Source organism: Trichosurus vulpecula, chromosome 7 (genome assembly GCF_011100635.1).
Source record: "Trichosurus vulpecula isolate mTriVul1 chromosome 7, mTriVul1.pri, whole genome shotgun sequence".
Taxonomy (NCBI): domain Eukaryota; kingdom Metazoa; phylum Chordata; class Mammalia; order Diprotodontia; family Phalangeridae; genus Trichosurus; species Trichosurus vulpecula.
In genome coordinates this window covers 258,052,881-258,629,596 of record NC_050579.1, presented here as the reverse complement: position 1 = coordinate 258,629,596, position 576,716 = coordinate 258,052,881, and the positions used below count along the sequence as shown (strand labels likewise).

General features: G+C 39.2%; 2 protein-coding genes across 2 annotated transcripts in view; one reads left to right on the top strand and one right to left on the bottom strand.

The window, feature by feature from the left end:
- STX8 (syntaxin 8) overlaps positions 1-123,809 on the top strand; it is a 279,229-nt gene extending 155,420 nt beyond the window's left edge. The window contains 2 exon segments of the mRNA XM_036768392.1: positions 25,214-25,315; positions 123,630-123,809. Coding sequence (XP_036624287.1) covers positions 25,214-25,315; positions 123,630-123,697 — 170 coding nt within the window. The 3' untranslated portion in view covers positions 123,698-123,809.
- A 20,998-nt stretch (positions 123,810-144,807) lies between these two features.
- Positions 144,808-524,803, bottom strand: NTN1 (netrin 1). Its single transcript, XM_036767632.1, has 7 exons — positions 524,535-524,803; positions 523,036-524,112; positions 300,662-300,850; positions 274,949-275,098; positions 270,754-270,807; positions 192,463-192,537; positions 144,808-145,265 (listed from the first exon to the last, which is right to left on the bottom strand). The coding sequence occupies exons 2-7, from the start codon at positions 524,051-524,053 to the stop codon at positions 144,937-144,939; spliced, it is 1,815 nt and encodes a 604-aa protein (XP_036623527.1). The 5' UTR covers positions 524,054-524,112; positions 524,535-524,803; the 3' UTR covers positions 144,808-144,936.
- Positions 524,804-576,716: the final 51,913 nt, after the last annotated feature.

Sequence of the window (576,716 nt, the reverse complement as noted above, 5' to 3'; positions counted from 1 at the left end):
CAAAAGAGCTCCAAAAAGCCAATGAGGAGAAGAATGCCTTGAAAGGCAGAATTAGCCAAATGGAAAAGGAGGTCCAAAAGACCACTGAAGAAAATACTACTTTAAAAATTAGATTGGAGCAAGTGAAGCTAGTGACTTTATGAGAAATCAGGATATTATAAAACAGAACCAAAGGAATGAAAAAATGGAAGACAATGTGAAATATCTCCTTGGAAAAACCACTGACCTGGAAAATAGATCCAGGAGAGATAATTTAAAAATTGTTGGACTGCCTGAAAACCATGATCAAAAAAAGAGCCTAGATACCATCTTTCAAGAAATTATCAAGGAGAACTGCCCTGATATTTTAGCGCCACAGGGCAAAATAGAAATTGAAAGAATCCATCGCTCACCTCCTCAAATAGATCCCAAAAAGAAATCTCCTAGGAATATTGTTGCCAAATTCCAGAGCTCCCAGATCAAGGAGAAAATACTGCAAGCAGCCAGAAAGAAACAATTTGAGTATTGTGGAAACCCAATCAGAATCACCCAAGATCTGGCAGCTTCTACATTAAGAGATCGAAGGGCTTGGAATGCGACATTCCAGAGGTCAATGGAGCTAGGATTAAAACCTAGAATCACCTACCCAGCAAAACTGAGTATCATGTTCCAAGGCAAAATATGGAGTTTCAATAAAATAGAGGACTTTCAAGCTTTCTCAGTGAAAAGACCAGAACTGAATAGAAAATTTGACTTTCAAACACAAGAATCAAGAGAAGCGTGAAAAGGTAATCAAGAAACGGAAATTGCAAGGGACTTACTAAAGTTGAACTGTTTTGTTTACATTCCTACATGGAAAGATGATGAGTAGGATTCATGAGACCTCAGTATTAGGGTAGTTGAAGGGAATATCCATATATATATGTTTATGTACATATATAAGTGAATGTGTATGTATGTATATATCTATGTGTATATGTATGTATGTGTATGTATGTGTGTATATATATATATATATATATGTAAAAGAGAGAGAGCAGACACAGGGTGAGTTGAAGATGAAGGGAAGATATCTAAAAGAAATAAAATGAAATTAAGGGATGAGAGAGCAACATACTGAGAGAGGGAGATAGGGAGAGATAGAATGGGATGGATTATCTCACATAAAGGTGGCAAGAGGAAGCAGTTCTATGGGAGGAGGGGAGAGGGCAGGTGAGGGGGGAATGAGTGAACCTTGCTCTCATCAGATTTGGCCTGAGGGGGAATACCATACATACTTAGTTGGGTATCTTACCCCACAGGAAAGAAGAGGGAGGAAGATAAAAAAAAAATAAAAGGGGGGGGGATGATGGAGGGGAGGGCAGATGGGGGTGGAGGTAATCAAAACAAACACTTTGGAAAGGGGACAGGGTCAAGGGAGAAAATTCAATGAGGCGGGATGGGTTGGGAAGGAGCAAAATGTAGTTAGCCTTTCACAACATGAGTATTGTGGAAGGGTTATACATAATAATACATGTGTGGCCTAGGTTGAATTGCTCAGCTTCTTAGGGAGGGTGGGTGGGAAGGGAAGAGGGAAGAGAATTTGGAACTCAAAGTTTTAAAATCAGATGTTCAAAAACAAAAAAAGTTTTTGTATGCAACTAACAAATAAGATACACAGGCAATGGGGCGTAGAAATTTATCTTGCCCTACAAGAAAGGAAGGGAAAAGGGGATGAGAGGGGAGGGGGGTGATAGAGGGGAGGGCTGACTGGGGAACAGGGCAACCAGAATATAAGCCATCTTGGAGTGGGGGGGAGGGTAGAAATGGGGAGAAAATTTGTAATTCAAACTGTTGTGAAAATCAATGCTGAAAACCAAATATGTTAAATAAATAAATTTAAATAAAAAAAATTTAAAAAAAAAGATATTTAAGATGACAAAAAAAAATCCAAGAATAATGGGGAGAAAAAGTTTGCTGAGCCCCTTCATTTATTTATTTATTTTTTTCCTTATTTATTTATCACTGAAATACACAATAAGAAAAGAAAAAGAAACATTATAAACGTAAATATTGAAACTTCAATACAAAATAAGAAAAGAGAAAAAAGCATGTCATGTACCCATCAGAATGTAAGAGAGGATTCAAAATATATAGCAATAAGTTTCCATTTCAAGAAAGCCTATATAATAAATGCTATGCCTTGTGTTGAGAGTTGTTGATCTTTCTGTCCTTGTTAGTTTTCTTTTATTCTCTGCTGTACACTTTTTACTTTGTTCTCCTCCACCCCTTCTTCCACCCCACCAGGCTACTTTACTTCTGTCCTCTACCTTGCCCTCTTATTACTTAACCTACATCCACCCCCTACAAGGATCCCTCCCTTATCCACCTGTTCCCATAATTCTGAACACCCTTCTGTACCCCTTTTTGACCTTTTCCCTCACCCTCCCCTCTAAAGATCCCTCTCTTATCCTTCCAAGGATCCTTCCCTTGTCCTCCCATTCCTATTATTCCAAACATCTTTCTATACCCCCCCCTTTAATCAGTTCCCTCACTCCCCCCTCTAGAGATCCAACCTTTATCCTCTCCCCACTCCCTATCCTCCTAGCATTTTATCACTTTCTGAATTTAGAAGACTTTTATACTCTTACACACACACACACACACACACACACACACACACACACACACACACACAGATGTATATATATGTTATTCCCTCTTGAACCCATTCCCAATGAAAGTAAGTTTCCAGAACTACTGGCCCTCCTCCCCCATCTGAGTTCTTTGTGTTGGTTCTTCCTCTTGCACCTCATCTGTATAAAATAATTACTCTTTTTAGCTGTTCCTAAACAGTTTTACTTTTTAAGGTCATATCATACTCAGGTCTACCCCAGTCTTTCTTATGAACTACTCAATTATTTTTTTAAATTTAATTTATTTAATATATTTAGTTTTCAGCATTGATTTTCACAAGAGTTTGAATTACGAATTTTCTCCCCATTTCTACCCTCTCACCCACTTCAAAATGGCGTATGTTCTGGTTGCCCCATTCCCCAGTCAGCCCTCCCTTCTGTCACCCCACTCCCCTCCCATCCCCCTTTCCCTTCTTCTCTTGTAGGGCAAGATACATTTCTATGCCCCATTGCCTTTGTATCTTATTTCCCAGTTGCATGCAAAAACTTTTTTTTTGTTTGTTTTTGTACGTCTGTTTTTAAAACTTTGAGTTCCAAATTCTCTCCCCTCTCCTCTCCCCTCCTACCCTCCCTAAGAAGGCAAGCAATTCAACATAGGCCACATGCATATCATTATGTAAAACCCTTCCACAATACTCATGTTGTAAAAGACTAACTATGTTTTGCTCCTTCCTAACCTATCCCCCTTTATTGAATGAACTACCCAATTATTAATAATAATCTTAGACATACATTTTGCATTTTCCATACATACATAGAAGGTGAACAGTCTGTTCTTATTGAGTCCCTTGTAATTAGTCTTTGGTATGTACCTTATATTTGTCTTGACTCTTGTGTGTCAGATCTCTTAAGTTCAGGGTTGTTTTTTTTTTTGTTTGTTTTTTTTTAAGGAGGTCCTAAAAGTCTGACAGTTCATTAAATGTTCATTTTTTTTCATTCAGTATTATGCTTAGTTTTGCTGCGTATGATATTTTCAGTTGGAACCCCAGTTTTTTGCTCTTCAGTATAGTGTTCCAAGACCTGCAGTCTTTTATTGTCACCGCTGCTAGGTCTTGTGTAATTCTAATTGTGGCACCACTATATTTAAATTGTTTTTTTCATGTTGCTCGTGTTATTTAATCTTTGAGCTGGGAGTTTTGGAATTTAACAGTAATATTCCTGTGGGTTTTCCTCATAGGATCTCTTTCAGGTGGTGATCAATGGATTTTTTCTATTTCTACTTTCTTCTCTTGTTCCAGTGCTTCAGGATAATTTTCTTTAATTATTTCTTTCATTATTGTATCAAGATTCTTTTCAATTATAGCTTTCAAGTAGTCCAATTATTCTTATATTTTCTCTCATCAGTTGTTTTTCTTATGAGATGTTTCACATTCTCTTCTATTTTTTCATTCTTTATATTTTGTTTTATTATTGCTTGGTCTCTTATAACTTCATTGCCTTGTCCAATTCTGATTTTCAAGGAGTCATTTTCTTCCTTAAGATTCTGGATCTCTTTCTCTAAATTGGTTGACTTTCTTTTCATAATCTTCTTGTTTTTCTTGGTTTTTTTTTAAAGCTTTTCCTCAATCTCATTTGATTTTTAAAGTCTTTTTAAAGTTCTTCTATGAATTCTTTTTGAGCAGGTAACTATTTGACATTACTCTTTGGGGTAGAAGAGAGTTTCTTTGCTTCAGTATCCTCCTCTAAAGATGAACCCCGGTCTTCTCTATTCCCATAGTAACTCTCTCTGGTTGGATTCTTTCTCTACCTCTGCATTTTTTTTTTTACTTGTCATAACTTAGTTTTTAAAATGATCTCTAGTCCTAGGGTATGAGGGCTGGTGCCTCTGGCCTCAGTTCCTCCTTTAATTCAGCCTTTCTGGCCTGGAACTGGAACCAAGACAGCCAGCACTGGCCTTGCCCCACTGCTTCTGCACCCACTGGGTGTGTACTGGTTCCTTCTCACCCCCTATGCAGCTGGGTCTGGTGTTATTCATTCATTCATTCATTCATTCATTCATTCATTCATTCTGCATACTTGCCGTAGTGGCCTAATTGCTCTTCCCTATTGATGACGTCCTGTCTTCTGTGTCTCTACTGGGCTTTCTCCCATGGCATATGCTACCTCTTCTCCTTTTCCTCTTTGAATTTGTGGCTTACTTCAAAGCTAAGGTCAAGTGCCACTTCCTTCAGGAAACTTATCCTGAGCCCCTTATTGTTAGTGCCTTTTCCTTGGAAATTATGTCCTGTCTGCCACACATGAATGTCACCTTTAATTTTCTGTGTCCATCTTTTTTCTTCCCAATAGAATCCAAGCTCTTGTAGGGCAGGGACTGTTTGTTTCATTTTTATCTTTACGCTCCCAAGCCCAGCACTGTCCTAGGGACATAGTAGGCACTTAATAAGTTATTTTTCAACTAATTGAAGAGTGTAACTGTGTGAAGACTGAAATATTCCTGTCCACTTGTAAGGTAATGTTTTAATCATACCTAAGAAAGCTCATCAATAAGCAGAAAGCTGCTTAGTGAAGTTAAAACAGATTTTTACTACCTGTCCATTTTTGTGCAGAACACTATAAATATGGCAAAGAATTAGATTATTTACCTAAATATTTTTAGTAACCTGTCTTAGCCCATGTGAATAACCTTTTCCACCCTCCCACATTTTTCATGCCTGAAGATCAGACTGTATTTTTTCTTTTAGACTGTTGAGCATATATTGACAAACTTTTTCTTGCAGTATTCTGTTGTCCTCATCCCTAATCTGTTTGTATTTAAAAGAAATCCCATTCTTAACAGACTTTCTTAATACGTTACAAATCTTACATATACATTTTATTGTATATGATCACATTTTGGATTGGTAGTTTCCTGTTGTTATGTAGGACAATTACCTTAACCTCATCAGTAGCATCTCCATTTCTGTATCATATTGTGAAATGAATTATTATGGTAAGACTTCATACAGACTACTAATACCACCTGTGAACTTTGTTAGCATCATTCAGAAAAGTTATTCTTTCTCTACTTTGGGTTTACCTTCCTTGGATCATCTCCTGTTTAAAGACTTGGATTGGGCCTTACTTTGGGGTTTGTGGAGTTCACATAGCCTATTGGTTGATCAATAGATGATAAAAGAAAACAAATCAAAGTGCAGCAAATTTTTGCTGAATTGAATGTGAGAAAATAAATAATAAACCATTCAATAGCTACCAGCTTTTAGAATAGTTTTCAAATTAGCAAGTGTTATTAATCTTCTGATATATTCAAAACAAAATTATTTATAAGATGAGAATCAGTTTTGATTATTTCACCATCCGAATTACAAACAACATTACTGAAGTTGCATCTTCTACGTATGGGCATGAAAAAGTCATTCAATGAGATATGTAGTCATTGATAATCCGATTGGATCTGAGGGTATTGCTGGGCCTTCAAGAGTATCCTATTGAAATCTAGAGTTCTGATTATCCAACCAGGAGTCTGATAACATGTAGCGAGTTTAGTTGGACTACTGTCTGTACAGTAAATGCCCTAGTCCAGTGTTAACTTTGCAGGAAGTACACATTATGTTTGCAGATATTTAAATAATTTATAACAATGATTGTATGTAACAATTGCTAAAAAGTTCTTAAATTCCATTAACTTCAATGCAGGTTGGAACTTTTGCAAAATTTTATCTTAAGAGACTTGTGTAGGGCACTGAGAAGTAAGTGAGTCTTTCAGGACTACACAGACAGGACCTGAACCCAGGTCTCCCTGGTTCAGAGGAACCCACTATACCACACTGGCTCTCATTGGGAAAGGGAGTTTGTTTATCTGGAACCTCAGTGAAATCACAGTTCTAGTCTCCATCAGAGTCCAACTGTACTGAGTTGCTTTTGTTAGAATAAAATCAGTTATATATAAATAATTGTTTATCACAAGACATTGAGAGAGCATGTTTTCCAACTACCAGTAGGTGACTATTGAATATGATGATTCATGGCAGATCTTTGCTGATTCACCCAAAGGTCCTTTTTAAAAATCTGTACACTTAAAAACCTGATTTTTTTTTTCTTTCATCCTGTTCCCTTCCCCCACCCTCCAACCTACCTTTCTCCTTTCTCACTTGTTTCCAGACCACAGAATTACCAGGAGATGCAGAGGCTGAGGAAAACAAAGTTCTCCTTTATTGAGAATTTAGATCTTTTACTTATTAGTAGCGTAATTTATGTTAGGAAATAATGGTATAATGGAAATAACACTAGATTTTGGGAATTCCTTTTTGGTGTTTGAGGGAGGATTAGGGGACACTAACATGAGAGAGTGTATAAAATACAACAGTGATGTTAATGCGGTTCACAAAGCATTGTTACTTTCAAAAGTAAACCTATTTAATTTTAATTTATTATTTATTATTATTAAAAAAAATACCTTTGGGAAATTCTTAATTTTTACTGAAGACTTCACATAGCTCTCCCTCACTTAAATCCAGTTCACCTGTAAGTCAAGACATCACCCTTCAAGAACAAAGGACAAACAACAACAATCATTTTTACTGTATTAGATTTCATTACTCTATCAAATTTGTTTTTTGTGTGCTAAGAAAAATACAAAAGACAAACCAAAATGAAATTTTATATATGTGGTCTGGAAGGAGGGCAGATTGGGGGAGAAGGCAGTCAGAAGCAAAACACTTTTGAGGAGGGACAGGATGAAAGGAGAAAGAGAAAATATAATAAACAGGGGAGGAAGGAACAGTATGGAGGGAAATACAGTTAGCAATAGTAACTGAAAAAAATTCCTGCTCACATTGCTCTGATAAAGGCCTCATTTCTCAAAGATATAGAGAACTGAGTCAAATTTATAAAAATAAGAGCCATTCCCCAATTGATAAATAATCAAAAGTTACAGTCAGTGTTCAGATGAAGTAATCAAAGCTATCTATAACTATATTAAAAACACTCTAACTCGCTATTGATTGGACAAAAGCAAATTAAAACAATTCTGAGGTACTACCTCATACCTATTAGATTGACTAATAGGACAGAAAAGGTAAATGACAAGTGTTGGAGGGGATGTGGGAAAAATGGGACATTAATGTATTGTTGGTGGAGTCGTGAACTGATTCAGCCATTCTGTAGAGCAATTTGGAACTATGCCCAAAGGACTATAAAACCATGCATACCCTTTGATCTAGTAATACCACAACTAGGTCAGTATCCCAAAAAGATGGAAAACAAAAAGGAAAAGGACCCATATGTATAAAAATATTTATAGCAGCTCTTTTCTGAGGGTACAGAACTAGAAATTGAGGGGATGCCAATTAACTGGAGAGTGGCTGAACAAGTTGTGATATGTGATTATGATAGAATACTGTTGTACTATAAGAAATGATGAGTAGAATGCAGTCAGAAAAACCTGGAAAAACTTGCATGAGCCGATGCAAAGTGAAAGGTACTGTGTACAAAATAACAGTAATATTAAAAAATGATCAGGTGTGAATTGATTCAGCTGTTCTCAGCAATGCAGTGATCCAAGACAACTCTGAAGGACTTATGATGAAAAATGCTATCCATCCCCATAGAAAGAACTGATGATGTCTGAATACGGATTGAAGCATACTTTAAAAAAAAAAAGGGAAACGAAAAAAGAGAGTGTTGTTTAGAGTATTTAGAAGTTGTGACTTTCCCAGGATCACAAAATCTGTGTCAGATGAAGAACTTGAAGCTGGACTTTCTTGGCTCTATCCATTTCAATACACTGCCTTTCCTTTGCTATTTAACATACTAAATAATTGCACATAATGAAGAAGTCTTTTTGGCATGAAATACAGTGTAAATGTTAGATATTTGCATGCAAATTGTCAGCCTAAGGAAACTGTTGACAGTTTTCTTTACCTTCAAAACTCCTTTTTAAAATGGAGAAATATATCTGATATGACCACTTGAGGGTGAGGATTTTTTCATTTTTGTCTTTGTGTTTGCAATAAAACAGTGCCTGGCACATAGTTGGCACTTAATAAATGCTTGCTGATTGACACAAGTGAAGTCTGTGGATCAGTTGACACACACACACACACAGAAGAAGTCAACAATGAATACTCTTAAGTCATGTGTGCTCTTCTAGGTATACTTTGAATATTTTATAAATACTGAATAGTTTTTAAAAAAAGAAAACTATGATGAATTATTTTGATAAATGTTTTGTTGCTTAATTTCTTAGGAATTAAGTATAAACTAATTAACTGAGCTTTATACTCCTCGAGATTTCTACTAAAGAAAAGAAATATGGCAGAGCCAGATTAAAAAAGAAACTAGGCACATGATACATAGCTTAATACTACATGCATGATAAAATTGCTTCATTTATGTAAAATTAAATAACAAACATTTTAGTAAATCATTAAACACATAGCATTGCCAAAATGATCATGTGGATCACTGTGAACCTCTTGGAAACTTTTACTTTAAAAGAAATTTAAAGAGGATTTGATCAGGGAAATATTCCCCTTCATCAATTTTCATGTGATTATCTTTTTCCTTATAGTATGAATATGTCTACTGGCACCTTATTAAAAGGACAGTTAAGAGACAATTACTGATTAGTTCTTTGAGGCTGATAAATTGTTTCATTTAGAACCACTCCTTCACATGGTGAAGTGACTAGGCTCTGACTTAAGAAAGACAACTATCATTCCTTCTTTTGTATTTTTCCTTGTGTTTTTCTTTAAAGGAATTCAAGGAGGAAACACATGGGAGTTACCTGTGCTCCCCCAGTGTCTTTGGCCGCTTGATCTGAGATGAGAGTCCTCAATAGTGGACCCAAGACAGTGAATCGTTTAAGCTGTAAATAGCTGATAACAGCTAAGCGGTGTTAAAATGCATAATAGTAGCTAACATTGGTATAGGGCTTACTGTGTGCCAGGCACTGTGCTAGACACTTTCCAGATATTATCTCATTTGATCTTCACAACAGCCTTTCAAGGTAGGTCCTGTTTTACAGATGAGGAAACTGAGGCAGACAAAGGTGAAGGGACTTACTCAGGATCACACAGCTATTAAATGTGTGAAGCTGAATTTGAACTCAGGTCTTCCTGACTTGAGGCCTGGCCTTGTGTGATCTGAGAGTCTCCAAAATGAAATCTCTGGCCTAGGACCCCTTAGGTCTGGCCTGTCACGGACCAAGCCTGATGTGGAGTCTGACCAGAAAAGGTCATATTCTTTTTCCTATTCAAAATTCAGTTAGGAAAACTTCCAGTTATAACTTAAATCTGTTGTTGTTCAATTGTGCCTGACTCTTTGTGACCTCATTTGGGGTTTTCTTTGCAAAGATACTGGAGAAGGCTTGCCATTTCCTCCTCCAGTTTATTTTATAGATGAGGAACAAATAGAGTTAAGTGATTTGCCTAAGGTCACACAACTATTAAGTGTCTGAGGCCGGATATGAACTCATGAAGATTAGTCTTCCTGACTCCAGGTCCAGTGCTCTATCCATTGTGCCACCTACCTGCCCCAGCTTATGTTTAGGTTTCTACAAATGTGGATAACAGGATACCCAGCTTCTGTACAAAATTTTGGGATGATGAATTACATATTGGGTAGTAGCTAGACTTTAATGTAACCCACAGAAAATGTAGAAGACAGAAAGGATTGATGGAAGCCCATAAACAGATACAGAAAATTTAGAGGTCATTCATAGTAACTCTTCAGGTCCTGCAGAATCTCACTGTCCTGAGTGGCCTCTTTAATTCATTAGCCAGTATCATTAATTGACTGTTGTCACTGCCTTTCCTATCAGACCTGAACTATTCAAATAATTCATTATAACAACTAGTAATGATGAGGTCCAAATTTAATGTTGTGGCTTTTGTTTCATTTCCTGATGCTCAGGGACTTCCCTTCTTCCTCCAGAAGCAAAGTTTCTTCTTTCTTAAAATTGGTATTACTTCTGAGACAGCCTCCACGTTTGGTTGTCCCCAGAAATTTCCCTTCTCTTTCTGGAAAGGGAGACTCTGAGATCACACGACCTAGGAGGTGGTGACTCAGGAATAACATCTGTAACTTCCCATCTGGTGCCATGCAGCTCTACCGTGCTTCTCCAGCATATTTATTTACCCATTGCTCAGATGCTGTTGCTATGTCTTAGACTGGTAATGTCTGTTCTCCGTTCTTCAGTTTCTGACCTGTGTCCAAAAAAGTAGAAGACATCTAGGAACCTGAGATTTCAGAATTCCCTTTCTCACGCTACCTGGGCAAGCACATATAGATTGTGCTACTGCCTCAAGGCAACCTTCAATAACTCCTTGAGGAGTTGGGTGTGGAGTGAGAGGGAAAGAGCCTTTTCTCACTCTGCTTTATCCTGGTAGAAAGTAGAAAGGAAAAGGTGAAAAAGCTATCACAAAGGGGAAGCTTCTCCCACAGATGCCATTCCTCTCAAGTGTCTTAGCCAAGCAGATCATCTAGTGGACAATTCCAGTTACTAATAACAGTTCCTTCCCCTAGGATGGAGACAAGGGGCAACTCCAAACCAGCTGATACATTTTCAAGGATTTGCAAAAATACTACCATTAATATAATTGTAGCATATATGCCAACACCCATTACAGAGGATGGAGAAAGTAGAGAAATTCCATTAAGAACTCAAAAAGACTTTCCAAATTAGGTCAATATATACTTTGATACTTGGTGACTGTGGTCATGGGAAGGATGGCTAAAAATATGTTGGAAAATATAGTTCAAGATTAAGAAATGACCAGAGGATTCTGCTTATATGTTATAGTGCCTGACTCATAGTAGGTACTTAATGGTTATTGGTCCCAAAATACGTTTTTCACAAAGGGTGTTGAGAGGTGTTGAAAACAGAGTACACCAAATAACATTACAAATTATGAAACTGACTCAATCTTAAATTGGTTACTGATGTGAGAATCATTTCTGGATTAATTGTCAGCTGGTTTCAGGACTGGGGACCCTGGGGCCTTGGGGCCACATATGGCCCTCTAGGTCCTCAAGTGCAGCCTTTGATTGAATCCAAACCTCACAGAGCAAATCCTTTGTGTTCAATCATAGTTCCACACTTGAGGACCTAGAGGGCCATATGTGGCCCCAAGGCCCCAGGGTCCCCACTCCTAGTATCAACTTGTTTGAGTAAAGATAAAAATCAATGCCAAATTAGAAAAAATAAAAATGATAAGATATTTTAACAACAATTCTACCTGTGGTCTTAATCTGATGCCTCATTGTGTTCTTGAAGAATGATCCAGCAGCTCTAGAACACTAGAAAGGCTTCAAGTACACTCCCCAAAACACAATATGTCTGTTTTCTAAACATTAGACTGGTAAAGATAGTGAGACTTATAAATTCTTTTGGCCACAGCAACCCTGAAAAGGAAGAAAAATACAAAGTGGCCATCAGCCTTCCTGCATTGATGCCAGAGAAAGGGCCAGAGGGTATGAAGAATCACACTTGGTTTTTTTTTTTTGTTTTTGTTTTTGACTGTCCATAGACATTAGCTTAGTTGTTGGTACTCTAAATGTGAGATACTTGGTTTAATGATATGTGACTGGAGAAACAAAATCATATGAATCTTGACATTTTTGCTGCAAAAGTTCCCACTAAATGGAAGAACAAATCAAAGGCTTACTTTGGAGTAGAAAATAAAGGAGTTGGCAGTTAGTTTTACCATGTATCAAAAGGCAACAAAAATAGTTTCATGAGAATTAGTCATCTTTTATTGCAGCACTTATAAGTATTTGCAAAAAGACCAGCAAGAAAATGATTGCAACTTGCATACCAATATCTGTTGCAGAGGATGAAGTAGAAAAATTCTAATAATAATTTGACAAGAACCACCAGATTTAATCTACATATGTTTTAATGTTGATCAACTTTATTGGAAAGGCAGTGATAAGGAAGCACTGTGGGAAAATATGTTGAAAAATGTAATTTAGGAAAAGAAAGAGTCCAGATGTCTTATGCACATATTATGATGAAAAGAATCAGGAAGTACTGGATGTGGTGAGCACTGCGTAATATAACAAAAAATAAAATGGATTATATTTTACCAGTCAGAAAATGACATGAGCATATTGGCATTATTCATGAATTAGCTAAGTGTGTAGTCAAACCACTGAGTCACTGGAGCAAAGATCAAAATTAATACAAAACTAGAAGAAAATACAAATGAAAAAAAATCATTATACTATCAAAATAGCTCCAACCTGACCTCTTTGAATAAGCCTTTGTTGCCAGAAAATGAACAGTAGATGAAGGAGTGGATGTTGATACTGATCACAACTGTTAAAGAATGTAAATCAATTTCCAATGTAAATCAATTGCCATAATGTGGAAACTGAAAAAGCTGAGAAATCATCTCAGCTAGCAAATAATCTGGTCAATTGGAGACAGATGTCAGGCAAGGGCAACACAGGTATAGAATGTAATTTTATATGCTGGGGACAAAAATCTTTCATTGCTCCCTATGATCCCCAGTGTTGTTTGATGTTTGTCCCTCATTCTTGAAGAGGACCAGTATCATTCCCAAGGTGAAATATGAACTCCTCAGTCTGATATTTACCTATATGACCTTTGATAGGTTACAAGGCTTCTTTTGTCCTTAGTTTCCTCATCTGTAAAACGAAGGAGCTAAGATAGATGACTTTTGAAGTCCTTTCCAGCTCTAAATTTGGTATTCTATGAATTTAAAACCCTGTACCATTTGGTTTCATCTTCCTTTTTCAGACTTAGTTCACATTATTCATCTTCACTGATTCTGTATTCCAGTGGCTGGGCTGTATTCCCTTTTTACTTGCATCTGTTAGAATCCTTAGCTTACGTCAAGACCCACTTCTTACTTCCTACATGAAACCTTTCCCTGTTCACCTGATTATTATTCTCTCCTACCTCAAATTATTATACTTATTTATTGGTGTGTATTATATTCTCCGTTGTATTCCCAGTGCCTAATAGAGTGCCACATACACAGGAGGTGACTAAGAAGTATTTGTTGTTTTTAAATTTTAATTGTCTAAATATTAGGATTTTGCAGTATGATATGTTTTGCATGTCATAAACAATATAAGTAATGTATTTCTGTAAAATATATTAGTTCTGGGAAGCCTGTGAACCTTCAGTTATCTATATGCATCCTGTCTTTGTAATCAATGTGTTTTGCTTATATAGAGATATGATTTTTTGGTTCTCTTCCAGATTGTGCTTCATTTCAATATATTTATACTCCTAATTTGTTGTTCTTCCCTTCACTTCTTTGGAAGGACTCACCATAATGGATTCAAATTTTGCTATTATGCTAATTATTTTTGCTCTACAGGTAATAAAATCTGCTATTAGTTCTCACAAATTCTTCTCTCAAGGTTCCAATTTGTTTCTTGAACCTTGGGAATCCACAATATTTTGTGTTTCATCAGGTATTGATTCAGTTTCCTTTATCTTACAATATTTATTTAGAAATTTTTATAAATCCTTTAGGAGGCTTGTTACTCATATTTACTTCTGATTTTAGTGTCTTATTGACTTTTAAAAATTATACATATATATTTATTTTCATTCAGCAAAAATTTGTCTTTTTTCCTTCCCTGATAACCTTCTCACCACAGTTGAGAACAAAAGGAAAACAAAATATGCTATAACAAATTTCCACAGTGGCCATGTGAAAAAAGGTCTCATTGTATACTGTGAGTTTTTTACTTCACAAGAGATGGGTACCATGTTTCATCATTAGTCCTCTGGAATCATGGTTAGTCATTATAATGATCAGAGTTCCTAATTTTTTCAAACTCGTCTTTACCACATTATTGTCTATAAATTGTTCTCCTGTATAAATTGTTCACTACATCCTGCAACTGTTCATACAAGTCTTCTCAGTTTGCAATGAAACCATCCCATTCATTATTCCTTATAGCACAATTATATACAATAATTTATTTACCCGTACCCAAATTTATGGGCACTTCTTCAGATTCCCATTCTTTGCTACCTCAAAAAGAGCTAAAATATTTTTTACCTCAAGATTCATTTTTCTTAAGACTAATCTCTCCTTTCATCTACACTCCCTCTAGTTTCTCTTTCTCTTTACTCCCTTTCCTCCCTAATTCTCTGTTGAGTGAAATGTATTTTTGTCCCCCAACTATCTGTGCATATATATATTATTTCCTCCTTTGATCAGTTCACAGGAGAGTGAGGTTCGAGTGTTGACTGCCCCCCCTCCACATCCTCTCCTTATTTGTATAGATGTCTACTTGCACACCCTGATTATGTGAGATTAATTTCCCTAACCTTCCTTTTTTTCTCTTTACACATCCCCTCCATCCCTACCCCCGACCTCCCGTGTATTCCTTTTCTCTTTGTTTGTGGATCTAGCCAGAAGAACACAACACAGAGAAAGAAGACAGTACAACACAGACCAGGGGCTAGCCAGATAAATCTGGAGCCTGCAGTTGGATATCCAGAGGCAGGTAGATGGGAGCAAAGACCAGGGCAGTGTTAGGTATAAGTGTAGTGTACATCTCTGTTGCTTTGGGGCTTCAGTAAGTAGGACAATGATTATTCCTTTTCCTAGATCAGCTCACTAGCCCGAGCTACCACTGGGGTCTTTGTAGCTCTAAGTACCCAAGGAAAGCCTCCACAAGACCCAAGATAATATGGATTTGGGCCCACCATTCCTTCTAGAAGTGTTCAAATCCTGTCTGTGACACAGAGTCTGAATTCAGGAAGTAAGGTTGGAAAAATGAATAAAGAAAAGAACATACTAATGATAATATTATGGATGCAGGGGTGTTCAAGAAACAAAAGTGAAATGAAACAAGAACCCTACAACATTTATAAGCAAAGCCTCAAAGAAAAATGCAGCTTTGCCACATGTGCATCTGTGATTTTTAGAAGAAATAAAGCAATAATTTAAAAATTGTGATATAAATGAAATGAGAACTTTAGAGCAGAGGTCGACAAACTGTGGCCCAAGGGCTTATTCTAGCCCACTGATTGTTCTTGTACAACTTGTAAACTAAGACTAGTTTTTTAATATTTTTAAATATAATATAGGAAACTACTTAGCAAGTAGGTCTACCCAAGGATGGAATGGGTTGCCTCAGGAGGTTTTCCCTTTTCCCTTACTAGAGGTCTTTAAACAAAGCTTAGGTGACTTTTCTGCTGTACTCTTTCATTTTTGAGGTCAGTCCATCCTATTTATGTTCACAGTTACGATCTTTAATTGCGTATTTCCTATATCCCATTCTTTTATACTTTTTCCTCTGTTTCCTCCCTGTCCTTTACAGAGAAGAAGAATGCTCAGCACTAGTGATTCAAGTTGTGTTAACAAACATTTATTGAATGTATATTTTGTCAGGTATTGTACTAAGCATTGTGAATGTAGTACAGACTAAAAGAAAGATAATCCTTGTAAGGAGCTTACATTCTAATGGAAATGAACAGCTGGTGTGTATGGGGGTGGGGTGGGGATGAAAAGGTGCTAAGGCATTAGCAGGAGCTTGGTGGAGAAATCTGGAATTGGGAATGGAGCTGGGAGAGGAGTGAAGGGGCAAGCATGGCTGATCTGAGCACATCCTCAAAATGGTGGTTTTGGAAAGAACTCACCAGTTGAAGGAGGGAGCCACAGAAGTAGAGGGACCTATGGTATGAAAAGGCTTCAGGGATGTAGGCATTTTCTAGTGTGAGGATGCTGCTTGAGCATGGTAGAGAAAGCAAGAGTAGAGTTGGGAGAGACGTGAAGGAGTAAATTTTGCTTCATATGGTCTGCTTCTTCTCCCCCACCTCTGTCCTCTTCCCATTGTCCAGACCACCATCTTTTACTCTTTTTTCACTATCTACCCTCCAAGGTTGAAGTTATGATTGATTTTGAGTCTACCTTCTCTTTTATTTCTTCCTCCCTCTCTCTTAGTTCCTTCTATTTTCCCTGTTGAGGTGAATTTATTTCTACTTCAAGCCCTGTCTGTGGACTTTTGATCAGTTAAGATGAAAATGAGGTTCAAATGATGCCCATCTTTGCACGATTTTCTCCTTGCATACCCAGATTGTGTGAGATAGTAATTTCTCTCCCCAGCTCTTTGCTTCACCTTTCTTCTTGATTATTTTGCAATTACCACTCGGCCTAGTGCTCTTCATTGTTTTTTATTAGAGTAAGTGTAGGAGAGAGCTAGGCTGCCATCTTTGCTGATTACCAGAAGGATGGATTGGAGCCAGATTGTTAGAAGAACTTTAAATGTCAGAGTAGTTTGTATTTTGTCTTGGAGGCAAAAGGGAGCCATTGCAATTTACTGAGCAAGAGAACAGACCTGCACTTTAGTAAAATCACTTTACAAGCTGTGTGGATGATTGATTGGAGAGGGTGGAGACTTAAGGCAGGAAGACCAATTAGGATGCTATTGCAGTGGTCCAGGTGGGAGATAATAAGGGCCTGTTCTGTAATGGTAGCTACTGTTCTTATGATATCATCTCAATAATGCTTTTGCTTTCAGCTAATTGTAAAGACACAGGATGGGGTGGGGAGAAAGTGTGTAGGCTATAGTCTTAGGAGTGTGGACTCATAGGGCATTTTGGATTTGGGACAGTTGTACCCACGGGACCAAGCTAGGAGTGTGACCATATATGGAGGAGGCAAGCCTGGAGGTGGTGCTATAAGAAACAACCACTGCATATTAAATATCTTAACAGAGTCTAGCATTGCTGGCAAAGTGACATGAGTAAATATGCTATTAAGTTAAATGGAAGACTCTAAATTTAAGGTGAGAAAAGAGTCATTTCACCCTTATATCCTGTATCCAATACATATATTAATATTTATCTGATTTGTTAAAAATTAATGCATTCCCTTTGTTACTGCTTTTTAGTTTTTAAACTAAACATCTCTTCTTCATCATTTTTATTTTTTTCTTTACTTTTTTTTTGCCCTCATTTTTCTCAATTTCTTCCCCAGGCTGAAGAAAATATTTTGAGTTCCTAATGTGGAATTTGATGTATGATAATTCTTAAATTCTTTAGCTACAGTTTGCTCATTTATACCATTTATCTTGTTTTAATCTAGTTCAGATACCTTCATCTGCCACTAGATGGCACTTAGGGGTGAATTTATGCAAACCGCATTTTAAAATCAAATTATTTGGAAAAATCTTGGTCTTCTAGGTAAATGCAAGATAGTTTGTCTTATTCTAGTGCTGGGGAGAAAAAATGTGTAGATAATGAGAGTTATATTGAAAAGGATATTTGTAAACTTAATCACATTTTTTCTAATGATTTTCATTATAATTTCAATATAATATGTTTGTAGGGGAAAACACTCAGTACTAAACAAAATATATTTTTTCTTATGATAATATCCCTACATAGAACGAGAGTAGTGCCTAAGGTCCGAGTACCCTGCTACATTAATTTTCTTGCAAAAAGTGTTAATTGTTCTTGCCATTTAAGGAAGTTTCCACAATTTATAGCAAGAACAAAAAACCTGGTGCTCACATAAGGATCGAGACATTGTAGAGGACTATTTTCTCTTTGCTTAACAGGCATTGGGGGAAGTTATAGCTTGTAGGACTTGTAGTAATATTTATAGAGCTTATATATAATTTATATACAGTATATAGCTTGTAATATTTGTTATATCTAAAGCTGCTTCCAGTTTGAGGGATTTGTAAAGTGGGAAATCATAAAATCATGGATTTTTCACATTAGAAGTGCCTTAATGCCTTCCGATTCAACCTTTACCTGATCACACTAATTTTGGAATAGAATCACTACCTACTTTGGATATTATTGAGCGGAACTTTGTATTGAATAGCTTAATTATATCAAATCTATAAAAACATATCAAATAAGTAGGAATTAAATATACAAATTTCTATGTTCAAATGACATGTAAATATTTCATATGTATTCCAAAGATTTGTGATTTTTTTCATTATGGGGAATCAAGTAGAATTTCTAGCAATACCTTTATTCAATTTACTCCAACATCCTACAAACATTAAGCACCTACTGTATGTACAACATTGTGCTTGTCAGGAGGATAGATCCAAAAAGTGAACAGTTTTTGCTCTCCAGGAGCTTGCGTTTACTAGGGGATGGATAGAATATGATGCTGGTAGCAAGCAAATACAACATGATGTGAGGAGAAAGAATGCATTTAACAAATGGGATCAGGAAAAACTTGAGCTGAGCCTTCAGCAGTCTAGTTCAGTTCAATTCACCAAATACTTCTCTGCTGATGCTTGAAAGAAGCCATTGATTTTAAGGCAAGGTGAGGGCATAGTCTTAAAAAGATTGTTAAATTCAAAGAACAGCTAGTAGGTCCATTTGACTGAAATGTACAGTGTATTAAGGGGCAAGTAAGAGAAAGGAACCAGATTGTGGAGAGCTTTAAATGCCAGGGGTTGAAGTTTCTATTTTATTCTATTGCCAATAGAATTTTGAGTGGCAGATTGACGGGGTCAGATCTGGGTTTTAGGAATGTTGTTTTTTATAGGAACGTTAGTTAAACCAACAATATTTATTAATACCTACTATATTCCAGGCACTGTGCTGTCACTATAAAACAGAAAGATAATCTCTGCCCTCAAGTAGCTTGGATTCTAAAGAGGGAAGACAAAATATAAGAGGGAGCTGGAAGGGTTAAGGGAACAGGGTCATGGTGGAAAGAGTTCTGAGGGTCAGGAATAAAACTGAAAAGGAATGAAGACATGGCTGGTATGCACATTTCCTTCATTTTTTTATTTTTAGCTTTAAATAATATTTTATGTTCCCCCTATTATATGTAAAAACAATTTTTCACATTTTCTTTTTTAAGTTTTGAGTTCCAAATTCTATCCCTTCCTCCCTCACCTCCACCTCCTGACACAGTAAGTAATCTGATATAGGTTATACATGTGCAATCATGTAAAATGTTTCCATATTCATCATTTTGTGCAAGAAAACTCAAAAAAGAAAGAAAGTGAAAAATACTATGCTTCAGTCTGTATTCAGATGACATCAGTTCTTTCTCTGGAGGTAGATAGCATTTTTTATCACGAGCCCTTTGCAATTGTTTTGAATCATTATATTGCTGAGAAAAGTGAAGTCATTCACAGTTCTTCATTGTACAATATTGCTGTAACTGTGTACAATGTTCTCCTAGTTCTGTTCACTTCACTTAGTATCAGTTCATTTAAGTCTTTCCAGTTTTTTTCTGAAAACATCCTGCTTGTCATTTCTTACAGCACAGTGATATTCCATTACAATTATATGCCACAACTTGTCCAGTCACTTCCCAACTTATGGGCATGCCTTCAACTTTCAATTCTTAGCCACCAACACACTTAGTTTAAAATGAAGGTTTTGGAACCATTCAGGGATGGAGTCAGTTTCCAGGCTGAGAGAAAAAGTTGCTGTGGCATGGTGGAGAAGAGCCTGGAGAAGAATGTGTAGAAGATAGATTAGAGAGAACAGACTTGAGGCAGGAAGGCTAGTTAGAGCATTATTATAATTATGAATCCTATTTCTGGCAGTTATATGGGAGAAGGAAAAAAATTTCATTTGAAGGAGAAAGAAATATGAAGATGACTTGGGGCCTTTGGAATTGGGAAGTGAAAGGATGGAATATGGGTCTCAGAAAATTGGAAGAATTTGAAAAGTTGAAGGGAGAGGAAAGATAGACTTAAAAGGGGATGGACTCAATTGAAAAAAAAACATTTGAATTGAAGGAAGATTTCAAGAGGAAAGGGACTCAAACAGAAGAACCCGATGAAGTACAGAATGTGAAAGTAGAAGGAAAGTTCCCAAAGAAAGAAGCAGAAGGACTTTAATTGGGGAAGAGGAGAATTCAAGGAGAATGTGTTTGTTAAGATAAATAAACAGTTGGTAAGAAGAGGTAAGAGTTTAGTGAGAGAAGGGAAAGGAGATGAGGAGTGACCGTCAGAGTGTTGAGGTATTAGTGAGTATCAAGGTATTGAATGCTGAAGAGAAGAGTGAGAGCAATGACTGTGGAGTTAAAAAGCAATTGCTGCACCATTTCTTCAGGAAACCTGTTAACAAGCACTTTATATTCACAAGCATTTATCAAGCATCTACTGTACTATATGCCAGGCACTGAGAATATCTTTAATATCTTTTTTAAAAAAACCGAATAGTCCCTGCCCTCTAGAAGTTTACCTTCTACTGGAGATAAGAGTAGGAGTGAAAATTAATCTTTAGGGAATGAACACAAATCTTTAACATGGAATAATTGTCTGATGGACAGTAGGTAAAGACTGTTTTAAGAAGAAAGGCAAATTTTCAATGCACATTTTAAAAAGCTTTGAGTTAATAGTTTCATGTGTAATTGGAAGTCTGCTTTTCTTTTCAGTCAATACAAATTGTTAGCTTCTTTATAGCCCCAGCTACATGGGATCAGTTGGAAGTTCTCCCAAGGTGCAAAGTATCCCTTTTAAAGGCTATACCTAAAAAAGAATATTGTTTCAGAAAGAATTGTTACATAGAATGAGATGAGTATTAGCCACTTTCTTTTAATGGAAAACATTTTAAAAATTTTGTTTTGATATCCCAATGTTTTATTAACTTTTTGAGGTATGTTAAAAGTTGCTACTCTGAGATAAAAAAAAAAATCACAAACTTAGACTGCTTTAAGATCTCAGTTAATTACTTTTTGAAGTGTGGTAATGCTGTGCCCCCTTCATTCTAACTTTGGAGTCTGCACTACTTGGGGACTACTCACTACTCCACCATGCTCCTGGAAGTTCATTATTGGGAAAACTTCACTATCCTGCAAGATTCTGTAAGTCTTGAATGCTAAATTCAAAGAACCTCCTTCCCTTCTCATTTAAAGGATTGGGCCATGAACTCTCCATTTAATGAGAGTTTTCAGTTCAAAACATCATTTCTTCCCTGGCTGCACTTTGGAACTTCCCTACCATGCCTCCAGTCTGGTACCTTCACTCTGCCCCTTGCCCTTTTCAGCTTCCTTTTGATTATTGTCTTCCTCCTCATTAAATTGTAAGCTCCTGAAGGTAGAGCCAAGATGGCAAAGTAGAGGCAGCAACTCAGCTGAACTCCCCCAATATTTCTTTCTAAATAATGCCTCAAAATCAAGTTCTGGAGAGGCAGAACCAACAAAAGGTCAAGGTGAGACATTTTTTCCAGCCCAAGAAAACTTAGGAGGTTGACAGGAGTGGTCTGTGACAGCAGGGTGGGAGCCGGCCTGGAAGCATCCCAGAGTACACGGCCATCAGCAAGCCTTGGAGGCGGCTGTAACAATGGCAGCAGCAGCTTTCGGAACTCTCAGCCCAGAGACAGTAAGGAGGTCAGAAGGAGATTACAGGGGACTGTAATCTGGCACTAGGTGCAGTATCATATTGCATGGTCCATATGCAGTTGTGGATTAGTTCCAGGATGATGACGAGCACTAGTGCTGCAGGGAAGCAGTGTTCCTAGTACTAATTCCAGAGCGGAGAGGAGCACTATCACCTGTGGCTGCAGGATAGCCGGGATCTGGTCATAGTTCCAGGGTGGAGAAGAGTGCTTGTGGTCACTCAGAAGGAAGCAGAGGCCCGGGTCTTGTTCCAAAGCAGAAAAGAACACCAGTGCTTGAGTCTACAGGAAAACACGGTCCCTTCCTCAGTAAGGAACAGAGCACAGGCCAGGAGAGGAGTGACCATACCTCTCCTTGGATCTTACCACCTTGGAAGCACTGAAAACTTATAGACCTATGTAATCTAGCTCTGAAAACTGCAGCACGAAAAGCTTGGGACAACCCCCCAACCTCCTCCCATACCCCCAGGAATAGAGCCTAATTTTGTTCAACTGTTTGCTTTACTACATGGGAAATTGATACTTAAAGCTCCTAAGAATTTTATCATTTTGATTAAAGAAATGCAAATCAAAACAACTCTCAGGTACCACCTCACACCTATCAGATTGGCTAACATGACAAAAGAGGAATATGATAAATTCTGGAGAAGGTGTGGGAAAATTGAAACATTAATGCATTGTTGGTGGAGTTGTGGACTGATCCAACCATTCTGGAGAGCAATTTGAAACTATGCCCAAAGGGCATAAAAATGTGCATACCCTTTGACCCAGCAATAGCACTTCTAGGGCTATATCCCAAAGAGATCATAAAAATGGGAAAAGGACCCACATATACAAAAATATTTATAGCAGCTATTTTTGTGGTGGCCAAGAACTGGAAATTGAGGGGATGCCCATCAATTGGGGAATGGTTGAACAAGTTGTGGCATATGAATGTAATGGAATACTATAAGAAATGATGAGCAGGAGGACATCAGAGAAACCTGGAAAGACTTATATGAACTGATGCTGAATGATGTGAGCAGAACCAGGAGAACATTATATACAGTAACAGCTGCAGTGTGTGATGACTGACTTTGATAGACTTAGCTCTTCTCAGCAATGCAAGGACCTAAAACAATTCCGAAAGACTAATGATGGAAAATGTCATCCACATCCAGAAAAAGAAATGTGGAATCTGAATGCCGATTGAAGCATATTATTTGCTCTCTGTATTTTTTGTTTTATTTTGTTTTGTTTCTTCTCTCTTGTGGTTCATTCCATTGGTTATAATTCTTCTTTGCGACATGACTAATGTGAAAATACATTTAATATAAATGTTTATGTAGAGCCTATATCAGATTACATGCCATCTTGGCGAAGGGGGGGAAGGAAGGGAGGAGGAGAAAATTTGGAACACAAAAGCTTGTGGAACTGAATGTTCTAAACTAAAAATAAATTAATTAATTTTTTTTGGTTTATGGAATAAAACAAACAATTCTATAACATACTATAATAAAAAAGATGATTGCACATGAAAATGCAAATCTATTATGTCAATTTGCTATTCCTTTTAAATATATAATAAAGTTATGTAAATTTCTTTTTTTCTTTCTCCCTCCCCCCACTCCACTGCCCTAGAGATGGCAGTGTATGTGTGTGTGTAATATACATATATAGGTATATATAATGTAAAATTATTCTATACATACCTCTACTTCTCATTTATTTCTCTAGATACATATAGTGCCCTTCATAGGTCCTTTATAGTTAATTTGTGTATTTATAATAGTCAATACAGTCACTAAAAGTCATTCTTAAAACAATATGTTCTTATTGTATGCAATGTTCTCTTGATTCTGTTCATTTGGCTCTTATTTCACTAAAGCTTTTCCATGTTTTTCTAAGATAATTGAGTTCATCATTTCTTATAGTGCAGTAGCATTCTGTCACAATTACATACCACAACTTGTTCAGCCATTCCCCAGTTGATGGGCATCCTTGCAATTTCCAGTTCTTTGACACACCACAAAGAGAGCTGCTATAAACATTTTAGAACAGAGGTTCTTTTTCTTTTTCCCTAATCATCTTTGGAAATAGATGTACTAGTGGCAATTTAATAATTCTTTGGGCATAATTGCACATTGCTCTCCAAAATGATTGGATCAGTTCACAATTCCACCAACAATGAATTGCTGTCCCAATTTTTCCACATCCCCTCCAATATTTGTCACTTTCCCCTTTAATCATTTTAGCTGATCTGTAAAATGTAGTTAAGTGTAAAATGATATTTCAAGGGTGTTTTAATTTGCATTTCTCTAATCAATAATGATTTAGAGTATTTTTTCATATGACTACAAATTGTCTTGATTTGACAAAGTTCTCAATATGTTTGAGATATGAGATATTTTACTGAGTAACTCTCTATAAAATGTTTTCCCCAATTTTCTGCTTTCTTTCTGATTTTGGCTACATTTGTTTTATTTGCACAAAACCTTTTTAATTTAATTCAATTGAAATTTTCCAGTTTATACTTTGCTCTCTTTCTTGCTTATTCATAAATTATTCATCTGTCTGTAAGTCTGATAAACAATGTTCCATGTTCTTCTAATTTTCTTGTAATATCTCTCTTTACATCTAGGTCACATATCTATTTTGATCTTATCTTGGTAAATAAATAGGATTTTTAAAAAGTATTGACACTTTTTTCAGTTATTTTTTTCTTGGCAAATTTTTGTTGTGTGGTTGTTTGTCTTGTCTTTGACTGTTTAATTTGAAGACAATGGAAGAAACTTGGCTACCTTGCAATCTCTTACTCTCTTATTTGAATGGAGTCCCTCAGCAAGCATATACTTTATTTTGTGTTCTGTTTAATTAAACTGAAGTTTCTGTGCATGTCTTCTCTACATTCCATTTGTAGAGATTTCACTTAAGCCAGCCATCGACATGGGACTTCACTGTGTTGAAATTTAACCTTCACTCCCTAGTTGCACAGAGAAAATCTTAGAACAAGTATGTACATTTGCGATTCTCATATGTTTAAGGTATTTTCCTTTGTCTTTTTGGCTACTATAAATTTCCTTTTCTTGTCTTTCAGTGGAAAAATTCCATGAATGGGTATCCTATATGGCCTTGAATACTCCAGAAATCTATTTTGTGTCATGTGAAAGATGTAGTATTAGAAAACAGAAATTTTAGTTATTTTTTGTTTGAGAAGGTTTTTGTTTTTAGGAAGAACTTCCAAAGAAGTATTATGATACAAAACAGACCATGACCAGTTACTAATACTGCATTTTATGTTTTTCCCCTCTAGAGATAATTGATGACCTTGCTAACCTGGTGGAGAACACAGATGAAAGACTTTCTAATCAAACCAGACACGTGAAAATGGTAGACAAAAAGTCATCATCTTGTGGTAAGAGAGATCTGAGTTACATTTGTATGCTTTTTAAATGACCTTTTGGGGTTTTGAAGAAAGCTCTTACATTTGGTCTGGGACACGGTGAATTTGAGGGGCACATGCAGGTTGTTTTATCCATTAGGTGGTCGGAAATGTGGAACTGCAGCTCAGAGTAACAGAGATTCAGTTGTTTCCCAGCATTGTGAAGAAGTGATAACTTAAGCCAGGAGAATACATGATATTTCCAATGAATAAAGCTAAGAATAGTGTCATGGACAGAAACTAGGGAGATGACAACACTTAGGGACTGGGATGAGGCAAGTGAAGAGGACTAAGATGTACGTTAAAAGCAGATGGAGAACCAGGAGAGAGAAAAGTCGTGAAAGCCAAGGGAGAAAAATATCAATAGTTTGAAAGGGGGTGGGTTAAGAACATCAGGTGTTACAGAAAAGTGAAAGATGCAGATTCCTGAGAAGAGTTTATTATATTTTATTAGGAAGTGACCATGAAGAAAACAGTTTCAGTAGAGTAGTGGGAACTGAAGGCAGGAAGTATACACTAATACTAATAGAAGCTTGTTTTTATTTTAAAATATTTATTTTTATCTATTAAAATTTATTTCAACACATCATACAAATACCATCAATTGACAACATACAATCTCTAACAAGAGTTTAACAAAAGAACAGAAGTGTGATAGTTTATATTCAACTTTCATAGTTTTCTGTGTATTAAGAGAAAGGCCAAGCATTTGCTTTATCAGCAAGTGCTTTTATTGTCCAAAGATTTCAGTCTAAGTTGTTTATGCTCTTTAAACTTGTTTTCATTTATATAATCATAGCGATTATCTTGTGTTGTTCCTTTTGTTCTGCATTCTTCACTCTTCACTATGTCACATAAGACTTCAAGTCCCATATATCTTTGAATTTGTCATTTGTTATGGCATAGTAATATTCCTTCATATTCCTTCATCACTATTTGTTCAGTCACTGGACATGGAGTTTTAAATTTTTTGCTATTACTAATGGTAATTTGATGAGTACTGTTCTTTTCTTATATGCAATTTTCGTGGGTTATGAAACCAGTATGATCATTAGTTCAAAGGGTATGAACTATTTAGGGATTTTCCCCCATAATACCAAATTGTGAAGTACTAATTTAGGATTCCTTACATAATATTTTCCTTATTATCACTGATTTTGAACATATTTCAGGTGGTTATTAATACTTTTGTATTTCTTCTTTTAAAAACCACTCATATTTTTTTTACTACCTACTTGTCTATTAAGGAATGCCTTTTAATCTCCTGTCAATTCCTTATAGAGTAAACAGAGCTGGTTGACTGCCAAATGGTTAAAGAAATTGTGGTGCATGAACGTTAAGGCATACTATAAAAGATGATGAATATGATGATTAGAGAGAAGCAAAGGAAAACTTACTGAACTTACTCAGATACTCTATCAGTGTGGATGATTTCACCCTTTCATACCTGTCCTTCCTGTGTGACTTTCATTCGTAAGCTTCCGTAAGTTCACCAGAAAGAGATCCACCCAATATCTTACATATGAAACTTCTGTCAAAAAAAACTTGTAGGAACAAAGTGATTTATTTTTTATATCACATTAATTTCTGAATGCTTTCCCTCTCTCCTTGACCCAGTGAGATACTCTAAGGTTCTGCCTTATGTTCTCCTCTTTCTTCTCTATATCCTCTTGATGATCTTACTGACTCCCATGGGGTCAGTTATCACCTTCATATCCTTTCCCCTTACTTTTGCAAACAGACTGGCATTTCATGCAGAACAACCCTCCTTTCTCATCTCCTCTTAGAATTCCTACTTTCCAAGGATTTTCCTGATTTCCCAATCTCTTAGAGTGTTTCCCCTAAATTAACACAGTGTGTGTGCGTGTGTACTTATCTTTGGATATGTTGTTTCCCCCATGAAAGATATGTTTCCTGTCTTTATCTGTAAGTGCTTACTGTAAACTCTTTGGGCTGAGTGAGTTTCATTTTTTAACATGTACATGCTCACTACATAGCACCTGGCACTTTGGTGAATAAATGGCTATTGATTGAAACAATGTGAGTGCTTTGAGAGTTGTGAGGTACCTGAAGGTAGGGAAGATACCAAAGTGGAAACAAACAAACAAACCGACCTTGGATCTTATTAATTAAAAAGCACAGGAGAAGATCAGCAGTCATCCACCTATATGCATGGCACATGGTTGGTGCTTAATAAAATCTTCTTTCCTATCTCTTGCATCTATTTCTGTCTTTCTACTCACATTGCCACTATCCTATTTTAAAGCCCTCATTATTTCTCACCTGGTTTGACTAGTTCATTTCCCTAATCTTTAGTAGCTCTTTATTACTTCTAGAATATAATATATATGTGTGTATGTATACACGCACACACACACACGTGTATATATATATATATATATGTATATATACACATACACACACAATAACATAACATAATATAAATATAATCTTTGGCATTTAAAACCTTTTATAATTTGGCCCAAACATACATTGCCAGCCTTATTTCAAATTACTGTTCTTTATTCATGCTGTAGTCTTCATGAAATGACTTGGTATGTTCCCATATCTGTGTCTTTGCCCTGGCTGTTTCCTTTGCTTATAATATTTTCTTCTCCACTTTTTATCTTAGAATCTCTATTTCCTTTAAGCTTCAGCTTATCTCTACTTTGTATACTCAGCCTTTCCTGATTTCCCTAGTTAATAGTGTATTCCTCCTCAAAAGTACTTTGTATGCCTATATATGTGCATAACACTTCTCTTGACAGAATGTAAATTGTGAGGGTAGGACTAATTAACTTTGTGCTAATATTCTTTTTTTCATATTTCAGTAGTATTTTCCTCAATTGCATGTAAAAACAATTTTTATCATTCATTTTTTAAAATTTTGAGTTCCAAATTCTCTACCTCCTTCCCTTTCCTAGGCCTTCCTGGGGAAGGTAAGCAGTTTGATACAGATTTTGCATGTGTAGTCATGCAAAACATATTTCCATACTAGTAACATTGTGAAAGAAAACAAAACAAAGAAAAACCGTGAAAAAATAAATTAAAAACCAGTATGCTTTGATTTGCATTCAGATTCCATCAGTTCTTTCTCTGGAGGTGGATAGCATTTTTCATCTTGAATCCTTTGGAATTGTCTTGTATTATTGCATTGCTGAGAATAGCTGTCATTCGGGTTGATCATCATACATTACTACTGTTACTGTGTACAATAATCTCCTGGTTCTGCTCGCTTTACTTTGCATCAGTTCATATAAGTCTTCCCAGGTTTTTCTGGGAGTGTTGTGCTCATCATTTCTTATAGCACAATAATATTCCATTAAAGTCGTATACCACAACTTATTCAGCCATTCCCTAATTGATGGGCATCCCTTCAGTTTCTATTTTTTTGCTACCACCAAAAGAACTTCTGTAAATATTTTTGCACATATAAATCTTTTTCCTTTTTCTTTGATCTCTTTGGGATACACACCTAGCAGTATTTGACCCAGTATTGCTGGGTCAAAGGGTTTGCACAATTAAAGCTGTTTGGGAATAGTTGCAAATTGTTTTCCAAAATGGATCATCTTTTCCTCGGTTTTAAAATAGACCAGCTTTAAACAAGATAAGTAGGATTTTTAAAAAAATAAGATTGAAAATATCAAGATGTCTTTCTTTTGCCACCCAGGTCACTTCTGGCTACCTCCTTCTAAGCAATAGTTGGTATGTTCTCAGAGAATACATATGGATTTTGATTTTAATACTTCTAAATAAAAAATAAATAGGAAGGTAAATCTACTGTAGATTTCAGAGCTCAGTATAAATGAGCAATATAAAAGTATTGCTTTGAGTTATCCATATAATTTCTATTATTAATAATAGTTAAGATTTACAATTTATTTTATAAATTATTAATGGCATTTTTCTGCCTTGCCAGTCAGATGTACATTGTATGTAGATGAGTAAGTATTCAGTGATTCAGTGGCTGCTTTGACATTTTACCTACAGATCAAAGATGTTCTTATAGTTAGTTCAGTCTCAACTTGACCTTTTTATGCATTCCATTTCTTAGAAAGGTTAAACTGCCTGTTGTCCTGAAAGAAGGGATTCAAATTCTTTTTTGCATTTCAAGAATTTGCTTTGGGAGAGAAAGTATCTAAAATTTTATGTATTCTTAACTTATGTTCTCAGATCTAATTTTTAAAAATATTTTCTTTTGGATAAACAATTTCCCAAACAACGTGTTACAATACTCTGATATGCTGAGAAGCTCTTAAAAGTATAAAGAAATTATAATTTTAAGGGGTAGTATTTTATATTTTGTAAATATAATTTTATTTAAATGTTTTCAGTTATGTTAGCATGTAATTTAGTGTAGTAGTTTCTGATATGTTATTTCCTTTACCACATGTTATAAATTCCTTCATTTCATTTTTTATCTAGGTAATTTGGTTTATCCCTATTTATTAAAAAAAATTATATTAGGTTTATCAGTTTTATTAGGCGTTTTAAAAGAAAGCTGTGTTTTTGCTAATTATCCTGATATTCTGTTTACAATGTGCATATTTCTGTTGATTTTCAAAATGTATACTTTTGTGCTTTGGGGTGGTGGTAATAATGTATTATTGCTTTTTGGTTTTTACAATTGCCCAGTTCATTAGTTGGATCTTTTTCTCTTTTGTTCACATTGATGTTCTAGTTATAAATTTTCCTCTAAAGACTACTTTATCTTTATCTTACAAGCTTTATGTTATCTCATTGTTTAGCATTCTGTTTAATGCAATCATTGTTTTTCTGACTTATTCTTTGACCTACTCATTTACGTAGACTTAGTGTTTCATTGCCTAAGTCTAAATGCTAGCTATGTTTTGTGCGTATGTGCATGTGTGTATACTGGTATACTTAACATTGTTTGAGAATCAGGAAGACTTGTGTACAAATTCTGCCTCTTACAAATGCCAGCTGTTTGTACCTGAGCAAGTCATTTTACTACTTAGTGCCCCAACAACTTTCTAAGACTGTTTTACATAGTAGCTGCTTATCTCCACTGGTAGGAGTTTCCTCACAAGAAATTTCATATGCCATTGAAACAACAGTCATCATCTGTGATCCTTAAACATATTTTCTGGGTTTATTTCTCATAACATTATTTTTTACTATTAACCTTGTTCAAAATCTTGATCCCTACTCTTGCTGTTTTGGATTTAGCCAAAGCACAATAGATTTTACACTGGTCCATCATTTTAACTTTGTATGAATCTTCATGTTTCTTATATACAGAGAATTGCTGGGAGAAGTTTCCCAATTCATTGCTTAACTTGCTTCCATTTTATGAGCAAAGTTAGCATGTTAACATAAAGTTTGATTTTCTCTTTATCAAATTATATTTTCCTTTTCTAGATTGTAGTCCACTAAATTTAAACTTATTATCCTTCCCCTCAAATGCTTCCTCTTTCAGATAGCACCACCATCCTTCCAGTTTCTCAGGCTTATAACTTTGGTATTATCCTGGACTCCTCATTCATCCTCCCTCCATATATCCAATCAGATGCCTTTCTACCTCACCACATGTTTCACTTCAGGCTCCAGGGCTTCTTGCCTACAGTTTCTATTTCTGGGAAAATGAAGCTTGACCGGGCAACAATACACACCACCAACACCACCATCTCAGTTCACCTCCAAAGTCCAGAGGCTCTGTATTAACAGCTCAGCTCACTTTAACACCACTCAAAAGGGGCTTAAGCTAAGCCTCCTTTCCACGGGCAGGTCTCTGCCCTACAGCTCCACTCATTTTCAAAGTTCGGAGGCTCCTTCAGCAAGTCTCTGCCATCAAAGGTCTCCTCTGTGCTCTCAGAGCTCTTTTAGATCTCTTGCCAGCTCTTTTAGGATTCCTCTCAGGTCAATGCTCATAGCTCATTCTTCTTCCTCTCTTCATTCTTCTATTCTCATCGCCGGCAGCTCTCTCTGTCTCTCTCAATGTCTTCTCTTCAACACCCTCTCGATGTCTGCCTCTCTCACACTCTGGGCTCTCCTTATATACAGTTCTAGCCAGCATCTGATTGGCTAGAACTCAAATCTCTGATTGGCTAGAACTCAATACACTTACAAGTCTCTGGCTAAAACTCATGCACATCTGATTGGCTAGAACTCAACTCACATGGAATCCAGCAAAAATCCCACTTTGCTTGCCATTACACCACATTAGTTTAGGCCCTTGTCACATCTCATCTAAATTATTGCAACAGGCTTCTAATTGATATCCCTCCCTCATCTTTTCAACACCCTGTTCCTTTGTTCGAACAGACTAGAGCACATGACTTGTCAACTCCAGTGGCTTCCTGTTGCCTCTAGGATAAATGTAAATTCCTCTGTTTAGCTTTTAGAACCCTATACAGCCTGGCCCCAACCTGTCTTTTCAGCCTCACTGGACATAATTTTCCTTTCCACACTCTGCAGTCCAGCCAAACTGGCCTTTTTCTCTCTGTTCTTCATACACAATATTCCATTTCCTTCTTTGATGCTTTATGTGTGCCATCCTCCTTGCCTGGAATGCACTCCCTCCACATAATAGAGTCTTCTCTATTCCTTTAAAATGGTGGTCAAACACTATCACACTATCTTTTGTTTGAAGTCATTTCTAATAGACCCAACTACCATTGCCCTCCCTCCCAAACTATTTTGCATTTAACTACTTAATATATTTATTCACTTCTATATTTTTGCTGCATATATTTATGTATGCACCTGTGTTCTCCCTCTCTGCCCTCCATTAGAATGTAAGTTCATAGTGAGGGTTTTTTTTTAATTCTTTATGCTATATCCCCAGTGCCTAGCATAGTAAGTGTTAGTACTTGTTGATTGATCATCTGGTCCAGTCACAAATTTTGGCGATACTAGGTCCTAAGACTAAAACTTGAAGTCTGTTAAGTTCCAGTCTAGTGCTATTTCTCCTACATCATCTTCTCATGTTTTTGGTTATATGGCGAAAAGTTATGTGTGAATGAAAATGTTAATTAACTATATAAAATTAAAATCTTTGGTCTTGATCTTTAAAGTGAGCCTTTTGAAGCAGTTATGAACACAAGCAATAATCCACTTTGGACATTTAGAAAGCTCTTGTTTCACTCTGTCCTAGTACTTCCTTACTAAGTAATGATGCATCAAATGTTAATAAAAAGTGTAACAAAGACTCAGCTTTCTCCTGTAGGCCTGGTGGCATCAGTATTTAATTAGCATTTGCTGTCTGTGTGCATGCTAATCAGGGAGTATTGAAAGCTTCCCAGTTCAATTCTCTACTTTCCTTCCTCTTGCTTGTATTATCACATTCTTCTTGGTAACTGATCTTTAAGAAGGGACCAATGCCACTTAAGTCCCTTGTTTCTAAAATCACCTAAGTCATCAAACTAGAGCAAATCTTTTCGTTACAGTTCTTCCACCCCACCCCCTACCCCTAATACTGCAAAGCATTCTCCTTGATCTCTGTTCTCCAGGAGGGATATCAGTATCACTTCATATCAGGATGTGATTGAGAGCAGCCAGTATTACAAATATTTGAATCTTGTGGGTGCTTGTTTGATCACTGACCCCTTCATCTATCTACCTTTCCAAGCCCTGGCCTGTTTTTCCTTCCTATCTATTCCTTCCCCATCCTATCTCTATAGTGTCTATGGCTTCTGATCCCTAATCATTTTCAGCCTCACCTTAGCATTTGTAAATCCCAGTTCCTGCCCTATCTGTGATCACCTGTTTTTACACTAATGTAGCTTAGCTTCTGGTAGCATTGCTCAATTTGGGAATGAAAGGGGAAGCAGGAGCTAGGGTGTGAGCTTGCTTTTCTATTTAAGAATACCTAAGGAGTCTTCAAGGCACACCTAAGTTTTGTGTTGTGTTTCTTTAGCCAGTAGGGCTTTAGTAACCATTACCTGAAATTTTTAATGTTTATGGGGATAACTTAAGTAAGACCCCTGTTTTTAAAACACCTTAAGTTTTTATTAAAAGATGAAAAAGATGAAAAAATAACCCATATTTATGGAAGAATAACTGTCTTGAAATAAGAACCACAATGACTATTTCAGAGTAAGTGGGATGAAACTTTTTCTAAGGCTTAACCCAAGTGAAATATGTGGCAGAGCTGGTCTTAAACATAGTTTGAATAAATGGTGGCTCTCAGGGCAGTATAGTAAAAGAGATGCAGTTCTAATGTTGGCTCTGCCAATAACTGCTGTTATTGGCCAAATTACTTAACTCTTGAACCTCAGTTTCCTCTTCTTTAAAATGGACAAAATAGTCAATGTATGTCTCTGACCATGGCACAGTATTGTAAGAATGAATGGATTAGAAAGTATTGGAGAAAAGCAAGGTAGTCCAGGGGTCATAGACCTGGAAAGGTTCTAGACAGTCTTCTAGTTTAGTGTTATTTTAGTGATTTTAAGGATATTGAGCAGGGCCCCATGTCTACCAAATATTTTCTACCACTTATCCTCATAAGTGAATGAAATTCCACTACTAAAAATTAATCTCTTCCATTCTTAAAGGAATTTAATTTCCTTGTTTTAAATGGATCTTCTTAATCTCAATGAAAGCCCCTCTTGGGGAGCCTTATTAACTAATTACAGTCACAGATTTAGAGATGATAAGGATTTTAAATGCCCTCTAGTCCAACTTTCTCATCTTGTAAGTGAGGAAACTGAGGCACAGAGAGGTTAAGTGACATGTCTAGGGTTACCAGGGCAGATGGAATTTGAATTCAGGTATTCTGACTACAAAAATCAACATTCTTTCTATTAAAATGGGCAAGGGTCAGTAAGCTCTGACCCTTGTTTTTCATGACCTTCAAGCTAAGAATGGTTTTTACATTTTTAAATACAATAAACATTTATTTAAAAATGTTAAAAACCTATTCTTAGCTTTGAGGCCATGTAAAAACAGCCAGCTTGACGACTGGGACAATAAGATTATAGTTTTAAATCTGGAAAAGCATTGATGAAACTGAGGCCCAGAGAGTTTGCAATTTGTCCAAGATCACACAAGAGCCAGAATTCAAATCCAGGCAGTTGCCTATTAGCATCATCTGAGCCATGGAGCCTGCCCTTCCCAAATATAGATCCTTCTATCTGGATTCCTGTCATACTTTAGCTCAGGTCTGGCCTCCCTTTTTCTAATCCCTTTTAATTCTCTTCTCCTTCAGCTTTAGGATCCCAGATGCTATCTATTCAGAACCTAATTCTCCTTCTAGCTTCCATTTTGCTGCCCTTGCCCTGAGACTTAAGCCTTGCTGCCCAAGCCTCTTCTTTTCCCTCCTTACTATTCTACTAATCTATAGTTATTATGCTGTTACCCAAGGAATGGACATTCATTGCTCCTTTCAGTTTTTATTGTATTTTTTCATAATTGGGAGCACATCAACATGCTTCATGAGCACATAACTATGCTATATAAAGAGACTGTGAAGCACATATGAATCTAAGGATATTACTGTATTGGACTGAATATAGATTTCTCCTAAATACAGACCACAGTCATAAAATGAAATCTTTCTGAAAAGGAAAAAAATGCCTATACAGTGAAAATTAATCTTGACTTTAAGCTATTTATAACATCCATCCATCCGTCCATTTATCTGTCTGTCTATCTATCTATTTTATACTATTGTCTCTCAGAATGATGTCCTGTATTCATACTAGTGGGGTCATATAATCATACTAAAGATTTCATGCTTTAATAGCTCTTAGAGGTCCTCTAGTCCAGTCTAGTACATCTAGGCCAATCCCCTTATTTTGCAAATAGGAAAACAGGCCTAGAGAAGCAAATTGACTTTCCCATGGTGACAACTAGCCAAGAGAAGCACGAAGTGCCTGCTATATTTCAGCCATCTTCCTAAGTCCTGGTAAATGTCCAAGGCAGGATGTATACTCTGATCTTTCTGATCCTTCCTTCTATCGAATGCCTTACTGCCTCTTCAAGGCAGGTATTAATTTGGGAAAAGACCACTTATGCTGATAGTTCAACATTTGTGATCTCATTTCCTAGGAGACAAATCTCTTGTTTAAGTAGGGCCTTATATGAATGGGATTGAAGCTAGATATGGCTTTCCCAAGGTTGGATCTTGAGGAGAGTCCATACTTCAACCTGGACAAGTAGTTTTATGAAACAGAACTGTGAGTTCAAGGAATGAGGATCATAAGCCAGTCCTTAGGAGATGAAAGAAACTAGAGTGTTTTCAGGGGAAAGAGGAATCAGAAGAGCTACAGAAGAGAATTTGGAGGAAGCCAGTAATGAGGTAAGAAGTAATTAGGTATGCAGCTGCTCTGATAGCAACTGAACAGATCCTTGTATTCTCAGAGTACCAGATGGTCAGAACACTTCACAAAATCACATAATTCCAGAGCTGGAGGGAACCTTATATACCATCTAATTCAGTTAACATGAGGAAACTGAGGTCTAGAGCATGACTTGCCCAGGGTCATCCAGGTAGTAAATGCCAGAACTGGAACTCAAGCTCAAATCTATCAATTCAAACCCAGTGTTCTTTTCACTACACTATCCTTGGTCCCATTCAGGATCTAGGAGGTCACTGTTATCATTTGGATCTCAGGGATCACTCAGGTCTCAGTGATTACCTTTAAGCCTAGAAATAATTTCAGTAGAACCCTAGGCAGATGTCTGATCACAGAAGGGCAGTGACGCTGTGGGCAGTAGGATGTGTATTAAAGTAAAGTTCTGGCAAGAGAAGGGCAGGGGGAAAGCTGTTTAGGCACCTGCCTCTCTTGTCCATATCCATAGCCATTACTAGCAAGAGCCACTTGCCCTCTGTGAAAGATGGTAGGAAGAGGGGGACTTCTCCAGGATCTTTGGAGCAAAGATAATCTATATGTGTTAATTCTATGACTACACCAACATGAAAGACACAAGTCTGTAGCTGAGAACTCCAGACACACTTCTCCAGTTAGTTCCCAGGAATGTTGTTCATGCGTTCAGTAGACTCTGACTCTTCTTGACCCCATGGACCACAGTATGCCAGTCTCTTGTATCTTCCACTATCTCTCGAAGGCTGTTCAAGTTCATGTTCATTGTTTACATGACACTGATGACATTATCTGGTTTGATAGTTTTCAGCAAAGAACCATAATCAGGATAATAGTACTGGAGGCATAGTTAACATGTTTTAAGACTCTTCAGGGCCAGTGATGGATATAGGAGGTCAAGAAGAAAAGGAGGACTCAACATGGCAATAGGTAGGACAGTAGTAGGTGGGTAGATGTGGAGAGGGAAAGAGAGGTGCAAAGATAAGTGAGAGGCAGCCGGACAAGATTAAGAATATCGTGTGAGCAAAACTTGGAAGGGAACATTGTAACAAGTGTGCATGCATGTATATTTTCCCAACTCCCTACTTCTGTCCTATGCCTGACCAGACACACATATATTATCATCTTCCCTGCCTCCTAATTTGATAGGGGCCTGAGAATTTATAGTTATGCTATTAAAGAGGACGAGTGAGGCCACATGAGGACCATTTGTGAACTTATAAATCAAAACCTTCTTCAAATCTAAAAACAAGTTCAGAATTTTAAATGTTGGAGCTGTTATTTGAGAGGAGTTGAGAATGAGAGAATATGTCTAAAAGAATGGTTCATTGAGAAAGAAAACACCCAATTACTGCCACATGATGAACTGTTTAAGTAGATAAAGCTTTATTACCTAGACACCTAGCAGTGCCTGGAACAGCTGTCACTAATCCTACCTCCTTTTTAAAATATGCCAACTTTGGCTAAACTAAGCCTTCTTTATTATTTCAAAGGCCAGGTGAATTATACTTAATATCCAGGGCAGCAGTATAGTTTGGTTTCTAAGGATACATTTCAAAAAATTAAGTTACCAATATTTCTTAATATAGTACTAAATATTTTTTGTTTTATAGAGTAAAACATGTTGTCCTGGGCCCTCTATTTCTCACTGGTCTCATTCATTTCTGTGGCTTCATTTATCACCTCTAGTAAGACAGCTGCCGTATACAGCCTCAACCTCTTAGTCTCCAGTTCTCCATTTCCACATGCTCATAGGACAGCTTCATTTGGCAGTCCTACAATTATTTCAAATCAAATAGCCCTAAAATCAAATTCATTATCTTTACACAGAAACTAGCTCCTTTTCTTGCCTTTTACCATTCTTTTGGTCACTTATTGACTCACGTGAGTCATGGGATCTTAAGCTATATTGAGAGGTATAGTGTACAACATTAGAGATGTGATTGTCCATGCTTTATTCCTTGTCATGGCAGAATGTTGTGTTCAGTTCTGGACAGCACCACGTCCAGAGTATTATGGTGAAGGACCTTGAGTTTATGTCCTTTGATGGTCAATGGAAAGAACTGTTAGAATACAGAAATAGCAGAAAACTGAGGAAGGAGACATGATACCTATCTTCAAGTGTTTAAAGGATTGTCAAGTGTAAGGGAAATTATACTGTTCCTTTTAGCCCCAGAGGGTGGAGCCAGGGGCAATGGCAAGAAAGTTGTAGGGGAAAAGTTTCGACTTGAGGAAAGAGAAAACTTGCTAAGAATTAGAATAATAAAGTTGAACAGTTTGCTGTCATAGGAAGTAATGGAGTTCTTTCTTACTAAACATCTTCAAGCAGAGACTGGATGACCCCTTATGGGTGTGTTTTAGATGGGATTTTTGTGCAAGGAAAGATTGATTAGATTGCCTCTGAAGTCCCGTACAACTTTTGGGATTCTGTGCTTTTCCTGATAGCCTGAATCTGTATTCTACCTGTTTTAAAAATTATGTTTATTAAAACAAAAACCTGTGGATCATCTGTACATCCATCCATCTCATTCCCCAAATCTGATCAGTTACCATGCTCTTTTGGTGCTTCTATCTCTTCCATGTGCTTTTTCTTTTTTTTTAATTTTTTCGTTGTCACCAGTAGTTGAGAGTCTTTTATCTTATGCTTGGATTTCCACAGTAATCATCTAACTGGTTTCTCTGCCTTTTGTATCTTCTTCCTCCCTGATCTGTTCACAATGGTAACCAAATTAATCTTAAAAACTACTTCAATCTTGTCGTATTCCTATTGTTTCCTAGTAACTTCAGGATAAAGTTCAAAGTCCTAACTATACCGATTATGACAGATTTATTATTACCACATAAAAATAATATCACTTTTCCCACTTTTTCCCAACTGTCTTTTTATTGACAAGACACTTTTGTATAATGTCTTGTTTGATCCTCACAATAATCTTTAAGTGTGACAGATATTATTTATGTTTAACATGAAGAAACTAAGACTCAGAGATAAGGAAAAGAGCCCATGTTTTCTGACTCCTAGTTCAGCATTCTTTCTCTTAATTAAAAATATAAAGCAGTGCCAATAAAATAGAATTTTATGGAGGTTATTGGAACCATGGACACTATCTAAAAGTGGATTTTCTGGGGGGAAAGGACTAAAGTGAAAAGTTTAGCCTATCAATTATGAGAAATAAATATAAAAATATTCTATTTTTATGGTATAACAACCTCATTTTATAGTCACAGCTATGACAAAAACAACATTAATAAATCAAATTTCAACCACGACATTTCAATAAGTGTATCTTAAGTGCCTACTGTGTGCCATGTTCTGTGCTAAGCTTTGGGATTACAAAGAAAGGCAAAAAGCAGTCCTTGCTGTCAAGGAGCTTACAGTCTAATGGGGGAGATAACATGGAAACCACTGTGTAAAAACAAGATATGTACAGGATAAATTGAGGGTAATCCTAGAGGAAAAGCCCAAGTATTAAGAGAGATTGGGAAAGGCTTCTTGTAAAAGAAGGGATTATAATCAAATTAAAAGCCAACAATTGGATACAGCCTGCCAAACAGAGGTATATAGCCTTGTCAAAAGGGATCTGAAATGTGAGTTGGCTTTAGAATCATTTAATCCTGAGATCTCCACTCCTGATTTACCAGTTTTTAGTGATATTGTTTAGTGAATTTGCAAGGAACATTTTGAATGGAAAGGAAGCATTTTTTAAAAATGATTGATAGGAAATGAATAATGTGGAAAATGCTAACTTGTAGCATTATGAAATACTAACATGCTTTGATTTGCTGAATTGTCTAGATAAAAAAGTTTCTCCTATGAGATTCTTTTGTGAATTTTTTTTGTCCTCTCCTTAATTGGTGATATTGATTAAGTTGACCAAAGTAGAACATTGATTCCTAAACTCTGCAATGTTTTGGTACTTTGAATGAGGGGAAAATGATGCTTTCCATCTGGCTTTCCCCAACCTTTTCCCCTGAACCCCACCTCTGCCCTTATTTCAAATCTTCCAGTTCTTATAAAAAAAAAAAGAAAGAAAGAACTGCTTAAGGCCTGGTTATTTACCTAATAAACTGGCTCTTGTATTGCCTGGGAAATGCTTACATTTTTCAGCCAAGAAATCCTAGTAACAGGCAAACAGAGGTCTAGCAGTCAGGTCTGAAGAAACAACAAAATGAAGGTCAGCTAATATCACCATTATTCTCTTTCCTGGTGGCCATGACAGCAGTGGGGTTTATTTGAAGATCCCAGACTCAGAATCATTGCTTGCATTGTTAGCCTCCCAAGTATTTTAGTCTGTGCCAACAGTTTCGGATATTAATGTATTCTAGAGATCAGTGAATGAAGAATTCCTCTGCACTTTTTTCTTTTTTTAATTTTTTTTCCTTCCATACACTTTGTTTGCAGTGTCTTTGTCTGCCAGACGTTGCTGGGCATTTCTAATGAGAAAGCAAAGAATTGCAGAAGGAAAAAGCAAAGGGGGAGGGAGGGAGAGAATAGGAGAGGAAAATAGGGCGTGTTTAGCACTTTAACAGTAAGGTGAAATTTTTACAAGCTAGTCAGGTGCACAAGGCTTATTCAGGGAGGGCATTGGTGATGCAAATACAGAGTGAAAAGCTCATTTTTTTGGACACGTCTAACTCATTGATTAGCTTCCTGCAACAAAAAGTACTTTTATTTTTGAACACCATTTTCCCTGCAGGACACCCTGCCTCAGCACTGCTTTAGTATTCATCCAACTTCATTACTGCAGCCACCTCTCAGCCCACCCTGGGCAGCTGCTAAAAGGGGGAAAAATTAAAGCAATTCATACTCCTGGTGACTTACTGCTGCAGAATAATTGGTTTCTGTTTGCAAAGAACATTATCACAGCAAAGCCCAGAAAACAGAAAGGCTTGTCTGAAGAAGGGTTGTTGAGAAAGGAACTTGCTAGCGAACATATTTATTAGATTGTAACAGAATGTGTAGAAATACAATTTACTAATGGAAAAATCAAGCACGTGAAAAACAATTTACCTATTATTATTTTGATAAATCTGAGAAGGTACTTTTTGTAGATTAAAAATATAAATTTTCTATTTCAATACTGGATTTGTACTTAGATTTTGTATGTGTACTTACATACACATGTATTAACATATTCGTTGATCCCTCATGGAAATGTTAATGAGACTAAACCAGTTAAAGAGCTCCCTACACAGTGCTGTGCTTTGGGTAAGGGTGGAATGAAATGCAGACCCTCTGAAGGCTTCTCTGACACACAAGAAGTCCCTTTGTTTCCTGTTTTATAAACCAGAGGCATGTCTAAAATTGCAGAGAAAGTGAGAGGGGCCTGGAGAGTTAGTCCTAGAGGCATGGCTTTCTATATTAAATAGAGAAAAATTATTAGATGGTTGTTTGTGCCTGCATTTGATGGGCCGTGCTATGTTTGAAGTTCTAAAGGAAGGTGCTCTGAAGATGTAAGCAGGATCTGTCTTTCATTTGGACTTAATTAAGAAACTTGCTGGCTTTGTCTGTAGGGGGCCCATTACGTGCAAGCTTCAACCCCCTCTGAATAGGGGCTCAGCCTGGAAAGTGTATACATGCCATACTGCCTTTGTGTTATGTTGCCAAACTGGAGACAGTAGCAAGTGCAAGCTAGGCTTGCCAGAGGTCATCCCTTGTTGTTCATAAATGTGAACTCACATCCCAAATAGAAAGCTAAAGCAAGTGTACGGGCATTTCTTACAGACCTAGAACTAATGAACTTTTCTATTTAGTGAATATAGTAAACAAAAAAATCGCAGAGGGTTAGAAAAGAGTTTGTCATATTTTCCAGAGCTTACCTTCTCTGATGATAATCCAGGACCAGCAGTATCATAGTATGGCAGATATTGGACCTGGAGCTGGAGGAGTCTCTATCACTTTATATACTGGGTGTGGCATAGCATGGAAATGTCTTGGAAGCCCATAGAATTTATCAGTACACCTTAAAGAATGTAGGCCTGTGCCCTAGAGAAAGATGAGGGTACTTTTGGGGGTGGGTAGGACTACAATTCATCACTGCTAGTTCCTTTTTCATATTTCGTGTCTGATAAGTCAAGCAGCTTAGAGTACAACACTGTCTGTGAGACTTTCTTTAGAGACACTCAAAACATAGGGGCACAAAAAATTCAAACACAGAGGGAAAGCACTCCGGCAACTTTCTCAGGGTTTTACTGCAGTTCCATGAAGAGATCTCACCTGGCCCTCTGGCTTTCTTTCCTGTCAACACACTCAGCTCTATTGTCACAGTATTCAGAAAAAATTAGGGCTGGGCTATTTCTGATTCTGCAACGTGCCTCAAAATGGGAGAGTCTGGTGCCCTTGTTAGGGCTATAGACAGTGTCTACCACCTTGCTGCTCTCTGTCCAGCCTCCCTGATTGTGCTAACTCTGGTGGATCAGGGGCCATTTAATCCCTACTAATTCACATAAAATAGGGCAGAAAACAAACAGTCTTTGCTTGAGAGATTATTTTTTAACACTTCTTGTTCACTAGGGTCTTTCTTGCAAGCTCCCATTGATCCAGATTCTGGATCTTTCCCTCCTAGGTTTTGGTGCTTGTCTGAACCTATGGGACCTGTCATTCCTTCCTTGCATTAGCAGTTCTGGAGTCAGCCCTATCTACTCCTGATACTAAACCCACTTTGTTATTTGGACCCATGATACTTGTCAAACTGTTCCTGCTTGCTTGAATCCCCAAGTGCTACCTAGTTTCATTCCCATTTCCCCTGGGGCCTAGGCTCAAAGGGACAGAAGCCATCAACCTTCTTTCACTCTCTTTCCTTTTCTCTTTGGTGTGTTTCTCTCTTTCCCCCATTCCCATTCCCCATCACCTTTTCTCTCTACTTATTTCCTTCTCTGTGTTTCTGTTTTATAACTTTCTGAATATTCCATAGCACCTAAAAGGCATTCAACACCTACTGACAAATTTATTTTGCTTTTTTATTTCATTTTTCTTTTCCTGTAAATCTCTTTCCTTCCTGCTCTGCTACTCACTGACCATAACCTAAATAGATGTTTGTTTAAAAATATTTTTGGATTTATTGAATAGCATTTTACATCCCTTAAAAATCAAGTGGCTTTTAATATTTTTGTAACTCATTTTACAAAAACCAAATTATAATATTCTAAGGTGCTTTTTTGTGATTTTTGTTCCTGCTCCCCTCTCCCCCACTTGAATCAGTGGCTTTCAATAGAATAAATGTTAATCTTTCCTCATAATAGCCCAGAGAAATTGAAGTTTCTAGAATTATTAGATGATTAGATGATATAAAAGGAAATAAATGTCTTTACCAAATTTATTTGGCTTTACATCTATCAAATATACACACACATACACACACACACGTATATGTATATATGTGTGTGTGTATGTGTGTGTATGGGTGTGTGTATGTATTTATATGTATATATTAGCTCTGGGCCTCCAAAGCTGAAAGGGCAGACTTTAACCTTTTAATTATGGCAAGGTCTGTAGTAAGGAGGCTTTTTTACCCCCTTAAGATTCTTCTTGACATACAGGAACTATGTGGACAATATTTGCATCTATGCTTTAAATGGTTTTGAGGTGACTTTAACTGAAACAGTTATATTATAAATCTTTAGTTCCTTCTAATGGGTTCTTCTTATAAAAAAGGAATGAAACAGAACTGAAATCTGTTCTACTGTAGATTAGTTTCCTCAGGAAAGTTAGCAAATTGAGTTGGTATACAATGGAAAAAGTAGCTAAGAAGCTAACAGACCCATCATTAGCCATCCTTTCCCTCTTCAGATGTCCTGTCCATTCCCCTGCACACAATGTAGGACTAAGGCCTTAAACAAGGGATCCAAAAGAACTGTGGACAAGAAACATACAATGGTGTGGGATAAATTTCTTTAGCATAAAAAGCTGTCTCCAAGGGTGACTGGTGTGAATGGATTCCTGCTGTGTGGGTCTCTGTGCCTACACAGGAGATCTATGGCTTTAAGGGCCCTGGTCCCACCCCCTGGGCTGTGTAAGTTCGGAGGCTCCCCTGCCAGGCTTGGTGAGCAATCCCCCTGTGGGCCTCCTCTTTCCTTTCAAGCTGTGAGTGGTAAGGAGCTCAGTGACAGCTCCTCTTTCATTTCCCTTTGCAAATCCCAGTGCTGCTCCTGGAGCTTTCAAAGGGAAAGCATAAGACATTCCACTTGTTCTGTCCAGCAGGACAGAACCTAAGGTCACTCAAGCAGTAAGCCTGGGGAAGGCCTTCTCTTTTGCATTGACATGTAATGGAAATTCCCTGGAATGACAAGAGAGCCCCAAATTGCCACTTCTCCCATCCTCAGTATCAACCACCAACTCAGGAACCTTGATCTGGGGCTTTATTATCTTTGGAACTTGTGGCCTGTCAGCATATTTCTTTCTTCCTCATTCTAATTACAGTCCCTAAGTGATCTGTTCCTGTCAAGATCGTTGACATTTTGCTGCCGTTGCTGCCATTTTGGGAAATGTAGAAAATAAACTTACTCCAGAGTTTTCTGAATCTCCCTACCTTCTCCACCATCCCCCTCCTCAATAAAATAAAGACATCAGAAGTAAGCACTTATGTATAGTATATAGTATACATATATATATGTATACCAGTTCTTGACAGATATGAACTTCAGGGTGAAAGCAGTAGCTTATATTCCCATTAATCATCTGTTTGGTATAGAAATATAATGGTTGGCACATCCTTAGCATTATAAAATCTAGAACCCATCCCATATGCCTGTACCAGTGTGGGTTGATATCTGTACCTGGGCAGGGCTCTGAGTTCAGAATGTCCATTATCCCCTCACTCATAGTATTTACCGTGGCATTATTGAGTACCTTTGAAATATGGAGTACCTTATTTTGTAAATCTTAGAGTTCTCATTAGATAAATATGAAGTACATGTTGCATTTGAAAATAGTTGTTTTCATAGTCATTTGTAAATCCTTGTATTCCACAATGAATGGCTCATCATATCAAATAGCCTTATAATATAACATCTTTGAGGAATATAAAATAGGACTTGAAAGGAAAATTTGAAAGAATTAGATTATTTTATCTTGAAAAATAAAAGTCAGAAGTCTTCTCAGGGTAAAAAATATCTAAGGAAAGATGTTATCAGTAGTTCAAGCTTTAAGAGCTGCTGGGATTGAAATATAAAAGGTGCATGATGGGCGTCAGAAAGGACTTCTTGTCCACAAGAATTTTTATCATAGAATCATAGCCCTAGAGCTGGAAAGGACCTCAGATGTTATCTAGTCTAACCCCCTCCTTGTAGAGACACAGAAACAGAAACCCAGGGTGTTTAAGTGATTTGGTCAAGGTTACACAGGTAGTAAGTTGCAGAGGTGGGCCATGAATCTAGCTCCTTTTACTAGAGAGCCAATGCTTATCCTCTGGGTTAGATGTTAGAAAGGGCCCATTTTTAGGAGAGGGGAAAGAGACACTTCTAGTGAAAGGGAGCAAGTTGCAAGAGCTTCTGAAGCAACTGAAAATCAACTTTGGAGGAAAGAAATATTGCAGAAAACATGTATGTGGTCAGAGGTGAAGAGCATAAAGGAAGAGGAGAAGTAGGAGTAACATAGAAACTGCAGCCATTCAAGGAATTGGAGAGAAAGACCCTGAACTATATACTATCATTCAGGGTAGGGTCAAAAGTCTTAATGCCTAGTATTAAAAGGGAGCCTTATAAGATAAAGGAGTTGGACTAGATAGACTCTAAGGTCTTTTCCAAGTCTTTGATCGTATGAAGAGAGGAAATGCAGTGCTAATAGTAATAACAATAATTGACATTTACATATACTTTAATACTCTATAGATCCCTACAGTATCAGTATACAATATACAAGGTTGGCAAAGTTGAGTGACTTGGACCAGAGCCATTGTCAGAGATGGTATTTGAGCATAGGTCTCTCTTAACTCCCAGTCAAGCATTTTTTCTGTTATGCTATTTTGAGGCATTGGTTAAAGATTCAGTTCATCAAGCATTTATTAGATATGTAGGGGTAACTGCTAATAAAGAAAAGAGGGAAGAGAATAAAAGAAATTATGCTATATACTATTAGCATTTCACTTTAAGTTTTTAAGCAAAACAAACAAAAAAGCAGTACTATATGATATAAATAACTGAAGGCAGGCAGAAAAAAGTGTAACTTTTAAAAATTAATTCTTCACAAGGATTAGCTATATAGGGGAGATAAATAGCTACCTGACTATTTAGTGAATATGCTCTTTACAAATTAGATACAGTATTATAAATTCTAATTAAGAGGAAGAGTAGGCACTATGTGTTTTTGAGACTGTACATCTTCCACAACCTAATAGAGTACTTTATTAATGTTTGTTGAGTGAATTAATGAAGGCTATATACATCTTCACTGTGATGCAAGACTTGGTAAGTGGCAGAAGATTCAATGTAAGCATTTAGAAAAATGAATATAAATGACCTTTTTTTAAAAAATTCAGAATAAATGTTCCAGAACTTTAAAAAATTGTTATTTTCTAATTAAGTAGGCCTGTGTTAAAGGTTCAGGCTATGTAAATCACTTAATTTCTTTCTATTAGGGCAGCTGGGGTATAGGGCGTGTTCAGGAAAGACTAGTACTCTGGTGTGAAGGCTGCTGAGCTCTTTTCAGGGCTACTTTCCACCGTTGGTATCCACCTGTGGCTTCAAGAAGCTCTAGCATGAGCAGTGTCCACACCCTGATAAACCATTTCAGCAGGTGGGCTAAACCAGGTTGAGGGTTTCACACCTTTTGGTGAGTTGGGAGGGGTGTCTACCCCAAGCATGTGAAGACTTTCCCAGGTGGAATGGGCAGATGACAACAATTTGTTCCAGTGGCCATGAGGGCAGCTGAAGCACTGTGGAGCACTTAGAACTTGGTTAGACATCAAAGATGCCACGATCATCCACTGCATCTCGAGCCATCACCAGTCGTCTTGATTCTGGACTGGATGTGTCCATTGCTGGACTGTGATGACCCTGGAGGAGAGAGTGAGGCTCACAACTTTGTGCAACTCTGCATCACTTAAATCCAACTTATGCATGAATCAAAAGATATCACCCATACCATTTTACCATTTCTACCTATCTCAAAGTCTTGTGGTGAGGGGCAGGTAACAGAGCAGCAGGTGCAGATACACTGGGAGCTGTAGTCAGAATCCTGCACACAGTCCATAGGGTCATCTCACTGGAAGCAGCAGTGGGATTTGGCAGCCTCCTGGGTGTCTGAGCAGCCTTTTAAGGATCGTACTGCTCACCTCCTGGTGTAAGGAAGGGGCTAGAAAAGATGCTCTAAAAAATCATGTACTTACGCAACCCTGGCCTGATTACTGTGACAGTCAGGGATCTCACCCTGTGGTCAAAATACAAAAAACTGTACAAAAACATCTGCAGAGATGATTCCACTCACCATCAGCACATGGAATGTGCACACACTTATAGACAACAGTAAATTCAGTAGACCTGAAAATTGAACAGCTCTTGTTGCAAGAGAACTCAGCAGGTATCGCATCCAAGTAGCACCCTAAGTGAAACAAGGCTGGCAAATGAAGGTCAGCTTACAGAAGTTGGAGCTGGATACACGTTTTTCTGGAGTGGCTGCAGTGAAGGGCAGCACTGTGAAGCTAGTGTAGGTTTTGTAATCAAAACTAATCTAGTCAACAAACTTGTTATACCTACCAAAAGGAGTGAATGACAGGCTCATTACAGTGCAATTGCTACTTGTAGGAAAGCATCATGCCACCATCATCAGTTCCTATACTCCCACCATGACAAACCCTGATGAGGTCAAAGAAAATTTTATGAAGATCTGGAGACCCTTATCATCAATGTGCCAAAAAGAGGACAAGCTTATAATTCGGGGTGACTTTGATGCTAGAGTAGGCTCAGACTACCAGACTTGGCAGGGAATCTTAAGGAGAAATGGAGTTTGAAATAACAACAGCAATGGTCACTAACTGAAGACTCGTGTGTCTCATGACCTCCTCATCACCAACACTATCTTCTATTTACCTATATGCAATAAAACTTCATGGATGTACCCTTGCAGCAGACTTTGGCATTTAATAGACTCTGTGATTGTAAGGAGAAGAGACAGGCAGGATATGACAGTGACAAAGGCAATGTGTAGTGCAGAGTGCTGGACTGATCATAGACTTATCCTCTCTAAGCTAAATATTTGCATTCAACAAAAGTGGCATCCCTAAGGCAAAACAATTGCCAGAATAATTGATGTCAACAGAGTAGACCTCTTCTCTGAGAGGGAACAATTTGTTGCTAACTTGGAGGGAAAGTTGAGCCAACATGCAGTTGGCAACAGTGGAGCAGAAAAGGAGTGGGCAGCTTTCAGAGATTACAGTACAGCACTGCATTTGTTCATCTGGGTCAGAACACTTGCAAACACCAAGAATGGTTTGATGAAAATGATGAGGAAATTCAGAAGCTGCTAAATGAAAAAACGAGAACTCCACAGGGTTTAGTAGTAGGGTGTGTTCATCCATCTCTAAGAAAGCAGCATTTAATTCCATCAAAAGTACAAACAAAGCTTAGATGCAGGATTCTTGGCTCAGTTAGAAGTCAGATAAAATTGAGTTTTATGCTGATAGTAACAATCCAAAGTGCTTTTTAGCATGATGTTTTCAAGTGCTTTCAATGAGGATGAACATGGCATCAACATCAGCTATCACACTGATGGTAAATTCTTCAACTTGAAAAGGCTACAAGCCAAGACCAAAATGGAAGAAGGGTTGGTGCATGCTTTTCTGTTTGCAGATGATCGTGTGCTCAATGCAGCCTCTGAAGCTGAGATGCAACAAAGCAATTCTCTGCTGCTTGTGCTAATTTTGGCCTAACAATTAACACTAAGAAAACACAGGTGCTCCATCAGCCACCACCACACCATCCACATGTGGAACCATTGGTTATGCAAATGGAGAAGTTTTAAATGCTGTGGGTAAGTTCACTTACCTTGGTAGTATACTTTCCTGGGATGGGTTGATGCATGCATTGCCAGAAGTAGCCCAGTGTTTTGGGAAGCTCCGAAGGAAAGTGTGGGAGAGAAGAGGTATTAGACTGACTACCAGACTGAAGGTCTGCAGAGCCGTGGTGCTGACCTCATCGTTGTCTGTCTGTGAAACCTGGACAGTCTACCAGTGCCATGCCAGGAAACTGAATCACTACCACTTGAATTGTCTTAGGAAGATTCTGAAGGTCGCCTGGCAGGACAAGGTACCAGACACTGAGGTGCTTTCTCGAACTACACTGCCAAGCATTCAAACTCTGCTTCAGAGAGCACAACTCCCATGGGCCGGCCACGTTGTTCAAATGCAAAACTTATGCTTGTCAAAAAGACTGTTTCAGGGAGAACTACAAGGCAAGTGTTCACATGGTGGTTAGAAGAAGCGATAGAAGGACGCTTTCAAGGTCTCTTTTTTGGAATTGATGGTGTGACATGGGAGACATTTGCATAGGACCACTCATCATGGTGTGCACACATCAGAGAAGGTGCCATGCTGTGTGAGCAGTGCAGAATTGAAGTAACTCAAAAGAAACACAAGATGATGTGCAGATTTAGAGAATCTGCTTCAAATGTTCGCATGGACTATTTGTGCCTGACCTGTGATAGAACATTCTAAGCTTGTATTAGTCTGATCAGCCACAGTAGGACACACTGTAACTTGACTGTAGTATAGCAATGTCATTTTGGTCCTCTTCGAGAATGAAGGACAACACCCATTAGGGCAGTTAGGTGGCACAGTGGATAGAGTGCAAGGCCTGGAGTCAGGAAGTCATCTTCCTGAGTTTGAATATGGTCTCAAACACTTACTAGCTGTGTGACCCTGGGTAAGTCACTTCACCGTGTTTGCCTCAGTTTCCTCATCTTTAAAATGAGCTGGAGAAGGAAATGGCAGACCACTTCAGTATCTCTGCCAAGAAAACCTCAAATAGACTGAAAACAACTGAACAGCAGCAATAAAAAATAACTTTTGTCTGTACCAATTTCCTCAACTATAATATGGGAATAATAGCACCTACATACTGGCATCGTGAGGATCAGATTAGATAATATTTATAAAGTACTTAGCATAGTGCCTAGAAATGGTAGATGCTTAATAAATGCTTGATTCCTTCATCTCTTACATGGACACAGCTGTATACGTGTGAAATTGATACAGTGGGGCTCAGATTCCATCTAGCTCAGTAGGTTGAATCTGACCCGCTGTTTCAACAATCTGGCTAGCAGCTGTTATGGGGGTGAAAGACAAACACAAGCCCAACAACAAGCACGCTACCAGCACGCTGCAAAAGCCCAGGTTCTTTTGATCTGCTTTACTAAGGAAAGCAACGTTAAGGGGTTGACAAGTTTACTTTAATCCAGCATACAAATACCACCCACTTAGTTCAGGGGGAAAAGCCAGCACCCTGAACTTCAGAGCAAATACAAACAAATTACAAACATCGACAGACAGACCAAATACAGATCCATAGTTACCAACATCTAGGTTCAGCCCAGGAGCTCCTAACAAGGGCTGGCCCAGAGTCACTCGCGCCACCACTGCTGTGGGTAAGAGCTCCGAAAAAGAGAACGCCAACCCCTGGTTTTATATCTTCTGAAGGGTCAAGGGTGAATCACACATGCGACTTACCCATGTGACCTAGAATTGTCACAAAGAGGCGACTTAAACCCACGTGGTCTAAAAGCCTCTGGTGTCCCAAACATGTCACTCAAACTCATGTGTAAACTAGGTCCTCCGCTGAGGCAAGGAGGTCACCAAGGACTGCCAAATCTAATCAAGGAAACAAAGGCCAAACTCTTCAAGGGCACCTGGTTGAACTGAGTGCTACGAGCCCATTTTGTTTACCAACACACCTGCTTGTGAAAACAAGCGTCACAAAGGGTGGGATTTCTAAAGACAACCCATTATGGCAAACCCTTAATAAACTTTGTCTTTTTCCTTGACTGAGAAGTCTTGAGTCAAATTCTTTCAGCAGGACCCAGAGTAGATATTTTGGGATCTCCCCTAGGACTCCTAGAAATCTATGGCTCCCTGCCATCATCATTTTTCTTTAACCTCTTCATTTTTGGTTCCCTGACCACTGTACACACTCTCCTGCTTGTCATGTGACCCTTGGCAATGAACCATCATCAGTCTGTCTCTTGTCGGAGAGGAGCGAGAGTCATATCTTTTCGCTGTGTTTTTAGTTGTCGCTAGCACTGAACAGGGACATGCCAACATGCCAACGCATCTAATGCCTGCTATGTAATGAGTGGCAACAATGTGAGGACTTCTTCCCCTCCCTTGCTGCGCCACCACCCTGTGCTCTCTCTAAGGTCAATCACTCAGTTCATTATTTCTTTCTATGTGAGCAGTTGCTATGTAGGTTTTTTGGTTCTAACATAAAAGTTTTTGGGGTGACTGTAAAATGTTTGACAAAAAGAAACAAAAGATCAAATTAGGATGTAGAGTGTTTAATCTAGAGTAGATAGATACATACTTGTTTACTTACACAAGAGACAAAATATTGTGCCTTATTTGCTGAGAAATAATAGCTGTTCTGAAGGAATACAGTCTTCGTCACCATTTCAAATCAGAACATTCTGACTTAAGCAAATTGGACACCAAATGAAAAACAAAGTGTCTAAATTGTTGAAAAATCTCAGTGGGGAACAACAACAAAAAAAGATACAGTGCAGAAGAAGGAAGGGGTTCCATATTAGATACCTTTTAATAGAAGGCCTTCTTTCTATCCTCAAATCTATATTCCATATTGCTACCCCCAAAATATTTTTTATGCATAGTTAGTCTTGTTTACTCCTCTTTAAAAATTTTTAATGCCTTCCAGTTATCTATACCAACAACAGTTCACATTCCTTTGCTTGGCATTCAAGGTGCCACAGTTTGACATTGCTTTACCTTTGCAACCTTATTTTGTATTATTCTTGTTCATATGCTCTGAGTATTTGCCATGTTACAATAAGCATTATACATCATCATCATTATACATCTTCTCATGTGGAGAAGAAGGATATATGAGATAAATCAGGTTTCTGCTGCCTGGAGTGGCCCCTAAGTTAGACAACACAAGAGCTTTGCTCTGGTCATCTGCTTTGCTTTCTGTTGATCACACAAAAATGCAATAGATACTAATTCATACCAGTCAGAACTAAAGAACAGAGGGAACTGGGGCAGGGGGATAGTATGCATGGCTGCCCCAAGCCTTAGAAAAGGGGATTGGAATCCATTTGAGGAGAGCTCTTTCTCCCTCTATCCCCCATCCTTGAAGCTCTAGTATATTGTATTAAAAAAAAGTAAATTTTCTAACATGGGAAGAAATCTTATGGTCCAGCCCTGGGGATAAATGCTATCAAAAGCAAAGAAATCAGATATTTTCATTTAAAAATACTAAAGAGAGGTCACTAAATTCAGAAAGGAAAATGAGTACCAAAATATTCAAAAGATTACAAAGCTCTCTAAATGCATATTGTAAGATAGAAAAAAAAATGAACCAGATGCCTGAGGAAAGACCGAAACTCTGGATTCCCAAAAAAAAAAAAGTATAGAGCAGGAGGTTTTCAGAGAAATCAGAATCTTGAGATAAAATGTAGAAGGGAACACATGGAAAAATTTATGGCCTGATTAGTAGAATAGAATACTTGAATTCATAGTGATAAGCCTTTCCAGATAATCAAAAGAAATAACAGACAGGGAATACAAATACGCTGAAGTGAAAAAAAATGGTGGAGATAGAGAAACAAAAGGCAGTATTGTTAAAAGATCACATGATCTCTCTACCAGAAAAATACATTGATCTTTAAAATGGGATGTGTAGAGGCTGCTTAAAGATCACAGATCTTCCAGAAGAACATGACAAATTGAAAAACCTGAGCAACCGTGCTACAGGAAATATTACAAGAAAACTTCTCAGAAATTCTGAATACAGGAAGCAAAAACCTATCAAAAGAATCCACATATTGCCTTCAAGGGGAAAAAAAAACTCTATGCTTCAAATTGTAAGACGCAATTCCAATTGCAGATCCCAAATTCTGCAAGTGGCCAGGAAAAAGACTTTCAAATGTAAAGGAAAGCCTATCCTGCACCCAACAGAAACCACAGAAAGGAATGGAATAGTATAGTATATTTTTTAAAAAAAAAAAACAAGGGAGAAAAACCTAAGGTGGGGCGGAGCCAAGATGGCGACTGGAAAGCAGGGGCTAGAGTGAGCTCCCCGCCAAGTCCCTCCAAGAACCTATAAAAAATGGCTCTGAACCAATTCTAGAACTGCAGAACCCACAAAATAGCAGAGGGAAGCATGGCTCCAGCCCAGGACAGCCTGGATGGTTGCTGGGTGAGGTTTTTCGCCCACAGAGCTGGGAGCGGAGCAGAGCCCAGTGTGGGCTGCACGGACCAACCAGACCAGGAGCAGGGCAGAGTGTGCTCTAGCGCCCTGAATCAGTGAGCTGCAGCAATTATACCAGACCTCTCAACCCACAAACACCAAAGAAAACAGAGAAAGTTAGTGGGAAAAGCTGCTGGGGACAGGGGGATAGAGTTCGAGGTTCAGCCACTGCCCTGGGGGCAGCGGAGGTGGGGCAGCTACAGAACTACAGCTGCAGTTGCTTCCGGCCCCAGGCCCACCTGGTGGAAGGAATTAAGTGCAGATCAGAGTGGGAGTGCAGAGCCTGCTGAAGATCTAAGCCCAGTCAGGGTTGGGGGCTCTTGGGGAAGGAGGAGTGCTGGTGTGGCAGAGCTGGCGCATCCCCCCAAGCTTGGAACATAGTTCTCTTTACTCTACAAGCAGTCATACCCCAACGAAAAACTCAAGGGTCAAGTAAGTTGGCTGGGAACATGGCCAGGCCGTGAAAACACACCCAGATTCAGTCTCAAACTTTGGAATCTTTCTTTGGTGACAAAGAAGACCAAAATATACAGCCAGAAGAAGTCAACAAAGTCAAAGAGCCTACAACAAAAGCGTCCAAGAAAAACATGAACTGATCTCAGGCCATGGAAGAGCTCAAAAAGGATTTGGAAAAGCAAGTTAGAGAAGTAGAGGAAAAATTGGGAAGAGAAATGAGAAGAATGTGAGAAAACCATGAAAAACAAGTCAATGACTTGCTAAAGGAGACCCCAAAAAAAATACTGAAAAATATACTGAAGAAAACAACACCTTAAAAAAATAGACTAACGCAAATGGCAAAAGAGCTTCAAAAAGCCAATGAGGAGAAGAATGTCTTGAAAGGCAGAATTAGCCAAATGGAAAAGGAGGTCCAAAAGACCACTGAAGAAAATACTACCTTAAAAATTAGATTGGAGCAAGTGGAAGCTAGTGACTTGATGAGAAATCAAGATATTATAAAACAGAACCGAAGGAATGAAAAAGTGGAAGACAATGTGAAATATCTCATTGGCAAAACCACTGACCTGGAAAATAGATCCAGGAGAGATAACTTAAAAATTATTGGACTACCTGAAAGCCATGATCAAAAAAAGAGCCTAGATATCATCTTTCAAGAAATTATCAAGGAGAACTACCCTGATATTCTAGAACCAGAGGGTAAAATAGAAATTGAAAGAATCCACAGATCACTTCCTCAAATAGATCCCAAAAAGAAATCTCCTAGGAATATTGTCACCAAATTCCAGAACTCTCAGATCAAGGAGAAAATACTGCAAGCAGCCAGAAAGAAACAATTTCAGTATTGTGGAAACATAATCAGAATAACCAAAGATCTGGCAACTTCTACATTAAGAGATTGAAGGGCTTGGAATACAATATTCTGGAGGTCAATGGAGCTAGGATTAAAACCAAGAATCACCTAGCCAGCAAAACTGAGTATCATGTTCCAAGGCAAAATATGGATTTTCAATAAAATAGAGGACTTTCAAGCTTTCTCAGTGAAAAGACCAGAGCTGAATAGAAAATTTGGCTTTCAAACACAAGAATCAAGAAAAGCATGAAAAGGTAATCAAGAAAAAGAACAAGTAAAAGAAATTGCAAGGGACTTACTAAAGTTGAACTGTTTTGTTTACATTCCTACATGGAAAGATGACGTGTATGATTCATGAGACCTCAGTATTAGGGTAGCTGAGGGGAATATGCATATACATATATATATATACACACACACACAGACACACACACACATATGTTTATGTATATGCATGTGTGTATGTATGTATGTGTATACATATATATATAGAGAGAGAGAGAGAGAAAAAGAGGGCACAGGGTGAGTTGAAGATGAAGGGAAGATATCTAAAAGAAATTAAGGGATGAGAGAGGAATATATTGAGAGAGGAAGAACGGGAGAGATAGAATGGGGTAAATTATCTCACATAAAAGTGGCAAGAAAAAGCAGTTCTGTAGGAAGAGAAGAGAAGGCAGGTGAGGGGGAATGAGTGAATCTTACTCTCATCAGATTTGGCCTGAGGAGGGAATACCATACACACTCAATTGGGTATCTTTACCCCACAGGAAAGAAGGAGGAAGAAGATAAAAAATGGGGGATGATAGAAGGGATGGCATATGGGGGTGGAGGTAATCAAAAACAAACACTTTCTAAAAGGGACAGGGTCAAGGGAGAAAATTCAATAAAAGTTAGGAAGGAGCACAATATAGTTAGTCTTTCACAACATGAGTATTGTGGAAGGGTTATACATAATGATACACATGTGGCCTATGTTGAATTGCTTGACTTCTTGGGGAGGGTGGGTGGGAAGGGAAGAAGGGAGAGAATTTGGAACTCTAAGTTTTCAAAACAGATGTTCAAAAACAACAAAAAAAAGTTTTTGCATGCAACTAGAAAACAAGATACACAGGCAATGGGGCGTAGAAATTTATCTTGCCTTACAAGAAAGGAAGGGAAAAGGGGATGGGAGAGGAGTGGGGTAACAGAAGGGAGGGCTGACTGGGGAACAGGGCAACCAGAATATACGCCATCTTGGAGTGGGTGGGAGAGTAGAAATGGGGAGAAAATTTGTAATTCAAACTCTTGTGAAAATCAATGCTGAAAACTAAATATATTAAATTAAAAAATTAAAAAAAAAAAAAAGAAAAACCTAAAAAAAAATGCAAGGAGTGCAACTACAACTCAAAATAATGTAGCCTATAAACTTGAACTTAGTTATCACCAAAAAATATATATATGGTTAGTAAAGTAGAGACATTCAAAGCATTCCTGTCCCCCACCAAAATTGTGAGCAGATTATTTGACTTTCAAATACTACAACCAATGGAAATATAAGAAAGGTAAATACAACTTTGAAGAAAAAGAATAATTATGAAATAAGATACCCCATCTCTAGGAGGAAAAAAAATAGAAAGAGAAAGCCATTATCTTAAAAGAAGATGAATGGCATTTGTCTAAGTAAATATGACAAGGGAGGTTATTCTAGGCATAGGAGAACAGCATTAGCAAATTAGTACATGCTGCTGAATGCCTGATTTAGTTCCTGAAAATCCCAAGTTGTTTACTTTCACATTTTACAGTGAACATTGATTAGCTAGAAAGAGTGCAGAGGAGGGCAACCATTTTGGTAAAAGTCCTTGAGTTCATGCTATGGGAGTCTAAGTTGAAAGAACTGGGCATGTGTAGCCTGATAAAGAGACGGCATGGTGAGAAATTATAATTGTCCTCAGGTATTTCAGGGACCGTGTATCAAAGAAGGATTAGAGTAATTCTGATGGGTTCCTGAGGGCATATAGGTAGAGATTGTTTAGAATTACATTCAGGCCACTTCCAAAGAATTAGAGGTAACCAAAAGTTAAATGGGTTGTTTCAGGAGATTGTGGGGTGCTTGAGGACCTTAAACAAAAGTTGAATGGCCACTTGTCAGTTTTGTGGTGTAGATGGAATTCTTCTCTAGGCCCTCTTCTAACTCTTAGATTATGTGAACGTCTAAGTCATGGATGATTTTATCTTTGTCTGGTGCTAAATTTTTTACCTAGTCTTAGAGGTTATTCACAAATTTGTCAGTTCTTCCTTTTAAAGCATATAAAAGACCTACTTGAGATTATTTGAAGAATTGAAATTGTTCTCTGCTTCACCCTCATTATATTTTAAAAATTGTTATTTAATATTTTTTCTAAACCACTCTTCCAACAAAATGCTGTTTATCATCCCCTTTGGTGAAGCAGAAACAATTTCCTCATGCTAGGGAGAGATGACTTTGAAATATATTTTTTCCTTTCAGCAACTATGAATCAATCCCACCCTTGATATTACCTTCCCTGTATCTCACATGCAGTAATCTAGCCATTTTTGAGAAGTGATTGAAGCTTCTTGACAAATAATATTACACAGTTTTTCTAGTGGAAATGGCTTTGTCCTATCAAAATTTATCTACTTCCAATTCTTAAACTTATGTTACCACCACCATCCCACCTCTTTGTTCATAAACCTGAGCTGCTAAACCCAAATGGAGGAAGTCATAACATCATACCCACTGGGCCCATGACAGTCCATCATTCAGCATTTACTAAGTGCCTGCTATGTGCCAGGTACAATGTTAGATGGTAGGGACACACAGACAGAAAAATCCTTCCCCTCAAGGAGCTTACATTCTATTAGAGAAGATATATATATGTGTGTGTGTGTGTGTGTGTGTGTGTGTGTGTGTGTGTGTGTGTAATAAATGCATTGAAAATAAGTACAAAGGTGGTTTTTTTTGGTTTGTTTTTGGGTGGGGGAAAAATACTAGTTTGTAGGGAGGAAATTCAATATGTAGTATGAGAGAAGTACAGAATCCAAGATAATAGTAAAGTTGTGAAGTTGAATAATAGGAAAGATGGTGGTGTCCAATGAATTTTAAAAGAGAAGGGGGTTTGAAGGAAAAATAATGAATTCTGCTTTGGAAATGTTTAATTTGAGATTTCTATGGTATATCCAGTTTAAAATGTCTAGTAGACAGTAATTTCCATCCTCTGATACTCATTTAATAACTCAGGCAGACCTAATGTTCTTGCTTGTGACCTTGACTTATCCAAAAATTAAGCCTAAGTTTTAATTTTTAGATCAGAGGATGGAAATGTTAAGGGTTGGGAAATGAGGTCCAGGAACCCCAAAACTGGAGTTCCCAGACAGGGTAGTACAGGGGGAATACCCCTCAAGGACCTGAGTACTGGAGAGGGTCAGGGCTGTTTGGAGTGAATTCATGGATTCAAGTATTCTTTAAGTCAAGGTGGCAAAGATTTATTATGCTTTTCAGCGGGCAAGAGTTCTTAGGGAACCTGCAACCTTACAGGGGTGCAGTTAATGTTTATAAAGGATATTTGATGGTCAAACCTGTCAAATATGTTAATTAGGTGTTTTGGGGTGGGATTAGGGAGTGGTTAAGGGGTGGTCAGTTCTTAAAGGAACATGCACTTTTTGTATCTACTGCGTAGGTATCTTGCCCAGAGTTCACTGGGAAATAGCCCAAGGTGGAGCTACATGGAGGTGTGTTTTTAGGCCTGAAACATCACTAAGTCAATGGTCAGGGCCAACTGGAAATATCCATGCTGCTTCCGTCAATGTCTTGTTAGACAAGATAAATGTAAGGGATTATACATATGACTATGTCTAGGACACATATCAGTAAGGTCAGTAAGTAGTGAATATTGTTATGTTCTAGTACACAGCCAGTTCAGCACATATACAGGGAATCCAAACTAATAAATTCTATAGGTACAGCTGGCTGCAATATCAGGAGGAGAGATGAGTGTTTTGCAAGGGCATGCTGTCCTGCTTTGCTAGAGAGAAACTGCTAGGGCCAATGTTTTGAAGCTAGGGAGAGATGTGATTTTGGCACTGAGGTCCAAGCACAGGCACCCAAGCACCCCATCAGAATCTCCTTTGAGATGGTACCAAAATATGTTCACAACATGAAACTAGTATTCAAAAATATTCAATATGAAAAATATTTTTGGCATAGCTGTGGGAATTTGAAAGTGATTACTCTTTTAATAGCGGTATAGCTTGTATAAGCCAAATACTATTCCTTTATTTGTCAATGGGACAGAAACTATAGGGAGGGATAAAAGCCAATATTTAAAATTATTGGTCTCAAAGAAAATAATTTTGCCAGGAAAGAAAAGTATGGAAAGCTGACCACTGTATAATCCTGAAAAGTTTTTCTTACCACTATTGCAAAATAAAATTAGCATTTTGTAAGAGTGATAAATTGAAATAGTGTAGGTTTCCTGTAGTGAAAATCTCCAAGAATCAAGAAGGTTAAATCAAAGATGGAATATTCATGAGTCCTCAAATATAGATTAAGAGAAATATAAAAGGTAAATGCATTTGAGCAACTGGTGGGACTATATACAATGATGAGGTGTTTCTATTATAAGAGGAGGAAAAGAAATATGTCGTCTCAGAAGAAACCTCATATCTTCAGAAGTAATTGAAGTAATAAGTAAACCAAAAGGTCTAGGAGCAGTTTTGGTAATTCCAGGAGGAAAAAAAAAAGGTGGGTGGGGGGAGTGGAAGCAGCACACTAGGGAATAGATACAAGATAGAGAATGAGAAATACATTTTTGCACAAAGACAATGTGGAGATTTGTTTAGAAGGACTATACTTATTTGCTACTATGATTAGTTTTTCTTTTTCTTTTGGGGAGGAGACAGTATGAGAGGAGAGAGCTAGAGATATCATTGCCCTTCATTTCTAACAACAACTAAAAACAAACCTTAGGTGGTCCTTAGCATGATCAGCCACATTATTTGCCAGAATTGACTCAGAATGACCTGGCTTTTTTTCTGAAAATCCAAACTATCCTCAAATGATGAGAATTTACTGCCGTTGAAGAAATAAAAAAGAATTTGCCACAGATTCTGAAGGTAGTACTCAGAGAGGAGTTCTAGAAATGCTTTGAGCAATATCAACAAACATAGCCTTGCAAGTAGGGTGTGTTTAAGGAACAATTATTTGGATTTATGTCTTGTTACAAATTAAGCAAATGCCAGATTAAATGCAGAATTTTGCCTGAAGTTTGTGCAGCAAAATAGCCTATCTTTCTGCCCTTCCACTGCCAACTTTTTACCTCTGCTTTAGTATCACCTTCAGATAGTTCTTGCTTTTATGTAAGTGGACCAATCTACACAAAGCAATCTTCACATAATGAGAATTAGCTCACTGGCACAGGATTCAAGGACAAGTGGAGTCCAGGGACAGAGAAGTGAGAATGGGAGGCACACGGTGCAGGGGGCGGGGGGGGGGTGGTGGTGGTGGCACGGTGGACAGCCACATGGGGCCCTGGCCTAACCGAGGGGAAGAACACAGGAGTAGACATTTGGGGGTCAGACACCCTCCACCCTACTCTACCCCACCCTGTGATAAGCAGTACCTGAGCATAGCCAAAAAAGAAGCAGGATACAAGGGCAGATGGGCAGAGTGGGCAAAGGTCTTCTCTCTTGAATGGACATCTCAAGCCAAGCCTCACATCTGGCCGCAGTGACAGTCTTTCCCCCAATTTATTTATTAGGGTTTTTTGGCGGGGGAGAGGAAAGGAAACCAGACTTTCAAGTGGAGGGGCCAGGTGAGAGAGAGGGGTGGGGGAGGGAGAGGGAGAGAGAGAGAGGAGTAAAGTTAATGTAGGTGTTTGGTTTTTTTTTTTGAATGCAGATTTCTTTAAGAATTCTTTACATAGTCAGATTAATGTAATGCAAATCTACATAAAATGAGAACTGTCTGTATTCACTTCTCAATTCTTTGCCAATCTAGTGTATGACTCTGCCATGTTGCTGAATAGCTTTCCATGGTTGCTAGAAATCTCTTAAGTGCTAATTCCAATGGCTTTTTCTGTCAGTCCTTCTCTTCCTTAAATGCTCTGTAGCCTCACATGCTGTTGATTGCTCCTTCCTCCTAGATATTTCCTCCTCCTTTGGCTACCATGGTACTGCTCTCTTTCTTGGTTCCCTTAGCATCACCTCTTTCCTCTTTGCTGGATTATCATCTATTTTATAGCTGTCCTTTGAATGGATCCCTCTGAAGGTTCTTCTCTTTCTTCACTTCACCTCCCTTAATCTACCCTCTCTTATCATCTCCTTTCTGCCTTTCTCTTAACCCCTTTCCTTCTTACTTCCCTATTGGATAAGATGAATTTCTATACCCAATTGTATGTGATTTTCAAGTGTTACCTGCCTCCCCCCATCCCCTCTTCTATTGTATAAATTCTTCCCCTTGTGTCTTATTTATGTGACATGATTTTCTTCATTCTTTTCCTTTCCCCTCCTCCCACTGAATCCCTCTTTCTCACTGTTCTGTTTGTCTTTTGAATCATTCCAAAATAGTAGAATAACCACTGATTCCCTCTAAGTAGACTCCCTTAGTGCTTCTGATGTTAAAATTCTGCTGGTTTACATGTATCATCTTCCCATATAGGAATGTAAACAGTTTAACCTTGTTTAGTGCCTTTTGATTTCTCTTTTATGTTTACCCATTTATGCTTCTTTTGATTCTTGTGTTAGAGTGTTAAATTATCAATCCATTTCTGGTCTTTTCATTAGGAATGCTTGACAATCCTCTTTTTCATTAAAAGGCCATTTTTTTTCCCTGTAGAATTATACTCATTTTTTTTGGGGGGGGATAGGTTATTCTTGATTGTGATCCTAGCTCCTTTTCCTTCTGAAATATCATATTCCAAACCCTCCATTTCTTTGCAGTATCAGCTGCTAAATATTTTATGATCCTGATTGTGGTTTTGTGGTATTGGAATTATTTCTTTTGGGCTTCTGGTAGTATTTTCTCCTGAGAGTTTTGGATTTTGATATATCATTCCTGTGAGTTTTCATTTTGGAATTTCTTTCAGGAGGTAACTGGTAGATTATTTCAATGTCTGCTTTGCCTTCTAGTTCATATATATATATATATGTATATATATACACACCCGCACATACATACATACATACATACATACATGCACACACATAGGCAATTTCTCTTTTTAATTTCTTGAAATTTAATGTCTAGATTTTTTTTTGTTCATTACTTTCAGGTAGTCTGATGATTCTTAAATCTCTTTGACCTGTTTTCCCTGTCACTTGTTTTTCCTATGATGCGTTTCACATTTTCTTCTATTTTTTCAGTCTTTTGAATTTGTTTTATTGTTTCCTGATGTCTCACAGTCATTAGCTTCCACTTAGCCAATTTTCATTTTTAAGGAGTTATTTTTTTTAGTAGTGTGTGTGTGTGTGTGTGTGTGTGTGTGTGTGTGTGTGTGTGTATGTGTGTGGGTGCGCGCCTGCCTTTTTGGCCCTTTGGCCAATTCTGATTTTTAAGGAGTTACTATCTTCAATATTTCTTTGTACCTTTTTTACTAAGGTGTTCATTATCTTTTCATAATTTCCTCACTTAACTCATTTTTTTCTTGTCAATTTTCCCTCTAGCATGCCTATTTGATTTTTAAAATCTTTTTTAAAAGTCTCTTCAATTCTTCAAGTAATTCTTTTTGGTCTTATGTCCAATCTTAATTTTTCTTTGAGGTCTTGCTTGTAGATGTTTTCAAGTCATTGTTGTCTGTGTTTGTGATTTAAGCTTCTCTGTCAGTTTTATTGGGTAGGTTTTTATGGTCAGGTTATATTTTTGTTTGCTATTTTTTCCAGCCTACTTGTAACACCAGACTTTATGTTAGTGTTAAATTCTTCTCACTTCTTAGAAGATGTCTTTCTACCCAGGCATTCAGTCCCCTTACTATCCTACATACTGGGTTGCTCCCTGCCACTACTGCTGCCACAGCCCACTGGGGCTTCTGCTGTTGCAGTGCTGCTGCTGCCCTACATTCCTGGCCAGCCCCTACCCCACAGTCTACAGATTTCTCTGTCTAGCTTCCTTCCTAAACTGTCCTGAACAGGAAAAATGACTCACTCTCATTTTTTTCTTTGATTTCCCAATCAGTCTGGCATGCTTTATAAATTGTTAAGGACAGGTCGTGGAAGAACTAAGGAAAAAAATGTTACCTTTACTTGCCATCTTGACTCTGCCCCTTAACAGATCTTTATTAAGCGCCTATTATGTGGCTGGTACTCTGCTTTGCTAAGCCCTGGGGACTGAAAGAAAACCCAATCCCTGCTCTCAAGGATCTCACAGTCTAATGGGGGAACCAATATGTAAACAGCTGTGTTCAAAAAAAAGATATCTGCAGGATGAATTGGGGATAATTACAGAATGAAGGCACTAAGATTAAAGGGGACTGGGAAAGCTGTCTTATAAAAGTTGGAACTTTAGCTGGGAATAGAAGGAAGAGACTAAAGGGCACTATCGAAAAGGTCTGTTGGTTAACTAGATTTGGGTTATTAAAACTTTTGCTTTCTTTTGCTTTTGCTAATTATAGAGCTTCTTTTGTTGTTCTCAGCTCAGTGTATATTAATGGCCATCACTTTTCCTCAACCTGATTGCTTATTTGCTAGATAACTATGGCTCTTTCTCATCGAGACACTTTTGAAAAATTAAAGGAAAATACATTGGGAAGGATGTATTTATTGGTTCTAATGAAAGTTCTTTATTTCAGATTACCCAGAAACTGGTAAAAAATGAATGTGTACTATCAGGGGCAAAGGATTTTGAAGGATAAAATTCCCAGGGTTCAATCATTTTGTAGGGCTTTCTGAGTGTAACTCTTTCTCCAATAATCTACTTATCTCAAGAATTTACCCCTCCTGTGATTTTGCAAGGAAAATGAGTCTCCCAGGTTGCTTGTATAATAAGTAGCAGAGAACTGTGTAAGCTTTTGTAGGAGATGCCCTGAGTTAATTGTACAGCTTTAGCTAATGGTTTCCCATGTTGGTTGGGAGGTTAAGTGAAGGAAGAGTGTTTGAAAATATCCATTTTTACAGCTACTATTATAGACCGTGACATGCTTTGGAAGACTTGAAATCATAAAAATGTTTGTTTTCCCAATCACAACGTATGATACTTTTTGCAACAAAATAGCAGCAAGAAAAATTCCCAGTCGGTAGCATTATTAATTATACATTGTACTGTACATATTCCTGACATTGACCAGATGAAAGAACATTGAAAGATGGTTTTTTTGCCCATGAATCATATTCAAATGCCCTTTTAAAGTCTCTGGAAAATTTAAGTAATCTTCACTTATTGGACACAAACCTTTTGCCATTGAGCAAAGCTTAGCTTTGGAAAAAGGGAAATGCATTCCATGCCATTTGCTATGTTAATTTAATAATGCCTTTTAATATGCTTCCTCCCATAGCATTTCATTCTACCCTTTGGTTTTAACTTACTGTGCTTCAAGAGTAAGCACTAAATGGAATTTACATTTTTAAAAAAATGTGTCAGATGCTGTATACTCCTAAAAGAAAAAAACTGCAATATGCCATGCTGCCTAGTTAGAGGAAAAAGAATGGGCGCATGCAGCCATAAACTGGGAATGGAGGTGCTAACATTTTCAACACATAGGGACTTCTGAGACTTCTACTGAAGACTATACCATCAGTGTGTATAAATTTTATTGTGTAGCACCAACTCTGACAAACATCTATGAAATGTGTAATACAGTCGGGGTCCCCCCACCCAAAAAAAGTTTGACCCTTAGAAACACAAGCTTTTTTTTTCCAGAGGATTCCCAGCAATTAAGGAAATAGCAAAATTTGGAGCTATGCAATGGAGTACTGTACCAGACCATAAGTGATCCAGTAAGGAATACAAGAAGACAGTTCATGTTATCCCAGGCCTTTTATTCCATGGCTATAAAAGTGCTACATATACTTGCACTAAGATAGAACCCTGGAGCTGGTACAGAAAAAGTTCTTTTGGCCTAGAATAGCAGCAGATGCCAGTTATTGATTGGTTGGATATGTCTTAAGGAAACTATGACCAACTCATGTTGTATACCTAGAGAGTATAAGCACCAGTAAGCCTTTGGAATTCGTGGTCATAGACTTTTTTAAATAACAAATTTTTATATTCATTAAAAAATTTTTGAGTTCCAGATTTTCTCTCTTCCTCTCTTTCTTCTTCCCTCCCTGAGATGGTAAGCAATGTTATATAGGTTATGCGTATGCAATCATGCAAAACATATTTCCATATTAGTCATGTTGTGAAAGAAGACACAGATCCAAAGAGAAAAAAAAAATTAAAAATAGAGAAAATGAAAAATAATATGCTTTGATCTGCATTCAGATTCCATCAGTTCTTTCTTTGGAGGTGGATAGCATTTTTCATTATGAGTCCTTTTGGAATTATCTTAGATCATTGTATTGCTGAGAATAGCTAAGTCATTCACACTGAAAATCATCCATTACTACTATTATTATGTACCATGATCTTCTGATTCTGCTCACTTCACTTTGCATCACCTCATGTAAATCTTTCCAGGTTTTTCTGAAATCATTCTCCTCGTCATTTCTTATAGCACAATAGAATTCTGTTATAATCACATACCACAACTTGTTTAGCTATTCCCCAATTGATGGGCATCCCCTCAATTTCATTTCTTTGCCACCACAAAAGGACTTGCTATAAATATTTTTGTACAAATAATTCCTTTTCCCTTTTTAAAAAATCTCTTTGTTTCGTAATTGTGTTTGTATAGTTCCTGGGTTTGTCTTGGCAGGTAGCTTCCCAAATATTTGATATTGTCTGCACTTATTTTAAATGGAATTTCTTTCTATTTTTTCCTATTGAACTTTGTTGGTAATATATAGAAACGCTAATGATTTATGTAGCTTTATTTTATATCCTGCAACTTTGCTAAAGCTATTAGTTGTTTCATCTAGTTTTTAGTTAATTCTCTAGAATTCTGTAAGTATTCTATTATATTGTCTGTAAAGAGTGTTAGTTTTGTTTCCTCGTTGCCTAGCCTCATTCCTTAGATTTCTTTTTCTTGTCTTATTGCTATAGCTAGCATTTCTTGTACAATATTGAATGACAGTAGAGATAATGACACCTTTGCTTCCCCCACCCCATCTTATTGAGAAGGCTTCTAACTTATCCCCATTAAAGATATTGTTTGCTCTTGGTATTAGATAGATACTACTTACCATTTTAACATTTTTCACACAAATAAAGACAGGTTTAAACAACTAGAGAAATATTAATTACTCTTTGAACTATGCTCAAAGGGCTATTGAACTGTGCATACCCTTTGATTGAGTAATACCACTACTAGATCTACATCCCAAAGAGGGGAAAGGACTGACATCTTCTCCAACATTTATCATTTTCCTGTTTTGTCATGTTCGCCAATATGATAGGTGTGATGTGGTACCTCAGAGTTGTTTTGATTTGCATTTCTCTAATTAATAATGATTTAGAGCATTTTTTCATATGACTATAGATATCTTTAATTTCTTCCTCTGAAAACTGCCTGTTCATATCCTTTGAGCATTTATCAATTGGGGAATGACTTGTATTCTTATAAATTTGACTCAGTTCTCTATATATTTTAGAAATGAAGCCTTTATCAGAGACACTGGTTGTAAATTCTTTCCCAGTTTTCTGGGTCCCTCCTAATCTTGGTTGCATTTGCTTTGTGCAAAAACTTTCTAATTTAACGTAATCAAAATTGTTCATTTTGCATTTCATAATGTTCCCCAGCTCTTGTTTGGTCATAAATTCCTCCATTCTCCATAAATCTGACAGATAAACTATTCCTTGCTCCCCTAATTTACTTATTCTATCCACCCTTTATCTAAATTGTGTACCCATTTGGCCTTTATTTTGGTATATGGTGTCAGATGTTGGTCTCTGCCCAGCTTCTGCTGGAATAATTTGTATTCTTACATAAATACTTGGGTATAGAAATCTATGTTACCCTATAGGAGGGTAAGGGTATAAAAGAAAGGGGGTGGTTGATTGAAGGGAGGGTAGATTGGGGGAGTCAGTTGTCAGAAGCAAAACACTTTTGAGGATGGACAGTGTGAAAGGAGACAAAATGGAGTGGAAGGAAATACATAGTAATCTTAACTATGAAAAAAATTTTAAAGCAAGTTTTTCAGATAAAGGTTTCATTTTCCAAATATATAGTGAATTGAGTCAAATTTATAAAACTATTAGCCATTCTCCAATTGATAAATGGTGAAAAGATGAACAGGCAGTTATACTTTCAAAGTAATCAAAGTATATATACATATATATAAACATATTTAGTCATGTAAAATATAATCATATGAAAAATACTCTAAATCATTATTGATTAGAGCAATGCAAATTAAAACAACTCTGAGATACCACCCCATGCTTATCAGATTAGCTAATATAATAGAAAATACAAATGAGAAATTTTGGAGGTATATATGAGAATTGGCACATAAATGCACTGTTGGTGAAATTGTGAAGTGATCCAACCATTTTGGAGAGCAATTTGGAACTATACTAAAAGACCTATAAAATCAAGCATATCCTTTGACCCAGCAATACCACTACTAGGTCTGTGTCCCAAAGAGATAAAGAACAAAAAGGAAATCATCCTATGTGTACACAAATATTTATAGCAGCTTTTTTGTGGCAGCAAAGAATTGGCAATTGAAAGGATGCCCATCTATTGGGCTAAACAAGTTGTAATATATGACTGTAATGGAATAATATTGTGGTATAAGAAATGATGAGCAGGATGGTTTCAGAAAAACCTAGGAAGATGTATATGAACTAATGCAAAGTGAAGTGAGTAGAAGCAGAGCAATGTACACAGTAACACCAAAACTGTATGATGATCAGTGGTGAATGATTTAGCTGTTCTCAGCAATACAATGATCCAAGACAATTCTGAAGGACTTATGATGAAAAATGCCACCCATCTCCAGGGAAAGAATTGTTGAGGTCTGAAGGAAAATCAAATCATACTTCTAAAAAAATTTATTTTTCTTGGATTTATTTTTCTCTTTGGATCTGTGTCTTCTTTCACAACATGACTAATATGGAAATATGTTTTGCATGACTACATATATAATCTCTATCAAATTGCTTGCTTTTTCAATGAGGGGGAGAGGAAGGAGAGAGAGAATTTAGAATTCAGAATTTTTAAAAAAGATTGTTAAAAATTGTTTTTACATTTAATTGGAAAAAATAATGTATTAAATATATATTTCACACCCCCCCCAAAAAAAATATTAAGAAAGGATATAGTGTTGCCAGATCTCTGTGAATGCCAGAAAATAGAAGAGTTCTTAGGTGGGGTTTTTGTTGTTGTTGTTGTTTATTTTAGATTTTGTAAGCATGTGAGAAATGGTGGGAGGAGTTTTGTTTCCGCAGAATAGCGATAGCAGATTGTAAGTCAGGTGACTGGTTCCAGTCTGTGATCTAGCAGAAACCAGACTTTTGATAGGGTAAAAACATCAGAGGCTTGTACCCATGCTTAAGGAGCTGTTTGAGGAGAGCATTATGTAGGCAGTCAGGGGTTGCATCTAGCCCATGAAGAGCCAGGCAGGAGATTCTAATTGGGAGTCAATAAAAGGACTGGTGTTTGTCTGAGTCCTTGTACTCTCCTGTACTCAGTTCAGGGGACATACCCATTTATTCAGAATGAATAAATATAAAATATAATTAAAACCTTCCTGACTTTCCAGCTGAGTATTATTTATTCCTAGACTAAGTATATTTATAACACGCACAATATGGAACAAAAGCAGGTAATAGGGCATGAATACAAAAGCATTGTTAGTTTAATGTGAATGCTGGTGAGGAAAGCTAAGGACCACAAAAAGAGGTGAGGTTTTCTGCCCTATATTGGATATAAACATGATTTTTTAAAAAAGAGATAGGAGTGCTCTTTAGGATAGATAAGACAATAATAATTGATAATGTAGAAATGGGTGAAGTGCTCAGCTCTCACTTTCCATTTTACAGATACAGAGAGAACAAATGGTCCTAAGAAGGAGTTGAAACCCAAGTTAAGTAGTAGAAGAGTACTTAGCTGCTCTTTTTTTTTTTCAAAGAGGAAAACAAGGTTTACTACAGATTGGCCATAATGACCTCACCATTTGTGAGTCTTGTTTTCACAAGCGGGCCAGATTCGGTCTACTGAGCTAGATTGAATCTGAGCCCCTCCACGGAGGCAAGATGAAACTTATATACAGAAAGATTGTGGGAGGGATCTAGGGTGGTGCTGGGGGGTTGGGAGGAGGGTCTTGAGGAGGAATCTAAGGAGGAGCCAGATGGGACTGGGGTGAGGCCAGACTCAGGAGGAACCAAGAGAATGGGATGAAGGGTGGGAGGTAGCTGAAGGCTACCTGGAGATAATAGACAATGTAGGGCTAGGCTAGTTTAAGGGTAACAGATTTGGGCATAGACACTTCGATAGGATCAAGGGTAGGAAGTAGCTAGACAATGGAGGGCTAGGCTAGGTCAAGGGTAATGTAGAGATTTGGGCCTAGGGATAATGAAAGGCTTATGGCCTCAGGCAAATGCCTCATCTAGTGGGAAGATTCAAGGAAAAGTCAAGGGGGCTCACAGATCTTGTACCCCATCATCCCCCCTCAAACAAATGGGACCCAAATTCTTTGGGGCAAAGGATGAAGGTCTCAGCTTCTGAAATTTCTTCCTGCTGGCAAGGGGTGTAGAGCTGTCCCTGCTTCAATGGGTCCAGTTCAAGGAGTACGTAGTCTGAGCAGTCATCTGGAAGTTGATGGCTCCGAGCCTGGAAGAGACCAGCCTGAAGTTTTCCCAATTCCCTAATGCCGAGAGAATTGAAAGAATTGGGCATACACTTCTAGATGGGTATCTGTCCTTGTCCTCCATGCTTCAGAACATGTGCCCAGGTCCATGGCCTCCAAAATAACCACTGGACTGACATCCTTCCAGTCCTGACTGGAGAAGAACTTGAGATTAGCCATTTTTCCCAGTCGGAGAACTATATGTTTTTAGGGGTGCTTGAGACCCCAAAATTCCAACACGCCAGGTCCTGCTCAAATGAATTCAACTCCAGCCTTCTCAGCCAAAGAGAAAAAAAGTTTCTTCCAGATTTGCCATAATGGGTACTCTTAAGAAATCTCCCCATTTTTGATGCTTGTTTTCACAAGCGGCCAGAGTCAATCTGAGGTGGATTGGATCTGCGTCTACTTAGCTGCTCTTGATGAATTTAAATCACCATATTCAGGCAAAGCACATCTCAGTGCACAGAAGGAAATGTGATTCTGAAGCACTGTCAGTGAGCTTCGATAGATTTTAGAGCATGGAAGAAGTGAGACAAAAACTAAGTTTGCTCATTATTGCTGACAAATTTCTGGATTGTATTGACAAAAGGCTCATTAGTGAACACTAAAAAACTCATTTCCTGAGTTCGGATCTGGCCTCCTACACTTACAGGCTGTGTGATCCCAGGCAAATCACTTAGCCCTGTTTGCCTCAGTTCCTTATCTGTAAAATGATCTGGAGAAGGAAATGGCAAAACATTCCAGTAACTTTGTTAAGAAAACCCCAAATGGGGCAGCTAGGTGGCGCAGTGAGTAGAGCACCAGCCTTGAAGTCAGGAGGACCTGAGTTCAAATGCGGCCTCAGACATTTGTCATACTGGCTGTGTGACCTTGGGCAAGTCACTTAGCCCCAACTGCCCTGCCTTCTCTCCTACCCCCCCAAAAGAAAAAGAAAACCCCAAATGGGCTCACAATCAAAAATGACTGAACAACAAAAAGTTGTTTATGCTATTATTTTGGATAAGATGGCACTTTCCAGACTTAAAACTATTTAAATTGAAATAATGGGCCCAAAGAATTGTCATTAATGACTTCGTTTCTTTGTGAAAAGAGTATATTAGTAGAGTGCTCCCCAGATCTCCACTGGACTGTGTGTTGTTTAGCATCTTCATCAATAACTCCAATGAAGACACACGAATCTACAGATGACACAAACAGAGGTGGACAGTTCACACACTGGATGATGGTCAAGGTCCCACAGCATCTTGACAGGCTGGAACATGGAGTCTAATCAAATAAGATGAAATGTAATAAGGAGAGATAAACATAAAGTGGTGTACTTATGCTGAGTCAGCAACGCAATGTGCTTCTGAGAAAGCTAACACAGCATCAAATCCCACTGAGAGGAGCAGTGCCCCACCAGCAGGGAGGCAGTAGTCAGAAGCCAGACAATTCTGAGGATGGACAGTGTGAAAGGAAAGCGACAGAATGCGGGGAAATGGGCTGGAGGGAGACACTAGAACTGAGGAGAGAATAATCAAGGATACTTTTGAAGTGGAGAACCTGGGTGACTGGGAGCATAGTGATTTTCTCTGTAATCAATTAGCCAACACAGATTTATTTGGTGCCTACTGTGTGCTGGTCCTGGCATGTGTGCTATAAATAGAGATAGAAACAAAACAGTCCTTGCCCTCAGAGAGTTTTCATTTTATCAGGGGGAAATGATATTGAAACATAAATAGATACAAAATACATAGAAAGTAAATGCAAAATAATTTTTTAGTAGCCCCTAGAGAGATCAGGAAAGGCTTTGTGGAGGAAGTGGCACTTGAGCAGATTGTTGAAGGAAGCCAAGGATTCTAACAAATTCAAGTGAGAAGGGAATGGTTTTCAGGCATGGGGACCAAGCTGTACAGAGGATTAGAGACAGGAAATGGGATGGTGGATGCCAGAAACAGCAAGTAAGTCATAGAAATAGGAAGTCATCAAAATAACAAAATTTGGTAAAGTAGATTTAGGGGGAAAGATGATGAGGTCAGTTTTTCAAAAGGCATCATGCAAATAGAACTGTTTGACAGAGGCATTTTGTTAAAGGAGCATGTGGCCCTTTCATTGCAATATGTACCACAGGAGTGGTGGCAGTAGTATTGGCAGTCAGGGGCCCCTATTTTGGGCCCTTGATGGTGATGGAGAGCTGATCATAAAGTTCTAGAGAGCCATGAAAGAGATGACTCTTGGAGAGAAACGTAGTTATATCTCCAAAGGAAGTAGCCAAGAAGAATACTTGTAGAAGATAGTCTATAGACCTTATCCCTGAGGCTAGGACTATCAACTTCCTGGATACACAGAATCACAGCCTATGCTGCTGCTTTAGACTTGGTCAGCTTTACCATTTCCATGTAAAAAAAATTACAGTGTCATAAATATGACTATGCTTTCCCATTTCCTCTTGGTCTCAAAAGAAACCAGATTTCTCCTTCCTTTTTCTAGTTTTGTTTGTTCCCTCCACCTACTTATATATTTTATGAACAGTTGTATCAGTAAGGCAAGATTCGTGACCTCAAAGACGACCATGAACATGCCTGTATAGTTTGGAATCACAAAGTATAAAAGATTCTCTAGGTAGAAGGCAGGGAAAGTATAACATTTATTTAGACACCAGAGGATTAAATCCCAAAACCAATAACCCCAATTTGACATAGCAGTAATTGTATTCCAAAACCAGTAAGTCACCTTAATGTAACAACAGGGAAATTATAACACAGTATTATAGCAAAGAGCCAACTCATCCTGTAACCTTCCTCCCTATTGGGGCCTTCCCATAGACACTCACAAATCCCAACTGTCTGCTTGCCTGCATTTTCTCCCCTCTCAGTTCTTTGGTCTCCACTCTCTGCTCTGCACTCTTTCTACAGCTCTCTCTTGTCTCTCCGCAGCTCTCTGAGTACTATAGCTTGCTAGTCTGCAGATTCTCAACTCTGACATCTAGGAGTTCTTACCTGTAACTTCTCCTTGGGCTGAATTCTGACTCTAACGGCTACCTTCTAGGTATATATACTCTTCTTAGGGCCCGAGGGCTTCACGTCCAATCAGTGAAAGGGTGTAGGCCTGGAACTTACCCGTAGTAAGTAAAGAGTGTAGGCCTGGGGTTTAACACCTAGTAAGTCAAGGGTGTAGGCCTGCCTACAAACAAACCTCTAATCAAGCTTCCCTTAACTAACCCCACCTGAGGCCTATTGAATGGGCAGGAAAGATCTTTAATTACTGATTGGCATCACAACAGGGGATCCTATTAATTAATAATGTTATTTTATCTTTTATCTTAGACCTTCATTTTCAGTTAAGAAGCATTTATTTTTTCTCCTTACCCTCAATTGAAAATAAAAACAAAAACTTTGTAAGAAATATGCATAGTCAAGTAAAACGATTTCCCACATTTGTTGTTTAGTTGTTTCAGTTGTGTCTGATCTTTTGTGATCTCGTTTGGAGTTTTCTCAGCAAAGATACAGGAGTATATGAGGAGACTAAGGCAAATAGGGTTCAGTGACCTGCTGTTTCCACAATCTGGCTGGCAGCTGCTGTGGGGGTGAAAGACCAACCCAAGCCCAGCAACAAGCACGCTGCCAGCACGCTGCAAAAGCATGGGTTCTTTTGATCTGCTTCAGTAAGGGAAGCAATGTTTAAGGGGTTGACAAGCTTACTTTAATTCAGCGTACAAATATCACTCACTTAGTTCAGGGGAAAAGACCAGCACCCTGAACTTCACAGCAAAATACAAGCAAAGTACAAACATCGACAGACAGACCTTGTCTGATTCAAATCCCAGTACAGAGTTACCAGAGTTTAACAAAGTCCCAGCATCCGGGTTACAAGCTGGGGAGCCCTTAGCTACAGCTGCCCAGAGTCTCCACATCAGCGCACCGGCACGAGTGAGAGCCCTAAACAAATTACAAACATCGACAGACAGACCAATACAGATTCATAGTTACCAACATCTAGGTTCAGCCTGGGAGCTCATAACGTGGGCTGGCCCAGAGTCACTGGCGCCACCACTGCTGTGGGTGAGAGCTCCAAAAAATAGAAAGCCAACCCCTGGTTTTATATCTTTTTCAGGGTCAAGGGTGAGTCACACATGTGACTCAACCACGTGACCTAGAATCGTCACAGCAACTCACCCACATGACCTAGAATTGTCACAAAGAGGCGACTTAAACCCATGTGGTCTAAGAGCCTCTGATATCCCAAACCTGTCACTCAAACTCATGTGTAAACTAGACCCTCCCCTGAGTTAGCCCTACCTTGGGCCCCACCTTAGCTACCAATCCACACCTACACAGGTTTTACACCTAATAGGGGTTTGGACCTGGGGCTTAGCACCTGGTAAGGCCCAATGAAATACACTGAATTACTCAAAGGAAACAAAAGCCAACTAAGTGCTAAGAGCCCATTTTGCTTACCAACACACTTGCCCAGGGTCATACGGCTAGTAAATGTCCAAGACCAGATTTGAATTCAGTAAGATTGGCTCTATACACTGTGCTACCTAGCTGCCCTTGTAATGAATATGCATAGTCAAGCAAAACAATTTCCCATGTTGCCCGTGTCCAAAAATATGTGCTTCATTCTGCATCTTCAGTTTAACACCTCTCTGTTAGGAGGTGAATAATTAGCATAGATCATAGTCCTGTGAATTCATGATTGGTTATTTTGTTAGTCAGAGTTCTTAAGACTTTATTAGCTGTTTTTCTTTTTAGGGCTGTGGTATGAATTGTTCTCCTGGTTTGGTTCAATTCATTTTGTATCAATTTATGTATCTTCTCAGGATTCTTTGGATGTATCCCTTCCATCATTTATTATGGCACAATAGAATTCCATCACATGCATATACCATAATTTGTTCAGCCATTCCCTAATTGAAGAGTACTGCTTTAGTTTCTAGTTCTCTACCACTTCAAAAAGCTGCTATAAATATTTTTGTACACTCCAAGTCAACACTCATTTATTAAGCGCTTCCTATGTACCAGGCAGCCACTGTTAAGCACTGGGAAGATGAATACAGTTAGGAAAAAAGAGAGACTTTGCCCTCAGGGATTTTATGTTTTAATAAGGAAGACACATAAAAAGAAGCTGAAAGGCAGGGGAGAGGGAAAGGTGCCCATGCCAAGTTACGGTAGAGAAAGTCTAGAGATTCAGAAGTGAAGCCTAGAGTGGAATGAATACATGGCTGGCCTAGGAAGAACCAGCCAATTGGAGGAAGTAGTCCTGAATGTTCTGAATGAGAAGTCCAAGAGTGGAGGGAACTTCCAGGGTAAGAGACTTCTGTGGCATCATAAAGTCCAGGGAATCAGAAGTACAGCCTAGAAAAGAATGGAGATATGACTAGCCTGAGAGTTTTCCTTAAAACGTCAGTTCTGGGAGAATTGTTCAGTCAGAGGATGGGGCTCCAAGGACAGAGTGTATTTCTAGTGTAAAAAGCCTAAGAGTGGAATGAACTTCCAGGGTGAGAGGGCTTCTGTGGCATGGTAGAGAAAGTCCAGGGAGTCAGGAATGGAGCTTGGAAAGGAACATGGTTTTTTCCTCTTTCTTTGCTTTTTGGGGACATAAGCCTAGTACTACCGTATCATTGAGTATGCAAAATTTAGTCACTTGTTCAGCATAGTTCCAAATTGCATTAATGTGCCTGTTTTCCTGCAACCTCTCTAATATTTTCATTTTCCTTTTCTGCCATTTTTGCCATTTGATGAATGGGAGGTAGAACCTACATGTTATTTTAATATGCCTTTCTTTTATTTCTATTATTTTTTAACCTTTACAGATGATACACTCCTAGAATGTTAGTTCCTCCTAGGCAAAGATGCCCCCTGCCATTTATCTTTGTATCCCCATCACTAGTACCAGGCATTTAGCAAGTACTTGAATATTATTAAATTGAATTTGTGGTCTATAATATTGGTTTAAACAATTTGTTCTTTCTCTTTACCTCTTTGGGCTTACTTTCTCATTTCTTTTTGTATTAATTAAATTTTATTTTTTCAATCAGCAAAAATCTGCTTTCTGTCTCTCCCATTTTACCCCATCCCCAGTAGAGAACAAAACAAAAACGAAACCCCTTTTACCAACATGTATAGTCAAGCAAAATAAATGTCTGCATTGGCCAGGTCACACACACACACACACACACACACACACACACACAATACATATATAAATATGCCCACACACATCTCATTCTGCACTCTAGTTAAGAAATGGATAGCATATTTCATCATTAGTCCTCTGGAATCATGATTATGTTAAGAAATGTTCCTGGGGGAAAAAATTTATGGACAGTTCCTCAGATAAAGGTCTCATATCTCAAATATATAAAGAACTTTGTCAAATCTATAGGAATTTGATTGATAAATGGTCAAAGGATATGAACAGGCAGTTTTCTGATGAAAAAATCCAAACAATTTATAGTCATATGAAAAAATGCTATAAATCATTATTGGCTAGAGAAATGCAAATTGAAACAACCTTGAGATATCATTTTACACCTATCAGACTGGCTAAAATGATAGAAGGGGAAAATGACAAATGTTGGAGGGGATGTGGAAAGACTGGGACCTTAATTCATCGTTGGTGGATCTGCTGATCCCACCATTTTGGAGATTCGGCATTATGCCCAGGTTGTTATTAAACTACCTAGACCCTTTGACCCAGCAATACCACTATTAGCTCTGTTTCCACACTCCAGCTAGCGGCTGCTGTGGAGGTATAAAGCCAACAACAACCAGCTCACAGAGCGCTGCAAGCCTGGGTCCTTTACATCTGCTTTACTAAGGAAAGCAGCGTTAAGGGGTTAACAATCTTACTTTAATCCAGCATACGAATATCATTTACTGAGTTCAGGGGTAAAAACCAGCACCCTGAATTACAGACCAAATACAATTTATAGTTATCAACATCTGAGCGTACAGCCGGGGAGCTCACAACGGCTGGCCCAGAGTCACGTGCCACTCCTGCTGTGGCTCGAAGATCCGAGAGAAAACTCTAATCTCTGCGCTTATATATCCTGTTCAGGGCCCTGAGGGCCCTGACCTCACCCAGGCTGGGCATGGTAAATTTTCCCACCTCCAATATCACATCAGATACAAATCAATGACTCCCAATTGTCTCAGTGCTGAGAAATACAAAAACATCCCACTTTATCTGCCCCATTCAAACAAAAGCCAGAATCATTAAAGGTCAACAGCAAAAAGCCCCACCTTAATTACTATTACAGATGATCAGGGAAAAATGGAAACCTACATGTTCAAAAATATTTACAGCAGCTCTCTTTGCAGTGGCAAAGGACTAGAAATTGCAGGGATGTCTGTCAGTTGGGAAATGGACAAACAAATGGTGGTATATGTTCATAATGGAACATTACTCTGCTATAAGAAATGGTGAGCTCAGTGATTTTAGAAAAGCATAGAGAGACCTCCACAAAATAATGAAAAATGAAATGAGCAGAACCAAGAGAACATTGTATGTAGGAACAGCATTATTGCTTTAAGCACAACTAGTATAAATACCCAAATTAACTGCAAAGATCCTATGAAAGAAGATGCTGTTTGAATCCAGAAAAAAAAGCTGATATATGTGTGTATGTGTATTTGTATGTACCATATATATGTATATGAATATACACACATACATATTTGAGTCTGATATTAGCCATCTCAAAGTTTGGAGTGGTGGGGAAGGGGAAAAAGTCACATGATAACTTTGTTGTATATTTCAAAGGAATAGCAAGTTGTATGATGGAACTGCAGTTTCAGGTGCAATCCTCTTTTTCTATCCCATTTTGTTGTGGAAATGCTTGTTTTATTTCTTAAGTTCAGAATGAAATTTTTAAAAAGAAGCATTCCTAAGCCTTTCATATTTGTTTGCCTTTACAGTATTGTTGTCATCATATAAATTATTCTCCTGACTCTCTTCAATCTATTTTAGTTTATATTAGTCTTCCCAGGTTTTTCTACAACTACCCCCTTCATCATTTCTTATGGCACCATAGTAATTCTATCATGTATATGTACCATAATTTGTTCAACCATTTTCTAATTGTTGGACACCTTCTCATATTCCAATTCTTTGCTGCCTCTGAAAGAAAAATATATGTTTAAACACACACACACTACACATTTGTACAATATGTCCTTAGAGCAGGTCTGCACAACATGTAGCTCATGAAAAATGTAGAGGTTGTAAAAGAAAGTAAAGATGTAGTGAGTGCCCACGCCGAGCTTAACCTGCCTTCCACTAGTCACTATTATGACCATCCTGTAACTTGGTGAGTGGGTTGCCACTGGACACCATCTCTTGTTTGTCATGTGACTCACAGCAACCAACTATCATCAGTCTGTCTCTAGTCTAAAATGGATGATAAAAAGAGGCGGAAGATCAAATCAGAAGACAGAGTGTTTAATCCAGAGTGGATAAATAGAGATTTGTTTACTTACATAATAGAGACAAAACATTGTGCCTTGTTGCTGATAAGTGACAGCCGTTCCAAAGGAATACAATCTTCAGTGCCATTTTGAATCAAAACATCTTGTCTTAAGCAAATTGGACACCAACGAAAAACAAATTAAAGTGTCCAAATTGTTGAAAAATCTCAGTGGGGAACAATGGTTTTTCAAGAAAGTAAACTCAGAAAATGAGGCAACTACTAAAGTTAGTTTTCAGATTTCTAAAGAAATCAATTTCAAACATGATTCTGGAGTACAATAAACTGATTGCTGTCAAGAAGTGTAATATGTCCCATTAACTAAATGTAAATAGTAAGAAAGCCTGAAAAATGTATTAAAACTTGTACCACTTAGCAAAGTAATTTTTTACATTAATGTCATTTCATGATAAATAAAAATCTTAAGTAGTAGGTGTAATTAATTGATATTAATTGAAACTTCCCCCTTTTATAATATGGTTTATTTGCAAAATAGAACAATCATTAATTATATCTTTACTTGGAAAATGAGCTGCTAAAAACCTATCTGAGGCCTGAAGGTTAGCCTATTTTAATTTTGGTCCCTAACTACTGCCAAATTGTGCAGGTGTACCTTAGAGTTTGTTTTTCTTATATAACTTTATATAACTTTTCTTATATAACTAATCTCTCCCTTTATCAACCTTCCTTCTAATTCTTTCTTTCTTCCCTTTCCCTCCTATTTCTCTGTTGAGTGAAACAGATTTCTCTTCCCATCTATGTGTGTATATTCATTCCTCCTTTAACACATGAGAGGAGATTCAAGTGTTAGCTACTCTCTTCATCCTTTCCTCGTTGCTTGAATAGATTCCTATTTGCCAAGCATTATTACGTGAGATAATTTTCTCTGTCTTACATTTACTTTTTCTCCTAGTGTATTCCTCTTCTTCTCCCTTTCCATTCTTATTTTAAGATCATTAAGCCCTAAGAGAACAATTTCTAAACCTTATGAGATTTCCTGTATGATCCCTAAAGAGGACAGGGTTCAGAAGGAACACATTTATTATCTCCCCATATTTGAATATGAGCAGTTTATTTGTTCATTCGCATTTCCCTTTTGATGTTTTTCTTTACTAAGTTTCTCTGCAGCTCTGGTCTTTTTATCAATCCTCTATTTCATTAAAGATCCATTCCCACCTTCCCCCCCCCCCCCCCCCCCCCCCGCCATACCCTCCATAGGATTATGCTCAGTATTGCTGGCTGTAATGCCAATCATGGCAGCACACTTGAAAAATGCTGCTATGAATAGTTTCAAGGCTCTAATCACACCGTATAATGAACTCTCTATTTATTCAGCAATAAACTAAAGCATTGTTCAATAAAGTAGTGCATAACATTCATAACATCATCCTTAAACAAAACATATCATCTAGATAGATAGATAGATAGATAGATAGATGACAACAGTCCTATATCATATGGTGCATAGCGTATATCATTGCATTTAATAGCATTCCCCAAAATACTTGTTTATACAATCATGGGGCCCCAGGCTAGGGTCTTTCCTAGCATGATGCATCCTTAAGGGGTAGCAAAAAATATCACACCATCTATGCCTAGGTTACAATAAGAACATTACACTACGCAGTATATATCATTGTATCCCCAAAATCAGGGAGTCCCAGGCTAGGGTCTTCCCTAGCACAACACATCCTTAAGGGGTAGCAGAAAGTACTATACTATCCACCCTAGGTCACAATAGGAACAGTCTTCTTAATCAATACCAAGCGTCCAAGGAAAGTCCTCTTTCTTCTTGATTCAAGGTTGACTTCCAACTCCCATGACTCTTCCTCTGTGGGCGGACCACTCTTGACTCATGCCTGGATTCACATGCAGGCAGCTCTCTGCTCCTGCTCCAGGTCTTAGCTTGTGAGGACTGCTCTACTCCAAGCTCTTTCTGCTCCAGCCTGACAGCAGGCTCCAGGGGTTCCTGCCTGCAGCTTCTGCCTCTGAGAACACAAAGCTTAACAGGGCAACACCACACACTACCAGCAACACCATCTCAATTCACCTCCAAAGTCCAGAGGCTGTCTGTTAACAGTTTAGTTCACTTTAACAGTTCTTAAAGTAAGCCTCCTTCCCATGGGCAGGTTTCTGCCCTACAGCTCTATTTGCTTTTATAGCTCAGAAGCTCCTTCATCAAGTCTGTGCAATCAAAGGTTTTCTCTCTACTCTTTGCTCTCAGAGGTTTCGTCTCAGCTCAATGCTCAAAACTCATTTTTCTTCTCTGTCTCATCTCTTCACTCTCTTCTTCTCAATGCTGGCTCACCCTCTTGATGATGGCTCTCTCAATATCTGCTTTCTTTCAACACCAGCTCTCTTTATATATAGTGCTAGTAGACATCTGATTGGCTGAAACTCAGTCCACATGTCTGATTGGTTAGCGCTCACATACAAGTCTCTGATTGGCTAGGACTCAGTCCAGCAAAAAATCATACTTTGCTTGCCATTATACTGGCTAAGTTATTCTATGTTGTATGCATTTGTTTTCTGGAATATCATATTCTAGACTCTCTGTTCCTTTCTAGTGGTGTATGCTAAATCATATGTGATCTTGACCATGGCTCTTTGATACTGTAATTCTCTTACTTGCTGTTTGCAGTATTTTTTCTTTGACCTGAAAACTGGCTGGTAGCTATAATATTCCTGGGAGTTTTCATTTTGGGGTTTCTTTTAGGAGGTAACTAGTAAATTTTTTGTATTTTCACTGTGCCCTTTGTCCCCTATTAGATTGTAAGCTCCTTAAGGGCAGAAACTGTCCTTTTCCTCTTTTTGTGTCCCCAGAACTTAGCACAGTGCCTGGTATGTAGTAGGCACTTAATAAATGTTTGCTGATTGGTTGATTGATTGTTTCTAAGAGATGTGCAGTTTTCTCTTAAGATTTCTTGAAACTGGATGTCTAGGTTCTTGTTTTAGTCATGGAATTCAGGAAGTCCAAGCAGTCTTGATTTTTTTTCTCCTTGATCTGTTTTCCAGGTCAGTTATTTTTGCTATAAGATAATTTACATTTTCTTCTATTTTTCCAGTCTTTTGACTTTGTTTTAATATTTCTTACTGTCTAATGAAATCATTAACTTCTATTTAGTCCATTCATGAGGTCCCATGTGCCTGAACATGGCAGCCAGTAGCAGGCCACACCCATCTCAAGCTATCAACAGGCCTTGGGAGCAACTGAATCCACAGAGCTACTTCTGGAACTCTCAGTAAGGGAGTCTGATAACAGCTCAGAAGGAGATTACAAGGGACCCTCTCCTAGAACTGGGTGCAGGGCTGCATTGCATTGCCTATATGTGGTTCTGGGTCACAGTCCCAGGGCAAGGAGGAACACTAGCATACTAGAGCTCCTGGCCACAGGGGAGCAGAGGCTCTGGTCATAGTTCTAGGGCAGAAAAAGAGTGCTTCCGGTTGCTCATACACCAGAGTACAGGCCAGGAGAACAGTGATTATACCTCTCCTCAGATCATACCACCTTGGGAGAATGGAAAACTTACAAAATTCCAGAATTAGTTTGGAAAACAACAGAACAAAAATCCTGAACCTTGGGACAGTGCCCTCTTCACTCTGGGAGCAGAGCCCAACTTTAACATAAAGTTAAAAGTCAAGGAATAGAGTGGAAAAATGAGCAAGCATCAAAAAAAGAACCTGACTGTAGAAAGTCACTATTGTGACAGGGAATATTAAAAAAAAAAAACTCAGAAGAGGACAAAAATATCAAAATGACTACAATCAAAGCATCCAAGAAAAAGGCACATTGGTCTCAGGCCCAAGAATAATTCATGGAAGAGCTCAAAAAGGATTTTAAAAATCAAATAAGAGAGGTAGAGGTTAAATTGGGATGATGAAAGAAGAAAATAACACCTTAAAAAAAAACAGAATAAGTCAAATGGTAAAAGAGGCACAAAAATCCAGTGATGCGAAGAGCTCTTTAAAAAGTAGAATTGGCCAAATGGAAAATGAAGTATAAAAGTTCACTGAAGAAAGTAATTCCTTAAAAATTAGAGTCCAGACATTATATTTCAAGGAATTATCAAGGAAAATGCCTTGTGTTTCAACAATCCGGCTAGCAGCTGCTGTGGGGGTGAAAAACCAACACAAGCCCAACAACAAGAACGCTGCAAGCCCAGGTTCTTTTGATCTACTTTACTAAGGAAAGCAATGTTAAGGGGTTAACAGTCTTACTTTAATCCAGCATGCAAATATCATTCACTTAGTTCAGGGGAAAAAGCCAGCACCTTGAACTTCAGAGCAAATACAAATAAATTACAAACATACATTTATGAACAGACCAAATACAATTCATAGTTACCAAGGAACCATCAACATCTGAGTTGAGCCGGGAGCTTGACAAGGCTGGCTCAGAGTCACGCACTACTCCTGCTGTGGCTCAGAGCTCCGAAAGAGAAAGCCAAGCATTTATATATCTTGTTCAGGGTCGAAGGTGAGTCACTCATATGACTCACCCACGTGATCTAAAATCATCACAAAAATGCAACTTAAACCCATATGGTCTAAAAGCCTCTGATGTCACAAACATGTCACTCAAACCCATGTAAACTAGGCTTTATCTTGAAGCAAGGAGGTCATCAAGGACTCCTAATTTAATCAAGGAAACAAAGGCCAAACTCTTTAAGGGCACTTGGTTGAATAAGTGCTAAGAGCCCATCTTGATTCCCAGTACACCTTGACATTCTAGAAGCAGAGGGTAAAATAGAAATGGAAAGAACTCCTGAAAGAGATCCCAAAAGAAAAACTCACAGAAATATTATAGCCTGATTCCAGAGCTCCCAGACCAAGAAGGAAATACTGCAAACAGCCAGAAAGAAACCATTCAAATATTGTGGAGCCACAGTCAGAGTGATGCAAGATTTAACAGCTTCTACATTAAAGGACTAGAGGGCTTGGAATGTGATATTCTGGAGGGCAAATGAGCTAGGATTACAACCAAGAATCACCTACCCATCAAAATTGAATATAATCCTTCAGGGGAAAAATGAATATTTAATGAAATAGACTTTCAAGCATTCTTGATGAAAATACCAGAACTGGGTAGAAAATTGACTTTCAAATGGAAGATTCAAAAGAAGCATAAAAAGTTAAGCAGGAAAGAGAGCTTACAAGGGATTCAATAAGATTAAACTATTTACATTCCTACATGAAAAGATGATACTTGTAACTCCTAAGAACTTTCTCATCATTGGGGCAGTTAGAAGGAGTATACATAGACAGAGGGCATGAGTGTGAGTAGACTATGATGGGATGATTTCTTTAAAAGTGGTTTATTTAATTAAGGTGAAGCAACTTGAAAAGTTAGGGTTTTCATCATGTTCATTGTGGACACAGGGCCTAGCATTTAGTACGTAATTAATGCTTGGGGTAGCTAGATGGCAAAGTGGATAAAGCGCCAGGTCTGGAGTCAGGCAGACTCATCTTTGTGAATTCAAATCCGGCCTCAGACACTCACTGTGTAACCTTGGACAAGTCACTTCACCCTGTTTGCCTTAGTTTCTCATCTATAAAATGAGCTTGAGAAGGAAATGGCAAACCCCTCCAGTGTCCTTGCCAAGAAAACCCCAAAATTGGGTCACAAAGAGTTGGGCACAACTGCAACACTAAATGCTTCTTGACTGATAGGCTGATGATAACTCTCAAAATCTATCTAATCTAGAGATGAGTTAAGTGTGTTACCATGTTACCTTGTTCTTTAGTTGGTAAAGGTCAAATGAAAAGACTTAGAGTTGGAATGGTATGATTAAACATTTAATGTTATGAAACTACATACAGAGATAAGTAGGTTTTCTTTTTTATAAATGGAGTTTAATATATTAAATTCAACACTTCAAATTGCCCTGTAAATGATATGTTGATAGTGTAATATACAGAGCTCCGAACAGCATATGTTCTGAATTAAGCATGTAGTGACATTTGCACCAGCTGAAATTTTGTAGTGGCTCAGTCTGGAGCTCACAAAAGCAGGGAAAGCTGTAGTGAGATATGAATCCAAGAGAAAAGGTCATGGAAAAGAGCTCACAAAGAAAAGGACAAGGGAAAAAAAAACATTATGGGCATAGGGAACTTGTCTGTCATAAATGTTGCATGCCAGCAGCTATCTTCTTTCTGTATTTTTATTTGAGTAACTAGCATAGTGCCTGACCCATAGTAGGTTCTTTATTTACGCATCATAATTGTTTATTTGTATTTCAGTGAAAACAATGACTAACAAGATAAAATTTTGTAGTGAGCTGCAGAGTAATAACCTATACACATTTCATTAGTAGGAGACTCATGATATACTTTATAATCATCCTTATACTTACATTTCACATATAAACTATTTAACAACAATTATATTTCACATATAAACTATTTAACAACAATTGCTCTGGCTATGTAAAAGGGATGCCTGTGTGTAGGAATTAAAGGGCCTAGGTTCTTGTTCTGTCTCCTCACCCAAATCTGTCTACTAATTAGCTGTGTGGCTAGGCAAGTTACTTTACTTCTCTGGGCTTAAGCTTAGACTAAGGTTTCTTCCTAAATAGGACCTCTAAGATTCTTACAAGGGGCAGCTAGGTGGTGCAGTGGATAGAGTGCCAGACCTGGAGTCAGGAAGACTCATCTTCCTGAGTTCAGATCTGGCTTCAGACACTTACTAGCTGTGTGACCTTGGATAAGTCACTTCACCTTGTTTGCCTGTTTCCTCATCTTTAAAATGAGCAGAAGAATGGCAGACCACTCTAGTATCTTGCCAAGAAAACTCCAAATGGGATCACAAAGAATTGGACATGACTGAAATGACTGAACAACAAAAGGTCTTACTAGCTAAAAAAAAATTAAATATTTTCATGATTACATCCAAGTTCTTAAGAATCATAGAGTCAGATTTGGAATGGACCTCAGGGTACATTCTAATTTGGGAATTTTCAACCTAGATCCATTAACTCATTTAAAATAATGTTCATAACTGACATACATGTCAGTGTAATTGGTTTTATTTATAATCCTGTGCATTTTATTTTTTGCATTTTAAACCATTCTGAGAAGGGCTTCTTCAAAATAAACTTTACTGTTTACTATAATAGGCTTCCAAAGGGATCATGATATGAAAAAAAAAAAGAAAGGTAAAGAAGCTAATCTAATCTAGCCTAACCTACAGTGGGATGAGAATTCTTCCTGCAGCATACCTGACTAAGCCATCTAGGTTTTACTTCATTGAAGACCTCCTGTGAAAGGAGAATCTCCTACCTCCCAGAGTAATAAAACCTATCAAGTATGATCTTACCAAACACATCCTTTCTTCTATAAATAATTGATGAACTATTTTTAAGGAGTATTCTTTGTTAGTGGTAGCTTATTTGGTAATTTTATGGTGTTTGTTTTCACAAAAATGGATTGCTTTGTTTAGGAAAAGGGGAGTGGCTGAGACCTGTGATTTCATTTAGACTCAGAACTCCCTGAGTGTAGCCGGTTATGAAGAGCTTTAAATGCCAAATAGAGGAATTTATATATAATCCTACAGGTAATAGGGAATGGAGTTTGTTAAGTAGAGGCATGGAAGAATCAGTCCTGTGCTTTAGGAAAATCCCTTTGGCAGCATGTAAAGCGTGAATTGGTTGGAGTAAGGAGAGACTTGAGATAGGGAATCCAAATGGGAGACTATTGAAGAAGTTGCATAAAGAAGTCATGCGGGCTTGAATTAGGGTATTGGTGCATATAGGGTTGATATAAACCAGGTGGAATTTCTGAGTGCCTCAGTGATTGTGGTGAATCAGACAGTGACCCTCTATAAAAAACACAGATGATATTCTAGATTACTTGGATTCCTGTGCACTTAAATACTGATTAAACTCACTTAGGCCTTAAGTGATCTATGAATAAAACAATTTTCTATGCTTAAGCAACAGTTTGTCCATCTTAATGTTAAAATCTGCTGACCATTGAATAAAAGCTTTTGCTCTGATATAAATCAATACATAAACCAAAAAAGGCCTTTTCTTTCTTAAGCCTTTTTTTTTTCATTTGTAAATGTGATGGTTTTAAGATTGAATTGCCCAAATCTTGATTTTTTTCAAGGGTAAAGAGTAAACTTAAGAAATATATTGCTTGTATCAGCTTAGCGTACAAAGTTAGTGCATTGGCCAGAATGATACTGAGTGTTAACTGCATTAAACTTTTTAAATTGAAAGAAAATCCCATGCTTTTTGTCATATGTTTAATTCAATTCCCAGTCCTACTTTGTTCCAATTATAGATGAGTATTCCCTTTATTTTTAATAAAGTCTTAGAATTATATTATTAATCAGATGTGAAATTATGTTGTATTCCATTCAGGGAAATTTGATGTACATTGTCTTCTCAATCAAATTCAAGGGTTTCCTTTTGAAGCTGAGAGCCAGCAATTACCACATTGGAAAAAAAAAAGTATTTTGCTAAAGTGCATCTAAAGTATTGCCTCAGGAGAGAAAATTATGCTTAGGAATATTGAAACCTTCTATATTCTAAGGTACTCTACACCTGTACATATCCAGACCAAAAATTAGGCTTTTCTATTAGATTTTATGCGTGATATGCTTAGAAGGGGCTCCAAGGAAATATTTGATCAAATTGAGGAGTTGCTTTAAAAAAAAAAACCCTGATAAAATTATAATATGTGGCCCATTGTTAATCTCTGAAAAAAAAATTAAAAAGTTTCCTAGTCAGCAAATCTTTGCAACACATTTTTCTGGAAAAGGCGAGATCCAATATTTACAAAATATGAATACAAATAAAAACACCCATATAAATCATTGACATTTCTATATATTACTAATAAATCCAAGCAGCAAAAGATAGAGAAATTTCATTTAAAATAACTGTAGACAGTACAAAATATTTGGGAGTCTACCTGTCAAGACAAACCCAGGAACTATATGAACACAATTACAAAACACTTTTCACACAAATAAAGTCAGATCTAAATAATTGGAAAGTCAGATCTAAATAATTGGAAAAACAATGCAACCATGATTAGAAGGAAAGCAGAAAGCTGCAAAATAATTTTTACTGCCAGTGTTTCTGATAAAGGCTTCATTTCTAAAATATGTAGAGAACTAAGTCAAATTTATTAAGAATACAGTCATTCCACAATTGAAAAATGATCAAAAGATTTGAACAAGAAGTTTTCAGAGGAAGAAATTAAATATATCTATAGTCATATGAAAAAATGATCTAAATCACCATTGATTAGAGAAATCCAAATTAAAAGAATTCTGAGGTACAACCACACACCTATCTGATTGGCTAATGTGACAAAAAAGGAAAATGATAAATACTGGGGAAGACGTGGGAAAAATGGAAAACTAATGTATTGTTGGTGGAGTTGTGAACTGATCCAACTATTCTGGAGAGCAATTTGAAACTCTGCCCAAAGGGCTATAAAACTGTGCATACCCTTTGATCCAGCAATACCACTACTAGGTCTATATCCCAAAGATGTCACAAGAAAAGGGAAAAGGACGCACATGTACAAAAATATTTATAGCATCTCTTTTTGTGGCAGCAAAGAAGTGGAAATTGAGGGGATTCCCATCATTTGGGGAATGGCTGAACAAGTTGTGGCATATGAATGTAATGGAATACTATTGTGCTATAAAAAATGATGAGCAGGCGGTTTCAGAAAAACCTGGGAAGACTTACATGAACTGATGCTAAGTGTAGTGAATAGAACCAGAACATTGTACACAGTAACAGTAACATTGTGTGATGACCGACTTTGATAGACTTAGCTCTTCTCAGCAATGCAAGAATCTAAAACAAGTCCAAAAGACAGAAGATGGAAAATGCCATCCACATCCAAAGAAAGAATTATGGAGTCTGAATGCAGATCAAAACATATTATTTTCTTTTTTTTTGTTTGTTTGTTTTTTTTATTTCTCTTGGTTTTTCCTTTTTGTTCTGATTCTTCTTTCACAACATGACTAATGTGGAAATGTGTTTAATATGATTGTATATGTATAACCTATATCAGATTGCTTGCTGTCTTGGGAAGAGGGGAGGGGAGGAAGGGAGGTAGAAAAAAACTGGGAACTCAAAACTCATAAAAGTGAATGTTGAAAAGAAGTATGTGTGTGCGTGTGTGTGTGTGTGTATTATATTTTATATATATACATCCATACGTACATATATATATACATATATATATACACACACACACACACATATATATATATATATATATATATATGAAGAAGAACCATTCCAACAATAAGTAAATGGTCAAAAGATATGAATAAGGACTTCCCAAGGGAAGAAATCCAACCTTTCAACAACCATACGAAAAAATACTTCAAGTCACTAATAATAAGGAAATCCAAAATAAAATATCTATGAGGATCTCATCTCACACCTGTTAGGCAAAGATAACAAAAATGGAAAACCACAATTGTTGAAGGGACTATGAGTAGATAGAAGACTCATCTTCTTGCATTCAAATCTGGCCTCAGACACTTACCAGCTCTGTGACCCTGGGCAAGTCATTTTACCCCGTTTGCCTCAGTTCCTTATCTATACAATGATGTGGAGAAGGAAATGGCAAACTACTCCAGTATCTTTGCCAAAAATAACCCAAAATGAGGTCACAAAGAGTTGAACACAGCTGAAACAACTGAACAACAACAAAGGCACATACCCCAAAATATCAAAGACTGAGGGGGAAAAACCTATTTCTACTAGAATATAGCAGCACTCTTTTTGCAGTAGTGAAAAATAGAAAATAAAGTGGGTGTCCATCAGTTGGGGAATGGCTGAATACATTGTATTAATGTAATTACACCTGCTTGTAATATGAAAAATGATGAAAGGGTTGGATCCAGAGAAACATGAGACTTGTATAAACTGATGCAGAGTGAAAGAGCAGAACTAAGAGAATTGTGTATGCACCACTGGCAAAGAAAACTGCTTTAAAAGATTTAAGAATTCTGGTTAAAGTAATAACCAGTCATCACTCCAAAAGAATGATGTCGAAACTTCTCTTGGCAGAGAAATGATAGATTTACTGGTGAAGAATGAGACTTGCTTTAAAAAATTAATATGTTTGTCTTTCCTCTGTCATTTTTAAACTATCACTATCTCCCCCTCAACCCCTGCCATGATCTCTCTATTGAATAAAAGAAAAATAAAACCCATGTAACAGATATGAATACTCAAGCAAAATAAATTCCCACATTAGCCATGGTCAAAATGTATGTCTTATTCTGCACATTGATGCTATCACCTATTAATCAGGATATGAGTAGCATACTTCATCCTTGCTCATCTGGAATTGAAGTTGATTGTTGCATTGATCAGAGTTCTTAGGCATTTTAAAGTTGTTTTCCATTACAGTGTTGCTTTTTACTGTAAAAATTGTTCTCTGGGTTCTGTTCATTATTCTGCATCTTTTGTATACCAGTCTTTCCCGATTTCCCTGAAATCATCCCTCTTGTTATTTCCGACTCAATAGCATTCCATTACATTCATATGCCATATATTTTTTTCAACTATTCCCCAATTGATGGACATCTCCTTAGCTTCTAATTCTTAACTAAAACAAAAAGAGCTGCTATTAATATTTTTGTACATATACGAGACTTACACTTTAAAATACATTTTTTCCTTGATTATAAATGGTGCCCCAAAAGTCTTAGTGCACTTTAAAAGTCTTACATTCAGGTGAAGTGAGGAATAAGGGACAGTGGAGTGAAAAAAAAGTGATATTAAAGAAAAGGAAAAAATGTCAACAAAACATTTTTTTAAATATTCAGAAAATCGCTAAAAGATGTTCATGAAAGATTAGAGTCAGAACATTGTTGGTACTCCCACATTAAACTTAATACATATTAAAAAAAACCTCAAGCTGTATGTAAGAGATTATGGTTTTATATAAAATCTTCTTTTTATGGCCTTTTTAAAAAATTAAAATTTTCATTTTTTATGATTTTCTAGTTTATAATAAAATTAAAATAAAAGCAAGAAGTTTCCCAGACAGACTGAAGGGACTAAAGGCAGACACTTTTAATTTTTTTTAGTTTTCAGCATTCACTTTTATAAGATTTTGAGTTTTAAAATTTTCCCCTTCTTCCTCTGTCCCTCCCCAAGATGGCATGTAATCTGATATAGGCTATACATATACAATCATATTAAACATATTTCCACATTAGTCATGTTGTGAAAGAAGAATCAGAAGCAAAGAGAAAAACCACAAGAAAGGAAAAAACAACCAAAAAAGAGAGAAAATAGTATGCTTTTATCTGCATTCAGACTCCATAATTCTTTCTCTGGATGTGGATAGCATTTTCCATCTTTAGTCCTTTGAAATTTTCTTAGATCTTTGCATTGCTGAGAAGAGCTAAGTCTATCAAAGCTGGGCATTGCACAATATTGCTATTACTGGTTCTGTTCACTTCACTTAGCATCAGTTCATGTAAGCCTTTCCAGGTTTTTCTGAAATATACCAGGCATATATATATATATATCTATATATCTATATCTATACACACACACATACATACACAAATACACATATATACACACACATATATATGTTTACTTATACATTTTTCTAATCAGAATAGTTAAGAAATTAGGGGGTCTCAAGAACAATTTACCAGTAAACCATAGAATAAAAAAGATGGATAAAGATAGCCTTAATAGGGTGAAAATAGCCTGGACATCTCTTCTTAGATATGTACAATGTTGCTGGTTGATCTCCCAATTATGTACTTTTAGAAATACAACATTTTATTACACCAAAGACCATCAGACAAATCATGAGATCATCAGCCACAGTGAGAAAACATATTAGAGCACAGAATGCCAGAGAAATAAAAGATTTGAGAATTCAAATAGTACAACCACCCCAGGTTACAGGTGAAGGAACTGAAACTTATAAGGGGAAGTGACTTGAATTTTTAATGGCAGTCAGGGCTTATATTCAGGTATCTTGACTCATAGTCCAGAGTCCTTTTTATTTCAATCCAATTTTTTAAAAGGGTTAAATTTATTTCAGATGGCTTGAGCAAAGTGAAAAAGGGACCTAGAAAAAAACACACTATTTTATTCAAACTTCAAAGTAGGTACAAAGCACAAAGCTTTAGGGTCTCATAAGACATGACAGATAGTTTAAAAAAAATAAAGTTTTGTTAAAAATAAAAAAAAAAACCTAGAGATAGCTCTGAAAAATGGGACAATTGTAAAGTACTTGTTAAAGTAATCAGTGATAATAATATACATCTCAAGTTGCCTTTGAACCTCTTAAATAGAAGAATAAAAGAATAATGAATTTAGATGAAAATTGCAATTTGATAGGAGTAGAAAGCTTCAGAAACTCTTGAAAAATGACAAGTAAGTGGGATAAGAATAGTTCTTAATTAACTGAATCCACCAAATAAAAGGAACTGATTTTACTTTCACTATACAGTGCTCAAATGTAATCCTGATAATTTGTTATACTTTCAGTATTTCAAAAACTGGTCTAAAATTCAAAATGATTTTTCTAAATCAGCAAAGTCCAAGTTAGAGCCAAATCTAGGAATTTTTTGATCATAGGGCAAGAGACAAGAAAGGTACTTTTTGTTTAGGTGGTGGGGAATTGGAAAGACAGAGATCCTAGGATATTGACACATGAGAGGGGAGAGGACTAATCCCTGGTGGTAACTTCTAATCTACCCCAACAAATGATTATTATGTGCCTATTTTATATAAGGAACTCTGTTAGGTGCTAGGCATAAAAAAGACCAAAAAAAAAAATGTTCCCTGTCCTCAAGGAATCTACATACATTTAGTGGTATTCGGTATGAAAATAGATAAATATACCTGTTCTAATAAGAGGAGAAAAGCATTAACAATTAAGGGGATCTGGAAAGGTTTACTGAAGGAGGTGATGAGCTGCGCTTTGATGGAATTTAAGGCATCTAAGAGATTAAAGTGAGGAGGGAGTGCTTTCTAGGTATGAAGAACAATTTGTGAAAAGGCATTGATGTGGAAAGTGAAACCCTGAATTTAGGGAACAGCAAGTAGGTGAGTTGGGTCGGAATGTAGTGTATATGTAAAGGAGAGTTATGTTAAAAACAGAAAAGAGGCTAGAGCCGAATTGTGAATGGTTTTAAATGCTAAGTTGAGGATTTTGTTTTTTATTCTTCTAGAAGCAATAGAAAGCTTCTGAAAGTGGAATAGTCAGACTCAGTGATTTAGGAAGATTATTTTGGTAGCAGTGTGATGTATTAGAGGCAGGAAAGACTGGAAAGTAGGAGTCAAATTAGGAGGCTATTTTAATATCTCAGGTGAAAAGTGTTATAAGGACCTGAACTTGAGTGATAGCCTTGTAAATAGAGAGAAAGTAAAGGATATAAGTTATTTTATGGAAGTAGAATGATAAAACATAGCAACAGGTTGAATATGGGAGGATGAGGGAGAGGGAAGAATACAGAATAATGCCAATGTGGTGAGTTTAGGGCTCTGAAAAGATAGTGACATATAAAGCGTTTGAATAATATTTTTTTCTTTAGTGGGGTGATTTGGGGGTGGAGAGGTAGATAATATGTTCTATTTTAGATATGTTGAGTTTGAGATGCTTAAGAAAAGGAGGTATATACAAGAGGTGTTGCAAAGGTAATGTTGCCAATTAAATTTAACAAGAGTAAAGTGAGGCAATTTTCCAAGCAAGTTATCATTTATTAACAGGAACATGTGACCCATAATAAAGGATGGGTCTAATGGCCCTCCCTCTGGCAAAAGACCCTGAATTGAGGATGTAATACATTTTTATAAGCATATAACAAAGAACAGAACAAAAATCATGTAATTGGCCAGCATCACAGAGGTGAGAGCTCATGATTGGTTATGTCAAAGAAAGCTGACATAGTACCCAGGTGGGATGATGGCCACCTCTCTCTATCTCTTAGAAATGTTTTTGTGAATTCATGGGTCCTAGCTGTATTCTGAGCTTACTGATAAGGGCAGACTTACTGGTGCCTGGGGAATTAGACAAGATCACCTTAATTGTTGAAGATGGGACAAGGTGAGGTAGTCCTAGCTTCCTAAGGATGTCCCACAAGCCTTGCAGGAAATTCAGAGATAATGTTTTATGAGCATATTGAGAATAGTTTTTCTTTAACTGGCAGTTATTGTGGGAAAGCTTAACCCTGGTATCTAACTTCAGGGATGGGGAGGTTAAATTTTAGTATACATAAGCGCCTCTTCTCTTAGGGACAGAGAAGAAGCTCAGGCTCGTTATATAGAACACAGAATATGGTTAAAGAATAAACTCACAGAATAAAATCAAATAAAAAAAATAGAGGATCAAGAATTAATTCCTTCAGTAACATTGACAAACTTTGGCAGCAGATTGACTATAGAACAGTTGAGAGTCCAGAATTGAAGATTACTCCTAAGTGGGTGACTAAGAGGATGTTGAAGCCCTTGATAGTAATAAGGAAATTTGGAAAGGGGGCAGGGCTTGGGGAAAGGTAATGAGTTCTGTTCTGGATATGTTAAATTTAAGATGTCTATGGGACATCCAGTTCAAGATGACCAATAGGCAGTTGTATATGCAAGAATGTAGTTCAGCATAGAGATTATCATTGAATCCTTAGGAGCTGATGAGATTACCAGGTGAACTAACATGAAGAGAAGGCAGCCCAGGACAGGGCATTAGAGGACACTGACTGTTAGCAGGCATGACCTGAATGAAGATCTGGCAAAAGAGACTGAGAAGGAGTAGTCAGATAGAAGAGAGGACAGCCAGTAAAAAAGTGGTATCCTGAAAACCTAGAAAGAAGAGAATATCAAAGACAAGTGGGTGATCTTCAATGTCAAAGGCTGCATAAAAATCAAGAAGGATTGAGAAAAAGTCATTAGATTTGACAATTAAAAGATTGTTAGGAATGTTGTAATTTTATTTGAATGATGAGGTCAGAAGTTAGACTATACAGAGTTAAGAAAGGAAGTGGAGGCACCTATTATAGAGTGACTTCTCAGGGTGTTTAGCTGTAAAAGGGAAGAGAAATATAGGATGAAAACTACCAAGGATTGACAAATAAGATTTTGGGTTTTTTGAGGATGGGGGAGACACAGGTATATTTGTAACATGATACAAAATTAATCTGCAAAAATTAAGAACATTTCTGTGTAGCAATAAGAAAAACTGACAAGGAAATGATAGAAAGGGAACTCCCTTTCAAAGTAACTACAAAATGTATAAAATGTCCAGAAGTTAATTTCCAAAATATATTTGACTTGTATGTGTTCAGTTTCAAAACTCTTCAAATAAAGCGTGATGTAAAAAGTTGAATGTATATCAGTCGCTCAAGACTAAGCTGTGATATTATGTTGTATTATGTATATTAATGTAATATATAACTATGTAGTTTTGTATTACTATGATGAAAATTATGATACATAAATTTCAGATTAGTGCTACACCAATGAAGCTACAAAAGGGTACTTTAGAGAGCTGACAGAGCAATTGGAAAAATCATTTGGAAGAACAAGAGTGCTAGAAAACTAAGAAAAAGCTAAGAATTTCGGAGGAGTGTACTTCCAGATCTCAAAGAAGGGAGAACAGGGAGCAGCCACTTCAAAGGCATGGAGTGTCATGTGTGAATAAGTCAGTGTGTGGAAGGGACTAATGTGTAAAAAGCCTGGAAAGGTAGGAAGAGGCAAAAAGAGCTGCTATAAACATGTTTGTACATAGGGATCCTTCTTCTCTTTTGGGAGTATAGGCATAATAGTGGTAAGCTGCGTCAGAAGGTACGTGCACTTTAGTGACTTTGGGAACATAATTCCAGATTTCTTTCCAGAATACTGGGATCAATTCACAGCTCCAGCTACAGTGCACAAGTGTGCCTGTTTTCCTTCATTTCTCTCTCACATTTGTCATTTTCCTTATTTGTCATCTTTGCCAGTTGTTTGAAATGGAACCTTGTAGTTGCTTTAGTTTGTGTTTCAGTAAGTATTAGTCATTTGGAACATTTTGTCATACAGTGTTTATAGCTTGAATTTCTTTTTTTGTTGTTGTTGAGTTGCTTTTTAGTTGTGTCTGACTCTTCATGACCCCATTTGGAGTTTTCTTGGCAACGATACTGGAGTGGTTTGCCATTTTCTTCTCTAGCTCATTTTATAGATGAAGAAATTGAGGCAGAGTTGAGTGACTTGCCTAGGGTCTCACAGCTAGTAAGTCTCTGAGGCCAGATTTGAACTTGTGTTCTTGGCTTCAGGCCTAGCACCCCACCTACCTGCCCCATATTTCTTAGCTTGAAAACTGCCTATTCATATCTCTTAGCCATTTATCTATCGGTGAATGACTCTTAGTTTTATTAATTTGAATCATTTCCTTATATATCTTAGAAATGAAACATCTATTAGAGACATGATGTAAATACATGTTCCCAATTATTTGCTTCCTTTTTCATTGTAACTACATTAGACAAAGAGTATGGAAATGTTTGTCACTTTTTTCACATAATCCCAAATTATTTTCCAAAATGATTGAACTAGTTCACTACCCCCGCTAATAGTATATTTACATATCTCTCTTCCCATAGTTCCTCTAAAAGTGACTATTTCCAACTTTTGTCATCTTTAACAATGTGCTTCATATGAGATGAAACTTCAGAGCGAAGCCTGACTGTTAGAGATTTGGGCAGTTTTTCATGATTGTTAATGTTTTACAGTTCTTTTGAAAGGTGTATGTTCATATCCTTTGGCCTCTTATTTATTAGCATCTTGGGCACCAGACCTTTATCACAGAAACCTGGTGCAATTTACCCTCCTCCTCCATTCACTAGTTTCCTTTCTTATTCTTATCCAAATACATTGATTTTGTTCGTGCAGAAGGTTTTCAATTGTATTGTAATCAAAATTATCTTTTTTTTTTTTTTTTTTTTTTGAGAAAAGGCAGTGTGATATTGTAGGTTAGAATACTGACTTTGGAATCACTAAGACCTAGGTTTGAATCCTGCCTCTTATTCTTTCCCACTGTTCAACCACAGGCAAATCCTTTATCCTTTCTGATTTTATCTGTGAAATAAAGGGGTTGGACTAGCTGGCCTCTAAGTACGTGATCCTTTTACCTCCCCTATTATACTATCTCCCCTCTCACATTCATTGTTTCAGCCAAACTGATCTTCTTGCTGTTTACTGTATATCTTTGAACAAGATGTCCGTTGTGACTTTCCTTTCCTTTTATTTTTCTTGCTTTTCTTCTTTCATCTTCACCTCTTGGAATCCCTACCTTCCTTCAAGGCTCAGCTCAAGTGCCGCTTCTTAGGAGATATTTCTGATCTTCCCAGATGTTAGGGTGCCCCTAGTCAGTCTGCCAAATGACTTTGTGTTTATCTATCTACACAGCTATTTCTTTTCTCCTCCTCCTGGTTATAAGCTCAAGATGAGAGGCTATTTCATTTTTTTGTCTTTGCATCCACAGTCTTTAACACAGTGCCTGCCACATAGTTGATGCATAAATAGTGCTTGGCAAACAACTGAAGTCTCTTTTTTTGTTTAAGAATTTTTTCCTTAAGTGAAAGTCTGCTCTCTTACTCAAGGATCATGACAGTCCAAAAAAGCTCTTAAGGCTGAGAGGGGAATGCTTGTCCTTCATCCTTTTTGACCTCTCTGCAACCTTTGACATTGTCAATTGCCCTCTTTTCCATGATGCTCACTTTTCTCTAGACACTTCTCTCTCTTCCTACTTATCTAAACACTCCTTCTCCATTCCTGGATATTCATTCATTTTACACTCCCTAACCATTGTGGGGGGAGGGGTCCCCCTAAGCTCTGTCTTGGGCTTTCTCTTCTTCTCCTTCTATACTCTTTCACTTGATCATTTAGTCAGCTCCTATGGTCTGTTAATCATCTCTATGCAGATGACTCTCAGATCTACTTGTCCAGCCTCAATTTTTCTCCTTACCTCCAATATGTACATCTCTGTGTTTTAGACATCTCAGACTGAATGTCCAATAGACATCCTAAAATCAACATGTCCAAAAGTGAACCCATTATCTTTTTGCCAAAATCCATCCTTCTTTCTAACTCCACTGTTATTGTTGAGAATACCACAATTGTCCCCTGCTCTTCACTCTCTCCCCCCGCCATATCCAATTAGTATACAAGTCATGTTATTTCTATATCTCCTTCTTTTAAACTGTAACTGCCCTGGTATAGGTTCTTAGCATCTCATGCATAAACTATTCCTTTAACTAACGCTTGTAAGACATGGGTTGAGTTGGTAGATTCCCCCCACCCATTTCTTTCTCTCTTCTCTGTCCCTTGAGCAATTTCTAGGCCTTAGACTTGCTAACTACAACATTTATATGATATTCTCTTTCTGAGGAATATCTTCTTTTTAGGCTATAGCTAACAGAAGTGACTTCATCTTTGACTACTGATTGACCAGCCCTTTTACTGGAAAGTTACTGTGTACCCAGTACCTGGTTCAATCAGATTTTTTTAGGCAAGGAATGCCAGGCTCTCCTCATCATAATCAATTTAGCAAACTTTTATAATCACAGTGCTTTTGTGGTTGGGGGTGGGGTGGGGGCTGGGGTCAGAGTTCTGGTCACTTGCTGATGGACTCTCCTAAGGTCCTTCTGTCACTGTTCCCTGTGCATCTTTGTAGCAACTGTAGTCACATATAAGGGCAGCAACCCAGATTTCTGGGCTTTGGATTGTTTTGTTCATTTCATAGTATGTCTGTACTACATAGCCTGAGCTTGTCATTGGGACTGAAGGGGTAGGAAACTTTAAGCTTCCATGCCTGTGAGTAATGAACTATCTGACTTATCCTTGATTACTTGTGTTCCTTCTTGACACCTCACCCGTAATCTCCTCACACCCTTCTAATAATTAAGTGATTTAACTTTTGCATATTATTTAGCATTAATTTGCATGTCAGATGTCTGGAATTGGCCTGATCTCTTTAGTAATTACCTAGAGGTTCGTTCCTAGGCAGGTTAAAAGCTCCAGTTAGTTTTTTTTTTCTTGTTGAAATGGCAGAGATGTTGTAAATGAGGAACCCCATGCTGGTTATTCCCAGCTTCCTCAAATATGCCCAATTTTCTCTAACAAAGAAATTTTTTTTTTCTTCAGTAGACATTACCCATACTCCCCAACTAATTTTTTCCTCCTTTTCTCAGCCAAACTCCTTGAAAACACTATCTCTATTAATTTCCTTCACTTCCTTTTTTCTTTAAGCCTCTTCTAAACCCTCAGCCATATGGCTTCAGAATCCAAAACTCACTTGAAACTTCTTTCCACATTTGCCAAATGATTTCTGAATTGCGAAGTCTAATGGCTGCTTCTCCGGCTTGATCCTTCTTTGACCTCTCTGTAGCGTTTCACACTCTTGACCATGCCTTTCTGTGAACTTGCTCCTCTGTAGATTCTCTAGGTTCTCTTGATTTTCCTTCTACCTGTCTGACCATTCCTTTGTTGTGTTATGATCTATGTCACACCCTCTGACAGTGGATTAAACTACTGTCCTAAGCTCTTTTTTCTTTCTATACTTCCTTACTTGGTGATCTTATCTACTCCTATGGCATTAATTATCTCTTTGCAGATGAGAGGGACAGCTAGATGGTGCAGTGGATAGAGCATCAGCCTTGAAGTCACAGGAGGACCTCAGACACTTACTAGCTATGTGACCTTGGGCAAGTCACTTAACCCTGTTTGCCTCAGTTTCTCATCTGCAAAATTAGCTGAAGAAGGAAATGGCAAAACACTCCATTATCTTTGCCAAGAAAACCCCAAATGGGGTCAGACACAACTGAAAATGATTAAACACTACCACACCACTTGCGGATGAATCGCAGATCTGTACTTCAGCTTTAGTCTCTTTCCTGAGCTCCAGTCTCATGTTACCAACTGCCTGTTGGACATTTCAAACTAGATTACAATAGGAATCTTAAGCTGAATGACTCTAAAATAAAACTCATTATCTTTCCCTTTAAACCCTCCCATATTCCTCTCTTCTCTCTGTCAAGGGTACCACCATCCTTCGTCATCCAGGTTTACAATATCATTACCATCCTCACCTCCTTACTCTTACCCTAATCAGTTACCGTATCTTAACATTTCTACCTTTACAAAATTGCTTCCTCTGTTTCTTCTTTATTCACGTAGCTACAACCTTATTTTAGTTTCTTATCACCTCTCCTCCAAACTGCTGCCTCCTAACTGGTCTTTTAACCTCATCCCTCTCTTCTGTTCCATCCTCTACACAACTGCTGAAGTGGAGGTTTGCCTGTGTCATTCATCTCCCCTACAGTAAACTCGAATGGTTTCCTATTAAGATCAAATATAAACTCTTCTCTTCAGCATTTAAAACCTTTCCAGCCTTATGATATGCTGCTCCCCTTCACCTACTTTACATTCCAGCCAAACTATGCTTCTTGCCATACCATTTTCTTTCTGTTGCCCTTGTACTAGGTATCCCTAATTCCTGGGTTCTTCCTCGTCACTTGACTCTTAGACTCTCTGGTTTCCTTCAATACTTAGTTCTAGTGTCACTTTCTATATGAGGCTTTCCTGGTAGCCCAGCTTCTAATATTTCCCTCCCCGAAGTTACTTTGTATCTGTTTTATATGTGCTTTACATATACCTGTGTCTCACCTATGTTTTACATATGCCTTATTGTTTTCCTCATTAGAATGCTATCTTCATAAGGGCATGAAGTTGGTCCTTAATAAATACTTTTTAATTGATTGATGGGGAGTAAAATTTTAAAATCTTGCTGTATTATTCCACGCATAGCTGGGTAGAAGATTCTATGGTAAAGTTTCATTTCCCTTAAGGTCCTCAAAAACATCTTCTGTCTTTTATCTGTTTTCTCATGACAGGTTAATAATATTGTGTGATTAAAGTTGGAGAACTTTGATAAGTGATTTTTTCATAGCTACTTGTAAGATTCTCTCTTTATAAATAAAACTCTCAACTTTGAGGACAATGTGGGTAAATTAAATCTGATGTTTCTCCCTTGGGGGCATCCATTGCATTCTGTTGACTCTATTGCTATCTGGTGGTAGTCCCTTCCTTGGATCATAGGAATTCTGGCAAATTTTCTTAACCAACTTCTAGTCTGTGAGGCAGATGCTACAGGTAAAGGTTATGATACCTAGCTAGATTATATCATTGTAGATTTAAGAAAGGTTTTGCTGTTTTTGAAAACTGATTTTTGAACATCTGTCTGTATATTGCCCAAAGAACTGTTTGGCTAAGAATGATCTACTAACCAAAGACAACATACTACCAGCTAGATTTGTTATCAAGGCTTTTTATCACCCAGATCATTAGTAATCAGGCAATAACAGGTGACAGTTTATCTGTCTCGTAAATAAGTTGTATTTTGGTTACTCTCATTCTACATTCAGTTCTTTAGGAATGACAAGGAGTACCACAAGGCCTGAGTATTGTAAAAGGAGTTAAAAAACATAGAGAGGTTACAAACCATGAGGGTTTTATAAGTCTACAAACATGTGTGTATACCTGAAAAATAAACAAATAAATAAACAGAAATTTTAGAAGAATCTTCTGTATAGCAAACTTGAGCTGATTTGATAAAGGCTGGATAAAGAAAAAAATTATCAATGGAGAAAGGCTATATGGTAGTTTTGCAATTAGAGTGTGGTGAAGTAGATCTCTATTCCACATATGTTCAGGTAAATTTTTAAGTGATTAAGAAAATAATGACCCCGATTCCCTTCCAAATAGAAAAACTGCAGGTAAGGATATGATACATCAACCTGGGCTTAGTGACTCCTATATCGAAGCCAGAAGGCTCTGTTGGCAGAGACTCTCAACATATACCTTTAACCCGGAACTGAGTTATGCAGAGTAGGTACTATGAATGGAGGAGACTAGGCCTACTTTCCTAATCTCTTAAACTATGATTCTTTCATAATCCCCTTGCTACCTCAGCTGCACTCCCCTGACTTCAGCATCCCTCTCACGGGCGCAGCAGAAGTAAGGCCCTGCTTGCATTAGTAAAACAGAAAGAATAGCGAGTATAGAAGGAGAATTGCTATTTTTGTCTCTTCTGCACTACATGGGAGGGACCTTTTGTACCAGAAGGAGAGAGAATCATGATGATTACCTATAACTACTTATTCAACTGCTTTCTTGCCAAGGCATTGAGAGTTCTTCCCACGTATCTCATAACTAAGAAGCATATTTGCTAGAAGTGTATAGGAAGTCATAATAATACTTATATAATTGAGGTTCCTGATTTTATGCCATTCTAAGCCATGAGTTTCATCCCTGGCTTACTTTTTTTTAACAAAAGTAAATGTCTTAGAGACTGAAATCTCTCAGGAGTTGGTCCCAGCCAAAGGGTGATTTCTTTCCCCTTTTTGTTTTTACGTTTGATTTATTATTTAACATTCTAGCCAGGCTCAATGGATGTTCAGAATATTATAAATAATGTGGATTGAAAAGACTGCTGAAATGTTTATTGCATTCTTAGAAAGAGAACCAGTAATGGCATGGAGAAAGAGAAAGGGGCAGTGGTGAGGAGGGGTGTGAGGAGAAAGGGAAGGCAAGTCTAGCCCTTAGGATATTTTAGTATGTCAATAAAAGACAGTGCTCTTAAAGGAAATAACTTATATTGCATTCCTGCTATCAAGAATGTAGAAGGGCTCCAGGGAGTATAAAGAATATACTTTAAGAATGCAAAGGCCATAAGGAACTAATCATTAGAAATTCTCTCTCCATTTCTTTGCCCACAAGTTCTGACAGCCATTAGAGGATTGGCTGGCTGCGCTTTAAAACTAGCTATTCAGCATGCTATCTTTTGGTTTTTTGTGTTGGGATCTTTCCATGAAGATTGACAGCTGAGGAGAACTGAATGCAAGTAGCAGGGCCCATTCTAGTGACTCAATTGTGTGGTTGCTTTGATAACCTGAATTTTTAATTATTTCTTGAGCTCTGGGAGTAAAATTTCGCTATCTCCTTTGCAGAAATAGGCTCAAGTTCAACTTGACAAACATTTGGAAATTCTGGATAAAAATGTTGGCTCAGCTGTTATGATCACTTGTTGTGTCTCATATTCCCATGGCAATGCCTCTAGAAATGAATTGAAGGTTATATTTCATATTGCTGTACCTATTTGACATTTTACCACCTTGTAGGCTTGTCTAATAATCAGATACAAAGCTAAAATCGTACCTAGTCCGTGTAACCTTAGCAGTCTTCATTTCCCAGTAATAACAAATGAAAATAATTATTAGAAACTGGTGTGTTTGATTTTACACAGTTAAAAAGGATTTGCACAACAAAAGGTAATACCTTTTAAAAAAGAAATAGATTCAGAAAATATTGGCAATGAATTTGTTGGATAAAAGTCCGACAACTTGGATCTTATAGATCTATAGAGAATTAATCTATTAGACCGTAATGCTGTCCAGTAGAGTAAAATGGTCAAAGACATGTGAACAGATAACTTTTGAAAGAGAAAATGAAAATTCTTAAATAACTTTTAAAAGATGCATAAATACCTAATAATCAGAGAGTTACAATTAATTCCATACCTATCGGAATAGCAAAAATAAGAGAAAAATTATAAATTTCAGTTGTTGCTGGGATAACAAATATTTTAGAGTATATCCTGTCAACATACAGTAAGAGTCACAAATCTAATTATGCCTTTTAAAGTAGAGGCTCCTTTAATGAAATTTTATCCTAATTTTTTTTACTTAAAATGCTGTTGTAAAGATATTGTTCTTATTAGTAGAAAAATCACTAATTATATGAAAACATTTATTGGTATTGGCAAAAATTTCAGACAATTTGTAATTGAATTGGAATCATAAAATTGATTAAAGAGTTGCTGTATACAACATGATGTTATTAACCTAATGGAATGCTATAGTAACAAAAAAATAAGAAATATTATTGCAAGTGTATATATATATATATATATATATATATACACACACACATATATATGTATATGGAACACATGAAGATACAAAGTGAGATCATCAGATCCAGAAATATACATTGACATAAAAAATAAATAAAACAGAGCCTGTATATTAGAACTTCAGACAGATTTGTAGGAACACAAAGAATATATTTTTTGCTTTCTGTTTGTACTAATGCTGAAATAATGTTTTATGTAAGATGCCATTCCTTATTTTTTATTTATTTGATTATGTGTCATCCTTTATGGTTACCAAGGTTATAATAAAATATTATTATATGAGTATCATAGTAAAAAAATCTACAAAAGTCTGATCACCCCACATTTTACTCCTCACAGGCATTCAATTTTAGATTACCTTACGTTACAACTACCTGGTCATTTTGCACATCAAAGACAATTCAGTTCAGCCAGTCAGTGAGCATTAAGCTGTAACTCTATACTAAGCACTGTGTGTGTATATGTGTGTGTGTGCGCGCGCGTGTGTGTATGTGTGTATACGTATGTACGTACATATATACACACACACACACACACACACACACACACACACACACACACACCATCCAGTAGTGAAGGAGTAGAGTCCTCAACTCTGACACATGAGGCTAGTAATATGAACAAACCAAAGAAAATGTCAAAAACAATGAAGAAATATCTTACACTAAAGAAATATTTCTACCCTAAAAAGTAAACCTAGAAGAGGGTGACTGTACAAGTCCGGGTAGAGCCTCAGGGAAAAATAAGTCCTGGTCACAAGGACTGCAAGCGTACCTAGAAGAAGTGAAACCAAGTCAAAAATGGAATTGCTGCAAGAAAAGATTTGCAGGGAGAATTGATAACTCAGAATAGATGATGAGAATTCTTTACCAAAGAAGTTAGTGCCCTAAAAATTAGAATGGGCCAAACAGAAAACAACTCAGCAAGACAATGAAAACTATTAAATCGAAATCAAACAACTGAAAAAAATAGAAGAAAATGTAAAAAATATAATATAGAAAAAATAAGAAAACTGCCACTACAATATTCCATTATTCCAAAAGGCAAAAAATAAAGACTCACAACCAAGCATAATATAGCCAGCAAAGCTAAGTACAATACTACAAAGAAAAAAAGGTATTTTTAATCAAATAGAAGATTTCAATCATTACTAATTAAAGGAAGGGTAAATACAATTATATAATTCTCTCCCTGTATTGCCCCCCCACCCCAGTGTAACAACATGGTATAGAAATAAATTAAACTCAAAAGGGAAATAGGAGGGAACAGGGCAAGGAGATGGCAGGAGGGAATATAAGAATCAGGGCAGGATAGGAAAGCAAAACAACTCCCAACATTAGAAGGTGGAGCATGAAATGGGGATCAAAAAGAAAAAGGGAAAGATGAGTAAAAACCTGGAATTGGGTGGACCAAGGGAAAGAAAAGACTGGCATGAGAACAGAAACAAAATGTTTTGATTTATAGATCACAGGTGTTAGGCAATGCCCCTCTCTTACCACCTTCTTATTTAAAGAGAGAGGACTGGGGCAAAGAAATTACAATAACAAATTACAATTACAAAAATTACAAGAGAACAGGATAGAAGGAAAGTCGCTATAAAATGGAAGAGGAGAGCAGAATGAATTAGAAAGCAGAATTCAACAATATGTTATTTACAAGAATCATACTTGGAAATAAAGATTCACATAGAACTAGCTAAATTCATTAAAGCAGGAGTAGAAATTTTGATTTCAGATAATGCTACTGTAAATACTGACCTAATAAAAGAGATAATCAGGGAAACTATATTATGCTTAAAGATACAATAGATGATACACACACACACAGACACACACACACACACACTGGATAGCATAATATCTAAATCCTTAAAGGGAAAGTTAATTGAATTGCAGGGAGAAAGACAATAAAACTATAGCAGTGAGGGCCTTCAATATACCCCTTTCAGAACTACACAAATCTAACTAAAAGATAAATGCTTAGGTACAAATTTAGAAAAATTAGAAATGTTCTTTAGCTATTGCTAAATGGGAACAGAAAGGAATTTATTTACTCATCTGTAAATGGTATCTTTGCAAAAATTGACCATATATTGGCATAAAAGAAATTCTAAAAGTCAAAGAAGAGATGGACAAAATTGAAAGCAAACAGCCAGGGGATTGCTAAGTAAAAGTAGGCACTGTTTTTTTTTTTAGGCACTGTTTTCTTAAAGCTCGTAAAGTAGCTAATCTGATTCTTAAAAAGCGAAGAAAACCAATTTTTTTGTATCAAAAATGTAAAAGAATTCACAACAATTGAAGAGGAAATGAAAGAAATCAGGAACTTTTTTGTCTTTTATAAGATAATAAAACTGAAAAATTTGAGGACTTGCTGAATACCGTATTTCCCCATGTATAAGATGCCCCCATGTGTGAGACACATCTTAATTTGGGGGCCCAAAATTTGAAAAAAAATGTATTACATAAAGTTATTGAACTCAAGTTTTATTCATCTGCTCATAGCTTTCAGGCATCTTTTGGGAAAGTCTGGTGTGCGTACGCATGCTTAGTCCATTCTGTTTCATGAACCTGAAGCACCAATTGTATCCTCCTTCGAAATCAGTAACTTCTTTTTCATCAGCAGTTCTTCTTGCTTCATGCTGAATCATCTTTGTGGACACAGGAATTCCAATTGCCCTTTGCTCTTCTATCCATATCTTCAATTCCTTCTCTAAATCAGGCCATTTTGCTGACTTGCCTTTCATGGCCTTCTTCTGCCATGGTGTTTTCAGTAGGGTTTCTTCTTCCCGTACCCAGTCTCGGATTGTTTTCTCAGTTGGAGGAGGACCAAAATTGCATTCAGCAGCATGATTTCCATTCACTTTTGCAAACTGTATCATTTTTAACTTGAATTCAGCACCGTACGAAAATCTGTTCTGAGCCATTTCTGGGCAGAATGTAGCAAAGCATAACCTAATATACCAGTAACAAATGTGAAACAATGAGCGCAAAGACAAGTGCAAAAAAGCAGGGAATGCAAGTAAAAAAATCTACAACCACCGTATAAGACACATCCAGTTTTCAGAACCCCAATTTTTTCGAAAAGGGATGTGTCTTGTACATGAGGAAATACAGTACTTTCAAAAATATAAAATAGATTGACAAAAGAGGGCATAGATTATTTAAATAACTCAGTATCAAAAATTGAATATGTGAAAATATGAATGTGTGAAAAATGAATTTCCAAAGAAAAATCTTCAGGACCAAATAGATTTACAAATGGATTCCATCAAAAATTTAAGGAATAATTCCAATATTACATGGACTTTTTATAAATATAGGATAAGAAAGGTGACTTGTAATCTCTTTTTATGAATCAAATATGTTCTTTATACCTAAACCAGGGAGAGGCAAACCATATAAAGAAAACCAGGGATTGGTATCCTTAGTGAACATTAATGTAAAAATGCTTAATAAAATAAATAGGCTTTACAATATGTTATAAAGGTTATATACTATGACCAAGTTGAATTTATATTAAGAATTCAGAGTTGCAGTGTAAGACTATGTATATATAAATCATATTAATAATATACATAATAAAAACCATTTTATTATATCAATAGATGCTAAAAAGGTTTTTGAGAAAATCTAACTATTGCCATACATATATTAATGGCAATACAAAACCAAGAGCAAGCATTGTATGTAATGGAGAAAAATTTAAAGTCTTTCCTATAATAAAGGAGTGAAGCAAGGAGTCCTATTATCACCACTGCTATTTAATATATATCATATTATATTATATTATGTTATATTATATTATATTACACATTATGTACATATGCTATATGCATATATCTTTATATAATGAGATATAAAGAAATGCCAGCTATAGCAATAAGACAGGAACATTAGACCAGCTGAATAAGCAATAAATTTAGTAAAGTTGAAGACTATAAAAATATAGAAAAATTCAATTTAAAATAACTATTGATTATACAAAGTATTTGACCAGCACACGCAGAGGAACTATGTGAATTAAACAGTGTAAAAAAGAAACTGTGGGGCAGTGAGTAGAGCACCTGTCCTGGAGTCAGGAGGACCTGAGTTCAAATCCAGCCTCAGACACTTGACACACTTACTAGCTGAGTGACCTTGGGAAAGTCACTTAACCCCAATTGCCCTGCCTTCCCCCCTGCAAAAAAAAAAAATGTAAATAATAAAAAAAAAAGAAACTGGGAAGCCTCTCCAGTAAAAGAAACCAACCTTTGTTAAGAAAAACAAAGGTGTAGTCCACAGACTGCCTAGTTCAGTCTGAGACCCCGAGATACAAAATTCATTTATTTATAGGTCTCTTGATTCATGTATGGTGCAACAAAGTCTCCTAGAAGCTGACTCATGCAAGACTGCATTTTGCAGGTCACTGTGTCCTAACTTTGTGATGTCCTAACTCTGTACTTTCCATGATGTCTCAATTAACCCTTTACAGATCTTTCTTTATCATTTTAATATAAAGATTAATATGTAGGTATTATGATGGTCACATACCTAAGATACATACTTTATAATGATTTAGTTACACTTCTAAAGTTAGCTAACACAGGAATTTCCCTGGGACTACATCAGAGTTTGGTTACACACAGGTTTTTGGTTTTTTTTTTAACTTAGGATTATGTTCTTAATATAAATCACACATTTATTTCTTATCCAAATGATTACAGCTGATAAAAGATTAGCAAGGCAATACAGAGCAAAGCACTTAAGGCATTGATTGTTGATCTTTTTCCTTTCAAAAAGACAGACCTAAATAATTGGAGAAATATTAATTATTCATCAGTAGGTTGTGCCAATATAATAAAAATAGCAATACTGCCCCAAATTAATTTACTTATTCAGTGTAATGCCAATCAGCCACATTTTCAAAGGATTGTTTTTAGAAAAAAGTAGTGATAAAATTCATCTAGAGAAACAAAAGATCAAAAATCTCGAGGGAAAAAATACAAAAAGTGGGACAGGAGATTACTATAAAATAGTAATCATCAAAACAGTTTGATAATTGTTGAAAACTAAAGAGGTCGATCAGTGGAACAGGCAAGGTACACAGTATACAGAAGCAAATGAATGCCACACCCTAGTTTTCAATAAACTCTCAATTCTAATTACTTGCAGAAGCTCTCACTATATGACAATAACTGCTAGGAACGCTGGAAAGTAGTCTGGCAGAAATGAAGTATAGACTAAAATATCACAGTCTCTGCCAGAATAAACTACAAATAGATAGATGAATTTGATATAAAGAGCAGACGTCATAAATAAATTAGAGGGTCAAGGAAAAGTTACATTTCAGATCTACATATAGGGGAAGAAGAGTTCATAACCAACATGGAAACACAGAAGATAAAATGGACAGTTTTTGTTATAAAAATTTGTAGAGATTTTCTTCAAACAAAATCAGTGCAGTTAAAATTAGAAAGGAAACAAGAACATGGGAAAAAATATTTGCAGCTCTCTGACAAAGGTATCATTTTTAAGGTTTATAAAGAACTAATTTACTTATTCAGTGCCATGCTCATTTAATTTTCCTGAGCCTCAGGTTCTTCATCTGTAAAATGAGGATAATTATACATAAATATATATAAATAATGTTGCATTATATATTTTATTATGCATTTTATATTTCACAGAGAGGCAGCATGGTATAGTTGATTGGGAGTTGGCCTCAGAACCAAGAAGACCTATGTTCCAGTACTTCCTATGAAACACTGGCTATATGATCCTGAGCAGCCTCAATACATTTTGAATACAAACTCCTTGGTCCTTTTTCATTTTATCCAGAAAATCTTGGGGTTAATTCCCACTTATACATTATCAAAAATATACTTAAGTCAGGAATAAAAACTTTAAAGTCCACCTGCTCATCATTTCTTATAGCACACTAGTAATCCATTACATTCCCCTTGATTTCCAATTCTTTGCTACCACAAAAAGAGGCGCTATAAATATTTTTGTACATATGGATCCCTTTCCCATTTGTGTGATCTCTTTGGGATACAGCCCTAGAAGTGGTATTGCTGGGTCAAAGGCTGTGCCCTTTGGGCATAGTTCCAAATTGCTGTCCAGAATGGCTGGATCAGTTCACAACTCCACCAACAATGTGCCAGTGTTCCAATTTTCCCACATCCTCTCCAGTATTTATGATTTTCCTGTTTTGTCATGTTAGCCAATATGACAGGACAGATGTGGTACCTAAGAGTTGTTTTGATTTGCATTTCTCTAATCAATAGTGATTTAGAGCATTTTTTCATATGTCTGTAGATATCTTAAATTTCTTCCTCTGAAAACGGCCTGTTCATATCCTTTGACCATTTCTCAATAGGGGAATGACTTGTATTCCTGTAAATTTGGCTCAGTTCCCTGTATATTTTAGAGTTGAGGCCTTTATCAGAGACACTGGTTGTAAAGATTTTCTCCCAATTTTCTGCTTTCCTCCTAATCTTTGTTGTATTGGCTTTTTTTATACAAAAACTTTTCAATTTAACATAATCAGAATTATCCATTTTGTATTTTGTAATGCTCTCTGTCTCTTGTCGTGTCATGAATTCTTTGCTTTTCCATAAATCTGATAGGTAAACTATTCCTTGCTCTCCCAAATTGCTTATAATATCAGCCTTTATTCCTAAATCATGAACGCATTTTGACTTTATTTTGGTAGATGGTGTAAGACATTGGTCTATGCCTAGGTTCTGTCCTACCAGTTTCCAATTTTCCCAGCAGTTTTTGTGAAATAGTGAATTCTCAGCCCAGAAGCTGGATTCTTTGAGTTTATCAAAGAGTAGATTGCTACAGTCGTTGACTTCTGTGTCTTGTGTACCTAACCTATTCCACTGATCCACCACTCTGTTTCTTAGCCAGTACCAAGTAGCTTTGATGACTGCTGCTTTATAGTACAGTTTAATATCTGGTATGGCTAGGCCACCTTCCCTAGCATTTCTTTTCATTAATTCCCTAGATATTCAGGACCTCTTGTTCTTCCAGATGAATTTTGTTTTTATTTTATCCAGCTCTGTAAAATAATTTTTTGGTGGTTCAATTGATATGGCAATGAATAGATAAATTAATTTAGGTAAAATTGTCATTTTTAGTATGCTACTTGGCCTAACCACAAGCAACTGATATTTTTCCATTTATTTAGATCTGACTTTATTTGTGTGAAAAGTGTTTCGTGTGGGGTGACAGAAGGGAGGGCTGACTGGGGAATGGGGCACCCAGAGCATACGCCATCTTGGAATGGGCGGGAGGGTAGAAATGGGGGGGAAAATTCGTAATTCAAACTCTTGTGAAAATCAGTGCTGAAAACTAAATATAGTAAATAAATTAAATAAATTTAAAAAAAAAGAAAAGAAAAGCATTTCGTAATTGTGTTCATATAGGCCCTGGGTTTGTCTTGGCAAGTAGACTCCCAAATATTTTATAATGTCTACGGTAACTTATTATATTTTTTGTTGTTGTTGTTGAGTTGTATCCAACTCTTCACAACCCCATTTGGGATTTTCTTGGCAAAGATACTAGAATGGTTTGCCATTTCCTTCTCCAGCTCATTTTTACAGATGAGGAAACTAAGGCAAACAGAGTGAATAACTTGTCTAGGGTCACACAGCTAGTAAGTTTCCGAGGCCAGATTTGAACTCAGGTCCGACACTCTGAGGTGTATGGGTTGTTCAGGGAGGACTAGCACCTCTGGTATGAGGCATAGGAAGACTTCCGAAGGTGCAATGAGTAGATAAGAATGATTTGTTCCAGTGGCCATGAAACAGGCTGAAGCAGGCACTGAGGAGCACTTAGAGATTGTTCAGACGTTGAAGGTCATCCACTGCATCCAGGCCATCACCAGTTGTTTTGACTTTTGTTTTACTGCTGGACTTCAGTGACTTTTGAAGAGAGAATGAGGCTGATCCATTTGTGCACCTCTGCCTTATTTAAATCCAATTTTACTCATGAGTCAAGACATCACCCATGATGTCTTTGGTCCTCTTCAAAAACAGATGCTGAATAATGACAGCTTATTATATAACTTTGAAACTGGATATTTAATTAGTTGTCAACCAATGCCAAATATTTATTAAACAAGCTTATTATATCATTAAGCTTATTATATGTTAAACAGCTTATATAACTTTGAAACTAGATATTCAGTTAGTTGTCAAACAGTCAATTCCAAATATTTATTAAACAAGCTTCATGTACTCATGCCCAGTGGTAGGCACTGTGGAGGATGGAAAGAGGCAAACACAAACCTGGGGAAAAAAAAAAACATTAGAAAGAAATAACAACATGAGACAACAACATGAGAGCTGTTACAGAATGGTGAGCAACACTCTAAGCTATGTGAGAGAGCTAAACAAGGTGGATCTTGGGCTAGGCCTCAGAGGCCAAGCAAAATTTGCTGGCATTCCAACTAGGGAGAAAAACTAAACAAAGGAGTAAGGTATATTCAGGAGATTAATGGTTAGATCGCTTTGATTGGAATGGAAAATTTGTGTAGGGGTCTAGTAGGAAATAAATTTGGAAACATAGTTTGTGGTGAAATGAGGGAGGGCCTAAAGTGCCCAACTGAGCATTTTTTTCTGAACTGAGACCAATGGAAGGCCATTGACTGAGTTTGTTTTTGTTTTTAATCAAAGGAGTGACCTGATAAAATCAAGACTGGAAAAATTAATCTGTCAGTGATACACAAGAATGGATTGGAAGCAAGGAAGACTAGAAGCAGGGTGACGTAAGAAGCATCATGAAGGAAGAATGAAATCAGAGATAACCCCTAATATTTTGAGCTTAAAGGACAGACTACATCCCTCAGTTCCTGCTGTTGTAAAATGAAGCACTTAGATCCTAAAGTAAATACATGTGTATGTTACACACACACACACACACACACACACACACACGCACACATTCTAACCCAATCCATGGACATATACTTGCTACTAGCTGAGGAGGACTCATGAACCATTTTGAGAAACTGAAATTTCAAGAAATAAGGGGATCCCTAGCAAAGCAAAAGGCTCCCCATAGTGTGATAGCCTTGTGAGAGCTCATCTCCAAGGTAACCTCAGTTTTCAAAATATTAAATCTTAAGATCACTATGTAAATATTTTTATCTTCTCTGCTTGAATGTCCCACTTTTCCCATTTTATTTGCCCATTAAATGGAACGTTTACATGAACTTTTAAGAACAAATATTCCTATTTTGTCTTTTCTCCTGCTTATTCCACCTGAACTCAGAGGTCTACAGTAAAAGTCCTATTTAATGAGCAAGAACAAGCTAGTTAACTCATAAGTAAATGTCACTTGTTGTCAAGCATAACTGAAGTGAATGTGCTAGCAAAATCTCTTATGTGTTCTCCTTGTAGATTACTTGGGAATTTCAAGAGTGTGGGCATTGTTGTTCTTGACTTTTCCAGTATAATGTAGAAGCCTGGGGATAAGAGAACTATGAACCCCTAACAAATTTTAGCATTAGGAGTAACCTGATGTACCTAATCCACGCCCCCTCCTTATTTCACAGATGAAGAAGAAAAGTGATTTGCCCATCTAGTAAACCAGGACTCAGTTTTCATTCCAGTGTCACAGAGCTTAGTGAGAAGAGTGTTGAATTTAGAGTTTGGCAATACTTGGTTTTGAATCTCACCTCTAATAACAGTTATTTGATATGGGTCAATCATTTCCCTTCTCTGAGCTTTAGTTTCCTCATCTTTAAAATAGAGATGATCATAGTATTTAACTCAGACCAATGAAGTAATGTATGGGAAACACTTTGCGAACTTAAAAGCACTAAATAAATGCCAGCTATTATTATTATCTGTTCAAAATAAGAACAAGAAAACAACAGTTTTATTTTCAGGAGAAAGTCTTCCAGATAATTTTTCCAACAGACTTTCCTACCATGTCCAATATTTATGAAACATTTTCTTTGTGCAGGGTACTAGCATCATACACTGTACCTGCCCTCAAGGGTCATAATTTAACAAGGGAAAGATGAGATTCATATATAGCTACTGGTACACATACATAGAGGACATCAAACATTGGGATGAAAGATTCTTTTCTGCCTTCGTTCCTTTTATAGACACAGGAAAGAGGGGCTAACACAGAAGCCAGTATTACCTGTCAACTAATCAATTATTCATTTTCTCTGAATTCCCATCTGGTCTGAATAGAGGGAGCCATTCTCAGTGCCATATTGCTGGTAAGCAATTTGCACTTAAAACACACACACACACACACACACACACACACACACACACACGACTCCCTCATTCAGACAGGCAAAAAACATTGCATTTAACATCCATTCTCCTGTTAAAAAAGCGTTGTGCTTTTTAAAAAAAAATTCTCTTTTTAGATTCTAGGACTTGGACTTGCAAATATTATAGATAGAGTAATATTCATCTGATAAACGTATAAAGTGCATTGACTATTTTTCCCACTCTTTTAAGCTACAGTATGAAGCTTAAAAAAGAAAAGTGTATTAGGAGGGCAGAGTTTATAATTTCAAAGAGGATCATATATATGTCTGAAAGGTTCGGGACTGCTGGATATAAGAAACCCTCAAAGTAGGAGGCAGAAGAATCAAAGCATATATTTAGGCTCCACAGTAGCCAACCCATGAACCAGCATCCCCATTTTGACATATTGATCAAAAGCTTCCAGGCCCAATAAGTCCGCCTCACAAGAGTAACCAGGAGGCCACAGAGAAACATGATGGTGTAGAGCAAAATCATATACATGCTTCCCCTCTAGGGTAAAAAGATTACCCACTGGCCTCAAGTCCTTGTTCAGCTTCCTCCCGTAGGTCAGCTCTGCTACCGGCAGCTCCTGCTTCAGCTTCGGCTGTGGCTTTAGCTGTAGCAGCCTCTGGCTCCAACGGAAGCTGTTTTTAACCATCCGGCTTCTGCGGGGGTGTAAGGTATGCCGGGGAAAGCACAGGTTCTTTTGATCAGCTTAAGCAAGGGAAGCAAGGTGAAGGGGCCGACAAGCTTACTGCATTCCAACATACAAACAGCATTCAGTTAGTTCAGGGGAAAAAGCCAAACTATTCAAGGGCACTTGTTGACTAAGTGCTAAGGAGCCCATTTTTGGTTACCAACACAGAAAGTCCCTGTCATTCAGAGGGAAAATCTGCAACCTCAGTGCAGTTATGCTAGTAGGTGTTAGTATGTTGAATGGACTGCTTAAGATACTATAGTTACAAGAAAAGGCTTTGGTGTCAGTATAGGGATGCTCAGGGTAAGTGCAATGAGTGGTTTGAATTGAAATCAATATTAATGAGAAGTAATGTTTTCCTATATTTGTGTTGCCTCCCCAAATAGATTTAAGCTCTTGAAGGGCAGAACCACATGTTTATGTCTTTGCCAATTTGTATTCTCCATACTACCTGGCACTGTGCAGTGCATGAAACAGATGTTCAATAAATAGCAATTTTGATTGATAACTGATCATTCAATTTCAAAGTTATATAATAAGTCACATAATTAGTTTTCTATAACATTCTAAGGATTACAAAGCACTTAAGTTATGAAATGTAAAATCTCGCTTTTGCTAAAGGATAGGTGACACTGCTTGTGTTTAAGGCTTTTTTTGAAGGGGGAAAAAGTTCTCTCTTCACCATTAACTGAATGTTATTCAAAGGCTTTCACATTTTTTCTCAGCAAGATAATTTCTTGAGAAGGAATTTCTTTAACCTTGATATTTTGAAGGATTTTCTTCCCTCCTTTAGGAAAAACCATATGTATATGAGCAATTATCTCAACTTTGTGACTGGGAGATTTTTGAGGCTGTATGAACTTACCAGTTTTCTCATTTAGAACACTAGTGGATAGAAACCATTGGCAATGCTTTTCATGTTTAAAAAAAGAATTGGATTGTGCTCATTGAAAGAGCCTTTGCCCATCAAAAAACAATTACGAGATTTGATATCCCTATGATCACATACCAAGAAAAACTAGTTTCTGGGAACTAGATTATTTCAGATTGGCTCATATGAAACTCAGTACACCCCCTAATCACTTTGAGCTTTGCCTCATCTTTGTAAAATGCTGATGTAGCTATTTTCTCAGTTATAGTTCAGACAATGTCAATTTATTGAAACCTGCTGAAATGTCCTTTATCAGAGGATTTGCATTTGCTGTTAATATTCCTCTTAAAGTAAAAATGATGTTTGTCTTTACTCTAAAGGTCCAACTTTTCATTTCTGGCCAGTAATATAATTTATAGCAGTATAGCAACTAGTTTAGCAGTACAAAATATATTGCTAAATATCTTCAATGTGAATATGTATCTGTACATATATGTACACATATACGTGTGTGTGCATACACATACATACACAATAATTCAGTAGTAAAGATGAATTTTTAGTTTTTGTGTACATGTTCCTATCACAGATTCATAATGACTTTCTTCCATTCTGTCATTTTTTCCATTATTCTGTGATCTTGTTGTAGTATGTCTAAGTTTGTAGCTCTGTATAGTTCAAAGAGCTCTATACTTTAGAGTCAGAAGAACTGTGTTCAGATCCTGGACCTTTGTATAACTTAGCAACCATAGGACCTTGGCCAAGATACTTAAGATCCAAGTTTCTTCATCTGTAAAATGGAAATAATTAATACTTGTAAGTTTACTGTTATCTTTAGTGGATTATATTATCTTCTGGAGGATCAGTATGAACCAGGGCAAGATGTATTGGAGAAAAGGGACATGTTCTTATGAGACTAGATTCAACATCAAGAGACACCAATGGGGATAAGGCAGTGTGAATGAAAATTCTGGAGTATATCAATCACTTAAGTAATTTTCCAAAACAGAGAGGCTGTCCTAGTCCAGAACAATATCTTGTGGAAAGTTTAAATAAATGATTATTTGCAGTCCTATTTTCTTAAGTAGGGGAGATGCTGGTATTCTTCAGTATAGATGGCTAGCAGAGAACCAGGCCATTTCAAAACCCTGATCTAAGTAGTCAGTGACTTGCTCATTTAAATAAAGTAGAAATCTAATAACATATAAGCCCCGTAATCAACACTTTATATCAGTTTTAAGGATGTTAAGCCTGACCTCAGAGTGCTCTTTTTGAAACAGTTTTTCAATAAATTATTTGAGATTGGCTAGCACCAAAAAATTTTCTATTAGAAACATTTCAATTTACACTTGTTCTTTTATGTGAGCTTATCACTTTAAGAAAAAAAAAAGTTTGATATAAGAAAAAACCTCCCTCACATCATTATATAAAACATAAATTTAATAAGGCTGTTTATTTAATATGTATAGAGCATCTACTAAAGGAAGGCCTCTACTAAAGGCCTATTCTCAAAGGCTGTGCCAGCAGAGGACCAGTTCTGGCAGGTCCTATCAAGCTAGAAAGGGGTTTGAGTCTAGGCCCCAGGATGAACTTGAAAGACTTTTGTTCAGAGATAGCTCTACATTTGGAGAGACTCATAACCAGACTGGCTTTAAGAAAATTAGCTTTTTGGCTATGGCAGTCCTTAAAAGTCCATCCAGTAAGTTACAGTGGGGTTGTATCCTGCAAACCAATTTAATTACAGATCCCTGAACTATTAAAACGTGTGTGAGGTACTCTGGACACAGAACTATTTTAAAAAATAGTCCTTCCATCAAGAAATTTTTAATATATGTTGGGGAGATTGTATAGAGAAGAGATAAGGCATACATTCAAATATGATATAAGGCAAAATGTGCTAGAACTGAAGGAGGAGTCTAGACAAGGTACTTTAAGTAATATAAAGAAGAGATCGGTTGGGAGACCAAGGAAGGCTTGAGCTAAAACTTGAAGGAAGAGAAGGAGTTTATCAGGCAGAGGCTTGGAAGAAGTATGGTCCTGACGTGAGGAACAGCCTGCAACAAACATAGAGGCAGGGGAGATCAGGATGAGATCAGAGGGCTGAGTAAAAGACAGATTCAAGTATAGAGTACATGAAAGGGAAAAGCTGGAAAAGAAGGTATGAGTCAGGTAGTGGGGAGCCTAAAATTATAGGCTAAGAGTAGCTATTTTAACCTATGGGTATTAGAAAGATTTTTGAGTAGGGGTTTATCATCTGACCCATGCATTTTCAGTTTGTGTGCACAGTGAATGAAGGCAGGAAACTGAACGGTGAACTGGATCCAGAAAAGCCCGTTAGTGGGTTGCACTGTTACTTTAGGTAAGAAACAATAAAGGTCAGGAAGGATGGTGGTAGTGAAAAGGAGGGGATAAATGCGATGAATATTTTGGAGGTAGGATTGACAGGATTCAGAATCATAGATTCAAACCTAGGAGGAACCTTAGATGTCATCTAGTCCAATTCCCTCATTTTACAGGTGAGAAACTGAGGCCCAGAGGTTAAATGATTTGGCCATGATAGTAAGTGGCGAAACTGCAAGTTCAACCCAGGCCCTATTACTCCAAGACCAGCAAGCACACTTTCCATTGTACCATATTGTCTCTTTAATGGCAACTGATTTGATATGGGAGAATGAGAGAAAGGGCAGAATCAAAGATGACTCCAAGATTTCAAGCCTGAGTATTGCCATCAAAAGAAAAATAGTAGATGAAGAGTTCAGTTTGGACACATTGAAGTTGAGGTGCTGGTCAGACTTCCAGATGGAGCTGTTCAGCAGTTAAAGATGTGAAACTGGAGATTAAATGAGAGGTTGTATTTGTGTATACATAGCTTTAGGACTCATCTAGATATGATATTTAAGTTCAGAGAGAAACGAAAGTTCAGAGAGAAAAGAGGCTCATGGATAAAGATTTGGGAGACACCTATTGTTAGGGCGTAGGATGAGGAAGTTGAATAGATACAGTTTACCTGCATTGAAGTTACAGTTTTATTGAATAGAATCCACTTTCGTTTCAAATTGTACTTTGGTTGGTCAGTAATAATCTCCTCTCAACCTTACTAAAACCTAGCAGCTCCTAGTGTTAACCCTCTTTCTCTTTGATCTTTCTACAAAACTTGTTGCTCTTGGTTACTCACACACCACTCCCCCACACTCCTTTCTCATTTCTGAGCCTTTTAAAAACTATGTAATCATGGTTTCTTTCCCTCCCTCTCACCAATCCTTTTCTTTTTCCTTTGCTAACTCTTTTTCATCTTCCTTCAAGCTGCTTTAGGAACAATTTGGATATCCCAATATTATCTCAGATTCCCTATGTCTTAATATACAAACTGTTCATATTCTCTGCCAAGAACAGTTCCCCTTCCAGATTCCCCTATTTCTGTTAGTGGTATCGTAATTCTCCCAATCCAAGGCTTAACATCATGAAAGCATCTCTGAGTGATCTTTTTTCCCTCATCCCACAACCAATCAGCCACCAAGTCCTTCTTTCATATAACCTAGTATAATGCTTTAAATATATTAAGTAGGTACTCAATCAATGTCTGATGGATTCCCTCTTTCATGTATAATCTCACTGCTGGCACTAATTCTGCCCTTTCTTACTTCACACCTGGACTATTGAAGTAACAATTGGAGTCTTTTGAGTTTTAAATTTTTTTATTATAAGCTTGAGTCATTAACAAAAGCAAGCAAAATACAAAATAAATAAAAACATACATGCATGAATTCCAAACTATTTTAAAAGAAATATATGTATATTTTAACAAAATAATTTTTTGCTTCTGCAATCCATATTATGTTTTTCATCCGTAAACTTAAAGTATATTGTTGCCATTTTAAAAATACAGTCCCAGTTAGTGTTATATGTTCTTTCTTTGCTCTGTACTACTTTACATGTCTTTATTATTATTATTATCATGGTAGCCCTTTGATGGGTCTCCCTGCCTTGTCCTCACTACAGTTCATCCTGTATGTTACCACAAGACTAATTTTCCTAAAACATTGCTTTCCATTTGTACCTATGTATGTAAAAGGTTTTGCAAACCTAAAATACTATATAATGATGATGATGATGATGATGATGATGATGATGATTATGGCACTCTCTTGTTCAGAAATCTTCAGTGGTTCTCCATTGCCTATAAGAGAAGTTACCAACTCCTCCACCTTGTATTCAAGGTATTTCACACTCAGGCTGTGTCCTTGACAGTCTCATAGCCTGAACATCACTAAGTGTGATACAAAGTAGAATGTGCTAAGACTTGAGAAAGTATCTAGACTAAGTGCTTAAAGTAATAAAAGAGGTCAGGAAAGGCTTAATTCAGAATATAGTACCTTATCTGGGTGCAGTTGTTCTTTCCATTTACATTGTTGTAGTCATAGTGTATGTTATTTTCCTTTTTCTGTTCACTTCACTTTTCATCAGTTCATGAAAGTCTTTCCATGCTCTTGTCTATTCATCTTTTATTGTCATTTCTTTTAGCAGAGTAATATTCTATTGTATTCATGTTTAACCATTTTCTGAGCAATGAGTACCACTTTGTTTTTACTCCTTTGTTATGACAAAAAGTGCTGATATAAAATTTTGTTTATGGAGCTTCTCTTTGTGTCAGTGATTTACTTGAGTCATATGCCTGGAAGTGAAATCTCTAGGCCAAAAGGTATGGCCATTTTAGACACCTTATTCATATAATTCCAAATTGCTTTTTAGAATGGTATTTATTAGTTCATAATTCTACCAACAGGCTAATGCCTGTCCCTTCCAACATCAGCTGTTTCCTATCATTTCCAGTTTTCTGGATGTGAAGCAAAACCTCAGGGTTGTTTTAATTTGTATTTCTATTATTTGTGATTTAGTATTCTTTTCATGAAATGATTGTCAATAGTTTGAACTTTGTTTTAGAGTTGTTTATGTTTTTGACTACTTGTCAATTAGGTATTATGTATTTCCCTTAGTTATTGTGTTAGATAGTCTATATATCAAGTCCTTATCAGAGATGTTTGATACAAAGATTTTTCCCTCATCTAAACAAGTCTAGTCTTATCCTAGATGCATTAACTTTGTACAAAAGCCTTTCAGTTTTATGCAGATTTTCTATATTATCTTTTGTAGTGGCCTAGTCATTGGGTTACATTATTTCTGAATCTCTCTCATCTATTCTGTTCTATTGATTTACTATTCCTTTTTAACCAATTGACTTTTTTATAGTTTTTATTTATTCATTTTTAAAGCAGAGACTTTTAAATTATTTTTAGTTCTAAATTCCATACCTCCCTGTTTTCTTCCAGATAAGAAGGCAAGAAAAACATGTTACAAATATGTATAGTAATGTAAAACATGCCCACATTTGATATGTTCACCAACAAAAAGGAAGAAAGAGAAAGAGAAAAAAAGGGTGCTTCAGTTTTCACTTTGAGTCCATTAATTCTGATCTGGAAGTAGCTAGCATCATGAATCCTTTGGAAATATGTGTTGATCAGATTTACTAAGTCTTTCAAAGTTAATTATCTTTATTACTTTTGCTGTATAGATTATTCACCTAGTTCTACTCAGTTTGCATCAGTTAATATAATTCTTCCCAGGTTTTTCTGAAATTGTCTTCTTTATCATTTTAAGAAATATTTTATTTTTTCCAGTTACATATAAAAACAATTTTTAACATTCATTTTTTAAAATTTTGAGTTCCAAATTCAAAAAACATTTGTAATTTTCCTTTTGTATCATATTAGCCAGTCTGATAGGTAGGTATGAGGTTGCACCTGAGAGTTGTCTTAATTTGAATTTCTCTAATCAATAGTGATTTAGAACATTTTTTCATATGACTATAGATAGCTTTGATTTCTTAATCTGAAAACTAATGATTCTTATTCTTATAAATGTGAATCCATTCTCTGTGTATTTGAAAAATGAGGGCTTTATCAGAGAAACTTGCAGTAAATTTTTTTTTACATTTATGATTACTGTGTATTTTCTTCCACCCTATTTACCTATTTATCTTTATCTCTGTGTCTATCTTTCACCCTCTTCATCCTCAAAAGTGTTTTGCTTCTAACCACTGCCTCCCCTAATCTGTACTCCCTTTTATCAGCCCCATTGCTTTTTCTTCTTCTCCTCCCCTCCTACTTCCTTTTGGGTAAGATAGATTTCTTTACTCAGTATGTATGTTATTCTGAGTATGTATGTTATTCCTTCTTTGAGCCAATTCTAATGAGAGTAAGATTCAAGCATTTTCCATCATCCATACCCCCCATCTCCACTGTAAAAGTTCTTTCATGACTTTTTTATGTGAGATAATTTACCCCATTGTACTTCTTCCTTCCCTTTTCTCCCAGTATATCCCTCTTTCTCACCCCTTAATTTTTTTTTAGATATCATCCCATCACAGTCAACTCACACTCATGCTTTCTGTCTCTGTGTTCTTCAAGCTGCCCTAATAATGAGAAAGTTCTTAGAAGTTACAAGTATCATATTCCCATGTAGGAGTGTAAACAGTTTAACCTTATTGAATCCTTTATGATTTCACTTTCCTGTTTACCTTTTCATGCTTCTCTTGAATCTTCTATTCAAAAGTCACATTTTCTATTCACCTCTGGTCTTTTCATCAGGAATGCTTGAAAGGCCTCTGTTTCATTAATTGTCCATTTGTTCCCCTGAAGGATTATTTTTAGTATAGCTGGTAAGTGATTCATGGTTGTAATCTTATCTCCTTTGCCCTCTAGAATATCACATTCCAAGCCTTCTGATCCTTTAATGTAGAAGCTGCTAATCTTGTGTTTGCTCTGTGGCTCCATGATATTTGAATTGTTTCTTTCTGGCTGCTTGCAGTATTTTCTTTATGATCTTGGAGCTGTGGAATTAGGCTATACTATTTCTGTGAGTTCTCATTTGGGGATCAGTTACAGGAGGTGATTGATGGATTCTTTCGATTTCTATTATACCCTCTGGTTCTAGAATATCAGGGCAGTTTTCCTTGCTAATTTCTTGAAAGATATGTCTAGGCTCTCTAGGTCATAGCTTTTAGGTAGTCCAACAATTCTTAAATTCTCTCTCCTGGATCTGTTTTCCAGGTTAGTTATTTTCCCAGTGAGATGCTGCACATTTTCTTCTATTTTTTCATTCTCTAGATTTTGTCTGTTATTATCTCATGGATTAAGGATTTATTTTAATGTTGTTTGGAGCAGAATTTGGGAGAGCTCAGTCAAGTCTCTGCCTTGCTTCTACCCGCCCCGCCCCCATCATTTGTTATAAATAACATTTCATCACATTCATATGGCACAATTTGTTCAGCCATTTCCCAATTGATGGGTATCTTCTTAGTTTTCAGTTCTTTCCTACCACAAAATGAACCACTATAAATATTTTAGTACATATGGGCCATTTTCCTCTTTCTTTGACCTTGGGATATAATCCTAGTAGTGGTAGTGCAGGGTCAAAGAGTATGTAGTTTAATAGCCTCTTGGGCATAGTTCCAACTTGCTTTCCAGAATAGTTGGGTTAGTTCACAGTTCCACCAACAGTACTTAGTATGCCTTTTCCCCCACAAGTCCCCCAGCATTTTTTTTTATTTTGTTATCTTAGCCAAGCTGATGGGTATGAAGTGTTGATCTGTTTTGTAAACCAGTACCAAGTGGTTTTGATGATTAATGCCTTATAGTAATATATTAGTTCTAATGTTTAAATTCTTGAAGTGCTATTTCCCCTTCATCCCAACATTGTTTTCATTAATTCTTCCAATATTCTAGATTTTTGATTACTCTAAATGAATTTTATCATTATTTTATCTAGCTCTATAAAATATAATTTTGGTAGTTTCATTAATCTAGCATTAAAACCACATATTAACTTTGGTTTATTGTTATTTTTATCACATTGGCATAGTTCAGCCATGAGAACTCCAAGCTATTTAAGTTGCCATTTATTTCTTTAAGAAACATTTTATAACTGAATTTATACAAGTATTGAATGTGTTTGGGTAGGTTGATCCTCAAACGTTTTGTGCACTTTTTAGTAATTTTGGATTGGATTTGCTTTATGGATTTTGTAGGCATTATATAGAAATGCTTTTGATTTGGTGGGTTCATTTTGTAGCTCACAACTTGGATCATACTATTGATTGCCTTGATTTGTCTCTTTACTAAATTAGATTTTCTAAGTAAACCTTCATGTTGTCAGCAAGTGAGGATAGCTGTGGCTTTTCTTTATCTGTCTTTTCACTTTGAATTTTTTCCCTTGTTTCATTGCTGACATTTCTAGAACTATATCAAGTAATAATGGGAAGAGTAGTCATCTTTCCATTATTGCTGTATTTATTGGGAAAGCTTCCAACATATCACATTGCACATGTTGCTTATTTTTTGTTTTAATTAGATACTTTTTATTATGTTAAAATTATTTTTAAAAATTTTGAACTGATATTCATTGATCTATAGTTCCCCTTTGTTTTTATCCTTCCCTAGTTTAGGGATAGGGCTATGTTTGTGTTATAAAAGGAGAAAAGCCATTTGGGGGAGACACTTTATAGTACAATGCTTAATTTTCCCCAGGAGCAGAGACATTTATGAAATTGAGAATATGGACAAATGTGCCAATTGTGTCCCACTTAATTTTCTAAAAGGCAGGAGTGTTGCATTAGTGGAGAAGATGAACATTGACAGGAGGAGGAACTCAGGCTCTAGAATGATTGGCCAGAATCCTCTGGCATTTCCTAAACTATCCTATGTAACAGATTCTGACCTTATTAACTATGATGGACCAGAAGCAGTGATCCCCTGGCCTGCGACACTGGACACTGGCAGAGGACAGCAGATTCAGGCTCCAGTGGTAGTAGCACCCACAGCGTTTTTCTTATGCTTCTTGCTTTCTTGTCCTATAGAAACAGTTGTAATTGTTCTACATCTAGCACATAAGTCTTCATTTTTTTTTGAAAGAGAGTCAGTGAGGGCTGTAGAAAATTCTGTGCTTCCATCTTGCTGGTCACATGACCCAAAAGTTCCATATTGACATTTTCAAGAATGCTTAGGTATTGCTACCTTTCTCTTCAGAAAAGGCTTGTCAGAATGTGTTTTCTTTTGGAAACATCATTTCACTAAAATTAAAGAAGTCATTTATGCCTTTTTTTTCCAGGAATGATGATGGTGATTGTATTGCTGCTCATTGCAATTGTGGTAGTTGCAGTCTGGCCTACCAGCTAACATGGTTTAAGAAACCATTGCAGATGGACCTTGTCAATGATGGAACCAAATCCCAGAAATTCCTTTGGTATATGAAGCGATGCTGTAAATAAATGGAACAATATTACACTGATACTATGGTCTTCTAATCATCATTGATCCTAACCAAACTTATAATGTGGGCTACCCACATTGAAGAGGTGACAATTCCCAATAGCTTCATTATGAATGATGTACATATAGTCTTACTTTCACATAGAAGTCAACATAAAAGGAGCAGATTTCTCAGTATGGACATTTGTGAAACTACTAGTGAAGCAACATGGGGCAACAGGTAAGTATGAAAGAGTGTATATAGGCTAAATACATAAGTGTTGCAAGACTTTGCAACTGGGTGGAAATGTTACCTAGGGCTAGAGTTATTCTGGAAAGGTTTCATGAAAGAGGTAGATACTGGTTTGAATCTTGAAGGAATGGTAGTATTTGAATTGTCAGAAGGTAAGGGGGATAATTCTAAGTAGGAGAAACAAAATGACACAGTGGATTTGGAGAACTTGAATTCAAATCCTGGCTCAGATCAGTTTTCTCATCTCAAAAATGAGAGTTCAACTAGATGATCTCTAAGGATCCCTGTTGGCTCCGAATTTATGATCAGTATGAACAAACACCTATAGGAGTGAATGAGCATATGAAGACAAGGAGAGACATATTAAGAAGACCAGCCTAATTGACAAGAAGGGTTCTTGTCGCATGGAATAAATAATGATTCAACAAGTGAATGAAAAGTATTTACCAAGTAATTACTTGCTGTGTGCCAAATGCCATACTGATCATTGGGAATAGGAATAGGAAAAATTATACAATCTTGGCTTTTGGTGTGATCACATTTTAATTGGGGGAAACAACACATGTATGAAGGCATAACTCTAGGGCAGATGGAATGGGCCATTCTTCCTTAGGGAACAATGCACCTGGGGCTGGAGTAGGGGCAGGACAGGTAGTAAAATGTGGTGGTGACTCCCAGCCCATCATAGCAGTGTGAAATGGCCATGTCTGACCTTTATCTCAGGGTCCCTGATGGTTCCCCACAAAGAGGGAAGAGATGCTCTTTTTGTGGAGGAGTTTTTCCTTGTGAGAGGCCCAAGTCTGCTTTGTGGAGTGATAATAATGTCATCATTGACACGATCCTCATCAGGCATAGTTTTGAGGCCTTCATCATCGTCATTGTCACCTTTCATGCTGTTTGTTGGTTAATAGTTTGTTAATATTCTTTTATCTTATCCAAGTAGGTACTTCTAGGAAGCAACCTTACAGGTCCTCAAGACCAGCCCAGAGAGGTTAAGGCTTAGGATCATTTAGCTAGTAAGTGTCTGAGGCAGGATTTGAACCTAGGTATTCCTGACTCTGAGTCCGGTGCTCTGTCCACTCTGCCATGCCACCTCTCCCTCTGATGATGCTTCTTTCACTACCAGTATTTTGTAAAATGTGGTATCCACATTGGAACATAACACTATACATGTAATCTGCCAGGGAAGAGCCCAGTAGAACTACAACCCTTCTTGTTTTAGACCCTGGCCCATATGCATTATGTCTTTGGCTACCACAAGACCTGGAGAATATATTTGCAGAGCCATTATAAGTGACCTCTGAATGGCTGTGGGGGACAGGAGAGGTACCACAGGACTGAAAAGAAAAAGGCAAATGTTCCCATTTTTAGAAAAAAGAAGAGAAAAAAATCCATAAATTATAGGGAAATGAGTTTGCTTTTATTCCTAGCAAAATTTTAGAATATATCATTAAAAGAACATCTAGGAAAGGAAGGGGGCAATCACAAAGACCCAGCATAGTTTCCTTCAGAGCTTGTCATGCCAGACATGGTGTTATATCACCTTGGAAGAGGATCTGTGGTTGTGGACCTTGGGGATCTTTGTTTAGTCTTATACTGGTTTACAGTGACTTGAATAAAGGCATAGATGGTATGTTTATCATAATTGACAGAAGACACAAAGCAGAGTGACAGGACCCAAAAAGATTCCGACAGGCAAGAGCTCTGGGCCGAGTCTATTAAGATGAAATGTAATAGGGCTAAATGTGAAGCTTACACCACCCTATTTTTCTCTTCTTGATGTCTTTTTACTTTTTAGACCTTAGTGAAAAGATCAGCTTCACACATAAGATACAGGTGGGTCTAGACGGCAGTACATCTTTTAAAAACCTGGCATTTTTCATGGACTTAACACTCAAGATGCGTTAACATTGCGATTGGGTAGCCAAGAAAGTTAGTGCAGTCTTAAGCTGCATTAAAAGGGGATAGGGTCCAACACTGAGTTGGCATTCCTACTGTGCTCTGCTTCTGGTGTACTGTCTTTATTTCTAGGCACTACATTTTAAGGATTGTGATAAGCTGGAGAGTATACAGAGGAGGATGATCAGAAAAATAAAGGGTCTTGAGGTAACTGATAATAATGTCATCATCAATAATAAGAATACTTAGCATTTATTTGGGAGTGCCTCTCCTTTGGAGATCTACAAGCTAAGGCTTCAGGCACAAGTTGATCTATATGGCTTTCAGAGTTCCTTCCATGAAGGAGATTTTGTGACTGATGCTATTAATTTGGTTAAAAGAAATTTGCTCATATGTGATCTTTGAGCAATTTCAGCAGAATGGGGAAAATAAAGGGGAAATCCTAGGGAATTAAGGAAAGAATAATTGGTGTAGAAATGGAGCCTGGGAGAAGCTCCCCTTCCATAAAATTGTTAAAACTGGAAGAGACCTTAGAAGTCATTCTAATCCAACCCACTCATTACCAGATGAGGAAATTGACTTGTCCAAGATCTCACAGAGCCAGATCCAAGCCCCATGGGGGATACATGGGAGAACATTGACACACACTGCACAGAATAGAAAGGTGTGGCTGAGTAGTGCTGAGTTTCATTAGAGGATAGATCCACATTGGTGAGATAGATCACAGCTCTTTTAAAATACTAAATCACAGAAATAGTAATAGCTAACATCTTTAGAGAATTTTAAGGTTCACAAAGCACAGTCTGCATACCTTATTTGAGTCTTTCAATAACCCTGAGAAATAAACACAATTATCTTATCTCAATTTAGCATGTAATCTTTACTTTTTTTTTAGCAGATTTAAAAACAGAGACTCAGAGGAGTTAAGTGATTTGCCCCATAGTCCCACAACTAGTAAGTACAAGAATTCATATTTGAACTTAGCTCTCAACTCACTCCAAGTCCATCACTCATCCAGTGTTAGATACACCAGGCTATCTCTATTACTATCATCTGAAGGCAAAGGGAAATGAGCCAAAAGGAGGCTGTAAATTAAAATGTATGTATAAGAATTTTCTATATGATTGATTGATTATACATTGTAGTTTATCCTATGACATTTTTTCTTAGCAGAGCATACAGTATCATTTACAGTAATTACTTACTAAATGAATAAAAATCTGTATATCTATGAATGCCTTTTAATTTTTTCCAAGTGACTGTGATGTGAAATGAATTTGTTTAAATTACAGTCAACTCTCAGCTATCTACTTTGGATTTACTGGGAATCCATTAAGGATCTGTTTGACTTTCTAATCTCCCCTTGACTTTCTCAGTGTGTCCCAGCAGCATCATGGAGTGTTCTTGTATTCCAGCCAGCCTTCACTCCCATAGTGCTGGCTTAGTCATAACAGAAAAAAAATGACAGGGTGGGGGTGGTTAGTCCAAACACAGAGACAATCTACACATGACAGGATCTATTATTTTGAATGAACTATTAGAAAGAATACTTGACTGGGAGTCACTGCCCCTAATAGCTATGTAACCTAGGGGAAAATAACTTCCCCTGTCTTATCTTTAGTTTGTTCCTCCATAAAATGAGAATTTGGATTAGAAGACCTTTAAGATCTCTTCCAGTTCTGACATTTCATGGTTCTGTGATTCCCTTTTCCCCCGAAGAAAGGTTTGAAAAGACACAAACACTAAGGGAAAGATGAAAGCAAATGCCAAGGTTTCTGTGCCTTGTGCTTAGAGGTGATACTGGAAGCAAGGAAAGGGGGAGAGATAAATGGGAAGGAGATATTATACAACTTCTTAGCTCCTCTTCAAGTCTTTTTTTTTTAATGTTATTTTCCCCAATTACATGTAAAAACAATTTTTAACATTTTTTTAAGTTTTGAGTTCTAAATTCTGTCCCACCCTCCCTCCCCTAACCCCTCCCTAAAATAGTAAGCATAGGTTATATATGACCAAATCATGTAAAACATATGTTTCAATTAGTCATTTTGTGGGATCAAATGAGAGAGAGAAAGAGAGAGAGTGGGGAAGAGAGAAAGAGAGAGACAGAAGAAAGAAACAAAGAAAACAGTATGCTTCGATATGCATTCAGATTGCATCAGTTCTTTGTTTCTCTGGATGTAGATAGCATTTTTCATCATGAGTCTTTTGGAATTGTCTTAGATCATTGTATTGAGAGTAGCTAAATCATTTATAATTCTTCATCATGAAATATTGCTGTTACTGTGTACAGTGTTCTGTTTCAGCTCACTTCACTGTGCATCAGTTTATGTAAGTCTTTCCAGATTTTTCTGAAAGCATCTTACTCATCATTTCTTATAGCACAATAATATGCCATTAAAATCATATATCACAACTTGTTCAGCCATATCCCTCTGGTCATAGATCCAAATTCCTCTCCAGTATGGTTGGATCAGTTCACAACTCTACCAATACTGCATTAGTGTCCCAATTTTCCCACATCCCTTCTTGATTTTAGTTACGTATTACTTATCATTTTAAGGAAAACACCATTTATTCCTATGCTTTCTGATGTTTTTAATAGGAGTGTTATATTTTATCAAAGGCTTTTTCTGCATCTATTGAGATAATCATGATTTTTGTGGGTATTTTTTCACATGACTATAGATAACTTTAATTTCTTCCTCTGAAAACTGCCTGTTCATATTCTTTGACCATTTATCAATTGGTAAATGACTTGTATTCTTATAAATTTGACTCAGTTCTCTCTATATTTTAGAAATGAGGCCTTTATCAGAGACACTGATTGTAAAAATTCTTTCCCAGTTTTCTGCTTCCTTCCTAATCTTTGTTGCATTGGCTTTGTTTGTACAAAAACTTTTCAATTTAACACAATCAAAATTATCCATTTTGCATTTCGTAACTCTCTCTATGCCTTGTTTGGTCATAAATTCTTCCCTTCTCCATAAATCTGACAGGTTAAACTATTCTTTGCTCTCCCAGATTACTTACAGTATCAGCCTTTATATCGAAATAGTGAACCCATCTTGAATTTATTTTGGCATATGGTGTAAGATATCGGTTTATGCCCAGTTTCTGCCATACTATTTCCCAGTTTTCCCAGCAGTTTTTGTCAAATAGTGAGTTCTTATCCCAGAAACTGGAGTCGTTGGGTTTTATCAAATAGTAGATTACTATAGTCATTGACTACTATGTTTTGTGACTGCTGCTTTATAATACAGTTTAAGATCTGGTATGGCTAGGACACTTTTCCCTAGCATTTATTTTCATTAATTTCCATGATATTCTGGACCTTTTGTTCTTCCAGGTGAATTTTGTTATTATTTTTTCTAGCTCTATAAAACAATTTTTCAGTAATTTAATTGGTATGGCACTAAATAAGCAAACTAATTTAGGGTAAAATTGTCATTTTTATTATATTAGCTCGGCCTAACCATGAGCAACTGATGTTTTTCCAATTATTTAGATCTGACTTTATTTACGTGAAAAGTGTTTTGTAATTGCATTCATATAGTTCCTGGGTTTGTTTTGGCAGGTAGACTCCCAAATATTTTATAATGTTTACAGTAACTTTAAATGGAATTTCTCTTTCTATTTCTTGCTGTTGGGCCTCATTAGTAATATATAGGAATGCCGAGGATTTATGTGGGTTTATTTTATGTCCTGCAACTTTGCTAAAGTTATTTATTATTTCAAGTAGCTTTTTCCTTGATTCTCGAGGATTCTGTAAGTATATCTTCATATCATCTGCAAAGAGTGACAACTTAGTTTCTTCTTTGCCTATTCTAATTCCTTCAATTTCTTTTTCTTCTCTTGTTAAAGCTAACATGTCTAGTACCATATTGAATAACAGTGGTTTTAATGGACATCCTTGTTTCACCCCCAATCTTATTGGAAATGCATCTAGCTTATCTCCATTACATATAATGCTTGCTGATGGTTTTAGATATATGCATCCCTCTTTCCCACCCCTCAATTTTTTTTTATATCATCCCATCAAAATCAACTGATACTTGGTTCCTCTGTCTATATATACTCCTTCTAATTGCACTAATAATGATAAAGTTCTTAGGAGTTACAAGTATCACCTTCCCATATAGTAATGTAAATAGTTTAACCTTATTGAATCCCTTATGATTTCTCTTTACTGTTTACCTTTTCATGCTTCTCTTGCGTCTTCTATTTGAAAGTCAAATTTTCTACTCACCTCTGGTCTTTTCATCAGGAATGCTTGAAAGTTCTATTTCATTAAATATCCTTTTTCCCCCCTGAAGGATTATACTCAGATTTGCTGGGTAGGTGATTCTTGGTTATATTCCTAGCTCCTTTGCTTTCCAGAATATCATATTCTCATATTCCAAGCCCTCTGATTTTTTTAATGTAGAAGCTTCTAAATCTTGTATTATCTTGACTGTGGCTCTACAGTATTTGAATTGTTTCTTTCTGGCTGCTTGCAATATTTTCTCCATGGTCTGGGAGCTCAAGAATTAGGCTATAATATCCCTTGGAGTTTTCACTATGGGATCTCTTTTAGATCTGCCCTCATATCCCAGAACCAGTGGGTAAAGTAGAAATTGAAAGAATCCATGGCTCACCTCCTGAAAGAGATCCCAAAATGAAAACTCCAAGGAATATTATAGCCAAATTCCAGAACTCCCAGACCATGGAGAAAATTCTGCAAAGGTGAGAAAGAGAATTGCCCTGGGAGAAGAGGAAGGGAAAGATATAATGGGGTAAATTATCTCACATGAAGAGGTACAAGAGAGCTATTACAGTGGAGGGAAAGATTGGGGGAAGGGGTGGGCAATGCTTGAACCTTACACTTATCAGAATTGGCTCAAAAAAGGAATAACATATACACTTGGTTGGGTATAGAAATCTGTCTTCCCTATAGGGAAGTAAGAGAGGAAGGGTACTATAAAAGGGAGGGTGGATTGGTGGAGGAAGTGGTATGAAGCAAAACACTTGTGAAGAGGGACAGAGTGAAAGAAGGGAGAGAGAGAGAAGGATAAATGGGGAAAATTAGATGGAAGGAAATACACAGGTAGTAATCATAGCTCCGCATGGAAATGGGATGAACTTGTACATAAAATGGAAGCAGATAGCCAGAATAGATTTTATACAATATGTTGTTTATGAGCTTTTGTACCTCCTTTTCTCTTTGGTCAATTCTGCTTTTTAAAGAATTCTTCTCTTCAGTGAATCTTTGGGAGAAAAAAAGGATGTCTTTTCCCATTTGGCCAATTCTGCCTTTTGAAGAGTTCTTTTCAGTGGATTTTTATGCCTCTTTTACCATGTGGCTTACTCTGGTTTTTAAGGTGTTATTTTCTTCTCGAACCACTCTTTTTTCCCAATTTTATTTCCATCTCTCTTATTTGATTTTTAAAATCCTTTCTGAGGTCTTCTGTGAGGTTTTTTTTTTGGGGGGGGGGAGACTGAGACCAATTTTTCTTTAAGGATTTGCATTTAGCTGTTTTGACATTGTTGCCCTCTTCTGAGTTTGTTTTGTTCTTCCCTGTCACCATAGTAACTTTTTATGGTCAAGGTCCATTTTTGTTGCTTGCTCATTTTTCTGGCCTATTTCTTGACTTTTGGTTTTATGTTAAAGTTGGGCTCTGCTCTTGGGGTAGTGGGGGCACTGTCTGAAGCTTCAGGTTTTTTGTTTTGTTGTTTTCAGGTCTATTCTGTAAGTTTTCCATTCTTCCAAAGTGATCTAAGGAGAAGTATGGTCACTGCTTTCCTTGTACTCTGGTCTGTAAAGCACCATCTTCTGCCCTGGAACTGTGACCTGGGTCCCTGCTCCCCAGTGGCCAGGAGCTTTAGTGTGCTGCTCCTCTTTACCCTAGGTCTGTGACCTGGAACCGTATGTGGGCAATACAACACAGTCCGGCACCCAGTGCCAGCAAAGGGTCCCTTATAATCTCCTTCTGACTAGTTCTCTGACTGTCTGGGCTGATGGCTCCCAAAGTAGCACTGTAGATTCCGTTGCCCCCAAGGCCTGCTGCTGGTTTGTGCCAGGTGTCACCTGCTACTGACTGCCTTGTGCAGGAGCCCACTGTCTTGCTGTTGGCTTGCACTGGGTTGGGGACCTTGCTTCTTGCTTTTATTGGGGCACAGGGCCTCCAGTGCTGGCTCACACAGGGGTCTAGACCTTACTGCTGGCTTGCTAGGTGTTACGTGTACTGCATTGCTGTCCTCTCTTACCCCAGTGAGACAGACTTGTCTTGCTGACCTATGTAATCTTTGACTGGAATGTTGTTTCACCTAGTCCTTTTATTGGTTTGCCACTTCAGAATTCATTTTGAGGCATTATTTTAAAGTTGTTTGGAGGGGAATTTGGAAGAGGTCAGTTGAGCCCCTGCCTTTACTTTCTCAATTTAGCTCCACCTCTCCAAATGACTTCTCTAGTGATCTGAAATGTTCTTTCATGTTGTTGTCGATAGCTTGGATCTTTTCTTAGGCAGGTAGATTTTTTTTTTTACTTGAAATCAGGAAGCCCTGAGTTTGAATCCTGTCTCAGACACATATAAGCTATGTTGCCCAAGGCAAGTCACTTAACCTCTTAGTCTCACTTTCTTTTTCTCTAAAATAGGGATAATAATAGCACCTAACTTACAGGGTTATTGGGAAGATCAAATTGTAAAGCCATTTGCAAACCTTAAAGCATTCTGTATAAATGCTAGCTATTATTATTATTCACTAGAAAACTTCTTATTCATATCCTTTGACCATTTATCTTTTGGGGAATGTCTTTTTTCCTTATAAATTTGAATCCATTGGTTATATAATCTTGGAAATGAGACTTTTGCCAGAGAAATTTGCTGCAAAAGTTTTTCCCAGTTAGCTGATTCTCTTCTAATTTTTTTCACAAAAACTATTCAATTTGACATAATCAAAACTGCCCATTTTATCTTTTGTTATCTTCTCTCCCATCAACAAATTTGATTCTCAGTCACTGATTTGATCCAAGTCACTAATAAAAATGTTAAATAGCACTGGGCCTGGTACAGATTCCCAGGACCTGCCATGGTTCTGTTAGTGAACCATTAACAAGTTCTGTTTGAGTCTAGTAGTGCTTCCAGTTCTGAATCCATCTGAATATACTATTATCTCATCCACATGTTATCATCTTCACAAGAATATTAAGAGATACTTTATCAGTTTAGATACCTAAACATTTTGATGGTTTATAATCTACATAAATTAAGTCCACAGATTTCTCCTTTAGTAATTTAGTAATCCTGAGAAATAGGATATGAAGTTAGCCTGTCACATCATCCTGCTCACTCATATTTAGTCCACTAGAACCCCCAGATCTTCTTGATGAAAGGCATGCTGCCTCTGTGTATAACTACTCTTCCTAGATGTTGACCACCACCTCTCAGATAAAATGAAAACTGTCCACAACCATGTAAAAATGCTCCAGATAACAAATAATAAGAGAAATACAAATTGAAGTAACACCAAGGTATCACCCCACACCCATCATGTTTGCAAAGACTTAAGAGAATAGTCAGAGTTGAATGGGCTGTGAAGCTAGGTACATTCTTGGTGTATCTATGACTGACCAACTGTTCTGGAAAACACCTGAGTTATTAAACTGCTTATAACCTTTAAGCTGGAACTGGGCATGTATTCCAAGGGGCTCAAAGATAGAAAAGTCTCACATATGCCAAAATACTCAGGAAGGTTCTATGGAAATATTTGTGGTAGCAAAAACCAAAAAAAAAAAAAAAAGACAAAACAAAACAAAGAGCAAACAAAGTAAATGTCTATCAGTTAACTATGGTCCATCAATGTAATGGCATGTTATTGTGCTTAAAAAAAAAAAAGACAAAAAAACCATGGGAATTGATAAGAGCTAAGAACACAAAACTTGGAAAATAACATGAGCATCGACTGTAGTAATGTCAGCGACAGCAATGCCGATGGGCAGCTGAGAACTCGATGCAAAGACAAGTGTTGATCTGAGATGATGAAGCACATCTCCCACCTCTCATTTGGGGGAGACAGGCGACTAGTGACTACAGATGCCCCACAACTCACCTCACTTGAGTGCCACATATTGACAGACTGGTTTCGGTATTGGTTGATTTATTTTATTAATAGTTTTCTTTGTTACAAGGAAGGGTGGGCCGAGGGTAAGGTGTTTATTGGCAAACTGTTCTGGTGTAAAAACAAAAGGCATCAATATGACTTTAAAAAATGATAAAAAGAAGAAAAGAATAAAGTGGCATTATCAAGCAAATTCTTTTTTATAACTGGGTTTCCTGAAGTTTCAAGCATATTCACTCTTTAAAAAGGAATGGGCCCTTTTTTTCCCTTTCAGTGTTTTAAGCACATTTCAACAGCATTTAAAAGCTAGTGATTTAACTATATACAAACAAGAAAAGCTACTGAAATCTTCTTGGGCCAAATTTCATTCTCAGAATTGTAATGCAATAAGATTCTCAAAAGCAGTCTAGGTTATTTCTGACTGGCTTTATTATTAGGAACTATTTCTTGCCTTGTTTCCGTATTTGGTCTCATAGGAGCATGATTATGGGAAGGGCGATCTTTTCGAAGACCCAGGTATGTCTCTGCCATGAGTGAATATTAGGGATTCCAGAGAGATCCACCTAGGGAGGTCTGAGAACTCCTCCTTAAAGACTTTTGACCAAATGGCCAAGACTTTGTCATGGTGATGTTCAGTCACCTAGTTAGATTTTGGTAAGCTGAGAATTTAATGGGCTAAGCAGGGGCCTGTCATTTTCAGAGCATCTGTATTCTAATTCTGCTGCTAATATGCTATGTGAGCCATGACTATAGAACCTGTGAATATGGAGTAACAACTGATAAAAATCTAGTGATTAAATACAGTTAATTGTTGCATTAAACTCATGTATTTTTATATGTGTGTGCGCGCATACATATGTATGTATGTCTAATCAACACTCCATCTCCCTTCTCCCTGCCTTTTCCCAGGTTGCTCCCATATATAGAATGTTCTCTTCTCTCTTCCTTTTAAAATGCCTGGTTTCCTTCAAAGCTAAGCTCAAGCTCCACTTTCTTCTACATGAGGCCTTTCCTGATTCCTCCAGCAGCTGCTGCCTTCCCCTTTCTATTGTCTTTTACCTATAAAACATATATATACACACACACACACACACACACACATATATATATATATATATATATATACACATATATATAGACACACACACACACCTATTTACAATATGTTGTCTCTCTGCAATAGAATGTAAGCTCCTTGCGGGCCAGGACTGTTTTGCTACTATCTTTGTATCTCCGGCACCAGTATAGTGCCTGACATGTAAAATAGGCCTTGATAAATGCTTATTGACTGACTACTGATCATCTTTCCAACCAGATTATAAGATCATTGAGGAGCGTACAAAGATGGGTCAGAAAGACAAATTCATCGTATACAACTTTGTATCTTTCAGTATTTGAATTGATTTGTGGTAGTATGTTTATTAACAAAACCAATTAATTCATCATTAAGAACCTACTGTGTCTATTTTCAGAGGGTTAACCTAGCTGAGTGCAGAAAGTTTAATTATAAGAAAATTGGCTACAAGGTGGTATATTTTTTCAGTCACAGGAACTCAGGAAAATTATGCATTGAGATGTGAAGCAGAGTGAGCAAGTTGCTATCTGAACTAGTGGAGGACTACACTAATGAAATCACGTATCTGGCAAGGGCCTTTGCTGGTTACTGGACATATAAACATAGATCCTCCTTTCAAGCTAACAACCCTATAAGGGATGAGAAAAGGTATAAACAAATAGAAAATAAGGGAGAATGTGACAAATGTAAAGACAACCAGATGTAAGAATTTTGAGTAGAGAGAGCCCCCTTTTATTTGAGGAAATAAGTGAAAACTTCATAGAAAAGGTGGTACCTTGGTCTGGAAGGAAGGATTTATAGTCACATACTTTCATAATTGGAAGGGACCTTAGGGGCTTTAGTCTAACCTATATCTTGAAGGAATTCCCCACTGTAACATAACCAATGGGTCCAGCCTCAGTTTGAAGACCTCTAATGAGAGGAACCACACAAGTCCATTTCACTTTTGGATAGCCCTAATTGTCAGAGATTATAAATTGCTCCTTACACCAAGATTAAATTTGACTCTACAACCCATTGGTGCAAATTTTGCCTTCCAGATGTAGACAGAGTAAGTCCCATCCCCTTTCCATATGAAAATCTTTCACGTGCTTGAAGACAGCTGCTGTGTCCTTGCTGAGTCTTCCCTTGGCTGAGCAATCCTAATTTTGAAAAGCTGATCCTCACATGACATGGACAGATGGAAGTGCATGGCTGGGAGGAAGCAAGTTTTTTCTAGGCATGGGGAAAGCCTGACAAGGGTGTAGAGACAGGAAAAGAAATGACTGAAACAAAATAGTCGAGGAAAAGGAGTAGGCTAGAGCCTAATTATGGAGAGCCTTGTATGTCAAGACCAGGCAACTATACTTTATTCAGCTGGCAAGGGGGAGCCACTGAAATTACGTTTTTAGTAAAGAAATGCCATGGTCAGAATAGGAAGATTAAAATGTGGATGTTGGATTGGAAAGCCAACCATTACAGGTCCTTGGCCAGGGTGATTGCAGTAGAGGAGGGGTCAGAGATCAGTATTTTTCTAAGGTCTATTAAGTTGACAGGACTTGTCAGCCCTGTGAGTAAATGTCAAAGATGCCTCCAAGCCTCTGTTACAGGGAGAATGATGGAGACAAGTGCAAGATAAATACTTTGTCTTTCTAAGAAGGCATTTCTCCTTGCTCATATGATTGATTTTCCATGAGGTAGTCCCATCAACAACAGTAGGCCCCTTAGAGAGCTTAGATTTCCAAGCCAGATTCAGATGAGTGCTGTTTCCCCTATCCACCATTAGCCCCTGAGGACCACAGCTGATCTTAGGTGGACCCTTCTAGCATTCAGGCAGTGCTATCATTTTTTTTTTTTTCATTAAGAGCTTGTATGTTTTCCTAAGGTGGCTGGCACTGGGGCTGACTGTTGTGTTTCTCATGGAGAAATCTGCTTTCACAGAAAAAAAGATGAGTACAAGCAATCCGCTCCTTAACTCATGATCTCAAACAATTTAGATTAGAGGTTAGAGTCAAGCTATCAAGTTTTGACAGATATCAACCAATTGCAAACCTCTTAAAATGTTTTAAAACTACAGATAGCCAAAATAAGAAATATAACCTCAGAAACTTGAGACTTTGGGGAACTGACTTTACCTTTAGCTTGCTGAACAGACAACAACAGGTTTGGCTTTCAGATGGCCTGGTTGCTTGATGGAAGATGTGTAGTTTGTAATGACTTTAACAGAAAGAGGTTTAGGACAGCGATATCGAGCTCAAGTAGAAGTGAGGACCACTACATTGTGTGTAAAATGATCCCTGTAAGCCACAAATTGACTTAGTTTTAAAATATAATTTTATCCATGTTTTATTGTATTTTTATTTAGTTTAAATTTCTTAATTACATTTTAATCTGGTCTGGACACACTTGGGAGTTGCTGCGCATGGGCCTCATGTTTGACACCTCTGGTTTAGGATACTGTGAACCCAGTTGTATATCTTTCCAAGGAATATGGCCTGATGCTTTCATATTCACAGCTGAAAGTGATGAATGAGTTCCCTGACTTGTTTCACTATGCCTGTTCATAGCCAGGCTGACCTGTGCTGTGGACACATGGCTCTCTAGGCCTTTGGAAGGGTCAATTGAATCGGAATTGCAGGAGGCTCCAGGGTCATGCCCATTTGCTGAGACTTGTGTTAGAACAGCTGGATACAGAAATTATAGCTTCCTAGTGAGGATTAGCCCTGCTTTGCATGGCAGCACAATGTGTTCTTAATGATTGAGTTGTTTATTTAATCAATAAATCACAACCATGTGGGGGTTTAAATATAGCCTCTTGTGCAGAAATACAGTGAGCTCAGCTCCTGGTGCATTTGTTTCCTTACCAGGACTTGCTCCTCTGAGCAAGCCTCTTAAAATGCATATCTTTAAAGGTTTTTTTTTTAAGGTTTTTGGTAGCTTTTTGTGAATTTTCAATTGACTTTGAAAAAATTAGTTTCTTAGTTCAAAGGTAAACAAATATCCAGTGTCACAGGTAAGTTAAAGGTTCATTCTCCCATCTTCTACTGCATACAGAGTGTACCCTCCAAACACCACCTTCCCTTTCAGCCCCCTTATTACAACACAGGGAACTTCAAGAGCCAGTTTGAGGTGGTGGTGTTTTTTAAAGAGGGATTAGGTTGTATTCAACACTGCTTGAAAGGAGAACTGAAATGTGAACTGTTCCAACCCTTACCACCTAACCCAATCTCCTCCAGCCTGCAGCAGTATGGCCAAGTGTCAGGCTGAAACCAAACTGCCCCAGATCAGAGGGGAGATGAGCAGAGAAGTTATTATCTTGATCCCATGTGTGGAAAAAGCAAGCCTCTGCTTTGTGGGTCTTATGGAAAAAACAGTGTCTGTATACCACTTTGAAGTAAGAAGCCAGTGTCCCATAAGTGCCCAATAGCTTGTAACATCTCCCATTCCCAGAACTCTCCCTTCCCCATGCCCACACCCAGACAAATGGGCTTGAACCAGGCCACCAATAAAGATCCAAGGACAGAACAGTGTACAAGAGTTTATTCAACTGCTCTCTGAATTTAGTTCTACCAAGTGGGGGCCCACATTACAAGCTCCATCAGGTTCCACTGCAGTTCTAACAACAACAAAAAAAAAAACTTAAAAAAAATAAGAAAATCCACAACTTTTCCCATGTCATTAAATATATTCATATATAATAACCATAATATATTAGTATGCATTGGAAAGGGACATTGACCCAAACAGTATGCCATGGTCACAGCTATACATTTACAATTCCAAACAGAAATCCGACACAGAAAGGGATCCACGTGGAAGGAAGGTAAGGGTAAGTAGCACATCCAGGATCATGGGGCAGGGAAGAATTCCAATCACAAAACGAGCTGGGTTTTTGGGGGGGAAGGAGGGGAACAGAGGAACCCCACTAACATTGAAATTCTCCTGTGGTTTGTGCACATCTGATGCTTGCAGGAGTATGTAGGTACCTTAGCCTTCTGAATATATTCCTGTGTGTTTGGCCTCCTCATGGAGGAAGTAAAGGCCTTTGTTTCACTTACACAACTTGCATGCCTCACCGTGTTCTGCAGCGTTCTAGAGAGACAATTTTCTAACGCTTGTTTCAGCCATGAAGTCAGAGTCTCTTCTGGGCAATCATTAGCCATTCTAACAGATGTGCCATATCTGAGGAAAAATCTTGAGCCTGTTTTACAGGTTGAAATTGAACTCAATGACAACATAGGATGTCATCGGCTGACTCCCAGTCTCTTCTTTATTCCAATGGTGACAGGCCCCCCTTCCTCTCATTCCAACCAGTTCTGAAGGCTTTCTTAGCCTAATACCAGGGAAACTGAAGTGCCTCTCAGTGTCCCCTGCTCAGGAGGGAAAGATGCTGAGCCTTTTTCCCAGGTAGTGTCTTCATCTTCCACCAAACATCTGGTAGTTAAGTGGATGGTCATTTTAGAAGGGCTTTTTCTTTAGCCCAGATGGGGGGGGGGCAAGGCTGAGAAAAGTCCCTAGTGTCCACCTTGCCAGATACCCCCTTTCCAAAGTGACCCCCGCCTAATTCCTAGTGTTACTACTTGTAACTAATGTAGGGGCTCATTAGTTGGCCAAAGGGGTAGACCACCCACTGAGCTCCCACTGGATAAGAAAACGTATAACTGGGGATTTTTCTTTTAAGACTAGTCTCATGAGTTTTTCTTTAAATACCTACCATAACATTTCTGGTTAATAAACTCTCCAAAATCTAGTTCAATTTTACATATCATCCTAACTATACAAACAGGAGCTCCTCAATTTTTGTTTCCTTCTCTTTTCCAAAAGCCTAATGACGGGCTGTCCCAAGGGCAGGTGGGATCATCACTATCACTGCCTGGTTTTCCTCTGTTCTAGTGGCTGGAACCAGAGGGATCTCGTGGTTTGATTCATTTACATTCAGGAAAGGTGGGGTTAAGAGAACACATTCACTCTGAAATTCAAATTAAAGGACTGCAGCAGTGGCCGACAAAACTTAGCTGAGCCTGTCAAATCTCAGCATGTCCACAGCCACAGAAATGGGTAGCAACAGGCCTGAACCAAACTAACCACAGGGAGGATGACCTGTAAGCTCCGGGCCTCTGGAATACTCAGACCATACTCCCTGGATATTAAGTGGGGAAAAAGGGAAGGTAAATTATCAGGAAGAGAACAAGAAAACCGGGCCCTGGAGACACCAGGGGAAGGTCATAAGGATGCTCAGCAGGACTGGTCAGGACTTCTGAGTGGAGTTATAGGACCCATCCCCCTCATTTTACACATGAAGAAACTGAGGTCCACAGAAGATAAGTGACTTACCCACAGCTAGTTGGTGAAAGCCACCATAAGCATGCTGGTTACTGGTTCTGGGCAGAAATAGCTAGGCATAGGGGGCCTGAGAGTTTCATGCCTTCCTGGGTATTCAGGAGGCTGTGACCCAAAGAAGGGGCAGCTTAGATGGGACAGTTGGTTCTAGCCTCACAAAGCCCCATATAAGTTTCAGAAAACAAAGGACCAGAGGAGCAGGAGCTTGGAGGATCTGGGCTGGTGCCCTGAAGGGAACGAACAAGATTGTATTTTTGATTCCTGCAATAAGCATCTAGGAGAAACTTATCTGAGCCCTGTCTACAGCTTAGTGTCCCCTGTACAGTTCCAGTGGATCCCAGAGCTTAATCAATAGCTACTGAGTTCCCGAGTATCCAGGGGGAATGGCTTAGTCTCAAAGACAAGCTCTAGGAACTGACTCCTCAGGCCTGTGATCTTTGCTCTCCTTGTCTGCCTGTAAGCCCTGAGGAGTGCACCTGGCTCCTCCAATCAGAAGTCTGATGAGAGGTCATCCCAGTTCTACCTCCCAGCCTGTTTCAGAATCTCCTCCACAACATAGCTGACACATGGTCATCCAACCTCTGTTTGGAAGCCTGGCCTTATAGCCTCAGATCACCTGCTATCATAGTCTTCAATGGGGGGAGTTCAACAGACTCACAGGTTCTGCTGTCATCCAGACAGAAGAAAGTTGAGACCCACTGGGCAAGAACTGGAGGGGACAGAACAGGTAAGTTTCTCATGTTGAAGAGGAAAACTAAAATGTTTGTAAGGAGCTTAGAGTCTGTCCAATGAGGATAAGAACGTGTGTGTGTGTGTGTGTGTACACATTCTCCTTTTCACCGAGTCAAAGGCATTCTTGGATAAAGGGATTTCAGTCCCCCACCCCATTTGTTCAATTCTTCACTAGGGGGCTCCTTCATTTATTTCTGAGCCCTGACCAGCCAGGACTGTCTCCTGTATGCCTTCACATCCCTTCTTCTGCCAAATCTCAGCCCTTCCAACTCTGCTGGGAACAAATATACCCCAGGGCTCATCAGGTCAGAGGCAAGGATCTGCCTCAGTCAGTTTGGGCAGAGATAGTAGGAAGAACTGTCCCTCCCTGGATGACTATGGCCTGGAGCTCCAGACCCTAGGATGCTTCTCACAGGGATATGGGACTGTATACACTTGATCCACAAGCCCTGTGGTGATGATTATTAGGAAATATCTGTCCCATTATCCTTTCCAATTCAGACCCTCCTGGAAGACTCCCAGGATGGGGACCTGTTAAATTGAATGTCACTCACTTCATTACCAGGGGAGCTCGCTGTAGGAGGGTCAGATTTGGGAGTTGGGTGGTCATAGAAACACAGTCCCCTCCTGTGAGAAATAGGGAAAGAGGGCAAGTCAATCACCCCAAGTCCCAACATCTCCCTTGGGCAAGGGACAGGGTTGAGGCATGACACTGCCAAGCAGCTCAAATACTGGACGAGTAAGGATCTAAGAAAAATCTCAATGGGACAGAACACTGGGCTAAATTTAATGAGATGAAAAAGGGAAAAATGTAACATCCTACATTTGGACTCAAAAAATCAATTTCATAAGTATAAGATCATAGCCAATAGTAGTTCATCTGAAAAAAAATGACTTAGGGAGTTTTAATGAATTACAAAATCAACAAGAACCCACAATGTGAAAAGGCAGCCAAACCTTGTACACCAAGAGGCACAGTATCCGGGACTTGGGAGTGGAGAGTTCCCTTCTAGTCTACCTGGTCAGGCCACATCTGGACTACTAGATTCATCTGTGACACATTTTAATTAGACCATTCACGAATTGGAGAGTGTCCGATGAAGGGGCAGCTGGGATGGTGAAGAAACTTGAGATCATGTCACAGGAAGGTCAGTTGACAAAACTGGGGATGTTTAGTGTAGAGAAAAGTTTTGGAAGGAATATAAGCAAGTCTGTCCTGTGGAAGAGGGGTCAGACAATTGTCCTGCCTGACCTCAGAGAGCAGAACTAGGAATAATGGGTGGAAGGTGCAAAAAAGTTTGACAGAAGGAAAAACTTGCTGACAGCACTATCCAGAAATGGGATGCCTCAGAAGTAGTGAGTTTCCCCTCACCGCAAAGGCTGGATGACCTCTAGTCAGATATGCCATAGAGAGGACTGATAACCCTTACAACTCTGAGATTCTCCAAACTAGCCCTGAAATACAAGAAAGTGAATAATATTGTATCAGGTCCCTATGTAGTATTTCTAATCCAGGAGTGGCTGAGCACACATTTTGGAAGGAGGGAATTCATGGTCAAATTTGGGGGTGCCTGAGAGAACAGGGAGGGGGAAAGGCCCTATATAAGACTCTTCAAAATAGAAAGAATTCAGGTTTTGCCTGGACAATGTGACTCAGTGACAGTCCTCCTTGCTGAACAGATTTCTCAGAGGAAAATGGGACCACCCTAAAGGCAGATGAATGATTCAAGGGGAAGGTGGCATCCAGTCCCATGAGGCAGGGGGTACCTCTGTGCTTAGCCCCACGGGGCTAGACTGGGTTGGAAGGGGACCATGGGCAGCTGTAGGGCTATAATCTCAGGGGCTTTGAAATATGTTAGATAGGACATGCACCAGCAGGCTTCCTTGGCCCTGATCTCTTGATTCTTGGCCAGGCTAGTAGCCCCCATGAGGCTCTGGCACCTGCCAAAAGGAAATATAACCTGAGGGCAGAGCTAGAGGAGGCAGGCATTATTTCAATTAAGCCTTCCCAGCAGCTTCACTGGTGAGGGATGGAGGAGGGAGGTGAATGACTTGTAAAATCTAGCCTTTACCTCTAGGCTCAGCTCTATAGGCCTCCCTAGCCATTCTGGCTTATAACAAATCATCTTCCCCAGGGCCAGAGGCCCACTAACTCCCCACCCTTCATTCCACTTGCTCTCCAGGCACTTTCCAGTTGCACTGCATTCTGGGAACTGATGTCATTACATAAATAATGTCACTGCTATAAAACTAGGCAGCAATGTTCCCTTCCCCCTCCCCTCCTGGAAAATGTTATAAAAGGGGCTGGTTCCAAGTTTCCAAAGAGGAAACGATCTGGGAGGTTTTGACTTTGACTCCTCCTGGTTCAGGCCTCCTCTCTCTGAGATGGAACCAGCATAGGCTGCCCACCCAACTCGGGGCCTTTCTGAAGAGATCATCTAAGACTCCTGGGGCCTGGGCACCTTGGATAGCCCAGACCCTTCCTGAACACTGGCACAGTGAGCTGTGAGCTGAGCTACTTTGATAGGGACACCTGCTTGCTCCAAGCCCCACACAACTTTACCTGACTATCTAGTAGGTGCTTAACAAATGCATGTCAATTGATTTAACCTCCCATTCCCATTGGGGACAAGTGGGACAAAGTGGGTGGGTCACCAGGAACAGAGATAAGGGCCACCTCACTTCCTCAGTGGAAGGGCTCTATTCTGGAGCAGCCCATGGTGGTTTGGATAAAAGGGAGAGGATGAGACCAAATGCAAATCTGCCAAGGAGAGGCAGAGGGATGTGGAAAAAATGTCAGAGGAATGGAGTAGGTAGGGGAGGACTCTGGTGTGCTGATACCCTGCACTGTTGCTCTTCAGGAACCCAGCCCACCCTTGGTTAAATCACCTAGGTCGTTAGTCTGAGAATTCACAGCTATCCTAAGTCGATTCATACCACAGTTCGCTTCATTGCCAACACCAAGATTTTAATAATACATTTGAATTCGAGTAACATGAAAGTGATTTTCCCAAATCTTGTAAAGATTCAGGCAGAACCCTTTACATGCTACTTCCCTAGGCCAGGTCTGCAAAATGACCACCACACACTCAATGACTTCTCACCGATAATAATACTTAGTACTTGGAAAGGAAGCACTTTTGATCTCTAAATAGCCCCGTGAGGTAGGTAAATAGCATCCTCATTTTACCAAGTGAGAACCGAGGCCCATTAAGGAAAGGTCACCTGCCCATACCTCCCCTGCGTGGTCTGTCCTCTCTGACTGAATTCTGATCCGATATCAGGCCCTCTGGGACTGAGGGAGGGGGTGTGGACAGGCTGTAGCAGCAGCAGCAGCTGCAGAAGCAGTGGGCTTGACTGCAGGCATATACATCCTGTTCCTGTGTGTGTGGGCTTTGGAACCAGCAGCTTCTGCAGGTTTCCACAATTCTGGATATATGTGGCTTTCTTCCCCCTCACCTACGGGGGTGCTAGCTAGGAGGGGATGCTGTCATTTGAGGTCTTCGGCTAGGCCCCAGCTTCCCATGGCCGCTTGCTTGGCGTTCAGTGGCGTCTGTCCCAGTAGTAGGAGGGCACTCCCAGCCCCGTCTTTCCCACCCCCTTACCTTCTCCCCAGCCCCAGCCCTAGCCCCAGCCCCAGCCCCATGGCAAAGTGAAATCCACCACCATCCCCGTTCCAATTCTGTCTGCTCCAGGGTCTACACAAAGCAGCCGCACACTCCATCGCTCAATCATTCTCTTGCACGCATTCTCTCTTTCACGCCCTCTTGGCACTGGAGCTCAGGCTGCTCCTCACTAGGCCTTCTTACACTTCCCCTTCTTCTCCCGCTGTTGGAACTTTCGGAGCCGCCGTGCCCATGTGTCCCTCCACTGGATCACCAGGCTGGTTTTGTCAGCCACGATGCCATTCTGATCAGGAGAGTCCTCGTCGTTTCCAAGCAGCAGGTATTTCTTCAAGGCTTTGATTTTAGGGCACTTACAAGCCACGTCCCTTGAACGGATCCACAAGCTCTGGTCTCCCCGCCGGATACGGCTGGTGCCCTGTTTGTATACGGAGATGATGTTGACTGTGAATTTCCACCAGTCCCCAGCCTTATCAGCCTTCAAAATGTGGATCTGGACAGCTGGAAGAAACCAACATACAGACAGCATTAAGGCGGTTGGGAATCCCTGCAGCAAAAATGCCACCTTCAAAGACGAGCAAACGTGGGCAGCCACCAGCCACGAGTTGGGGACGGGGTACAACAAGGGGCATTTTTAGTATTATTTGTTCTAAATGTACTCTACAGGGGGCCAAAAAATCCCACTGCCTGCGGAACTTTGGTATTTATTTTGGGATAAATCAAGTCCCACGTGTTATAGGGGAGACCCAATATTTCTGGTGGATAACATCAAAGGGTAAAATTATTCAACACAATAGGGAGTTAGGCAAGATCGCTTAGGGTGAATATATACCGCATCTCAAATTCGGTCCTTCACCCTCCCCATCAAACCCACACGTTCATAGACATGTCCTGGGGCGGGGTAGGGGGAGGCTACCATTGCCCCATCCCTGAGACAGATGATTTGAGGGGTGGGAGAGCAGGGTACCGGGCGGGGGGTGGGGTGGGGAGCGGAGAGACACATCAGTTCTTTCACTTAAGCTTCCTGGGCTGGGAGAGAGGAAAGGATCTGTATCACGGACTTGATGGAGGTTTACCCCTCAAGCCAGGGTTTAGGCGGGTCCCAAAGCAGCCTCTAGTTTCTCCCTACACGAGTGACACAGCAACGCTCCTCGAACACTGCTTTTCACACGTCAGCGAGTGTATACGGGCCTGCAGTCTGGGAGATCCAGATTCAAATTCCACCTCAGACGCTTACTGCTTATGCGGCCTTGGGCAAGTCACGTGACCTCTTAACATCCGTTTTCCCATCTCTAAAATAATGACACCTGCCTCACAGGGTGGTTGGGAGGATCAAACAGATAACAATTATAATGTGCGTGCACGTTACTGCGTAAAGGTATTCTTGTTACGTCACTGCTCTGCCCCAAATCCTTCGAAAGCTCTAGCAAACCCATTGGACATATTTTGGGGGGGAGGGGTCAATTCTTGTGACTTTATGGGATTCCTGTGGTGGAAATTCCCTCCACTAATGTAGATGACACAACCGATCCTAGTGGGATCCTCCAAGGTCAAAGAGAACAATTATAATCTCTTTTTCAATCAATTTTTCCTTGGGGCTCTTCATGACCACTAGCAGAGCGGCAGAGAAGGCATATAAACTGCTTTCCCTGGCATTGAAGGGAGCTCCGGTTTGGGCCAGCAGAGCATATAGACAGTCTGGCTCATACCCAGAGTTTCCCAGGAACACCAGAATTTGGCTTGCATCTAAGTCTGCAAAACAAGAATAAAAGAGCTTTCTGCTTCTATGCAAGCCTTCCAGCCACCAAAACCCTGATCATAGCACCTGAGTGGTATAGCGGACAGGGGGTGTGCTGGGAGTCAGGAAAACCCGAGTTCAAATCCAGCCTCAGCCACCAGCTATGCGACCGTGACTCACTTTCCTCATCTGTAAAAATGTAGACAGTACTACTACTAATGCCTCACCATTTGTCAGCATCAAATGAGATAACATATGCAAAGCACTTTGTAAACCTTAAATTCCACTATGGAACTTTGCCTCTCAAGCATGGGTTCAGTCGGGTTCCAGAGCTGGTTATATGGTATATATTAGCTGTTGCGCAATGTGAGAATTATCGCTTCTATTTTGCAAGGAAACTGAAGCTCAGAAAGATGTGACAAACATAGCACACAGCTAATGTGTCAGAGCTGGGATTCAAACCCAGGTCTCCCGACTCAAAGCTTCCTACTCTTCTTAGCACCTACTAACCTTATTAGCCCTAAGAACCACATATTCCAGTGGGGCCTCAGCAAGGCTGGAGGTAGCTTAGAGATAATCTTGTCTAACCTCATTTTATAGTGAAGAGAATCTAAGAGAGGCCCTGGCAGACCAAGATGACCCAAGAAAAGTTAAGTGGATTGTAACAGCACATCTTGCTGTCTTTGATGAATTTAAACCACTTGGTTGAGATGAACTACACCTATCCTCAGATACTGAATAAACTGGTGAATGAGACTGCCCAAATACTATCAGGGTTAGTAAAAAGACTGTGGACAACAGGAGTGACCCTATGGGAGCTGAGGAGGGCAAATGTTTCACTTCTCAGAAATGAGAAAAGGATGGAATTTCAGAGAGCTTTACTTTGATTCCTGGAAAATTTTTAGAAAATATTATTAAAGAACTTTTTTTCACTTTTTTCCGATTTTATTTCTAATTTATGGAATAAAACAAGTATTTCCATAACATAGTACAATAAAAAAGATGACTGCGTGTGAAACTGCAAATCTACTCTGCACAACTTGCTACACAAAATTATCTTATAAATTTTTTTTTCTTCTCTCCTCCCCCACCCTAAACATCTATTAGACCCAAATAGGTATACATACACACACACACACACATACATACATATATATGTATGCATGCATAGATATATATATGTATGTGTATGTATGTGTATATATATGTAAAATTATTCTATACATCTATTTATCAGTTCTTTCTGTGGATACAGATAGCATCTTTCTTCATATGTCATTTGGGTGTTTACAGTATTCAAAATAATTTATTCACTCCAAGTCCTTCTTAAGACAACTTTGCTGTTACTGTATACAGTGTTCTCTTGGTTCTGCTCATTTTGCTCTTTGTTATTTTGTGCTAGTCCTTCCATGTTTTTCTAAAATCACTGAGCTCGTCATCTCTTCTAGCACAGCAGCATTCCATCACAACCACACACCACAGCTTGTTCAGCCATTTTCTAATTGATGGGCATCCTTGCAATTTCCAATTCTTTGCCACCACAAAGAGAGCTGCTATGAACATTTTAACTGTTTAGTGAATGTCTAGAAAAAGAAGCACTTAAAACAAAAAACTCAATATGACTTTTTCATAAAGACCAGGCCATGCCAGGCTAACCTTTCCTATTTTGTCAGAGTTATTAAACTACCAGGGATCAGGGATTTTAGTGAAGCATTTGATAAAACTCTCACGTTAATCTTATGGGAAAGATGAGGCCCGATGGTAGTACAGATTCAAAACTGACTGAATGGCTGAACTTACGTCAAGTAAGCAGGAAGTCTCCAGTGAAATGCCCTAGGTATCTGTGCTGGACTCTGTGTTCTTTAATATTTTTATCAATGACCATATACAGATGGTATAGATGGCATCCTTGTTGAATCTGCAAATGGCACAAAGCAGGGAGAGACAGATCCCCAGACATCTTGATAGGCTACAAAATGGAGCCAAATCTAACAGGATGAAATTCCATAAGGATAAATGGCTAGGTCTTACACTTCAGTTAAAAATGCCTTCACCAGTACAAGGTAGGGGAGACGGAGTTAGCAGCATTTGTCTGAAAAAGATCTGGTGACATGAACCAACAGTTTGGTATGGCAGCCAAAAAGGCAAACATGATCTAAGACTACATTAAAAGAGGGCTAGCTTTCAGGAAGAAGGAGGTGAGAGTCTTGGTCAGAGCATATACGGAGGGCTGCGTTCAGTTTTAGAGAGGATGTTGAAAATCTAGGGAGCATCCAGGAAGGCATCCAGAGGTGAAGGACCTTGGCGATGTTGTTTCTCAGTTCTTTTCCAGTCGTATCTGACTCTCCATGACTCCACTGGGGTTTTCTTGGTAAAGATGCTGGAGTGGTTTGCCATTTCCTTCTCCAGGTCATTTTACAGACGAAGAAACCAAAGCAAAGAGGGTAGGGTGACTTGCCCAGGGTCACGTAGCTATCAAGTGTCTGCGGCCAGATTTGAACTCAGGAAGATGAGTCTTCCTGACTCCAGGTCCAGTACCCTATCCACTGGCTGAAGGAACTGGGTCTAAGCCTGGGGCATGATCACTATCTTTGAGTATTTGAAAGACTGTCACGTTGAAGACCAATTCGACTTACTCTGTTTTGCTCCAGAAAGCTTCACCAGGAGTATTAAGTTACAAAGAAGCAAGGGCTGGATGGCCTTCAGTTGGGTATTTTGCCCTGCTCTTTCTCTTTTGGGCCTGGGCTGGTCTAGTCAGCCACTAAGGTGGCCAAACCTGAACCTAAAACACTGATTCTTTAGGGGACTTGTTTAAAGTCCCACAGGTGAATAAGCAGCAGAACAACTGGGATTTCAACCGCTGACTCCAAATGCAGCATTCTTTCCGTGATGCCGCCTCAGGAATGGAGAGGGAAACAAAGGAGCAGAGGGACAAAATGAGGCAAGAGAACAGGAAGAGGGCAGAAAGGAAGAAGAGCAGGTAGCCGGGCCCTGTCTGTCTCTAGCCTGCTCTCTCTTCGCAGCACAGATCCCACGGCCACCCTAGGCCTTCCTGGCTGCACCCAGTACCAAGCCAGTGTTTTTCCCTTTGACTTTCAAAGGAGCCTCTCAGCTCTCTACAGCATACATATTCTTGACTCAGCTCTAGCCTGTGGGTGGTGCTTCCTGCTGCCTGGAGCTGGCAGCAGATGCCTCAGGGTAGATTGGCTCTATGCCTAGTCCTTCATTTCCCTGCGCCCATAAAGCACAAGGGTTTGATCGGTCACCCACAGTCTGGAAGTGAACCCCATTGCTACTTCCTGGTTCTGCCCTACCTCACCTAGTTGTTGCATGGTTTAATGAGATGATGTATCTAAAATTTACAAAACTATGAGCTATAATTATTAGTTGGGGTTTTGGAATCTCCTTGTGAGGTGGAGAATGGGTGAGGATGCGGCCTTTGTGTCTTCAGATTGCAGATAGAGAAAATGAGGTTGAACCAAAACTCAAGAAGATTCAAAATCAAAATCAAATTTCGAAATGAGGATTCCAATATTTCCAAGGTGCCTTCTTCCCCATCCCCATTTTTTTCAGCTAAGAACACTAAAGTGAGGAGTGGTAAGTGACCATACCATATACCAAACTGGTCATATACCAACTGGTTGTATGCCAAATCTGTAACAAATGTGTAGATCTAGAGCTAGACTTGAGATCTACAGAGAGGAAGGGCTACCTTTTTCCTTGGACTCCTACTGTCTCCCAGGTCACTGGGCCCAGTATCCCATTTGACCCTGACATTAGGGGGTCTGGCCCCTGAACCTGTTTGGTCCTGGTTCTAGTCAAAGATGGGCAGGGTATAGCTAAGTCCAAGGGAGAAATGAGGGCTGACTCATCATCCTGGTGGTAAGAGGGATGTCTGCTTTTTTCCAGATTTTCCTTTCAGATGTTCCTGGGCATCCCGAACTTTGCACTCCATCCTGAGGGCTCCAAAGAATGGCTGCCATGGCAACCGTTTCCATGTTTTCGTCACTAAGAGACTCAACACTCAGCATGAACTCTGAGGAGTGAATGAGCTCTGTTTTTGACTGTGGAGACCCAGGTCACCATGGCAACCGAATGCCCCAAACCTCAGCAATGGGGAGACATAGGATGATGTCTCCCCACTGGCACCCTCAGTTTTCCTGAGCCACAGTTTCCTTGGGCCTAACTGAACCAGAATGTGGAATGAGTCACCTTCAGGAAGTTGTGTTTCCCTCAAGACCTCCTGTGCTTGCTGGCATTCCCTGGGGGGACTGAGGGTGGGGTGTTGTGGGGAGAAAACATGCAACTAGCTCCTTCAGCATAGTCCTAACTGAAGGATGCAGCTGCAGGCTGGTTTAGCCTTAACTGTCGCTGCTCTGGGCCATGCTTGACATTCATACCATCTAGAGTTAGAAGAGACTTACAGCCTCATTTGAGAGAAGAGGAAACTAAGGCCCCAGAGAGGGGACGATCTGCCTGAGATCACACAGCTAGTAGGTACAGGAGCTGGGACTCAAACATGGATCTGCTCACTCCTTCCATTGGACCTTGATGGACATCTTGGGCCTCAGCTTGGTGCTAGTTTGGAAGCTGAATGTCAAGCAGAAATCCTGTTAGTGAGCACTCAAGAACCTAAGGGATGTGGTTCAGATGGCCATGGCCCAATAGATTTGCATCTCCTTCTCAGGCTATAAAGAGCTAGAAGATTAAAAGTGGTGGGGAGGGGAGAAGCGGCTGGCTGCTATACAATCGGTGCAGCTGTGACAGAAAAAAATATGGAGCTGGAAGTTAGGAAACTTGGGCCCTGTGTTCAGAAATATAAAAATAAAACCAATTCTTAAGGAACCCAGTGTTGCCAGAGCTCATGGCAGAAGCAACTGAATTTCTAAGAGTAACCTTTGCCCACGCCATGCCCTCTTGTTTTTCCAGTTATTATTTATCTCTAGGCCTGAAGGTGACAATGATTCAGGGAGAAAAACAATGGTGAATTCAGATACCCCCATGTTCCAACAAGTCTTGAGTAATACGCTTTCCCAGGAGGCAGAAAGCTATGTGAAGGAGGAGACAAAGGAGGAACCAGCTCTGTCTAGGCCTAGGAGCCTCTTTTGAGATTCTGATTTCCATTTGCTGTTTGGAGAACTGGAGCCTTCCTTGGCTACTACTGGATTAGGACTGCTGCCCCTGGCCTGGGAATCTATTGGTTGGCAACTGTGGCTGTTGGAAACCTGCCTGAAGAAGCAACTCAGCTCCTGGAGCAAGAGCAAGGACTAGAGTTTAGAGAAGTCAGATGGTGGTTGTTGTCCTTCATGCTCAAAGAGGACCAAAGTGACATCACCATGTCAGGGTCAAGGTACAGTGTGTCTGACTATGGCTGATCGGACTAACACAAGCTTGGAGTGCTCTACCACAGGTCAGGCACAAATAGTCCATAGGACTATTTGGAATGGAAACGTCTCTAAATTTGCTCATTTCATGTTTCTTTTGAGCTACTGCAATTCTGCTTCACCAACAGAGCACAGCACCTTCTTTGATGTGGGCACGCCCTCCTGGGTGGTCCTGTGCCAGAGTCTTCCACGTCTCACAATCCATTTCAAAGTTCTTCAGAGAGATCTTGAGAGCATCCTTGCATAGCTTCTTCTGATCTCCGTGTGTGCACTTGCTTCATGTGAGTTCTCTGCAAAGCAGTCTTTAGGCATTCCAACAACGTGGCTAGTCCATCAGAGCTGCACTATCCGCAGTAGAGTTTGGAATGTTTGGCAGTTTAACTCAAGAAAGGACCTCAGAGTCTGGTACCTCATCTGCCCGGGTGAGCTTCAGAGTCTTCCTAACACAATTCAAACGCGAGGAATTCAGTTTCCTGGCATGGCGCTGGTAGACTGTCCAGGTTTCACAGGCAGACAACAATGTGGTCAGCACCACAGCTCTGCAGACCTTCAGTTTGGTAGGAAGCCCAATACTTCTTTTCTCCCATACTTTCCTTCAAAGCTTCCCAAACACTGCACTAGCTCTGGTGATGCATGCATCAACTTCGTCATCTGTGTGTACAACCTGGAAAGCATACTGACAAGGGACGTGAACTCATCCGTAGCATTCAAAACTTCTCCATCTGCTGGAATTGATTGTTCCACTTATGCATGGTATGGTACTAGCTGGTGGAGAACCTCTGTTTTCTTAGTGTTAATTATCAGGCCAAAACTGAGAACTGATCCATACTCAGAGGTTGCACTGAGCGCACAGTCATCTGCAAACAAAAAGTCACACACCAACTTTCCCTCCACTTTAGTCTTGGCTTGTAGCCTTTTCAAGTTAAATAATTTACCATCAGTGTGCTAGCTGACCTTGACACCATTTCTGTCCTCATCGAAGGCATACGACAACATTGCTGAAAACATCATGTTATAAAGTGTGGGAACAAGCATGGAGCTGTGCTTCACTTCACTGGTGACTGGGAAAGTGTGAGAGCATCATTCATTATCCAGCACCCATGCAAGCGTGCCAGTGGAGAACTGGCATACAATACTGAAGAACTTCTTTGGGCAACCCAAGTTTGCCATGATCTTCTGGTCCTGTCAGATGGTAGGGAAGGGAGGGGAGGAAGACTGTTTTCTCCCTCACAACACTCCCTCTGATTTCCCTTTAGTATAGCCCTCTCTTGGAGGAGACAGAGTCTGGATCACATACCTCACTCCAGTGCCTTTGGACAGGCTGAGATTCCATGGTTTTGGAATTCATACCCAAAGAACTGAGAGGGCACCTAGGAGCAGGTTCAGGGACATGACTAGAGGCAGATGGTTAAATATTAAGAGTACTTAATCTTTTTTCTTTCATTTTCACTATATTCAAAAAAACATGCGGCCACAATATGTTGAATAGCTATATTTGGGTGTGTGGGGGGTCATTACCACAGGGTATACTGTCTAGATGAGGTAAGAGGGCTCTAAAGCTGCATCTTTTATCCATTTGATACTGAATAGTATTTTATATTATCCCCTAGGTAAATTCCAAACCTGGAATGTGTGGGTTTAAACTTCTCAGTCTGGTCTCCCCCTTCTGAAAACACCTTCTATAGAAATGGGATGGGCACAGGGAGCAGGCTTAGTATCCCCCTTTGGTGGCCAAAAGTGATATTTCAGACTTTGGGGGGACTATTCTACATATATGCCCCGAAAGAACTGAGAAAATTACTGGCCTAGAGGCTCAAGACGAGTGTTACCTGTTCATCCAAGAAAAGTGCCACCTGGTGGTCACCTCAGATATTAGACTCCCTCCTGCATACAGACATGCCATCATCCTATAGGCTTAAGGAAGATGTAACTGAACCAATTAGAACTTCTGCCGTTACTGAAGAGCACCCAGGTGTTACAGAGGGAAGAAGATGCGGCATTCAGGAAGACAGATTCTCTACAAGCTCCTTTGTAACCCCCAAGGGGTGGCAATGGGGGTGAGGGAATGACATGTAGCTTAACAAACTCATCTGGTTCAAGAAGGCTCGTGTTTTGTCCACCCTGCCCTGTCCTACTTAAGAGTTCTCCTCCTTCCCACCCCCCCCAATAATATTCCATAATCCAGAGAATGCCCGGCAGTAGCCAAAGCTAATAACTCGAATTGTAAATGTGTTAAAGTTTACAAAGCACTTTCTTCATAGAAATCATGTGAGGAAGATAATCTATTATCAAACTCATTTTACAAATGAAGAAACTGAGTCACAGAAAACAGTGGATCTGTTAACAGTAAATGGCTAACAAGTGTCTGGTCTGATATTCAAAGCCAGCTTTTCTGACTCCAAGTGAAAAAGTCAATAAGAAATTGTTAAACACCTATGTGGCAGGCAGGCACTGTGCTAAGGACTAGATACAAAGACAGTTCAAAAAAACAGTCCCTGCTTTCAAGGAGCCACCAGCCGAATGAAGAAGACAACATGCACACAAGTGTATCTACAGGGTTCTTTCTGGATACTACAAAGTGAAACTACGAGTATCTCTTTTCTTCTCAAATCCTCTCCCTTTGACCTCAGAAGAACCATTTCAGAAACTGCCAAGGGTAGTGTTAGGGACAGCCCTGGGGTGGAGCTTTGGGTGGGGGGAAAAGAAAGGGGGGAAATGTGATTATGTTGGAAAAAACCGTATTTCCTCTAAACTTGGCAAATCCTTCATACATTACACATAGCATGAAGTATTAGCCCTATACTTTCTTGGGCCAAATCCCTACAGTGTACACAAAGCTGAAAATAGTCAAAATATATCCTAAAACAGTAACCTAAAAGAGATCAGTAAGATGGGCCTTTACTTCTACCTGACACTGGCTGTTTCTATGAAACCTATTCAGAGGCCAACTAGGAGATGTTAGGGGTTGGCTGTACTTGGGAGCTTGGGATGAGAAGCTTCAGGTAACAGAAGTGGGCAAAGTTTGAAATAAAGAAACAATACCCTTTCACTGGGGGATCAGTCAAAGGCTGAGGCTGCCGGAACAATTTCCCCTAAGTGGCCACAACTTCCCTGCCAGGTAGGTGGCTGCCACAAAGGCAGGGGTGGCAAGTGATAAGCAACCCCATTATTTCCTGGAGCTGTAGTTGTTGGAAATTCTTTTTCTTGACAAACCTAAATTTATCTCTTAGTAAATTCCATCCATTGCTCTTGGTGCTACCCTTTGAATCAGCCAAATAGAAATAAATACCTAACCCTTCTTCTACATCATCGACATCATGTTAAGTCTTCTTTTCTCCAGATTAAATAACATCGGTTACTTCAGCTAATTCCCACACTGCATGTATTTGAGGCCCCGACACTTTCCAGCTTTTCTGCATTTAGCCCTTGTCCTCATCAGTGGAGAGGTCCTACTCAAACTGAGACAAACTTGGAGTTTCCCTCAAAGGGTTCCCAAACTGAGCTTCCTTTTCATCTGGATTTTGATCCAATTTTCCCCATGTGGGCCACTGCCTAGAATCGATTGTTTAGATACAAGTTTTAGACTAGCCTCACTCCTTTGTGATGCACCATTTCCATATGGAGCTGTATTTTGGATGACAATACTACTTAGTATGAGATGGCTCTTCACTATATTATCTTATGTTTTCCCAGGACATCAAAATTTCATAATCAAGGCTCTAATCCACTGGCTGAAGCTAGTAAAATCATATTATTCCCTTTTCCTTTCCATTCTCTCCTCATCTGAAGCCATACGAGCCCACTATACTGATCTAATAATATGAAATATAATAGGGTCACTTTCAAGGGGGTGCTGGAGCCAGCTCGAACAGGCTCTTGAGAGCTGATCATTAAACTTTCAGGGTAAGCATTTACACTTCAGAAATTGAAAAATGCAACAAATCAAGGCTTGATTTACTATTTTGTCAAGTGTCTAGTCTTATAGACTAGAGGAGAACATGTTAATCATGCAGTTTGTCACATGTACACTTTTTCTTGGAGAGCCTATTGTTAAACTTTTACCAGCATACTCCTGAACACATGTAAAGTCTTATAACTAAGCTAAAAGAATCTGTTGATTCATGACATAACAGGAAAATGATAAATGCTGGAAAGGATGTAGGAAAATTGGAACACTGTTACATTGTTGATGGAGTTGTAAACTGATCCAGCTATTCTGGAGAGCAATTTCGAACTATGCCCAAAGGGCTATAAAATGTGCATAGCCTTTGATCTAGCAATACCACTTCTAGGGCTGTATCCCAAAGAGATCATAGAAGTGGGAAAGGAACCTGTACGTACCACTTCATTTGAGTGGTGAATGCTAAATCCATGTGACCCTGACTGTGACTCCTTAGTACTAGAATTCTTTCTTTCTACCTGCTAACAGCATATTTATTTTTGATTTGACCTAGAAGTCCTGGATTTTGGTTTTTGGAAGTTTTCATTTTGGGGTTTCTTTCATGAGGTTAGAATTCTTCTATTTCCACCTTATCCTCTTACTCTAAGACATCTAGACAGTTTTCTTTTATATGATGTCTAGGCTCTTCTTGTTTAATAATGCCTAAATTTTCTTTCATTGATTTCTTGATCAGTTGTCTTTATTGTAATTTATATTTTCTTCTAATTTTTAAGTCTTTTGACTTTGTTTTACTATTTATTGCTTTCTCATGGAGTCATTGGCTTCTATTTCATCCATTCTAATTTTCAAGGAGTGTGTTGCTTGGGTAAGGTTTTGTACACCTCTTATCCCAAATCGTTAATTCTCCTTCCAATTCTTTCTTACATAGCTCTCATTTATTTTCCAATTTTTCTGCTAGTGCTTTCATTTCACTTATAATAACATTTTAAACTTTTTTTAATTGCTTGCTTTCTCTCTTCAAGGAATTCTAGCTTAATTTGGGCCCACGCTGTATTTTTCTTTGTGGTTTTGCTTATAAATGTTTTAGAGTAATTCTCTTCTTCTTCATCTGTGTCTTAAGGGTTTCTATCACCAGCCTTTTATGGTGGGAATCTTCGTCTAATCATTCTTCTAGACCACTTCCTGATATCAAATTTTAGCATCTATGTATCTAGAGGGAATGCCTGGGCTGCTTCTGCTTCTGTCTTTTTGGGGGTGCTGAACGTTGTATTATTTCAGGCTCTCAGGGACAACTTACTGTAGGGACTTGCAAGCTTTTGGTATTCTTAAAGTGGTCTGACCCAGAGTCTGACCACTGCCCCCTGAAGCCCTACAAGTTCTTGACCTGGGTTTGGTTCTGAGTTCATGGACTTGCTTTATTTGAAGTCTCAGTAGAGTGTTGTTGTACTCAGCCACTATTCACCAGCTGGAAAGCTCTGTTGGTTCAGAGTGACAAAATTGTAGGCTTCCCTTTAGTCTGGGATTCCTACCCTGGTTTTTCCATTGCAGCTTTCAGACTGGGCTAGAAGCTGGCACTGAGACTCCACATCCCTCCTGGGATCACATAGCTGCTGCTGGCTTCTGAACTTCCTCCTTGCTAGGTACACAGCATAGAGTCTAAGCTCACTTCTCACCTTAGAGTGCCACCTCTAGGTACAGGGCCCCTCTTCCGTCTGCCCTGGATCTCTGACCCAGAACTGAGCTGTTACATACAGAGCTGCCAGTTTGTGATTGTTACCATACCCTGTACAAGTTTAGGCCTCTCTGTACTGGAACTGAGACCCCTTCTCTCTGCGGTAGAACAGCCTGACCCTATTCTCATTATCTACAGACCTCTCTTTCTGTCTCCCTATGTGGGCCTGGATTGGAAAAAATGACTCATTGTGGTTTTTTAAAATAGGATTTCCTGATCAGGATTTGGTCTGGTCCATTTTCTACACCTGTTTGGAGGGTCTGGAGGTGGGGGTGAGGGAAACTTTCTGTATTTTACTGCTATTTTACCATATTGGCCATGATCCCATCTTTTTGGTACCCAACCCATTCCAGCTCTATCCATTACTCCATGGCTTCCACCTACCAATCCTAATTCTGTCCCTAGGTGTTACAAAGAACCAAGTCTAATTCTCCTTCCATGCAACAGCCCTTCAAGTATTTGAAGACAGCTCTGTCAGGTCTCTGGGAAGTTAACAGCAGGAGGTAAGAATGAGCCAGGTCTGGGATGACTCAGAGTACATTTTTTAGGACCTCCAGCAAGGATAAAAGTTTCCTGTCTGAGACAGGCAATTTTAGGAAAGTGAGACATATGTCTCACATTCATCTGATGGGTGCCAACTGATACACGTCATGAAGAGGGTCAAGAAAAACAAAAATTTGTTCCCATTCACTTCCTCCTGGAAAAGGAGAAGCTTGGGTTTTTAAAGGTCCCAATCTGTGCTTTTGCTTGTGTGTGTGTGTGTGTACGTGAAAGCTAAGTAGCACCTTTGTTTTTCCCACTGTGGCTGGTTCCCTACAGAAAAATCCTCTCTAATGATTGACACTGTCTTCCATCTACCGGATTTACCAGTTAGCTGTGCAGGGTTGGGCCCCCAAGGTCCTCCCAACCAGGTGACTCAATGTATAGAAGAAATAACTGGTAGCTGGTGGTTCACAAAGAACAAGGTGAAAAACACCCCAAGTCTCTCACACCTTGTGGAACCCATCCCTTCTACTGAACTGTCTGGGTTAACAAGCACCTGCTTCCTTTTGCATTAGAGATGTCACTTCAGACATTACTGAACACGGGAAGGAGGAGAAATACAGAAAATAGCCAGAAACCATTAGAACCCTGGGGACCCATAAATCTCTCTCTATATAGAAAGTGTGTCATGAGTTCCAGCTGCTTTCATAAAAATCAGCTCTGACCACATGTTTCCCAACCTCCTGTGAAGGTAAGAAACTCCAATAAAGAGCTTACTTTGATTCTTTTGGAAGCTAATCTTTCCAGAAAACCTTCAAGCCTCTGACCTTCTGTGATCTCCACTGACCAAATGGAGAAAATTTAAGGTCAAAGAACTGAGCTGAAGGAGCTGTAGGCAACTAGCCAGGCAGACGTACACTGGGCTATTTGATGTTAATGTTGTCCTTTTCCCCGTTTTTATTAATGAAGTGAAGGGCTGAAGTCTACAGGAGAGCTCTTGACGGGCACTGCCACACCAACCTGCAGGTTTATGGCCTCTGACCTCTGCAGTTAACCACATATGGTTCCTCTAAAGCTCAAAGCTTTTGCTTTCCCTGTGGCTGGGCACTTTCAGCCTCAGCTGAGCCCTTCCCTCTTCCGCCAAGGCACTAAGGGAAGGGTAAGTTTGGGTTGCAGTGAGGTGTTGTGTTTTGTTTTGACTTTCTCAGCCTGAAGGGGGAAAAATAGAGCCAAATACCATGTGTTGCCATAGCCTCTTACTCCAGGGCTCAGCTTCAAAAACTAGGTTTTAGGTTTGTTTTTAAAAATTTTCCCCAATAGGGACTGCCACTTCCATAGGCCCTAAAGATTCTAAATCAAGACTGGGAACCAAACACCAGCTGGAAGGAGCCCACAAAGGCCATTAAGTCTATGCCTCTGTGCAAGACAGAGGGAAAGGGGCTCTTAGGAGAGGGCAGACAGCAGAGGAGGGGAAGCTATGGTACTGAGGAGAAAGCATTTGACTGGGAACCAGGATGCTTGGGTTAAGGCTCTGCTAGTAACCAGCTATATGATCTTGGGAATATAACAGCTTTAGTGGTCCCAGAAACAGATAATGAAGCATGTTTCTTTCCTTTCAGCAGAAAAATAGGGGCTACAAGGGCAGGATGCTTTAAAGGACTGCGCCTTATTGGCCAGACCTCTCACTGCATACGGATGAGGAAACCAAGAGCTGGGGAGGTTAAATGATTTGCCCAACACTATACAAGTGACAGAAGTCAGATTTGAATGAGGATCCTCGATTCTAAATCCACATACAATATTACATGTATATGTAAGGACTGTGATGCAAAAATAAAAGGCATCGACAAAACTTATTTATTTATTTTTCCATCTCTTGGTCATTTCATGAATTTCCACGGGCTCAACTATCATCTCCATGCAGATGACTCCCACATCTATATGTCCAGCCCTAACTGCACTTCTGAGTGTCAGTCCTGCACCAACCAACTATCTTTTGGACATTTTCAGCTGGATGTCCTGTAGATATCTCCAACACATCCAAAACAAAATTCTTCTCAAAGTCTCCTCTCTTCTAAACATCCCCGTTTCTTTCAAGAGTACCATCATCGTAGAACGGTGAAAAGAAAAATGGATTTAGAATCAGAGGATCCTCATTCAAATCTGACCTCTGCCACTTGTATGGTGTTGAGCAAATCATTTAACTTCCTGGGTCTCCATTTCCTCCTCTGTATGCAAGGAGAGGTCTGGCCAATAAGGCCCAATCCTTTAGCGCATACTCAGACTTGCCCTTCCCTTACAATGTATGTGCAATCATATTCCCTGGAAGGGTCTAAAATAACACATGGAACTTTGAGGAGCCTGCTTCTGGCCATTACTAGCTCAGAAGTCTATACTATATAAGAATAAAGAGCCTGGAGGACTGATGATAGTGTCAGAACTCAGTTTACATTAAAAAAGGGTCAATATACTTCCCCCTTGTCCTTTTTGTGCTTCTTCTTCCCTGGCAGGGAGGAACACTGCTATAAACTGCTGGGTGGGGAAGGGGAAGCAGGCCCTATCTCCCACCCAACTGCCATGTGTCCATGAATACATGATGCCACTTTCTTTTTTGCTCCTTTGTGTTCATTTATTTCTGCTCATAGGTGAATAACTATCTGGAGAAGGAACTGGCCAGGTTAAACACAATTTTGTAAGCTACATAAGGAGATCCTCTTCGCAACCAGAGTTGGAAGCACAGGCCACTGCAGCTGGTAGCAACAGTACTGAGTTCTGTGAAGAGTCAGCCCAGAGAACAGCCTACTTGACCCAGTCCACCAGCAGATTGTCATCTGAGATACCATGCCCTAGAGGGAGCAAGCCAAGAGATTGACTACACCCAGAAGCAAACTTTGGGCTTGCTGTGAGTGCAGAAAGGGCCTCCCAGGTCCTACATTCATGAGATATCCCTCAGCTCCACATGTCCTCTACATTCTCTCTAGGGGCTGACTGTATGCACGGAAAAGAGTATGCCCTTTGGTTCAAAGGGTGGTTTGTATCTTTGGCTCTTGCCGTACTTTCTCAGTAAATATCTCTATGTAAAAACTAATTGAGACTAAGTGGCTAATTAATATTGGGGAGAAAATATTGGATGGAGGCTTTTAAGTGATAGTATTAAAAACACAACCCTTCAGGAACACCCCTAAAATGATTAGAGGAGAAACAGTTAACTGTTCTCTGGGCACACTGCCTGCCAATTCCAGTGAGGATTGGGAGAGGGAGCCCAGAGGCGAAACGAGAGGGTCAGGTCTCTAAATTCCCCTCCAGTTCTCAATGGGCATTCCTATAATCTTAGGATCATTTCAGTAGCTGAGGGTAACCTCCCAAGATCCATCCATGACTCTTCCCTTTCCTTCAGTTCCCTTCTCCCTCCACATCCAGCCAGCTGCCGTGTCTCATCTACTCGACTTCCATAACATCTCTCACATGTCTCATGCCACCACTCCAGTCCAAGCTGACCTTCATCACCCCTTGTTGGGACTGTTTGTTCCCCCCTCTTTACTTTACCTTTCACCTAGCCACCAAACTAAGATCCCTAAAGCACAGCTCTGACAGCGTCACTCCCTCCCTGCTCAGGAAGCTTTGGTGGCTCCCCACATGCTGCTAGGATAAAATTCCTATTTGTCTATTATTCATTTCCAGGCTGATTGTACATTCTACTCTTTCATACATGCATGCGCACACGCGCGCACACACACACACACACACACGCACACTACATTTCAGCCAAGCTGATCTATTTTCAGGTCTTCATCCATGACATTCAGGTCCTCATCCATGGCCTGCTCCCTGCCTTGTCACAGGCACTCTCTCTACACCAGGAGTACTCCATATCTTGGCTTCTCCAACACGGAACCTTACCCTTACTTCCCCCTCCCTCCCACAGCTGCTACTGCCTCTCCCTCCCCCAATTACTTCTTATTTACTTGGCATATACTTTATATTTATTTATCCAAAGCAACATGGCACAGTAGATGGAGAGTTGACCTCAAAGCCAGTTGGGTTCATAAGCATATCCAGGTTCAAATTCTACCTCATAACCTGGGGCAAGTCACTTAATCCTTCAGTGCCTGAGGCAACTCTCTAAGACCTTAAATTGAAGAGGACACACCAAGCTCCAGCACTCCCTGAAGAGTTAGTTGACTAGATTGACAGAGCATTTATTAAACACTTACTGTGTGCCGGATACCATGCTGAGCGCTGAGGGTACAGGAAAATTAGGTGGTTTCTATAAGAAGTTTACATTCTAATTGTTGCTACTCAGTCATGCCTGACTCTGTGACCCCATCCGGGGTTTTCTTAGCAAACGTACCAGAGTGGTTTGCCATCTCCTTCTCAAGCTCATTTTGTACATGAGGAAACTGAAGCAAACAGGGCCAAGATCACAAAGCTAGTGCCTGAGGCTGAAACTGAACCCAGGTCTTCTTGACTCCCGGCCCAGTTCTGTGCCACTTAGCTGCCCTTTCATTCTAATAGGGGAAGATCAAACATAGAGAGGAGCTGGAAAGCATAGGGGGCAGGGAGGGAAGAGGGCACCTGTACAGGGTCAAAAGTGTTGGTCAGGAGGTGATGAAATCCAGAAAGTAGCTAAGTGGGGAGTGAGGTGAGCACAGCTGGGGTCCCTCATGAAATGCTGATTTTCCACCAAGTCATAAGTAAAATAAGATATGTTTCTCGATAGTTGTGATTTTTTATTTTTTATGTTGTATCATTGGCACCTAACATAGGCCTGGGACTTAGTGCCTCCTCAATGAACTCATGATTATTTTTAAAAGCTCTCTTAACCTCTCTTGTTCTACTTCCCCATCTGTAAAATGGAACCAATCCTTACTCCAGGTGCCTATTCTAACTCAGGTAGAGTGAGTACTGTGAGGAAAGCCCTTATCAAACCATAAAGCCCCATAGAAAATGATTGCTATTACCCATTCCTTACAGTTCTCAGCCCACTTCTGCTACTTTTTAGTCCAAACATGTGTTGAGCACCTACCAAATGCCAGGGCGTGGGCTAGGTCCTAGAGATACAAAGAAAAGATGAAAAATCCCCCCCTGGGATGGGGGTGAGATACAACAAGTAAAAAGTTAAGTATGTGCATGACAATCTGAAGGGACCCACAGCTAGGTAAATCATGAAAAGTTTCCCATAAGAGGCACTACATGAGCCGAAACTTTGGAGGACAGATTCTAAGAGAAAGTGATGAGAAGAAAATGCGTTCCAGGCATGGAGAAGTGGTGGGAGAGGGGGGAGAGACACAGCTTGTGCAAAGACACAGGGATGGGAGCTGGAATGTCAAATTCAGGAAACGGCAAGCAGGCCTGTTCATCTGGGATGGAGAGTGCATGAAGGGAGTCACATAAAATAAATTGGGAAAGGTAGATTGAAGCCAGACTGTGGCTGGGCCTTTAAGGGTTATGCAGCAATAGCTGCCTAATATCCTCCATGATGCACCCTCCAATATGTGTATTGATTTTTTAATATTTATTTTATCTATATGAAACTTTTATGACAAACAGAAATTTAAAAGGACGAGATACAGACGAACTAGCTTAGAATGGCGGCGCTAGGGTTTTTGGGACACCCTGCATTTGCTTGTAGAGTCAATAAGGGGTTACTGGACCTTTCTGAGTGGGGGAGTGATGCGGTTAGACTTGAGTTTTGTTTCCAAAAGCTTCATTCACTCACTTCGGCAACTATATGAAGAACAGGTTGGACTGAGCGGGAGAGGCTTGAGTGTGGAAGATTACGTTGCAATAATCTAGTGATGATCAGAAAAGATCATCCGGTCCATCTCCCGCATTTTACAGAGACGGAAACTGAAGCGGATGGAGAGGAAGTGACTTGTCCAAGGTCATACAGCTATCTATGTGGCAGAAGCAAGATCAGGTGCCCGGTTCTACCATTCAGTCTTCTTCAACATGCAAGCCCTCACCACCTTCCCCAACTCCTCCTCAGCTGCTCTCCCACCCAGCAGCAGCTTTTCTTCAGCAAGCGCAGCCCTTCCTTCCTGTACTACGTGAACTTAGATTACTGAGGTCCTGGCCAAGCTGGTGCTGATGCAAAGGTGGCACTGAGCAACCAGCTGGTCGAGCCGCCGATAATCTCTCCCAGTGGGGCCTGGGGCATCATCCTGCTCAAGAGTGTCTTTCCCTGGCTCCTCCCCAGCTGAGCTCCCACTGCAAACCACAAAGCCTACCCAGGGACTAGAGGCAATGGCAATTAATGAGCCCTGGCTCCTAGAAAACAGGATGGGTAAAATTGGTGTAATTTGTAATTGAGGCAAGCTGTGAAGGCTAGAACCATGTGATGCTGCTAAGTTCCAGCAACGAACCCCCTGAGGGGGAAGGAAATAAAATGAGTCACAGCTCTCAGAGCAATCTGGCTGTAGTCACATGATTGCCTCAGCCTTCCTCATGCATGGACAGCTGCCCAGGGCACTGCTTGGCTCCCTGCCAAAGAACTCTCCCCAATATACTTTAGGGGCAGGGCAGGGCAGGCGCAGGCACAGGCCCATGAGAACCACAGAACAATACTAGTTCGTAAGCCCTTTTCTTCGTAAAAACCCTGTGAAGGAGGTAATGGTAAAGATCATTCACATTTATGCGTATCCATATCTGGGCAGCGAGACACAGCGTATAGAGCACCAGGCCTGGACTCAGGAAGACTCATCTGCCTGAGGTCAAATCCAGCCTCAGACACGTACTAGCTATGTAACCCCGGCCAGTCACTTCACCCTGTCTGCCTCGGTTTCCTCATCTGTAAAATGAGCTGGAGGAGGAAATGACAAACTACTTCAGTATCTTTGCCAAGAAAACCCCAAATGGGGTCACAAAATTTTAGACACTACTGAAACAACTGAGCAAGAACATATCCATACTTTTATCTGTATCTATCCTTATACAGGTATGTATATATTACACACGTCATTTAAGGACTTGGAAAACCTTTTTCTTACAGAAGTTCGGTGATGTATAGAATGTAAGAATCTACTTTGCAGATGAAGAAATAAGTCCAGAAGTCTGGGCCTCCAATTAGATTTCAACACCACACTGAAAGTAAACTAGGTAGTACAAATAATGTTATTCCCATTCTTCAGACGGGGAAACCGAGGCTCAGAAAAGTTACTCGCTCAGAGTCATAAAACTAGCCAATGTAAGTGATGAGAGCCAATCCTCTGAGGCTAGTTCTCTTTATTCTGTACGCCCTAGAGCTGAAGATGATAAGAGGGCGGGGAAGAGTTGGCACATAGCCAGAAAAATGCTCTAATGCAAAGCCTTTTTGGGGACCTGGAATTCTACTCAACTGAGAGCTGAATGCTTTTTTTTTCTTGGCTGGGCCCTTTACCTTCTCAAGGTCTCCCACTGCAAGGGACAGCTGCCACCATTTCGTTCTCCATTTGTGTATATGTAGGTGGCCATAAAGTGCTGCTGTCACCATTACCACCGAAGAGCTGTCTCGCACCTCATAGCTCGAAAAATCCCTTTCAGCCTCACAGCACAGAATATGAGTGTCATGTGAGGAGCCAGATATTTTAACAAACAGGTCAGAGTTTACACATCCAAAGGAGTGCAACCGCCCTCCACCTATCCCTAGTGCACCTTTTCATCTCATGATACTGCCATTGTTCCTAGAATGTGATTTCTCTCCAGGAGGTGCCTTTAGAGGCAAGTTATAGGAAGGTATCAGTCTCCTTTACTGACAAATTTTAATTTCGATCACTGATTGGGCTGTCATAGCAGACAGGGTGCCCACTCAGAGTCAGGACAATCTGGGTTTAAGCCCCATGAATGCCACCTTTTAATCTCTTAGAGTGTATGTGTAACTTCTCTATGCCCCTAGACAACTCTTTAAGACTAGAAATTGTAGAAATGTTGATAAATTACATTGTGGAGAGGGTTTCTTCATCAGAGAGACCTCTCCACACTGCTTAAATCAGAGTTACAGACCAAAAAACCACAACTAAACCAAAACAGTTTGGTTACTCTCCTGCACCTTGCCCCAATTCAACATATCTGACTTCCAGCAACTCTTTTTGGCCATTTCTGAAAATCAAATAAACCTTTAAAAGATAAAAGTTTGCCCCCGCTGAGGATTTTCAGAAAAATCCATCACAGGCGATTTCCCAAAGAGAGCTCCTGGGGGAAGTTTTGAAGAGGGTCAGGGTCATTATTTGGATGTGTAGATTCTGATTTACTTCTTGCAATCTAAGTCTCATTATGTTCTAATCATACCCACAAAGGCTGGTTGGGAAGGGGCCCCCAGATTGAAGAGGCCACATACATCAGCTTTAGTTTCCTGCTCCCTTCCCCAAATAACTGTTGGGAGGTCTGCTCCTCTCATAGACATGACCCTTTCTGGAGCTTCCCTTTGTTTCCACACACCTCAAAAATATGAATACCTGTTGAGAAATTCTTCCTATGTCATTGCTGTTGCCAGGGTCCCATATGAAAACCTGAAAGGGTTGCTATGATTTCCCAGGTCTCTCATAATAGCCTAGTTAAATGGTTCTCCTCTGTCCACAGCTCATCATAGCAAGAGGAGGCCTAGTGGACCGCGTAACCTCTCTTAGATGCTTCTTACCTCTGAGAAAATTATGACCCCTTAATTGTAATCAACAGGAAGAACAGATTGCCTTTGATGTCGCACCAATGAAGAAGAAAGAACGAGGAAAGAGAATGACAGGAGGGAGGAAGGAAAGAAATAAAGAAGATTTTAAAAATAAGGACATATGAGAGGAAGGTAAGGTAAAGGCACAGAAAGAAAATAGAAAGAAATAAAAGAAAAAAGAAAGCATGAGGGAGGGATAAAGAAAAGATGAAAGGATGAGATGCAGAAGAAAGAAAAAAGAGACAAAGAATAAAGGATTAAAGGAGTAGAAAGTTATCTCTGGGCATGTGCCATATGGCACAGTCTAGTGTAACTCAAAACGGCTTTAAATGAGGCTGGGGAGATTTTCAGTGTCATTTCCTCACAAGCTGTTTCAGAGATCCTTGAGGGTTCTTCTAACCTGATAGACACTGCACTATGTGACCTCATACTGAGTCACAATTACCTGGGTCACCAGCTGGGTCTGAATCCACATCTGGCCTCCATGTGAGGCCCATTTAGTCAGGGGGGAGGGTCACATCTGGCTCAGGAACTCAGAGGGTCACCAGAAGACCAGTGACCTCTGGGAGAATGATCCCTGAGGCCCCCAGAAAGCGAGCCTGAAAAGCTAAGCAGCAGCAGTTATAATATAGATGCTGTTAGGTGTGGCTGCCTAGACTGATTCAAGTATTACAGAGATTCTTCTGGAATCCTGAAATTCCAGGTTTTCAGCCTAGTACTTTTTGGGCTAGTGATAAAACTTGGAGGAGTTGTCAATTCCGATCCCTAAAAGGGGCAACCTCCTTTTCTGAGGATATAGTTATCCCCAAGAATGTGTACTTCCATGCATACTCAGAGTCCTTCGTGTTGGGGAAGATAACTGAGTCACTTATGCTGGCTCCCCCAACTCCCACAGTCTGGAAAAACTGGGACACCTGTCAGGTCTCTTTGGCTCTCACTGACGTATTTTAGTCTCTTTCATAAGGGTTCAGTGTTTCATGTCTGAAGCATGAAACATCCCCCCCACAACAGCACACAAGTCCCCATTATATATTGTTCTGGACCCCAGTTTCCTCAACTGGATGGATGGATGGACTTCGTGGTCCAGTTAAACTGGCTTTCTTGCTATTCCTCATACACAAAACTCCATCTCGCATCTCCACACTTCAGTGGACTCCTTCCTTTCTATCTCATAAATCCCTAGTTTGCAACAAAGTTCATTCCAAACATCACCTCCTATGCGAAGCCTCTGCTGATCCTCCCAGCGCCTAGTCCTTTCTCCTGGCAATTGCCTGCTTTTTATTTCGTATGGAATCTGTATTCATTTATATGGCATATGTTGCTTCCTCTGGTAGAATTTAAGCTTCCTGTGAGCAGAATGTTTGTTTTCTCTTTTCCTCCTCAATACTTAGCACAGGACCTGGTACACAGTAAGCACTTAATAAATGTTATTGATTGATTGATCATGGTGATTTAGAGCTACTGAACCCAAGCCCAAAGGAAGGAGGAGGAATGAGAGGTGACATCTCTGAGCTTGGTCTTGAAAAGGGTTCCATGAAATAAGTTGTGGGAATTGTGAGGTACCCTTTGCTTCTGACTGCGTAAGAGCTAAGTTGTTCAAGAGAAGCAGCTGCACAGAGAGTTGAGGGAATTTCCCATGATCACCACTACCACTATCACAATCATAAAATCTTAAAGAGATCTCTGAGGTCACCTAGATCAACTTTGGCTCAAAAGCATTCATCCTTATCTGTGACATGATTACGAAGTGGTCATTTAACCTCCACCTGATAGACCTTCAGGAACAGAGAACTCAAGGCAGCTCATTCCAGTTTTGGGCATCTCTGATTGTCATTAGGAAGTTTTCTCTTATATTCAGACAAAATCTGTCTTCTTAGAACTTCTACACATCAGTTCCCATTCTACTCTCTAGCACCAGGCAGGAAAAAAAATCTTTCCACATGGCAACCCTTCGAATACTTGAAGACCATCTTCATGTTCTCCTTAGGTTCTCTTCTCCAGTTTAACAGATTTTCATATAGTATAGTTGTGAGCCAGCTTATCAGCCTGGTTGCCCTTTGGAATCTCCACTTCTATTGTAACAAGTGAGGGATAGAGGTGCCTGAGTTTAAGGCAAATAGGCCCTGAAGGTAAGAATGTAGGTACTGAGAGACAGATGTAGTTTAAACTGAGATCAACATGGGTAAATGGGAAAGCCAGACTGGGGTTAAAACCAGGAATTCACAAAGGCAACCAAAGTCCAGGGAGCTAGGCTAGTGACAAACTGAAACACAGAGCTACACATTTCAAAAATGGGGAGGGACACGCAGAGCAGAACCAGTAAAACAACATGGCGGAGAAGAGAAAGGGAAGCATGAAGTATCAGAGATTTTGTCTCTTGCAAAAAACTGAGCCTTAAAATGTAATCCTCTTCTCTCCTTGGTTGTGGTCCCAGACATTATCCTTCCCCAGAAGGTCTTTCTGGAGCTCAGACCATAGCTTAGTGAGAAAGTGGTGGTTGAAGGCCTCCACCAGTTCAGGGGCTTGCAACTGTGTACTGATTCAAATATGCTCTTTTGGGCCCACAGCCTTCTCAGGCTTCCATGTGCCAGAGGTGGCCCATAGCCTTTTCCGGTTCAGGATCTCTCAGATTACATGTTTCTTGGCAATTCATGATTAGTGGGGAAGGACCTGGCAGATACCATTTAGGTTCTTCCATGAGAATCCTGTTTTGATACCTCATCATCCAGAGGTTTGAAAGGCTGCAGATAAGAAGCAAGTGCTCCCAAGCCGGAAAAGCTCAGAGATGGACTCCATGTCTGTTTTCTGAGGACCCACATAGCTAAGTGCAGTGAGGCTCCTCACTAGGTTGACTGCAGAAGGAAGTATTTTCAGCCACAGCAACCCTTGAAGACAATCTACTATGATATGGAGGGGTTCTAATCTGCATTAGTTCAGGGAGTACTTACACCAACAAAATCTCACATCCTTTAAGTATCTAAATTTTGAGACAGTCAGTAGCAATTAAGACCTTGTGGAAAGTGGGAGGGATGAGAAGTAAGAAGAGTAATCTCAATTACAAAGGAAACCAGGAAGGAATGAGACCTCAGTGCCATCATGCTCTTGCAATATGGACAGACCTATCCAGCAACACTGCCACCCAGGGCAGAGAAGAGTTGCAACCTACTACTGACTTCCCCATAGGGTCCTCGAACTGGTCACATACTTTGCAGGCCAAACATATTGGCAGATTTTGTTATCTCCCTGTGGCCACTTGAGGCAGTGTGAATTAGTGGATAAAAAGTAGAGGAAGACCTGGGTTCAAATTTGGCCTCTGAGACCTACTGGCTGGGTGACTCCGGGCAAGTCATTTGACTTCTCAGGCAATTCTCTAAGAAAAATCAGGTGTCACTCTGCACTGACAGAGGAAATTTCCTTATTTCATGGTGCCAATGAGATATCATGATGTCCAGTCAAAAAAAAAAAAAACCAAAAAACAAACCACTACTGCAATTTCCAGCAATCATATGTGAAATTTCAGCCAGACTCCCTGCCAGGCTACTATACCAGAGGTGAAGAATCGCCTGTCGTAGCTTCTCCTGGGGAACTCAGTTAAGCTGCAGGAGCACGTTAGTGACCGACCTTCCTTCAGATATCAGAAGTATGCCAGCACGGAGTACAGACAGTTGGGTCTGTATATAAACACGCTCATCCTGTTGCTGGCAGGTCTAGTCTAGTAAAGTCAACTGAGGCTGAGTGGCTTAAAAGTTTATAATCTACAGAAAGGCTAATGAAAATAGATGACCTTTTGTTGTTGTTTGGTTGTTTCCAACTCTTCATGACCCTATTTGGGGTTTTCTTGGAAAAGATACTGAAGTGGTTTGCCATTTCCTTTTCCAGCTCATTTTACAGATGAGGAAACTGAGGCAAACAGGGTTAAGTGACTTGCCCAAAGGCACACAACTAGTAAATGTATGAGGCCAGATCTGAACTCAGGAAGATGAGTCTTCCTGACTCCAGCCTGGGTGCTCTATTGACCACCTGGTTGTCCCAATCAAATCCTGATTTCCATTATGGTACATGAACCCACTAGTTGGAATATTCTAGAATTTAGAAGATGATAAACTTATGTTTTCTAAAAAAAAAAAACACCAGAAGAGGTTGATCTGTTATTAATTGAGGAGAAAGCCTGTCTGAATGTGCTCTGGGTTCTTACACTTGCTATGTGAAATGACAGAACTCTGTCCCAGGTATTCCTTTATTGACCTGTGCCATATACGACTGCTATGAGCTCCCTTGTGATTTGAGTCACTACTGATGCATGAATTTCCACCTGTAGCAGTAAGGCTAAATGACTGAAAAAGCCAGTGCTTTGTACTGGAACCGTTTATCACTTATTAGATACTGAAATCACAAGTGCTGCTCCTATTTTGGGAGAATCCCTAAATAGGAAAAAAAATGCCTGGGTATGGTTTATTATAATCAATTTTGCTTCTATGTTAGCAGTTTTCTTTGAGGTATTGTTGTTTATGACTTTAGTTCACATGATACAAGGTCACTATTTTCCTGCTTTGGTAATTTCTTGAAAGATGCTATGGTGGATGGGGGGAAACTAGCTGCTCTAGATGTGTCTAGGGCCATACAATAAATGTCTAAGATGAGCCCTTCCTGATTTCCAAGTCCAGTTCTCTATCCACCATGCTGCTTCTCTGCATTTGCATTTGGCCAGTTGTGCCACCTCCTTCAGTAAACTCTAAATGAACTGGGTATGGGATTTTGCTTTCATATTTTACTAGCCCAGCAGTAACAGTTACTGTTATGGACATAACTGTCCATTTAGAGAGCGTTTGCTACTAAATATCAGGGAAGGGTTGTGAAAGACTAATGATCTCTTAAACCTGGGTCAAATTCCAAATTCTTCCTGTTGTCTCTATGCTTTTCTAATAAGTAGTTTCCCCCCATCCACCACAATGTAATTCTCTTTCAAGGTTAACTAGCAAATGTACAAGCTGAGCCAGGCTATGGGAATCATTTTTGTGGCCTTTAAGAGATACCGTCTGCCCAAGTTCTCTTCTGTGTTGCTCACTGTGCTGCACAGGGCCGGAGTCAGGAAGGCACGAGTTTCAAATCTAGCCTCAGACACATACTACTGTATGACCCTGGGCAAGTCACTTAACTGGTTTGCCTCAGTTTCCTTAACTGTAAAATGGACCTAACAGCATGTACCCCGCTCAGTTGTCATGAGGATGAAATGACATATTGGTAAAGTTAACGCTGCACAGTTCTTGGCACACAGTAGGTGCTATATAAATGCTTATTCCCTTCTCCTTCCCTCCCAACCCCCCATCTTGTGCTACTTATAGGAGGCCAGGAAAAACATTAGAGGGGGTACTATAGATTCAGAAATGGTCTTATGTAAGACAATCAGGATGAATGTAGATGAACTCTCCATTTGACTGCCTCCAGGATAATTTACAAACAGGCCTAGCCAAGTTTTCAAAGTCTCTTCAAAGAGGGCATATATTCCCTATAAGATCCTAGCCTGGGCTCCTAAAGGGGCCACTACGGCCTCTTGTCCTTCCCTGAGTCAAGCAAATCTGGTAGCTAACAATTCTGGACCCTAGAAAGTATCAAAGTTCACTTTGGGCTCATGGATGAACCACTCTATAGCATCCATTTCATGTCAGATAGAAGGGTGACTAGCGCGCAGCCTGTCCCAATGTATGGGACACGACGAAGGTCATCATCGCCCAGATGGTGGAGATTACTTAGGGTCACTGTCTATAAATATTTTGCTTTGTACCAGAAATCCTGGGAGACATTCCACATCTTCCTAATAGACCAGTCTGGGAAAATCACTAGATTCCTATTCATCACAGCAGCTGGCTTCATTATTTTCTAAGGCCTGCTTCCTACAAAGCCTTGAAGGCACCCTGGAACAGCGCATAGCCAATGATTCTGTGGTGTGGCCCAACCATTATTGGAGCGTTCTGGGCCTGTAGCTCTAGAACCTCTAAGTCGGCAAAGAACTCTATCATCTTCCAAATCAAGGGTGGCAATTTGTTTTTCTTAAAATGACAAAATTGTCAAGTCTACGCCCCCTACTATGGAAGAAGAGGGAAAGAACAGTGATGATGTTTGGGGGTAAGGGGAAGGATAGTTAACAATGAACATAGAATCAGATGCCTTGCTCCTTCCTATCTCTGTAACCCTGAAACAATCACTTTCCTTCCAAGGACTTCATTTCCTCATATGTAAAATGAGCAGGCAGGACTAGGTGACCTTAGGGTCCATCCCACTCTTGACATTCTATGATTTTATGATCACAAGCAATATGACCACCACTGTGACCTTGGACTCTCACTGCCGTCTAATCTATCTTACTTATCCCCCACCCCACCCCACAAAATGATTGCCTTCGGTCACTTTGGAGGACATTCAGGGCTGCCCATGGACTGAAGGGGTTACATGTAGAGTGGCCGGCAGTTCTGCGACCTCCTGAGGATCCGCATAGGCTAGTTCTATATCAGAAAATTTAGGTCTTGATAGGACAAAGAGTGTCCTCTATTCATCTGTTTAGTTGTTTTGTTGTCTTTACACTGCATTGTTTTCACTCCATAATTTATGACTCTCTCTCAGGGGAAGACTTCCACCGTGGGTTTCCTTTGTTCTAGTGTACTCTGGGGAAGAAAAAGTCAACTGGCAGTTCTTGGATGCCACCCTTCCCCCCAAGGGAGAGTGAGTTTTCTTCTTTGTCTATACTTCTTTCTCCTACGCACTTTCCACATGGTATTTATACAAATATGTGTATCTCCTTCCCCCTCTTATATAATAAGCTCCATGAGGTTGCAGATCATGTTTTATTCGTCTACCCACCAATGTTTTTAATGGTTTAGTATGACCTTGGGTTCTTGCCATGCAAACTTTCTCATATCCTCTCTAGCTAGAAAAGCTTCATGGTTTATGGTCCAAGGATCAGTCTAGCTAAATTTGGAAATGCTTATCACCAGAAAACTGGCCACTTGGGTGATATTTTTTTTTTAGCATAGCCACTCATGAAGTCATGAAGACTTGGGTTCAAATGCTGCTTCTGATACTTATTAGCTGTGCCAAATCACTTTAATTTTCTGAGCCTCATCCTCATCTATAAAATAAGGGGGTGTGATTCAATGGCCTCCAGGGTCACTTTCAGGTCTAAATCTATAATCCAAAAAGATTTAGTATGAGAGAAGGCTACAATCTGCATGGATAGATGGAGTATTCCTATAAACAACATTACAGATTTTTTTTTGAGGAATACGCCGCCTGTATCTTCTAGTCCAATTCCTTGCATACTTAAGCTTAAGAAATGTTTGCTGAACAAATGATGTTGGTATATGCCAGGGCTTACAAGGTTGCGTGATAATATAAACAGAAACAGATTCCATTTGGAATCTCAGATACAAATTTATCTTTTCCACAACAACAGCACCCACAGCCACACACAGCACATATAATGTATCACACATCTAATTTCTTGTTACCAAGAGCTGTTGAACATTCCTCCATTGCTGCATCCCCAGAAGTAATCATTCTGGGATCCTAGGAGGAATACTTGAAGGAAATCATCTTCTGAAAACATTTTTATTTTCCATCTGGTAATGCCAAACTGTCTTTCAACAAAAGGAGTGACTAATAAAATATCTGGGAAGTAACAGTTTTTCCAAGAATGGGCAAAAGTGAGATGATCTCACCTTTCAGAATGTGATCCATCTGTTTTTTCCCCTACGTTGCTAGTCTAACAGAGCTGAGCAAGGTAAGTTAAGGGGATTCAGTCACAGGAGAGGACCAAGATAAACTCCCCTGTGACTCCCCTTACTCGATGTAGGAAGAGAAAACAGTCAACTTTGTTCAGTCTCCTTCCCCATGGCAGGGAAGGGAGGGAACATGTGAGTATGTAAATGCCTCTCTGACTCTGGATATCAATTTCCTCAGCTATAAAATTCATCCACATGGATTCCATTTGTATATATAAATGATGCATATGTAAATGAGGCTGATACATATGTTTGTTTCTCTCCAATAGAACATATGTCTTGCCCACAGCAGGCACTTAAAAAATAAATGTTGAATGAGGGAGAGTATATGTGAACAACTGTGAGTGCCAGGTATGCCCATACACTTTTGTCAGTAAGTATGTGCTAATAACCTGCATGAGAGACTGAGACTGTGTGTAGGTGAACAGGTGTTCCTTAAGGGTAAAAATTGTAGAATTTATTTTTTTATCTTCAGTGCCTAGAAGACCACTTTGTATATTTTAGACATTCAAAAAATGTTTGCTGAATTGACTGTAGTTGGCATAATCAAAACATCAATGAATTGGATTTTTGAGAATCTGAGTTCAAATTCTGACTTTGATTATGTGACCATGAGCAATCTGTTTTCCCTCTCTGGGCCTCAGTTTCCTCATTCTTGAAATGAGGTGGGTGGACTAGATGACTTCTAGGTCATAGACCGTCCAGCTCTATATCTTATGAATCCACTGAATAGGTGACAATGTGCTGTGTGAGCAGGTGTGTGTGTGAATGCAGGGATGGAAGCAGGGGGAGATAAGTTTACGTATCTTTGTGAGGTGAGGTAAGAATTTATATGGGAGAGGATGAGATATGAAGTTTACACATTGCTTTGCATACATTTACCTCATTTCGATCTCCCAGCAGCTCTTTGAGGGTAGGGGCTATGGGTATTCTTATGCCTATTTCACAGATGAGAAAACCAGAGTCAGCGTACACGGCACACAGCCATGAAGTGTCCAAAGTAATCTTTGGGTCTTCCTGACTTCAAGTTCTGCAGTGTACATAATGCCATGGCATCACGAAGCTTCTGTTGGGAAAAGAAGCTGAGGGGAAGGTGGAGGGTCTCTCTGGCAGGGATGGAGGGAGAGGAAATAAAACAGATGGATCTGTATCTGCATCTATCAGGATGTCGCAGTAGAAATGGAAAGGTATACTTCTGGGGGTGGGAAATACTGTGCCTCTTCCTGCTTGGGTTGAGAGGCACGTGAGGCTGATGATGACCCTTCTACGTGTGACAGGGAGCTGGACAGTATGCTGTGCCAGCCCACATGGGAGGCTTGGTAAGCTTACTTCCAGTGACGAAGAGCACATGCATGTGTTCTGGGACTGTTTGCTGTCATGGTGGGTGGAGGAAAATAATTTTAATTGGCTGCTGAGCCAAAACGAATGTGATACAAGTGACTCCAGAAGAAGAATTCAACTTCCCTCTCTCTCCCTGAAAGCTTTCAAGTGGGGGGGGGGGAAGAGAAGAAATGCTATAAGCCTCCAGGTGGGGCAACCCCTCCCCCACCTAGCTGCCATATGGCCTTGAACCCAGGGTGCTCATTTTTTTCTGTCTGGTGCGTTTATTCTTAGGTGAAGGAGTACTGGAGATAGAACAACCTCACGAGCTTCAAAGAGTCAGAAGGAACACTAGAGGGTCAGCAGTAGGAGCCATAGCAGAGTCTGCTACTTGTTGCAGCAAGCGAGCCTGGCCAGTACGCCAAACAGCCTGAGGAGGAGCTGATTGACCCAGGCCGGCCATGGCTGCTACGTGCTACATGAGAAGTGAACTTGGTGGAAGGAATGTTTTCTAACTACTGCAGCCCACAGGTGTGCCTTGTTTGGGAGGGATATTTCTGTACATCTGCTCTTGCTCCATATCATCAGTAATTATCAGTATTATCAGCCTTCCTAAAAGCTAAGTGCTGGTGATCAGTGACATTGGGGAGATATCAATGGGTAAACCCATACCAAGGTGCCAGCTCCTGGTGAGATGAAGTTGAAGAAACATTAATTGGTGTTTGATAATGGAGGAAATAAGTCACAAGACGGCTAATGAGATTAAGATTTCCTGCCAGTAAAGGCTGGATTGGCCTCTTTCAGCTTTCACTCATTGTTCTTGATTCTGCCCAATGGAGATAAACAGAACCAATCCCTCCTCCAAATAGCCTATCAAATACTTGAAAATAAAAGCTATAGGCCCCCTAACTCAACTCTTCTCTTAGCCAGGCTAAACATGACCAGTTGTTTAACTGATCCTCATAGAGACAGGCAGAAAGAAAAACAGAGGAATGGGCGAGAGAAATTCTGGAGGACAAGCCCCTGACAGTATTTTCAGGTCAACACCCTGGAGTCCACATTCAGGGTAAAAAGGGGGGAAGGAAGTGCAGGCCTTCCAGCGAAGGGGGCAGCTGGAAGCTGTTTTAGAATGTCTCTGTCTTTTGTGGGTAGTGTTTGTTTCTCAGAAGCAAGCTTTGTGTTTGACAGCAAAATGTACAGGTCAGTAAGAATGGAGAGATTAGCCGCTTTCCCAGGGAGCCCTCCCTTTGTTTCCAGACCAGGTGTGGGTTGAACAGAGCATTCATCTTGCCCTCAAAGGCCTGACATGACTGCTCTTGTACCTGGGTGAGAGTTATTTTCTGTGGCAAGTGATAGAGAGCTTCCAGATTTTCAATGAACAAATGACATTTCAGTTGGATCTCATATCACCGCTGTGAGGATCTCATCTTGGAGTTCAACTAAGATGAATCCTTTTCACAGCAATCCATTTCACAACACTCCAACCGCATCACAGTACAATGGAAATGTTTGGAGTCAGAGATATGACCTGGAGTGAGTCTCTTAACATCTATGGGCCTCAGTTTACTTATATGTTAAATCACTGAATGGGACTAGATTACTTCTAAGCTTCCAGCTCTAAAACTATAATTCTACAAAAAGAATTGTGACTTCCTAAAGCAGCTATCCCCTCTGTATCTGGGGAAAACAATTCCCCTGAATGGAAAATTTTTCATTCATTGGTAGAGCTGGAAGAAATTTTATTGATTATCTGTTTCAATCCCCTCTTTTTGAAGATGGGAAAGAAAAAAAGAGTAATTTTGACTAATGTCACATGGCAAGTTAGTGATAAAGCTAGGATTAAAACCCACATCTCTTGACTTCTAGACTAATGTTTTTTTTTTCCCTTAATATATTAGATATCACTATATTAGCAGAATTTCATCCGTTATCTGGAAATTACTAAAGGAAAAATCAGGAAAATCTAATCTGGGCTGGGTTCTTAGGCAAATTGATATTCTTAACAAATAGACAGGGTGATGATTAACCTGCCTAAGAAACCTTCTTAGGCATGTCTGGTGGTATTAATTTGAACACAAATAATGTGTCAATTCCAAATCATTATATTTGAAAATTTATGTTAACACAAACACAAAAGGCTATCTACTTGGCAACACTTTTTTAGCCGTGAGTTGGGGATTAAATGAAGAAACAGATTATGGCATTTAGCACTAGAAGGAATTTTAGAGATTACCCTAGTTCAACTACTTCATTCAAAAAAATGAGGGAATTGAAGACTCAGAATTAGGGTAAGAAATGGAATTAGAAAGAGGAATTAAAATTTAACTGACCTGTACAAGGTCACATAAGTAATTATAATATAGGATTACCTTCAATATAATTCACACAATAATAGTGGTAGATTACCCCCACCATCATCCCTTCCTGTCATCTTCAATTTTCTCTTAACTATTGGCTCCTCCCTGCTGCTTATGAACATACCCAATAACTCATATTTATATAGTGGTTTAAGGTTTGCAAAGAGCTTTCCATATATTATGTTGCTTGATAATGAATTTAAGTGATTCAGCCAAGATTGGAACCCAAATTTTCTAACTCCAAGTGCAGTATACTTTACAGTACACTACACCAAGGAAAATAACCTGTCTTTCAATTTTTTAAAGGAACAAAAAGCTACATTTTCATTAACTCAGACTGGCTTACCTCCTCCCCAAACAAATAATCAAAATTGGTGAGATGTAACTATATTTACAAGCTGGGCTGGACTCCCCTAGAGGGCAACAGAGCTCTTTCTGGTAGAGCACAGGTCCTGATTTTAGAGGTAAGGAAGAGAGGCAGCAATGGCCTGAGCCCCTACAATCTTCCTAGTGGGTCTGGCATCATGGGGAAAGATTCAGACTGTTAGAGCTGGAAGGGATCTTAGGTATTGTCTAAGTTTCCAAGCTCACTCATTCATAGAACTCTTTGAGGTTTAAACTACACTGCCAAAACCCATATGGCCAGAGTTTGTGAGAAGATGAAGGAAGGAGATACAGAATGTCCCTGGCTAAAACAAAGAGAGGTCAAGGGTTCAAGGAAATTGTGTGACAAAAGAGAAAAATTTAAGCCTATTTTCATACTGCTATAATATAGTATCTTGATAATGCTGTATTTCACGTTTTAAAGGGAAAATAGAACTAACGTTAAAACATCCCCATATAATCCCCATTCTTATCACGCACCATTGTATGTTTGTCTTTTCACCCCAAACCCTCCCCTCTTCTGAATTTCCCTACTGCTATTAAGGATATCTTCATCTTTCCAAGGTTTCTAACCTTAATGCCAACTTGACTCCTCTCATTTATTCCTCCCCACCCCAATATATCCAATCGGTTGCCAAATCTTGTGATTCCTTTCCCTAGGACATTTCTTTACGCATCCTCAACTCTCCACTCACTTAACCACTACTCCAGTTCAGACAACTTACAATAACCTTCTAACTGGTCACTTGTTTCAGGTCTCCTTCTTTTCTAATCTATCCTCCACACAGCTGCCAAAGTAGAGGCCTACCAACAGCATTCTCCTACTCAGGAAACTTCAGTGGCTTCCTATTATCTGCACCATTAAAGTCCTTTGTTTGGCATTTACAGCGCTTCACAAGCTGGTCCCTTTCTGGTCTTCATACATTCTACTCACCTTCACATTCTCCACGACCCCTCCATACTCTCAAAGATCCACAGACTGGCCTATTCATTTTTGGTTGCTTTTTCCCTCCACACATGACGATCTCCTCTTCTGTGTCCATGAATATAATGATCTCCCTGACTACCTCTGACTTGTAGAATCTCTGGCTCTAAGATTCAGCTCAAGTGCCACCTCATCTAGGAGGCCTTTCCTGGTTGTCCCCTCCAGCTGCTAGTACCATTCCTTTAAGACTACCCTCCATCTACTCTGTGTACACACACATACATACACACATACACACATACATACACACACACACACACACTGTGTGTGTATATATATATGTGTATCTATATATACCTACATACACATATTACACATATGTATGTCGGTGTGTGTGTGAATATATGTGTATGTATTTGGATTTATGTATGTGATCTCCTCCATTAGAATAGAAGCTCCATGAGAACAGAGACTGTTGGCTTTTTCTTTGTATTCACAGGGCTCAGCCTAGTCCCTGGCACATAGTAAATGCTTTAAAAAGTTCACTGGTTTATTGATTGATTGATGTAGGACTGGAACTCAGGAGAGAGATAAGGGTTAAATGTGTAGATTTGGAAGTCATTTACTTGGAATGATTGGTGAACCCATGGGCACTGATAAGGTTCCCCAGGAAAGAGGGTAGAGAGAGAAGAGCAGAGAAATCTAGCCTAGGCTAGAACCCTTGGGTATAACCATAGGTAGCAGGGCAGAACACGTGCGACCAAAAATGATGGTCAGATATCTAGGAGGGAATGTTTTTTAAAAGAACAGTCAGATAATGTTGTTGTAAGCCAGGCTGCAAAGGGTGATTGGAATGTGGGGCAATGGAGGCAAAGAGCACAGATAACTTTTTTCGAGAAAAGTTTACATTTAAGAGATTGTGCAATATGTTGGGGTTTGATGTCAATTAGTGAACAGGCACTTTTAAAGTGCATCACCATCAACAGGTACTCTGGAGTCTGTGCTGGACAGCCTGTACGGCAGTGGTAAATCTTAGCATCTTGGTTTCCTTATCGAAAACTGGGAGAAGGAAGATTGAACCTTATCTCAGAAAATGACAATCTCAGGGTGAAAAGGGTCCTCAGAGGCCCCCTGATCCACTCCACCGTAGAAGGCCTACAGTGAAGGAAATCAACTCCTTCCCCACAAGCACCAAATTCCACTTCTTAGATAGCTCTAATGATTACTAAGTTTTTCCTTATATTAAACCTGCATTTCTGCCTTTGAAATGGATTCCACTCATTACTAAAGTAATCCTACATTCTGGCGCCAAGTCTAATCTTTCTTTCCATGTGACAACCCTTCAAATACTTGAGGAAGGTGATCATGTCTACCCCTTGTCTTCTCCTGTTCAGGATAAACATCCTTTGATTGCTTCTCATAGAGCATGATCTCAAAGTCCCTTCTCTAGAAGCTTTCCAGTTCATCAATGTCCTCCCTAAACTGTGGTGCCTGGAAGTGGGCATAGTATTCAATATGTGATCCAACCAAAACAGTCCATAACTTCCTCGTTAGTCTCCCTGCCATCCATCTCCAATTCATCCTCTATATGTTGATATTTCTAAAGCGCAGGTCTTAACACTTCATTTGTGCTTAAGAAGTTTCAGTAGTTCCTCATTTGAAAAAATGCAAACGATTCCATTTGGCATTAAAAACTCTTCAATATCTAGCTGGAACCTATCTTTCTAAACTGATTTTATATCACTTTCCCTCCTGAACTTTCCATTCCAGACTAAAAGGTCTACTTGTTGTTTCTCACGCTTTCCACCTCCGGAGCCTTTGCACAAGCTGTCTCACATGCTTCAAATGCTTCCCCTCCTCCCCTCCACCTCTTACTGTCCCTTGTTTCCTTCAAGATTCAGCTCAAGTACCATTTTTATGGTCCCCCCAATTGGTAGTGGTATCTGACTGAATTACTTCATGTGTGTTTTGGATTTATCCAGATACAGCCTCAGCATCGACGGTTTCCTTTTTGTCTTTATATTCCCAGTGCCTCTTAGTAAATGCTTCCTGAATTGCCTAGCACAGTATAGACAACAGGGGTGTCAGCTGTTCAGTCCTGAACACTAAGCTGCTCTTAATGAAGGTTAAGACTGAATCAACTTTTTTGACTGCCATATTATATGGTTGATACATAGCAAATTGTGATCAGTTACAATCTCCACAACTATATTTGTAAAGCTGATTTTTTTAACTCAGGCAGAAGACTTCACACATAACTCTGCTGAATTTCCTTTTAGATTAGGCCATTCTGAACTTTTTTGATCTTCTTAGACTCTAACTATCCAATGTGCTAGAACTATCAGTCCTAGTTTTGGGTCACCCGTAAGCATGCTTTCTAAGGCCTTATAGAAGCCACTGGTAAAAACATTCCCAAGTGCAGACTCTTGGGGAGCTGTGCTATAAACTTTCTTCCAAGTTGATATGAAACTACTATTCGAGCAGAGTCATTCAGCCAGCTCCACATCTACCTGTGTTATTGCCACACACACCAGCTCTAAATCCTGTATGATCCCAATCTCTTAGCATTGTACTTTAGCAACAAACTCAGCTGACTGGGGAAGTGAAATCTCCCCTTGCACAGAATATCCTCCCCATCCCTACAAATTTAAGATCACAATAGTGACTCCCTCTTTCTTCTCCTCCCCAACTCTTTCTTTGGCTCAAAAGGGCTGAACTCAGTTCTGACAAAGCCTGTACTATCCCATCCACAAGGCCCAACACACCAAGGTATATCAGAAATAGAGAGCAAATTAATTCTGGGGTTCAAACCCCTCTCAAACTCTAGCTCTCTGGAAATTAGAGAAGGAAAGGAGCCTAAACTGGCTTACTGATGCATATCTGATTCAATTTAACTTAGCAAACATTAAGAAGTGTCTACCAGGTACAATATATTATGCCAGGCCTATACACTACTTGCAGGTGCCAGGACAGTGAAACATGGAACTCTGAACTACCATATCTATCAGAGTCACCAAAGTTCTGAAAAGCAATGACGCATATGGCCTTGCTCAGTTCCACAATGGAAAGAAGGTTCTATTCAGCTGGGCAGTCTGGACCATAGCCCCTGATTTAGGTCAGGGAAGTAATGCTGGTAATTCTAATTAGGAGCTTCTGGAACATTCAAGTTTCTCTGGCCCCATAAAATTGAGGAAATGTGTTTTCTAATTGGCTCCCCACTGGGATGTCAGTCAGAGAACTGTGATTATCCACTCTAGGGCCTCTACAAGCTTTTCTTCTGTCCTAGTCCTCATTCTAAAATGCCCCCTGCCCTCAACTAATGCCTGTTTACAAGGGGTCTCTGAAAAGAAGGCCCTTCCCCAGTGTCATCCTCCTGATGCCGAGGGCAGCTGAGTTCTATGGGGAGAAAAATCACGAGGAAAGTTTTACAATCCTACCTCATTCTTGAAAACCCCATACCGACACTTAGGAAATGAACTAAAAACAGGTCAACTATAATTATGATGATGCTGATTTAAGAGTTGGAAAGGGCCTTGGAGAACATCTAGTCCAGCTTCATCATTTTACAGATGAGGAAAATATCCTGGGTTAAGTCAATGTTTGCCAAATTAAAAACACTAAAGTTCAAGTAGGCCCCAGATGACTTGCCCATGGCCACAATCCATGGAGTGGTGGCTAGGACTACATACAACCACCTAGTCCTCTAACTCCAGTCACAGGCTCCTTCCACCCACTGAACTACAGTGTCAGTAAGGGATCTTCTTTCTACCTTTACAATTTATTTTTGGAGATGAACTTGAGATTTCTGCTTTCTAAGATTGCTTCTAATACTAAAGTTTTATGGTTTTTTCACATGTAAGGTTTCCTCCTATACTTGGGTTTAAATATAATAATAATAGCTAGCATTTATCTTTATAAATCACCAAGGTTTGTTTGCTTTGTGTATGTTGTTTCATTTGATCACAACAACTATGTGAGATAGGTGTTTTTATTACCTCCATGATACAACTAGGGAAACTGAGGCAGAGATTAGTGAAGTGTGTCGGTTAGTCCGAGGCACTTTTAAGATCTCAGGAGTTAGGCAGCATCTGAGAGCATCGTCCACTCCAGCCCTTAGTTCTAGCGATAGGAATCTTTTCTACAGTCTTGCTCACAAGAGACCATCTAACTTAAGTCTACAGATCTGATGAGTAGCTGTCATTCTGCTCCAGCTGATACCAACTTACTGAACTTGTAATTTCCACTCCTTCTTTCTATTTCTGCCCTGCCCCCATCCCAGGGCCAAGCAAAACAATTGTTTGTGATATACTTTCAAATAATTAAGATCATAGGATTTGGAGCTGGAGGAATTCTTGGAAACCATCTAATCCAATCCCTTCAGTGGGCAGATAAGGAGGCTGAGTCCCAAGTCCCAAAGAAAATGTTTCAGGGCCAGGATTTGAATTCAGGCAGACTGGATCTAAGTTCAGCACTTTTTCCAGTATACCATTTAATCCTCAAATATAGTTTCCAAGTCTCCTCCTTACCCCTTCCCTGAAATCTTTTGTACTCTATCTTAAATATGCTTAGTTTCTTCAACTGATCCTCCTACGACATGAGATCTTCGGTCCTCTCATTATCTTGGTTACATTTCTCTGGACATGCTCCAGTTTATCAATGTCCTTCTAAAATGTGGTATCCAGAACAGAAGATGTTACTCCAGATGTTTTCAAAAGGGGGAAATGCAATGGAAATGGGAGACAAGATTTTTTTTTTTGGAGGGGTGTGGTAAACCTTCAAATTCAACAAGTCCAAAACAAAACTATCTTCCCTCCCATGCTCTGTGCCCAGCACAGGGCACATTAAGGTCATCACCTTTCTTGTTCTGAATACTGTGATCCTGTTAATCTAGATTAATATTGCATCAGCTTTTTTGGCTGTCACGGCACACTAGTGACTCATATTGAATTTGCAGTTCATTAAAACCCTTAGTTCTGTTTCACATAAACAATTTTCCTATCATATCTTCTCCATCCAATACTTAAATAGTTTATTTCTGAAACCCAGGGATAGAACTTTATACTTTTCCTTTTAAAATCTCATCTTATTATTAGATATGACATATATTGCCAAAGCAAAAGCACAGATTTGGGAGATGAAGATCGATTTGGCTGGACCATATTGTGAAGGGGAGTCATGAGTTGGAAAAGGAGGTTGGGGCCAGGTGGTGAAGGTCTTTAAAGACCAAACTGGTACGTGTTTCCAGAAGGTAACATGGAGTTACCGGAGTTTTTTGAGGGGGTTGAGGGTCAGATCTCCAATTTAGGAAAATCACTTTGGCAGCTGTGTGGATGGATAATGGCCTGGATTAGGGAGAGGTTTCAGATAGGCATGTCTATTAGGAGGCTAATATAATCAAGGAAAGAAGTGATGAGTCAGGCAATGTGGGCTATGTGAGTAGAGAAGAGACAGATATAAGAAATGTTGTGGCAACAGAAATGCAACCATTTGGCAGCTGGTTGGACATGTGGGACAGGTGAAGCAAGCAGTCAAGGGTATCACTGAGTCAAGGAAATCCAATCACTTCCAAGTGACTGGAAGGATGGTGAAGCCCTCAACAGATAGAGGGAAGTTTAGATAAGGCATGGAGGGAAGTTCTGCTTTGGACTTGCTGAACTTGAGTATCTCATCTCCCTCTCACCAAAAGACTCTTGTCTCTCAGCTTCCATCGCAATTCCCCTTTTTGAAAATAAGGATATTTGCTCTGTCATTCCCTGTGATTTTTCAAAGAGAGCAGCTTATGAATCACATCTATAAATCTGGGATTTATTTCATTTGGGTCTGGTAGCTTAAATTCATTAAGGACAGCTAAGAAGTTCCTTACTACTCCCTCCTTATCTGGAGTTTCAGTTCCCATTTCTGTTCTTTGCTTTCCAGTACAAAGATAATTTTCCTTGATTGAGAAAATCCAAGTATAACAGGAGTTGAGTAATTCTGCCTTCTCCCCTTTCTCAATTCTCGCACTGGCCTCATTAGTGGCTCTATCCCTTTCTCTAATAATCCTATGGCCCTCAGCCTAAAAAACAAAACTCTTTTTGTCCCTTTGATTAATCACAAGTTTCAGCTAGTCTGTGCTTTGATATTCCTGATAGCTACAGGATTATGGCATTCTCTTGTTTTACCTTCTACTACCTATATTTCCTTCCTACTTTATTCTTGGATGTGAGTGTACATATGTCTCATTAAATGCTACATGGAAGTAGTAGAAAGAGAGGTGAATTTAGAGTCTGGGGACTCAAGTTCAAATTCTGGCTTTGCTGCTGTGTGACCCTGGGCAAGTCACCTTTCTGGGCTTCAAATTTTTCAGACATCAAAGAGAGGGTTGGGCTCTAAATCTATGATCCTATAAATATTACCTATTCTTCTTATTAGAATTATTTCTGTTTGTATGGATGGAATCTTGTTCTTGAGAATATACCATTCATCTTGGGCCAAATTATCCTGCAGAATCTTAAGCCATGGAGTATCACATGTTCTTTCACTGAGAAATGTTAAATCCACTTTTCCAAAATCTAGTAGGCACTTCGGAAAATGTCTAACTTGCTTATCTATCATGAACTTTGAGATGATAATTTGTCCCCAAGGACTCCACTTCCTTGAACTCCAATATCTGTCTTAATTGTCTTAATTTACAACATGATATATGATAGCTGGGGCAGCAAGGTGGCAAAAAGGAGTGCCAGGCCCAAGGTCAGGAAGACTCATAGTCCTGAGTTCAAATTTGGCCTCAGACACTTACCAGTTGTGTGACCCTGGGCAAATCACTTTACCCTGTTTGCCCCAGCTCCTCATCTGTGAAATGAGCTGGAGAAGGAAATGGCAAACCACTTCAGTATCTTTGCCAAGAAAACCTCAAATGGGGTCACAATGAGTCAGACACAACTAAAATGACTGAACGCTAACATGATAGCTGCAACTCTGATTTACTTTCTCTAATGCTTATGCCTAGTGTCCTCAAATGAGTGGGAAATTCTATGAAGGGAGAGGGGACATTTTTCAAATTTGCTCTTTCTTACACAGTTCCTCACTGATTCTTGGACTCTGCTTCAGTGGATCCTTATTAGCTCCAGGATCAAAGGTAAAATCCTCTTTTTGGTGTTTAAGGCCCTTCACAGACACATTCCTACCATTCCTGGGCTCTTATACTTTGCTCACCTCCTCTCTGATATCCAGCTGGCCTACACCGGCCTGCTAACCATTCCTCACCCAGGACACTGCGTCTTTCACGCTATCCCCCATACCTGGAATGCTCTCCTTCCTCACCTCTGCCTCCTTTGAGTTTATCAGCTTAATAATCACCTGCTGAAAGAGATCTTTCCTGGTCTCCCACCCACTCCCAACCACCTGCTAGTGCCTTCCTTTGGAGATTACCTCCCATTTATACTGTTTATTTCTCTTATACACAGAGTTGTTTGCATGTTCTCTCCCTTATTGGAATGTAAGTGCATGAAAGTGCACACGGACACTACACACACACACACACACACACAAACACACACACACACACACAGACTGTGAGCCTCCTGAGGGCAGGGGGCCAGGTTTTTGCCTTTCTTTTTTATCCTCAGTGCTTAAATACAGTGACTGAGACTTAGTAAATGCTTGTGACTGACTGACAAGTATTAAAATAAATTTTTGGTTGATTACTTGTCAAGTCTTAGGAAACAGGAACCTGATACAATCAAGCAAGCATTTATTAAGCACCTGCGGGGGGTGGGGGTGGGAATACAAACCAAAAAATTAAATAATTCCTACGTTCAAGGAAGGACAGCTAGGTAGTGCAGCGGAAAGAGTTACGGACCTGGAGTAGGAAAACTCATCTTCCTGAGTTCAAATCTGGCCTCGAACACTTCCTAGCTGTGTGACCCTGGGCAAATCACTTCACCTTGTTTGCCTCAGTTTCCTCATCTGTAAAATGAGCTGGAGAAGAAAATGACAAGCCAGTCCAGTATCTTTGCCAAGAAACCCCATAGACAGCATGGTCCATGGGGATTACAAAGACTTGGGCACGACTAGACAGCAACAATGTTCAAAGAACATGGGAACCGGAGAAAACAACATATGATTATTACATACACACGTGTGTTTTGTGTACGTACGTGCCCCACCTCCTACCGGCTCTGCCTATGAGGTCAGAGGGAGGGGAACTACCTGCCCCAGGCTGGATATGTCTAGAGGAATCCCACAAGACACTTGGAAAGCAGCAAGAACTTCAGGGACAGGAGGTGGGTCACACAGGTAACTTCATTCTGCACATGGCCATGACCAGAAACAGCTCGGGCAGAGGAAGAGGCAGCACTGAAATGGAGCATCCCCAGGTGAAAAGTGGATGCAGAGTTTTGGCCATACAGGGACTTATAAAAAGATTAGAATAGGGTCAAAAAGGTTTCCTCTTTCCCCAACCTTTAGTCAAGTGGGTCAGACACGGTCAGAGACTGATATCAAATCAATCCCATGGAACCAAGTTGGGAGAATATAAGTTTGTTGATAATAAGAAGGGTTGGATCCTGATACGGAGGAAAGGAGACAGTACCTAGTGAAGAAGGTCGCTCCTTATGTTTGCCATGCAGGGTGCCCCAAAGTATGTGGGCCAAAGTCACTCCACTAGTACATATGTGTATATCACACACATGCACACACACACATGCGTGTACACAGAGTAGATACAAGGTGACCTTGGTGGGGATGGCATTGCCAGTCGGCAGGCCCTTCCTGTAGAATGAGGTACTTAAGATGAGTCTTGAAGAAACACAAAACCAAGGATTCTAAGAGGCAGAAGTGAGCAGAGAAAAACATTCTAGACATTCAAGATAGTCAGTACAAAAGTTCAGAGATGAGAGAGTGAGAGATTCCCAGCATTATGTAATCAGTGGACCAGAGATCAAAGGGCAAAGGTTGTTACAAATGGGATTAGGTAGGGAATCAGGCTAAGCTTATTGAAAATTGGCATTTGAATTGAGCTCCAAAGTACAGATGGGAGTTCAAAAGGACATCTGAAGCACAGCAATGATGCTGACCTGTGTAAATTGCTTCTGTAGGGGCAGCTAGGTGGTACAGTGGTTAGAGCACTGGCCCTTTCAAATACAGCCTCAGACACCTACTAGCTATGTGACCCTGGGCAAATCACTTCACTCTGACCACCTCCAAAACCAGACAACAACAAAAATTTACTTCTGCATAAAGTGACCTTTTAAGGTCTACAACCAACACCACCACCTTTCCCATCCCCCCACCCCCAGTGGTATAATGCCAAGTACCCATTATGGTTCTTGCCCTCAAGTTGATGTCCATTTTACAGAACTGTAAACTGTTACCCAGAAGTATACCTATGCAGGAGTCACTGAGGTATTCACAGCAACTACAGGTTTGAAGCCCTTCCCTTAAGTTCCAAAAGACCAGACCAGGCCAGTAACAGAGAAGAATTAGCTAGGGCAGCCTCAGACTCGATTACTCATTTATTTTTTCCTAAGGCAGTGGATGGCAGGGGTTGGTGAGGAGGAGGGAAGGGAAGGAGGGAGAAGGTCTTCTCACAATCTCTGCAGACGCCAAGAAGCTCTCGAGAAGAGCATTTCAGAATAACCTTGCAGCCTTTTCCCACTGTTTCAGCATGGGCTCAGCAAATAGCTCTTCTTTTTTCTTTAAACAACTTCAAAGTTTGTTTTGAAATAAAGGTTTATTTTTCCCATGGAAGTCTGAAGGTTTTGCACTGTCTGTGTGAAGAAATGAGCCTGAGCTTTTCGGAATTTATTTGAACTTGGAGATAACTTGAACTTACATGCCTATGGCTACAACTTTGGAACTGACATTCAAAAGCTGTCAATTGGCTTTATCTCTGTTGTTTAGGAGACTAGTCTGGGCTGCTGGATGAGAAGATCTGGTCTGTTTGCTTTAGTTGTATCCCACTCTGCTTAAATATAAAAAACAAAACAAAACAAAAACAAACCCACAAAAGAATAAAACCTGGGTAAGATTTTTCAAGTTGTTTTAGTTTCCTGAATTCCTGTGGGTTCCTTTGGGCACCGTCATTTATTTCATGGTTCTGAGTCCTTTTTTCAAATAAAAATCCTGTGCTTTAAGCAGCTGACTCAGTCAGGATCTGGGGTCTGGGTCAACAGCAAAACAGAGGCCCTGGGTTACATGGTGGGGCTGCCAGACATCTGGGTCCCAGCTGGGGTGGGGTGAGGGGCTGCTGAAAATCTTGGTGGGGGTGTGTGTGGACTAGGGATGCTGAACAATTAGGCCACCTGGCCTGGGTGCTGACAGGTCTCCTCTTCTCCTTCTCTCTCTCTCCCCGCCCCCCCCCCCCCCGCCCCGCTTCCTCCCTCCACTTTCTCTCTAGCTCTTCTTTCTCCCTCTCCTTTAGCCTCCTTTTTCCTTTCTTTCCTTTCTCTCTTCTTTTCCCAACTGACATACTCCTTCCTTTTGCCTTCTTGGCCTTGGACTTAGTTTTTGGCTCTACCATGCACTGGTTGATTGGGACTATGGTCACTACTTTTAGCAGGGATAAAATGGGATTCTTTATACCAGAGGGCGAAAGATGGAACGAAGATGACCAGGGTAGCAAGCACTGAGGTACTTACTTTGGAAAGCTTGAGGCTTAGAAGGGGAGGATGCTATCTCCCCCAGGAATCCAGAACCCAGGGTTCTAAGTTAGTCTGAAGCCAGGGGACACAGCTGGCTTGATTTGTCAGCCAGAGAAGCCACCATTTTTTCCTTGTGTCTCAGTCTTGGCAGGAGACAAATCTAAAAGGTTCTATCAGGAATTGGGTCCTGGCTTTCATGATGCAAGAGGCCAGTCCAATCACAAGACAGGGTTAATCTTGACTTTTTGGACCGCATTTAAATTCTCCTTACTGTACTTTCTAGCACAGGGCCCTTATCTGACAGTCATCACACACATATGGTACAATAAGGGGCAGCACCAGTCTAGGAATCAGGAGACCTAGGTGCCACCCTTGACTCTGGGATACTGGGAAAGTCCCTCCCTTCTCTGTGTATAAAGTGTGTAGACTAAATGACCTCACAGATCTATCCAGAGGCTAATATTCTACGGCTTTTCCCGGCATAATTCTAAATGCTTTCCCTTCTCAGTTCACTCCAGTCACTCTCTTGGGACATCTGCCCTTAGTACTAAGTAAATGCACATAATTACACCGTGCTGAGTGCTCTCTCATATGATCCTCAGAACAACTCTGGGAGGTAGGTGTTATCGCCCCCATTTTACAGATAAGAACACAGAGGCAAAGAGACATTAGAGGACTCGCCCAGTGCTAGTAAGTTTCTGAGGCCATATCTGAATTCAGGTCTTCCTGATTCTAGGCCCAGGCTCTATCCACTGGGGTGTGTATGCATATGCCTGTGTGTGTATGTGTATATATATATACATACATACACACACACACACATATATATATACACACACACACACACACACACACACACATATACATATATATATATACACATATATATATATCTTATTCTTTCAGCTAAAATCGTGGGCTCCTGAAAGCCAAGCGGTCTTGCTTTTCTGTTCTGTACCTCTTCTACCTTGTTTCCACAGTGACTGGTACAGTGCTGGGCAGCATTGGGCTTCCAATAAATAATTAAAGGAGGGGAAGAGAAGCAAAGGAAGGCAGGGGAGGGATCTGGCTGTGGTCGTGCTTATCTTCAGCATTTCAGAAGAAACCTCAGTCTACGTCAGTCCAACTTGCCCTTGAAGAGTTTTAGGATTCTTCTAAATGATAAGGTATGGAATTGTTGGCCTGAGTAAGAAGCATCATGATTGAGTGGCTACAATGCCAGGAAGATCAGGCTTGGAATCCTGCCTCTGACACTTAGTGTGGCCACATACACTGGCCTTAGGCTCTGTTTCCTCCTTTTTAAAATGAAAGGGCTGGACTAGATGGCCTCCAAATTTCCTTCTGACCTTAAATCTATGATCCTATGAACCTATCCTTATCTTCTGTATCCCCCTCTGGAAAATAGGAGATTCATGGAATCTTAGGATGTAGGGAGGAACCTCAGAGATCATCTCAGGCCTTTAGATCACTGGATCCTAGATTTACAGCTGGAAGAGGGCTCAAAGGCTATCCAGTCAGATGAAGTTACAAATGAAGAAACTGAGGCCTAGAGAGGCTTGGTGACTTGCCCTCGGTGAGCTGGGACTCAAACTGGGTCTTTGGGCTCCCGATCCAGTATTCTTTCTCCCACAGCATCAGGTCTTTTCTCTACAGGGATTGTGTCAGGATCATAGAATTCTATAGTGTTAATGATAATTATATAGTAATTACATAGTGTCAAACTAGAAGAGACCTACCTCAGGGACTCACCTAGTCGAACTTTCTCATTTTACAGATGTGAAAATGGAGGCCCACAGAAATTAGGTGATTTTTCTGAGATCAAACAGCAAGTTGTGATAGAAACAGAACTGGAATAGAGGACTCCTGGTTCAGGTCCAGAGCTCTTTCTACTTACTCTGCACTGGTCAATGGTTTGGACCAATAGCAGCAGAAAGTTCTGGGGAAACCTCTAAACACACGAGAACCATACAGCCTAAATTTAAGGGGAAGTGGCAAAAAAAAAAGGGTACAGCCTAAATTCCGGAGGAAGTATTCAAGGGCAGAGTGTGTGGCCAGAAAACTCAGTCCAATGGTCCAGATCCCTCTGCATACCTGTGAGCCACCTGAGGGAAAGGGGACCTTGTAGGATCAGGGCCCTTCACGACCTTCCCTAGTCTCCAGAGAAAGAAATTCTGCGATCTCAAAAGAGCTGCATAGAAATCCTGCAGCGCCCCATCAGCACCTAATGCCCTACCACGGGCACACTGACCTTCACACGTACAGACACAGGATCGCATGCACACATTCTCTCACTCACATGTTCTCTCCCTCTCTTTCCCTCTCCCCCGCTTCTTCCTACCTCCCCCCCTCCCTCCTTCCTTCTCCCTTCCTTCCTTGCCCCCTCCCCCCATAGGCTTGCACTTTTTTCTTCCCTAGGAGAGAAACGCTGTGACTCACCATAGGCCTTCTTACAATACTTTTTCATGTTAATCTTCAGCTTCCCTTTGGAGGCCTTGCAGTAGGAATCACAGTCTGCAGGGGAGGAGAGAGAGCACAGACAAAAACTAATTAGCCTGGTGATGAATAGGCAGGCGGGGGCAGGGGCAGGGAGGCTCCAGCTCCCTGAATAAGCAGTGTGCCTGTGATATCCATCTGTCAGGCCCGATCGGGCCGCCCAATAGAGCTTGGGAGGCATTCAGAGCAGGCCTGGTTTTCTAAAGAGACCCTTTTGACAAAGGAGCCCCCGCCTGCTTGCCCGCCTGACACCTCCCACCTCCCTCCTGCTTCAAGAATCCTTTAGCTGCTGTCTGTGGGCTGCCTTGGCCTCCATGGGAGACCCAGGGGCCTCCATTATTGCGCCACCCAGGGCTTTTGAGAGCCACACAAATTCCCCCTGTTCTTAAGATGCAACTGGAGCCTGATTAAAGCCAATAGAGGCCTCATTGTCACCCCTCGCCCAGGTTCTGTGTCAGGCGCTGGCATTCATCGCACAGAGCCTCTGGCTGGGGTCAGGTCCCAACAAAAAGGGTCACTGAGGAAATTAGCAGCCCATGAAGCGTTAGAAAACCCTTTTAGTGTCCACTCTACTGGAGTGTGCAAATAAAATGCCCCACTAAGAACATTTCACTTCTAATGGGCCCTACTGCTGAGACACAGTGTTCCAAGCTAAGGTTCTGTTAGTGCTCCCCAGCCTTCCGTCAGGGTCATCCCAGAGTAGAGATCTCAAGCAGGGCAGAGGATATACACAGTATCCCACTAGGGAACTTGACCACAGGGTCTCAACTCAGCAGTGTTCTGAGGTAGTGACTTGTGCCTTCTGATGGCCGGCAGGTGGATCAAAAATCAGGGTCTAAGCCAAGGGGTGGTTCTGTGTCAGCAAATGCAAAAAAATACCAGAGGGTCAATGTAAATGGCCCACAAATTCTGCATCGTGTCATCAAACAAGGCTGTGAATAATAAGAATGCTGACATTCATCTCACGCTTTAAGCACTTTCATGCACAATATCTCATTGGTCCTCACAACGTCTCTGTGAGGCAAATATTGTAGGCAGTAACATCCCCACTTTATAGATGAGAAAATTGAGGCTCACAGAGATCAGGCCTCTTGTTTATTGTCACACAATCATTCTTAAGGCAGTATTTGAACACACGTAGCCATGCTTCACATTTCTCCCCTGCCTTCAAGGGTCTGTACGCTAATGTAAGCTATGTAAAGTAAGCAGGCTTCGAAGCAAGCCAGGTGTGATGGAATAGATCAAGACCCTTGAAAGGCTGCTTCTTGACCTTGCTTCACCCTAACAAGAAAGACTGCTAGATTCCCGAAGGGTCCTCTGCTGGTCCTGGAAAGTCCTCTCAGCAGCAGGCACTTGTGACCCTTAAATCCATACCATTCAAAAGTACAGTGCTTCATTACCTCCCTAACCACTTTCACCCACAGAGGGTTTGAAGGTTCACAAGGTGCATGAAGTGTGCTGTTTCCTTGGAGACTCACAACAACCTTGTGAGGTAGGTGCCACCATTGTGCCCATTCTGAACATGAGAAAACTTTGGCTGGGAAAGACTTGCCCAGGGTCACATGGCAAGTAAGTGTGCAAGGTGGGATTCTAAATCAGGCTTTCCTGACTCCAAGTCCAGCACTCTATTAACCAGACCACCTAGTTACCTATCATATCATTTGTTCCTCCTTAGAAACTGAGAGACAGAGGGCACAGACCAAGCTCATAGGAAAAGGTGTTTATGCGTATTATTGGTGCCATTTTCTCATAGCCCTCTCAGTTCCCAACACTTGCAGTCTGGCTTCCAATTCCTTTACTCAAGGGTCCTCTACAAAGTTAATAGAGATCTCCTAGCTACTAACTAAACCCAGAGGTCTTTGCTCATTTTTCACCCTTCTGGATCTCTCTTCAGTGACACTATTGACTCCCTCCTGGATACTCTCTCCTCCCTAGGCTTCAATCATACCATTCTCTCTTTGCTTTTCTCCTATCTGTATGACTGTTCTTTCTCTGGCTCCTTTGGTGGATCATTTAGGTCAACACCTCCTAACCCACTGAGCTCCCCAAAGCTCTGTCCTGGGTCCACTTCTTTTCTTTCTCTAGACACTCTCTCATCAACCTCAACTCCCAATGGTTCAATTATCCTCTTTATGCAGAGTACTCCCAAATCTATATAGTCAACCTTCATCCCAAATACCAGTCCCACATGACCAACGATCTGATGAATACCTCCACTGGAGGTCCCGCAGGTATCTCAAACTCAACACGTCCCAAACAAACTCATCTTTCCATAAATAACAATCTTTCCTCATAATGTTCCCTGTCAAGGACTATGAGCCATGGTCACCCAATTTAGGAGTCATCTTTTGACTCTTGGCTCTCATTCATTCCTCATATCCAACCAATCCAAGTCTTACTGGTTCCACCGCTGGGGTGCATCTGTTCCCTTCTCCAGTGGCAGATTTTTACCACCTTTCCTGTCAATTACTGTAACAGTTTTCTCAATATTCTGCCTGCCTCATTTCTCCTCTCTCTAATCCATCCTCCACAGACATACCAAATTGACATTCCTAAAGCAGAGGTTTGATCAAATCTTTTCCTTAGTCAAGAAGATTCCTAACCCTAAATGCGTTCTCTCTTTCTTTTTTTTTTGGAGGGGGGATGGCAGGGCAGTTGGGGTTAAATGATTTGCCCAAAGTCACACAGCTAGTAAGTGTGTCAAGTGTCTGAAGATGGATTTGAACTCAGGTCCTCCTGACCCCTGGGCCGGTGTTCCACTCACTGCGCCACCTAGCTGCCCTGGTCCATTGGTTCTCTATTGCCACTAGAATAAACTATAAAGCACTCTATTTGATACATAAAGCCTTCAGAATCTTGCTTCAACTACATTTTTTTCTAGACTGATTTGACTCCCCAGGGCATTCTTTGCTCTAGTCAAACTGACCAATTTGGTGTTTTCCACACACGATTCTGTCTCTTAGTTCCGTGCCTTTGCTTAGGCTGTTCTTCCCACTTGGAATATTCTTCATCTTTGCATCCATCTCTTGGACTTTCTAGTTCTTTTCTAGGCTCAGCCCAAAGTGCTATCTCCTATACAAGCCCTTCTTTTTAGGGCCCTCCCCTAAGTCAATACTTGTATTTAGTTTGTATATTTTGTATTTACTTATCTGCGTGCATTTATTTTTGTATCCCCAGTGCCTAGTATAGGACGGGCATATGGTAGGCACTAAATTAATGATTGTTGAATGACTGACATAACTTCAAAAAACTTTACCAAGATATGTACATTTTGTGATGATTTTTTTTCATTTCTCTGACAAATTTACAATATAACCATCCTTTTAGAAAGCATTTGCTAATAAATGCTGGGGAAAGAACAGACTGTTTGATCACTTCTATGTCCTCTAAAAGTAAGCCCCTGAAATCTGGTACAACAGCTTACACCCTGTGACCTCTTATTTTTCCCACGCTATTCAGGACTGTTTTTCCTGACTGTTGGGCTCTAGAACACTGAGGTTACCAGATAAATGATCTCCAGATTAATGAAGCACTGCCATGTATACCTTCCTCTTTCGTAACACCTGAAATGATTCCAGCTTCATATAAACAAATTGTCTTTTTCAAAAGAACAATGCAGAACCCAACATTTTGTAGGCTTTGTGGTTCTTATGATACCTCAGTAGCTAAATTCTGACCTCATCTTTTCTGAAACCTAAGGCTCTAAGACTGCTCTGCCATTGATGATGCAAACTCCATTTCAGAATGAAAGACAGTAACTTCGAGCCCTCCACAGATCAGAGCCGGGGCTCAAGTCCAGCCTATTTATGTCATTTGGCCTGTTTCATCTGAAAGTCAAAAAACAGGCCTTGAGGTAGGATGACTGTGAAGAGCAGAAAGATAGTTCTTTAACCTGAGAGGGAAAATGGCACACTAGAGAGAACACTGGACCTAGAATCAACAAGATCTGCCTTGGACACTTACTAGTTGTGTGACCCTGAGCAAGTCAGTTAACTTTTCTCAGCCTGTTTTCTTCTCTGTAAAATGGGGATAATAGCACTTACATCATAAGACTGCTACGACGACTACTACTACAATTTCAATATGCCATGGAATAACTGGTGAGCTTTCCTAATCGATAGCTCATTACTAGCCCTCACATACTTTCTGTGCCAGGTAAATCAACCAATTTGCTTTTCCCAGTACACACCTTTCTATCTCTTTTTTTGCCTTACCCAGTGATCCTCAATATCTGGAATGCTGTCCCTCCTGGGCTCTGCTTCCTGGAACCCCTAGTTTCACCTTGTCGTTTAAGCGATAACTTCCTACATGAAGACTGATGTCCTCAGTTATTGTCTTCCCTAGAAATAACTTTGTATGAATTCTGTATGTAGGGAGGGGATGAATGAAAGCACCTCTTCATGGAGCCAAAGCACGCGCATTCAGCTCCATGGGAAGCGTTCCAATCCAATACCCTGCTACATGTATATATTTTGATTCAGTTTTCTGTGTACATTCTGTTCCTCCAGCCTACTTCCGATGGGATATATGCTCTTTGAGGGCAGGCGCTGTTTTATTTTTGTCTTTGTAGACCCAGCACCTAATAGAATAGAATGCCTGGCACATAGTAGATGCTCAATAAATACTTGTTGATTCTTGGTTTCATCTTCCAAGGATTTACTCCTAACTTGGCTACCATCCCCTTTGCTCTCTTCTGCCCTCCACACTCATCTTCCGGGCCAGATTCCTGAGTTGTATTTCAGACAAATGCTATGATGTTGTAAGAGTAGCTAAGAAACGAGCCTCGATAGGAACAGGAGATGGTGCTGACACAGGGGTCACATGTGACCAGTGACTCACTGGCCCCTGTTTCCTTTCTTAACCCTCAAGTGATAGGAAAAGATGTTGGGAAAAGATAATTGCTACCTGGCTCTCAACTCTGTGTTTGGCTCTGCATGTAAGAGGGCTGCAGTGAACAGCAAAGCCACCATCTGTCAAGCCCACAGCAGGAACATCCTGGCAGGTTCATGATCTTGGCTCCCTAATATTCTGTATCTTGCCACAGCAGCCCATCCTCCACCTTAATCTTTCCACCTGCTCTATTGGCCTGGCAACTTAACTAGAGCCATCCCAGAGCCAAGAGGCTCCTTCTCGACAGCTGATCTCCTTCCACCCACTCTCTTCTTTCCTTACTGAGCAACTCACTTTCCTGCCCTCCTATAATGTTCTATGTGCCTCTTCTTCTAGGTTCCAAAAGCCAGCTGGGCAGGCCTGCTCACAGGATATAAGCCAATCTCTAAGCATATGGCAGATGGAGCCAAGCATGTCCTCATTCCAGCTATGGGCTTTACATCTGGCACCTCTCTACTCTGGATGCCAGGCAGCACATTGGCAAGATTTGTACAGGCAGAAGCCAGTCCTGCCCTATGAATTCAGTGTCATTAAGCTCAGATAAGCTGGGGCAGTAAGCTCATGTGCTAATTAGATACAAAACCACAACTGGTCCTCCAAGTGGCAGAGAAACATGGAGTACCACATTAAAGATGCCAGAGCTGACTTGAGCAAACTAAATACAATGTGAACAGCCACTACAATCCAAGATAGGCAATTTCTGAATCTCTTAGCCATGGCACCAGACAGCAGAGCAGAGAAGAAAAAGGGGATGGAAATGGGGAGGGTGTGGGTAAAAGAGACCAAGAAACCCACAACTGGCATGTTCTACCCCAATAACAATATCCAAGCCTGAGAGCAGCTCGTGGGCACCCATGCCACCTGAGGACACATCCCTACCCATCTGATTTTACCAAAGATCTTCAAGCTCCTTCTGAAACTGGGGCACAGAATCTACAGTGCCATCGTTAGGCCAGGTCCATTCTTCTGTGCCCTGTGTGAGAGCAACCCAGGGAAACTACGCACCAGGGGGGCACCACTCCCCTGCTGAGGCCAGTCCTTCACAATCCCTTCTGGCCTCTTCCTCCCCTTCGATCTTCATTAAAATGGTTGATAATCACATAAGGCTTTAGGGTTTACAAAGAAACTTACATGGATCATCTCATCTGATTTCTCACAAAAATCCAGAGAGGGAAACAGAATAAGCACAGCTGAGGAAAAGGAGGCTCTGAGAGAATATGTGACTTGCCTAAGGTCACACAGTTTCAATGGGAGAGCTAGGATTCAAACCCAGTCCTCACTTCAAGTCCAATTCTCCTTCTTCCACAGTAAAAGCACTCTGCCTTTTCTGGCTTTAGTTTATGAAACTCAGCCAGGCCCCCTCTCCTAGAAGGAACTGTCAGCACCTCAGGAATAGAATCATCCCAAGCTTTTCATGCGCAGGCTGAGAACTGGATCGATGCCAGGAGAAAGAGAGCTGGGTAAGTCATGCTGCAAAACCTCCTCACTGCTGCTCACTGTACTGAAAGGTTCTCTCTGACTTCCCCCCCTAATCCCCCCCCATAATAGCCTGGGAGTCACTGTAGTCCATTTTAGTTGCCTTTGCATGCACGGGGCAATAAATGCCTTTGCGAGCACTTCAGTCTTTCCTGAGCGGCAGGTGTACGGTTGGAGCAATATCCAAAGGCTGAGTGAGGACCTATTCTTTCATTCAATGGATGATGATCTAGCAGGGCACCTTCCATTACCACATCCAATGAGCCTTAATCTACATGCATGGTATGATATTTATTGGGCTTTAGGTCCCCACAGCAGAAAGTCTTTAAGAGCCCAGAAGAGGCATATGTCATCAGCGGTCTGGTGGCCAAGAGGCTGTGCTAAGTCCACTGGAAAGAGCACTGGCTCTGGAGTTAGAAGATCTAGGTCTAAATCTTGCCTCTTGAGACTCACTACTTGGGTGACCTTAAGTGAATCACAACATCTTTGAATCTCAGTTTATCCTTCTGTAAAATGAAGGAGTTGGACCAGAGTATTTCTGAGGTCCCTTCTATATCTAAGACCTGTGTTCCTATGATTCTATCTCCAGATTGGTGGTTTAGAATTAACAGTTCAGATTATGATTTTAGCTCATTATAAGATGGAACTTCCTAAAGGTAAGAGCCAGACAATAAATAACGACAAACAACAAAAATACTGGAATGGGATGTTTTGCGAGCTAGTCAGTTTTGTGTCACTAAAGGAGTTTAAGGGGAGAGGGGAAGATCACTTGTTAAGGATGTTTTAAAGGGGATTCTTGCTTCAGGTTGTACAACAACACTCCTGAGCTTCCTTTCAGCTCTGAGATTCTATGCTTCAAATAAATCTTTTCTTTGCAGGAAGGATAAACACTGGTTAATGTTTCTTGATTTGCATGCATATGTGGTTTTGTATGTGTGTGGGGTGGGTGTGGGTGTGGGTGTGGGTGTGGATGTGGGTGTGGGTGTGGATGTGGATGTGGGTGTGGGTGTGGGTGTGGCGGTGGTGATCATTCCTCGAAACTATACAAGAGATGTCACAGCAATAATCACCTCGATCGCGATCGCTGAGCCCTGAAGCCGAACAATTCCTCACAAAGACCCCGAGGCGGGCAATGATAAATCTTATCCTCCCTCAATGTGGAAAACGGAGAAGGCACAAAGGACCAGCGAATCACCGGGGTCCTCAGGTGAGCGCGGAGGAGATGAAGGTGGGGCCAGCAGCCTGAACGCCCACTGAGCTTCCAAAAGTCTTTTCCATCTCTGACATTCTATGATGCTAAACAGGCAAATCCAAGATTTAGGCAATGATTTAAGAGATATGCCCTGAAAGGTTCACCATAAGCTCTCTGCCAGTGTCTCACCCACAAAACTGAGGACAGGATCTGAACCCTTACTAAATGCTTATGAAGAAGCAATTTTCACAAATGGGTAAGAACCTACATGCGCTAAAAGTCTTGAGCTGATCACATATGATATACTGATTGAAAAATATAAATAAGCATGCTTAAAGCTTATAGATCAGACATTTTTACCACCTCTGTACAGCTTTCAATTCCATTCAATAAACATTTATTTATTAAACGTGTATTTTGTTCAGAGCACTGTGATGAGTGCTAGGGATACACCAACGAAACAAGACCTATCTTGAAGGAGCTGATAAACTAACTGAGAGGATAAAACACAAAAGATAAAATACAAGCTGTAATATGACAAATACATAGGAGCAAGCAGTCTAAACAACGTGCTGCGATAGAAGGGAGAGAGGCTGGGAAGATCAGTAGGAGAGGTGTTAAGACAACAGATAATTATCAGATAAAGGAATGTCAGAGTTCATGAACATGGATGTGGAACATTTGTGGCTGATGACAAGATCAAGAGAATGACCATGTCTTTGCATCCTGTGGCAGGGTGGAAGTGTAAGTCAAGGAACTAGGATGTTAGGGCATATGAGTGAGAGGATGAATGCCTATGTTGAAGGAAGATAGTCTTTTGAGCTCCATCTTGAAGGAGGAAAGGAACTCTATGAAGCAGAAGAGCCTGACAGTACCAAGATACCAAAGATAGGAGATAGAGTGTGGCACGCAAAGAAGAGAGAACGATAACTAGGCTGTATCAAAGAGGGCAGGATGGGGAGTGATGTGCAATGAGGCTGAAAAGACAGGCTGTGGCCAGGTTGTGAAAGACTTTAAAAGCTAAATGTTCTTCTTCTTCTTCTTCAGTCCTGACTGACTCTTTGTGACCCTATTTCAGGTTTTCTTGGCAAAGATACTGGAATGGTTTGCCATTTCCTTCTCCAGCCCATTTTACAGATAAGGAAACTGAGGCAAACAGGGTAAAGTGACTTTCCCAGAGTCACACAGCTAGGAAGTGTCCAAGGCCAGATTTGAACCCAGGAAGATGAGTCTTCCTGACTCCAGGCCCAGCGCTCTAACCACTGGACCACCAAGGCACCCTAAAAGCTAACTAGTGGAGTTTGTTGTTGTTTTTTACCCTAAAGGTAACAGTGGGCTACTAGAATAGGAACCTGAGATGTTAAATTTGGCAGCAGTGTAGATGATGGATGGACGGAATGGGGAAAGGCTTGAATCAGGGACACCAATTAGGAAGTTGTTGCCACAATCTAGGTAAGAAGCCAAAGTTCCCAAACGAGGGTGGTGGTGAGAGACGTCATGGAGCTATCAACAAGAAGATTTGGTGACTTATTTGATATGTGTGGGTAAGGAGAGCTGGGAGTCCTGATCCTGGGAGACTGGCAGAATGGTGGTGCCTTCAAAACAAAGGGCGATTTGGAAGAGGGGTGCGTTTGGAGTGAAAGATCACAAGTTCTGTTTGGACGCGGTGAGTCTGAAATATCTTGAGGCATCCAGTCTGAAACGTCCAAAAGGCAGCTGGTAATATAGGTCTAAAGCTCAGGGAAGAGAGGGGGCTGGATATACAGATCTGTGAAACATCAGCACCGAAGTGATAATTAAACTCATGGGAACTTAGGGGGTTGGGGAAAGGCGGGGAGGGGAAGGTAACATTAGCATGCATGCTGAAGTCCCCTGGTATAAGGGCAGGAGTTGAGAACAGGAGAAAGATGTGTTCCAGGGTCAGAAATCTTTGAGAAAGGAGGGAGAATGGTCTTGGGGCAGTTATATGAACAGCCACTGTGATCTGAACTAGGTAGAATTTTTATTAAGTGAATTTCGGAGTGACTAGCAATATTCCAACTTCCCCTCTAGGACCACTGTGTCAAGGGTATGAATAAAGGCATAGCTGGTGCTAGAGATGATAGACACAGAAGTGTTATTAGAGCGGAAGGATCTGGGAGAAAGGGAATTCAGGTCTCACTGAGGGTAAGTAGATGGAAGAAGCACGAGAGAAAAAGGTCCAGAATGGAAACCGAGTTTGTTCGTTATAGAACTGGAATTCCAGAGGGCACAGTGGAAGACATGGGCAAGGTTGGAGTGGGAGATGGATGAGGTAGGACGGAGGAAAATGGAGATGAGAAAAAAGCAGGTGAGAGTTGGGAAAAGTTGGCTGTTATGTGGCTAGTTAATACAGCAATCAAAGTGGCACGGATTCAGAGTCGTAAGAGACCTTAGAGGTTATTGAATATAAGCCGTTCATTTATGGATGAGAGAACTGAGGCCCAGAAGGATCAAGCAATTTGTTCTAAGTTATACAACTACTAAGTGTCTGAGGAGGCCTTCTTGCCTCCAAATCTACTGCTCCATCTACTACCCCAGTGGCACAAGTTTGTTAGCCATTAAGAAGGCCCGGGGATATAGCGCTTTAGTCACTTCTGCCTACTCTTCTTAGGAAGGAAAGGTGTATATGTATGTGGAGGTGGGGGTGGGTGGAGAGGGTGAGAGGTGGGGAAGAGAAGGGCATGCTGCACCAGGTCCCAGAACTGAACTGAGGTCTGTGCTGAACAATATGAGGGATACAAAAACCAAAATCACACGTAGCCCCTATACACTAAAGCTTCATAGTTGAGTGGGGAAGATGAGACCTATATATAAAAAGGTAAATGATAAAAAAGGGCAATATAAGACATCTTATCAAATGTCACGCACGCTGTGATAGAGCTGAAGCAAAAGACCTGGGTACGAATCCTAGCTAGGCCATTCAGTTACTAGCTGAATGACTTCAGGCAGGCAAGGATGGCTCTGGCCTAGCGCCCCAGGGGGTCTGTGCTATTTAAGACTTTCATCAGTGCCTTTTAGAGTTATAGATGACCCACTTATTAAATCTGCATATGGCACAATGCTATAAGGGATAGCTAATACATTAGATGATAAAATTAGGTTCTAAAAGGATCTGGACAGACTTAGAATATTGGGTCAAACTGAATAAGGTAAAATTTAATAGGGATAAATAGGAAATCTTACACTTGAGGAAAACATGGCTGGAGAGCAATCTGATAGATACCCGGGGGTTTTAGTGGACTGCAGGCTCAATAGGAGTTAATAACACAGTACAGTAGCCATGAAAGCTAATACAAGTCTTGGAATTTCTTGGAACCTCAAAACACAAACTTTCAGAACATGTTTCCTCATGTGTAAAATGGGTGTGATAATACTTGCAGTCCTCATCTACCCAGTCGTTGCAAGGATCAGATTTGATAATACAGGTTAAATTCTTGGTATACAAAGAATCAGATACGGATTCTTGATGAATTGATCAACTTCTTCTCCGAATATAAAGATCACAAGTTTTCAGGCTCAGACCTTCTCCTGAATGTGGCTCCACAATGCACGGTCCGCTCTTGAACACTGCTGGTTGGCCACTCCGATGCTAGTTCCTTGTACCACAACCTTCCTGGCTGGGGCAACGGCGCCTCAATTTCAAGTTCTTATTGCTAGTGCCTCTGCTTGCTTTTCTAAGTGCACGATGAGTCCCTTGCTCAATGTTTGTGAGGATCTCTGGCATCTTTGTGTCCTCCCTATGTGCCACTGCTGGGCAATGATTTATAAATTCCTGGTCCTCACCTCAGGGGACTTCTAGATGGGTCTTTGGCCCCCAAGCCTTTGCACTGACTGACCTCCCTGCTTAGAACATCCTCTCTCTATATACCTTCACCTCTCTGATTCCCAGGCTCCCTTCAGACTTAGCTCCAATCCCATCTGTCCTGATCCACCTAACTATCTTCTCTCAGACTACTTTCCATTTATTCTCTATATCATCTGTCTATACCTAGTCATGTACTTATCATTGCTCCCATTAGAATGTACACTCCTTGAAGATGGCAGAGTAGAGGCATGAACTCTCCAAGCAATTTTAAAATAATGCCTCAAATCTAATCCTGGAGTGGCAGAGCCAACAGAAGGTAAGTGCCAAACAACTTTCTAGCTCAAGACAACTTAGGAGTTTGGCAGGAAAGATCTGTGTCACCAGGGGGCATTTGGACCAGCAATGAAGGAGAGGCAGCAATATGAGGCAGGCCTCAAAGGCAGTGGCGGTGGCAGCAGCAGCAGCAGCAGCTTTGGGAGCTCTCAGCCCCCAGACATTAAGGGGTCAGACAAATGATCAGAAGGAGATTACAGGCAACATTTTGCTGGTGCTGGGTTCAGGACACTGTTGTATTGCCTAGATGCAGTTCTGGGTCAGTTCAAGGTGGGAGAGGGTTGGCCACAGAGGAATAAAGGTCTTGGTCACAGTTCCAAGGTAGAAAGGAAAACCAGAGTGCTTGTGGTCACTAACAAGGGAGGAGGAGCCCTGGTCACAGTTCCAGGGTAGAAAGGAAAACAAGTGTTTGTGGCTGCAGAAGAGCAGGAGACCTACTCAATTCCCAGGCCAAAAGGAATGCTAGCACCTGTGGCTATAGGGGAACAAAGTCCCTTTCTGGGTAGAGATCAGAGTGCAGGCCAGGAGAGCAGTGTCCATTTAGATCATACCACCATGGAAGCAATGAAAACTCATAGATCCTCTGAAGTAATTCTGAAAACAGCAGCATGAAAAACCTGAAGTTTAGGATATTGTCCAAACCATTCCAGAAGCAGAGCCCAACTCTAACATAGAATTAAGAGTCAAGAAATAGACTAGAAAAATGAGCAAACAACAACAAAAGAGAACCTGACCATAAAAAGTTACTATGGTACAGGGAAGATCAAAATACAAACTCAGAAGAAGACACTGAAGTCAAACCAATTAACTACAAGAAAAGCCTCAAAGAAAAGTGTGAATTTGAAACAAGCCCAACAAGAATTGCTGGAAAGGCTCAAAAAGGATTTTCAAAGTCAAATAAGAGGGATACAAGAAAAATTGGGAAAAGAAATGACAGTGATGTAAGACGATCATCAAAAGAGAATCAACAACTTGGTAAAAAGAAGCCAAAAAATACTGAAGAAAATAACACCTTAAGAAACAAAATTGGCCAAATGGTAAAAGAGGCACAAAAATCCACTAAAAAGAGGAGCTCCTTAAAAAGTAGAATTGGCCAAATGGAAAAGGAGGTACAAAAGCTCATTGAAGAAATTCCTTAAAAATTAGAATTCAGCAAGCAGAAGCTAATACTCCATGAGATATCAAAAAAAGAATAAAACAAAATAAAAAGAATGAAAAAAGGGAAGAAAATATGAACTATCTCATTGGAAAAATAACTGACATGAACAAAAGATGAAGGAAAGAAAATTTAAGAATTACTGGAGTACCAGAAAGCCATGATCAAAAAAAGAGCTTAGACATCATCTTTTAAAAAGTTATCAAGAAAAACTGCCTTAATATTCAAAAATCAGAGGCTAAACTAGAAGTCAAAAGAAACCACCATTTGGGAGTCTCCTAAAAGAGACTCCCAAATGAAAACTCACAGGAGTATTATAGCCAAATTCCAGAGTTCTGAGGTGAAGGGAAAAAATATTGCAAGCAGTCAGAAAGAAACAACTGAAATATTGTAGAGCCACAGTCAGAATCACACAAGATGTAGCAGCTTCCACAATAAAGGATCAGAGGGCATGGAATATGATATTCCAGAAGGCAAAGGAGCTAGGATTATAACCAAGAATAACTTACCCACAAAAACTGAGTACAATCCTTCAAAAGGAAAACATGGAAATTTAATAAAATATAGGACTTTCAAGCATTTCTGATGAAAAGACCAGAGCTGAATAGAAAAACTGATTTTCAAAAAGAAGTTTCAAGATATGAAAAGGTAAACAGGAAAGAGAAACCATAAGGTATTCGACAAGGTTAAATTGTTTACATTCCTATATGGGAAGATGATACTTGTAACTCCTAAGAACTTTCTCATTATTAGGGCAGTTAGAATAAATACACATATGCAGAGGGAACAGATATGGGTTGATGATAATGGGATGATTTCAAAAAAATAAAATGAAGGGGTAAGAAAGAAAGATGCACTGGGGGTAAGGGAGAGGGAGGATGGGGAAAATTATCTCATATACAAGAATGACATTAGGAAGGGCTTTTACAGTGGAAGGGTAAATGCAAGGAGGAGGACAGGCAGCACTTATGCTCATCAGAATTGGCTCAAAGAGGGAATAACATACACATTCAGTAGAATATAGAAGTCTATCTTACTCTAGAGGGAAGTAAAAGGGGGCTAACAGGAGAGAAGGTGGATTAAGGGAGGCAGTGGTCATAAGCAAAGCAGATTTTTGAGGAAGGGAGAGACACCCACACCCACACCCGAGAGAGAGAGAGAGAGAGAGAGAGAGAGAGAGAGAGAAGGACTAGGGAGGAGGGGGGAGAGGAAGGGAGAGAGAGAGGGAGGGAGGGAAGGGGGGGGGGAGAGAGATAGAAAAAATAAGATGGAGGGAAATACAGTAATAAAAACCATGAATTGTAAATGAGGTGAACTCACCCATAAAATGGAAGTAGATAGCTAAATGGATTAAAAACCAGAATCCAACAATATTTTATTTACAAGAAATACACTGGAAACAGAAAAACACATTCAGAGTAAAAATAAGGAGCTGGAGCAGAAACTATTATTCAGCCGAGGTTAAAAAAAAAGTGGGGGGTGGGGCAATCATGATCTCAGACAAAGCAAAAATAGACCTAATGAAAAGAGACAAACAGGGAAACTACATTTTGCTAAAAAGTAACAATGAACAATGAATCAACGAATAATGAATCAATACTAAACATAGCATATGGTATAGCATCCAAATTCTGAAAGGAAAACTTAAATGAGTTACATGAGGGGGGTTACTAGTGGGGGACCTCAACCTTCCTGTCTAAGAACTAGATAAATCTAACCATAAAATAAACAAGGAAGAAGTTAAGGAGTTGAATAGAATGTTAGGAAAGTTAGGCATGAGAGACCTCTGGAGAAAATTGTATAGGAATAGAAAGGAGAATACCTTTTTCTCAGCTGTACATGGTACCTTCATAAAAACTGACCATGTATTAGGGCATAAAAACCTCACAACCAAATGCAGAAAAGCAGAAATATTAAATACATCCTTTTCAGATCACAATGCAAAAAAAATTACGTTCAATAAAGGGTTATAGAAACACAGATTAAAAATTAATAAGAAACTAAATAATCTAATCCTAAAGAACAGATCACAGAAATAATCAATGACTTAATTAAAAAGAATGATAATAATGAGACAACATATCAAAGTATATGAGGTATAACCAAAGCAGCACTTAGGAGAAAATTTCTATCTCTAAATGCTTACATCAATAAAACAGAAAAAGAGCAGAGCGATGAATTGGGCATGCAATTAAAAAAATCTAGAAAATGAACAAATTAAAAATCCCCAATAAAATACCAAATTGGAAATCCTTAATTTAAAGAAAGAAAACCATTGAACTAATAGATAAAACTAGGAGATGGTTTTATGGAAAAACAGCCACAAAATAAATCACTGGTTATTTTGATTTAAAAAAATAAAGTACAAAATTAAATTACTAGTATAAAAAATGAAAAAGGGTGAATTCACTATTAATGAAGAGGAAATTAAAACAATTCTTAGAAGCTATTTTGCCCAATTATATGCCAATAAATCTAACAATCTAAGTGAAATGGGTGAATGTTTACAAAAATATATATTGTCCAGATTAAGAGACTAAGAAATAGAATACTTAAACTCTACCTTAGAAAAAGAAACTGAAAAAGCCATTAGTGAGCTGCCTAAGAAAAAATTCCCAGGACCAGATGGATTCACAAATGAATTCTACCAAACATTTAAAGAACGATTAATTCCAATACTATATAAATTATCAGGGAAAACAGGCAAAGAAGGAGTCCTACTAAATTCTTTTTACGACACTTGGTGCTTACGCTTAAACCAGGAAAACAAAAACAGAGAAAGAAAATTATAGGTCAATTTCCCTAATGAATACTGATGCAAAAATCTTTAATAAAATACTAGCAAGGAGATTACAGCAGTATATCACAAAGATCATATACTATGACCAGGTGGAGTGCAGGGCTACTTCTATATTAGGAAAACTATCAGCATAATTGACCATATCAATAATAAAACCAACAAAAATCATATGATTATCTCAATAGATGCAGAAAAAGCTTCTGACAAAATACAACACTCATTTCTGTTAAAAACACTAGCAAGCATAGGAATAAATGGAACTTCCCATAAAATGATAAATAGTATCTATCTAAAACCAAGAGCAAGTATTATTTGTGATGAAGATAAGCTAGAAGCTTTCCCAATACAGAAATGAAGCAAGGATGTCCACTATCACCACTATTATTCAATATTGTATTAGGAACACTAGGTATAGCAATAAGAGAAGAGAAATTAAAGTAATTAGAATAGGCAATGAGGTAACAAAATTATCACTGTGCAGATGTTATAACGGTATACTTGGAGAATTCTGGACAATCAACTAAAAATCTAGTTGAAATAATTAACAACTTCAGCAAAATTGCAGGATATAAAATAAACCCATGTAAGTCATCAGCATTTCTATGTATTACCAACAAAGTCCAGCAGCAAGAGATAGAAAGAGAAATTCCATTTAAAATAACTGCAAACAATATAAAAAAAACTTTTGATTCCACCTGGAAGACAAACCCAGGAACTAACTATATGAAGACAAAAGACACTGCACATAAAGTCAGATCTAAACCATTAGAGAAATATTAATTGTTCATGAGTAGGCTGAACCAATATAATAAAAATGACAATTCTATCCAAATAAACTTATGTATTCAGTGGCATACCAATCAAATTACCAAAAAATATTTTATAGAGCTAGAAAAATCATAACAAAATTCATCTGGAAGAACAAAAGGTCAAAAATATCAAAGGAATCAATGAAAAAACTGTGAAGGAAGGTGGCCTAGCAGCATCAGATTTCAAATTGTATTATGAAGTGGCAATCATCAAAATCTGGTATTGGCTAAGAAACAGAGTGGTGCATCAATGGAACAGATTAGGTATGTAATACTCACTATCTGACAACAACTGCTGAGGAAACTGGAAAGCAGTTTGGCAGAAACCAGGTATAGACCAATATCTCACACTGTATACCAAGATAACAACTGAGAGCTGGTTAAGACTTGAGAAAAAAGATGGTTCAATTTACCATCACAAAGGTATCAATCTGGGAGTTGTGAACTGATTCGATTAGTATGGAGAGCAATTTGGAACTAAAGAAACTGTGCATACTCTTTGACCTAGCAATACCACTACTAGGTCTGTATCCCAAAGACATAAAAAAAGAAAAAGGAAAAAAACCTACAAAAATATTTATAGCTGCTCTTTTTGGGAATGGCAAACAATTGGAAATTGAGGGGATGCCCATCAATTGGGGAATGGTTGAACAAGCTGTGGCATATGATTGTGATGGAATACTACTGTGCTACAAGAAATGACAAGCAAGACAGTTTCAAAAAAAAATGTTAAAAGACTTGCATGAACTGATGTAAAGTGAAGTGAGTAGAACCAGGAGAACACTGTACACAGTAAGCAAAATTGTACAATGAACAACTGTAAATGACTTAGCTATTCTCAACAATACAATACTCTAAGACAATTCTGAAGGTCTTATGATGAAAAATGCTATCCAGCTTCATGGAAAGAACTGATGGAGTCTAATTGCATATCCAAGCATACTTTTTTAAACTTTATTTTTCTTGTTTTTTCTCTTTTGGTCTGTTTTCTTTCACAACATGACTAATATGGAACTATGTTTTGCATGACTGCACATGTATAACTTATATCAAGTTGCTTGCCTTCTCAATGAGGGAGGAGAGAATGTGGGGCTCAAATTTTTTAAAAATGAATGTTAAAACTGTTTTTACCTGTAATTGGAAAAATTTTTTGTTTGAAAAACGCAAAACTGAGACACTAATGAACTCTTGGTAGAGTTGTGAACTGATCTAACCATTCTAGAGAGCAATCTGAAATTATGCCCAAAAGGCTAAAAAAAACTGTGCTTACCCTTTGACTCAGCAATACCACTACTAGGTCTGTATCTAAAAGGGATCAAAGAAAAAAAGAAAGAGCTACATGTACAAAAATATTTATAGCATCCTTTTTGTGGTGGCAAAGAATTGGAAATTGAGGGGATGCAAGTCACTTCTGAAGGACTTCAGTGAAAAATACTATACACATAAAAAGAACTGATGGAGTCCAAATGCAGATTGAAACATGCTTTTTAAACTTTTGTTATTTTTCTTGTTGGTTTTTTTTGGTTCAGTGTTTTCTTTTAAATCATGGCTAACATGGAAATGTATTTTGCATGACTTCATGTGTATAATATATATCAAACTGCTTGCCTTCACAAGGAGGTGGGAGAGCATGGAGAGAGGGAGAGAATTTGGAAATCAAAATTTTTAAAAACATGTTAAATTTACTTTCTCATGTAATTGGGCAAAAAATAAAATAAAATGAGATATAAAACAACAACAAAAACACCTACTACTACGTCAAAACAAGAAAAGATAAAAAAAGTTACAAAATTTTGAGCTCAAAGTCCAGATTGAAATTTTTCTGAATGAGAACAATTCTCAACCACTATTATTGAGCATTGAATGGCTATGGAAATTATCTTTTGCTGCAACTTGTTTCTTAATGAATTCAGTCTAAATTTACAAGACAAAACAGTGCTTATATGAAAAATTTATACGGCAAGAAAATCAGACAACTAATTTTTTTGCATCACAAGCAAGGTCATGCTGTTTTATACACTTCCTGTGCTTCCAAAAATCAAAACAAGATCTCCATTCCCAAACAAATTTGTAAATTAGAGTTCCAGATTTTTGTGGACTTTGATGCAAGAGAGAAATTTCCATATTTCAAAATCAATCTAGCTGTGAATTGAGGAGCTTTCACCTAACCTTCATTTGGAAATTGTTCATCTGCAATGCGCATGCTAAAAGGCAAATATCAAGAGACATTTACTAAAGACCTAACAGTAAAATGCCTTCCAAATGATTAATATGCTCAAATAAAATCATATGCTCATGTAATGATATCGGTATTTTGCAGTGTGAAAAGAAATTTTTACATATGAAATAGGTAAAAATTTAATAACAGACCAATATTAAGTTATGAACATTTACAATCAGTTTTGATGAAAGGAATACTATCTTTGATTAACCAAAATGTTATCCCCCACAAAACTTTTATTCTTCTCATTAAGATCTATATTAGAAGAATATACTTTATCAATATTATTATTTGATTGTCAAAACAACAGTGGTGTTAAAAAGGATGGACACAGGTAGTGTTTTTGCCCTTTTCTTTAATCCCTAGCACACAGCAAGCCCTTAGTAAATGCTTGTTGACTGATGTGAATCAGACTGATGACTTGTTGAAAGATAGTACATATTGAAGAAAGACAAAAATACAACACAGAATATGCTAAATGGAACTGATAGCTACTAGAAGGCAGAATTTATGCTTACTATCTCTATGTCCTCAGCAATGACTAGGGCCCAAGTCCTAAGCTCTACCCTCAACCACCTGCTATGTGGTATATATTTCCCTCATTCTGCTGAAATGCTTCTCTCCAAAGTTATTGCTGGCCTCCTAATCATCAAATCCTACAGCTTCATCCTCCTTGACCTTTCCCTAGCATTTTTACTGCTGACTGTTCAATCTTTAATAATTTTTCTTCTTTGGGATTCCATAATACCATAATACCTCCCCTGGTTCTCTTCTTACCTATTGTGCTGCTTCTACCCAGGACTCATGCCTGGAGCATTTGCACAACTCCATGGTGCATGCCTGTGTGAGGGAGACAGCTGGAACAAAAACTTCTGAGAGGAGAAACATTCTCTTTCTCAAATATATTTATCCAGCCCCAATCTTCCTGTTAACCTCCACTCTCACATCTTCAACTGCCTATCAGACATCTTGAAATGAATGCCCTGTAGACATCTTAAACTCACATGTCCAAACCTAAATGTATCTTTCCCTCCTAAACTGTCCCTTCTTCCTAATTTTCCTATTATTGGTGACTGTTCTCCCAGTCACCTAAATTCACGACCTTGACTCCCCACTCTCTTTCATTTCCATCCCCCAGATCCAATCTCCTGCAAAAGCCTGCTGATTTTACCTTTGTAACATCTCTGGCACACATTCTCCTCTTCTTCTCTGACACTGGTGCAGGCCATCATGACCTTATGCCTGGACTATTGCAATAGACTGATAATTGCTCTAGTTGCCACAAGTCTCTCCCCTCTTCATTCCATCCTCCACTCAGCTGTCAAATTAATCTCTCAATTAGTCAGTCCCACCATGTCACCCCCTCCACACTCAGTAAACTCCAGTTGCTCCTGATCACTTCTACAATCAAATACAAAATCCTCTATTTGGATTTTGTGCCTCTTTTACCAAGCTATTAATTCTCTTTTCATATCTCTTATTTGGTTTTTAAAAATAATGTTTTTTGTTCTTTCAGAAGTTCTTTAACTCTTCTAGGAATTCTTGTTGGGCTTGTGTCAGATCTGCCTTTTCATTTGAGGTTTTCCTTTTAGATGTTTTCAAGTCATTGTTTTCTGAATTTGTGTCCTGAGGTTCCCTGTCATCATGGTAGTTCTTTGTGGTTAAATTCTTTTGTTCGCTCATTCCAGCCTATTTCTTGACTTTGGAATTCACGTTAGTGTTGGGGGTCAGCATACTTTGGAGGTGATAGGGATGTCTACCCTGAGCTTCTGTCCTTTTAAGTTCTTCTGCTGCTTTATAGCTCAATCTGGGGGCCTGTAAGTTTTCCGGGCTCTCAAAGTCGTGTGATCTGGGAAAAGGTCTGTTCCCTGTCCTCCTGTTCTGAGATAAGCAAGTTCCTGACCCAGGTTTGGATCTGCTACTTTGTGCACGGTTGACTGCTGCTGGACTAAGTCACTATTAGCCTTCTGAGAGGTTCTACAAGTTCAGAGCAACTGAATTGCTAGTTTCCCTTTGGTCTGGGACTTCTGCTCTCATTCCACTTCTAGAACTGAGTCACTGCTCTGCCCCAGGGATCAGTCACATAACTACATTTCCAGAATTAGTTCATTGCTCAGCACACAGCTAGGGCCCATATTAGTCCCCAACCATTCTTCTCCCTGGCTCTGTGACTCAAAACTGGGTAATGGGCAACAGAGCTGCCAGATGGCATTGATTCCTTCACCCAATATTAGTTCAGGGATCCCCTGAGATCTCTTTCTGCCTTACTACTTCCTGCCTTTCTTTGTATCTCGAATGCCTGACACATAGTAGTATCATATTGTAAACAAATCATTACATGCACATATTCTTGCTGTCAAATTGATTTGCTGGAAGCGCAGGTCTGACTATGTCATCCCCTTATTTAATAAACTCCAGTGTCTCCCTATTATCTACAGGATCAAATATAAAATTCTTTGTTTGGCTTTTAAAGCCCTTTGTAACTTGGTGTAGCCAGAGTGGCCTTTGTTTTCTTTGAGTGACTCAGTTTATCTCATTGAGCATTGCTGGGCCATGCCTGGGAGCAGAGAACTTCCTGTGTGACCTCTTCCAGGGCAGGAAGCCCAGAAACCCATGCCTGGGAACAGAGAACTTCCTGTGTGATGAGTCATGGGGCTGGCTGAGGGGAGGTGTTGACTCCAGAGCCACGCCCTATTGGGCGTTAACCTAGTCTACACTAGGGGGAGGGGCCAACTCAAGAACCAATCGGCCTGGTCATTCAGGCGGCGCTTGATGATGTCAAAAACTCTACAAGAGGGGAGAGGACAGCTTGAAGAGCCCTCTTTCCTTTTCCGGTTGGCGTGGGAGCAGTGGCAAGCGTGACTCTGGGCCAGCCCTTGCTCTCGGACTGAGCCCAGATGTTGGTAACTATGAATTGTATTGGGTCTGTCTGTTGATATTTGTAATTTGTTTGTATTTTGGTTTTGAGGTTCAGGGTGCTGGTTTGTTTTCCCCCGAACTAAATGAATGTTTTGAACCTCAGGGTGCTGGCTTTTGCCCCTGAAGTACGTGAATGAATCTGTATTTGGTATATCTCTTGATGCTTGTCTCTTTGCTCCCCTGAACTAACTGAATGCTAACTGAATGCTGGTGTTTTTCCCCTGAACTAAATGAATGTTGTCTGTATGCTAACTGAATGCTGGATTAAAGTAAGCTGGTCAACCCCTTCACCGTGCTTTCCTTGTTTAAGCAGATAAAAAGAACCTGTGCTTTTCCGGTGTGCCCAGCAGCCTCCTGGGTGCCAGCTGTGGGGGGATCTTACGCCCCCACAGAAGCTGCTAGCTGGGTTGTTAAAACACTTGGTCTCTTCCTTCCTTTCCAGTCTTCTTATACCTTACACCCCCCTCTGCAATCCAGTGACCACGGTTTCCTTGCTGTTCTTCGCACAAGATGCTCTATCTCTAGACTCTAAATATTTCCAATGTCTGTCTCCCGTATCTGGAATGCTCTCCCTCCTCATCTCTCCATTACTTTTCTCCCTTGAAATCTCAGCTCAAGTTTTCCTCAAGAAGCCTTTGCCAATCCTCCTCAATCTTAGTGCCTTCCCTTTGAAACTACCCTCAATTTATTCTATACATATCTTGTCTGTCCATAATACAAGCAAATGTCTCCCCTAGTACACTGTGTGCTACTTGAGCAAAGGCTGTTTTTTGCCTGTCTTATATATCCCCAGCATTCAACATAGTGGCTGGTACACAGCAGGTACCTAAAAAAATGCTAGGTGACTGATACAACTCCAGCCTATTTCTCTACCCAATAAGAAAAACACCAGGGACAGTATAATAGATTCATGGAAACTTATGGGTCTAACTCTTCAATTCTTCCAAAAGAAGCTTTAGATGGCTTTAGTCAGTAAAGAGTTCATTATAAGCTTAAAGATTGAGCTCATTTGATAAATCCAAAGACTTCAGCTTCTGGAATAAGAACTCACTACTTAATAAAAACTGCTGGGAAAACTGGAAAGCAGTATGGTAGAAACTAGGCACAGACTAACATCTTACACCCTATACCAAGATAAAGTCAAAATGGGTTTAGAGATTAAGATTGAGAAATAAAGACTGATACTATAAGCAAAGTAGGAGAGCAAGGAATAGTTTACCTATCATATCCATGGAGAAGGGAAGAATTTATGACCAAACAAGAGATAAAGAACATTATGAAATTCAAAATGGATAATTTTGGTTACATTAAATTGAAAAGCTTTTATACCAACAAAACCAACGTAACCAAGATTAGGAAGGAAGCAGAAATCTGGGAAACAATTTTTACAGCTAGTGTCTCTGATAAAGGCCTCATTTCTAAAATATATAGAGAACTGAGTCAAATTTATAAGAATACAAGTCATTCCCCAATTGATAAATGTTCAAAGGATATGAACAGGATATGAAATTAAAGCTACCTATAGTCACAAAAAAATGCTCTAAATCACTATTGATTAGAGAAACGAAAATCAGAACAACTCTGAGGTGCCACATCACAACTATCAGATTGGCTAACATGACAAAATGGGAAAATGATAAATGTTGGAGAAGATGCGGTAAAATTGGAACATTCATGCATTGTTGGTGGAGTTGTGAACTGATCCAACCATTCTGGAGAGCAATTTGGAACTATGTCCAAAGAGCTATAAAACTGTGCATACCCTTTCAGCCGGAAGTACCACTTCTAGGTCTGTATACCAAAGAGATCATAAAAATGGGAAAAGGACCCACATGTACAAAAATTTACAGCAGCTCTTTTTGTGGTGGCAAAGAATTGGAAAATGAGGGGATGTCCATTAATTGGGGGATGGCTGAACAAGTTGTGGTATATGAATGTAATGGAATACTAATGTGAAAATATATTTAACATGACTATATATGTAGAGATGTAACAGCAATGCTACTTGCAGCTGCTGTGGGGGTGTAAGGCCAATAACACCAGCACACACACAGGAGATCTGCTAGCACATGTTCTTTGATCTGCTTTTCTAAAGGAAAGCAACTTTAAAGGGGTCAACAATATTACTTTACTCAAACATATCTATATATACATATACACACACATATGTATGTATGTGTGTGTATATGTATATATGTGTGTATATATATATGTATATATATGTATGTGTGTATATATATATATATATATATATATATATATATATATATAAATTCACTTGGTTCAGGGGAAAAGTCGGCACCCTGAACTTCAAAGAAAATACAAGCAGAAACTACATAAACAGAGCAAATATAAACAGCAAAGACCAACAGACAGGGCTTCCAAATGTCTGGCCAAAAGCAATACATACATAGTTACCAGAGAAAGAAGCACCAACATTTGGGATTTTCAAAGCCAGGGGTGCTCCTTAACAGCTACCCAGAGTCTCATCTGGCTACATCACACAAACACTCTTCCAATGAGTGAGCCCCAAAGCAAAATGCTAACCTCAGAGTATATATACCCTTCTTCAGGCCCAGAGGGCCCCAACCCTTGGGATCCAGACTCATGTGACTCAGGCTTCCTTCCATGTGGTTCAGGTTCAAAGCAGGTCACATAAGCCTATTAAGGGGCAGGGAAGATCTTCAAATTGTAATAACATTACAAGAGTCTATATCAAATTGCATGCCATCTTGGGAAGGGGAGAGGAGAGGAAGGAGGAGCAAATTTAAAACTCAAAATCTTATGGAAGTCAATGTTGAAAACTAAAAGTAAATAAATTAATTATAAAAAAAGAAAAAAGAACCATCAACAAACAGAAAAAAAAGACTGATCACTAATCAAACACTAAGCAAACCTTAGGGCAGCTAGGTGACATAGTAGATAGAGTGCTGGAGCTAGAGTCAGAGGGACTCGAGTTCAAATATGACCTCAGACACTTACTAGCTGCAAGACCCCAAGCAAATCACTTAACCTCTGTTTGCTTCAGTTTCCTCCCCTGTAAAATGTGGACCCTGAAGAAGGAAATTGCAAACTACTCCAGTATCTTTGCCAAGAAAACACTGGGGCCAGCTAAGTGGCACAGTAAGTACAGCACTGGCCCTGAAGTCAGGAGGACCTGAGTTCAAATCTTGCCTCAGACACTTGACACACTTACTAGCTGTGTGCCCTTGGGTAAGTCACTTAACCCCAACTGCCCTGCCTTCCCCCATCCAAAAAAAAAACCCAACAAACACTGATTAGGGTCATGAAGAGTCAGACACAACTAAAACCGACTTCACAACAAAAAAGCAAACTTCTGTAGTTTAGATGCTTCCTTTCTTTATGTCTTGGTTTTTTCCATCTGCTTAAATGGCAAAAAGCTCATGTACTGTCACTTTTCTGTGATCTTAAATGATTCTTGCCATTCATGAGATCAGTATTTAAACACATGCACCAGAACATAGATATCTAAATGAAGGATAGTCTTTCAAAGCAGACCCAACGATGCTCTGGGTGGTTATGGAGCTTCTCTTTGGGAATGCCTTCACACTAGCCACAGAAGAAAACTGTTCTAACAGACATACCTTGTTTTAGGCTCCCAAACTCCATGTCATGCTTTAACCCTTCCTTATTCAACAAATTTGGCTCTTAATATCTTTTGGCTATTTCCAATCCACCCCCAAGAATGACAATTTGTCAACACTGAACATGTCATATAAAAGAAGTATCACAGGGTTTGTAGGAAAACCACAATGAATGTTCTGAGTGATGTAACAACAGAGCTAGAAAGCAAGGGAGGTGGAGGGTACTCTGAAGGGAACGGCCCTCATTTGGACAGTTAGGTTTTGCTCTGCTTGTTCCCATTCAGTTATATCATTTTACAGTTACACCTTGTACTTTGACATTCCTAAAGGAGAGGGATCAAAGAAACAAGTTGTTTCTGTCCAAATGATAGAACTGCAGGAGGGAGACATAAGTGTTATTCTCTTGTGGTTCCAAAGAGAGGTGACATGAAAGTGATTTGCCACTAAGGCACAGTGGTCAGTCCTGAAATGGGAGTGGCCTGAGTGAGGGAGTTCGGTTCTGAATGCACAAGTCTTCACAGGCAGGAAAGTCACTTCTATCCCCAGGCTTGGAACAAGAGGGTGTAAATGAGTCCACATCTTGTTCTTTCTTCTTGTTGAACAAGATGGATTGGAAAACAAATTGGCTCAAATAAAGCATATAATTAGATTAAAACCTCTTGCTCAGAGCCTTTTGGACTGAAAACAACCCTATCCTGACTCTGGGACTTAAGTACCAACTGGCTCACCAGTTCCTGTCCTTCCATGATGTTTTCCTACCTACATGGTTCATGTCTGGTGTTCTGGAAAAATCTGTTGTGCTCCCTAGGTCTCCGTTCCATCTCCATTTCTTGGTCCATGACTCCAGTGCCAACAAGAACAATTAAATATCCAGCATCCCTTTCTCTTCAGGCTATGATCTCCTTACACTCTTTCCCCCTACGCAACTCAAGACTTCCAGGAGATACGGGGCAGACGTTAAAGCTAGAAGAGACCTTAATCCCCCTAATTTATAAATGAGAAAACTGAGGTTCAGAGAAATAAACTGAATAGCCAAAATTGCACTGGTAAGTTAGTGATAGAGCTAAGACTGGAACCTGGGTTTCCTGATTTCCAATCCAGTATCTTTTGTACAGTACCATGTATCAGTTCTATCTAAATCCTGAGAACTAGTGGTTCAAGTACAATTGATTTCTAAGATTAATAATTCTGACTTGACTCCAGATCCAAGTCTCACCTAGGAGGATTCATGATCTTATTAAGGGCATCTGAGGGCTGAGCAAGACACTTGACTCCCTTCCCCCACTCCTTATACTAACTCCCTACTTCATACTATTCAGGATACACGTATGGGGACGCTCCCATACTCTGCTGTTGCTGTTGCCAGAAGTTTGACAGGTAAAACTCGGATTCCTTGGTCTTGAACCCTTTTCCCAGATGATGCCAGTCCCACCCAACATACAGCTACTACCAAGCCTATCACAAGTTTTCTTTTAGAAACCCAAGTATGTTTGCCGTTTTCCAGGAAAAGGGAAATACTGAATGAAAGCAGAGAGAAATGACCCAAGCTAGATCCAGGCAGTAACATTTCACTTCTAAGATGTCACAGCTGCTCTCAGGAAGCACTACTTCTATAGAACAGTGGTCACCTCTATTGGCCCCTGATCTGACAGGAAGTGTGAGGTAGTTGAAACAGGAAAAGAAATATGTTAAGAATGAAATTCAACCTGGAGGTACTCATCCAAACATGTCTTAAATGAGCCACTCGACGCTGAAACATTGATCTCCATTTGCCCCCAAATGACTTCCAAGGTGCCTTTGAATAAAGATAGAAAGACATCTTGTCTCTGACAAAGCCACTCTCAGAACAGGGAACTCACTATTTCATGGGCAAGTCCACTGCACTATTGGACAATTCCAGTTGTTAAGAAGTTCTTCCTTAAACCGAGTAGATATCTGCCCCCTGTAATTTCTACTCATTGAGTGTAGATTTGTCATAGGGAGCTACACAGAGTAAGTCAAATCCTTCTTCCACGTGAAAGGCCATATAATAGCTATCACATACTTCCAAAGTCTTCAGTTCTCCAAGCTAAATCCCATTAGGACCTCTCCATACCTCACTTTTTTCCCTTCACCTGAAAAATGGAGAGGGTAATACTGCTCCTATCAATCTCATGCAGACATGAGGAGTATTCCAAACTCTTTCCAGTGCTAAACCAGTAATGTTTCGCTTATACAGAGGTCAACTGTCAAGCAATTTCAACTACCTAGAACAGAGATAAAAACTAGAAAGAAAACAAAAAGGCACAAACCTTACTCCAAGCAGCTAAAATAGATGTCACCAAATCCATATGCTAAAGTTCATACACTTTAATTTTCTAGAGTATCTTATATTTTGGTTGTTCTAAATTGACTAATACCAACAAACTGGAGCATTTCCATATGCAAAGAACAGGAAAAGAATATTGTACATGAAGCCGCGAATCTTCAATATATACAATTTGTTTTTCATGCACTTTACTTATGTCTGAGTTTTTCAGGCCCTCAGGGCCTACTTACTCAAGCTATAAAGAATTCTGACATCCTTCATTATCTGATTTCCCAGCTCATAGCAGACTAATGATAATATTATTCCCTCCACACACCACATACAGTTTTAAAAAACAGAAATAAAACAAAAATTTTCTTTGTGTTTTCCCCCAAACATCAGCTTGTTTCCATTGTAAGCACTACTGATACTATTTTAAAGTAGGTTTTTATTCTGATAAAATAAAAGGCAGCTAGGTGGTACAGTGAGGCTGGGGCCTGAAGACAGGAAGACCTAAGTTCAAATCCAGTCTCAGACACTTAATAGCTGTGTGACCACGTGCAAGTGGCTAAACCTCTGTTTACCTCAGTTTCCTCAATTGTAAAATAGGGATAATAATAGCACCTATCTCACAGGGTTTTTATGAAATTCAAATGAGATACTATTTGTAAAGTTCTGGCACATAGTAGGTGCTGTATAAATGTTTATTCCTTTCCTTCCCCCCTTATATATTTTATTTTACCCATGTATCTTCCTTCTTTCCCACTCAGAGAGCAAACTTTTATAACCAAGAATAAAAAAAAAAGGAAAAAAACAGTTCAGCAAAACTAACCAACATATCAAAAAAGTCTGACATTTTACACTGATGATCTCTTACTTTCTGCAAAAGAGCTGGGGGTGCTCATCAGAGGGAGATACTTTCTCATATCTTTTCTTTGGGTCCAAGCTTGGTTACTATACTTTCAGAGCACTCAGTTTTGACTGGGTTGTTCTTTCAATTTACAATATAGTAATTATTCTGTACGAGCAGCTAGGTGACATGGTGGATAGAGCGCTGGACCTGGAGACAGGAAGATCTGAGTTCAAATCCAGCCTCAGATGCTTACTGGGGCAAGTCCACTTAACCCTGTTTGCCTCAGTTTCCTAATCTGTAAAATAAGCTGGAGAAGGTATTGGCAAACTTCCAGTATCTTTGCCAAGAAAACCCCAAAGAGGATCATGAAAAGTTGGACATGACTAAAACAGATGAACAAGAAATTATTCTGTATATTATTTTTACTTAATTGTTAAGTTCATACAAATCATCCCATGGTTCTCTTATCACATCCCTTACATTCATGTACCACAACTTTTCTGACATTTGTACTAGACCATGCTACCCTTTCAGTCATCCTCAACTGCCTGTCTTTTCTTCGACTTTTGATATACGTTTTCTTAAAATCTAACCTGGCTGATAAGTTCCCTGCATGTTCACGTTAATTTTTCCACCCCAACTTTTCCTCTATATAGGAATGGTTTTTCTTTGTATCTTCAGAGTTTTAAAAACAGCTTCTCATCCCTCTTAGGCCAATTTACCCTGAAGAGTTTCAGTCCTTGGGATCCTATCTGTACTTTTCCTGAACCCTCTGAAATCTGCCTTTCCCAAATCTAGGGCACATGTCAAAATTTATCTGTTTTTCTTGTCCTCTCATATGAATTCTAAGATGAAATGGTGATTCCCACCCCCTCCCCCAGTTACTATAATTTCCATCCCAGAAATCAGTTCCTTCTTATTAGTTAAAATAACACCTAACATGGTAACTCTATTTGTTTCTCCACTTTTGGAAGCTGACCTATTTTGGGGAAAGAGAGGATGAATTCCAGAAGAACTTCTGAAAACTGAAATCTTCGCACGATACTACTTAGACTTCTGCACCAGGCTTGGGGGTTATTTTACTGAATTTCTCATCTACAGTATTCCCTGTTTCTGCTGATATAATCCACAGTACACTTACATGACAATACCTTTTTCTATTTGCGTCTCTATTGATTTTTACCTAAATCCTCTCCTTCATGCTTTCCCTACTCTGGATCCTGACTTTTCTTACATAAATGTAACTTTTTAGTAGTGTGGATAAAGTGCTGAAAGTGCTGGGCCTGAGCCAGGAAGACCCGAGTTTAAATGCGACCTCAAATACTTACTATCTGTGTGACCCTGGGCAAGTCACTTCACCCTGTTTGCCTCACTTTCCTTATCTTGAAAATGAGCTGGAGGAAAAAAACCAAGGAAGATAACTGCAAATAGTGTCATGAAGAGTCAAACACAACTGAAATGACTAAGCAACAACTCTACCACGAGGTAGCCCACATCCTATTAACCTATACTGTTCTTTTTGGATAGCCTTCAGAACCACATTTTTGTGATGGATCTCATTCCACTAAGTATCAGGAACACTGACGGAGTCAATTTGCTTCTTTCTCTATCTTTTCTTCTTTTCTCTTTCTTTTTTCCTCTTCTCCCTCTGTCTCTCTCTCCCTCCCTCCCCCATCTCTCTCTCTCTCTCTCTCTCCCCCTCTCCTTCTCCCTCTCCCTCCCTCCCCGCCCCCCCCCCCTCTCTCTCTCTCTCCCTCCCTCCCCGCCCCCCCCCCCCCTCTCTCTCCCTCTGTCTCTCTCTCTCCCTCCCTCCCTCTCTCTCTCTCTCTCTCTCTCTCTCTCTCTCTCTCCCTCTCCCTCCCTCCCTCCTCCCCCCCTCTCTCTCTCCCTCTGTCCTCTCTCTCTCTCCCTCCCCCTCTCTCCTCACCTCTCCTCTCCTCCTCCCCTCCCCTCCCCTCCCTCCCCCTCCCCCCCCCCCCCCCCCCCCTCTCTCTCTCCCCCTTTCATCTTACTTACTACCATACCACACACACACCCCTATATAGACATCCGAAGCCTTGAGTTTTGGTCCTGGAGTCTTTCTGCACTTTTGTTCCCTGAGAATTTCTGGATAACTCCGCTGCTATTGTTTTCCCACATTGTAGCCAGTCTGAATAGTATCTAATTTGTTGGCTGTAGGTAGGTTGCTCCTCCTTCCCCCTTTCTCTTCAGTGTAAAGCTCTTCTGATTAGATTTGCAAGACTCCAGGCTCATAAATTGTTACCAGTCCTTGTTAAAGTACATTCCATCCCTGGCTCAGAGCCAGAGCATTGTTAAAGCCGGGGATGTAGGATGTTCCTTAAAGGCAGAGGCACCGACAAGAGTGATGAGTGACAGCAGGCAGCCTGATAGTGGGGGAGGAGACAAATCACAGAATTTCAGAGTTGGCAAGAATCTAAGAAGACATCTAGTCTAGCCTATCCCTGATTCCTTCTGCAACATACTTGACAAGCAGTCATCTTATTTCTTTGTTGGTTTTTGTTTTTGTTTTTTGGAGGGAGGAAGGCAGGGCAATGAAGTGTGTCAAGTGTCTGAGGCTGCATTTGAACTCAGTTCCTCCAGACTCCAGTGCCAGTGCTCTTATTCACTGTATCACCTAGCTGCCCTCATCCTATTTTTGTTTAATAAGAAAGAAACCATTACCTCCTGACAGCCCATTCCGCTGTTGGATAGTTCTAATTATTAGGAAGTTGTCTCTTTGCATCAGGCCTAAATCTGCCTGTTTAAAAATCTTATCCATATGATGGGTCTTCAAACACCATAGTGTCCTCCCAAAATTTCTTCTTCTTCATACTAAATACACCTGACTCCTTCAGCTGATCTGCATATAGCATTAACTGGAGACCTATCACCACCTTGATCATCTTTCTCTGAGTATTCTCTAGCTTAGGAGCAGCTAGGAGGCACAGTGGATACAATTCAAGACCTGAAGTCAGGAAGACCCGAGGTTCAAATCTTGCCTCAAATCCTGGGCAAATTACTTTCTCAGTCAAAGATTTCCTCATCTGTAGAGATAATAATAACACTTACTTATGTAAGGATAAAATGCAATCGCATTTATAAAGTGCTTTGGAAACCTCAAAACACTACATAAAGTTAATTATTATTGTTAATTATATTTCCTTCCTAAAATGTGGGACCCAGAACTAAACACAATACTGTAGGTCTGTTCTGACCCAAGCAGAGACAGAAGTATGACAACAGAGCCTCCCTAATCCTGGAAGCTGTATCTCTCTTAATGAAGCCAGATATTACACATCAGCTTTTTTGACTGCTATATCATACTATTGATACATATTATGCTTATAGCCCCCTAAGACTCTCAAATACCATTTTTTCAGATTAACTGCTACCTAATAATGCCTCCTCTATCTTATGCTTGTAAACACCATTTTTTGAACTTGAGTGTAAGATTTTACATACTTACTACATTTCATCTTATTCACTTTGGTCCAATGTTCTAGTCAGTTCAGATATTTTCAGGTTCTGACTTTTTCCATCTACTATGTTAGCAGTATGTCCCAGCTTTGCGTCATCTGAAAATGTGGCAAGCATTCCATCTATGCTTTTATACAAGTCATTGACAAAAATGTTAAATAGCACAGAGCCCAGCAGAGATCTCCTCAGGGTGCTTCATGAAAAACCTTATAAATAAATTGACAATAAACCACAAAGACAAATGACTCTTTGGGTCTGGACAATCAACAGGTTCTATGATTCTGATTATTTCTATGGCTTTGGGCAAGTCATTTAGCTTCTCTGGGCTTCAACTGCCTCACCTCATCTGTAAAAAGAGGGGGTTGGATAACATGGCCTTTGAATCGATGGGATGATGATAGCATGACAGAAAGAGAAAGCAACCCTAAATCTGTGATGCTATGATTCTTTAGATCCATATAATTGTACTATCCTCATATGGCCCAAATCTCTCCATATTTTCTACAAGATTACCAAGAGAAACTGTATTGTATGTTTTGCTAAAATCTAGGCAAACTAAATCTATAGCGTTCCTCTGATCTATCAGTTTAATAATTCAATCCTGTACAATCCAGCACCAAATCACCATCCCTTTCCCATACCCTATAGTCCAGCCAAACTTACTATTTTGCACATATGATACTATCTCCTGCTTCTGTGTCTTGCCTCCCCACCCCACCCCTGGCAGCAAGTACATTGTGTTTATTTTTGTATATCCTCCTACATGGGCATAGTATTTCCTTCCACAGAATGTAAGCTTGTTGAGGGCAAGAACTTTTCAATTTGGTCTTTATATCTCCAGCACAGTGCCTGGCACTTAATAAATGGATGATTGATTGGTAGTGAACTTATCAAAAAAGGAGTAAATTCATGTGAGCATGGCCTGTTCTCAGTTGTTCATTACCTATTGCCTTAATATTGCATTCCACTGTAGAATTTTCCTAGGACTCAGAGTCAAGTTCCCTGGCCTACAGTTTGTAGATTATATACCTTTTTATAAATCAGGTCATTTATCCTTTTTCTAGCCACAGTTCTCCTTTTCTCCATGATCTTTCAAGATCATTGATAGTATCTTCATAATCACATCTGCCCCTTTTTTTCAGGACCCAAGGATGTGAGGGATTAACTTGGATCAGAGGACCTGAACATCAAGAGCACCTAGGTATTCTCCTACTTAAAGTATCAACTCCTCGTTAGCCATTTCTGTTGCATCCTTTCCGATGGAGAAGTTGTTTTCCTTGGAAGGGCAAACAGAAGAAAAAAAAGTGGGACTACTTGAATTTTTTTTAATAGCAAAGAATGGGACTTTAAGTGGATGCCCGTCAATTAAGGAATGCACGAGTCAAACTGTGATAGGTGAATGTAATGGAGTGTTACCTGGCCTTAAGAAATGATGAACAGGACAGAGCCAGAAAAACCTGGGAAAACACCTGTATGATACATAGCTGATGTACAATTGATTGAGTAGAACCAGGAGAACAATGTATATAATGACTCCTATACGAGTATACATGAGAGGAAAACAAATTTTAAAGACTTTAGAACAACTCTGATTAATGCAATGACTAAATAGGAAACCAGAAGATAAGTGTGAAACACGTTTCCCATTTCTTGACAGGCGATAGACTGTAAGTCCAAAATGAGACCTACACTTTTAGCCATGACAAATGTGGATTTTTGTTTTGCTTTACTGTTATTTATTATGAGGGGATATTTGTTTGATCCCTCTCTGCCTTTCTGCTCCATGATGACTGTCATTCCAGCCAAGGTCCCTTTAGGATCACATGGATTTCACATGGATAATCAGCCGGATATTCAGTTATTGGGCAAATCCAGAGTCGCTGAAAGGTCATCAGTCCTCTTAGTAGCTGGGATGGCAGGAGGGCTAACAGCCTGTGAGGAGAGCTGCCCCATTCTGAGGAGTAATAAATCAACAACTATTGATTGATCTCCTACTATGAGTCAGACACTGTAGTAATGATGTCCATGAAATTCGGTCAACAGAAGGCCTAGTAGATGGAGTTAACAAATACCCAGCCAACAAAGAACACTTAGGATACAGATTTGTGATTTCATTGTTACAGGGAACTTCTAGATGAGGCCAGTGCAGATCAGTACCTTCTTTGCAACCTACACTCTTAGAGATTCACCTGGCACGTTGAATTTAAGTAACTTTCCCAGGGTCATGGAGCCAATATATGTCAGAGGTAGGACTTACTGCAATTGGCAATAGTAGCAACAGGGTCATAGATTTAGAGCTGGAGGAGACGTGAGAGTTGTCTAATCCAATCTCATTTTACAGACGAGGAAACTGAAGCCACACAGTTTAAATGACTTGTCCAAGGTCACACAGGTGGCAGAGCTGGGGCAGATTTGAGCAGAGGTTCGAGGACTCTAAATCCAGTGTAGTGTATCTAATACTCCAATAACAGCTCCCATGTTTTATAGCACAAGTACTATTATCCTTATGTTACAGATGAGGAAGTTGAAGTTAAATGACTGACTCATTATTTTAAAGCAGTGGGATCTGAACTGAGATCTCTTGATTCCAAGTCCAGTACTCTATCCACCACACCATGTTGCTTCTCCCCAGGTAATATAAATGCCTACTGAAATGCAGCCATTCCTTAGGAGATTTCCTCAGCTAAACATCCAAAAATGGGTTGCCTCTTAAAGTACAGAGTTCCTTCATACTAGAGATATTCAAGCAGAGACTAGAAAGTCACTTATCAACATACTGCAGAATGGAATGACCTCTTAAACCCCTTCCACTTCCAACATTATAGTTCAAATATCACCTGCAGAAAGCCTTCACTATTTCTTATTCACTCTCCAATCCCAGGTGGTAGTGAGCTTTCCCTCATCTCTACTCACAGCACAGTGTTCCTAACTCTACTATGCACTTTTAGCTTTCCTTTGTAGCACTGTGTGCACGTCTAGACTGTAAGCTAGAGAATAGGAGCTGTGTTGTTCTCATCTTGTAAAATTCCTAGTGCCTACCCACCTGAAAGCAATGAACATGGTGGGTAGTCAAAAAAAAAAAACCAAGTGTCAAATTTGTGTCAAACAGGTAGAGGTGATTTCCATGAATAGCACATTAAAATGACCAAAGTAACAAGACCAGGGAGAGGTTCTCCAGATATTGGAGCTGTGAAGGGCTGCAGGTCATAGAATCCTAGAATTTCAAGAGTTTGAAGGAATCTTTTTATTTTTTTTTAATTTATTTATTAAACATATTTAGTTTTCAGTATTGATTTTCACAAGAGTTTGAATTACAAATTTTCTCCCCATTTCTACCCTCCCCCCCTTCAAGAAGGTATATATTCTGGTTGCCCTGTTCCCCAGTCAGCCCTCCCATCCCCTTTTCCCTTCCTTTCTTGTAGGGCAAGATAAATTTCTATGCCCCATTGCCTGTGTATCTTATTTCCTAGTTACATGCAAAAACTTTTTTTTTTGTTTTTGAACATCTGTTTCTAAAATTTTGAGTTCCAAATTCTCTCCCCTCTTCCCTTCCCACCCACCCTCCCTAAGAAGTCAAGCAATTCAACATAGGCCACATGTGCATCATTACGTATAACCCTTCCACAATATTCATGTTGTGAAAGACTAACTATATTTTGCTCCTTCCCAACCCATTCCCCTTTATTGAATTTTCTCCCTTGACCCTGTTCCCTTTCGAAAGTGTTTGTTTTTGATTACCTCCATCCCCATCTGCCCTCCCCTCCATCATCCCCCCCCTTTTTTATCTTCTTCCCTCTTATTTCCTGTAGGGTAAGATACCCAATTGAGTATGTATGGTATTCCCTCCTCAGGCCCAATCTGATGAGAGCAAGATTCACTCCTTCCCCCCTCACCTGCTGTGGCCAGAATAGCCTTTGTTTTCTTTGGGTGGCTCAGTCTACCTCATTAGGCCTTGCTGGGTCTGCTGCTCCTCTTCCGGGACAGGAAGCCCAGAGACCATGCCAGGAAACAGAGAACTTCCTGTGTGATGAGTCACGGGGCTGGCTGAGGGGAGGTGTTAATTCCAGAGCCAGGCCCTATTAGGTGTTAACCTAGTCTACGCTAGGGGGAGGGGCCAACTCAAGAACCAATTGGCCCTGGTCATTCAGGCGGCGCTTGATGATGTCAAAAACTCTATAAGAGAGGAAAGGACAGCTTGAAGAGCCCTCTTTCCTTTTCCGGTTGGCGTGGGAGCAGTGGCGAGCGTGACTCTGGGCCAGCCCTTGCTCTCAGGCTGAGCCCAGATGTTGGTACCTATGAATTGTATTGGGTCTGTCTGTTGATATTTGTAATTTGTTTGTATTTAGTTCTGAAGTTCAGGGTGCTGGCTTTTTCCCCTGAACTAAATGAATGTTGCCTATATGCTCCCCTGAACTAACTGAATGCTGGATTAAAGTAAGCTGGTCAAACCCTTCACTGCGCTTTCCTTGTTTAAGCAGATAAAAAGAACCTGTGCTTTCCCGGCATGCCGGCAGCCTCCTGGGTGCATCTTATGCCCCCACAGAAGCTGCTAGCTGGATTGTTAAAACACCTGCCCTCTCCCCTCCTCCCACAGAACTGCTTCCTCTTGCCACCTTTATGCGAGATAATCCACCCCATTCTATCTCTCCCTATCTCCCTCTCTCAATATATTCCTCTCTCATCCCTTAATTTGATTTTATTTCTTTTAGATATCTTCCCTTCATCTTCAACTCACCCTGTGCCCCCCCCATATATATACACATACATATATACATACATACACATGCACATATATATATACATATATATACATAAACATATATATATTTGCATATTCCCTTCAGCTACCCTAATACTGAGGTCTCATGAATCATACACATCATCTTTCCATGTAGGAATGTAAACAAAACAGTTCACCTTTAGTAAGTCCCTTGCAATTGCTTTTTCTTGTTCTTTTTCTTGATTACCTTTTCACGCTTCTCTTGATTCTTGTGTTTGAAAGTCAAATTTTCTATTCAGTTCTGGTCTTTTCACTGAGAAAGCTTGAAAGTCCTCTATTTTATTGAAAGTCCATATTTTGCCTTGTAGCATGATACTCAGTTTTGCTGGGTGGGTGATTCTAGGTTTTAATCCTAGCTCCACTGACCTCTGGAATATCGTATTCCAAGCCCTTCGATCTCTTAATGTAGAAGCTAGCTGCTAGATCTTGGGTTATTCTGATTGGGTTTCCACAATACTCAAATTGTTTCTTTCTGGCTGCTTGCAGTATTTTCTCCTTGATCTGGGAGCTCTGGAATTTGGCGACAATATTCCTAGGAGATTTCTTTTTGGGATCTATTAGGGGAGGCGATCGATGGATTCTTTCAATTTCTATTTTGTCCTGTGGCTCTAGAATATCAGGGCAGTTCTCCTTGATAATTTCTTGAAAGATGACATCTAGGGTCTTTTTTTGATCATGGCTTTCAGGTAGTCCAATAATTTTTAAATTATCTCTCCTGGATCTATTTTCCAGGTCAGTGGTTTTTCCAATGAGATATTTCACATTGTCTTCCATTTTTTCATTCCTTTGGTTCTGTTTTATAATATCTTGATTTCTCCTAAAGTCACTAGCTTCCACTTGCTCCAATCTAATTTTTAAGGTAGTATTTTCTTCAGTGGTCCGTTGGAACTCCTTTTCTATTTGGCTAATTCTGCCTTTCAAGGCATTCTTCTCCTCGTTGGCTTTTTGGAGCTCTTTTGCCATTTGAGTTAGTCTATTTTTTAAGGTGTTGTTTTCTTCAGTGTATTTTTCAGTATTTTTTGGGTCTCCTTTAGCAAGTCATTGACTTGTTTTTCATGGTTTTCTCACATCCTTCTCATTTCTCTTCCCAATTTTTCCTCTACTTCTCTAACTTGCTTTTCCAAATCCTTTTTGAGCTCTTCCATGGCCTGGGACCAGTTCATGTTTTTCTTGGAGGCTTTTGTTGTAGGCTCTTTGACTTTGTTAACTTCTTCTGTCTGTATGTTTTGGTCTTCTTTGTCACCAAAGAAAGAATCCAAAGTTTGAGACTGAATCTGGGTGTGTTTTCACTGCCTGGCCATATTCCCAACCAACTAACTTGACCCTTTAGTTTTTCAGTGGGGTATGACTGCTTGTAGACTAAAGAGTTCTATGTTCCACGTTTGAGGGAGATGTGCCAGCTCTGCCACACCAGCACTCCTCCTTCCCCAAGAACCTCCAACCCGGACTGGGCTTAGATCTTCAGCAGGCTGTGCACTCCTGCTCTGATCCGCCACTTAATTCCTCCCAACAGTGGGCCTGGGGCCAGAAGCAACTGCAGCTGTAGCTGCCCCACCTCCGCTGCCCCGGGGGCGGTGTCCAAACCAGGAACTCCTTCCACTCCCGCAGCTTTTCCCACTAACCTTCTCTGCTGTCTTTGGTGTTTGTGGGTCAAGAAGTCTGGTAACTGCTACAGCTCACTGATTCAGGGTGCTAGGGCACACTCCGCCCAGCTCCTGGTCTGGTTGGTCCGTGTCGCCCCTGCTAGGCTCTGCTCCACTCCGCTCTCAGTTCTGTGCGGGATAGACCTCACCCAGAGACCATCCAGGCTGTCCTGGGCTGGAGCCCTGCTTCCCTCTGCTGTTTTGTGGGTTCTGAAGTTCTAGAATTGGTTCAGAGCCAATTTTTTTTATAGGTTTTTGGAGGAACTTGGCGGGGAGCTCACGCTAGTCCCTGCTTTCCAGCTGCCATCTTGGCTCCACCCCTCGAGTTTGAAGGAATCTTAAAGGCCACTTGGCCCAGTCCTAAGAGTGGTATATAATGGGGACATTGTGAAACTGACTACAAAGCTCAAGGCAAGAATATGAGAAAACAAAAGCTAGGGATCTCAGCTCGAAAGGGAAAAGAAAAATTAGGTTCAACACTCTCCAAAGTAACAGACAAAAGGGAATGAACCTAGGAAAGTAAAATGCAGATACTCCAAAAACCTTATTAAAATCATAAATTTCAGCTTCTTCTACCATCCAGTGCCTACACAGTGGATAGAGAGCTAGTCACTAAGCCAGGAAGACCTGGGTTCACATCTTATCTCTGACACATTGATGGCATGATCCTGGGCAAGTCGTGACCTTTCAGTGCTCTAAATCTTTACTGGTTGGAATTTCTTCATCTCTGAGTTCTACGTATGAATACAACCACGGATCTGGTTCCTAACTCTCTCCCTCTCACCTACCACACCTTTTATCAGTGTTTCTGAGAGTAGTTAAGTTCGCCCTCTTTTCGCATTTCAGCACAGGGGGTGACAATAGTGGGAGTTGGGCTATGAACTCAAAAGCCAGGAAAATGGATGCTTGGATTAGCAGTCACATCAGATTACAGGGCAGACCTTACCAATAATGCTTGGTTCTACTTTCTAGTTGGCATCCCCCTTAGCTGAGCACACTTAAAATAAATACTCAGAGCCAAGTGACAAATTCCAAGGAGACAAGTTGCTGCTTTTCCTGGCACTGATGGAAGACATTCATGCCTCTGTGAAGGAATGTCTGGTGAGGAAATAGGACATCTCCCACTGGCAGTTGGGGATGGAGGTGGGAAGAAGCCTAGCCACAGTTTGGGTCTGGGGAACATCTTGAATTGTTTACACTACAATTCTAAACACATCTTGCTGTCTCAAGTATCTGGTGAATTCCTAATCACTTGCATGTATGTTTTCCTTCGTGTTACTCCATAAAATGAAGTCTTCTTGATATAACCCATTATAATAGAGAATAATGAACTGGGAATCAGGATACCATGGTTCATATACTAATTTATTATCTGACCTTGAACTAGTCATTTAACCCCTCTGAGCCACAGTTTTCTCATCTTTAAAGTAAGGGAGCTAGACCAGATAATTCCTTCTAGACCCAAAATTCTATGATGCCTTTTCAAGTCTTTGCGGCCAGAAACAAAAGCCCTGTTTTGTTCAACCAACCAAAGCAATCAACAATTCAGATAAATATATTTCCTTGCTAATCTTGACAAAATTCCTTTTCTTTCTGTAAGCCTCATAGCATTTTTTTAATTCCTGAAGGATAATCTCAGAATGTTTGCAAATGACACCTGCAAACTATTCTCCAAAAAGAGAAGAGGAGCTTTACCCCCCTTGAGGTCACTGGCTGTCTGCCCTGCGCTAGAAACTTAGCTATCAACTCTTGTTAAAGGATAGGTACTTCTAGTTTTTCCTTTGAAATATCACCAAAAGATTAGAATAGAGGTGGGCACATTTTATCAACTTTCTGTGTTATCCATTTGCCTTTTGCTTCCCCGCCCCCCATCCATTTCTCTTTAAGGATAGCTGGAATAAACAAAATAATAGAAAGCTGGGCTTGGAAAAGTCCTTTGACATCACTTAGTCCAGACTCCTGATTTCATATAAAGGAAGAACTGAGTCCCAGAGAGAGGGAAGTGAAGGTCAACATCAGAGATGCTTAGTGACAAATCCAATCAGACTAGAACACAGGCTCCTTTCACAATTAAAATTTCCTATCATTTCAGTCAATAAACATAATGCTTGTCAAGTTTCATGCACTCTGTTAGGTATTAGTACACAAAGATAAAAAATGCCAGTGCCTTTCCTAGGGAGCTTATAGTCTAGTAGGGGAAGGAAATGTATACAAATACCTGTGGTACAATTTAGAAAATAATTAGGTCAGAATGAATTAAGAAATTTAAGAAGAGGAGGATAATTTCTAGCTAGAGGGAATCAAGAAAGGCTACATGGAGGAGACAGCACTTGAGCTGGGCTCCAAAGTAGAGGAAGATGGTCTATAGAAAAGGTGTGAGCAGGAATTCCAAGTGTGATTACAAGCAGAGTATTGAATAGTGCCTGCACAGAGGTGGAAGAGGAGGGTACGAATAAAAAACTCTTATCCTGCCAGAAAAAAATGGCTAGAATTCGCCAAATCTGAATACTAGAGAAGTAGCCAATCCCTCCAAAGTTGACCTCTGTGATTGAAAAATGCTGAGAAGAATTATGTTCCCATGTTTTCTTACTGGCAATGCAACAAACATTAACACAGTTCTAATACAAAAGTTTTACATAAGATATTGTCTTCTGACCTCTTGGAACTTAGGGAAGAAAAGAATGTCTCAAGTTTCTTCTCTATTCCCTTGCCTGCACCTTAAAGCAAGAAAAAAGAAACAAGGAAGGAAAGAAAATAGATACTCTTCCAAACAGATTATCAGCCTCTAACTCAGCAATTCCAAACCCCTACTTTGGGACATCCCAGAATGGCCCCAGTTATCATGAGTGGTATCATCAAATTCTTTACGTGAAATGTACTATTTTAATTCTTTGATTTTACTTTTCAGAAACACATGTTACACAAACACTTTAAGAATAAATGATGGAGATATGTTGTGAAATAAAAGGGCTTACTGTATTCCTCTAATCCACAAATCCTGACCCCAGATGATGGACAGCAAGAGAGGCAGCGTGCTCTAATGGAAAAGGCAGAGAGCTTAATGGAAGGATGCCTGGGTTTAGATTCCTGTATCTTACTAGCTGTAGGACTGAGTCCAAGTGACCCTGTTTCCCTAAGTCTCAGTTTCCTCATCTAGGATAATAATAATTATACCACCTACTTCACAGGCTTATTATAAAAAAAACTTTTTTAAACTTCAAAGCACTACAGAAATGTGAGCTATTTCCATAAGTAATGACAGTATTCTTCTAGCATCATGTGAATATCTAATAGTAAAAGGCCTGAAGAAACTAGATAGTCTTCTTCTCTGAACAGAATAGAAAAGATAGGTATAAGGTAAAGTCTTTTATAAGTGGTTCCCAACCTCTTTTTCAGGCTTTACCTCCCATTGTTTCCTCCTCATACACTCTGTACCATCCCAGGCTAGGCTGTGTGCTATTTCCTACATAAATCCCTTGGTTTCACATCATGACTTTTCTCTCCCCTTCCCTGGAGTACTCTTTTGCTCCCTGTCTTCCAGCTTCATCTATCTAACCTTTAAGTCCCAGATGAACTGCCATGTGTTTCACAAAGTCTTCTGTGATTTATCTTTCCTCTGGGCCCCAAGAGCTTGCATTACCTGTCTTTATCATCCTATCACACTGTCTGGTATAATAGCAATTCCTGCTTCTGTTTTCTCTCCCTAGAAGTGCTAGATTTTATGCTCTTTGTGGGCAGAGGCCATGTCGTCCCTTCCCTTCCACAACATTTGGCACATGGTTGATAATAAATGTTTAATGAATGAATAAATGGGTAAATACTTGGAGATAACAGGGTAACTAATATAACCAACTACTTAAGGTACTTTATTCATCTGTGACTATGTAATTCCCATCATAAGTTATAAGGATTCTAGGACTTTACTTTCTATTTTTATCATTGCCTAATGGGGGGGGATGGGAGAGGGCTAGTCTATGAATTTATGACAGATGTGCAGCCTTGAGTCCACCCATCTGCTCTTCAGCAGGGGATTCATCAATGAATGGTCTTGTGCAACTGTTTGACAGTTGCATGACGTAGGGGGTAAGAAGGAAGAGGGCAAGGTTTGGCCCTGGAAAAGAGGAAAATACGCCTCCTTCATCTCATTAGAGAAGTGGGAAACTATGGGCATAGAATACTGCATATGCTGTCAAATACAGTTAATGTCAGCTGCTTTTGCTATACTTTTAAAAATGAGTCTTTGATAAAATGAAAAGTTTGCTGGATAAGGGAAAGGAGAGGCATATATTCAGATATCTATTCAATATAAAAACAAAAGGCATCAATCGAATTAAATATACATTGTGTCTGTGTGTATACAGATATATGATATATATACAAATATATTATATAAAAATAAATGTGCATTATTTTAAGAATGAAGTGGGGCTGTCAAATGCCTCAGCTCTAGGGATGTCTGCCCTCTCAGTGACACTTGTCACTTTTCCTTTCTCTCCAGTAGCTTCGTCCAGTCACTAGTGAGAAGAGCTCACAAAGCATTCTAAATATTCCGCCTCCACTGGCTCCTCTGGTCCCAGGCTTATCCCATTTGTGGGGCAGGAGTACTGGTGGCCACCTGCAAAGCTCAAGTGGAGAGACACAATGAGGTCCCTGAGAACCCAAATGCCCTTTGTGCTCCTTGGGGCATCTGAAATGCCCGGTGGTCTCCTCTGGCCTCCCAGCTTACCTCCCAGCCTGACCTTCTCTGCTTGTCAGTGGCTGAACAGACCCATTGTGAGGGGGCATTGTGTTAGAGGAGATGGAAAGGGAGCAGAAGGAGGATATAAAGGAGGGGAAAGAGGAAGGAAAGAGAGAAGGCAGGATGGAAATGAAGAAGAAAGGAGAAAGGAGGAGAAGAAGGAAGAAGATGATGAAATAATGGAAATCATTAAGCGCTTGAGCAGAACTCAAGTTTTCCCATCTAGAAGTTAACTATATGTGGGACCTGTTTACTTTAAAGACACTGCTAAGAAATAGAACAGAACTCTGCTATGAGAAGAGAGTGTCTCTGGTTTCTTATATTCCTTCCATGGCGGAAATGCTGTGTGGGCTAAAGAGATGGACTGCTACGAGCAATCTGAATTTATCTCTAATGATACGGTAACAATAATTTCTGTCGTTGCCTTTGAATCATTTCAATTGCGTCTGACTCCTCGTGACTCCATTTGGGGTTTTCTTGTCAGACACTGAAGCGGTTTGCAGTTTCCTTCTCCGGCTCATTTTATAAATAAGGAAACAGAGGCAAAAAGGTACCCAAAGTCACACAGCTAGTAAATGCCTGAGTACGCATCTGAACTCAGGTTTTCCTGACTCCAGGCCCAGCGCACCACCTAGCTTCCTGGTAACGATAACAGGATCTTATTTTATTTATTTATTTTTTTGGAGGAGGGAGGCGAGGCAGTTGGGGTTAAGTGACTTGTCCAAGGTCACACAGGTAGTAAGCGTCAAGGGTCTGAGGTCACATTTGAACTCAGGTCTTCCTGACTCCAGGGCTGGTGCTCTATTCACTGCACCACCTGGCTGCCCCAGTATCTTATATAATATTAAAGCTAGAAGGGACCTTAAGTCAACAAGCCTGTTAATAGTTTACATTCATAAATTATTTTACAGATTATCTTATTTGACTTCTACTCTACCATCGATACCCTGAATATTTTAGGTAATCTGTTTAATTTCTCAAAATTTTCCCATCTTCTTCCCTCCTTTCACAGACAGGCACTTAATTTTCCCTTCTTCTCCTGGACAAGTAAGTTCCCTGAGCACCAAGCATAGGAAAAGTGGGATTCTCCTCAATTTTCCTCTCACATCCTCCCCCGAGGTAGGCTTAGGATCTGTGTTTCAAGACAATGTGATCCCAGGAGGGTCAATAGCCCCCATGTGCCCTACAGCACCCAGGTATGGCATAGGACGGAGGGAATAGTTCACCACTTTTTGAACTTTTTGGACTTTTTCAAATGATAGGAAGACAAACAGAAAAGCCAGACAATCCCTGCTTTCAAGTAGCTCTCATTCTCACAAGAAACACAACAAAGAATAGAGCTTAGTTACAAGTCAGATGGAAAAGTCCAGTGGTCCTTAAAGTGTAGCGTCAGGGCAGATGGCAATTTCTAGTGCTCGAGGTGACAAATAATTTGATTCACATAGGGGAGATGAAGCTGATGGACACACACATCTTCTTTGGTGTTATTCACACTGATAAAAACCACATCTGTTTCTGATGTTTAACTATTCAACAGTGTCAAGGACTTTAGTGGGAGAAACTTTCTTTTCTCGTTCATTATTCCCTGTGGTTGCTAAGAAGGTGGGGGCAGCAGCATTAACAGAGGCAGTAAGACCTGGGTTCAAATTCTGCCTCTGATACACAATGGCTGTGTGAACCTGAGCGAGTCACTTATTAGTGTCCTAATCAACTCTTTAAGACAATAAGTAGCAGGGCAGGTGCTGATCTTTACTGGTAGAGGGAGTACCATAAAAATATAATTCTCTTTTTCTCCATTAAAGTAAAAAAAAACACATGGAAAAGGCTATTTAAAAAAAAGATTTTATCCATCAATGACAACGAAATCATCACATTTGGACTTACCTAACAATATGCATTACTTTGCATGTGCAAGTAGAAATGATACTAAAGAAAACAAAAATCGAGTGAGAAACTGAAGGACCAGACTAATAAAACACAGAAATATTTCATGTTAGAGACCATACAGTTTTGAGAATTGGAGGGCTGATCTGAAAGGGGGAGGACACCAAAAGCTTGGGAAAAACCACAGATATCATTACTACTCCCCCAAAAGTGCTCAAAATAGTATCAATAACTACTATTGAATGGAATGCCAACTGATAAAACTACTTTCTCAACTCCACAAACAATGGGAATAGCCTATACAAGAATTAAGGTAGTTCTTGATGAAGGTGTGAAAAGGAAACAACCAGGCTTTTTGCAAATGATGTTCTACAGCCAATCACATCTTTATAGTCAGACAACTGTTTGAAAAGTAAAGCGATACACAGTCCCATTGTGCTTACTGTCTGTCAAACTGTGAAAAAAGGCATTAGATCTAGTAGAGCAAATTACTACTTTAAATGCTTCTCCTTTGCCCTTCTGTTGACCTGCATATTATGATCTGGACAACAGACATTCAAAAAAGTACCTTCAAAAATGAATTAAAATCAGAAGAGATTTCTCAAAACATACAATAGAGATAATACTGGTTTATGATTCTCCGATAATTACTATCAAGTCAGGTGTACAATAGGGAGACAGATTCTCACCAAAGGTAACCTCATGGAAGATGTTCAACATGGAGTCCAAATAGAATTCCTTTTAAATGGTGAGGACCTCCAGACCTCCCTGTCTATAGATGACCTTGCATTGAGCCTTCTAAACATTACAGAGCCTCCCAAAAGAGATCTGTGGTCATTCAAAGTTTGGCCTGAATATCTACATGATAATTAAAGTGGAAAAGGGTACCTGTGGTCCAGACTATGATATGAAGTTGTATGAACAGCCCATAGATCTAGGTCATCAGGACATATATATACATATATATATACATATATATATATGTGTGTGTGTGTGTGTGTGTGTGTGTGTGTGTATGGATAATAAACATCACAGATGGACAATTAACTGTACTCAGAACTGAATCAGAGGAAGAGTGAAGGCTAGATTTCATCTAAGAAACTGTTTAAGGTTCTCCCTGAAACAAAGGTCCCTCTTTTTAACTCCAAAATTCTTCTGGTGATTCTGTATGGCTATAAACCATAAAAACACCAGTCTTTAAGAATTAAAATTGCACATGACTAATATGAAAATATGTTTTGCATGACCTCACATGTATAATTGAAATCAAACTGCTTGCCTTCTAAAAGAGGGGAGAAATGCAGGAGGGAAAGAAAAGAATTTTGAACTCAAAAATTTTTAAAATGATTGTTAAAATTTTTTACACGTAATTGGGAGATATTTAATAAAATAAATGAAAAGAATTAAAGTTGCAGAATAATGAAAGGAAAAAGTAATTAGGCTGTAGTATATCAGCAATGAAGAATTACATACCAAAGGACAGATTAAAGACAGCATTAAAAGGATATGTCACCAAAAAGGAAGTGGGTTGGTCATGTGATCAACGACCAAAAGAAGAATAAAAGAAAATTAGTTTGTGTGGTCCAGTAGTATCTAGGAAATGCCAACAGATCTGCAGGAAGTCTTCCAGTAAGCTGTGTAGATGATTCATGGGAGAACGTGGATAGAAATCATATAGGATGAGAAGACATGGATATTATGGCACTCTGCCCTGCTGGAGGATTCACCACATCAGTGAGATCATACATCAACCCAAGTATCAAAAAGAGCACTGTTTTCAAATACTTCTTTATCACCTGGAGGGGCTCAGGAGCACAGGCTCTCAAAGACTTTGTCTAAGCTCTTGCAGGTCCTTCCAAGCTGTAAAGTCTTGGAGCACAGGCTGAGTAATATAGACACAGTACCTCTTGGTTTGAGGAACAGTCCTGCCAAATTAACAAAAGTTCAGCACCACATGGGCTGCTGGGCAACATATTTTTAGGCCACAGCAGAATGATCTAGAAGATCATTTTTACCAAGTCATAGAAGTGCTGCAACAAATTACTCATCCTCAAAAAATGGTGAACTCTTAAGATAAAATAAGGGCAAATTTTACTAATTCAAACCCTAGACTGCTTCCTACACAATCAAAGCAACTGTTTTAGGTTCCTGAAATTGTGCTTCCCAACAAAAACCACATGTAAACAACCATGTACAAATAAGAAATAAAAGGATAAATTGGAGATAACCTTAGAGGGAGGGCACTAGCATTAAGAAGGATTGGGAAAGGCTTCCTTTTAAAGCTAAACTTAATTTTACTTAACAATAACAATAATAATACCTAGCATTTGTATAGCGCTTTCAAAGGCTTTCAAAAACCTTTATTTCATACTCATGACAACCCTGTAAAATAGGTGCTATTATTACCCCATTTTACAGATGAGGAAACTATGGCTGAGTGACTTACCCAGAGTCACACAGCTAATAATGAAAGCAGAATTTGAATTTAGGTCTTCCTTATTCTAAATCCAACAATCTATCCACAGTGTCACCTAGCTGTCTCATTATAGGGGGAAATGGTCAGCTAAATAGAATAATATAAACAAGATTGCAAGGGAAATATTTAGCCTACTTATAAAAACTACTTTCAAACAACTTAGCAGCAAAAATTTGAACATTTGAATAAAACAACACGTTTCTGAAAAATAGATTTGCACGACATTAGAGTTAAAAGTGATCCTAGATAAAGGGCCTTCATTTATTTATTATGATAGGACTTTTATTTAGTAATACTCTGATAGCCAACACATTTGTTTGTGTTAATGAATCCATTTGAAAGAAGAAAAAACCTTGCTTCAATTCAACAAGTGAAAAAGTATTAAGAGCCTCCTATGTGCAAAGCACTGCGCTCAATCCAAGGATAAAAAGATAAAGATGAATTAGTCCATGCCTTGAAGGACTCCATACTCCTGGAAAGTTCTCTAAAGTTTTCCAACAGTCTTTTCAATAATTTTCTTACTGTTCCTCAATTCATCACATTTTACAGTATTTCTCAAATGAATTTGGTTTTCAATAACTTCCATGTATCTGTGATCTCAACAATATAGGTACTCCCTCTGATGATGTTGACTTTCAATATCGGTATCATTTTATCCTGTGCCACTCTTGTCCAGATTGTCCCGTAAATGCTCCATAGGTCATTGGTAGCAGGGGCCTTCCTCTAGATCTCTTGACATTGTGTAAACACCAATGGAGTAAGTGAGCTGTCCAGTCCTTCTCCTTTTCTAGTCTTATAGTCCTCTGATAATATTCTCTAGTGTTCAATCATACGGGCATTGGACTAGCTGTCTTGCAAGGGGAGTGAAGTTACTAAAGACAATGAGAGCCATATTTCTTCCAGTTCACTCTCTACAAATCTTTTTTCTTTGAACCCTTTTCAAGAGAGATTTAAAAATTGCCACTGCAATAGAAACTCTATCTTTAGCTCTGATTCCAAAATAGTTTTTCTTTCTCAGTTGGGAGCTCCCAGGGTCTTTAGCAACTTAACCCCTCACACAAGAAAGGCAGCCAGTGGGGGCGGAGTAAAGATGGCAGCGGGAAAACAGGGACTTGCTTAAGCTCTCCCCCAAATCCCTCCAAATACCTGCAAAAAATGGTTCTGAATAAATTCTAGAGATACAGAACCCATCAAATAACAGAGAGAAGCAGGTCTCCAGCCCAAGACAGCCTGGATGGTTGCTGGGAAGTGTCTATCACACTGTGCAGGGAGTGGAGGCAGGCCAGTGGGGGCCACACCAGGATAGACCAGGCACTGAGGACATTGGGCAGAGCAAGCCATAGGGCCCTGAATCACTGAGCCATGGCAGCTGCCAGACTTTTCAACCCATAAACGCCAAAGACAACTTAGCAGGTCAGTGGGAAAACTGCTGGATCTGAGTGAGAGGAGTGTGCGTAGGACCCAGCCCCAGGGGTGGCAGAGGTGGTACAGCATGGTGGCTGCAGCAGCAGGAAGCTCCTGTGGCTGCTTCCAGAGCTCCAGCTGTGGTTGCTTCAGGCCCCAGGCCCACCCATGGGAGGAATCAAGCTGCGGTTCAGAGCAGGAATGCAGGGAGCACTTCGCTGGTGCAGAGACAGGGTTCTCTTGCTTTGCCTTGCTTGGATCTGGGTCGTGGTCCTGGTTGGCAGTTCTTGGGGGAGGAGCAACAGTGGCATGACAGACCTTGCTGTGTAAAAGTAGCTCTGAAAACAGCAATGCAATGCCCTTGAAGCTTGGGACAAAGCAGTCATCATTCTGAAGGCAGTCACACCCTGACAAAAACCTCAAGGGTCAAGTAGTTGGCTGAGAACATGGGCAAGCAGTGAAAGACTCAGACTACTGAATCTTTTTTTGGTGACAAAGAAGACAAAAACACACAGCCAGAAGAAGTCAACAAAGTCAAAGAGCCCACAACAAAAGCCTCCAAGAAAAATATGAATTGGTCTCAGGCCATGGAAGAATTCCAAAAGGATTTGGAAAAGCAAGCAAGAGAAGTAAAGGAAATATTGAGAAGAGAAATGAGAGTGATGCAAGAAAGTCATGAAAAACAAGTCAATGACTTGCTAAAGGAGACCCAAAAAAATACTGAAGAAAATAACACCTTAAAAAAATAGACTAACTCAAATGGCAAAAGAGCTCCAAAAAGCCAATGAGGAGAAGAATGCCTTGAAAGGCAGAATTAGCCAAATGGAAAAGGAGGTCCAAAAGATCACTGAAGAAAATACTACCTTAAAAATTAGAATGGAGCAAGTGGAAGCTAGTGACTTTATGAGAGATCAAGATACTATAAAACAGAACCAAAGGAATGAAAAAGTGGAAGACAATGTGAAATATCTCATTGGAAAAACCGCTAACCTAGAAAATAGATCCAGGAGAGATAATTTAAAAATTATTGGACTACCTGAAAGCCATGATAAAAAAACAGCCTAGATATCATCTTTCAAGAAATTATCAAGGAGAACTGCCCTGATATTCTAGAGCCATAGGGCAAAATAGAAATTGAAAGAATTCACAGATCGCCTCCTCAAATAGATCCCAAAAAGAAATCTTCCCAGGAATATTGTCACCAAATTCCAGAGCTCCCAGATCAAGGAGAAAATACTGCAAGCAGTCAGAAAGAAACAATTTGAGTATTGTGGAAACCCAATCAGAATAACCCAAGATCTAGCAGCTTCTACATAAAGCCCTGACGAAGGGCTTGGAATACGATATTCCAGAGGTCAGTGAAGCTAGGATTAAAACCAAGAATCACCTACCCAGCAAAACTGAGCATCATGCTACAAGGCAAAATATGGATTTTCAATAAAATAGAGGACTTTCAAGCTTTCTCAGTGAAAAGACCAGAGCTGAATAGAAAATTTGACTTTCAAACACAAGAATCAAGAGAAGCGTGAAAAGGTAATCAAGAAAAAGAACAAGAAAAAGAAATTGCAAGGGACTTACTTACTAAAGTTGAACTGTTTTGTTTACATTCCTACATGGAAAGATGATGTATGTGATTCATGAGACCTCAGTACTAGGGTAGCTGAAGGGAATATACACATATATACGTGTGTGTGTGTGTGTGTATTGCATATATAGAGAGGGGGCGGGGCACGGGGTGAGTTGAAGATGAAGGGATGATATCTAAAAGAAATAAAATCAAATTAAAGGATGAGAGAGGAATATATTGAGAGAGGGAGATAGGGAGAGATAGAATGGGGTAAATTATCTCACATAAAAGTGGCAAGAAAAAGCAGTTCTGTAGGAAGAGAAGAGAAGGAAGGTAAGGGGGAATGAGTGAATCTTGCTCTCATCAGATTTGACCTGAGGAGGGAATACCATGCACACTCAATTGGGTATCTTACCCCACAGGAAAGAAGGAGGAAGAAGATAAAAAAGGTGGGGGGGATGATAGAAGGGAGGGCAGATGTGGTTGGAGGTAATCAAAAACAAACACTTGCGAAAAGGGACAGGGTCAAGGGAGAAAATTGGATAAAGGGGGATAGGTTAGGAAGGAGCAAATTATAGTTAGTCTTTCACAACATGAGTATTGTGGACAAGCATGTGGCCTATGCTGAATTGCTTGACTTCTTAGGGAGGGTGGGTGGGAAAGGAAGAGGGGAGAGAATTTGGAACTCAAAGTTTTAAAAACAGATGTCAAAAACAAAAAAAAATGTTTTTGCATGCAACTAGAAAATAAGATACACAGGCAATGGGGCATAGAAATTTATCTTGCCCTACAAGAAAGGAAGGGAAAATGGAATGGGAGCGGAGTGGGGTGACAGAAGGGAGGTCTGACTGGGGAACAGGGCAACCAGAATATACGCCATCTTGGAGTGGGGGGAGGGTAGAAATGGGGAGAAAATTTCTAATTCAAACTCTTGTGAAAATCAATGCTGAAAACTAATTATGTTAAATAAATTAAATAAACAAAAAAATGAGTAAAAATCTAGCTTCTTTCCCTCTCACCCTAACCCCTAATTGGGAATGAAATAAAAAAAAAAACTCCTGTTACAAACATATAAAGTCAAGCAAAACAAATTTCCATACTGGCCATGGTCCAAAAAGAAAAAATAATAAAAGCCATATCTCATTCCACACCCTGAGCCTTTCACCTCTCCAACAGAATTATTATAATTAGTCCTGTGAAAATCATAGATGTTCATCACATTGTTCAGATTACCTAGTTCTTTCAAAGTTGTTAGTTTTTACCATATCGTTGTACTATTTAAACTGTTCCCTTTTTTATTCACTCTGCATCAGTTCATATATGTCTTCCCAGGTTTCTCTGAAATCTCCATTATTTCTTAAAGCACAATAATATTGCATCACACTTATGTATCATAATTTGTTCAGTTACTTTAATTGATGGGTACCCCTCAGGTTCACATTCTTTGACACCCCAAAGAAAGCAATAAATATTTTTGTATATCCTTAGAGTTTGTTTTACTTAGGACTAATCACTCCCTTACTTTGCTCTCCTACTACTTCACCCTTTTCCTCTTTGCCTCCTATTTTCCTGTTGAGTGAGATATATTTTTGTACCCAACTGTATATGTATATATATGTACTTGTCCTTCCTTTGATTAGTTCAGATGAGAGTGAGGTTCAAGTGTCAGCCTTCTCCCCTACCTCCTCCTTCCTGTTTGTATAGATTTTTACTTGCAGACCCTGATTATGTGAGATAATTTTCCTTAACCTTCCTTTCCCTTCCCTCCTAATGTATTCCTCTTTCCCTCTCTATCAAGTCTCTTAAGATCATCATGACATAACAGAACCATGCCTAGGCCTACTGTCTAATTAAATTCCCTGTATGATCCTGGCTGACAAAGGTTTGTATAGTCAAAGCTCTGGTTTTTCCAGTAGCAATGTATGGCTGTGAGAGTTGGACTATAAGGAAAGCTGAGCCCCACAGAATCAACGCTTTCTAATTGTAGTGCTAGAGAAGACTTTTGAGAGTTCCCTGGACAGCAAGGAGATCACAATACTTAAAGAAATTAATTCAGACTAGTCTTTGGAAGACAAATACAGAAAGCGAAGCCTAAATACTTTGGCCACATAATAAGAAGACAGGACTCATTGGAAAAGGCCCTGACTGGAACAGATTGAAGGCAAAAGGAGAGGAGGATGGCAGAAGATGAGATGGATAGAAAGTGTCATAGAAGCAGTGAATATGAGGTTGGACAGACTTTGGTAGATAGTGGAGTACAGAAGAGCCTGGTGTGCTATGGTTCATGGGGTCATGACTGAGTGACTGAACGACAACATGTCCCTTGATAACAATGGGGACACATATTAGAAGGTAAACAGTTTATCCTTGTTTAGTCCTTTATTATTGTTCATTCTTGTTTACCTTTTTATGTTTCTCTTAAATCCTTAAATCAAAATGTCTACACAGTTCTAGTCTTCCCAACATGAATGCTTAGAAGTCCTCTTTCATTAAAGATTCATTTTTGCTGCTTTAGGATGATATTCATTTTGCTGAGTAAATTATTCTTGGCTGTAAGCCTATATCCCTTGCTTTCTGGAATATGGTATTCCAAGTTCTCTGCTCCTTTATTGTGGAGGTGGATAAATCACACGTAATCTTGACTGTGGCTCCTGAGTACTTGAATTCTTTCTTTCTGGATTTTGGCTATAATATTCCAGGCAGTTTTTATTTGGGTTTCTTTTTTTCAGAAGGTAACTGGTAGATGATTTCTATTTCCACTTTGCCCTCTGGCTCCAAGAAGTCTGGGTAGTTTTCTTTTAAGGTTTTTCCTAACATGATGTTTTGCTCTTGTTTTGATCATGGTGTTCAAGTAGTCTGATTCTTAAATTTTTTCTTTTCGATGTGTTTCTCAGGGTCAATTGTTTTGTTGTATTTTAGATTAGCTTCTAATTTTCCAATCTTTTAAGTTTATTTATTTAATCATTTAGTCTTTATTTTATTTCAATATTTCTTGCCATCTCACAGAGTCATTGGCTTCTATTTGGTCTATCCTAAGTTTCTGGGAGCTATTTTCTTGCGTAAGATTTTGAACCTCATGTGCCAAACTATTAATTCTGATTCTTTCTTCCATAGGGTTAATTTCTTTTCCATTTTTTCCTTTAGTACTCTCATTTAATTGACAAAGACATTTTAAAACTTTTTTTTTTAAAAAACTTATGCTTCATCTCTTTCAGAAAGTCTAGATGAATTTATGGCCATGCTGTGTTTGCCTTTGAGACTCTGCTTGTAGATGTTTGGGAGTCATCTTCTTTTGGGTTTGTGTCTCAAGAATTCCTGTTATTTTATAACTTTTTAATGATGGGATTCTTTTTTTGTTTATTTGCTCATTCTTCTACCTTACTTTCTGAATTTGGACTGTTGTTAGGGCTAGCCACTGTGTAGTTCTAGAAGGAAGGTCTTGGCTGGTCCTTTTCCTTCTTATAAAGTGTTATGTCATTTCAGTATCACAGAAACAGTTCAGACTGGAGCACTATAAACTTGTAGCGTTCCCAAATTGTTCTGATCCAGGGTAAAATCTGATTACTGCCCACTGGTCTGACTATAAGTTTCTGGCCTGAATTTAGATCTGAGCAACTGGACTGTTGCTGGAATCATCCACTATCAACCAGCCAGAAACTCTACTGGTTCAGAGTGACGGAACTCCCTTCTGGTCTGGAATTCTTGTCCTGGTTATTCCTCTGCAGGATTCAGAGCCACACTGCATCCACTTGCTTCTGAACCTGTGACTTTCTTGGTATGCATCTTAGAGCCTGTACTGGGGTATGGGGAGGTGGGCAGTCCTCAGTCCTCCTCAGTCCCCTCTGGATCTCTTTACCCCAAAGTGGGTGGTGGGCAACAAAACTGCCAGTTGTCCCTGTTGAGGTGTCCCAGTATGGGTCTGGGACCTCCTCTTGTGCTAATACATAGCCTCTTCCTGTGCACTGGTGTTCTGCCCTCCACATGTTCTTCTCTAGAGCCAGAGCCTAGTGTCCTGTCTCTTATGCCAACCTGGGCTGGAAAAATGACTTGCATTGGATTTGTTTTGGATCTTCCCATTAAGATTTGGTCTCGTGTGTTTTCTAGTTCTGTTTGGAGGAGTTTGTGGGGGTGCAGTGGGAGTTGTGGTGGGGAATGAAGCTCACTGTACTACTTCTACTCAGTCTCTTGGCTCTGCCTTGATTAATAAATGTTTGTTGAATCTAACACTCTCTGGGGTCATACACAGCTCCCCAAGATAGCATGAAACATTTATTTTTGCCCCCAAATGGTGCAATTCCTCTAGGACACCTCGCAACTAGTCTTTAGCTATATAACTTTAAGAATTCTCAGTTTCAAGGCCATTTGGCTCAGCAAGTTCCTTCTTCAAAGCTATGTGGCTGTTCTGCAAAACAATGGTGTGAAAGAAGACTAGGCTTGGAGCCAAAAGATTGGTGTTCTAGCTCTGACATTAGCTATGTGACTGTGGGCAAGTCACTTCCCTTCTCTGAGACTCTGTTTTCTCAACTGTGTAGCTTCTAAATGGAATCTAAGGTCTTTTCGAGTCTTAAATCCTATGAACTTACAAGAGCTTGTACTCTGTACTCATATTATTATCTGGGATAATGATAATAGTACTAATGATGAGGAAAACATTTTGTAAATCAAAAAAAAACTATATAAATGCGAGGTCCTATCAATCTGGAAGCAGAGGAAGAAAAGAGTTCTTGCCTCAGGAATAAATCTGGCATTTAATGCATTAAAAAATATGGGCATGAATCAAGAATGAATTGTTACTTAGACCTTGCCAGCTTCTAGTGGAGAATGAAAGCCTGCTGGTGATGTGCCAGGTACTGAAGCCCGACCTCCTGACTGGAGGCCAAAAGTATGATGAACCCTTCTGCTTTCTAAAATGATTAACTAATAATGTGTGGCCCCTCATGTGTGAAGATGATACTGACAGCCTACCTCCAGCAGAGCTGGCACTTCGGGCTTGTTTTTCTAGTGCTGGCAACTGGGTTTGTTCTTATCTCACCCAGTTCCCTTGTGACCAATGGCACACATCTGGGAGACAGCTGGTTGAGGTTATGAGTGCAGTACATGGCTACAGTAAACAACAAATTTTAAAAGTTCACACGGGCACTGAAACTTATCTGAGCTAATCAGTTAGATACGATGCCTAAGATGACATATAATTCCCTGTCTCACCATCTCCACTTTAGTTTTAAGTTCTGCTACCACACACACATGGATTTATCTTCTTTATAAATGCTCTTGGAATAGTGATTTAATGGATCACAAGTAACAACAAACAACCATTCTATTGAACTTACCAAATAGCACGACACTTGGTTTACTGGTCAGAATTTTTATTCGCCTTGACCATGTCTCTGGCCCAACGATCCTATGATAATATTTATATCATGGCATTAGTCCATTAACTAATTCGTATATGAGGTTGGATGACGAAGCTGACTGCTGACGCACAACATCCCAACTGCCAAATCTAATGGCCTTTCTTTAGTTTTCATTCTCTTTGACCTCTGTAGCATTTTTACATTATTAATCCCTTAAAATTCTCTCTTCCTTTGGCTTCTATGACACTCAATTTTCCAGTCTCCCTAATAATCCTCCCGTCTAATTTATTTCCCTTCTCCCTCTTCTTCCTCCCAGACACTAAAAGTAATCATTCCCCAAAAGCCTCTGATCATGGCTTTACTTTTTCTTCTCTAGAGATCTATTTCACCATTCTGGCCTAAACCTGTATCAGGAGTATCCACATCTATACCTACAACCTTAATAGCTCTCTCTCCTTTTCCATTGTCATATCTCTAACTGCCTGCTATGATATTTCTGCTTGAATATTCTGATGTCACCTCAAACTCAGTATTTCTCAAAACAAAGTCATTTTCTTCTTCCCCAAACTGGCACTTATTACTGGCCTATTTTTGTTAAAAATTTTTTTGTTATTCTGAACTTGGCACTTAAATTATCAAGAACATAAAAAGGGGATCAAACATAAAACTATAAATCTCCATTACATGTAACATGTTATAAAATAAATATAATATTTTACATATATGTTTTATATGCATAATTCAACACAGTTCCAAAACTATCTTGTTTGTCTGTACTTCATTGTTTTTCTTTCTTTTTTCTTTGTTTTCATTTTTTAAAAACTGCTTCCATGACTTTTTTTTTTCTATTTTTTTCCTTGGCATCACTGTATCTACATCAGTCTCCCTCCCAAATCCCCTCATAAAAAAAAACAACCTGGTAACAAATAGGCATAGTTAAACAAAACCAATCTTCACATTGGTCATGTCCAAAAATGTAAGTTTAATTGAGCATCAAATATCTATCACATCTCTATTATGAGGACAGCAGCATGTTTCATGGTCAATCCTCGGGAGTCATGACTGATCATTACATTATCACAGTTCTTAAGTCTTTCACACTGTTCTCTAGATTCTTCTCACTTCACTATGAATTAGCCTTCCCAGATTTCTCGTCCCTTTCTTCGTTTCTTATGGTACGGTAATACTGCATTACATTTATATACCATAATTTATTCAGCCATTCCCCCATTTTATTTCCAGGGTTTTTTTTTTCTGCCACTGAAATGTAAATATGAATACTTTTCCTCTTTCTGTGATCTTTTTTATGTGAGGAAAATCCCTTACCAATACAAATGGGCATATGCCTTACAAGCTATAGCACTGAGAGGTCAAGTGACTTGTCTAGGGTTACACCATCACTTTGTGTCAAAGATAGGACTTGAATTTGGGTATCCTCTACCCACCACACCATGCTGCATCACAGTAAATATAATCAAGCAGTACTGATTGCTTGACATCCTGCTTTGAAATGTTGGCTGTCTTTTCATGTTTATTCTGCTTCCCAAATAATGGCTGACATTTCAATATCACTTAAGGTTTACAAAGCAATTTCCTGCCAACAGGCCTGTGAGATGGACAGTAAAATTATAATCCCCATTCCACAGATGAGAAGACTCAGGTTCTAAGAGTTTATTGTCCCCTCCATCGCATGGTTGGTAAGTATTTAAATTGGGATTCTTTCCTTCACTGAGGAAAAGACTTTCAACAGTACCATTTGTGCCATTTTATGTCAATTGACTTTAAATACTGGGAGTACTTAAAGTTTCAATTCTATTATATTTTTATCATACAGGCAAGGATTTTTCCAAATGCTAATTTCACATATGCAACTCAGTATCTCTCAGTGTATCTCAGTAAGCTCAGTCAAACTGAAGGCTGTTTGTGTTTTCCCTTGTTAAACTACATCTGGAGTATAGTGTTCACACCTGGGCACCATATTTTTGGAAAAACACTGGACATCCAGGATGCTGAAGGCATCATGCCACATAAGTATCAGTTGAAGGAACTGGGCATGTTTATCCTGGAAAAGAAAAGACTTAGCGGGTAGAAATGACAGCTATTTTTAAATGTGTGAAGCTATATAGATTGAATGGACTTGTTCCATTTGGCCCCACAGGACAGAACTAGGACCAAGTGGGTGATGCAGGCTTCAAGTAAAGAAAAAAATTTCCTAACAATTAGAGGCATCCTAAAGTAGAACTGGCTGCCTCAAGAGACAGTGAATGCATTTTACCTTCTCACCAGGTCTTCAAAGAAAGGCTGGGTGAGTACTTGTAAGGCATGTTGTAGAGAAGACTCTTACCTGTCACTCTACCCTACACCACCACTCTAAAACAAGGCATCTAAATAGGCCTTTTGGAAAATACCAGCTGTTGTTGTTGGTCCTTTGTTCTGGAAGAGGACCAATGACATCAGGATGGTGATGTCTTGACTTGCAAATGAATTGGATTTAAGTGAGACAAGGCTGTGCTAAGTCAGATTCAAAATTCTAAGTGATTAAAAGGAGAATGGATGTGTATGTGTGAAATATTTTCAACAATGATGTGCAAAAAGTGACAAAAGTTATCATGAAGTAAATGTATGATCAGAAAAGGAGATTGGTTGCCCTTATGTTGAGAGTGACAAAAAACAGTGGAACCCATGAAAAGTTAGGAAACCTAGGCAAAGGCTGTTAAATGTATGGAGTCAATGAAACGTTTGCCATCCTTCTCTGGAACGATGTTGACATGGACAAGAGTTGCCTGTGATCTGCACCATTTTAAAGTTGGTGAGGGTACTATTAAGAGTTGATGCACTGTTAAGAGTTTTTATCCTTACAAGAGGATTAAACCATTTTTTTAAAAGTAAAGCTGAGTGCTTATTCACACAATGTTATTTGCTTAAAGTGGCTATTCCATCCCAGACACTTAAGTAAGTGCTAGAGACCACTCAGATGAAATGAAGTAGCTTGGATTTTTGATATTATAATGAAAATCAAAGCTAACATCAATGTTAACTTTTTTAAAAAATATATTCATGTGCAACATCTCAGGGTTATTCCCATTGTCTTAAGGCAAGGTATACCAATCAAGGGCAATTTAACCACAAGGGGAGGCAAATTAGTAGATATATTGCTATCCTTGAGCCCTGACTTCTGCTAAACTCCTTTAATAAGGTATCTATACCACATTACTCAACTTCCTCACATACTACCCATTCTCCCCCAACTCTTGATAATCAGACATCCCCTTCCACTACTCTATTGAAAATGCTCTCTCAAAGGTCACAATGACCTCTTAATCACCAAACTCAATGAACGTTTTAGAATCCTTATCCTTTTTGACCTAGCTGTAGAATTTGCTTAGCCTTCCTAAAGGCACCTGCTACATGCCATTCACTGTGCTAAGTGTTGAGGATACAAAGAAAAGAATTTTAAAAAACCACTAGTCCCTTCTCTGCAGGAAGGGAAGGGTGTAACAAGCATTTATTAAGTATTTGTTATGTCCCAGGCACTGTGATAAACACTTTACAAATATGATCCCATTTGAGTTCATGGTCTGATGAGTGAAACAATATATAAATAACCACGTACAAACAAGTTATGCACAGGATAAATTGGAGGGAAGGTGGTAGCATTAAGGAGGATCAGAAAAGGCTTCTTGTAGAAGGAAGAATTTTGGCTGGGACCGAAAAGAAGCCAGAAGACAGAGATGATGAGAGAGAGAGATTCAGGGATCAAGGACAACCAGTGAAAATGCTCAGAGTTGGGACACTGAGTGTTTTGCATATGGAACAGGAAGAAAAGTAGTGTCATTGGAGTACAGATACATACAGGAGGGCAAGTATGATGTAAAGTGTAAGAAGACTGAAAAGAGGGAACACAGGAGAGATGTTATGAAAGTAGAATTGATAGGACTTGGCAACTAATTGGATAGAGGAGGGGGGAGGAGATGAGAGAATGAGGAGTTAAGGATGACAGGGAGGCGGTGTCCTAGACAGTGTTAGAAAGTTAGGAAGAGAGGAGGATTTGGGGTAAAAGATGAGTTTAGTTTTCAATGTGCTCAGTTTAGTATGGTTTAACAGTTTTTGATAGTGTCTATTTTCTTGGCTTCTGGAATGCCACTCTCATCTATTCCTTTGTTTCTTTTGCTGGTATCACAAGTTCCTCATGATTCTTTAAATTGCAGAGAGTAGATTTAGAGTCAGAAGTGTAATCAAAGGTAATCTAGGCCAATACCATCATTGTATAACTAAGGAAACTATTGCTGAGAGAAGTTAAGGGAGCTGACTGAGCTGACGCTGTAGTAATAAGTGGCAGACCCATGTTTTTTATTCCAAAGCCCATACTCTTTCCCTCTTTAAAGTTGATGACCTTCTCCAAGCCAAAGCTAACAATTCTACTTAAGCATCCGAAACCACCATCTCTCTCCTCTGCCCAGGCCATACAGACTAGGAGATCATATGCCACAGCTTGTTCAGCCATTCCCCCAATGTATCAGCACCCACTTTGTTTCCAATTTTTTGCTTGCTCAAAGAGTACTCTCATGAATCTTTCATGGGACCTTCCTTTGTCACTGATCTCCTTGGCATATGTGCCCAATAATGGCTAGGATGGCTAGGTTAAAAGATATAAACAGTTTGGTGACTTTTCTCACATTAGTTCCAAACTATTTTCCAAAACAGTTGGACCAACTCACAGTTCTACCTGTGTATTATGTACCTGTATTCTCAAAACACTTCCAATGCTGACTCTTCCTTTCATTTTCATCTTTGACAATTTGATAGGTATGAGATGAAACCTTAGAGTTGTTTTAATTTGTATTTCTCTTATTATTAGTAATTAGAAGCATTTTTCATAAGGTCATTTGTACTTCTTCTGAAAACTCATTTTGCATATCATTTGCAGACTTGTCTATTAGAAAATAGTTCTTGATCTTATGTGCGCATTCCCTAAATACCTCACATATTAAACTTCTTTTGGCTAGACCTATGATCTCACTGGTATTAGGAATTACAGGTGAAAAGAAATCCCTCTACCAATGCAGTGCAGCAACTGTTTGAGCCTGTAGTCCTAAAGAGCTGCAGGCACTGGAAGGACCAGTGACTCACCTAAGGTCACATTGCCAGTATATATGCATATGAGGCAGGACCTGACTCTAATATCAGCTCTCTAGTCATTACTCCATATTGCCTCATATCAAAGATAGTTAATTTAAGTATTTTTCCCCCAAAGGACAGTTTCTTTTCTCATCCTAGTTGCACTGGGTCTGTTCATTGTAAAATTTAATTAATATTTTCTATGATCTGAGTGTCCTCTTCGCTGATAAATTTGACAGTATTTTCTCAGATTTCATCCTTCCTCACTTCTGAAGCTTTTGTCATATTTAGCCATCAGTTAGGCTGTTTCTAATCCTTGGAATGCACTGTCTCATCTTTACCTTTCATAATCTTTATGTTCCTTCAAGGAGCAGTTTCATAAAGCAGGGCGGAACACCAGAGAAGCCATTTCTTTGGAGTTAGAGGATATGGGTTCTCATTTCGCCTCTGATGCTTATTATCTACCTGTGTGACCTTGGGCAAGCCCATGGGTCCGTTTCCTCGTGAGGGAAGGTTTGGACTAGAACAGCCTTCAAAGACCCTTTCAGTTTTACATCTATGATCTCTGGAAAGTCTTTCCTGAGCCCTTCTGACTATTAGTGTTCTTTCCTTCCTTAAGTGACCTATTTACTTATCTGGATATGTGTTTCTTCAGTAGAATGTAATGTATTCAATGACAGAGACAGTCATTTTTGTCATTGTACTTGGCTTGGTACCTAGCTCAGCCTCATGGCAGGTACATAATAAATGTCTATTAAATTGAATTCAGTTGAATTGTTTGAATTGAATAGATTCTTTCTTCTCTATTTCCACTATCCTATCTGATTTATTAGTGCCACCATCTTAATACCTGCTCTTACTGCCTGTGCAGACCACTGCAAACGCATCCTGTCTTCCTGCCTTCACTCTGCCAGCAGCAAGGAACTGCACAGGTGAATATTCTTCACCTTTATTCCATCCCTAGAAATTAGACTATGAGAAGAAGGAATTAAAAAAAAGATGACCCCACCCCACCCCAAACCTGTAAAAACAAAAGGCCTGCTTCTGGTTTTCCACCTACAATAAAAGAAAACCCTGAGGCACCCCATTCCACTTTGGGAGAACTCCAATTGTTAGGAATTAATTGTCTGACTGTCACAGACTTTCAGGGTTAGGTGGAACCTCACAAGCTTTCTAACTCACACCCAAGAAAGACTCCACCTCTTCAACGGACCTGACAAGTGGGCATCTAGTCTCTGCTTAAAGACATTAAATACTGCGGGGTGGTGGAGGGGTGGGAGAACCTTTACCTTTAGAGGCAGCATTCCACTGTGGAATTGTTAGAAAGTATTTCAAGCCTAAATCTGTCTCTTAGCTTCCTTCCCATTGCTTCAACTTCTGCCCTCTGGGACCAGGGAAAACAAGCCTAATTGCTCTTCTGCAGGCAGCCCTTCAGACATTTGAAATAGTAGGATGACACTATAGCTTCTTTATTTCTGGACATAATTCCTCTACTCCTATTCACATTAGCTTTCTTAGCTGTTACACCACACTGTTAAATTGTACTCAGCCTACAATCCACTAAACCCCCTTCCGCCCAGGTCACGTTCAGGTGAACTGCTGTCTAGCCAATGCCTCTCCCACATACCACGCACATCTTATAGTTGTAAAGTTAAGTTTCTGAACTGAATTGTAAGACTTTACATTAACACTACGAAATTCCATTCCATCAGATTTAATCCAATGTTCTAGGTCTGTCAAGATACCTTTGACTCCTGATTCTACCATTCAGTGATAGCTATGCCTACCCAGCACTATGGAAGTATAGCTAGGAAGCATACCACATATATCTTTATCCAAGTCCTTGATCAAATGTTGAAAAGCTCAGGGCCAAGCTGACATCGAATCCTCATTGATTACTTTTGGGGGTTTGGCCATTGAACCAGTTTCAACAGCATTATTGTTGATCTCAGATCTTTCTAACTTTTCTAGAATACTATGAGAGACTTTTTCAAATATTTTTCTAAAATCTAGGTTAACTATAGCTATAGCATCTCCCTTACCAACTCTCTGGGTAACCCTGTCTAAATAGGAAATATGGTTATTCTAGCATAATATAATCATAATGAAACTGGGCTGGCTCTTTACGATCATTATTGATTTTTAGGTCTATCTGCTTAAGAATCAAAAGGACAGAGGCAGAACCAAGATGGCAGCTGAAAAGCAGGGACTTGCGTGAGTTCCCCACCACATCCCTCCAAAAACCTATAAAAATGGCTCTGAACAAATTCTAGAACTGCGGAACCCACAAAATAGCAGAGGGAAGCAGGGATCCAGCGCAGGAGAGCCTGGATGGTGGCTGGGTGAGGTCTATTGCGCACGGAGCAGAGGGGAGCGGAGCTCAGTGTGGGCAGTGGCAGGACCAACCAGACAGAGAGCCGGGCGGAACAGGCCCTAGCACCCTGAATCAGTGAGCTGTGGCAGTTACCAGACTTCTCAACCCACAAACACCAAAGACAACAGAGAAGGTTAATGGGAAAAGCTGCAGGGGACAGAGTTCGGGGTTCGGCCACCAACGCAGGGGCAGCGCAGGAGGTGCAGCTACAGAACTACAGCTGTAGTTACTTCTGACCCCAGGCCCACCTGGTGGGAGGAATTAAGTGGCAGATCAGAGCAGGTGTGCACAGCCTGCTTAAGATTTGCGTCAGGTCTGGGTTGGTGGTTCCTGAGGAAGCAGGAGTGCTGGTGTGGCAGAGCTAACTGTATAAAAATAGCTCTGAAATCAACAGCGCATCCCCTCAAGCTTGGAACAAAGTACTCTTTGCTCTACAAGCAGTCATATCCCAACAAAAAACTCAAGGGTCAAGGAAGTTGGCTGGGAACATGGCCAGGCAGTGAAAATGGTCACAGATTCAGTCTCAGACTTTGGAATCTTTCTTTGGTGACAAGGAAGACCAAAACATACAGCCTGAAGAAGTCAACAAAGTCAAAGAGCCTACACCAAAAGCTTCCAAGAAAAACATGAACTGGTCTCAGGCCATGGAAGAGCTCAAAAAGGATTTGGAAAAGCAAGTTAGAGAAGTAGAGGAAAAATTGGGAAGAGAAATGAGAGTGATGTGAGAAAACCATGAAAAACAAGTCAATGACTTGCTACCAAAAAAATACTGAAGAAAATAACAACTTAAAAAATAGACTAAGTCAAATGGCAAAACAGCTCCAAAAAGCCAATGAGTAGAAGAATGCCTTGAAAGGCAGAATTAGCCAAATGGAAAAGAAGGTCCAAAAGACCACTGAAGAAAATACTACCTTAAAAATTAGATTGGAGCAAGTGGAAGCTAGTGACTTTAGGAGAAATCAAGATATTATATAACAGAACCAAAGGAATGAAAAAATGGAAGAAAATGTGAAATATCTCATTGGAAAAACCACCAACCTGGAGAATAGATCCAGAAGAGATAATTTTAATATTATTGAACTACCTGAAAGCCATGATCAAAAAAAGAGTCTAAATATCATCTTTCAAGAAATTATCAAGGAAAACTGCCCTGATATTCTAGAACCAGAGGCTAAAATAGAAATTGAAAGAATCTACTGATCACCTCCTGAAAAAGATCCCAAAAAGAAATTTGTCGCCAAATTCCAGAGCTCCCAGGTCAAGGAGAAAATACTGCAAGCAGCCAGAAAGAAACAATTTGAGTATTGTGGAAAAAAAATCAGGATAACACATGATCTGGCAGCTTCCACATTAAGGGACCGAAGGGCTTAGAATACAATATTCTGGAGGTCAATGGAACTAGGATCAAAACCAAGAATCACCTACCTAGCAAAACTGAGTATCATGCTCCAAGGCAAAATATGGAATTTCAATAAAATAGGGGACTTTCAAGCTTTCTCAGTGAAAAGACCAGAGCTGAATAGAAAATTTGACTTTCAAACACAAGAATCAAGAGAAGCATGAAAAGGTAAACAAGAAAGAGAAATCATAAGGGACTTACTAAAGTTGAACTGTTTTTGTTTACATTCCTACATGGAAAGATGATCTGTATGATTTATGAGACCTCAATATCATAGTACCTGAAAGGAATATGCATATATATATATATATATATATGTGTGTGTGTGTGTGTGTGAATACATACATATACATATGTGTGTGTCTATGTATGTATATATGTAGGTGTGTATATATATATATATACGTATGTGTGTGTATATATATATGTATATATATATACACACACACACACACACACACAGAGGGCACAGGGTGAGTTGAATATGAAGGGATGATATCTAAAAAAATAAAATCAAATAAGGGATAAGAGAGGAATATATTGAGAGAGGGAAAAAGGGAGAGATAGAATGGGGTAAATTATCTCGCGTAAAAGTGGCAAGAAAAAGCAGTTCTGTAGGAAGGGAAGAGGGGGCAGGTGAGGAGGAATGAGTAAATCTTGCTCTCATAGGATTTGATCTGAGTAGGGAATACCATACACACTCAATTGCATATCTTACCCCACAGGAAAGAAGGAGGAAGAAGATAAAAAAGGGGGGGATGATAGAAGGGAGGGCAGATGGGGGAGGAGGTAATCAAAAACAAACACTTTCCAAAAGGGACAGGGTCAAGGGAGAAAATTCAATAAAGGGGGTTAGGTTAGGAAGGAGCAAAACCTAGTTAATCTTTCACAACATGAGTATTGTGGAAGGGTTTTACATAATGATACGCATATGGCCTATGTTGAATTGCTTGAGTTCTTAGGGAGGGTGGGTGGGAAGGGAAGAGGGGAGAGAATTTGGAACTCAAAGTTTTAAAAACAGACGTTCAAAAACAACAACAAAGAAAAAAGTTTTTGCATGTAACTAGGAAATAAGATACACAGACAATGGGGCATAGAAATTTATCTTGCCCTACAAGAGAAGAAGGGAAAGGGGGATGGGAGGGGAGTGGGGTGACAGATGGGAGGGTTGACTGGGGAATGGGGCAACCAGAATATACGCCATCTTGGAGTTGGCGGGAGGGTAGAAATGGGGAGAAAATTTGTAATTCAAACTCCTTGCAAAAATCAATGCTGAAAACTAAATATATTAAATAAATTAAATTTTTAAAAAGAATTTAAAAAAAAAAGAATCAAAAGGACAGAGAAAGCTGTGGGGGCTCGGAGTATAATGGTCATCTTTCAATAGGTTAACTCTGAACTATCCTCCTGTATTCCCTTTACTCTCCTGTTCTCTCTCCTCTTATGTACACAGTCACCTACTCACCCCGTCTGCCTGCAACTTCCCCTGTTACACACCTCTCACAGGCATGGCATTCTTGGTCTTTTCTGCCCCATGAAGGGTTATAAGCTAAACAAGAAAGGCATCATGCTACAGAGGAAACACCAGGGACTCTGGGGTCAGAGTACATGGGTTCAAACCTTGCCTCTGACATTTACTACATCCATAACAGTGGGCAAGTCACTTAACCTCCCTGAAATAGTCTTCCTTGCTATAAAATGAAGTAGAATGTACTAGATTGATGGTGTCTTAGGACCCTTCGAGCTCTAAATCTATGATCCTAAGTAGAAGAGAAATTTCCAACAAGAAAGCCCATCAAATGAGCGAGTTCAATGTGAGGTTATATTTGTCACCTCAAAGAGCAGATTCTCATTTATTAATTCTCCATTACTGGTACAAGAGCAAATAAGTTTCTCTCTAAGCACCCAACACAAGCATCTCCTATTCAAACAGTGCAAGAATTGACAAGCTCTGGGGGCGGCTGAGTTCCCATGCCCATCTTTCTCTCCTGGCATCTTGCCCACACTGCCCTGGCCTGCTGAAACATGTGAGCATGGACTCTTTGTAGACGAATGAGTGCTGCAGCTTACTTCCCAGCACTCAGGACCTAGGAAAGGAACCAGGCCTGCTGCTATGAGTACCATAGTCCAAACCTCAGCCTCAGGACAGAGAATTTCAGAGACCTTCAAGAGATCCAGAAACTCTACTTAGATGTTCCAGGGGCTCTGAACAAATGTCTTGGGGCTACAACCACCACCATTTTTATGTCACCAAAGTTCTTTGCAAACTTTAAAATGCTATGTAAATGCTAGCTTTTATTATTATTTTCTAATTATTATATTCAAATCGAATTTATGATATTCAGAAGAATTTTGAAAAGCTAGTTCTTTTGAGAAAACAGGCAATTTGTTTTCAAAAAGGAAAAAGTGATGAAATGAGCAAAGAAATTAATTCCTTGTTAAGGAAGCAGGTAAAGCTGGAGCTTTCAAAGAGGGTGAATGTGTATAAGTATTTAAAAGGAAATCTTTTTTTCCAAATTGGGAGGAGAATCCAGCAGGTTTTATTCGGTTCTTAGAGTATGACCACAGAGAAGTACTGAGTTGATTCTCTTCCCCCTTTTCTCCACCACACCCCCCACGCCTATTTTTAATTTGCAATTTAAAAAAAGAGCAGAGGATCTTGCCGGAGGAGATTTAAAGGAAGCATGGGGGTGAAGAGAAGCATGTTAGAGGACATCTGAGTAAAGCTCAATAGGAAGTTGTGTCAGAAACAGAAGCAATATATATTATCACTGTATAGACTAATATACTCTGTATCACCTGAAGTGAAGAAGGAAATAGATGAGGAATTAAGTAAATAGATCTTGAGTCTGGTCCAGAGGCATGATACAGGAGTGATGAAGTAACTATCTGCTGGCACTCTCTTTGCATCTAAAGCAGAGCAGCTAATGATTTCTTGACTTGCCTTAACAATAACTTAATCCCTTACAAAACGGGGAAAAGTCCCATGAGAGGAATCGCTATTAGATCTGAATCTCAACAACAAGGAGAGCTAGTGTATGAGATCCTGGAAATAATGGAACCACAGGAAATGTCTGTCATCTCAACCCCCCCCCCCCCCCCCCCCCCGCTCCAGATTTTAGAACAGGTCATTTCAAAGGGTTCAGAGAATGAAGAGGTAGGATTCTATGGCCTAAAATTCTACAGAGTAAGTCAGCTCAAGAGGGATGAGATACTCCCAAGAATGAAATTCTAACAATATGAAGAAAAACCATTTGAATTAGGAAGAACAGAAGGAATTGTTTAAAAAGATCAATGTGGTTGGTACCAGGTTAGGTCTTAAAAAGAAATGTACAAGAGATGGAATTAATGATAGGCAATGGTGGCATAGTCCTGGAAGAAAAGTATCAAAAATGCTAAATATAAGACTGAATTAAGGTTGGCAAAGAAGGCCAACATGGTAACAACATGGAAAAAAAGGGGGAGGAGGTTCCAAGATGAGCAATGAATATTGCTTGGGATGACAGAATGATGATAATAGACAAGGCAGAACTACTGAACTTCTATATTCCTTTTATTTTCTTTGCCACAAAGAATGATCTTCAGGATAGAAAGGAACAAAATGGCAAACATGGAATAGAAACCCCATTTAAGGCAGCAAGGTGGCACAGTGGAATCAGGAAGATCTGAGTTCAAATTTGGCCCCCACATTTATTAGCTGTGTGACCCTGGGTAAGTCACTTAATATCTATTTACCCTGGTTTCCTCATCTATGCAACTGGGATAAAAACAGCACCTGCCTCCCAGGGTTGCAGTCAGGATCAAATAAGACAATGATTATCAAGCACTTAGCGTCAAGTCTGGCGCATAGTAAGCACTACATAAATGTTAGTTATTAGACCTTGACAAATTCCAATCCCAATGGGTAAACAGCATTCTAGGGCAGTGAAAGAATTAGTGGAGTGATTAGTGATCTTTGAAAAATTATGGAGAATGAGAGCGTTACCCTAGGATTGGCAAATGGCAATTATTGGTTCCACATACATGTTTTGCAAAACTTAAAGTGCTAGATAAATATCAATTATTCTTAATGTTTGAAAGGGAAGAAATGAATATAAGCCAGTAAGCTTAACTTTGATTCTTGGGAAAATCACATAATGCATTATTAAAGAGATAGTTAATGATCATCCAGATAAGAAAACAGGAATTACAAAGAGCCAGTGTAGATTTGTCAAGAACAGTCTATGCCAGACTGACATGACTTCTCTTTCTGATAGTGTTACTAGACAAAAGTAATATAGACAGAATGTACCTAGATTTTAGAAAAAGCATTTGACCAAGCATCTCTTATTATTATTGTGGTTATACCAGAGAGCTGTGTGCTAGTACAGATAGGTTAATTCAGAACTGATTGGCTAGACCCCAAAAGTAGTGTCTCGTGGAGTACCATAAGGATATGTGCTTAGTCCTAGGTCCATTTTTATCAACGACTTGGACAAGTATAAAGATAGCACACTTATCAAGTTGTGGCCTGAAGTCAATGGGCCTGGACCTAAATCATATTTTTGCCACTTACTCCATCAGTAACCTGGAGCAGTTCACTTCATTTTCATGGGATTGTTTCTCTAACTACAAAAATTATGGTTCTGACTTCAATGACTGTTGAGGTTTTTTCCTGCTCTGCCTCTATGATCCCACTTCACAATTTTAGGAGAGATTAGGATGCAAAAAGATACAATCTAGGTGGAACACTGGGGTGAATTCAATGTGATAAAACTCAATAGGAAAAAATACTTACTTATACTTGAGATCAAAATGTGAAGAGGGAGTATGGTAAAAGGGAAAGAGAATGAGATGTGAAGTCAGAAGATATGGGTTCAAATCTCAATTGTGTCACTTATTAACTGTCTGACCTTGGGCAAATTACTAAGCTGCTTTTCATCTGTGAAATGGCAGGGGCACTTGATAACTTCACAAGTCTTTTAGCTCTAAATCTATGAGCCTATGAACTTCATGAGAAAAAAATATAGGGGAGTGGAGATGATGGTTTATCTGAAAAAAAAAAAAAAGACCAGGGCTTTCAGTGGGCTGTGAGCTCAATGTGAATCAACAGTTGTGGCAGGGAAAAAAAATAGTTTTAAGAGAGTTACAGTGTTTTTGATGAGGGAGATAATGCTGTCTGCCTATAATCTGCAGCATTCTGTCTGGTAAAGATCTAGAATTTTTAGTGGCCTACAATTTTAATGAATCAACTACCAAATGTGGCAGCCAGAAAAAAACTAATGAGAGATTAGGAAAATTTTTTTAACTTAACCAACACCAAATAAGACGAGCATTTCTATATATGAATTAGACATATATTACATATATTATATATGTATACTATATGTATATACTATATATGTACATGAAGATGTGACTATTTTGTGATCAACTTCCTTTCCTTTTAAAATATATAATAAATGCAACTTGTTATCTTCAAAACTATCCTGCTTATCTATGTTTCCTACTGACCTGCACTTCATTCTCTCCTATGCATTTCAAACTGCATCAATGACCCTCTTCTCTTTTCTATTTCTTTCACTTTGGAAACTCCATCAATACCCACCTCAATTCCTTACCTGAATTGAAAAAAATAAAATCTTTGCATCAGATACATATAATCAAGCAAAACCAATCCCCATATTAGCCATATCCAAAAACATATGTCTCACTCTGTGTTTGGAGTTCATCATCTCTCTGTCAGGAAGTGGATAATTTGTTTCATTGTTGGTCTTTTGGAATCATGATTGATGAGAGTTCTTAAATCTTTCCAAGCAGTTTTTTTTTTTTACAATATTGCTGTTATCATATAAATTGTTCTCCAGTTTCTGCTAATTTCATTCTGCATCAGTTCATATAACTCTTTTCAGGTTTCTTGGAAAATATCCCTTTTTGTATTTCTTATGGTACAATAATATTGCATTACATTCAGGTACCGCAATTTGTTCAACTATTCCCGTTTGATGGGTGCCTCCTTAGTTTCCAATTCTTTGATATTATAAAACAAAAATCTGTATATTCATGTATTTTTTCTCTTTCTCTGATATCTTGGGGGCACAAGCCTAGTAATGCTTTTGCCGAGTCAAAGGATATGCATCATTTAGTGGCCTTGTGAGTATAGTTCCAAATTGCTCCACTAACAGTGAATACTGATGTGTTTGTTTCCCTGCTGTGCTTCTACAGTAATCATTTAACTTTTCTGGTAATTTCTACCAATCTGATAGGTGTGAGGTAAAATCTTAGAGTTGTTTCAATTTGCTTTTCTCTAATTATTAGTGATTTAGAGTATTTATTTCATATGATTTTGAACAGCTTGGATTTCTTACTTTCAGAACTGCCTATTCATACCCTTTGATTACCAGCTATTGAGAAATGGCTCTTGCTCTTATAAATGTTAATCAGTTTCTTAAATATCTAGAATATATAGACCTTTATCAGAGAAACTTTCTACAATGAACTATTTCCCTTCTAATTTTTAACTATATTGATTTTGTTTGTGCAAAACTTATCAAATTTATATCCAAAAATTATCCATCTAATCTCTTGGATATTAGGCTGTAATATGAAATACATAAGATCCAAGACTAGAGTGGTTGAAAATCCTACTTTACTATATCCTAATTAGACCACTTTATGGTCCATTATACTCAGGTCCAAATGTCACATTTCAGTAAGGATATCAATAAACTGAAAAGCTTCCAGGAAGGCAACTGACGTCCTTAAGGATGATACAATCTAGGTGGAACATTGGGGTGAATTCAATGTGATAAAACTCAATAGGAAAAAGAACTTACTTATACTTGAGACCAAAATGTGAAGAGGGAGTATGGTAAAAGATAAAGGGAATGAGATTTAAAGTCAGAAGACATATGAGGAACTGGAGGATATTTGAAGGAACTGGAGATATTTTATCTAAAAAAGAGAAGACTTAGAGGTTCATGAAGATGTTTTAAAGTATTTCAAAGCTGTCCCATGTAAGCACACGTAAGAGGGATTATTAGTTTGTTTTTTTTTTTTTTTACTGTTTGGCCACAGGAGGAAGAGACAAGTACCATCCAAAAGTTATAAAGAAGCAAATTTAGACTTGATGCAAGGAAAAACTTCCCCACAATTAGAGCTCTTCAAGCAATGCGACTTAATGCCTTGGTATGCAGTCCCTTCTAGGAGACCTTGACGCAAAAACTGGATTATCATTTGTTAGGTCTGTTAGAAAAAAGATTCTCATTTGGATATGGTTGGTCCAGGCAACCTCTGGGATCCCTTACAATTTTGAGATTCTGTGATTTTGGAGCAAGGTCTAATTAATACAAAACTAAAGGCATTCCTTAATTGAGCAGAGCTTGGATTGTTTCTAACCCTAAATCTGGTGTTCATTCTACTTACACCTGAAAAGAAAACCCAGAGTTAAGTAGTCCTTAATAACGTCTAACTTCGTATTTCTTTCAAAATTTTTCTACTACATCTTGTCTTAAAAGGTTTATGTAAAGGATGAAAATTAGTTTTTAACATATTTTATGCTGTTATGTTATAAGATACTTTTATAGACAAAGTCAGCTTTACAAAATTAACTTCACAAGTATAAGAAGGGGAGGAATGGCTTAGCAGCAGTCCATCTGAAAAATACACCTGGAAGTTTTAGTGAATTGCATGCAAACTCGATGTGAATCAGGAGTGAGACTTGGAATCCAAAAAAAGCAAATACAATCACAGGTTGCATTTAGAGAAGTACAGTAGCAATAATGAGGGAGGTGAAAATATCTATATTCATATCTAATAGACTATACTCAGTTCTAGACATTATATTTTAGGAAGGATATTGACAGACTAGAACATATCCAGAGGGAAGAAGCCAAGATGGTTGAAGGGACTTCAAATGATGCCATATAGAGTTGGCTTAAGGAAACGATAAAGAGGGATTAGGTTTGCTCTAGTCAGTCCCTTATGGCAGGACTAAGAACCAATGAATAGGAGTGGAGGGTAGAGTGACAGATCCATATCAGTCAAACTTCTTAACAACTAGAACTATCGAAAATGGAACAGGTTCCCTTAAGAGAGAGTATTTCCCCTCTCACTTGAGGACTTCAAGTGAAGTATGAGTGACCATTTATTGAGGGTGTGGTAGAGAAGATTCACAGTTAGGTAGTAGTTGGACTAGACTGTCATTAAAGTTCCTTCCCACTCTGAGATTCTGTGGTTCATCTAGTGTTCATATCTCTTGGTAATCAACACCTGGTCAAGAACTTGTCCACTGGACCTAACAAACCAATTAATAAGAACAACTACTCATTTGGCAGCAACCACTAGAATTTCAGGCATAATGCCTAGGTAGAAAAACTTAGCATTTTAACACTACTAAAAACTTCGCAATCAAGAAGCATTTATTAAGCATCTACTGTGTACCAAGCACTGTGCTAAGTGCTTGGTATACAAAAAAGGGCAAAAGAGCCCAACTCTCACATAAAACTATCAAAGTCACAAAAGAGGTAGAAAAAAGAGCAAAAACCGAAACAAAGAACCTAATTAGAGAAAGTTAATATGGTGACAGAGAGGATCAAGGCACAAACTTAGAAGAGGACAACAGTGTCAAAACATCTACATGCAAAGCATCAAAGAAAAATGTAAATTGGTCTCAGGCCCCAAAAGAACTCCTGAAAAGAGCATAAAAAAGATTTTTAAAAGTACACAAGAGAAGTAGAAGAAAAATTGGGAAAAGAAATGATAGTAATACAAGAGGATCATGAAAAAAAGTCAATAGCTTGGTAAAAGAAACAAAAAATGGAAAAGATATACAAAAATTCACCAAGAAAATAACTCCTTAAAAAACAGAATTGGCCAAATAGGAAAGGAAATACAAAAGCTCACAAAAAATACAAAATAAAATAACTGCTTAAAAATTAGAAGTGAAAGCTAATGACTCCATGAGACATTGAGATATGATAAAATCAAAAGAAGAAAAAAAAAGAAGAAAATGTGAAATTTCTCATTGGAAAAACAACTGACCTGGAAAATAGATTGAAGAGAGAAAATTTAAGAATTATCAGACTACCTAAAATCCATGATCAAAAAAAGAGCCTGGATATCACATTTCAAGAAATTATCAAGGAAAACTGCCCTGATAGCCTAGATTCAGAGGGCAAAATAGAAATTGAAAGAATCTACCAATCACCACCTGAAAGAGATCCCAAAATGAAAACTCCTAGGAATATCATAGTCAAATTCCAGAGCTTCCAGGTCAAGGAGAAAATACTACAAGCAGCCAAAAAAAGTAAACAATTCAAATATCATGGAGCCACAGTCAGGATTACTCAGGATTTAGCATATTCTACATTAAAGAACCAGTGGCCTTGGAATATGATATTTTGGAAGTTAGGATTAACAACCAAGAATCACCCATGCAGCAAAACTGAGTATAATCCTTTAGGGGGAAAAATTGATATCTTAATGAAATAGAGGATATTGAGGCATTCCTAATTAAAAGACCAGAGCTGAATAAACAATTTGATCTTCAAATACAAGACCAATGAAAACATAAAAATGTAAAAAATAAGAAAGAGAAAATATAAGAGATTCATTAAGATTAAACATATTCCTACATGGCAAGATGATATTTATAACTCTTAAGAACACTATCAGGTTTGGTCTAGTCAGGACAATTAGAAGGAATATACATGGACAGAGAGTGTGGATGTGAGATGACTGTGATCAGACGATATTAAAAAAAAAAAAACCCTAACCCTTTTCAAAGGGTGAGAAAAAGGATTGCACTGAGAGGAGAAGGAAGGAAGATTGGGGTAAATTATCTTCCATAAAAGAGCTATGGAAGTGGAGGGGAAGATGGGGGGAGGGAGTGGCAAGCAAAGCTTGAATCTTACTCTTATCAGAATTGGCTCAAAGAGGGAATAACAAACAAACTCAGGATGATACAGAAATCTATCTTACCCTATATGGAAGTTAAAAAGGATCGGGACAAGAGAAGGTGGGGGGACTGATAGAAGGGAGGGAAGATTGGGAGTGGCAGTGATCAGAAGTAAAACACTTGTGCAGAGGAACAGGGTGAAAGGTAGGAGAAGGATAAATGTGGGAAAATTAGGATGGAGACAAATACACAGTTAGTTATCATAACTATAAATGTGAATGGGATGAATTCACTCATAAAACAGAAGCAGACAACAGAATGGATTAAAAACCAGAATCTTACAATACATTGTTTATAAGAAACACATTTGAAACTCATAATGGAAAATGCTATCCACATCCAGAGAAAGAACTATGGAGTTCAAATGCAGATCGAAGCATACTATTTTCTCTTTCTCTCTCTTTTTTTTTGTTTCTTCTTTCTCGTGGTTTTTCCCCTTCGGTTCTAATTCTTCTTTACAAATATGACTATTGTGGAAATATGTTTATTATGATTGTACATGTATAGTCTATATCAGATTGCACACTGTCTGGGTGGGGGAGTGCAGGGAGAAAATTTAGAACTCAAAATCTTATAGATGGGAATGTTGAAAACTAAAAATAAATAAATAGATAATTTAATGGCGGGGGGAAGAAACACACTTGAAGCAGAGAGACACACAGAGTAAAAGTAAAGGATGGAGGAGAATCCATTATGCTTCAGCTAAAGTTAAAAAAAAGCAGGGGTAGCAATCATCTCAGACAAAGCAAAAGCAAAAAGAGATCTAATTAAAAGAGATAAGGAAACTAAAACTTAAAAGAGGAAATAGAAGGAAATAGTCAATAAAACTATACTATTGAGGGAATTCAATTTTGCCCTCTCAGAACTCAATAAATCTAACCAAAAAATAAAGAATAAAGAAGTTAAGGAGATAAATAGAATTTTAGAAAAGTTAGATATGATAGATCTCTGGAAAAAATTGAACAGAATATACCTTTTTCTCAGCTGTACATGGCATCTACACAAAAACTGACCATGAATTAGGGCATAAAAACCTCACAATCAACTTCAAAAAAGCAGAAATATTAAATGCATCCTTTTCAGATAATAATGAAATATACACATTCAGTAAAGAGCTGTGGAAATAGAATAAAAATTAATTGGAAACTAAGAAATCTAATCCTAAAGAATAAACAGGTCAAAGAACAAATCATAGAAACAATCAATCATTTCATTAATGAGAATGACAATAATGAGACAACAAAGCAAAATTTATGGGATGCAGTAAAATAGCACTTAGGGGAAAAATTATATCTCTAAATGCTTATATCAATAAAACAGAGAAAGAACAGATCAATAAACTGGGCATGCAACTAAAGAATGAGAAAAAAGAACAAATTTAAAACCCCACCAAGTGGATATCATATTGGAACTCCTGAAAATCAAAGGAGAGAAAATAAAATTGAAAGAAAACCACTGAACTAATAAGTAAAACTAGAAGTTGTTTTGATGAAAAAAAAAAGGAAACAGATAAACCATTGGTTAATTTGTTTTTAAAAAAGGAAAGAAGGAAACCAAATTACCAGTATCAAAAATAAAAGGTGTGCATTCAGCACAAATGAAGAGGAAATTTTAAAAATTATTAGAAGCTATTTTGCCCAATTATATGACAATAAATCTAACAATCTAAATGAAATGGATGAATATTTACAAAAATATAAATTATCCAAATTAATAGAAGAGGAAATAGAATACTTAAATAACCCAATCTTAGAAAAAGAAATTGAACAGCTACAAATGAACTTTCTAAGAAAAATTCCCTAGAGCTAGATGGATTCACAAGCAAATTCTACCAAATATTTAAAGAACAATTAATCTCAATACCATGTAATCTATTTGGAAAAACAGGCAAAGAAGGAATCCTACCAAATTACTTTTACAACACAAATATGGTGCTGATACCTAAACCAGAAAGAACAAAAATAGAAAAAGACAACTATAAACCAATTGTCCTAATGAATATTGACACAAAATTTTTTTTATAAAGGCTAGCAAGGAGGTTACAGCAATATATCACAAGGATCGTATACTATGATCAGGTAAAATATGTGTACAAGAATATTCATAGCAGCTCTTTCTGTGGTGGCTAAGAATTGGAAATTGAGGGATGTTCATCAATTGGGGAATGATTGAACAAGTTGTGGTATGTGATTGTGACATAATACTATTGTGCTAACAGAAATAGCAAGCAGGATGATTTCAGAAAAACCTGGAAAGACTTACACAAACAGATACAAAGTAAAGTGAGTAGAACCAGGAGACTATTGTACACAGTAATAGCAATATTGTATGATGAAGTGTGAATAATTTAGCTATTCTCAATACGTATACAATGATCCAAGATAATCCCAAAGGATTCATGAGGGAAAATGCTATTGGCCTCCAGAGAAAGAACTAATGTTGTCTGAATACAGACTGAAGCATGCTATTTTCTTTCTCTTCCTTCCATCCTTCCTTCCTTTCTTTTTCTTTCTTTCTTCCTTTCTTTGAGTAATTTCAGGGCAAGGGGGAAATGCTAATAACTGGCAATCAGGAAAAGCTTCTTATAGGAAGTGATATAAGTTAAGACTTGATGAGAATAAGGTTTCCAACAGGCACAGATGAGGAAAGAGATCATTCTAGGCATTTGGGGGTAGCATATGCAAAGGCAGAGAGGTGTAAGACCAAAGGTCATAGATAACCTAGGTCAGTTTGGTTTAAATCATAAGGATGGGAAGTGATAGAAACCAGTCTAGAAAGATAGCCTCAACCAGATTGGGTGAGCCTTTAAAACCCAAACAGAAGAATTTGCATTTTATTCTAGAAGTAAATATCATTTTAGAGACTAAAGTTCTTGAGCAAGGAAATGAGATGCTCAGACTTGTACTTTAGGGGAAAAGTTTGGTAGCTGTGTGTTAAGCATTGACTTAGGTGAGAAAGATACTTGTACAGAGACAAATCACGAGGCTATTAAAACATTTCACACCACTGGTGATAAGGGTCTGAACAAGGTTGGTTGGCCATGTGAGTGAAGAAAGGAGGGCTAAAGCAAAAGCTGTTTTTGAAGGTATCAACAACATATGCAATTGATTGGGTATGGGGGGTGACTAAGGATGACTCTGGTTATGAACCTGAGTAATAAGAAAAATGATGATTTCCCCCAAGAAAATGCATGAAGTTAAAGGAGAGATGGATGAGTTTGGGGGGAATGATACAGAATTCTGTTTTTGACATAGAGAACTTGTTGTCTTTATGAAACAACCAGAAGGGTGTCAGCTTGGCTTTCAGAGGCCACTTTGAAGCCCAGAGAGCCTAGAACTAAAGACCTACTAAACTTCTACTCCACTGGCTGTAAGCTGGCATGTAAATGGCTTCTCATTTGGGTGACCATGAAGAGTTTTTGATAATTGGATTCCCAACAGGGAAACAGGGAAAGGAGAGAAGGGGGAAGGAAGGGGGGGCCCTCATCAAAAGCCTTCCTCCTTATCATGTATCAGCAAACCTACATCAAATTGGATATCTTCACAATAGTGAAGTGAATATTTAAATCTGGGATGGAGTTAGCAAGAGAGCCTCTCTCTGTCCTCATGTTCTTCCTTTCTACCTATTTTCCTTCATTTCTGTCCATGGAGCATCCTCCTGTACCCACAGCAATTCAGAACAAAAACTTAAAAAGTAAAGGCCAAGAAACAACCTACCTTCTGGCTCCTCTATGCTGCTGGCTGCAGTGGTAGGTGGAGCCACAGGAATCTCTTTGAGAAGTTCAGGTCCAGGTAAGAAGAACAAAAGGAATGAAAATAGAGAAAAAGAGCATTAACATTTTTTTTTACCTTAGGTGAAAAAAAGCAGTTATTTTCACCAAGTTGGTTTGTAGAAAACTTCTTAAATATTTTGAATCACAAAAGGAGGACAACCTTCTCTTGAGAAGATCTGGGCCAGACCAGGGGGCAGGGGAAATAGGTCACTTTGATTTATTATGGTGTGGTTAGGTCTTGCCAGAGATGCTAATAATCTGTGGTCACTATCAAGGGACCTTGCAAGGTCTGAATGAATGGATGGACAAGGGGGCAGTTCAGGTCAACTGTATTCCCATTTGTCTAGAGTCAGAGAGAGAAAACTGAATATAGTGCTTTTGTGCCAACTGTGTGCTTTGGTCACTGCCCAGCCCCCCAGCTTCATCAGGAAAATTAGCTGTGCTGTGATCATTGACTGTCATCAACCCATGTACATAAATCAGATCCTGCACATCCACTGAAACACCTAAATACTCAGGGCCAAAACTTGTTGGGCAGGAGGTTTTTCCTGAAGAGCATCTCAAAAGGCTAAGGAAATGAGGGATTTAGGATATAAAATCTGTATTATTCATGTTTCCCTTAAAACATTGTTTGGTTTATGATGACTAGGACGTGGGCACTGCTGAAGGCAGAGGTGCCCTTGCAGAGGGGAGGCTCAGCTGCTCTCCAGGAATCACTATCTGTGATTAGAGAAGTTAGAGCATTAGGTGAGCAGAAAGATATTTCCTATTTTCCAGGATTTATATCTCTGCTTCTAAAAATTCAATTTTTCAATCATTGTAATTTCTTTTTTCTCATTCAAGACGACTATCAATTCATAATGAAAATGGAGATTATTCACCATCAAATGAAGCAAAAGGCCCAGAGTTTGTTTTCTATGAAAAGGGGGCAGACAGGATGCTCTCAGCTCAGAGTCTGGCTCAATCTTATTCATCAAGATAAATCCATCTTGCTCATGGACTGAATAAGACAAAACAACGAGCCTGGATCTTGTACGGACCTGAGTATAAACCAGTCATCCTGGAGCCAGACAGACTGTGACATCAACAATGATCCTGGCAGAAAAAAAAAAAAAACTACCCTCATACTGTAGATAAATCATGGTCTTCCATAATGATACTCACTGTAATGAGATGCTGGATCTTAACTACAGGACAGTGTTTACTGAGGGTTTGGTATAAGAAACACATATTTCACACCTCATTTGTCTAAGAGCAACTGAAGAGCCGAAGCAGTAACACAAAACAACGCCCAGAGCACAGACTTCTGGGATATAGGTAATAGTTATCGCTCTCGATTTTGATACCATCACCACTAATAGTCTAATAATAACTAAAGAATAATAATGAACTTCCCATTTGTTTCTCAGAAAAAGAAGGGACTCGAGGTTGTCCCTGTATCTCAGAGTATGACACAAAAATGTGATGGCATCCTTGAGGGTTATGCTCTATTCCCAAGATCACTCACCATTGAAAGGTGGTTAGCGATGATCCATACACCGCACAATCACATCTATTTTATAGAGGCACACTGGTGCCTGGTGGTTGTGGGATGCAGGCCATGTAAAGAAAAGTCCTCAAAAAGTAACATGGCCTCATTCTTATCTCCCTCGTAAGCTACCTGTGGCCAAGAAAACATTCACAGGGAAATATGGATCCACATGGCCCCACTCATGAAACTCTTTAAAGAGATGACAAATACAAACTTAGCAATATGATTCCTGAATGGGGCTTTGGGAGGAAAACATTGTCCATACTATTCATATTGATTTCTCTCTTCTTAGTACTATGGTCCTTATACACAGAGCCCATACTACTTTTTTCCAGTTGCTTGGGCATATCATAATATTGTGGTTTTTGCAGGAAAAAGGCTAAGTCCTCTCCTTCCTGTGTCATATAAAGGAAGGAGCCCATTTTGTATAACTGATCCTGGGTTTCTCTTTGCCACTTCTCAGTGGAATCTCGCTGACTGTGTTTGGCAATTCAAATCTTTCAACAAGGTTTCCACCAGTCATACATCTGCCCCTTGTAAGAAGGAGAAGTTAGGGAGTGGGGTAAATAGAAAGAGATTTCATATTTTCCAGTGATTATATCTCTGCTTCTAAAAATTCAGCTGTTTTTCAAGCTTGGACTTTCCACAGGGGATGTAAAAGACAGGGGATAAGTTTAAAATGTTAGACAGGGGATAAGTTTAAAATGTTATGTTTCAGACTTTTCTGAGGAATCTGAGAGCTCCTGGTCCCTTTTAGAAATGAAACCATTAAAATGTTTTCATAACCCAAGATGGCTACACGGATTTTCTTCCAACTTTACAAAAATGTTCCCTTTAGGGTTTTTTAGACTTCGACTGAAAAGAAGAATTTTTGCATGTTATAAGCATCTGACAATTGGTGGGTTAAAAAAGAAACCATTTAACAAGCTTAAACATACATGAAGAAATAGTGAGCTGAAGGAACTTTCTTGAGCTATTATTTATTATTACTTTATCCCTGGAAAAAAAAAACTCTCATTGAAAAGTATCATAATTTAGAAATAAATATCGTTAGAATAACAACACAACTCATAAACATACAGAGCCAGATAGATGTCTAGGTGGCAAGGTGCGGGGGGGAAATCTAATTTAGATACCTCTTCCTTTCACTCTCAAGACTTCTTTTATTTGGTGAAGTCCACTGTAATGTGTTTGAGAATTTCTCTATGACTAGATGAAAACCTGTGCCCAGGTTGTGGGCTTGTGCGACAATAGAAAGCAACTTCTCTCCACTATGAGACAGCCTGTCATGGTGCTGCACTGGTAAGAGACCAGAACAGGCGGGCTGAATTGGGCTTCTAATTCCTACAAAGGATATAGAAGGAATCTAGGCATCTAGGTCATGGCACCTGGATTCTACTTTTTTGGTCAGGATTAGCTGACTAGCTGTCCTTCACTCAGCCTTTAAGGTCACTGGGCCTAGGCAGAGGGCCATAAAAAGAATCAAGTTGAGTCTTCCAACTTTCGGCTTCCCATTTGCCTTAACATGTTTCTTCACATCTGAGTGTCTTTATATCTGCCACTTGCTCAAAATCATATAGGCTGGGAAATAAATATGTGTCACATGGTAGAACTTTATTCAAAGATAGGAACACAAAGTAAGTAGTTAGGAGGCAGTGAGGTGCAGTGGAAAGAATGCTGGACCTCAAATGGAAGACTTGGTTTTCAGCCCTGGCTCTAACGCTTAATAACCTAATGACCATGGGCAAATGGATCAGCCTCTCTAAGCTTCAATATCCTCACCTGCAAAATGAAGCCAGAAACATGTGCACTATTTGCATCACAGGGGTCTTGTGAGGAAAATGGTTTGTAAACCCTAAAGTGCTACAGAAATGAGAATTACCGTGAGCCTAAAGGTGGTGTGGGACAAGATCTTGGCTATTTCTCTTATTTTCTAAGAGAGAATATAAAATTCAAAATCTAACACAGCATAATACATCTACACAAAGATAAAAACACCATCACCCATTCCATTATAGTAACGGATAGCGTTAGTTTAAGTCTCACACTTGCTAGAGCTCAAATGCTGCTGGTCTCCTCACAGCTACAGGTATATGCAAGATCCAAGAGTTACCCAGCCACTTGTCCATCCACCACAAAGCCTGGGCTGCTTGGGAAGGAACCCTAAAATCTGGTTAGGGGTTGGGAGCTGGTAGGAAACAACCACCATTTGCCATACATCTGTTCTGTGTATTCAGAACAAATAAATATAGACCATGCCAACGTCTGCTAAAGAGGTCTGCTCAGGGATAATTGAACAAATTATAGTTACTTCATCATTTGATTCATTGGGTCTTAGGTTGCACTCACATAACCTTGCCCTTGTGGCAAATAAATATGCCTAATATGCTGGTTCCTACATTAGAGTATACGGAATTACATGCGTTCTAGTCTAATTAGACATGCAGCAGTATAACTGAGGTTAAAAAAAAAATAACTTGTGATTGGGCATGCACACATCAGTGTTAATAGCTGCTAAATCCATTAGGAAGTCAGACAAGCCTTACAAGGATATTTACAAGTAAATTCTACTACTGCTACAGACTTCAAAAAAGACAGTTCCACATACTTATGCAGGGGGCAATGGGAGATCGGCTTTGCTGGTAACCTTTGGCACATCGATTGCACGTGATGCCAGTCACGCCATCTTTGCAGGGACATTGACCTGTGGTTTGATTACAGGTCTTGCCAGCCGCACCCACGGGGTGGCAATCACACGCTGTGGGGGGAAAAACACATGACAGTGTCAGAGAAAAAGGAAAAGTGAGAGACAACATCAAATGAGGACAATCCTAGCAAATATATCTTTCCCGTAGAAAAGAAAGAACCAAGCAATCCCTCTTCCCACCCATCTAAGGGGCAAGTAGGGAAGGGCCATGCTTATTATCCTGTAAGGATCCTGGTGTGTTATGCAACAAAATACCTGGATCTGGGGAATTAAAACCAAAGTACAAAAATGGGATGACATTTCCACACAGGTTGGGGGATCTTGCTGTAATCTGTAAGGGAAACCCCATAATTCAAACATTTTTATGAACAGAACCAAAATTTCCTGATAATAAGTGGAGAAGAAAGATTGTGGGAAAAAGCATTTTCTGTTACATATGAACTCCTATCTAGTGACTCTGGGATTTTCATAGTCTCTGCGTATTTCTTACCCTTTAGCCCATCCTTAATTCCCTAGAGGGTTGACATGGGTTTAGCAGATGCAATGTGACTTAAGTGGGCAGGAGGTAGGGCATCAGTTATCCATACTATCTGAAGGAGCTGGTAAGGGGAAAGACTGTGTGAGTTCCACCTAACCCTCTGGCCAGTCTGTCTGAGGTGCAGACACAGGAACAAATCATCACATCATAGGATCACAAATTTAAAGTGGAAAGAAACCTGAGAGGTCATTGAGCCCACTATCTTCATTTTATATACAGATGAGGAAACTGAGGCCCAGAGAGGTTCAGTGACTTGCCCAGAAACACACAGCCAGTAAATATCTTAGGCAGTATTCAAACCCAAGTCTTCCTTACTCCAAGTCCAAAGCTCTGTCCAGGTCTGCTCACCAACCAGGGGATATCCTCCAAGAATCTGTCATGAGCCTTCTTCTCTACTCCCTCTATATTGTCTTGCTCATTGATCTCATCAGCTTTCATAGGTTCAATTATCATTTCTAAGCAAATGATTGCCAAGATATGTATGTATATATATATACATATATATACACACACGTGTGAGAGTGTGTGTGTGTGTGTGTGTGTGTGTGTGTGTGTAATCTCCAACCCTAATATCTCTCCTGAATTTTTAGTCTCACATCTGTCATTTGGACCTCTCAAACTAGAGGTCCTGCAGGCAACTCGAACTCAACATTTCCAAAACTGAACTTATAAACTTGCCTCCCAAATCCCCTTCTCTTCTCAACTTTCCTATACCTGCCAAGAATACCATCATCTTTCCAGTCACCCCAGCTCACAACCCCAGTGTCACTCAAATTCACCACATCTATCTAATCTTGTGTCAAGTCATGTTGATTTTACCTTCACAACATCCCCTTCTTTCCACTCACTCAACCACCACTCTGGTTCAGGGCCCTTATTACCTCATTCCTGAACTATTATAATAGCCTTCTGGTTGTTCTCCTTGCCCCAAGTCTCTCCCTACTCCAATATATCCTCCAATCAGCTGCCAAAGTGATTTTTCCTAAAGTGCAGGTCTGACCATGTCACATCCCCATCCCCCACATAAATTCCAGGGGCTCCCAATTATAAAACTGGCCCAAATATACAATCTTTTGTTTGACATTTAAAGTTTTTCATAATATCCCTGGCATCTCCCAACTTCTAGATTTCTTATGCTTCACTCCCTTCCATTTACTCTATGATCTAGGTACACCAGCTTACTTACTGTTCCTCTAATATGACACTCCTCCAGACCACCACTTTTCACTTAATAACTTCTCCTACCTGGAATGCTCTCCTTCCTCATTTCTTTGCTTCTCTGGCTTCAAGACTCAACTTGTACCCCATCTTGCACAAGAGGACTTTCCTAGTCCTCCCACTGCTAAGGCTTCCCTCTATACTGTATTTTCTATTTCTATTATACATATACTATATATATATAGTTACATTATATATTCTTTTCCTATTTATATGGCGTATATCTTGTATGTACACAGTTAAATGGATATTGTCTTCCCCATTAGAATGGGATCTCCTTGTTCTATCTCCAGTGTTTAGCATAGTGCCTGGTGCATATTAAGTGCTTAATTTGTTGACTGACTATCCACTATATATACCCTCCTGTCTCCCGGGGATCGTATAAGAGCCATAATTGAAGTAGGGGTCAGGAATCATAGGATTTAGAGTCGAAAGGGGCCTTATTGGATGATCTAGTTCCACCATGTCATTTTACACATAAGGAAACTGAGACCCAGAGAGTTTATGTGATTTGCTCAAGGTGAAATAGGCACTAAGTATCGGAGATGAATTCAAGCCCAGATCCTGTGTGGCCAAGTATAGGATTCTTATTTAGGAAGACCATGGTTCGAATCCTAATACTTGGTAAGTATCTAGTCAGAAAGTCACCTAACTTTTTTCTGCCTCACCTTCCTTATCTATAAAATTGTGAAACAGAGAGGAACTAAGGAAATGGCATAGGAAAAGTCTCTGCAAACCTCAATGAATTTAAGTCCTGGTTATCAATATTGCACCATACTCAATTTCTGAAAGAACAGTCACAAAACTAGAAAATTATCATGTCAAAGCTGTTGGAAACGTTAGAGATCACCTAGCCCAACCCCTTCATTTTAAAGGTGGAGGAAACTGATGTGTAAAGAGGAAAGGCAACCTGCTGAAGGTCACCTGGAGAATTCTAGCAGAGCTAATGTGACATCATCCAGTTTTGTTCAGTGCATAATCTGGGAAATGGGATGGAGACGAGGGGCTATGATATATCAAAATAGGTTCTATTCCTAAAGTTAGAGGATGTGGGTTTAAATGCCACCTATGCCACTACATGTGTTACCTTGGACAAGTCACTTAACCCCTTAAGGCCTCAGTTTTCCCAATGGCAAAATTAGAAGACTACTACAATTGGACTACTGAAGTCTCTTCCAGCTCTAAACCATGCTTCTAATACTCCTTCTTGCACCTGGATAAATCCAACTATTTACAGCTCCAACACTTAGCTTTCTGACAGTCCTAACCCCAAAATCTAGAACCACAAACAGATCCTATAAAGGGCAATTTCTCCCAGAAACATCACTGCCTGATGCTTGCCGGTTTCCAAATAGATGTCTAAAAAACACTGGACAAAGACATGTCTACCTGAAGGCACTGGCCTTTAAAATTCCTGACTGTTTCTCTTCCTTAGTTCCGGATTAAAAGTAAGGAAATGCTTTACCCAGCAACACTGGGAGTTCTTAAGGCTTGCTAACTTTCTGAAGGAATGATATTGGAACATGGCATTCTACCAGTCCTGTTAATTTCTGAGCCTTCCTGGGCACCTGGTGTCTGGAATGAATGGGAATAGAAAAACTGAGACGGTGGGGACAGACTGGGATGAGAATCTGACCTGAAATACCACCCAAGTCCCTATAGTGTGGTGAAGAATAGAGAGGTGTAGGCACCAAAAGATAAGGGACTCACGTGGAAATATTTCTTTTTCTCTCTGTTTAAAATTTTGTTATATTCTATCTCAATATATTTTTTAAAATTATGTTCTAGCAAGGATTATGATTTTAATAACTAAAGATTTAGAAGAACCTATGTCGGAACAGGCTGTAAAAACTACAGCTCTTAATAAAGAACCAACTCTGTAGATAAACCAACCAATGATCAACCAATACACATTTATTAAGTACCTATTATATGCCGGGCACTGGGCTAAGTGCTCATCAAATTACTGTTCACATGGGAGGAATAGTGATAGTAAGGAAGCTTTGAACCTTCCTTCTCACTGGAAAAGGGCTATCATAAGGTTTTCATGCAAACCATAATATTTGACTTCTGTGATTTTCTTTCTTTGCTTTGCTTTGCTATAAGAGATAGGAAGCAGGGCAATTGGCAATTAAAGCCCTCCTCTCCCCACCCGCCCCACACCTACACATAAATCAGAAGCAAAAGAAGAGTCACCATCAAGGGCTTTGGAGATCAAGTTGCCTTGAAGCTCCAAAACCAGAGGGCTTTTGACTTCAAGAAAGAGTTTTGATTTAAAACTGTGTCTTCCATTCAAGCTTGAGATCTAAAGCAGATTAGATTTAACTGTGTTAAAGAATAATTATGGGTTAGTTGGTAAACCACCAAGGTGCTTATATTTCTTTAAATCTTATTCTTATGGTATTAACGTTTTCAAATGTGGTTAGCTATTCATTTTCATGTGCAACTATTAATAAGGTGCTCCATTTTTGAAAAAGGCTTAACTGAACTAAAAAGTGAAGTTACCATCTTATCAGTTAAACACACTTACAGAAAGCCTAACAACGTAATTCATAAAACACCAGGCACCTCCATATACCTGATGGCAGCCACCTGAATTTAAGGAATGAAGTTTAAGGAGAAAGTGACTTGAGTACCAGTCTTTCAAATTCAGATCTATAAAATATTAGCAAATATCATTTTAAAAATTTTCCAATTAATAAGGTAAATGTGGAGGGCAATCTTTCTGAATTTTTTGTTTGACAGATAAGAAACTACACTTGGTCTCTGTCAGGTAATTCTTATAAACTGTCATTTATTTCTATTCCAAATTGCGGGAGATAAAGAAGGAATATTAAAAATATAACTAGGGACTGAGACATTAACTAGATCAACACTTTCCTTCCAAATCTGTGGAGGGCAGGTGGCTGGGAAGATTGAAAGACAAGACAAGGAGTAAGAAATGATGGGAAAGAAAAAAGAAATGGGAGGAAAGGAGGCTCAAGCAAAACTGAACTCCAAATAGTAAGGATATCTCCAACAATGATAGGACTTTCTCAGTTTTTTCTAAATAAGGGGATCTTAACCTGGGATCCATGTATTTACTTTTTAAACATATTTTTATCATTTATTTCAAAATAAATGGTTCCCTTTGTAATCCTATTTGTGTTATTTTAGGCACTTAAAAACTCTATCATGAAAAAGAGTTTCACCAGACTGCCAAAAGGACCCATGACACAAAAAAAGTTAAGAATCCTTTTTCCAGAGATATGTGGATGTGACTGCTAGGGAATGCAAATATTTCCCATTCTCTTGTCTCTTGCCTACTGGCCTACTCAGGTGCTGGCTGACAGAGAGGGAGCCCTAGACATGGAGGTTTGTGTCTAAGTAAGGAGTTTCTGAGAGTGCCTTCCCTGAAGAGTAGTTGTCCAGTGAATATTTGCTGAATTGAACTGGGAGGTGACAGTACCTGTTTCATATTTTACTGGCTCTAAACTATGAGTAGAAATCTCCCCCAGCTATACCCAAGTGAAGGTTTCTCCTTCACTTAGATATGGGTGTTGCCTGTTAAAGAGCTGTCTCAGTTCTGCTGGGGATTATATCCAAAACATACAAAACAGGCAACACAGAAAAGGCAGAACTATCCTTTGATCCCCTACTAAGGAGAATGAGTTCTGAGAACAGAAAAGATAGAACAAAAATAGATCACAGTAAGTTGACACCCAAGGTAAACAGGAAGATTGGATAGTAATGGAGTGGCCCTTGATGCATTTAAGGCACTAGGTCCAAATGTTCTGAAAGAACTGGCAAATGTGATTGTTGAGCCACTGTCAATAATCTTTAAAAGATCACGGAGAATGGAAAAAAGACCTCATGATTGGAGAAGGGCAAATGGCATCCCCAATATAAAAAAAAGGAACAGAATGGAGCCTGAAAACTGTAGACCAATGAGTTTAATTTCTGTCAAGATCTAAGAATGTGTTGTTAAAGAGTAATCCCTTTAATGAATGAATCTCTGAAAAGGAATCAGGCATCACCAAGAATCAGAGTTCATGACAAACTTGTCCAATTTCCTTTTCTGACAGGGTTTCTAGGCAGGTAGGCAGAGGGAACACTGCAGTTATGGTTTACCTAAATATTAGTAACACATCTGGCAAAGTCTTTCATACTATTAACCTGGATAAGATCTTGTGGGCTGGAAGATAGTATGTTACCTAATATGGAACTGTCTAACTGGCCAGATGCAAGGAGGAATCACTGATAGTTTTATATTAACTGAGATTTGGTCCTACTGGGCAAAACTAAGAAAATTCTTTGCCACCACAAACAGAACTGCTAAAAAAATTTTTGTACAAGTCTCTTTTTCCTATTTCTTTGATATCTTTGGGATACAGATCAAAGGGTATATATGCACAATGTTACAGCCCTTTGGGCAGAGTTCCAAATTGCTCTCCAGAACGACTGCACCAGTTCACAATCAATCAATAGACACAAGTGTCCCTGCTTTTTCACATCCCCTTCAACGTTTGTTATTTTCCTTTTCTGTCATGTTAGCCAATATGATAGGTGTGAAGTGGTACCTCAGAGTTGTTTTAATTGGCATTTCTTTAATCAATAGTGATTTAGAACATTTTTTCATATAATAGCTTTAATTTCTTTGAAAGAAAACTGCCCATTCATATTCCTTAACCATTTATCAGTTGGAGGAGGACTCCTATTTTAATAAATTTGACTCAGTTTGCTATATATTTGAGAAAAGAGGCCATTATCAAAGTAATTTGCTGTACAAATTCCTTCCCAATTTCCTCCTTTCCTTTTAATTTTGATTGCATTGGTCTGTTTGTGGAAAACCCTTCTTACTTTCACATAATCAAAATTATCCATTATTTGCTTCCTATGATCATCTGCCTCTACATTTTCAAGTTATTTTTCTACATGCCAGGATATTGGCAAAAGAAAAGGAATGAGTGGTCTGTTGACAACTACCTTCTTTTTTACCACCTTCTGCCAAAATATTCCTATAATTTATTTCTCTAGGAAGAGCATCAACCTCAGTCAAGCAGCATTTGAATACATAGGTGTATATTTGAGGAATGTTTAAGCCATTCCCTATTCTGGAAGACTGTGACATACTTTCACTTATCGATTTCAAAGAATGTTAGAGTTAGAAGGGGCCCTATCAACTATCTGGTGGTGCTACCAGATACATTTTACAAAAGAGGTAAGCGAAGGGAGCTGGCTTGTCCACTAAGAATGACTTTGTGAGGCTTTGAACCTCTAGGAAAACTGGTCTGATTACTACCCCTCACCATTTCAGTCTTTAAATAAAGTCCTTTCTCTTGCCTCAAAAATCACAGATTATTCTGTTTTTAACACTCTGATAAACTTATCACGTATGATTTTGCATTAGTCATTTATGTGTATTCATGTGTATCTATAAATCTATATCTACATATCATATCCTTCTGTTAGGCCAGGGGTTCTTACCCTGAGGTATGTAAACTTGTTTTAAAAAATACTTTGATGATTATATTTCTGTATAATTTTTTCCTTTTTAATCCCAGGTATTTTATTTTATACATTTAAAAGCATTATTCTACCAAATATTATACTGTCAAAGGGATTAATCTGCTCCCCATTTCTTATAGCACAATAAATTCCTAGAATTATTGTTAGTCAATTAACATGGTATAAAACCTTCTTCTTCCTGGAAGTGTAAGAAGTATGCCCATTCCACTGCTGGACATATATCTTTCTGGTGTGTCTATATGACTGGACCGGTGCCATCCATGACAATAAATCTGTGCTCTCTGAATAGATTTTAACTGCAGAAATTATAGTAAAAATGTTTGTTTGAACATTTGAATCAGATTGCTTGTAAAGTAATAACATCCTGAATTTGGATAAACTTTTTCACCGTTCAAAGGTCTTTCACTTATACTCTTCCATGATTTAGGCTGAGTCAAATATTATCACATCCATTTTATAGGTGGTAAAACCAAGAGATGTGGAATAACTTGTCCAAGGTTGCACATCTAGTTAATGGAAAAGTCAGGATTCGAAAGCAGGTCTCTTAACTCCTATACCCATGGGCTTCCTCTTCACCAGTCTGACAATTTTAAAAATTCTCTCTGTGTGGGCTAAATGTACTGTTAGTAAATCTGGTAAATTTAGGAGCACAGTAGGTCTGAACAGTGCACCGAACCTAAAGACGGGCACACTGTCTTATGCAGTGCTCACACTCAGCTATTAAATTCCATTGGTTAGTGGGAACTCAATAAGGTCAGCCTTCACATCCTGACACCGCCTGCCTTCTTTGCCAATGTATGCTTTTGGTCAGAGGGGGATGAGGGTGTCAGGCCAGCTCAGCCCCAAACCATCCTGGTCCCTGTGGTGCTGCTGCCTCTGCTGCTTAAATCAACAACCACAAAAGCTGCTCTTAATGAGAGTAAAGACCAGACCCTCAAAGGACTTCCCATTTCAAGTGAGCAGTTGACAGGGCCCGGATCTCAAAAAAAGGCCAAAAAGATGAACAGGCTACTTACCGTGGGGAACCCTATGCCTCAGAAAAGGGAACAAGGGGGAAAGGACGAGAACCATACATACTAAATGCCTCTGGGAAGGAAAAAGATGATTCACTCAGAAGCTGTGAGAGCTTTAGTACTCTCTGTAAAATCCTTCCCCTCCCACCCATTAACCCAAGCACAGTGTAGCCTGGGCTGAGTTGCACGGAATGTGGATGAGGGTAAGAGAAATCCTCTCTTGGGCCCACAGAAAGTGGTCATATGAAGATGGTAGTCCTTCTCCTAACCCAAACTTTTTGAAGAGACTGGTCCCAATCAGAACTATTTCTAGCAGAGCAAACATGCTCAGTGCCTTTTTCTCCCCTTTGGAAGTTGACTTTTTTTTTCAAGAGAAATTGAATCCTTTCCATAACACACTGAATCCTTTCCACAGCACGTCACTACCATTTGCAACAACCAGGTAACATCTGGCCATGGAAAACAATCTGAGGCTTTTAAAAAAAAAACCACAACATCATAAAAAGAACAGGAAAAAAGAGAAAGAGAGATAGAAAGGAAGAAGGATAGGAAGGAAAGAAAGAAAAAAGATGAGAACAGAAGTCCAAAGGTCCCTGAGAACCAAGTATGAGTGGGTTTCTCATCAGTTCAGCTGACTGGAACAGTTCCAAACAGTGGCTAAGCTTCCTTACTCCAGAATATTCCTGCTTAGGGTTGGCAGGGACGGCACGGCTCTAGAAGCCTTGGGGGACCAAGACAAATATATGAGAGATGAGAGAAATTCCCATCTGGAGTCTGCTCCTTCAAAAGAGGCCAAGGCATTCATAGAGTTTGATCTCACTCACTGAACTGTTTAGGAAGGCAGTGGAAGGAAGCAGTGACTGGCACAAGAAGATGTATATCTAATGCTGGCTTTACCACTACCTCACTGTGGTGCTTGGGCAAGGCAATTACCCCACTCTGAGCCTGCTTTCTCTACCTGTAAAATAATGGTGTTGAATAAGAAAGCTCTCTCAGATTGGTTTCACCTATAATAATTTATTATCCCATTTCTATACATGCTGTTTTGGACATATAGTAATTATTAAGGTGGCTGCCTGCCTCGTGTCTATCTTCACTACTGTGGATTATTTTAGTGTCCAGGCTAAGAGGGGAAGAAATATCAGCACTACCTAGTAGTTATAGCACCATGCCCATGTGGGTGTTTCACAAATAAATTTTACTGGAAATTATGACTTTGGATTTTACTGTATGGGACCCAAAATGAAGAGTTAAATAACTACTTTTCGATGGACTGTTTTACTGTTCCAGCGCCGCTCCCCACCCTCACCTCAGTGTATGTCAGGATTTATCTTTCAGCAATTTTTCTCATCAGTTATGAAACCCTTCCCATTGAAGGCCTATGGACAAGGACAACTCCAAGCTTCTTGAGGGCAGAAGATGCTATAGGGATCACCTTCCTCTCTCTTTTTGTCTTTTATGAGTCAAGACCCTGGACAATGAGGACATCAGGTTCCTCCCAAATAACCTGACATGCAATCATGGCCAGTTACTGTGCATCCCTGGACAAGTCACTTGATCTCTCTTGGCCTCCGTGTCTTTATCTATAAAGTGAACGTGTTGGACTGTTTAACTTTGTATGACTTCTTGCATTATGGTGTTAAGGTTTTTCGTTTTGTCATGTTTTTTTCTGGGGAGCCGATGTAGCAGGTGTGTCCACTCATGACTTAGGAGAACTCCCTCCTCCTTTTATCTCCTGGGGAAAGACTGAAAATTCCCAGCAACAAGGCAGCTTTTTGACAAACTTGGAACTTACTTTGTTCTAATATCAATTCAAGTCCACAACTAAATCACATACCTGTGCTATGCCCTTGGGCTTGACTTAAAAGTGAGACAGAGACTCAAGGGCACAGAAATGGAACATGAAGAGGTAAAAGAAAGGGGATGCACAAAGACACATACAAGGTTCTCTGAAGATTAACCTGCACAACCAGGTTTCAGGGATGGCAACACTGAAGTGACAGAGGAGTTTCTAGACCAAGTAGAAGAGTTTCTGTACCAAACCAAGGACTCAGCTCACCCCAGGAATTGCAAGAGCTGGGACTCAGGGACAGTGAAGCATAAAACCATGATGAAGAAGAAGAAATCTGGTATTTGGCCTCCATTAGTACTATGAGGGATGTGCAGCATAGGGGGAGAGGAATCACTTTTCTAGCAACCCTAAGTTCTTTCCCTGATGTAGGGACTCTCAGTCCTATAGTGGCACCATACAACTGGAGCAAATACAAAGGCCCCAAGCAAACGGCGGGGAGAGGGGACTTACCGCATGGATGGTACCTGACTTCTAGCAATGCTCGAAGCCTTCATGCACAGCACTGCTAAAGACAGCACTGTCAGTCTTACGGACCACATAGGTTCCCTGGGGGAGACAAACATCCACTGAAGAGAAAGGGGAATTGACCTGCCTGTTTACAGGCTCAGGTAGGAATCCCTTTGAATTCCTATTCAGATGAAATGAAATAACTACCATTATATAGCATCTGACCCTCATGATGACCCTATGAGGTAGGGGCTATCATTACCCTTACTGTACAGATGAGGAAACTGAGGCTAAGAGAGTTTAAGTGACTTACCTAGGGTCACACAGCTAATAACTGAGACACAGTCTGAACTCAGGTCTTCCTGACTCTAAGTCCAGGCTTCTTGTCACTGTACCACAAATATCACTATACCACCAATCTACCACTATGCCAAATTAATAGTGCATTTATATGGTGCTTTAAGGTTTGCAAAGTGTTTAACAAATATCGTATTTTATCTTCACAATGACTCTGAGCAATAGGTGTTATAATCTTCAGATGAGGAAACTGAGGCAGACAAACATGAAGTTTATCGTCCAAGGTCATAAAGCTAATAAGTGACTGGAGCAGGATTTGAATTCATGTGTTCCTGACTCCAGATCCAGGGCTCTGCGCACTTTGCCAAACAGCTGCCCCTTCTTAAATGTTTTGTTAGCTTTAGGGTTTATACGGAAGATAAGGGTCTTAGCCAAATTCTGATGTAGCCAAGGGAAACTCAGGGTACGAGTCAGAGCAATGCTTGGAGATGAGCTCTCAATCTGCAACCTCCAATCCCAAACTAGAGAGCTTTACTGATACCGACTTGACTCAATGTTGGAGGTTTCTCACTAAGTAACTCTGGCTCTCCGGATCTCAGTTTCCTCGTCTGTAAGATGAAAGAAGCTGAACTAAAATAAGGCAGTGAGGTGAAGTGGAAAGAATGTGGGCTTTAGAGTAAGACAGCCTTGGTTCAGATCCCCGCTGCGCCACTTACTACCTGCGTGATCTTTGGCCAAGTCGCTGCCCATTGCCCTTGCGGAGCCTTAAATTCACAATTTTTGGTCTCTGAGCACTAACCTCCTTTGGGAAGCAGTGTGGTGGGTGAAAACATTAGAACCGAAGGCAAACGACAGAAATTTAAACCTTGGCTCTGACACTTGCTGTCTGTGACTCAGCAGGTCGCCTCACTTCTATGGTCAGCCGAGATGTTTCTTCCAGCTCAAAATCTATGGTTTTCCCAACTTCAAATCCTCTGAAACCTATGAAGCCCAATTTCCTGAGATTCCCAGGCTCAGTCAAGGTCTTCATTATTTCCGGCTCTCTGCGAACAAGAGCTTACGTTTCTATGGCATTTTAAGGTTTGAAAAGTGAGTTCCTTTTCATTTCATGAGGTAGAGAATAAAAAATACTGTTATCCCACTTTGCAGATGAAGAAACTGGCTCAGAGAAAGGAGGTAAGTAGGCCATGGTGAAAGTAATTAAATGTCAGTGCCAGGACTTGACTTCATGTCTTCTGAGTCTAAGACCATTCCTCTTTTCATGATGCCTTCTGTTTGAAGGTAGGTTGGTGAGGAAAAAGGATGGTCAAGAGAATTTTCAAACTTTGGGGGCAGTAGAGTTGGGTGAGGAAGTTCTAAGTTAGAGAAGAAACCCAGGAGACAGACAACTCAGTTGTTTCATAATGTCTTCTTTAGAATATGGAGGTCAAGGAGCTGCCCTGACTTCTGAAGCTTGCTCTCTCATTTGAGGAGAGGAGTGGTCACATCCACACTCACGTGCAGGCAATCAAATCTTTCCATTGCCTCCTACTTCAGATGTACTTCATACTCTGCTGTGTCTTCCTACCACGCACTGAATAGGAAGAGCTCTGGGGTTTCTCAGGTGAGAATGAGGAGAATCTTCTGTAAGGCTGAGTCCATAACCTGCTTTGATTTTACTACCTCTTGGATTCTATGAGAATGGTACATTAGGTTTCTTCTTTAGGGGCACTCTGATATCCTCTCATTGGTCAGGGACGATGTAGGGGAAATTCTTGCATCAGGCAGAAGTCTGGACAAGATAATTTCTGGAATCCCTTTCAATTTTAATAGCCTCTAATTCTAAGAGAGTTCCTTTGGGAATTTTTTGAGGTCCATAGTTAAAATAAAGGGATAAATCTAAAGAACTGAATATAAAGCATAGAGGACTCTATGCCAAAACAATCTCTTTCCTAATGATTGGCCTTGAAGTATAAAGTTCAACTAGGGAGCTTGGAAAGAATCCCAAAATCTCAGAGTTAAAAGGAACTTTTTTGAAGAATAGAATAGAACTTCAAAGTTGGAAGGGATCTCAGTGGTCATCCAAGAATCTCATGCCCAAGTCCAATCTATACCTGACCAACAAGTGGTCATGCAGCCTTTCCTTGAAAATCTTTCGTGACGGGAAACCTGAGGAGGCAGCCCATTCTACGTCTGGACAGTTCTAATTGTTGGGAAGTCTCTCCATATATTAAGCTGCAAGTTGCCTTTCTGTGACTTCCATCTGTGAGTCCTAATTCTGTCTTCTTGGGCCAAGCAGAACAAAGCTAATCCTTCTTCCATATGATAGACTTTCAAAAACTTGAAGACTACTAGCATATTACCTCTTTCCCTTGCCCCTATCTTTTCTCCAGGACAAACCACTGCTCTTAGTTCAACCAATCCTCACATGGCTTGAACTCAAGTTCCTTCTCTGTCTAGATCTCTCTCCTATTCAGCTTATCAATGTTCCTCTTAAATGTGGTACCTAGAATTGAAGACAATACTCTAAATGGGTTCTGACCATGATCAGGTTCAGAGGGACTTTTGTATTCCTAGTCCTGGGCACCATGCCTCTCCAAATGCAGCCTAAGACCTCACACAGCTTTTGGGCTGCCGTCTCACATACAATTCTTAGATCTTTTTCACTGCAGACAAAAGATCAGTCTTACAAGTACAGAACTTTGCAATTAGCCCTATTAAATGTCATTCTATCTTTCTGAATTTTGATTCTGTCTTCCAGTGTGTTAAATATCCCTCCAAACTCTGTGTCATCTGAAAATTTGTCAAGCATGTCATCTATAGCTCGACTCAGAGTTAATCTAAATAGCAAATGTTTCTGTTCTGGCCAGGAATTCTGAGGGTCTTCTCCTCCCAGAGTGATTCTTTTGTGAAGTCAAACTAGGCTATCTCTTGCCTCAATCCCTATCTACCCTTTAATTACTGAATGGGTACTGCCTCAAACTGAGACCTGGGAAAGACCTTGTTTTAAAAAGGCCAAAGTCTCCCACTGCATCTGGAGCCATTGCTAGTCATCCTGACCTCTGTCTTGCCACTGGACTCTGATGATTCTGGAGGAAAGAGTGAGGGTGATGACTTTACACAGCTCTGCCTCACTTCAATCCATTCAATCACTTGCAAGTCAAGATGTTGCCTTCCTGGTGTCATTTGTCCGTTTTGAGAATGAAGGACAAATGACATGTATGCCTTCATCTGAAACTCTGACAAAAATGTCTACCAGAGTAGGGTTATAGAAAGATTCCTGGAGCCTTCTATATTAACAATGACCCATTTTTGAATCTTGCATCCAAATATCTCCAAATCGACCAAACCATATTCTTGTCCAGCCCACATCTCTCCATTTTTGTCAAGAAGGATAAGAGTTTAAAGCAGGGGAGGTAGAAAACGGCTCTGTCATAGGCCTTGCCTTGGGGGATCAAGTACAATACGCTGGATTTGGATTCTGAGGACCCAAGTTTGTACCTCACAAACCTCGTGACCTCAGGCAGGTGACTTTATCTCTCTAGTACTCATTTTCCTTACTTGGAATATGAGGGGGTTGGACTAGATGACTTCTGAGGCCTCTTCCAGTTCTAAATATATAATCCTATGATCCTTTCCCATCCTATCAAGGAAAAGTCATTTAATTTTGGTCCTTTGGGAGAAAATACCTAAGTGCCATCTCTGATGGATCCTGATCAAAGGTAACCTTAACACAAAGTTTCCAAGGTATAGAGAAGTAGAATAATCAAGACAGAATAATGCACTGGGGCCCAGGGACCTGACTTCAAATGCTTCCTCTGCCATTTACGACTTTGGTGACTTTGAACAAGTCATTTAACTTCTCGGGATCTGCTTCCTCAACTGTAAAAAGAAGATGATTTCTATGGCTCTTTTCCGTTCTAAATTCTGTGAGAAATAAGCCTTCCTTGAAAATTCCAGGAGTCTGAATTTTGGGGCTCTGATTAGGGGGATACCACAACACTACTGTTCTTAAGGGCAGATGGGAAGGTAAACACAACAAGTAGGGGCTTCAGGGAAATTCTGGGGATTTAAGTGGCTGGGGAAAGTAAAGTATAAATTAGTCTGTGGCTTCCTGAAAAGTGTTTTATCCAGGAATTGTACTTGTTTAGAGTGAAATATCCTTTCCTGCTTTGAACCAGACAGGTCCATGGATGGGGACCTCCTCCAGAGAGAGTTCAGTATTGGAAGCCAGCAGAGAAAGCCAGGCAGCTGGGGCTAGACCCTGCCATATGGCTCTGAGAGCAATATCTGCCTGATGGTTGCTCTGTGAGGGTACCAGTAATGAGTCCTGATGGACATTTCCCAAGGAAGATAGAGAACAAATGCAGCGAATGCAGACAGAAAACACCAAAAGCCTTAAAAAAAGCCTGATTAAAACACAAAGATTAGTATGCAATCTGCAGTTCAGGGCTAGTGGGGTCAGTGGACACATCTGGATTTCAGCCCATGTGGAAGGGATGCAATACCTTTTATTGGGGAGAGAGAAAGGTGCTTAGGGAATGAAGTGTCAGGACTTTTGCTTCTTTTCAGGTCACAAAAGAAGGGTGTTTGATGATGAGCAGTATAGGAAGAAGCACACAAACACTAGAAAATGTTGCTAATGAGCACCTAATCTCAGGTGGGATACAGTCATTGGGAGGTGTTGCCCATTCAAAGCAGGAGGATGGATGACATGTCAGAGTCTTGTTAGAAATGGGCCAGGGCACCAGGTGGGAAGGAGTCAATTAATTTACATAGCTGACGATATTGATTAATCTCCAAAGCCTATATGAATAAAGGGCAATGATGACATGTAAACCTACATCCAGAGTGAAATTTTTTTTAAAAAAAAAAACACCAGTGGATTTGGACTGAGAACTTCAGACCTCAGGTTTTCCAGCAGATCTTAAGATAACATCTCAACAATCTTTTTATTCATTTAGAATTAATCCTAAGTCTATTTTGCTGTGCCTTGTACCAGGAACAAAGGACAAGAGGACATGTAGCTCATAATCTACATTAGAAGATAACTTATGGAAGAAAGGAAAAGGAACAAAGCGATGCAGTGAAGAAGATTTGCTATTTTTAAAATCCCATGTCATGGATCACATGTACCCTGGTCTTTATAGCATAATCAGCTCACCTTGCCATGCTAAAAGGAAAGAGGGAAAGAATGGACAACTGAAGCCCACAAGATAAGCCAACAACTTACTAGCAACCAGCATACCAACATCCTCCCTTCCTCCACTTTGACAACAGTTGCTAACGAATAACAAAAACAAATGAATCCAGCTCTTCTTACCCTGGTTACTCTGCTCTAAATTCAGAAAGGAAGACAACAGGAAGAGTGAAGGAGCAATGCAATGAGGTAAATAACCTAAAACAAGGTCAGAACACCAGGATTCTAGTCCTGGTTCTAGCTGTGTGACCCTGGGCATCTGTCCTCCCCCTCCCTGGTCTCAGTTTTCTTCTACGCAAAATGAGGGGATTGGTCTGCATGAACTCTAAGCTCCCTTCCAGCTCTAACATCCTAGGCTTTCATGACCTACTTAACCACATTCTTACTGCCTCTTTTCCGTAGCTGACAAGGAAAGCCCAGGTCAAGACAGATGGTTTCCATAACCTGTATGTGTAATATGTGTGTATATATGAACAGAGAGTGGGGAGAGGGGAGGTCTGAAAATGGACTGGGGGAGGAGAAGAAACCAGGAAAACATAGCCTTTGTAACAGCAGAGTGAATTCTGACTAGACTAAATCTGGCTCTTAGCCCTTCTACTGTTTTCTTGAAGGAGCATACATTTGATAGTACAATTCCCACCTCCCTCCTCTAGCTTTGTACTTATAGCTGTGCAACAAGTTTGGGTGTGGTTTTCATCATTTGTCAACTTTGCATTTAAAACATGAATCTTTTATCTAATATCACAGCAAGTCTTTTGTGCAACTGTGTCATGGCAAGTTCTCAAAGGTCCACCTAGCTAGTCTCAGGGAATCTATCGCAGAACAAATACCAATCTCTATATCAGAATTAGAAATATTGGTAGATAACATTTACATACCTGGGGAGAAGAAAATCCATCTATCAAGCTCTGCCTGATATTTGAAATGGGGAAGGGAAGGAATTGACTGGTTTATTTTCTACCCTATTTGTTCCTGTGACTGTGTATAACTGTTAGTATGTGTCTGTATATACACACACATTTTTAACCAGATCTGTAAATTAATTGGTGTAAGGAGTTCCCAGGGGAAATTTCCTCTACTGATGAAGATTAGCCTCTTTGCTGAGAAGTTAACTGACCTGCCAAGGGTCCCACAGCCAGGTGTGTGTCAGAAGCAATACTTGAACCCACATCTTACTGACTCTTGGGCCATCTCTCTATCCACTATGCCAAAATGCCTCTGATTTCAATATTATTTTTTTTCCAAATTTGTTGTATTTTGTAAAATAGCCTTTTCCCAGACCTCAGCCCACAAGAGGATACTTGGACCCAAAGGGACAAAAGATCTCAGTGGTTCCCTTGGCATAATAAGTATAACCCCTGGACCAAATTCCCTTTGGTGCACTCCACAAGTTACTTTAGTAACTGTGAGCCACTCAGGGGATAGGATTGCCACTCTTTTCATAGAATTAATCAATTAATATTTATTGACTATCTACTATGTGCCAAGTAGGATGCTGTAGAATATCTACTTAGCACTTAGGATACTGAAAGAAGGAGCTTCTGTTACTTAACCTGGAATCATGGAATTGCAGAGGCCAAAGGTCATCATCATCATCACCATCACTGGCAGGTGGCCCAGTGAAAAAATAGGGACACTGGATTTGGAGTAAGAGAACTTGAGATCACACTTGTACTCTGCTACTTAGTACCTATCACAAGCCCCTTAATCTCTCTGGGCCTCAGAGGTATACCCTGGAAAGTGATTAAACAACATCGTCTGGAAGATCTCCTTCAGCTCTAAATCCTATAATGCATATGACAAATATTTATATAGCACTTTAAAAGTTTACACAGTGCTTTCCTCACAATAAAACTGTGAGGTAAGATATTATAAGTTATTACCTCCATTTTTATGTATAAGGAAATTGAGATTCATGGAAGTTGTGACTTCCCCAGGCTCACAAAGGTTATACGTGTAAGAGCTGGAGTTCAAACTTAGGTCATGTGACTTCAAATCCAGTATTCTTTCCACAGCAACACATTGCTTCCCTCTCATTTTATAGAGGAGAAACATCACACAACTAGTAAATGTCAGAGGCAAGATTTGAACCCAGAGCCTGCCTTCTTTTCACGAGTACTTAACTACCTTTAAAGTCCCTCAAATTCATCAATTATAGAATAAGGAGTTTGGGATAGATGGCCCCTGAAGTCTCTTCCAGGTCCATATCTGCGATCCTATGAGAAGTGAGATGACTTGTCCATGGTACTAATTCCTCTGCTGGTTTAGAATAGCCATATTCTGTCCCAGAGAAGATAGCCTTTCCTACAGAATAGGATAAAGGGGTGGCCAAGTACTATTCATCGCAGTGCCTAACACACAGTTGTCTCACAAGAAGACATTTTTTTCAACTAAGTTGGATCCACATTCATAAAGTGAGATTGGCTTTAGATGATCTATTTTCTACTTCTGATGTTCTTTTGGTCAACGAATTCAAATATTTTCAAGGTAGATGTGAAAAGATGGGTGTTTTCTGATTTCAGTATCTCCAGCGATCCATATTTCATCCATACTCCTGACATGTGCCCTGATGCTACACTCTATGGACCTCCAAAAACCATACCCTAGGGGCTCTTACTCTTCGGGTCAAGGTAGGAGTGACTGAGCATAAACCCATATGGCCCATTCTATCCAGACAGTCCGAGTCATATTAAGACAAATCAATAATACTTCTTGGAAGGTATCACAGGACTACTGGATCATAGCTGGAGAGCATGTCAACAGACTCTCCTATGGCTCCACTCAACATCCCTGTAACTTCTCAAACCCCAGCCACCATTCTCCTATATATGTTGTCTTATCCACTAGAATTTAAGCTTCTTGAGGGCAGGGTCTGTCTCACTTTTGTATCTGATATATAATAAGGACTTAATTAGTGATTTTCATTTCATTACACAATACAAGGAGCACTGGGCTGTTTGTCCTAGACAACTTGAACCTTAACAGTTTTGTCCAGTAGGCAAGCAATCCCAACCCATTATAGCCTTCACTATAAAGACCTAGAAGTCAACCCAAAGTCTAAAAACTAAAAACTAAGAAGGCACTAAACAAAGATGCAACAGCCAGTCCAAGTGCTAAAGTTATGACCTAGTTCCTTAAAGAGATTCTGACAAAGACAAAGCAAAGATCTGCCTTCTTATCCTTTCAGAATCTGTTTTGAAATAGACCTCCAAGGACATATTGTCAAACCATACCTGAACAAGAATCCCTTCAACATCGTATCTGACAAGTGGTCAAGCAGCTCCTTCATGAAACCTTGAGTTGGCACAGGGACCCCTGATCTTTCCACTTTGGGATAAACTGCTAGGAAGTTTTTCCTTACCTCAAGCCTAGACTAAATGTAACTGCCTCTTCACAACTTTCACCCAGTTCTGAATCAAAGGAAAAAGGCAATTTCCTCATCCATGTGATATTCCCTCAAAAAATTTGAAAAGAGCCATCACATCCCCCTAAATATTTTCTTCTTTAGGCTAAATACTCCCAGCTCTTTAACCAATCCTCATCTAGCATGAACTCAAGATCTGTTACGATCTTGATTACTTTCAAGGAATCAGAATAGGAGATGGGGTAATAAGATGATCTCTTTTTGCAAACAATATGAAGATACACTTGGAAAATCCCAAAGATGCAACTAAAAAGTTGAAACAATTAATGATTTTAGCAAAGTAGCATTCCTATATATCACAAACAAAACTCTGTAAGAAGAGATAGTAAAAGATACCCCATTTAAAAATAACAGTAGAAAACACTTGGGAACACACCTGCACAAACAAACCCAGGAACTATATAAACAAAATTATAAAAAAAACTTTTCATACAAATAAAATCAGATTTAAATAATATTAATTGTGCGTGGGTAGGTAGGGCCAATATAATAAAAATGACAATTTTGTTTTTTTATAAAAATGACAATTTTACCCAAATGAATTTATATTTTCAACACTATCTCAATTAATTTGCTCTCAAGTTTATCAATGTTCTTCCTAAAATTTGATGCCCCGAATTGAGCACAATATTCCAGGCAGAGTTTGACCAGAACATAATATGATGGGACACTTTGCCTCTCTTAACACAACCTAAATTTGCAGTCACTTTTAATGGCTTCCATATCACATTCTTGGCTTATGTGGAGCTTGCAGTTCACTAAAATCCTCCATCTTTTTCAGATGAATGGCTGCATAGCCACATGTCCCTCACTGTATATCTATGAGGTTGATGTTTAATCCAAGTTTAAAGCTTTGTATTTATCTTTACTGAATTTTATCGTCTTAGATTTAGCTCAATATTCTAGCCTGTCAAGATCTTTTTGAATCCTGATTCTCTCAATCCAGTGTGCTAGTTATCCCTCCCAAATCTGTGTCATTTGCAAATTTCGTAAAGCCTGATATGTACTTTTATCTAATAATAACAATTAATAAAATAACTCATTAATAAAATGACTAATAAAAATAACAAACTATACAGGACCCAGATTCCTCTGGCACTCCAGGCATTAATGACTACTGAGTCATTAATGACTATTCTTTGGGTATGACCATTCAACCAGTTTCAAATTTACCTTAACTGTCCTATTCTGTCTTTTCCATAAGAACAGCATGAGAGATTTTGTCAAATGCTTAGCTTACATCTGGGTAAACTCCACTCACAGCATTCATTCTTCTACCTCAGAGGACATGGTATCAGTTATAGATGTCACAAAATACTTTGTAACTCTCTGACGTAGTACATAATAGTTCATAATCTTGTTTGTGTCTTATCCCCTTAACTAGAATATAAACTCCACGAAGGCAAGAACCCTATTTTATTTGAACTCTATCTCCTCCACTGGCTAGCACTGTCTTTACATGTAGTAGGCGTTTAATGTTTATTGACTAAATGAGAAGCGGTGTGTTCGTGCGAGGAACTACTCTTCAAATCATCAGAAGTCGAAAACAACAAAAGCAACAAAAACTCTATCAGGCTAGATAAGCCCAGTCTGTGTCCTCTAACTAGTTCCAATCCCTCATTTGGGAGCAATAACAGCAGGCCAGTGGATTTAAAAGCCTAGCCCTGGGTGGCAAAAGTTAAGTTAAAACACCCACAGTTTAACCAAGAGAGTCATAAAACCGTTTATATTCATAGGCTATAAATTTCTTCCCTCAAGAGAATTCCTGGGGCCTAGGCTGCTTGACAGTTCCCTGCTCAACTTGAGTTTTTCTTCTTTGCATTAGAGGCAGATCCACAGATAATAATTAGCATACCGTAGTGAAGGATGAAATTGTAGAAGTGAGGTCAAATCAGGAACTGGCTGTGGTGGCTGATTAGTGATGAATCAGCACATGCTCTCTCAAAGAGAACCTGAGATGTGGGGCAGGAGCTGCCAGCTTTCAGGGAACATGACAACTGCCACAACATGCTTCCTGGAGAATATTGATTTTACTTTCACAAGACATTGGCTCCTGATTAGATGCATTTACTCAGCTGTGTTAAACCACAGACATGAAGGGGGCATGGGAGTGACTGAAAGAATCAAGTCTTACAGAAACGGCCTGCTCAATGAGATGGAACGGGAGCCTTTTGTAAGGTGATCACATTCGACTCAGAGAATGCCTCTACCCATCACAGATGGTTTGGTAAGATGATAAATTAATATTGTTATCAATGGGGACATGGCTTAAACGGTTAAATGGCAACTCCTTCAATGCTCACTCTAAAAAAAAAAAAAAAGAACAGGCCCCTGGTCCCCCAAAGTCCATAAAGAAGATGAATGGAAAACAAAACCTTCTATCTTTCGACAGATTCCAAGACGAGTATCATTCACAAACCATTCTGCAGAAAAATAGGGGAAATTCATCTCATCTGACTTTGTATGGGACAACAGCCTATGCCAACAATGGACCCTTCCCCATGCTGTGAAATTGCCCTGAATAGCTGGTGAGTGCAGCCTCCTGTTCACTGGCTGAGTTTGTTACATCTCTTTTGTATGTACTAGCCCTGCCAACCCCCGTTTGGTTATAAACTAAGGTGCTGAGGACAGGGGAAGGGGAGGGCAGAAAACAAATGTGTTTCTATGAAACTCTCAAATGGGGAACTGCATAATCATGTCTGCAATCTAGTGGTCTTTATCCACAGTTAACGGTCCAAGATGTTTCGGGTCCACTTTTACCACTTCTCTAAACGGACAGGGGTCCTGGTCCAACTAGCCTATAGCCACATGGCTCCAGCAATTTATGGGTGGGCTCACCCCCTGCAGGGGCCTCCTTGTCCTTGGGAACTCAGGAGGTAACAAGAGGCCTCAATGGCCATTCCCAAACACTACCAGGTCAACTTTCCAATCAAGAAACTAGTACTGGTTTCCTTGATTTTTTTTCCTTCTAATACCTCTGAAACAAAATGGAAGTCCTCAAATGGATTTAGAGGAGGTCATCTGGCTCTCGTGTAGTGAGTCTCATATCTGGAGACATGTTTTAGCCCTCTCAGGCAAAGCTTTCAGAAGCAAATGCCCTTTCCCATCAGACCAGTGATCTGAGACCACGATGTACTTCTCTCAAAACCTATACACCCCCACCTCCCCACCCCCATACATTCTCCTCTGTGATATATTCCATGTGATAGGATCATAGATTTAGAGCTGGAAGGAACCTTAGAGGCCATTGAGTTTAGCCCCCTCATTTTAAAAAAGGAAAGTGAACCCCAGAGAGGCTAGTGACTTGCTCTGGATCATACATATAGTAAATATTCAAGGCAGGATTTGAACTCAGATCTTCCTGACTCCAAGTCTAATGCCCTACTGCCTCTCATAAAAATTCACGGCCTGTGTATATAACTTGACTTTTGGATTTAGACCCAAAAACTGCCATGGAGAGATGTGATATCTGTCCTTCCTGAGAAGGTACTACCTTGCTCCCACCCCTCACTCCAATCTGAATTTCCGATGTTTATGGGATTTTAAGAGATCTCAATTTCTATTTTTGGCACAAATGTGTGAAGGGGAAAGAAGATGGGGTGAGAAAGAGGGCAGGAAGAAATTTATTTCTGCCTGCAAAAAAGCAACAAATTAGAAAGATGAATTACAGTCTCAAGAGACTGTTCTTACCATTTCTATCACCCACCCTATTTTCTTCATCTAGGTACAGCATTGAGGGGGTACAATACTCCCCTTCCCTGACAGCCCTCCAGAAAAGGGAGTGAAGGTGCAGGCTGCAGGCAGCTGGCTGAGTTCAGAAAAGGGCTTTTCAACAACTTTTTCAGCTGACACACATTAATACTAATAGGTTACTTTATAAATCACGAAAAAGTCCCTGCATTGCTGACTGATAGGAAATGGGGGGGGGCGTGGAAGGGTAGCTTGTGAGGATTTGCTGAGTTTGTGGAGTGCCACATACACAGGGAGAAAACCAAGGAATGACCTGAAGTATAGAATAACTTGTTCTAGATGACTCCCTCCCTAACTGATCCCTCAGGAAAGTCTAGTTATTTCAGTTCTCCCTTTCACCACTTAGGGTACTCATACCAAGAACCAAATTAGTTAGTATGGTTAGCTAAAGTCATTCACGGAATCAAGAGGAAGCAGAACTGGTCACGTAAGGTGCACAGGCATGACTTGGTATGAAAGAACAAGAGACACCAAAAGTAAAGTTATTGTTGCAACAGCTTTCAGTGTGAACTAAAAGAAACCAGGGTTTAACCAGCAAAGGACATGCATGCTGTCCTCAGCATCTTTAGTCTGTATGAAGGAAAGAGTGGGGAAGCTAGAGCACATAGGGTGGAGACCGGCTACTCTGGCCCGGTGGGAGCTTGTGTGTGAGCAGGCTGCATGTAAGAGTGAGTCCTCAGTCTGGCTTACCTGTCTAGTGTGCACTAGGCTCTCCTCAGCAAGGGGAAGCCATCCTTTATGCATACCACCATTGTGGTCACACAAGGGAATTCCTGGTTGGAAATTCCACTTGAGAGAACAGAAAGATTCTAGGTATCTACATGCCCTAAATAAGGGGGTCAAGTCTAGAAATAGCCTTGGCTCAGGAACAGTAGGGATTATTCTGCACCAATAGAATTCCTCCAATGACCAAAACCCAGACACCTCTCCATGCCAACCATGGATGTGCTTGAAGTAAGCACGTGGATATGGTTCTAACATGGATGTGGGTTCCCTACATGACTGTATGAAATGGTGCAGCGGAAAGTGCACCGAGCAGGGAGTCAGGAGAAGTAGGTTCTAGTTCTGACTGCCACTTGTTGTATGACCTTGGGCAGGTCACTTAATCTTACTGGAGTTAGACTAAATATTCTCTTAAGGTCTATTAAACCTCTAACATTCCATGAGAGGCAGGAGGTGGAATCCAGAGCACCTGGATTCCAATTCTGGTTCTATTTACTAGCATGTACAAGCTGCTTAGTCTCTCTCTGGGCCTCAGTTTCCTTGTCTGTAAAATGATGAGTTTACCAGATGATTTCTGATGAACTGATGATATTACATATTGCCCCACGATTCCATAAAGCCTGTGGCTATTTTCTCCCCTGGCCACAGCCTGGCTCCCCAAGTAGTGAGGCATCCTCTTTATGAAGTCCCTCCCACTGCCCATACTTAGAGCCAGAAGCCTCGCTCTGATTCCTGCTGTTTCTCTGTGTGCGTCTCCTTTAAATAAATGAATGAATAAATAAACAAATAAGCCTTCTTGGGGACACTTCCGTTCCTTCACTAAGAACTAGGAGGATCTAGTTTGTGGATTTCTCCAAATGTTAATAGAAAAGGAACCCTCCCTGCACCTCATGTGCTAGTTTCATCAAATCCTCTGAGTCATTCCTTCTTGCTTCATTTTCATTGAAGGGAGAAAAAATAAACATCAGAAAGTTAATCCATTCGTGCTTGCTTCACTGAACCAAAATAGATTCTCTCGTCTCCCTTTAATTTTTTGTCCCTAGAAGCAAAGATATTTGCAGATGGATTACATGTTCCTTCTATGACCCTGCCCCTTAAACCTGGGGATCTCTATACAGTGTTCACATGCAGGGACCTCTGAAGTATGTCTGCGTGTATTTGGCTTTGTCCCTGACACTAAGCCTGATGAATATGACCCCTTTCTCCTGGTATGTGGCACACCTGTGCAAAGGAGAGGAAAGAAGAGTGAGGTTTTAGATTGGGATCTGAAAGCTATGCACCTACAAAAAATGTATTAAACCTTTCTTTCTTCTCCTTTGAGACTTTCCCCACTGCCCTTCTTTGTTTCTGCTTAACTTGGCCACACTGCCCAAAATAACCAGTGTGAAGTCCAAAAGCAAGTAAGAGAACGGGAAGGAGGCAGAAAAAGCTGGAGGGAGGGAGGAGGAGGAGGAGGATGAGGGAGAGGTCGAGAGGGAAAAAGAGAGGAGGAGGGAAGAGGGGAAGAAGAAGGAGGGACAGAGGGAGGGGGAGAGGGAGACAGAAGGCCAGGAGGAGGGGGAGAAGAAGGGGAATGGGAGGGAAGAGAAAGAGATGAAACAGATGAAGGAAAGAGGGAAGAGAGCCCAATGATTACTCAGATTTTAGCGGTCCTACCCCACTCACCCTTGCAGGCCTTTCTGTGAGTGATGGGTTTGTTCATATCTCGGTAGTAGCCTTCTTTGCAGTAGTGGCAGTGGCGCCCAGCAGTGTTGTGCCGACAGTTGAGGCAGACACCCCCGCTCTTGCGCCCGGACAGCTTATAGAGCTCCATGTTGAAGCGGCAGCGGCGGGCATGCAGGTTGCAGTTACAGGCTGCAGGAGAAGCAGAGGGAGAAAGAGTCAGTTTGGAAGGCAGCAGGGGGACGTGGGGGCTGGAATGGACCTACCCCTTTTCTTTTCTCCCCTTCGGATCAGACCTTCTACTGTGAGGAAATACTCGTTCTTACCTAGGCCACATCAGTAAATATTAACTGAACCTCTACTGTATGGAGGGGCCCTTGGCCAGGTGTTGGAGATACCAAATGACAGTCAAATTTCCTAGAGAAGCTTATGGTACATGTGTCATTGAACTGGAACTGCTCAAGGCTTTCTTGTAGGTACTACACACAAGACTACACAGCAGAAACAGCTCCCCACCCCTGGCCAATTCCACTGCATATCTATGAACTGAGAAGAGTAACAAAGATATTGATATATTACTACTGGCAGATCTGAACATTGCATTGGTCCTAGTACCCACAAAATGTGAAAATAACCAGAGGAAGGCCTCTATCACATCTGATAAATATTCTGTACAGAGTTTTATGGAACACTATGGACAAGAAGCACAAGATTGTTTATGATCCGAACCCAGAATGATGACATCAAACATCCATCAAAGAAGTGATGATGATGATAACAGCTCACATTTATACAGCGCTGTAAAGTTCACAAAATACTCTCCTACAATAACACTGTAAGGCAGGGAGCACAGAGACATATATACAGCATAGAATTACATTGTCTATATACATACACATTTCCCATATGTATGTGTGTGTTATGCTTGGACATGTGTGCACACATGTATATCATATATATGCTTCAGACCTATGATTTCATTGGTATAGGGAGGTCCCAGGTGAGGAAGCTCCCTCTGCCAATGCTGATAGATACCTCCTCTTCAGCTTTTGGCTTTAGTCAGTTGCCTAGTAGCACAGAGAGGCTGATTTGTCCAAAAGCACAAAGCCAGTATATGTCAGAAGTGGCATCTGAATCCAGGTCCTCTTGACTCAGAACTGAGCTCTCAACATAACCTCTCGTATTGTCACTCCCATCGAAGAGGTGGGAAAACTGAGGCTTATGGTCACAAAACTAGTAATTATGTGACCAGGAGTTCTCTTTCTTCTATGCCACACTGCCTGGACCAGAAACATAAGGGGGAAGAGGGAGGAAACAAGCACTTACTAAGTGTTTACTATTTGCCAGACATTGTAAACAAGAGCTTTACAAATATTGTCTCATTTGACACATAAGACCCTGTCCCTTCCTTGGAGGAGTTCCAATAGGAAAGATGAGACATACACACAACTAAGTATATGATACAAAGAAATGTGATGAATGTTGTATGGACGGTGGCTTTTAAGTAGCACTTAGAAACAAGGGTTTTCCACTTACTAGAGGTTTTCATGTAAAGGCTATTGGGGGTGAAGTAGAGGAGATTCTTATTCATTACAGGTTGGGCTAAATGGCCTCTGAGGTCCCATTCAACTCTGAGATTCTGTGAAGGAAGCAAGTCCCCTGGCCCCTGACCCCTCTCCTGGGAGCCCAACCTCATGCTTCCCCAGCCCCAAAGCTAGAAGAGGCTGGTATTTCTTTGCCATATGTACCTCAGATCAACAAAGAGGTCTTTTAAAACAACTGGTCACACAAAAGACAACTAAGGAACAGAACATCAAAAGGTCAGTTCCTTCTCTCCCCCTCCTTCTCCCCTCTCCCCTCTCTTCAGAGCTATCAAGGACACCTCAAGTGGCAATTGCAAGAACCTGGTATACGGTAAAGTATTTTATGCTTGTTTTCTTTGCTCTTTATTTTATTTTCTCTACACAAATGGAAAAATGCCCTGGGTAAGGCAAACCACATCTGGACCTTTCTGCTCCACATGGAGGTGACACTCAACTCCCCGCCTGTCACCAGCCTCCTCCTCCAGAGAGACACCTTAATCCCTGATTCCTTCCTGTTTATCTCGTATTTCACTTGGAGAGAAAAATATTTGGTATTTGTTTCATTATCAAATTTCAAACTCAGCGGAAAAGGCAGCTTTATTATGGCCAGGAGGTCAGGGCTCTAATCTTGCCAACAACCTAACACCCTGGGCAAGGCCAAACAAAATGACTAAATGTAACTGGAAGAGAACCAAGGAAGCAGAATCACAGCATGTTATAGCTGGAAGAGAACTTAAAGGTCATCAAGTCTAACCCTCTCATTTTACAGATGAGAAAACTGAGGCCCCGTTGTGACTTGAGCAAAGTCATATATCTAGTTAGTTATCAGAGCAGGGATTCAAGCTGTGGTCTTATGGTTTTAAATGCAGTGTTCTTTCTGACATACTATAATTGTCTTCATTTGAGATTTAAACTTGAAGGGCCGGAGAAATCATCTAGTTTAATTCTCCCTCATTTTACAAATGTAGAAACTGTCCTATAGAAGGGATATATATATAGCTATTGGTCAAAACCTGCACCCAGACAGAAAGCTGGTTCTACAACTGAACAGGAAGAGAAGGAACTCTGAATGGTCCAGTGTTGGCAACAGTAGAAAATGGTGCTGTGTTTTTAATGATTCTAAGCTTCTCCTTGAAAAAAAGGCTCTTCTTAAACAAAAAAATCCATCTTTTTAAAGTCAATATCCTCCTAATGACATGGAATGTCTATCAGTCATGGAATACCCAGTCTCTGAAGAATTGAGCTTGTAGGTCACCAAAGGAAATGAATAGGTAATGAATGGAATAGATAGTATGTGAACATTCTGTAACATGTACAATAAAGAGATGCACTCTGGAGATGGTGAAAGAGGCAGACAAAGATGTGGGCATGTGGCCAAAGTGAGAGCTAAGCCATCAAAGGAAAAATACAAATGCATACAAAATAGTTAAATATAAGGTAATTTGAGAGGGAAGGCATCCACAGGTAAGCAGTAGTGATCAGGAAGGGCTTTGTATGGTGTTTGTGTTGTAGCTCGAAGGAAGAGATGTGTTCTGTGAGCAGAAAGTAAGGCAGGAATACATTCCAGGCATGGGGAAAGTCAAGTACAAAGGTAGAGGGATTCGAGATGGAGTGTGATGTGAAGAACGGAAAGACGGCCAATCTGTCTAGACTGCAGAAAATAGGAGGGAGAATAATATACGGTGAGAGAAAAGAGAGGACAGGGAGGATTATGAAAGGCTTTGAAAGCTAAATAGGGGAATTTATATTTTATTCTAGAAGCAATAAGCTAAGTAGGGGAAGGGATATGATTGGATCTGCCTTTAAGGAAAATCTCTTTAGCAGCTGTGTGGAAGATGAGCTGGATGGGAGAGAGACTCAAGATAGAGATCAATTAGGAGGCTATAGCAACAATCTAGAGAAGAGGTGATAAGGGCCTCAATTAAAGAAGCAGTGGTTTCAGCAGAGAGAAGTGGTCAGATGTGAGAGATGTTGTAGAGATATACATGACAAGATTTTGCACTTGATTGGATAAGTGAAGATAATATGTAGGACAAAGGAGAGTGAGAAGGCTAGGCTAATGATTAGGTTAAGGATCTGAGAAAGGGGCCCTCACTGGAAAAGAGAAGTTTGGAAGAAGGGTGTTGTTGTTTGTTGTGGTTTTTTTTTTTGAGAGAAAGATAATGTTTTATTTTGGACATGTTAAGTTTTCAGAAATCTCAAGAACATCCAGTATGAAATATCCTATAGGCCACTAACTGGTGATACAAGTTTGAAGCCGGGAGGAGAAACTGGACAAACAGGCATAGAACAGAGATGATAATTAAACCCATGGGAGCTGACAAGGTCACACAAAGAGTCTAGAGAGAAAAGAGTGGGGGGCCCTGAGCAGAGCTTTGGGATGGTGAACCAGCAAAAGAGACTTAGAAGGGGTGGCTATACAGAGAGGAGGAAAATAGGAAAGGGTAATATTACAAAAGCCTTAGGAGGAGAAGGTGGTCAACAGTATCAAAGGAAGCAAAAAGGGTGAGAACAACAACAACAACAAACAACAACAAAAAAGACCATCAGATTTGGCAATTAAGAGATAATTGGTCACCTTGGAAAAAGCAGTTTCAACTGGGTGATGAGGTCACAAGGCAGATTACAAAGAGTTGAAGAATGAATGAAAAAAGACTTGGGCATGTTTGAAGGCAGTAGGGAAGGAACCAATTGATAAGAAAAGGTTAAAGTTTGGAAGAAGAGAGAAGGATGATTGAAGTTGAAAAGTGGGAAGAAAGAACATCAAAAGTACATGTGATAAAAAGGGGGCACCTCATTGTCAGGTGGAGAGGGTGGGACACAATATCAAAGGATTTTGAGATAAAGATGAGGAGAAAAGAAGGAAGTCAATGTTAGCCTCAATTTCCTCAGTAAAGTAAGAGGTAAGGTCTCCAGCTAAGAAACAGAGGAAAGAGAAAGGAGAGATGTGGGAGACTTGAGGAGAAAGAGAGGGTTTGGAAAAGCTTGTGTGGGGTGGGAGACAGGGAATCAATTAGAAGGAATAAAAGATTGCCTCATTGCACTGAGGCCCAGATGAATTTGGAAAACATGAATTTGTAATGTACCCAATCAGTCCAATTATGTACTTCCTCCAGCCCCATTCAGCAAACCATGTGAGTAAGAGTGGAGGAGGCAAATGTTGGGAGTGATGCAGGGCTGAGGCTTGGCAAGAGATGAGGAACGACTGACCAAGGAAGCAAGGGAATCATGTACAGAGAACTGTACAGCTAAATTAGATAGCTATAGGACCAAGACTGGAGAGGGAAGAAACCGAAATCAGAGAAGGGGTAATGATGGTACTGGGGGTTTGGGGTGAAAGGGGAAGGTACAGAGAGAGATGGGATGATTAAAAAGTTACTGTCAGAAGAGAGAGTTTTTGATTAAGGAAGTGGAATTTATGGGTAGTAGCTTTTATTTAGTACAGTATTTATACTACGCTATATACTATATTTATATTATACTATAAACAGTATTTATGGGTAATAGTAAGATTCAGTGTGTGACCATCCTGACGTATTGCTCAAATGGAATGAGGAAGAAGCGAAAAAAGATTGTAAGATTTTAGGAGGCAAGAATTGGGAGGTTAGGGGGCTTAAGGGGTGCATCGACATAGATACTGAAGTGCCCCAGTATAAAGACAAGAGTTGGAAGAAAAGAAAATGGTGATCTAGGTGTTAAATTCCTGGAGGAAGGAAGGAGAATGACCTGGAGGCTGCTATATAAACAGCCACCCACGGTGATCTGAATTGAGTAGAAAATGTTGATACTGTAAAGATAAAATGTCCTAAAATGTGCAGATTCCATTCGTCTTGAAGTACCTCTCCTGCTTTTGATGAACTTCCAAAAATCTGTAAGAGTGAGTTAGCAATCCTGTCTGCCAGTTCTTTTAGCATACTGCGATGTAGCTCATTTGGACCTGGTGACTTAAATTCATTAAGAATATGTAGATGCATGCTTATTATTTCCCTATTAAGCTTTAACACAATGAAATACAAAAAGTATTCATTAATGAATGGATGAAAATGAACAAAAAAGCATTTATTAAGTGGCTATTAGGTGTCAAGTCCTGTGCTAAGCACTAAAAACAGGATAGCACCTGCACTCATTCCAATATGGAAACAACATTTGTAAGAGGTTTTATCTGCAAATTAGATGGAAGGCCCAGTGGTCCCTAGGATGCAACAGCAAAACAGAAGGTAGGGTATCTTCCTCAATATCATTTCCACTGGTAAAACCATACTTGTTTGTGATGTCCCAGTCATCTCACTGCCCTTGCCTGTACTCTAGAAACTGTCCTTTTCTCCTTCCTATCAGAACCTTGGACTTGATCCCTATATCTCAGAGCACTGATAATTGAGATTTTCCTCATCTTGCCTAGAGCCAGACCTTCACATCCTGTCCTGGCCAGATTCACACCGTGAGGCTTTCAGAAGTTATTGGTTGCTGAGAATGCAGCATCCAGCACCTGTGGAGACAGCAGACAAGTCACATCTCCACAAGGTTAGCTCCCCTAAAAATGGATGCAGCACCAGTTGATAGCAGAATTGGTAGGTGGGGGGGTATAGTAATATGGGTAATAGTAATTACCCACTGCAATTCCTGGAACCCATAACATCTGGATCCTGGGCTGATCCCATCAGAGTCTGAAGGAAATTGCCATAGGGAGGCAGTGGTCAAGGGGGTGGTGGTGACGGTGGTTTGACACATTTGGCAATGTTTTCTTCTAGATCTCCCTCAGGACACCTTGCTGCTTCAGCTAGATTAAGCTTGCCTATTGTGTGCTAGGAATAGTAGGGGATATAAAGATAAAAAATAAATAAATGCTCAAAGAGTTTATTTTCTACTTGGGTAGAGGGGGGAATAAGATGTAAATAGTTAAGTAAATATAAACTACAGTTATCCCTTCCACATCTCGACTTTCCCCATTGTGGTTTCAGTTTCAATCTACTGTGGATCAGCATAAGAGATGAAATGGGAATTTTCTGGAGTTTTGCAGAATCTGTGAAGGCCAGCAGATAACATGGAGCCTATGACCAAATACTTAACCCAAATTTTGCAATTAGATGCTGTAAACACACCATACAAGAAAAAGAAAAAAAATCAGACTTCTTCTCTAGTACAAAAGGAGGGCCAAAATATTGTACAGGGGTTTTCCAGATCTCGGGGGCCCATGCCCCTAAACTCATAATGTGAAAGGGATAACCGTATATACAAATAACTTAGAAGAGGAGGAAGAATGCCAATCACTCAGGGGATTCAGGAAAGGCTTACTGTAGACACATGGACTCTTGAAGGGAGCTCAGCATTCTGAGAGGTTGAAGAAAGGACAGTTTGTTAGGCATGAAGAACAATGGTCTACAAGAAAGGGCTATAAGATCAGTTTGGCTGGAACACAGAGGGTGTGACAGGGATGCGATGTCAAGTCAATCTAGAAGGATAGGTTGAAGTAAAACTGAAAAGAACTTCAAATGCCAAATAGAGAGATTTATATTTTAACCTAGAGGAAACAAGGAACTCTTGAAACACCTTGAGCCAAATAGTGAAATATTCAAAACTCTGTTTTAACTGTAACTTTAACAGCTATGTGGGGGATAATTGGAGAGGAGAAAAGGGAAACCCATTGGGAGGTTATTACAGTAGTCAATATGAGAAGTAATGGTGGCCTGAAACTAGGGCAGTGCCCATGTAAATGTAGAGAATGGGAAGGATGCCACAGATATTGGGCAGATAGAGTCTACAGGGGAAGTGGAAAAAGTGCTACACCTAGAGTCATAGCAGGTAAGTCCAAATTCTGGCTCTGCTTCATATTTTCTGTGTGACCTTAGGCAAGGTAATAATGCTTCTCTCTCAAGTTAGAGAGTTGGATCACATGATTTCAGAGGTTCCTTCCAACTTGAGCTTTACGGTCTTATGACTGACTTATCCCTCCATTTAGCTACAACTTCTTCATATCTTTTGGCTTCATTTATGAGACCAATGACCCAGGGAAGGAGTAATAGAAGGAGTGAGGAGCTTAGAATCATGAAAGGCTTGGGTTCACCCTTTCAACCCTTAGCTGTGAGATGATGGGCAAGTCACCTAACCTCTTCTGTAAGATGAAGATGATGATATTTATAATGGCTACTTTACAAGTAATTGTGAAAATAAAATGAGATAAAATATATTTAAGCATTTTGTAAACCTTAAAATCTCTATAAATATCATCTACTAGCATCCCAGGAAAGAAGTTCTATGTCCATACTCTTTGTCTCTACTTCCTCACTTCCTAAACCATTTCTCAACACCCTTGAAATGTGTCTTCTGGCATTTGACTTAGTGTTTGTTTCAAGGTTAATAATTTCTTGCTAAGAAGAGGGAATTTCTTTTTGATCTCTTTTCAACTTTGAAAACTAATGACCACTTGGATTGTCTCTCTTCCCTCAGCTTTTGTAATACTGCTCCATCCTGACTCTCCTACTTGTTTGAGAATATCTCAGTCTCCTTTGCTAGAGGAGCACCTCCCAACTATGGACGTCCTCCAAGCTCTGTGCCCTTGGACCTTCTTTTCTTCTCTCTTTACACTATCTCTTTTGGTGATCTCATGACCTCTCATGCATTCCATTATCATCTCTGTGGGGATGATTCCCATTTTAATAAATCCAGCCCATTCTCTCTTTCCAGAACTCCAGTTCTACATCATTAGCTCCCAACATCTTAAGTCAACATGTCAAAATCAGAAACATTATCTTCCCTAAAACCCACCACTCTTCCTAATTTCCTTATTTCTCTCAAGAACATTTTGTCAATCCCCCAAGTTCAAAAATTCAAGGATTATGTACTTTCCCTCACCTTTCTTATACAATTAGGTTCCATATCTTGTCAAGTCTACCTCAACATCAATCATTCAATCAACCAACAAGCTGAAAGCCAAAGCCAGCTCCAGAAATCTGGCATTTGAAGAGAAATCACTACCTTAGCCTGCCATATCAGAAGAAATGAAACCATCCAGAGATGTCTCATAAGAGAGGGCTTGGCTCCATATTTCTTACAAATCAAAAAACCTATTGAAAAGAAGCTGGGGTTTGGGGGCAGGAAAAATAATAAAATACATTAAAACCCTTAGCTAACGTGATTAAAATGAGGAAAACTAAAACTGCCAGTAAAAAAAAAAAGTGAAAACACAGCTTATAAAGAATAAAGAAAATTATCGGAAACAACTCTTCCCAATTACATGACAGCAAACAGATACCTTAAATGAAATGGATTAATATTTACAAAACTATAAAACACCCAGATTAACAGAACAAGAAGCAGAGAACCTAAATATACCAATCTCAGAAAAAAGAATTTGAACGAGCCATAAGCTCTATCACTCAAAGAAGAACTGACTCCAATTTTAAATAAATTGTTTTCAAAAATAGGGAAAAATGGCACCCAACCAAATTCTTTCTATGAGGCAATATGATTCTGATACTTAAACTAGAGAGAGCGGTCAGAGAGAAAAAAAAAAGGAATAATATCGATGAAAATATACTGAATAAAATATTAGCAAAAGGACTATAAGAACATATTAAAATACTATATAATATGACCAGATGAGATTTATGCCAGGAATGTAGGCTTGCTTCAATCGTAGGAAAACTATAAACACAACTGACCATATAAATAACAAAACCAAAAATCACCTTTCATGTTAAAAACACTTAAAAACATAGGAATAAACCAACTGTTCCTTGATATAGTAAACACTATCTAACTCAAAGCGTCAGCAAACATTATATGTAAACGAAAAACAATAGAGGCTTTTTCCTATGTAATCAGGGGTAAAGTAATAATGACATAGGGCTTTAAGGTTTGTCAAATACTTTACATATATTACCTCATTTATTTTGATTTTCCACAACAAGCCTGTGAGATAGATATTACTGAAGCAGAACTGAAGTAATTTGCCTGGGATCGAAGAGCTTGTAAGTGTCTAAGGAGGGCTTTGAAATCAAGTATTCCTGACTTCAAGTCCAGCAATCTATTCACTATGTCAGCTGTCGTTGTCATTATGAATATATTTCTGGAAATGCTAGCCATAGCAATCAGATAAGAAAAGGAAATTTAGTAAGTAAATATAGGCAAAAGACAAAATACAATTATCACTTTTTGTAGATGATATGGCTTAACTTAGAGAATCTTAGAGATTATGAATAGTAACATCAACTAACAGTGAGAGAAGCAGGATATGAAATGAACATACACAAAAATTAAGTCTTTCTATATATTTCCAACAAAACTCAGCAGGAAAAGATAGAAACTAAAGAATATAATGTGGAATCTGCTTACCAAGACAGATATAAAAATTGTATGATTATAACTACAAAACACTATTTACGAAGTGAAACAACTTGCTAGAAATTAACTGATCATGGTTGGCATGTGCTAGTATAAGAAAAATAATTTTTCTTCCTACATTAATTTATAGGTTCAGTGCCATGCCAACCAAACTACCAAACCCAACAACCTATGATGTAGGCACTATCATGATCCTTAGTTTCCAGAGGAGGAAAGGCCTTGCTTTATAAAACTAAGCAAAATTATAACAATTTATCTGGCAGAAAAAAAGTCAAGAATCTGACAGGAAATAATGAAAAAAAGGGCAAAGAAAAAGGACCCAGCAGTACCACATATCAAACTATGCTACAAAGAAAGATTGAACACTAGTTAAAAAATAGAAAAGTTGATCATTGCAGCAGGTTAAGTAAGCAAGGTCTATAAGCAATTGAACACAGTGACATAATGCCAGAGGCACCAGCTAGTGGGGTAAGGATGCACTAATCATTAAAATTTTCTGGGGAAATCTGGAAAGCAGGCTGGGAGAAAGTAGGATTAGACCACCATCCTACACTGTATACCACAGTTTCATATGGATGTGACCCAGATATCTTTTACAGCTATGGAGATAGTATACAGGCAGCAGGAAAAGAGCCAATGGATAAGGAAAGGTTGAAAATTAGGAAGAGAGAAGGGGATGACAGAAGGAGACAACTCCCAAATGAGTTGGGAAAGGATGGAATCATGGTGTAGCAAGGAGCAGGGCAATTTCATCCTCTGACACTGGAGAAAGGGAGATAAGGAGGGGCAAGATGATACTGAAATTATGTGAAGTGTCGAATTGGGAAGGAAAGGGAGTTCATGACAGCCTCAGTTTGGTGGGATAAAGTGAGAGGTGAGGAGCTCTGCTGAGAGAAGAGGGAGGCAGAAGAGGTGGTGATTTTGGTTAACTTGAAAGAAGAGGCTTGGCATAGAAATCTCTCCTATTCATCTCTTTTCTCTTACATTGCCACCATCTTAGTTTAAGGTCCTCACAACCTCTTGAAATGACCTTCTAATTGGTTTCCCAGATTCCAGTCTCTCTCTTCCTAAGTATCTCCACACAGCTGCCAAAATAATGTTTTGAAAGTACAGGCCTGCTCCCGAATCTTCAGTAGTTCCCTATTGCCTCGAGGGTAAAATACAAACACCTTGGCTTGTCCTCTAAAGTCAACTCTGGCCCAGGGCACCTTGCCATCAAAATGTGTTAGGAAGAAAGAAATGAATGTGCAAGATGTTTGTCCCAACTTTTTCTCTCTCCCAGTTAACCAATGTTAACTACTTCTCTCCCGTCCCTCTTAGCAGAGTACTTCGCCTCTTATTTTGCTCAAAAAATTGGGGCTGTCACATTATTTGCTCTTACGTCTCTAGGTTCTAACAAAACCAAGCTGTTTCCCAAACTCAGCTTTTCCATCTCCTGCCTCAATGTCTTTTTATGGCCTGTCCTCCAAGGCCTGTTCGCCTTTGTTTTCTAGAATACACTTCTCTCCAATCTTAACTTCTGTTTCCTGATTTCCTTCATTGTTAGTCCCTCTTACGACTTCTCTCCTCCCAATTATACTGTATTTACTTATTAGAGTAAATGCTTTATCCAGTAGAATGTGAGTTTTAAGGTAGGAACTGTTTTTTATTTGCTTTGCTTTTTTTCGTATCCCCCCAAGTGCCTGGCTAGCCTAGCACGTAGCTGGATCTACAAAAGTGCTTTTTCGATTGACTTGAATTGAATGTCAAAATTGATTCGATTCACTTCTTCCAACAGTGTATCTACTTATTTTGAATCCAGCAAAGATCTCTAATTTAAAGTATCAACAAGCAAGGTGATGCTTATAGGAGATAAAACTAGACTATTTTTAACTCCTTGCGTTCTCCTTTTTATCATCTCCAGGGTAACCTCCAGGAAAAATAAAAAGGCCTAAAAGTGAAATAAAATAAAGAATACAAATATTCCTGGATCTTTGTTTATCTTAGGATAGTTGATCCAAAATAAAATGGCCAACGCATGGATCAAAGTGGAAGAAAAAATGTAAAACTTCTCTTTCTGAAAAGGCTTTCACTAAATCAAAAGCATCAGTCAAGGAAGCTGGGGTTTCCCTTGTAGCCAAGGACTGGCTTTAGATTCAAGATAAGTGCCCAGGAGATCAGTAGTCTGTGTTTATTGAGCGCTTAGGGAGCTTTAGGCAAGGCTGAACACAAAGTAACCTTCTGTCAACAGTGCTTGTGAGACCCCTAACAGAGCTAAGCAAACACTACAGAACAGGTTCTTCACACCTGTGTCTGTTTGGAAAGCCAGCCCCCTTTTGTCAAGCCATAAGACAAAGGAAGCTAGAGGAACTCCTCACCTTTCTGTCCCCCACCCCCTGCTGCAGTCAGACTCTCCTCACTTTGGCTGACAAGAGCTTCTGGAAGAGACACCCCTAAGGTCTGGTCATGCTGCCTCTTTTCAGACAGAAAACCAAAACTGGGGAAAGGGATGGGAGGTAGAAAAGGGAGTACAGGGTCAGACTACCCTGGCTCCTACTAAAGCATCAGGGGTGATGTGGAGAACAGTAAGAGGATATTTCATGAGGCTGTAAAGTATGGTGACATACACGGTCAAGGTTACCAAGGTGAAAAGTCACTCCTGTGGCCATGCACCGGACTGGCACAGAGACAGTCTATTGTCACTTCTAACTCTTTTCCCCCCTCTCTGTACTGTAGCTGGTTCTGTCCCTGGCTGGTTCAGGGCCACCGGGAAGCTACAGCAAAATGTCAAATTTGGCTGTTCTCATGTCATATTTTCCATTGACTTTTTTTTTCCCTGTAAACATCTCAGCCTTCTCTTTCCCCCACCCTAATCCTTTTTTTTTTTTTTTTGGCTGCTGGCTGTCTCTAGGAGTTTGAAATGGTCTGCTCCTAACTCTTAAGATATCCATTTTTCTCTTATGAGGAATGATTAAGGGCTTCCCCCTACTGAAACAAGGCTTCTCTCCTCTCCGTGTCTCTCTCTCTCTCTCTCCATCCTCCCCTTCTTTCCTCTTCTTCTTCACTCTCCCTCTCCTTTCTTCTTCCTCTTCTGTTTCTCTCTGTCCCTAGCCCCACCTCCACTTTCCCTCTATGCTTTGGCTTTTGCACTGTAATGGAGCTTAGAGACAATCATCCCTTCTTTGTTACCAAGCAGTGTCTCTCACGTCTTACCCTTATCTCTACTTTCAAAGCCACATAGTCCAGGCCCTCATCTCTTCAAGCCTAACTTACTATTAAAACCTCTTCTGGACCCCCTAGACTCTAGCCTTCTCCCCTACCAGTCTATATATGCACATCGCTGGCCCATCTTTGCACCCCAGGCCTCCTTCTCCCCTCCCACACCAGACCATAATTTCCTTGAGGTCAGGGACTATTTCAATTTTTTATCTTGCCTTCACTAGGCCTTGCAATTGGGAGTTAACCAGTTCTATGCTTAGGATAATCTTCCTCAGACACTGGGCTTCCCTCTCATCACTTCACCTTTGATGGCTCCCCAGTGCCTCCTAAGAAAGTCCAAAGTGCTTACTTTCAAAGAGCTTGGTGGCAGGAAGCTACCCTGATATAAGGAGGGTCAGGACACCTTTAGTCTTCCTTAGTCCTAAAATGTACTCTTGGACTAGACACCTGACCTCTCCTCACTTCAATTTCTCTGTCAGCTAAACAGGGAAAACAACTGGCTGCTAGGAATGGAGCAAGGAAGGGTGATTATGAGCTAAACCTCTTCAGCTCCAGGGAAATTATCCCCCCCCCCATTTCCCTATCCCACAAGCAGCTTTAAAAAGAAAAGGGACTTCTTTCATATCCCTGCTTCCTAGAGGGAGCACACACGCTTTGTGTGCTTCATTAAACAGACACATGGGGGCTAATTTGCCAAACAACTGAGCCAAGCTTGTCTCCCATCTCCCTGAAGTCATTTCCCAGCTATGATCTGTCACATCACTGTATTTGGAACTCAGATGAGGTCTCTCTCTAATTCCAGCGCTACGGGTGAGGGTGGGGGGAGGGGAGGGGTAGAGGCTGGCAGGAAGTGATGCTTAATTATTGCAGTCAGTTCTGTTCCTCTTACACAAGGCAGGAAAACATGAAATTCCCAAGAAAACTCCCCCATCCTTTTCACTCAGCATAGATACCATATGTGTTCACCCAACCGCTTTGTGTATTGACTTGATTTAACTGTTTTTAAAAATACTGACTCTATCAATAGTCAAGATTTCTCTTCTGCTGATTGGTCACGGTTGTCAGTGTTGTCTTTCAAATCTGACTTCGGATTCTAGCTATTATGATCCTGGGCAAGTCATTGAACTGCTGTCTGCCTCAGTTTCCTCAGCTGTAAAATAGGATCTACTTCGAAGGGTCAAATGAGCTACATACAGGGCTTGGCATATATTTGGTGCTTAATAAGTGCTCCCTCCCTATAAACTCCCCAAAAGGAGGTGTACTTCTGGCTTTGGAGTTAGAAGATCTGAATTCAAATCCCCTTTTTGCTACTTATTAATTGTATGACCTTGGGCATAATAATTATAACAAAAACTAATCACCAATAATATCACTTTAAAAGATTTGCAAAGTGCTTTATATATGTTAAAGGTTTCCTCAACTGTAAAAGGAAGTGATACAGACTAGATAATCTCTGTGTTCCTTTTAAGCTCTAAATACTATAAATTTCCGTTGGTGTGGCAACATAGTATTTTGTTCACTTGTGTCCAACTCTCTGTGCCCATGGAGGATAGCAGGCGAGTATGGTGCCTGGGGTTTTCTTAGCAAAGATACTAGAGTGCTTTGCCATTTCCTTCTCCAGTGGATTAAGGCAAACAGAGTAACCTGTTTGTGACTTGCCCAGGGTCTCACAGCTAGTAAGTGTCTGAGGCCACATTTGAATTCACGTCTTCCTGACTTTGGGCCCAGTACTCTATCCACTGAGAAACCTAGCTGTCTCAACATAGTGTTTAGTGTTTAGCAAAGGCAGTCTGAGATTCAGGATCACAGTTATAAATCAGGTTCAGTGTATCAGAGCCACTTTAGATAAACCAGATCAACCTCAAACTATCTTGGTCCCTCTCCTAATGGAGCAACTACCTCATTACCAACTATAACCAAACACCTGCTTTGCTTCTACGGTCCCATTCCAAGACTTAAGTCCCTTTGAAAGATATGGCAGAATAAAAGGCATAGGCAACCAGTAAGTTCAATCAGCACCCAAAATTCCAAGGAATTTTCTTTAAAGGGCCTCCAAAGATACTTATACCAAGACAGGAAAATGTTCCTCAAAGATGAGTTCCTGTCCTTTTCTGAGCATAAAGAAATGAACTTGTTGGTCTGGGTATGAGTCAACGACAAAGGAAGCCTGAGTTCTTGCCCATCTGGGCTGGTTTGTCCCTAATCATTTCCCTTTCTCCATCTGTAAAATGAAAACAAAGTCCAGGCCTGGGGCTATATAGACATGTGACAGAATGGAAAATGCTCTGTTCCTTGGATAGAAGAAAAACATTTTTTTCCTCCCTGTTGTATGTAATATGACTGACAGTGCTGTACTCCCAACTTTATGGGTGTCCTCCATAATCCTCTAGCCTGAGGGAAGAGAACTCCACTCTGGAAGGCTCTGGTGTAACAACTTGACTCCTGAACTCTATAGCTCCTTAAGCTAAAGTCACCCAAAGTCATTAGATAGCCCCTAGGAATCTCCCCATTTCACATGCAAAGAAACCAACTTAGAATTATTTTGAGATCTAGATGAGGAGTAAAAAAGGGTAAGACAGGGTAGGGAACCAATCAAGGATATTTCCACTGGCACAGATTGAGTATTATTAGTTCTGATGGTAGTTTAGTAGAAAGTTCAATTTAGTAGAAAAATTGTCACACACAAAACAAGTAGCCTATTAAGTGTTGGTCTCATTCTGGTACAGATACTACATACAGCTTTGGAAAGTTACAGAGAAGTGACAGTTATGAAAAAAAAGAGCATCATGAAAATATTTTAAAGAACACAAAAAGCCTCTTCTTGTAATATGAACTGTTTTAGTTTTAGTTTTGGGTTTTTTTGGAGGGTGGGAGGGTAAGGGCAAGGAAAACAGTCTATTTACAACTGTCAAAACTGTGAATTCTCTTGACCCACCAGTATAGGATTATGCTTGTCAGAAGGAAACAAAAGTTTGATATTGGGGAGACCAGGGTCAGCGTCACAGCTCCACAAACATATGATTATCACTTCAGTCCTGAAACTCATACATTTTCAGTTCTCTCTGCTCTTGAGACCCCTCCCAGAACCTCCATTTAAGGAGATCACTCAGGCCAGCCATCTCTTCATTTCTCACCGGGCTATACTCTTTGGGACTTCTCCATCATCCCACAACTCTAGGTATCTTCTCCCCCAACTCCTTTTCAGCTTCCTTTTATGTGAATGTCTTCCCCCAACTCCTTGAGGATAGAGACTGTTTCCTTTTTACTTGGATTTCTCTTTAATCAGTGCTTAGCACAATTCCTGGCATATAGTAAGTATATAATAAATGCTTAAAAACTGCTTACTTCCAAAAGAGATTTGAGGCAAATAGTAATGAATATTAGTGTGCTGTAAGAAATTATGAATATGAAGAATATAAAGAAATACAGCAAGATCTATATGAACTGATCCAGGGTGAAGTAAGCAGAACCAGAAAAACAATATATACATTTACTAGGGCAATATACATGTGAAGAAAAAAATGAAACTAAACACTATATATTAATGATCAAGTATGGCCCTGAAAAAATGAGAAAGTATAGTGCATATCCATGGCAGAAGATGATGACTACAGAAGTAAAACATTGTATACACTGTCACAATTGTTGAACTACTTTTTTCCCTCGCTTTTAAAATATTGCTATAAAGGATGACTCTCTAGGTAGAAAGCAGTGGGGGGAATAATATCTAATAGTAATAGATAATATTTACATAGCTATTTTTCCAGTTTTTATTCATTTTTCAACATTAACTTTTATAAGATTTTGAGTTCCAAAAATTTTCTTAATCCTTACCCTCCCCCTCCCCAAGATGGCATCCAACTTGATATAGGTTTATATAGCTAGTTTTGAATGGATAAATAATCATATGGAAAAAAGGAGAACCAGCAGAATTAATCTATTTAAACTTTCCAAAAGTCTTTGCAAGGTGTTAGAATAATATTTTAAAATTAGAAGAATTCGGAGAAGAGGAGAAAACAATATTCTGTCATGGATATGGACCCTGCTTTGAATCTGGACAGAGATAAGCAGGTAGTGTCCTAGGGATCAGTGTTAAGACTGTTCTTATTTAACATATTTGTAAATAATAGAGAAAACAAGCTGAAGAAGATAATCTTCAAGTCAGGAAAGGACAACACTAAAATTTCTGGGACAGCAAATTACTAAACTGATGGGGAGGAACTTGTGGGGCTGTGTGAATGGGAAGGAGACTGGCAGAGAAAGAAGTTCAAAGTATAGATTCCATATTCTTATAGGATGGACTTAGAATTATTATTTAAGAGAAGGCACCTGGGCCCCAAAATCTTCAGTCAGAAAGGTCAACAAAATGCCTTTAGGAATGTTATTCAAAACAATAAAGAAAGTAACACAGTGGAGAACCAGAAGGGGCAGTAACCATCTATTCCAGAAACCAGCCACCCTAAGAAATCTTGCCCGCACCTAAAATGGCCACGATACTGGACAGAACACCTTGCATGATGTTCTTAAAAGCTCTTAAAAGGGATAAGAGAAGGTACTTAATATGAATTAATTCTAAACTCTACCATTCTATTATTCTGAGTGCAAACAGCACATAAAGCAACATAGTTTAACACCACAGTGTTAAATACCAAGCAACCCAACAAATGGAGACACACATCTCTTCACTTTGTTCTTTGTCACTACAGTTAGTATTCCCCCTTCCCCACAGATATATATATATAAAGAGCCAAGGGTTTCTCCAACTCAGCTATCCAGCTGTGGCTTGTAGGAGGTGAGAGATAGCAGGTGATTAGTGACCACACACCTTCTTTGATTGATTGTTTCAGCGAGCTAGTCACAAGATCTTAAGAAAGATTAGATCCTACTAGGAGGGCCCTTCCACAGAAGAAAAGAGGGATCTTTCCTAGGTAAAACTTTCATGGGATCAAAAGAACTGAACACTGAAAAGGGAGAGCTGAGACATGCATGTAGAGTAGATTCCCGTAGATACTCTCTCCCTGTTAACAGGCTTAGAAAGTTTTGTCTCTAGTAATCTTCTTAGTGACAATTCCCTATTCTCATAGGTTTGAATTTGATTTCCCCAAAAGATTCCCCTAACAGACATAAGTTTCTCCCACTATAAACTACGAAACCAGTTTTCTACTACCATGAAGGCTCATGTGATTTGGCTGGCATGAACTAGTTTTCTCTTCGCCAGAGTGGGGTTCTTAACCTTTTCTGTGTCCATAGGTAACCTCGTGACCCCTTCTCAGAATAATTTTTTCAAACATACAAAGCAAAATACACTGGATTAAAAAGGAAACCATTTATTGAAAATAACAGTTATCAAAATGGTTTTTAAACAAGTTCACTGGACTCCAAGTTCAGAACACATATCCTTTACCTCTTTCCCAAATCCCAAAAGAAGGAATAGTGTTAGACTGAACCTACAGATACTGTGAACAACAAAGAGAAGGAAATACAACTGACCAGTTGAGTGAGAGACAAGAAAGGTCACTCCATGGGAAGCTGATACTTTGTACAAATGTGGTACTTCACTCAACACACATTTATTAAATGTCAGGCACTGAGCCAAGTGTTATAGATACAAAGAAAAGCAAAGAAACAGGTCTTGCCCTCAAGAATCCTGTATTCTAATAGGGGAGCTAATATATAAATCACTAATTAACTGGATACATATAACATATATCCTGAGTAAATGAAAGTAATACTAAAAAGGAAGGTACTAGCAATGGTGGGAGAACCCTGTAGAAGGTAGGATTTGAGCTGTCTTGAAGGAAACAAGGGAGGAGGGGACAGAACATTTCAGGCTGGGGGACAGAGGGGAGAACTAACACAGAATAGTCTTTTAGTCAAGAAACTGCCCCTCGGCTAGATAGTAGATGCTTGAAAGTAATAACAGTAACACAAATTTCTATGAGGCTTTATACCTGAAAAGGCATTTTCCTCCTAATAAATCTGTGAGGTGGGTGACATTTACCTTCATTTTATAAGTGAAGAAGTAAAGCTGAATGTGGGGGGCCTCCTGAAACCGAATACAGTTTTCTTTTTCCTACCTCACAGAAGCCTATTACCCCAAAGCACAAATGGCTTTTATACTTGCTCAGGCCATGCACCAAACTCTGGTTAATGATCTGGATCCTAAGTTCTCAGTTTTTCAACTTTAAAGCAAGAAAGAAAGCTACAAAGTCTAAAAAGAAAAGAGTATCAGGTAGAGACAATGGACTTGGTACGCCCAACAGGGAAGGAAAAAAGGAGAAGCAAGAGTAGGGAGGGGAATAAGGTTTAGAGGGGAGTATAAGAAGGATGGAAAGGTAGGAAGGGGCCAGGTTATAGCAGGGCATTAAATGCCAGAGGATTTTTCAGGGTCCTTCCATCCCTAAATACTATGATTCCTTGTACATGACCATTTTCACCCAAAATTTGGGGTTTGTTACCAGCTAGGTTTCCTGTGCAAGAAAAGCACCCAAAGCTCTGCTCCATTTACCTTGCTCTCATGGTTCTAAAGTGCTTCAGATGCGCAGGCTGTGTTAATAAGTTATTACCTCGATCCCCTGTCACATTAACGTGGCTTTGACTGTCCCCCTAAAAGGGACTGCTTCCTTTATTATGCAACAAACTTCCCACCACAGTTCAGATTTCCTGAAGCTGCCAATGCCCAATACTGTAACATGTGCACCTGCCCATATTCCTTGCTATCAATTTTTCCTAGAAAAGTCCAAACTTACACCGAAAAACTTTCACTTCCTTACTTCTTCATCCATTCAGTTCAGCTACAATATGTCTCTCCCTATGCCTTGAAGGCAGCACAACTGCAGTGTTCAGAGGTTCCTTGGCTGTGACAAACTTCATGACCCCGGGAGAGAAGGGAGGGAAGAGGAAAGGGCAGGGGCATTGGGTTTATGTCTGGAAAACTACTTAACTTGACAAATGCAAACAAGCTGGAAAAGCATGGCTCACTGGACTGGAAGTCAGAAGTCCTGGGCTCTGGTGTCAGTTCTGCCACTATTTGCTAAGTGACTCTGAGTAAGTTACTTCGAGTTTCCTCTGTAAAATGATGGTGTAGGCCCAGCTCTGTGACATCTACCTTGCTTTACCTCTGGGGCCCCCAATTTTTTTTTACTTTTTCAAATGAGAGGCTCTAAATCAGTCCATCACAATCCATTATGACCTCTGTGGTCCCTTTCAGCTCTTGTGATGATAGACAATCATCTCAAATTTCCTCTTAGGTTTAGCATTAAATTATTATTTGACCCACCATGCTTGTAAAACAGATGATCTTCATTCTGATGGTTATTTAAAATAATCTTTGAAAATAATAAACCAGATTTACATGAGACTTTGTACTTTAGAAGGCATTTGTCTTACAACAATTCTGTGGGGTAGGTGTCATTTACCCTATTTTCCAAGCGAAGAAACTGAAGAGCAAGGAAATGAAGCACAGCTAGGTCTTGATTAGTTTGGACAACAAATCATGGGAAGACATCACAAGCATTTTAATAATTTAAAATTATATTTTAAAGTTACAATTTTAAACTTAATTATTTACAATTAAAATTTATTTAAAATTATAATTTAAAATTATACTCATGTGAAATTCCAGTCACTAGTTCCAGCCCAATCAAAATATGCAGTGCAAAATTGACCAATGAATGAGGCCACTCCACAGAGTTCATCATATGCACCAATCAGGACTTAAATGCAACTTGTGAAGGTTCATACAACCCATCCACATAACAGCTGGGATCTGAACTTGGGGCTTCATGACACCAAATCCAGGGTCCCAAGTGTATTGCCATGCATCAAACTCTGATAAGTATTTGGATCCTAAGTTCTTAGTTTCTCAACTTTAAAGGAAGAAAGAAAACCAAAAGTCTAAAAAGAAACAGAGCGTCAGGTGGAGACACTGAACTTGGCACACCCAATGAGTAAGGTAGGAAGGGGAACTAAATGAAGATACAGTTTTAGTCCTAGAAAAACAAGGTTTGGGGTAAGAAAAAAAAAAAAGAAGTTCTATAAATGAACTACCTACCACCCTCAAAGCTCTACACACACACACACACACACACACACACACACAGAGTTTCCCTCACATAATTATGTGGAAGGATTATAGTATGATATTGTGAAGAGAGTACCAGCCAGAGGGTCAGGAAACTTGGGCTCTAGTCCTGGCATGTTACTTCTATAAGGCTCAGTTTCCTACTCTGTGAAGTGAAGCTGTACTTGATTTCTCTGTTTGAGCTTCAGTTTCTTCACTTGAAAAACAGGGTAAATGACCACAAGAGTTGTTGAAAGATGCCTTCTAAAGGGACAAGGTGGAGCTAGATGATTTCTATGGTTCCATCTAGCTCCAAAATTCTAGGATCAAATTACTTCAAATATCGGCAAGCTTCTCTAGGGCTTATTAGAATAACACTTCTCCTATACAGAGGGTGCTTACCTGGCACCTACTCAGGTCACACCTGGGAACCAAACAGGCAGCAAAATGACAACTCATTTATACAGCACTTTATGGTTTACAATAACAGTAATAGCAATTCGCATGTATTTCCTCCCAACAACCCCATGAATAGATAATAAAAGTATTATTATCCTCATTTTAGAAATGAGGAAACTGAGGTTTCAGGGGATGCTGTGATTTCCTTCTGTTCTGTGACTTCCTCATGGTCCCATAGCTACTTAAGAGTCAGAGCCAGTATTCAATCCTGCATCTCCCAACTCCAGGTCTGTGACATCTGGCTGCCTATTATAACACACTGAAAAATGTTGAAAAGTCCATGCATTTTAATCAAAGTAGAGTCCATCTTCTCCCTCCAAGGCTGCTTACCCTTATCTCACACAGAATGCTAAAGAGCTTGGTTAAGTGGTTTCCCAGACCACAAATTAGAATGAGAGAGGGTACTGCTAGAGAAAGTACATTAAAAGAAAGAAGTGACTGCTGACAGCCTGGCATGGAGGGAAGAGACCATGAAACTAACAAAAGCAAACAGAAGAACTGAAAAAGCACAGGAATCTGGGGTCCTACCTATTTTAATAATTTCTAAAGCAAGAATCACATTGAAGCACATTACAATAACTAATGTTTATAAAGACTGAGCATTGCAAAATTTTAGAGGTGAGAAGGACCTTAGGGACCATTTACCTAGTCAAAGGACATCCAAGTGTGTAAAATAGTGGTCTACATGAACAAAAACCCATAGATGTGCAGCGTGACAAAGTTCAATTATATAATTAATTACATTCAGCTTCAACTGTGAATCGCAATTAAATTCAAGCTTGCAAATGATCTAGGCTTCTTGGAATAACCACCAGAGGCAGTCAATTGTGCAACAGTGGGGACAGACTGGTTATTATGCCCTACTAGCCTACTAATTCCTGTGTACCAGCTAATTAGGTAAAAAAAAAAAGTTTTGCTAAAAATCTCAGGCAAACTGCACCATGTAGGTGCCATTTGGCCCCTGAACTACACACTGGGTGCCTGAGGTCCGGTCTAATTCCTTCATTTTAAAGATGAGAAAATGGAATACTATGAGTTATTAAGAAAATAATGGGTTATATATTCAGTAGCATTCAGTTTAAGAGACAAGAAGAGGAAATCGACCTCCCTCTTCTCAGTAGAAAAGAACTGTGCAGTTGTGGAATGCTAGATATTTTGCCAGATATGGTGACTTTGAGGTTTAGATTTTGTAACATTTTTCCTTTTTTACAAGGAGGATTCATTGGAGAGGTATATTAGGAAATGATGTAAATTTTGTGCCTTATAAAAGACACGAATTGTTTATTTGGGGGAATTATAAGGCAGTGGAGTATGAAATGTTTCAGAATTTTTGTCACAAACTATTTAAATCAAAATACGTTGGTGTTTATAGGATAAGCTTCAGTTTTCTAGAAAATAATTTTTCCTCTCTAGAAAATAATATCCTGCCTTAGCCATTTTGCTGAAAGAGGAAAAAAAGGAAACAGGTTTCTCACTACATAACACATTTTCTCACTATATAACACATGAGAGAATCTGAGGCCCAAAAGTATTTTGCCAAAAATCTAGGATCTCAGAGTGATAAATGAACAGTATATATTAAATGTTTACTATGTGCCAAGGACACATACTAAGCGCTGGAGATACAGATATTAAGGGGAAAAGGTCCCTCGAGGAGCTCACACTCTGATAGTGGAAGATAACATATAAAGAGAAACGTCAGCCACTCAGAGGTGTTTTGGTCTGAGAAGTTGCAGGAATGGTGAGTGAAGCCTGAAGGCAGTTGATTGACTTGACATTTCCATGATTTGATTACAAGTCCCAGAACAAGAGATGGATAGTTGGGGGCAGCCATAGCAAAGAGGTCAAGAACATGACCATGGTGGTTGGTTGGAAGGGATGAGAAGAGGAATAACAGGAAATGGAGAAGTTGACCTCTGACAGTCCTCCAGTTGGGTCAATGAAAAGGGAATGCATGAAGTAGCCCTAGCCTCAGCTGTAGCCAGAATGGACTTTGTTTTCTTTGAATGACTCAGCTCGCCTCGTTGAGCTTCCCTGGACGCTGGGGCTTGCTCTTCCGGGGCAGGACCAGAGCTTCCTGTGTGATGAGTCGTGGCGCTGGCTGAGGGGAGGTGTGTTAACCTGGTCTACGCTGGGGGAGGGGCCGAGTCAAGAACCAATCGGCCCTGGTCGTTCAGGCGGCGCTTGATGATGTCAAAAACTCTATAAGAGGGGAGAGGACAGCTTGAAGATCCTCCTTTCCTTTTCCGGTTGGAGCCAGAGACGCCTACAGCCGAAGCTGAGCTGCCGGTAGCAGAGCTGACTAGAGGCTGGTGGGTAATCTTCTTACCGTAGAGGGGAAGCATGTATACGATTTTGCCTTATACCATCTCGCTTCTCTGTGGCCTTCTGATTACCCTTATAAGGCGGACTTATTGGGCCTGGAAGCTTTTGATGAAAATATCAAAATGGGGACGCTGGTTTGTGGGCTTGTTACTGTGGAGTGTAAATACATGCTTTAGTTCTCCTGCCTTCTGCCTAGAGAATTCCTTGTATCTTGCGGTTCCGGACCTTTTAGGCACATATGAGATTCTCTTTGAAATCATAAATTCTGCCTTCCTAATATATCAGCTCATCCTAGGAACTCTTTGCTCAACTTAATTTGTGAGGTTGGACTAAAAAAAAAATAAAAGGAAAGTCTTGCATCTACTTACTCTTTCCCTTCTCACCAGTCTCTCTACTATCCTTCAGATATATTCAGTAGCATTCAGTTTATTTCCAAGGCAAAAGAGAATAGGTAAATTCAGAAATAACTTTTTAAGATAAGATAATTAGATGTATGAATAAAAGAAAAGTAGCCAATACTAGCCTGGATCATTCCCAAGCCTTCTAACCTATCTTTACGCAAAACTCCCCAAGCCTTCACACTCTTCACTGGACCAGGAACATCTGGCTCTTCCATGGTTCCAGAAGGAAATAGCTTCATCTGCCCTAAAACACCTCCTTCTGAAATGTTTGCCTCACATTCCTACTTAACTGTTAGTTACCTAATTTTTCTCTCACTCAATCTACAAGCTTTTATTAAGCACAGACCACTTACCAAGCACTGGGCTAGGCACTGGCACCACAAATTTAAAAGTGAGACAATCTCCGCTCTCACGGACAAGCAGTTATTAGTAGATATTGTATCTTCATTACCAGGAGCAGTATAAGATAGAGCACTGGGCCTGGAGTCAGGAGGACCTGAGTTCAAATCTGGCCTCAGATACTTGATACTTACTAGCTGTGTAACCCTGGGCAAGTCACTTAACCCCAGCTGCCTCCCAAAAATTCACTTCTTAAAGAGGCTTATTCATTGAATGGGCATTACCTCACTCAAAAGTGAGAACCTGGAAAGACCTTAGCCTGAAAGGCCAGGGTCTCCCAATGCATCCTGGGCCATCTCTAGTCATCCAGGTGAATATCAGGCCACTGGACCCAGATGGCTCTGGTGGAGAAAGTGAGGCTGGTGACCTTGCACAGCCCTCCCTCCCTCAAATCAAAGTCAACTGCAAGTCATGTCATCATTTCCCTGATGTCATGGTCCTTTTAGAGAACAAAGGACAAACACTCATCTTCATCACCTCAAAAAACAGCATACACAGGTATTCTGAGAATATGTAAGTTTAATGATCATCACTAGAAGATCATTGATCATCAGTTTCTCTAACACATTTCAGAAGTTACCTAGGTCAACTCCCTCATCTTACAAATGGCAAAACAGATCCAAAGGGGTCAAATGTCTTGCTCAAGCTCTTGACAAAACCAAGTGCAATTTAAAAAATCCTATTAAAACTGACAAACCATTGACAATTCAAAAAAGATAAACCATAAATCACTAAATGTATGCAACTATTGCTTAAAAAAATGTAGATTGCTTACAAGAATATATGTCACCAACATTTACACATCAGCACTGGAAGCTATATTACCTTTACACAAAAGAAAAAGACACCTGGTCAGAAAAGTTCACTTAAATCTGAGGTTTTTTTGTCCCATGGACTCCTTTAACAGTTTGGTGAAGCTTCAGGACCTCTTCTCAAAATGTTTTTAATGCAAAAAATAAAATACACAGTATTACAAAGGAACAAATGATACCAAAACAAAGTTATCAAAATATTTTTAAACACAAGTTCACAGACTCTAAGTTAAGAATCCTTGACTAGATCCTTCAACTCAATCCCAATACATGAGGTACTGCTAATATTGGGAAATAGAAAGAAACGGATCTTAGGAATGGTTCAGGAAAGGGATGAAATCCAGACTGAATTTTTGGGCCCAGCTTAGAGCCCTGCTGGGCTGAAAGGCACAGATTCCATTGTGTACCATGCTAATAGGATACTCCCTTCCCTGCCCTCACTACTTTGAGACTAGCTGATGCAAGGAGTAGTGAGTGCTCTCCAGTACCTCTACGAGGACACACAGGGATGCCAGATAATAGAAACAGGACTGCTGTATGAGGAGTTTGGGAGAGAAAGAGAACATTCATTATTTCAGGGTGAATGGACGGTATGATCTTGGTGTGCGGGTAGATCATGTGAGGAGAATTACAGGAGTGCCAGGGAGCAGGGGTTGAGCTGGGAGGTTTGGAGTTCAAAACCCTTTATATAATACCACAAAATGACAGCTCCTTCTTCTAAAGATCTACAGTACTTTCAATCTACACAAGAAAACTTAGTCCCCAACGATAAACTTTCTTGTTCTAGCCATTAATTATTTCATGTGTATTAGTGTCATTAAGAGCAGGGGATCTAGCTTATACTTTATCCATTATCCCTCACAGAGACAGTTATAATGCTGGGCACATAGTAGGTGCTTAATAAGTACAATTAAGTCCAGAGTTCTACAGCAGGATTAGTTTTTATGACTGCTACAAGTAGGGAGCAATCTGAAGAAATGTAGGCAAAAAGGAGCTATATGATGGTAGCACCCTGGGAGGCCGCATGGTATTACAGAAAGGGCATTCACTGCCTCCACAGTCACAGAACCTGGGTTCAAATCCTCTGACATTTACTTGGGCAAGTTAGTTAATCTTCCATCTATAAAATGATGAACTCAGGATTTATCTAGGGGGTTTCAACTAGTAGCCTCTGAGGTCACTTCCAGCTCTAAAGATATAACTTTCCTTCTTTTGTTCCTTCCTGCATTCTTCTCCTACTCCCACTTCATATGCCCACCACCATGGGCCCAGACAGACAGAACATCATTCTTATAACCTAGAGAACTGAAATCTCTCAACTAGTCTATCTTTACTGTCTCTACCTCCAATTCATCCCATACAGCCTTCTTTAGTAATCCTTCTGAACTACTACTTTCATCATATCACTATCTGCCCAAAGTTTTTCAATAGTTCTCTAATAGGTAAAAGATCAATTAACACTTATTAACATTGATTAACATCTGTCAAATAACATTTATTAAAAATGTACCAAAGATACAAAGGCAAAAATGAAATAGTTCTGGCTCTTGAGGTACTTGCATTCTATTGGGAAGAGAATATGTACATATATAAATATATGCAAAATAAATACAAAAAGTTAATTTAGTGGGGGGAGACAAGCAGTTTGACAGGATAATCAGGAAAGGCTTCGTAATGAGGTGGCGCTTGATCTGAGTTTTGAAGGAAGAGGTAGTTTAAATTCCTTGGCATTTAAGGCCCTTCACAATCCAGCCCCAGCCAGCCATTCTACTCTCATCTCTCACTACTCTCACTTCCCTGTCCCAGCCAATCTGTTGTATTCACAGCCCTCCAAAAAAGATTTGCACTTTCCTGCCCTCTATAGGAATGCCCTACTCCCCCTCCCCCTTGCTCATCTGAACCCCAACCCATTCTTCAAGGCCCAACTCAAATCCCACCCTCCCTGAAAAGCCCCAAACAGCTCTCTGTCTCGTGAATGCTTGTGTCTGTCCTTGGCATTTATCCAATATACTGCCTTGTATTGTTAGTTATCTTCTGACGTGTGTGTGTGTCTTCTACTTCTTCAGCTAGACTGTAAGCTCCTAGCTATCTTATACTTCTTTGTATCCCTTTCAGTGCCTGGAATGTTGTGGGGACTCAATCAACATGTGTTGAATGATTGATGGAGAGAAAGGAGAATGATAGGGTCCAGGTGGGAGGATTCACCTCAGCCTCTACCCTGGCCAGAGTCCCAGGGAAGGGCACATATAGAAAGAGAAAGGAGCAGGGGCCAAGTGGAGAAGCCACCTGGAAGCCCTAGAGTCTGTGGTGAGTTAGCTTACTGTGTTTAACTCAGTAAACCAGCTTACTACAGACTCTTTTTTTCCTTCTCTCAGAAAGCAAAAGGTGCCCCTGTTTTTCTCCAAGCACTTAAAAGAAAAACAGAACATGGGAAAATTGTAGAAACATAAACAGTTCCTAGTCTTATATTCTCTGCCCTAAATATAAGGTCTATTTAAGATTCCTAGACACAGGGATCTATCTTGCCACTAAAATTTATGCAAATTGAATAAAGTAATTTGGAGAAAGGAATGAAACTTGGAGCAGCTGCCCAAACCACTCCAGACACCAACATGGAGGAATGTCAGAATTAGGCAATAATTTTTAAAAATAATTTTAAAGTAATTCTCAAGAAAAGCAAACAATTTCACTCAGACCAGCAGGTCTTATGACCAAGGAAGGCACCAATGGAGTCGATGAGGATAAAAAGATAAAAAGCTGACAGGAGAAAAAAAGGGGTAGATAGCCAAGAGTAGTAGTAAGTAGTAAACCAGTAGTAATGTTTCTCATTGCGCCTTTCATACTGGCTTCTCTACCAAGTGGTGTTAATCCTTCTTAAAAAAAATATCTCAGAGGATCAAAGAAAGAGGAAGAGGATCCATAAGTACATAAATATTTAGAACATCTTTTTGTGGGGCAAAGAATTGGTAACTGAGGGAATGCTCATAAATTGGGGAATGACTGAACATGATTGTCATGGAATATTATTGTGCCATGAGAAATGATGAAGGGGATGATTTTAAAAACCTGGAAAGACATGTGTGAACCAATGTAAAGTAAGAACCAGGAGGACGATCACTACAATAACAACAATATTATGAAGATAATCAGCTTTTAAACACTAAGGAATGCTCATCAACACGATGACCAATCACAATTCCAAAGGTCTCATGATGAAACATAAAAAAAGTGACGGACTCAGAATGCAGATTGAAGCATCTTTCCCTCCCTCCCTTCCTTCTTTCCTTCCTTTCTTCCTTTCCTTCTTTCTTCCTTTCTTTTTTTGGACATGGCTAATGCAGAAATTTGTTTTGAATGACTATATACATATTTGTAATGGTTTTTGGTTTTCTTGCCTCCTCAATGGGTGGAGGAGGGAAAGATGGGAGGGAGAGAACTCAGAACTAAAAATAAAATAAAACTGAACTTAAAAAAAAAGACTATCTCAGAGAGCTTACTCCTTGCCTGCAGCCTAACACTTGAAGCTGGCTAGATCATCGGGATCAGAGATTTAGAGCCCAGATACATTCTTCATTCTGGAAGTCAAATATAGGTTGACAGAGTAGAAACCCAAATGCCAGAGCTCCAACATCATGTACTCTAAAATTGCTCAAGAAACAGGCAGAGCTCCGGAGTTTTAATCTGTAGATTAGTTGACCATTTAAGTATGAGGTACAAGTGGAGTCTCTTCAAGAAGGAAGAGCTCTAGGTAAAACCAAAAAGCCCAGGACTAGTAACTGGCATTAAAGATTGAGACTTTGAAATCTAGAAGGAGTTCCAGCAGATTTAGATTCTGGTGAATGGGGTTCAGACTCTAGTTCTACTTCATAGCATGTGGTCTCAGGCAAATCATATAATTTTTGCTGGGCTCAGTGGACTCTGTTGTCAGACTATAACATTTCTAAGGTCCCTTCTGACATTCTATGGTTCTACAACAGAAGTCAACTTCCCCAACATGGATTTTTTTTTAAAAAGGCACAAGAAATCACAGAAAGACCAAACCAGAGCATAGAAAAGCTTCTATAATGGTGTTTCCATGTCAAAATAATAAATTAAAATACTTAGCAGCAAATGCTCTTCTTTGCCTCCAGGCAGTTGTCATTGCTAACTACCCCGCACATGCTGCTGGCTTAATCTTCTTGAATTACTACCTCCATCTTTACCCTGCTCAAATTTGTCTTTACTCTTGTCCTGCCACTGGACTTCCAACGACTCTGGAGGAGACAATGAGACTGACAATTCTGTGTAACTCTGCCTCACTTAAATCCAATTCATTCAAAAGTCAAGACATCATCCTCATGATATCTTTGGTCCCCTTTGAAAACCAAAGATCAGCTCAAAAATCTATTCATTATCTCCTATTTTCCACTGCTCCAACATACTCTGTTCCAATCAATCAAGCGGAATTTTATTAAGTACCTACTGTGTACCAAGCACTGTACTAGGCTCTAGGAATACAACAACAATAACAAAAACCCCTATTTTTCCCTTTTCCTTCTGTCCAATTATTTGCTTAATTAATTTGTTTTGTCTATATTTACTTTGCCTTGCCAACTACTTTCTTTTACTTGAGTCCCTTTTCAGTTTCTTTCTCCTAAATCCTGCTCCCTGTCCTTAAGTCTTCTTTTACAGAAGCCAGAAGTATAATTTTGAGGAATGATTCATATGACCTGAGTTCAAATTTGGACTCAGCTATCCATTCCCTGTATGACTCTCGGCAAATTGTTATACCTCACTAGGATAAATTTTCTTCATCTATAAAATGAAAGAATTGGCCTAGATGATTTCTAAGCTTTCTTTCAGTTCTGGATGCTCTAAATCTTCAGGCTTTCTTTAAATCTTAATTTTTCCCCCTATGGGTTCTTCTTCCCCTCCCCATCCCAATAAGTTATATGTCTCCTCAATGACTCATTTTCCTGAGTTCAAATCCAGCCTCAGACACTCACTAGTTGTGTGATCACTTAACCTTGTTTGCCTTAGTTTCTTCATCCGTAAAATGAGCTGGAGAAGAAAATGGCAAACCACTGCCGTAGTTCCTTCTTGATTTTTGAAGAGGATCAATGACATCATGCAATGATGCCTTGACTTACATGGGAATTATATTTAAGTGAGGTGGAGTTACACAAAGTCATCAGCTTCACTCTCTCTTCCAGAATCACTGAAGTCCAGGCGTAAGACAAAAGTCAAGATGACTGGTGACGGCCCAGGATGCAGCGGCTGACCCTGGCATCTTCGGTGTTTAACCAGGCTCTAAGTGCTCCACAGAGCCTGCTTCAGGCTGCCTTCACAGCTATTGGAACAAATTCTTCTCATCTGCCTATTCCACTGGGGGAAGTCTTCACATGCTTGGGGTAGTCATCCCCCTAACTTTCTGAGAGGTTTGAGGCCTGTTGTTTACCCTCAACCAGGTTTTGCCTGCCTGCAGGGATGGTTTTACCAGGATGTGGCCACCACTTATGCTACAACTTTTTGGAGCGACAGGTGATGAGCAACCCTGAAAAGGGCCCAGCAAGCCCTCACGTCAGAGTTGCGAGTCCTCCATGAACACCCCACACACCCCACTTCAGCATCTTTGCCAAGAAAATCCCAAATGGGGTTTCAAAGAGTCAGACACAACTGAAATGACTGAACAACAACAAGAGATTCTAAGGGGTGAAAGTGAGAGAAGGAAGAGCATTCACGACATGTGGGGCAGCTTGTGCAATGTCATGGAGACAGGATCTGGAAGGCTGAATCTAAGGACATGATTTAGGCCAGTCTGACTGGAATATAAAGGCATAAAGGGAAATATTGTTCATTAAGTCTGGAAAGTTTGACTGGAGCCAGATGAAGGGCTTCAAAAGACAAAGTAGGAGCTTATAACTGATCATAGAGGCAAATGGGAGCTACTGGAACTTCTTGAGTAGAGGAGTGACACAGTCAGACTCATACTTGGGGAATATCACTTTGGTAGTCATGTGGATCATGTACTGGTGAGGCGGAGAGACTACAGAAAGGGAGACCAATTAGGAGACTATCAGAGTAGCCCAGACAAGAGGTGGTAAGAGCCAAAACTAACATGCTATCCTCATTCCTGCCTCCCAGGTCAGGGCTCATGCTGCTCTGGCCCCATCTGCAGTGTTCTGCTGATTTGCTATTTTGGTATTCTGAATCCTAACAATCATCCAAAGCTTCTCAAAAATCCTATCTCCTCCCCTCAAAAAAGTCTCACATAGCTGCTGCCAACACTCATCTCCCCTTTCCTGACAACTCAATACATTTTTCTTTCTGTTTTCTCTACTTGAGCACTACTTTACATTTTATTAAATACCTTCCATCGTCCTTCAATTGTTTGAATTATAACTGTCTTTAAGTTTAAAAGTTTGTAAGCTCTTGAGAACAGAGACTATGTCATTTGTCACATGTTTCTTTTGCATGATCCATAATACTTAAACCACAGGGTTAGCATAGAATTCAGAAAGTATTTTTGGAATTGGACTGAGCTGTGAAGGAACCACCTGATGATGGTCAGCACAACATAATCCGATTAAAACAATCTGGGATAGAGGGAAATCCTAAATGGAAGTAACTGGGTTAAAGTTAAGTTAAAAATGTAAAAGATGGCCAGAGGCTTACTAAAAGCCTAAGAGGAGAGGTGTACAACCAGGAGAGGAAGAAAAAAAAATTTTTAAAGTTATTTTTTAAAAGAATCCTTTAGACACTAATGCACCATTGATGGAGTTGTGAATTGATCCAAACATTGTGGAAAGCAATTTGGAACTATGCCCAAAGAGCTACAAAACTGTGAATATTCTTTGATGCAGCAATTCCACTGCTAAGTCTGTATCTCAAACAGATCCCCCAAAAAGGGAAAGAATCCATTTGTACAAAAATATTTATGGCAACTATTTTTGTGTGGCTAATAACTGGACATCGAGGGAATGCCTATCAACTGACGAATGGTTGAACAAGTTGTGGTATATGACTGTAATGGAATATTATTGTGCTATAAGAAATGACAAGCAAGATTATTTCAGATAAAACTGGAAAGACTTACATGAACTGATACAAAGTGAAGTGAGCAGAACCAGGAGAACATTGTACAGAATAACAGCAATATTGCATGATCAACTGTGAATGACTTAATTCTCAGCAATACAATGATCCAAGACAATCCCAAAGGACTCATGATGAATAATGTTATCTTCCTCTAGAGAAAGAACTGATGTTGTCTGAGTATAGAGTAAAGCATACTACCTTTATTTCTTTTCTTTCTCTCTCTCTTTCTCTGTCTTTCTGTCTTTCTCTTTTCCTTTCTCTCTTCCTTCCTTTATTTTTGAGTCTTCTTCCACCAAATGGAAATATTTTACATGATTACACACATATAATCTATATCAGATTGCTTATGATCTCCAGGAGCGGGGAGCAGAGGGAGGGAACTATAGAATTTGGAACTCAAACTTTAAAAAAACCCAAATGTTAAAAATTGTTTTTACATGTAATTAGGGGAAAAATGAAATATTTTTTAAAAGAATCCCTTGGAGTAATCCAGCTTAGGTCTTTTGTCTGAGTTTTGGCAGACTAATCTCTCCTGGTTTTTCTCTTACTTTCTAGTCCAGGGGTGGGGAACCTGCAGCCTTGAGGTCACATGCGGCCCTCTAGGTCAACAAATGTGGCCCTTTGAGTGAATACAGACTTCACAGAACACATTCTCTTACTGTGTTCTGTGAAGTCTGGATTCAGTCAAAGGGCTGAACCTGAGGGGATTTGTTCTGTGAAGTTTGGAGTCAGTCAAAGGGCCTCACTTGCAGACCTAGAGGGCCACATGTGGACTCAAGGCCACAGGTTCCCTATGCCTGTATCTAGTCAACAATTTTTAGGCTCCTTTGCTGGCTTATCATCCATACCATACTCCTCCCTAACTGTGGTTGTTACCCAAGGGTCTCTTATTTCTTTTTCTCTTCTCTCTCTTGGTGGCCTCATCACCTATCTTGGTTTAAATATTACCTCTGCAGACAACTCAAGTCTAGGAATCCAACTCCAGTTTCTCCCCTGACCTTCAAACCCCCATCATCAACAGCCTACTGGACAATTTAGAATGGATATCCCAGAGACATCTCAAACTCAACAAGTTCTAAACCAACCTCATTATCTTTTCCCTCAAATCTACCCTCTTCCAAACTTCCTTACGTCTCCACCATTCCTCCAATCCCCCAGATTCACATTCTTTTCTTTTTTTTAACATTCAGTTTTTATTTTGAGTTTCAAATTCTCTCCTTCTGGCTCCTCTCCTACCCATTGAGAAGGTAAGCAATATGACACCCATTACATATATGGCAGTCATGCAAAGCTTCTTTCCTTAATAGTCATATGTTTAAAAAAAAGCAAGAAAAATAAAGTGAAAAAAATTATTCAATCTACACTCAGAATTATTCAGTTCTCTCTTTGGAAGTAGATAATATTTTTCATCATAGGTCCTTTGGAATTGTCTTGGATCATTGTAATAATTAGTGTAGCTAAGTCTTTCACAGTTGATTATCATTACAATATTAGTTACTCTGTACAATATTCTCCTGGTTCTACCTATTTCACTTTGTATGAGTTCATAAAAATTTTCCTAGGTTTTTATGAAACCATCCCTCTCTTCATTTCTTATAGCACAATGGTATTCTGTCACAACCATATACTACAACTTGTTTAGCCATTCCCCAATCGATGGGCATCCCCTAAATTTCCAATTCTTGTCATTTTTCTTTTCTATCATGTTAACCAATTTAATAGAAGTAATGAGATGGTACCTCAGAGTTGTTTTAATTTGAATTTCTCTAATCGACAATGATTTAGAGCATTTCTTCATATGACTTGATAGCTTTGAATTTTTTCTGAAAACTTACTAATCGGGGAAGGGCTCTCATTTTTTTTTTAATTTGGCTCTCTTTATATACTTGAGAAATTAGGTCTTTATCAGAGAAATTTAGTGTAAATATTTTCCTCCAGTCCTGCTTTCACTTTTCAATTTAATATAATCAAAATTATTAACTTTACCTCCTGTGATGCTCTCTCGTTTGCTCATGAATTTGCCCCCTAGGCACAAATCTGACAAGTAAATTTTTTTCTATGTTTACCTAATTTGCTTATATCATGCTTTATATCTAAATCATGTTGCCATTTTGACCTTGTCTTGATATACAGTGTGATGGTGGGTTATACCTAGTTTCTGCCAGACTGCTTTCTAGTTTTCCCAGCAGTTTTTATCAAATAGTGAGTTCTTGCCCCTAAAGCTTGGATTTCTGTGTTTATCAAACACTCAATTACTATGGTCATTTGCTTCTGTGTATTGTGTATCTCCATCACTCTATTTCTTAGCCAATACCAGATTGTTCTGATGATTACTGTTTTGTATTACTGCTTGAAATCTGACACTGCCCTGGTTCACATTCTTGATGTCACTCTCAACTCCCCTCTCTTGCTCATCTTGCATATCTAACTAGTTGTGAAATCTTACCAATTCTATTTCTATAATATGTTTCATATGGGATTCCTTCTCTTTACTAACATAGCTGCCACCTTAGTTCAGGCCCAAATCATCTTTCACATAGAATACTATTACTACCACCTCCTTGCCTCAGGTCTATCTTCCACACTGCTGCTAAAGTGATTTTCCTTAAGTAGAGAGCTGACCATATTTACTTAGTAAACTCCAGTAGTGCACTATTGACTCAAGGATAAAATATAAACTCCTCTATTTATCTTTCAAAACCCTTCACAACCTGACCCTGACCTATCTTTGCAGCTTCATTGGACATTATTCTCCTTTTTGCATTCAGCTATCCAGTCAAACTGGCCTTCTGTCTCTAACACATGAAATGGCTCCTCCTCCTATGTCTTTGCAACGGCCAGTTCCACTGTTGAAACACACACACTCCTCATTTCTGCTTCATAAAATTCCTCTCTTCTTCAAGACATGGCTGAAATACTACCTTCTTTATGAAAGTTTTCTTCATCCCAACTCCTAAGGATATCCCTCCCAAACTACTTGGTAAACAGAATTCCCTTTAGATGGGATTCCAAAGCTAAAAATAAAAAGCTCTTTAAATAGGTAATACGAACATACTCACCTAAGTAATCAGTGAAATGGCTAGATATTTTTGGTACAGAAGATGAACTAATGAATAAAAAAGGAAAGAGACTGAAACAATTCTTTGCTTTGGTCTTTACTAAGGTGTTTAATAGGGAGATTCTCCCTCCCAAATTGTTTTCTGAGTCAGCAGCATAGAGGCTGAATCCCTCAATAAATCGATTAGGCAGTCCAATACCGATAAATCTATGGCATGTTCTACACCTAATTGACAAACCAGATGTAGATAAATAACTAGGACCAAATGACACATACCACACTGTTTCTAAATTACTGAAGGGTGAAACTGCAAAACTATTAACCAAAATGTATAAGCTATAGTAAACAACAAACACTGTCCTAAAATTCTGTAAGGCTGCTTAAAGTCGAAAAGTTTTCAGATAACACAGAAACTATATACATACATATATATACATATATATATATGAATGTGGTAATGACAATATGATTTCTGTAATTTATTATTCTTTGAAGAGACATATAAGCTTGTGGAGAAAATAAAAGAACCTATGGGGAAAAAATTAAGATTTACAAAAAGTCTGAAGATTTAGAGCATCCAGAGCTGGAAGAAAGCTTAGAAAATTATCTGGGCAAATGCTTTCATTTTATAGATGAAGAAAATTAATCCTAGTGAGGCATAACAATTTGCCTAGACTCACAAAGGGAATGGACAGCTGAGTCCAAATTTGAACTCAGGTCATATAAGTAATTCCTTAGGATTATACTTCTGGCTTCTGTAAAAGAACATCCAAGGACAGGGAACAGGATTAAGCAGAAAAACTTGAAAGGGATTCAAGGAAAAGAAAGGAGAAAGTAGTTGGCAAGGCAAAGTAACTATAGACAAATAAAACAAATTAATTAAGCAAATAATGGGTTAGAGGGAAAAGAAATAGGGTGGGGCTATAAAGTTGTGAAGAGGTCATAAAAATAAGTGTCAGAGGTCATAAGAGGCTGTAAAGGTCTTAAGTAGATGCTCATGGCAGGAGTTGTAACCACCAAGAAGTTAAAAAAACAAAGCTGAGAATCTTATTAGGTCTGGTGAGCAGGATGAATTTTTGAATGGTTTGCATTTGAATGTGTGATATTTGTATTTCTGCTATGCAACAGCCAGAAGACTCTGTTAAGCATTGTTGTCTATTATGTATTCAAAAGGCTCAGAGTAAAAACAGTTAAGACACCCGTAGACGTATGCCCAGGAAGATAAGAGATGCTCAAGGATGATAATGTGAGGACCCGAAAGGAAATGATTCCAATGGGGATTTGTGTGAAGAGACTGACAGGGATGTCCCAAGGGAACTCAACAAATCAATTTAGACTTTAAAAAATAAGTATGGAATGTGGAAGCTAAGCCAGACGGGAAGGAGATAAATATGAAAGTGTCAGGAATGCTACAGTTCAGAGCAAGTGGAGGTCGGTGGGCAAAGCAACCCAAAATGCTGGATTTCAAACTATACTGGGAGAAAAAGAATCAAAAGGCCTTCCCTTATGATAGATAGGTAATAACTGACAACAGAGAGAAAGAAGAGTTACTCAATTCTTATTTTCCTTTTTCTCTGCAAAACAGAATGACATTTAATCTGGAAATGATAGAATAAGAATGACTCACAGGGAGATGATATCGGAAATAATGAAAGAGCATCTGCCCGCTCTTAATATACTGAAGTCACTTAGTTGAAATGAACTACATCCTTGAGTCCTGAAAGAATGGGAGATGTGACTGCTGAAACACTGTCAGTGATACTTGAGAGATGATGGAAAATGGAGGAGGTGCCGTAAGAATGAAGAAGGGCAGGGGTTGTCTGGATATTTAGAAAAGGAAAGTGAACAGAGTCTGCAAGCTCTAGGCCAGTGAATTTGATGGATTCCCAAGAAGATTCTACAACAGATCTGTAAAGAAATGGTAGGCAAACATCTAGAGAAGAAAAATAGTAATTTTAAAGAACCAGTATGGCTTCATCAAGAATAGGTTATGCCAGACTAACCTCATTCCCTTTTTTGCCAGGATTATTCAACTGGTTTACCAAGATTTTAGGGGAAAAAAAAACCAGACTGTTCTGGTGAAAAAAAAAATAAAAGAAACCAAGATTTTGAAAAAAAAAAAAAGACTTTTGGTGAAAAAAAAAATAAAAGAAACAACTAGATGCCACTCACTATGAGGGTCAGAATTAATTGTCAACATGGCAAGAGGACTCCAGTGGAGCAGTCCACCGATCTGTGCTTGGCCTTATGCCAAACTTTTTTATCAGTGACTAAAAATCATACATGAGAATTTGGTTAGGCTGGCCGCCTGAATAGAATCAAGTAGCCTAGCTCCCACATATGTACTCCCTGCAATAACCTAAAGATAGCACCAAAACAAATAATGAAAAAAGCCAATGAGAAACTACAGTTTTTTTTTTATCAACCCCAGAATTTCAAAAAAAGGACAATAGGAAAGGTGGTCTGCCAGAAACACCAGCACCAATATAGGCAAACAAGGCATATATATCCCAATCCAACCAGAGACCAGATGAAAACACCTGTAGCTTATAAGGTAATTTTGGAGACAGCATTTTTCATGAAATAATGAGGTTGAAAACCAGATCGTAGAGTTAAAAAATAAGCAAGAGGAGAAGTGGGGGTACCTATTGTACGCAGATGGCTTTCTCAAGGAGTTTTGCCACAAAGGGCATAAGAGATACGGGGTAATAGTAGGGATGGAAGGATCTAGTGAGGGGTTTTTGAAGATGCAGGAAATTCGGACATATTTGTACAAAGCAGAGAAGTAGCGTATAGACAGGGAGAGGCTGAAGATAAGTGGGAGAGTGAGGATGACAGAGGGGACAATCCACTGGAAGAAATGGGACGGAAAGGGATTACCTGTACTGGTAAAAGGGTTTGCCTTTGCACAGACTAGAGTCGCTTCTTTGTGAGAGGCAGGGGTGAAGGAAGAGAGAGTGACAGAAGGCATCTGAATGATATGAGATGAGGAAGAGGGGACAAGAGGGACTTCTCAGTGAATGACCTCAATTTTTTTCCATTAAAATATAAGGCAAGTGTCTCAGCTAAGATGGGGGAGGGGGTAAGGTGGACTTTCAATTATTTATTTATTTTAAACACTGACCTACTTAGAGAACATACCTAGTTGTAGAACTTCAGGGTCCAAGGGTATGAACATTTTAGTTACTTTCTTCACATAATTGCAAATTGCTTTCCAAAATGGTTGGACTAGTTCTCCACCAAAAGCAAACAAAAAGTTATTAAGAGAAACTAGGGATGTTTGATTATATCTAAAGTACATGCTTATTTTGAGATAGACAGCTGGGAAGAAATCCACGCCCTCCTATATCCTTTGGTGTTACTTTATTAAGAATTCAGAGACAGAACACTTAATTCATTAGTCTAAACAAGTATGACAGTTCCTATGTCTTTAACTGGCTCTACGGATATTAAAAATAACGTCCCTACAGGGCAGAGAAGAGAACTACATATATCCAAATTGTTCTTGGTGAATTTCATTCTTGTATTTTAAAACACAATTCAATTTATAGAAGCCAAGGAAGAACAGTAGAAAACAAGGAATATTCTAATGATTTCTGGTGCCTCCTTCAAATATTACCAGTTAGAGAGAGGCTTCTATTTGACTCAATAAGGTAAAGATTAGACCAAATGTATTTCTAATACTCCAAAGAGCTCAGTTTCAAAACTCCTTTCCCTTCAGGATAGACAGGAGGCTGGTGTGATTATTGTATTATTGTCATCACACTCATCAACGAACACTGACTGGCTATGCAGCAGCGAGGGATTATTTGTTCTTTAAACATCTGATAGGATTTACTTGTAAAACTATCTGGACTTGGAGATTTTTTTCCCATGAAAGTAGATTTATGGCTTCTCTAACTTCTCTGAGATCAGGTTATCTATTTCCTGTTTTGCTCTTTTGATAGTTAAAATTTTGTAGCTTATTTCATTTAGATTTTGTTTTGTTGACATATTTTTTTTATTTCCTTCTGTTGTAAATTTGCTCTTTTTATTTTTAATTGTGTCAATTTGGTACTGTTCTTTTTTTAAAAAATCAAGTTAGCTACTGGTTTATCAATTTCATTAATTTTTTTTCCAAAAACAGTTCTTGCTTTTATTAGTTTATTTTTAATTCCCAATTCTATTATGACTTTTAACTGACAAAAAAAATTTCTCTTTTGTGATTACGAATTTGTTGGTTATCTAACTTTTAAAATTGTAACCTCTTTTTCTCTTTGTTAAGATAAGTGTTTAGGGATATAAATTGTCCTGAATTAATAGTTGGATCACACAATTATTGGTTTATTCTTTCATTATCACAATTCTTTAATATAATTGTTTCCATAATTTCATTTTTGAACCACTGATTTAATTAATGAAAGTTGTTACAAAGAGGGAAATTGAGGCTTGGTATAAAGAAAAACTTTGTAATAATTAGAGCTAACCCAAAATGGAAAGGGCTGCCTTGGGAAAGCAATCTCTTTGCTTTTACTAGTGATCTTCAAGCAAAGGCTGAATGACTACTACCAACATATGTGGTAGAAGGCATTCTTGTTCAAGAATAGGCTGGACAATGAGGTCTCTAAGGACTCTTTATTCTCTAATATCAACCAAGAAATGAATGATCAAAAAAGGAGCTGATCTAGTAATAAAGCAAAAACAAGGGATAATAAACACAAACAGTCCAAGTGTCACTCTGGAACCCATAAAAAGTTAAAAGGCTGAAGGATTAAGGGAGGGCATGTCTCATGAAGGATTAAGGGAGAAGATGCAGGTTGCAATCTGTACTGTCAAATGTAATAGGCCCAACGATGAGATCACAGAGTCATTGAAGTACAGAAGATAAAAGGTAATTCTATCAGTAGGGGAACGAACACACACACACACACACACACACACACACACACACACACACCCCACTCTATTCATCCCCTTTCTACCAACCTGAGTCTAGGAGACTTCAAAGATCAATTGATTTCAAGAACAAGACAAGCTCTAGAGTCTGAGCAGTTAACCTGGGTGAGAAGATCTATCTGACATCAACTTGGAATCACAGAATCTCAGAGTGGGAAGTGACCTCAAAAGTCATGGAGTTCAACCCATATCTGAATAAGAATCTCCTAGATAGCATTCCCAGCAAGTGGACATTTAGCCTTTGCTTAACTACTTCTAGTGAAGAAGAAGCCACTCTCTCCCAAGGCAACCAGCCCCTGCTACTCTGGAAAAAACTTACTCTGAGCATTTGGAAATAGCAGGCAATGTTTAGTGAGAACCACAAGGTGTGACAAGTGTAGGGAGACTCTGAGCCATATCTAAGGTATGTGTCTCAGGAACACTGAAGCTTGCTCTCTATTGCCAACACAAGAGTGACATAGTGGCCTTGGTATCTCCTAGCAGTAAGTCGCCAATCACCAGCATTTGTCTCTTCTTGATCATTAATGGATGACCTTTGTCCTAGTGCCACTTGTGGCTCAATTTCATTAGTTCTTGGAGAACAAGAAAATTTTTTTCCTCCTCAGAGGGTACAGCTCTACTCCTTATGAAAGAATCTCATAATCTATCTTGTATAACTTTGAAATACAGAGGGTTTCCTCTCTTTTTGTAACATTTGTCTACTCTCCAACCTCCTGGCACAGGTTGGACTTCCCTGCAACCTCTTCAGATATTTTTTCTTGTTTATTTTCTCTTTGAAAAACTTCTTTCAAGAATTATATAAATACAACTCTAAAACAATGTTTATAGAAATAAAGAAACCTATAAATAATTGGAGGAATAGTCAATGTTTATAGTTGGGACGTGTCAACATAATAAAAGGGGTGGTACTACCTAAAATAATCTACAGATAAAGTGTTATGGCAAACTATCAAGAGGATATTCTCTAGAACTAGATAAAATGAAAAATATCATATGAAGGAATGAAAGGTCAAAAATCTCTACGGAAATGATGGGGGAGGGTGGTAGGAGTAATGAAATAGACCTGACATCACCACAGGCCTGTACAACATATAGGCTGTGGGCCTCCCAAAGGATTCCAGGCAGCCCCCCAAAAATGTAGAGGATGTAAAAGAAAGCAAAGATATAACCAGTGCTTTGTTCATGTCAAGCTTAACCTGCCTTCCACTAGCCACTGTTGTGCCCATCATATAACTTGGTGGGTGGGTTGCCACTGTGCATGCGCTCCTGTTTGTCATATGACCAGCAGCATCCAACCACCATCAGGCTGTCTCTGGTCTGGGAGGAGCAAGAGTAGTATCTTTTTGCTGTGTTTCAGTTGTTACTGGCATTGAATAGTGACAAAGGGAGAGCAGTCCAACGCCAATGCAGCTGATGCTCGCTATGCTACGAGCGGCAACAAGGGAGCTTCTTCCCCTCCCTCACTGCACAGCCACCCTCCAAAGCTTTCTCCAAAGTTAGACACTCAGTTCAGTATTTCTTTGTATGTGAGCAGTAGCTGGGGAGATTTTTTGGTTCTAACATTAAAGTTTTTGGGGTGATTTTGTAAAACGTGTGATAAAAAGAAACTGAAGATCAAATCAGAGTATAGAGTGTTAATCCAGAGTGGACAAGTGGACTTGTTTACTTAGATGAGAGACAAAATATTACGCCTTGTACGCCAAGAATACATTCCAAAGGAATACAGTGTCGCCATTTTGAATCAAAACATCCTGACTTAAGCAAATTGGACAACAATGAAAAACAAATTAAAGCACCCAAATTGTTGAAAAATCTCAATGGGTAACAATGGTTTTTCAAAAAAGTAAATGCAGAAAATGAGGCAGCTACTAAGATTAGTTTTCAGATTTCTAAAGAAATCGATTTCAAACATGATTCCAGAGTACAATAAACTGATGGCTGACAAGAAGTGTTCCACTAACTAAATGTAAGCAGTAAGTAATGAATACGTCCCATAAACTAAATGTGAGCAGTAAGAAAACCTGAAAAATGTGTTGACTTGTACCGCTTAGCAAAGTAATTTTTTTTAACATTAATGTGACTATATGATGAATAAAAATCTTAAGAAATAAATGTTATTAGTTGATATTAATTGAAATTTCCCTTTTTAAATATGGTTAATTTGCAAAATAGTTTCATCATTAATTATACTTTTACTTGGAAAGTGAGTTGCTAAAAACCTGAGGCCTGAAGAAGTTTAGCCTATTTTAATTTTGGCCCTACCTACTGCCAAGTTGTGCAGGTCTGCATTACTACATCACAAATTATATTATAAAACAATAATTATCAAAACTATTTGATATTGGCTAAAAAATCAAAAATGGATAATCGATCTAGAGCTGGAAGGGACCTCACAGAGACCATCTAGTCTAACCCCTTTACTTTACAGGTTAAGAAACTGAAGCCTAGGCAGGTTAAGTGACTTGTATGCCCAAGGTCACAGAAGTAGTCGCCATCTGAAGCAGGATCTGAGCCCAGTTCTTCTGATTCTAAACCTGTACCAGTCCATTTCTCTCAGTGGAGAACAGATAAGCAAGATCTAGAAGCAAACAAGTGCAACTGTCAAGCATTTGGAAAACTACTGGAAGGACAGATTCTTTACTCAACATAATATAATGAAAATATAGATTTAGACAATATCTTAACATATACTACAACAAATTCCCAATGTATACATATCTAAATATGAAAAGTATTATTTTTCTTTAGTAAGAGAAAATTGAAGGTCATATCTTTCATAAGTATGGTTAAGGTAAGAATTCATAACCATTTTTTAAAAGGAATATTTAATTCTATCTGAAAAATCGTAGAGGCATTCTTCCAGCCTTTTCATTTTCTCCTCTAGAAGAGGTAAGAACCTGTATACTTTGGGGAGAGAGTGATTACTTGTCCCACTGGAGATAGTCTCTAAGGACCCTCCCAGCTTCAAAGCCTTAAGATTCGTGTTGCTTATGCTTTATACTCCCCCGCTACCCCTTCCTGATATAGTCCTGCTAACTTTTGGTCTTTCATAGTTTATTAGCCCCATCTAACACAGTCCAGGAATAAAAAGAAAAAGCAAGGTGAAACTCAAACCAGGCTAGCTTGCTCTTGGGAAGTGATTCTGCTGGGAGGGAGATTTAGGGATTTGCTTTTGATTATTCAATAAAATTCTTTTATTGCAAGAAGTCCATGTAAACACATCAACAAAACACTATTATGGGCCATCTGTTGAGCATGTAAATAGTGTAGGGAGCCAATAAATTAGAGTTATTATTAACTTTAAATGAGTAGGGAGGACTAAATGATCTCTAAAATCCAATTTGAACATTCTATAACCTCTCTGATACCATAAGACCTAGACTGGCTTTCTAATTCATCAAGTCCAAACTCCTCAACACCACATTTGTAACTATGCATAACCTGGTCCCATTTAATCTATCCAACAACACTTCCCATTATTCTAGTCACAAGAGTGTCCTTGTCAGTCCCTTCCCCAAGGTCTCTTCACCCATTCACACATGTTTACTGTTCATTTCTGCCTCTCTCCTTTTGTTGATGCTGATTCCTCATCTATCTACACTGCTTGTGCCTTTCAAGGTTCAGGCACAAGTCCTGCCTCCTCTATGAAATATTCCTCAAACTCCTCAACTCTCAAACACTAATTCCGCCCTTCTCGAATTGCTAACATCCTTGTCTACACCACGCAATTAATACTTTAATTAATGCTATCTGGTTCTCTAACTCCGGCTATACCTCCTCCTCAGGTTCATCAAATCCAATTCACTTCGATAAACATAAATACACTAAACAACTAGATTGTAAATTCCTTGTGGTAGGGATCCTCATATTTATTTTTGTCCCATCCTATTCTCTCCACCCCCCAGAAAGGCAGAGCTAAAAGGAATACTCTAAAACAGTAGTTCTTAACAAAGGGATCCATAGTTAGATTTCAGGGGTTCATGAACTTGGATAAGAAAATAAATTCCACCTTTATTTTCACTAACCTTTGCAATCCTGTATATTTTACTTTATGCATTTAAAAATTAGAGGGGTCCAGAAGCTTCAGCGGACTGCCAAAGGAGTCCATGAAAGAAAAAAGTTTCAGAACCACTGCTCTAGGCCAATCCCCATATTTTATACATGAGAAAAATGAGGTCCAATGAGGTGACATGTCTTACCTGAGTTAAAAATAATGTGTCATAATCATTAGTTATTAATAACTCAGATTTACATGGTGCATTAACAAAGCACTTCCCTCATGACAAGCCTATGAGGTTGATTGAACAAGCCCTACTGTACCCATATAACTGATGGGAAAAATGAATTCCAGAGAATTTAAGTGATTTACCCAATATTCCCACAGACTATCACAGAGCAGGGACTTGAAACCAGGCCTTCTCACTTCTAAATTCAGTGCTCTTTTTCACCATGGCTCTCAAATCAGCAAGAACTAATTCAGATGAGATGCTAACAATCAGTCACCAAGGATACCATTTCCTTTTCATTTAAGACAAGCCTGAAAGATATGGGTATTCTCCCAACTCTCTGTAATTTCACGTCCCAGAGTGTCAAAGGTGATCCAAAGAAAGAAGTCACAGCCCACAAAGAAATTATGAGGATCTATAAAAGTTACAGAGCTTCCCAGGAGGGAGGTGCCTCCTGGCCGGCTAGCCTACACATCTTCCTCAATTAACCTAAGACACGGACAAGAATTGCATAGAATGAGAAGGTGAGGTGGGGCTGATATCTGTAGGGAGTGTCCGTACCATCTAAGTAGGGAAGTAATATGCTCACAGGAGCTGAGGAATCAAAAAGTACAGCCAGGCAACAATCCCTGGAAGGGTGGGACCTTAAGAGTTGGTGCTTTTGCCAGATTCAAGAACAGTAACTAACTTTCCTGAGGCTGCAGTAAGATTTTTATCAGACCAAACCAATTAGCTCATTGTAGGCAATTAGCTTCTCCATTTAGTCTCCCTCAGGACAGCTGGGCCTCACTATTAGGAGGCTTGGACTGCTTCTGACCCCTGACGGAGACTGGCTGAACGGGGTAGTGGAGTAGTGAGAGTTTAACATTGGCCTTCCTTGGACAGGGACGTGCTAAAGTTGTGTTCACTGGCTAATTAAGGACTTGAAGTTTTTAAAATGTGGGCAAGGATTTATTCAACTTTCTTAACCAAAAGCACTATAAAATGTTCCTGTATCACACAGATGGTTCTGTAGCAGTCACTCACTTTGGCAATAAAAAAAAAATTGAGCTGGAAGACTCCTTAGAGATCTTCTAGGTGGCACAGTGGATTAATTGCTACACTTGATATCAGAAAGATCTGAATTCAAATCATAGCACAGACACTTATTAGCTGCGTGATCCTGAACAAAAATAATAATAACAAGCTACCTCATAAAATTGTCGTGAGGATCTGTAACAACAACGCTGCTTGCAGCTGCTATGGGAGTGTAAGACCGATAATACCAGCACACAGGAGGGCTGCTAGCACAGCTTCTTTGATATGCTTTTCTAAAAGAAAGGAACTTTAAAGGGGTCAACAATCTTAGTTTAATCAAACATTAGTTCAGGGGGAAAGTCAGCATACTTAACTTCAGAGAAAATACAAACAGAAATTACAAGCAGGAATTACAAGTGGAGAGAAATAACACAAGTCAACAGACAGGCTTCTAACTGTCTGACCATAGCAATATATACATAGTTATCGAAGACAGAAGCACCCACATATGGGTTTTTCTGGGGAAGCTTCTTAATGGCTACTCAGAGTCTCATCTGGCTACATCACACGAATACTCTTCCAGTGAGTGAGTCACAAAGCAAAATACTAACCTCAGAGTATATAGATATTTCTTCAGGGCCAGAAGGCATCACAACCCTCGTGATGCAGGCTCATGTGACTCAGGCTCAAAGCAGGTCACACAGGCCTATCAAGGGGTGGGGAAGACCTTCAAATTGTATTAACATTACATTATCAAATGGGATAATATATATAAAGTGCTTTGCAAACCTTAAAACATTATATAAATGCTAGCTTTTACTGTTATCTAATACAACTTCCTGATTTTTATAGATGAGAAAACCGTAGATCAGAAAAGCTTAGTGACTACAATGTCCCACTGTCACCTTTCTTAGTATGATATTTCAATAAATGTTTTTAAATACCTTTATCTGCTGGTAACTAATAAAATTAGTGGGAGAAATCGTTAAAAATGAGTGAAGTTCTACCTCACATCTATCAATCAATCAGATTGGAAAAAAGGGCAAAAAAGGCAAATGATAAATGTTGGAGGGGCTACAGGAAAACAGGCACACTCATGCACTATTGGTAGAGCTGTGAATTGATCCAACTATTCTAGAAAGCAATTTGAAAAACTATGCCCCACCCTCACAGTGACTAAACTGTTATACTCTTTGATCCAGGGACACTTCTAGTAGCCCTATAGCCCAAAGACATCCAAGAAAGAAGAAAAGGGCCTGCCTATAGGTACAAAAATATTTATGGCAGTACTTTTCATAGTACTGGAAGGTGGAAACTAAGGGGGTAGCCACCTCCTGAGAAATGGCTTTAAAAATTAGGGTATATGAATATATTTTTGTATGTATGTATTTGCATATATGTGTTTATAGATGCATTATATTTACATGTGACAATATTATAAAGAAAAACAACTTTGACGAATTTAGGAACTCTGATCAGTGCAATAACAAACTAAAAAGACTAAAGAGGAAGAATGTCATCCAAATCCTGACAAAGGTGATAGACAAATGCAGAATGAGATACACATTTTTGAACATAGACAACAGAAGAATTTAATTTGCTTCTTTTGACTATACATGTTTGCTATGAGGGTTTGGTGTCCTTGTTTGTTGTTGGTGTTTGTTCAGTGGAGGCAGGTGGGTAGTAGGAAGAGAGAAAATAAATGCTTCTTCAGTGAAGGAATATGATAAAGTTAAATATTTTAGAAAACTGGTTAGACCTGATGAGATATGTGAGCTATGAGTGGATGTGGCCCAACTCAGTACCATTAAACTGAGGTAGCTTTTCTGAGGGTCACAAATGCGAGAAGTAGGTGACCAGGGTCCTCTGTTGCTTTTAGTCATTTCCAGTCATGTTCTATCCTCGTGACCCATTTGGGATTTTCTTGGCAGAGATACTGGAGTGGTCTGCCATTTCCTTCTCTTTTTACAGATGAGGAAAGTGAGGCAAACAGGGTTAAGTGACTCCAGGTCACACAGAGAGGAAGTGTCTGAGGTCAGATCTGAACTTGGGATGATGAGTCTTCCTGACTCCAGGCCAGTCCCTCTATCCACTGAGCAACCTAGCTGCCTCATAACTGAGCAGGGTAATCCATAGTGCCAAAGCTGGGAGTAAATCTAAGACTCCTGAGTCTTTCCACATATGCTTTTTAACATTGCTATTGCTTATTTTCCCAACTACATTGTAAACTTTTGAAGGGCTGGGACTGAATTTTGTAGCTCCTTTGTACCTCTCTCAGGGCAAATGAGGCATGCTCAGTAAATGCTAGTATCTTCTCACCACCCAGTGTAATGGCATAATGCAAAGAGCATTGTCCAGAGTCAGGAAACCTGGGTTCTAAACCTTGCTCGATGGACTCTGGACAAGACATTTCCTTTCTCTAGATTCACAGTCCTCCTCATTACATGAGCAGTACTGAAACCTAGGAGAGGTTATTGAGAGCTGGACTTCTTACACTTTTTCCACTCCAGACCCCTTTTCACTTTTCAGCAGCATCCCTTGGTTGTGTGGCCTGAGGGCATGCACAGTGCAAAGTGCACATGCTTTGTTTTTAGAACCAAGGATGCAATGAAGTTGCCCAGTGCAACACTAGCAAGCACTGCCAGAAACACCTGGGATTCTTTACGAGTTTGATCTTGAATTGATTTTTGGTCATAGTCTCTTCAGAAACCTTTAACCGTCACCAAATTTTTCATGACCCCATATGGAGTTTTGACCCACCGTTTAAGAAATGCTGATTTAGAGTGCTGATTTTTTTCTGGAATATTTAATGAATATAAATGTCAAATTCAGTTACCTTAGTACACAATTCATCTCTTCCTTATTTGCTTCCACCTTCTAGGCAATAATGAATGCTTAGGAAACAACCAACCCTACATTAAGAGCTTTGAGAGTCAGAGCCCTCCTTCACAGGCCAGGAATACAGTGGGAAGAGCACTATCTCTCAAGTCAGAGAAAGTAGGTTCATTGGATTCCTTGGGTTCGAATCCCAACTCTGACACAACGCTAATAAGACTTCAGGCAGGTCACATCAGCCTCAGTCTCTTCATCTCTAAAATGAACAGACGAGATGGCCTCTTGGGCACCTTCTGTCTCTAGCTTTATGATCCCCACCTAGCCCTGGCTACATACTTTTCTACTTAAGTAAATAAATAATGGAAGACACTGTCTTCCTCTTCAGCCCCACCCTAAACACAGGAACTGATCCCTAGAGATAATTCTAATAACAGTGCGGAAGATGAGAAAACTTGTTTCTGCCATCAGGGAGCTTTTCCCAGAAGCCTGGAGTAACCTCCATAACACTTGGATAAACTTTTGTGTCCATTCTGAATCCTGGAAACAACTTTATCCCTAAGCCAGAATAATTGGAAAATTTCTCAATAAACTCATTCCCCAAGACACATGATTCTGCTGGAGATTTATATTAGCAAGCAAGCCAGGGCAAGCCTGAGTCACCAAGTATCTGCTTCCACCACTGTCCAGCTCATTGAGGGATGCAGGCTAACCAGACCCGGGGCCAGTGACAACAGCTGCTCACTGCACTGCCTTCTCGCCACCTGGCCCAACTGCCGCTGTGCCCACAAATGGCACTCTCAGAAGCTCTGCCTTCCTTATATCTGCCTCAAACAATGCTGGAGAGAGGAAGATGCAGCCATTCTCAATTTCCTGGCTTAACAACGTGCTCTGTGTCCTCCAATCATAGCTGCATAATCAGGGGTTTTGCTTACCTTGTTTCCTGGAACACTAGAATTCTCCAGGAACTTGATAGGGGATTCTATGGGAAATATTGCTAGTGGAATTGTGATTTAGTGCTTTTTTTGTGAAATGGCTGCATAGTTTTCATATTTTGAGTTTGTGTGAGTGTTCTGAATCCAACACACCCTTCTCTTCTATCATCTAATTACATTTTCATCTTTATCCTGTACATTTGTTCCTAAGTAGAATCAAGAACTCACCAGAAGCCAACAATAAAAGCATTTCCACCTGCTTAATTTCATTCATTTTACATGAATAAGGAAAAATAAAAACAACAGATTTCATTCAAACCCCTACATCATTCAGCTCTAATTTTAGAACCTGAAGCACTAGGAGGACTTTAGACCACCCAAACCCCATTATCTCGCAAAACAAGCAAATAAGACCATAGAAGGGAAATGACTTAACTAAATTAATATTAATGCTCATTAGTATCTAAGTTAGGACTAGAACTTAAGATGTTCTAATTAATTTCAAGCCCAGTACTCTTTCTACAATACCTCTGTTCATGATTCTACTATGATTGACACTGGCCACAAACTGTTAGAATCTTTGCCTTTACCGATTAAAATCAGCGAACCTCCAAGGTCACTTGAGGATGGGGCACATTCACAAATAAGTACGGCAGGGAAAAGGGAGAGATGCAGATAAAGTGCTGGAGGAAAATTTGAAGAGGAGACTGTGCCTTTCAGTTGGGAAGATCAAAAAGGTTTCTTGGAGAAGGTGGCACCGGAGCTAGGGCTGGAAGGACTACAAAAGGCAGAGGTAAGGGGTACCTCCATAGGGCAGTGGCCTATCCAAATACAAGAAAACAGGAAAGAAAGTCAACTAATAGCATGGCTAAAAAGAGTCATGTCACTTCCCTTTCTTTTCACTTGCTTTGTAAGATAATGGGGCTGCTGTGATTGAAAGTCCCTTTAGTGTTACAGATCTAGGGTTCTAGAATTTTAGCTGAAGGGTATAGGAGTTTAAATAAAATCTCCTGTTTTTCCTTTCCCTTATTCAGGCAAATGTAAAATGAATGAAATTATACATTTCCACGAGGTGGAAACACTTTTATTGTTGGCTGCTGGTGGGTCCTTAATTCTACTTAGGAGCAAATATTTCAGGGAATAAGTAGTGTTAAAACAACAACAGAGGCAGGCTGCCATCAAATGACGGAGATCTTTAAATGTCAAGCTGAGGAGTATTTTACACTATGGGCAAAAAAAAGTCACATGAACATTAGAGAGTCTGTTTAAAGTCTTATTAAACTATATTAAAGTTTTATTGATTTATATCACAGTCATCTCTGGATATACCTTACCCAGCAAGCCTTCTCTCATAACAAAGGGGAAAAAAAAGTAAAACCAACCAATACAGAAAACAGCATCTGACAGCCTAAGTAATAAGGAACTTTGGAAGCTGTTCAAAAGACAGAGAGGAAGAGAGACTGGTTGGGGGTGGTGGGTGTAGGAAGAGAGACAACAAAGTTATCAGGAGGACATTAAGCCAGGTAAGAAATAATCATTAAAAATGACAGTGTACATGGAGAAGGGGAAACTGCTACAAGAGACATGGGAGAGGTAGAGTAGATAGGATTTACTAACTAACCTGATGCAATGGATAAAACAGTCAGAAATATACAAGATTCAGTAGCCAGTACAATAAAGAAGCACAGAGCTTGGAATATGATGTTAAAGAAAGCAGAAAATCTTGGCTTACAGCCAAGAATAACTTACTCAGAAAAACTGAGTGTGTATGTGTGTGTCTGTGTCTGCATATGTGTGTGTGTATACTAGTCATAAAGTATTAAACAAGTATTAACTGTTTACATTCTAATATAAGATGATGATACATGCATTTCCTTAGAACTCTATCATCATTAGTGGTCATAGGGGGAGTCTAATTAGAAAGGGAGACTGGCAGCTTTTGACGCTCTTAAAGGAAATATACAAAAGGGAAGAGAAGAGGGATACACTGGAGGGGAGGAGAGAAATGGAGAGGAAAAAAAGGGAAAATTGTTTTACATAATCAGGGAGTGCAAGTAAAAGTCTATACAACAAGTAGAGAGGAGATGACAACACTTGAACTTCACTCCCTTCAATAAAAGAGAGGAAAAATTGGGCATGCAACTAAAAAAAGTCTAGAAAGCCAGAAAATTAAAATTCTCCATTTAAACAGAAATCCTGAAAATCAAAAGACAAAATTGGAAAAAAAACAAAATTGAAAGTAAAAAAATTAATAAAATAAATAAAACTAGAATTGGTTTAAAAAATACAATTGACAAAGCATTAGTTAATTCAATTTAAAAAAGAAAGATGAAAATAAAATTATCGGTATCATAATGAAAAAGGTGAATATACAACTAGTGAAGAATATATAAAAGAAATTATTAGGAACTATTTTTCCCAACTATATGTCAATAAACTGAGAATCTAAATGAAATGGATGAAAATTTACAAAATTATAAAATGCCCAGATTAAGAGAACAGAAAGTACGGAGCTTAAATAATTCTGTCTTAGAAAAAGAAATTGAACAAACCATAAATGAGATCCCAAAGGAAAAAAAACCCAGAAGTAGATGGATTTACAAATGAATTCTATCAAACATTTAAAGAGCAATTAATCCCAATAATATGTAAACCATTTTTAAAAATAAGAAAAGTGGTCTTGACAAATTTCTTCATGATATAAATATGGTCTTTATACTTAAACTAGCAAGAATCAACACAGAGAAAGAAAAACTTTATAGAGCAATATCCCTAATGAATACTGCTGAAAAAATTTTAAAAATATTAGCAAAGAGACTATAGAAACCTGTCACAAAGAATACACATACATTTTGACCAGGCTAAATTTATACCAAGGATAAAAGGTTGGTTCAATATTAGGAAAAAAATAAAGATAACTGACCATATTAATAACAAAAACGGAAATCATATGATTATATCAATTGATAAAGAAAAGATTTTGAGCAGATACAACACCTAGTCTTGTAAAAAACACTTAGGAATAAATTGAGTTTTCCTCAATATGTTATGTTGTAACTATCTAATTCTAAAAACCACATTATTCATAACAGGAATAAGCTAGAGACCTTTCCGGTAAGACTGGGGTAAATTAAGGATATCCATTATCACCATTATTACTTAATGTAGTGCCAGTAATGCTGGCTATAGCAGCAAGATGAGAAAAAGAAATTAAGAGAATAAAAACAGGCAAAGAAGAAACAAAATTATCATATTCTGCAAATGATGTAATGTTTACTTAGAGAATCAAACTAAAAAACTAATTGAAATAATTAATGACTTTAGCAAATTTATGTGATACAAATAAATCCGTACAAATGATTAGCATTTCTATATATTATCAACAAAATCCCACAGGAAAGGCTAGAAAGAAAAATCCAATTTAATGCTATAACCCACTAATAACTAGAGAAATGAACATTAAAACAACTCTGAGGTACCAACTCACACCTACCAGATTATCCAGTTTGACCAAAAAAAAAAAAAAAAAAAGGAAAATGACAAATGCTGGAGAGGCTGTGGAAAAACAGGTACATTAATGGATCTCAGGGTTGTTGTGATAATAAAATGAGAAATATAAAGATAAAGTGCTTTATAAACTTTAAAATGCTACATTAATGTTAGCTATCATCATCATCATCATCATCACTACACTGAGGAACTGTGAACTAACCCAACCACTCTGAAAAGCTATGTCCAAAAAGCCATTAATGTGCATACCTTTTGACCCTGTGATTCACTTTTAGATCTATACTCCAAAAAGATCAAAGAAAGAGAAAAAGGACCCATATGTGTAAAAATATTTATAGCAACTCTTTTCAGGGTACCAAAGAATTGAAAACCGAGGGGGTACCCATCAATTGGGAAATGGGTGAGCAAGTCACAGTCTACAAATGTGATGGAATACTATTGTGCTGTAAAAAACTGATTAAGAAAAAGGTTTCATAAAACCTGGCAAAATTGTATTAACTAACACAAAGTAAAGTGGGCAGAATCAAGAAAACAATTTCTACAGTAATAGCAATATTATAAAGATAATTAACTTTTAAAGACTTAGAAACTCTGACTAAACCACCAAATCATAACCAACTCACAATTCCAGAAGACTCATAATGATACATGGTTCTCACATTCCAAAAGGGGATGGACTCAGAGTAGAGACTGAGAAATTATTATTTTTGGACACCGCCAATGTGGGAGTTTGTTTTGCTTAATCTGTGACCAGTTTTGTCTTTCTTGCTTTTTCAGTGGGGTGTCAGGGGTGGCGGATGTGGTGGTAGTAGTGGTAGTTGAGAGGAAGAAAATATCAACCTAAAAATAAAATAAAATTGAATTTAAAAAAATTTATACACCAAATCAATTGTTGAAATCTCTAGAATCTCCTAATCAATTCCATAAAGTTTTTGAGTCACTCTTTAAAATGTCCTAAAAATCTACTAGCCTACAAAGTATAGCACATACTGTTGTTTCCTAAATGCATTACCTAGTTGGTGGTCCACACTGAAAAACATGACACCTCCACTTGGCCAATTAGATCTTATTAATTACTGTATTAGCTTTCTTACTCTTAGCTACATTTGCCTTGGTTAAATTTTTTTAACCCTTGATTTCCAGGACACTGTATCTTTCAATTCTTTCCATATTATCTCCCTTGCTGGTTCCTTCATTTCATTAAACATCAATAGGAAAATGTTTTTTCATTGATTGACAAAGATTGACTAAATGAAACAAGAGCACCCCACAAGATGCTTCTCTAGGCCTTTTACAATTCTTCCCCAAGGAATACGTAAGGGATAGGAAATATACAGAGATATAAGTATAATACACAGAAAAGAATGAAGGAGAGATCAGACAAAATGTTCAAAGAATATTGGAATGAAACAGGACTAATAGCTGGGAGCATGAAGGAAGGCTTCATGAAATAAGGGACGACTGAATTATTTGAAGGAAAACATGGAACATAACAGGCAGAGAACAGAAGTGAGCATAATGCAGGTTTATAAGAATGTAGAATGTGGCATGTGAAGTTCAGGGACCAGTTGGGAGTCCAGACTAGTTGAAAGAAAATAGGTAATAGGGAACAATGTGAGAGAAGGGTAAAAAGATTGGTTAGAGCAAGATTGAAAAGGGCTTTACATGTCCTTGCTAAGAAGTTTGTATCTTATATTTTATCGACAGGGAAACACTGAGAGTAGTTTTTTTGTTTTGTTTTAGCAAGGAATGATATAGATGGTTAGACATGATTCTTAGAAAAAAGCATTTGGCAGCTGTGTGAAGAATGGTTTGGGGAGGAGAGAGGCTAGAAGCAGGGAGAAAAAGCCAGGGATGTGCTGGTAAACCTTTAACATTTGATTCACTGAAAATGATTGCACAGCACAATTTTAAGTTTAATCGGCATTATCAACATCTTCTCCATCACTTTTTTAGTCTAGAAAATCATCAGAATAATAATCCAAGCCCTAATTTGGAATGTTTTCCAGTTTCTAAGATATAAACGCTCATACAGAACATTTAACAATCAACTCTTGCTAGCCAGTATGAGCTGGCTCCAGAACACCCCGGGAAAAATTCCAACTTCTTCTAAGAATGTTCAAAAGATCAAGAATAGGAGCAGAGAAGTTATATAGAGCAGGTGAGCCAGGGCTAGGGATTGGTAGGACATTTATAGCGAATGGATGAGGGGGCAAGAGATTCAAGAGAGGAGGAATTTTTTTCTTAACAAATGAACTATCCTGGGAAAATAAGGAGAGCTAGAGAAACAGGAATTTGGGACAAGAATCAGAACTAGTGCAAGAGAGGGGGCTATGACTCCACACCCTCCCTCATTCATATAAGTCAGCTGATATAGTCACATGATTTAGTAACAGATGATTAGCTTTTAATGTGTTAACGAGAAGTTTAACTAACTGTAAAACTGCGGATGTGCTTTTATAAAGTAGGAACGAGGCCTTTGAGCAAATCAGGAGGGAATAAAGTGATTGGCCGAACAAACAAATTAGTCAGCTGGGGGGAGGTAGGGGGAGGATTATTTAACTAGCTAAGCCCACCACAGTTGTGGAAGAGACCCTTGTGCCTTGACCAAAGGGCGGCAGGGAGGCTGTGGAAGAAGGGGATTTTCTCTCTTCTTCTCCACATTGGACATGCTGCTTTAAATTAAAGCTACTTAACGAGAGAGAGAGAGAGAGAGAGAGAGAGAGAGAGAGAGAGCGCGCGAGTGCTTTCATCTGGCACAGAGGTACACATTCCAGACAGGTAGGGATAGAGAGACAATCAGTCGTCCAAATGAAGAAACAGCTTCAAGAAGTGTGGCCCCTGGCAACAGAGAAGAGAAATAGTTATGGTTAAGAGAGGAAAAGACCCTGAAAGCCCAGTCCAGCCCTGTACATCAGTTTTTGTATCCACAGGGAAGCTTTGAGAGTGCCACTCAAAGAGAGAATGGACTTCTAGGCCCTGTATGCCAGAAGTTGTGAATTGCATTTGCCACATGTATATGTTATACACTTACCTTGCTACCACTGTTCCCACTTTCCCCACAGATGTTACACGTAGTTGCAGAAGATTTTGCTCTGGGTTTTAGGAAGAAATTCTTTGTAGTAACTGTTGTTATTATAAAATATCTTTGCATTTCCTTTGTATCTATTGGTAATGACTATTAATGGAAAGCACACCAGTAAGAATATAGTCCCACAAAGACTGTCCTTAGAGGCCAAGTGTAGTTGCCCCTCAAGGGACCAACCAGGAGAGTTAGTAAAAGTTAGGAATATATTTGGGGGGTGGTGGTGCTACAATAAGTTTAGGACAGATAAGGCAGAGAAAGTAATGGTAGGCCAGCAGACTATAATCAGATAGAGGAGTTTCAGAGTTCAAGATTGCAGAGATTGAATAATTCCGGGTGATAAATCTAAAAGTAGTTGGTTGAGGCAGAATGAAAATGGAAGCTGAAAAGCAGTCCATGGGACTTGAAGAGGTTGCTTAACTGGGGGCCAATATGTTGAAGAGGATATCAACATAAACTATAAAATCACTAAGTATGGGAGTAAGATTTAGGATAGAAAGGAAGACGTTGAGCTAGATAGTGAAATACTTAGGAAAGAAGAATGACCTGGAAGCTGCTGGAAAACAACAAGAATCTGGGCAGGTTGATATAAATAGATGAAATGAACCTCAAAGGAAGAGAGAGTAATGAGTGATGATAGCAGAAAATGGGTCTAGTAGTAACAATGGAGGACAAGGAACATGCTGACCCCTATTAGTCCACCATATGTGGGGGAGGAGGGAAGACGGGGAAAGAAGCAGCTAGCATTGGAGGAGGTGGCAAGGGATGAGGTGTCTTCCAAAGTGAATCCAAGTTTGTTTACAATAGAATAGGGGTTCCAAAAGCCCCAATGGAAGTGGAGGGAGAAAGCTAGGTATTGGGGAGGTATAAGATGAGCTTGATATGGATGAAATTGCTGAATGAAGGGGGAAAGGGTTTTCACTTCAGCAAATTATGACTTTGAATGTTGGGGATCAGGAGAAGAATGGATTGGGATTTGCTAGTCAAGACAGAGAACATATGAAATTATGAGAGAGCTGAACAGTTGAACAGAGAGAAGATTAGGAGGGTTGAGGGCAGTGTTGGCTGGGAAGTTTATGTGTTAGAGTTCACTGTTAATGGTATCTGGGGAGAGCATGGAATGAAGTAGGCCTCTATGCCTAAGGGAATGGCAGCAGGAACAGAGTGGTGGCTGAAGTGCCTGTTCTCTCTGGCTGATGATGCCCCTTTTCCCCCAAGTCAGATGGTGAAAAATGATAGAAAAATCAAGTTCCTTTAACTGGAAGGATCCTGCTAAGAGTCTCACTGCTCTCAGTGATGGCAGCTGGTTTCAAGAAACATAGTCCAGAGCAGGAACCATCCATGACAGGGATAAATTAAATTCCTGATACTCTAGAGAGAGACTCTTTAGATTATAGTGCAAAGTAGAAGAATCAAGGTAGATGAGATTGCACTGTATAATGAAAAAATTGGGTCTGAGATCCAGCTCTGGCATTTACTAATGACTGGGTATGCCAGTGATATCACCTATTTGGGCCAATGTTCCCTCATCTACAAGATGGGCACTGGAATTAAAGATATCTAAGATTTCTTCTAGGAGACTGATTCAAGATATCTGAGTAAAAAGATCAAACAAAGCCAGCTTTGCCATGCACCTGTCCAAAAACAACAAAGAGAAACATTAAAAAGAAGAGAAACACCATTAAAACCACACAAGAAAATAAAAACAAATGGCAAAGCTGAGCTCCAAGACAAATACAAAATACTGTACAACTGCATCAGCGGAAATATCAGAAGCAATAGAGACAGAAACCACGTAAGATATTGAAAAGATTCTCTGGTGAATAAATGGCACATTCAAAGGAATTAAGCAAGAAAGGACAATGCTTAAGAAAATGACAAATCTAAATAAGAGCTTACAGAAAGCAAAAAATCAGATGTGGAAGTTAATGCAGAATTAAGAGACATGGAAAAAGATCCAGAGGAATTAACTTTTAAAATGATCTATATGGAGACTACAACTGAGAGCCTAAAAAAAATCCATAGAAGCAACAAAACAACTGATTTACTACAGTGAAAATGGAAGTCTGTATAATGCATACTTAACAGTAAACACTGGCTGAAAAAATTACATTCAAATGATGAGAAAATATACTAACCAGAGTGATAGACCCAAAGAAGAGATCACAATATAACAATCTTAAGATTACCTATGTCTCAAAGAACTTAGAAAGAAAGGAGAATCTGGACACCATACTCCAGGAAACTCAAGGAAAAATTCCCAGAATTGATGCAAACAACAGGCACCTAAAATCCACAGAATGCCATTGATTTAACCTGCTGGTACATTGTGTTGGTAACGAAAAATGGCCTCCTTAGCACTTAGTTCAACAAGTGCCCTTGAATAGTTTGGCTTTTGTTCCCTTTGAGTAATTCATTGAGCCTTACTAGGTGCTATGCCCCAGGCCCAAACCCCTATTAGGTGTAAAACCTTAGTGGGTGTGGATTGGCAACTAAGGTGGGGCCCAAGGTGGGGCTACCTCCAGGGAGGGCCTAGTTTACATGTCTAGGACAGCAGAGGCTTTTAGACCACAGTGGGTTTAAGTCCGCCTCTTTGTGACGATTCTAGGTCACGTGGGTGAGTCGCATGTGTGACTCACCACTGATGCTGAAAAAGATATAAAAACCAGGGGTTGGCTGTCTGTTTTTTGGAGCTCCTCCTTACAGCAGTGGTGGCGCATGACTCTGGGCCAGCCCTTGTTCTGAGCTCCTGGGCTGAACCTAGATGTTGGTAACTATGAATCTGTATTGGGTCTGTCTGTTGATGTTTGTAATTTGTTTGTATTTTATTCTGAAATTCAGGGTGCTGGCTTTTTCCCCTGAACTAAGTGACTGATATTTGTATGCTAAATTAAAGTAAGCTTGTCAACCCCTTCACCTTGCTTTCCTTAGTTAAGCAGATCAAAAGAACCTGTGCTGTTGGCAGCTTTCTGGGTGCTGGCGGTGGGTGGATCTTACACCCCAACAGAAGCTGCTAGCCAGATTGTTGAAACATACACTTAGTTTAAATCCCAAAGCTCCAAAGATAAGGAGAAAAATAATATAAGCTATCATAAGCAGTAAAGAAATAGTTTTGAAAACAGATATGATTAGGATCATAGTGGACTTTTCAAGCAGGACAATGGAAATAGACATAATTTTCATTATTATAATTATGTTGCATTATAATATTATATAATAGTACCTGACATTATCTAAACCTGTGAGACAAATATTATGGTTATTATCTCCACTATACAAATAAGTAAAGTGAGGTAAAGAGAGGTGATTTGATGAAGATAAGTCACAAAGCTTATGTCAGAGATGGAATTTGAATCCAGATTTTTAAATCTTTCCAGTGTAACTTGTGCCTCAAAGACTATTTACATGGAATTCTTATTGGAGGAGACTGATTACTCAGTTTCTAAGCCCACAAGAGGAACAAAGTTGGTGATCCAACAAGAAATTGCAAATAACATTGGGGTTTAAATGCACATGTAATCATTCTTTAGTAAAAAAAAAAAGGGGGGGGGGGTTCAGCAAAAAAACTAATAGCCTTATAACAGATTGTTTTTAAAAAATAGTGGGAGGTGTTGATGACCAAAGCATGATATGTTTAACAAAAAATAACAAAGACATAACATAGATAAATAGATTATTTTAAAAACTAAATCCAAAAGAGATATATAGAGAGAGAATTTACTGAAACAAAGAATACATTTCCTTTTCCAGGATTACCAAAATTGATTACATGCTGAGCCACAAAGAAAAGACAGGTAAATAGAGTAAAAGCAGGTTACTCTATCTTTAACATTCTATATGTCCATCAGTCTTCTATAACTCTCATCTGGGGTCTCTGAACTTTCCAAGATTTCCCAAACCAATATGAACCCCTAAAGCATGGGTTCTTAACCTGGGGTATCCTAGATGTCTGTGGATTAATTTCAAGGGGCCCATGAATTTAGATGGGGAAAACTGAACATCTTCATTTCCACAAAATTGGTTTCCTTTGTGATACTATGTGTTTTATTTTATATGTTAAAAAAAAAACATTATTCTGAGAAAAGGCCCAGAGACTGCCAAAGGAGTCCATGCCATTAAAAAAAAAAAAAAAACAAAAAAAAAACCCAAGAAGACTTGTTCTAGAGGAATCGGAATCTGTCTTCTCTATAGCAATTGAAATATATCAAGCAAGTCCAGCCCAATTCAAATCACTATCTCCAGGTGTGATTCTGAAATCATTCACAATGGGTATAAACTAAACATACCCATGTTCAGTCTGTCCCATCTAAAGCTAGCACATGACCTATAGCGCATCTCATTTGCTCAAGTTCACATAGTGATCTCCCTACTAACAAACATATACCAGTAGATATTACAATTCCCAGACTGATGCAGATCTGTTGGTTCTTAGCTTCTCCTTCTACCAAAGAGTGACCTGTATGCACAAGCTGCGTATATAAGCAGTAATAGGAAGAAATGAAAGAGCTATAGAGCCTAAAATTCAAAGCCATTTTTGAAAGAGCAAATAGAAATAAATATTCCTAGAAATTTATCTGCATTAAGTTAGTTGTTAGTTACTTTAGAGGCAGTTAGGATAATGGGGTCAGGATACCTGGATTCAAATATTTGTTCTGCAATTAACTAACCATGGAACTTTGAGAAAGTAACTCAATTTTTGTAAATTTTGGCACCTTCATCTACAAAATAGAGAAAATAATATTGCCTCTACATACCTCACAGAGTTGCTATGAAAGGAAACACTTAGTTAACCTTAAAGGGCTATAAAAAAAGCCAATCATTATTATTATTATTAGCTCTGTTCAATCAAAGAACCTAAGAAGTTACAGGCATAATTGAATCAAAAATTATATACTGAATACTAATGTAAGGTTCTTACTCTGAAAAAGCTAAAAGATATAAATAGCTATTCAAGACAAGAACAGATGATAGTGTCACAAGGCAGTAACAGAGTCAGAAGATATGGGCTTAAGTCCCATTAATTAGCAGTGTGACCTTGGGCAAGTCACCAAATCTCTCTGGGCTTCATTTTTTATCTATTAGATGAGAGGTTTGGATTCGAGGATATCTAAATCTGTTTCATCTCTAGCATTCTAGAATTCTATGATTAATTCAATTAAAAACACTCATTAGACACATGTGTGCAAAGAACTATGCTAAGGAGAAGAATAGATAGAGAGTTTCTGATAGGGACATTGTCTCTGCTACCATGGAGTTTTATAGGCAATTGGAAGAACATAAAACATTCACTCTATTTGTGATAACTATCTCAGATTCTCTACAGGTGCCTAACTTATATTATTAAGGTACAAGTCTGTCATTATCCTACTCAAGGAGTTCAGTGACTATCAGTTGCTTCTAAGGATACTGTGGCTCTCCCTCTCTAGGATTATTAGACGTGATTGTCCTTCACTGACTATATTCCAGGCAATCTTCACTGGCTGGAAGGTATATGACATTCCAATTGCTCCCTCCATGCCTCTGTACAGATTGTCTCTCGTTCCTGTAATGTTTCTTTCTCGACTCCACTTTATAGAATTTCCAGCTTACTTCAAGCCTCAGTTTAAATAGCATCCCTTATATGTGACCGAGCCTGACTTCTCTGATTGCTGGAGCCACCCCACCCCCACTGCAATGACTTTATATTTATTTTACATATTTTGTAAAAATAAGTAAATACATACATAAGTAAACTTATGTATCCATGTTGTCTTCCCATCAGAATGTAAAGAAGGCAGGGACATTTTCATTTTTGTCTTTGTAACCCTACCTGTCTGACACTAGGTCTTTAAAAAATAAATGCTTGTTGAAGGAATGAATGAACCAATGAAAACAAAGCGCTTTTTTGGATCTGAGTAAGGCATGGTTATCACCCGATGGACCTTGGGAAGAGAGTCAAGAGAGGGTTCTCTGAGGAGGTGAGACTTAAGGAAAGCTTTACAAGATGAGTGCAATACAACAGACAGGAAGATATTCCATGCACAGGAAACATCATGAGAAAAGGCTTGATCAGGAGATAGTGACACTTTGGCTAAAGAACAGCATGTGTGGTGAGGAGTGGTGTGAGATCAAGCTGAAAGGGTAAGTTGAAGCCAATGTGGAGAGCTTTAAATACTGGGTAAATAAATCAGAACTTTGTCCAGTAGTAAAAACTAAAATTTTTTAAAAAGACTAAAATAATTTTAAAATCATTAGCTATTATGCTAACAGGAGAGGAAAATCACCTTCCTAAAAGAAATCAACAAGTTGAATTCACAACAGAAAGGAAAGAGAATTATCAGAAACAACATATACCAGCAAAACTGAGAATTCAAAGTTGATGATTATCTAAAAACCACAAAATACCCAAATTACAAAGCAAGAAACAAAGATGTTAAACAAAAGAAAAAAAAATTAGGTAAAGCATGGAACTGCCTAGGGGTCAGGGGGAGCCCTACAGATAGATTTACAAGTGAATTCTATCAAAAAGCAACTAATACATATACTACAAAAATTATTCTCAAGAATAGCAGCAGAAGTCCTCCTACCAAACTCTTTCTGTGAGAAAAATATGTTCTTATGAATACAAAAATTTTAAATAATTCATCACAAGGAGACATATAGAAACACATATAGAAAGTAATCCACTATGAGAAACTGGATTCATATGAAAGGTGTAACATTAGGAAAACTTAGCTTAATTAACTATCATAAATGAAAAACACCATTATTTTAATATCTTCAAGAGAAAATGTTTGACAAAATATGCTCTTGTTTAACTTAGAAACTAAAAATTATAGGCATGGAAAGGCCATTTTTAATATAAAAAGTATATCTCTAAAATCAAGATTTTTTTACATTATTTGCAAGGGATAAAGACTAGAAACTTTTTCTAGTACAAATGGGTAAATTAAGACATCTCTTCTTTCCATTATAATTTGACACATTTTTAGAAATGTTAGCTATAGTAATAAAGAAAGAGAACAGAATTAAAGATATAAACACCAGAGAAGGGGATAAAATTATACCTATGTGCAGATGACATGACGATATAACTTAATTTCTTCTTAGATTAATGATTCCCCTGCATTTTCTATTTGAGATGGTTAAGAGCTTCCATAAGGCAGCAAAATACAAAATAAGTCTACAAAAATCTTTAGCAACCCTATATAGCACTAGCAAAATAAAAGGGGAAGAAAACAATAACGAGGAAAATTAAATTTGAATTCTCTACAAAATGAATAAAATCTGTGGGATTTAACCTATCAAAACATATGTAAGCTTCACATAAATCCAATTATGAAACGCTACCGAAATCAAAGAAGACAACTGGAGAAGTAGTTAAACTACATGGTTAGACTATGCCAATAAAAATGATGCCATCTAAATTAATTCATGGGTTTAATAATATAACAATCAAATTGCTGAGGAGATATTTTATGTGACTGGACAAAACAATAACAAAATTCACATGGAGGAACAAAAGATCTGCAGTAAAATGTTAGGGCAAATAATGAAAGACAATAAGGAACAATAAAGTGGTTCTTGCATCACTAGACCTCAAATTATGCTTTAAAGCAGTAATCCAAAATATTTTATATTAGTTAAAATACAGAAAAGCAGATCAGTAGAATAGACTAAGATAATAAGAAACAGAAATAAGAGAATATAAGTGTCTGATGATTGATAATGCCAAGTACATGAATTACTTACTGAAAAGCCAATTTAACAAAAACTGCCAGAAGGAAGTTGGGCAGAAACTAGGTTTGAGACAGGATCTTAAACCATACAATTTATGTTTTTTCAAATGGATATGCAACCTAGACTATAAAAGGTCACATGATAAAAAGAGAGAACAGGAGGAAGTACTTTTCACAACTATGACTATGGGAAGCATCTGTAATCAAACAAGGGATAAAGGAATGATTAAGGTCAAGATGGGCAATTTTCATTACATAATACAAAAAGGCTTTTGTACAAACAAAATCAATGAACGTGAAGAAAACCATTAAATGGAAAACACATTTGCATCAAATATAAGATCACAGATTCAGAGCTGGACTTTCCAGCTATATCATCCAGCCCAACTCCTCCTTTTTTACAGCTGAGGAAACTGAGGTCCACAGTAGACTTACCCATGGTCATACAGACATTAAGCAGCAGAACCAGAATTTGAACTTAAATCCTCTACTAGAAAGCCAGTGGACCTTTCACTGTGACACACTGCCTCTCCAGTAGTCCAAAATATAAGGGAACTGACACAAATATGGAGCAAAAGCAATACCCCAATAAATAGTTTTCCTATCAAATGACATGAGCAGAGTTTTCTGAAAAGCAAATGTAAACCATAAACAACCCATGAAAACACACCCCAAATCCCAAACAACTCAGATATTTCACTTCTTATCTTGCAAATCGGAAAAAATTTTAAAATGACGATGGCCAATATTGGAGAGATTGAAGAAAGACAAGATTCTTGGCAAGCTGTCAGCAAAGCCATGAACTGGCTCAACCACTCTGGATATTAATTTCAAATTATTTAAGAAAAGTGTCTAAGCAGTTCATGCCCTTTGTCCGCAATTCTATTACTGGGCATATACCCGCAAGGAGTTAAAAAAGAGATACAAAAGTCCAATATCTAGAAAAAAATATTACTAGTAGTACCTTTGGTGATAGCAAAAAACTTAAAACAACTAGGTGTTTATCAACTAGGGAATGCTAAAAAATGTGGTATATGAAAATAATAAAATATTAATATGCAGTACAAAAAGATGAATAAGAGGAATTCGGAGAAACATAGGAAAATCTATATAACGTAAGCAGACCCAAAAGAACAATATTCACAAGGACTACTACAATATAAATATTTGCTGCTGTGTGTCCTTCATTCTCGAAGAGGACCATGACATCAGAGAGGTGATGCCAAGGCATGCAAGTGAACTGATTTGTGTGTTGTTGTGCCTGTCCTTCATTTTCAAAGAGGATCATGACATTAGGGAAATGATAACCTGACTTGCAGTTGACTTCGATTTGAGTGAGGGAGGGTGGTGCAAGGTCACCAGCCTCACTCTCTGGGTCCACTGGTAGATATGGATCAGCCGGAGTGGAGGTCACCCAGGCCTTTTCAAGCTAAGGTCTTTAACAGTTTGACTGAGGCAGCACCCATTCAGTGATAAAGGCTTAATTAAAAAAAAAAAAGAAGCAAAGAACCACCTCTTTAATTAAAAAGAAAATAGATCTGGGAGGGGAAGACCCTCAGGTTTTCTGGCCAAAACAGAAACAATTATCATTTACATTCATTCTGAGCCAATCAGGGCCCAAACAATGACCAACTAAGGCTTGGTCTGGACCAGAGTAATTTGGAGTTAGGGTTGGTCTTTAAGAGAAAAAAAAACAAGCAAAACAAGGGTTCAGAGATTAAAATTTACATTCCCTTTGGGCAGAGCACCCACAGGTAAGGGTGTGATACCCTATGTGAAGAGGGAAGAAAGAAAAGAGAAATACACACAAATACCATGGCTTACATTACTTGGACAAGTTCCAAAATTTAAAAGACAATACCAGAACCTTTCTTGTTTTGTTAGAAGTAGAATGAAGTAGAATGTGTAAAGCGGAGTGAGGAACGGGGTAGGAGAAGACAAGATGTCATTGAGAAGAAAATATGAGCAGAAAGGGTGGTCTAGAGACCACAGAAAAAAATTTCACTTTCACAATAACAACATTCCTGGACAAATAGAAGATATGTTTAGTACTAGTTCATATTCTGTTTGGTATCTTATTTGTAACTATTAAAGACCTAAATATTAAAGATATAAGACAAGGTATTATAGGCTAAAGGCCATGAGGCAAAAAGTACATACCACCATCAAGAAACAACATCCAAAAAGCCTGGTGGTGGCAGAGGGTCAGGCAAATTTTGAAAGTATCTAACTAAAACTCTCAAATATTCTACGTATTTTTTCAGAGATTCATTGATTCTGCTACAAAATATGCCCTTTTAATGGCAAGAACAGAAATAATGACTTTTTATTAAATTCACATCTCATCCCTTTGTTTTTTCATACTACATAAGTTGAAACAGAATAATATGTTTTTACATACCGGGACCCTTGGTGGCCTCTTTGTTTTGAACCTGAAAGAAACTGAAATTCCAACTTGAAAGACTACTGATAATCCTAGACAACAGATGGTAAAAGTTGTTAATAATGACTGCATTACTTTGTATGGTTCAAGTTTAAGTTTTCTTGGTTATCTAATGTATAAATGTAAAACATGTGACATGCAAATTTCCCCCCCCCCCAATACCAGTCTATTGTGAGCCATCTAAGTGGTTTGGTGACTCTATGCATGACTCAATGCAATTGTGCAATTTTGTGAATTGTGAGAAAAACTTTATTGCATTTGTTTGAACTTAGCCCTGCGTGGCTGGGACATATGTTGGACTGTTTTTCTCTCAATTATCAAATCATATATGTTCTGGGAGCTCCTGTTAGGTCTGACCACTCCTATAGCTGCCAACTTGTGGATATGGACTCCTTGATCCTTCTGTCACATCTGAGGACTGCCCCTGCTCCCAAATAGACGACATCAGAGGCAGGCAGCCCTCCCAAGAGTCCAAACCAGAACCTGAACGAAGAACTATTCTTTCCCTTTCTGAGTCCTTTGCATTCCCAAGACTGTTTGCCTATGTCTTTGGTATGTTTAGCCATTATGCTCCCTACCCTGATCCCCCTTGCAACTTGCTCCCTCTATTTGTTTACAGTTAGTTTACAATTACTGCCCATCTCTGGGGATGTCCAATCACAGGAAGAAAAAAAAAAACCTGAATCCACCTAGATAAAGATTTTTAGAACTTCACCCCTGAGGAAGATGAGGTTTTTCCATACCTTAATTGGTCTATAGGTGAAACTTTCAGTTTGCCTTTGACCAAACAGAGGAAATGTGGAACATTTAATACCATTTTATATCATTTTTGTAATTTCAATAAGGGCCAGGGCCTGAATTAATGATCAACTGGAAGAAGAGCCTGGACCTGGGCTTCTTTGTTCTCTGAAGTTTGCTCTAGGTGTACCTCTCCTTTTTATAGAAGAATAAGATGTTATAGATACTGTCAGACATGGTCACTGTACTCGATATTTTTGTTGAATGTTTTTCTTGGTTACAGGACAAGGGTTGAATGGGGGGGGCATTTTTGAAATTATTCTTATTTATAAAAAAATGGAAGGTATGATTAAAACATTTTTGAGAAGAGAAAGACAACACAGGCAAGAATCAGCAAGTATAGAACTCTTGATTTTTTTTTCCTAAAATGAAAAAAAAACCCTAAAAATCTCCTGTGACATATTCATGGGATTGTAATACTTGTAACAGGGACAAGTTGGTAAAGCAGTGGATAGAGCACTAAACATAGAGTCAGGAAATCTGAGTCCAAATCTGGTTTCAGATGCTTAGTAGCTCTATAAGCCTAGCCAAGTCACTTCTTTCTGTCTTAGCTTCCATAGTTGTAACATGGAAATAAAAACTGCACGTCCTTTCGAGGGTTGTGGTGAGGATAAAATTAGATAATATTTGTAAAAAGCTTACCACTTGCCTGGACCACAGCTGCTTATTTGTTTTTTAGTCATGTCCAACTCTGACCCCTTTTGGGGTTTTCTTGGTGAAGATACTGGAGTAGCTTGCCATTTCCTTTTCCAGCTCATTTTACAGATGAGAAAACTGAGGCAAACAGGTAATTTGCCCAGGTCACATAACTAGTAAGTGTCTGAAGTCACAATTTAACTCAGGTCTTCCTAATTCCAGGCCAACCGCTCTATCCACTGTACCACCTAGCTGTCCACGATAGGCACTATGTAAATGTGAGTTGCTATTACTACTTAAGAATCTCTGTTGGCATCATTTAGACTCTTAAGGTACTTTAAGTAGAGAGAGCCTTCTTGGAGAAGCAAATAAGCGCTGGAAGAGTTGGTTTTATACAAGTTTAATCAATGTAAATTAATTGCCATGATGAAAAGATCAAAAGAGCCTAAAATCTATCTTAATCAGCAGACACTTGACCTATTTGCCAAAGAGAAAGATATGTCAGCTAAGAACAACACTGGTTTAAAAATAAAATTGTTTATAAAATTCATAGAGAAGGATGACGGAAGATTGTGAGCCATAAAGCTTCATAAAACAGAAACAGTGGAGTGTAAACCCAAGAAAAACTTGGCAAGAGACCCACCAAAGAAAAAAAAAAAGGTTATCCTAAGTTATTAAGGATGAAACTGGAAAAAGGATACAGAGATTAAAGATGTCAAATACCTACAAAGATTCTTTTAAACAAACTTTCAGTGCTTATCAAAGTGCCTGGTACATAGTAAGTGCTTAATAAATGTTTATTGGTTAATTATATACAAAGAAGGTCTGCGCTGTAGATGAAACAATCGTTCGCACGTTGAGGGCTACAGTCTTAACGTAAATGGAGGAGTGCATGATAACAAAAGCATGGAAAAAATCTCAAATTCTTCCCAAAAAGCGACCAAGTGAACATCAATAATGACCTACGTATATGTCTAGGTGAGAATCAGCACTAAATTTTCAGGAAAATAGTCTAATACACAAATCAAGGACATTCAGATAATGGCATTAGAATGGTACAAGAGGGCTTTCACAAGTAATATTCATGATGCACAGTATCTTTAACCAACACAAATGACTAAAATATAAAGGAAATACAAGATCATACAATGTAAAACTAAACCCTGTTTGAAAGGCTTTTCTCCAATGAAGCATCTCTTGTGCATATCAAAATTATGCAGGATTCCTTTAAAGATAATAATAGGGATAACCTTGTTCCATAACCTTGTGATAATGAATTTCAAATGAGGCACAGAGCAGGGATGTGCACTTTTTGTGCAGCCTTTGAGGCTGAGATGCAACAGAGTAGGGATTGATTATCTGCCACTTGTGCTAAATTTGGTCTAACAATTAACACCAAGAAAACAGAGGTTTTCCACCAGCCAGCACCACATCATCCATATATAGAAACATCAGTTAGAGCAAATGGAGAAATTTTGAATACTGTGTTTTAAGTTCACTTAACATGGCAGTATACTTTCTAGGGATGTACACAAAGATGATGAGGTTGGCTCATGCACGGCCAGAGCTAGCTCAGTGTTTGGAAGGCTCCAGAGAAAAGTGTAGGAAAGAAGAGGAATTAGATTGCCTATGAAGCTGAAGATCTACATACCCACTGTGCTGACCTCACTGTTGTATGCCGGTGAAACCTGGACAGCATACCAGCACCATGCTAGGAAACAGAATCACTTCTCTTTCAATTGTCTTGGAGATTCTGAAGATCACCTGGCAAGATATGGTACCAGACACTGAGGTCCTTTCTTGAGCTGAACTGCCAAGCATTCAAACTCTACCACAGAGAGCACAACTCTGATGGGTTGGTCACATTGTTGGAATGCCAAACATGCATTTTCCTAAAAGATTATTTTATGGAAAACTCACTAACACAAGGCAATTGCTCATATGGAGGTCAAAAGAAGCAATGCCAAGGTCACTCTCAAGGTTTCTCTGAAGACCTCTGGAACTGATTGTGAGACATGGGAGACACTGGCACAGGGCTGCCCAGCATGAGGTGCTCACACCAAAGGAAGCTCTGTGTTCTATGAGCAAAGCAGAATTGCGGTAGCTCAAAAGAAACATGTGAAAATTTAGAGACATCTCCATTCCAAATGTTTATATGGACTATTTGTGCCTGACCTCATACTGGTCTGATCAGACACAGTCAGATACACTGCACATTGTGATATCATTCTGGTCCTCTTTGAGGGACAACAGAGCAGAGAGATACATATTTCCCAAAGCTGTTTGCCAGCACAAGAGTCCAAGTCAAAGTGGGATTTTCTAGTAATGGTGAGCTCCTCCAGATGTTTCTGTTTCACAAGTGACACTTGCACAAGTCCAGGAACATTACAGAGCCTCTTGAATAAGACCTGTTCGGCCTATCTACCCTGTAAAAATCAAATGGATGAAGAATACCTACACACACACATGCAAGAATGCACGCATGCGCGCACGCACACACACATTCAGACAGACACTGGAAATGGACAATAAGCTGAGCATAGAGTTGAACTAGTAGAAAAGACTGGGCTGGATGGCCTTTGGGAAACTGAAAACTTTTTATAATGACTCAAAACTTCTCCCTGAAGCAAAGGCCAATCTTTTCAATACCAATATTCTTTTGCTGTTGTTGAATGGGGCCCCAAGACATAGAACACTAGTTTCCAAAGTCCCAGAGATGAGTATCGCCCAGAAGACCATCAAAATATATGTGGTAGGTATGAGGAGGCTACAATAGATGAAGGAGAAGAAGCAGCATCAAAGAAATATATGAGCAAAAAAAGAACAGGGGAAAGTCACACGGCAAGAGGGAGAGGTATGGACCCATACAAACAAACGGGAGTACATGAACAGAGGCACACACGTTGTGAGGATCAAGTGAGCCGGTGCAATATAAATGTTAAGTATTACCTTATCATTATTATATTATAAAATCGGAGCTAGAGGGGACCTTAAAATACAGTCTATCGCCTTCATTTTCCAGCTAAGGAAACTGAGGCCCATGACTGAGTCAGGATCCCATACTTCACAGTTACAGAAGCAATATAGCACTTGCTATGTGCCAGGCACTGTGCTAAGGGCTTTACAATTGTTATCTCAATTGATCCTCCAAAAACCCCTAAGAGGCAGGTGATATTATTATTATTAATTATCCCCATTTTACAGATGAGGGAATTGAAGCAAACAGAGGTTAAGAAACTTACCCAGGGTCACACAGCTAGTAAGGGTCTGAGGCAGGATTTAACTCAGGTCTTCCTGGCTGCAGGCCCAGTTGTACTACCTGCTGCTCCACCTGGTTGCATAGTGGACAGGGAACTGGTCTTGGAGCCAGGAAGACCCGAGTTAAATCCTGCCTCTAATACACATTGGCTACGTGACACTGGACTATTCACATAAGCTCTCAATGCTCCTGGCAACTTGCCAAAGACTATAACTTGCAGAGACCCTGCCAATCTGCATTGGTAGAGGGAATTTGCTCATCCACAAGGTCCCTATACAAATTAGATCACCAGGTCCAATCCTTCACCACATCTCTAAAAGCTCCTAATTCAAACCACACTAAAATCCAATCACCCAAATGCTAATTTTCTCTTGGTAAAACCTAAGCGTTCAGAACAAGAAAAAAGTCTTACGATGAGCCAGACAGGTTGGCCCATCAAGCCGCTGGTAGAAAACAACATATGAATGAGGTAAGAGGAAATGAATCAGAAGCGTAGGGCTCTAAGTCACAGTAAGCCATTGAGGCTCTTGAAAATCAAAGAGAATACAGATACAGGGGAAGGCTTTAAAGGTCTCATTCAAGTCACCACTATTAGGGTAACCACTAGCAAACATTCTTACCAACAAATCCATGTAGCATGCCCAAAAGACTCCACCCTGGACCCCAAACATTCAGCAGGACAGAATTCTAAACAGAGCTAGTGTTCCCCAGTCACAGGAACAGTCACAGAAGTAAAATGGAAGGATATCGAGCTGCTTGCTGCACACAGACAGGAGAAGACCGCGGGCATCTGACTTTTACCTTGGCTCTCTGATAGGAAGAATACAGAAGAAAATAGAAGTATCTTGAACATGAACTACTTTGTGGGACACAGCTACTAAGAGGAACACAACTGGGAGACATATTGATGAGTTCTGGTTCAGAGGTTCCAAAGGGGCTGCCTGAACTGCTTGAGAGCAGCCACCACTTAAGGTTTAAAAGGCATTGGATTTCTCCCATCAGAGGCACAGCCCCTGAGGCTCTCCCTCTCTCCCATCCTGTCTGGGTTCTCTGGCAGTGCTGCTTTTCTCCTCCTTCCTCCAAATGTCCATTACACACAGTAGGGTAAGTGCTTAACCATATGCTGCCATGGTGTGAGAGAATTCTGGGAATTAACAAGAGTAGCTTATGGGTGCAGGTCAAGTCTCTCTTTCCCAGCTAGCCAGTTAGTGACTTCTAGACATAACTGGTCCTAGCTCCCTTTTAGTGCATAGATGTTTCCTAGGCCTTGATCCATGGAGTTACAGCTATTTTGACCAATGCCCCTTGCTTCTATCCACTGGCCTCAAGATCAAGCTAGAATTATTAGCCTCTGCTTTCATTTCCAAAAGAAGAAAGTACTTCCCTACTTTCTCTCTAAGGCCCATGGCACAGGCTCCCCCACCCCCACACCATTTCTTTACTTGGCTTGAGATTACAAACTATAGACTGGTTTCCTATTCTCTTTGTTCTTTCCCCGCCTTTCTTCCCTATATCCTTTCTCTTTGGAACTTTCCCTATAATATCCTGTAATTTCCTGTAATATCACTTCTGTCCTGCAGATTTCTAAAAGTCTTTCACTGCTCTCAGTTTAAACACTTGACTCACTAGAACCCAATTAAAAGTTTCCCCTTCCTCCAAACCTGGGAATCATATCCTTTTGACCCAAATAAAAAGACATAGCATACATCTGCATGATAAAAAACAACTCTGAAAATAACAAAGACCCTAAATTTATTTCTGAATGTAGATTTCCATCCTATAAGAGAAGTTAGTCAGCAATCAGTCAACAAGCATATATTAAGCACTTACCATGGGCCGGAGGGGAGAAAGGCCCTCTCCTCAAAGTGCTCACACTCTAATAAGGAAGACAACGTACAAACAGCTAGGTAGATACAAGATACGGACAAGTTAGATGGAAGGCAGTCTCATAAGGAAGGAAGTAGTATAAAGGAGGACTAAGGAAAGGCTTGTTACAAAAGATAAGATTTTAGATGAAACCCGAAAAAACCAGGGAAACCAGGAGGTGCAGGTGAGTAGGGAGATTATTCCAAACATGGAGTAGAAAGGAGACACAGTGCCATGTGTGAATAACAAGGAGGCCAGTGTCACTGATGACATAAAATGGGCTCATTAATCTCTAAGGTCCCTTTTACCTCTAAATTTTAAAAAATGTTTGGTTTTAAGGTTTTTCTGGTCCCTCTGGGGGAAAGTTTAAGAAGGCAAAGGATCTCATACAGATTTACAATTCTCCAAAATGCCTATGGCTCAAGCTTGATGCCTGAAATAGTGGGGAGTCAGAGGAATATAAGGGAAAGAAAGGAAGTAGGAGAGTCCTTAAGGCCTCTTTAAACAGCTGCTCCTCCTCTTTCAGGGCTAGGTACCTACATTGGCAATAGACACTGGGTTCTGGAAATTACTATCTTCCTTGTTTCTCTAAGATGTGCTGAGCTAGGATAATGAAACCAGACAGTGTGACATATAGGCTTTCCACGTCTCCAAGATGCTTCCATGATCTGATCCATCAAGAAACAACATCCAACATGTCAAAAAAAAAAAGGCCACCCAGACTGTTCTCTGCCTCCTCCTTTTATACCCATGTTTATGTTGTTTATAAGAGGAAAAATCTCAAGATGTTCATAGAGGGTGAGACATAAAGTTCTTCCTAGAATAGCTTAGGAAACACCAAGTACCTAGGCCCCTATTTGGCTTCTAGGCTCACATCCATTGCAAATGAGGTCTTTGGCCAAGAGCAACCTTTTAGCATCCAAGATTGCTGAGACTCCTCCAGGGATATTTTGCCCATAGCAACATCTCTGGGGGCCAAGGCTGCTAGAACTGTCAAAAACATGTCACTTCTCACTGTGTGGAAAGATTAGTCATTGTGCAGAGTTCAAATCCTTCCAGGCTCCATGATTCCTTTATAAGGTCAGGGGGAAGAAAATTAAAAACTGAAGCTGATTTTTAAATTATATTTACACTAAATGGATATGGCTTGCAGTAGTAATTCAAAGGTCTTCTATACATTGCTAGGGTGATACTGGTCCCCTGGTGGAATCTCCCTAGCACTAAAAAATCCTTGTATATAAAGTCACAATTTCAATTGGAAAGGGAAAAACATATATCTTTGCTTTTGACCTGGAGTATAAATTGGGTGACCAAGTTTCTTGTTAGGTAGAAAGGTCTAATATTAATAATAATTATAGTAAATAAAAATCAATGGAAAGAATGTTCAGAACAATTAACACCTCAATAGCAGTTTTAACATACTTTTGTAACATAAAAATGAATTTTAATGTATTTTGAAACTATCCAAACAAAATTACAGTAAAGGCACTAAAGAAGACTAATTATATTTAAGGGAGCAGATAAATATAATTCTAGTCTAATATTCCTTCTCTTTGAGGAAAGGAAGAGTGATCAGCCTCTGGCCCCAGCCTTTTGTTTCCCAGCTTGGAAGGAATCACATCTTCCTTGGAGAAGAATGGGTTGAGGTAACTCTAACAGTATCTATTCATACCTCCTTGTGAGCCACATCTAAACCAACCCATGTAGACACACATATCCTTCATGGGAAAACACAAACACCCCTTAAACTATCGTTTTTGGGATCAGACTCGCCATGATAACTAGTGTGTCTTCACAATTAATTTTATCTCTTGCAGTTTTATTCCAAATTCAAGTTCTTCTTTTTCAAAGCATTTGCTTGATTAAGTTAATGTCCAGAAACCTACTACTGCCCAGAAAGGAGTTTAAAATATAAAAGTTAAAGGGTGGTAAATGGAAAACACAGAATATAATTGGTTCTGCTGTCCACCTAGACAAAACTATTCACCATTTCCTAGTATTTCATGCCCTCTTATTGTCCTCGATGATATCATGAACCCCTTGTAGAACCTATATTTTGGGATACTCTGTTTCATAAATGGCCCACACATCCAAAGGAATCATTCCTTTAAAAAAAAAAAAAGAAAGAAAAAGAAAAAGGCTTCTTAACAGCCTCAATTTGATTAACTTCTCCTAATCTGTTTCCTCATCTATAAAATCAGTGGGTTAAACTAAATGAATTCTAAGATCCCTTCCAGTCATAAATCATATTATCTTATGGAACCCCATTATTACATGTTATGATCTACTTGAAAGTTTGCCCCAAAATGTTCTCAGCCAAGGGAGGCAAAGAGATCTTAGAATTCAGAAGAGTGCTAAGACATTAACACCTACCTTCAGTGGCAATGTCACCTAAAAGACAGTTAATATTTTTAAACAGAAAACAAAAATTAGAGGCTCTAGTGTTCTGGTTGTACTGATCAAAGAAGCTACCATGTGGAAAGGCTAAATTAGGAACCTCAGAAAATCAACTAATTCAGAGGTATCAAACACATTGCCCACAGACAAACCAGATGTAAATATAACTGGGAAATATTTAACAAAATAATAAAAACACAATAGAACACAGATAATGTTAATATGTGGTTTTCTAAATTAATGTGCCCTTGGGGATTCTTTTGTACATTTAGTGGCCCCATTTCGATTTGACACCTTTGATTTAGTGCAACCTGTACCTGAATAATAACCTGAGTCACAGCATCTTCAATAAATCTTCAGAAAGTCTTTGACTGAGGAACACTTTTAATTGAGGGAGAAGTCACTAATTTTGGAAGCAACCATTCAATTTTTGGACAGTTCTGATTGTTCAGACAGGAGACACAACATGAACAAAAGAGAAAGAGGCTGGAATGATCATATATGATATGGATTACTGGCCTGACTGGATCAAAGGATTTGTGTTGGGCATTAATAGGAAATAAGGTTGAAAAGAAATATTGGCATTGGTATATATAAGGTTTTTGAAAAGACGGACAGTTTAAGAAAAAAACTTACCTGATTTACATTTAAAATAGACAAATGATCATAGGCAATGAGGCCAGTTAGGAAGTAATTCTAGTCTTTGGTGATAGGAGCCTAGAATACGGTGGTGGTCATGAAAATGGAAAGAAAGGGATAGATAGGAGACATTGCAAAGGAAGAATCAACAGGATTTGTTCTCTGACTATACAAGAAAAGGAGAATGAGAGGGAAAAGGGATCAAGAGTCAAAGACGGCTCAGGATTTACGCCTAGGTGATTAAGAGAGTGATGACACAACTAAGGCAACCAAGAATATGAACCAATTTAGGGAAGGAAGATCATTATTTTGTTGCGTTTGACAGCAACCTAAAAGTGGAGAAGCAGAACAAGCAGATAGAAATATAGGACTGACACTCAGGGAGAGGTTAGGGCTGGAGAATGATCTATATCCATAGGTGACAGCTGAAATAGTGAGAGTACATGACATTAAAAAGGGAAATGAAGGAAGGAAAGAGAACAGATGGTTGAACCTTGGGAAATATCCATCATAAGTGGGAAAAGAAAGAACAGCTATCAAAAATTTATAAGACAGTTTAAGTAAAAAAAAAGGGAACCCAATGGATGAGGCGGTCCAGATGAAAATTAGGAACTTGTTAGGCAAAACAAAAATGAAAATGCACTAAGGAGCACCCTGAAAGGAGCTCCAAAGTGAATAATAAGCGGTTCTTTGAAGAAAATGTCAGCTAGAGTCAGCAGGTACATTAGACTAGGCTGGAAGCAGGGGAAGGGAGAAATTCATTTAAAATAGGAAGAGAGAGAAAAAGAATGATCAGCCTGTCATTGATTAGATTTCTGCTACCTTGTACTTTGAAACAGATAAGTGATTCCAAATCATCTTCTGAGGAGCCTCCAGACCTCTACCTCCAACTCTCTCAGTTTAATTTTTTCTAAAACAAAGTATATGCTATAATTAATGAATAAAAGTATGTGTAAAATGGAATGTTTTTAGTAGTAGTCTGCTATCAGCCATAACGACAAGCAACAACAAAGGACTGAAGATCTCATTTCTAGCAAATATGGAGAGCAGGGTGGAGAATTTTGTAGTGGAGAATGTAGTGTTTGAAAAGGTAAACTGGCACTGATCATGAAGGACTTAGATGAAAGCCTAAGGAATTTGGACTTTATCTTACAGACCATGGGAGCTTTTCAAGATTTATCACTGGATAAAATTTTTAGGAAAATTAACTAGGCAGTATATATACTATGGGTGGCAATTGGGAAAGTACTTATAGGAAAAAAGCTTAGTCATCAAATAATCCAGACCTACAGTGATATCGAGTATAGGCTATGGTGACACAATGTATGTGTTTTTACCACAGTCAAATTTACTGCTATTTATTTTCAAAATGCATGTTGGTTTCCCTCCTAGAGGGGATTGAAGGACACCTCTACTCCTTCAAGTTACCAGAGAGGATGAAGTGTTCCTTTTTAAAAAAGGAAAAAGACATAGGAAGGAATGGTCATGGAAAGAGTCATGGAAAGGAAAGGGCCAGAGGAAGGGCAGGGAGAAGTGGGAGAGGGAAAGGGTTAAAGAAGAAAGGGAAAAGAAAGGGAAGGAGGAGGGGAAAGAGAAGGGGGGGAAGAGAAAAAGAAGGAGGAACAAAAAAGGAAGGAACAAGGGGAAGGGGAAGAGGAAGTAGAAGGGGAAAGGGCAAGGATGAGAAAAGAAGGGAATGAATATGGGAAGGGAATGGACAGGATGGGGATGAGATAGATCTGAAAAGGCAGAGAAGTGTACTAATCTATGCAGAAATAAAAGAATTTATGGTAGAAGAATGGAATACAAAGAGAAAAACACCTGAATACTTGGGGGAAAGTAATAGATATGAGACTGTTACCAAAGAAAAGAATGCTAGATCCACCAAGGAGGAATCAATTGTTTATCTTCCAAAAATGGTGAAATAGAACCACAGATTTATCAGGTAAAGGACAAGGGTCAGAAGAAGAAAACAAGAATACTGATGGCTAGTGGCTCCATGCCAAGGGTTACTGAGACAGCTATTTGTTAACTTGACAAGAGAAAAATATTGTCTTCCTGAGGTATCTATCCAGAGCATAGCAAAGAAACCTCTTAAGATGTATCGCTCTTTGTAATTACTACCTACTTATAGTTATTCATATTGACACAGGGAATACAGACAGAAAGAATCAAGAAAACATTGCTAAGGACTATTATATCTTGTACAAAAACCAAAAGACTATATAAGAGCCCAAGTGGTGATTACAGCACTGCTTCTAACTGAAGTTAAAGACTTCAAAAGAAAATGGCAGGATCTGGTGAGCAAATAGTTAGGATTTGGATGTCAGAACCATGCCTTGAAATACAGGAATGACAGGGCAAGGATGGAGCACACCTAACAAAGACCGGTAAAACAGCATTTGGCTAGAGCCTTGAAAATCTAATCCAGAAGTATTTAAACAGAAAAGGAAATGAGGGGAAGAAAACTGCCTATGTATGTGCAGCAAACTAAATAAATGTAACAGAGGGTTAACTACCTTGTAGAAAAAAGAATAGATATTCAGACATTCCTAGAAAATCCAAGAAATAAGTCATAAAACCCATGGCCTCAGATACACAATTGCATAAAGTCCAGATAATAAGCCAACTGAACTAGAGATTCTAATAAGAAAGCAAATTTGACTTCACTGTAATCTCTCAGAATTAACAGAATGGGTCCCATGAGTAGATCACAGAATTTAAGAGTTGGAAGGGCCTTCAAAGACCATCTAGTCCAGCCCATTCACTAAAGGAACCCCCACTATAACATACCTAGTTATCCACTCCCTTTTTGAAGACCTTCAAGGAGAGGGGACCTATCACCTCTCTAGATAACACATTTCACTTTGAGGCAGCTCTAATCATTAGGATATTTTTCCTGATATCATTGCAACTTAGACCTATTGCCCCTGGGTCTGTCTGGGCCAAGTGGAAGAAGTCTAGTCTCTATTCCACGGGACAGCCCTTCGAATACTTGAAGATAGTTATTGTGTACCCCAAGTCATCTTTTTTCCCAGGCTAAATATGCCCAGTTCCTTCAACAAGTCATTGTATGTAATGGACTCAATGTGCTTCCCCATCCTGGTTACCTTCCCCTACATACTCTTGACCTTATCATGTTCTTAAACTGTGATGGCTAAAACAGACTACAATACTGAAGATGAGGTCTGTCAAAGGAAAAGTACAACGGGACTATGTATTCCCAAATACTATTTATTCCCAAATTCCTATACTTATTCTTAAAAAAAATGGAGAGATCAATCATTTGGACAGATAAAATATATGGCATACAGAAATATGGCAGGCAGCTAGGTGGTTCAGTGGACAGAATGCTGGGCCTGCAATCAGGAAGATCAAAGTTCAGGTCTGGCTTACTTACTGGATGTGTCAACTTGGGCAATTCACTTCACTTGTTTGTCTCATTTTCAACTGTTTAAACTGTTAAAACACTTACATCCCAGAGGTGTTGTTAAGATCAAATGAGATAATATTTGCAAGGCACTTTGCACATAGTAAGCACTGTACAAATGCCAGTTATTATTACCAGTAGCAGTGATCATAGTCATAGTCACAGTAGTAGTAGAAAACAAAGTGTCCAAGAGTTGAATAGACCCAAGGAATCCAGTTACTAGGCTAAGAATTCATAATTTGAAAAAAAGTGCTAGGGAAAACCAGAGAGCGGTTTGGCAGAAGCTAAGTGTAGACCAATCACACTGTCTATCAAGATAAGCTCCAAATGGATATGTGACTTAGAAATGAAGGGTAATACCATAAACAAATTGGAGAAGGAAAGAAGAAATTGGTTCTTGGCTTCCCTGACCTCATTTAAGTCTCAGCTCAAATCCCATCTTCCTCATAAGACCTTTCCAGATTCCCCCCACTGCTACCACATTCCTTCTGAAATGACCTTCTACTTACATTGTACATATCTTGTAGGTGCATAGTTGTTTGCATACTGTCACCACCACCCCCCATTAGAATCTGAGCTCCTTTGAGAGCAGGAACTATGATTTTTACTTTCTTTGTATCTCCAACATATTATATAATATGCCAACATTTCCTGGCATATTGTAAATGCTTAATAAACTGAGTATAATATAGTGGAAATATAGGGAAGTCAGAGTGTAACTCTGATGGGCTGACCGCATTGTTCTAATGCCAAATGTCCATTTGCCTAAAAGAATATCTTACAGATAATGCACGCATGGCAAATGCCTACACACAGGTCAGAAGAAGCAACAGGACACTCTCAGGATCTCTCTAAAGAACTCTGGAATCAATTATGAGACATAGGAGACACTGGCACAGGACTGCCCAGCATGGGGTGCTCACGTCAAAGAAGGCTCTGTGCTTCCTGTGCAAAGCAAAACTGCAGTAGCTCAAAAAGAAATGTGAGATGTGCAGATTTAGGGACATCTCTCCTCCAGATGTTCATATGGACTATTTGTGCCTTCTGACCTTGTACTGGTCTAATTAGCCAGTTAGACACACTAAACCTTAATCCTGACATAGTGATGTCATTTTGGTCCTCTCTGAACACAAAGGACAACAACCAACCAGAAAAGTCAGAAGACTTGAGCTCCAGTCTCAGTTTTTCCACTAATTAGCTGTATAACCTCATGCCACAGTTTATTTATAAAAAGTGAATGGATTGGCACTTCCAGAGGCAGAGCCAAGATGGCAGAATAGACAAAGTGTTCCACTTAGCTCCAAACCACTTTAAAAGAATATCTCAAATCAAATTATGAAAAGGCAGAGCCAAGAGAGCGGGACATTCTTCCAGTGTAAGACAACATAGGATATCAGAAAGATATCTGTGACATGGGGGTGGAAGCAGGCTGCCATGCAGATGAAATACCAGTGGTAGGACTAGGTTGGGGTGACCAGAGCAGAAGCAGCTTTGGGAGCTCTTAAGCGAGAGACAGTAAAGGGACATAGCAACTATTCAGAAGGAGATTACAGGGTATCCCAGTAGACGCAGAACCAGATGCTGTTTGGCAACTCCACTGCCTATGTACTCACTTCTGGGTCTCTGCTGAAGGGTAGAGAGGCGCAATTTTAGTAAAGAGGAGCTGGAAGCCCTGAGGGGCAACTATTTGGCAACTCCTTTGCCTATATCCCCTTCTAGCTCCTGGTTCAAGGGTGCAGAGGAGAACTTTTGGTCAAGAGAGAGTAGAAGTCCTGAGAGACAGTATCACCTCCAGTCCCAAGGGATCAGGCAGCCTGAGGGAGAATATTGTTTCTGATCCCAAAGGAAGAAGAGCCATGAGGAGCAGTCCAGATTGCAAATGCAAGGGATTGGGGGATCTTCCTGGGTAAAGACCAGAGTGCAGACCAAGAGAGCAGTGATCATACATCTCCCCAAATCACACCTCCTTGGAAGCACTGAAAACTTGCCAATTCCCAGAACTAGCTCTGAAAACAACAATGCAAAAAAGCTTTAAGACTGGACAGGGCCCTCCCCACTGTACACTGGGAATAGAGTCCAACATTAACATAAAGTTTCAAATCAATAAAGAGGGTGAAAAAATGAGCAAACAACAACAGCAACAAAGAACCTGATCATAAAAATCTGCTATGGTGACAGGAAAGATCAAAATACAAACACAGAAGAAGTCAGAATTTCTATAAGAAAAACATGATTAGACACAAGCTCAACAAAAATTCATAGAATAGCTAAAAAATTATTTTCAAAATCAAATAAGAATGGCAGGTGAAAACTCAAGTTAAGAAATGAAAGCAAAGGAAGAAAATTATGAAAAAAAAATAAGAGCTTGGCTAAAAAAGGCACAAAAAATACCGAAGAAAATAACACCTTAAAAAACAGAATTGGCCAAATGGGAAAATAGGTACAAAATCTCACTGAAGAAAATAATTCTTTAAAAATCAGAATTGGGCAAGTGTAATCTAATGACTTCATGAGACATCAAGAAATAATAAAACAAAATCAAAAGAGTAAAAAATGGAGTAAGATGTGAAATATCTCATAGGAAAAACAACTAAGCTGGAAAAAAGATTGAGGAGAAATAATTTAAGAATTATTGAATTACCTGAAAGAAAATTACCTCAAAGAAAAAGCCTAGTCACCATATTTCAAGAAATTATCAAGGAAAACTGCCCCAATGTCCTAGAAACTGAGGGAAAAGCAGAAATTGAAAGAATCCACTCATCACTACCTGAAGGAGATTCCAAAATGAAAATTCCCAAAAATATTATAGCCAATTTCCAGAGTTCCCAGATCAAAAAGAAAATACTTCATGCAGAAGAAACCATTGGAGCCACAGTCAGGACCATACAAGATTTCTAACAGCTACCACATTAAAGGAGCACAGGGCTTGGAACATGGTACACTGGAAGGTGAAACAACTAAGTATAACCTACCCAGTAAAACTGAGTACAATCCTTCAAGAGAAAAAAAATGGATAATTAATGAAATAGTTTCAAGCATTACTGATGAAAAGACAAAAGCTAAATAGAACATCTGACTTTAAATACAAGACTGAAGAGAGCCAAAAAAAAATGTAAACATGAAAGAGAAATCATAAGGGACTCAATAAGGTTAAACTATCAACCTTTCTATATGAGAAGATGATATATGTATCTTCTAATAACTTTATAATTATTATGGCAGTAGAAAGACACTACATAAAAAGAGGGTGTAGGAATGAATCAATTATGTTCAAATAATATTTTTTTAAATGGATAAATAAGAAAAAAGGGATGCCCCGTGAGAAAGGGGAATAGAGAAGAAGAATGGGGAAAATTATCTCACATAAAAGCAAGGAAGAGTTCTTACGGTGGGGGGAGGCAGGGCTTGAACCTCACTCACATCTAAATTGGTTCAAAGACAGAAAATATTATGAACATATTCATATATTCAATTAGTAAGAGAAATCTATTTTACCTAACAGGGAAGTGGAAGGAGAAGGAGATAAGAACAAGGAGCAGTGGTCAAAAGCAAAACAGACCTTAGAGTAGGGACAGAAGACAGAGAGAGACAGAGACAGAGACAGAGAGAGAGAGACAGAGACAGAGAGAAAGAGAGAGAGAGAGAGAGAGAGAGAGAGAGAGAGAGAGAGAGAGAGAGAGAAACAAGGATAAACAGAAGAAAACAGGATGGAGCTGAAATGCCGAGTTAGTAATCATAACTGGTAATGAGATAAACTCACTGACACAACAGAAGCAGATAGCAGAATGGATTAAAAAACAGAATCCAACAATATGTTGTTTACAAGAAAGAAACACACTTGAAACATACACACAAAATTAAAATAAGGGGCTGAAGCATTTCTTTGCTTTGTTTTTTTGAGGGGGGAAGGCAGGGCAATTGGGGTTAAGTGACTTGCCCAAGGACACACAACTAGTAAGTGTGTGAAGTGTCTGAGGCCCTATTTGAACTCAGGTCCTCCTGACTCCAGGGCCGGTGCTCTACTCACTGCGCCACCTAGCTGCCCCCTTCAGCTGGTTTTTAAAATGCAAGGGTAGCAGTTAAGACCTTAGACAAGAGGGGCTGAGCCAAGATGGCATCTGGAAAGCAGGGACTTGCTTAAGCACCCCACCAAGTCCCTCCAAACACCTATAAAAAATGGCTCTGAACAAATTCTAGAGATGCAGAACCCACAAAATAGCAGAGGAAAGCAGGGCTCCAGCCCAGGACAGCCTAGATGGTCGCTGGGAAGGGTCTATCAAACGGAGCTGGAGGCAGAGAGGAGCACAGAGGAGTGTGGGCCGCACCAGGACCAACCAGACCAGGAGCCAAGTGGAACAGGCCCATGTGCCTTGAATCAGTGAGCTGTGGCAGTTACAAGACTTCTCAACCCACAAACGCCAAAGACAACAGAGAAGGTTAGTGGGAAAAGCTGCGGGGGACAGAGTGGAAGGAGTCTGCAGTTCAGCCACCACCCCGGGGGACAGCCAGGGTGGTGCAGCTACAGAACTACAGTTGCAGTTGCTTCTGGCCCCAGGCCCACTGTTGGGAGGAATTAAACAGTGGATTAGAGCAGGAGTGCAAAGCCTGCTTTACCCTGCCTAGATCTGGGCTGCAATCCTGGTTGGTGGTTCTTGGGGGAGGAAGAGCATTGGTGTGGCAGAGCTTGCTGTGTAGAAGTAGCTCTGAAAACAGCAGTGCTTGGGCCCTAAAGCTTGGGACAAAGTACTCTCTACTCTACAAGCAGTCATATCTTGACAAAAAGATCAAGGGGGGTCAAGTAGTTGGCTGGGAACACGGGCAGGCAGCAAAAATGGTCTCAGATTCAGACTCAGACTTTGGAATCTTTCTTTGGTGACAAAGAAGATCAAAACATACAGCTAGAAGAAGTCAACAAAGTCAAAGAGCCTCCAAGAAAAATATGAATTGGTCTCAGGCCATGGAAGAGCTCAAAAAGGATTTGGAAAAGCAAGTTAGAGAAGTAGAGGAAAAAATGGGAAGAGAAATGAGAGTGATGTGAGAAAACCATGAAAAACGAGTCAATGACTTGCTAAAGGAGACCCAAAAAAATACTAAAGAAAATAACAACTTAAAAAATAGACTAACTCAAACGGCAAAAGAGCTCCAAAAAGCCAATGAGGAGAAGAATTCCTTGAAAGGCAGAATTAGCCAAACGGAAAAGAAGGTCCAAAAGACCACTGAAGAAAATACTACCTTAAAAATTAGATTGGAGCAAGTGGAAGCTAGTGACTTTAGGAGAAATCACGATATCATAAAACAGAACCAAAGGAATTAAAAAATGGAAGACAATGTGAAATATCTCATTGGAAAAACCACTGACCTGGAGAACAGATACAGAAGAGACAATTTTAAAATTATTGGACTACCTGAAAGCCATGATCAAAAAAGAGCCTAGATATCATCTTTCAAGAAATTATCAAGGAAAACTGCCCTGATATTCTAGAACCAGAGGCTAAAATAGAAATTGAAAGAATCCACCGATCGCCTCCTCAAAAAGATCCCAAAAAGAAAAATCCTAGGAATATTGTCATCAAATTCCAGAGTTCCCAGGTCAAGGAGAAAGTACCGCAAGCAGCCAGAAAGAAACAATTTGACTATTGTGGAAACATAATCAGGATAACCCCAGATCTAGCAGCTTCTACATTAAGGGATCGAAGGGCTTGGAATATGATATTCTGTAGATCAAAGGAATTAGGATTAAAACCAAGAATCACCTACCCAGCAAAACTGAGTATCATGCTCCAAGGCAAAATATGCACTTTCAACGAAAGAGAGGACTTTCAAGCTTTCTCAGTGAAAAGACCAGAGCTGAATAGAAAATTTGACTTTCAAACACAAGACTCAAGAGAAGCATGAAAAGGTAATCAAGAAAGAAAAATCATAAAGGACTTACTAAAGTTGAACTGTTTTGTTTACATTCCTACATGGAAAGATGATGTGTGTAATTCATGAAACCTCAGTATTAGGGTAGCTGAAGGGAACAGACATATATAGACAGAGGGCACAGGGTGAGCTGAATATGAAGGGATAATATCTAAAAGAAAAATTAAATTAAGCGATGAGAGAGTAATATATTGAGAGAAGGAGAAAGGGAGAGATAGAATGGGATAAATTATCTCACACAGAAGTGGCAAGAAAAAGCAGTTCTGTTGGAAGGGAAGAGGGGGCAGGTGAGGGGGAATGAATGAATCTTGCTCTCATCAGATTTGACTTGAGGAGGGAATAACATACACACTCAATTGGGTATCTTACCCCACAGGAAAGAAAGAAAGGAGATAAAAAAGGGGGATGATAGAAGGGAGGGCAGATGGGGGAGGAGGTAATCAAAAGCAAATACTTTGGAAAAGGGACAGGGTCAAGGGAGAAAACTGAATAAAGGGGGAAGGACAGGAGGGAGCAAAATATAGTTAGTGTTTCACAACATGAGTATTGTGGGAGGGTTTTGCATGATGATACACGTGTGACCTATGTTGAATTGCTTGCCTTCTTAGGGAGGGTGGGTAGGTAGGGAAGAGGGGAGAGAATTTTGAACTTGAAGTTTTAAAAACAGACGTTCAAAAACAACAACAAAGAAAAAAGTTTTTGCATGTAACTAGGAAATAAGATACACAGACAATGGGGCATAGAAATTTATCTTGCCCTACAAGAGAAGAAGGGAAAGGGGGATGGGAGGGGAGTGGGGTGACAGATGGGAGGGTTGACTGGGGAATGGGGCAACCAGAATATACGCCATCTTGGAGTTGGCGGGAGGGTAGAAATGGGGAGAAAATTTGTAATTCAAAATCTTATGTAAATCAAAATCTTCATTTCAATGCTGAAAACTAAAAATATTAAATAAATAATAAGACCTTAGACAAAGCAAAGGCAGACGCAGACTTAATTAAAAGAGATAAGCAGTATAACTACATCTTGCAAAAAGGAGCCACAGACAATGAAGCAATATCAATACTAAATGGACATGCACCAAATGGCATAGCATCCAAATTCTTAAAGGAAAAGTCAAATTAATCACAGGAGGAAAGAGACAATAAAACTATACCAGTGGAGCACCTCAACTTTCCCCTCTCAGAGCTAGATAAACCTAACAATAAAATAAATAGAAAAGAAGTCAAGGAGATGAACAGAATCTTAGAAAAGTTAGATATGATAGACCTCTGGAAAAAACTGAATGGGAATAGAAAGGAGCATACCTTTTTTCTCAATTGTATATGATATCTTCACAAAAACTGACCATGTATTAGGGCACAAAAATTGTGGTTGTACAAAAGGAGAAATATTAAATGTACCATTTTCAGACCATAATGCAATAAAATTACATTTAATAAAGGTCCATGGAAGGATATATTAAAAGTTAATTGGAGGAGGCAGCTAAATGGCACAATGGATTGAGCACCACCCTTGGAGTCAGGAGGACCTGAGTTAAAATCTGGTCTCAGACATTTACTAGCTGTTCAACCATGGGTAACTCACTTAACCCCAACTTTAAAAAAAAAAGAGTTAATTGGAAACTAAATAATCTAATCCTAAAGAATCAGTGGGTCAAAAAACAAATCATAAAAACAATTAATAATTTTGTTAAAGAGAATGACGACAATGAGATGACATACCAGAATTTATGATTTGCAGCCAAAGCACTACTTATGGAAAATTTTATATCTCTAAATGTAAGCATCAATAAAATAGAGAAAAAGCAGATGAATTAGGCACACAACTAAAAAATACATAGAAAAAAATTAAAATCCCCCTAATTAAACACCAAGTTGGAAATCCTCAAAAATCAAAGGAGAGATTTATAAAACTGAAAGTAAGAAAAACACTGAACTAATAAATAAAAGAGCTGGTTTTATGAAAAAACCAACAAAATAGATAAAATGGTTAATTTGATTAAAAAAAAAGAAAAGAAAATCAAATTACCAATATCAAAAAGTGAAAAGGATGAATGCTTCACCAGTGAAGGGGAAATTAAAGCAGTAATCAGGAGCTATTTTGTCCAATTGCATGACAGTGAATCTAACAATCTAAGTGAAATAGGTGAATATTTACAAAAATATAAACTGCCCAGATTAACGGAAGAGGAAATAGAACTTAACCCCAGTTTAGAAAAAGAAATTGAACTAGCCATCGATGAATTAAGAAAAAATCCACAGGGCCAGACAGATTTACAAGTGAATTCCACCAAACATTTAAAGAACAATTAATTCCAATACTATATAACTTTTTGGGAAAATAGACAAAGAAGGAGCCCTATCAAATTCTTTTTATGGCATAAATATGGTACTGATACCTAAACCACAAAGAGCAAAAACAGAGAAACTATAGACCAATTTCCTAGTGAATATTGATGCAAATATTTTAAATAAAATACCAGCAATGAGATTACAGCAATATATCACCAAGAGCATACACTATGATCAGGTGGGATTGATATCAGGAACACATTTGATGAACAATTAACTTCAATATTATATAAACTATTTGGGAAAATAGGTAAAGAAAAAACTGTGCCAAATTCCTTTTATAACACAAATATGGTACTGATACCTAAACCAAGAAGAATGAAGACAAAGGAAACTATAGACCAATTTCCCTAGTGAATATTGATGCAAAAATTTTAAATAAAATACTAGCAGTGAGATTACAGCAATATATCACCAGGTATACTATGACCAGGTGGGATTGACACCAGGAATGAAAGGCTGGTTCAATATTAGGAAAACTATCAGCAAAATTGACCACAAAACCAACAGAAATCATATGATTTTATTAACAGACACCAAAAAAGCTCTTGAGAAAGGAGAGCACCCACTCCTTTTCAAAACAGTAAAGGCCATAGAAATAAATTAGAGATTTCCTTAAAATATGTAGTATCTCTCTAAAACCATCAGCAAGCACTATGTGTAATTGGGATAAACTTCCCAGTGAGATCAGGATTGAACCAAAGATGTCCATTATTACCACTGGTATTCAATATTGTACTAGAAACGTTAGCTACAGTAATAAGAGAAAAAAAGAAATTAAAAGAATTAGAGTAGGCAACGAGGAAACAAAACTATCATGGTGCAGATGATATGATGGTATGCTTAAGAGAATCCTAGAGAATCAACTAAAAAACTACTTGAAATAATTAACAACTTTAGCAAAACTGTAAGATGTAAAAGAAACTCACATAAATCATCAGCACTTCTATATATTACTAACAAAGCCCACCAGCAAGAGCCAGGGAAATTCAATTTAAAATAACTATAAACAATATAAAATCCTTGGAAGTCTACCTACCATTACAAACCCAGGAACTTTATGAACGCAATTACAAAACACTTCACACACAAATAAGGTCAGATCTAAACAACCGGGGAAAATATCAACTGCTCGTGGATAAGCTGAACCAATATAATAAAAATGACAATTCTACCTAAATTAATTTACTTATTAGGTACCATGCCAATCAAGCTATCAATAATTATTTTATAGAGCTAGAAAAAAAAATTTAAAAATTCATCTGGAGAAACAAAAGGTCAAGAATATCAAGGAACAAATGAAAAAAAGTGAAGAAAAATGGTCTTGCTCAGGGCTTCTTAAACTTTTTCCACTTGTAACCCCTTCAGCACTTCTTAAACTGTGGGTTACAATTCACAGTTTAAGAAGCACTGGTCTATCTGTACCAGATCTCAAACTGATGTTACAAAGCAATAATCATCAAAACAATCTGGTACTGCCTAAGAAATAGAGCACTGTGGCATAGATTAGGTGCACAATACATTGTAGCAACTGACCACAGTAATGTAGTGTTTGATAAACACAAAGACCACAGCTTTTGGGATAAGAACTCACTATTTGATGAAAACTTAAAAATAGTATTTCAGAAACTAGGTACAGACCAACATTTTACACTGTATACTATGATAAAGCCAAAATGGGTACATGATTTAGACATAAAGGGTGATACCATAAGCAAATTTGGCAAGCATGGAATAGCTTAGCTGTCAGATTTATGGAGAAGGGAAGAATTTACAACCAAACTAGAGATAGAGAGCATTAAAGGATATAAAATGGACAATTTTGATTATACTAAGTTTAAAAAGTTTTACATAGACAAAACCAATACAACCAAAATTAGAAAAAACCAAAAGTTCAGAAATAATTTTTATAGCAAATGTCTCTGATAAAGGCCTCATTTCTAAAATATGTAGAGAATGGAGTCAAATTCATGAGAATGCAAGTCATTTCCCAGTTAATAAACGGTTAAAGGATATGAACAGGCAGTTTTCAGAAGAAGAAATCAAAGCTATTTATACATATGAAAAAATGCTCTAAATTACTATTGATTAGAAAAATGTAAATTAAAGCAACTCTTAAGTACCACCTCACACCTATCAGATTGGCTAATAGGACAGAAAAGGAAAATGATAAATGTTGGAGAGGATGTGGGAAAATTGGGACACTAATACAGTGCTGGTACAGTTGTGAACTGATCTAACCATTCTGGTGATCAATTTGGAATTTTGCCTGAAGGCAATCAAACTGGGCATACCTTTTGATCCAGCAGTACCACTACTAGATCTGTATCCCAAAGAGATCATAAAAAAGGGACAAGGTCCTACATGTACAAAATATTTATAGCAGTTCTTCTTGTGGTAGCAAAGAAGTGGAAACTGAGAGGATACCAATTAACTGGGGAATAGCTGAACAAATTGTGGTATAGGAATGTAATGGAATACTACTGTGCTATAAGGAATGACAAGCAGGATGATTTCAGAAAAACCTGGAAAGACTTACATGAACTAATGCAAAGTAAAGTGAGAAGAACCAGGAAAACAATGTATACAGAAACAGCAATACTGTGTGATGATCAACTTTGATTGACTTAGCTCTTCTCAGTAATACAATGGTCCAAAACAATTCCAAAAGACTCATGATGGGAAATGCTTATCCACATCCAAAGAACTAATGGAGTCTGAACGCAAATTGAAACATACTATTTTCATTTTCATTTTTTCATGTTTTTTTTCCTTTTGTTCTGTTTCTTCTTTCACAACCTAATACAGAAATGTGTTTTACATGACTGCACAAATATAATCTATATCAAATTGCTTACTGTTTTTAGGAGGGGAGGGGAGAAGAAGAAAATTTAGAACTCAAAAATTTTTAAACTATCTTCAGATGTAATTAGTAAAAAAAAATACTATTTAAAATTTTTAAAAATAAAAAAGCCAAAAAATTTACAATTGGGAAATATTTAATGAAATAAATAAAAAACTTTTTAAGTGAATGGACTAATTGGGCTCAAAGTCCTCTAATGTTCTATTATTCTATGACCACCAGATGATCTTTAAGATTCTTTCCAATTCTGAAATTCCATCTTCAAAATACCATTCCTTGATCATTAGTGTTCTATAAGCCCTAAAGCATAATGTAAACGTGAGCAATTTTTATTTTTTACTAATATCTGATATACAGCATGATATAGTGGAAAAACTATGACACGCTATCAAGAAGATTCATGTGATCCTACACTTCTCTGAGCTTCATTTCCTTGTCTACAAAACAAGAGGGTTGGACTAGATAATCTCCAAGGTCTTCACCAGCTCTAAATATATAATCTTATGTGTGTATGTATTAATACGTATATAATATGCATGTATACATACACATACATATATTTGGCTAGGACCTGTGATTCCATAACTGTATGAAGGGAGAAGAGAGAAGGAGAGAGATTTCCTCCACTAATACTGATCAGCAACTGTTATGCAACTTATAGCCTTTGGGTTGCCTAGGTCACTGAGAAGGGAAGTGATGTGGTCAGGGTCATGCAACCAGTGTATGTTTGAAGGGAGACTTGAATTCAGCTCATTCTGACTCCAAGAATGGCTCTTTATTCACTATGCCATGCTTCCCTCCTCTATATTATATTTTGTTTTTCCTTATTTTCACTCCAACTCTGTGTTTGCCTTTTCTCTTAGAGACGTGATATTGTTGAGAAAATAATAAAGAACCAACATCAAGGTAAAGGACATTTGTTATCAACAAAGGAATCTCTCCTGGGCAACGTATGACGATGACTCCAGTTATTTCTTCTTTGTTGCATATCCCCTTTCACCCTCTGAATCAAGGGATGTCACCAGCATTGAGGAGTCAACAGAGCCTTGATGATTAAAAAAAATAAATGGCACCAGTAGAAAAAATTATTCTGCATTAACATTAACATTAACATTAACAGTTTCTGAATCTCACCTGCTAACTGGGAATATCCTTCACTCAGCCCTGGTCCTTTCCGGCCACCACTCACAAACACCAAGATCAAAATGCCTTCAAAAAAATTCCTGGGGAGGCCATTGTTTGACTAAAAGAACAATCCATCAGAGAGGCCACTTCAGCACAAATGAGTGGTGTGTGGAGAGGGGAAGGGCTCAGATTTCCTGTGATTGGGGCAGGGCAGGTCACACAATGGACTCTGATTAATGCCTGAACTGACCAGCCTGTGCTCTCCCCAGGAAGTCCCTAAGGCTAAATGCCTTCCCCTGGACTTTTCCTAATCTGCCATTATGTCAGAAGGCAGCTTTCCTGAAAAGCCTGTGCTGCTAAGGAGAGAGTATTGGTAAGGTTAACCCCATCACTTCCTTTTCCAAAGGGACATTCGAAAGGAGGCAACTATACTCCAGCTCACATACACCACAGCTCTGATGCTAAAATCTTCTAAATCATCATTTTGTTGAAGTGTCATCCCCCCTCCCCACTCCCAGGAGAGTTCCATTTCCTAGCTACCTCGAATATAGAAAATATACAGGGAAGAGAGGAAAGGCTTACTAATCCAAGAGCCAGTCATAGAACAAAAGGACCCATAAGTACACAAAAAAAATTATAGTCTCATTTTTTGTTGTAGCAAAGAACCAGAAACCAATTTTGAATTTGATATTACCCATCAATTGGGGAATGGCTGAACAAATTCTGGTTATATGAAAAGAACAGGATATTATTGTGCCATAAACAATGATAAATGATAGGTTCAGAGAAACCTGAGGACAATTTCATGAACTGAGGCAGAATAAAGTAGATAGAATCAGAAAAATAATTTGCAAAATGACCATAATAATGTCAAGGGAAACAATTCTGAAAGACTTCCCAACTGATTAATTGCAGTCATGACATCAGAACAGCAGTGATAAAGCATGTCTCCCACCTCTTGGAAAAGAAGTGAGACTAGACATGTAGACCAAGGCATACATTTTCAGACATGGCCAACGTATTCAGTTTTTTTGTTTGACTATATTATTTGTTATGAAGTAGGGCTTCTTGTGGAGGTAGAGGGTGGTAGGGAGAGAATAGGTACTGACAGACATGTAAAAAGAAAAGAAAAAAGAGCATCAATGAAACATTACAAAAACACACTAAAGAGAAGAGAAGGAAGTCCAGAGGTAAACACAAAAGCAGGGATGTTTTATTACTACCTCATTAATTTAATATGCAATTTTTGAAACTTCATAATAAAAACTCACAGTTTATACATACACACACACACACACACACACACACACACACACACACGGTTGTTTTGTTTCTTGAAAATTGAAATGGCTATATTTGTTATTTGTTGAATTCATAATAAAAAAGAAAACTTTTTTAAAGGGTTTTGCTAGACCTTCTTTGATGGAATCTTCCAGTCCAAGTCCTTGGCAACATCAGTGTCCTCTGGTTACTGCTATAAAACTGTATTGCTAGTCTGATGCTCCTTCTACTCAACTATCTGCCTTATGACAGGACACAACTCTGCACTGACCCTTCTGATTTGGGTCTAGTTATCAATGGAATTATAGGATAGTTCACACTCTGTGTTATGGAATGCAGAAGCCCAGAGCAATGGAATAAGGTTGTTGGTATTATTCAGTCATGTTCAACTCCTCATGACCTCATGGACCATAGCGCACCAGGCTCTTCTATCCTCCTGAAGTGTGTCCAAGTCCATGTTCATTGTTTCCATGACACTTATCTATTTCATCCTTTGTCATCCCCTTTTACTTCAGTCTTCCATCTTTTCCAACATCAAGGGCTTTTTCAATGAGTCCCATCATCTTCTCATTATGTGGCCAAAAGATTTAACCTTCAGCTTTAGCATTTGACCTTCCAGTGAATAGTCTGAATTAATTTCTTTAAGTATGGACTGATTTTAATCTCCTTATTGTCCAAGGGACTCTCATTGATTTGTAGTGTGTTCCCCCCACCTCCCCCACGGTCCCCCCAGGAGAGTCCAAGGGAGTCTCAAAAGTTTCCTTCAACACCACGATTTGAGATCGCCAATTCTGTGGAGCTCAGCTTTCCTTATAGCCCAACTCTCACAGCTATACATTGCTACTGGTAAAACCATAGCTCTGACTATATACAGATCTTTTTTGGCATGGGATATACTCTTTTTAATATGCTATCCAGATTTGCCATAGCTTTCTTTCCAATGATCAAACATCTTTTAATTTTATGGCTACAGGAGCTATCTGTAGTGCTCTTGGAGCCCAAGAATATAAAATCTGACACTGTTTCCATTTCTTCTCCCTTTATTTGCCAGGAAGTGATGTGACCAGTTGCCAAGATCTTGGTTTTTCTGATATTAAGATTCAAGCCAACATGACAAAAGAGGAAAATCATAAATGTTGGAGAGGATATGGGAAAATTGGAATACTGATGCATTGTTGGTGGAGTTGTGAACTGACCCAATCTTTCTGGAGAGCAATTTGGAACTTTGCCCAAGGGGCTATAAAAATGTGCATATCCTTTGACTCAGCAATACCACTTCTAGGGCTGTATCCCAAAGAAATCATGCAAGTGGAAAAAGGACCCATATGTTCAAAAATATTTATAGCAGCTCTTTCTGTGGTGGCAAAGAATAGGAAATCAAAGGGATGCCCATCAATTGGGGAATGGCTAAACAAGTTGTGGTATATGAATGTAATGGATTACTAGCGTGCTATAAGAAATGAGGAGCAGATGGATTTCATAATAACCTGGAAAGACTTACATGATCTGATGCTGAATGAGGGGAGCAGAACCAGGAGAACATTATACACGATTACAGATACACCACATCTGTGATGACTAACTTTGATAGACTTGGCTCTTCTTAGCAATGTAAGGTTTTAAGACAACTCCAAAAAGACTCATGATGGAAAAAGCAATTCCTATCCAGAGAAAGAATTACGAGTCTGAATGCAGATTGAGGCAAACTATTTGCTCTCTTTTTTTTTGTTTGTTTCTGTTTTGTTTCTTCTTTCTCATGGTCTATTCCATTGGTTATAGTTCTTCTTTACAACTTGACTATTGTGAAAATATGTTTAGTGTGAAGGTATATGTAGAACCTGTATCGGATTGCATCCCATCTGGGTGGGAAGGGGAGAGGAGAAGGAGGGGGAGAAAATTTGAAACTCAAAAGCTTGAGGAACTGAATGTTGTAAACTAAAACTTAATTAATTAATTAAAAAAAAGAAAAAAAAAGATTCAAGCCAGCTTTTATACTCTACTTTCACCCTCATCCAGAGGCTTCTTAATTCTTTTCCACTTCCTGCTATCAGAGCGGTATCATTTGCAAGGGCTGGACTACTATTCAGAACCTTCAGCAGATTAATTTACCTCAGTTTCCTTATTTGTTAGGTGAGTCATTTGGACTGGATGACTTCTGAGTCCTTCTAGCTCAGATATTCTATGAATTACTTTCCCCCAAGAAAAAGAAGAAACCAAAGTGTGCTTAAATGTTTCAGTTCTTCAGGGAGAACTGAACTTAGAAGAATGAATGAGATCACCAAAGAATAGAGGAAGAGTAAGGATAGAGCTTTGAGAGGAAGGAATAACATCCTGAACTGAAATCACAGTGTCCATACACTTGACTCAAAACTGCCCCTCAGGCCTGGAGTAACAAGAAAATGAAAGAACCCCTTTCCCAATCAATAGCTTTAAAAGTTACTCTTCCTAGGAAGACTGACCTTTCTGAAGCACAATATATAGGACAACATTCTCTACTGGATAGAAAAAAGCTTCTTCCATATAACTTGCTCCCACATAACTACCAAATGCTGCAAACTCATCTTCCTCTAGTAAGTACCTTAATTTAAACGCTAGCTCACTCTTCTGCACAAAGACTCTGTAACTATCGGTGATGATCATGTATGTATAGAGATGTGCTAAAACAAAACAAAACAAAAATAACCAATGAACAGCTAAGTTTCTTCCACTATATTACCATGTTTGTGCTCATAGAGGCTTTAAATTCAATTGCCTTTTTAATCTATCTCATACCAATTATCTAACAGAGACCTTTGCTTAAAACAAGCTTCTTTTATTCTAGGATAATATTCCTGATTGCTACAGGTCAAGCATAACATGGAATCAGACAATCTCATAGAGCAAAGGCTCTTACAGGCCATCCAGTGCAACCCATACAACCTACCCAAGGAATTCAGCATTTGTCTTAAGACCTAAAGTGAAAGGAAAATCATTGTGTCCCAAGGTGGCTCATTTCACTTTGAGAGAGTTCTAATTGTTAGAACTATAAATCAAAGATAAATGTATCTCTTTCCACGTTTTAGCCCTTGCTCTGGGCTCTGTCTATCTAGGACAAAGCCCCTCTTCCACAGATAACAAACCTACAAGAACTCAGAAAACAGTGATCATTTTACTTCTCTGAATTTCAATTAACAGATATTTATTTATTAAGCATCTGTTACATACAGGCATCTTGCTTAGTGCTAGGGATATAAATTCAAAAACAAAAAAGGCCCTGTCCCTTAAGAAACTTACATTCAACTGGGGAGAAGACATTTTTGTAAAATGTTTTGCAAAACTCAAAGCACTATATAAATGGTAGCTAATATTATTATTAACATGTACGTAAAAAAGCACAGTACAAGGAAACTAAAGGAGAGACCTTTAGAAGAAAAAAAATCAGCAAACCCTGTCAACACATTAAATAAAGTCATTTTATATACTGTTCCACACCCAACAATACCGACTTCTACAAAAAGAATGGAAAGTAGTATCTCTTCATATTTCTTGTTACCAAGCTTGTTGTTTATCAGTTTTGATTCTTTTGTAGTTACCGTTCTTACATTGTTATAGCCAACTGTGTATTTGTCTTTCTGGCCCTGCCTACTTCACTTTGCATCAATTCATATAAATGTTTTCATATGCGTGTATTTACCATGTTCATTTTTTTCTCACAGCACAACCATATTTTATGACATGCATGTACTAAAATTTGTTTACCATTCTCCAATCAATGAACATCTACTTTGTTCTCAGTTCTCTGCTACCACAAAAAGTGCTGCTATAAATATTGTGGCATCTATGGAGATTTTTGTTTTTGCCAATGACCTCCTTTGGCAGTATATCCCTAGCATGGAATCTCTGGGACAAAGGGTATGGACATTTTAATCATTTTATTTGTATAGTTCCAAATTGCTTTCCAGAATGGTTACACCAGGTCAAAGATCCACCAACAAATATATTATTAGTATGCCTCCTCAACTGATTTTTGATAATAAATTTCAATTTAGACACAGGGTTGATAATGAAATAAGCTAGATTGTCTGTGGTTTACACTACACTGGTGGTCAGCTCAGGAGATGGAGTTCCAGCCCCAATGTCAGACTTTGCCAGGAGGCTCTCAACCTGAAGACTACCAGTCTAGATGGAAGGGCAGCAAGGTGCCTCCTTTAAACATACTGTAACTGCTACTGCTTCTTTGTGGTCGCCTTGCTGGACAAGCACTTGGGGTTTTATGTAGCAGCCAGAGCAAATTTCCTTTGACTTCTCTGTTTATTTCTTGAATGTTTCAACAAATGTCTTAGAAGGAATTTCATTTTGCAGTTTGGTTGAAGATGCACCTAAGGCCTCTGATGGGTTGTGGAAAGACAGGCACAGGATGGTGTTTTACCTAAACTTTCTACCTCCTAGAGCACCTGCAGTAACACCCTGCAGAGAACAGACACTTAAAGATTTGCTGAACAAAGCATGAGCCAAAGAATAGAAAGGGTCCTCTTACCCAAACCTACTTCGGTGATTAAAAACTTATAAGATCAGGCACTACCCACTATAACCCACTTAGTCACACTATCACAGAACAAACCTCAGTGACCCACTCACTGATTGAAAACAAACAGAATCAGCTGATTTGGGCAGAAAGGACTTTAGAACCTTATCAGGAAACCCGGATTAGCATTCTAACTTGGCCAAGTTGCTTAGCCTCTCTGAGCCTCAGTTTCTCCAACTGAAAGTGAAAGTTGCACTTAAGTAGAGGCAGCATGGGAATAATGAAAAGAACACTAGATTTGGAGTAAGCAGAAATTTAAGGCCGATCCCCACTCTGACACCCATCAGTCACGTGACCACGGGCAAGGTCCTTTTTGGCTAAATGATATGTCTAGAACTAGAGTTGGCCAGCGATTTACCCCTTCTTAAGTTCTGAAAATATCCTGAGACTGGATTTTCTTCTCACCTGTTCCCTCCTCCCCTACCCCCAACCCCCTCCTTTACTACTAGTTATTTGGCTTTCTAATTCTCCCTTGCTTAAAACAAAAGGCTAAATGTTCTCTGGGTATTTGGCCTGGACTTTGTAGCCCAAATAGGGAGACTGCTAAAGGAGGAAGTTAGCTGGGATTCAACATTGGCAAAGAATCCACAGTAACTGCTTGCAAATCACTATGCTTTAAAAACCACGGTCAATATTCCCATTTTACTGCCTCATAATGGTCACAGAGATTAAGTGACTTGCTGAATATTACAGAGCAAGTAGGTTGCTAACAGCTGGAAAGGGAGAAAGAGAACAGTGAATACCGGACACGAGTCCCCAGTTCTAACCAATAAACAGAAAACTCAAAAGAAATCCGTAAAACCATATGCAAATATCTCCTTTTTCAAAAAAAAAATACAGTTTTAGGAAAAGGAGAAGCAGACTATTTTCTCATACAGTAAGCAAATGTCAGATTGAGGAGGACTCAGAGATTGTCTAGTCTAACTCCTTCACTATAGAAAGGAGAAAAGCTGAAACCCAGAAAGCAACAGTAAACTGTCCAAGTGACCTCCAAACAGATATACAGGAGAAAAGACAGAAAACATTGTAGGCAGATAAGGTTTTTATTGTTCTGGGTCGGAGGAAACCACCATTAGCTTCGGTAGAAGGAACATAGTATATAGTGGAACAGAACATTAGATGGCGAAGACCTGAGCTTGAAACATAACTCTGACACTGGTGAGATGACCACAGACAAGTCACATCACCTCTCCCTCAACCTTGATTTTCTCTTCTATGAAAATAAGAATCATCATCATCATTAACACCCATAGTACTTACCTCGTAAGATTAGGATGAAGATTATATTAGAGGTACAAAGTCAGCCTTCGCTAACCTTAAAGTGCTGTAGAAATGTCAGCTAAGTTGTAATGTGTGTTCAGATAGGTTCAAAAGAAAGGTCTATCCAGTAGCTATAGAGGGTGGGTGGGAGCCAAAGTATAAAATGCATATGAAACCTCCGATTTGAGAAAGACTGTTCCAGGAAATGCATAGAAGATATATACTGGGCAAACACAAAGATGAATACAGGGTAGAGACAAAGACAAGACAAGGCCATGGTTAAGAGGAATCTTTGGGGTAAATCAGCAGACAAGTCACACAAAGGGCCTCAAAGTATAGAACAGTGGGCCAAGAACGGCCTAGGAGAAATTAAAAGATGTCCCTTTTCTTGAAGAGAGAAACAAAGCAGTGGTTCCCAGTGTAAGTATAAAGATGCCAAAGATCTCTTTTTAACATAAAGTTAAAGATTAAGAAAAAACAGGGTGACAAAGAGCTACTGTGAATCCATTGGAAGTGGAGAGAAGGAGAACTGGATTCATGATTTCACTGGCAGTGAGAATTCCCAGTGAAAGAACTCCCTCTACAAATGCAAGTTGGCACCTACCTTTGCAACTTATAGAACTAGGAAGTTGTCTAGGGGCACTAAGAAATGAAGGGACTTGCCCAGGGTCACACAATGTTTGTCAAAGAGACAGGACTTGAACCCAGATCTTCCTGACTTGGAGGCAGGCCAACTATGCCATGCTGCCTCTCATGAGTTCAATCTTGCTTTTAAATTATTTTGTATTTTTATGACAATATCAGCTCCATACATCTGAAAAATCATAATGCATATGCTGTGGGATACCACACTCACTCTACAGAAGTTATGCTTCCTTATTTATCATGCTCCATAACAACATATTTTACTGAAACTAAACAAAGATCAATTTATAGCAATAATCAATACAAATATGGATTTTAGGACCCCTTGTAAATAACTCCAGAGGCAACTGCAAACCCCCAAATTGGAAACTGCTGAGTTAGTTTAGCCATAGATACTCTAAGTTCAGAAAAGGTGATGAGGACATATATCTAGGAACTGTCCAGAACCTAGGAATCTATCCTTGCTAAGCTCCAGAGGCAAAAGAATACTTCTATTAAGTCTATTGTGATCACAGCAAAGTTTAATGACAACTCAACTTTTATCTCCCTCTGATTACACTAAATAGCAATTACAGAGGACAGCCAACTCACTTTGGAGTTAGAGCAACTTGAATTCTGGCCCTACATTGCATGCCTATTGGCTGTGTGACCTGGGACAAAACCTCTAACTTCTCATCTGCCTCCTATGTGATTCTATAAACTATAAATTATAGAATAGTTGCTGATCTGCATTAGTAAAAGGAGGTTCCTGATGTGGAATTCCCTAAAGAGATAAAATCATATGTCTAGACCAAAAAAAGGACAATAAGTGGACATGATATCAAAATGAAAACTGTTGACTTAATTCAGATATAATTTTGGAGGAATTATGCAGACTATATATATATGTGTGTGTGTGTGTGTGTGTATATATACATATATACACATACACACATATTACATTTTTAAAAACTATATATAACTACTTCTCTCAATTATCCCCACCTGAAAAGAGCTCAACTATTGGGCCTATATAAGTATAGTATATATATATATATATATATATATATATATATATATAAATAAGCACCACCACTCACCTAGTAGCAGCTGCCCAAAGAGCAGGCACAATGCTTAGGAAGAATTAATCAGTCCCTACAGGGCTTGTCTTCCAATCTGAAACTCTTAACTGATGCACAACACCATCCTTGGCAAGGCTGAGAAGATTTTAAAAAGAAAATGATTCAGAAGGGGCTAGGTCATAGAAAGCCATGAAGTTCAGCTGTTTATCTGTATTTGATCTTGTCCAAACTCTTAACCCTGGAAATAGACTAACAACAGACTTTTTACCCAGGGGAACTCTACTCGCTGCTTCTAGCCAGTTCAGAAATAGTTACCCCTGGCTAATCCAGCCTGCCAGCCCTGTCTGGAAACTTCAAAACTGGCAAAAAAAAAAAAAAAAGGAGCAGTGAAGCAGAAAAATTCTCCATCTGGGACATCTGAACTTATTCCAGGTTTCAGGGCCTACACCAGGGTCCAACCTCTTACGCCTACAAAACACCCATGACTAGTATGAATTTAGAGTCTGATCCTGGGCTAAGTTTTCATTCTCTCTCTGCTTATCCATATGGGCACCTATTTAATAGCCATCACTATACAGTTTGCTGGCACTTACTTATTGTAGCATTTTAGGGTGTCAGAGCTGGCACTGATGATGGCACTTAGAGATGCCTAAGTATACAACTTCAGCATTTTACAATTGGATGACTGAACATTCACCCAGCTTGTTAGTGGCAGGGCTTTGAATAGAATCTGGTCTTTCAAGACTACTAGCGCAGTGCTATTTCTACTATACCATGTAATCTACAAATATTTAAGCTGTACATACTTAAATATCTTCCAGCACAAAATGGAAAAGTAAAACTTGTGGGCTGGCATTTCAGTTAAAGTGGCATTAAATTGGTCAAAAAGATGGCCATTTGCCTGAGCACTCAGAATCTGTCTCAGCAAAAGGCTAAGAGGCTATGCCTAAATCACCTGCCCACTTTCTTTCCCAATCGGAATTTTATCTTCACAGCAGCAACTGCGAAGCTACAGGTTTATAGTATCAAGGGAAGGTACAGAACTCGATGACCCCTTTCCAGCTCTGGTATCTTATCTACAACTCCACCGGGTCTGGAGTGCTCCCTCACCCATCCTGGATTCCACCAAGCACCTGCTGTCCCCGGTTTTAGAAAAGGGAGTCCTATTTGCCAGCCTGAGCAAAATGCCATGGTTGCCAACTCTAGAGAACAAGCAGGCAGAAAAAGTGAAATCAGAAACCTTGCCTAAGGACAGAAGAGTAGCACCAACCCCTGCTTGGGGAGTCCCTGAATTAGGGAGTGATTTGAAGAACCAACCATGAGCTCTCAAGAAATCCCACAAGTTTCCAACCTCCATTTCCTTGTACTCCACATGTCTACAGGATACAGGCATCACACAGTACCTAAAGATATTAACACCTTTTTTCCTGAGAACTTTGGCCTTAAACCACAGTATATTTTAATGGGGGAAAAAGACACTAGCCTAGGAGTAAAGGGGGGTCAAGGTTCTAGACCTAGTTCTACTGTTTACTATCTTTGTGAGTTCGGGCACTTCTCACTGGGCTTCAGTTTTCTTCTATGAACTGGAGGATGGACTAGAGCAGTATTTCCCAAACAGCTTGTCTGTGGTACATTTTACTGATTTATAAAACTTTTTTTACTACCATAGGTCCTTATTTCTTAAGCCCTATAACCTTAAAAAACTGATTTCTCCTTCTTGAGTCCTTTCCGCTAACATTTATGACTCATATGATCTTGGACAAAGCATTTATTCAGATTCCTCACTGAGTAGGTTGGAAATGATGCTCTCCAAGGTCCCTTCCAACTATAAAATTCTAGCTTTGGGGCCTGTTCCTCCCATGACCCCATTCCAGTAGATATCTTAAACTCAGCATATCCAAACCTGAACTCATGATCTTTCCCCTCAAACCCTCTCCTCTTCCAAACTTGCCTACTCCTGTTGAGGAGTCACCCAGGCTCTCAACCCAGATGTCATCCATGATTCCTCACTCGGCTTCCATATCCAAACTGTTGCCAAGACCTATTGATTTTACCTTCATAACATCTCTCATGTATATTCTCTTCTCTCCTTTCACATTGTAACCATGCTGTCATTGCTTCAATGGATTACTGAAATAACCTGCTTGTCAGTCTGCCCGCCTCAAGTTTCTCCCCACTCAAATCCATTATCCACTCAGTTGTTAAATTGATCTTCCTCATGTGAAATTCTGACCATATCATCCCCCCTATTAAATGAACTCCAGTGGCTCCCTATTATCTCCTGGATGAAATACAAAATCTTTCTTTTTGGCTTTTAAATCCCTCCCTAACCTGGCTCCTTCCTAACTTTCCAAGCTTCTTATACCTTGCTCCTTCTCTACTCTGTGATCCAGTGACCCTGGTCTCCTAACACAACACTCCATCTCTTTCTCCTCATCTCTGCCTTTTAACTTCCCTGGCTTCCTTCAAGTATCAGCTAAAGTTACTTTCCCAGGAGTCTTTAATTTTGGCTTCTTCCCTTTGAGACTATCTCCAATTTATCTTGCATATAATTTGTTTGTACATAGTTGTTTGCATGCTGTCTCTCTCAATTAGAGTGTAAACTTCCTAAGAGCAAGGATTATTTTTTGCCTTTCTCTGCATCCTCAGAGCCTAGAACATGGCAGACTCAGACTGAATAACTTATTTTTAAACTGATTCTCCAACTTAAAGATTCATACAGAAAAAGACATTGAGTCCCAAAGAGTGAAAGTGACTTGCTCAAAGACACACAGTGAGTTAACTTACTGTCTTTCTTTAGCTGAAGGCATAGAAATTCTTGAAAGGGGGGTGGGTGGAGAGAAAGTAGTAGGATCCTAAAATAAGCACTCGGACTTGCACAAGAGTAAAGAGGCTACAAAGGCCCATAGGAAGCTAAGAGATAAGCCAGCAATTCCTTTACTGTCATCCCCCGCTGAGAACCTTCTATTAGGGAAGGGAGCCTTATGATATGAGTGGTGAGAACAAACCCCCATTGGAAATCTCAGACAGTAAGTAATCTTGTTCCCATTGCCAAGTAGGTCTGGGACAAATGTTTATATTTTCCATTGGCACACTGAAACTTGTATTTTGCAATGCTGCTGGATAACATTGTATCTCTTGACCCAAAGCTGCCCAACCTCTCCTCTCAAACCCACACTTACACACCCCTGGTGTGGAATCATACTTTCATCTTTCTTACAAACTGTCTTTTGCAGCATATTTTACGTACATAAACAATTCCCACAAATTTGTCTATAAGTGGAACGTTGGTAAAAACGATGTTATTTTAAAACACTGGGACAGCTTGTTATTTTAAAGAATTTCAAAAGTCTTCCCTCTAATGCCTCATCCAAATTGAGATAGTAACCCCGAATTCTCAAAGGTTATGCAAACAGCCCAGACTCTCATAGGTTTTACCAAAATGGAAAGGGGGATTTAAGTTTGGAGAGACTCATTAAACAAGTGTGCGTGACCATTTTTTTCAGCCACAGCACCTCACAAAAGACCGTTTGTTAAGGTAAAGGGAGACCACAATCTTTTATTTTACTCAAACCAATGGAATCACAGATCTTTGAAGTCTTCTTATGTTACCATTATCTTTGGTAAGAAACAATGAAAAAAACAATCTCTGATGAGTTAGCCTTTAGAGCAGTGTGCCTATACTAAAACAAAGGCATGCATATGCAAGGAAGGGTGCCTACTGTCCTGAAACACACTCTGGTTTGAGGGAGTGAACACCCTCAAGTCTCACCACCTGTAACAAAGACAGATACACACGCCTCAGAGTCCCCTAAAACCAGAGGGGAGGTTGTGTTGCCAGTGGCACCTGAGGGCTTTTAACCTACTCTGGTGAGTACCAGGGGTCTGCACTGAACTCTTCCACGCCCCAGCCCCAGTCTTGGAAGCCTCCTCCAACAAAAGGAAGGTATTAAATCACTGCTGCAGTAAGAAGTGGCACTTACATAGCATTAAAGTCTGTAGAGTATTTTAGATGCGTTCTCTTTAGAGCCTCATAAAAACTCGGAGACTGGTTATTAATCATACAATCATCTCCATTTGACAAATGAAGAAACACTCACAGGTGAAGCAACTTCCCCATCATCTCAGTGAGGTCAAGGTAGGATTTGTATCTTGATCTTCATGACTCCAAGTTCAGCACTCTATCCATCACAGGACACCACCTCTTAGCAACTCCTTCGTTCTGGTTAACATGGCTTTCTAGTCCTGTTCTGACACTGCAGTGTCTCTACCTTCTCTTCCTTTTAAACACTTATTGGGCAGGTACCTCATTCAGTCAGTGGCTCTTCTGGAAGGAGGTGACTGAAGAAGCTCAGGCCTGCCTGGCTCCTATGCCGCTGGCTAGTGTTTCTCCTTCAAATCCTCATATGACAATTAAAAACCAAAACCTCCAAACACTAAAACACTGGACAGTCATGGTGTATGAATACTCCCTAACTTTGCTTCATCAGGGAAAAATGAAGATGAAGGATACAAAAAGGGCTATGTGCTCCTCCTCGGGGCTCTTTCAACAATCCCAGCAATTCTCAGCCATTTGGAGCACCACCCAAACAGAGAAATTAGTATTTCTTTTTGGAATATGCCCTGCTATTCGCACTTTAAAGAAAATAAATGCATCTAAAAGAATATCATTGTATGCAAGGGGACTCAGAGATAACCTAATCCAACTCCTTCATTTTAGAGATAAACTAAGGCCCAAGTGATTTTTTTTTCCAAAATCACATAACTAAGTAATGGCTAAGTATAGAATAGTACTAAAAGCCTTTTTTCTCCCTCAAGTTCAGTTTAAAATCCACCTCCTCCCTGATCCTCCTAGCTATAAATTCTCTCCCACCTATTTTTTGAGCTCTTTGTATTTCAGTGTTGCACTTGTCATAACCTACCTGGCATGTCATAATTAGTTAGCTCTGCAAGGGCTAGGATTGTATCTTTATTTTTGTAGTATCAACATCTAATCAGTAAGCATGTGTTAAGAACCTGCTATGTATCAGGGACTGTTTTAGGTGCTGGAGATACCAATACAAATGTGAAACTGTCCCTATCCTCAAGGAACTTATGGGGGGGGCGGGGTAACATGTTCATGGATGAGTAAACAGAGCTTATATAAAAATAGGTACACAGTGATTTGGTGCATTGATTGGAGCTAACAAATAGGGGAATCAGGAAAGACATCTTGAAGGAGGAGCCTTTGACCTAAAGCTTAGAGGGTACTGAGGGTTCAAAAGGTGGAGGCAAGGAGGGACAGAATTCCAAGGATGGGAAGCAGCCTAGGCAAAGATACAGAGGAAGAATGTTGTGTGTGGAGAAGAGCAAGAGTGGCTGGAGCATTTAGGGCATGAGGAGAATCAGCCTGGAAAAACACGCTGGAACCAAATTGTAAAGGACTTTCAATGTCCAAAAGAGGATCCTGTATTGGATCCTAAAGGCAGTGGAGAGCCACTGAAGCTTCTTACGGAAAGGAGTGACATGGCTGGGCCTGCACTAAACGAGTATCGATTTAGCAGTTGTGTGAAGGATAGAGTGGAAAAGGCAAGAGCTGGGTACAGGGAGACCAACGGGGAGGCTGCTGCAGGAATCCTGGCCAAGCGAGGGTCTGGACCAGGCACAGAATTGTAACATTAGTGGTCTCATGTAGTGGTCTCAGTGGTCTCAATCGTAACCCAAATCTAGGCTGTCATTAGTCGTACACTTCAGTATTTTAAATCACAATACTTCTTATGAAGAGGTGAATGTTACAAGCTAATTATTTTAAGTCATCATCAATAGATGAATCAATATACCTCACATGGACCCATGAATTTGGGAAAACATTTTTCATCAAGTAGACAGGAGCCCTACTAAACATATGTCAGGGCCCCAAACACTACAGGGTGACCCAGCATACCCTTATCCTTATCATTCCCCGGTTAAATATTCTGACTTCCTTAGTCTTCACTCATAGTCTTTAGTTGTATGTCTTTACAAAACTTTCATCACACTATTGTATACCTGCTTTCATTTTCCCACAACCAACTCAAAGTGAAATGCTTAAAACATTTCTGCACTCTACTTAGGAATTCATCCTTGTTGAGGATTTGGAAAGGAGGACCACTCCCAGACTAAGATCCAGTAACTCACCTAGCCCCATTTTGTGTAACTCACAGATGCTTAGCTCCACTGGCTCCTCCTTATTCCTTCCTATCCAAGAACCCCATTACCCTACCATATGGGGAAATCAGTTTAGTTTGCCAGGATCTTTTCTCTATGAAACCCAGTTAGGAATCATTTTGTATCATACAATTACCCAGGTGTTACAACCCTTGCTCCCTTCGAGCAACAAGGATATGAGGGCTTTGCGCTTGGGAAGGCTCCCAAGTCACTACTTGGTGAGAAGTAATTTTGATTTAGAAATGATTAGAGAAGGATTGATGAAAAAATAATATTACTAAGTTAACTCAATTTTATACACTGTAAAATCACAATGTTGGTGAGAATTCACTAACGGATGGCCCCTGGGATCTAGAAAAGGTGAATGTTATTGTGAAAAAAGCACCGGATTTGGAACTAGAATATCTGACTCTGATGGGGTATGGGCCCAAGCCGAGACCTTTGCCCCTTACCCCAAAAGAATTGGGATCCCATGTCTACGGGCCCTGGAAATCCTCATCTTGAACTCTCCTTGAATATTCCCACTAGATCTGGCTTTTGTCTGAGGCTATAATCCCCTCAACTGGTGTTCATTATCGCCATGCCTAGTTCTCTACAACCTTAAGCTAGCCTAGCCCTCCACTGTCATCTCTGGATCACCTTTGGTTACTTCCCATTCCCTCTTCCCATCTCTAGTCACTGCAGCCTACTGGCCACTCCCATCAAGACCCTCTCTAGACCCCTCCCCCAATCACCCCAGACTACTTGGCCAACCCTAGACCCCACCCACCATCTTTCTGTATGTATATCCATCTAGGCCTCCAAGAAGGTGCTTGGCCCACTATCATTAGTGATACAAATATTCAGATTCCTTAAGAGTCTAGCCAATGCTGAGGTTTCTTAAGAGTCTGGCCAACAGGGCAGATTTTTAATAAACTTTGCTTTTCTTTGGCTGAAAGAAGTCTTTGGTCAAATTCATTTGGGCAGGACCCGGGTGTCACTATTTTGGGGTTCCAGCACCCCTAAACCTCAACAATTCTGCTACCTTGGGAAACTATTTGGGCCTCAGTTTCCTCATCTGTAAAATAATGAGGCTGGATCTAGTAATCTCTGAGTAAGATCTGTGGCCACGTGCTATTTTACATTTTTATCAGTTAATTATTTGGATGAAGACATGCCTGTCAAAGCTGTAGATGGCAGCGAGTAGGAAGGATAGCTAACATGTCAGATGGCTGAGTCTGAATATAAAAAGATCTTCGTTTGGAAGGCTAGGCTGAATCTAATCAGATGAAATCTAATGGGGATAAAATGTAAACACACGGATACTCCATCCCTCCATCAACTACACATGTACTAGGTGTACTAGGTAAGAGAGGTGCGGTGAAACAATTTCCATTAAAAAAAAAAGATCTAGTAGACTGCCAGTTCAGCGATTCAACAGCTAGTCAAGCCATCCAAAAAGGCTAGCATGAGATTAAAATGGTAAGAGGCAGTTCTGAGAATAAGAGAAATGTTGTCCTGTTGTATTTAGTTCTGAGGATCACATTTTAGAAACACCACCAACAAACTGAAATCAATTCAATCTCCCACGAGGCCTTTCCTGATTTTCTCAGTCCAAAGTGTTCTCCTTCTCCTTAAACGATCTCATCTTAACTTTGTCGGGAGCCCTCTTCTCCCCCATTGTATGCTATTTCTTATCTGTACACATGTCATATCCCACCTTGGTAGATTAATTGCCTTCAAGGTACTACGTCATTTTTCAACACTGTTTCTCCAGCACTCTCTCTGTTTAGTATAGGATTACAGAGCATGCCACTGAAAGAAATGAAGGTGTTAATCCCAGCAATGAGATTTAAGGGTACTCAAGTATTTGAAAGACCATCATGCAGAAAAGAAATGAAACTTATTCTGCCTGATGCAAGGAAGATGAATTTACAAGGGATAGAAATTACAGAGGCAGATGACAACTCTACATCAGGAAACAAATTTCTAATAGAGCTGCCCTTCATGTAATGAGTTGCCTGGATAGGTAATTACCCATTATTGAAGGTCTTGTCAAGGATGCTGTGGGCAGGGGGATTCCTATTTAGGTAAAGGTTAGATTAGGTAATCTCCAGGGTCTTTTCAAACTGGGAGATTCTAAAAGCATGAATCTACCTTTTGTTATTATGGTCTTGGCCAAGATTGGTGAGCCTCTTCCTTCATCTGTAATATTATAATAATTACACTTGCATTATCTGCCTTATGACGTAGTACTGAGAAAAATGACTACGGAAAGCAGCATGTCACCTAAAGCATTACTGAAACATAAGCTATTCTCTCAAAGAGTGGGAGAAGAGAGGGAGAAACATAAAAGTAAAGCTAGGCAATGTACAGACATAAGTTTAATAAAATCCAGTGGGGTTTTTTTTAAATGTGAGCTATTATTGATTGTTTACTATTAATGGCCAGGCTATAAACTGGATTAGCAGTCACTGTGCGTAACCTGGTGCAAATTCAAATAAAAATGTTTATTCAGCTAGATAGGTAATCCCTCTAGGTTATATTCTCCTAGATATATGAGACCAGTAGTTGTGAAACCACAAGCAAATAACTTAAACTGTCTGAACTTCATTTTCCTTATCTGTGATAATACTCTATCTACTTCATAGTTGATGTGAATCTATCAAGTATTTATTAAGTGCCTACTATATGATAGGCACTGGTCTAGGTGTTGGAGGTACAAATACAAAAAGGAGATAGGCCTTGCCTTCAAGGAGCTTAAACATGCTAATGGGGGAAACAACATGTAAATAATTAGTAACATACACAATATATGCAGAGTAGATGAAAGGTAATTGAGAGAGGAAGGCACTAGCAACCAGGGGAACCAGGAAAAGCCCCTTACAAAAGGATTTCTGCTAACTCTTGAAGGAAGCCAGTGAGGCTAAGAGGTGAAGGGGCGGGGGGCAGTGGGCAGAGCATTCCAGGATTGGAAAAGAGCCAGTGCAAAAACATGCACATAGGAGATGGAACATCATCGTCTAGGAGCCAGTGTGACTGGACTGTAAACTGTATGGAGGGAAGCAAAGGATAAGAAGACTGGAGAGATCTTTAAATGCCAGACGGAGGATTTTGTAGTTGATCCTAGAGGTAATAGGGAGGAGAGAAGTGGCATGATCAGACTTATGCTTTAGGGGAAAAAAAAAAACCACCACCACTTTGGCAAGCGATTGGATGATGTATGAGAGTGAGGAGAGACTAGAGGCAGGGGGATCAGGCAACAGACCAGGCAAGAAGTGATGAGGACAAACTAGGAGTGTGTGAGTGTGTGTGTGTGTGTGTGTGTGTGTGTGTGTGTGTGTATACACATACACAGAGAGAGAGAATGTGTATGTGTGTGCATATACACACACATATATGATGTTAAAAAACTAAAAGTTTTCATAACAGGTTGGCTGTGTGGGGTGAGTGACAACCAGGAGTTAAGGATGACATCAAGGTTGTAGGCCTAGGTCACTGGGCCCCAATGGAAGGAGAGTTAGGAAGGCGGGAGGATCTGGGAGGAGACACGATGAATTATTTTAACAGTTAGTGGACATGACATGGATAAAGTACCAGTAAAGGAGATGTAAAAAAAGCAGTTGGATGGATGGAGGGAGAATCAAGGAGAGCAGCGTCATAAAAACCCAAAGATGAGTGCCCCTATAGGAGAAAGTGATTAATAGTGCCATAAAGTACAGAGAAGTCAAGAAGGATGAGGACTGAATGAAGGCCATTAGATCTGGCAATTGAGAGATAACTGGTAACTTTAGTATAGAGGTTTCAGTTAAATGATGAGGTCAGAAGTCATAATGCCAAAGGTATATAGAGAGCAAATAGATATATTTTGTGTAGAAAGCTTTCTTAAGGAGTTTAGCTGAGAGGGGGAGGAGACAAATAGAATGATACCTTAATAGGGGTTGTAAGGCACAGGGAAAGATGAAATGACAAAAATTACAATCAAAGCAAATTCAGAGTTCATGAACATGGAAGTGTAACACTAGTAGGTGATGGCAAGGTCAATGGCAAAGCTTTATGTGTAGCTACGATGAATGGAAATAATGCATCCTGGGAAGTGAATAGACTGAGATACTGAGAAATTAGGGTTTTTAAGGAAGCTTAAATATATATGTTAAAGCCCCCACATATGAAGGCAAGAGATGGAGTGAAGAGAAAAACTGAGTCCAGGGATTAGAATGAATGCAATCAGTTCTTCTGTTGTGATGCTATTCAGTGTCTACCATACACAGCACCTTCCGATTCTTTTCTGAAAGAAACTTTCTGGGATGTACGGGAGAGAGATTTCACTGTAGCATGTATATGTGTGTATGCATATATTTATGTATATGTATGTATGAATGAATGTATGAGCTCTCTCCTCTCACTCTGATGCCTTATTTTCTAGATCACTGTTCACCATCCTCGATTATTTCAGCCTTTGCATCAAAGTCATTGAGGATCAAATAGAGTGTCTAACTGAATTGTTTATCAAATTTCTTCGCATCCTCTTCAACTGATGCTGTAGAAGCTACAATTATTTTCACAAAATGACCAAATATCTAACGAAATTACATTTTTTCCTTGCCTTTGGGTGCATAATGAAACCAATTCAACAATTACTTGATTTGCCTCTCCAAGGAGAACAGATGAGCCATATACTTCCATTGAGATGTAAATTCCTTCTCTCCAGTCCTTTTATTTAAAACAAGAAAAAAAATGCATTATCTACAGATGTGAATGAGCAGAGATCAGGAGACATAGAGTAATGTATGAAACATATTGTTAAAGTGTGTTTGATGTGAATTATGTTTGTATTAGAATTTCTGTTATGTTGAATTTAAAATAATAATTCATATTTATATATCCTTTTTTCTCCCCCAGTACAACCCAGTAGGGTAAGATATATTACAAAGGCTTTAGGAAAAAATACCTTGGCAAATGAGTGAGTGATAGATTAGAGTGGAGGGAGACTAGAGGCAGGAAGACTAGTTAGAAGGCTACTGTAAAAGTCCAGGCAAGAGGTGATAAGGACCTGAACTAGGTCTGGCAAAGCACTGAAGAAACAGAGTCACATAGACCTTAAATAACTTCTCCATTGGCACACACTCAAAAAATATTAGAGCTCAGTTTCAAACCCAGCTCTTCTTCTTTTTATATTTTGTCTTATAATTCATTATTTTATTTTCAGATTTCAATTCTCTCCTCATTTCTTCTTACTGAGAAATCAAGAAAAACAAAACCCATTTTGCAAACACGTGGTCAGGCAAAACAAATTCCCATATTAGCTATGAGGAAGTGATGGGGTTTAGACTGTGGGAACCCCCTTGAGCCCCACCCTGAATCTTCCCACTTGATCTGACTTTTCATGCCCAAATAGCCTAGCTTAGCCTATCCTAGCCTTCCATCGTCTGGCTACCTCTGGATGGCCTTCTGGCTGTTTCCCACCCTTGATTCTGATCAAAATATCTATACCCTAGCTCTCTTATTATCTGTCATCTCCATGTAGCCTTCAGCTATTTCCCACCCTGGAGTCTGACCTCACCCCAGTCCACTCTAAACCCCTGCTCTAGTCATCCCAGACTAGTCAAGACCACCCCTCAATCCCTCCCACAATCTTTCTGTATATGTCTCATCTTGCTTCTATGAAGGTGCTCACATTCAATCTAGCTCAGCTCAGACTGATCTGGCCCACTGGCATAAGTGTCACAAATGCTCAGGCTCCCTAAGAGTCTACCCAATATGGCCAATCCTTAATAAACTTTGTCTTTTTCCTTGGCTGTGAAGGCTTCAGGTGAATTCTTTCAGCAGGACCCAGCGTGTTGGTACTTTGGGGTCTTGAGAACCCCTCAACCCCAAACCTCCTCAGAAGGAAGAAAGGAAGGAAAGAAATGGTGTCAGTCTGCACTCTGCATCTGTCACATCTCTATCAGGAGGTGGGTCGCATTTTTTTTTAATATTTTAGGATTCAATTTATTTCATCTTCAAATCTATATTATCTCCTTCCAACCTCTGTCCCTAAGACTTCTGACTAGATGAACCTCTGAGGTCTCTTGTAGCTGAAAACCCAGGGTCTTTCCTTTAAACATACATTACATTCAGACTTTTAACATTTTGAGTTCCATAGACATAAAATGATTCTTAATTCATTTTCTCTACTAATGACGATTTAGCAAGTTACATCTGTTTCTCTAATGTTAATGTTAATCCCTAAGTTAGTACCCTCCCGACAAAGGTCAAAACCCAGGGCACACTACAGAAATCCTCATTGTGAAGCGGTACCCTGTTGAACTTACATAATTTCCTGGTGTTAAACAGAAACAAGGATTGCAACTGAGAGAAGAATTAAGACGGGCCATTTTCTTTAGAACATTTGCAAGTGGGAATAAAATTAATCGTAATAATAGCAGTTCACATTTATGTAGGGCTTTACGGTTCACAAAAGGAAATCCACTTAGAAGTTAGTAAACACTTCTCACATCAGTCATCCCTTCCTTTCAGGTGCTTACGTTGTGAAATATTTTAGCCGAGACAGGGGAATCTGAACCATCTGGTTTCAGCCCCAACAACAATGGGGACACTGAGGGAATGTGTTCTGTAGCCTCATATTAGGTGGGAAAGCAAGATCAGACATTACTGTACCATACTCGAAAGCTCGCTGGGAGATGGTGACTCGAGTTTTAGTCTGGCCTCTGCTATTGACTAGTCATACAATGACAATAATACAGCATTTATACAGCACTTACTATGTGCCAGACACTGTGCTAAGTACTTTACAAATATTCTCTCATTTGACCTTTATAACAACCCTGGAAAGTGGGTGCTATTATCATACTCATTTTGCTGAGGCAGGGGATAAATCACAAGCCAGAAAGTGTTTGAGGCCACATTTGAATTCAGGTCTTCCTAACTCCAGGCCCAGTCCTCTATCCACAGTACCACCCATGCAACTTTAATCATATCCACTTGTTTCTCAAGGTCTGTTTGTTCATCTCTAAAATAAAGGGGTTGTACTACAGTTATCCCTTCCCCATTGTGAATTTCCTCATTGCAATTTCAACATATCGCGGGTTGGCATAAGAAATTAAATGGGAATTTTTGGGGAGTTTTGTAAAAGCTGCAGATGAAACACGAATGCCAGCAGATGACACGGGAAAAATTTAGAAATTCAGACATGCATAAACTATGGTATGATACTGTATAAATAAACATATTTTATCTTTTAATACCCTAATAATTCAGACTTCTCCTGGTAAAAAGGGAGGGCCGAAAACATTTTATGCAGATTTTCCATATCACAGGGGCACTGAGCCCCTAACCCCAACCATGCAGAAGAGATAACTGTAGACCTCTAGGTTCCTTTCTAGCACTATGATTCTATTGTGATGGAGAATCATCCAAACTGGGCAAAAACCAGGACCTGCCAAAGCACTGTCCTCTCTGTGCCTTCATGTTCCTGTCTTACATGAATCTGCTTTATTTGCCTGCCTCCCTGATTTGAAGAATCTTATTTCTGTTTTCTACTTGGGCTTAAAGACACATTACTTTTCATTCACAGTTTAAGGTCAACTACTCTAGGAATCTCCCTTTGATTGATACAAACGAGGATCAGTATTCAAACTGAATTGCCATCCCCTCATATTCAAAATAATTACTGCATAGAATGTGTTCATCTGTATTGTCTCCTTGGTTAGATGGTCAACTCAAGGACAAGGCCTAAACCAGGGGTGGGGAACCTGCGGCCTCAAGGCCACATGTGGCCCTCTAGATCCTCAAGTGAGGCCCTTTGACTAAATTCCAAACTTCACAGAACAAATCCCCTAAATAAAAGTATTTGTTCTGTAAAACATGGACTCAAGTAAAAAGGCTGTACCCAAGGACCTAGAAGACCACATGTGGCCTCAAGGCTGCAGGTTCCCCAACCCTGGACCCTAATCCATCTCCTTTCTATCTCCCTGTTTCGGTTCCTTATTATCTTGGGCCATTGCTAGTCATCTTGATTTTTGTCCTGCCACTGGACTTTGATGACTCAGAAAAAGAGAGTGAAGCTGACAATTCTGTACAACTCTGCCTCACTTAAAATCCAATTCTCATTCAAGTCAAGATGTCATTGATCCTCTTAGAAAATGAAGGACAAGAAACATTTCTCCATTAAAACATTGCAACAGCCTCTGAAAGTTTCTCTTTCTCCACTCTTCCACTTCAGTCAGTCTTAGACAAGGGGACCAAATAAATCTTATTAATATTATTCTTATTCTTATCATATCATTTTACAAAACCCTACCATAACTCCGTACTACCTCCTAAATAAAATCTTATGAGTAAGATACTGAAGGTCCTCCATGATATTACCCAACCTACCTTTTCAATTTTATCTTCCACTACTCTTCTTCTTCATGCACCCTAGAACCAAACCAACTAGACTTGCCCCACCCTTCCCCACAACACATCTGTAACTTTCTCACCTCCATACTTTTGCTTTTGCTAATACTTCCAGCTAGACTGCTTCCCTGCAATCCTCCTCTACCCCCACCTCCACCTAGTGTCGTATTCAAAGGCAGTTCAGATGCATCCTCCTGCATGTTTTCTACAATCCTAATAGCTGAAAGCAATTCTATGCATCCTCTAAAATCTCATAGCACTTTCTGCTTCTCTCCCAGTACATTTAAAAGATTTTGTTCTGCTGTTTGATTACAGCTATTTGCCTGGTGGTGGGGGTGGGGGTGGTGTGTGTGTGTGTGTGTGTGTGTGTGTGTGTGTGTGTGTGTGTGTGTGTGTGTAAGCTCCCTGTGTAAGCTCTCTGCTCCATTATGCTAGTGCCTGCCTAATCACATGTGAATCTAACTGCTGATCCTCAATTCTTGAATTCTTTCTCTTTGGCTATTTGTGGCATTTTTTCTTTGACCTAAAAGCACTATATTTGAGATATAATGTTCCTGGGAGTTTTTATTTAGAGGATTCTTTCAGGAGGTAATCAGTGGATGATTTCTATTTGCAGTTTGTCCTCTACTTCTTTGAGATGTGGGGAGTTTTCTTTGTTAGACTCCTGTTTTTGTTCATGCCATTCAGATAGTCCAATGTTTCTTAATTTTTTTCCTCCTCAATTTGTCTTCCAAGTCTTTTGTTTTTGCTATGAAATGCCTTATATTTTCTTCCATTTATTTAGTCTTGACTTTGTTTTGATATTTCTTATTGGCTTATTGGTCTCTATTTGGTCCCTTCTAAGGCAGTTCGCTGTTTGGATAAGATTTTGTTGCTCTTATGCCAAGCTACTGATTTCTTTTCCAATTCTTTCTTCCATAGCTCTCATTTATTTTCCAACTGTTTCTGCTAGCGCTCTCATTTCATTGATAAAAATATTTTTAATTCTTTTTTTAAACTCTTGCTTCATTTCATATTCATTCATATTCAATAAACATTTATTAAGTGCCTACTATGTGCCAAGCACTATGCTAAGTGCTGGGAATACAAAGAAAGGCATAAGACAGTCTCTGCCCTCAAGGAACGGACAATACAATGGAGGAAGACCATGCATAAAAAGAAGCTGAAAAGAGGGGACTTGGTAGAGGGGGAAAAAATGAAGCCAGGGTGAAAAATTATCTGAGGAGGCGTGAATTTGAGGGTCAATTCCATCTTGCAAGATGATGAGTTTAAGGAGATCATGGCAAACCAGAGAACAGCCAGGTAGAAAACGTTGAAAAATTTTTTTCTGGCATTCTAGACAAATTTGTGCCAAAGCTGTGTTTTCCACTGAGCCTTTGCTTGTAGATATTTTGGAGTCATTCTCTTCTCCTGGGTTTGTGTCTTGAATGTTCTGTTACCACAATGGCTTTTTATGGTGGTATTCTTTTTTTGACTGCTCATTCTTCCCAGACTACTTCCTTATTTTAGACTTGTTGTTAGGGTCACTCTATGCACTTCTGAAGGGAAGGTTCTTTTTGGACCTGGTCCTTTTGCTTCTTTCTTGGGGTATCACATGTTGGGTTATTTCAATATCATATGGACAGCTCAGACTGAGGAACTGCAAGCTTTTAGTCTGATGCAGTGTAATGTTTGATTGCTGTCCCCCTGGTCTGGATTCTCTAAGTTCCTGACCTAGGTTTGAGTCTGAGTAACACTAGACTACTGCTGGATTCAACCTCTGACAACCAGCTTGGAAGCTCTGCTGGTTCTGAGTGACAGAACCGCTGACTTCCTTTGGTCTGGGATTGCCTGCCCTGGTTATTCCTTTGAAGGCTGCAGCCTGGGATCAAAGCTGGCATTGAAACCCTGCTCTCTTCCTGGGCTCTGATTAACACTTTTCCTTGCTTCTGAAATTCCTCTTCTCTCCATACACTTCCTAGGACCTGCTACCTTACCTCTTCTCAGCCCACCCAGGATCTGTGACACATAACTGGATAATAAGATACAAAGATGCCAGTTGACAACTGTTCCTGCACCCTACCTGAGGTCATGGTGCACTGGTACGGGAATGCCATGAGTGTAAGACCTCTTGCCCCTTGTGCACAGCCTAAACCTAGGTGTTATAGTAGCTCTATGTGGCCACTCCTGGCCAGATTCTATCCCCAGTCTATAGAAACAGAGCTCTCTGTCTCCCTCCTTATGCTGTTCCGGGCTGGAAAAGTGACTCACTGTGACTTTCTTGGATTGTCTCATCAGGATTCAGTCTGGTGCACTTTCTAGGTTGTTCAGAGTTTGAGGACAGTGGTAGCTTGCTGCACTTCCTGCAATTCTCCCCTGTTATATCTGCCCTGTTTCCCCCCAATCCTTTTGATTCAGGGTCACAATCTGCTGAGGTAAGGAGTAGGGTGCCTTCCCTACTTCCTTCTTCTTCTACCCTCTTACTGCATGGTGTTTTCTTGTTCTATTATTCAGAAATTTCACTTTATCCTGGATATACTTCACCATACATTAATTCTCTCCTACCCACTGAAACCTGCCCTTTGAAGAGTAGGCATATTCCCTGAGACTCACTATGTCTATATTACACAGTCCAGATCCTTGTTGCAGTCCTTGACCAATTTCTAAGTCATTCTCTCTTCCCAACCTCCACTTTTTTCTCAAGGACTTCAGTACCTATTTCATAATATTTGCTCTAAAACCCTGTCCTCTTACTTGGAGATTTTAACATACAAATTGACATGCCCATAAATGCCCAGGCCTACCAATTTATCAACCTCCTCCACTCCTAAGATCTTTATTTTCACCCTACTTCATCCACTTATAGGAATGGTCATGCTCTTGCTCTCACCATTTCTGGTAACTGTGGTACCACCTTTGTGATCCAGAACGCTGAGATTCTTCTCTCTGATTATAACCTCTTGTCTTTCTACTCTCCCTCAACTTAGTCCTCATCATAAATTCCAGTTTCACTACCCCACCCCCCTGCATTTTCCCAGATGCCATCTCCTGCTCTGGTATCACTTTTCTATCTTCATTATCTTGATCTCATGGTTAATTAATTCAATTGTATATTGTCCCCTGTCAGTCATTGGATCTTTTGTGTCCCATTTCTCCCATCACAGGTAAGGGACACTGTTCATGCCTTACCCAACACTGTTTTTACCATCTGCCTTCTTTGGTTCTTCTCCCATTTTGCCGAATGCCGCTGCAGGAAATCATACCACCTATAATTAAATCCATAGATTTTAATTTTACCTAATTGTGACTACAACCTCACTGCTTTATTGCAATACTTTTACTCCTTGTTGATTACATATTACTTGCAGTGGCTGTTCCAAACCCATCCCCTAGCCACCCTTCTTAGCAAAGAGTTTTGTATCCTACTTAAATGAGAAAACTGAACCCAAAGAATCATCCTCCATCATCTATCATGAGCTCCTTCTCCCCTAATCCATACCTCAAAGTATCTGTACATTATCCCACATTCTCTTCTCCTTTGCCCTAGACTCTAGGAAGAGGTGGCTATTTTCCTTGACAATGTGTGCCTTTGCTCACATGCCCTCCGTGGTAGCTTGACTCTTCAATCACTTCCCTTTTTTCTCACCCTCCATGTTGACTCTTTGCTTCCTACAAAAATGCCTAGTTCTCCATCCCGTCCTTAAAAAGTGGGAAGACCATAGGACATTTCCACTTTTTGATGTTCCAGCTGACATTTCAAATTCAATGTATACACAATCAAACTCATCATCTTTCTCCTTAAATCTGTCTCCCCTCCAAACTTTCCTAATTTTGTTGAGAGGACCACCACCTTTTCAGTTACCAAGGTTCACCACTTGGAGGAGTCATTCTTGACTCTTCCTTCTTCCTCAATGTCCAAAACTAGTCACTTGCCAGATGTCATCAATACTACATCCTCAACATCTCCCCCCATTCATTCCCTTCTTCTCACATGATTCCTCATGACATCTTGCATAATTATTGCAATGGCCTCCTAATTGGTCTCCTGCTTCTATTCTCTCTTTTCTCCAATCTAACTTCTATATAACTACCTAAATAGTCTCCCTAAGCCATCCACTTGGCCATATGATTCTCCTGCTTTAAAACCTTCAATTGTTCCCCACTGCCTCTAGGACAAAATGCAAACTTGGCATTTAAAAATTTCCACAATCTAACTTCAATGTACTGTTCCAGGCTTATCTCATTAATCCCCTTTATTCACCGTATATTATAGCCACACTAACTTACATGCTGTCCCCCAGATTCAACATTCAATTTCTCTGCCTTTGTCTCTGATACTTGGAGTGCAGTCTCTTCTCGCTTCATCTTCTTGGAAGGCTTCTTACTTCATGGCTCAATCTAAAGAGTCATGTATGATATGAAGACTTCATTGATCCCAGTATTTCATAGTGCTCTCTACCTTTTCAAATCTCTTTATATTCCCTTATTATATAGTTCATACTCCCCTCTTTCAAACTAGAGGAGCTTATAATGTAAGTTCTCTAAACTCAGGGACAGTTTTCTTTTTTCTCTGTATCCCATACACTCAGCATAGTGTCATGAACATGGTGTGAGCTAAACATACACATACACACATACCCATACACACACAAACAAACACACACACACACACACACACTTATTTGAATTTCTGAGTGCCTAGCACAGGGAATTCTATGTAGTAAGTGGTTATTAAATGGTTGTTAAATGATTAATGAAATTAAATACCAAATAGCTAACCTGTATACATTATTTTTTCCTACATTCAATTTTTAACGTTTTTTTTCTGTCTACATACTCATAGATAAGACCAGAATTTATAATAAACTAGAAAGAAGAATAATAAGAAAAAGATATGGCATACAATTTAAAAGAATTCACTATGAATTATTTAAATAAGTTTTTAAAATAAAAAAATGGATAAAAGAAATGGCATTGACACCAACTATAATACTTTCATTCAAGTTAAAACCAGTGCAAATTAATTGCCACAAAAAGGAAATTTAAAAATTCCAGGAAATGCCATAGTATGCAAATATCTGACTTACATGCCAGACAGAGAGAGGTGGCTGCCAAAGTCAACATTGGGTTAGAATACAAGCTCATCTACAAAATCTTACAAAAAAAGAGAATGGATAATTATAAGCAATATAATCTCATAAAGCAGAGAGAAACAATAGAGAGTGAAACCCATTTTTAAAAACCCTAACACCTCCTCCCCCACCCCACCCCCAAAATGATTTCTCCATCAAGAACAGCGGAAACTGCCACACCTTAACACCAGAGTCCTTGAGATTACAAGTGAGGTAGAAATAAAACTCAAGAGAAAAACTAGAGGAAAAGCAGCTGAATTGAAACAAATATGGAAAAAGGATTGGTGCTAATATGACTGTGAGGGCTTGAAGGGTTCAAAATGCAATGCATCTGAAAAAACAAAAGTACAAAAGCATGGAAAAAAGCCTTGGACCTTATTAAAGATGACCAAGAAAATATCAGTAATTACCTATATACCTACTTTCCCATCTATACAAAATCTTTGACAGTTATCTTCATGAATCAAGGACATCTTTGAGTTCACTGGAAGACTTTCATGAGCAATATTTAAAATTGAAATGTATCTTTACCATCTCACAATTAAGATACAGACATTGAAAGATATAGGAAACTGAAGATTCCATTGTGCTTGCTGTTTATCGCAATGGGAATAAAAAGAAAGGAAGGACAGATTTAAGGCACTCCAAAGGAAAAGCAATAGGACTTGATTACTGAGTATGGAGAAAGAGGGAGAAAGGGAGCTAAAGTTTTTAGGGTTGGGAGAACAATGGTACAACGGAACAATGGACAGAAATGAAGTTTATTGGGGAGCTGAGTTTCAGGGAAATGATTTGAAGGATATATTTGTGAGTTTAATTTCAGACATTGAGAGCTTGAGATGGCAGCAAAAGGTCCAAATGGAAACATTCAGAAGAGATGTATAAGGAACATCTCCCCTGGACACACACAAGATATATATGTGTTTAGTGGTTTAAGAGCGAAATCATGGCTAGAGATAAAGATTTTGGAGTTATCTGTATTAAAAAGATAAGAATAGACAGATCTCCGAGGAGAAAGAGGTATAAAAAGAACAGAGATTGAGAGTTGGACCTCAAGGTAGATCCACATTTAAAGGGAGGAAGAGGAACCACAGAAAAAGACAGAGAAGGATGAATCAGAGAAAGAGGAGGAAAACCAGGATAGCATCTCTTCGTAGAAGGTAACAGAAAACAGTTTCAAGAAGGAAAAGAGTGGTCAACAGTATCTCATGCTGCAGAAGGCGGGAAGATGGGGACTGAGGAAAGGGGACTTGATTTATAAATCCACTGGCTTCAAGGAAGCGGTAAAGACATAATCCTTAAATGTTATGGATTCAAGAATGAGTAGGTAGTTATGAAGTGAAGGTCGTAAGTGCGTGGACAACTCTTTCAGAGGCAGGGAAAGGAAGACAATAAAAAGGACAGTTGCTGGGAGAAGGCAGCGAAGGGAAGAGAGCAAGGTAGTAGGATCCAAGGAAGATTTTTTTCAAGGTGTAAAAGAAATCTCACTTAATTCTCTCATGTAAAATACTATTCCAAAATGAATAAAGGAAAACCCTGTGGCATGAATACTCAATCCAGGGAAGAAGCTGAAGTAAGTCTGACAGGGACAGTCTAAGTACGGAGGAGGTCTGCGCTGTCACACTTGTAGCCAAGTTACCATGGTTCATCCACCATGCATCCACACCCCAGGAGTCCTACTGCTCTCCCCTATTCAATAGGGCTCTGCTCTTGTAGCACTGGGAACAGCTGATTTGCAGAAGAAAAGAATCCTCAGAGAGGCTGTCATGTCCTCACCCATGGGCTACACAAAAGATGGTAGGTGTAGTGCATAAGCAATGGCCTGCCTCTGCATCACTGAAGGCCACAAGCCCTTCCATGGCTTACATTCCCACAGATCTAATGTTGCCCAGGCTCTGTGTATGCACTTCTTTGGGACTACCAGAGCAAAATTATTATTGGAAAAAAGTAGTAGAGATTTTGTGTCTCTCCCTTGGGACCCAACAGAACACTGCCAGAGATTTCTTATGGCAGCTTCCAACATGAGCTAATGTTGGTCTACTGAGAAGAGAAAGCCAGAAGGTCTTCATGTTTAACTTGTGGTCAGGTCCAGGTTATTCGGAGGAACAAGTGAGAAGATGGTATTCAGGTTATAGTAATATGGTTACAAAGGCAGCTTGTATGGATAGGATAGGCAGCAAGGATAAGGGCAGAATGGATGCATTATTGATAATAATGGGAAGGTGCCATAAAGAGGGTGAAGGCCCATTATTTAAATGTTATGGGATATTCCCAGGGGAAAGTGGGAAGACCTATAACTCTCTAATTCATAGTCTAAGAGAGTTGCTTGGGGCACTAAGAGGCTGTGAATTTCAAAGGTTCATACATAGCCAGTGTATGTCAGAGGCAGGACTTGAACCCAGACTGTCCTAATTCCAAGGCTAGTTCTTTCTCTCTTCTAACCTACTACATGTACTACTACCCTATGCTACATGTTCTATTATTAATAATAATATAACTCATGAATATAGAATGCTTTAGTTACAAAGTATTTATGCATACATTACACAGAAAAAAGCCTCACAACAGCTCTTTGAGGTTGGTAGTAAAGATATCACAGATTAGGAAAGAAACTCAGAGAGATTAAGTCTTTTCTAAGGTCACAATGCTAATAAACAACAAATCAAACCTTAAGTACATGTCTTCTGGTTCCAAATCCTGTGCTTTTCATGATACTATGCAGTCAACACTGATGATACTTTTCCTAAATCAGTGTTAATAAAGGGAAAAACAGGTCTGCATACTCTTGCATTTCCGTTAAAGAGATGTTTCTGAGTCTGAGATTCCCTCAGGCCAGGAATAAGGGAATGTAATTGGTCTGATAACCTCTTAGGAGTTCCATTATCCTGAATAAGGACTATACTTCCTACCACCTTTCGGGAAGTTTACTTCTGGGTCTGCGTTGATAGAAAAACCTTCATCAAAAGTTTCTGCATATTGGAAAGCTACAGACTATCATTTCATCGCTTCCCTAGTATTTACAGGCAAAACAGGCTTGTCATACAGAGGATAACAGAGTCACATTGATTTCTGGGGCCATCAGTGTTAGATCCAGTCACTTTGACTAATAGCTACTGCAAATGGGGGAAAAGGATAGTGGGGATGGGGAGAGAAGAGCAATAGAGGGAATAAGACAACTTTAAGATGCTTCATGATGTAGTAAAGCTATGCTTTACTACTCATGAGGCTTCATTATGGTATGAAGGCACAAGGAGGAGAATGGGGTATAATGAAGTCTCCATTAATTAGGTCTGCTGAGAGGGAGGGGAGAATGAGTGGTACAGGAGGCAAGAAAATAAGGTTTGAAACAGCCACTGTAGGAGTGTGATAAAAAGAAGAGTAAAAAAAATCACATAGCAGTAAAGATGCACATAAGATTGGATAACAAATGAGTAGTGAACCAACTGAAAGCTATGTGGATTCTTCCAATGCATTCAATAGCATATGAGCAAAAGTGGAAAAGATGACTGTAGGGATAATCTAGAGGCAGAGTTTAGAAAGCTTTGCCTTGCAAATAGGGTAAAGTGACAAGGAATTTAAGGGTACACGAAAGCATATAGATGACCTGGGTAACTAAAAGGTAAAGATTTCAAAGAGAGGAAAATGAATCTTATAGATATGAAACTGAGGTCCTGGGGGTCAAAATGCTTTGCCTGAAGTCACATGGTGAATAAATGTCTGAGTTGATATTCAAACAGGGGCATTTATACTCCCAAATCCATCACTCTTTATATACCATGCTGTTTTTTCCTCTAGGGAAACAGACTAGTTATGTGGAATTCATAGTGAAAAGTATAGTATAAGAGTGAGGCAGAAAGAAAAATGGGAGGAAAGGAGATTCAGAAGGGGATAATGGAGGTGGAACACACACAGGTGATGGTATATGGATAAGGTTAAATGAAAGCGTACATCATGGGAATCGAAGACTGGAATTAACTGGAAGACCATTGTGTTTGAGGGAACAATAATTAGGTAGAATTTGAACTTCTCAAATATAAAGGGAGTTTTTGGTGAGTGGAAGACTATATAAATGCTATAATTTTTTAAAAATAGAGCTTTAAAATTCATAAAGCACTATATATAATACACACAAATGTGTAAATAAATATATATATATATATAAATGTATCTATGTAATCTCCTTTGATCCTCATAGCAACCCTGTCAGATAGATGCTATTATCATCATCCTCATTTTACAGATGAGGAAACTAAGCTGAGATTAAATGACTTGTACAGGGTCATATCCAAGTCCACGTTTATTTTTTATATTTGATTGAGGTCTATATTTATTTACTTTTAGTTTTCTATATTCACGTCTATAAAATTTTAATTTAAGTTCTAAATTTTCTCCCCCTGCTTCCCCTCCCCCCTGCCCAGGGCAGCATGCAATCCGATACAGGCTATACATATATACCCATATTAAACATTTCCACATTAGTCATGTTGCAAAGAAGAATTGGAACCAAAGGGAAAAACCACAAGAAAGAAGAAACAAAAACAAAACAAAAAAAGAGGAAAATAGTATGCTTCGATCTCCATTCAGTTCTTTCTCTGGGTGAGGATAGCATTTTCCATCATGACACTTTTGGAATTATCTTAGATCCCTGCATTATTGAGAAGAGTATTTAAGTTTTTTTAAAAAATGTATTCAATTCTGTTTTAATTTCTAGATTCTCTCACTTTCCCACCTTCTCTCCCATCCATTGTGAAGGCAAGGAATACAAAACCCATCACAAATGTGAAGTCACCCAGAACAAATCTTCGCATTAGGCATGTTGGAACGGGGAGGGGAAGTAAGGGAAAAAAATGCTTCAATCTGCATTCTGAATCCATCAGTTCTTTATCGGGAGATAGACAGCACTTTTCAACATGAGACCTTATGGTGATTCATTGCCTTGATCAAAGTTACTAAGTCTTTTTAATAGTTGATTATCATTACAGTGTTCAATTACCGCGTAAACTGTTCTCATTCTGCTCACTTCACTTTGGATCAGATCATCTAAGTCTTCCCATGATTTTCTAAAACCATCCTACTCATCATTTCTTATGGCACAACAGTCTTCCATCAGAATCATATACCACAATTTGTTCAGTCATTTCCCAGTTGATGGACATCCCCTCACTTTCCAAATCTTGGCCACCACAAAAAGAGCTGCTATAAATATTTTATATATATGGATGGGTCCTTTTCCTGTTTCTTTCATCTCTTTGTAGTGCGAACATATTAGCTGTATTAGTGGGTCAAAGGACATGCACAGTTTAATGGTTTTGGGGGCATAGTTCCAAATTGCTTTCCAGAACTGTTAGACCTGTACACAGCTCCACCAACAATGCATTTGTGTTTCCATTTTCCCGTATTTCCTTCAGCATTTCTGATTTTACCTTTCAGTCATCTTAATCAATCTACCTCAGAGTAGTTTTAATTTCATTTATCTAATTATTGGTTACTTAGAACTTTTTTTGGTATAGCTATTGATAGCTTTTATTTTCCCCTCCAAAAAGTGCCTATTTATATCCTTTGACCATTTATCAACTGGGGAATGGCTTTTTTCTTGCCCCAATAGGTGAGATCTTTGTGTTTATCAAACAGTAGGTTACTTTGCTCATGTGCTCCTGTATGTTATGAACCTATTCTTTTCTACTGATCAATCACTCTATTTCTTATCCGATACTGAATTGTTCTGATGATTAGAGCTTTGTAACATAGTTTGAGGTCTGATACTGCTAAGTCGACATCTTTTCCAATTTTTTTGTGATTCCCTTGATATTCTTGACCTTTTATTCCCCCAGGTGAGTTTTGTTAAGATTTTTCTAGCTCTATAAAGTAAATCTTTAGTAGTGTGATTGGTGTGGCACTAAGTAAATTAATTTAGGCAGTATTATAATTTTTATTATAATGGCTTAGCCTACCTATGAGCAATTAAAATTTCCCCAGTTACTGAGATCTGACTTTGTGCAAGGACTGTTTTGTAATTGTGTTCATATAATTCCTGAATGTGTCGATGTAGGTAGACTCCCAAGTATTTTATACTGTCCATAATTATTTTAAATGGCATTTCTCTATCTTTTCCTATTGGGTTTTACTGGTAATATACAGAAATGCTTATGATTTGTGTGGATTTCTCTTATACACTGAAACTTTGATGAAGTTCATTGTTTTGACTAGCTTTTTGACTGACTCTCAAAGGTTCTCTGAGTAAACTATCATATCATCTGCAAAAAAAAAATGATATTTTTGTTTCCTCATTTCCTATATTTATTTATTCAATTTCCTTTTCTTGTCCTATGATATAGCTAGCATTTTTCGTATGATATTAAATAATGGTGACAATGGACATCCCTTCTTCATTCCTAAGTTAATATTAGAAAGGCTTCTAGTTTATTCCCATTACAAATAATGCTTGTTCTTGGTTTTACATAGCTACTACTTAACATTTTAAGAAAAGCTGTTTATTCCTGTGCTTTCTACTGGTTTTTTAAACAAAAACTGCATTATATTTTCTCAAAAGCTTTTTCTGTGTCTATTGAAATATTCATATGATTTTTGTTGTTTTTGTTATTGATATGAACAGTAATGCTTAGAGTTTTCCTAGTACTGAACTGGCCCTTTATTCCTGGTATAAATCCAGCATGGTCACAATGTATGATCTTTGTGATATATGGTTGTAATATCCTTGGGAATTTTTAATTTAAAATATTTGCATCAATATTCATTCAGCAAATTAGTTTATGGTTTTCTTTTTCTGTTTTGACTCCCTGGTTTAGATATCAAGACCATACTTGCATCATAGAAGGCATGTGGTAGGACTCCTTCTATATTTTTTTAGTTATGCAGTATTATAATTAATTATTGTTTAAATTAATAAATTATTGTTGGCAGACTTCACTTCTAAATTTTCCAGTCCAGGGTTTTTGTTTTCTTTTGGGAGTTCATTTGTGGCTTCAATTTCTTTTTCTAAGATAAGATCATTTATTTTATTTCTTGTTCTATTAATCTAGGCAATTTATATTTTACAAATACCTATCCATTTCATTTAGATTGTCAATTTTATTGTCATGTAGTTGAGCAAACTAGCTCCTAATAATTGCTTCTATTTCATCTTCATTGGTTGTGAATTCAGCTTTTTGTTTTTTGATTTTCTTCTTTCTTTTTATTAAAAATCAAATTAGCCAAATGGTTTATCTGTTCTATTATTGTTGTTTTTTAAACAGCTCCTAGTTTTATTAGTTCACTAGCTTTTATTTCAATTTCATTAATTTCTCCTTTGATTTTCAGGATTTCTATTTAGGTGTCTAATTGTGGGGTTTTAAATTTATTTTTCTAGCTTTTTTTTTAAGTTTCATGCCCAATTCATTGACCTGCTCTTTTTCTGTTTTGTTTGCATGTATTTAGAGATATAAATCTCCCTTACCCAGTACTGTTTTACCTACATCCTAGAAATCTTGGTGTGTTGTCTCATTGTCATTATTTTTATTGAGTTATTGACTGTTTCTATGACTTGTTCTTTGACCTGCTCATTCTTTAGGATTGGGTTATTTAGTTTCCGGATAATTTTAAATCTATGCTTCAAAAGCCCTTTTTAGGTGTAATTTTGTTGCCTTACTGTCAGGAAAAATATATTTAGTTTTTCTGCTTTTCTGCATTTGTTTGTGGGATTTTTATATCCTACTACGTAGTCAATTTTTATGAAGCTAACATACACAACTGAAGAATAGGTATACTACTTTTTATTCCATATCAATAGTCTCCAGAGGTCTATCATATCTAACTTTTCTGAAATTCTATTCCTCTACTTAATTTCTTTTTTATTTTATGGTTAGATTCATCTGAGTTGGGGGATGGGGTTAAATTGAGGTCCCCCATACTACAGTTTTTCTATTTCTTCCTGTAACTCATACAGCATTTCCTTCAAGAATTTGGATGCTATGTCACTTGATACATATGTGCTCAATATTGATATTAATTCATTATCTAACCTTTTAGTAAAATGTAATTTCCCTCTTTAGCTTTTAAAATTAGTTCTATTACTGTTTTTGCTTTGATTGCTACCCCTGTCTTTTTTACTTTAGCTGAAGCATAAAAGATTCTGCTCAAGACCTTTATTTTAACTTTATGTATATATGTCTGTTTCAAGTGTTCCTCTATTTCATTAAATATCCATTTCAACCCTGTAGAATTATACCAGTTTTGCTGCATAGATTATTCTTGGTTGTAATCATAGCTCCTTTGCCTTCCTGAATATCTTATTTTATGCCAGGCCTGCACACCCTGTAGCCTGCCAAAGGATTTCAGGCAGCCCACAAAAAATACAGAGGAAAACATCCTGTTCTAAGCTCTCTGTTCCTTTATAGTAGTATATTCCAATATATAGTAAACAACATATTGTTGGATTCTGGTTTCTAATCCATTCTGGTATCTTCTATTTTATGGGTGTTTTGATGGCTAACTATGCATTTGCCTCCATGCTGTTCTCTCATACTTACCTTTTTTTTTTTTTTACCATTTCCCTCTGAGTCTGTTTTGCTTCTGACTACTGCTTCCCTTAATTTCTCTCTTATCCTCCCCCTACCCTCCTTCTCTTATTTTCCTTCTACCTTCCTGTTGGATAAGATGAACATACAGATAACCAACTGTATTTGTTTCGTATGTTCTTCCCTTCTTGAACCAGTTCAGATGGCAGTGAGGTTCTACAGTTGACTCTTCTCTCCCTCCCCACCCCCACCCCCAGCCATTCTCCATCCCACTGTAAAAAGTCTTCTTTGCATGCTCCATTTATGTGAGAGAATTTCCCACATTCTTCTCATTTCCCCCTCTCCTAGCGCATCCTTCTTCCTCACTCTTACATTCTTCTTTTGAGTTCATCCAAATATAACAGATATAAGAGAGTATTCAGTCCCTCTTAGTATTTTCCCTCCGAGACTTCTGTTGATGATAATGTTCTATGAGATTATATTTATCATCTTATTATATAGGAATGGAAATAGTTTACCTTTTTTATTCCCTTATGATTTCTTCCTCATGCTTACCTTTTTATACTTCTCTTGACTCTTACATTTAAATGTTAAGTTCTCTATTTAGCTCTGGTCTTTTTTTAATCAGGCATGTGTGAAAGTGTTCTATTGCACTAAATATCCATATTTAGTTTTTGCTGGGCAGGTGATTCTTGGTTGTAATCCTAGCTCATTTAGCTTCCAGAATATCATATTCCAAGCCCTCTATTCCTTTAGAGAAGCAGTTGCTAAATTTTGTGTAATGCTGACTGTGGCTCCACAGTACTTGAATTATTTCTCTCTGACTGCTTGTAGTATTTTCTCTTTGACCTAGGAATTCTGGATTTTGGCTATAATATTCCCTGGGAGTTTTCATTTGGGGATTTCTTTCAGAAGGTGATTGGTAGATTCTTTCAATGTGTACTTTGAGTTCTGGTTCTAAGTTATAATGGTTATAATTTCTTCAAATATGATGGGGGCTCTTTTTTTTTGTTCATGGTTTTCAGGTAGTCCAATGATTCTTAAATTCTCTCTCCTCAATCTCTTTTCCAGGTCAGTTGTTCTTCCTATGAGATATTTTACATTTCTTTCTATTTGCTTAGTCTTTTGATTTTGTTTTATTGTTTCTTGATGTCTCATGGAGTCATTAGCTTCTACTTAGCCAATTCTAATTTTTAAGAAGTTATTTTCTTTAGTATTGTTTTGTACCTCTTTTATCAAGCTGTTAATTTCCTTTTCATAATTTTCTTACATAGCTCTCATTTCTTTTCCCAAGTTTTTCCTCTATTGCTCTTATTTGATTTAAATTTTTTTTCACTTTTAAAAACTCTTTAACTTTTCTAGGAATTTGTGCTCGATTTTCTGTTCAATCTGCACTTTTGCTTGAAGCTTTGCTTGTAGATATTTTTAAGCCCTCATCTTTTGTGATTGTGTCTCGGGCTTCTCTATTACCATAGTACCTTTTGATGTTAGGATTTTTTGTTTGTTCATTTTCTCATCCTACTTCTTGACTTTGGACTTTATGTTAGTTTTGAGCTCTACCCGCTTCTGGGAGTAGGAGGGATGTCTGGCCTGACCTTCTAACTTTTTATGTCCTATCTTTTCACAACTCAGTCTGGGGGCTTGTAAGTTTTCAGTGCTTCCAAAGTGGTATGAAGAGATCACTATCCTGGTCTGTGCTTTGCAGATTTGGATCTGTTGGCTTGTGTGTGGCTGAGTTTCCAGAGATTATTGCTGGACTCAGTCATTGTTAGCCCACTGGAAGGTTTTGTAAGTTTAGCATTCCTGAACTTCTGGCTATTCCTTGGTTTTATTTTGCCCTCATTTTTTCCAATGTAGTCTCATGGGTGGGGCTAAGGTTAGACCCAAGTATACACTATACTCTTTGGCTTAGAACCATACATTTATGTTTCTGGAACTTGTTCCTCAATCTTTACACAGGAAGGGCCCCTGCTCCCTTGGAAGCACTCTTCTCTGCCCTGTAATTGTACCCTAGGACTGGGCAACAGGCAACAGAGCTGCTAGCTGGCACTATTCCTACTCTCAGTGAAAGTGCAGGGGTCCCTTGGTATCTTTTTTTGCCCAGGTGTTTCCTACCCTAGTGTTCAGTCTCTTTACCATCTGTGCTCCTCACCACTGGCTGCTACTTGTGTGGCCATTGCCTTACCCACTGCTTTACCACTTCATTGTATTCCTGGGCAGCCCCAACTCCACTGCCCACAGACCCCTCTGTCTATCTTCCTAAGCTGCTTTAGTCTCAATGTGACATTTTCTTGGCTTTCATGTCAAGAATTTGGCCTGTTGTACTTTTTTCTTTTTTAAAAATTCATTTTGAACTTAAATACAAAAAGACATAATAATTTGTTATTTTTCCAGTTTTTTTAATTGCATACCCAATTTATTGGTCTCTTTTACTGATATAAGCATTTAGGGATATAGATTTTCCTGATTACTGCTTTTGTAGCATCCCATAGGTTATCTCACCATTGTCATTCACTTTAATGAAGTTATTGTCTCTATGATTTGTTCTTTAACCCATTCATTCTTTAAGGTTGTTTAGTATCTAATTAATTTTTAATCTGTGTTTCTATGGTCCCTTACTGAATATAATTGTTATTGCATAGTGGTCTGAAAAGGATACATTTAATATTTCTGCTTTTCTACATTTAACCATAAAGTTTCCATGCCCTAATACATGGTCAATCTTTTGTAAAGGTTCCATGTACCACTGAGAAAAAGATGTATTCATTTCCGTTCCCATTCAATTTTCTCCAGATAGCTATCATATCTAGCTTAGCTAAGATTCCATTCACCTCCTTAATTTCTTTCTTATTTTTTGGCCACATTTATCTAATTCTGAGAGGGGAAGGTTGAAGTCCTCTACCATATAAAGTATTACTATCTATTTCTACCTGTAATTCATTTAACTTTTCCTTTAAAAATCCAGATGCTATACATTTGGTGCATTTAGGTTTAGCATTAACAATGCTTCATTCTCCATGATATTTTTTTTCACAATGTGGTTTCCTTGTTTGTCTCTTTTAATTGAATCCACTTTTACTTTAACTTTGTCTGAGATGATTGCTAACCCAGTTTATCCTTTCTAAATCTTGTTGTACATAATATTTTACCTGTTGTCTCCTCTATTAGACAGAGAGCTCCTTGAGAGTAGCGTCTGTCACATAATATATACCTTACAAACAAGTTTTTAAAATACTGGAAAGAACATTTCACTTGGAGTCAAGCATTCGGATGAAAATCCCAGCCCTATTATTCACAACCCATGTGAATGGATGCAAGTTATGCCAGCTCCCCAGGTCTGAAGTTTCCTTATTTATAAAATGAAGGGTGGACTAGATCAAATGACCTAGATCATGGACTGACACAGCAAATGTCTGAGGCATGAATTATAATTCTGTTATATATTCTAACCCCTCTTACTCAAAATAACACTACAAATACTTGAAAACAGCTAGCATTTTCTCCAAGTCATCTTTTTTAAGTCTAAATATCAGCTTATATGATCATATTTAGAGCTGGAAGGAACTGCAGACATTACACAGTCTTCACCAGGAGAATAAGAAAGTCTTCTTAGGGGCAGCTAGGTGGTGCAGAGTATAGAGCACCAGCCCTGGAGTCAGGACGATCTGAGTTCAAACCTGACCTCAGACACTTGACACTGACCAGCTGTGTGTGATTGCCTCACCTCCCCCTTCCAAAAAAAAAAAGGAAGTCTTCTTGTAGGAAGATTAAGCCAAGCCTTTCAGTGAATTAGGGGTTCCACAAATAAAAGATGAGAACAGAGAAGATTTCAGGCATAGATAATAAACACACGAAGAGAAAGCAAGGATAGGGTGTATATAGTCTCTCCAATGCTGAAGGGAGTACACATCCAGCATTGATGAGATGAGATCAGAGATCCATCCAAGTATTCTAAACAGCAGCTAGCAACAAAGGAAGCAATCAATACCAGCTAAGCAAACCACAAGTCAGAATCATGGAAAGATGGATGTATTTAAGTCTTCCCTCATATTTAAAAAAAACAAAACAAAAAACAAAGCTGAGCTCCTAAACAATGAAGTTAAAATTGAGTGATTACCTTCTAAGGGGGTTTGGAAAAGTAAAGGGAGGAGTTAATGCTAAAAATTCAAAATTCTTTTCAAATGTGCCACCCATTCTGGAACAAGCTCCAAGTTCCTAACGTCATGGTTAAGTCACAGTGGATCTAATGAAATACTGATGACCAAAAGGACCTTGCTCAACTCCACCACATCCCCAAGACAAATGAAATGTACCTATCTTTACTTTATATATGAGGATCTACATAGAATATGTATGGTCCTGAATTTAAAAGATTGATGTTTAATATATCTCTCTCCATTTTGACTTCTCTTCCCGAAAATAGGCATTTTCAATGTTCTCTCCAATATCCTTGAATTACTACCAAATTAACAATTTCACATTTCCTCCCCTGCCTCTACCCTTTGCTGTTACCACCAGATGTGATATATACATCCACAATACTCAAATAGGTGTCCTTAATGTGACCTAAGGTCCTTTTCTGAACCCAGATAAATGTGACTTGACCAAATCCTATAGATTCTTCCTTATGTCTGCTATATTTCTCTTTCATAGCAATCTGAGTAGTTAAAATCTGTGGGGCTCATTTTGTTAACCTCTTTTCCCTCCTTACTGCTAATGTTCCTCAAACAACCAAAAAAAGGATAACCCACATCCTCTTTACTTCACCTCCACAACCACCCTATCACACACTAAGGTCATTTCATTCTAGTTGCCACAAGTTCCACTGGTCAGCAACACTGTAAAGGTCAGCATGATTCACTCATAAAGATAAAATGGAGACAGAAACCAGAATATATCCCTTTCACACAGAATTGCCAGGATTTCAGCTTCAGACCTCTGATATACTTTGCAATCTGGGGCTAGATTTTTGCAGTCATGTTTGCAATGTAAAAGCCAGAGTAGGGGAGTCACTAAATGATTGTATTTTAGGAACTTGATGAAATAGGTATAGAACAAAAACCTCCCATTTCCCTATGAATAAAAGAACAGTGGCACTGTGTTGGCAGAAAGCACCACTATAACTGTATACATTGAATGCCTCAACTCCTGGTTTGTTTTTGTTTTTTTTTTCTCCAGTAAAAACTCCCACATACTTTCCATTCAATTCTCCCTCCAACAGTGCCAGGAACATCAGCCTCCCTTGGGTGGCAAGAGACAGAAGCAGACTCTAGCTTGTCATGAGCCTGCTTTTCCCAAAAAAGTGTTATTCCAGGGGCTCAAAAACCCTCCAAAACCAGCTGGGCATTCATACTGAAAGAATCCTCAATTCAGAGACAGAGGTTCAAATCCCAGCTCTGCCACTTAATGTCTATATGACAATATTGTCTTCATTTCCTCATCTGTAAAATGAAGGAAGGGGGGAGACTTGGATAACCTTTGAAGTCCCTTGCACGTCTACATCTATGATCCATAATCCTGTTACTGGCAGCTCATGCAATGAGGATTCAGGAGCAAATCTTAGCTACTCTATGGTAGGGGCAAGGCAGAAGAGTAGCATCTGCTATCACTCAACAGGACCATCCCTTATTTTTTTTAACCAAAAGAGAAAAGGACATTAAGAAAATGAGTAAACATTTTCATCTCCATCATCTCTTTGTAACCCAGGTCTCAAACATTTGCATCAAATTCTCTTCACTATTGGAGAAAATGATGATGCATTAAAAAGTATGGAGCTGGCAAGAGAACTTTGGAGGGGAGAGACATTCTTCTTGCTTCTAGAGAGGGCAAACACAGTTCCAGACTACCTTTAATGAGAGATTCGTAGAGAGAAAGAGGACTTGGGGAGGCACATATGTTGAGGAAATCTGGATCCTTTCCAGTCATGTTATTTTCTGACCCAAAATGGTGAACTGGTCTTATCAGACATTTTATTTACCAAAACAACAATTTACTATTTCCAAAAATCAGATACACTGGCAATACATCAATATATCTCACTGTTAAGGACGTTCAAAATAGTATGCTGAAGGCAGCCTCCAGTGAAAAGCAGCAGAAATACTTTAAACAAACAGCAATGTTGCTGACTTAGGTATATTAAGACCCTCACAGTGAGGTCTTTGAGGGGAACCATATTCATTTGGATGCATTAGTTCTGATCTATTTTCCTCCCTCCCCTCTTCCTCATCTCCCCTGGCCCTCCCCCACTAGTCTCTTATAAGTTGCATTCCTTGCTATGTATTTATATCTGGCTACTCATCATTGATGGTTACTAAGTATGTATGTACATGTGTATATAAACTTTATGGTCACAACTGGCTTATTTATGTGCAACACACACTATAAAATGGATCTAAATTATTTTCCCACAGGGGAGGAGATATCAAAAGATATTCAAAAAAGCACTGGTCAGGTAAAAGATGGGTTAGAGCAGGGGTAGGGAACCTGTGGCCTTGAGGCCATATATAGCCCTCTAGGTGCCTGAGTGCAACCTTTTGAATCAGTCCAAGTTTTACAGAACAAATCCTTTTATTAAGGTGATTTGTTCTGTGCAGTTTGGATTCAAAGGGCTGCATTCAAGGACCTAGAGGGCCACATATGGTCTTGAGGCTGGGTTAGAGCATAGATTACACTGGGTTAAAGCATAGACTAGAATAGGTTCTCAAAGTGGGCGATACCGCCCCCTGGGGGGCACTGGAACGATGTGGGGGGGGAGGGAAGGAACAGCAGTAGTTAGAAAAGACAAATATTTCAAAAAAAATCATTAAAGGGTTAAAGAATGTAGATTTCCAGGGGGGTGCTGACTAAATTTATTTTTTTTTGAAAAGGGGGCGACAGGCCAAATAAGTTTGGGAATCTCTGGTAGAGGATCTCTGGGGTCCCTAACAGCTCTCCTAGAATCACAGAATTTGATAGTTGAAAGGCACTTCAGCAGTCATCCAGTCTAACCCATAAATAAAAGGAATCCCCAATATCACACACCCAAAAAGTTATTATTTATTCCCTACCTGAAAAACTCTTAAGAAAAGGAAACCAACCCACTCTCAAGGCAGCCCATTCCACTTGTAGACAAACTTAATTGTTAAGAAATTTTTTCCCCCGACACCAAGCCTAAACCTGCTTCTTTATGACTTCCATGCATTGCTGTTAAAAGTACAACCTCTTCCTCAAACATTTGGAGACTACTCACATGGCACAGTATAAAAATCACTAACTTTCCATCATAGGGTTTGAGTTTGAATTCTAGCTCTGCCACTTACTACCTAATGACCTTAAACAAGTCACTCTAACTTCTGGGCCTCAGTTTCCCCATATGTAAAATGAGGGGATTAGACTAGATGGCATCTAAGGTCCCCCTTCTAGGTCTAGAATTAGGATTTTATGCCCCACTGAGTTTTCATCCAATCTTCATAGGAAATGAACTCAAGGTCCATCACCATCCTGACTGCCTCTGGATATTCTCTAGTTTATCAATGACCTTTTTAAACCGCGATGTCCCAGAGTTAATAGCACTCTAGATGAGGCCAGATAACGGCAGAATACAGGGTGTTCCTAAAGTCTGGACACATAGGCAAGAATGCATATTTTCAAGAAATGAAACGAATGAAATTTTCAACAACATTTTATTTAATTGGAATATTAACAAATAATATCTTCAATATGATTTGCATCATTTGTGATGCAAAGGTTAATGCGCTTTGCAAGATTCACGTGAACTCACTGCAATAACTCCACATTACCATCGATTTTAGCACATTCAGTCTTTACGCGTTCAATCAAGTGTGTTGCATCTGTGATTTTGACTGAGTATACCCTCTCCTTTATCATACCCAGAAAAAGAAGTCAACGGGGCTAAAGTCTGGTGACATTCCAAATATTTCAAAATATTCATTTTTGCCTATGTGTCCAGATTTAGGGACACCCTGTACAGAGAGACCATCACCTACTGATTACTGGACTATATCTCTCTTAATTCAGCCTAAAATCACATTAGCTTTTTGGGCTACCACATCATCCTGCTAACTCTCTTCCATCTTGTACTTGATTTTTTTTGTACCCAAGTACAAGACTTTACATTTATCTCTATTGGATTTCAACTTACTAGATTCAGCCTGTCAAGATCTTTCTGGATCCTAACTCCTATCACCTAGCATACTAGTTACGCTCTCCCCCTCCCCCATTTGTGCCATCTGTAAATTTGATTAGCATTCCATATGTAGCTTTATGTAAGCATTCACAAAAATGTTGACGAGCACAAGGTCTGGCACAGAGCCTTGGGGTACTCCACTGGAGACTTCTTGTCATGTTGACACTGAACTATTTATTAATAACTACTCTTTAAGTGGGACCATCTAACCAATTATGTATCTATTATTCTCTTAGTCCACATCACTCCATCTTCACAATAAGAATATGGGATAATTTGTCAAAGCTTTGTTAAAAATCTTGGTAAACTATATCCACAGCATCCCCCTCATCTACTAGCTTAGTAATCCTGTCAAACAAGGAAATGAGGTTATTCTGTTATGACCTATTCTTGATAAAACCTCTCAGACTCTGAAAATCTGGGTTTCTACAACTCTGATCAAAGAAATCCAAATACACACATGTAAAACCACACTGTCTCTATATAGAGCACTTCATTAAGAAAACTAGAATTTTAATCCAACTTTGCTTTACCCAGAGTTTGAAGTACAATTTTCCCTATGTCTTGACCTGATGAACTCCCAGTGGAGAATGGGACAGACATAAAACAAACACAAAGACTAACTTTAGGAATTCACTTTCTTTCTAAACCATTCACAGCTCAATGAGCCACCCCTAAATCCACCCTTCACCCTACGATTCCCATCCCCTTCCTCTCTCAGACCATGTTCTTCTAACCAAGAGCACAGCATGTAAAACACAAGACTGAGGCCCTAGTCCTCACAAGCCACTGTTTGCAAATACAAGCCTGTCTGTCTGTATTTGCCTTCACACTGTCGGAACTCCATTGTACAAAGTGCAATACCGCTGCCAGTCTGCTTTCAATATCCGCTCTTCCCTTGTTGGCCTACCAGCCAGACAGTCCCACTCCCCACCCCCATCCCCACTCCTTTCTCTTTGAAGCAAAGTGATTTAATTTCATGAGACTTTGGGGTAATCATGTTATGATCTTCAACATTAACCAGAACCAACTCCCTGTTATAAGAGGGTGGGGAAGGAAAGGGAAAGGAAAAAAGAAAAGTAAATATCTGATTTGGAATTGCCAGAAGAGAGAGGAAAAAGAAAATCACAACAGCTGCTTTGCTGGTTCCAGTGATGAGGATTAGGCTGTGCCAGAAAACGTAGCCTCATGCCAAGGTTTCTGAAAACAAGGAAGTTAGGCTTGGCAGGGGCTCAGGTTCTACAGGTTAATCAGCTAAATTCTGGGGATGGGGGGTATGGCTGATTTTTTTTCATTCCCGTGACAAACCTTATTTCTCCACCCTCTCATCACCTCACCCCCACCACCCCTGCTCCCACACCCACACACTTCCCATCACACATTCTCCAGGATCCCCTGCCTTGGATTCCTTGGTATTTTTCTTTGTACAGTCCAAATGATTATCCCAGCTTCTTGTGTGGGGTGCTGGGAGATGGGAGGGATTGAAAGAACAGCCCCAGGTTGGTTCTTACTAGGGAACACCTTGCTGGCTCATTTGGCAGAAGAGCTGAACAGCTGTGGCCCAACCCCAGGCTAGGTTGTAATACCACACAGTGCTCACCTAAGAAGAGCAAAATTGAGGCTCGGAAGAATACTGTCAGGACCAGTGCCACAATCCCAGAAATGCACTAAGTGAGGGTTCGTTGTAGACACTGAAGAATTCTCACAAACAATAGCCCAGTCTGAGGGTGTGGCTCTCCCACAAAATAAAAGGATAAGGAGGTTTTCAAGGCCACCAGAGAGAGAGGGGGTGGGGAAAAGGAGGAAGAAGTCTGTAAAGCAAGAATGAGGGAGGAAAAGAATCCATTTGGATGTAAGGAACTGGCCATTCAATCATAAGAATTTATTAAGCACCTTCTATGTACTAGAGACTGTGCTTGACCCTGGGGGTACAGAGACAAAAATGAAATAGTTCCTACCCTCAAGAAGCTTCCAATCTATGGGGAAGACAACATAACCTGACTACTGTTGAGATACCTGGAATAGGGAATCCTAGCTTCTTTCTGAAGAACAAAGTAGGTCCATTTTTTTTATTGCTGGCTCCACTGGGGACTCACTAGGTCCTTTGAACGAGTCTTATCATCTTCTGAGGCTATGGTTTTTCCATATGACAAAAAGACTAAAGGTGTGAGTCTGCTAAAAAAAAAAAAAAAGAAAACAGCTACCACCCTGTTCTCCTTCCCCTCTCCCCAAAATCTACAAATAAGGCACTGACATCCATTCAGATTTCAAGTTGGAGCTCAAAATGATTCGGGATTTCTGGATGGAAACAAGACCCTGAAGACTACTTTGGAGACATATGTTTGCAGTTTAATTTCCTTTCTAGGGTGTAGGGAAAACAATACAAGTAAAACCAGCCATCACACCACTTCCCCTCACTGGCTGCTAACTGAAGGTTACTCCTGTGGGAACTCAATTCTCAGGGAGGCAGGTGGGCCTGTTTAAATGTACACCTTTTACCTCAGGAATGCTCCTCTGCCAATAACCTCCTAAACTCTCACATTCTCTCTACCACACAGCCTTTCCACTCCCCTACAGTCTTCCCACTTTACAAAAGAGACCACACCTGGTTAAGAAGCTAAACTATTAGCCAAGTACCTCTGTTCCAAAAGGGTCTGTCTGATGGCTACAAGGGTGAATTAAAGCAGTGGACGTTTTGAACAAAATATCTGTTTGCTTTTAATAATAAAGCTATATAAAGAAAGCTTTCCTTTAAAAAGATATCAAAAGGAAACAGGGATTACAAATGCAAATTATATCATTTTGACAAAAAATTCATGTAACCATTTCTGGGGAGAAAAAAGTGTTTAAAAGAGGTTAAAAGCAGCCAAGAACTATATTAAGGCCCCAATCTTACAAGGATCCAGAGGCTACCCTATAAATTATAAATTAGAACCAGAAAAAAATACATAAATTGGAATTACAAAGACACAGTTCCAGGTGTAAATCAGTATTTAGTCAAACTAAAATATCCTAGTAAGCATCAACAAGGTATATAGTTTCATTTGAAAAAATAATTGATTTAAGTAATTTAAAATAATGCATTTGTTTCTATTTGTCTCCATTGATAGAGATAACTCAGCCACTCTTTTGAGCAGTTCTGCTGCAGTCTACAAGTTGGTACATACAGTCAAGCCCTCACCTCTTAAAGTGTAGTTGGAAAAAGAGGATTGTAAGAGTTGGACTGAATTAATACAAGAAAGGATGGGAGGTAGAAAAAATTACATTTTATGCAGAATTGCAAATATTTTTTAAAGTTTTGAGGCACATGTTTTTGAAGGTTGCTTCCATAAAGCAATGATTTAACATGTGAAGTATGGGTCTTGAAAAATTAAACCTATATTGACAGAGTAGTGTGGTAGAAAGGAAAAAGGGCAGATTCAATAGTAAATAGGGATCAATAAGGAGATGAGTGCTAGTTCTGATTCTGTTACTAGGCACCTATGACACTGAATGAGCCATTTCCTTCTTCTGGATATCAGTTTTCTCACCTATAAAATGAAAAAGTTGGACCAATCTTCTTCTAATGCTAAGATTCTATGATTTCTCTAAATTGTGAAGAAGCTGTGGGAGGGACCATAGCCTAGTGGTAAAGTTGACCTCCAACCCAGAAAGAACCGGGTTCCAATCCTACTTCTGATATATCCTAGCTGTGTGACACTAAGCAAGTCATGTACCTTCTCTGTGCTCTAGGCAACTGTGTAAAATTGTATGTTGCAGGGAAGATGCCAGCCTGCATTTGTGGATGGCTTTTCCTCACCTGGCTTTCTCTCTTCCCAGGAAATCATAGGCCCATTTCCTATCCTCTATCTACATCAATGTCAGATGAAATAACAACAAAGTATTTTCTGAAGGGAAAAAATAGTAAATAAGACCATAGATTTAGAGCTTAGAGGGACATTAGAGATTATCTGATGCACACTCCTTTGTTTACAGAGGAGAAATCTGAGGCCTAAACAGGATATGACTTACCTAAGGTCACACAAGTGGTAGATTAATACCTGAGCCAGGATTGAATCTTGGTATTTTTATTTCATATCCAATGTACTTTTCCTCTGTACCTGTCAAATTGAGTTTTCCAGAACAGCTGACTGAAACTGTAATTTAAATCAAATCAACCAAAGAGTCTACTACAAGCAAAGACTCCAGATTGAAGACATGACAACATCAGAGATCATCTGCTAACCCGTGTTCTTCTCCCAAAGGGCTGCCCCAAGAGCCATATTTCTATTAGTCTCTGAGTTGAAACACAGCTTGATAAAAAAGAAAGACTCTTAAAGAGTCAGATTAGTGTCATAAGTCCTGATTTTACCACTGACTGGTTATGGATAAGGGACTCCCTCTCTTTGCATCTTGGTTTTTCCACTCTGTAAAATGACAGTGGGTCATTTTCTACTAAGTTAACTAGATGATCTGCAAGGTCATTTCCAATCTGACATTCTCAGGTCCTATGATTCACCCACAAACCTTTCCAGAGAACGATGGAAAGAGAATCACTTCCTGAACTAAATAAAACGAGGGAGTTATACTTAGATAATCTTTATAGTATAGATTTTCAGCAAGATAAGAGACTGGGAATTATTTTCCATTTAGGGCCCCAAACTGTGGGAATTATGCTTAAATCCATCTAACTCTAGGGCAAGATAATGCCAGAAGTCTCATTACCTTTCTTTTAGTATAACAAAGACAACAATGAAAACTTTTCCTAAGACTTCCCACATTCCCAAGGCAGACAGTTCCTGCCTACTTTGGTCCCATTATCCCAATCCTAAAGGAAGTGATGAGTAGTGCCTATGAGAAGCTAATGGGGCATGTGTGGGGCATATGTGGCCTCCAGGATGAAGAATAAAGATAATTTACAAGGAGGATGTTCCTGGGAAGACTCAAGGTTTTTTGAAAATAAAATAACTTGACTGGCTCTGTTGTTTTGTTTTTAATACAGTAAAAGTGATTAATCCACATTAGGGCCAAAATAGCTCAGAGAACAGTCTTCTGAGGTTATTTTAATTACAAAGTATGAAAGAAAAAGAATTCATTGTTCTGTTCTGAAATAACCAAAAACTAATAAAGTGGAAATTCAATTGTCTATTAGTCCTGAAAGAAGCTTCCCCAAGATTTAACTTTTAGCTTTTTTTTCTTTTCAGTTCGTATAACTGTAAACTATTCCAATAGACTGTTTTTAAATGTTTTAATAAGAAAATTCCTGTGAGGGGAAGGGAGAGAATGCTAAGATTTCCGGTATCAAAGTGGTCTAGAATTAGAACTTAATTGCACAGAAAAGTGCCTTAGTGGCCTGTTTTCCCAAATGGATTGTGAAATATACCAACCCAGTGTTCTTGGGTTCAGTTCATCACAAACTGTGATTGAGAGCAGGCTAGTAGCTCTTGGCTGTCTGCAAGCACAAGAAGAATCACTTCAAAGATGAAGAACTGACAGCAGACATCACATGTTTATAAAAAAGCAGCATACATGCTTAGGGATTCAAACACCAATAATGAAGAAGCACAGCATGGTGAAAAGAATGGCTCTGAGTTCAGAAGACCCCAGTTCTTACCCTGCCTCTGATATTTAACCCCTGTATGAACTAGAGCAAATCACTTAAACTTCCAGTCTCAATTTCCTCATTTCTGAAATGAGGGAATTGTCGGTTAGTCACTCTGTCAACAAGCAATTATTAGGTAGTAACTATGTACCAGGCATTATAGTAAGGCTCTGCGGATGTACAGAAAAGCAAAACCATGGTCTCTGCCCTCAAAGAGCTCATAATGTAATGCAGGAGGTAATATAAAAACAATTATGTACATACCATATACGTACAGAGTAGATGCCGGGTAGTCTCAGAGATAAGATACTACTACGTGTGTGGAGAGGTAAAGGGGGAAGAGACATTAGAGGCGGGGAAAGTCTCCTATAGAAGGCTGGATTAGTGCTGAGTCCTACAGGAAACCAGGGTAGGCAGAAGTGAGGAGGGAGAACTTTCCAGGAATGGGGAATAACTATTGAAAAGGCACACAGATGGAGGGTCATGAGCCAGGGAAACAAGAAAGCTGGTGTTGGTGGATTGTAAAGTACGTGAAGGCCAGTAAAATGTAAGAAAATTTGAAAGTTAAGAAGGGGGCAGGCTATAATGGGCTTTAGATGCCAAAGAGAGCATTTTATATTTCATCCTGAAGGTAACAGGAAGCCAATGGAGTTTACTGAGTAGGAGATAGGGTGACATAGTCACGCCTACTCTTTAAGAGAATCACTTTGGCAGCTATATGGAGAATAGATTGGAGTAGGGAGAGACTAACCAGAAAGCAAATGCAATAATCCTACGAGGTCCCTTCCATCCATGATCTTAAGGGAGAGACATCATAGAGCCAGTGCTTAGTTCTGCTATGGTGGGTTTTTTTTATTATTAAAAGTCATATCACTGTTGTGCCATCCAGAATTTGAGGATGGGTGACATTGCGTCCCCATCTACCAAAAATCCAGAAGAGATTAATGAGGAAAGACGCCATTAAGATGTAAAAGTTCCCATCTACCAAAAATCCAGAAGAGATTAATGAGGAAAGACGCCATTAAGATGTAAAAGTTTCCCCATATGGGACATAGTCAAAATATGATTAAGTCAATAACATCAAGAAGGAACACCCTTTAGGTTGAGCTCAAAGCAGCTACATATGAAAAGCCAGGGATGTTTCTGGAGAGGTAGGAGATTCTAGGCTTAGTTTTGTCTCCAACCCATCTACATGAAAATTAGAAAAGGTTGGAATTAAAAAATAAGGAAGGGCCCAGAACCCCAACGTTAGGTAAGTTCCCTACTCACAAGGCAGCTGGTGGCATAGTGGATAGACTGCTGGGCCTATATACAGAAAAACCCGAGTTCAAATCTGGTCAAGACACTCAGTAGCTATGTGACCCCAGACAAGTTTTTAACCTCTCTCTGTTTCCTCAACTATAAAATAGGGATAGTAAAAGTACCTACCTTGCAGGGTTGTTGTGAGAAACAAATGAGATAATATTTGGTTTAAAAAAAAGTGCTTAGCACAGTGGCTGGCACATAGTAGGCACTACATAAGTGCTTATTCCCTTCCCCTTCCTTCTTCATGGATAGCTAGTGTAATAAGTTAAGTCTAGTTAACCTATGGTATTACGGTTGAGGCAAAATTCACTTTATTGGATTCTATTATAGTATCCATAGATAGACAAGAATGAGTAAGGAAAGTTGGAGGGAAAAGTCAACCTTTTCCTCAGGACTTCTCTCAGACCAGAGCCTCCTTTCTACAATGCTCTCCTCGATGGCTCCCTTCTCTGCCAAAGCTCAGTCCTCCCTTTGCTTCTTGCTTACTCCAACATCTCAAATCCAAACTCTCAGAACTTTTCTTCCTCTATTCTGAGATAGCTTTTTTTTTCAGAGTGTGACCCAGTATCTTACATAATGGTTTTAACTGAGGCCTTGGTCACACTCAGTTCCAATTATATAATTCAATCAAAAAAGTATTTGCACCTAGTCAAGGCACCAGAGCCACATGAGGTCGTTTTGACTCACCCTTTGACTAGTGTTAGAAAATTAAAACTGAAAGGCACAGGGAAGGCGATGGAAATTATAGTGAGGTTACCAACAGAAACCAAAGCCTAAGCAACCAGAAAATTCAGTCCGAAGAAAAGATTAAGCCTAAGGCATTAGCTAGTTGTTAAGACCCTGCGATGGAGGCTAAGGAGAGTAAGGCCTTCTAGCCAAAACTTTGGAAAAGGACAGGTCACACCATAAAGGGAAAAAACCACAAACAAACCTAACGATGGTTTTGTCTAGGGAGAGATGTTATTTGTTCCATAGCTAAGGCAATGGTAGATGCTTTTCTAAAAGAACTATAAAAAAAGATGTTTGCTCTGAATTTTAAAAAGCCTACTCTTCTGGTGAGGAAGACCCTGGAAGGAGAGAGAAGCTGCACAACCACACGCTGGGCTTGGCAGTGGTCAGTAAAGACTAATTATCCTCATCATACCTAAGAAAAACTACGTGCCCAACAGAGACCTCAGTCCAGCAGAACAGCATCTGGCAGAAGGTAAGTCTCTGGCAGGGACAAGGGAGGAGCAAGAAAAGACATCAGTGATTCTAAAGCTTCATAGGTACGAGGTGCCCTTTCATGTCTGTGTTCTGGCTACATGGATTCGTATGTGTGTGTCCATTCTTCCACTGTTACTTTTGTGAGAGAACATGCCCCAGGTTTACAGGGCAATGTTTTCCTGCTGCTTTTTAACTTTTGAGTTTCAAATTCTATCCCCACCTCCCTCCCTGAGACAGCAAGCAATCTGATATAGGTTATACATATGTAATCATGTAGAACGTTTCCATATTAGTCATTTTGTGGAAGAAAATTCAAACAAAACTAGAAAGAAAGTGAAAAATAGTATGCTACAGTCTGTATTCAGACACCATCAGTTCTTTCACTGGAGGCAGATAGCATTTTTCACCATGAGTCCTTTGGGATTGTCTTCAGATCACTGTGTTGCTGAGAATAGCTAAGTTTTTCACAGTTCTTCCTCAAACAACATTGCTGTTACTGTGTACAACCTTCTCCTGGTTCTGTTCACTTCACTCTGCCTCAATTCATATAAGTCTTTCCAGATTTTTCTGAAATGATCCTGCTTGCTATTTCTTATAGCACAATAATATGTCATTACAATCATATATCACAAGTTATCCAGCCATACTCCAACTGATGGGCATCCCCTCAATTTCCAATTCTTAGCTACTACGAAAAGCTGTTATAAATATTTTTGTACAAATAGGTTGTCCCCCCACCACCCCACCTTTCTTTTTAGAATTTCTTTAGAATATAGACCTAGTAGTGGTATTACTGGGTCAAAGGGTATACAGTCTTATAGCCCTTTGGACATAGTTCCAAATTGCACTCCAAAATGGTTGAATCAGTTCACAACTCCACCAACAGTGCATTAGTGTCCCAGTTTTCCCACATCTCCAAAATTTATCATTTTCCTTTTCTGTCATATTTGCCAATCTGATAGTTGTGAGGTGGTACCTAAGAGTTGCAATCTGCATTTTTCTAATCAATAGTGATTTAGAACATTTTTTCATACGACTATAGATAGCTTTGATTTCTTCTTCTGAAAACTGCCTGTTAAAATTTTTTGATCATTTAACAATTGGGGAAATGACTTGTATTCTTATGAATTTGACTCAGTTCTCTATATATTTAAAAAATGAGGCTTTTATCAGAGATACTTGCTGTAAAAAAGAAATTTCTCCAGTTGTCTACTATCTTTCTAATTTTGGTTTCATTGATTTTGTTTGTGCAAAATCTTTTTAATTTTATATAATCAAAATTACCCATTTTACATCCTGTAATTCTATCTCTTGTTTGGTCATAAATTCTTCCCTTGTCCATAGATCTAACAGGTTAACTATTCCATCTGCTTATGGTATAATGCTTCACATGTAAATCATGTACCCATTTTGACTTTATCTTGGTATACAGTGTGAGATGTTGGTCTATACCTAGTTTCTACCATGTTGTTTTCCAGTTTCCCAGCAATTTTTGTCAAATAATGAGTTTTTGTCCCAAAATCTTGGATGTTTGGGTTTATCAAACACTAAATTACTATGGTCATTTACTACAATGTGTTGTGTACACTTAATGTATTCCACTGATCTACCACTCTATTTCTTAGTCAATAACAGAATGTTTTCATTATTACCACTTTATAACACAGTTTGAGATCTGGTATGGCTTGGCCACCTTCCTTTACATTTTTCCCCAATGATTCCCTTTATATCCTTGACCTTTTGTCCTTCTAGATGAATTTTTTTCCTAGCTCTATAAGATTTTTTTTTTGGTAATCTGATTAGTATGGCACTGAATAAGTAGACTAATTTAGGTAGAATTGTCATTTTTATTATATTGGCTTGGCCTAACCATGGGCAATTAATATTTTCCAACTGTTTATATCTGACTTCATTTGTGTGAAAAGTGTTTTGAAATTGTGTTCTTATAGTTCCTGGGTTTGTACTGGCAGTATTTTATATTTTCTACAGTTATTTTAAATGGAATTTCTCTTTCTCTCTCTTCCTCCTGGGGCTTTGTTGGTAATATACAGAAATGCTGAAGACTTATGTGGGTTTCTTTTACATCCTGCAACTTTGCTAAGGTTGTTAATTATTTCAACTAGTTTTTTAGTTGATTCTCTAGGATTCTCTAAATATACCATCATATCAACCACAAAAAGTGAGAGTTTTGTTTCCTTGTTGCCTATTCTAATTCCTTCAAATTCCTTTTTCTTCTCTTATTTCCATAGCTAACATTTCTAGTACAATATTGAATAATAGAGGTGATAATGGGCATCCCTGCTTCACCCCTAATCTTACTAGGAAGGCTTTTAGCTTATTCCCATTACAGATAATGCTTGCTGATGGTTTTAGATAAACATTACTTGTCATTTTAAGGTAAGTTCCATTTATTCATATACTTTCTAGTGCTTCTAATATTGGTGTTGCATTTGGTGAAAAGCTTTTCCTTTATATATTAAGATAATCATATGCTGACAGTTTTCTTAATACTGAACCAGCCCTGCATTCCTGGCATAAATCCCACCTGGTCATGGTGCATGATTGTTGTGATATATTGCTGTAATCTCCTTGCTAAAATTGTCCATTTTATCTTATTAGGGAAGAGGATTTTTTCGATATGGCTCATAATAGTTTGGAGGTCTTCTTTTAGTTGCTAATATTTTATTTAAAGGTTCCTTTTTTTTAGTTGGTTTTTGCTCATTTTTTCTGCTTATTTTGTGCCTTTGCACTTTTATGTAAAAGTTGGCTTCTGCTGTGCTTCTGGAGTAGAGAGGGCACTGGCACTCCTTGTGCCAGAGCTCAGGGCCTAGCTGCTAGCTTGCACTAAATGAGGTGCTCCCTCTTGGCCTGCCTTGCTCTGTTGCTAGTCTGCACTGACTGCTGGTTTGCCTCATGGCTCTTGCTTCTGGGGGTGTGGCCTCACTGGTGGCTTGCCCCAAGGCTCAGGGCCTCCCTTCAGGACCCCTGGGCTGTGGCCTGCCACTGTTGCTCACAGATTGTGCTTTGCTCCCACCCCTATAAGATAGATCTTTCATGTTAACCCTCCAATCTGTCTTGGGCTGATAAGCTACTTCACAGTTTCAAAATTTTATCTAAGGCATTGTTATAAGGTTGTCTGGAGGGGAATTTGGGAGGGCTCAGGGGAGGTTCCTGCATCACTTCACCATCTTGGCACCAGAACTTTATTCTGCCATTTCGATTATACGTCTTTGTTTCGAATTAAGTCCACTGACTATTAAAGGTATACATTTCTTGTGATTTGTGAGTTGTGAATTAAGATTGTAGTGAATCAGGAGCAGAGAATCTAGAACTTGTTGAATGAAATGAATATATGCAAACACAGCTAATTCTAAATTTGCCCTCTGAATCTTTCAAACACGATTTCTACCTCTGTCCTCCTGAATAAAGTAGAATAAATTGCCTTCTTCTTCCTCATGGTAGCCCTTCAAACACTTGAAGAGGGCCCATCCCAAGTATTCTCCAAAATAAAGATTCCTAGTTCCTTGAACTTCACGTGGTATGATGTCAAGGCCCTTTACCACCTTATCTTGATCATGATCCTCTGAATGATCTCCAGTGTCCTCCCTGCTGTATCACTGGTGCCTGGCATGACCCCAACCCACACACTCCAAAATGATTCACGCACCTCAACCTGCCCTTACACTGCAGATCTGAGGTTTCCAGAGAAGGAACCTCACCATATGGCTAAAAATCAAATTCTCTAAGGGTTTTAGGGGGTAACCTTGTTCTGGGGGGAGTTATTTGATTTACAGTTTTTTCACTATCATTCCTCCTCCTCCTTCTACTACTACAACTACTACCACCACCACCACCACCACCACCACCACCACCACCACCACCACCACGACTACTTCTCTTTCTTCCGCTCTTTCTCATTTTCTTTGCATTTATATAGCACTTTAAGGTCTCAAAAGATTTTATATGTTACCTCATTTGATCCTCACAACAATTTGGCATGGTGAGTACTATTATAACCCTCATTTTAAATATGAAGAAACTGAGGCTGAGAGAGGTTAAGGGATTTGCCCAGAAACATAGAGGTAGTAAGTGTCTGGGGCAGGATCTGAACCTTCCTGACTCTAGGTCCGATTCTCTGTCCAAGGAACAAGTGCTTAAAAAAAAAATTATATGCAAATGAGCTAAAGGACCACAATGCCCTTCATTTTTAGTTATTTCTCTGCCCTCACGAAGGTCCTCTCAGTACATTTTTTTTTTTGAGAAAGCATTCCTTCTCAAGTGGATTTTATCAGATTTTAATACACAAAAGTTTTGTTTTTTCTTTTTTCCTGTCCCTTTCAGCAACCAAATTGTTCATTTGCAAAAGAGGCAGTACTTTATAGCTTTCACAAGTTTTATTCATCCCTTTATATTGTGGGGATTAAAATTGTCCAACCTACAACAAAAGAGACTGAGGTAGAGCTCTGAGCCAATGGCACTTTATTAAAGGGTCTGTGGTCCTCTCCAATGAAGTGCACCTCAGATCATCCTCATGATCTGAGATGCCCCCTTCTTCTGGGACCCTGTTTTTATAGGATTTAATACCCAAATCTGCAAAAGAGGCATGGTAAAATACAGACTCTCATTGGTAGACAGACCTTGTTCTTGAAGGTCAAAAATGAAATATTAGCAAGAGGGGGTTACAGACTGGGTGAAGCCTGGGGCATCTCCACTGACTAAGTGGTCAGAAGATGGTCACCTGCTTGTGTTGGACAAGAGCGAACGGTCTGGAGGTAAAGGAAAAATGGGAGGACTTTCCACGCAGTGGAGTCACCTCACCACAACAAGAAAAAACAAGGGTGGAGGGCCTCTAGTTAACTCCCTATGATGAAGCAAGTGATCTTACAAGCTGCAGCTCATAGTTCTGAGACTTATAATCACTACCCCTATAAACTCATATCAAATTGATTAATACTGATTGGAACAGAGTAGGGGTCCAAATAAATTCTTTCTCACAATACAAAATTTCTTTTTTCTGCCCCTTTCAGCAACAAAACTGTTTACATAACTTACATTAAAATAGAGCACCAAGAAATAAACACAATACTCCAGATGTGTTCTAACCAAGGCAGAGTAAAGTAGGACTTTCACCTCTCTCATCTTGACCAAAAACTCTTTTAATAAGCACTGAACTATATTAGTTTCCAGGTACCATGTCACACTGTTGACTTACATTAACAAAACAACAGAATAGTCTCTGCCCTCAAAAAGCTTATAATCTAGTTGGGATGGAGAGGTAAGATGCTAACATGTACATGAAAAATATGATACAAAGTAGAGGAATATATGGGAGGGGATGAAAATCTGGATAAAATGCTCTAAATAATTCTTAGGGAGAGGATACTTTCATCTGGCAGCATGAGGGAAAGATTCATACAAGAGATGGAGATGGCACCTGAACTAAGTCTTAAAGGAAGAGATGGATTCTGAATAGCAGTAATGGAGAGATGATATATTCCAAGCACGTGGAAAACAGAGGTAGGAAGCCATATGTTGATTTCAGGGAACAGCTAGGAGTCCAGTTTGGCTGGAATGTCAAGCATGTGAAGGGGCAGATTGGAGCCAGATTGTGAAGGCCTTTAAAAATGCCAAAATGCTAGACTACTTCTGCCATTCTGAATTTCTACGTATGAATTTATCCTTTAATAAAAAACCATATTTCAATCAATGTTATCATCTGACACCACTACTGCCAACTTGGAGTAATTATCACACTAAAGTATAAATTATTGCATTTCTATCTACATTTGAAATGTCATATCAATGTTCAAATTTGCATACATTTTTAATGAATTGTCCTATAAATGTGTTTTCAAAGATCATAGGATTAGAGAGTTAATACCAGAAGGAACCTTAGAGGCTATTTATTACAACCCCCTTATTTTACATATGAGGAAAGAGGCTTTCCTCTTTTCCGAGAAGTTAAGTGACTTGCCTAAGGGACTACTGAGACTTGAACACAGATACTCCCGTTCCAAATCCATTTTTCTTTCTACTGGACCAATATGTACAAATATACACAATGCATATTAATTGATGCTAAAAACAACTAAAAAATAAAACCACTACAGTCTTAGCAGGCAAGTCTGGATCAACAAAATTTTTAATTAGGATTTTTTTGTATCTCTATCCTCATATTTGTTCAACTCTAAAACAAATTATTCATTTCCTTCAGAGCCTGACAAGTGAATGTGTTTGAATTTCTTTGTATTTCTCTGAGCTGAAGCTACACAAGGACAGATGTAATCAGCAATTGTAATCAAGGCAATAAACAGGTCTGTAATTAACATACCAATTATTTCCCCTTTTTCTGTAGCCTCTTCCTCTTCACCCTACCCCCTGCCATCATCTTAGAGACTTCAATATTCAAGTTGTTGACTCCTCTAACACCTTGCTGTTTCCTCTACCTCTCCATCTCCTGAAAATTTCTTCTCCACTCTAATTCAGCAAACACCAGCATGACTACTCTTGAGACCTTGATATCAGCAGGAATTAGATCAAAGGATCACACAATCACACATCTAGAGGTAGAAAGTACTTCAGAGGCTACATAGTCCAACCCCCTCACTTTACAGATAAAGAACTGAAGCCCTGGATGTTAAGTGACTCGCTCTAGATCACCCAGGTTGTAACTGTCAAAGGCAAGATCTGAACTCAGGTCCTCTATTTGAGACCCACTGCTCTCTTCCCACTGGACTGAGCCTTCCAAAATTCTAAGCCCCAATATTTTGCTCCATGTCTTATCACCTTCCCCTTCTTCCACCACTCTTAACTCCCATGGCTTATGTGAAACCCATTCTTTATTCTAACCTTCAATCCTCTCTATTCAGTCCTCTTCAGTCCTCTCTATTCTCCCAATCTAACATTGCCACTCAGGATTCATCTGTCCTTATATTCATTCTTAGCCTCACAAGTCAGCTACTCCGATGGAACTGCTATCTACAGCTTCAATGACCTTCCTGCTAATCCTCAATCTTGAGTAAAGCTCACAATCTGATTTTTCACCAATTCTGCTACCAGGCTACTGAGAGCCTCTGAAGAAAATCTGCCTATGGAATTGATTTCATTCACTCTAAATATATGCTATATAGCCATAGCTGAGACTTCACTACTGCTCAACAATGATTTTATAAGATTCTTATAATTCTCTTCTCAAAATAACTATTCCCACTTGTTTTTCCTCTAGCTTCCAACCATGACTATACATTCCACACTTGCTAAACAGCAGATTACTTTCCCTCCTCCCTTAGTGAGATGAGATCAAAGCCATATAATGAGCTCAAACTTTCTTGTCACCTTTAAGCATTCTCTCTTCCCTCATAGGATCATGGATTTAGAACTGGAGGGGATCTTGAAGGTTACCTAATCCAATGCATCATCTTGAAGATAAGGAAACTAAGGCCCAGAGAGATTAAGTGACTTAGCCAAAGTCATTGGGGTAGCAAATGACACAGCCTACTCTTACTACAACATGATGGCTGCCTCCTCTTATAAATTCAATATTTAGTAAATTTCTACCATATACAGAAAATAATGCTTGGGAAGCATGTTTTAATGGTGTTTACAAGCTAGTAGAAAGACAAAATACAAACTTAGATAACTAAATAATCACATTAGGTAAATAAATGCATTAGAGAGGAACAAAACACATGATACAAGATCCATGAGAAAGGCATCTGGAGTACCATACAAGAAGGTATTTTTGTTGGGCTTTGAAGGATGGATAGGAATTTATCAGGTAAAGGAGAGATAGAAGGCCATTCTAGATAGAGAAGTGTGAGGGAAATTACAGATGCAGAAAAGTGCATGCCATGCTTTGGGAACAAAGACTATCCTAGTTTCACATGAGATAAAACCCAGAATTTAGGGTGGCACCAGATTTCAGGGGGAGGAGATCTTAAATGCCAGGCAAAAGAGTCTAAATTTGATTGGGGGGCACAGGGGGATGTTTTTGTTTTTGCTGTTTTCTAAATCAGAATGATTAAGCAGATTTAGGTTTAAGGAAAACCATACCAGCTGCTTTAACAGAGGGTAGATTGGAAGTAAGAGAAAGTACTGGCAGACAAATCTGTTGAAAAGGCTATAAAAAAATAATCCAGTGGGTGTCAATGAAAGCCAGCATTTTTTTTTCTTGTCTCCAAGGAAGACCTGGCCATACTCTTACAAAGAGGATGCCTCCATCTGTGTGCCTTTTGATCCCATTCCCTCCAGTCTCCCAAATCCCTTACTCCATCAATCATCTCTTCTCTTACACACATCTTCAATCTTTTCCCTTCTACTGGTTCCTTCCCATCTGCCTACAGACATACTTGGGTCTCCCCCATTATAAAACAAAACAAAACAATGTTCTTTGGCTCTTCCAACCAAATGCGCTCACCATCTTCTCTCCCCTCCCTTTTATGACCAAACTCCTTGGCAAAAGCAGTATACATAATGCCTCTACTTCCTCACAACCCAATGAATGCTCAACCACCTGCAATCTAGCCCCATCACTCCAAAAAAAACTCCTTTTTAAAGGGAGGAAACTGAGGCCTAGAGCAGTTAAGTAACTTGCCCATGGTCACACAGATATCAAGTAGTGGGGCTGGATGTGAACCCTGATCCTGACTCTAAATCCAATACTCTTTCTAACACCTTGCTGTCCTTATGGTTTTATTATAAGGAAAGATATAGTTCTCTGAAGAACATTATGAAAGGATTCACTGGTCTATGATTCAGGGGGGGAAATAAGCAAAATAGAACAAAATGCACTCCTGAAAGCATTCCTAGTCCCCAGCATCAGGCATCACATCTGATCCTCTTAGGCCAGATGCTCTAGAGAGTCTTAATTGTTACTCAGAAGTATGAAAGCATAACTAACTCTTTCTGGCCATCCACTCAGTAGCTTTTTTTTTATTATAATTAAGAACACCACTGATGATACTTTTGTCTCATCATAGCACAGAAGTGATCATGGATTCTCAAAGACTATTAATAGCAAGTTCTGGGATGAAATGTACACTTCTTTAAGGCTTTGAGTGTGGGCTTAGTCATAGATCCTTGTATTATTAGTCGGTCACCCATGCACTATCTCAGTTGGAAAACCTTACCACTGGAAGGCTGGCCACCGAATGATGCATTTTGGGGGCTAACAGCCTACTAAGTGTAGAAAGATAAGGCCTGCATTTCTGGAAATACCTAGACCAATGAAATCATACATCGTTCAAAGACTTAAGTCTGGATGATAATGAAACTTCAGGTAAACTTCAGCCAGCATAGAGAAAAGCTGAATTTCCAACCACATCTCCATGGTCTAAGACGCCAAGAACCCAAAATAAGGTGATAATTCAGAACTAACAACAGAGAAGACTACTTGCTAACCCCTAACACACTCACTCAGCACCACTATTCCCACTGCCCAGCAAAATCTGGCAGCAGAGCTATATGGGGGACCCTGGGTTTTCAAGCGAACTCAACTCTATACAACCTCTCCTCAACCCAGTGCTATGGAAATCGAAAAGAAAATGATGGCAAAGATGCCATTAAAAAGTTAGTGATACGGGAAAATAAGAAGAAAAAGTAAAGACTGAAATTACTAAAGTTCTCAGGAGGAAGAAAACTCAAAGACCTTGACCATAAGCAGATAAATCAAAAGAGAAAATATTAGTAACAGAAGGGAATACAGTATGGCCTCCAGATCAGGAAAAGAGTCCAAACATCTATGAATAAATATTGCAAACTGTTTAGATTCCCAAAACAGGATTGAACCACAGCAAGATATTCTTGAATGATTTAAAGGAGAAGTAAGAATTGTGAGAACAGAATTTATGGCCTGAGCAACAGAAATTATACACAAAAGAATCCACTTGAATACTTTGGTTTCAAATCTCACCAAAGAAACAAAATAGAAAATAAATCATGAGGAATGCAAATATGTGAAAATGAAGAATAGCCAGGAAAAAGAGAAGCAATAACATTATAAAAAAGCGTGATCTCCATATAAGCAAAATATGTTCATCTCACATACAGGATGCAGAAAGTCATTGTTAAGATTATAGGGATCTCAGAAGATCATGACAAGAAAAAACCACCACCACCATAATGCAAGAAGGAATACAAGAAAATTGTCCAGAATTTTTGACCACAGAAAATAAAGTACCAATCAAAAGAATCCACAGATCACCTCCTGAAAACAATCCCTATGATGCAAACTCAAAGACAACTATTACAACTGAATAATTGCACTGAAAACAAATTCTGCAAGTGAGCAGGGGAAAGTTCTTCAAGTATAAAGGAAAGGAAATTCAAATAGTTCAAGTCTAATCTGCGCCCACCAGAAATTGCAGAAGAGAATGGATTAATGTGTTCTGAAGAGCAAAAGGGCTCAACATGAAACTCAAAGGATCTATAAAAAGCCTAATTCAGACACTAGATGAAAACAGAATCCAAGATATCAGGTTAACATAACAACACTTCACAAAAGTCTTCCAATGCCTTATTGACAGCTCTGTCCCTCAGTTTTCAAAGGCAATAACAGCAAAAAGCAAAAGAGGTAGGTTCTATTAAGCTAGAAAGGTATCAGGCACAAGCCTGGTCATAGACTATGTGTCTAATATCTGAGGCCTGCTTAAGTAAATTCAGGGAAGTTCATCATTAGAGGATTATCAGGTCACAATTTATTTTTGGCTAAGGTGACCGATGAAATGGAAAAAAACACAAAATAGTCTTTGTCCTCTGACTTTCACAGTAAGGGGAGGCAAAAAGTAATAAGAATCGTGGTTCTCAGATCATCTACAAGCATCATTATTTGTGTTCTTAATGTGAGACCTTGGTCCAAGTATCAATGATTTACACACATTCCTGGAAAAACTGCACGACATCCATATTGACATTCTTACTATAAATGAGATCAGAGAACATAACATTGCAGCTAAATGAAAGGATGATTTATATATTCTCCTCAAAAAGAAGTTAGCAGTGGTTTGATTGATAAACATATCTAGAGGAAGTCTCACAACCCTCCTGACTAACAAATTCATGTTACCAACTCCATCTAGGCACTTACTACAGCAAGGCAGTCCTTTCATTTCTCCCTAATTTATTATTAATCTTATTTTTATAGAATCTATTCCAAATCTTTCTTTTTTATGCTCAAGCCTCCCATAATCCTTCCTCTCCACTCACTTTCAGCTGAGGATGTTGCCTCTTACTCTATTGAGAAAATTGAAGCCATTCACTGTGAGCTTCCAATTCTCCCCTTTCTTCAACCCAAAACCCTCTTAACATCATCTCCCACTCTTTCCTCCTTTCCCCCACAAAGAGGTGACCCTTCTTCTTACCAAGGGCAATCATTCTCCATGTGCACTTGATCCCATTCCCTACCATTTTCTCCAGCAGACTGCACCCCCAACCATCCCCCCTCCAAATCTTCAACCTCTCCCTATCGACTGGATTTTTCCCTACTGCCTTCAAAGATGCCCAAGTCTCTCTTCTTAAAAATCCTTCACTAGACCATATTACCACCCTCACAAGCTATCTCCCATATTTCTCCTCCCCTTTTCATCAAACTCCTTAAAAATCCTTTGTAGTCTGGCTTCTGACCATCACTGTTGCTGTTATTCAGTCACGTCCAACTCTTCGTGACCGTATTTGGGGTTTTCTTGGCAGAGATACTAGAATGGTTTGCCATTTCCTTCTTCAGCTCACTTTACAGATGAGAAAACTAAGGCAAACAGGGTTAAGTGACTGGCCCAGGGTAACACAGCTAGTAAGTGTCTAAGGCCGGATATGAACTTGGCAAGATGAGCCTTCCTGATTCCAGGCCCAGCACCACGACCGCGACGCCTAGATGCCCTTCCGACCGTTGGTCAACTAAAATTGTTCTCTCTTAAGTTACAAATAATATTTTAATTGCCAGATCTGATGGCCTTTTCTCACTACATATTCTATTTGACCTACATGCTGCATTTGACAGTGTTGACCACTCTCTCTTTCTGGATACTTTTCTCCTCATGATAATACTCCCTCTCTGTCTAGTTCTCCTCCTACTTGTCTGACCACTCCTCAGGCTTCTGTTGCCAGCTCATCATCCATGTTACCCAAAGTCTTCCTGTTTTCTCTCTGTGTGTATGTCTCTCCCCACCCCCATCTCTCCTTCTCTCATTCCCTCTCTTCCTTTCCCTCCCTCTCCCTTTCTTCAGTTCCCGTGGACTAATCTCTATTCAGATGAGTTATAAATATAAATACAGTCACGATACATAGTAATTAAATACAAGGTAGATTGGGAAGGTACTAGCAATTAATTTAACTCAAGAAAGTCTTCATGCAAAAAATTGTTCTGGAGCTACATCTTTAAAAAAGGCATATGTCTACAAGTAAGTTGTAGATAATTAGGGACTGCTTTTCAGGCATGTGGGACAGCCAGGGCAAAGTGTCAAAGGCAGGAGATGGATGCCATGTGTGAGGAAAAGAGAGAAAGCTAATTTGGTTTAATCAGAGTACAGAAGAGAGAGTAATGTCTCTCTCCAGAGCTTTCTTCCTATATCATCAACTGTCTATTGCACATTTCAAACTTAATTTCCCAAAGACAGCTTATGTTTATTATGTCCCAAACTGAAGTCTATCTTCCCCCCACCCCAAACCTTCTCCTCTTCCAGGCTTCCCTATTTCTGTCGAAGGTTCCACCATCCTTACAGTCTTCTGCCTTCGTGACCTTGATTCTTCACTCTCCCTCACCCCATATATCCAATCAAATGCCAAATCTGGCTGGCTCCACATCTCTTGAATCAGATTCTTTCTCTTCACTCACACAACTACCTCCGGCCCTCATCACCTCTCACCTAGATTATTGCAACAGCCTCCTAAATTGGTCTCCTTACCTCAAGCCTCTCATCACTCCAGGCCCTCCTACACACAGCTGCCAAAGTAATTTTCCTGAAGTGCAGATCTGACCATGTCATGGTCCTACTCAATCAACTTCGGTTACTTCCTAATGTCTCTAAGATTAAAATATAAGCTTCCCTGTTTAACTTTTAAAGCTATTTATATCCTGACTCCAAGTCATCTTTCCAGCCTCAACGGACATTATTCTCTTATTCATTATGTGATTCAACCCAACTGGCCTTCTCTCTGCTCCTCATTCCATATTACATCCATCTCTTTGTCTCTGCACTTTTGCCTTGGCTGGCCCATATGCCTGAACCCACCTACCTCATTGTTCCTTTCTTCCTTTAACTCACAGCTCAAGCACAATCTTCTGCATGAAGCCTTCGTGATCTAACCAATTACTACTCCCTTCCCAAACTACCTTGCTTTTAAACTACTGTGTGTATATATACACATATATGTATATATGTTTTTATTCACTTTATGTTTATGCAGTATGAATTGACACCTATATTTGTTGTTTCCTCCACTAAAATGTAAGTTCCTTGTGAATAGGGACTATTTCATTCTTTCTATTTGTATCCCCAGGGCCCAACATAGTGACACACAGTAGGCACTTAATAAATACTTGCTGATTGGACTGATCATGTACTCAAAGGCAACAAGTAACATCATTTCATGAACCACTTGGTCATCTCGCCTTTCAGTATCTACTCTAAGTGTGAGTAAGCAGATTACAATAAAATGCTTAAAGCTTTGCACCTTCTTTATTGCAGAAGATGGAGAAGTAGGGAAAGACTGAAAAGTTCACGGGAAAGTTGTCAGAGGGGAATATGGTGAAAAACATTATTTGGAATAAAAAAAAGAGGCCAAAAGCTTTACTTTTTAAAAAAAGCTAACTATATCTTAATAAATAGGAAATAACTGACCAGAAATACTAATCATTTCTTTTAGCTCATCAGGTTGTCACAGGAAGGGTGAAAGGAAATGTCCATCTAGGATAAAAAATAAAAATGAAATGACACTCCATGCAGTTCAAATCTCTCTAATGAACCAGTCTCACCAAGCTGAAAAATGGAAAGGAAAAAAAGTCATTTTTTCAATTGTCCAGACACATTCCTTAGAGAAGTTTAGTCAATGCAAAAAAGGAGTCACTACAACAAGGAGACTGAAAGAACCCAGAAACTTCTTTAGCAAGCAAATACTTCATTTCCTTTCCAAACACAGAAATGGGAGCCAAGGACAATACTGGTTTAGAGCCCAAGCTCATTTGCAAAACATTACTGAGGAAGACGACAGAAGACCACAAACAGTATTGCTTCACAAAATAGCAAAAAGTAGTTGAGAAAACAAGCTTGCAGGAAATCTGGCAGGAGAACCAGCTAAGCCAAATCCATTCTCAGAGCATTGGTAGATGAAACCGGGAGTAGGACAACAAGACAAAATGTAATAGGGATTTTTAATGACCTATTTTTATCAACAACAGTAGCAAAACCACATTTAGACTACACCCTCACCCCCACCCCAGCCAGTGCCTAATGTACTTTGTGAAGATGCTGCAATGGCATTTAAGTAGGTACCCCAAAGAAGAGCTGTTTCTGACCAAATATTTCAATGTATCATGATCGCATCTTTTGTGAACACTCATCCATGCTTCTCATCCTGTGTCAATGTTGTCCACATCCTCTCATAAAATCTTCCATAGATTGCCCAACACACTAAAAGTATTTCTCTAGAACTTTTCTCATTTTTTGGGTATCACTATGGCACTCTGTAACCTCTCACTTTTGCTACATCCTACCTCTGTTTCTAATTATATTTTTCCTTTATGATATCTCTTAAGTCTATTTCTTATGAAGAAGTGTTGTATAGAGGGGGCTGAACTAAGAATTAGGAAGACTTGGATTCCAATCCTGCCTCAAGACACTTAGTAGCTCTCTGACCCTGGGTAAATCACAACTTTTTTGGAATTTCAGTTTCCTGATATATATAATGGGGATAAGATTAGGACCTGCTTCACAGGGCTGTGATGAGAAGTAAGTGAGATAATATAAAGATCCTCACAAATGTAAGCCATTGGCACCATCATTATATGCAAGTCATTTTTGGTAATATAATGCAGCTTACTTAAGCTCATCATTTGCCTCTTCATTGTCCCTTGGGTCACGGATAATTTTGATTCTTCTCAAATTATGACAGTCCAAGATAAATAGCCACATAGAATCATTAAGTGAATACTGATGTTAAGGGTGGGACTGGGTATAAAGAATCAGCTTCAAAGTGCTGAACAAATTCTCAAATGCAACCCAGCCTGCTCTCCTCCTCATTTTCAATAACCAAATACATATAGAAGAAATCTTTAAATCCCTTTAAAATTACTTCTAGCATCGATCAATTTTCATTATTCTAAAATAATAGGAAAAAGAAAAATACAAAAAATAAAAATGGTGAATTTCCCCAAAAAAGACAGTGTAGGAGACATCAGCAAGTACTATCTCATAAGGCTGTTTTTTCATTTCTATAGATAATTTCTAGAAATGACTTACATATACAAAAGGTACTGTCCTTTTAAGGTGGTGCCCTTTCATACGGTGCTGTTTGTTGTTAGGTCTACTTATTCAGAATTCTAAAAGAAATATTTTTAAAAGAGGGGAAAAATCAGCTTAACTGATCAAAACATTGAGTCTAAAAGTATGATTAATGTATAACACTAGTATACCTCTCACCTTGATTATTTTATTTTGAATGGAACAAGCCATAATATAACAGAGCAACAGGAATAGCAGGACTGTTCTCTAATAATCAAGATACTATCTGATTATAGGCAGAGGAGAATTTACTTAATAACCAAAAAATAGAATCATAAGTAGACCAGGCCCGGAATCTGAACCCAGAAAAAATAAGAAAAGAGAAGGAAAGATGAAAGAATAGATTTCAGAATAGCATCATCTAAGCCTGAGGCTTGAAGTAATTTATGCAACTGCTACCGAAGAAGTCCAGTTAAGCAGAGAAATACCTAGGATTGAAGAAGCCACCCGGCGCATTGACTAGTTCAGCTGAGATGTTTCCTCTAGAAAGGTGCTGGCCAAGCAAAGCTGAGATCAACTCTGCTCAACATGCAAGCTACATTTATCAAAGAAATTCTATGGACTATTCCTGACACGGAAAGACGACAGGAATGGTTACAGTGCCAGAGTTGTGAGTTACCTAGAGAATGCGCTTCCTTGGCAACTTTCTGGGTGTGCCCACTCTCACCCACAGATACTAAGTGCATTGGTGGGAGAATGTGAGACAGGTTTATGTGTGGATTGTGCTGATTTTATTATTCCTGCATTTGCTTTAATATATCCATACCTGTGTTGACATTATTTATTTTGCCTTATTGTTAGGTAAATGGTTACATTTAGATAAAAAGTGTCATGATTTTGAGTAGCTGGTTTTCTGTAAATGGAAGTACCTCAATGAGTTCTCAGGAGCTGGCCTATATTCCCCCATAATAGTATTGCCCCTAACAATGGAGAGTTTGAGTGTAACACGTGGTAGTCACTCTCTGGGAACCTAGACCTATCAGTGTGAGGGAAGATCGGAGCAAATGAATCAGACCAGAGAGTTAATCCGCGTGAAAGGTAGAATATAAATTGTGAGCGGTCACTCCAAACGCCCATTACATGAACATCAAGAGTATCCTTGACAAAAACATGAGAAGAGAATAGAAAGGTCTTACAGATTTTTTCCTCAAGAGGGCAAAAAAGGGCCACACACCTAGGTGAAAGGCAAGATCCGCCTCTGTCTATGATTTGTAGATTTTTAAAGCATATGACTCAGTAGAAAAAAATGCCATCTTGAAGGCTTTTTTCCCCCACATATTGTTGTCTCCCACATATACATTGGAATTATAGTAGATGCTAAGAAATGACTGTAAAAAAACTTTATTGAATAATCTGCACTCAATAATTGAATAATTTTAAATAATATTGACTTCAAAGGGGGGGGGGCGGTACAAAATAGGAAAACATATTCCGAGTATTTGCCTGTGAACAACTCGAGTCAACAAGCATGTATTCAGGACCTGCTATGTGCCAGGTACTGTACTAAATGGGAAAGACAGAAAGGCAAAAGTAGTCCTTGCTCTCAAAAAGCTCAGAATCTATTAGGGGAAACGACAGGGGATCAGGAAAGGCGCCTTACAGCAGGCGGAGTTTGAAGGAAGCCGGAAGGGGACAACAAGAAAGAGATGCATCACAGGTACGGGAGACAGCCGGTGAAAATTCACGGAGTCCAGAGATGGAGAGAGAGTCTTGTACCAGAAAGAGAAGGAGGGCAGCGTCACTGGATCTTGGAGCAAGTAGGAAATGTGGAAGAAGGAATGGGAAAGTCAGAGTGTAAAGTGTAAAAAACTGTAAGGTCAGGAAGGGACCCGGTTACAAAGGTCTTTAAAAATCAAGCAGATTTTACATTTGATCCTAGAGGCGAGAGTGAACCACCGGAGTTTACTGATCAGGAGGACGACTTGGTCATACCTGCCCTTTAGGAAGATCATTTTCACAGCCGAGTGGAGGACAGACTAGAGAGAAGAGACTTGAAGTTGAGAGATAACCAGCAGGCTATCACAATAGTCTAGAAATGAGATGATGAGAGCCTGCAGACGGATTGTAGCAGGGTCAGAGGAGAGAAGAGGGCATATATTAGACGTTGGGAAGAGAGAATCAACAGCACTTGGCAACGAACTCAATATGGGGGTGAAAAAAGAATGAAGACTCCAGGATAACACCTAGTTTGCAAGTCTCAGTGACTGGGAGGATAGTAATGTCCTCAACAACAAAAAGAAAGTCAGGAAGGGAGAGAGGGAGAAAGATAATGAGTTCAGTTTTGGACATATTGAGCTTAATGTGTCTATGAGACATCTCATTTGAGACATCTAGTAGGCAGTGGAAGATATGAGCCTGTCGGTCAGGAGAAAAACTAGGGCCAGATGAATCAATCTGAGAATCAGTGGTAACTGAATCCTGGAAGTTAATGAGACCACCAAGTGAAACAGTATAAAAGGAGAAGAGGGCCCAGGACAGAAAGAGCTCTGGGGATACCCAGAGTTACCAAGCAAAACCTGGATGGAGATCCAGCAAAGAAGACTGAGAAAGAACAGTCAGATAAAAGGAGACGAGGAGAGAATAAAATCATGAAAACCAGGGAGAAGAGAGAATCAAGGAGAACAACTGATAGTGTCAAAGGCTACAACACAATCAAGGATGATGAAGATGGAAAAAGGGCCACTGGATTAGGCAATTAAGAGATCACTGGTAACCCAGGAGAAAACTGTTTCAGTTGAATGATGAACCCAGACCTTAGAAAGTTTGGAAGAGAATAAGAGGAAAGGTATTGGAGACAGACTTGTAGACAGCCTTTCTCAAAGAGTTAGTCACAGAATGGAGGAGAAATAGGAAGATAGCTATCTAGGATGGAGGGATCAAATGAGGAATTTGGGGGGGGGGGGATGAAGAGATACAGTTATGTTTGTAGGCGGCCATGAAGCAGCCAGCAGATAAAGAGAGAGATTGAGATTAGTAACAGAGTTGGGAGGATAGAGAGGGAAATCTGCTGCAGAAGGCAAGATGGAGTAAGCTCACTTGTGCATGTAGGTTTTGTTTTGGCAAGGAGAAAGGCCACCCCTTCATGTGAAACACAGGTGAAGGGAAGATGGCGGCTGGAAAGTAGGGACTTGCTTAAGCTCTCCCTCCAAATACCTGTAAAAATGGCTTTGAACAGAACCCACAAAATAGCAAAGGGAAACAGGGCTCCAGCCTAGGAAAGCCTGGATGGTCGCTGGGAAGGGTCTATCGCTGGGAGAGGAGCAGAGCACAGCCCAGTGTGGGCCGTGCCAGGACCAACCAGACCTGGAGCCAGGCAGAACAGGCGGTAGGGCCCTGAATCCTTGAGCTGTAGCAGTTACCAGACTTCTCAACCCACAAACACCAAAGACAACAGAGAAGGTTAGTGGGAAAACTGGTAGAAACTGGTAAAAGGAGTGCACAATCAGCCCTAGCCCAGAAAGCGTGGAAGTGGTGCAGTTCTGGGGCTGCTTCCAGAGCTCCAGCTACAGTTGCTTCTGGCCCCAGGCCCACCCTGTGGGAGGAATTAAGTGGAGGATCAGAGCGGGACTGCAGAGCCTGCTTGGATCTGGGTTGCGGTCCAGGTTGGCCATTCTTGGGGGAGAAGGAGCACTGGTGTGGCAGACCCTCCTGTGTAGAAGTAGCTCTGAAAACAGCAGCACAGCCCTAATGCTTGGGACAAAGTACCCTCTACTCTACAAGCAGTCATACTCTGACAAAAAGATCAAGGGTCAAGTAGCTGGCTGGGAACATGGCCAGGCAGCAAAAACGGTCTCAGATTCAGACTCAGACTTTGGAATCTTTTTTTGGTGACAAAGAAGATCAAAACATACAGCTAGAAGAAGTCAACAAAGTCAAAGAGCCTACATCAAAAAGCCTCCAAGAAAAATATGAATTGGTTTCAGGCCATGGAAGAGCTCAAAAAGGATTTGGAAAAGCAAGCAAGAGAAGTAGAGGAAAAATTAGGAAGAGAAATGAGAGTGATGCAAGAAAATCAAGAAAAAAAGTCAATGACTTGCTAAAGGAGACCCAAAAAAATACTGAAGAAAATAACACCTTAAAAAATACACTAACTCAAATGGCAAAAGCGCTCCAAAACACCAATGAGGGGAAGAATGCCTTGAAAGGCAGAATTAGCCAAATGGAAAAGGAGGTCCAAAAGACCACTGAAGAAAATACTACCTTAAAAATTAGATTGGAGCAAGTGGAAGTTAGTGACCTGATGAGAAATCAAGATATTATAAAACAGAACCAAAGGAATGAAAAAATGAAAGGCAATGTGAAATATCTCATTGGAAAAACCACTGACCTGGAAAATAGATCCAGGAGAGATAATTTAAAAATTATTGGACTACCTGAAAGCCATGATCAAAAAAAGGGCCTAGATATCATCTTCTAAGCAATTATCAAGGAGAACTGCCTTGATATTCTAGAACCAGAGGCTAAAATAGAAACTGAAAGAATCCACCGATTGCCTCCTCAAAAAGATCCCAAAAAGAAAACTCCTAGGAATGTTGTCACCAAATTCCAGAGCTCCCAGATCAAGGAGAAAATACTGCAAGCAGCCAGAAAGAAACAATTTGAGTATTGTGGAAACACAATCAGGATAACACAAGATCTAGCAGCTTCAACATTAAGGGATGGAAGGGCTTGGAATATGATATTCTGGAGGTCAAAGGAATTAGGATTAAAACCAAGAATCACCTACCCAGCAAAACTGAGTATCATGCTCCAAGGCAAAATATGGATTTTCAGTAAAATAGAGGACTTCTAAGCTTTCTCAGTGAAAAGACCAGAGCTGAATAGAAAATTTGACTTCTAAACACAAGACTCAAGAGAAGTATGAAAAGGTAAACAAGAAAGAGAATCATAAGGGACTTACTAAAGTGCACATTCCTACATGGAAAGATGATGTGTGTATTAAGGTAGCTGAAGGGAATATACATATATATATAGACAGAGGGCACAGGGTGAGTTGAATATGAAGGGGTGATATTTAAAAAAATAAAATAAATTTAAGGAGTGAGAGGAATATATTGAGAGGGAGAAAGGGAGAAAAAGAATGGGGTAAATTATCTCACATAAAAGTGGCAAGAAAAAGCAGTTCTGTCGGAACAGAAGAGGGGACAGGTGAGGGGGAATGAGTGAATCTTGCTCTCATTGGATATGACTTGAGGAGGGAATAACATACACACTCAATTGGGTATCTTACCCCACATGAAAGTAGGGGGAAGGGGATAAGAAAGAGGGGACGATAGAAGGGAGGGCAGATGGGGGAAGAAGTAATCAAAAGCAAACACTTTTGATAAGAGACAGGGCCAAGGAAGAAAAATGAATAAAGGGGGACAGGATAGGATGGAAGGAAATATAGTTAGTCTTTCACAACATGATTATTTATGGGAGTGTTTTGCATAATGATACATGTGTGCCCTATGTTGAATTGCTTGCCTTCTCAGGGAGAGTGAGTGGGGAGGGAAGAGGGGAGAGAATTTGGAACTCAAAGTTTTAAAAGCAGATGCTCAAAAAAATTGTTTTTGCATGCAACCAGCAAATAAGATACACAAGCAATGTGGTACAGAAATATATCTTGTCCTACAAGAAAGTAAGGGAAAAAGGGATGGGGTGGAGTGGGAGGGGGGTGACAGAAGGGAGGGCTGACTGGGGAATGGGACAATCAGAATATATGCCATCTTGGAGTGGGGGGAGGGTAAAAATGGGGAGAAAATTTGTGACTCAAAATCTTGTGGAAATCAATGCTGAAAACTAAAAAATATTAAATAGTAAAGTATGGAATTTTTAAAAAAAAAAAAGAAATAGGGGCAAAGGAAGACATAGAAAAAGAAGGAATCTGAGTGGTCTGAGATTAAGAGGAGGGGAGAAACTGGAGTTCTCAGGGAGTAGCCTCAATTTTTTTTTCAGTGAAATATGAAGCAAGGTTCTCATCAGACAAGGGTGGGTAGAGAGAGAGCTATAGGAGGTCTGAGGAGGGATGAGGAGGTTTGAAAGAACTGTTGTAGTGAATGGGGCAGTGAATCAATTAGGGAGGCATAAAAGGATTGCCTTGCTGCGGCAAGGGCCCAGTTCAGATTAAGTACACAAATTTGTAGTGTATCCCAGCAGCACATTTTCATGCATAATAAAAACAAAAGGTTCCCCATGACTAACGACGTTCTCCTGATGCTTTTTTTTTTTTCAAATGACAATGTACAATGCACTGAGTACTGGATCAACCTCCTACAGGGGAAAGATCACTGGTCAAATAATGTGGGTCTGGTGCCCTTGAACAAGTCAATACAAATTAGGGGTGTGAGGGAGCTAGCTTAAAACAGCTCAGAAAAAAACTGTTAAATTTTTAAGGAGAGCATTTACATCTTGTAAATTGGCAAATGCTGCAAATTAAGGCTAGATTTATTGTTGAATATTTACTAGCACACACCTACTGCAAACCTGGCAATGGGACTCAGTTTCTTCACCTACAAGATAGAGAAAACTGGATAATCTCTAAGAAGTATTCTAAATGTAAATCTTATTTTATATTCCTATATATTTATATATCCTTATTTTATATTCCTCTATATTATATATTCCTATATATTCTTAATTTTATATGAATATAAAAGGCTTCCTCAGTGAAATATCTAGTGCTAAGTGCACTGTACCTATTCATAACAGAAAAATGAAAGTGGATAGAAAACAAATATTGTCCAAATTATGACATGCAACTGGACATGTGGCCCATTTTACCAGTACTTGCATGCACATGCATGCACAGACAAACAGACAGACAGACAGACAGACAGACAGACACACACACACACACACACACACACACACACACACACACCCCTTGGACAAGCACTATAGGTGGAAAATGAGGGGCAGCTAGGTTGCACAGTGAGGCACACAGGCCCTGGAGTCAGGAGGACCTGACTTCAAATTTGGCCTCATACACTTGCCGTTTACTAGCTATGTGACCCTGGGCAGGTCACTTAACCCCAAATGCCTCAAGAAAAAAAAAAAAGAAAGAAAAGAAGATGAGCTGGGTATAGAATTAAGTCCAAAGAGGACATCAAAATGGATTGCTTGTGGAAAACCTCATAGTTCTCTCCAGAGTCTCATGGTCCCTCAAAAAACAGTTCATCTCATCTACAGGTTTCTAGTGATGTTAGATGGTCACTATATTCAGAAACAACAAACAAGTAAAGAAAATGTTTTTATTCTATGTCTCTTGTCCAAAGTTCTACCACTTTTAGCTTTGTTTTCCTTTCTTCCTTTTTTAAAAATTTAAAAAAAAAAAACCTTCCAAGAGTGTGCTGGTAAATGTTTAATAGTTCTCAAAAAAAAAAAAAGAGGTACCCATGACCCTTTTAAGTTTATCCCACATTATTCTGTGAATCACAAAACACCTACAACTCAAGAAGAGTCAAAATTACAAATAACGCAAAAGGGTAACAGAAAGATCCATGGTGGAGGCAAGGGGCTACAACATATTCCCTAATACAGATGACTGGAGATGAGCCAATCATGTAGCAGTCATGGGAGAGAACAGATGGACAGCCCAAGAGCTACAGTGTTAACCTCTGGGCGAGTAAAAGAACAACATACTAGCCTCTAGCACACTGCAGGGCTCTAATATAGCAGAATTACTAAAAGACATGAATAAAATTGCCTAGGATGAAAGGGCGTCGAAGGGTTTAGAACTGAGTCGAAGAAAAGTTAGCAAAAACAGAATTGTATAGACTAACTACACCTATGTATGCATAAGCACATCTACAAAGTAGGCAGCGCACTGGATCTGAAGTCAGGAGGACCTGAGGTGACTTAACCTCTGCCTGCCTCAGTTTGCTCATCTGTAAAACAGATAATAATAGCAAGGTTGTTGCGAGGTTCAAATAAGATAATTATAAAGCACTTAGCTTTACAATTTTTTTTACAAATTTTTTTTTACAAAAAAATAATGCCTAGTTCAACATAAGCACTATATAAATGTCAGCTCTTTTTATGGTATTATTATTTAATAAGATAATAGTAAAACACTTAACACAGTGCCTGGCACATACTAAGTGCTCTATACACATTAGCTATTATATTATACATATATATATATACATATATATGCCTGTATCTGTATGTAGATGGATGGATAGATAGATAGATATAGATATGCAGGGAGTGTGCTAGAGTCAGCTCAAACCAACTCTCAGAAGAGTCAATTGTTAAATTTTCAGTGTGAGCATTTACATCTCAGAAATCAGCAAATGTTACAAATTAGACCTAAATTTATTGTTTTATTGATTTCTATACTTAATAAAGCGATGGAGAAAATATTCAAAATGCAGATTAAATTTAAAAGTGTGTCATAGGTTTTTCCCCAGAGAGGCTGCTATTAAACATTTACCAGCACACCCTTGAAAGTTTAAAAAAAAAAAAAAAGGAATGAAAACAAAGTCAAAGGTGGCAGAACTTTGGACAAACGTAGAAGAGGCACAGATCAGAAGTATTTTCTTTACCTTTGTTGTATGTTAATTCATTTGGTTATGCCTGTTTAAAGATTAAATATTCGCCTCTTGTTTTTGTAGGGTTATTTGATTATTTGTTTCAGTTCATGGCTTATATTTTTATAATTAAAACATCTGATAAAAGAAAAGGAAGAAAAAAGTTTGCAAGACTCAAGGCAAATATAATTTTAACAATTATCAGGGGCATTCCATCCTTTGACACCCTCCACCCCCCCCCCCCCAAATCTAACTACAGCGGCCCCTTCCAACTGTGAAATTCTGTGATTTTAGTGGCTTCTGAAGCTGCAAAGGTAGCCGTAGAGGTCCCTCACCTTCCCCCATCCACTTTGCTGTCCCTGGGAATTATCTGCCCTCAGCAGGCCACAGCATACGAAAAATAGTAGGCCTTTATGCATGCCTAATATGCACTGTTGCCTCTTCTCTATTCCGTCCCTCATAAAGATAACTGAATTAAGAAAGCCCTGACCTTCTATCACTCAAAAGCAGACCTTCACAAGTTAGCAGTAGGTAGGGGCCAAAATTAAAACAGGCTAAACTTCTTAGGGTTCAGATAGGTGAGACTAGAGACAGACTGAAGGGGGTTGGTTGCTATAGGTCATGTGACAAACAGGAGAGTGTGTGCAACCCTACATTTTTCATGGGCCCCCTGAAATCCTTTGGTGGACCACAAGCAGCCTTCGGGCTGGACTGTATGTTAATAAGGGCCTGATCAAAACAACCTTTTCCCCTCTCAAATCTCTCAAAGAGCTTATCATATTCTAATATGTATGCTCCTATGTATACTACAGGAGTCCCACTCTATTCTTTAACACTTCCTACCCCAGGTTCAGTGTACATAAGGTGTTCTGACATATCATTACATATGCAAATTAAATATAATTCCAGCTGTCATCTAACACATTCCCTACCAAAAGACCAGGCAAGAAAGAGCAACCAAGTAACAAAGTATTAAAAAGGGTCACAGTAGTAAATAACAAAAAATCAAGAAAGACAATTGCCTACTTCCCCATACACAGAGATAGAATTTTCTGCAGACTCCCACGCCAGTGAAGAAATAAAGCAGCTCCCAAGAAACTAACTCATGCTATGAGGACAGATCAAGGCTACTGTATCTCAAGGCAATTTCCCAGCAACCAGCTGTGTCTTTGCCTCTGCCTCTTGCAACTCCCCTAGTGCAGTTTCAGGGCTACTGTTGCCAGTGAGCTCCACTCCATAGTCATCATTCTCCAAAGCTCTACCCTCAGCCTCTAAAGCTACCATTGGATACTTCCCCACCAAACGGCTGCTGCCATCTGTTGCTGCATTTTTCTCAAAAAAGTGTTACACTCTTGTCTGGCCCCTCCAGGGCCAGCATGCCTAGGGCTAATCAACATATGTTCCAACTCTTGCTTTAGTCAGGCCTATACCACAGCAGGTTACGTACAAAAGAATCCCTTAGGCCAATCACAACATATTGCTTCTTCATCACTACCCCTCACAAAGGTCTCCGGTCCTCACTTCTAGCTGGATAAGTGAATTCCTTTCACCTCTTTCCCATCCCAAGTAGGCATGTACACTTACCCGCACTAGCTACTTTTCATGTGTTCTTTTAACCCCAGATACCTCTGGCAGCCAGCACCCAGGCCATCCATGCACATTGGCACAAAGTCTTTTTAAAGAAGTACTTAGCAACACTCAGAGAGGGATGGGGTAGAATTAGCAGCCTGAGTCCTGAACCCCTGCCACCCGAGCAAAATGTCCCTGCCTCTCTTCCGTGTATTAGACTGTAATCTCCTAGAGAAAGGGGTTGTTCCTTATTCTGTGTGTTCCTTTACCCATCATAGTGTCTTGCACTTAATAAGTACTTTCCAAATTGAATTGTGTCATCACTCTCTCCAGAAAGATGCCTGCCAGAAAACATCTGAAACTTCCAAACTGCTAAAGGAACTTAACTGTGCTCCCAGAAGTTCTTTAGAATCAGATATCTAGAGCCAGAACAGACCTTCCCTCCCTTTTACAGATGAAGAATGAGGCCCAGAGAGGTTAAGTGATTTGCCCAAGGTCACACACAAGTAGCAATCAGGTCCCAAGGCTCCAACTTCAGCACTCTTTCCACCATGCTCTTTGGACTGGGCCAACACACAAACAGGACAAGCTGTAAAGCAGAAAAGATTAAGCCAGTCTACCCCCTTGAGTTCTATACTCTGTATTTTAACTAAATGAGCCTATTAATTGTTCCCTACCCTCTAGGGGCCATCTCCCATTTGCACAAGGTCTCCCCTATTCCTATAATACACCTCCTCTTCGTTTCTACCTCTTGGAATCTCTAGTTTCCTTCAAGATCCAGCTCAGGTACCGCTTTCTATATAAAGTATTTAGTGATCTCTGCGCCTACTTAAATTATTTTGCATTTATTTATCTTTGCACATGGTCTATCTTCCCTCATCCCCCAGCAGACCTTAAAGCTCCTTGAAACATAGAATTGTTTTTTGTTTTTTTATCCCTAATACTTAATACAGCGCCTTACATCTAATAGGCCCTTGATAAATGTTGTTGAGTTGAACCTGCAAAAATGGGAAGTCTGCCAAACTGATGCTGTAGGTACGGGTGCCCTGAAATCAAATCTAGCCAAACCCTAGTCAGCCTAAAGACCCTTCTGGCTCAGAGAGTGCCAGCCCAAGAAGTACTAACCCACTTCTCAATTTATACCCATTTAAAACAGTGAAAAGTGTCATAAAAAGGCTATGTGTACTAATGTCCTACCAGCCCCAAAGAGGAACTTTTTATATTGACAGTATTTATTCTGTCAATATAAATCACTATTGTTTGGTATTCTACTGGGGAAACTTCAAAACTAAAATTCTTTTCTCCTCTCATTTCGTGCCTTTGTTAGGATAGAAATGCTCCATTTAGCATTCCTAAAGGGATATTAGCATCCCAAAGCTCTTGTTTTCCTCCCTTGTTTGGAGGCTTCTGTCCCTGATGGACAAGAGCAACAGAGCTCTCAGTTCAGGGCTAGAGTAGCAGTAACAGGGGCCAGACAAGATGCCGAAGATTAAAAATGCAGGCCCTGAATACCCCCCTGACACTTAGAGTAATCTCTCTCCTCACTAAACAAACTCAAGTCGCCATCTCATTTCAGATATTTAGCACTTATTCTCTTGCCTGCCTGGTTCTGAAGAATCTTTCTCCCTCTCTCCTTTCTTTTTGCCTAATAAGGGCACCTTTTGATAAATACTGCAAGAGGGGAGGAAGGGAGAAAGTTTTTTTTTAAATGAAAGACCCCCCTTTACAAGGCAAGATGAATATAGTGATTATAGAACAAACGGTGGGTTTAATCTTTCCCAGGATGGGGGGGGGGAGGGGAAGAGCTGGAATTTGGGAAGAAAATAGAGGCAGTGTGATGCAGTAGAAACAGCCCTGGACTTCAATGAGAAGACCCAGGTCAAACTCCTTGTCCCAGCACTTGCTAGTGAGCTATGTGCCCATGACAGGTCACATCCTTCCGTCTCGACTTCCTCATCTCTAAAATGGGAATGATACTTGCATTGCACAGCAGAATTATTGTGAGGTTAAGGTCAAGTAAAACTCATGGAAATGTGAGGTTTTTTTAGGTCAAAACTTAAAATTTCATAATATGGGGAACTCCCTCCTGGGACAGATTTTCACAACTCTTGCATAACAAGATCTTGGAAAGTTGCCTGAGGAATTCAGGGGTTCAGTGATTTACCCACGGTCACAAAATCAGTGTGTGTCAGAGACCGAACCTGAACCATGGCGGGGGGAGTCGTCTAACTCAAGAGCTCATCACTCAGTTTCTTCATGGGACCATAGGATTACATAGTTGGAACAGACCATATTGGCTATCTAGTACAACCACCCTCATTTTTATTTAATATTTTAGTTTTCAACATTTATTTCCACAAGATTCTGATTTACAAATTTTCTCCCCATTTCTACCCTCCCCCCCATTCCAAGATGGCATATATTCTGATGGCCTCATTCCCCAGTCAGCCCTCCCTTCTGTCTCCCCACTCCCCTCCATCCCCTTTCCCCTTACTTTCTTGTAGGGCAGGATAGATTTCTGTGCCCCATTCCCTATATATTGTTTCCCAACCACATGCAAAAACAGCTTTTTTTTGAGCATCTACTTTTAAAACCAAATTCTCTCCCCTCTTCCCTTCCCACCTACCCTCCCTAGGAGGGCAAGCAATTCAACATAGGTCACACATGTATAATTATATAAAACACTTCCACAATGCTCATGTTGTGAAAGGCTAACTATAGTTCCTTCCATCCTATTCTGTCCCCCTTTATTCAATTTTCTCCCTTGACCCTGTCCCTTTTCAAAAGTGTCTGCTTTTGATTACCTCCTCCCCCTATCTGCCCTCCCTTCTATCATCCCCCCTTTTTTATCCCCTTCCCCTTACTTTCCTGTGGAGTAAGATACCCAATTGAGTGTGTATGGTATTCCCTCCTCAAGTCAAATCCAATGAGAACAAGATTCACTCATCTCCCCTCCCCTGCCCCCTCTTCCTTTTCAACAGAACTTTTTCTTGCCACTTTTATGTGAGGTAATTTACCCCATTCTATTTCTCCCTTTCTCCCTCTCAATATATTCCTCTCTCATCCCTTAATTTTAATTTTTTAGACATCATCCCTTCATATTCAACTCACCCTGTGTCCTCTGTCTATATATACGTATATTCTCTTCAACTCCCCTAATACTGAGAAAGGTGTCATGAATTACAGACATCATCTTTCCATGTAGCAATGTAAACAGTTCAACTTTAGCAAGTCCCTTAGGATTTCTCTTTCTTGTTTATCTTTTCATGCTTCTTTTGATTCTTGTATTTGAAAGTCAGATTTTCTATTCAGCTCTGGTCTTTTCATTGAGAAAGCTTGAAAGTCCTCTATTTTACTGAAAGTCTATATTTTGCCTTGGCGCATTATACTCAATTTTGCTGGCTAGGTGATTCTTGGTTTTAATCCTAGGTCCTTTGACCTCCAAACCCTGCTCATTTTTAAAATAATGAAACTAAGGCCAGGGAGGTTGTGACTTGCATGAGTTCATCCGGGTACTAAATGACAACGCCAGGATTTGAATCCATGTTCTCAAGATCTAAATCTAGCACTCTTTCTAAAGTACCCTGCTGCTATCTATCCCCCTTATAATACAAGAAATAAAACAGCTTCATGAATAAGCATGTGATTAATACATAATTTTATAATGAATATTTTGGAATGATAATAAGTATGGATTTTTCTACCAGAGGCTTTATGCATATTGCATGGAACAATTTGGTAAACACTGGTCTCAAAAATGAATCTGGCACAGGATCCTATTTAGGGTGTGCTGGATGGAGCCATCTCACATCAGCTCACACTTGTTACCTTTTCAGTGTGAGCATTTACACCTTAGAAATTGACAAAGCTACAAATCGGGGCTTCATATTTTTTGCTGATTGTTTAGACTTAAGAAAATGTTAATAATGCAGATTAAATTCAAATCTTGTCTTTGTATTTTTTTTTTCTTGGAGAGCCGGTTGCTAAATATTTAGCAGCACACCACTGCCCATGACTATCATTCTTCGGAGAGAAGTTAATACACTGGCCTCTCAGTAGTGGTTTTCTTCCTAGCTTCATTAAAGGCCAAGTCACTCTTCAGGTGTATTGGTCTACCTTCATCACTAACCAAGTAAATCCATGCTGTCATACGTGTTACATTTAAAGGAGTCATACAACTCCCTCACCATTAAACAAATGGAACCACTATAAATCTTACCTAATTTGTGTATCATGGTATAGAGGAAGGAGCAAGATATAAGATTTATAATACAATAGGTGCCTAATAAATGCTTGTTGATTGATTAGAAACCCAAAGAACTGTACAAAATAGTCACATAAACGGAGTGAAGAGAACAACTGAATTCCATGCTTGTAGGCCTCAGTTTCCTCTTCTGTGAAATAAAGGACCTGACGCTCCATAATGATTTATTTAAGGAATGGCCTCAATATTTTTCTCAGGCAGTATTGTCTGGATTAGCTTTAAGGAGTAGGAGCTGTATCTTAGACTCTTTATGGTACTATGTACCAAAAAGGTATATTGTAAAGGCTTGGGGGACAATATTTTGCTGATAAAAAGGAGCCTCTGTGCTATGGGTGTATTTATTTAATCAAAGAACTAGGAAACTTCAGATAAATGAACACATTAATGGCAAACTCCCCAAGTGCCAATGCCCTTCTTATTTGCCCATAGTCCAATAAGGTTAGGAAGGAGAAAACAGGGAGCATATGAAGTGATACATGAATTGAGGCTAGATTGCATTTGGGTAACTGCTTAGTACTGTCAATGTCAGACTATTCATCTCTGCAAAAGCCCTTCTACTAAACACCAATATTCCCTCCATTAAACAAATAGTAAATTATTTAATTAAGAGTTTACATTTAGTACAAACCAGGGCCTCAAAGTGTTTACTGGGTGTGATAAAAGGGAATGGAAAGACTCCTGAACTCTTTTAGTTACAGCACATACAACTTGGGGGGCAGGGAGAAGTTCACTTAATTGCCTTGGGAAATTACATATGGGGCATGATTTATCTTTCACCAACATCAGATGAGGAGCCAGGAGAGATCATCTAGCATAGCACTGTGGAAAAAGCATCGGCTCTAGAGTCAAAGGACCTGGCTTCAAATTTGGCTCCATGTTTTACTAACGTTTTACATATTTTTATTCCAATATTTACTACCTGGGTGACTCTGGGCAAGCAACTTAATCTTCCTGGGCCTCAGTTCCCTCATCTGCGAAATGAAAAGCTTGGAGTCTGAGGTCCCTTTTAAGCTCTAGGTCTACGATTCCAATCAAATTCCATCACATTACAAAGGGCCCAGGGATCAGAACTGATTTGCCCAATGCTACACCAATAGGAAAGCCAGGATTTGAACCCCATACCCTCTGATTCCTAAGATAATCTACTATACCAAACTGCCTGTCTAAACAGTCAGATCTCCAGTTTCAAACTTTTGTTGTATCCAGCACCAAACTTTTATTGTAAAGTTAATATATCTATCTGTAGCTATAAAGAAAGATCTAAATATAAATATAGCTCTAGATATTAATATATTTACATATACACACATTTGTATATATGTGTGCATACACACATACATTTGAATGTATGCACTATGTATGTATATGGGCATAAAAACATGTTAACAGGTATGAGTATTTTTGCATAGAAAGTCAAGGCCATTTCACTGAAAGGGATCAGAATAATTTTTATTGTCCCTTTCAACTTCTAAACTCCACATTATCTTGATCTTCCCATCCTACATCTGCCTTCCAAATAACAGCAATTCATCCCCTAAGTCTAGTCCATTAATTCTCCTTCCAGATCTAAAATGAAAAGGAAACTCTTGTTCCCATGGAACAACACTTGCTTCCCATGGAAGATCGTGGAGATGTGGTCCTCAGCCTGAAGCAATCAGGAACGGAAGATTTAAATCATGATGAATAAGATTTTTCTCATGATGAAAAGAAAGGAAACTGATGAACTCAGTACAAACTGAAGCATATTTTTTTCACTTTTAAAATTTTTCTTGCCTTTTTTTGCAACATAGCTAAAAATGGAAAGATTTTGCAATGACTTCACATGTATAATGGGTATCATACTGCTTGTCTTCTCAATGGGTAGGGGAGGGGCTGGATGGAGAGAATTTGTAGCTCAAAATTTTTAAAATGAATATTTAAAAATAAACATTAAAAAACCCAAGCAAAACAACAATAAAAATATGTAGGTCCCTTGAGACTCTCTAATAACTACCTATATTTCTCTGGCTCAAATTCCTGGCACATGCATTACCTCTATGACATGGCCTAATCTGGACTCAAAAGTATTCCTCTGCACCCAATAGAGGAAATGAGCATAGCTCACTCTAGATGAACTGGTTGATTCATGAGCTGAACTTGTGCTACTATGGATTATTGGCTGTACAGGACAGGGCTCCTGACTGCAGCAAATCCTTTGTGTATACACATACACACATACATATATGCAAACATACATATATACATATCACCTATAGTCCATCTTGATCCTACTGTGAAGGGTTTAGAGTGGTCCTCAGAGCTCTATCCCTCTATATTTTGGTGATCTCATCTCCATGCTGGTTGGCTGGTTTTTGTCCTTTGTTCTTGAAGAGGACCAAAATGACATCACTATGCTTGAGTCAAGATTCAATGTGTCTGACTGTGGCTGATCAGGCCAATAACGAGCTCATCTCCACGTTAAAGATTCTTGGATTGACTAATCAAGCCCAACCTCTCTGCTAACCTCCATATTCATATCACCAAATGACTATTATATATTAGGGCAACGTTTTCAATATTAGATTTGCTAGTCTGTAAATATCCCCATAACCGAGAGTCCTTGTGAATCTGTACTCCCAACATGGCTCATGGAACTAGGCTTTGTTGCAATGGGCTCTAAGCGGAGCACCACTTCTTTAATAAGTGAAAAGCCACAGTAACTGCTCACCCCATGAACAAGTACACAACGCCACTGCAGCACAATTATAAAATAATCAAATCTGCCAAAATTGCTGTACCAAACCTACGTGTGTGTGTGTGTGTATAAATGTAGGCGAAGCCCCCAAGATGCCACATAGAAAAGACAAAAACAAACAGAAAAAACTCAGACCTAAATCACTCAAGTCTACTGAGAGAGCAACAAACTACAGCTGGCATAATAGAGCCCTGGACTTGAAAGTGGACACTGAGCTGGAATGTTGCCTCAGACATTTGCCTTTGCAACCCTGGGCAAGTTACTTAACCTCTTAGCTTTAGTTTCAGACGGTTAGCATATATCTTGTAGGGTTGCGGAAATCAAATGAGGTAATATATGTAAAACGCTTTGCAGACCTTAAAGTGCCATATGAATGTTACTTATTATGTACACTTTCGACCTTCAATCAATCCCAGAAGTGTCCCCACAATGTCCCCTGCATCAATCTACCAAGCCATTTTCTGATAAATCTTGTCTTGCTATATACCCTTAACTCAATGAGAGGCAAAGTGCTTCTAAAGTAAACTTGTGTATAAATATTCCATTATTATCGTGCTAACAGGAACCTAGGCAAATAATAGCATAGAATCAGTAAAATAAATAATCAAAAAAGTGGAAAATGTGAACAATAGAAGCATTCTGAGTACTCCTTCCTTAAAATGAGCACCTCCCACTTTCCTATTCCCTAGCACCTTACCCAGAGGGTAAGCTTCTCTTCCAGGTTTCTAAAACTGAAAAAGAAGGAAAAATTTCTGAGACTTAGGGTATGCCTGTACAAAGACCAGCTGCACACATTATAAATCGGTATTTAGAATGATCACACACTCCCAGTTGCTCATAGCTTTAAATCCCAGAATTTAGCATCTTCCACACAGCACTGAGAAATCTAGGCAGCTTCTGAAACTCTGCTGCCTCCTAATCCTCCTTGCAGTTCAGCCAATGGCCTGTTCTTCCAGGCCACTGAGATTCTGATTCATGACTCCTCTCTCCATTTTGTGGCCTATCTTGTGTTTCCTCCTTGCCTTGTCTCTCTCCTATAGTGACACCTCCTCCACTATTGGCTTATTTTTTCTCAGTTAATTTACATCTTGACCCACTTGCAACCAGGACCATCTCTTGGGACCTAGAACTTTACGGGAAATGCAGTTCCTATTTGGATGGGTTTGTGCTTACCACATACTGGGTATGTGGTAAGTATGCTTACAGCATACTGGGAAACTTAACCTTGTCCTCGTCCATTGTCTCTGACTACTACTACAAGGTAGCTAGGTAATGTAGTGGATAGAGCTCTGGACCTGGAGTCAGGAAGACTTGAGTTCAAATTCAGCCTCAAAACTTACTAGCTATGTGATCTTGAGCAAACAGGATAATAACAGCACCTATCTCCCAGGGTTGTTGTGAGGATCAATATTTGTAAAAAGCTTAGTGCAAAGCCTAGGACATAGTCGGTGTTTAGTAAATGCTCATTTCTTTCCTACTACTTTTTTTAAAAAATTGTACCTTGTATTGGGAGACTGGGCACTAGGGTAAAAATGAAGACAGTAAATCACTTATATTTATTTTTTTATAATTAAGATTTTTTTTTATTTTTAGTTTACAACACTCAGTTCCATATAACTTCGAGTTCCAGATTTTCTTTCCCCCCCTCCCCCACTCCCTCCCCAAAACAGCATGGAATCTGACATATCTTCTACATATAAGTTCACATTGAACTTATTTACACAACAGTCAAGCTATAAAGAAGAATTACGACCAATGGAATGAATCAACTCATATTTATTTTAATTTAGGGTTAACCATGAACTCCCAAGGACAAACAACTTCACCAAGTTCCTAGACACTATAGTAAACAGTCTTTTTGCAAATGAATGACTAGTTATCTTTTGAGGGCAAGGACCTTATTTCATATGTTCCCTTTATCTCTTCACCCTCTCTCCTTAAGTGCCTAGTATGGTATTGATCATACATACAAAAAAATACTTATTGATTTGTTTACCTTCATTGAATATTAATTTCTTTGACTTAAAGATCTCTGTTCTCCTGCTGAATGTCAGAATAAGTCTTCATTGCTGTCATTAATTAATAGTAGGGTTGGTAGTAAAAGGGGTTTTTTGAACCCCTTTCCTCACCACAGATAATGGAATAGACACAAATCTTTTTCTCTTGGTTCAACTCTGATCCCCAGAGCACTAGTTAATTCATCTGGTTAGATTTGATCTTCATGCAGGCTAGTTCCTTTGTTATATTTTATGTCCACAAATTGAAGAGTGCTGGTTTCAAAGCCAGAGAAGTTGATTTCAACTCTCAGATCTGATATTATCAGCTGTACAGGAAAATCACAACCTATGAGCCTCAGAAATAAGTTCAAGGTCAGAGAGCATGACAATTCATGTGAACCATCATCTACCGTTGTGAAGCCAACTGTTAGAACCAAGGTGACTCCCTTGGTGACAGTGGATGAATTGCCCCATCAGGGAATGGATTGGAAGGATTCATCTCCACCACGAAGCTATTGTTTCTCCTTTAACAAGTCTCTGTAATAAGGCAGGCCTAGTCCTTAAAAGCAGCTGCAATATGTCTTACTAGGTATCAACTCATGTGAAAAATTTGGTAAGCCTGCTTCTAGGCCCTACTTCCTTCAGAACATGAGCAGGAACCTGTCTTCTGATTACTCCTTGTTGGTGCTGGCTCAAAGGGTGGTGATGAAAAGGTACTGAGCCAGAACTGAGAGGCAGATCTCTCACTGTTTTCCCTGGAAGCTTTCAAGTAAGGAGAAATACAGTGGGATAGTGATGACTACTGGAAGCAGCCCTGGCTGCCATATTTCCCCACCTGTCTGTGAATATGTAGCGCCTCTTTCTATTTTATACTTACTCTTTCCTGATGTCAGGTGAATGAGTACTTAGAAACAAAAAAGATGAGCTTCCAACTTTGTGAGCTTGAAAAGGTTAGAAAAGCCACCCAAAGTCCAGCAACTAGAGTCAGTAACAGTCTGCCAGTAGCCACAGAAGCCAAGTCTGGTGGGGAATCTGATAAAAAAACCACAGAACAGCCAAATGAGGTGCTTGACCCAGACCCAAAAGGACTCATGCTGACTGAGTGAGAGAGTAACTCATTGATATGCTCCATCACACCTAGAAGTAAACTTGTTAGGGACTTCAAGAAGTGGGGGGACGGAGATAGGGGGTGGGGAAGACACCCTAGGGCCAAAAGTACCACCAGCTATCCTCCAGGTTAGAAAGATGTGCTTTGCAGCATCCTTCTAAGTCTGAGTCCACTCTGGTTTCAGAGTTTCGCTCTGGTTTTCTGGTTTCTGTACTTTGGTCTTTACTATAACTTCTCTGTAAATATCATGGTTAAATTACATGGGAGACGGGGTGGCACACTGGTATCTATATTCTCCGAGAAAGCAGAAAGAATCAATAGCGTTTTCCTATGAACACCAAGGGCTCAAGTCTCACACTTCTTACACATCTGTTACCATTTTAAGCCGATAGAATCTTTTTTCATACCAGCACTAGGTTTCTCTCTTGATCTAGGTATCTGAAATGATGATGTAGTGCTTCTGTGGCCATAGACTGGAATGCTTTCTTATACTCAGAATGGATTAGCTTTAGTCTGGCTACACTATATAACTCTAACACCTTCCATTCTTTGATCCATCCCCTAAGGAAATGATGTACAAGTTACCAAGGATCCTGTCCTTGGTTTTTGGCTATACTTCTTACAGGTCTTTATCATACCTATGGTCTCCCTCCTAATTGTCCAAGGACAAAGGCAAAGAAGATTGTTCCAAAATAGCAAAATTTAAGTCTACTAGTTTAATTCTACTATCTAGTGGAAGTCCCAGACCATGAACTTCGCCTTTAAGCACCAGTGGTACAACCCACGGAAAACTTTCACCCCAGCTATGAGTATCACTGTGGCTTCAGATACCAAGGGATGCCCTATAGATAAACATCTGTATCCACATTACATTCCTTGGCCTAACAGGATGTCAAACTCGTAGTGTGCTAGAGCCATACCCCCATCTCTGGCAGACAGCATCCAACTTTGGATCATGGGGTCACAGATCTAGAGCTGAAGCTGAAAGGGACCTCAGAGGCCATCTAGTCCAATCCCTTAATTTTACAGATAAAAAACTAAAGCCCAGGGAAATTAATGACCCAAGGGCATACAAGTAATAAGCAGCTGAGGCAGGAATCAAATCCAAGTCTGGTACCTCAGAGTCCATAAAAATCCTTGCCACTCCATCACAATGCCTCAATTTATAGTGGCCCTGGTCAGAATATGTTCATGGATTGTTGTCTCGAAACGGAACCCAATCCACACAGCCTCAGAACTTAATTGTGTCCCCAGTTCATTGCAAAGCCAAGAACTCCAACTTCTATGTCAATCTACAAGCATTTATTAAGCACCTACTATCCCAGGCACTTTGCTAATCACTGGGGGTACAAAAAGAAGCAAAAGACAGTTCCTGCCCTCAAGGAGTTCCCAATCTAAAGGGGTAGACAAACACATACCAACAAACTTATATAAAGGATAAATAGGAAATAGCAGAGAGGAAGTGCTAGAATTAAGAGAGGTTGCAAAAGGCTTCCTGTTGAGGAGGGAGAGTATTCCAGGCACAGGGGACAACCAGAGAAAATACCCAGAGCTGAGAGAGAGAGAGAAAGAGAGAGAGAGAGAGAGAGAGAGAGAGTCACAATCTTGTTCATGGAACACAGCAAGGAGACCAGTGTCACGGGATCAAAGAGTATGTGGTAGGAAGTAAGATTCAAGAAAACTAAGAAGGTAGAAAGGCTTTGAACACCAAACTGAGGATTTTTTATTTGATCCTGGAGGAGACAGCAAACTACTGAAGTTTACTGAATAAGAAGGAATGACATGGTCAGACTGGTACTTGAGGAAACTCACTGTAGTGGCTGAATGGATATATATATATATATATATATATATACACATATAAAATATGATTTCATATGAGATACTGAGTCTCACTGTCAGAAAGCACAATTACTGCCAAAAAATTGTACTCCTCATGTAAAAATTACCTCAAGTCCATCATTTCATTAGTGTGTGACACACTACTAGGATCTGCATAAACTAATACTGTTGCATAGGGGAAACAGTAGATTGAGTCCTGAGTGTCTCTTCACATGTCTCATCCCTATGATCTAAAAGTCTGGGCCAGATTGCTCCTTTTCTGTACTTGCACTTCTGGTTCTTTTCAGGGTCACCACTCATTCCCCACTGGGATATGATATGATCCACATATTTAATAAAACCTCTAAGAACTGGCATTTCCCAATTGACCACTTCGGAAGAGAAAATTTTAACCAGACTAATGCTTTCCATTTTTCTTCCTCCATGTCTTCAAATAATGTCTTTCCAAATATGAAGAGATCATCTATATACATCAATACCTCCACATAGTTCCTATTTCCAACCATCTTCTACACCAGCCACCGAGAAGGAACAGACAACTTTGAAATTCCTTGAGGATTATGCTGTTGGAATTCTCCTGCACAAATGAAGGCTATCTTCTCCTGGCCAATCCAGTAGCACTGAAGATATAATAAGATTTCCACTACTGGCAGCTATAAAAAAAAAAACAAACCAAAAAACCCTCCAATAACAACAACAAAAAATCAAAATCCATAGCTCCAAGAAACTTGGTAGGTGTATTTGGAAAGATTCCTACTTGGATATATCCCTTATTCCTTATATACATGTCCAAAATGGAACTCATTTTCTTCCCTCTATCCCTTCCCCACAAACTTTCCTGTTTCTGTTGAATTATTCAATTATTCAATTCAATCTTCCAATTATTCAAAATCATGAACCTTTCAGTCATCCTCACGTCTTCATTCTCCCTCATCCCCCCACAGCCAATCAATTGGCAAGCATTATAAACTCTAACTACAGTACATCCCTCAGATCCATGCCGTTTTCTCCACTCAGTGACTACCATCATAGTTCAAGCCCTAATCACCTCTTGCCTGGACTTTTGCAGTAGCCTCCCAATTGGTCTTCCTGCTGTTAGTTTCTCACCTCTGCTCTTCACAGCTGTCAAAACAGTGTTCCTAAAGCACATTTGTGGGTATGCCATCTCCTTGCTCAAGAAACTTCAGCAGTTCCTTATTGTCTCTAGTGAAAAAGATACAAACTTTTCAGTTCTGTATTTAAAGCCCTTCACTGTCTGGTTCTAGCCTTTTTAGATTTACTCATTACTCCACGAACTCCATGTTTCAGCCAAACTGACTACCTTATCGCCCACCTTTGGTTTCAGTGTCTTTGCACAGGCAGCAACAGCCTTAGTATCCTTAGTTTTGTTCCGAGCTCAACTCGTACACCACCTACAACAGGAAGATTTTCTTCTTTCCTCTTAGTTGTGAGTGGTCTTTGCCTCTTGAAATCATGTATTTATTTACCGGTTTAAATATTCTATCATGCAAAAGAACGTAAATCCCTTAAAGGTGGGAACTTTTTAAATTTTCCCTTTGTGTCCCGATTGCCCTGAACAGAGTAGGTAATTAATAAATGTTTAATGAACCGAATCTATATATATATATAATTGAAATACAAACATTTATACTATCCACAATCTCAGGCACTAACTAGCTATATGGGTCTTAGCAAATTGCTGAACCTCTCCAGGCCTTGTTACCTCATCTGTAAAATAAGGTAATGAACTCAGTGACCTCTAAGGTCTCTTCCAGCTATAAATCTATGATCCTCAGATATGGTGTTCCTGTGGGCCAAATGTTTTGACACACACAGTGCTATATAAGGTAAGGCAACATGGTTCAATAGAAAGAGCACAAAATTGGAGTCAAGAGAAATTTGGGTTTAAATACTATCTCCCATGCTTATTTGTTTTTATTATGAACCTAGCAAGCATGAACCTTTCAAAATACAAAGAACAGAAGATTGCATGTGAAACCATAAATCTCTATGGTGTATATCCAGCTTGTTTTTTAAATCTATATTAAATTGAACATGATAGGACCAACACTGCCCCATTTGTCTCTGTCCCTTTCCAAACCTCCTTCTACTCTCTCCTGTGAATTTTTAAGTGTTTCATCAATGCTCCTTCTCTGCCCCACTTCCTCCACTTTATTAAAGGACCATAGATTTAGGGTGACAAGGGAACTAAGAATTCATTGAGTGAAGCCTCATTTTACATAAGTTGAAGTCCCTGAGGTTAAGTAATTTGACTAAGGTCCAAGGTTCGAAGTCACATTCTCAGAGTCCAAATTCTCTTTCAACTGTATCAAATTAACTATATCACTAGGAACAAATATGAACAAATAGGAAAAACCTCTCTAAACCCTAGTTTCATTGTCTGTAAAATGGGCATAATACCATCTATAGTACCTATCTCACGGGATTAGTTATGAGGATCAACGGAAATGTCACATGTAAAATATGTTAGCAACTTTGAAATTCTGTGCTAACACCAGCTGTTATTATTCATATCATTACCAATGTGTGCACAGAGGACCACAGAGCCAAGTAATCTCAGACCTGGAAAGTTCCTGAGTGTTGATCACATATTTAATTCTACAGTTGAGACAACTGAGGCTCAGAAAAGTGAGTGACTTGCCAAAGGTCAAACAACTAGTCTGAGGGAACGCCAAGACCTAAATTTCCTGACTTCGATTTCATAATAGAGAAATTTTGAATCAGAGGATTCACTTCCTTAGGGACCAAGGACTCTCCTGGAGGACAAGAATTGTGTCATCTGCCTTTGTATCTCCCTACACCACCCCACTTTCCCTATGGTATATACTCAATACATATTTGCTGAGTTGAAATGAATTGAATTCAGTCGTATTAGAAGCATCAGTAGATCCATCGCCACTCTTGGAAATCAACACTCAAAGAGCCGCCTTACTGATGCAGGGTCTGAAACGCCACATTTGATTTCTCACTGTTAATCAATCCATAGGATCCCAAGCCTATGCTCTTTCTCCTCCAGTAGTACTCTATAGCTCAATGGCAAAGGAACAGGATTAAAATAGGCTGGAAAGCTTCCAAATGTAGTATCTACAGCACAGATTCTGCTGTCTTCACTATAAAGTATGATAAATTCTAATGTTGTTAATAACTCTAATTAATATAAATCATGAGGGTGAAAATGAGAGACCAGGGATTGGAAGAAAACAGATTCTCTGTCATTCCTGAGTGGGAGCTAGAGATCAACTATGGATGGCCCAGCCCTTGAGCTTCTGAAGAGGTAAATTTCTAGGCTCAAGTGCCAAGGCTAGTCTGGTGTTGGCGAGGCTGAGCCTTTCTTTGTTTCTGGTAAAGCTCTTTTTGTTTGAAGTCAGTTTAACTTTAAGCTGACTGACAATGAAGGCCTGTGAGAAAGCTTTCTCCAAACAAGGCTTGTTGGCCTGTACTTGAATCAGTGGCTCCCCCAGTGAACAGTTTGAACTCCTGTGTTTCCAGGGTTCCCTTTCCCCACTAGGACCTCAATAAAAATGTCTCATATTCCCATGATACATCTTCCTTCTGATAAGAGGGATAGATCTCACCAGATGGATCTGTCTCAGTCTAAACCTGCGAGAACTATCTCCAGCACTGAGGAAGAATAAAGATTTTAGAGATCATCAAGCCCCCAACCTTCTCATTTTGCAAAGAAGAAGGAAAAAAAAAAGATGAAGCCCTGAGAGGGAAAGTGATTTGTCCAAAGTTGGGAAAGAACTCAGGCTTCCTTAGTCTCAGTACAGTACAGCACACTACCACCTCTTCACTCTCACTCCTCTCATCTCTTCTTAGAGCCACTTTCCTCTTCTCTCCTGACCACCTTCATTTTCATATAGGCGACAGAGGCTGAGCTAACACTACCACCATCACAAAAGGAGGGAGAGAAGGGAAAGTAGGAGGGCAAGGAGGAGTGAAAAGGAAAGAAGAGACACCTTCATGGTGAGAGAACAACAGCGTTGTGAGCTAATGATAAATATTCAAACTTCAGGCCTTTAAAGAACTCTCTCCAACCTACAAGTAGTAAGGTCATATACATTCCTTTTTCATCACTCATCAAGAATTGTAAAGCTCAGCAAGAAGTACCCATCCAGCAGATCTGAATCCAGGGAAATCTGCTGGAACAGCAAACTGGGAAGGTCTTAGGCTGAATCTTTGAAGTCTCACTAACCTTTAATATTAAGGATCATTTCTGTTCCAAAATTTTCTCCCTCATTAAGTAAGAAGCCCGGACCCACAATTTTATGTAAGGGAGAAGAAATGACCATGAAGTCCGCCCAAACCATTCAGTAACATACAAGTAGAAACAGAAAAGGCAAATGGTGAAAGTAAGCCACGATGGGAGTTTGGCAAGGTGTGACTGGCAACAAGACAAGGTAGCAAGGAATTCAAAAACAGAAGAGGATGGGATAGAGCAAGCAAGTCAGGTTAACTGAAGCAGCAAAGCACCCTGAGGAAAATAAAGGAGGCAGTAGGTCCAAGACAAGTCAAACGACCACCACCACTTTGACCATCATCTGTCGACACCCAGATCTTGATGGAGACATCCCAGGACCCTGCACCCAGAGCTTCAGAAATAACAATACCCTGAAAACCACCCGATCTGACAATGAATGAGGGGAGAGATCATTGGAGACAGGGAGGTCCACCCTCCTCATCACCACCAACAACAGCTGCTAAGTGTCACCAAAAGGCAAACAGGCAATGACTCCATGACACAGCAAGACATTAGAACACAAACATCAACTATGCCACATTCAGAAGTGCAAATGCCTTGGGACAAAAGCCTTGTGGCATCCACTTTTAAGTTTGAGCCCATTCTCTCCAGAGACCAAAGTATGAGGTTCAGGGGAATATTTTTGTACTTTTGTACCTTTTGTATTTTTGATATATTGCTTCAGTAAATATTCCTTTGCAAAAGTTTACTGGCATTTATTATTGGTTAAATGGATCCTGGAGCATTAATCACTGTCATTAAAGAGATTATTTGAGCATTGATTTTGGGGAAAACATACTGGAATGGGGGCTTAAGTTGACAGCACTAGAAAGACACCTCCAACCCCTTCCTAGAACTCTGAGTGGGGCTCAGCTTAACAAGATGAGCGGGAGTTGGGATAATGCTTAACCCCCCACCTTACTTCCTATCCTTTCTGATGTTCTTGTTCAGTCATCTACCTCTTTATGACCCAACCTGTGGTTGGAGTTTTCTTGGCAAAGATACTAGAGTGGTTTGACACTTCCTTCTCCAGCTCATTTTACAGATGAGCAAACTCAGGCAAACAGGGTCAAGTAACTTGCCCAGAGTCACACAGCTAATAAGTGTCTGAGGTTACATTTGAACTCAGGTCTTCCTGACTCCAGGTACAGAGCTCTAACCACTGCACCACCTAGCTGCCCTTATCTATAAAGGTTATAAAGAAGGCTTGTCTGGAATTCCATTAGGCAGAATATGTTGTGCATTCTCCTAAGGGCTAGGCTCTCCTTAGTTCCTGCCCCATTATACTCCAGTTAGTCTCTGCAAATGCAAGGGGCCAAATATTTATTCTTTATGAGGTCATAGATGTAGCTTATATATACTCTGGAGGTCCTTATTCCAACTCATATTCACATTCACATTCACACAAAGAACAGCTACATTTTTCCTGCTAGTAACTCAAACTAGAATCCTCCTAAATGAAACTCTTCAACCATTATACTTTTCTACTATTTGAATGGCTCACATTTGACTGCTGACTGCTATCACAAGATGTTTCAGCCTAGTTCCTGATTTCTCCCTTGGAGAAAATAAACATGTTGTTTCTAAGGCACTGGCACTCCCCTGCTCAAAACATTCCAGGGGCTCCCCACTGCCTCTAGACAAAGTACAAAACCCTAAACCTGTCAGTTAACCTGGCTTTGGATTAGAACTTCATTTTATATTAGTCTCCATCATATACTCTATTTTCCACCTACTTAAATTAGCTATTCTCTGATATGGTCCTACCCTTTCCCACTTCCACATGTTCATATGGGCAAGACAACCTCTTCTCTAATCTAATGAAATCCTTCAAGTGCTAGCTCCTTCATAAAGCCTTCCCTGTTGTCCCAAACCCTGACACCCAGCTAAAAGTGTTCTCTTCTACCCCAAATTGTCCTAGAACACTTTAATGGAAACTCTCCTTTACCCCCATAACACTCTCTACTAGTATGTATTTATCATTGTAAATGTAACCTCCAATTAGACTGTAAATTCCTTGAGGGCAAGGACCTGGTTTATTTTTCTATTTACCTTTATAAAGCCTCAGTTAATCACAGCCAGCCTATAATCAGCCGATTTCTCTGATGACTAATTTGTTAAATGAGCCCCAGAAGGCATCCGAGTGGTTGCCTAAGTACCATCTGAGAGGCCATCTTAAGGCCAATATACCTCCTACTGACCTGCCAGCCAGGGTATCCCTTCCTCTTTTAATCTGATCAAAAAGTCCCACTCCCTAGAGCCAGATGTTAATAAAAGTGGGAATATATTCAGTGAAAGAGATAACTACTAAAAGTGAAAGAAATAGACAGGTGGACAGTCTAGCCTTCCTTTTATTCCTCATCTATTTTTCACATCAATATGGAATAGTTTACAGATCAGCTATTTGACACCTGGGAAGCCACAAAAGACCAAGCCTCAAAAAACGTAGCTTCGTTAGGACAGGGCAGTAGGGGTGAAAAAAAAAATGAAGCAACAGGAAGAGAACAAAGTCTAGCTAACTAGGAAGAAAGCTCTGGTGTCCGTCTCCTGGTAGGGAACCTAAGCAGCCCTGAAAAGCCAGTGCTGGAAAAGAGGCAAAGGAGGAAAAATCAGGGTTAATGGGGCATGTAGCACAAGCTCATAGCATAGTTATGGAGCTGGAAAAGACTTCAGAGGGCATCTAGTCCAGCACCATTATTTTACAGATAAGGAAACTGCAGCCCAGAGATATTAAATGACTTAGGACCCATAACATCAAAGATTTAGCGCTGAAAAGAACAATAGAGGACAATGAGTTGGCGATAAGTGGCAAAGCTATGGACCTCTATCAAGAGAGTAGAAAGCCACTAACACAGTAGTACACAGAAGGGTGGAGGTGGGTAGGAAGAAAGGGACTAAGCATTTAAGTGCCTGCTTCATGGTGCACAAAGACTCAAGAAGGAGTAGAAGAATCTAAAACAATCTACTCCCATTTCACAATTCTGCCTTCACCCTATATTCTCTGAACCATAGTCACTTGTAGGTCTCCTCTAGTTCATTAGGACCTTCTAGTTTCTGAGCTACACTGGAACTTCTAGAGTGACCTGAAACCCATCTAAACTCTGAGAGTCAGGGCAAAAATGTTCGATGGTCCCAGCTCACATGCATCTCTGTTCAGCTGTTCTCTGAAGAGAGAGGAAACATCACACAGTCTCAATACACAGGTCTCAAACAAAAAGCTGTAACAGGAGGGTAACTAAGAAAAAAATCTTTTAAAGCAAATAGTGACAGAGGCAGGTGCTTTGTGAATGTTTAACAATGACAAGAAACAGGTCCTTGACTTTTTTTTGTACCTGTTGATGTCTTATTCAAGAATTCAACAAGTACTTATTAAACACCTATGGAATACAAAGAAAAAAAAGCAAATAACCCTTGCCCTCAAGGACTTTACATTCCATAAAGTGGAAACAAGTACACAGAAAATTAGATACACAGTATATCCCATAATATATCCCAGGGAAGGGCACCAGAAACTGGAAGGTTTAGGACAGACTTTCCTGTAGCAGGGGGCACTTGAGCAGGCTTTGAAGGACCCTAGAAAATCCAGGAGGCCAAGCTCAGGGGTCTTCTAAAACTTACCTGACTCTTAATATTATATTTCATGTTCCTATTGGCTAGAAAGAAGCATTGCTAATTCCAGAGAAAGATGAGCCCAGTTGTCTAGTGGAAGAAATATAACCTTTGAGATTTGGAATCGCGCCTCTCATATTTCAGGTGCTCTACAAGTGAATATATGCCTGAATAGTCAAGGAAACTAATTTAAAATCCAATTGACAGGCTGGAAGGGCAAGAAATGGTCTGATTTTTCACAGTACCAAAATGAAATAATTATAAGGAGATGTATTCTTGAGTGGTAATGTTGCCTTTTTTTCTGGGGGGGTTAAATGGTTCATTGCCTGGGTAGGGAATCTTCAGGGTTACTTCATTTCACCTGCCAGTACAAGTACCACCAGGAGGTTATATTGTTCTAGCATTAGAACCTCCTAATGTTGAGGAAAAAAAAAACAACAAAACAGTTTTTAAGGCCAGTCAACAGTTAATCCATTTATTGCTGAAAAGGTAAGGTTTTTTTTTTTCTTCATATGACTTTTGTTTTAGTCTGGGTCTTGTTAATTTTAATCATTATTTCCATTAGAATCCTATTGGAACAATAAATCTGATTTGGAAAGGAAAAAATAACCTCAGAACAATGACTCAAATTTGATTCCAAATGTAATCTACAGGCATTGATAAATGAGACAGCCCTAATCTCTCAAAGAACAAAGATAAGGAAATCAACAAGCTTTTGAATGTCAAACACTTTCAGGCAATAGCCAGTAAATGAACACTTTTCAGCTTCCAAGGTAAATTTCTAAACCTCAAAACTTCACAAATCAGCACGACCCTTAGAATTTCATGAGAAAATAACCTTTATTTCAAAAGTAAACTTTGAAATTTAAAAATAAAAGCAAACCAGCTGTTTCCCAGGGGAAGAAGGCCCATTTCTAAACCTAGAGAGCTAATTAGAATTTCAAAAGGCAGTGATAACAAGACCCAAGTGATAAATAACCTCAGCCTGGAAAAAAGAAGTTTGCCTTAGACCAACAGACTTACCTCAGCCCACTAAAAAGAAATTATTTTCAGGTCTTAGATAAACAAGAATACTAATGACTGAAAGGCTTTGCTGATTTGATTTAAGAAAATTAAAGAGAAATTACTTCAAATCTGAAAGTTCATGGGATTCAGAGCTGGAAAAGATCTTAGAGACCATCTAGCCTAACCACTTTCATTTTACAGATAAGAAAAGTGAGGTCCAGAAAAGTTAGGTGATTTTCCCATGCTAACAAAGGTAGTATGTAACAACAGATCCTTAATCTCCTGATGAGGGAAAGGAAGGGGAGGGAGAGTCTAGGACTGGGATTTGATGAAATGAAAAATCTGCTAATGAAAAAAATCTTCATCTACTGATTAAAAAAAAAGCCTGGGTCACCTATGTGATTTAAGGCAATTCGCTAACTTCCTAGATGTCAGTTTCTACAACTATAAAGGAAGGGTTTGAACCAGATGGCCTCTGAGGACCCTTCCACAGCTCTGTCTCTGTTGTTCCAACAGCCTATGTCTGTCTCTCAACTCTGGCTGACCAGAATTTGGCAGGTAGCATCAAAGAAGGGCTAGAAAAGCTGCCCTAAAAAGCAGGACTTGGGCTTTCTGTGCTATATCTCCCTAAAATCGGCTCCGTCACCTGCATTTTCTTTTTCTCATCCCTTAGTATAGTTTCTCTCTTCTCCTTTTCCCTACAACTCTCTTTTTTTCCCTATCTCGTTTTTCTGCCTTCTCTATATCTCTTTTCCCATTTATATGCAATTTTCCCATTTCATATATTCAAGGACTCCTCCATATCCACCTGTTCCTTTTTTTTCTCATGTCTCTTTCCAGTTCATTCAATCCTCAATCCCTATCTCTCTCTGTCTCTGTCTCTCTCTGTGTGTCTGTCTGTCTCTCTCTCTCTCCTCCCCTCTTTCCCTCCCTCCTCTTCCTCATCCCTTTGTGTATAGGGAGAGAGACAATAAAGGGAAGACCCTCCCCAGCTCCCTGAATTCTTTTCACTTAATTATTCTTAATTCACATTGGGCTGAGAGGCAATGAACTACATACTCCAAAGCACTCACTTTACAAAGAAAAGAAATTACTTTTCCAAGGTTGAAAAATTAGATAATGGCAAAACCAAAACTGGAAACCAGGTCTCCTGACTCCTAGTCCAGTTCTCTTTCCAAACATATCTGGTATGCCAGCATACAAGTCAAAGAGTGTGACAGAAGGAGTCTGACCCTTCTCAGTGATCCTTGCAAGTGGTCCTTGCAAGACCAAACTCAGTCTAGACTGCACAAATCAGTCCAGAACACATGGGCCCTTATGTGTAAGGAAGTATGTACTTTGCCTCTGCCAGCCCCTTGGACCAAGAATCAGATAGTCAAGCAACTCTCATGCTGCAAAGAAGAAAACTGAGGATCAGAGAGGTTATGTGACTTACCTTCTAAGTACCTTGAATAAACAAGCAATAATGGGCAGAGTCAGGATGTGAAAACCCAGGCTCTCTGACTCCAAATCCAATCACTGATCCTCACTGTTCTTCCTTTTTCTTCCCTGTTCCAATACCTTTTCTCCTTGATTGATTTTCTTCCCTAATGTCATTTTCCCTTTTCATTTTCCTCTCTTACTTTACAGACATGTCTATCAGCCTTCCTTACTTCTATAACTCAAATAACTGACATAATATCAAACTAAGGAGCTTTTATTTTTAGTGTTGCCTATGTTTATTAAAACATAATCTCTTTTCTTAATTTTAAAAAAGACTGAGTTGACTATCTTATATCTCTGCTCTTATGCTTACTACGTATGTAATTTGGAGCAAATCCCTTCACATTCTCCGACCTCACTTTCCCCATCTCAAAAATAAGGCAATTTAGATTAGATGATCTCTAAGATCCCTTTAACAACAACAACAAAACTTCTTCCATTTTATACACATGTGAATCGTAGTAAGATTTTCATTTGTTTGAAGTCAGATAGCCTTTGAAAGAAAAAGGTCCCCACTCCCAACTGAAAGAGTAAATTTAAATGAGAAGTATAAAGGAAATCCCAAGTCTGTTCTTCCCCAGCATGTCTGGATTATTACACACACACATGTGATTCAGAAAGCACTTTAAAATTCCTTTTCTGAAGATGGAAAATCAAAGTGATTTTCTTTTCAGGTCTAGCTATTATTTCTTATTCTAAACTTTCAAAGGATATTAACTATGAAATGAAGCAAAGTTAGGTCTTAACAACCTGGATTTTAAGTCTGATTTCAGAAACAGAAAAAATCAGTTGGCTTTGTGGTTCACACAGTAAAAGACAGGTTCCAGTGCCTCCTGGGGACCAGTCTTCATTAGATCTGGCTGGCTGAAAAGCCCAAAGGTACTTTCATGTTTATTATGCCAAATCCTCTACCTATAAACATAATATGTTTCCTTTCTCAGGTTATAATCAGAACCACTATTATTCAGTACCTTCTAAGTATCTTGAATGAGCAAGTGCCATTCTCCACCCAAAACCACAGAGACACCCCCTCCCCCCCCCCCAGCTATGTTTACGTAACAGTATCTTCTATGGGAAGGGTCACATAAATTGTGTGAATGGCGCTGGCTTGAATCTAGGGCAGAATTTTGTAAGGTCTCTTCAGTAATTTTCTTTTCCTATCTAGTACCAAAGCAGCTCTGGTAACTTGGTACAGAGTGTCTGTAGAGGGAAGGGTAAGGCTGAATTTCCCAAACCACTTGTTTGACAAATACTTGGCATTAACAGTGGCGAGAGCACTTCGTCTCAACCATCCCTTTCGGAAAGAGTACGACGACATTTAAAATAAAAGCTGAAAAAGCTCCGTTCTGGTCCTCCTCTCACACAAGAATCCACAATGATCAACTTACCTAGCAGTCCTCACACATGATCTTGTTCTACTATTTATATTTTTCTTCTTATGTATATGTCTTATCTTCCTCAATGAGGCTGTAGGAGATGGTGTCATTCCTATCACAACACATGTACTCAATAAATAGCTCTTGGCGGATTAGACATCTCAAACTGGATGTCGAGGAGACATCTTTAATTTAATGTGCCTAAAACTGAATTCATTTCTTTCTTCCCAAGCCATTCCCTATTCTTAATATCCCTATTACTCTCAAGGGTGCCGCCATCCTCCCTGTCACCCAGGCTCACAACCTAGATGTCATCCTAAACTCCTCATTCCCCCACCCACCCATATCAAATAAGTTAAGGCCTTCATAATATTTCTCATATATGCCCCCTTCTCTCTTCTGACACTACTACCACCCTGCTGCAGGCTCTCATCACCTCACACCTAGCTTATCTCCCTGCCTCAAGTCTCTCCCCACTCCAATCTATGCAACATTTAGCTATTAAAAAGATCTTCCTAAACTATAGATCTAATTACATCATGCCCTATTCAATAAATTCCAGTAGCTCCCTATTACCTCCAGGATTAAATATAAAAACCAAACTTGGCTTTTAAAGCCCTCCCTAACAACAACAGTGAATTTCATTCAGGTGATCACTACATGTACTACTGAGGGTAAGAATCCCTTAGAAAGAATGGAATAGCCCTCATAGTCAATGAAAGAATAAGATAAGCAGTACAGGGGTATAATCTCAAAAGTGTCAGAATATCTGTTCAAATCCAAGGCAAATCATTCAACATCACAGTAATATAAGTCTATGCTTCAACCACTGATGCCAAAAAGGCCAAAACTGATCAGTTCTATGAAGACCTATACCATCTTCTAGAAATAACACCAACAAACAGATGTCCCATTCATCATACGGGACTGAAATGCTGAAGTAGGAAATCAAAAGATAATTGGAACAAGAGGCGAGTTTGGCCCTGGAGAACAAAATGAAGCAGGGCAGGGAATAAGAGAGTTCTGTCAAGATAACTTGCTGGTCATAGCAAACATTCTTTTTCAACAACCCAAAAGTTGACTCTACATACGTACATCGTTGTTGTTGTTCGATTGTTCAGTTGTTTCAGTCCTTTCTGACTCTTTGTGACGCCGTTTGGAGTTTTCTTGCTAAAGATACTGGAGTGGTTTTCCATTTCCTCTTCCGGCTCAATTTACAGATAAGGCAAACAGCATTAAATGACTTACCTCACACAACTAGTGTCTGAGACCAAATGTCAACTCAGGTCCTGATTCCAGGACCAACACACTATCCATTCTGCCACCTACCTGCCCAACATGGACATTACCAGTCAATATAGAAATGAGATTATCAACTTTGCAGCCAAAGGTAGAGAGATTCTATAGAGTTAATTATGGAGCTGACTATGGCTCAGATCACAAGCTTTTTATTGCAAAATTCAGTCTTAAATTGATAGGCGTGACCTAAATAACATCCTTTATGAATATGAAGTGGAGATGATAAATAGATTTAAGGGATTAGATCTAGTAATTAGAGTACCTGAAGAACTATGGACAGAAATTCGAAATATTGTACAGGTGGCAGCAGCAGCTGCAACAAAAATTCCGAAGGAAAAAAGAAGAGCAAGAAAGCAAAATAGCTTTGCAAATAGTGTAGGAGAGAATGAAAGGGAAAGGAGAAGAAGAAAGATTTACCCAACTGAATGCAGAATTCCAGAGAACAGCAAGGAGAGATAAGAAGGTATTCTTAAATGAGCAATGCCAAAAGTAGAAGAAAACAACAGAATGGGAAAGACAAAAGATCTCTTTGAAAAAATTAGACATATCAAGGGAACATTTCATTCAAATGGGCATGATAAAAGACAAAAATGATATGGACTTAACAGATTAGGAAGAGATGGCAAGAACACACAAAAGAACTGTATAAGAAAGATCTTAACATCACCTATAACCAGGATGGTGTGGTTACTGATCTACAGCCAGACATCCTGGAGAATGAAGTCAAGTGGGTCTTAGGAAGCATTGCTAACAATAAATTTAATGGAGGTAATGGAATTCCAGCTGAATTGATTTAAAATCCTAAAAGATGATACTGTTAAACTGCCGCATTCAATGTGTCAATGAATTTGGAAAACTTAAGAGTGGCCACTGGATTGGAAAAGATCACTTGTCGCAATCCTAAAGAAGGGCAATGCCAAGGAATGTTCAAATTACTGAACAACTGTGCTCATTTCACAGCCATCAAGGCTATGCTTAAGATTTTATAAGCTAGGCTTCAGCAATATGTGAACTGAGAATTACCAGAAGAACAGGCTGGTTTTTGAAGAGGCAGAGAAACTAGAGACGAAAAAGGCAACATTTGTTGGATTATGCAGAAAAAAAGGGAGTTCCAGAAAAACATCTCCTTCTGCTTCAACAACACCCAAAACCTTTGACTGTATTTTGTTGGATTCCAACAAAATGTGACAAGTACTCAAAGAGATGGGAGTACCAGATCATTTTACTTGTCTCCTGAGGAACTTGTATGCTGGCTAAGAAGCAACAGTTAGAACTAAACATGGAACGAGTGACTGGTTTAAAACTGGAAAAGAAGTACAACAATGTAAGTTATTTATTTAACTTAAGTGCAGAATACATCATGCAAAATGCCAGTCTGGATGAATCAAAAGCCAGAATTAAGGTTACCAAGAGAAATATCAACAATCTCAGATATGCAGATGATACCACTGTGGTAACAGAAAGTGAAGAGGAACCTGGATGAAGGTGAAAGAAAAGAGGGTTAAAGCTGACTTGAAGCTTAACATAAAAAAACTAAGATCTTGGCAACTGGTCCAATCACTGCCTGGCAAATAGAGGGAGAAGGAATGAAAGTTGTATCAGATTTTTTATTCTTAGGCTCAAAGATCCCTGCAGGTGGCAACTGCAGTCATGAAATTAAAAGATGCTTGCTCCCTGGAAGGAAAGCTATGGCAAATCTGGACAGCATACTAAAAAGCAGAGACATCACCTTACGGACAAAGGCCGCATAGTCAAAGCTATGGTTTTTCCAGTAGCAACATATGGCTGTGACAGTTGAACCATGAGGAAAATTGAGTGCCATAGAATTGCTGATTTCAAATTATGGTGCTGGAGAAGACTTTTGAGAGTTCCTTGGGGAGAAATGAGATCAAATCAGTTAATACTTAAAGAAATTAATTCAGGCTATTTACTGGGAGGTCAAATACTGAAGCTGAAGCTTTAATACCCTGGCCACATAATGAAAGGATGGGACTCATTGGAAAAGACCCTGATATTGGAAAAGATTGAAGACAAAAGGAAAAGCGGATAGCAGAAGATGAGATGGCCAGATAGTGACATGGAAACGATGAACATGAACTTGGACAGACTTCAAGAGATAGTAGGAGATAGAAGGGCCTGGTATGGTATGGTCCACGGGATCACGAAGAGTGACTGAACAACAACAGAACAACAACTTAGCCCCTTCCTATCTTTCTGGCTGTCTTACATCTTACTCCCCTTCATATTCTACTCTATGCAGTGACACTGACTTCATTGCTGTTCTTACACATGAAACTCCATTTCCCGACTCCAAGGGTTTTCACTGGCTATCTCCCATTCCTGAATGATCTCCCTCTTCATCTGTACTTCTTGGCTTGCCTGGATTCCTTCAAGTCTTAGCTAAATTCCCACATTCTGCAAAAAGCCTTTTCCAATCCTCCTTAATCGTAGTGCCTTCCCCCTGAGATTACCCCCAATTTATCCTGTACCATTGTTTGTACATAGTTGTTTGCATGTTGTCTCCGTAGCAGGGACTGTTTTCATCTTTCTTTGTATCCTTAGAGCTTAGTACAGTGTCTAACACATAGGAGGGGGTTAGGAAATACTAGTTGACTGACAACATTTGTTAAGTGCCTATTATATACAGAACATTGTGCCAAGTGCTGGGAAAGACAGGAAGTTTGAATAAGATAGGGTCCTAGCATTTAAGGAGCTTGCACTCTATAAGGAGATAAGATAGAAAGGTAGATAACTATGATATACATTACCTGAAAAGTGAAATTAAGTGATTAAAAAAAACAGTACAAAGCCCTATGTATATGTGGGGAATGGGGGAGAAAGGAAAGCAATTAATCAACAAAGAAGTATCTACGTGCCAAGCACTTAGTAGGAGGTGTTGGGACACAAAGACAAGAATGAAATAGTCCCTGCCCTTGAGGAGCTTACACTCTATGAGAGAGACATGTACACAAATAAGTATATACAAAATAAATACCAGGTAATGGGGAAGGAGAGGGCTGTAGGCAAACATAGGGAAGTTGTTGGTTGTTGTTGGGGAGTTTAGGGGTTTTTGGTGGGGGAAGATAATGAGTTTTGTTACGGACATTTGAGACGGAGATGCTTACAGGACATCTAGTTGGAAACATCCAATAGGCAAAAGGTCACTACAAATCTGGGGGAGATCAAAAAAGTTTTCTTAGAGGAAGCAGCATTTAAGTTCTAAAGGATAAACAAGAATTCAAAAAGCAAAGAAGAGTAGGGAAGCTACAGAGTGAGTTTATAGATAATGTGGTTGCTTACCTACAAAACAGAATTTTTGATCTTCATTAAAAATGTTTCTGAGAAGAATTTTGTTTTTCAGTCACTTCCAGTCACGTCCAACTTTTCATGACCCCATTTGAGATTTTCTTGCCAAGCATAATGGAGTGGTTTACCATTTCCTTCTCCAGCTCATTTTTATATGAGGAAATTGAGGCAAATCAGATTAAATGCCTTACCCAGGATATCATTAAATTCCCACTCCAAAGTAAATAGACTAATTAATTAATAAAAGAAGGTTTGACTGAGGAAGTTCTTGGTCAACTTCATGAGTTCCCCAATCAACCTGATGACATTACAAGGTGTAGGCCCCATTTTGGGGTAATTCCCACTACCTGATAGGACCTGGACTGCCCTTCTTTGAAAAATTCCCATGGCCACCTAAATAGAGGGACCTCTTGAATCCTTATATATTTTCTCAGAGGCTGGAGCTACCCAGTCTTGCTGAATCCTCATTCAGCTTCACAGAATTTGACCATTTTAAAGGACAAGTCTGTTCATGTCCGTAGTTGCTTTATATGATGCCCCCCATTAAAGCTGCCAGTCTTTCCTATTATGTTATGTCACCTACCCCTCTGGAACTAAATCAATTTCAGCAATCCCAGATTGTTCACAACCTACAGAGGGTACCAACCAAACATAAGAGAGATTAGTCTAATACTGCGTGACCTGATGGCAAAGATTGTTTGTTGCCATTTTCTTTAGTGTAGGATGGAGATCAAACATGGGATTAATGTTCCCATTTAGGGAGCAAGAGCTTAATCATTTCCAGCCCTCTTTGGGAATTCCCACAAACCTTGTGGTTCTCTATCCAGAGTTTCCCAACTGGCAAATTTGTTTTTGTTTTTTTCCACACTGTTGGTGGTTTGTTTAGGATGTGCGGATTTATTAGATAGCATGCTATAGTAGTTAGATCACTGGTTTTGGAGGGAAGCCCTTCATTTGAATCCTGCCTCAGACACTTAACGTCAGGTCACTTTCTTTCTCTAGGCCTTGGGTTCCTCAACCGTAAAATGAGTAGATTAGCCCTGATAACTTCTAAGGTCCCTTCCATCTCTAAATCTATGTGACTCTGTGTTTAGAGCTACAGCTGAGAAGCTGGTACAATAGGCCCACTATAGAACTCATAGTGCAGCAGAAAAACGCTGTAGGAATTATTCAAGTTGAGGCCAGACTCTTGCTAGTCAATAAGGTTTAAGCCAGTTTCCCTCAGGAGGTTCCAATCAAGTTTCTACTGGTTGGTGGATTTGGGACCCCAGAATTTTTATGTATAACTACAGCAAAGAGTCAACCTCAAAGTTATTAGACAGATGGACTCATTATTCTAGGAATAATTGGCTTAGACAATTTCCTGCAATCCCTCCTAAGGTTCTATCCTAGGCCCTCTTCTCCCTCTATACTGTTTTCTTGGTGATCTCATCAGCTCCCTTAGGTTCAATTAATATCTCTATGAAAATTATTCTCAGATTAATTTACCCAGCTTTAACCTCTCCTGATCTCCAGTCTCACCCCTTCAACTGTCTATTGAACTTCTCAAACTGGATGTCCTGTAAACATCTTAAACTCAACATGTCCAAATCTAAACTCCTTACCTTTTTCCCAAAACTGTCCTTTCTTCCTATTACTTTGGAATATAACACCATCCTTTCTGTCACCTAGGCTTTCAATGTAGGTGTTATCATAGATTTCCCTCATCTTATATCCAATCAATTAACAAATGCCGTCAGTTTTATCTCCCCAACATCTGTAGTATATGATCCCTTCTCTCTTCTGTCCCCATCATCACCCTGATACAGGCCCTCATAACCTCACATCTGGACTACTGCAACAGCCTGGTGATTAGTCTCCCTACCTCAAGCATCTACCACCACACTCTAGTCCATCTTTCACTCAGTTGCCAAAGTGACCTTCCTAAAGCACAGGCTTTTGACAAGGCCAACCTTGTCCCAAATTCCAGTAGATCCCTATTAACTTCAAGATCAAATATAATATCCTCTATTTGGCTTTTAAAGCCCTTCATAACGTGGCCTCTTCCTACATTCCCAATATTCTTACATTTTACTTCCATCTACCTTCTCTGTGGTCCAATTTATCCTAACATTTTGTTTGTACATAGCTGTATCTCCTCAACCTCTCTCTCCACTAGATTGTGAGCTCCTTCAGAACAAGGACCTCTTATTTTTACCTTTCTTTGAATCTCCAGCACACGGCTTGGCATATAGAAAGTGACAAAGTTTGTGGACTTCCACAAGGTCAGTGTTTTTGCTTAAAGTGATCCTTCATGGGGTCATCTCTCTTATAAGAATTGCACAGACATATTCACATGGAGGTTTGCACTCAATTTATTTTCACCCTTATTTTTGTAAAATTCCAATAAATGTTTAAGAGAAAAAAAACCAAAAACCCTTGTTCCTATGCTTAGTATAACACACATGAGAAAAGAGAGGAGAGGAGAATTGGGATTTGCTACAGTCCAAAAGTTAGTAAGTTCTAAAATTTTCCTTTATACTTCAGCAATATTGCTGTACCATCTGCCAACAACTGCACATCTGCCAAGAATTGCCAACAACAAAATATTGGGACAAAAAACTAAGACAAAGAGCATTTTTTAAAAGCCACTGTTTTTATTCAAATGACTAAATGCCATTTTCAAACCATGCTCTTTTACTAGGATTTTTTGGGGGGGAAGGGAGGGCTGCTTTGCAGGATAAACTTCATCCTAAAATATATATGTATATATATATATATGTATATATATGTATATATATGTATGTATGTATGTATATATACACACACATATATGTACATAAAATACATATATACATATATGTGTATATATACAATATATGAAAATACATAGTATTACATATATAATACTATATGTCTATATAGATATAGATATATACACATTGATTCATGAATATGATCTTGTTTTAGTATACGTGTTTCTAGAATAACTAAAGTTTATCCTACAAAGCAATCAAAAAAGGCATTTATAACCAAATCTGTTAACCACCAAAACTGCTGATAAAAGCTGGGTTCTTCAATTCTGTTATTGATATGCCTATGGAACTGTAAGCAAAAGGAGAAGATGATTGTGCTAGTAACTTCTCCATTTAATAGAAGAGAGTTTTCTACTCCAGACTGAAAAGACTGTACCTTCTGGTAGTTTTTACGACTTGTAGGATATAAAGATTAGATGTTAATCCCTTTTAGCTAGTCCTGACTCTATAGCAAATTGTTGTTTCCCAATAATCTCATTTCTCTAGGATAATTATTTGATTGGAACAAGTTAGGCCCCTGAGTGGAACCTGTGTGACCTAAGAGAGTTCAGCAAGATTTAATCATATACCTATGGGACAAAGTCAACAGTTTCAAGCTGGAGTGTACATAAGAGCCTAGAAAGAGATCACTAGTTGGTACAATTAGAAAAAGCCACTGTCCTTAGGACAAAAGTCCAAGTGAATCAGCTCCAGGTGGTTTGGGATGGCGCCACATCATTTCTGCAGTAGGCAACCACATGAGAACTCTCCTCTCTTCATTAATGAGAGTCTAGGACAAAGCATACTCTGAAGTTCAGGATTTCTTAAATAACTGGCTGTAGGACACACATGATGGCCTCACTCGTCAATATTGGCCAAACAATCTATGTGGTAAAAAGTCAGGAATCCCTTCTGACACATAACCTTCAATTGTTCCTATATGTTCTCAGGTTGGGAATACAGTCACTCACAATACACCTTCCATACTGATAAGCTCCTTTGAGGGAGTCTAGGCCCAGATATAGAGACTCTGGGAAGGACAGATGTAGGATTCCCCTCCAAAAAAAAAGTAAATGAAGGAACAACAAAAACACCTCTCTAAAATGCTGTCCTTCCTGTATTTTCACTCCCTTCCTAGGGCAGGTGGGCTGGGTCATTCAAATTGTCTGTGTGTGCCTGAGATGATGTGGCACAGAATTCTGTACTTGGAGTTAAGAAGATGTGGGTTCAAATCTGGCCTTTAACTACTAGCAGTACGGTCACAGCAAGTCGCTTAACCTCTTTGTGCTTCTGTTTCTTCATCACCATGATTTCTGGGAGATCAAATTCCTGAGAAAGTCTAGTCTATCCAGAAGTGCGCCTGAATTAAAAAACAAACACGTATTTGGAACAAAAGAATTTTTGACCTTTAAAATCATCCAATTGTAGTGTAACAAAAAAAAAAGAGATAAGATTGTAGTTTCAATAAACAATAAGATTTGGCGGGCCGAACAAAGAATAGGCTGCATACTCTCAAGACAAGTTATGGAAATATTCAGAGGCTTGCTAGATCTGGATTGTACAGTGAGCCGACTGTAAAATTTTCAGTGTACCAAACACTATAAAGTAGGGCTTGATTTAAGACTGAAGAAAGTGATCAAGAAAAGGCTAATAATGCACATTTAATTTAAAAGTGTGTCATATATACATCCCCACCTCCACACACCTGTAAACCCCCCCTCTTCCCCCCTCCCACCTTTGTTAAACATTACCAGAACAACCATGGGTACACTGTAACAATCAGCATAAAGATTTAAAATATCTATTTCATAATAGCTACGGCTAAGGAGATTAGGCCATCTACTGGAAAGCTAACCAGTAGAATATTATAATTTCTAGATTCTAAACTGAGCCATAGTGATTTCAGGTGGCTTAAGTAATCTGCATAACATTCTGATGGCTATTTTGGAGATCATAGGGCTGGAGACTCAAATATGTTTGAAGCCTAGGTTTTTGTCTCCACCCAGTGCATTGCTTTCTGTACCCAAGCACCTTAACCTGGGGTAATTCCCCAACACTAATGTGCCACTACTGTTAAGACATCTGGAATAGTTCTTCTCACCCTGTTGTTTTGCTGCATCCACTGTATCAAAGTGAAACACGGACAGCTCCATATTTATAATGAACAAACTAGAGTAATAAATATTGATACTGATTGTAGGCATTCTTAACAACATAAGCAAGCACAACATGAGATCCTGGAATTAATAACCATAGATTATACTTCATATTGGTTTATGCAGGGCACATAAAGATGAAATGTGAAATCACACTAAAGCCCCCATTTCCTCTTAGGTAAATAATTAGAAGTCATAATTTCTCAGTGTCTTTTTTCTAAAATCCTTGGTCCCACTTGAATAGGAAACCTCCTGAGTGCTTAATTTCCTTGTTTTGATTCTTTTTAACATTCTTTTTCAAAGACTGGACGCATTTCTAAAGGGAAAACTAAGTCAAAGTTCAGGAAGGAATTAGGTTCTCCCGAAAGGTAGTTAAGATAGTGACACCAGACAGGGCAAGACTTGGTCCTTGATGAATTTACTTAAAAGAACTAGAGAAATGATTCTCTAGGGTATACCAACATTTTAAATTGCTATTGTTATTTTTGATAAATCAGATACATTTAGCCTAAAATTGAATCCTTGCCTACTCTTGAAATTTTGTTTCAGAATATTAAAAAGTGTACAAAGACTCTGCCAGGGAAGGGAGAATTTTAATTAAATTAGCAGAGGTAATGCTACCCTTTGAATCTCTCTCCAAGTACCAATGTTTGTAAATATACTCATACACACATATTAATGTCTCTTACAGTCTTGAAAATAGAGATGATTAAAAAGCTTTTCTTCTACAGTTTGAAGGTACCTGAGGCACACCTTCCCATGGAGGGGGACATGCCTGCTGACTTCCTGCTCAGAAGACACAGAAAACTCCCATAATTAGGAATGCCCGATTAGGAATGATCAGGAATGGCTGATTAGGAATAGGGGAGGGAGCAGAGTCACATCATTCTGTGATCTGTACAATCTAGGTGTGAGGTGATCACTCTCTTTCAACTTTCCCCTCCCCTATACTGTATTCTGAGAAGACAGACTAGGATATAACAGAGAGAACCTACATACTTGGCAGGTGGTGGAGGGTAGGTCAATAGAGGAGCCTGTACCCATGCAAGTTTTCTCCTCCATGGAGGAATAGATGGCAACTTGCCATAGAAACAAATAGCAAAGACAGAGGTGTATTTGCATGTGACCCAGAAAGAGAGCTCATGAACAAAATTTGTAAAAACTACTGTGTTGAAAAGGTGTCTGTGTGTGTGTGCCTGTGTGTTTGGTGGGGGGTTCCACAGGTCCCCACAGCGTTCCAGACTCTAGACTTTGAGCCAGAGAAGGCAGATTGGGAGGGAAGGCGAGATCAGCTTTGAGAGTTATATTATGGGTGACTCCAAGTTTGAGAGTTTCCAAGTTTGATATTTTGGGGACTGGATCTTTCTGCTAGAGAAAAGAAAATAATAGTCTCCGTAGTCCTTGCACAGCATCCTATTGGGACAGCAAAGCCAGTGAATTACACAATGTAGATTTATGAAAGGAACTGTTTATTTAAGAACTCCCTCTTCCAAGGGGAAGCCCAAACCACAGAGTGGGTACCATGAGTCTCAATGGAGATTGCTTAGCACTCTGTTGGAAAGAGACACCAGAGTACCAAGTTATTGCCCTGAGAGCAACCACAAATTGTTTCTTTCTAGAAGGAGATGATGTGCTGAGTATTTATGTATCTGTTTTTGAGCTCCAGTTAATCCTTTGTATCTTACACATTTTCTGTGGGATGAAATCAAAACTGTCCTATACCTGGTGTGCTCCTGGCACCCTGCATGCTTATAGATGAGACCTGAACCGGTGCTGAAAGGGCCTTGATCCTCCTTCATAGCCCCATTTAAAATTATGGGAGGAAAGCTCTCAAAGACCAGAGATTCCTCTCTCCCATCCTTCAGCTCCTCCATCCAGGTGACCTCAATCCCTAGCTCATCTTAATTTGGTTGTCCAGGGCTGTGGGAGAGGTCCAATGTCAAAAGGAAAGAAAAAAGGTGTAAGAACCAACGACATAGCTCTGGACTGAGTAAGGAGAGGAAGAGAGAAGATTGGGATCAGAGGATTCCAACTACAAACTTCTAGGATTGTTTTCATTCCCTTTCTTTATATGTCATATATTTCCTTGTAATAAGGAGGGGGGAAAAAGAAATATTATAATGGTACAAGGGGGAGGGGAATAAATCTAACAATTATAAACATGCATGTGAATGAGATGAACTAACCCATAAGAGGACAGCAGAAAAAGATGAGAAAATAAAACCAAAAACATATGATTTACAAGAAAAACATTTAAAATTAAGATTTACTGAATTGAAATGAGGAGAAAAGATAAGGAATGGTAATCATGAGAGGCTGGTCAACAGAAAAAAGACTTGGTTAAACAAATAAAAATGGGAAACTATATTATGTAGAGAAAATCTAATCAAACTACAGGAAGAATTTAACAAAAACTGTTGGAGCCTTCAACATACTCATTTCAGTCATATAGAAATCTAACAGGAGGGAAAAAATAAGAAATAAACTAAGTGCCTGAATAGAAATTTAAGTAAAGTACATGATGATAGAATTCTGGAGATGCTGAACAGGAATATTATAAAACACACCTACTTTGCAGTTTTGTATAACTCCTTCACAAAAAAAAAAAACCACATTCAGAGACAATCAAATGCAGAAGGAGAAATATTAAATGCATCTTTTTAGACCAAAATACAATAAAATTACAATCAATAATAGTAATTTAAATAAAGTATTCAGATAGAGACAAAATAATGTAATGATAAAAAATTAGTGGGTCAAGAAGTTGTAGAAACAATAATGTTAATAAAAGAAAATGATAATGAGACAACAGAGCAAAGTTTTGGGGGTGTCCTTAAAGACAGATTTACGGTATTAAACATTTTCATTAGGAAAAGAAAGAAAAAAAGATCAATAATTTAGCATGTGACTAAAACAATAGAAAAATAAACACATTTAAAAATTACAAATAAACGCAAACAGAAACTGAAAATAAAAATAGGTAAACAGAATATAAAACAACCTATTAAACTGACAAATTTATTAAAACTAAGCAAGTTTTTAAATAAATTATTCATTTGATTCTTTTAAAAGAGAAAGGAAAATTAAATTATTAAAAATGGAACGTGGAAATTCACAACAGAGTCAGAAATACAGGATATTTTCAAAACTACTGAATGCCAACAAAACTGAAAGTGTAAATGCAATAAGTCAGTATTTATAAAAATAAGAAATAGAGAATTTAAAATAACCCAATTACAGAAACAGAAATTGAATACTCCATAAATGGACAAAGGAAGAAAAAAATCCAGATCCAGAACATATTATAAATTAAACTTATCAAACATCCAAAGAACAATTCACTCATGTAACATAAATTACTTGCAAAAACAGATAGTAAGCATCCTACCAATCTCCTTCTATGAGACAAAAATAATCTGCAACTCAAAAACTCAGGCAAGATAAAGCAAAGAAAGAAATCTAGATATCAATATCATTAATTATTAATTTCAATAACAAAACTTTAGCAAAGAGGATATATTAATAAAATATTATTCACTATGATCAAGTTGGATTTATCCCAAGGATTGATAAATAGTACAGCTAGGTGGTACAGTGGATAGTGTGTAGGGCATGGAGTCGGGAAGACTCATCTTCCTGAGTTTAAATTTCTCCTCAGATACTTACTGTGTGAACCCAGACAAGTCACTTAATCCTGTTTGCCTCAGTTTCCTCATCTGTAAAATAAGCTGAAGCAGGAAATGGCAAACCACTCTAGTATCTTTGCCACAAAACCCCCCAATGGGGTCACGAAGAACTGGACATGACTAAAATGACTGAACAAACAACAGTAACAAGGCATCATCTGAATTTCCGAAGAGATTAGGGACAAAACAACGATGCTCACTGTCATTTCTATTATTTGATAGAGTTTTAGTAATACTAATTGCAGTAATAAGACAAGAAAAAGAAATTGGGAAGCTAAGCACAGGTAAAGAGGAGGCAAAGGTATCAATTTCTTGTAGCTATATCAGTTCATTTGGGGGATCCTAAAGATTCAAGAAAGACAATTATTCTTAAAAATAGTAATATTAGTAAAATCTAAATATTTAGTAACTTTAGTAAAATATGAAGACACAAAACAAACATAAAATATCAGTCCTTCTGTATATTACAAACCATACACCATAGGAGGAGATAGGAAAAAAAATCCCATTCAAAATAAACTACAAAATGCATGAAGTAGCTGGAATTTAGCCTACCAGGACACATTGAGACCTTTATCACTCTAAAGCAATATTTATGGAAACAAAGGAAAACTTAAGTGAAAGGAGAGATACTGATTTTTTTAAGTAGAAGAGACTACTTATGCAAGATTTAGAAGTGGTCAATTATTTCACAAACCCAAGAACACCAACTTACACGGACAGATAAGAAATTTCTATTTAGGGCAGCTAGGTGCTGCAGTAAGTACAGCACTAGCCTTGGAGTCAGGAGCACCTGCGTTCAAATCCAACCTCAGACACTTGACACTTGTACTAGCTGTGTAACCTTGGGCAAGTCACTTAACCCCAATTGCCCTGCTTAAAAGAAAAAAAAAGAAATTTCTATTTAACAAAATTTTCTGGGGGGAAAAAACACTGAAAAGCAGTTTGACAGAAATGACACCTGACACCATATGCCAAAATAAGGTCTAAATGTGCACACAAATATAAAAAATGTCATGATTTTAAAAAAATTAAGAGAATGGAATATGGTACTTTATACAACCATGGTTAGAGGAAGGTTTATAAGCAGGAGATAGAGGTGATCATAAAAGATAAAATATACAATTTCAATCATATAAAATTGAAAAGCTTTTGCATGAACAAAATCAACTAACATAGTATGAGAAGCAGTTAATTCAGGAAAAAAATATTGGTAGCAAATTTCTGTGATAAGAATCTAATATCCAGGAGTTGATAAAAGTGAAAAAGAACAAGGGTAATTCCCCAAGAAATAGGGGGAAAACATTAAGACTATTTTCTTTTTTTAAATTATATATATATATATATATATATATATTTACACACACACACATTTCTTTTTTTTATTCAAAGAACAAAATGAACATTACCATAACACAATCTATTTTTTCAATCAGCAAAAATCTGTCTTCTCACCCTCCCAACTTGAGAACTAAAGAAAAACAAACTCCATTACAAGCATGCATAGTCAATTTCTACAAATTTACACACAAGCCATATTTTTTTTAAAATGTGTCTCATTCTGCACTCTCAGTCCTTTGCCTCTTTAATCAGGAAGTAGGTAGCATGTTTCATCAATAGTCCTCTAGAATCATGCTTGGTCATTAGACTGATAGGAGTTCCTAATTCTTTCTAAGATTCTTGCATTTACTATATTACTGTTATTATATAAATTGTTCTCCTGATTAACTTAATTCAACATTAGATCACACAAGTCTTTCCAGGTTTCTCTGAAAACATCCCTTTCATAATTTCTTACAGAACAATAGTATTCCACCTCATTTCTATGCAATAATTTGCTTATCTATTCCCCAGTTTATGGGAACCCCTAATATTTCCATTCTTTGCCATCTGAAAGAGTCATAAGTACTTTTTTTACATTCTTAGAATTTATTTTGCTTAGGAGTAATTCCTTTCTTAACTTACCTTCCTTGTAATCCCACCTTCCCTTCTGCCCTCCTTGTTAAGTGAAATGTATTTCTGTCCAACTGTATGAGTATATATTCTTTTTTCCTTAAACAGCTCAGAAGAGAGTGAAGTTGAAGTGTCAGCTGCTCCCCACACACTCTCCTCTTTGACTGTATAGGTCTGCTTGTATACTCTGACTTCATGAGATAATTTCCTCTAACCTTCCCTTCCCTTGTCCCTCCCTTCTTTCCATTCTTCTCTTAAAATCAAGATATAATAGAACTACTCCCTGATCTAGTCTGATTGGACTCCTTCCGTGGACCCTGATGACGCCAGGGCTCAGAAGGGACATATTTACTATTGCCCCATATCTGAATGGAAACAGTTTAACCTTGTTTAGTCCTTCATCCTTGTTCATTTGTTATTTTTTATGTTTCTCTTCACTCCAGTATTTGAATTTCAATATTTCTCTGCACTTCTGGTCTTTCATTGGGAATGCTTGGAAGTCCTCTATTTCATTACAATTCTATTTTTCCTTCACTATAGCATTATACTCAGTTTTGTGGAGTAAGTTACTCTTGGCTGTAAGCCCATATCCTTTGCCTTCTGGAATACCATAATCCAAGTTCTTTCTCCACTTCTTTATAGTGGTGACTGCTAAATAATATGGGACCCTGACTGTGGCCCCTCAGTACTTGAATTCTCTCTGACTGCTTACAGTAATTTTTTTTCTTAGACCTGCAAGCTCTGAATTTTGACTATTATGTTCCTGGGCATTTTAATTTAGGGGTTTCTTTTAGGAAGTTAATGATGGATTCCTTCTATTTCTACTTTGACCTCTGATTCTAAGAGAGCTAGGCAGTTTTCTCTTAAGATTTCTTGAAATATAATGTCTAAGCTCGATTTTTGACCATGGTTTTCAAGTAGTCCAATGATTCTTAAATTTTTTCTTCTCCATCTCTTTTCCTGGTCAGTTGTTTTTGCAAGATACCCTACATTTTATTCTATTTTTTCCTGCCTTTTGACTTTGTTTTAATATTTCTTGTTGCCTCATGGAGAAATTGGCTTCCATTTGGTCCATTCAAATTTTCAGGGAGTTTGCTGCTTGGGCAAGGTTCTGAACCTCTTATGCCAAGCTGTTAATTCCCTTTCCAATTCTTTCTTCCATAGCTCTCATTTCTTTTCCAAACTTTTTCATCAAGTGCTATCATTTTATTTATTAAAAGAAACATTTAAACTATTTTTAACCTTTGTTTCATTTTTCAGGTATGCTAGTTAAATTTGTGCCCAAAAGCTGCATTTTTCTCTAAGGCAATGCTTGTTGATGTTTTGGAGTCATTCTCTTCTACATTTGGGTCTTGATTGTCCCTGCCAACATAACAGAGCTTTATGGTATGATTCCCTTTTTTTGCCCATTCTTCCAGCCTACATTCTGACCTTGTATTTGATACTACTATACTTCTGGAGGGAAGGTCTGGGCTGATCCTATTACTGCTTTCTTATGGTACTGAATATTGTGTCATTGCAGGATCTCAAGGACAGGCTCCCAAAGTGGTCTGATCCAGGGCAAAATCTGCTTGCTTCACCCTTGTTCTTAGCCCTACAAGTTTCTGACCTGGGTTTGGGCCTGTACAAGAGTAGCCTGCTGCTGGACTCAGCCCCTATTAGATTGCTGAAAAGTTCTGTTGGAATTAAGATAAACAAGCATAAGGTACGCAAAAAAAAAAATCTGGTATGTCCATCATGCTACAGTGGAAAAGAGCACTGGAATAAGTCATTTAACCTCTCTGGCCTCAGTTTCCTCATCTATAAAATGAAGAATCTGAGTTCCCTTCTAGCTTTCAATCTGTGGAACCTTTATGAAAATATATAAACCAAAAAAAAGCAGAACCATAGGAATGGAATACACATTAATACTATGGGGGGGCAGAAATGAATGAAAAGAAATGGGCAAAGAATCCTGATGAAGACTTAAACAGGTGTACTTAATCTTTTTTATGTCACAAACCCCTCCGGCATTCTGGTGAAGCCTATGGATCCCTTCTCAGAATAATGTTTTTAAATGCATAAAATAAAACATTTAGGATTGCAAATGAAGTATTATATTAAAAAAAGTTCTGTTGGTTCAGATAGAACTGCAGGCTCCCCTTCAGTCTGGGATTCCTGCCTTGGTTATTTCTCTGCTGGCTAACCTAAATGATAGAAATGAGATCCTGCTCTGCACCTGGGGTTGGAGCCAAACTACTGTTGCTTCCTTCTAAAGATGTTCCTTTCTTTGTATATGCAGTGGCAATTTAGATCTGAAGATCTTCCCCACCCATTAATAGGCCATGTGACCTTCTTACATCACAGGAAGCTTAAGTCACGTGTAGTGGGAGGAGCTTCCTGACAGGAAAAGGAAGTTATGTCACAGGAAATACTGAGAGAGAGAGAGAGCGAGCGCGAGAGAGAGCGTGAGAGAGAGCAAACAGTTATGGCTGCTAATGTCTGCCCTTGTGATAGTTAGAACTGAACAGGCTGACTTACCTGTACTGTGAGTTTGCTTTGGGGAAGACCCCAGCAGGGGTTCAGAGAGGTTTTGGGATGGTGAGGCTCCATGTTGTGACATTATCGTGTTTTAAGTTCCTTGCTGTTATGATAAAGTGGGCTAACTGGCTGTGGGAGCAGATTGTCTGGTTATGGGATCTGGTTCTCTGGTGTGTGAATAAACGTTTTACTTCTTCTACCTTCTATGTGGAGAGTCTCTCATAGTTTGCAATACAGAACTCCATAGGCATTTTGACAATTATCATCTACATTGTTATTATTGCCTTACTGATACAGTATACCATCCAGGGCCTCACTACTTGAGAATCCCTTCCACTCACCCCCACAGTGAACAGGTCCCCTTCTCAGTCCACCTTAGATCTTATAAAGTGGAACTGAGGAGCTGATACCCAAGCTGCCAGTTCATACCTGTACCCATTGAGGTGCCCTAAGATGGGTCTGGGGGGTGCTGGGATATGGATCTGGGTCTGCCTGTTGCCCTGGGCACTGGAGCACTCTCAGATGGCATGCACCTGGACCAACCTATTCTCTAGCCTCTGCAGACATAAGTCTGTATCTTTATGCCAAGTTAGGCTGGTGAATAACTTATTACACTCTTTTCTAGATTTCCTCAGCAGGATTTGGTCTGATCTCTTTTCTAGATCTGTCTGGAGGAGTTTTGTGCATGGGAGCTCAGCTGGGTTGCTTCCTGCTACACTACCATCTTGGCTCTGCATAACAGGCTATTTTCAAAGGAATAAATGCCAACTGTCTATACTCCCATGGAAAAGTACTACAAATCACTAATAATAAAAAAAATGCAAATTGAAACAACTCTGAGGTTTCACCTCACACTCATCACTGTTGGTAGAGCTGTGAATTGGTCTAACCATTCTGGAAAACAATTTGGGGTCACTAAATTGTACATACACTGTACATACCTTTTGACCAGGTGAAACCAGTCAGTCAACAAGCATTTATTATGCACTTACTATGTGCTAAGCAGTGGGAATATAAATACAAGCAAAACGACAGACTACTAGGCATTTTGTCCAAGCAAAATAAAGATAGAAGAAAAAGCCACATATATGCAAAAAAGTATAGCATAATTCACTGTAATAGTAAACAACTGGAAGAAAAGTATATTTCCAATCTAAGTACTTACCAGGCCCAAAATATAAAGGAAAATAACTTGGAAAGGATTCAGAACTCTGATTAATGCCATGACCAAATGTGATTCAGAAGACTAATGACAAAATATACCTCCTACTTCTAGGCTGAGAGGTGATAGACTAAAGATGTATAATGAGACATGGCCCCTGCTGATTTGTTTGCCTTAACTATACTTATTTGTTACTGGGGAGGCCTTCTCTGGGGAAGGCGAGGTCAAGTTAGTGGGTTAGAGAGTATCAAAAACTTTTTTTTTTCAAGCACAGAACAAAAAGTAATGAAAATGACTCAAACAAGTAAAACGATTTTGCTATTAACTTGCTGGATTTAAATGAGATGTATATATTTTTTAAAACTATACTTAACATAAGTTCACAGTTACTTTTATGATCTTTGTACATTGAAACATTTGTGTTTCTTGATGATTATTAAATTAACAACAAAAAAGAAAATTGGAGACGGCCAAGTAGATTATAATATGTGTAATTAAAGAATTTTTAATAGAAATATTACAAATAAGAAGAACTCAGAGGTAACTTGGGACAACAAAAACTGACCAATTAATAAGTATTTATCATCTACCTATTATGCAGTAGGCAAAATAAAAATTAAATAGTTCCTGCCCTCAAAGAGCTTATATTTTATGGGATGGGGGAGAGACATGTATATAAATGAATATATATAAATACAAGGAAATTTCAGAGGGGTAGGCACTAACAGATAGATCAAAGGGATTGAGAGCTGGAAGGGGCCTTAGAGGCCAGCTAGTCCCACCTCTTCATTTTATGGATAAGGAAACTAAGACACAGAAAGGTCTAAAGACTTGCTCAGGGTCACAAAGATGGCAAAGATTTGAATTCAGGCCTTCCTGACAAGTCCAGCTTCCTCTACGCCACACCATCTAGCTACTCCTAGAAATGATCACAAAAGACCTCACAAAGGAGGTGGTGCTTGAGCTGAGGTCTGAATTAAACTTGGCATTCTAAGAGGCAAAGAGAAGGCACAGAGACAGAGAATGGAGTTGCATATGAAGAGTAACAAGAAGTCCAGTCTGTCTGGACCATGGATTTTTGTGAAGGGGAGAAAGCAGTGCAACCAAAAGAACTATGTACATTATGACCACAATAATGTAAAGGAAAACAACTGTGAAAGATTTTAGTATTTAGACACAGCCAAATGCTGATGTTTTGGGTTACTGTGATTTATTTGTTACAAGGAAAGGCTGTATGGAAGGGATGGGGGTGGAAAGAACCATCAAGAAGTGCAAGGATATTTTTTAAAAGAAAAAAAAATAGTGGCTTCATCTCTAACGCTTAGTTTCTTCATACTGAAAAATGAGATCCGTTCAGATCTCGAACCACTGTCTGTAATTCAATGGGGGCCTGGGCATCTTCAGCAAGTCTAAAGGGCTATGAAAGATTTGAAATATTACCAAGTAGCTCAAATAGTAGCAAAGATCTAAAGGATACCTTAAGGCTCCTCTTGTCCAACCTTCTCATTCTGCAAATGCAGAAAATGAATCTCAGATAAGTGAAGTGATTTGCCCAAGGTCAAAGGGAAACTGAAAGAACTGAGAATCAAAACCAGATCTTCTGATGCCAAATCCAGAGCTCCTTCCACAACATTACAAGCAAGCTACCCTTAATTCTTACTAGCACTCCTAACAGTAATAATAATAAAATTAATAATAAATGACATTTATATGCCTTTTTAAAAAACCAAACCTGTGATTTCATTAGTACAGGGATTTCCTTTTCCCTTGCAGATCAGCATCTTTGTTGAAACTTAGGGTCTTTCAGAGTTGCCTGGGGCAGTTAGAAGTTAAGTGACTTTGCCCAGTGTGTACTCACAGCCAGCAAGTAAAGAGGCAGCCAAGTCTTCCTGACTTTCTATCCACTATGCCATACTAACTCATACCCCTCAAACTTCCCCCATATATAATATTCACTTTAAGATTTATAAAATGAAATGCATATTAATCACATCTCACAAACAACCCTGTGAGGTAGGTATTATCTCTTTTCTATAGATGAAGAAACTAAGGACCACATTCTTGCCTATGGTCACACAGGGTGTGAACTCATGTCTTCCTGTCTCTCATGTCCAGCAATCAAACCACTACAAAAGGGACCTGGCATGATTCTTCCCCAGTTAATGAACTCACTCTTCCCTTGCAAGTCAAGAAAAGGTTTATAAAACACCTCTGAGAGAAATGTCCATTTTAAGTGAAAGTGTAGTGCTGCCTAACGTCTAGAACTGAAAGGAAAGGGTCTGGAACCAAAGAGTACAACCCTGGATCATAGGACTTGAAACTTTGAGATCATCCGTAGAATGAGGGCTGTGTACAAGATGAGGATTCAGCCTGGGTCAATGACTCACTTGTTATACACCACTGGTGGGGCATTTATCCTTTTTCAATAAAGGGGGTATAGTCACACAGTTCACCTAGGTAAAGACTTAACTGAGAATTGGGAAAGACAAGGGAGAAATATCACCAAAAGCAAAGTACTAGTGGCCAGGAGGATTTCCATGGGGCCTGGCGCTGACTGAACAACGTGTAAATTACATGCTAAACAGATGCAAATTAGACTCTATTATTTTGGAGTCCACAGTTTGGACACTGTTTGTATTAAGACTACAGAACTGTTACAGAGGTCCTGTGGGCCTCCTATTCAATGCAACTAAAATACTGGGTTCCTAGAGGTTACATGGCACTACACAAGTCTAACCTTCTGACAATAAATATTCTTACAATAAACATCTTGTTATGACTAAGATTTCTAAGTCTAAAGCCATTTATTTCAAGTCCAAAACAACAGCATACATTTCAGTTTCCTGGGGTTTTCCATACCAAGGCTTGACCTGAACAGTAAAGCACTTTCAAGAAGTCTGCGGTTTAAGCCTCATGCTCTAGGGCTATCACAGAGGTGGTTCAATGGACTGACATATGATCAATAGACTTCCCTGAGTAGTGAAACTGACAGCTATTTTTATCCCTCCACATTATAACTAGTTTCTGCAACTCCCAGTGCTACATGTTCCTGTGGCTTTCAGCCTCTTTTCTTTATAACTTGCTGGTTAGCTCTGTGCCAAATGCTCATCGCTCCATCTCTGAACGCTGGGCTCTAACCCCAGGGGTCTCACTACCAAGTGTTGTAGCCATCTAGCAGCACAGTATTACAAAGAGCACTGAACACTGAGGCAAGAGTCCTCAGTCTAATCCGGGCTCTGCCACATATTTGACATGTTACCCTGGGTGATTCACAGTTCTTGTCTCTGGATCTTGGTTTCCTCTTCTATAAACTGGCCTAGGTGAAATCCTAGGTTCCTTCCTCTCTAAACCTTAAACCTTCTGCCTTTGTGAAGGTCCTAATATGTACCCTTACGAAGTCAAATAACTTGCAAGAGATCATGGACCATTTTGACAATATTCGATTTAATTAATGATAGTCTCTTATACTTAGAAACCTCAGATTCCACAATGGAAGATTGTGCGGAGAGTCAAGATATGATTACTGTTTAAGAACGGGAAGGAAAAAGAACTGCTCACAAAGTATTTGTACTCGTGTATCCCCAGCTAAGACTTTTATAATTGAGGTCCCCAGAGAGCAATTTATTACAGTGAAGCCATTGTGTACAACAGACACTGTAGAAGCCATCAAGATAACAGGGATAACAACCCAATGGACTTTTGAAGTGTAAACATAAAAGTTTACAACGTTGGTTTAATCCCAAGACAAAAAATTTGCTTAATGAAAAGCACAACTCACCCCAAGGAGGGAATATCGATACCAGCTGTGAGCTGCAAGGAGGGGATTCCTTCCAGGGAACATCTGAATTTCAAAATGTTGCTTTCCAATATTTACTCTGGACATGAATTCTCAAATACTTTTCTGAGGATCTCATTTTTCTACAGGAGAAGGTCAGGAAGAAGTCTGGGCAGGGCAAACAGAGAGCTTAGCTGATCCTGGAAAAGCAGAGGCTAGCCCCAGTAGGGTTACTCGGACAAACTTTTCACTTATTGGGTAAAGTCGGAAGCAGCCTCATTTGGTCTTTTGGCAGCCTGGTGCATTGTTTGGGCTAATGTTTCCACGTTATTTGGGTAGTGCTGGGAGGTTCCTGCCCACCAGGTGCTAATGAGAATGCCAGCAGAGGTGCTTGCTCCAGCTGCTCTGGCTTACAGAGATAAATGACCTACCCACACTGTTTACACATTTAAACAGCACTTACTAGCTTCACACCAGGGACTCAGAAATGCCATTTCCCACCAAACCCCTCTCTTTAACTACATCACACTTCTTAACTCCTTCCTAGCCTCCTTTAATTTGCTCATTTATTTTGGCTTTCCTGGAAGCCCTGAGATGCTGGAGGGCAGAGTCAGGCAACCATATCAGTAGGCCAAAAGGGGAAAACAGCTGGGGCTTTCTGATTTGTAGCTCTGTTTCATCTCCTTTGAAGGAAAGAAATTTTATAGAACTAAGCAGGAGTAAAATCAGTAAAGCCAATAAAACTCTTATCCATAAACAATAACTCTGAGTAATGAGTGTGTACAGGTAAATACTCAAATCCCTCACTTTCATTTCTAACCTCGGGGCTCTCTTTTGCTTAGACTGACAGCTAAGATAAAGCTTAAAACCTAATATACAATATCTTATCTATCTGATATGTTATCAGTTGTGAACCAATTCCAATCCTTGATAGAGTCAACAGGTTCTCCTTACTCTCTTCCTACAAAGAAGCACCCTAAGAAAGAGCACCACACTAGGCTGCAGTCCAGGGCCTAAATTACTCAACCTCTCTGACCTCCTGTTTTCTCCTTTTAAAATAAGGAGACGGGATTTCAGGACTTCTTAAACTTTCTGTTATGGACCTTTGGGGCAGTCTGGTGAAGTCTATGGAACCCTTCTTTGAATAATTATTTTAAATGAATAAAATAAAATGCACAAGATTACTAAGGAAACCAATAATACTGAAATAGTAATTTTTAAAAAATTTAAGTTCACAGATCTCAGGTGAAAAAAAAAACCAGCAGATGACCTCTAAGGTTCCTTCCATCTCTGATGAGCTAACAAATTATTAATGGAACAATAATTGCCAAAAACTATTATTTTCCCTTCTCATTCTCGCAGAGATTTCTGTTGATTTTTTCTTTACATTTCAAATGTATCATTCCCAGGAAGATCAATGGGCAGAACATGGGAACCCTTGGGTAGATCAGTCATTTGTAAAGGGAACTGATTCATTCTAAGCTGTATTGAAACTGCTGTGAGCATCAAATTGCAGGTACCTCAATACCACAGGAGTCCAGTACTGGCCCAGCAAGGAGCTCCCTTTGCAAAGCCATCTTTTATATAAGTTTTAAATTACAGTTAGGGTGATGCAAAGCCCTAGAATGAGTGGCAGAACAAGTTTTCATAAGCTTGTCCTGCAACAAACTGGAAAGGTCTCATGCTGACACCCCTATAGTAAGATTAAGTACCATGCTTCATCAGGCACTAAATACTAACACAGGTCCTCCAACATCAGTGGGAACGCTGATTAAAAGTGATGTCAATAATTTATGAAACACAATATGTTCTTCAGATGCTAAGAAGAAGAAAGCAGGGAAAACCCAGAAACCCAGGTGGTGAAAAACTGCTCATGCATTTCCCCTTGGATGTACACCCCCACCATGCATGGATGAATGCAAATGCACACATGTATAAAAGCATGAGAACACACTGATACATATGGGCGGAAGAGAGTATTTAGTTATTCCGCTGAGAGCTGTCAGGACTGTAACATTATATATACATAGTCTTGTCTTTTGCATTGTTTTGAATTATTTCTGGGAAGAAATTCTAAATTGAATTTAAAATAAATCTTGCCTTTCTAAGCAGACATGTTTATACCATAGAGACCTCTACCTTGAAACAATGCAGAAAAGGAGGCGACTAACGTGTACTCTATAACAATATGAAAAATACTGTGGTCCTATTTCAAAGACTTATTTTATCACATTTAAAATTAGGATTATTTTTGTTCTGATCCACAAAGAAGATAGAAATGTTTAATTTTTTTAAAATCATATTTGATTTTTTTCATAAGAGAAAGATGAACTGCATAGAGGTCAGGGTTAATCTGTACCAAGACAGCTTTCTGGATATTTAAGTCTCATTTCCCTGTGGGTTCTAAAATTCTATTTCTTTCTATTCCTTTTGCTCAGGGTATGCATATCCTGGACAAACTATTTCAAAAGTATGAATTAGTTTCACACGACAGAATTATGATGAAAAACAGAACTGTATAGCACAAAATTAGTACTGTAAAGATTTGGTAATACTTCCTCAAGAAGTCACCTGTCACATACTAATTGATTCACAAAACCCCACTCTAGGTTTTAATGTTTAAAAGTTTTTCATTTCTGTAAAAAGTTCAACCTTTAATTGTAAATTCCTTGAATATTATTGCACTGGTTTTATTTTTGTAAGATGATGGAACAATCACCCAGATTCTAGGTTATTTCCACTATTAAGAATTTATAGTCCCTTCAGTATTGGATTTTAATCTACAGAACACCAGAAAACTGACTGAAAGGAATTGTACATTGCTTTAATAAAGTTGTATTAGTAGGAAGGCAAAATAATTATAAAGATATGAAGTTATTTCAGCTATTAAAATTAGAGAGAAAAAATCATTACAAATTAGAATAGCTACAACGGATATTTCAAGCTGCATCTTCCAAATACAAACCAAAAAAAGCTTTTTTTAAAAAAAAGAAAGTCAAGTTGATTTGGGGTGTGATGTGGACAAAAAATAATCAGTTATTTTGCTTAACCTTTTTTTGGTTCATTTGTTGCTAATTTAATTAATTACTTGACTGATCAATTTTGTTGGAATGTTCAATCCAGTCTGTGTGAAGGCATTGCTCTTATGGTTAGAAAAAAAAAACCTTTAAATTACTGAATTTATTTAAAGTGCTACTCTCTCATCATTCAGACACAGATTATTTCTCCATAGATTAAAAAGCATGTTGAATTCTCTGACAAATCTCATTATTAGTTATAGTAGAGAAGGAGCCAGCATTCTATCAAACTACCCCAATGCCAGGCTAGTTTATCTAAATTATACACTTCACTTTGTCCGTGGGAACCCTATTACAAGACAAAATGATCTTCCACATATACGTATAAAGTAGAATTATGGAATTGTTAACTTCAATAAAGAGATTCTAGAAAAACCAAACACCATCAATATCCCCACCCCCAGCACCACAAAAGAAAGACAGAAGGAAAGAGAGAAAAAAAGGAAGCAAGGAAGGAAGGAAGGGAAAATGCACATTTTTAAAGGATTTGAACTCAAGGAGTAGCAGATCAAAAAAGATCCTAAAACCAAGACACATGTAGGTATTACCTCTGCACAAAATATGGACAAAGAACTTCATAACTTTTCTAGTTTCATCCACCAAAGGAAGAGAGAATGAATGCCCACAGCTATAAAAGTGTTGTGTATTCTGTTCAAAAATAGATGATCAGCAAACTGAGGAAGACACAGTTTCCTCAAAACCAGCTATCCCAGCTCTTGACCTGAATGTTCCAGGCTTTTTTTTTCTAGGAGATTGCTCAAATGACTGTGTCTACAAGTAATAAAGCACAAACTATTCAACAATGACATGACACAATTAATCAAAACCAGACCCCAAACTTGTGTTCATGGGGACTGAAGAATTCTGTAGTGTGTTTGAGAGAATGCAGACATAATGGGAGACCAGAGACTCAAAAAAAAGGAAATACAAAAAATTGTAAAGATACACAGTTTGATATAACTTTCAATCCTGAATCTAATTTTTATTCATCAACTTAAAAAAGATTACATTCCCTTATTATGAGGCAGGGAAAACTTAAAATATACCTTATATATTGTGATTTTACAGATTTGGAAATTGAGGCACGGATGTGTGCAGTGAACAAAGATTGTATGTACCTGCATAAGTCAGGATATCAATTTGAGTGTCTGACACTAGAAAGAGCCTTTGTTTTAGCTTCAATTTTAGCCTCAAAGTTTTCAGTTGTGAACTTTTGCCAGATTTCTCTTCTCACAGTTGAAACTGTGAGTTTTACTGGTAAGTGAGAAGTTTAGGCCTTGATTATATCAGACCTTGGTAACTTCCCAGAACCCTATTTGTTTTGGTTTGGTTGGAGAAGGGAGTTATTTTTTCTTTGTCCAGTTGAATTTTCAAAATAATTCCTGAGCTCTCTCTTCTGTTGCACTTTGCCTGTGCAGACAGTAATTAATCTGAATTTCATCACGTTTCTTCCCTAGAGATAAACATACTGCAAACAAAACAAATTTCATTTTTTAAAAGAAATAGACCAACCAGCAATGAATTAAAAGGTAATCTGTGCCAGGTATAGACCCAACCCCGAACTAAAAAAAAAAAAAAATGTTCTTACCCGTAATCGTTCATAGGATTTGCAACCTGTTCCTGATTTCTCATGTGGCAAATGGAATCAAAGGCAAACTTTGTGAGGCCTAGGAATTCCTTACACCCCCCCCCCCCACCAGAGACAAGAGTATTCAATCCATTACTCAAATGGAGGTCGGCAATGGAAAATATTGATGTGTTCTGATATCAGACCTCTAGAGCCAAATAGATGTAAAAGCAACATAGGCATTTATTTGGCTAAGTAAACTCGGGAATTATTGAATAATTCCTGGGGTGCAACTCTTGCCTGACAGTGACTATTTGTCTGCCTTTCTGTCTTTCCTGGGGGTTTTGAGTAGGTTCAAAACTTGGCGGGGACACACACACAGACACTGACACACGTCCAGTAAGCTTCAGTGAATTCCGTCCAGTGCCTCTTCTCGGGTCCTGCAGGCCCTAGTTTTGGGTAACCCCTTAACCCGCAGGCATCTGATCCTGATGTCCTTCTCCTAAACTACAAATTCTACCTCACCTTGCACTCCAAAGCTCAGAAGGTAAAGCGCCCCCGGGTGGGAGCGGGAACCGGTCCCAAGGACCAGAAACCCGGGACCTGGATGAAGGCGTCTCGGCTCTAACGCCAAACGCGCAGTGCACTCCATTGATGATTCCCAGCCCCAGACAGGGTGAAGGGAGCAGCACTGTTCCTACCCTCTGCACAGGCTTTCCAGCTCCTCCGATTCTAGATGTTACTCACACGCCTTCAATTGGTTTTTGCGTCCTAGGTTACCCGACGCCAGCCCTCTACTTTGCTTCTCTCCCATCCCTAACCCAGGCCGGAGCCCTGAAGCTCCCGACAGTAGCCGGACGCACAACTCACCCACGCACTCGTTGGCTTCCCGGGCCGTGGCCCGCTGCCAGGGTCGGTCGTAATGAAATGGCTTGCAGCGGTCACACTCTGGTCCCGCCGTGTTGTGCTTGCAGTCGCACACCAGGCTGTCGTCGCGGTCGCGCACACAGCGGGCCGCGTGGCCATTGCACTTGCAGCGGCCGCCCACCTGCAGGTCAGAAACTGCGTAGAAGTAAGAGTCCCGCGCCAACTCTGAGTCATCTTCATTCTCATCGCCAAAGGTGTGCAGCCGATTGAAAGCCACGCGGATATCTGTGGCTGTGACCCAGTCCTGCAAGACTGGAGAGTTATCGAAATCGTGCGCAGAGGGCCGCCCGTCCAGCGTGCTGAAGGCGATCAGACCACCGGACAGCGGGCGCATGTCTGTGTGTGAGTCGGTGCATACAGCCTCTTGCTCGTTCTGCTTGGTGATGGGAGCCCGATGGGGGCGGTTATACATCTTGCGGCACTGTGTAGAGTAGAACTGGAAAGGCACCCAAGTGCGCCCGTAGTCCATGGACTTGTAGATTGCCATGGACTCGGGCCTTGGTGAGCAGAACTGGAGGCTCACATAGGTAACCTCAAACTTCTTGCCCAGGGAGAGAGTGAGTGTCACGTTGTGCGGGAACTGCAGGTAGTTCTCGGACTGCCAGCAGGTCAGGTTGTGCGGGTTGTTGAGGTCAGTGAGGAAAGTGGGCGGGTGCGCTTTTTTGGGATCAGAAGCGTTGCAGAGGTGGCAAGAGCGCAGCCGCTCCTCTCCGCGCTCCACCACCACGCAGTAGCGGGCCGGGGGTCGTCCGCAGGTGCTGGACACTTTCACATCCTTGCCGAAAGCCGAGTTAACGAAGTCGGGGATGCAGCGGCGGGGATGCCCATTTTCGTCAGAGCAGGGGTCAGGCTGTGCTGCCTGGCCCGCGAACATGCTAAGCCCCGGACCCCCGCGCACCGCTTCCACCAGGCACGCCACGGCCGCCAGAGCTGCCAGCGCCTCCCACACTCTGCGCATCATGCTGCGTCCAGCTTGCCTCAGGCTCGGTCGCCGACCTGTCCGCCCACTCCGTAAATCGCCTGCGGAGAGAGGAGAGAGGGAACCCGTGCTCAGTGAGGCGGATGGGTGCCCAGGAGCCCCAGGCAGCGAGGTGAAACCAGGCGCCGACCCCAAGGAAAGGGGAACCCGGCGGTTTATAGCTGAGATCCTCCCGCATATTCACCCTCCGGAGCAAGGCAGGGGCATTCCCCAAGCCGCCCTTCCCAGCCCATTCCAGTTTGGTCAGGATCTTGAGAAGCTAAGTGGCCCCTTTAACCCCGAAGAGCAAAGCCCCCCGAAGGTAGCCCAGGCCCCCCTCCCCCACCCCGAAGGCTCTTCAGCCAGAAGCGCGGCGCGGAGGTGAAAAGGTACCGCGCAGCCCCAGCAGCTGGGGGCATCCCTCCTCCGCACCCCGCTATCACGTCCCCGTCTTTGGTCGAGGAACCCGCGCACGGGACTTTACCTTTGTAGAGGGGGCAAAAGAGAAAGAAAAAGTTTGGATGGCTCCGGAATGGGAGCCGCGTCGGTGGCTGCGGTGTGCTTGGAGCCCGCTAGCGGTAGCGTTCTCAGACCGGGTTTGCCGGTTCCATGCCCTGCCTTCAGCAGTCCCACTCTCCCCGCCGCCTGCTCTGTGAGTGACGCGACCGCCCGGATACCGCCGCTCCCGCCAGAGGTCAGAGTTATGACACTCCCCGCGCCTGTAGCGCAGGCACACACACACACACATACACACACACACACGCACACGCACACACACTCACATACACACACTCGCAGCCACTGAAGGCTTCGCTGCTGTGGCGGCACGGAGTGGGAGTCGTGGGCGGAGGGAAGAACGGGGAGGGGAGGGGGTTGAGGGGGAACGACGGGCGGAGCCGCGGGAGCGGGGAGGTGGCCAATTAAACTGTCCCAGAATTTGACTACACTGTTGCAAAGTTTTAAACCCCGGGGAAGAAGAAAGTTATAGGGAAAACTGGAGTTTGAAAGAGAGGAAGAGTGAAACAGAAACTCAGCGAGAAAGAGGGAGAGAAAAGCGTAGACCTAAAGAGTCGGAGACAAAGGAAAAAAAACGAAGTCACAAAGGAAGGAAAAGAGAAACCCTAGTTGGAGGGAGCTAGAAGGGGACCCAGGCTGGGAAATGGATTGTTAGGCTCTGGATTGTGGATGTAGCTATGGGTGCATATCCATTTGTGTGTTAGACAAGTGTGAGTTGGATATCTTCATAGATTCTGACTGATCCACAAAGTCCAAGACCTAAGGTCATAGGATTTCAAGCTGAAAGTGACCGTAAAAGATCATCTAGCCCAGCCTCTTCATTTTACAGATAAGGAAATTTGAGCCTCAGAAGAACTAAATTATTGACCAGTGGTCAACACAGGTCTTTCCAGATCGACAACGGAATGATTTAAAGAAACAGAATGGGGGGGGGGGAGGTAATGATAATTTTCCTGTTCTTATCTTCAGTACATGTGTTCTCACCTCAGCACCCAATAACAGGGCCAAGGCAGTCAGTGGACAAAGCAGGCACTGTTTGATAATGATAAAGATTAGGGTTCAAGAACATACCAGCACTCTTTACTCAAGGTGCTGATTGATGCTCAACTGCTACCCTACCATCCGTCCCCCGACCCCCACCCCATGCTTGCTGTGTATAATGCCAGGACAAATGAGGGACACTTTAAGGGTTGCCTCTGTGTGTGTCTGGTATACAGTGTATTGTGTGGACATGCTTGCTGTTTCTTTGAGGAAAAGTAGTATACGAAGAGTGACCAAAGCTGAGCTGTGGTTGTGGGAAAAAGCTAGACCTACAGATGACTAAAGTGTAATAGGTAGCAGTATGGAAAAACTGTTCTCTTAGGTCCAATATTTTCTTTCCTGACTCCACAAAGTGCCTGAATAGTGAAGTTGGGATTGTTTCAGGATCAGAAAGCAACTAAGGGGTGAAGAGAGTATCTAACCCACCCAACAAAAGGGCTCTCTTCAGTCATCATCCCCCTACTTTCCACTGTTTCCTAAGGATTTGTGAGGATTGGATTCAACATGTATTCATTAAGGGTGAGCCATGTGCAAACCACTATGGAAATTGAGCACTGAGACTTAAAGGGGGCAAAAGTAAGTTTTTTCCAGACGGTTCCTCTAAAACAAACTGATTAGCAGTTTGAATGATGCGGTATAGGGGGATGGGGGTGCATTATTATTATTAATGGGGCTAAGGACTGGACCTTTGGTTCTATTGGCATTGGAAACTCCCAGTGAAGAAACTCCATCTAATGCAGGTCTGCAAAACCTCTTAGAATTGCTTAGACCACTGAGAAATTAAGTGATTTGTCCAAGGTCGCATAGCCACAATGTGTCAAAAATTGATTTGAACCCAAGTCTTCTTAGCTCTGAGGCCAGCTCTCTAGCCATTATGTGTCACCTCTTTTTTTAAAGCGGATGTTTATAAAGTATGTTGCATTTACAAAGTACATAAGAACTTTATCTCCATTAATCCTGATTGCCTTCAATCCTCATAAAGTAGTGAAGGTGTTATTGGACCTACTCACAAGTAGTTGCATAAGAATATAGGATTGAGGGCAAGTGGTAGTGGATTCTCACAAACCAAGAAAGTTTTTCAGTAAAAGAACTCAGCAGTGGCTAGGTGGTGATAGAGCATGTGCCCTGGAGTCAGGAGGACCTGAGTTCACATCCAGCTTCAGACACCACTTACTATCTGTGTGACCTTGGGCAAGTCTCTTAACCCCATTGCCCACGCCCCTCAAAAAAGAACTCCTGAGGAGGTAGGAAAAAATAGCTGAGGGCATACTGTGCCCCAGAACTCACTGCCCTTCTGCCAGTGTACAAGAATGTGTGTATGTGTACGTATATGTGCATATGTATGTAACTAATATCAGAAGATCTGGCTTATAATCACAGGCTTTATTCAGCTGCGTGACTTTGGGCAAATCACTTTAGGTCTCTGGGCTTCTATTTCCTTATCTGTGAAGTTGGGGAGAGAACATATGAAATCTAGTGTCCGTTCTAGCTCTAATGTGCTATGATTCAGTGGAGTGAAGACTAGTCCAGCCCCCTCATGATGCCTCTAGGGATCGTAGTATTTAGAACTGGAAGTTCTAATATCATCTAATCCAAGTCCATCCTTTTATAGATGAGGCCCCAGTTCACATAGTATCAAAACTATAATCTGATCAAAGGGGTTCTGCCCCCAAACACAAGTCTTTGCATCACACCACTAACAGAGCTGGGTTAAAGCACATGTTCTTTTTCCTTGCCTTCTTCCAATGAGTCCACTGTGTTCCTTCAGCTGCCTAGGGGCAGGGGTCTAGCACATAGGAAGTTTGTTTGGCAAGTCTAATCTAGTCAGTGGAAGGAGGGTGGCTAAGCCAGCTCCCCCCAGTTTAGGGGGTAAAGTTGTGAATGGCCATGGAAAAAGGTCATTCAGTAGATGGGGCAATCCCAATCAATCTTGTTACCTAAAAGGTCGGTTTACTCTTGGAAACATCCAACATATCCTAAAGAAAGCATTTGTGTTCCTTGTGTAGTACTTTTCATCAGAGGTAACTACATTGTAATGTTTCTTACATGTCACGGGAAGTAGAAATTTCTGGCATTAAAAATATGTGTATTTATAAAAAAAGTAATATTCAAAAAATGTGCCTTCATGGGTCTCACTGTGTGTTGCAATCTAGGGGGCTACCTACCTTACCTACCATTTGTCAGGTTTTGCTAGCCTGTTTCCTCACCCTTCTGTCTTGCTTCTTTCTCTTAGCTTTTCTCAAAAGGACTGAGAAAAGTAATAGCAGCCTCTTGGATGTTAAAGATCTCTTAGCCCAAAAGGCAAAGGTAATGGAGTTTTGGAAAAATGGTGTTAGACTGAGTTTGGTATTGAAGTTCTGTTTACTCAAGTGGACAATATTGTACTGGATAAATCTTCATATCACTTCCTCTCTGTGCCTCACTTTCACCGTTTGTAAAATGGGTGTGTCATATTCCATGGCCTCTAAGTTCCCTTTCATCTCTAAATCTATGATACTATGATTCTACTCCAGTCCTGGCTCACCTAGTTGCTATGCCACAGTAGATACTCTGAGTAAACTCTGTCTCAGCTTAATGGACTGTGATTTTCATTGAATTTCAGAGTAGGTTGGATGGTGTCTTAGAGGTCATCTAATCCAATCTCCTACCTAGTAGAAAAAATAAATCCCTTCCCCTGTCTCACTGATAGGTAAACATCACAGGATTATAGCATTTTCGAATTGGAAGGGACCTCAGTGGCCATCTACTCTAACCCATAGGAACACCTACTATAATGTATCCAACAAGTGGTCGTCCAGATTCTGCTTGAAGACCTCCAAGAATAGAAGACACCACCCCTACCCATACACACATACCCATTCCACTCTAATTCAGACCTCTACAACCTGGCAGTAGGTCGAGGCTAAAATTAAAATAGGCTAAACCTCTTCGGGCCAAAGATAGATTTTTGGTGGCTCACTTTCCAAGTAAAGGTATAATTAATGATTAAACTATTTTGCAAATAAACCATATTTTAAAAGGGAGAAAATTCAGTTAATATCAATTAATTACACTTATTACTTAAGATTTTTATTTATCATGAAATGGCATCTCTCAGACTAGAGACAGACTGACGATGGATGGTTGATTGAACTCAGGTCACGTGGCAAACCAGAAAACATGCACACGGACAGCCCACCCAACAAGTTATATGATGGGCCTGATAATAACTAGTGGAAGGTGGGTTAAGTGAGGCACAGACAAAGCACTTGTTACATCTTTACTTTCTTTTACATCCTCTCCATTTTTTGCGGGCTGCCCGAAATCCTTTGGCCGGCAACCCAAGGAATGTATATTGTGTAGGCCTGCTCTAATTGTTAGAAAGTTTTTCCTAACAACAAGCCTAATTTTTCCTCTTGGAAACTTCCACCCATTGCTTTTGGTTCCACCCATTGCTCTCTGGCAACAGACAATAAACCTAATTCCTACTCCACAAGACAGTCCTTCAAATACTTTAAGACAGCTATCATGACCAATCTGAATCTTCTCTTCTCCAGGCTAGACATCACAAGTTACATCTTACTCACAAGGCAGGCCATTTCCTTACCAGAAATCTAATTGTTAACAAACCCTTTCTTATATGAAGTAAAAAAATCTGCCTCCTTCCACCAGAGAGCTGCAGCAATAGCACTATTCTACCCTCCTTCACATATGACAATGTAATATAACAGAAAATGCATGAGATTTAGAATTCAAAGACCTGGCTTCAAGTTCTGGTTTCGCCCCTAACTCAATAAATATTTTTGGTTCATGACCAAATCTTTCTTGACTCAGTTTCTGAATTTATGAAGTTATGGGGTTGAATTAAATAATTTCTAAACTTTATTCCAACTTAAAAGGTCTTCCTCTGGTTTTAAATATTTGAAGACTCTACTCTTGCCTTCAAGTGTTTTTTGGATGATGGAAATGCCTTATTCAAAGAATCAGAATAGATTCAATTAGTGATAGGCTATATTAAGAAGAAGACTATATTCATGTGAGAAAATAAAAAACTCTAAGGGGAGAGACATGAGGAAAATCAATGGAAGCAGAAACAGAAGCAGCATTGTCATGGAGAATGACAAGAGTGGCCTAGAAAATAGGTCATTCAGGTCATACAGAGGGAAAATTAGACATGAGACAACATGAGGACATGGGTGCAAATTCCACCTCAGATGCTCTGATGCTTTGTGACTTTGGGTAAATCACTTGACCTTCCTGGGCCTTGTGTCTGTAAAATGAGAGGGCTAGACTAGATGGTCTCCAAGATTCCTTCCAGCTCCTGATAGGGGAAGGAGACAGAGGCTTCAATGATCTAGGCATGTGCTGGAGTTCTTTGTCAACATCAGCGCAGCTGATAAATTTTATGATTTTCCTCAATAACAATGTTATTCCACAAAAAACTGGAAAAAATCAGAAGGGGAACTGTTATTTTGGAAGTAATTCTGACCAAGAAGGAAATAGTTGCTGAAATAGAAATAATGGAGAGCTTTGTGAACAAGTGGCCTCTTCATGTCAAGTTCATGACTGAGGAGAGGAAAACTGATCATAATCCAACCCTAGATTTGGGAGAGTTTATTCAATATAGGTCGATCCAGTGACCTAATGTTCTGCAAGGGAAGTTGGCCCAAGAGGGATAGGAAATTCTCAACAATGAAATGAAAAAACAGAAAAAGAAATTACTCCATCAAGGAAAAAAAGGGGGGAGCTTTATTTTTAAAAGATACACATAGAAAATAGAAGGAAAAACAGATAAACTGGGATGAATACTAAAGAGTAATGAATAATAATGATGTAAAGAAAGTTTTTGAAACTACATTGGGAAGAACAGCAAAGATCTCAGAGTAGAGGGAAGCCGTACAGTCTACTTTCACATAATCTCTCCGGTAAAGATTAAAGAGTACTGTATGAAGTGTTAGGTGGAAAATTCAAGGAGAAACTACAGTGGGAGGCTTTTCCAGCTAAAGTCAGCACAGGATGACAGAGGTCTATACGCACTGAAAAGGGGATCCAGCCAGGAAGGCCTATTCAGGGAGGTATAGGGTACCCTGTAGCTGGGTACCTGGGAAAGGGAACATGAAACAGAGCTCTCTCTCTGATCCCAGACCAAGGTCATGGACTAGGCCTAGGGCCAGCAGCTATCTACTGTAGTTCCAATCAGAGGTGAGCCTGCAGCTAAGTGACCCAGACCTCAGATCAGAATCAGGAAACTGAAAAGTTCATTCAGGAAAGGCAATGATCATTCTCTGCCCTAAATTAGACCACTTAGGGCACTGAAAGTTTTCAGCTTAGTGGACTGAGCCAGTGTCCTGATCTGGTACCTTCCCACTTGCCGGGGTCCAGAGAGATACCACTCCATCCTGAAATGTCTCATTTCTTCTTGCAAGGGATGAGGGAGATACCATTTTATCATACACTAGTCTTCTGACCTGACCTCTTTCTATCAGTGGAGGATCAAAGAGATGCTTCCTTTGCTGGTCGCCTGAGCTGATCTCCTCCCACTTATAAAGGGGACCCTTCCAGCCTGCAGGGAATAGAGACTCCAGTCCTTCCTGCTACCTCCTGGCCTAGCTTGCCTGTAGGGAGAGGAGCAAATATTATACCATTAGCTCCCTCCACTGGTCCCCTTGCCTGAGCTTCCAAACACCCTGCAAACAAATCCTCATGATAGTAATTAACCCTCATGAATTTATTCAACAATACTTAACACATTCCCACTGGATCATGCCTTGTCCATCCCAGTGATTCTGAACTCCAAGTTGGCATCATACATACACTATTCTCCACCACCCCTGACTGATCCCTCATTTCCATTCCCCTCAACCCAACCGCATAATATCCCATTCTAAAGTTACCCAGCCCATCTGCCTTCTGGCTTCCCTGACTTCTTTCAAGTCCAAAGTCTCACCTTCTGCAGGAAACCTTTGCAGATCCCTCTTAATTCTAGTGCCTCACTTCTATTAATTATTTCCCATTTGTCACGTATGTAGCTTGTTTGTACATAATTGTTTGTATATGGTTTCCCCTAACTCACCAAGGAGTCCTTGCTCCTTGAAAGCAGGGACTCTCTTTTATCATTCTTTGTATCTCTGGTACTTAGCCCAGTGCCTTACACATATAAGGTGCTTAATAAATGCTTATTTACTGACTGACCTTGCAACCCCAGTCCCCAGTCTTTGTCCTTACTATGACCTCCAGTCCCTTGACCCCTCAGTTCTTTCTCAAACCATCACCCTTGCAAGTACACTATCCTCTTCTCTTGAATCCCTTGCCTGCATGTGCCAACACTGATTGCCCTGCCAAGTCTTAACCTTGGATTAGTCCTACCACCCACTGCCTTTGCTCATGTGCAACTGAACATTTTTGGAGAAAATCATAAACCTAAGTGGATCCAGTGTAAATTTATGTTACACGGTCTCAACTGGGCCTTGACTACAGCAAGGTGATCCTTCTACAGTTCCTTAGTTTTCTCACTTTTCTACTTACCTCAGTGACTTTTCCAAACCTCCCAAAGCTCCTCCTCCTTCTCCTCTCACTCTCTCACCTGAGAACTTTGCCTGAAAAATTGGAGCAATTTGTCTGGAACTCTCTTTTTTCCCCTCTTCCTCAATTCACATCTTAAAGATTTCTTCTGTCACAATCTCTGCCTCTACCCATCTCATATTAGGAAGCAGCCCCTCACCTTGTCAAAACAAGCCCCTCTATTTGCAGAAGTGGTCCCATTCTATCCCATTTCTCCATCAGATTGCTCCCTCTCTCATCCATACCCTCTCATTTATCTTCAGTCTCTCCTTGTCTACTGGCTACTTTCTTACTGCCTCTAAACATGATCAGGTGGAGGAGGGAGAAAATAAGCAATTTATTGTGTCTACCATGTGTCAGGCACTGGGCTAAGTGCTTTTTTACAAATATTTCATTTGATCAGATGCAAATAGAATCCCCATTTTACAGTTGAAGAAATTGCAGCAGAGGTTAAATTATCTGTCCAGGATCATACAACTAATAAGGAGGCCAGTTTTGAACTCAAGTCTTTCTAACTCCAGGCCAGGTAATCTACCCACTGAGCTGCCAGCATCCATGTCGCCCTCATTCTCAAAAAAAAAATCTTCACTTGATTCATTCATTTCTACCCTCTTCGATTTTGTGACCAAATGCTTTGAAAAGGCAATCTATAATGGATGTCGCCACTTCCTTTCCTTTCACTCTCTTCCTAACTTTCTATAGTCTGACTTTCCACCTTATCATTCAATTGAAATTACTCTCTCCAAAGTTACCAACGAACTCTCTTTTTTATTTCATTTTTAATTTTTAATTCAATATTGTTTTATTTTCAACTCCAAATTTTCTCCCTCCTCACTACCTGTTGAAAAAGGAAGAACAAAACCTGTTACAAACTTGTATAGCAAAGAAAGACAAATCCCCGCATTAGATATGCAAAAAATCCCTCAATTTGCCCATCACCTCTCACTGTGGGCAGCATGTTTCATCATGAGCCCTCTAGAATGGTGATTTGTTATTTCATTGATCAGATTTCCAGGTTTTTCAAGGTTGTTTGTCATGATAATATTGCAGGTATTGTATAAATTGTTTTTCTGGTTCTATTCATTTCATTTTGCATCAATTCATACAAGTCTTCCCAGGTTTCCTTAAAATCACACATTTTGTAATTTCTTACTGTGTGTAATGTTCCATCATATTCCTATACCATAATTTGTTCAACCATTTCCCTAATTCATGAGCACCCCTTCAGTTTCTAATTCTTTGCTACCAAGAAAAGAGCTACTCTGTTTTTGTACAAATAGGTCACTTTCCTCTTCCTTTGGTCTCTTTCCGGGTATAGTCTTAGTAACAATACTGCTTTATCAAATGGCATACAAAGTATAAAATCTTTATGCATATGTTTCCAAATTGTTTTTCAGAATGACTAGAGTAGTTCACAGCTCCATCAACAAAGCTCGTGTTGCAAAACAATGCAATGCTGTCCCATAGTTCCTCCAACATTTGCCAATCTGTTGGATATGAGATAGCCCCTCAAAGTTGTTTTGATTCGTATTTTTCTCATTATTAATAATTTAGAGAATTTTTTTCCACTTGACTTTTGATAGTTTGGGTTTCTTCCCCCAAAACATGTTCACACCCTTTGACCAATTTTCATTTGAGGAATGACTCATCTCCTTTAAAATTTGACTCAGTTCCATATACATCTTGGAAATGGGACCTTTATCAGAGAAACTTGCTGCAAAGGTTCCCCTCCCCCAAAGTTTCTTGTTTCTCTTCTAATTTTAGCTGCATTGGTTTTGTTTGTGCAAAAATAAATTTACTTTTATATAATTAAAATTACCCATTTTACTTCCTGTTAACCTCTTTATCTCTTGTTTGGTCATGAACTTTTCCCTTATTCATAGATCTGACAGGTATTTTTTCACCATGGTCCTCTAATTTACTTATGTTGTCACCTTTTATGTTTAAGTCACATACATTTGAAGCTTATCTTGGTATATGCTGAGAGATGTTCATTTACACCTAGTTTCTGTCAGACTGCTTTTCATTTTTACCAACACTCTTTGTCAGATAATGAGTTCTTTCTCCAATAGTTGTGATCTTTAGGTTTATAAGATATTAAGTTAACTACACTCATTTACTTATATATTGTGTAGCTACTCTCTTCCACTGATCAACTTCTCTATTATGAAGTACCAAATAGTTTTGATGATTATGGCTTTGTAATATAATGTGAGATCTAGAATAGGTAGGCCCCCTTCCTTCTCACTTTTTTCATTAATTCCCTTGATATTCTTGACATTTTACTCCAGGTAGTGTTTTGACTCTATCCTCAAAATGTTGGCATGTTATCTCATTGCTGTCATTATCTTCAATGAAATTATTGATTGTTTCTGTGATTTGTTCTTTGACCTTCTCATTCTTTGGGATTAAATTATTTAGTTTTCAATTGCTTCAAAGACCCATTATTGAACATAATTTTATTATATTTATTGCTAGTAAAAGATGCATTTAATATTTCTACTTTTCTGCATTTGAGAGATTTTTATGCCCTAATACAGGGGCTGGCAAACTTTTTCTGTAAAGGACCAGAAAGTAATATTTTAGGCTTTGCTGGCCAAGAGGCAAAATCAAGTAGGTACTTATTTAATGAGAGAGAAAACAAATTTTCACAATTTTTATTGATGAAATTCAACATATAATATTAATAATTAATACAATATTTTGTATTGCAGATCTACCAAAGAGAAGAATTAAAATCCTTTTTTTGGGGTGGGGGAGATATCATTACACTTAATTGGAGTTCTGAGTTAGTGTTTCCTGTCATCACAATTGATAACAAATGTTCATTTGTTAATGCTAATATATAATGATTTTTTTACATATTTCATTTCTGAAAATGTCTTTTTATACAAATAGGTATTGCCAAATAATGATGTCAATTCATGAACATATGATTTTAATTGAACATATTCATTGCTTGGAAGGCATTTATAGAATTCTATTAGAATCTTTTCTTGATCTTTGCCTCTTAGCATGTAATTACATTGCAGTTTAATCACTTCCAGTGAATGGTTAGGTGGAAGCTGCTCCATTGCATGGTTGAAAGGATTTTGAAATATTTCACACTTACATAGAGGTCTAAAAAATATAGCTTAAACTATAGTTTGAGCTCAGGAAATATGTCTGCTGCAAATTTCTATGTTAATGGATATCTCACTTCATGTTTTAATTTTTCACAGAATGAGAAGTGTATGAAGTAGTTGGACATCATTTGTGATTCAAACCTTAGTTGTCAAATTGACTTTACTACAGTATGTTTAGCATGTAAGTGCTATTTTGCCTTGTAATTTTAGGTTAAATTCATTAAGAAACATCAAGTCTGCAGCAGAAGATAATCTCCACACCCATTCAGTGCTCAGTAATAGTGGTTGAGGGCAGTTTTTCTCGTTCAGAAAATTTCATTCTTGTCCCTGAGCTCAAAAAAATTATAATAAAACTTTGCCGCCGCTAATCCATTAAACTACTGCATGGTAGAACAAGCCAGAATATTCAGCATCTATTTCTGCTGAAATTTCTGACAAAAATTCATGGAATTGATTATGATTAAGTCCATGAGACTGAATCAAGTTCACCATTGGCACTCCTGATTCAATGACATGTGATATATTCAGATATTTTCCATAAAATACTTGCTAATTAATAATTCAATATGATAACCATAGGTTTTAAACATTCTACATTTTCAAAAGCCTTGTAAATTTTTCTAATTAAACATTTTTTTTCTGCTTGAAACATTTTGCTCCCATCAGTTGTAACACATCTTAACAGATTCTACTTCAGAATGTACTAAATTATTGTTTTCCCATCTTTTTTGAATAAATGTGCATTGAGTACATGCAATAGACACAGCAGAGAGCATCACCTTGGAGGATACTACTGTGACAACATTCTGTGACTACAAGTGGGACATAACACAAGCACATTTTGGAAGTATATGCATGTCCATAGTACACAGAAATCAGTCAGAAGCAACAAGCATGACTAAGTAACCAATCAAAGCTAGCTGGCTATCACAATAACACTTCAATAGGCCCATATTTAAAATACAGCTTAACTACAAGCATAATCATATACACAAAACAACAAATAGATATTTCTATAGTATGAACACAACACAAAACAGTCACATGAACATAGCTGGAAAATAAGAAACAAGCATTCTCCAACATGCAGGAATTCACATGGACAACAATAAAAATATATAGTTATATGCAAGATACATGTCACTTGGACAATCTCTAGTATTGTTTACCTAGATACATGTGTAACTATACCTTCAGGTTTACTCGTAACATAACTAAACCTAGTGTAGGGTGTTAAGTGTGGCTGGGAAGGAGGCTAAAATTGATGCATCTCTAGTGTCTCCTTCCCCTACCCTTCTCCAAGGGAAACTATTTTCTGCCTGGAAGTTAAGCAGTAGGTTGGAGCCAGAGGCTGCTCCACTTTCCTCAGAGAAAGGGAGTACTAGGCTAGAATTATATCAGTCTGTTCTCTTAAATGTTTTTAGTCCATTGGCTAATGTGATAAAACAGGAAAATGATAAATGCTGGAGAAGATGTGGGAAAATTGGAACAGTAATGCATTGTTGGTGGAGTTGTGAACTGATCCAACCATTCTGGAGAGCAATTTGGAATTATGCCCAAAGGGCTATAAAACTGCATACCCTTTAACCCAGCAATACCAGTTCTAGGTCTGTATCCCAAAGAGATCATAAAAACGGGAAAAGGACCTACATGTACAAAAATATTTATAGCAACTCTTTTACTGGTAGCAAAGAAATGGAAATTGAGGGGATGTCCATCAACTGGGGAATAGCTGAACAGGTTGTGGCATATGAAGGTAATGGAATACTAGTGTGCTATAAGAAATGATGAGCAGGCGGACTTCAGAAAACCTGGTGAATGAGCAGAACCAGGAGAACATTATACACAGTAACAACCACATTGTGTGATGACTGACTTTGATAGACTTAGCTCTTCTCAGCACTGCAAGGATCTAAGACAACTCCAAAAGAGTCATGATGGAAAATGTTATCCACATCCAGAGAAAGAACAAGTCTGAATGCAGATAGAAGCATACTATTTGCTCTCCTTTTCTTTTGTTGTTTGGTTTCTTCTTTCTCGTGGTTCCTTCCACTAGTTCTAATTCTTCTTTACATCATGAGTAATGTGATAATATGTTTAATATGAATGCATAAATAGAGCCTATATTAGATTGCATGCCATCTTGGTCAGGTGGGAGGAGAGGGAGGGGGAGAAAATTTGAAACTCAAAATCTTATGGAAGTGTATGTTGAAAACTAAAATTAAATAACTAAATAAATATTATTAGTCTAGGAAATATAATTTTAAGGTTCAAACTAAACTTTTGATCACTGTTCATTTGTGGGGAAAGGGGAGCCCCAAGCTTTATATCCAAGGTTTGACTCACTTCCCACTAGACACTAATTCCACAACCAACACACAGTAGCAAAGAAATCCATTTATCAAATTAATAGCAAAATAAAAATTCGAGAAAGTATGCATATGAGAATGCATATCAGATAATGTGGATTGAAGTAGCTCTCCCATTGGTAGCTCAACCAAGAGAGATTGATTCCCAAATTTTGAGGAAGAGAAAAATTCCCCAAAGTCATTAGAATAGCTGGCTGGGAATGAGGACATAATCAAAGTTCTATATGTTGGCTTTTTCCCAAAGTTTTTCTCCCTTCATTGCCCTAAGGAGAGGTTAGATTCCCACATGTCTCTCTCAGTACTGGAATCCAGATGAGATTAATTTCAGAAAATTAGAGATTAAATCAGATTCAGAGATTAAATCTCATAAAAGATTAAAGAACTTGAAAAGAGGGCATTGGCTAGATTTCTCCTGTCTCCTGCTCTTGCCAACTTTGTCCTGTCCCTCATGGAGAAATGGGGCATTGATCTATACCAGTGAGGAGGAGTCACATACATTCATATAAGGTTATATACTCAGCCAGCCCTAACCTCTCTGGTGATTTCCAGATTCACACTTTCAACTATCCATTGGATATGAATGTTCTTTAGAATCTTAAACTCAATGTGTCCAAAACTCAATTCGTTATCTTTCTCCTAAAAATCTATCTCCCTTTTAAACTTCCCTATTACCACCGCCCTTTCTGTCACTCAAGCTTGCAACCTAAGTGTTATCTTCAACAGATTACATAGCATCCCCTATATCTAGTCTCTGTTTGCCAAGGCCTGTTGATTTTACCTATTTCTTACATACATATGCCCCCTTTTCTCCTCTGACAACTGCCACCACTATGGTAGTGTCATAACCTCAGGGCTAGACTATCGCAATAACCTGCTGGTTGGTCTCCCTACCTCAAGTTTCTTTTCACTCTAGTCCATCCTTCACTCAGATGCCAAAATAGTCTTCCTAAAGTGTATGTCTGACCATGTCATTGCCATACTCAGTAAAACTCCAGTGGTTCCTTATTGCCTCCAGGATCAAATATAAAATCCTTTATTTGACAACCAAAGCACTTCATAACCTTTTGCCTCTCCCCTTCTAGTCGTCTTGCTCCTTACCACCTGGCTCTTCATTCTCTGCAGTCTAGTGGTACTGACTTTCTCTCTGTTCTATGAACAAGACACTCTCTATCCAAATTCTGGGTATTTTCACTGTCTGTCCCCTATGTGTGGCATGTTCTCCTTCCTGATCTCTGCCTTCTAGATACCATTCCAGGTTCAACAGAAAGCCTTTCTCCATCTTCTTTGATTCTAATGCTTTCCCTTTGTTGATTATCTGTAATTATGCTGTATAGATTTAGTTTTACATTGTTTTTTGTTTTCTCTCCTATTTGACAGTGAGCTCCTTCAGAGAAAGGACTTATTTTTTCTCCTTTCTTTGTAGCACTGTGCACAGTTGCTGATACATAGTTGGTGCTTAATATGTATTTATTGCCTAACTGAGCCCTGAGATCCTTGAAGAATACAGCATTCAATGCACAGAAGAAGCAAAAATCCTGCCATTTCCTCTAGAAGATACAGAGTCTGGCCCTAACACAAAGTCCCAATTCAAGAAATAAGGTTTCTTGAGTAAATAAAAGAATACACCACCCATAAAGAAATATTATGGAACCAGGGATTCCCAAGACAAAAACAGAAAAGAGAATAACACCATAATATCTACAACCGAAGCCCCAAATAAAAACACAGCTTGGCTACAAGGTCAAGTACAGTTCTTGGAAGAAATGAAGCAATAGTTTAAGATGATATTATAAATTTTAAAAGGCGAAAGATTTTCAAGGAGTATTAGAACAAGAGGGCAAAGTGAAAATTGAGGTAATCTATCTGTAACCTTATGGGAGATGCCCCCAAATTGAAACTTTCAAACATGTTGTAACTAAAATCTAGAGCATCCAGGTGACTACTTCTGTGCTTCTAGTAGCCAGAAACAAAAGAGTTCAAGTACCTAGGAGCCACCATCAGCATTACATAGGACTTTGAAACTACTATTTTAAGTAATGGGAACACTTAGAATGTGATATCCCCAAAGGCATAAGACGATGACTTATGACTATGAAGAACTTACCTAGAAAAACAGTATACTCCAGGGGGGGGGGGGAGGAGGAGATGGAGTTTTAATGAAATAGATGACTTCCAGCATTCCTGATGAAAAGACCAGAACTGAGTAGAAACTTTGAAATGCAAACTCGGGAGTCAAGAGTTATGTAATTTTTTTACATAAAAATGTATTTTATTTATGTAAAAAGGTAAATATATGAAAGCAATTGGAAGGGATTATACAAGAATGAAGAGTTTACATTCTAATAGGAGAAGTACCAAGTGTCTCGTTAGAGTGACGGGAGTTAGATTAGCAAAGGGTTTATATATTTATATATATTTATTGTATATTTTATTTATATATTGTTTTTATTCTTTAAATAACAAGCAGCTCATGGGTTTATTTGTAAATTCAAAGGGAGATTTTTTGCTTTCAGTTTTATGTACTACTTCTTTGGTTTTCAGATTTCTAGTTTTATGTTTAATTGAATTCTTTGTTGCCTTTCAAAATTTTTAGGTGCATACTCAATTCATTAATTTGTTCTTTCTCTCATTTTTTTTATAAAAATGTTTAGCAAAATGAATTTCCTCTGCAGACTATTTTGAAGACATCTCTAAAGTTTTGGTATGTTGCCTCATTATTGTCATTTTAAAAAACAAAAGTATCCATCATTTCTGTGATTTGTTTTAAATCCTTTCTTAAAAGGCCCTTTGTCAATTACAAATTTTATTGCATTGTAGTCCATACAGAATGTGTAAAATTAAAGCTACATGGGGGCCAAAGAGAGAATCAAAGAAAGGATAGGATGCCTGCTTGGGTTGATGGGATGGTGATAATGGATAACCATGTTATTGGCTCTCTCTCTCTCCCCGCTTCTGAAGTGTATATCTCCAATCCCTACCAGATTCAAAATCCTTTAACAGTGGAGTAGTTCTGCTTCAAAACTACATTGCAAAGGGAGGGAGAGGAGGAGGAAAGAAAACCTCTTTTTTCCCTACTAAGAACAAATTCCTTCTCAATGGCCAGGTTCCTCCTCCACTGTTTTTTTTTTTAAATTAACTTCCTAATGGCTAGATGGCTTTTTTCCATGGACCCAAGAAGCATGACTGATTCTCTCGGTTAATTACTAGATATGTCCTCTATGGTGTCAGCTGCCTTTATCCAGTGTCAAGACCATATAATTCTCTTAAATTGATTAAGGGATTTCTTCACACCTTGTTGAATTACAAGAAAAGTCCCTAATTATTCCTTTACACGTGATAATGTTAAACTTCTCAACTCTTATATTGCTTCTGTTTTCCCTTCTAAAGATCAGAAATAGGATTGGGATTAGAAAGGGAAAGAAAAACAAAAATGATTGTTAGGGACTTTAAATAAAAGTAAGCAAGGATATGGTGAGAGAACAACTAGCTATCCTCAGTGAATTCAAGTCACCAGTTGATTGCTAAGCCTCTATCAATAATCTTTGAAATACTTTGGACAATAAAGGAAACAGCATGATAAAGTCATAAGAGTGCTGCATTTGGAATCAGGGGCTCAAATCTTGGCTCTGCTATTTATTACTTGTCTTGCCTTGGACAAGTCACTTAACTTCTCTGGGCCATACCTTCCTTAGCTTTCATTTTACAGTGAAAAAGCTTTGACCAGATGACCTCTAAGGTCTCTTCTACTTTGAAAGTTATGAACTTAGGTGCCATAGATCTGGGAAAAGGCAAATTTTATCCCCATTTTTAAAAAGAAGTAGATGGAGTCTTACAAATTATAGGCCATTAATAATGATTTCTATTCCTGGATAAATTTCCAAAACATATTATTAGAGGAATGACTTGTAGCCATTTAGAAAAGGAAACACTAAGAATCAGCATGGATTTATCAACAGCAGGTGATGTCAGACCAACCTAATTTCTAGTTACAGGGTAACTAGACTGATAGATCAGGGAAATGCTGTAGACAATATATTTCAATTTCATTAAATCATATATCACAATCATACTGTATTGGTAGAAAAGACAGAGAGATTTAGGCTACATGATAGGTGGATTCTGGCTGGTTGAACAATAATTCTCAAAGAGCAAACGTTAATGACTCAATGTCAGCTACATAAGAGATCTCTGGATGGGATTGTTGTCCTTCATTCATGAAGAGGACAAAGATGACATTACTATGTTGGGGTCAAAGTGCAGTGTGTCTAACTGTGACCGACCAGACTAATATGATCTCAGAAGGCTCTACCACAGGTCAGACAAAAATAGTCTATATGGACAGTTAGAGTAGACATGTATCTAAATTTGTGCATATCACATTTCTTTTGAGCTACTGCAATTATGCCTTGCTCATACAGCACAACTCCTTCTTTGATGTGAGCACACCACATTGGGTGGTCCTGTGTCAGTGCCTACCATGTCTCACAATCAATTCCAAAGTCCTTCAAAGAAACCTTGAGATTGTCCTTGTATTGTTTCTTCTGACCTCTAAGTGAGCACTCACCTTGTGTGAGTGAGCTCTCCGTACAATAGTTTTATAGGCAAAATTTGGCATTTGAACAGTGTGGCCAGCCTATCAGAGTTGTGCTTTCTGCAATAGAGTCTAAATTGTTGGCAGTTCAGCTCAAGAAAGGTCTTCAGTTTCTAGTACTGTCTCTTGCTGGGTGATCTTCAGAATCTTCCTAAGACAATTCAAATAGAAGCAATTCAGTTTCCTGGCATGGTGCTGGTATACTGTCCAGGTTTCACAGGCATACAACAATAAGGTCAGCACAAAGGCTCTGTTAGACCTTCAGTTTGATAGACAGCCTAATACTTCTTTTCTTCTACACTTTCCTTCAGAGCCTCCCAAACACTGAGCTAGTTCTGGCAATGTATGGATCAACCTACTCATCTATGTGTACATCCCTGAAAGTATACTGCCGAGGTAAGTGAACTTATCCACCACATTCAGAATTTCTCCATTTGCTGTAACCATTGTAACCAATGGATGGTGCAGTGTTGACTGGTGGAAAAGTCTGTTTTCTTGGTATTAATCAAGTCAAAATTAGCTCAAGGAGTAGAGAATTGATCCATACTTTGTTGCATCTCAGCCTCAGAGGCTACATCATCTGAAAACAAAAAGTTGTGTACCAACTCTCCCTTCACTTGAGTCTTAGCTTGCAGCCTTTTCAAGTTAAATAATTTGCCATTAATATGGTAGCTGACCTTAATGCGGTTTTCTTCCTTTTTTGAAGGCATGCAACAGCATCACTGAAAACATCATGCTAAAAATCATGATAGCAAGGACTCAGCCCTGCTTTATTCCATTGATGACTGGGAAAACATGTGGAGTGCATCATCCATTATCTAGAACTCGTGCAAGCATGCCATTATGAAACTGACATACAATAATGATAAAACTTCTTTGGGCAACCAAATTTTGCCATGATCTCCCATGTGCCCTCATGACTGACAGTTTCAAAGGCCCTGGTCAGCTTAATGAATGTTGTGCGTGTTCTGCTTCTGACATTTCTCCTGGTGTTGGGCAGCAAACACTATATCAACCATTCCTTGGCCCTTTCTGAAGCCACACTGGTTTTTGAGTAGATGACCATCTTCCAGGTGAAGGATCAGCCTATTAAGGAGAACTCTGGCAAGAATTTTGTGGACAACGAGTAAAAGAGAGACCTCCCTGTGACTGTCACCTATTTCCTTTATAGAAATGGACAATGGAGGCATCATTGAACACCTGGGGGATAGCCTCTTCTTGCTATGTAACCTGGAAGATTTCAGTCAGCTTTTGTATGAGCAATGAACCCACTGCCTTGTAAGTTTCAGCTGAAATAGAATCAGCACCATGCCCCTTGCCACTCAAGAGGAGCCTAATGGCATTAAAAACCTCTTCTTCAGTTGGAAGTTCAGCTAGAGAGGGATTGACTTTAACCTGAGGTATATGGTCAATGGCTTCAGCCTTGATTGATGATGGTCTGTTGAGAACACTATTCAGCCCATCTCTCCAGAATGCTCTCTTTATCACTAATCGATGTGACTCCGTCAGCACTGAACAGTTGCGTTGCTCCATAGGTCTTTGGCTCATAGATAACCTTCAGGACACTATAAAAGTACTTTGATGGTTGCTATCAGCATAAAACTGAATTTCATCTGCCTTCTTAATGAGTCAAGAATTCTGCATCTCTCTAAGCTTCATTTGCACTTTACTTTTGATGGAATTAAATCTGCCTTTTTAAAGACAGATGAACTGCCTTGCTGGTAAACCCTGTGAAGTTTTTGCTTTTCATTTAGCAGCTTCTGAATTTTCCCATTTTTTTTTTATCAAACCAATCTTGATGTTTGTGAGTGTTCTGGCCCAGGTGAGTAAATGTGGTGGTGTACACCAAATCTTTGAAAGCTGCCCACTCCTTTTCTGCTCCACTGTTGCCATCTGTGTGTTGGCTCGGCTTTCCCTCCAAGTTAGCAATAAAGTTCATGCTCACAGAAGCACTCTAATCTCTTGACATTAAGTCTTCTGGTAGTCCTCTTGCCCTGGGGTCACCACTTTTGTTGAATGCTAGTGTTTAGGTTGGAGAGGATATAAGTCTATGATCAGTCCAACACTCTGCATTACACATTTTCTTAGCCATTCTCAGATCCTATCTGACTCTTATCCTTATAATGACATAGTCTATAAATACCAATGTTTGCTGCAAGGATGTATCCATAAAGTTTTATTGTGTTTAGGTAAATGGAAGACAGTGTTGGTGATGAGAAGGTCATAATGTTGTACTAAATGACCTGTAAGGTGTCTCCCAGCTTTAGATCTCTATCCAATAATCCTTTTCTTATTTCTCCATTTTTTCACAGTGATCTTATTAGCTCCCTTGGGTTCAACTATCTTATCTCTCCATATCACTCCCAAATCTTTATTTCCAACCCTCATCTTTCTCTTAAGTTTCAATCCCATATCTCCAACTGCCTCCCAGAAAACTCATCCTATATATCTCATAGGCATCTCAAACTCAACAGATCTGAAATAGAACTCCTCATTACCTTAGCTGTGAGGGTGAAGGGAGCAGATGGAATAAGGGACTTGAGGAGAGGGGGAAAATATTTCAGATAGCTGCTTTAGATTTCATATTAGAGAGTTAGTCAAGGAAGAATAAAAGAATTGTTTAGCAGCAGTTGGTGCCCAGTTGAGGTGAAGTAACATAGATTTGTGGTGGACCCAGCTGACAAGATAATGTGACTTCTTCCAACAGCATTCAGTAGGATGCAAGTAGAGTTGAAGGCAGGTGTAACTCAGTGTTGGGTTTGGCAAATCATTAGTGATTATCAGACATGGAAATAAGGCTTTCAGTGATAGAATACAGTGTATGGTTGACCTGGCCAACCATAGGTGAAAACTGAAGGGAGGCTAGTGAGGGCATAAATCAACATTTTGACATTGGTAGCAACAAACACAAAAAATGTTATACTAGGCAAAGGGAGGTAAGAATTCCACTACCCCCTCATCAGACCACATTTACAATACTTATTCTGATATGTTTGCTATATTTTCAGAAGGATATGAGCAAGTTAGAGTACGTTGAGAAAAGGGAAAGCAGGGAAGCTCTAGGACTAGAAACCATGCCATACATAGATCAGTTGATGAGACTGGGGATGTGTAATAACTGAAGAAGAGGAGAGAAGATGTGATTGTTGCCTTCAATTATTTGAAGGGCTATTACATTTAGAAGGATGAGATTTGCTCTCCTTGGCCCCCAAGAGCTAAGACTAGAGACAATGTGTGGGAAATGTGAAGAGGCAAGTTTTAACTTGCCAACCATTTGGGCTATAGAGAAGTGGAAAGGAACACCTCAGGAGGCCGTAGTCTTCCGTCTACTTGAGGTCTTTAAGTAAAGGCTGTATGAGAATTTGTCAGGGAAGTTTTGGACTATGATCACATAGTTTTCATCTCTGTGTTCATCCTTGTCATTCTTCCCTGATGTACTCTAATTTGTCTATGTTCTTAATTTTTTTTAAAATTTAGGCAGTAGAATGTTAAAATACACAGAGGTGGGGGGTAGAGCCAAGATGGCGGCTGGAAAGCAGGGACTTGCGTAACCTCCCAGCCAGGTCCCTCCAAAAACCTATAAAAAATGGCTCCGAAAAAATTCTAGAACTGCAGAACCCACAAAATAGCAGAGGGAAGCAGGGATCCAGCCCAGGACAGCCTGGATGGTCACTGGATGAGGTCTATCATGCACAGAGCCGGGGGCTGAGGAGAGCAGAGCCTAGTGTGGGCGGTGGCAGGACCAACCAGACCAGGAGTCAGGTGAAATGGTCCCTAGCACCCTGAATCAGCAAGCTGTGGCAGTTACCAGACTTCTCAACCCACAAACACCAAAGACAACAGAGGTTAGTGGGAAAAGCTGCGGGGGACAGTGGAAGGAGTTCGAGGTTAGGCGGCCGCCCTGGGGGCAGTGGGGGAGGTGCAGCTACAAAACTACAGCTGCAGTTGCTTCTGGTCCCAGGCCCACCTGGTGGGAGGAATTAAGTGGCAGATCAGAGCAGGAGTGCACAGCCTGCTTAAGATCCCAGTCAGGTCCTGGCTGGCAGTTCCTGGAGAAGGAGGAGTGCTGGTGTGGGAGAGCTGGCTGTATAGAAATAGGTCTAAAAACAACAGCACATCCCCTCAAGCTTGGAACACAGTACTCTTTACTCTACAAGCAGTCATACCCTGACAAAAAACTCAAGGGTCAAGTAAGTTGGCTGGGAACATGGCCAGGCATTGAAAACGCTCTCAGATTCAGACTCAGACTTTGGAATCTTTCTTTGGTGACAAAGAAGACCAAAATATACAGCCTGAAGAAGTCAACAAAGTCAAAGAGCCCACATCAAAAGCCTCCAAGAAAAACATGAACTGGTCTTAGGCCATGGAAGAGCTCAAAAAGAATTTGGAAAAGCAAGTTAGAGAAGTAGAGGAAAAATTGGGAAGAGAAATGAGAATGATGTGAGAAAATCATGAAAAACAAGTCAATGAATTGCTAAAGGAGACCCAAAAAATAGTGAAAAAAATATTGAAGAAAACAATACCTTAAAAAATAGACTAACTCAAATGTCAAAAGAACTCCAAAAAGCCAATGAGGAGAAGAATGCCTTGAAAGGCAGAATTAGCCAAATGGAAAAGGAGGTCCAAAAGACCACTGAAGAAAATTCTACCTTAAAAATGAGATTGGAGCAAGTAGAAGCTAGTGACTTTATGAGCAATCAACATACTATAAAACAGAACCAAAGGAATGAAAAAATGGAAGACAATGTGAAATATCTCATTGGAAAAACCACTGACCTGGAAAATAGATCCAGGAGAGATAATTTAAAAATTATTGGACTACCTGAAAGCCATGATCAAAAAAAGAGCCTAGATCTCATCTTTCAAGAAATTATCAAGGAGAACTGCCTTGATATTCTAGAGCCAGGGGGTTAAAATAGAAATTGAAAGAGTCTACAGATCGCCTCCTCAAAAAGATCCCAAAAAGAAAACTCCTAGGAGTATTGTTGCCAAATTCCAGAGCTCCCAGGTCAAGGAGAAAATACTTCAAGCAGCCAGAAAGAAACAATTTGAGTATTGTGGAAAAACAATCAGGATAATACAGGATCTAGCAGCTTCCACATTAAGGGACCAAAGGGCTTGGAATACGATATTCTGGAGGTCAGTGGAGCTAGGATTAAAACCAAGAATCACCTACCCAGCAAAACTGAGTATCATGCTCCAAGGCAAAATATGGATTTTCAATAAAATAGAGGACCTTCAAGCTTTCTCAGTGAAAAGACCAGAGCTGAATAGAAAATTTGACTTTCAAACACAAGGATCAAGAGAAGCATGAAAAGGTAAACAAGAAAGAGAAATCATAAGGGACTTACTAAAGTTGAACTGTTTTGTTTGCATTCCTACATGGAAAGATGATGTGTATTATTCATGAGACCTCAGTATTAGAGTAGCTGAAAGGAATATGAATATATATGTGTGTATGTAAATATATACATATGTGTGTATATGTATGTATATATGTAGGTATATATATATAGAGAGAGAAGGCACAGGGTGAGTTGAATATGAAGGGATGGTATCTAAAAAAAATAAAATTAAAGGATAAGAGAGGAATATATTGAGAGAGGGAGAAAGGGAGAGATAGAGTGGGGTAAACTACCTCGCATAAAAGTGGCAAGAAAAAGTGGTTCTGTAAGAAGGGAAGAGGGGGCAGGTGAGGAGGAATGAGTAAATCTTGCTCTCATCAGATTTGACCTGAGGAGGGAATACCATACATACTCAATTGGGTATCTTACCCCACAGGAAAGAAGGAGGAAGAAGATAAAAAAGGGGGCATGATAGAAGGGAGGGAAGATGGGGGAGGAGGTAATCAAAAGCAAACACTTTCAAAAAGGGACAGGGTCAAGGGAGAAAATTCAATAAAGGGGGATAGGTTATGAAGGAGCAAAACATAGTCTTTCACAACATGAGTATTGTGGAAGGGTTTTACATAATGATCCACATGTGGCCTATGCTGAATTGCTTGCCTTCTTAGGGAGGGTGGGTGGGGAGGGAAGAGGGGAGAGAAGTTGGAACTCAAAGTTTTAAAAACAGACGTTCAAAAACAAACAAAAAAAAAGGGTTTTGCATGCAACTAGGAAATAAGATACACAGGCAATGGGGCATAGAAATTTATCTTGCCCTACAAGAGAAGAAGGGAAAGGGGGATGGGAGGGGACTGGGGTGACAGAAGGGAGGGCTGACTGGGGAACAGGGCAACCAGAATATATGCCTTCTTGGAGTTGGGGGGAGGGTAGAAATGGGGAGAAAATTCATAATTCAAACTCTTGTGAAAATCAATGCTGAAAACTAAATATATTAAATAAAAAAAGAGAAAAAAAATACACAGAGGTACCAACATGGGAACCTTGTCTCACATGAAGAGATGGCCCTTCTCCTATACCAAGGCAAACATTTCTACATGCACAAGTGATCCCACTCCATCCCATCTTCTCCAGAAAATTGTCCTCTCCATTTTCCTTACCTTTCCACTGATTTTCAATCTTTTTTCATCTACTTGCTCAGTTCCTGGCACATAGGAGTTGCTTAATAAATGTTTATTGAAATGATATGGGAAAGAAAAGAATTAAAATTGAAGCCACTTTGTTACCTATGGAGCAAGCATTCCAGAGAGCTCAGTAGAAGGGTTGGGTCAGTTTAAAATGTGGGATTGCAGGGGGAAAGGGATTTGAAGGGAATAGAAATAAGGGATTGACAATGGCAAGAGAGAATGGAGTCTGAATGATGACAGTCAGCTGGGGGTTGAAAATCACTGGGATGGGGAAGCTATGATGGGAGTGGAATTTGTTATTCATTGAGGAATGAGTTGGGGCAGATTTTCAATGAAACTTGCGAACATAGAGGTTTAGCTTCAAGGTGGAATCCTCTGGAGGACTTTGGCAGTACAGATAACCAGGCAAGGGCTGTAAGCTAGAAGCATGATGATTATTCCCCTTTTCCCTAGTCAAGAGAACAGACTTACTGAAATCATTTTTCTCCTCTTCCACAAAAGGGAGGAGTCTAATGATGCAATTGTGTTTTCCTTCTTCCTAAAGGAGGAAGGAGATAAAACAGGAGATGTGGTGTGATAGAATAGCATTTTCTTCCCTTACTCTAAAGGTGGGAGACTAGTGTTCAATGGAACAGTATTTCTTCTTTTATGTGGGAAACAGGAGACTAGGGTGAAGACCTGGCACAGTATCAGGGAAGGAAATGCTATCAAGTCTGTGAATTCTAAGCAAATATTCTAGAAGCCCAGGCAGATTGAATTGAAGAGAGTTGTCCAACTGAAGAGAAGAGGCTGACAAACTGACTGTGAGGGTTTCAGGTACCTTTCCAGAAATACCTTCTAGCTCCCCTACCATTTCTCAGGGCTTTTAAGATCGTCTGGGTCCCTGGCATTCAGAATGTAAGGCACATATTAATCCAAGTGTGTTAATGGTCTAGGTCTACAAATCTTTTGAAATTAGTACAGAAAAATGTTGTTTCTGAAATAGTTGCATAAGAAATTTGATGGTTTATGCAGGCTTCTCAGTGTTTCTCAAATTCTTTTCCTTAACTATGGTTAACCAACTTAACTTTACATATTCCTCTACTCTTGATTTCCTTATCCTCTTGTCATATGCCTAGCCAAACCCCAACTCTAGATTGTCCTTACCCATCTACCTTTTCACCTGTTGAATGGTGCTGAAGGAGGTGACGCAATCCTGTTCACTAGCTCTACTAAAATTGTATACTATCTAGCTAATCTTTTCTTCTTTTTAAAAAAGTTTTCATGGATATTTTCTATCTCTTATATCACCGTAGTTATCCTAAATATGTCTCCCTCTCCCAGAGGGACATATGACAAATGGCATTTTATTTTCTTTTTTTTATTATTTTTGCAGGGGGGAAGGCAGGGCAATTGGGGTTAAGTGACTTGCCCAAGGTCACACAGTGAATGTGTCAAGTGTCTGAGGCTGGATTTGAACTCAGGTCCTCCTGACTTCAGGGCCGGTGCTCTACTCACTGTACCACCTAGCTGCCCCCAAATGGCATTTTCTTAAGAGAGAAAAAAAACAGCCAACTGACCAATACGTTGAAAAAGTCCAGAAAAGTGTGCAATGGGTCTATGGACCTTCCCCCCTACAAAGGAGTGGGTTGAGAGGTCACCTCTTACTGATCTTTATAATCTTGCTACATTGACTTTTTGCCTGTTCTATCCGTAGTCATTCATTCCATTTACATTGTTGTAGTTACTGTGTCGATTGTTTTCTTGGCTCTGCTTACTTCACAGTTCCTGTAGATCTTTCCATGCCTTTCTGTATTCATCACACACATCGTTTCTTGAAGCATAGCAAGATTCCATTGTTCCATTCCATTCATGTACAATTTGTTTAGCCATTTCCCAGTGGATGGGAATCTACTTTATTTCCAATTCTTATATGCTGTCTAATTTAACTGAACTTTCACTGCTAAAAGGCACTTCTTTTACTCTTTTCCAACTAATTCCATTCTAATTCCCCACAAAAGTAGTTTCAAACCTTCTCTTCTTTAAACTGCCTACCCATCCCCATTCCCTTCTCTCTCAACAGAAGGCCTGATGCCATACTTTACTGAGAAAATAGAGGCTTGACTGTCGTCTTCTCCCTGCCTTATCTCTCAAAACTCCTTGACATCATTAATCTCTATTATACTGTTATCTTTGATAAATCCATGGTCCTTATCTTCACAAAGATCAACTCTTCCACTTTAATCTTTGATCCCATTCCCTTCTGTCTCCTCCAACAGACTGGAGTATCCTCTTTAATCTTCAATCTCTCCATATCTGTTGGCCCTAAGAGTTTGTTATAGAGTTATTAACATACCTGGTTGTCAGGCTCCAAATCCCCAAGAATCTTCTAATTCAGTGGACTCCAAAAAAGGGTGCACAAATTCTAGGATGTATATGAGAGGATCCATAGGGGCACATGTAGCTAGACCAAGCAAGGAAAATAGATTAAATCTAACTCTTGAAGTGATTACAAATCACAGAGCATATTGCCAATACAATTCCAGTCCTCCTCATGTGTGACCAGTGCCACGGTGAGCTGATCTGGGAGTAAGGGTAGTATATTATAGGGGAAGAGAGATAAATTTTCCCATTACCACTTCTGCAGTTGGTGCAAGTACCCATCTCGGTGGTTATAACCATTCTGAGGGCAGAGTCAAGCTACTTTAGTAATACCAAGACACAAACTAAAAAGAATACAATGATGTGGAAATGGCTACAAGCAAAGAGTCAAAGAAAAAAAAACAGGTTGGACACAGAAACTCCTCCCCCAAATAATTTCGAGAAGTCAAATAAAAACGATAGAAGAAAAAGTGGGAAAAGAAATGAGATCAATGCAAGAAAGTTATGAAAAGAGAATTAACAGCTTGGTGAAAGAGGCAGAAAAATACTGGATAAATTAACACCCACAGAATTGGCTAAGTAGTAAAAGAGGTACAAAACCTAACTGATGAAAATAACTTACTTAAAAAGCAGAGTTGGCCAAATGGAAAAAGAGGTACAAAAGCTCACTGAAGAAAATCATGCCTTAAAAATTAGAGCTAGGCAAGTGGAAGCTAATGATTAAATGAGACATAAAGAAACAATAAAACAAAGTCAAAATAATTTTTTAAAGACAAGAGAAAATGTGAAATATTCATCAGAAAAAAATGATCTGGAAAATAAGATCCAGGAAACATTATTTAAGAATTACAGGGTTACCTGAAAACCATGAACAAAAAAAGATTCTGGACATTATATTGCAAGCAATTACCAATGAAAACTGCCCTGATGTCTTAGATCCAGAGGGTAAAATAGAAATTGAAGGAATCTGCCAATCACCTCCTAAAAGAGATCCCAAAATAAAAACTCCCAGGAATATTATAGCTAAATTCAGGAGTAACCAGGTCATGGAGAAAATATTGGAAAGCCACTAGAAAGAAGCAATTCAAATAATATGGAGCCACAGTCAGGATCACACAAGATTTAGCAGCTTCCACTCTAAAGGAGCAGAGGACTCGGAATATCATATTCCAGAAGACAAAGGAGCTAGGATTTCAACCAAGAGTAACTTACCCATAAAAACTGAGTATAATTATTCAGGAGAAAAGTGGATATGTAATGAAGTAGAGCATTCCAAGCATTCCTGATGAAAAGACCATAACTGAATAGAAATTTGACTTTCAAACTGAAGACTCAAGAGAAGCATGAAATGGTAAGTCTGAAAAAGAGAAATGTCAAGATATTCAATAAGATCAAACTGTTTATATTCCTATTTGGGAAGATGCTTGTAACTCCTAAGAACTTTAACATTATAGGGCATTAGAAGGAGACTACATAGACAGAAGGTGTGAGTGTGAGTTGATTATGTTCAGATGATTTGTGGAAAAAATGGAGGCATGAGAAAAAGGGATATACTGGGATAAGAGGGGAGAGGAAGAATGGGGGAAATTGTCTCATATAAAAGAGGCATGCAAAAAAGAGCTTTTACAGTGGAGTGGAAAAAGGAGGGGTGGTGGCAGGCAGTGCTTGAACCTCGCTCTCATCAAAATTGGTTCAAAGAGGAAAGAATACACACACACACACACACACACACACACACACTCAGTTGGGTATAGAAATCTATCTTACTGAATAGGGAAGTAGGAGGGGAGGCAAATAAGGAAAAAAGGAGGGGATGATAAAAGGGAGACTGGATTAAAGGAGGCTGTAGTAGAAGCAAAACAGACTTTAGAGGAGGAACAGGTTAAAAAGAGAAGGAAGGATAAACAAGAAAATAAGGATGGAAAGAAATACATAGTAATCGTAACTGTGAACATGAATGGGATGAACTGACCCATAAAATGGCAGCAGATAGCGGAATGGATTAGAAATCAGAATCCAATAATACATTGTTTACAAGAGACACTCTTAAAACAGACACACAGAGTTAAAATAAGGAGCTGGAGAAGATCTATGGTGCTTCATGACATAAAAAGATAATGGTAGCAATCATGATCTCAAATAAAGCAAAATTAGAGCTAATTAAAAGAGATAGTTTAGAGAAACTACATTTTTGCTTTAAAAAGGCACCATAGACAATAAAGTGATATCAAAAAAATTTACAGCAAGTTTATCTGATAAAAGGGTAATTTCTCAAATATATAGGGAGCTGAGGCAAATTTATAAAATTAAAAGCCATTCCCCAAATAATAAATGGTCAAAGGATATGAACAGTCATTTTTCAGAAGAAGAAATCAAAGAGACTAATAGTCACATGTAAAAAAATGTCCTAAATCACCATTGATCAGAGAAGTGTACATTAAAGCAACTCTGAGGTACCACCTCATACATACCAGCTAACATGCCAGAAAAGAAAACTGATAAATGCTGGAGAGGATGTGGCAAAACTGGTCCAACCGTTCTGGAGAACAATTTGGAGCTATCCCCAAAGGGCATAGTTTTATAAAACTGCACACTCTGATCCGGCAATATTGCTATGAGGTCTGTATTGCAGAGAGAGCAAAGAAAAAGGGAAAATAACTATGTCCAAAATATATAGCAGCTCTTTTTTGCAGTGGCAGAGAATTAGAAATTGAGGAGTATGCCCATCATTTGGGGAATATCTGAACAAGTTGTGGTATGTGGTGATGGAATACCATTGTACTACAAGAAATGATGAGCAGGATGGTTTCAGAAAAACCTGGGAAGATATATGAGCTGATGCAGAGTGAAATGAGCAAAACCAGGAGATAATCATGCACAATAACAGCAACTCAATAATGATGATCAACTGTGAAAGACTTAGATACTCTGATCAATACAGTGATCCAAGACAGTTTTGAAGGACTCGTGATAAAGGATGCGATCCACCCCCAGAGAGAGAACTGATGAATTCTGAGTACAAACTGAAGTATCATCTTTCACTTTCATTTTTCTTTTTAAAAATAACATGGCTAATATGGAAATATATTTTTCATGATTTCACATATAATTGATATAATTTTGCTCGCCTTTTCAACGGGTGGGGAAGGAGTGAAGGGAGGACAAGAACTTGGAACCCCAATTTTTTTAAATGCTAATATTAAATTTGGTAAAAGTAAAATGAAATATATGAAAAACTGAAGGTAATAAACAGAGGGAAGGTACTAGCATTAATGAGGATTGGGAAAGACTTCTTGTAGAGAAGATTTAAGCTGCAATTTGAAGGAAGCCAGGAAGAGGGGACATGATGAAGGAGATAACTCTAGGCATAGCAGACAGCCGGTGAAAATGCATTTAGTCAGGCGATGAATGTCTCGTGCAAGGAACAGCAAGGAGGCCAGGGTCAGTAGAGTAGGTGAAATAAAGTAAGGTTTAGGATGACTGGATAGGGTAGATAGGAGTCAGGTGATGAAGGGTTTTTAAAGGAAACAAAGGATTTTATATTTGATCCTAGAAATAAAAGGCATTCGTTGGAGTTTATTGAATAGAGAAGTGACACGGTGACACCTGAACTTGAAGATTAATGGAGGATGGACAGTAGTGAAGAAAGACTTGAGGCAAGGAAACCAACCGGCAGGCTGTTACAAAGTGTGAAATGATGAAGAGGCTGTACCAAGATGGTGGCAGTTTTAGAGGAGAGAGGGAGGTTGAATAAGAGAGAGGTTACAAAGGTAGAATCCACAGGACTTGGCAATAGAATGAATGTGGATGATGAGAGAGAGTAAAAAGTTAAGGTTTACTCCTAGGTTGCTAGTCTAGGCGACCGGGCCCTCGAAAGAAAGAGGAAAATTAGGAAGAGGAGGAGGGCTTGGGGGCAAAGTTGTAGGCACGTTAAATTTAAGATACCTATGGAACATCTAGTTCAAGATGTCCAGGAGGCAGTAGGGATGGGAGACTGGCCACAAGATAGAAGTTATAAGTTGCGATACATGAATGTAACAGAATACTATTGTACTATAAGAAATGATGAGTAGGAGGACTTCAGAAAAACCTGGAAAGATTTATATGAACTGATGCTGAGTGAAATGAGCAGAACCAGAAGTAACAGCCACATCGTGCAATGACTGACTGATAGACTTAACTCTTTTCAGCGATGCAAGGATCTAAGATACCTCCAAAATACTCACAATAGAAAATGCTGTCCACATCCGGAGAAAGAACTTTGGAGTCTGAATGAAGATGGAAGCATACTATTTGCTCTCTTTTTCTTTTGTTGCTTTGTTTCTTCTTTCTTGTGGTTCCTCCTATTAATTCTAATTCTTCTTCACATCATGATTAATGTGAAAATATGTTTAATATGAATGTATAATTAGAGGCTATATCAAATTCTCACACTGTGTTGGGGAGGTGGGAGGAGAGGGAGGGGGAGAAAATTTAAAATTCAAAATCTTATGGAAGTGAATATTGAAAACTAAAAATAGATCATATTTAAAAAATTATGACTAGAAAAAATAGATTTGGGCATCATTTGAATAGAGATGATAATTGATAAATGATAATTGAATCCATAGAAACTAATGAAATCAACAAGCAAAATAGTACAAGAAAAGAGAATAAAGCCCAAATCAGAACCTTGGCAAATTTCTGTGGTTAATGGACATTATTTGGATGATGACTGAGCAAAGAAGACAGAGGAGTGGTCAGATAGGTAGAAAGACAATCAGGAAAGAGCAGGGTCATGAAAATTTAGAGAGAAGAGACTATCAGTGATAAGAGGGTGATCATTGGTGTTAAGGGTAGCAAAGAGATCAAATGGGATGAGGACTGAGAAAATGCCATTAGACTCAGCAGAGGCTCATCTGTAACTTTGGAGACAGCAGTTTCAGTTAAATGAGGAAGTCAAAAACAAGACTGGAGAGTTAAGGAGAGAATGTGAGGAAATAAAGTATATGCATTAATTTTGGATAGCTTCCTTAAGGAGTTTAGCCATGAAATGGAAGAGAAATATAGGATAGCAGAGAAGGATGAATCAAATGAGGACCTTCTGAGGATGAGGGAGACATGAGCACATTTTTGGGCAAAGAGAAGTAGCTAGTTGACAGGGACAAATTGAAAGCTAGTGAGAGAGTGGGAATAATAAATGGGAGCAGTCTCTTGGAGAATATGAAATGGAATAGGATTACTTTGCCTTGGGAAAGTGAAGGGCTACTTCTTCATGTGAGACAATGGTAAAGGAGGAGATATTGGCAGAAGGCATCTGTAATGTGAGGTGAGGAAGAGGGGATAAGAGGGAGCTCTCAGCAAATAGCCTCAATTTTTCCAGTGAAATATAAAACAAGACTCTCAGTTGAAAGAACGGGGGGAAGGAGAGGTATGGGAGGTTTGAGGATGAATGAAAAAGTTTAGAAAAGCCACTGTGGTGAGTGAGAAGGTGAACTGATTAGGGAGCTGTAAACGATTGTCTTGCCACAACGGGAGCCCAGTTGAGACTATGTGTCATAAATTTGTAGTGGACCCAGTCAGCATGGTTCATGATTTTCTCCAGCTTTGTTCACTGGCAAGTGAGTAGAAGCAAAGATAGCAAATGGTGGAAGTAATAAAAAGTTGAGTCTTGGCAGGGTAAGATCATCAATAATATAAAGAGACAAGAGATTTAAGAAAAGTAGACAAGAGACCAAGATGAAGAAGTAAGGAAAATATCATCGGTACAGGGGTGATGGTCTGGGAGAGAACTGAGGGATAGAGATACTGGAGGTCACAGGACAAAAAACATGGCTAAGGTTTTCAAGGCAGAAAGAAAGAAGTAGAACCACAATAGATTGTGATCAGAATGAGGAATTTCAGAGCTCATGAACATGGAAGTATAGCACTTGTGGGTGATGACAAGATCAAGGGTATAACTATCTTTGTATGAGCTGAGGTGAGGTAACAGAGGTCATGGGAAATAAGCAGGTTGAACTGGAAGGTTAGGATATTTGAGGGAATATCAATGTATATACACATGTATGTATATACACATATACACATATATACACATATACACATATATTGAAGTCTCCTAGTATGAGAACAGGAGTTGGAGAGGAAAGACTGTGTGTCAGGCATTGAACTAGTTGAGGAAAAAAGGAAAATGTCTTGGAGGTTGATAGATAGCTACTAGAATCTTGATTGGGGGTGATAAATATGGATTAAATAAACCTCAAAGCAGTAAAGGTTATTGAATGATAGTGGTATAAGAAAAGTATGGATATGGCTCTGGGGAACAAGTTATATTTCAGCTCCCTTTTAAAAATGTTTAATAAATAAGTTGTTAAATTGGAAAAAAATAAAGAACCCCTGCTCTAGTGGAATATATATATATATATATATATATATATATATATATATATATATATATATATATGCTTTGGAGTAGCAAATCAGTAAATCATCCCTATCGCCACCTTCACTATCTCCCCAATAACTTCCCTGCTGAGCCTCAGAGAGAATGCTTTGATGAAATGATTGTTTGAGGGGGGATGGGAAAGAAGAAGCTAAGGCCTTTGGGAAGCATAGGGAAAATTAGGGGTAAGCATCTGCCTAGGCTTAATATGCAGAAAAGCACAATAAAGGAGATTTTAAAATACCAACCAATTAATAAAAAAGCCTTTCATAAGCACCTTATATGACAGTTCTTATGCTAGATTGTGGAGATAACAAAGATAAAAATAAAACAGTTCTTGTCCTCAAGGAGCTTATTAGGGGAAATATATACACATGAGTACATACAAAACCACATTTTAAAATGCAAAAGAATCTTTTTTTTTTGGCAGAAAGGAAAGGCCTTTATGTAGGAGGAGGCATTCAACGTGAATTTTGAAGGAAACTAGGGATTCTTAGAAGCAAAGGTCATAGGTTCAGGAACTATATTCCATGAATAAGGGACAACCTGTGAAAAGGCATGGAGACAGAATGAAATATTAAATGTTTGAGGATTCATAAGGCTAGTATGACTTGGGATCATAGGTCTAGAGCTGAAAGAGATTTCAGAGGCCCTAGTCCAACCTCTTCATTTACAGTTAAGGAAACAGGCACAGGGAGGATAGGTGATTGGCCCAAGGTTACATGTATTAGCAGCAAGATTTGGAATAAATGCATGTATTTTTAATGTCATAAAACTCCATTTTCCATGAAAAGCAGTTCTTTTATTTTGTGATTTTGCATAGTATACTGAAGGCCCAAAGTCTTTGGTAGAAAATAAGGTACATGAAAGTACAGTTTTTAAACTATTTCCCACTTCTCTGAGTATACAAATTCTTATTCTGGCTTTTCTGGGAAGAGTTTGATGGCAGCCTATGAGAAGGTTGTGAGGAGTAGATGGTACAACAGCATATTGGAATGAAAAGAAAATCTAGGGAATGAGGATCTTTTAGGACCACATCTACCTCACATGGTTGTTGTAAAGAAAGTACTTGGTAAACTTCAAAGTGCTATATAAATGTGAGAGATTATTGTTCCCTTGGAGATCACCATACATAGTTTAGTGGGAAGGGACCTTAAATATCTAGCTCACCTCTTTCGTCTTAAAGACAAGGGGACAAGCTTAAAGTTGGATGAAAAGAACTGTCTGAAGTCTCATAGGTATTATTAGCTAGAGACAAACTCCTAAAAAGAGAGATCTTGTCAAACAATCCTCTGATTCCAAAACAAATGCTTTTTCTCATCATACTAAGCCATAAATATTCATATTTGTGACGTATTTCCATCTCTTCCCATGTGCTCAAAACTTAGCTGTATCCACACAAACGACATTGATGGATATTTTGGTCTCTCACTGGAACTGAGTTGATATTTGAGAACCTTATCATAGAGAGTTTGCCACCCTCTCTCCTCTCTCCATTCTTCCCACAGGCCCATTGACCTCACTCCAGGAGCTGACCCTCTCAACAGGGTTCAAGGACCTTGCTCTGTGGGTATTATTTTACCCCAGGATGGGGCAAACCTAGCCTGCTTGCCCCTCTGGCCCCTACAGTTAGGCTCTGATTTTCTCATCATCTGGATAGTTTCAGCTCCTTGCAGCAAAGGGATGAACTGGGCTGACCTTTCCAGAGGTTTGTTTAAAGCTGAACAATGTTTGTCTTGTCCAAACACTATGAATTACTCCAGGGCATCCTGACCAGTTTTACAATCTGCAGCTACAAATGGCTTACATAAATTTCCTCCTCAGTTCTCTCTGTTCCTATTTCTACCCTGTTTCTTTCTCTTCTCCTTTATTTCAATTATCCTTTCTCCTTCTCTGCCTTCCTATTCTCTTCATTACCTGCTCTTCTCCATCCTCACAATCTTCTATCTTCCATCTCTAAGGGAGAGAGAGAACAATGCCCCGCCCCAACTCCAGACCTTGATTTTTACCGGTTGCTACTCCTGATGCTTATCCCTCCTATCACTTGATTGGCCATCAGTGTAGAATGTGCTTAGACTTCTAGGTAGAACATGTTTGGCATATTCAGGTCTGTAAGTATGTGGTCAGGTATGTGGATTGCTAAATCCAGACATGAGAGTGCTGGCAAAGAGCTCCCTTCTGTCTGTGAGCTTGAGTATCAAGCCATTCTGTTGCATGCTCAATCCATCTGATTTGCCTTATCAGTACACCCATAGCTGGTTACAACTTGATGTCACCCTAATATGTAATGGGGTGCTCTATGAGGTATCCCTTAAGTCCTCAGGTAAATCTCAACTACTTTCAGCAGTTAGGAGAGGTTTTGTGCTAGGTCAAATAAGAGTAAATGGAAACTAATGAATAACCTGGCAACAGATAGAGACAGCAGGGGAGGCCTTATCTGATATAGAGGATAAAGGCATTCTCCATCTGAAAAGACCTGAATCTCAGATGGTGGCAGCTGACAGTGTGAGCTAGAACCTGGATTCTATGAGAAGTCTAAGAGCCTGAAGGTGTCAAGGCTATCCAAGGACAGGTTTCTTTGAAACACTGAGGTTTCAGGTCCCTTTTAAGGATGTAGGGTATGTAAAAATAGAGATAGGGAAAGGGGCAAGTATCCTAGCTTACAGCCTTTACTTGTCTAAGTGACTTTGTAGCCAGGGAATTCAGGGATCCCTCAGCAATAACTGAACCCCAGTCTGCTAACAGCTGATTGCTCCATCGAGGAGAAAGTTATTGGGAACATGCATTCCTCTAGGAAAAGAATGAACCAAAAGGGAGTAGGCCTAGACTAGGGGAGTCTGATTCCTGTCAGCTCAGCAATAGGTTTTTTTTTTATTTTCTTTTCATCCTGAGATTGATGTGAAGGGACAAGGGAGGGGGGAAAGGAGTAAGCAGTCAATTCTCTTTTAGGAATGGGTGAGGGAGGGGCAAAGGACATGGCAAGATGGCTGGGTAGAGCTCAAGGTAGCCTAGGGATTCAGGTTTGTTTCAGGACAGTCACTGAGCCACAGGTTCAACGCACTGTTCTGGGACAAGCCTTTCTATAGTTTGGCTTTCCATTTGACTGGAAGTGAAGATCTTAGACTCAACTGGGCAGGCAGTGCTGAAGAGTATGGTTCACAGGTAGGCTTCCCCTACAACACCCAGTCTTTGATCAAATTCTTTTCCTCCAATGTCCCCAGAGGCTTCCCACCTCACTGTTGGAGTTCAGGGATCATTGGGGTACAGGGAATTAGCCTTAAAGCAAAACCCTAGCTAGGACTTTTTCGGTGATCTGCAGCGATAGTAAGGAAACTAGGGTGTACTACTGTAGGGGGAGAAAGGTCATCTCTGTCCATCTAAACTGCTAGAGAGGAGGAGGAGGAAGAAGTGAGTGGACTAGAATATCAAAAAGCCCTCATTGGAAGTCCGGGTGATGAAATGGCTAAACTTGGCCCCAGAGAAAAAGTAAGAAAATGAAGACATTCCCTTCCTCCTTCCTCTTAAGGTGGGGAACTATGGGTGTAGAACCTTGGCATATAGGCATGGCAGACTGGACGGAAGGGAAAGGAGATATACGTGGAAATTTAAGTGATGTAGGAATTAAAGCTATCAAAGTTTAAAGAAAAAAAGGGAGGGGAAAGACAAAGAGACAAAATAAAAAATAAAACTTGGGTGTGCTAGTTCAAGGGCAGTACCCACAGACTGTCTACAACCAAATGTTTCCATCTGTACATAGACTTGTATATGTGAAGTTAATTGACTTTTTCTTGAATCAAGTTCCCTATTCTGTCCTTTTCTAATTTAACATTTTTAATCCCTTTCTCTTGTTTTATCATTCGTTATAGTTTTTCCTCCAACCTTAAGAACTCTTTCCCTTTCATTAATGAATACGGATGCAAAAATCCTAAATAAAACACTAGCTAGGAGACTACAACAATATATTACAAATATTATACATCGTGACCAAGTGGAATTTATACTAGGAATGCAGGGATGTTTTAATATAAGGAAAACTATTAACATAAGTGATTATATCAATAACAAAAGTAACAAAAATCATATGATTCTATCAATGGATGCAAAAAAAGCTTTTGACAAAATACAATACTCATTCCTATTCGAAACACTTGAAAGCATAGATATAAAGGGCTTTTTCCTTAAAATGATAAGAAGCATCTACCTAAACCATAAGCAAGCATTATTTGTAATGGGGATAAGCTAGAAGCCTTCCCAATAAGATCAAGAGTGAAACAAGGATACCCATTGTCACCAATATTATTCACTGTTGTATTATAAATGCTAGCAATAGCAATAAGTGAAGAAAAAAATTGAAGGAATCAGAATAGGCAATGAAGTAATAAAACTATCTCTTTGCAGATGATATGATATACTTGAAAAATTCTAAAGATTCAACTAAAAAGTTAGTGGAAACAGTTAATAATTTTAGCAAAGTAGCAGTATATAAAATAAACCCACATAAATCATCATCATTTCTATATGTATCACAACAAAACTCTACGAGAGATAGTAAGAGATACCCCATTTGAAAATAATTGTAGACAGTATAAAATACCTGGGAGTATACTTACTAAGACAAACTCAGGAACTACATGAACATAATTATAAAACACTTTTTATACAAATAAAGTAAGATGTAAATACTTGAAGAAATATTAATTGTTCATGGGTAGGCAGAGCCAATATAAGAAAAATTACAATTTTACCTAAATTAATCTATTTATTGAATGCCATCCCAATTAAATAACTAAAAAATTATTTTACTGAATTAGAAAAAAAATAACAATTCATTTGGAAGAACAAAACGTCAAGAATATCAAAGGAATTCATGAAAAAAATGAAGCAAGGAGGTTTAGCAGTACCAGACCTCAAACCATATTATGAGGAATAATTATCAAAACTCTCTGGTACTAAGAAACAGAAAGGTAGACCAGTGGAACAGACATACAATACACAGTAGCAAATGATTATAGTGATCTTGTTTTTCACAAATGTAAAGATTTAAGCTTTGGGGATAAGAATTCATTAACTGATAAAACATTGTTGGGAAAGCAGTTTGGCAGAAATTGGGCGTAGATCAATATTTAATGCCATTTACCAAAATAAGGTCAAAATGGATACATGGCCTAGGTATAAAAGAAGACATCATAAGAAAGTTAGAAGTTCATGGAACATATTACCTATCAGATTTATGGATAGGAGAACAATTTATGAATAAACAAGAGATAGAGAGCATTGTGAGATATAAAATGGATACTTTTGATACATTAAATTTAAAAGGGGTTATACAAATAAAATCAATGTAGACAAGATTAAAAGGAAAATAGAAAATTGGGAGAAAAATTTTAAGGACAGTTTCTCAGATAAAGGTCTCACATCTCAAATATATAAAGAACTTGGTCAAATTTATAAGAATATAAGTCATTCCTCAGTTGACAAATGGCCAAAGGATATGAATAGGCAAGTTTTTTGATGAAGAAATCAAAACTATATCTAATCATATGAAAAATGGTCTAAATCACTATCAATTAGATAAATGCAAATTAAAACAATTTTGAGATATCATTTTACACCTATCTGGCTAAGATGATAAAAGGGGAAAGTGACAAATGCTGGAAAGGATGTGGGAAAATTGTGACATTAATTCACTGTTGGTGAACCATTTTGTAGAGCAGTATGGAATTATGCCCAAAGAGTTACAAAACTGCATACCCTTTGACCCAGCAATACCTTTATTAAGTCTGTTTCCCAAGGGGATTATGGAAAAATGAAAAGAACTTATATATTCTACAATTCCTAGTAGTTCTCTTTGTGGTGGCAAAGGACCAGAAATGAGGGGATAGCCATCAATTGGGGAATGGCTACAAGTTGTGGTATATGATTGTGATGAAATACTACTGTGCCATAAGAAATGAGGAGGTGGTTGATTTTAGAGAAAACATGGAAAGAATTGCATGAAATAATGAAGAGTTAAATGAGCAGAATCAAGAGAATGTTGTACACAGTTAACAGGAATACTGTTCTAAGAACAATTTAGAATAACCAAGTCATTTTGACTATTACGAATACTCAAATCAACCACAAAAGACCTATAAAGGAAGATGCTAACCGCATCCAGAGAAAGAACTGTTAAATAGAAGTATGTATAGGATGATCATACATAGATACATGCATGCATGCATACATATTTGTGTGTGTCTAATGGAATGGGTGGGAAGGGAGGGAGAAAAAATAAAAAGTGCACAGCAGAGAACAAAAGAAAACTTAGAAGGATGCATAGAAAAGCAGAGCAACTTTGAAAATGATAAATAACAGGTTTTTTAAGTAAACAGTATAAAATGAAAACTCATGGTTTTATATTGAATCCTCTTCTTGTTCTGTGCTGTGTATGTGGGTTTTTTGTTGTTTTTTTTTTTTTTTTTTTCTTTTCGTAAAGTTCCAAATGAATAAAAAAAAATTAAGAGCTCTTTCCTCCCATTTTTCCATTTTCTTACTCTCTTTTCCGTTTGCTTCTTGCTCTCTAGCTTCCCGTCTAACTTCAGAAGGCAATCAAGTCATAGTCCCAGAAGACGACTGACCTGATGTGTCCCTGCGGCCTTGGAGGGCTGTATGGAAATGCCTGGAGGAGCCGCCGCAGCAGTGGCGATAATCAGCCGCGATTTATTCCGGGAATGACAGCCTCTTTGAGCGCTCCACGACTGGCATTTTCTGTTTCTGAAAGCTATTCTTCCCAACTCTGTTCAGATTAGACCGGGGGAATTGAATGCACCCATTATCCAGTCCACTGGCCATTCTGAAACGCCAAATTAATTACTAAAACCCTGAATCGGGCGCTTAGGCCGGGAACTGCGAGGTGTGAAAATAGCGGCTGGAAATTGGAAACACGACTTGCAAGCACTGGCTCACCGGAGCCAAGCAAGTAAAGTGAGCTGGAGGGTGGCTGGCGAGCAGACGCCCCTTGTAAAGCTGGGCCTTAAAGCTTGACTCTGGCTGTGCCCCTTGGGAGGGACCGAGCCGTGGGACTCCTGAGCAACCAGACCTAGCTGTCACACTCTCCCCACCTTGCCGTTTGTCAGTCCAGGTGACCCTAGGCAGTGTAGTTTGACCTGGGTTGGGGAATAAATTGACAGGAGTCGCGGACTGGAGCATGGCGCTGGAAGAGGGTGGTGTGGTGGCCTTGTCTTGGAGCCTCCCTCTGCTGGGGGATAGAAAGAAAATAGTATCCCCAATAATATGATTCCAATCCTTAAGTCAGAGTGATCTTCTCTGAGTGATTCTTTTCTTTTCCTAAGATGCAGACTGTTTCAAGAAATCTTTTCCTTCTAGGTCAGTGTCAGAATACCTAAACTCGGTAATTCTTGAACTTGAGGTTACTCACTAGGTAATTCCCAAAATCATGCTACCCAGGATATCACACTTCTCTGACTAGAAGGCTAGATTTCAAAATCACAGAGCCTAAGGAATTCAAAACCCCACCCCCTTTCATCTACATCGGAAGTTGGGGATTCAAGATGAGTGTCTTTGAACTCCGTTCTCAGGCTACAACCCCATCGGTGCCCCTGCTGTTTGAGAATGAAAAGTTCGTTATTAGGGACTCTGGTTTCTGACCTCTGTTCAGAAAAGGAAACAGAGAAGGCGTGAGATTCCAGGAACTTGAGGTCCACGGACCTCAGACAATCTGGGCAGGAGCATATAGTGCTATGTGCTTTTCCTTCTAGTTGTCTTGTGTTCCTGGGTTGGGGAGAGAAACTTTCTCCCATCAAAAGGAAAAAAAAAAGTCCATTCTGCAGCACTCCAATGTAGAAACCTAAGAGAAAGCGAAAAAAGTGACTAGCTTGCTTTTGTAGAAGAGTAGCTATTGCAGTGAGTCCAGTTCCCCTGACTCTCAGTCACCAATGATTTTGGAGGCTGCCCTAGCTATTGGGAGCCAATAAGAGGAGCTCTTTGTGTCCTTTCAGCAAGTTGGCAGGCTCCTGTCTACTTCCATGGGAGATGAATTTTATTATTATTATATAGAAATGTGGGTGATTTTTTCTTTTAGAATTTCTTTTGTAGTTTACAATTTTGCTGAGGCTACTGTCTCAATTAGTATCTAATGATTCCCTAAGATTTTCCAAGTGTACCAACATATCATTTGCAAATATGGTTAGTTTTACCTCCTCTTTATTTATCTTTATGCCTTTTGTGTCTTTCTCTTGCCTTATTGCTATAGCTGCATCCCAGAAATTATATGTAGCTTCATCATTATAATTTTCTTTCATATAATTATTCATTGTTTCTATGATTTGTTTTTTGACTCTCATTATTTAGGATTTCATTGTTAAGTCTTCATTTGGGTCTGTGTCTTCTGTGGTTTTGAAACCGAAGATTATTTTTGTTTTATTATCATTTTTAAAGGATGTATTTACCATTTCTGCCTTTTTACATTTATTTTAAATATCTCTATTCCCTAATACATGATATGGTTTTGCAAAAGTTTCATGTAGTGCTGAGACATATTCTTTTTCATTCGCATTTAGAAGATATCATAAGTCTTTTAACTCTAGTTTCTCAAGCAATTTTTTCAGTTCGATATTTTCTCTTTTGTTTATCTTTCTATTAGATTTATCTAAAACTGAGAGAGGGACATTGGAGCTCCTGTCACTTTTGAGTTACTGTCAATGTATTTTTGTAGCTCAGTTAATGTTTCTTTTATGACTTGGCTGCTAAGGCATTTGGAACATATAAGTTTAATACTGATATTTGTGTCTATGGTTCCTTTCAACACAATGTAGTTTCCTTGTTTATCCCTTTTTATTATTTAAACATTTCTTTTTGTATTTATGAATAGCAAGATTTCAACTCCTACTTTTATCATTTACTTCATATATAGTAAATTTTTTCCAGCCCCTCAATTTTATTTTGTGTATATCTTTGTTTTTCAAATATGTTTTTTGTAAGCAACAGAACGTGGGATTTTGTTTCCTAGTCCAATCTGTTACTTTTTCATCTTATTGGATTGTATAACCCGTTAATATGTAAGATTATGAGAATTAGTTTATATTTCCCTACTTTTTTCTAATATTGAGGGTTTTTTCCAAGTTATAGGTCTCCCCTTCTCCCCTGTTATTCAGTTAAAGTTGGCCTGGTTCCAACTGGCTCTCTTTCCATCACACCCAGTTCTACCACTAAAATAAGGCTTAATTCTTCTTCCCCTTTATTTTTACCTCTGCCCCATACCTCCTCACCCATTTCTTTACAGCCTTTCCTCTTCCTGAGAGACTTCAGGATTCACCTTTCCTTAATTGCTAGCCCTTGAGTTGCCCAGGGCACATCACAAACTTCCCTCTTTCTCCTCCCCTCTTCCCTTCATAACTGTATTTTATAATTTAGACCCACAAAAATACATTGATTCACCTGTAGGTGGATGCCACAAGGTTCAGTATACAATACCTCAGGTCCACCTTTCTACCATCAGCTCCATCTGACTTGTACCTTCACCCTTCTCTCTCTCTCTCTCTCTCTCTCTCTCTCTCTCTCTCTCTCTCTCTCTCTCTCTCTCTCTCTCTCTCTCTCTCTTTCTCTGTGTCTGTCTGTATCTGCATCTGTATCTGTCTATGTCTCTGTCTCTCTGTCTCTGTCTCTCTCTCTCTGTCTCTCTCTCTGTCTCTCTCTGTCCCTCTCTCTCTCGTTCAGAAAGAAATCTCTTAATGGTCCCTCTACTGTCATTCTATTGTTACTATCCTCAACTGCTGCATTCATTTACCTCTCCTGCATTTCTATTGTCTGGGATGTTTGAGAAGCAAATTATCTCTTCAGGTCTTGTTTTCTTTCTAAGAGTATTTTAAACACCTCTTTAATATTGAATATCCATCTTTTTTTTCATCTATGGTTAAGCTTAGATTTGCACGGTAGGTCTGCATCTTGCGTCCCATCGCTCTTCAGAACACACTATTCTGTTCCTTCTTGTGGTTTCCCTTGGGTGCAGAATAGTCTTGTGGTATTCAAATTTCTTTTCCTTTGTATTTTAAGGTCTTTTTCCTGGCTAATTGCAGAATGTATTGTTTCTCAATAGAATTATTAAATTTTGTTACTATGTGTCTTGGAGATTGTAGCCTTGGTTATTTTTCTGGAGGTGTTTTATGGATTCTTTCCTTGGCACTTCATTTTCTGTGTTCAGAAGTTCTGGGTAGTTTTCTTGTATTATAATTTAGATTGTGGTGTTCAAGTTTTTTTTTTGTTTTGGGATTTTTTGTTTTGTTTTTTAACTTATTCTTTTCTGGGAAACCTACAATTCTTAGGTAGTTTCTACACATCTTGTCTTTAAGATCAATATTTTTTGCTTGAATAGAAAGCATATTTTTAAATGTTTGATGTTTTCTTATAATTTCTTTTTCTGCTTCTCTTCTTCCAGACAGTTATTCTTCACTTCTGTGAGTTTGCCAACAATTTTTTCCCAATAATTTTTCCTCTCTTTTCTTTCTTTGGTGAGACTTGCCATCATGGATTCATGTTTTCTTCTACCAATTATTTCTGTTATGTGGGCCTCACATTTTTCTTCATTTATCTTTTAAACCATTCAGTAACCGTTCTATGTCCTACTCAGAATTCAGAGGATCCTCTGTCTCATCAGATGTTGAATGGTTTTCCTTGGTTATACACTATTTATTCATAGATACCTGAATTCATATATTAGATCCAGAGGCCTTATTTTTTTTCTTTTATTAATATCTTCCCTATTGGTTTATCTGCTGATGTTCAACGTCTGGGGTGGAGAACCTTCTGCCCCGAGGCCACATGTGGCCCTAAGGCCACAGGTTCCCTACCCCTGTTCAAGGTCTTTGATTTTTTCTTACTGAGATCTTTGACATTTTCAATATTTCTTCCCCTCCCCCACTTATGTTCTCCTATTTTCCATTTTCTGACTCCCTTCTCTTTGACATTTATTTCCCTAGGAGTTGGATGCGTGTCAATCTCCTCCCCTGTGGGATAATTCATAATTTAACAGCCCAGATCTTTACCCCAGTGACTTTGGAGGGGAGGGTTGGGGTTAGTGGGGGGGGGGGAGAACTGGCTCCAGCTGGATGCTGAGCTCTTTCCCTCAGGCTTAGTGGAGAGCCACACATCCCCTCACACCATGTATCCTGCTCCATTCCCTCTCTTCCTTCACTCTCCTTCCATAACTCTATTGTAGCACAGAACACTGCCATTAAACTAGCTATCACAGCCTCTGAAAATTTCTACAGTTTGGAATTTGGATCTCTAGGCACTAGAAAGAAGGGGTGGTGGTGTCAAGCCTTTGAGTTGTATCAGCTAATACAGCCTTCCTGCCATTTGCAAAATGAGAGGATTCAACTAAATGTTCACTACTATATCTCATATTTCTTTCATGTCCTACCTTCTTCCTAAGTCCATCCATCTCCCATTCCTCAGTGATCCTTTTCTGAACTCTCAAAATGATAACTGATACATAGCCATTTCAAATGTGAGAAGTACTTTGCATGAATTAGTTCATTCAATCCTCATAGAAACCCAGTGAGTACTGCAAATATTATCTCCATCTTATGAATGAGGAACTGAGGCTCAGACAGATTAAATGACTTACTCATAATCATACAGTTAATAACTATCTGAAACAATTTCAAACCCAAGTATTTCCTTACTTCAATATTCCTGTTACACTAGCTGCCTCCAATACCTGTTGTTCCTACTACTCATTTGGCATCGTGAGCTATCTTATGTCTAGTTATCTCTTCACACATGTCTTGTTTCCCTAACTAAGAATGGTAAGCAGTGACTTCCTTGGCCCTTTCCTTACAAGACATATATAGTTGATGAGAGAAATGCAAATCAGAACAACTCTGTGATACCACCTTACATCTATCAGATTCCATCCTGTTAAGGACAGAAAAGGAAAATGACAAATGCTATAGGAATGTGGAAAAATAGGGGCACTGATGCACTGTTGGTGTTTATGAACTGGTTGAACTGGTCCAACAATTGGAAAACAATTTGGAATTATGCTTAAAGGGCTATACAACTGTGCAATATCCTTTGACCCAGCAATATCACTACTAGGTCTGTATCACAAAGAGTTCAAAGAAAAAGGGAAAAGACCTATACGTACAAAAATATTTATAATAGCTTACTTAGTGGTGGCAAAGAATGGGAACGGAAAGGGTATACCACAAGTTGTAGCACATGATTATGATGGAATTGTTACATTTAAGAAATAATGAGAGGAATGGATTCAGAAAAAACCTGGGAAGACTTATATGAACTGATGCAGAGTGAAATGAGCAGAACCAAGAGAACACTGTACACAGTAATAGCAGTATTGTAATGATTATCAGCTGTGAACGACTTAGCTACTCTAATCAATGCAATGATCCCCAACAATTCCAAAGGACTCATGATGAAAAATGTTATCCACCTCTTGAGAAGATGCAGATTGAATCACAGTTTTTCATTTTCTTTATTTTTCTTGCTTTTTGTTTTTGTAACATGGCTAATATGGAAATGTGTTTTACATTATTTCATATATATAATGGGTATCATATTGTTTGCCTTTCTTGATGCATGGGGGAGGGGCTGGAAAGAGGAAGAGAGTTTGTAACTCAAAATTTTAAAAATGAATGTTATAAATAAACAAATAAGAAAGAGAAAGAAAAAAAAGAAAACATATACATTTTCCACATTACTCTTTTGCCTCTACCACCTTGGTACCTAATACAATACCTGCACACAATAGGCAACAGGTAATAATAGATAGCATTTTAAAGTGTGCAAAGTGCTTTACCAATATAATCTTATTTTATCTTCACAATAACCCTGGCATGTAGGTAACATTATTGTCCCTCTTTAGAGATGAGAAAACTGAGGCAGACAGAGTAACCTCTTGCCCACACAGCTAATAATTATCTGTGGTCAGATTTGAACTTAGATCTTCCTAAATCAAAGAAAGTCTGGTGCTCTGACCTCTTGGCCACTGTATTCAGTGAATGTCTGCAATTGATGATGATAATGAAAGAGCACGAGGTGATCTCCTGAGCAAAGGTCCCTGTACAGCTATAACAGAGGCCCCTTCAATGCTAAGCCTTCATCTCAAAAACCAGGTCAGTGCAGCCAGCATTTCTCTAAAAACCAAGCTCTGTTAAGACACCAACTGAAACAGCCAGAGTATGATAGAATTTTGTATTTTCATCAAGCATGATCAAACAAACATAATTTGAACACAAACATACAGTGGCACACAACACACACCAGCCCTCACTGGTACTTGTATTGCCATACGCATTCCTACAAAGAGGCTTCAACAATCATTCTTAGTATCATTTCTCTTAGGAAGAAAGGAATAATGCTTCTGACCTCCCAGTAGGTTACTGTTCATATCAAGAGCTGATGACTGAAACTGGTTTCTCCTTTGGTATAAACTTCCTACCCTTTCTCAAGCTTTCAAAAGTTCGCATCCCATTGCTCATGGGGGATAAAAAAATCCAAATTCTTTAGCCTGGTGTTTCAGACCCACTACCTTGTGACCTGATCCTACTTTTTCAATTTTATTTTTCACTTTCCTTTTCTTCTTTTAACCTAAGTTATAATCAAGGCTAACATATCCCTTGATTTTACACATTTCTCTTTCTTCACCAGATTTTCCCACCTTCAGGATAATCTTATTCCTTGAATTCTCTCCCTTAAAGATTCCCTCCCCTTCCTATCTCCACTTGATTTTCCTGTTTTCTCACTACCCCCTCCCCACAGAGAGAAGTGAATTTTACTCCTTCAGGATACTCTGTAACACTTATGTATGTGATAACCTTTTCATTTTTATCATATTTATATCTGTGGCTTATTTTACCTATCAGATCACAAACTCCTCTGTTATTTACCAGTGTTATTTATAAACTTCTCTATATTTACCAGTGGCCAAATATAACGCTTTGTATGGTAGGAGCTTTGTATAACTGATAGGTGTGCCATGAAAAGACCTTAGAAATCATTAAGACTAGAATCTAATTTTACAGATGCGCAGAAAAGGGAAGATACTTGCCCAAGATCACATATCTTATTTCAAAGGTACAGCTTTGTCATTTTTACCTCCTGTCTTGTCTTCTTTCTCTCCTTGTCCTTCTCTGACCTCTCGTCCACCAGAATGGATCATCTTCAAACATTTCTCTTCCGTCCTGATCAGTCTTCCACAGTCCAAGACTCGTAATAATAATTGTTATTGGTGTGTAGTTGTTTCAATTGTGTCTGACTCTTCATGACCCCATTTGGGGTTTTCTTGGCAAAGATACTGGAGTGGCTTGCCATTTCTTCCTCCAGATCATTTTACAGATGTGAAACCGAGGCAAACAGGGTTAAGTGACTTGCCAAAGGTCACATAGCTAGTAATTATCTGAGGCCAGATTTAAACTTAGGAAGATGCATCTTCCTGACTTCAGGTCCAACATTCTATAATATTATCACGTACAATTAATATCTACAGTATTACTATGCCATCTACTATGTGCTGGCACTGTGCTAACTAAGCACTTTACAATTACTATCTCATTCGATCCTCGTAATAACCCTAGGAGGTAGGTGCTATTATGATCTCCATTTTACAGGTGAGGAAACTGAAGAAAACAGAAGTTAAGTGATCTGCTTAAGTTAGCACAGATAGTAAGTGCCTAAGACTGGATTTGAACTCAGGTCTATCCTGACTCTTGGCTCAGTGCTCCAACCATTGTGCCAACTAACTGACCCATCTTGTGCTGTCCAACAGATATCTCCTTGGTTGTCTTTGTAGAATCTACAAGTCAGAATGTAAAGGACTAGCCTGCTTACTTGGCTTCCTTTATATAGAGAGCAGCGATTGCCTTGCAAACACTAATGCAAATTTGTTTTGATAGGGCAAACCAGGAAGGCACTCCGAATTAGTCAGACATCTTTTCATTCCTTTCCTTCACATTATTCTTGGACCAGTCTTTACGCATTAACAGCTACATAATCTCAGAGCCGAAGGGAATGCTGCAGGCGATTTTATCTATCTCTCTCATTTTACAGGTGATAAAACCGAAGCAGGAATGGGGGTAATGATTGTTCCAGATCACACAGATATGTAAACACTAGGGAGTAAGTAACAGTGCCAGGTTTTAAACCAGGTCCTCTCTGATTCTAATCATATATTACACTCTGGCCTATTACTTACAACAATCTTGTAAGGAAAACACGGCAAATTTTTTAGCACTATGTATATAAGAATTATTATTGAGAATAATAAAGACACGAGCATCAAACAGTTTATTCCACTATCCACTACTGGGCGGTCATTGTTGTTTGTGAAAATGGTGACTTACCACTTGTCATGATTACCTGGCACTTGACACCATTTACATCAAAGACCAGCGACCACTTTCACTCCTGGATAATCCAACCTACATTTACTGGGAAGATAAATGGAAGATAGCCATTCAATTTTAGACAATGTGAATTTATAGTCATGACCCTTGGACTATATAATTTTCTTTCTGTATTCCTTCATCTCATAGGATTAGATCATAGGACTGTAGATATATAGCTGGAAGGCTCCTCAGAGGTAACCTAATCCAACCTCTTTATTTTGAGTAAACTATCTGTAATAAACAAATAAATATAATCAAAATAATTCTATTTATCTATAAATGTACATATATACACAATACACAGATATACATATCCTGGGAAGTAGAATTTGAACACAGGTCCATTGACTCCAGAGTTCTTTGTATTATATCAGGTTCTTCATCTTGGAAGATCTGAAGGATCATTGTAGTGAATTCCTTGGACAATATTTTAATTAATGCAGAAAATTCTGAACATCCTGTCTAATTAATTTGTGGGCCAGCCCCATCTTCAGGAGCACCACAACTACATAAAATAAGAAGGCTATCTTTTGACATAAAGTTAATAGAATTCCTTAGTCATCTGAGGGACCACAGAGAGTAAGGATGGAACCCCAGAAAGTACACATAATGCTATGAAAGGAAGGGGTCACTCTTACCATCTGCAGAAATTTCTATGGTTTATGAGATACTTTGAAAAATTTGTCTTTGGGCCCAAAAGATTTTTTTAGGCTTTATACTACCTAACATGAATTCAAGGAACCATAGAAGAAGTTCCCTGACACCACCGCTTGCTGGCTTCTTTGCTTTGGAAAATGATGCCTCTGAGGGGATGTAATAGGGGTTATCTTTTCCTTGAACCAGCCCTTTCTGATACAGCCTGCTTGTTTTGATGAGTCTAAACAAGTTACTTGGAAGTAAAACTAGAATTCTAAATTGGGTTATAAATCTGTGTTCATATTTAGCCAATGCCAAGAAAGCAAATGATTTCTATTTGGGGAATATTGGTTAGTGGGCCTAGAGGAGATTAAAGAACTTGAATACAGAAATAGCCTAAATTGGAAAATAAGTGCATAAATAGGGAGAAGTAACGTGAAATAGTAGAAAGAGTACAAGATTTTAAAAGGATTTGGATTCAAATCCCCATTCTGAAACTTACTAGCTGTGTAAACTTGAACAAGAAATTTCTCCTCTCTGGGCCTCAATTTCTCCATTTGTAAAATGAAGGGAATAAATAGACTATGACTGTCAATTGGTCAATTCCAGCGCCCTATCCCACGGGGGGGGGGGGGGGGTAATATTTTTCCAATGCCCGCTAGGTGGCACAAGGAGACCACTACAGGCAACCGAAACAAATTGCTACTCAATGGTTTTGACAGCTGATTTGGGAGTAGAGTTGAGAACAAATTGTATGTAAGTGACTCAGTTGGAATTCCATTATTTTGACCCAATGTAGCAATATCAGCTATATACATAGGCTGTAGCACCTATGTTACAGCTACAGACAGGAGAATATTTCCATCCAATTCCACAAACAATTACGAAGGGCATATGTAGAGAATGAGACAAAGCTATACCTTCTCAGTGTCGTGTATAGCAGGCATTTCATCAGGAACTATATTTTCTACGATACCCGAGGCCTTAAGTCCAGCACAATGACAGAGGCCCAAGACTGCAAATTCCCACCACACACCGTACCTTTGAGGGGATGTTGTGTTAGTAAGAAGAGAGGTAGAAGGAAGAAAAGCAGAGGCCGGTGCAGGGTTCCGAGTTATGGAGCCAAATGGAACTAGAGCAGAAGACTGACTTAATAAGAAGGCTGCTGGCTAAAATGAGATAACATAAAGTGGGTTTCTTTTGGTAAATCTTAAAGTGATATATAAATGCTAGCTATCGTTATTATTAACTATTATTAACAAATCTGTTGAAGTTTCCCTGAGTTTGCAGGGTGGAACCTGGATGAAATGGAACTTTCTCTTTTTTTCTTCTCAACTTAAGAAATAGAACAAGCATTTCCATAACATAGTAGAAAAGAAAAAAAGATGATTATACATGAAACTACAAATCTATTTTGTATAACTTGCTATTCCTTTAAAACAAAGTTATCATGTAGCTTTCTTTTTTTCCTTTTCTCCCCCCCTTCTCCTCTCAATGGCTACCATTTATATATACATATCCACACACACACATATAATACATACATGCATATAAATATGTATGTACATAAAACCATTCTATACATACTTCTATTTATCAGTTCTTCCTTTGAATACAGATAGCATCTTCCTTCATTCTCCTTTATAGTTAATTTGGGTAACAGACCTCACTCTTGACTTTTTCCATTCTCTTACTCTAGCTTTCCTCTCTTAAGACAATTTCAGTTTATTTGCTCCAAGACAAAAGCACCTCTTTTTATTCCTGCAATATAGCTGATTGATCTTACTACAGTCTTTTGCTTCTCCTGGGCAAAATATTCTATATATACATATATATATATATATATAATATACGTATATATATATACATATATATACGTATATATATGTATATGTATGTATTTCACTGTTTCTGAAAAATTATGTTTCATTGTGAGTACCTAACCTACTTTAAGATTTTGTGGGGGTTTTGCCTCTTTAGAATCACTTGCCTGTAACAGGTTTCATGGTTGGTGGTAGGGCCAGACCAGGAGACCTATGACTTAGGGATTAAATAGACCACCAAAGCAGTGCAAGGAACCCAAGGAGATTATAGCAATAGACTATAGGAAGAAGTTTGGGCAAACTGTGAAATCTTGCATCAAGGAAATTTAGCAGCAGAGTTTCAGGAGAGTATAGATCTGGGCAGCATCTGGACATACAAATGTGGGTAGCAAGGTACATATGTCCTAGTAGGTGAAAAGTACTATGTCTTTGAATACTTCCATGGTTGACTAGGTATGTGGTCTAGTATAAAGCTCCTGGCCACTGGATTACAGTGCTCCACTCTCTCTTTCTTAGATTTATCTTCACTCAAATGGTTTTCTGGATTTCTGGCATGAAAGGGTGGTGAGAACCGTTCCAGTCAGAAGACAGGGATTCTAGGCCTGGTTTTGCTATGAATTCACTGTGTCATTTGGAGAAATATCAATATAGTAATAGTAATACAGACATATTGCTCTTTGCTTTGTTGTGTTTTGCAGATATTTCATTTTTTCAAATTGAAGGTTTGTGGCAACCCCATACTGAGCAAGTGAATTGGCTCCATTTTCCCAACAACATATGTTCACCTTGTATCTTTGTGTCACATTTTGGTAATTCTCATAATGTTTCAAACTTTTTCATTATTATTCTGTTTGCTGTGGTGATCTGTGATCAGTGACCTTTGATGTTACTATTGTAATTGTTTTGGGGTGCCACAAACTGCGCCCATATGAGACAGTGGACTTATTTGATAAACGTGTGTGTTCCGACTGCTCCACTAGTCAGCTATTCCCAGTCTCTCGCCGTCTCTCTACCTCTCCTTAGGCATTCCCTGAGACACAACAATATTGAAATTAGTCTAATTAATAACTTTACAATGGCCTCTAAGTATTCAAGTGAAAGTCAATTGCAAAGGCAAACTTCATTGTAGTCTTATTTTAAGAAACCACCACAGCTATCCCAGCTTTCAGCAACCACCACCCTGATCAGTCAGCAGCCATCAATACTGAGGCAAGATCCAACACCAGCAAAAAGATTACAACTTGCTGAAGGCTCAGACTGCATTTTTTAAGCAATGAAGTATGTTTTAATTAAGGTATGTACATTTTTTA

Excerpts from the sequence above, each read along its gene's own strand:
- NTN1 (XM_036767632.1), bottom strand. The coding sequence starts at position 524,053 with ATGATGCGCAGAGTGTGGGAGGCGCTGGCAGCTCTGGCGGCCGTGGCG. Across the intron at positions 270,808-274,948 it reads TCCCATTGCCCCCTGCATAA|AGATTCCTGTGGCTCCACCT; the intron begins GTATGTGGAACT and ends AACTTCTCAAAG. Across the intron at positions 145,266-192,462 it reads GTATTGTAAGAAGGCCTATG|CTGTCCAGATCCACATTTTG; the intron begins GTGAGTCACAGC and ends GGTTTCTTCCAG.